Genomic DNA, 576,716 nt, shown 5'->3' on the forward strand with positions numbered 1-576,716 from the left:
GGACAGCTACATGTAAGAGAATGAAACTGGATTATTGACTAACTCCATACACAAGAGCAAACTCAAAATGAAAAAAAAACTTGAATATAAGGAATGAAACCATAAAACTCTTAAAAGAAAACATGAACAGAAATCTCTTGAATGTAAGTATGAGCAATTTTTTCCTGGAAACATCTCCTCAGGCAAGGGAAACAAAATAAAAAATGAGCAAGTGGAACTACATCAAACTAAAAAGCTCCTGTACAGAAAAGGACACCATCAACACAACAAAAAAGCATCCTGCAGTGTGGGAGAAGGTATTTGTAAATGACTCATCTGATAAGGAGTTAACATACAAAATATATAAAAGCTCACACACCTCAACACCCAATAAGCAAATAGCTCAATTAAAAAATAGGCGAAGGACCTGAACAGACTCTTCTCCAAAGAAGAAATTCATATGACCAGCAGGCACATGAAAAGATGCTCCACATCACTAATTATCAGGGAAATGCAAATCAAAACCACAATGAGACATCACCTTATGCCAGTTAAAATTGCCACTATCCAAAAGACAAGAAATAGCAAATGTTGGTGAAATGCAGAGAAAAGGGAACCCTCCTACACTGTTGGTGGGAATGTAAATTAGTGCAACCACTGTGGAAAGTAGTGTGGAGGTTCCTTAAAAAACTAAAAATAGAAATACCATCCCATCCAGTAATTCCACTTCTAGTAATTTACCAGAAAAAAATCCCTTATTCAAAAAAACCATGCACCCCTATGTTTATTGCAGCACTATTTACAATAGATATGGAAGCAACCTAAGTGTCCATCAGTAAATGAATGGGTAAAAACAGGTGGTACATACATACAATAGAATATTATTCAGACATAAAAAGAGAAGAAATCCTGCCATTTGCAACAACATGGTTGGATCTAGAGGGTATTTTGTTCAGTGAAATAAGCCATGTGGAGAAAGACAAATGTCATATGATTTAACTTATTTGTAGAATATAAAACCAAAGCAAAACAGCATTAGACTGACAGACACTGAGAAGTGATCAGTGGCTACCAAAGGGGAAGAGTCAGGGTGGGTGGAGAAGAGGGTGAGGGAGATAAAGGGGCATAAAAATTCTCAATCACTGTGTAAGCTGGTCACGGAGATGGTAGTATAGCATGGAGAATATAGTCAATGATTCTGTAACATGTTTCTATGTTGATAGATAGTAACTGTAATAGGGTGAGTATTTAATAATATGGGTAGCAGTTGAGCCACTGTGTTGAACATTTGAAACCAATAAAAGATTGTATATCAACAATACTTTAAAAAAAAGAATCTGTATTTGTTGCTGTTAATACTATTTTAAGAGGTTCTAAAATGTCTACTTCCCTTTATTCATGGCTAATAATGTGTTTCTGTTGCTGCTTAGAACACGGCAATGGTGCCTTCCAGTCAGAATCGGTTGAGAGAGAGGTATTATGTTTCTAAGAAGCCAAGCACCTCACGGGGAGGGGAGGGGAGGTGGTGGTGGTGGAGGGGAAGGTTTCTGTTAACACCAAATAAAATCACAGTCTTCTGGTGTTTGTTTATGAGAATGTCTACAGGCAGCATAGGAGTGGGCCATTCATTTTGTCACGTGATTTACATGGGCTGCCTCTTCTTTTACTGTTTTCGCAATTTTTATTTTTGCCTTCTCTTCACAAAAATGATTTGTAGATAAATAATTTTTCAATGTAGAAATATAAGAAAATGTATGTAGCCAGAAGAAAATTAAAAATTCTTGAAATTCTTTCTTCTCAATGATAACTGTTGTTTGCATTTGTCATATATATATGCCCATCCATCTTCCCTTGTATTTCTATACATAAACTTCATGCATTATATTTTTTACAAAAAGGAGATCATGCAGCACGTACTACCATAGTACAGAACAGTGGAAAATAATGCTATATTTTAAATGGTTGTGTGGCATTCCCTTGTTGGAAACATTCAAATTTAATGATTCAAAATTTTAATTTTCAGGTTTTTCTAATAGATTAGGTACATTAACAAGACTACAAATAATCATCATCTTCACTTTAAAGCTTTACCTATGTTAATATTTTTTCCTTAGAGTAAATATCCAGAACCAAAATGATAAATCAAAATACTAAGTCTTTTGAAGTACATTCACAAAATAAATATGCACTTTACATTTTTTTTCTTTTAAAATAATAATGGATGTATGTCTGTGTCTCCATGGCTTCATCTGATCCTTGCCAGGACCAAATGCCCACCTTTGCATGGGGGACAAATGTTGGGGGTGTAGCGGGTGCTGGGTGACCAAGAAAGAAAAGTAGGCTGAAGAGTCCAAAGGGACTAAAATGTACATCATGTTGTTCTAAGACTCCTTGTCATTTAGATTCCTATGTTTCCCTCCTGCATCTTCCTCCATTATTATTTTCTTGCATCTTAGTCAAGATCTTTATTACTCTCCCAAAATATTACCTGCTTGTAGGGTCTATTTCAAGCTTACCCATGGATACAGACTATTTCTATAGTGAACCCTGATAGCCTGATAAAATAATATTTAAAATATTTAATTGTAAGAAATATTTTCAGTGTTCAAGAAAAGTAGTTTAAGTCCAGCCTTGACCAGCTCCCGTGTGGGGCATAACCCTGTGATATCACTGTCAGGTGACTGGGAATGCAGTGATTAGAGAATGTAGTCACTCAGTCCCTGCTTAGGAAACAAGACAGGAGAGTTAAGTGGGAAAATATACATACCCTTCAGAAAAAGACCCAGCATTTACACCAAACCCTCCATTTACTCACAGTGGGACTTTAAGCAAATGGTTCAAGCTCTCTGAGCTTTAGCATCCTCTGTCAGATGCTAATAATATCTTCATACCATCATATAAGCCAGTGGTGCTGGTTAAGTATTGTGTGCAGTGGGTGCTTAATAAATAGTAGATACTTCAGATATATTCCGACAGGGAAGGTGCATGGTATTCATTGAAGGCCATTTTAAATGCCTTTAGTCCATTTCAGCCAGAAGTCATATTGATTAGGAATTGTGTTCTCTAACAAGTAACAGAAAAAGCATAACTTGAACAAATAAGTGATTATATTTTTCCCACATAATTCCACACCCAGAGGTAGGCCTTGTTGGTGTTGATTCATGGCTTAAGGATGTCAGAACCAAGCTGGTTGGAATTAACTTAGTCTTTCCCTAAGCCATCAACATATGGCTGCTGATGCTGCTTTAGTCCCGTGTCCTTACTTCAGGAAAGAAGGAAGAGGAGGTGACCAGGAGGGAGATGGAGCAGTCACAAGAGGAATCCAGAGCAGGCCATGAACATCTGCTCGGTCGTTGCCTCTCCTTGCTGCTGGGCAGGTTTGGAGAACTGGCACTTGCTCTCCTAAGGAAAACGAGAGTAATTGCCTGCCTGCCAAAATGCCCTTTTCTGTTCTCTTACCACTAGTCTTCTCTTATTTGCTTCCTGTCTGAGACAAAGTAGGTTCAGTTGGCATGATTTGAAGGGCTCAAATCCTACTCAGTAATTCTTCCTTACCCACTAATTTCTGTTAATGCCTAAATTTCATCAGGAGCAAATTAAACCACCATCCCCTATATGTTAAAATGCATTTATCCCTGGTAAAAAAGTGATGCATTGCTTTGTTTCTATTATTAACACCTTAGATAACCAGTAAGTTCATTGATTAGATCCCTTTAAAGAGGAAATTAATTGAAACTAGGTTATGAGCTAGGGAGGATTTGTTCTGAGTGACAGGCACTAGCCTGGCAGCCATAGAAGTACTAAGTGAGAGGAAATGAAGGGCAACATGAAGACGCAAAGAGGGAGCAGAAGCTGTTATAAAATACTAGGGATAAGAACATCAGAAACAAATGCCACCCTCTTTGCAATTTGTCCTAGGATGGATTGATTGTTTTTTTCTTTTTAGTCCTGCACCCTTGTGAATATGTCTGATCACAGGTAGAACTTTATATTGATACACGTCTCAGCACAGCAAACCACAGACAAGGCAATCAGCCAGTTAGATCCTGCTTCACATCCTACTCTATGTGGAGCCTGATGGGGCTATGTTCAGGGCCCACTGTGTAGTGGAATGCAGAGTGTTGGCCCCATGGGCTTTTATTCAGGTGAAAGGTCTCTGTTTTGATATGAAGGTATTAGGTAAGTGGCACTCATCCTAACATTTTTTTTTTTGACACAACATAAATGGTGTAGTGTTCTGTTTCAGCCTAGGCTTTTTAGAACCAAACTGCCTAGCTTCAAATCCACAGTGACCACGAGAAACATATTAAACTTTTTTGCAACTCAGCTTCTTTATCTGCAGAATGGCTAGAATAATGGTATTTGTCTCCTGAAGATTAAATGAGGCAATAATTTGAATGCTAAGAACTGTCTGGAACACAGTAGTACTTGCTGTATTAACTTGAAAGCACTCTTTTTTTTCTATTTTAGATAATTTCCTTAGATAGTACTCATCATCTATATATTCAGAGCCCTTTATAATAGTCCAAAGTGTATCCTTATGTATTTACTTATTTCAGGTAGGTAGGCCATTTTTATTACCACAGTTTTCCAGTGAGTGAATGGAGTCAGAGAAATCATGATTATGCTCAAGGTCACAGACACAGTGGCAAGGCAGAAATTTCAACCCAGAAATCTGAAGACAAGTGTAATGAACTTTCTGTTATGCCACACTGATTTCTATTTTGAAGAAAAGGGTTTGGAACCATGGCAAACTGAACTCAGGATTGATTGATTGATTCTGTTTGTGTGTATTCACGATTCCCAAAAGCTGAGCCTTCCTTTATGTAGCCCAGTATACTTGCCTAGGAAGACATAGAGTGTTTGACTCCCTGATTTCTATATAATTTCTGTAGAAGGGCCACATTTTTCCACTATCATTGTACCAAAGAGAAGAATCCTAGAGAGAAAAAATAGTTGTACAATGAAGGATATTAATTTTATAGTTCTATATAATAGCCACAAAAAGCAAAACATAACCTGACAATATCCTTGGCATCGGGTAAGTTAAGTAAACTAAAATGCATCAAGTCATAGAAATAATGATAGTCATAACAATACCATGTCTTAAGCATCCAGGATGAACAACACATTTTACTAGCTCCTTTCAAATAGTGTTTTTTTTATTTTTTATTTCCTGAGAGCTGGGCATCATTAATGCCACAAAGCCGAGGTCACATGGCTACTGTGACAGATACAGCTCATGACTCACCCTTTGGCCATTCTTGTTGCTTTATTGCTAATGGAGCCCTGATTTTGTTTAAGAAAGGCAAAGCACCCAGAGTTGAACTGAGACTAGTCTAAACTGATTAGAATAGTCCCAATCCCCTGTGCCAGTGCTACACCTATGGAGGGGCCTGTGAGGCTATTCTGGTCCGTGAGACTCAAGAGTAAACGTGCTGGGGGTTCTTGAAAATACCTTCCTCCATACTTCCTTCTTTTCTTTTCCTGCTCCCTTTCTTCTTGCCTCTGAACATTTTTGTGGAAGTAGATGATGCTGGAGGCTGAAGCAGCCATTTGGGTAGCATGTAGGGATTAAATGATGAGAGAGGTGAAGTAAACGAGGAAGATTACCTGGATCCCTCCGAGCTGCAGTGAGCTACCCTGCCACCCTGGGACTGCCTGCCTTTGAGAGTTTTGTTTTTGTTTTCACTTTTTTTGTTGTCTAATAGAACCAATGCACATCCTTTTGGTGTAAAACTACTATTCATCTATTATGTATCAATAGCCTGATGTATCGAAAGCAATTGTATTAGTTAGAATTAGATAAAACTGTGAGTCACTTATAACTTCTAAATTAACTGGGACTTAACCACATACTGAAGCCTTTTTCAGAAGCCCATTATAGGCAGTGTGGGCAAATGCAGTGCCCCTCAGAGCCCTTAGACACCCAAGCTTTGCCAGCCTTCATTGCTCCGTCCCAGGAGAGTACTCTGGCCACTAGAATCAGGATACCTGCTTGAACTCATACATGCATTCCTGCCAACAGGAAAGACGAAGGGCCAAGGAAGAGCATATTCCCTCACTTTTAAAATAAAGCCAGGAAGTTTCATATGCCATTTTGCTCACATTGGATAAAACTGCTAGCTGCACAAGGCAAGGAAATGTCATCTTCATTCTAGGAGGTCATACACTCAGCTGAAAATCAACAAGTCAATAAGAAAAAGTGAAGAACACGCAGAAGAAGATGTGTACAGTTGAACCCACATTTGCCTTGACTCCAAAGCTTATTGCTATATTCCACTGTCTCTTGTAGCTAATTAAACTATATAGTGATGGAAGAAATTCTAGTATATTATTTTCTGTGCTTTAGCTATTTCCCAACTTAAGTATGTCATAAAAAGAAAAATGCATTTAATCTGTTATTCATGATAAAATGAAACATAGAATATACATGAGAAAATTGTGCCTTCAAAAGATTTGAAGGAGAACTTGTGTTTGAATTTAGGAACATGAGTGATTCAGGGATTTGTTCCTACATTCCTGTTTTTTGAAGGCTTCTTTAATCAAGTAAATTTATAATAAAAATATCTTATGTATATGCACCACATTAAGAGTATATAAACCACATAGAGAACCTTTTTATATCTAGCCATTAAGCAGAGTCTGTAAGTGGTGGATTTTATGAGGACAAAAATGATAAATAGCATGTCACTGGATGCTTCTTAATTTTTGGTTTGTAACTTTCTGGGTCACTGATTTCTCAGAGTTTTCATTCTTTCCACATATTAGTTAGGTGATTGAGGAAGGTGTCAGGCTACTGAGACATATGAAAAGATGATGTGCAAGAATTAAATTCTTCATATCTTTTGGCTGAGTATTCAAAATATGCAGTATGATTTAATAGTCCTTCACCTGTGTGTATTAACCTCTGTCCCTGGTGGTCAGTGGTGAGAAGATGTAATCATTGGCATCCAAATGAGATACATGCTTTTTAAAATAAACTATGTACTCATTTAATAAAATCAGTGCTAAGAATTATGGAATGGTAAAAACCAAGAAACTTGAGAAAAGGGAAGAAAACATTGCTGATTCATTGCGATTAAGGAGTATGACACGGGTAGGAAGAAACAGTATTTGAGGAACATTATGAATATAAGTCAGCTCAAGAGCTCTTCATCTCTGCGTAGTGAGTGCACATGCGTGGGTCCCTATGTGGCAACAGGAGAGGCAGGAGTGGCCAGCAGCACATACCAAGGGGAAACAGAATCCCAGCTTTGTCCTGTAATGTGACTGATTTATAGTAAGACATGACGGATGTATATAGTTTAAGCTTTTTACTGTAGTTTATATTTGCCTTTATTTTATTGTCTTTATATTTGCTTGCTCGTTGACTTTTTAAGGGAAAAGGAACAAAAACTTTACATTTTAAATAACTTAAACCAGTGAACTAGCATGTAATAATGCTAAAAGAGCTGAAATCTGTATTTTATGTCTTAAATTGTAGGAATAATAAAGCTAACTCTTGTTTGGTTTATAGCCATTTTCCAGTGCAATAAATTGAGTATAGAAACTTTACTCTTTACAATACTCTTACAATAAAAGCATGGTTTCTCAATAGCAACAGAAAAAAAAATCTGGGAATAAATTTAACCAAAAAAAATTAGCAGATTCTATATGATGAAATTTTTTTAATGGATGAATTTTTTTATTAAGGTATCATTGATATACACTTTTATGAAGGTTTCACATGAAAAACAATGTGGTTGCTACATTCACCCATATTATCAAGTCCCCCCCATACCCCATTGCAGTCACTGTCCATCAGTGTAGTAAGATGCCACCGAGTCACTACTTGTCTTTTCTGTGCTACACTGTCTTCCCCATGACCACCCCCACACCATGTGTATTAATCATAATACCACCCCTCAATCGCCTTCTTCCACCCTCCCCACACACCCTCCCCCACCCTTCCCCTTTGGTAACTGCTAGTCCCTTCTTAGAGTCTGTAAGTCTACTGCATTTTTGTTCTTTCAGTTTTGCTTTGTCGTTATACTCCATAAATGACAGAAATAATTTGGTACTTGTCTTTCTCTGCCTGGCATATTTCACTGAGCATAATACCCTCTAGCTCCATCCATGTTGTTGCAAATGGTAGGATTTGTTTCTTTCTTATGGCTGAATAGTATTCCATTTTATATATGTACCACCTCTTCTTTATCCATTCATCTACTGATGGACAGTTAGGTAGCTTCCATGTCTTGGCTCTTGTAAGTAGTGCTGCAAAAACATAGGGGTGCATAAGTCTTTTTGAATTTGAGAATTTGTTTTCTTCAGGTAAATTCCTAGGAATGGAATTCCCAGGTCAAATGGTATTTCTACTTTTAGTTTTTTGAGGAGCCTCCATATTACTTTCTGCTAAGGGTTGAACTAGTTTACATTCCCACCAGCAGTGTAGGAGGGTCCGCCTTTCTCTGCATTCTCACCAGCATTTGTTGTTCCTAGTCTTTTTGATGTTGTCCATCCTAACTGGTGTGAGGTGATATCTCATTGTGATTTTAATTTGCATTTCCCTGATAATTAGCACTGTGGAGCATCTTTTCATGTGCCTGTTGGTCATCTGAATTTCTTCTTTAGAGAATTGTCTGTTCACATCCTCCACCCATTTTTTAATAAGGTTATTTGATTTTTGGTTGTTGAGGCATGTGAGTTCTTTATATATTTTGGATGTTAATCCCTTGTCGGATATGTCATTTACAAATATATTCTCCCATACTGTAGGATGCCTTTTTGTTCTGCTGATGATGTCCTTTGCTGTATAGAAGCTTTTTAGCTTGATGTAGTCCCATTTGTTCATTTTTGCTTTTGTTTACCTTGCCCAAGGAGATGTGTTCAGGAAAATGTTGCTTATGTTTGTATTCAAGAGATTTTTTACTATGGTTTTCTTCTAAGAGTTTTATGGTTTCATGACTTACATTCAGGTCTTTGATCCATTTCAATTTTACTTTTGTGTATGGAGTTAGACAATGATCCAGTTTCATTCTCTTACATGTAGCTGTCCAGTTTTGCCAACACCAGTTGTTGAAGAGGCTGTCATTTCCCCATTGTATGTCCATGGATCCTTTATCATATATTGATTGGCCATATATGCTTGGGTTTATCTCTGCATTCTCTAGTCTTTTCCATTGACCTATAGGTCTGTTCTTGTGCCAGTACCAAATTATCTTGATTACTGTGCCTTTGTAGTAGAGCTTGAAGTTGGGGGTTATAATCCCCCCATCTTTATTCTTCCTTCTCAGAATTGCTTTGGCTTTTTGGGGTCTTTTGTGGTTCCAAATGAATTTTAGAACTATTGGCTCTAGTTTGTTGAAGAATGCTGTTGGTATTTTGATAGGGATTGCATTGAATCTGTATATTGCTTTAGGCAGGATGGCCTATATGGTGAAATTTTAAAAGCTACTGAAGAACAGAAATTACTTGGATGGACAGAGAAGCATAGAATGTTCTTGGAGAAGAAGACATGTGTTATAAAGATATCCATTGTCCTAAGTACACCTATAAATATTGTGCAACCTTAATATAAAATGTCAATCCAAGTATCTCTGAAATGAAATAAGCTGATGCCAAAGTTCATATTGAAAAATAAACAAATAGAGCCATGCAAACTCTGAGGGGGAACTAGGTCTTCCAGTTATTAAAATGTCTTATAATACTTAAATAATTCAAACATTATAATACTGGCATGCACACACATACATACACACATAAACTTAAATAGAAGAGTTTAAAAGTTAAGAAAGATACAAAAGCATAGGAGACTTTAATATGTAAAGGTATCAAATCAGTGGAGAAAAGATTAGTTAGTAAGGAACATTGAAAAAGTAGGATAGTGATGTGGGAAAAAATATAATTTGAATCCATAAACTATCCAAACCATATATCAAGATAAAAAACAAAACATGGGTAAAAGAAATGTACAGCAATCTCATAGAAAAACAAACACTTTTAAATAAAACAAAGGATAGTCAATCTCACTCATAATCTGGGAAGTGCAAATAAAACTCATCTAGAGAATTTTTTCATATGTAAGATTGTCAAAGAACCAGTTTGATAATAGACTATGTAGGTGAAGGTTTGGAGAAACTGACTCTCTTCAACTTCTATGAAAGGCAATTTTGCAAAGGCAATAAAATAAAATAAAATAAAATAAAATAAAGTATACAAACATAGGGACACCATGAAACTGAAATTACACTTCTTAGAACTGACTATCTATTTAGGATTATACACAACCAAGTGCCGAAACCACACTTACATGGAATGCCATGATAGAAACTTTGTATGTACATGTGTGTGTGTAAAAAGCAAAAGATAAGAAGTAATCTATGAAGATACACATCAAGAGGAGAGAGTTTAAAGGTGGAACAACTACACAGTGTAATACTTATGCAGGTTTAAAAGAGAATAAGGCGGTCTTCATATGTAAATATAAAACATTTGCCAATGCGTATGAACAATAACAATAGAAACTAAAATATAAAACACTATGTACAGTATGTTACTATTTATGCTTTAGAAATGAGGGGATCAGATATACACATTTGCATAATATTTTTGTATAGATACACAAGAAGCTGACAAAATTCAGGGTTTACATACAGGGGTGATAGAGACTACTCATGCCTTTTGTATGTTTTGAATTATAATCTTTTGCATGTGGTAATAGTCAAAAAATAAAGTGAAATATAACAAAATTTAAACACCTTAGCTTGTAACTAACAGTTATACCCCATTAGTGTGACTGATTTGAGGCACCTGTTTTCTAAAGGGAGAATGGCTCAGCAGTGCATTGGAACCGGCTCCCTTCAAACAAGTAGGCTTGAAATCTAAGTACAAATTAGAGAGGCAGGGCGAAAAAGCACCCACAAAGAGTCTAACAGTCTGCTCATGTAAAGGTGTCAAAATGGACATCCTCAGTGTACTTTCTGATGTACTTTGTAAAATATCTTCCCAACTCAGTGACTTTTGTTGGTAGCAGGAGTGTCTACCCCAAGAAATCAGCAAACATTACAAATCAGGGTTTTGTTTAGAGGTGGGAAGGGGGAGAGCCAGAGGTTAGACACTTCCCAGCACAATACTGGCTCAAAAGTTCTAATAACTCTTATCATGATTTTCTTTGAGACCTTCAAATTATTTCTTTCCTAAAACTTGGGTTTGACATTTACTTGACAGTGAAACTGATGAGAGATGCATGGTAAAGGAAGATAAGCATAATGCAAGCAGAGTGCTAATAATTAATAATACACCCACATCGTGATGCACAAGCAGTGACACACATTGAGAAGAACTACAGCATGGAAACACCAGTCACTATATCTTCTCAGTTTAAATGCACAGAGGATTTTTTATGTCTCATTTTTAGACAGTTACATAAAAGCTAGAGAAATGAAATTAAGCAGATTTGCAAGCTTATTTTGTTTCTTTGAATCATGTAGTGCATCTCATTTAATATTTGCTTGTTTTATTAATAATTGAAAGCAGCTTTGCAACACATAGGCATGCAGAATAACTTTTGACCCTATGGGAATTAATGTCTAGTGACAGTGGTCCAGAAGTGATACAAGTTATGATAATAAAAACCCTGGTCAGCTATTTTGCACTTTAACTATGTGCAGTAGATATTATCCATGCAAGAATATCCCCCTTCACATGGAATTTGTACAACAAATTCACCAAGATATAATAGCTTGATAAGTAGCAAACTACTTATAAATAGATGTGTGGCCATAAAATAAAGTTAACCTTTCTAAAATAAACATGATGAAAGAAAAAGCAGAATGTTATATATATCTTCAAAGGAAAATTACATTGACTGTGTAGAAAAAAGAATATAATGCTTAACATCATTCTGTGCTAAACTTTTATGAGCCCCAATTAGGGCTCTCTCCTCTTGAGGTTTTTTCTCTGAATTGAATATATGTTCAAGTAGAAGCTTTTGTTTGGGGGAAGTGTTTGTATTTTTCCTACTTCAGAAATGTCTCCTGCTTATGTAAATTATGCCTACCTGGTTGTTACCTGTGTTAGTACTGCCCAAAGGGAAGTGTATTTCAAATATACAACTCTCCATATTTAAGAAATCAAAATTAAATCAGATATTTGTGTCTGTTTGTCATGAAAATTCTAGAATAAGTTTATCCTAGGCAAGGCTTACATGTGCACATCCACATATACCACTATAATGCACATATTTACTTAATTTGGAATAGCTGTATTAACTCTTTTGAGACCCCTCTGGCTGTAGCATGTCTCTGGCTATCAGGCTAACAGCTATGTTTTGGGGTATTAAAATCCAAAGCTAGTGTTCTTTAAATCACTTCTAGCTATAAAAGTTGCAAGAACAAAACATAAAATCCATATATATGAAAATCAAAAGGTTTTTATTGGATAAATTCAAATTGAGCATTTAATATTTTAGGTACTATTAACATCACCAAAAAGAAATGTCAACATGGATGTGCCCTTTAGGAACTTCAAAGACAATGCAGATCAGATCAGCTGTGTGAACTTGAGCAGGTCCTATAGCCTCCGTGCATCTCAGGTTCCTCAGCTCAAAGTGGTGTCAGTGGGACAAAAAAAGTAATATGAATGTGGTACCAAAACTAGTGATGCTGTGACTGCTACAGTAGTCAGAAAAGGCACAGCTGAGATTCCATAGATATTATCCATACAACAAAAAAGGACCCCTCGCCATACTGGTGAGCTAAACACCTAACACAGTGCCTGGCGTACAGTGAGCACTCAGTAAACATTCATTGCAGAAGTAATATCGTCAGCCATTCATTGCTGGCTGACATAAAAAGAAAACCAAACAGCCAAAATAGAATTTTAACTCCGTCTTGAAGGATGGGCAAGAGTTGTATTAATGAGGAGAATAGGAAAGGATATTAAAAGTAGGGAAAATTGCAGAAGTCAAACTCTGGAGAGAAAATGAGAAGAGTGTTTTAAGAGGACAGCAAAAAAGATTTCCAAACTAAAACTAAGAGCCAAATATAAATGTTGCTAGGAAAGGTGGAAAGAGATTTATGAAGAGCCCTAAAACCCAAGCGGAGGAGTGTGGACTTTATTAGGTAAGTAAATGAGCAGTGGAGGGAAGACATGATGAAAAATGCTGTTTTAGGGAGTTAACCCGGCACTGGTGGGAGACAGACTCCAAGGAAGAAAGTTTGAGCTGCGGCCCCAGCAGGGGAGGCTGATGCAACAAAACAGCTGGTGTAGAGGTGAACGGCAGTGGAAACGGAGGAACAGATTTGGGAGAAATGCTGAAGTAAGAATCCAGAGCATTTAGTGACCTTTAATATAAAGCATGAGGACAAGGGGTCGGGAAAATAGGATAAAGTTGGTTCTAGTAATGAACTGTGGCGAGAATAACTAGTGTGTTTCAGATGAGCCCTGTGGGATTATTTGTTGCAATGAGCCATCCAATACATACTGGGCAGGGCAAAGTATTTATTGATGCTCATTCTTTGTCCAGTCCGTCCTAGGTGCTGCAGGGAATGTAAAGGAAGTAAGTCAATGACAAAGATGTCAATGACAATGATTAAGATGAATATCAAGAATATCAAGAGCAATGTGTATTAGGTACACGATATGAACCAGCGGCATTAAAACATCTGTCTTATTTAATACTCATAACAACTTTATGCAGGTAATAGAATTTATCCTCAATTTACTTCCAGTGAAACTGAATCTTGCAGTGGTTAGTTACCTTGCCCAATGTAACAGCACCAGTAAATAGTAGGTTCAGGTATAAAATCTCAGCAGTGTGACCCCAAAGCCCACAGCTTCATCACTACCATGATTTCCACGTATGGAGGTCACTAATGGGTGACAGAAGACTAAGTATTATTGAGGAACAATACCTGTGGTATCATGAATTTTGTTTTATGGCAGGAAGGAGAGATGGAGCTGACAAGAGAAGTTGCCTAAGCAACGACATAGAAAGGAATGGACATAATGTGCCCAAGAAAGTTGGGGAGACTAGTCTGCCTGTTGCATGACGGGGAGTAATGAAGGGATGAAGATTAAAGGTGTAAATCTGGACCAGATGATGGCTACAGGGCTGATGGCTTGCAATGGCGTTGTGACTCAGTACATGCTGGAATCAATCAATTAATAAATACTTACTGATTACCAAGCATCTCTCCAATAGCAGCAGGCCCAAGAGTTCAGGATGAACTGACCCTCCTTGCACATTTCCCAGGCTTCAGCTTTTTCTTCGTAACAGTCCAGACCCAGGATACAGTCTATCCAGGCAGGCACCCGATAGCAGGTCAGTACAAGCTGCTCCTTCTCTCTGGATGGCACAAACTCAAAAACATTCCTGTGATCTTCATCACAATGTTCAGTCTTATTACACTGACAAAACTTCTGGAGACTCTGTGTGATGGGGGAGAGTGATATTTTTAGAACACAGGATGGACTGGAGAGAAAAGGAACAGAGTTTAGAAGGTTAAGTACCTAGCACTCTATGTAATGCATACCTGGTATGCAATAAATATTTGTTGAAAGAAGAAAGAAACTTTGAAGAAGATTTTCTAATACTCCACAGTTTGAGGATAAAAAAGAACTTGGGCTAGTGAAAAAGAAGAATTGGAAATAAATCAAAGACATTTCACAGGAAAAAAGATTAATGTAATAAATTGGATATGTGGGGAAGGAGAGAAACAAATCATGGACTGTATCAAGTTTTTGAACCTGTGTTTTTGAAAGGAGGTGATATAACTGACAGAAATTCCAAGAATTAGAAATTTCATTAGGGAAGGAAGTGTCTCTCTGGTTCTTTGCTACAATCTAATAACTAGCAGCATACTTAATACATAGTGGACAGACAATCAATAATTAAGGTATTAAGTATATAATGCACTAGTTGAAGAAGAAAACCAAACTCCTGTATCTTGAAGCTATGACTCTCACCTCAGAGCAATGACATTTACTTCTAGGAATCATATCCTAATGAACCACTGTTAAGGAAGGGACTTGGTCATATCCTTTAATAAGTCAAAACAGGGAAAAAAAACAGAAAAGAAAAAACAATTTGAGGACCACTGGCCTAATGCCTCACATAAATACCTAACATTTTCTTGATTTAAGACTAGGGAAGAATCCTGTCTAGAGTGAATTAGCCTGGGTTAGGCGCTGGCTGGGTTCCTGAAGCCAGCTACAAGATGAACTTATTAGGAAGATCAGCAGACCCATCACTCACATGGGCCCCTGTATCTTTTTTTTTCTAAATTTCTCAAATGTTTCACAAGCTATAGACCATACAAAACCTGGACCACCTCTGAATCCCTATCCATACAACAGGTCTGGCTTGTGTCAAACACTATTTGTATTTTCCTGTTGCCATTGCATCATTACAGATAACTAAAACTTACATCCTAGACTCCGAGTTGTTAAAACTGAGTTTGAATTCCAGTTTTTCCATTTCTAGTTAAGTCATGCTCCAGAGCTTTGGTCCACTATTTCTAATTTCCTCATCTACAAAATCGAAATACTAATGATAACTATCCTTCAGGAGTATTGAAAAGCTTAAATGTACATGAGAGTTCAATAAATTGCAGCTCTATTATTATTACTAATTAGTCCAATGATTCTTATCCTCATTTTTCTCATTTTATTTTAAAAATATTATTAAACATAATTGACAATTTGTTATAAATCCTCAGAAGCCTATTAAGTAAGATTACTATAACTTTTCCTTTACTTTTCAAGTTATCCTGCCAAGAGAATTCCTGGGTATAGTGATTTGCAAGAGTAATGCACCAAATTCAGGAATACATTTTCTTCCTTTTGAATTCCTGCAGTCTCAACATCCGTTGAATATCAGTCTAAACTTAAACACCACACTTTTAGAAATAATAATTTGGCCTGCAGAGATACCCTCTTTACAAGTTATTCCAAGGAATTTTTCAGAGTAACAAAAATCAAATTCAGAAAATAATTTAATGTTCATTCTTTATATCGGGAAACCCCAAAAAGCCATAAGATCAATGAATGAAAGAGCATAATTTATGTCATAATAATCACTAACTGGAGAGTGTAGCATTTTATTGTTTGCATAATCTTTTAAAGATAAATGGACTCTCACATACTTTTTGGGGGGGGCGTGTTCTCATATACTCTTGTCCTTAAATATGTTTCCCTAAATTTGTTTCTCAGCATAACTACTCATTGTATCATTCCAGCACAGGAAGAAATGGATTAGGCAATAACTCCCCCAATTTTTTTTTAAGTCAGAGGGGTTCTCTACTTAGTAGTTGTATGTATCTTAAGTATCCTTTAATCAAAGTATAAAATAAAAAATACCAAAAGCTACTCTGAGTTCCATATGCTTTCAGATGAATTTTATCTGAAAAGCAGCTACATATTGGAAGCATAGGAATACAAATGTGTGTAAGTTACATAATAATTCTTGTACAGAGGTTGGTGTACATTCTTCTGGAAATAAGTCCTTGTCCAATCCATCTTCCCACCGCCAACTTTACCATAGAAGTCAAAGGAATACCAACTGGGAATCATTGTTTTAGGCACGTTAGAGTCAGTAGGCCGAAAGGCTTTGCTCATTCTTGACTCCTGAGTCTTGACTCCTGTTTAGCCTTCAAGAAAATCATCCAGAAAAAAGAGGAACACATGGCACCACTTTCAGATTATGGGTTTCTCAGGCAAAGCCTCATGAGATTCTGAGGACTCCTTTTACAGACTATGGTAAACCCAAGTTCTAATTCTGGTTCTGCCGTCCAATAAAATGTGGGTGTCACCTAATGACAGTGGGCTTCATTTACCTTACCTGCCAATTGGAGTAGTATTAGAAGATAATACCTCTATCTGCAGCATGCTTTACCAGCATCAAAGTACTTTCACACATATTATTTCATTTGACCTACAAATAACTCTGAGCTAAGACGAGACAAATAATGGTACTCCCATTTGTCGGACAAGGGAATTGAGACTTAGAGATCGTTTGCCAAATTAAGACTTAATTTGTATTTGAAGCAGATACCTCGCAAAGTCTTCTGATTCTTGAACTCATGAGTTTCTGACTACATTCCACTGACCCCACTTCTGTAAATGTAAGGTTCTAAGAGTCATGCCCCATGTTAGTGACACTTTACATGGTTTATGCTTGAGAATATTCAGTGTCTGGTAAGAGCAGAAAAATGCTGCTATTCTTTAAATTTTTTCCAAATGTTACAGACTCAAAAGCAAGTTATTTTTAAAGATTCTTTATTAATTCAAATACTCGGTGAAAATGGTGAATTTTTAAAAATTTCAGTGACAAGAGCAAACATATAAGAAAATCCCCCCTCCACCTCCCTGCACATACACACACACTTTTTAAACTACAATGGGAGCCTGCTGGGTCTAACCTTTTTGGCATCTCCGGATGAATCTTAGTGATTTGAAATAACTGCTACTGAGCTGTTGTTTAGTACTATAGTCCAATCTGTTCTAAGTGTGTGCAGTGTAGAAAGAGTTCTTTTCTGAGGACTGAGATTTTAAGCTTCAAGAATCGTTGACGGGTTTTGTTTTCCCAGAGCTGTCAAGTTTCTTTGAAAGAACTGAAAAGAAGCAACAAAGGAAGATGTGAGAGTGATTTTAAAATATTTTAAATATCTCTTTGGTTTTCCAATCTTTTTCAAATTAAAGTTCTGTTATTAACCATTCCATAGTAAAATTCCTCTATCTTTGGAATGTTGCTCTGAAATGCTATGACCCTTCTTTATTGTGTGTCAGTCTGTGTGTGAGAATGGGTGTGTGTTCTTTTCTTTTCTACTTCTTTTTCTTTTTTCTTTTTTCTTTTTCTTTCAGCCTCTTCTCTGAATGGTAAATGTTTATCAGAGACCAAAAATTTCTTATCTTTTCAAATAATTGAAATTGTAGTAAAAAAATGGTTTCATCTAGAAATAAAGATGGAGGGAATATGGAAATAAAAAGGAACATTGGTAGAATAATAAGAGAGAAAGAATGGACAGCAGACTAGAAGTGTACAGCGGACCATGTTTAAGCGATTTACTTGGGGTTATGTGTTTTTAAAAGCAACACAAAAATGCAGAGCAGAATTTTGGCAAATGAAATTGTGTTGTGTTTAAGACACTGGATGATGGTAAACAGCTATTTACTATGAGTAGTTTGCCCGATGGTGCAAAGAGCACTGAATTAGATACAGTGTCTGCAAAGTAGGTTTGAAATCTAAATACAAATTAGAGAGGCAGGGGATAAAACACCCAGAAAATCATAACATGCTACACATGTAAAAATGTCATCTTGGGCAATATAAGTGTACTTCCAGACATAATTTGTAATATCTCTTAACTGCACATACAAACATTATAAGTAGAGTCATATCAACACAGATTTGATATGTACAGATGTGAGCACCTGAATCTCAGATGTGCAATTGAAGGTGGTACATTTAGCTGCTAAATATGGCATCCTCCTGAAAATTGCTCTCTTACTGCCCATCTCCCTTATATTTTTAATTCCTTTTTAAATTATAAGTTTGAATAAACATGCTGCTAACATTTGTGATTTCTGAATAATATGCGTCAAATATATATTTGAGTGGAATTTCCTCTAAACAATTTTTAATTTTGTATTTCACCTCCATAGCTGCAGTTGGCTTACTTTATGAAAATGGTTTTACCTTTTTCTTAATTGACAAAATGGAAAATCAAAGAGCCATATTCTTCATGTGAACACTTGTGTCATATTGATGTCTTGAAACAAGAACAATTTCTGCTATTTATTTACCAGAGATGAGAGCAGATAATTTCATTGAGCATCAATTTTCTCTAAGGAGGGAGAAAGTGTGCAGAGTAAGAACAAAGCCTTGAAATCTCACCACTACCTTTGGAATCTGCTCTGATTCTCAGAAACTCACCTGTTTACTGGTTTTTGTAGTTATTTCTTTAATTGTTTGTTTCCTTTGTTGTTTTGTTTTTGTAGACACAGATGTATAGGTAGAATTCTTTGAGTTATTTTGTCATTATATTTTAATCTATATGGTCTATAAACACTATCTATTGATAACTGTGAGCTAATTATATTCAGAATATAAGCATTCAATAGCCATGTAGCCAAATGTTTGGTGAGATCCTATGGTATATGAGACACTGAGCTAGGCACCACATAAATATTTGGTTTTTAAACACAACATAATTATGAAACTGTCATTATGTGAAATTATAAACTTCCCAGTAGGCTGATATCATATGAATTAGGGATAATTATTTTTTTTTAAATATCACTGTTCACTTTAAATACAAAGAACTCCTTTAGTTTTGAAAAAAAATTAATACCTAAAAATTGCAAATCGCTTAACCTGTCTCGATTCTGTTTTCAAATTAGTGCAATATGTCCATTTGTATACATTTGGAAATTTGGTATACTCATTTGTATATTTACATACATATGAAAGTGGAAAAAAAAGCATCATACTTATGGTGGAAACATATCTGTGCCTTTTAAATTATGGATTAGAACTCTTGGTAAGACTATTTCCAATTTGACTTATTTTATCCTTATCAGTAATGAGCCAGCTATTTTTTCTGTTCTCACTTATTTTTTATGCCAGTTGCATCTTCTTGATCACAGTGAAAGTTACAGTACTTAAGTAAAATGTCCTTTTATCATGAAAGTGTTGTTAGGTTGGAATTTAACAAAAATTTCTGTGACTTGTGCTATATTATATTTATATTTTGTTTTTAATGTTTGTATTAGGTAGGTATTTAGTTAACCTATTATAACAAAGAACCCAAAAAAACAGAAGCTCAAACAAGAGAAAAGCATATTCTCTCCCACATAGTATTTTAGGTGGATTGAACTGTAGGTGGACAGCAGCTCTACAGTGTCAGGGACACAGGTTCTTTGCATCTCATTGCTGTTGTTCTCAACTATGGCTCCTGCCTCCGGACCCAGTATAGTGACTCTAGCTCCAGCTATCATGTTTCATTCTCTTGAGCCAGCAGGAAAAGAGAACGGAGAAGAGGAATGCATGCTTCTCTCTTTTGAGGGCATAACTGACATTTTCACATATAACTTCTGAACTAATTCATAGTAGGTGTTTAGGCACAACCACCCTAGAAGACAATGAAGTAGTGAGATGCTTGCACCTATACACAAAGTTACTGTGGGTATAGTAGCTGCAAGTGTAGCCTCATTACAGTGTACTGTGTTATGTTGACACAGAATTACTGTGGGGTGATTTTCTAAAATGGTATACAACTCTTAGCAAAGTTTGGAATAAAACAACTTAAAAACCTCCCTCAGTTACATAGCTTTTGTATTTCTGAAAAAAAATAAGAGTGTTAAAACAATGCAAAGTAAAAATAAAAACTTTGTGTTGAATGTACAATAGAGTTAGGTTCTAAGTTTGGATAATTATAGACACGTTTTCACCTACAGAAATGTCTAGCAGAATGTTTGAAAGTCATGAGGGATGTAGATCAATTATTGTGTGGGATTTTCCTATACTTTGCAGGACATTTACCATCCGTAGCCCTGACCACAGAATTCCCTCCTCTAATTATTTTACCAACCAAAAACAGCTCCACAGATATCCAAAATGTCCCCCAGGGACAGTAGAACTCATATGGAACACTTTAGAGCTGCAAGATATGTGGGCACCTAGTCTAACTTTCAAAATATCACATATAATAATTTTGCCTAATACTTGGCAGTGGTCTGATGAAGGAGCATCAGATTTCTAACCATTAATATTTATATCACTGCCACCCATCACCCAATGCTGTACATTCAAGGCTTTTTTAGGACATCATGCCAATGATAGGTACCAAATCATGTACTTATTATGATTTTAGACTCTGTATAAGGAACCTTAAACCTGCAGTTGTTATTTCCATCTCCAGGAAAAGCTATTCTAGGCATTCCAGGCCTCATATGTAGATTGATAGTTTGGGGACACTCATTGCTTCTCTCTTTTTGCCTCTGTCTGTTCTCAACATACACAATTTTCATTTCATGGATCCAGCATGGCTGTTCTATCTCTAGCCGTTACATCTGTGTTCCAATGGTGAGAAAGGAAAAGATTAAAAGAAAAAGGCATAATCTTTCCCTTTAAAGGAAAGTCACCCAAACTACACAACTTCAGCTTGCATCCCTTTCTTCAGAACTTAGTGTTTTTATTTTTGAAATTCTAAAATCAAAGATTGTTGGCAACTTGAAGTATCTAGTAGATATTGTTCTACCAGACAGGGACAGGTCACATAGAAAAATGAAGTCCATACTAGAATTTTTAATTACGGCTATGCTACTAACTAGCTTTGAAATCCTGGACAGGTCATTTAACTTCTATGATTTTGTCTCTCTGTCTTCAAAATGAGAAAAGGGGAGTTGAATAGGTTATTCTGAATTCCCAAAATGCTTAGGACATCTTATGTCTAGACTCAATCTTAAGACCTTTTTTGTTTCTAAAAATCTTTTTTCTATAAAGCCTTCCTTTTTCCACTGTAGGTTATTTTCAGAAGTCATTCTAGTTTTAGAAAATATATTAGGAATACAGAATTTTTTTTTCTGACCACTGCCCAAGTCCATTTTGATCGGTCAGTGTTGTGCTACAGTGGTTACTAAATACACTTTAATGTCATCACAGCTTTGTATCACACTATTGTTAATAAGCCTTTAATAGAGGGCTGTGGTTTTTGTTTGTTTTTAACCTGTTTCCAAACCCAGTAACTTTTCCCCTCACTATTATCCTAGTTGGAATGACTACTGTCTCTTTCCTGCATTATTACATCAATCTCCTATTTGTTTTCCTGCTCCTATTCTTGGCCCTCCCTAATTCCCATTCCATAAAATGGCCATATGGCCTTTTTTCTGTACTACCTCCCCCAATTTCCCACAACCTACTCCTGCCTTGGGTACCTAACAATCCATTCTCTGCATCTGTGAGCTTGACTTGTCATTGCTGTTTAGGTTTCACATATGCAAGAAATCACACAGTGCTTGTCTTTCTCGGTCTGTCTTATTTCACTTAACGTGATGCCCTCAAGGTCTACCCATGTTGTCACAGATGGCGGGATTTCATTCTTTTTTATGGCTGAATAATATCCATTCACCCATCAATGGACACTTAGGTTGTCTCCATATCTTGGGTATTGTAAATGATGCTGCAATGAACTTTTTGAGTTATTGTTTTCATTTTCTTCAGGTAAATACACAGAAATGAAATTACTGGCTCATAAGGTAGTTTCTATTTTTGACTTTTTGAAGAGCTTCCATACTGTTTTCCATAGTGGGTGCACCAATTTACATTCTCACCAACAATGTACAAGGGTTTCCTTTTCTCTACATCCTCACTAATATTCTTTTTATTTCTCATCTTTTCACTAATAGACATTCTAGCAGGTGTGAGGTGATATTTCATTGTGGTTTGGTTTGCATCTCCCTGATGATTAATGATGTTGAGCATCTTTTCATATACCTGTTGACAACTGTATGTCTTTCTTTGGAAAAAATGTCTAGTCAAGTGCTCTGCCCATTTTTTAAGTGGATTTTTTTTTTTTTGCTCTTGAGTTGAATGAGTTCTTTATGTATTTTGGACATTAACCGCTTATTAGATACGACTTGCAAATATTTTCTCCCATTCAGTGTGTTGTCTTTCATTTTGTTGATGGTTTCCTTTGCTGTGCAAATGTTTTTTAGTTTGATATAGCCTCAGTCATTCATTTTCGCTTTTGCGGTCAGATTCAAGAAATCATTACTAAGACCTATGTCAAGGGGCTTACTGTCTATGTTTTCTTCTAGGAGTTTTATGGTTCAGGTTTTATGTCCAAGTCTCTAACCCATTTTGAATTAACTTCTGTGTATAGTATAAAATAGTGATCCATTTTCAGTCTTTGCATGTGGCTGTCCAGTTTTCCCAAAACCATTTATTGAAGAGAATGGACATTCCCCATTGTATATTCTTGGTTCCTGTGCAACTAATGTATTAATTGGCCATACATTTATGGGTTTATTTCTGAAAGGAAAATTAAATGTAATGAAAAGTTTTACTTTCTGTGTTTATCATAGTTCTTTCCAACAAATATGTGTTGAACACTTATCACATGCCAGACACTGAATTAGACACTGGAAATGTAATGGCGAGCATTATAAGACTGACACAATCTCTTTATACAGACAAACAGATGGAAAATAATGCACTTTGTAACAAGTGCTATGAAAGAAATATATAAATATATAAATAAGAGAATAACAGAGGTGACCAGCTTTAGATAGGACAATCACAAAAGACAAACAGAGATCTTCAAAAGAGAATGAGCTACCTATGCAATTACAGGGATGGGGAGAGTGCTCCAGGCAGAGGGAACAGTCTGTGTAAGGTTATAGGGCACAGGAGGGGAGGGATATGGAAAAGAGGACTAATGAGGCTATAGTGAGGGATGAGGGATAGGGAAAGTGACCCAAAAAGACTGGAGAAAAATAAACAGAGGTCAGGTCGTACAAATACTGATAGGCCATGGTAAGAAATCTGAATGTATTCTAGTTTATTTTCATGGAACGTTAAGATATTGAAGGGGTTTGAGCAGAGGAATTACATGAATCAATATTAACTTTAACATCACTTTTTCTTTTGGTGGAAGGAAATAAAAGAGAAAAATAGAAACCAATAATATAGAGAGAAATAGTAATAGCTAAAACAAGGGGGTGGCAGTAAGAGAGAAAAAATACCTTTACAGAGTACAATTTAAAAGATTTAATTATACCTAATATTATATATACAATCAACCAATGAGCAATCACATATGAGGTTCTACCATATGTCTAGCATAGAGTGTAAAGAGGCATGATGTAATGTCTCTGCCCTATAGGAACTTATAATTTATTAGGAGGAACAACTAATACATAGGAAACTGTATCAACAGAACCTCCCCAACACCTTATAAAAGATCATTTGAGTTAATAGGGAAAATACATAGAAATCTGAAGATAATGTCTTTGTGTTATATCATTGCTGTTGCTTATTATATTCATAGCCTGACTTGCTTATGTTAGTAACCAGAATGTGGTTAATAGGCATTTTGTTCTTTTCCACATATACTAGTTGTCCTTACTTAAGCCTAGTCTTGGAAGTAGAGTAAATACCAGATTGAGCAGGTGGTGAGAAAATTAAAAGAACACTCAGAATATTCTAAGCTCTCACTCTTACCTGCATGCAGAGATCCTGAACTCTGGCTTCTTTAGAGATCCACTTTTATAAACACGCCTACCTAAATAAGAGATAAACTCACAGAGAGCCCACATAGGCTATTTGTTTTCTAGAAATCCTAAGAAAATAGTTTAATTTCAAATAAGAAAAGAAGATCAAATGTAGCAAATTATCTCATTTAAAATAATCCATGTGCTGTATTAGGAATATTTTCCCAAAGTGTTATCTTAGAGTAAACTGAGAGTAACTTGTCTCAGACTTAAAGATTCTAGATGGAAGGGACTATAATTTTGCTACTTAAATTGCTCTTTGACACAAAGTTTCAAAAATTTTTGTTATTGAGAACTTCTTGTGATAGCCTCATGTCAGTGGCATAGGGTTCTCACTCCAGACCACGGGTTTGAAAACTACCAGTCTTTTGCATTCATAACAGTAACCCCAGTTCTTGTGGAAAGTAATGTGGAAAGCCCTGTGAGTCTGCCAGGAACAACTGAAATAAAGGGGGAAAAAATACAGAGGCCTAATACTTGCAGCCATTAACATTCCCAGAGTGCCTTTTGCAGAGCTAGGAAATGGTAATTCTGATATCCTGGACAAATTTGAAACTGAGTAATAACACTTTGCCTACTTAAAAGCCCCCTGTAGTTTCAATTAGCTGGGCATGCTTCCGAACATTCTTCTGCTGTTAGGCGAGGCATGGTAACAGCCAGCAGGCATTCCTTCAGTGAATAAAAGGGTGTTCTCATCTAGAACCAACTTTCCAAACCAGTGCAAGGGCAAGGATATCGTTTAAACATTTAAGCACTAATTTGCAAGACATTTTCAGAATAGTAGGGTCAGTAATACTTGTATAACATGACCAGTCCTGGTAGAAACACAAAATCGCAAGAATACAGTGGCCTATCACTTTGATTATCAATTCAGTAAATAGAGCCATGGCGTTATTGCTTTTGAATGCCTAGTTAATAACCACACAATAATATTTCAAAGCTCAAAATAAATGTAAAGGATATTTATATATCCTCAGAAACAAATTTTCAGATTTACAGTAGATATTTCTCAGATAATTATACTGCTTACAGAAATTGTATTCCCCTAACTCAACGTTTCTTCTGTTGTTCCATGGAAAACCAGAGATCTTAATAGATGTCCATAAACAACAGTTCCTGTTATCGAGCAAGTTTGGAATATGCTGAGTTAAATAAAGTTAAAAGCATTTTATTTTGATTTCACGATGATTAAATAATATGCTGATGTTTATTTTTACCTCCAAGAAAGGAAATTTGGTATGTAAGACTGTATTTCCCCAATTAATGGGACTGTAGAACCCTGGTCTATACATCACCATATGTGGTATATATCTACACTACTTATCCTGTGCTTGGTAAGTGTCCCCTTGAGAGCCACAGGACTGCTCTCTCACTTCCTTCAAGTCATTTGCTCAAATGGCACCTTCTCAGTGAGACCTACTCTCACTAACCTGTTTAAAATGCCAACTTCTACAATTACCCATTGCTCAGTCCTGATTCCCCTTATCTTGGTTCACCTTTTATCCATTGCATTTATCACCTCCATAATTAAGTAATATATTATGCCAATTTTCTGACTTCTTGCATTCAAAAGTTTAGTGTCAGAAAGGCAGGAGTTGTTACATTTATTGTACTCTGATGCATCCCCAGTTCCTAGAACAGGGTGTAACATATATTTGGTTCCAAACAAATATTTGTTGAATGAAGAAAAAAAAAGAATGTTTTCCATATGTTTTTAAAATCAAGATGTGTAATATATATGATAGGTTTCATTTTTCCTTTTGTAGAATTTATGGTATATGTTAGTTAAGTCTTAGAATCTAGGCTATATAAATCAGGGGACACTTGCATTTTTTTGTGGACTTACTGCTGCCAGTGTTAATTTAATATCTGGTAAGGAAGAAAGAGCTTAATGTCAGTCATGACTTTTCTTTCTCTAATTTCATCACTCCCTTTCCTCCACCAGAAATTAATTTTTTTTCCAACCTGCCAAGCCCTGCCAACCCTATTTCAATTATAAAGTCCTCATTAATTTCCTTCCCACCTTCCCTACTAGGAAGGGCACATGGAGGGGACAACTGGCAGAAATCCTGGAGAGGAGGCCGGAACCTTATCATAGGTGGCCTTCGATGCAATTAGACTTTCTGTGGGAAGCAACAGTGACCCACTGCATTGGTTTAAGCAGGATTGGAATTTTTAGAAAGATAACTCTGACAACAAGGTATAAAATGGCCTGGATATCAGCATGATTCTCTTTTTCATTCTCTACTAACCCTTGGTTTCCCCCCTTGTGATGCTCTTTACATCAGTTCTCATCTGCTTTCTCTTTGGCCACCTACTCCCGTCTCAGACCTCTAGTTCTCTAAGAGAGTCCGAATGTGCTCCAAGGCACCCCCGATGCGTCTCCCCTGAGGTTGTTCTGGCCTCCTTGCAACACTGACTAGAAGAAAAGGTCAAAAAGAAGAAGAGAGAAAAAGATAAACTTGAAAAATATTTATCATATTCTCCAAATACTCTCAAATAATGTGAGTTCCACTTTACAAATGAGGGAACTTCAGTTCATAAATTTAAGTATTTTGTCTGAATTTCATGTAGGTAGTGATGTTCAAGCCTAAAGCTGACTCAAAGGGTAAAAAGAATAAGACTGGCTAACTTATTGAGACCATTCTACATTTCAGATAATGAGATGTATGCTTCACGTGAATTATCACATTTAAACATCAACAGCCTTATGAAAAGCTTCAATTCTGTTTCATTTTACAAAGGGATAACTTAACAAAGGGATAGAATGAAGACTGAATTTAAGAATACTAAATAATTTGTCTGAGTTCACCCATCTAGGAAATGGAGATTCTAAGACTAGAACCCACTTTATTGAACTAGAACAAGATAAAATCCCAACCCCTATGCGATCAGTAAACTCCAGCACCTCCACTGTGTCGTCTTGCCTTCTGTGGGATGAAAAGCCAGAGCCACCGGGACACATACTGAACTCGCCCTGACCTACATGGTGGTCTGGTGTCCCTGAGGGTCAGGGAGCCCTCTGCTCTCCCTGCTGTCAACTGTCTACAACAGTCATTTATCCTGCCAGCCTTTGTGGGGAAAAGGAATAGTTCTGGACAGATCAGTGCTCTGAAAATAGGTCTTTTTCACCATATCTTTTTCTGTTTTGTTTTGACAATTTATGTCCCCTCCACCACCATCTTCCCCTATGTTGTTGGGAGATGACAGGACTTTAAAGGTTAAGCTACAAAGATCATAGCTGGAATTTCAACTGATTCACAAAGCAAAAGAGTCCTCGGTAAACTTTAAAATTTCGCCACTGTTTTCCTGCCCTGCACTGTAGGTCACATAGGGACTTGGTGGCATTTTATTTGCAAACCCAGAGACTGGCTTCCTTTCTTTTCTTTATTTAATACTTGGGGTTGGCTCTGTAATTGAGATTTTGGGTAGAGGTGTCTGAGTTAGACAGTTAATCTGTATCAAATAAGTTATTATTAAAAATACTCCATGATACAAAGACTGGCACAAATAAAGACTTAGAATTACCCTCACATGATATGACACAATAAAAATGATTAATCAAAAGCATCAAAAATGTATTTACAGTATGCTCATATGTGCAAAAGAAATAGTGTTTCTGTATTTGTTTTCAGCTGACTGGGCTTTCTTCACAATCTCACACCCACCAGGTAGTTTAGAAAAGTTATTTTAGTTAAATCATCAATTCAGTGTTATTTAGTAAATTAATTCATCTCTTACTGTAACCCAGTTTCTGCTTAGGTGAGTCACGGAAATGCTCGTCAGAGTTCGGCCCTCTCTGTCTGGATGCATGTGGGATGAGTGAGGTGTATGGAATCCTAGGGGAGGTGGAGTCTCAGTATGTGAGGTGTCCTCCAAGCTTTCCTGGTTTGGCCTACTCCCCCTACTGGTAACATCTCAGGGGTGACTTGGCTACACCCTGGGTGCTCCGATGCCCCCATTACTAGGAACTACCATTAATGATGATTATTCATGCTTCATTCACCCAACTCTGACATGCTCTGGGGGGAAATTTGTCCTTTCTGATTGGGCTCTCACCTCCACTTTTGCTGACAGTATGTATTCCCCGACACGTGATTGTAACTCCCAACCGGACCGTGTTCCACAGTGGATGACTTCCTGTCCCTTAGGCCACCTCCTTTTGGCAAAGTTGCCAGGCAGGTCCTTTAGTTACTTTCAGCCAGATCCTTGGGTTCATGCTCGGTAACTTCTGGTTAGCTACCACACCACAGAGGAGCTAAGGAAGACGCTGAGGGGCTGAAACTCACATCTTCCCGTTCAAAACCATGTTAGTCCACTCACCCTAATTTGATGTAACAGCCCCCCTGTTTCAGCAGAAGCCTTCAAGGCAATAGCTTCCAGTATCCTCTTGGAGGCAGAAGCCACTCTCCTCAGTAGTCCCTCCACCTCCCTAGGACATCTCGATCACTTCTCTCTCCCACTGAACCCCTACCTCCGGGAGCTTGTGGAGAAGACAAACTAGAGCAATGCTCACCTTCTTCTACCCAGAATTCAGTGGGAACTGAGAAGCTAGTTATTTCCCACCTTGTCCCTAACCCATCTTGTCCTATCATTTGAGAAACTCTAGTATTATTTGTCTGGCCAGTTTCTCAACATAAAGAAGAAGTAAAAGAATTTAGGAATCCTTTTCTCTTTTACAGCCTACTACTCCTGTCTCAAAAGAGTAAGCTTATGATTTATCGATAGCTTCTCTGCTCTAATCTTGGGAACGCCCAGCTTCTGCCCTGGCACTGTGTGCTCAGGGGGCAGAAGTTGCAGGGGAACTTGTCTTAAGGGAGAACTGTAAGTAGTTTGATTTCTTATTTTAAATTATTCAAATATTCTTTCAAATATGATTTCAAGTAATTCTGATTATAACTCCTACTAAAATAACAATATTAGTTCTTCCTATGTCAGTGCTGTGCACCAACATTATTTGATTTTTTACTTAACTCTTGAAACATCCCTACTATGAAAGCCTTTTTACACATATTCTCAGAGAAGAAAACTAAAGCTCAAAATGAGTCGCAAAGTTAGGAAAGAGTTCTTACCCTCATCTTCTGCAGTCTAGCATGATGTTTCTCAGTTTGACTGAAACTCATATAAGAAATCCAATTTACATCACAATCAAATTACACACATAGCTAAAGCAACAGTTTCACAAAACAATACTTAGCTTCCATTCTTTTTCTTATATTCTACTCATTTTCTATTCCTTTCTCCCTCTGCCCCCTTTTTTTGTAATGCTGGTCACAACCAACTAAATGGATTTCACCACCTGCTGAAAGGTCATGATCGACAGCTGAAAAACGCTGCTCCAGCACCTGCAGTATCAATATTACTGATTCCAGCAGAAATTACATCAAACTATTTAGCCATTTGGAAGTCAGGCTAAGGCAATGTTTTGTGAACAGATTGTAATTGGGAGAGCTTGAGTATGACAGACTTGAAGCAAGTGAAATAGTGAGTAAAGTGTCAATGAAATCCTGTTAAGTAGCTGTAAAGCTACTTTCCAAAAGGAAATCTAGAAGCTAAACAAATACAGATTCATGGTTTACACACTTACATTTTCACAACGTCTTCTTTCATTTGGCCTCTCAGAACTTACATCTAGATACTTGCACCTTTATTTTGGTCTACAGGACTTTATTCTATCTCCGGATTATTTTTCTCCCCAAGGATTTATTCAAACACAGCATGGGTTCCTTGAAAATTGTATTTCAAATCTCTGAATAGTTGCAAAAGAGAAAGACTTTCCGAAGCTCCAGATTTGTAGGTGATAGGACTGGAGTCAGTGGACATTCTGCAGGTAGAATAAGCCATATAAACCCGAGATTGATAATGCCTATGAATAATTTGGGGGTGAATGAGTCACATTTCAGGAAACAAAAGGTTCCAAAAATGTTCAAGAATTTCAAGATCATAAAACCTAGAAAAAGCCAAGCAATTGCTGCCTTTTCAGCTCGAAGATCAATAAAAAGGTTGTGTGTTGGACTATTTTGATCTAGGCAATTTTCAAGCAAATCAAGAAATGAGCTCTCTCCCACATTTAAGGCACTTTCTAGTTTTCACTAAATTCCACCTTTGACCTCTGAGCCATTTGCAATAGCATCAGGATTTGGTCACAAATTGAGTCAGTATTGTCACGCAGATCCTTTTGGTATGCTGGAAGCCCTAATCCATCAGTTACTTACTGAAGCCAAAGAGACGACATTAGTAGCTCCTAGGTTTAAATTTTCCAGATATACAACTGAGGGCAAAACAGTCACTTTTGAAAATAAAGAAAATAAACTATTCAAACCACAGTAAAAGAAAAGTGACTTCAGTAAAATATGGGAGACCTGAGTTCCAGTCCTGTAACCACTGCAAGTTAGTTTTAGAAGCCTTACAAAGTTAGTTGACATTTTTAGACTTCAGATTTCTCACCTATCAATGTCTCCTGTAGTCTGTCACCTGTCAACGGCTTCAGAGCTTCTAATGTTATGCCACGTATTCGGTATCCATTATTACCCTCAAATTGCACATGAGATAGAAATCACTATTCTAGAGTTATTTCTCTCAACATTTCAGAGAATTCTAGAAATAACAATCTTCCTGGATTCTAGCGCCATGGAGAACTAGCCCTAGTCTGTTGCAGGAGGGGTTAAAAAAAGTGTAGACAAGACTGTGGGAGGAGAAATTCATATAACCTGCAGGGGGCGCTAAGGTACTTTTAGAGAAAGAATCAGATTAAGGCATGAGACAGGTACTTGCTACCCTAAATGTAAACGGGCAAATGAGAAGAAAGGACTAGACAGACATTTCCATTCATCATTCCTCTTATGGCTCCGTTACTTGCTGCCTTCTATCTCTAGAAGACAGCCTAGACAGCAATCAGTGATTATAAAAGATAAACTACTAACTGATAAGAAAGAATTTCCAAAAAGAGAAGCTTCTTTCTAAGGATTTGATAAATGAGTCCTTGCTACCTAATAACTTCAGGATTTGCCACTTACTCAGGATTAGGAAATCCAAGGAGAAAATGTTGAGAGCTCATGACTTATTGATTATTGGCAGAGCAGAGGTAAATTACAGAGAGAATTCTAGGAATCTTTGTTCTTCCATTATAGGGTAAGGTCAAAAGGGTATCACAGTTGGAAGACGCCAAGTCAATGCCTTATATTGTGGGATTACTTCTCGATAAGGAGTGAATTGGACTAAGAATGATGCCCAGAAATGCCTTTACATTCGTATAATACTCAACAATTTGTAAAGCCCTATTGTATAGATATTATCTCATTTGATCCCCTCAGTGACCATTTTACATTTGGTCATGAAGGTTTAGGGAGGTTAAGTAGCTTGTCCAAAGTCACACGGTAAATTTCAGAGAAGGTTCTTTATGAAAATACTGATTTCTCGTGATTTTTAACAGATGATTGGAATGCTCTACCAAGCACATAGGTTTTGAGGGACTTATTCACAAAAGGAAAACTCAGTTACAAGCCCAAGAAATGTCAGTTTATGTTTTAAAGTGAAAACTGAATGGCAGATAGTCAAAAAGCAAAATAAAGACAAATTCTCATCACAACGCTTTGCAGTTTCAAGAAGCTAATGGGAGTTTTCACAACATGGTCAAGCCAAAACAAATGATTAATCTTAACAGTACGCTAAATTGGCATTTGTGTCCTCTGCCTGATCAACAATATTCCGTGCTACTTTAAACTGATCCAGTTACAATTCCTCTGGGTGGAGGTATCATTTCCAAAAGGTCTGTGTCAGAAACTAAATAGAACTTTAGTAATTAAAGTTAATCGAAGTAGAACCATGTATGCCTATATTCCAAAGCCCCCAAATCAAAGGAAATCTGGAGCTAAAACAAGAAGAGCAGGTTTGGGTGTGGACTCCACTAGATGCCTCAAGGTCTCATGATGAGACATAATGATGTCATAAGCATGAGGCCAGGCTTTGAAGTCAGATCTGGGGTTGAACCAGTTCTGTCCCTTAGAAGTATTTAGACTTATTGAGTCTCATTTTCATATCTGTGAAATGGGGATCAGAAATAATATATGTAGATTTATGGCATGTAGTAAATACTCAATCATACCTAGGACTTTTGGGGTCCCTGATACTTGGTGGGAAATGTAGCACAGGGTGATTGAGAGCTCTGAAGAGAAGTTTGCCTACACTTACCCAAGCCTACCTAAAGCTAGTCCTTCATCAGGTCTTGTGTGGTCTGCATATCCAACAGGCCAAGGACTCTCCCAGTGTCACTTCAAGTTCCCAAGTGTAAGGCTTTGTATGAGTCCTCCAAGATCAAAGGTGAGTTCTGTGTGTTAGTTGTCAAATTAAAGAACAATTGTGAAAATACAGAAGCAAAGCAATTCAAGTTGCCTTAGGAATAGCTCATTTGGAAAATCTGATACGTTCTTACATTGACATATTTCCTTATTTCATCTATTAAATCTTCCATTTGGCTAGTTTGTCACAGCCAAATGCTACAATTATGTACACATTGTATGTGTATAGTCTGCCTATAATGTCTAATGAATATTGGCTCCAGATTGGAAAAAAACAGGAAATTAAAAACCAAAGATGAATAACAAATACTGCATTTCAGGTATCTTTGAGTGTGGCTAGATTTTTAAAAATGCTTCTGAAACTCATAGCTTCCTAAAACTTCAGTTATTCTAATATATCAAACTATCAAACTAAAAGTTGTTCTGAAAAAAAAAAAGTTCAGTTGTAAACCCTATGAAAATAGACACCATGGCTTGAAACACCCCCAGGTTAAATGCACTGTGTAAATGGGCACTGCTTGTGACATACTGTATTGGTGATAGAACTCATTCCCTGTTCTCTGAACTTTTGCTCTAATCTTCCAGTACTTGGCCTATTTTACTTGAATTTGAATGCATTTGGTCTGGGAAAAATGCCTGTGCAAAGACTGACCTCTCAGACTTCCTGCAGCTTGCTTGTGGTATAGCTGAGTGTTAGTTCAAATTCCTCTCTTCACCATTGACTAAGACCTTGAAGAGTTCTTCAGGCTCCAATAGGCTGGAGAAGAGTCTATTGAGCATCTCAGCCTTTTTCTTACTGTGAAGTTACTTTTTTGATTAGACTGTTAAACTCTTGAATTGTTGAAAAGCAGCTGTTCAAAAAAAAATCTAGCTTATTCTCATGGGGTTTCTGGATGTCGGGGAGAGACATTTATGACTGTGATCCACTGGTCCCTCGTATAGCTAGACTGGGGTGACCTCTCTTTCTAGCTCTAAAAAGGTTTCTAGAATGTGATAGAAACGCAGCATGACTTTTCAGAGAAAGTCACAGTCACTCAAATAATTTTTTTCTTTTGTCTCACATCTCAGTGTAGGTATCTCTCTGTAAATGTTAGTCTGTAAAATTAGAAATTCAGTAATTTAATGTTCACTAGGTGAATGTTAACCAGATAGGGTAAATGCAGCTTTCCTGAGAGAAAGGAGGAAGAGGGAAGGGGAGGGGAGGAGAGGGGAGGGGAGGCAGCCACAATACCATCAGTTCTGACTAAGGCTAAGTATAGTCAGGAGCATGAAAGTGTTTAAGCTGTTAATTTTCACATATTGCTCAAGTAAGCAAAATGAAAAGCATTTAATTTTTCTAATAATCCCAGACATAGTTTCCTTGTAATGTACTACACAATCTGTATTGATTACTCTGTCAGTGAGATACACATTTAATAAACATGTATTCCAAAGTAAAGCATAAAATCAAAGTTTAAATTACTATTTTTGAAAGCCACTTTTTTCCCCCTGTGTCAAAACAAAATGTGGACTGGGGGGAAAAAAAGACTTAACATTTCAATTGCTTCTTGAGAAAATACTTTATAACAGGCATTAAGATGAACAGAATAAAAACAGGTGGCAGAAGACCAGAGGAATAAATTCTATACTTTCTCAAAACAAGTTAGATGTAGGTACATCTGCCCTGAGATCATTTGGAGACCAAAAAAAGAGAGCTTAGCCAGGAGTTATGAAGAGAGAATAAATTTTTATGCTCCTGAAAAACATAAAAATTTCTGCTATTACTTTAAGATTATTGAACTGATAAAAATATTTAAATATTGATCCACTAAATATGTCATTTATATGCACATAATAAAGATTAGATTAGAAGTGTTTAGCATTATTGACAAAGGGCAGTACTTATGTATAACAGCAAATTACTTTGTCAAATTTCGGCAACCAGTTTCTGCACTTTTAGTTTCCCCAAAGCAGTATACACAACTGTGCAAAAATTTTACACATTTTAATGCTCTTCAGAAGCTATCTATAAGAAAGGAAATTGTGAATGTGCAAAGTGGTATACAGAAAGAGTGATTAAAAGGAAAAGCAAGTTTATATTTGTAGTAGTAGTAGAGGGTACCATTGTTTTTGATTTGTTATGTGTTTTAATCTGGCATGCTATTTCACCCATCATGACACACATCAATACCTTCTTTATGTCTGGCTATTACCACTCATTTAAAAATCTATTTTACATGATTCTTTCAGCCAAAAATGGACCATAATGACACAGAATACAACGTGTGCTTCATAAATTCTGTAAGAATCAATACTTTGGCTGGAAATTTGTCAGTCTCTCCGAGTTATGCATCATTAAACTTTACTGTTATTACAGTGGACTCTTCTTCAAAGTTCAGTACCTAAGCTCATATTGGAGAAACGCCTTTAGAGCCTGGAAAAAGCTAAAGAAGGAAAAGCTGCTTGCAATGGGATATGTATACCTTCGGATGATGCTTAATTTGCAAAATGCAAATAGAACAAAAGCTATTTTGCTTACGTATGGATAGGTATTTATAAAATTCAGGTTACATTTATCTAAAGGTCACACAGATGATATCCAAACAGGTTTGGAGAATATGAAAAATATTCGTCTACTCGTCAGATCCCCCCTTTCTTTAATAGTCTACCAATTAAAGCATATAATTCAGAAGCAGATGACGGGGGTTCTCTCCCATTTTGCACAGCTCCCTGGAGTGACTTGTAAAGAGAACACCCTGGTGCCTTTTGTTTTGCCCTGCAAGAGGCCCTTGGTATTCGTCATAATGACAGGTCTGTGTAGACACCTTCTTTTCAGCCACACCTATAGCAATTCTAGTTATAATCATGTCACCTGCCTCCAGAGCATCAGAAACAAATCAACTGTTGGTGGAGTTCCCTTTGTGAGCTGTCTCTTGCTTGCCTCTCTACTTTCATCAGCCAGTATCTCACTATTCTTCTAATTTTAATGAAATCTTTAAAGTTCCCGGAACAGATGGAGCTCTTGGTGAGTCTGAAGCCGTGGCACCCATAGTTCCTTCTCCTCTTAACTATGATGTTCTTTATGATCTCAGAATCTGGGTCATCTTCTCTGGGAAGTCCTCCCTCATCACCTTAGGTTGAGTTCAGTACCCCTCTGTTCTGGTGAGCACCCCTATATTGCCCTACACTGTATTTTTATTTAATGAAATCACCTGTTTATTGTCTGGCTTCTCTACAATGACAATTTTGTAGAACTGGGTTTTATTTGCCTTTGTCCTCCCTCGCCCAGTGCCTGATACCCTAGCAGGTGCTCAAAAATCAGCAGTGAGTAAATGAGTGAAATCTTCCATGCGCAAAGTAGAAGGGTAAACACTAAAAATCTCAAAAAGGTATAAAACTTAACCCCTGTTCTTGATGTGCTAATAATAGAGTAGGGAAAACAGAGCATAGACATAAGATTTTTTTAAAAAAGAAAATGAAAAGGAACTAAAAAAAACAAATAAGAAAATATTTTCAACAGCTACAAAAAGTTATTATTTTCTTTGCAATAATACCCTAAAAAGATTATTTCCCAAATTACTCATTTATAGACTACATGAAAAAGTAAAAAAATGACCATTTGAAAGAACAAATTATATGAAGCCATAGCACCTGTCAATAACATGTTTTTACTTATTCTTGTGGTTGAAATATCTCACCACTGGTTTGTTGATAATGCCTTGAGGGCCATATTGCTACATGGGAGAGTCAGAAGTGCAAAGATTCCTTTATGCTCATTCCTTTACCCAGCCTTGAAGTTCCAGATGTATTTCCAAGTTTGGCCTAAGTTCTCAAAATTTGTTCTTGGTTGGGGGTAGCGGGGGCCACAGGAGCTGATTCTCACTTACCAAATGTGTTAATATTATAAAGGACTTATAATAGTACCTGGCACCTGCTTAACTTTCAGTATGTTTTTCATGCTTATTTCATACCCGCCAATATGTTCAAATTACCTTTTCAAAAGCACTATATTTAAGCCTAAAAGCAAATATGCATGGAGAAGAAAAATGATATAATGAACCTTGCAGCAAATTCTGGGACTATTTTCATGCATTTGAAATTATAGTTCAGAGCTCAGTCATTTGAATTGTCTGCTAAACAACAGTAGCCATGCCTGGGCTGGGTAGGTGCAAGCTAGTTGGGATCGGGCACAGGTAGAATCTTCACTAGTGCATTGTTCTGGCTGTGTGTGTGCTCTCTCTTCCTTCCATAATCTTCACCTCCTCCTGGAGGTGGGAGTTGGCCATCCTCCCACCAGATGCTGAGAGGCAGCCTGACATGATGGGTTTGGAAAAATTCCTGACTTTGAATCTGGCCCCAGCATTGCCTCCTCAAACCTCCTTTTCTCTATTTGTGAAGATGAAATTAATAACCAGTCATACTTTGAAATCTCTTGAGGATGAGTGCTAATTAATATCAAAGTAATGGCATAGGTATGCTCTGATCTTGATGCGAGAAAAAACTCTTCTAAGTAGGTAACTGATTAATGTCAGCCATAGTGCATATAAATACTATGAAGACTTGCTATCACATACAGTTCAGCGGTGCTCTGTACATCACAGTATATGGTCTGTGCCCTGTAGTCTATAGTCCATATTTTTAAAATATGACTACCATACAGCTTTGCACTTGTTTAGAATCCAACATGTATTTTTTAACTGAATAGAACTGATGACAATAAAAGATGCTCCCAAAAGAATGGTAGTAATACACTCCTAAAACTTTCATGTCTCATTACTATTCAAACAATAATTTTTAACATTGCTGAGTTATCTGAGTTCATATGGGAAGATTTTTTAAAAGTCTACCAATAAACCCCAAAGGTCTTGTAGAAAAGAAATGAGTTTCCTGACCTACTCTGGGTACTTTTCATCCCTATGGAGCGATATTTTATTTTCTGTTGTTTGGCTCATGTAGGCACATCATGCCAGGTTGTGCAGCTCACAAGGGCTTCACATCTATGGAGCATTATTTACATCTAAACACATTTAGTATTTTGATTTTCATATTTATTCTACCTTCAGGCCTGCAAATAGATTTGTATATTAATTATGACAATTTTGAGCAATGACAGTTAAATATCATGCTCTTAAAAGATCAAAATATTATGGTAATTTTCTGACAAAAGATAGTAAAGTGCCTTGAGGAAGAGACACTTTTTTTCCAAATCACACAAAGACACCATAGAGGCTCGCAGCTGCCCTATCTCCATAATGCCTCACAGTGCTGAGAAGGCAGTAGGATGGTAATAAATACTTGGTGAGTGAACAACTGCATAAACAAATAATTTCAAAGAATATAGGTGTTGTAAAGGATGATAACAATAGAAGGCAGTATTGTGAATAGTCAAGAACGCAGACTCTGGAGTCAAAAACAACTGAGTTCAAGTTCTAGTTCTATGGCTAAATGTCCATGTACCTTGGATGAGCCGATGTAACCATTCTGCGTTTTATTTTCATCATTTTTAAAATGGAAAAATAATAGCATTGATTTTACAGGGTTTCTAGGAGGACTAAGTGAGTTAACACACATAAAACACTCCATGCTGTGTCCTGTTCAAAAGAGGTCTAGAGAATCAGTCTCTAGTCTGTGTCCAATAAACTATAGTCTCTCTCTTTTTTTAATGTGCCTAACACATTGTTTCGCAAATTTTAGGAATTCAACACATTTCTGGATTGAAGAGAAATGAGGAGAATAAGAAAATTGTGGAAATACACTCCTAAAACTTTACAATTTTGTTTATAAATGAAGGCAAGTGGTCAGTAAACGCCTTGGCAATGAAGGTGACTGTGGTGAGAAAGGAGGAAGCCGGTGGGAGGAGGGGGTCACCGTGGCTTACAGTCCCTAGGTGATCTGTCGTACCACCCCATTTCCCGTACACATTATACTGACATGTTTCCCTTCACCCCCCTTTGCTGCCTCTCTTCCAGCCATGTTTATCTTCTTGCTGTTCTTTCAAGGTACCAGCACACTCTTGCCTCAGGGCTTCCATTGAAGTTATTCCCTTTACTTTTTCTTCAGATATTTGTTGGAATATCTATTTTTCTCCAAGTCTTTGCTCAAATGTCACTTGCTCAATAAGCACTACCTACATTTGCCCTATATACTGCCACCTGCCTATATAATACCCTATATAATGCCACCTGCCTCATCCTTACCCTCACCCTGCCTACACGCACACACACACGCACACACACACACACACACACACACACACACACACACATACATACACACATCAATTTCCCTTACCCTGCTCTACTGTCCTTTATCTTGGGACATACCACTTTCTAACATAATATGTCATATTTATAGCCTATTATATTTTTTATTTACTCTCTCCCTTCCACCAAGTGCTTTTCCCCACTGCTAGGTTTCTCCAACTAGGGTGAGTTTTTTTGTTGGCTTTATTTGTTGATATAACCCAAGGACTTGGAATCATACCTAACCCACCATAAGTGCTAAGGAAATATAAGTTGTAAGATTTTTCGTTTTTTAAATCCTTCTCTCTCTTGCCATTTTTTTCCTGTTTAAATCCAATAAAAATTTTCATTTTGCATTGATATTATTTTGGCCGTAGGATTTCTATGAAACAATTAACATTCTCTATCTTGGCCTATTTCTAATATGAGCAAAGATCATAAAAAGCTTAGAAGAGCAAGGTGTTATCTTGTTTTATTTCATTATGATCAGCCAAATTTCACGCCTTTCTGAGAAAATCATGAAATATTGAAGTTTGCATCACTTACATTAAAAAAACTCCTGATTCAAATCTTTCTTGGAAACGGTAAATATTTTAAAAATAATTTTTAAGAAATAAGAACAAGTGCACAAGTGGCTTTCCAAGAACCTGATCAACATTCACAATCACCTACATGCATTTCTGATTGTAAAGAAAAAGTGCAATTAATAAATCATGAGTAGAGGATGGGGAAAATATGAGTAGGGGGGGATATATTCCATATGTAAATTCTCAAGTGTGTGCGTGTGTGTGTGTGTGTGTGTGCATGTGTGTGTATATATACACCACTCCACCCATATATTTTCATTTAAAGACTAGAAAATAATTACACCCAGACTGTATATGCTTAATATGCTAAATACTAGCAAAGATTGAGAAATTAACACTTTTTTAGAATGCAAACTTTTTTCTATATCTACATTTAAGCTTTTTCTTATGCCCAACAAATGTAAATTTTATTTCTTTCTACCTAGCTTCAAGTATTAAATTACACATTATCAACTGGAAAATATGATTTATGTAGAGACTTTGTTTGCTGCTATTTCCTAGTAGATATTTCTATTAAGATTTTAGCAAATTTAATTTAAATTTTTTGTAAACTATGAATTTTTCAGTTTAAAAAAGTCTGATACCAACATTCTTTAAACATCAGAAAATTCATATCTTCATACTCACTGTCTGTGTAGTAAATTCTTCAGAGAATTGCTTTTCCTATTTGGGCTTAATTATTTAATTTCTAAATCCAAATGATCAGTGGCTCTTTTATTATGAAAGAAAAATTAATTATTTCGTTATTGCTATTTCTAGAGTATGTCATACAAATCTGTAATTCAGGAAAGCATTTCATTCATTCATTCATTCACCTATTTAATAAATATTTCAAAATCCTTTACTACAAAAGCAAAGCTTGACTTTTCTACTCTAATTTGCAGAAAATCTTTGTTGAGCAGATGCCACATTGCATGCGGTGCTATGATCTGTTGTATTTAGCTGTCAGTATCTATAAACATTTCTCAGTATGACCTATGAAAGGTAAACTCTTTACAATATTTTCTGAAATTATCTCTTCAGAAATGTGACAGAGGAAATGGGCTAATGTCACCCATAGGACTTGAGAAGCATCTAATGAAAATCATTGTAACTCGGCATCTATTTTAAGACATTACACATCAGTTATTATCATGCACTTAGATTATTTTTGCGCCTTATGAGATGTTTTAGAATGGCTTTATTGCTGTTTCTTGATATCCTCCTGGTGTCAGTTCACTATTATTTCCATTTTTAATGGGAATTCTCTGATTATTTAGGGATTAGGACAGTATCATTTAGGGTTTATTACCAACATGTTTTGTTAGAAAGCATTACTTAAAAGAGGAAAAAAGAGAAGTGATAAAGAAAAACTCAATTTATACAACTTGACTTACTTTGTCTTATTAATGACATGCATGACATAAATGGCACTATTTTATACATGCTTTCAGAACTTACAATGTAGACAGAAATACAACAGAATTTTACAGTATAAATTCTATTTTTTTTTACAATTAGGAAACTAAGACTTAACTAGAAAATAAAATTCAATTCTCCTAACTCTGATGCTAATATTTCCTGTTTCTTCATCCTACCAGGAGAAGCTTAATCTCAAAAGATGAACATCTACCAAATTTTTTCTTCCTGTTCTGTGTATTTGCATATGCAAAAAAAATTAGTTATACCCCCCCCATACTTACCTGGCAGGGGAAATACCATGATCACAAAGGTGGTTTTCCCAGGGCGAGGCTTACCCATTGCACTCCGGATGTGCTGACCCCTGTGGTTTCCCCAAATGTGGGAAACTCGGCTATGTCATTTCTGGTAGTGAGGGACTGCGTTCGTGCTTTCCCCTGTAAAAAAAAGAAAAAAAAAAGTTATACCGAAATATACATAGCTATAATACAGAAATCAGAATTTACTGTATGAGAAATAATATAGTTTCTCAATACAACACTCCCTAATCTGAATCTCTCTTGTCAGTACGCAATATCAAAATAAGGGAAGAAGTCACCCATCCCTTTTGTGTGTTCCCAAGGTTCCACCTATCCAAAAGAATGGCTTATATTTGTTCAATGATATTTACAAAATGCTACTGATTGTGTATTAATTCTTCCTTAGGAATAAGAATGTTAAGAATGCAAAACCCAAATCGGTAGATGTGGTTAATAAGTTTAAATTCAAATTAAGGAATAATTATTATAAAAATAGGTAACATTTTCTGAGAGCCTACTAGATGCTAAACATGTTTGTTTATTTTTCATGATCTCCCTTAAAAAAAAAAAACCTATGAGGTCGGTGGTACAGATGGATTGTTGTACAGATGAGGAAAGGGAGGATCAGAGATATTTAATAACTTCCTTAGTGTTTTAGAGCTAGTAAATAGCAAATCTAGAAACAGCCCAGATGTTTCTAATCTCAAAGCAATGATCTTAAGCACTATGTGGTTTTCATAGTCACTGACACAAATCCTTTCAAAATTAAGTCTGATGGGAAGGCCACTGTGTACATAAGGGTTAGGAAAAAGAAAATCTGTTAAAATCAATGTATTAGTTATATTTTGCTGTGTAACAAATTATACCCAAAACTTAGAAGTTTAAGGCAACACATATTTTAGGTCACCATTTCTGTGGGTCAGGAATTTGGGCACAGCTTACCTAGGGCCTCTAGATCAAGTCTGACAAGACTGCATTCCTGGTGACTCCCCAGCTGCGGTCACAGAATTAAGACTGGAGGAGAATCCAGCCCAAGCTCACGCAAATGGTTGTTGACAAGATTCAGTTCCCTGTGGGTTGCTGGACTAAAGGCTTTATTTCCTCACTAGCTGTAGGCTGGAGCCTCCCTCAGTTTCCCACACACGGGCTTCTCCACAGGGCAGCCTGGAGGATGGCAGCGAGCTTCCATCCGGATGAACAAGTAAGAGAGCAACAGGGGGTGGGCAAGACAGGAGCCAGTGTCTTTTTGTGACCTAATGTCAGAGGTGACACACCATTTCATTTGCCATATTTTTTTATTCATAAGAAGCAAGTTACTAGCTCCACCACATACTCTAGGGGAGGGGATTTTTACAAAGATACCAGAAGGGGGTCACTGGCAGCCATCTTAGAAGCTGCCCGCCACAGTAAAGAAAGTATTCTCCCAGGACATTGAGAACTGAAGGCTCAGGTGACTGCTCTTTATCTGGCTCTAGCAAAACCCTGAAGCAAATTCCTTCAGTAGCCTCCATCCTAATGCAGGCAGAATTTAACATTATGCAGAGTGAAGCATGACAACCTCCAACATAGCCTGAGAAATAGTAATTCTTCCTAGGAGTCACATAGATCAAAATCCATTTATTTTCGGAACTTGATCTTCATTTGAAATATCAGAAAAGTAAAATGGTAGATGTAAGTAGCCCATTTTTTTTTGTATGATATAAAGCAAGAGAGCTTCTGGAATCTTCTAAACATGTTTAAAGATACATCTCAAAGACACCAGCTGTTTGAAAGCAGGCAACTTCTTTACCTATCAGAGCCCGGGTTTCCTGACTGTGGTTCAAGGACAGACTGACTCTCACAGTGCTGCTATGGAGATTAAGTAAGACTTTCCATCCAAGAGTATTTTATTAAATGAAAAGTGCAACATATAAATACAAATTTTGTCAGTACTGCCCTTAGCTACAGGATTAAGAGCAACTGCTTAACATACTGTTTAACTATCTTATTACAGCAATAAATATCTTTGGAATATGGATAATAAGTGGGATATGTTTTTGCAGCATTCACAGTACCATTAGTAACCACATTTGCTGTTGATTTACTAAAGTGAAAAAAAAAATCCTAGTCAGTTTTGTTTCAAAGAAGCACTTGTGTTTTTTTAGCACTTGCTTGCCCTAACTGCACTGCGGAGATTTCCAGGCAGTGCATGTGCTTTCTACAGTATTGAAATAATGTGGCAGCATGTACTTCCTTCAGCCGTTTCCTTTCATTCCACACTGCCCCCAGTTATAATGTTCCTGTTGTGTGTATCTTTGATTTGAGAGAAAACATTTTCCCATTTCCATTTCATGTAAGAACTACACGGAGTTTAGGTCCATGACGGACCAGACGAGTACATTAGCCTTTCTTCTTTAGTGGCCCAGATTGAAATCTCATCTAATGTTTTCCCATTAGAAATGAGATGGCAAGATATTTTCTGGGAAGTGATTTAGGTATACTAAAACAATCTATAAGGATCTATTGATTAGAAGTAGACTTGACTCAAACTTGATTTGTGTCAAGTGAAGTACCTTGGGAGATGATGTGATTGACAGGCAATGCAGAATAGATTTGGGGCTGGAACAATTGAGTTATTGCAGCTCTATATGGGGTACCTGGGCAAAGTACTCTATGGAGAGCAAAAATTGAGAAAGAAAAATAAAAAATCTAGAGTAATGAAATACTGCACGGTTTGTGGTTTTGGTAATATACATAAATTCAAACAAGCAAACAAACAACAAAAAATATTTTACACACAGAGAGAGGAAGAAGGGAAATCCAGGGTATTTCTATGAACTTTGAAAATATTCCTATTCACACAATATGTATTGGTTGCTGTTAGGTTATTTCTAATTTTGTCAATTATAATTTTAAAATAACCTGCAGCAGATAACATTGACATTACCTCTTTACTGGTATCAAGCAAACAAAAACATTGAATCTAAATGTCCTGCATAATCTTGTAATACCTCATGGTAGAGACTAGTAAGGATAAAATAATGATTTACATAATAAGTCAAACCCCATCTAATTTTGAAAATGCAAGAATCTGTTGAAAATTTTGCATTTGTTATACCCTTTTAAACTCCACAAATTTACTTGAACTCAAATGATCATGTCAGTAATATTTAAAACAATATGATATTAAGCATATTCAGGCATATTTTGCCTGAGACAAGGTTGAAACAAATATTTCACTTTTTCATATAATAAGGAAATTATGATATGATAGCATTTTATTTATTCTGAAAATAATTCTTGATACTTGTTTGAAGAAATTTGAAACTACTCATGGTATTGAAGCAAGGAAGAAATTCAGTTATGTTAACAAATAACAAATTTGAAACAACTAGATTTAAATTAAATTTTATCTGAGCAACACAGCTTTTTGCAAAACTTTTAAATGAATAATGCTTGTATATGCAAAATACTTCCAAGGGCAGACATTCTCTAGAAAACTTAACTCTATGGCACCTAAAAATAACACAAAGAGTGATCTTTTTAGACATTATCAGTATGGCAATAAGAGAGGCAGGAGCTAGAAATTAAGATAATTGTGGAATATGCTGTTCTTTTTGAAAATCTGGTAGTAAACTATCTAGTCCTGCACTGTTCATTAGGGTAGCCACTAGCAACATGTGTCTATTTAAACTGCAACAAACTTTTTAAAGTAAAATTAAAAATTCAGTACCTCAGTTACACTGGCCACATTCCAAGTGTTCAATAGTAACATGGTAGCTACCATTTTGCACAGCTCAGGTAAAGCACATTTCTGTCATCACATGAAGTTCTATTGAACAGCATTAAATTCTACCCACCACTTGTCACGCTCCTGTGTATGGTCTAAGTCATGGGTGGAATCAAGACACATAAAGCACTTGATATTCTGTCCGTCCCAAATACTGATAAGTAGATAGCATTTCTCTTTCTCTTTAAAAGTTAATGAACACAAAATATTTCATGGCCTAAGGTGTTCCATTAAACTATGGATGTTGTGACAAAATGAGGGTTGGAAATACATATTGGGTTCAATGAAGCACTAAAATATGCCTATCAACTCTCCATTTGTCCTCTGTGTTTGGAAAGAAGTTAATGGAAAAGAGAATATTTGTTAGAGTACTTTTTACACTAATGAAACAATATTATGAAAGGAACTTCTTAATGTGTATAGAGATTAGAATGTCATTGGAACCAAATACCTGATAGAGTGGAATGGGCCTCACATTACTGGGAAAAAAGATTTTTCTCCCCAGTTCCAATATTTTGTTCTTACAAGACCTAAACTGAATGTGTTTAAATGTTCCAAGTCATCAATAATAAGATAAATCTTAGTATGTTTTGTATCTGAGAACTTGCTATCTGCGGATCTCAAAATAATATATTGCCTTGCTGTAAAACATTTTTTTTAAAGTCAGCCTGCCCAAATTTTCACTACTTTTTGCTGCTGGTCATGGTGCTAAGTGAAATAGAATGGCTTCTCAAAGAAAATTGAGAATTCTGAAACCTCAAATTTAACCATTAATATGATAACTTAAATAGAAGGCAGATTTTCTCTAAGAAAAATACAGTGGTGTTTTCCACTCTAAAAAAAGAAAAGCTGAAGCAATGGCAGCTGAAGCAATGGCTTTCCTTCCATGTAATGTATTTCCAGAAACAGGGATCATTGTATCTGAACTCTCTTGACCTTAGCCTGTTCTCTTTTGCTAAAGTCATTAAAATGATTAGAACCTCAAGGAGGGTTACGCTGTTACATTCTTTTTCTCTTTTTAACTTTCTATGAAATGAATCAAACCACTTTAAATCCTGCACACATCCTATTAATCCCGTCTAGCTCTTCTGTCTGTCTGGATGAATTTCTTCAGCAGATTCCTAGAATATGCGTTAAAAAACGTAAATCACTGGATTAAACTTGTAGAGAATGATGAAAGCTAAATTCGTGTATATACATGTGGTGGGACAAATGGACCCTTTTTTTATTTAACCTGAATGAAAGCAATAAATTTGAAACAGGTTTAACTGATGATATTGGTAATCCACAACAGACTTCATAAGTGTTTTTGAATGAACATTGGTTTTGTTCAATAATCCCTTGGATTAAAGAAGGGTTAGATAACTCAAACAATCTGCAAAGAATCATATTATTATGCTATTTATCTTTTGTTTTTACCAAAAAAAAAAGCATGGTGTAGGCTTTAACAAATTAGAACAAAAATTACATTGATCATTTCTTTTTTTTAAATTTGTGGTTGGGGTTAGAGTGTATAGTTTTACCTATGTTCTTGGGTAACAGCCTGTTTTTAATTCTCTATTATTTAGATGTACTATGATTAAGTAACAATATGTATCTTATTTTCATGTTTATTGACAATACCCTCTTCTCCTAATGAGTTGTTAACTCATCTACCCATTCACTTTTGGAGTCCTTAGTTGTATAAACTCTATAATGTAGAACAAAAGTCCTTTAAAATTCTGCTATGTATTAACTTAGTTATCCAAAAAAGGAGGTTTGAAAGAATTCTTAGGTGGGTACTTGGAGTCAGTTATAATAATTAAAGCAAATAACTTTTAACATTTATTTAGCAATTATTACATGCCAGGAAGTCTTTTCATTGAATACCTCATTGAATTCCTCACAATTCTATGAAACAGTGGCAATTAGATTCCTATTTTTGTAGTTGAGAAAACTAACACAGTGAAGTACTCTGCCCAAAGTCACACATCCAGCAAGTGGTAGGCCTGGGGTTCAACACAAATTACATGACGACAGGACCCACATACTCATACACCATATTAATTATCTATTGCTGCATAACAGATTACCCTAAAATTAGTGGCTTTAAACAGAAAGTATTTACTATCTCATAAATTCTGGAAGTCAGTAATTCAGGAGTGACTTAGTTGGGTGACTCTGGCTCCAGGTTTCGTAGGAAGTTGTCATCAAGATGTCAAGCAGGAGCTGCAGTCATTCAAAAGCTTGACGGGGCTTGAGAGTGTGTTTCTCAGATGGCTCACGCACAGGGGTGCTGAGGGGATGCTTCAGCTCTTCTTCAGCTCTTGGCAGATGGCTCAGTTCCTTGTCACATGCTCTTTCCCAAAGAGCTGCTTGAGTGTTTTCTTGACATAGTTGCTGATTATTTCAAAACAAGGCAGAAATTATGATGTCTTTTCTAACCTAGACTCAGAAGTCACATTTCATAATTTCAGCAATATCCTACTGATTATTCTGTGGAGGATGAAACTATACAAGGAAGTGGATCCAAGGAATAGATCATCTTGGAGCCTGCCTCCAGTGTCCTCTAACTTTTACTACCTCCTGAGAGAAGCTCTGTGATCCCAGCCTAGAAGGGGTTACTACAGAACTTGGACATTCCAATTTTTCAAATCTATAGCTATAGATATTGAACAAAAGAACAGTATGGAAATGGAATTCCAATGGCTATCATTTTGATGTCTAATGAGGAGGATATTATTTTATTGGATAAGATTTTCCAAAATAAGATTCACATCATATTCAAATACAGGACTAAAATTATATCCAAAAGGAGATGTTGAATGACTTTTAGTGGCCCATCATTTCGCTTTCACCCAAACTACCATTTTGTTCTAACCCAGATTACCAAGGGCTATCTGTACTCCTGCTATGAAGGGACAGATAGTAAATACTTTCAACTGTGTAGGCCATACAGTCCCTGTTGCAACTATTCACCTTTGCTGTTGGTGCATGAAAGCAGTCATAAACAATCTGAAAGTGAACAGGTGTATCTGTGTTCCAATAAAACTTTATTTTCAAAAACATGTGGTAGGTTGGATTTAGCCCACAGGGCATAGTTTATCAACCCTTGGTAAAAGCCATTCTTTAAGTGGACTTTTGAACAGTTATTGCTTTGATTTAAGGTAACTAAAATTATCTTCAGTTTCTTGTGACAGAGTCATATTGAGTAGTTTTGCCCTGGACCATGAAATATTGTACAATATTAGGAAAGCTGGCAGCATTGTCAAGATAGAGAAGATGAACCTCTGTCAAAACAGAGCAAAATAGATAAGACAAACAATTCATACATGAAATCACTGCTCTAAAAATATCAAGTCATTCTGCAGTATAAACTGATTTAAGGGGGATGAAATTATGATAATTCTTAATTCTGTTGATATCTGTCTGATGAATATTTCATATTTTTGGCTGACCTTGAATTGTCTAGACTTTATGCACTCTGGCCAGCATAGAATAGGCACTTAATAAATAAGTATTTGTTGAATGAATTAAACATCTTGCCTCTTTTACTTCTATACCACCCAGGCCTTCACTGCCTTTCCTTGCCTCTTCAATAACTTTGTCAGAGCATATTATGATATATGAAGTTCACGGTGAGTTTTGCTTTTAAGAAATCATTCCAAAAAAAGTAACAGGCAGGTAAGAAATAGCTGTTGGAAGATGACTGAAGATATAAAAGCTTAAAAATAAATTGGAAAATTATGGAATAGAAAGAGCATTGACTTCAAACAGACTGCCTAACAGGAGCAATGAGGCATCAGGCAACAGAGTAATTGGTGAGGAATTTACTGGCCTCTGACGAAGCTACTAAAGGCCAACTTAGTAATTCTCATTTTCACTTCTGTTGTTTTCACTTTGAGGCCAATAGGGATTTTTTTGAAACCCACTTCTAATATTGTTGTATCTACAGCTTAAAAAGATGTCTACTACATCTTGTCTACTACAGTTTTCATTCATTCATTCAAATATTTATTGAGTGCTTACAATGTACCAAGCACTATGTACGTTCTCAGAGATACAATGGAAAACAAAACATGGACCCTGACATTAACGTATTTAGAGGCTGATGGGGATACAGACAAGCAGCAGACATAGGAAAAAATGAACATCATAAGGTGTAAGGTTCATATCGACTAGAACTGCACATTAAACAGATGTATTGAACTTTAATATTCTGGTTCCCAAAACAATATCTACTGTGCTCTTCAGCTATTTCTACTTTTTAAAACAAAAGCAACAACAAAATCATAAACACTAACACTGGAATACACTGCTTTATAACTGTTCCAAAAAACTATTATTAATAGTGTTTTTTAATTCAAATATAGTTGATATACAATCTTACATATGTTTCAAACATACAACACAGTGGTTCAACAGTTATCCATATTATTAAATCCTTAACCCAACTAGTGCAGTTACTATCTGTCAATGTAGAAAGATGCTGCAGAATCATAGGCTATATTCTTCATGATGTACTACCTTCCTTGTGACCACCTTATATTAGAATTGAGAATTTTTGTGCCCTTTTATCCCCCTTGCCCTCCCCACCCACCCACCCCAATCCCTCCCCATAGTAACTTCTCAATGTCTATGAGTCTACTGCTATTTTGTTGACTTTGTTTTGTTTTGTTTTTAGGTTCCACAAATAAGTGAAATTATATGGTATTTGTCTTTCTCCACCTGGCTTATTTCATTAACATAATACCTTCTAGGTCCATCCATGATGTTACAAATGGCAGGATTTCTTTTTTTATGGCTAAATAATATTCCATTATATATACATTCCACATCCTTTTTGTCTATTCAGTACTGATGGACACTTTATTTGCTTCGTGTCTTGGCTATTGCAAATAATGTGGCAATAAGCATAGTGGTACATGTAACTTTTTGAATCAGGGATTTTGTTTCATATGGGTAAATTCCTAGAAGTGGAATTAATTACTGGGTCATATGGTGTTTCTATTTTTAGTTTTTCATTAATAGTTGTTTTAAAGGAGGAAAAGTTTCATAGCCAAAATTTTTGTAAAATGCTGGGTTCAACATAAACAGTTTCTGGGTTTTTTTTTTCCACTGCAGGATTTCTTAGTGCCTATAATGGTAATAAACATTGTGACTCACCCAAAGGGCAAATATGGTTTGGTTTCTTGAAATGTATTTGATTGAGGGCATGGTTTTCTCAGGAAGCATCAGTTAATATTTACTAGGACATAGCTGTTTCTTAAAACACACTTTGAGAAACACTAGTATGTGCAATTTCACGTTTTAATCATATTATACTTGTTATATCCTAGAAGTGAAATAGTAAATAAATCCTTTTGTTCAGCCACAGAGGGTTTTTGCAAATCTCTCTTGTTTTGCATCTTTCAAATCCAGAATTTGGTTGCTTTGCTCTTTTTAAAAGAAACATTTGCCCACGGTCATTAAAGACCATCAGGTTTCACTGGTCCTCAGCTGACTATGTGACAGTACTGAGGGGAGCCCAGCGAGGTGGCAGAGGTACCTGAGGTCTCAGTCTGCAGAGGACAGCCACAGGATATGCAGGGAAGCTGACCGATGGTAGGACTCTGTGTCTCCAGCTCAGCATTCCTTTTTCTTTCCATTGCTCCAACTTTTCTCTCTCTATTTCTTTATGACCCTTTTTTTCCCTTTCCTACTCTACTTCCTCTCCCTTTCACTCACTTCCTTTACCAATGACTTAGGTCTGTCCATGGCCCTCAAAGGCTTAAATTTAATCCTTTTAATGGCCACATAGCAACAGTATTTCAGCAATATTTTATAATTCATGTGTGGGAATGGAAATAATGAAGCACACAGCTCCTCCATAGCAGTCGAAGGGAGAAAGAAGCTCTCATCATTGGCACAAACTGGTATCTGGTTTCCCAGTCTCCTCTCTACTGGTTCCATTGGTACTGGTTCAATAATGCACAAAGCAGTTTTGGAAGATAAGACCACACCATCTTTGTGCACCTGTGTAGGGGAACTACTTTTTTAGATAGGATTTGACCTACAATTTTTGCCTCCAAATCAGGCACCTTATATTGAGCTTCTCATATTGTAAAGTGCTCACTCAAATTTTGAACAATAATGTTCTGTTTGAAGAAGACACATAGCCTTAAAAAACTCAAACAACAGTAGTTTCTAATTGTTAGAGAAATCTCTAAACTGATAAAAACAGAAGACAAAAAAAGTTAACACAGACAATAATTATTTCTGGAGAGTCTTGCTTCATAATTGCAAGTGCTAGGTAATGTAAACAAGACTTTATTCAGATTACTTTAAAAAGTAATATACTAAGTTATTACAAAACAGAAATCAAACACGTACCTACAAAAAAGTTTTTTAAAAGGTGGTAGAACTTTTAAAAGAAGGCTCTGGGAATAGGCTAAAGCAGGGAAATCATCTGACATGCAGTGAATATTTATAGAGGTGGGGGGTTGGGGCATAGGGGTATGAAAACAAAAATGATTTAAGCTAAAGAAGGAAAATCAGAGATTGGTGACTGACCAAAGGAAGCACCTGCTTTCCGGAAATTAAAATCATGTATTAGGCAGCTCTGACTTAATTGCTAAATGGGGTGAAGCCCAGTCTCTAATGTAAAAGGGTCCCAAATTATAATTGGGCATCATGGATTAAAATTCAATACCTGAAAATTTCCCTAGAAATGAATAGGCAATGGGAACAGACTGCAGAGCCTAGCACAATATGCTTCCCGCAGCTGACACTGGCAGGTCACTTTATTTGGCACCAAATAAAGTTCCCAAGTGGTCTTTAAGGGCATTCAGCTGCTGAGTGCTTATTTCATTCATCCCTTATTGTGCTGCCAGTAGCAGATCCAAAGAAGTAGCATGAATCAGCTCTATGGATGAAATTTTCTCAGGCTGAGTGATGGAGATGCAAGTGGACTTACTGCACCACTTGGTTGGAACCTCTGCTAACAGCAATACCCTGAATGGCAACGGCTTTCACATAATGTTGTTCAATAGAAAATTTGGGGGAAGGCAGGATACAAGTGAACATTAAGATACATCCAAAACAGATACTGTTTAGTGAGGAAAAAAGTATTTTTAATAAGGAACATTATATAATTTTGTCATTACCATAAAACTTAGAAAAATGGTAAATAAGGCTATGGTCTCACTTTGTACCTCCAGACACAAAGTAGAGGCCACCTCTTAAATTTCCTATGTTAAAAATAAAACTAGAGCATTATATTGAGCTCACTTTAGTTGCTTTTTTTAAGGTACCTATAGGAATAAAAGTCAATTCATTCAATAGCTTTATTTTTATATACACTAATTTCAGAGCATGTACTCAATATCAGAATGTATTTCCCTGTTTCTGTCAATTCTAGTAAAATTTTCTAATCAGAAAATAGTATTTCATATCCTCCCCCAACACCAGTTTAAAAGCTGCAGGAGCTAGAATTCTACTGAGGTCATGAACCTGACTGATGAACCACAGATGAATGTAAGATATTCTTCCAAGCTTACCAGGCCTTATTAATGTGTGGTTCCAGTTCTCATTTTTTATTTAAATTCATGGCAAGGTTAAAAGGCAGTAGTTTTTATTATTATTTTGCCTTTGGTTTAGGACAAATTATGCATGTATCTACAACAGAAAGTCTACTAATTATTTTGTGTTAATCACTGTTAGAAGCAGTATCTAATAGTGCTACTATGAATGAATAGTTCAGAGTCATACATTTCCATTAGAATTAGGACCAAAGGCTAATTTTTTAGTTAAAGCTAAATTCAATCTAAACAGGAAGCATTTTTGTCATTCAGTCTAAAAATCTAGGGCTTCTATAAAAAGCCTGTTTGTGAGTGCAGGGACTAGAAAAAAATACATACAGATTTTTTGGTTTCCATTTTTAGAACTCAGTGTAGTTACAATGGGATTATTAACATAAGTATAGTTATGTAATGTAATGATATAAGATGTTCTGCTTTCCTCTTTATGGCCAAACTTTGCATTACAAAATGAATTAATTTGCCCAAATAAATTTGTGCAAACACTTATATGCTTCTCTCACCTTTTATTTTTTTACTTTTTATTTTGAGAATAACTGTTTTTTATTCTTTTAACTTTTTATTATGAGAAATTCCAAATCAACACTAAAGTAAACAGAATAGTATAACAAGGTGGCAGATATCCACTATCCAAATTCTATGATTATCAACACATCATCTATCTTGTTTCATCTATACTCCAACCCATTCTCTTATCACACTTTTCCTAGAGCAGGCTAAATGTAGAAGATAAAAACTATGGAATTTTCAAGTTGGTAGAACTTATTTTTAAAACCAGTGCCTTCTCAGGGCCAAGCATTTTACTTAGAAAGCATTTCTTCCCAGTTTCCCCAGGAAAAGAGTGGTCTACTACGCCCACAACATGAAATGATGGGTGAGATGGGTATTCAGTAAAATCATAGCTCAAACACCAGAAATTCAGTGATCTGGGTTTTCATTTTCTACAGATTTTCTAGGTAATTGACATGGTGCTCTTTTTCACCAATGTGATCCCTAGTCTTCCAATTATACCACTCCTCTCAACCTCTCAGCCATTCTTTCTTTCTCTCCTTATTTATTTTCACCTCTCTATAAATCATAGATAATAATAGTTCCCACATCATAGCTTGTTAGGTTTTAATGACAGCCTCCAAGGACAGGTGTCAGTTAAATGAAACATATAATTAAAATTTGTGCTATTCTAAAATTGGGTTACTTGGCAATACTCCAATCAGAGACTAACCCCATTCAGACAGTAGGCATGAAGTGCTCATCTGGTTACAGTGTGCAGCAGATTCAGTCAAGGCCAGTCTTTTCTAGGTACCTAAAATGTGATGGAATGCTTAGTTCGGCACACCCACTTTCAGGTATTTCTACTTGGCACATGACATAAGTGTTCTGTACCTTGGGGCCTTGGCAGCCAATGTTCTTGTTCTTCATTAAGGCAACAATTTGGGTGAAGGCTGTATATACTTTACCAAGCAATTAATTTAGGTATATGTGTATCTGTATATGAATAAATATGCCATTATCATACTTATGCAATAAGTAGATTATACATTTCTTTAGCTCCAATACTTCTTCACTAAGAAATAGAGAGCCATGGTCTCAGCCTCAGTCTCAGTCTTGGACAAACACATCATCTTGTTGGGTGCCATGCTTGTCCACAGTTATCATTCTCCTACAAGGAACTCTCTTGTGTCCTCACTTAACAGAAGCTCCTGAGACTCCTTAGGCATTTACCAAGAGCAAGCTCTCTGATCTTTTTACTGTCCCTGTTAATTCTTCTCTGGTAACTCTTCAACCTTTCATTGATTTTCTACTTTTGCCATTTCTGCGCTGCGTCACTCTGCTGAGGGAGAAACATGTGATCTCTATTGAGTTGGAAAAGTCATTATCTTTTCATCTGTATCCCTCGACTGTTGACATCCTGCATGAGTTTATGCTGGCATCTAGCTCTCTCAGCCCCATTAAGCACTGAGATGCCTTCCCTCCTACCCTTGGTCTCCTGGGTCTTTAACAGCATGTCATACATAGTCCTCCAATGGAAGTCACCTCTGCCCAGTGCGGTGTCTCTCAGAGAATCTGACTCTCTCACAAGTCTTCTCTATGCTCTCCCTGGACTACTTGGCGGTAGGTACATGATACACTGGCTGGCAGACACATCAACCAGACTCAGCTCTGTTTTATAACTGAGTCTTGAGTTCCAATGATGTCTCTGGCCTTAGCTTAACCCTGGGACTCTGCAAAGCAGCAGTCAGAATAGAACAACTTCTTTTTTCCAACCATGGGTCACTTGCATGGTCACCCTGTTAGGAGACAAGATCCTTCCCTATGCCCTCTTATCCAGTTTGCCATTTCAAATCTCTGCCTTCTCCCATAGCTTCAAGACACAGGGGGGAGAATTTCAAGTTGCTACAACTCAACCAGAAACACCTTTATTTTTATATTGTTTAAATGTTCAACCCTTCCGGCTTACTCTGTGTGGGTTTCACTCTAACAAATGCACTACAGACAAATTTGGATGTGTGTTTGATTTGATTTTCTTTTGAATAAATCTGTATATTTTTAATTGGTGAGAAAAGGCACAAACATTAGGAAAGCATTCAGGGTAGATTAATTGTTCATCAAATTTTCATTCTCTCTTCAAACCATATTGGAACCACTTGTTTTACATGAATTCCAAAGGCTGGCACTAGCTTTCACTTCAGGAAATAAATGACACAGGGTATTATATTTTAAGGACCATTAAAACCTTGAAATTGCACAGCAACTTAAAAAACAACAAGTTATTTAGCCTGGATAGCTTTGTAATGGTTACACAATGGGGAAATTCATTGTTAAATGACCCTCCCACTCTAACTTCACATATAATGCTTGTCAAGAAGAGGAAGGACAAATGAGACTAGCATCCGGGTACACAGGGCATAATGTAAATGGTGTAGGAACATTATGGGTATGTGTACCAAGTGGATCAGAGAGAATGCATGAAATCTCCCTTGGAATCTTGTGCTCATTGACCCACAGCTGGTTGTTAGAAATTATTTTTTTGCCTGGTCTAACAAGGCTAGTTCATTGCTATTGTAGTTCCAAACCTCTATAACCTGTCAGAAAAGTTGATCTTATCTATATGTTAATGTGTTTGAGATAAACAACAGAAGGTAGCTGTAATATTGTTAATGAAACTATTCTAATGTAAGTGATTTTGGAGTTACATTAAACAGCATTTGAAACTGATGTTTTTGCTGTTTAATTTATCAGTTTTCTAACCTTTTCTTTTAAACCTTCATTAGAACATCTATGAAGATAATGAAACCTAGCTACCAGATTAAAGCAGAACATGAAAAGTTCTAAAATAACACGATTGATATGAAGAATTCTTTTGAGCAAAATTACAAACTGACAATAACAATAAACAAACAGCAAACCTCACCTGTTCCTATGATGGAAATCAAACAACACTTGAGTCTATAAAGAAGCAATAATTGCTTAACTAAACAAAGTGATACAGTTCATTATTTTCTGCTGTACTTTTATGTACTTTGCCCCTTGAAGCACACACCTAATTTGGTTTCTTTTTTAAATATGATTTACATATAGCACTTGAGGAGAGATGTTTTAGAAAAACATAAAGTGTTCTTCCTTGTAAAAGCAATGTCTTTCTTGTTAGTGCCAAGATGCTTTTCCCCAAGCCCTCATTCTCTGCTCAAGACAGTGTAGCCACTAATGAGGAAAGCACGGCAAGTACCTCAGTTGAATGCTTTCCTTTGTTTATCTACAAGGAGTTCATTCTGCAATGGGAAGAATCCCTTAGTATCAATGAGTCTGAAAGTGCTCAAATTCTGCCAAGAGGAAAGGTATAAAGCTTTGTGTGGCCATGGTTTAAATTAATCTAAGCAATGCAAAAGGAACTCTGTCATCTCAAAGAACATCAGCCACACTGCTTCCATTGTCTCCCTTTATGAAGTACATTCCATCTTATTTACATAGGTTCTGTTCCCAGTTACAGGGTCACTAGTTGGCAGTATTTGAAGATGTGCATCTAAAATGACAAACTGTGTTACTGACACTTGCCACTAGTTAAAGATATATGATGCAGTTTTTAAGCCTATTTGGGCTTTCCAGACTAGTTCCAGTTACTGGCAATCATTCCTTGAAAATGACTCTTTGCTCAATAATAATAAGCACCTTCAGATGGATTTTTTTAAAAAGATGGCATTAATTTAGAATATAAATTAAGAGAATACATTTGATAGTGGTAAAGTACAAACCTACCCACACATGTTGGTTTCATGTATAAAATATAAATAGCATATGAACTCTCCCTTGTGTCCTCAGAGAGAGATGCATTTTTTTCCTTCTGAGGGGTGTTCAAAATATGCCATTTTAAACATAATAATCCATAAATAAAATACAGTGCTTGCCAAAATTATTTTTTCACCATGTGTATGGCCTTTAGACACTGTTCTGAACTCTGATTTTTCTCCTGAGATACAATTCAAGAGCCTTAAAAATGTCTTTAAAAAACTTCCTATGAAATATGTAGATTTTTAAAAAAATTGTGTTTCTATATAGCCAAATTGCTCTGTTGTTATAAATACTGTATATAAAATTACCAGATTTCCTGTCATTCCATTTTTAGAGGGGATACTGCATCATTAAGCATTGAAAGAATATAATATAACTATTCAAACTGCTTAAAATATTTTGTGACCATAAATTATTATCCAAAAATATTTTTCAAGTAGATAAAAAGAGTTGTCAGTTCTGCATAGCGAATGCCTCATAAGGGGCTCGTTTGTGGTTGAAAACTGAATAAAAGCAGTAAATTAAGACCAGACTTAACCATAGAGAAGCTGTAATCCACTGCAGATTTCCTTGGTGAATGAAGCATTGTTACGTGGATTTATCCTCCTTGCTTGTACAGTTAACCAGTCACATCTGTGGCCAAAGCGCTGTCTGTGCTCGTAGACAACATGGGTTCACTAACTCCAGGGAGGTAAGCCCACGCTGGTTTACCTTGTATTGGTAAGTGCAAAATAAACTTCACAACTGTTTCGCGGGGACCGCCAGAGAAAGGCAGATAAGGTACTGAAACTGGACTATTGTTAAGGAACGCAGAGGGTTATCACAAAACGAGCGGGCGCTTGAGAACCTGCAGGGACACGGGTTGTTCAGTTTTCCTGATGGGCATGCTGTGAGAAGAGAGGGCCATGCTGAAGCCAAGTGCAAGGTGGGTGCGACGAAAGGGCAGGAGCATCTGGGGTTTCCGCATGCCGTCAGAGCTGAGAGCTGACGGAAATATGGTACACATTAGAGGAGCATCACTCATCATAAATATTCAATTTCAGGAATTTAAATAGTTTACAGACATAGAAGCCCTCGCTGATTATTTCATCCAGCATTGTTGATTTTCCTCTGTTGTTTGTTGGCAGCCACCATAATTAATGAATAAGACCCTGGAAGTCATGACAATGAGTGGGTTTAGTCTTAAGTCTGCGTATTTTCCTTTGTGATTGCATGCCAATAAAATAACTGATTCGTTTTTTTGTAAATTGAACCAAAGGGAGCCAAATAAGGCCTCTCTCTGCTATTAATTTGTTTCTTTCAGAGTCCAGTGTTTCCAAAGGACATTAATTTTGATTTCTCTTCTGAAAGCTTGTGGTTGCCCCTCATGCTTTACAAAATATTCCCAAATCAGAGCTGAAAAGAAAATTGTAAGTGAACAGTATTTCAAAACAGTTATTCTTTATTATTTAGAAAAAATTTCCCAGATTTCTCTATAATTCATTCCAATATGTTCACTTTGTAAGAGATGTAGGGCAAGTAGAAAGGGAACACACCAGTGAAAAAGACCTTTTTATTCTGTGAAAGGTTGATATTTAAAAATTTTAAGAAACATTTTATAAATAAGGTCAGCTTTGCAAGAAAAAAGTTTATTCTTGACCATAAGCAGGTACCTGTGCCTTACTGTTACAAGGTAAAATGTATGCAAAATACGGACATACTAGCTTAGTCCAGTATTTGAATCCTTCAGATCAAGAAAGTTTTTCTTGGAATTTTTCAAATCAGAGTATTGCTTTTCTTTAAGAGAGAAAATATTTATGCTAATGAAAACTATCAGATTCAGTGTCTCTGTTAAACAGTTTATCCCAGGCCACTGGGACTTGAAGTAATATGTTATCTCCTTACATTAGAAAAGAAATACTAGAAAATATAAGCTCTTCCAAATATGTGCTAGATTTGCTCTGATTCCTGAAGAACAAAGTTTATAATACCATCTCCACTTAAAGAAAATCACTACTTGATTATCTATTACTTCTTTACAAAGGTGTCTATTTCTGAGAAAAGAACAATCTTAAAATCTCTAACATTACTATGATAGATAGATGATAGACAGATAGATAGATAGATGATAGGTAGATATAGATAGATAGATAGATAGATAGATAGATAGATAGATAGATAGATAGATAGATGATAAATAGATAGGTAGATAGATAGACAGACATGGACAGATAGATGATAGAGATATTCCAGAAGCCTTTCCTTCTAGTTAGCAGAAAGGGGTACCATGTTAAGTTGCATGTAGGTTTAGTTGAAGCTGCTTGCAGCTATTGTACAAACATCTGAACCTAGAGACCATGTTTTTCTAATCAAATACAACTATTTAAATTGCCCCCTTACCACACACACACCCTGGAGGTTGAAGGGAGAAGACTTCAGTAGAAACTGTCAGCAGTACATCACTCTTTGGTGCTTTGGAGTTGTAATTTCTAATATTGTTTCAGCTTGGTCAAAATAATGATCTTCCATGGCTTCTGTGTACTGCAATAATTTAATAAAGTAATAGGACTTACTCTTGAAAGAAAAGTGCTCATTAGCATTTGTAATTCCATGTTGTGCTTCACATTAAGTGCTGTGAAAAGGTTATGGATCTACTCACCATAGCATCAAAAGTGTAAAGGTAATAGGTGAAATTTTCATTGTTTCGAGTGCTGAGAAATAATCATTTAAAGGTCAGTTGCACTAAAAAAAAAAGAACATTTGTTTAATAAGTAACTCATTTTGGGATATGCTGCACTTTCAAAGGTTACAGAGTACACCAATTTGCCAGTGATGTCAGCAAGAAGTGCTTTTAGTCATTGGCCCTATTAAAACAACCCTTCATAAACAAAAGGTGAGAAAATATGTTTGTACATGCATGCACATACCATCCCACATCTGATTCATTCTATTTTGCTTCATTCAGTTTTATTAATTTCTAAGGACATGACCATGTGTCAAGAGTTATAAGATTCCTCACTGGATCGTATACCAACATCTTGTTAGAAACTCTTATATAAATGAAACAAATATTGATTCAGTATGTAAATGAAAAAGTATTCATTTCTAGCCTTTCAATTCTAATACTAACTTTCCTTCCCTGCTTTTCCCCAAAAAAGCCAAAGAGAATTTGTTTTGGCAATAAAATGAAGTATTAACCATGTCTGTAGACAAGAGGATTAACAATAATTGTAATATGGGCAAAATTTTTTTAATACCAAAGGGTTTTTTTTTCATGATCTGAATAAAAGTAGTGATCTGTTTAATATAACATTCATACTGTTAAAATTTTTGCCTTTAGGGAATTGATGCACAAGAAATAGAGTTATTTTGTTGCTTTTATATTTAGCATTTTTGAAACAAAGTGTTTTTTAACTGGCAGTAATTTTCTTCAGAAGATTATCCCTTGGCTTGAGATGTCTATATGAATAAGTATATGAACAAGATAGCTTTAAGAATAACCTCTGCAGAAAGCAATCCCTCTGAACACTTGATTGCCTAAGATTTACATTTAGTTTTGACTCTACATAGGTTGCAAACCATCCTAGTTGTGACATTTTGTTGGTGGTAAACAGTGAGTTCTCAGATTTTATAAGGAGTTGATTTTTAACATATGCTGAATAAGAAATTTAGTTACAGTTTAGAACAACACAGTTTCATGCAGACTTCTAAGATTCATTGTACAGATTAAAAGCACTAGAAAGCTTGTAACTCTTACCCTATTGTAAAGTTAAGAACTGTCTTTATGTACATAAGACATTTGCAATTAGAAGAAAATACGACACTCTTATTTCAAACAACTTAGCTAAGAATCAAGTTATTCTCTTAATTTGCCTTGCTTTTCATTTGAAAGAGCAAAATCTATTTCCTGGGCAATTTTGCAGAGCAAAGATATTAATACTTTGGGGTTTAATTGTATCCTGTGTTTAAATACACTGTGGGTGAAACCCCAGACCTCTGCTTAATTGCTGTGAGAAAATAGCCTGATTTCGCTGAGATTAGGCACACGCTTATGTATACTTTGACCCAAGAGTGCCTCCTTCAGAATTAATCTTCTAAGGTAGAGGGATTTGCTTTTATATGTGCAGCAGGGCCATTCGTGACAAAGCGGGCCTAATAAACTAACTTCACCCTCCAGACCTCGCTTTTGCTGTCAACGTTTTTCTTCATCTATTCATTTCACACATCTCTTGTCCAGAGGTTTATTAGCAAAACTCTAAACCAGGGAGAAGGAATAATTGTAATGGTGTTTTTTTTTAATTAAAGGGCTTTGAAATTTAAATCAAACTCTTCAGAACTAAAACTAAAAAAAAAAAAAGCCTTCCATTTTTACTAATGAAACTTAGAGTGTGCTAAAATAACTCCATTAAGTAAATATCGTAGCCCTGTGAAAAGACAAACAATTCATATTTACTTAAAATTTGTTCTGCAGCTGTATTTTGTTGGATTTGTCTAATGTGTATGAAAGCACTTCTTCTTTCCCATCAGCTACATCAGAATTGTTTTTGTAAGATATAACAGAATGTTCTGGTTTTTAAATATTTATATTAATCAAAGTTAGGGTTGTTTATATTTTTTGGCAATAGGGTTTTTCTTTAAAAGTGATGCACTTCCATTTAACTAAACAAAAGTGTTGAAATGGCCTGTCATATAAACTTCAACATAGTATAGTTAGTAATAGAAATTCTGAACACAGGAAGAAAAGGGAGCTAGTTTCTCGGCTTCAGGTTAAACATGGATTAATAAAATGTGCAACATTTGTAATTTCCAAGATTTTCCTGAGGAGACGTCACTCATTGCCACTTATGAACTATGGAGTTACCTGGCTGGAAGGTTTGCATTCAAGTTTCTTTCTGTTTTCTTGGAGCATTGGTAAGTCAAGCCTAAAAGCTGGCTAGAAATGACAAACCGCTAAAGCTTGGAGCTTCAGTCATTCAATTAAATTCCATTATATTTTACATATTTTTAAACCATTTTAGAATTGGAAAAAAAATACCTTCATGTTACTTACCTGAAATCTCTCTATTTGTGAACAGAAATAGCTCAAATTCAGGCATTTGTTGGGTCAAACCTCCAGCTATCATTGGAACATGGATGTCATATGGCTGATAGGGAACTGTATGATCTATCTAGACTCTCATAAGAGAAATGGAGTCTTTGTTAAAGACATTAAAAAAGAAGTCTTTTATTAAAATCTTTATTAAAGCCAACCTTCATGAAATTCATTCATAGTTTTATATAATTCTTTTGTAGTTTGGATAATCCCAAATATTCTGGAAGCTTAATAAAACACAGCTTTCAGTAGACCGGTCCTTTGGGGATTTTGTTGGTGTTATTTTCATTTGGTAGTTCAAATTGTATTTGATTCACTTCTAAGGAAAATTATCCTAAATAGCAAGACTGGGCCAGAACACTTTAGTCCCTAAAATGGAAGTTATAAATGCTTTAGCTTTCAGGGAGTGGTAAACACCTATCAAAGAAATAGGAAGTATATTATGCATTCCAAGCAGAAGGGCTAAAGGTCTCCTGTTCGAACTTTTGGCCCTTCCAGAATCCCTGATCCTTCATTATTTTGTTTAGCTTGCTGTGTAAGTCTTGACCAGTAGCTGACTCTGAGAAAACATTTCCTGACATCATTTTCAGAGGTGATGTGAGATTATTATGCTTGCCTTTTCATTTGGGTTGGGAATGAAAAGTCCAAAAGTGGTTCCCAGTTAATACTTTGTGTATGGTCTTTTAATTAGCAGCTCAGGCTAATTCATTCATTTAGCCTTTAGCATTACAATTTCATTTTCAAACGTGTGTTTAAATAATCAATGAACACATACAAACATTCATAAACAGACAAATACTTTTAAAGGGGCAAAATGTGCTATAGTAGAACAGGAAAGAAGTAGACTCTCTTTAATTACTCCATTCATAATACAAAGTGGTGAGGGAAGAGCAAAAAAGATCACGCATGGTACATTATATATAAAATTGAAGTCTCTCAAGTAATTTACTTTTTTTATTGTACCAACTAAATGAAAATAAATATGCATTTCATTATGTCACACTCACACTGTTATGGATTATTATTAATATCTTGTTTCCAGTCTTGGTATAATCCAAATCTGTGCATTAACCTCAGTAGGGGGTTTTGCTTGAGGTAATTGACATTATATAGTCCAAAGCACAGAAAGAAGAAAACATATCTATAATCTTTACCTATTTCTAAACAGAGGGGGATAATCAGACCAGTTCTCCTATTGTGTGCCCTCCCTCTTCAAGCAGTTTCCTTTGAAGTCAGAGGGAGTTCGAGGAGCTGAGGCTGAGAATGTGGCTGGAGAAAAAGAATGAATATTATCAGGTCAGATTCTCATAAGAAGTTTTATGCCACATTAACCATTCAGTTTCCTATAATGCAGAGCCTTTATCATTTTAACCTTCAGGTTTATTCTAAGATCACTAAAATAATTTCTTATAATATACTGGGGATTTTTCTTATGCATATTTATTTGAACTCCCTAAAGTAGATCCACAATGCAGCCCTTCAAAAACATAAAATCTTTTATTTTTTAGAAAAATCTGTAAATTTAAAAAGCATCATTTTCTAGGAAATCTAGATGTTTATTTGGAAATCTAGATGAATAAGAAACACTGACCAATTAAACTGGCCTCCGGGGTGATTTCAATGCAGAAAAGTTAGAATGTAGGTGGGGGGTTACTATTTGTAGAGCGGTTTCTCTCAGTTCTCCCTTGCTTGCTACCACCTTCAAGGAGAAAGAAAATGTAGGCTTGCATTGATGTCTCCTAGCTAAATTTCAGGTTCGGTACTGCCAGTTGGAAGTTTATTTCTTAGTGTCTGTTATGAATCACAGGAAAAATGAACTTGTGTGAATGCATTGGAGGCAAAGTTATATAAACTCGGGCAATAATGAATTGAAGGTGTGGACAGTCATTCGATTAAGGGGAACAGACAGTTGTCCAAAAATTCCCCTCAGTTTCCAGATGTCCAACAAGAGGAAAATGACTGAAGGGAGGACCCAGAATAGAGCTAGCTTGTCAGGCTGAGAAGCTATCTAAGAACAAGCCAAGTTCTTCATTCAATTAGTATGTCTATTTCTTAAGAATACTATGCTAAACAATGTAATAATTATTACAGATACAAAAACAATTCCCATGACCCTTTAAAAATTCAAATTTGTGCAGCAACAAAAGATGTGTTAATAAATAATCACAAAAAAATATGACAAGCATCATAACACAGCTGAGTACTAAGTGCTATGGGGACACTGAGGAGGGAATTATTATTTCTTCCTGGAATTTGGAAAGAAGTTCTGGACTGGTCCATAGCGGTCTCACAGAAAAGTTGATATACAAACTGTGTCTTAAAGTATAAGCAGGTATTCACAAACAGAAGGAGGAGGAGCCGTCTCAGGCAGAAGGAATAGCATGAATTCAAACCAGAGTCTTATTCAAGGAATAAGAATTTTCTGAGTCTGATGGAACTACATGGTGTCCAGGCTGCTTGATGGGGGAAAGAGTGTACTGTAATATGGCTCCAAAACGCAGCCCAATAAACAAAGCTTTGTATGTTATGCTAAAGAGTTGAGACTTCATCCAGGAAACAGCAGAAAGTCACCAAAGTGTTTAAGCAGGGGAGTAACATGATCAGAATTATGTTTTAAAAGACAGTTGTCATCTGTACAGAAGAAGGCTTGGAGATTAACAAGAATAGAATAATGCTTATCAGTTACTGTAAATTTGAGAATTGAAAATGAGTGAGACCTCTGCTATGGTAATAAATTGGGGAAAGATTTTAAGGGGTAACTTTTTTTTTAATTGGCAACGTCAATCGGTACAACTTTTCATGTGCATACTACAGAGTTTGGGTCAAAGTGATAAGCATGGATAAACCATTTTTTCCAGTAGAGTCAATAGTAGAAGATGGTATCTAAAGTGAGAATTCCTATCAGTAGTGTCCAAGATTGAAATTCTTCTGAAAATTATTTATTTAGGGAGTGCCCTCAAGAGAGGGGGAGCAAGAGAAGTGAAACACACAGAATTAAATAGCCGAGAAGGATGTGGTCTCAGCTGAAAACCAGCCTTAGCTTAGCCTGGTCCTTGGGGGACTCTGGAACATGCTTGTATCATAGGGCTAATCTCTCTTATACCAGGGAGAGCAATTTTCAGCTAAGATGCCACTGCTCGAATGAGAGAAAATCTCTGGAAAGAGTGCATGCATGAGCTGTTAGCAGCCAAACACTCACAGCAACTGGTGGATGAGAGAGATGCTAGCACTGCAGTCCACTCCTGGCGCTGCTCAGACCCACTTGCTTCTTACATTAACTTTGCTCCTTGCAGGCAACACTACTTCAGATTCTGGTTAGTCACAGTTTCTCACACAGAAAGAGGTAGCAGAGCAAACTACAGCTTCATCTGCTGAAGTTTGTCCCAAGGTCATACCATAGTCATCATGATCCTCTTCCATCGCCTTTCTAGCTGCTCCTCCTCAAGATAATCTGCTGGTTTAAGTAGATTGCCTACAGAGGTAAAAAAATTATGGTTAAATCATTATTGAATTATTATTCTGCAAATCTAAGTAGATTGCTGGGAGGGGCACAAAAATCATCATTCCTAAGATGTCTGAGCACCTGGTTACCATGCTCTACTCAGGTTATTGTTTCTGGGCTGGCCATTTACACTGAAACAAGACACAGGAATATCAAAATATGTCCCAACAGATCACCCAAGTGACAAACACATTGCTCCCTGCCCCCAGTATGTGGGATCATTGCCAGTCCTCATGATAACCAGGTCCACTTCTCTGCTAATGGAGTAGCAATGTAGTAACAAGAAGCCCAAAGTAATTGGCAATAGCTTTCAGTTTACTGAGCCTCTTGCTGTATCCCTGGTGGAAGTTTCCCTCCACTGGGACCTGGGACCTTTAGACTTAAAAAACCTAAAGTTTCAGGGATGGATCACTAGGTGCCACCTAAGAGATGGTGACAGTGGGTAGGGTCCATCTTATGTCCACCCTTTGATTCTTGGACTCATGCGTTCTATCTAATGGGGACAGAGTACCATAAAATATCCATTGCTTCAAAGTATGTAATACCCTAAAAGATGGCACCCATCCTCACAGGGTATCTATCACCTCTAAGCTGGTGCCTCAGTTGTGTCAGAGACTGGTAGAATCAGTGAACCCCATGGTCATATGCCTACTGCCATACCTTCTTTGCCATAAAATGAGTTCCTTGGTCCAATTACCATGATGTTATACATGTAGTGTTCAAAGATGATGCTCTGCAGTGTGTCCAGAGAGTCCCAGTCCCTTCAGATTATATTTTGATTGAACTGGAGAATCAATATAACACTTAGACAAGTTCATGATGGCTGTTGTTCATCCATATGAATGAAAACTGCTTCTGATCCTCCTTCCCAGTGGGTATTGAATATAACATATTTACCAGAACAATACCACATAACTTGTGTCCAGTTAACTTGCCTTAGTGCACATAAAGTGTGGCAGCTACAATTGAAACTACAACTTGATTAAGTCAGCAGAAGTGCACTGCCATCCACCATAACCCATCTAGTTTGTGTATCATCTAAACCGGTGAACCACATGGGAATTTGAAGGGGATCCTCACCCCACATTAGAATGGTACTAATCTGTGCAGTTTTCCTCAGGATGTGATGATTGATTTTGATTTACTAACTTAGCAGAGGAGAAAGTTTCAAGGACTTCCACTTGGCTTTTGATAATGCAATATCCAATCAAGAAAACAATCGTAGGATTCTACCAGCTTCTAACAGGTCCATGCAATTATACATTTAAGTTCTAGGTGAATCGAGTGTGTGAACCCAGCAGATCCACCATGAAATGAATCAGGCTCAGGACTCCATTTACTTCCTGACATTTATGTATTCCCTTTCTAACAGGGGGACCCACGATAATGCTGTAAACATCAACTCATGCTTTGCATCTCATAGCCCACCAATGATCTGAGTATGCCCTTTTTCCTAGTGTACAGTCCCCTAAGTAAAGAGATTTTGTCTTTTGGGGGAAGGACTTAGCAAGGCACACTTGCTATAATGTTGCAGTTCCTTTCTCATGGAGACCCCCCATCTCCTTCAGTCAGTGGGTTCTGGGTCTGAGGATGGAGCAACATATTAAGACCAGTTACCTGACCTCAGCCTTTTGCTCATCTATTTTTTTAAATTTCTTTAAACTTATGTACACATAATACCCTTGCAGGCTGCTCACCTGTCTTTCCCTTGAATAAGGTAGCCATTTCCACAGATACTTTGTAACAGCTTCCACCATTACCCACCATTCCAACCTTGCTTCTGTTTGTGGGGATTGTGCTTCTGACAGTTAGCCTGTAGCTCTGTAGCCTCTGCTGATCTGGAATCCTATCATCTCCATTGCTACAGTGAACCCCAGTCCTGTAACAGCATCTTCTACTCTCCCTGGCCTAAGGACTATATTTCTGTACTGTTGGAATCCCCCTCATCAGCAGATGTCTCATCATGTAAATAAACAGAAAGTCCATGCAAAATCAAGTATGGTATTGTCTGAACAGACCCATTTTTTGTGTGTCCATTTTTTATCTGTTTTTTCCTGCCTCCACAATCTATTACTACAGGGCTAAGATTGCTACTTCATTTCATGCAAGTCATCACTTTTTCCAAGCAACCAAGAGCTAACCCAGTCCTATACAAGACATCGCCCAGACCCTTGCAAGGGTGTTAAATTCTGTGTCACAACAGAGTGATCCCATATTGGCAAACAGACCTTCAGGGCCAACTCCCAGGCCTACTCTTTGGGCATAAATGTCATTCAAGTCCTGGTACTCCCTTGGTATATAACTTGTCTCCTCCCTCAGTAGTCCATCACTCTCCTAGCTGAGATATGCTGCGATACAACTCAAATTATCAGTCTGACTTCCATGATGGAAATCACAGATCCCAGTAATAGTCTTATAAGAAACCTGCTACTCTGAGACTTCTTTATAGTCTTCAAGAAAGAGGCTCCCTTTTCCAACAAGAGAGGAAGGGCTCTGCTGCTACTATTAGCCAGAAGTATTCAAGAATATGCATATTTAAGGTTCTCAACTGCCCAAACCTCAGGATCCTACTCCTTTGCTTCTAGGGCCCTGACTTTGGCCTATAAGACTTGTCTAGGCTGAGAACTTAGTCTTTTTTAAAGTTCTGCCTCTTTTACACTGATGATGTGAGTCTGATCTCTAAATCTGTCTGCCCTCTAGCTATAGGAGATGTCTCTTTAAATGCTGCTTCTGAGACTTTCTGACTCCCACAGTTTGCCTTAAATTCAGAATAATATATATGAGACTGTGTGGCAGATGGACTCTTAAATGGCTCCCAGTGACTCCTGCCTTTTGGCATTTATGCCACTGTATAATCCATTCCCTTGAGTATGGACTGGCCTTACAGCTTGATTTTAACCAACAGAATATGGCAAAAAACAATAGAATGTCACTTCCATTATTAGGCTACAAAAGACTATCACTTACTTCTTAGTAGCAGAATCCCTTTCTTGATGCTTTGATGAATTAATCTGCCATATTGGAAAGGCTCATATGGCAACGAACTGAGGATGGTCTTTACCCAACAGTTTAGAGGAAACTGAATCCTGTCAACAATCACACAAGCTTGAAAATGCATACTTTTACCAGAGGATAAACTTTCGAGGAGAACCCAGCCCTGGATATCTCGATTGCAACCTCCTGAAAGATCCTATAGCAGGGACTGAGTAAGTCATCCCTGAACTCTGACCCATAGAAACAGTGAGATACTGTGTGTTGTTTTAAGCTGCTAAACTTGTGATAATTTGTTACACAGCAGCAGTAACTAATAGAGCGTGTCATTTTCTCTCTTCAAAACATCAATGATACTAGCAGTCATCCAAATCCAGTCCTTATATTTCCAGCTTCCTCATATTTCTCAAAGCCAGAAACATTGCCATAGCTACAGCACTCCCTGCAACCTGTATCTTCAACCCAGTTTACCACCATGGGTGAAAATTCTAGCTTGGAGTCCACAAACATTTTTTGGAAAGGACACAACAATAAATACTTTAGACCTTACAGGCCTACCCGTGTCTTTCAAAATTCAGCTTTGTCTGATAATTCATAAATGAATGTGTTCCAATAAAACATTATTTGCAAAAAGCAGTGATCTGGATTTGGCCCACAGGTCTTAGTTTGCTGACCTGACCTCTAATCTTAACAATCTCTCTGCTACATAATGCCAGGGACTGACAATACCATACCTACCCCCAGTAACGCAGTGGCCCCATTGCCAGCCACCTCCAGAATCCCATCTTTGACAGATGCCTAGGATCACTTCCAGGACCATCTATCTTGGCTTGGGTGCCCTGAAAGCAGAACCTAAGGAAAAGATTCTTGGAAGTGATTTACTGAGGGAATGTTCCTGGAAGTAGAAGGGAAGAGACAGAAGAGGGCAAGGAATGAAGCTAAGCAAGGATGGGCATTCAGCTGAGAACTGTGCGAGCCTTGTCTCACAGGAAGCTCTGGAGAACTGGAGTTCAGTCCGCTCTGCAGCACAGGGGGCCTGCAAGGGCAACTTTTATACTCCTTCTATATCAGCTAATCACTGAGTGTTATCTATCCTAATGGAGGAACAACCAAGCAAGCCAGCTTTCCTTCTCAGAAGAAGAGGGCAGCTGTGAGCTCTGTGACTGCGCTTCACCACAGCTGGGATGTGGTCCTTCCCTATTCCTCCCCTGGGGCAACCTTTTTACCCCCAATTAAACTTTTGTTAATAGCCTGGAAGCATTTTCATTAATTTCTAACAGATGGAAACAGGGTAGTTAATACACAAAGAATATTAATGATGCCCAAAAGGATGCAAAATATTTCTGTTAGTTTTTGTTGCATATTTTATAGGTGTTGCTGATGATCATGTTCCTTAGCCCTGTTGTCATAACCAGAACCAACGTAGTCAAAGCGGGAGGAATTGAATAATAGTTTGGGGAGCAATTAAGGAAAACATGGGTGGTATCAAGATGCAAAACATAGCTCAAAGTTGTCATGTCATCTGGTGCTCAGCAATTCCATAGTGTAATAGCAATCACCACAGGGCCCACCTGCTTCAGTTTCTATCATTCTTGATCCCATACTAATTGTGTGAACTTCAACAAGTTACCTAAATATGTCTCAGTTTCCTATCTGTAAAATGGAGCTAATACTACTATGCACTTCATAAAGTCGTTGTGGGGAATAAAATGAACCAATACCTGAAAGTGCTTGCAACAGTATTTGACACATAGTATACACACTTAGTGAATGTTAGCTTTATTGTGATGATTGCTGGTGTTATATTTCCCGTGATCACTAACTTATCTACTGTTATATTTCAATGTACTCTTAATGTACTCTTGCACTCTGTGTTTTGGGCTCTATTTTCTCATAGTCCTGCACTTTAAGATGCTCAAACATAGGATTGGGTAAGTTTCCTCTCAAACAAAAATAAGAGTCTTCTTCCTAAACCTCAAGGGAAATTCTGCAAAGAGCCATAGTCCTGAGTCCCTACTCTAAATAAAAAGTTGGAGGTGTACCTATGCTTCTAAGCAAAATATATGGAGAATTCTCTTTTCCTCTATCCACATCTGAGATAATTATCCTTAAGTCATAAAACTCAAGCACCACCAAATTTGGTAAAGTAAAATTATGCCTTCATCTTGTAAATTTTGTTGGCCTGGGTGACCATAAACAAAAACCTTCAGAGAGTTTTAAAATATTCTACAAATTTCCATACATAGATTTTCAACTCTGTATATAGAAACACATAGAGAATACTGCTTATTGTATATTTATGTACAGTGCTTCGGGAGATTACAAGTTTCCGACTTTCAGATTTATAAAAATACTTCTGAATTTATCATAATGCGCAGAGAAGAAGATTTCATACTTTGGACCCACATGAAATATACCTGGTCCCCACAGTCTATCGAGCACTTCCACTTCTTCTCTTTATAAATCACTGATCTTTATAAATCACTGCTCAGTAAACAAGGAAATAGGAACCAAGCAACCAGGGAGATTTGGAAGAAAGATCACAATTATTTGATGAGTGAAACATCTGGAAAGAGATCATGGCCTCATTTTCTTTCAAAAATAGTTAATGAAACTCTTCTTTTAGTTCACTGAAGAATTGTAAGTGGAAGTGCTTCATCAAACATTAACTGAGAAAATATATGCCAAAGCTTTGGATAAGTCCAGTTGTCATTCTGCTCCATAAATATTTATTCTGCAGATGGTTTTTAAACCTACCAGTTTCCTTTTTATAAGGAAATTTTAAGTTGGTTTGTTTATTTTAGATTATATTACAGAACTTTTCAACAGTTGGGATTTTTAAAAACATTTATTCAATTCCTTTGTTTATTTAAAATCAGTGGCTTGAATTGAACAAATCATAATGTCATAGGCATTTTCCTACCTATCAAGTGAAAGATTGGTTCACCTGTTGTTAGTTTCACCTTTTCCTTGGCAATGTAAAAACCTGTTTAAAGAAATTAGAAATCTTTTGAAATCCTGCTCTTCACAAAGAAAATATTTTAAATCAATAAGCCATCAGAGAGCAAACAGCTTTTGAAAGATAATTAAACTGGAGAACTAAATTATTTTCAACCCAAATGTGATTATAAAAGCTCATTCTTTTAAATAGGGATCTAAGTATAATATAATAAACAGTAGTGGGTGTCATGTGAACCAACAAACACATCAAATATCAGCATACTGCAGTGTGTCTGTTTGATTCAATCACCAGACACTTAGTGAGCACCAACTAAATGCCAGGGACTGTGACAGGTGCTAAGAATGCAAAAATGAAATGGTAGTTACTGCCTTTAGGGAATTCAAAGTCTAATGCAGGCGACAGCCACATTGGCAACTATCTATAATCCAGTGTGACAAGTGCTGTACTAGCAGCATCCGCTAAGTATTACAGGAGCAGAAAAGAGAAGTGACTGCCCAAATGCAGTTTAAAATTGGGACTGCAGTAAGAACTTTTTAAGAACCAGGAATCACAAAGAAAATCAGTCAGTATATGAATGAAGATAAGCAAAAGCCTTTGTGGGAACAAATATATAGGAAAATTCTTAACTGTCTCCTCCCAGGAAAACTAGGAGTAAAAGCATTTAGAAAGCCACAAGTCTGCAAGTAATGTGCCTATTTTAACATCTGCAGAATATTTTGAAGGGAGCTAAGTTGTGACTCTAATGATAGACCTCATTCTGTGTAATCTTGTCCCTGTAACTGCTATGAATGTCTACATTTCACTAAAATCGTTAACGATTACAAGATCATTATTTCAATGTGGCAGTCAACCACATGTTAAAACCAAATTTGCACTGTGGTATATTCACTTCTGGGGCAAACTTGATCACAATAGATCAACATCTAAGAAAATTATATTAGGACAAATAATGAAAGACTCAGTTCTTCATTCAATTAATAAAATTCATTAGGTCGGCAAGGCATAATTACATGAATCAGCAATATTAATCTATTGGCATTTGCTTTCATATCTCTTTAGGTTATTAAATATATTAGCAATCACAGTTCTTTATCTGAGTTATTATTCTCTCCCGCATTTTGCTTACAGGATGCAGAGATTTTGTTTTTTTTCTAGACAAGTTTCTGAGTAGCGTGGTTAATACCAAGCAACAAAAACCTCTGGCTTAAAAATTTTTTTTTTTGCTGGAAAAGTTCCCATGCATTTACTTTTATTTGGAGGTAATACACAGTGTTAAAAAATCTTTAATTCTCTGCCTCAAAATTCATCTTGCCTTTTGGATGGTGAACAGAGACTATTAGGTAAAACTGCTGCTTCTTAAATTCTTCCCTCTGTCCCACACCTGTTGTTTTGGTCAGGAAGACGGTTTTGCATTATTTTTCTGAATATTTGAATAACATGATTAACTTTTAAAAGCACTCTACAAAATAAAAATTTAAATCCTGTCCTGGAAATTTATAATATAATGAAAAGGCACCTTTCAAACAAAGAAAAGATGGAAAGATATTCTTCCCTAGGAAAGTAACTGACAATAGGCAAAGCCAGTTGTCTCTTCTTTGATCCTTTGTCTCTGACATCTGTCATTTTGGGGAGAGGGTTATGTGGGTGTTGGGTTGTATTACAGTAATAGTTGAAAAGTTCTCTTCATCCTATGGTGCTAATTCTTTACCCTTTGTCAATAATTTCCTATTTTACATTATTACCAAGAGATATTTCTCTCATTAGCTCACAGCTAAAGAATCATATTTGCACATATTTTACATATTTGGATTAAAGTTTGAAAAACACAATAGCACTAGAAATAATAATGATAAAAATATGTGGGGTTTTTTTAAGTGTTTCACAGTTTTCAAAGCACTTCTACATATATTATCTCACTTGATTCTCACAATAACTTTGTGGATAGGTAGGGCAGGCATGAGTGGTTTCATTTTACACATGAGAAACTTAAATACTTTGGGCTTCCCTAGAAGCTTATTCTAACACAGGGATTTAAGTGAAAGTACAATACCCCCCCACTATACACAGGGTATAGTTTCTCAGACCCCCAGTGGATGCCTGAAATGCAAATAGAACAGAACCTTATGTATACTATGTTTTTTCATATACATACATACCTATAGTAAAGTTTGATTTATAAATTAGGCACAATAAAAGATTAACAACAATATCTAATAATAATAAAATAGAATAATTATAACATATACTGTAATAAAAGTTATGTGAATGTGGTCTCTCTCAAAATATCTTATTATGCTCTACTCACCCCCCTTCTTGTGAGGATCTGAGATGACAAGATGCCTACATGATGCGAAGTGAGGTGAATGACGTGGGTACTGTGATGTGTAAGGCTGCTGTTGACCTTCTGACCATATGTCAGAGGAGGAGCATCTGCTTCCAGACCAAGCCGACCGTGGGTAGCAGAAACCATGGAAAGTGAAACTGCAGATAAGAGGAGACTACTAAAATTTACTTGGGAGCTGATCCCAGGAAACAGAGAAGTGAGGAATGAGACAGGGAATGCAACAAAAAGTGCTTTTTTCAAGGCAGTTTCCAATTTGGCAACTGGAGCTCAGTTCTGCTGGGGAACTCTGAAGAATGGTGTAGAATATAACTCAGTATTAGCCCAACCAAGGGGCAAGAAGCTGGCATATTAATGTACCAACTCACCCTTGGTTGAAGTTGGCCTGCAGATATAATAACTCTAGAGCTTGCTTTTATTTGTAAATGAGCATACTCTCAGAGTCAGAAAGAAATCCTCAGCCCCAGAGTCACAGGTGTTCACTGTGAGCAGTGCGCAGGTGCCAAGCTGAATGTGGATGGAAGGTGAACAGGGCAGGACAGAGTCTGCCTCCCTAGCCCAGCCAGGGTAGGATTTATCAACCCAAAGTCACACAGCTGGTATAGGCAAGGCCAAGAAGCATCTGGTAGATTCCCTGATACAGTAAAAAACAGCATTCCTTGCACTCAAAGTATAAATTAGGAGAGAAGTCAGAGAAAAGAGAATACACTAAAACATTAAAAAGTATTCTTTGGAAAAGCCTTACAGTAATTGAAGATTTATTCATGCCCTGCATATTATTATTTGAAACCTGCAGTCTTATAGAATGCAAAGTAGTGTCAATGCATGGACCTTTACACATCAAACGTAGTAATACCCTGACAAAACACATCACCAAGCTTTTCAGTCCAGTTGGAGGCATTTTGCCAAGGACACTGGATCAAATTTCAGTATTTGCAAGTTCTATAATACCTTTACAGGACATGTATATTGCAGAAAATTATGACACACAAGTGGTTCGGCAAACATTATATGGAAAAGCCACAGCCACGGGTACATGTCACCACATGACAGCCTCTTCACAGCAGCGGCACTCACTTGTCAGTAGTAGTGGGTTTTCAGTTGCAAAATATTTGCATACAGATGTGAAGGTATTCTTGTGGCTTACTCAGTAAACCAGAATAGGGCTTTATGCACTCATGAGTTTTCAATTAATGTTGTTGACAGAATGAATGGCTATTTATGCCAACTACCTTTCATGTTCATTCATGGTACACAATACCCAAGTTTTAAAGACCTCATCTAAATGCCTCCCCTCTTAGGAGGGTGCTTATGGATTCCATTGTAGATATAGGGTAGCATAAGGTTCAATGATTCCATCTAATCAGCAGAGTAGGACCTTACATTTTAGCAAAGCCTGCTGAAGCTTTTGTTCTGCAATGCGGCATTATCCTACAATTTCCACAATGAGTTATGTGTCTTTACAAAGATCTTAGGCAACCAATGTCTGAACTTAACTTTCCAAGTATACCCCATCCTCACCATATCCCAACACTCAAACATTTGGAAAAAAGATACCTTCATAAGAAAATCCTTTTCCCTTATGTAAATCCTTAGTATATTCATCCATCTGACTGTGTGAATAGAGGCCTAGCACAGAGTTGGAGCCCAGTAAATTGTTGCTGAATTATCAGCCTTGGCCACTGAGTGGGTTCTACAATTTCTGTAGTGTGGAACAGTTTCTGGGAGGTAGAAGGTAAGAGTGAATACCCTTCCTCACTCGACCCATTCTACAGTCTCTTTAAGTAGGGAAAGGAATATGTAAATGTTATCAGAGAAAGGTCTTCATGGTAGATCGGTGAAATGCCAACTTTCTACTTGGATTAGAAGTAGAAGATTCCATTGGGTGTAGTCATTATTCATAATAAAGTCAAACAATATTTTTTTCTTTCTGTACAGCTTTATTGTTTAAAAAAGGAACTTTTACAGATACATAATCTCTTTTAAGTCACAGATCAGCCATACGATATGACAAAGGTTTACTGTCTCCACTTTTCAGGTGAGAGAACTGAGTCATTAAGCTTAAGTGATGTCTCCCAGCTTATTTATTTAAGTGGAAAAAAGGCCAGAATTCCATTCAGGTGACATCAGAGACTGTGTTACTGACAGAAGTTTATCACATATCACTTAAAATAACACATTTTAAAAGTTCAAACAATGTTTCCCAAGTTTTGGGATGCCATATATAAAGTGCAAGCGTGTTTCTTTACTTATGTAAAGCAAATTAAACGTGGAGTCTGTGAATTACAAATGTCTACTATTTTAATTCCTAGGAGCTATGTGTATCAAATTGCCTTTACAAGAGAAACTGTATTAAAACAACTTGTATTTACATGGCTTTTTAGTATACACTTGAGTGTTTATTTTACTGCTACCTTTAGGACAGTGATGTACTGTGACAGTATTTTCAAAATCTGATGTGTCAGTGACTGTTCTGGAGCACACATCAGTGCTTGCACACCAGGGAACTCCAGCCTGAGATGGGGATGTACCAAGATTTAGAGGCTCTTCATTAAGGGTTCATGTACAAACAAGCTTACAAGTCAAACCAAATGGGCACCAAAGGCCTTGAAACCTCAGAGGATCTTTTTAGAGTTTTTACAACACTGGCCCATCATTTCTACAAGAATTTCAGTGGTCCTAACCCATCTCTGACTTCTTATTCTTTTCAAGTACAGCTCATTTTCTCTTGAAATCTTTCTCGTGCTTTCTGGCCAACACAAACAAGAAAGGACAGAGAGGCCATCTAGACCCCAGACCTCTACAGGTAATTTAGGGCAAAGGCAGAGAGATGTCACAGGAAGGGCTCTCAAGGACTCTAGCAGCAGGAAAACAGCCCGATTTGCAGTTATACACTCTGGCTCTTAGAATTTCAGTTCGGAAGAGGATTTGGAGATTATTTAATACAAAATACTCACTGAATAGATTAGGAAACAAGTTTCTGAGAACTTATGACTTGCCCAAGTCGATAGCAAAGCTAGAGGTAAAACATGCCACTCAGAGTAGAACAAAATACATTTATTTGTTTAAAAACATGAAATATAATCATGATAGACTAGTGGTGAGGCTGGCAGACCAGATTTTACAGCACAACATTTCTGGGTATATCTTGATTTACTTAGAAGCCTTGAGACAGAATACAAGAAGTCAGTTTGGTCTCTGTGCCTGTATAATGAGGTGAATATTTATTCCTGAAAAGGCTTAGATCTGTCATCACAAGCCCTAAATCATATCCATTCAATGCCGTGCTTAAGCATTATAGTAATGAAAAGAAACAGCCAGTCTGCAACACAGAGGCTGCTGAGAGATGCTAAAATAATGAGTATGCTTCCACCCGGTGCATAGGTGACCATTGGTGAGAGAAGGGCATGACTAGCAACTGTTTTTCCCTGGTGCAGTGTAGGGCTGAGCAGGATGATTTATAAACCTCAACACACTAAAGACCAAAAAAATAAATCATTAAGTAGCATGGCTCATGATTCAACTTGCTTTTTTCCCCCCTAACATGGGTAATAAATTGTGTGGGCTTTAATAATTTATGGGAGTTGTTGCTATAATGTGAGAATATTAACTTTGGTGGGTCTTTTAATTTGCGTGTGATGTCAATAGTGTGCTGAAGTGTTTCTTCTACAAGACAGCAATGCTGCTGGTGCACAATTGTATTTTGACACTTCAGTCAGAGGCTCCTGGGGACTAGATGAGACAGTTCATTTTAGCACTGAGCTTATCAATTTGGTGCATATCCCTCAGGAATTACATGCCACAGAGAGAATTAAACAGAATGGTTTGAAAGCACTTACAATCCTATTAGCACATTCACATATAACCCTTTTCTCTATGTCCTTGTGGAAGCTTAACCTGATAAAGACCATTTTATTTCTACCCAGGACTCCCCTCAGATTGACAATATAATACCAGAAAGCCACCGAAATATTCTAGTTTCATTCGAAAATGTGGCCTATCTCTTCCCCATTAGTAATGTTTTTCTCAGATTCCCTCAGATATTTTCTTATCATTCCACAAATGGGTGACTATAGTGACTCTCTCCTATTTCAGAAATAACCTCTCAATGTCCTGACTCTGTTTTCAATGTGGAAGGAAAGACCCACGTAACAGCTTAGTGAACATCAGAGCCAGAAGAACATATAAAAGGGAAAAAAAAAGAGGCAGAATGAAAGAAAAGAGAAGTGGACCCAGTGTGAGAGGCGATGCCATGAGGAGAGAGTGTCTGGGTGACAGGACTGAAGGGGCTGCGGGCATCAGCAAGGCACCGCTCCCGATCTCGACTTCCACCTGGGAGCCACACGTACAGATGAAGACCTACCTCTTTTGGCCTTTCAAACCAACATCTCTCAATATGTAGTTTGGATTTTGGTGTTTTGGTATTTTTAATGTGAAGCAGTAAATTTGAGAGGTTACAAATGAATCGACCAACATAGGGAGGAACAAGTGGAGCAAGAGAATGTAGGAGACATCGGTGGTGAAGTGAGGAAGGCTGGTGTTCACATAGGTCACAGGATGGCAGGGGGTCAATGAATGAGCCGAAAAATGAACAGAATTGAAGACTTAAGGCCTAGGTCTCTCTCACGTTTTCATGTTTCTACTGGCTATTTCTAATTCTTTGAATTTTCATTAAAACAGTTTTCCTTTGCTCTAAAATATTTAGCTCCTCGCTCTAAACCTAACCCGAATTTAGGTCTTTCCCTCATAACCCAAAACCAAAAAATTCACCCCAACCTCAGTTGGCCTTTGTTTTTTAATGTCAGCACTTTGTCCTGCTTCTCTTTTAGGTTCTAGCCCAAGACTTGGTTCTTTCCCAAAAATGGAGTGTGTGTGTCTGTGTGTGTGTGTGTGTGTGTGTGTGTGTGTGATAGACATTACAACAGGTACTTTGTTTTCTAGAAAATGTAGATTCATGTCTGTGCAAGAAATCCCTTTCACAGCCAAATCAACCTAAAATAACACCAGATCTATATGCCATATCCCAGGCTGATCTATGGAATACCACATTTCTGACATACTAAGAAAAATTTTGAAACTGCAAGCCGTTAAGATTGTTTTTTAGATTGTACAGCCCTGCCCATTAATCAATGCCCAGCATTCTGAGTGTGGCTCGGATGGGCTCATATTACATGGCAACTTGTACTGTCAGAATGGAAAGACGCTCAGGAAGAAAGGACCATGGGGAAAATACTTTATAATTATCAACATGTGACTACTGGTGCAATGTTTTCTTACCCCCCGCTGAAGAAGTGGGAAGAAGCAAAGGCTATTCCATCAAAGGCTAGGCCTGCTCCCCTTTTCTGCTCAGACTGATTTTTAAAACCTAAATAAAGTAAGTAACTTGGTTAGGGTTGTGGTTCTTGAACTTTGTTTAACAAAAGAACATCTTTTCACTGGTCAAGCTTAAGTAGAACCCAGTATCTTCAACAGAATGAGGAGGAGCAACTTTGGTTGAAATGGTGAGGGGGCTCAGTCCTGACAGCCCGGGTGGGCTTTCCATGGACTCCAGGAGCCCAGCAATGTACAGTTTGAAATCGCACAGTTTAGGGCCCAAAGCTGCATTCCAACCGAATCAAACAGTTAAGTCAAAGCAAATTGTGAGAGCAACAGGCAATAGGCCCAACTGCAAGCAGCGATCTCACATGCCTGAGTTTTCATGAGTGAGTACTAAGCACAAGAGGCAATCAAGCCCAGGACTGAGGCAGCTGGGATGAAAAATTTTAATTGCTAAAATCAGGGCAGTCCTGAGCAAATCAAGACAGCCACCGTGAGGGTCCAGGTGACAAGTCGAATCATGTCTTCCGATGCTGAGAACAGCAGTAAGCCGCATCTTGACATAGAGACCACAGCACATTAGGATTCAGCTGAGCTTATGTGGGTGGGCTTGGAGAGCTCCAGGTTCTTTGATGTGGAGAGAAGGGGAAACAATGAAAAAGCACCCCATTACAAACTGCAAACCTGAGGACAGGTATTCAAACACACACACCTTGAGGAAGACTTAACGTGTTTATTCATTTTTATCACCAACTGATTCTTCCTTAGAGTAGGTAACAAAGCACTTGCCCATAATCTCTTTTCAGCCCCCAGGATAGGAAATGTTACAGATGAACCTGAGTGTCAGGTCTCTTACCAATTTTAGTGCCCAGTGTCCTACTAACCACATAACCTGGGGATATGATTTAGGGACAGATGAGGACAGCAAAGGGGCAGCAGTTCCCTCGCAGGCTATAATGCCTGCCATCCAAGGTCAGCACAAAGAGCCCTTCACCCAGGCTGCAAATCCTCAGTATCAGCCCTGTGTGTGGAGCCTGAACCCGGCTTAATTACAAGGCTGAATTCTAAATGTGCTTGGCGTTTGTCAGGGCAGGAAGGGAGAAAACTATCCCATCCGTGATTTATGTGTGCCCAATGACAAACTGTATTATTTAAGAGAGAAGAGCAGATGGCCCCCAAACAAGACAGTTACGGCCCACAATTATAATAATTACAGTGCCCAGTGGATCTCCAGGATATCAAGAGAGTAAGGAATCTAACAGTCACCCCCAAGACAGTTAAAGGAAAAGGAGTTTAAACGAAGCCCTGAGTAATAAAACAAGTTGAGACCCTTCTCTGTCAAGATGAAAAGGTTTATTTCCTGCCGGTAGAAGACAGTACCACAGGGAGAGTGCATCCGGAGGAGACCACAGCCCCAGGCAGGACTGGCAGTTTCTCTGGGAATGTCATCAGCTGCTTCTGTGATCATCAGCTCTGTGGGAAAGGACATGGCACCGATTTGGGTTATCTTGGGAGAAACCTAACTTCAGTCATTTTGGAGCCCTTACTTCCATGGCTGACAGTCTGGTTCTATTGTCCGTGATGATTAGATTTTACAGTCTTGAAAATAGCCATGCAAATTACCAAAATGTTTTCCATTTGAGACTTTATACATATTTGAGTAAAATCAACTCTAAGCTGTTAAATGGAGTTAAATGAAATAGGCTGAATCTGACAACTGAAATTTTAAAATTTCTGCGAGAGGCTCCCCCATCCCAGCCCTCTTATTAATGGCCAATTGTAAATGACTTTCACAAATGGAAACACCATTTGTCACTTTTTTTTAACAAGTACTGCACTGTACTGTTTCTACTCCCCCTACTCAATTTAAGCATCAAGATTTATAGCCCATCGTGAGCTCCTCTATCTTCTGTTCCTTCTTTGTACCTCTCTCCAAATGTTCAAGCAGCTTTTTTTAGAATAAAATGAAGATAGTTTGTACGGAACTCAAACCGAGTGTTCTGAGACTTGATTTTCAAAAATGTGTATCTCTCCTATTCCTTTGATTCTGCTCTTCCCCACAGAGCAGTTAGTGCTACCTCTCTCCTGTCCCAGCTTCATCCATATTCTGTAAGAGCCTACTTTTTATTTCAAAATTCCCACTCTGTGTATCCTTGTTTTTGTTTTTATCTTTCCTGCTATTTTGAAACCATTCTGTATAATCTTGATAGGCTAGTAAAGATTTATTTGCCACAGAGCACCCAAATAGATTAACATTCTAAAGTATTTCATTTCACTTGGTCTTTCTGCTGTGGGTGACCAAATTTTGATTATCAGCAAATTGCTTTAGTATTTACTTTATATATACAAAAGAGAATCATCAAAGATTGCAGATACCTGTGTACTTAAGTGTAGGCCAATGAACAAAATAGATTACCAAGAAATAACCCCTACACACACACACACACACACACACACACACACACACACACACACGCACGCACACAGGCTTCAGTTTAGCTTATATCAATTGAATACCCATTTGTTTTTATTTGGTTAATTTATTTATACCAGGAACCCAAGAGTTTCACTATGAACTTCAGTTTCTTCTCTCTGTGTTATGCCTTTATCTTCCCTTTCTTTATTTCTTCTTTCCTTTCTCTTTCTTTTCATCCCTGTGTCTTATACACATACACCCTAACAGGACAAACACACAAGCAAATGAATTTCTGAGAAAAAACAACTTTGTGTTTGTGTGTGTGTGTCATCTATTTGCTATTCATATAAGTACTTGACCTCTATAATCATGTGACTAGGAAAACCTCAAAGCAAAACTCTTGTACATTTCAATGAATCAAACATTTCAAACAATGCCTCTCAATCGCCTAGCTTTGACTTTATTACCAAAAATAATGCTTTCATGAAGTGAATCATTTCCATGAACATGTAAAACTCAACATGACTTCAGAAACTTCATCTCTCAAACAGTTTGCCTCTAATTTCCATGATCCTTAAACTAAGTAAACTTTTCTTTGAATTCCACTTCAATGACCCTGCAGCCAAACCCAGGACTATATCTTTCTCTGAGTGACTATGACTGTTAATATATATATGATCATGGAATTAATGTTTATGCTGATGTAAGTTTCCCCAAATGTAACTGTGGATAACAAAATGCTACATTCTAATTAAACCAAAATATATTAACCAACCAATTTATTAAGCATCTATTTCCTGCCAGACAATTTGTTCAGCTCTGGGGACTAACCAATGAATGAGATACATGTGGTCCCTGCCATCTTGGAGTTTATAATCTAGTGGCAAATGAGCACTTAAGTCTATGATCCAGCATAATAAGGTAAGTTACAAGAGGGCAGATGATGGGGTTCTTCTAGCTTAAGTGAGTGACTCAAAAAAAACTTGCCAAAGTAAATGTCATCTAAACTGAGCACTGAAGGATAATTTAGGGAAACACAGATGAGACCAAAGAGTTCCAAATTGAAAGAAAAACACATATGAAGTTCAAGGGGTAAGAAAGAGCACATTCCCTTCGTTTGTTTTTTACCTCTGCATATATTCGTATGTTCTCTGTGTTACTCAAACATTTAGCCATTTGTTTTTTACTTCTGCATATATTCGTATGTTCTCTGTGTTACTCAAACATTTAGCAATGAAATTGTATGCATTTTGGAGTATTTTATATTTTAGGATCTTTCTCAAAATGTATTTGCTAACTCTCTTACATATTTTGATTTTTAGTTAACTAAAGATAATAAAGGAAGGTAAATAGTCATCTCCCTTCAGTGCTTACTGTGTTTACAAAATTTAACTAATTCAGTTGTTTTAGCTGGACTATTAAGGAGGTAGAGATGAAATCTATTGCAGTAGCTTTCTTTTCGTCTCCTTTAGTCCCTAGAGTTTATTCTCAAGGGCATTCTCCAGGCCATAAACTCATGAACCTCAGTAAAGTAAAACACCTTCATAATATTCCTCCCAGGGCCAAGGAAAGAGGAAGCATTGAGCATGTGTGAGCATTAGGCTGATCTTTAAAAGGATGTCATAAGTGAGTTTCACTGTACTGGCAATTCTCATGGGTTCATTTTTTCTGCTACACTGGGTAGTACGTTCGTATCCGATTTTCAGTGCATGATTGCTCTGGTTATCTCTCAGTATTCCTGCTTCAGGAGGTTTAGCCTTTCAGTCCATCTTTCTTTCTCAGGGTGAAGAGTGGGTCAGAAGGTACAAAGAGACTGACAGCTGTTTCCCTGGCTGCTTCAGAACCCAGTTACAGGTGCTCCCCAGGAATGAGGCACATGGGCAGGGAAGGTTAGACCCTTGCTCCAGAACTAGCTTCACAGGATAATGAAGCACTGGTATATTCCTTGCCAGTTTCCTATCTACATCCTTTATACTTTTCTAAAGCTGTATTCAGATTTTGTTAATGAATGTCACAAAGAGGAAACAGCCCCATGCTCAAATAAGTTTGGAAAATATGGAGCGAGGTAGGGCGGACAAGAGTAACAAGGTGTGTGTGTGCGTGTGTGTGTGTGTGTACACATGTTCGCATTTCTCAGAGCCTTTAATATGCACATGTGCATAGTGGATATTTGAGGGAGAGGTTTATATAGTCCTTACCCATCTTATTTAGCCACTAAATATGCTTTTCTCCATAGCATCTGACAGGGCCAGTATTCTAAGAAACACTTTGGAAAGTGTAACTTTACTACTTTTCTCCAAGGCTTATTTAAGACTAAAGAGCCTTCTGTTTATTGGTTTCATTTCCATGTACCTCTTCTTTATTCTTCTCCCCAATTTTCCTTATCCCTGTTTCTCCATTCTACTCTTCTTTAGCTTTCTTTCTTCCCCTACATTTATTCTTTTTCCAAAAATTTAAAATAGCTACTGAGTGACTGAAGCAGATCCTCCTAGGTCCCAGGCTCTGGCCAAGGCTCTGGGAAAAATCACCTAAGACCCCTGCCCTCGGCAGACTGACACTAGGGTTGAGAGGGAGATACTAAACAGGTAAACACATAAATATGCAAGTGAATTTTATCTATGAATTCTTGTAAAGTAGACCAAAGTCCCTTTGGAATGCACAAGTCCAGGTTTCTTTTTGGTAATAATAGTTACTGTCACCAGCTTTGAGATGGGCAAAGGCAAGATACTCCCCCTACAACTTTGCTGTTGGGCTATAAATGAAAGCAAGGCTCATGCCAAATTCTACCACACATAGGAACATTAATAAATACAACTGATTAGCAAACCAGCATAACGCAGTTCATAAAACCTGTTCTGTGGCCTGATGGAGTGCCACCTCTCTGTCCTTTTAGGTGTTCCCACTACCGTCTTACATGAAAGATTCCCTCAAGATGTACGAGACAGTGTTCCAGAGGCTGGATTCTGCCACCCTCATGGTCAGAGCCAGGCAATCAATAGTCTTCCAAACCAATAGCTAGACTCAGGAGATTTAGAGACCAAGCTTTGTATTACAATCCTAGAAAGAAAGAGTTTTCTGGTTTTCATACCTTTTTCATGCCAGATTTGGGGGACATAACCAAAATATTTTTTGACATAGCCACCTTTAATTTTACCTCTGCAAGTCCATTTCTAGCATTCAGCACACTAATTAACAAGGCACTTATTTTACCAAAAAAAAAACTCACTTCTTACATTCACTATGCTAATTAACAAAACGTCTTTGTCAGAGATAAAATAGCTGGAGTGCTTGTAGTAACTGTCTTTGGAGTGTGGCCTTTCTGTCTGCTGCAAGTTAACAGCCTCCTACCCTCCTCTGGGGGAGTGAATTCCTGATTAGAATGTACCTGCACCTGGGCTATAACTTCAACAAACTCACCCTTCAATTGCAAAATCTATTCTAATACACTTTATATCAAGCACAGTGTGGTCTCTCTAAGTCCCTATAAAGACCACAAAACAGGTTAGTAACTTGAAGTTTATTTGAGGAGGTGTCTAGAAGGACCAGTGATATCTAAAGATACTCACACTAATATCTGAGTGAAGAGTTCAGCTAGACTTAAGAACATCTTGGAGAAAAGCATGCTGGGCTGAGGTAAAAGCAAATGAAAATGTTCTGATGCAAAAGTAAGCTTAAGGTGTTCAAGGGGCGACGCAAGTCCAGGGTGACTTAGTGCAGTGAGACATGGTTCACAATGGGAGCAGATGAGGTCGGAGGGACAAGAGTAACTTGGTGCCAAAGGCCACATGAAGGAGTTTGGGTTTTATTCCAAATGAAATGGGAACTCATTGCAGAGTTTTAAGTAGGGGAGTGACATGGGATTTATATTCTAAAACAGGTCTCTGCTGAGTGAGGACAATGGATTGCAGTGGAGCAAGGAAGGAATCTGGGAGACCACTTAGGCTGTTGCACTTTATAAAAGAGATCATGGGGTTCTGATTTAAGGTGGTGTTAAGGAAGGTGAAGAGAGAATGGTGGGGAGAAATGAGAAATTTTAGGACATATTTTGACATAGAACCAACTGGACTTAGTTATGAGAAGGAATTAGGAAGCAGAGGGAAGGTAGGAGGAATCAAAACCTTGGTGTGGGCTTGTGGTATCATTTATTAAAATGGGGATGACCTAGGGAGAAACACAATCTTTGGGGGAGTGGGTGTGGAGCATAATCAATATCATACAGTGAGACCCTCAACATGTAGATCAGGATCTATCTATAAGCCCACAAATTCTAAACCCATGATTCTAAAGCCAGTTTCTTCCATCAAGCCTAGCAGCATTTTTTTTATTAAGGTACCATTGACATACAATTTCATAAAGGTTTCACATGAGCAGCATTGTGGTTACAGCATTCACCCATATTATCAAGTTCCCACACACACCCCATTGCAGTCACTGTCCATCAGTGCAGTAAGATGCTATAGAGTCACTACTTGTCTTCTCTGTGCTATACTGCCTTCCCCAATACCCCCCCTCCACATTATGTGTGCTGATCATAACCTAGCAACATTTTTTAAGGTTTGTGGAAATGGGTAAAGGCATGCTAAAACCCCCAGCAGCATTATGCTACCCATTCCTTTTAGCAGTCTTGCAATCAAAAAACCTATGCTATCTCAAGATTCTAAAAGCTTTGTGAAATGAAATGTGGCTTCTTTTCATATAAAGACTAAAAGCCCTGCTGTGACAGTCACAGGCTACAAGGTGCTTATTGAGGAATTGAGTATGTCACGGCCTTCAGATTCAAAAGATATGAGATCAGATGCTGGCTATGCTCCTGATTTGCACTAGGACTCCGGGCGAGTCTAGAAACCTCCATCCTCACATTTGTGAAAGGAAATGATCCATGAAGTGAACACTGAATGTATGTGAAAAAAATGTAACTTAGTGAAGTGGATATATAGCATTAGCTATTAATTTTATTATTATATTAAAAAATTCCAAATTACACAGGCCTCATTTGTGAATATAATAAATATGAAGCCCACTCATTGAGCCTATTACATGCAAGGCCTTCTTTTTATAAGACTTTGGTATGTATAAGTTACCACTGTTCACAAAATTAGATTCTCCTGAGCCTCCAGGAAGTGAGCCCAGTGAATAAATGACATTACCTCATAGCTAAAAATCATTTAGTTCAGTGGCTTGCAAAAATTCACTGCAAAAGAATCACTTGGGAAACCTTCAAAAACCCTTTCTCTAAACCAGCAGATTCCAAATCTCTGTGATAGGGACCCAGGAATCAATTTTTATCAAATACATTCCTGGTGATGGTGATTTAGCTGGCTCACAGTCTCACCCTAGGAAGATGAATTAAAGGTGAGAAAACTTTTCATGCAGAGAAGTAAAGTGGCTAACCCCCTAACACAACGGGATTGAGGGAATTCTTTTCTAATCTAGACAACAGGCCTTCCATTGTACACCTCACGGGCACCATCCATGGCCTGAGTCTTGCTGATCCTTCTAAATAAGAAAACCATGAGAGGTAATCAGCCGTGCCAGATGTAGTACATGGATCTCTATGTTCAACTTAACCATAAAGATAAGCAAGTATCCATGAATCTGAAGCTTTAAATGAATCAGAATTGTCTCAAGTAAAGTAGATAAACAGACCAAATAAAATTAATCAGAGGCTATGTTTATGTTTATAGCTAATCTTTTGCATGCACTTAAGTTGGGGTTCATTGGCAATTGTTGTGGAGTCCTACAGATATTTTATGCCTATTTTCTGTCACATGAGAATGCAAAATGGTGTATCAGAAAGAGTGATGGCTTTAGAGACAGACCTATAATAATCTTGAAAATGTTTCTCAATCCCTGAAGCTTCAGGTTCTCCATTAAAAACTAAAAATGATTTTATCCACTCTTTTGTGAGTCACGCACACAAAAAATACATACAATTTGCCTAGCACATAATTAGCACTTATTAAATATTAATTAATCCTTGTTATTTTTCAGCTTTGTGTACCATGCGAGATACTGTAGATGCTAGGTAATCATGGCATGATCCCTGGCTTGAAGAAGTTTACACAAGAAAAGGGGACAGACAAGGAAACCAATTCTTATAATAGCATCATTTTAAAAGTACAGACTCTGGAAGCAGTTTGAATCCCAGCTCTGCTACTTACTGACTATGAGATCTTGGGCAAGTTAGTTAACCTAGTATGAAATTTTCTTGTGCGTAGAACTGAGATCATTATACTGGCCTCCTAATGTGGTTGTGATTAAAAAGACAATGCTGGGAAATATGGCACAGAGTCTGGAACATAATAATAATAATCACTCAATAAATATAGCCATTATCTCTGTCAACTTGTGTTAGAAGGGGGTAGTGGTGGCCATGGAGATGCCGAGGAAGGCACCAAACCCACCTCTGGGCTGTGGCGGGATCCTGTGCACCAAGGCCTGTGAGGGAGGCAAGGCCTGAACTGAACCTGGAGGTCATAAGGAGAAAATTCAGAGAAGAGAAAGGAGTAGGGCACTGAGCAGGTGGTGCAGTCAGAAAAAAGGCGCGATGCAGTCAGGGAGGTACAAATAATTCAGCTCAGATGCAATGAGTGCAGGGCAGACAGACGTGTGAAACAGGCTGGGAAAATGGACAAAAATAGTAGAAGGAAGGTCTCCTTACAGGGCGAAGGAGCTTGGACTCCATTCTGTAGAATACCCAGAACCTTTAGAAGATTTTAAGCAGAGGAGCGACATGATCTGATTTGTATTTCTAAGTGATAAGAATAAACAGTAGAACCCAATGAAATAAAAATAGCTAGGAGTGGGGCGGGGTTAGCACTTATAAATGTGAGCAATGCCTGTGAACATTTTCTGAGCTAGATGACTTTTAAAACAATTTTCATCGCTGTTTTAAGATCCTTTGCACAGATGTGAAAGAGCGTTTTTTTCTGACAGAGTCCCATTTCTGTTCTAAATTCTTTATATCCTTTTGTTTGCCCTCATTTGTGTTTACACCACCTGTCAATTTAGTATAATCTGTGATTTTAATGTGTTTTCTCCCATTTCCAGATCATTATTAAATGTGCTAAATAAAACCAGACCCATCACTGCCTCTGGCACTTCCTTCCCTAAACACTTCCACCTAGTTCAATATGCTGATTGTTATTGGCATAATACCTCTAAACTCCTTGAAAACCTCTTTAGTACATTCTAGTCTATATCTGTGAACAAGATAAATAGACAAATGCTTTCTCTTTAGCTAGGCAAGACCAGGGTCCTCTTGCTTGCTCCTGTGAGCCTCAGCCATTTTGATTTAATTCCAAACTAGGCCAAAAAAGTGTCACTTGATGAGGCGCATGTAAATCATTGTGTTCTCATTCAATGTGCTCTTCAATACAAATGTCCTAATGGACGGATCTATCAATCTCTTCATTCCATAGTGTAATGACAGGCGAGTGTGTGTGTGTGTGATGGGGAGATGGGCTTCTAAAGTCAGATTTTATGGCATCAAAATCTTCCTTACGGAGAAGCCAGGTCCCTCCCCAAAGGCTTGTCATGTAAATCTGGAAGTACCTAAGTTAGTTAGAGACATCTTCTCAAGCATCAGGGCACTACTACCTCTCTCTCAACTCCAACTCCCATTCTGCTCCTAGATTCCAGGTGTTCAGGAAGTCAAAGCCAGGGGTCATGGGCATTCTGGAGTGGCATGTGTGAGGAAAGAGGAGAAGTTGTGTGCATTGCAGGATGCAACCCCAAGAGTAGTTACCAGCAAATCAAAAATCAGTTAACGTACATACAATCAAAAATCAATTAACGTACATACAAGATAATACAGACCATTCTGGTCTGGGTTCCTGAATTTTGCTTTCTGTTTATTCTTCAACAAACACTTTTTTGAGGCCTCATTTTAGTGTTAGGTCCTGCCTTATGCAAAATATTGAAAATTCAAGACGAAAAAGCAAAAAATAATTGCTTTCTGTCTTCAAGAAGGTAAGATCTAGTTGGGAGGAATGACTAGGGGGAAATAATCCAGAGCTTATGTTTTCTTGTACTTTAAGTTTTTCAGGTGTCCAAATGGCATCTCAGAGAGCGGCTCTATTACAGATGTGCCTTCATCTGATTAAGCTGGGAATTTCAAAGCAGATAACCTCAGACTGCATACATCCCCCCATCCACTGTACCCGCACCTTACCCATACCCATACTCCCTGCGTACCCATACCTCTCACTTCCCCACTTCCGCCAGTGCCATGACCTGAAACAGGGTCAGCTCACTTACTGGCCCTCTAGCCACCTGCAGAGTCATCCACATAAGCCTTTGGGGACTGTGCATCTCAGGCAGTGCAGGGCCTACCCTAAGTCATCAAACATTAGAGGAAGCCACCCTACTGACAACTCCTCCAGGCTCCCTAACAGAAACTTTTGGAACTAAATTTTAATGAAGTTCAAAAGAGAGGAGCAAGCATGATGTCCCTACCCCCGCCACCTCAGATGGTGAGTGTGGGACCCAGAAAAGCTGCCTCAGTTGCCCTAAGCGAGAGACAGGTCCAACCATCTGAGTCCATCTGCTATATTTGGAATTTTGCAGTCCATCTATTTCTGGTCCCCGGTTGCCTATTTGGGCTCAATTTCTCTTTCCAGGTCCTGTCCCATCACATTCAACTTAGTGAGGGTAAAGGAGTTTTCAGGAAAACTGCATTTTTCTTGTTCATGCCTTAAGGCCAACTTGCCTAAGTGCTCTATTTCATAAAGATACCAATTCCAAGTCTTCAGCAATGTGAGCCCTTTCACTCTCCGCCTGAGGCTGCCGAATCATTAGTGTCCAATTCTAGTTTTCAAAGAGGCAGGCACTGACTTCTGTGGGCAAGTTCAGCCGCCGTGGGTCTGTGTGACTGTGGGAAAGGTAGCAGGCAGCACCAGTCGCAAGCGTTCTCCACTTGGGTTAGCTATTGCAGATGTCCCAAATTGCCAACAGAGCAGCTTACTTTCCTGGCTTTTGGTAATAGTCTTAGTTTTTCATTTCCTGTGTTGCTTTTGAGTACTTCATCTCCATCTGGGATGTGAACAACCATGGATTTGCAATTATGTCATCAATATGGGGTACACAATCCACACAAAGAAGCTTTCCCTTTTCAAGAACTGGGGAGGTAGCAGAGCTCAGATGCTATGTTAATGTTTCTTTAAATGGCGTTTTTCATTGCAAGCACCATTGCTGTAGCATAATCTAAAATATTCCCAGTGGAGTTACACACACACACACACACACACACACACACACACACACTTCAGTAAGTAGCCCTTTGCCAGAGTTATTGGAGTTATTGGAACTAAAATGAACAACAAAAAATGTCCACCCACTCTTATTTCTAATGGTGACCTAATGTTACCATTGAAATGTGTAGAGAGCAACGCCCGGGACATAACCTTAGTTGGTTGTAGACCTTCCCCTTGCTTAGAGTCCCCTTTTATTTTCAGTTGCTGAATTTTTACAGCTACCAAACAAAAAGCTTTATGGTTAAAGGCCGTGCTGCTTGTTTTCCCTCCCAATTATGAGGAGTGTGTCTGTTTTTGCAGCCTAAGAAGGGCAGGGAGAGTAAAAAAGCGTCAGATAGGCATGTTAAGTGATGTATTTTTACCATAAGTAGTTTGGGCTGTGTCATTTGACATAGACATTTGAGTTATCAAAACATCCAGAAACAAAGCTTAAATAGTAATGTTTTAGTAGAAAAATCCATTCTTGGTCACCTTACAATAGTTTTGTAGATCCCTTACCCCTGAACCCCTTGCCATCACTCATAATACACTGTCCCCAGCCCCCCCAGAGGCTACCATCGAAACAAGACTGACCATTACAAGAGGAAAAACAGGAAGTTTCCCATGTAATGCCACCAATTTTCTTAGATCCTAAGAATCCTTCCCCAGGCACCAGCATAGTTTTAAAGGCAGGAAGGTGACCATATTTTTATGACTTTTTTTTCCCCTTGGTCTGAGGTTGGAGCACAGGAACAAAATAGCTCTTTTTGTTCACTGTACCAAGAAATTCCCTCCTGGATCTATCAACTGTGACTGTTCACCTAGCAAATAGCTTGGACATATCCAGACATAAACACAATATGAATAAAACATGTTGCAATTGTTGGATGTAGTTACAATTTTACAAAGACAAGGTGCTCAGCTTCATGCTCTCGGCAGAAGTTCATGGTAATCATTCTCAACTGTGACACTTTATCTTATTAACTGAATAAAAATATTTTGAATTATCTCCACTACCTTTGTTTATCATGACAGTATATGCATCATTAATTTAGAGAAGCTTTTCTAAACTGTTACTGTAACACATAATGGTTTGTCTAGACTGAGTTCTGAATTAGTTTTTTCAAAAAGGTTAAACATTTGGATTCCACATTTCAACTTAGACATTTATGTACATTCTTTATATTTTATTTTCTGTTAACTTTAAATGAAGTCCTTTAAAATGAAGACTGGGACAAAGGATTATTAATTAGTCATATTTTGATGTTTTACTGATAATCAAAAGTTCCACAAAATAAGCAAGTCTATCTAGTCCCAATTGCTGTACCATGTCTAAAAACACTGTAATCCCTAAAATAAAATTAATCTGACAACACAGTGATGTATAGAATGAGATCAGCCCCTGATTTGCTCTCAGAGGCTGAAGAAGGAGCCCAGGCATATCACCATCTGTGAGTGGACTGCCAAAGCCCAACACAGTTGTGGATTTTTTTCTAATGTCTGCCTTCAAACCACCTGCAGTGCCTTTAGTACCTCATTGCCCTGGGCACTGACCCAGTGGAGATTTCCCTGTTCACCAACAATCTAAAGCAATTTGCACTTATTGACACCATAGCAACTAATTGGTCTTCATGACCTGCAAACTTTCAGGAAGGTCAATTTACGCCACCTTTGTTGTGTCAGGGATCAATGTAAAATTCCTCAAATCAGATGCACTTCTGCTCTCTAACCCCACTGGAAAGTTGCCTAAAGTTTTTTTCAGTTGCCTCCATGAGAAGGCATAAGATTTACCAGTCTGAGGTTTAAAGATTAGTATAACACCATTTTGTGATCCCTATGAAAGGGTGAAACAAAACATGCAAATATATCCCAAAAGGTCATTAAATTGTTTGAATTATTTCAGTAAGTCTAGAGCTAAGAGAAGGTGTGTGTGTGTGTGTTGTATTTTATTGTGCATTTAATCTTCATAATACTATTTTAAACCAAGGAAGCAGTTTATGAAGTCTATGAAGGAAACAGACGCTGGAATCAGACTGTCTGGGTTCATATTCCTGATTCTGGCTTGACAAGTGTGTGAAATCGAACAAGTTACCTAACTTCTCTGTGCCTCCTATTCCTTGTCTGAAAAAAAGGGGATAATAACATAGGACTGGCTTGGAGATTTAATAAATGAGTACATATAAAATACTTAGAGCCTTACTAGGTACACAGTACTTAATAATAAACATTAATTGTTATTATTATTGTGCTTACCCTATATTTTACAGCTCAGAGGGCCAAGATCTACTAGAGCCAGACTTTGAGACTAGAAATGTTTTGCACTAGTCAAGTAATTCCTAAAAAGTTGTGTAAGCACTATTGGTGGTACAGGAAGTTTTTACAGATGGTACATGGACAATACTTTATTTCAGTATCATGTATTTTCACTTGAAAAGTAGAAAATGTATAACTAGCATATCAAGTACATGGTTTTGTGGAAACTGTTGTTTAGGTTTAGGTCAAGTAAGATTCAACTTAAAGAAAAATATTATATATATTGTAGTACAAGAAATACACAAATATGGTCATAAAATTAAGTCACTTATACATGAATATCTGGAGTCTGGGAGTACTCCACTGTAATGTACTGCCTCCCTAGACTATTCTCCTCAAAAATAATAGCTTTCTGAATCCAAGTTAAGTACTACTATGAAAATGAAGTGCTTGTGTTCATCTGTATTTTCTGAGTTTAACCAATTAAAGAAACTAAATTATATTCCTGTAATATATTCAGAAATCTGCTTTATGTTAATATAAGAACTCTGTCCTTGGAGAAGAAATGCTGTAGTTAAGAAGTCAAATCCAAAAAATGAGAAAGCACTCAAAGACTTACCTGTGTGGTAGTGTCTATAAGTAAATATTCCAATATCTAAGTTCGGGGTAGAGAGAAATTAGCATGCACTGGAGTGATCAGAGAAGGCTTCATGTGAATATGGAAGCACAGTAGGGCTTGTATAGACTTTAAATATATGAATGGAAAAAGAAAGGCCTTTCATGTATTAAGAAGCTTGGAAAAGCTCATCAGAATCAACTATGGAACTCTGAGAAAATGAAAATACCAAAGTTGTGCCCAAGAGTTTTACATCAGAATCTCCAAAGGAGTGGGGCATTATTTTGAGTGTCTGCTTTCCCTATACACTGGTGAGTTTCTTGTATATGTGGCCATGTCCTTTTCTGGTTATTCCTGCTTTCTGAAGGCTGAAGAACTTTCTTCTCTTTGGTTACCTAGGAAAGCAGCCCCTATCTGTAAAGGCTTGAGTAGGGAAGTAACTGGGCTGAAGGGAGAAGTCTATCTTCCCTGCCTTCTCTCTCTGTCCTGGAAATTCTTCAAAATGTTTTGTGTGGTAGGTTTGGGTGGTGGGCAGAATTCCAAGATGTTCCCATCATCTCCATGCCCTGGTGTTTTGACCTGTCTCTGCCCTTCAGTGTGGACTCTGACTTGTTTCTAGCTAATAAAATATGTCAACTTGATGGTATGTCACTCTTACCTAAGATTCTGTCTTAGCAGAATGGAAAAAGAGATTTCCTTTTATAAGCCTTTAAGAAGCAAACTGCCAGCCATAGTATGAACTCCCTGTGGAGGAAGCCATGTGGTAGGAAACTTCAGGTGGCACCTGGGGCCAGGGGGCACCCAACGGACAGCTAGTGAGAAGCCAGGGCCCTCAGTCATACAGCTGCAAGGAAATGAATTTTTACAACAACCTAAATGAGCTTGGAAGTGGATTCTTCTTTACTTGAGTCTCCAGATAAGAACATAGCCTAGCCAACACCCAGATTTCAGCCCAGTGAGACCCTAAGAGAAAGACCCCAATAAACCATGTCTAGACTCTTAATCCATAGATAATCTACAGTCATGTGAGATAACAGATGTCTATACTGTTTTAAGCCTCAAAGTGTGCAGTAATTTGTTAGGCAGCAGTATGAAATTAATAATCTGACTTTAGCCTAAATAAACAAATAAGCAAAATCACAATGGAGTATGGATCCAAGACACAGCTTGACTCCCTCACTTCCTCCTCTGCAACTGGGTGTAGTTTATTGCACATGTACATTTTTCCCTTGGTGACCTGCAAGAATGAGTGGTTCCACCACAGGTTAAAAGCCTCTCCCTCTTCAAGTACCATTTTAAATCGCATCCCATTCTCAATATGCAAATGAATCCTAAAAAGTAAAGGGGTGTAAATTTAGATAGGGTATTTTAATAACACATTTTTTTCTCCTTATTACAGAACTAATATGTGTTCACTGCAGGAAATAAATCAAAACAGGAGAGGAGTCCTATAAAACAATGAAAAATGTTCACTGTTGATATTCACCAATATTCCACCAGTCTTTTTATATACATATATACTCAAAATATGGCACCATGTATCCTTTAGAATGAGTATTTTAGACAATTTATCATGCATGTTTTTCCAAGTTATTTAATCTTTGACATCATTGTTAGTTTTATAATGTTTCTTATGTAATATTCCATTTTACATATTTGATTTAATTTATTTAATCCATCTGGGTAGAGCCAGAATTTGAAGGGACTTTAAATTTTCCAGTAAGTTAGGCACCAGGAAATATTAAATGGGCATCAGTTTTGCTCTGAAGTGCATCAGGGTCATCTCACCTTAATGAGCATCACCTAGTGATCTTATTAAAATATAGATCCTATTTCAGAATCAGAATCAGGTCTGGGGTAGTGCCAAAATTCTTATTTCTAGCAAACTTGCAGCTGAGCTGATGCTCCCAGCCCTTGGACCACACTTTGAGTAGCAAGTGACTATGTAAGGGAGAGACTAGGAGTCAACATGACTAACTTGGAATTAAAGGCCTGGCCCAGGACAGATGCAGTCACAATGGACCATGAAAGAATTTGATAGATATTTCAAAATAACAAACAGTAGAACTTCATGACATACTGAATCTAGAGGGTAAGTGTGGTAGAAGAATCAAAATCATCTGTTTCCTAACCTAGAGCACTCCAGTTTAGGGATACTATTGAAATGAAGTCGATTTTGAAAGACTGATGAGGTTGATTTTTGGTGATGTTGGTTTTGGTGTAAGAGTAGGCTATCATTGTGGGTTGATTCGTGCCCCCCAGAAAGACACTGAAGCCCTAACCCCAAGTATGTGCAAAAGTGATTTGAACAGAAAATAGGGTTTTTGAAGATGTAATCAAGTTAAGATGAGGTCATACTGGGATTAGGGTGGCCTCAGTCCAATGACTGGTGTGTCTCTAAGGCAAGGCAAGTTTGGACACATAAAGATAAACAAAAGGAATCAGCCCATGTAATGACAGGCAAAACTGGAGTGACACAGCTGGAGCCGAGGAAAGGAAAGGATGGCCAGCAACAACCAGAAGCTGGGAAGAAATACAAGCACTTTCCCAGAGACTTCAGAGAGAATAAGGCCCTACTGATGCCTCAATTTCAGATTTCTGGCATACATAACTGTGAGAGAAAAAATTTCTGCTGTTTTCAGCCATTCAATTGGGGATATTTATTATGGAAGCTCTAGAAAACTAATGCAGTTACCTAATTAATTGTTAAAATTCTGAAAACAAAAGTATAAGATGGAAGAACACATCTGTCAGAGATAGTGGGGCCAATTTTAGACACTTTAGGAATAGACATTATAGTTCAAGTGTAAATAGTTCAAGCCAGTAAGAAGATAAGCATATAGAGAGTAGAACTGACAGCCTATTCCTGAAAATCACTCACAGTCGAGGAAACTGAGCAGGGAAATATGGTAACCCCAAAAAGTCACTTACTGTCTCTTAGCCCCACTATTTAATTCTGTATAAAAGGCTGAATTCAACAATATTTGAGTTCCCTTGCAGCTCTATTATTTCACATCCATCATTTAGCTACTACTGTGGCCAGACTCTAGGAAGCTAAGAAGCAATAAGAGGAAAGCACACTGTATCTTGGTGATAATGATGACAATAAGGATACTTTGTATTGTGTCTTTCTAGGGAGTTCAAAACATTTGTTTCTGTAATATACTATTAATCCTAACACCTTCACTATGAAACAGAACAAGCATTATCATCATTTAAAGGATAAAGAAATTGAGACACAGGAGAATTAAATGAAAAAGATTCTTCAGTGAAATATATTGCCTGAATGAGGCAGAATGCTTATCAGGAGAAAAACTAATGACAATATAAAGAGGGTAGAAAGACTGGTGGGAAACACGTCACATTCTCTCATGCTCTCTCCTTCCTTCCTCCTTTTCTCCACCCTTCCCCACCTCCTGCCTCCCTCCCTCTAGCCTCTCAATTATCTCTCCCCTATTTGTAGAAATAGATTTTGGTTACAGAATATTTGAGACTCAACAAAAGAGAAATAATTGACATGTTGGATTATCAGGAAAATAGGTATTTTTCTTCCTGGTTATTTCAAATGTTTTCCTTCTTATGGTTAATGAATAAAGAATAGTTGTATTAGATACTCTATCATTTCTGTAAAGCTGTCAGTTTTCCCCAGTCTTCAAGGACTGGAGCCACTCTCAATGGTATTTTACTTATGGAAAGAAACTACAGAGCTGCCAATTCTATGTCATGAGACTTGGGCCTCATTTTGTTCTTTAGGAAAAGCCAATTCTTAAGCTGTCTTACCCCTTCAAAGGAGACATTCCCAATGTACTTCAGAGAAGTATTTAAATTTTACCCTTTCTTTATGCTATAGTTGCACTCTTCAGAGTGCTGTTACCTAAAAGTTGAAAAACAACAACCAGCGTCAAAGATTCCATATTAAAATATCCACACCATCAGCAACCGTAACATCCTATTGGCCATAGCCATCTGAAGAGCCAATCATACTTACAAATAATAGCATGCCTGGCAGGAGCTGAATTGCAGACTATATATAGTTAAAAGTTCTTTGTTTAAAAAGCTGTCAGGGAGGAATTTTCATTCTTTTATTTGCCTTTGAAGAGTGACTAGCCTGCAGCAATCTCAGCTATATTTTTTCCTATGTAACACAATAACAATCCCAAGGGGCACACCTCCTCAATGACTGGAAATTGGGTTAGGCTGCAGAAACTTGAGACTCAAAATACAGTGGTTTAATGATTCTGCCACAGAGCTCCTCAGTGAGGGGTGGCTTTACAACATGCATATCCCTAGCAGTACCCCACCCTTGGCCAGCTCTCAACTGGGAAATACCAGAGACAAACTAACACAACCAAAGACCAAGATAGTAGCATTGCTCCTCATCAATCAACTATTGCTTTCATGACCTGCTACATGGGCATAAAAGCTACAGATAGCCCAGGTGTGATCATTATTCAAAACATGGAAAACCTGACACATGGAAAATTTAGTTGAGAAGATTCTTCACTGTAACACAGTAAACTGGCCATGGGAGTGGACTTGTGAGATATCCCACAGCCTCTGCACTAGATGGCCGCAATGGAATGTTTTACTTCAGTCCTTTGACCAGTGCCTCAGAACAGACATTTAATAAGTATTTGCTGATGTGCAAATGAAAGTATTTGTATGTATATTGTACCAGTAGGGAGAGAATTGGCAATTATACAGTTTAATGATGCCTTACATACTTGTGAATATAGGAATGGTGAAAGGCACGGGGGTGGGTGGGTAGGTGGGGAGAGCTGAGCTGAGTACCAGATGGGGGAGGGCAAAGCTCTGCTTTTTTGCCTTCAGCATTTTATTTATTATGGTGATGTCGCACCAGATACATCCTACTCAAAGGGTCTTAAGCACCCTCAGTAATCATCTGTAAATATTAGCTACTATTCTTATTAGTTATCATTGTCATTCTAGAAATGGGTAATAGAGTCAGAAATCATGAAAATGGAATCCGTATTTCCACAGCAAATGTGACTATAAAGGCACAAAATTTTTAAAAAACCGCACACTTGAATGTACATATCCAACTTATCCAACCAGTGTGGCACCCTCAGTGGCTCTATCTTCTTCCATGGTATGAACTCAAGACATTCCCTAAAAGGTTCCTTACTCCGGTAATACTTGTCTCCCATCCCACTCTGGGTAAATCCAAGAGGGACAGGCCTCCCAGTGAGCTGGGTTTCCTAGCCATGGAGCTGTACACAGACGTAGGCTGGACTGCCTTCAGCTGCTATGAATAGTAACAATAGTTATCATTTATTGAGTTAACTATGTGCCAGATGTCCCATTAAGCATTTTATTTTGATTATGTCATCTCACAACAATTCTACTGGAATGTACTATTATCCCTTCCATTTTCCATATGAAGAAGCTGAGACTCAGAAAGGTTAAATAGTTTTCCCTGTGATCGTCATGGAACTGTCTCATTTTGAGTAAAAGCAGACTCTGAGCAGCAAGCACATAATTTAAAAAGTAAGACAGAGAGCTTGAAGTGAATCAGAACTCTAAGACCAGCCGTATCTCAGCTAAGACAGATTCTGAGCATAGAGACTTGAGAGACCCCTTGAAGCTCTGGATGTTCACCACCTTCCAAGCCTCAATTTCGAAGCTTTTGGCCACAGTGTACCAGAAGATTCCCTAGCCTGGCTCTGGCCCACAGCTGTGGCTTGATCCTGAGCAGCTGGAAGCCATCCTTGGCTAGTCGATGAGGATCACCACCTGTACTCTGTATCTCCTTGGCTTCTTGGCAAGCCAGGCTGATAGTCTAACAATCATGTTAGTTGGAGTAAATCACAAAAGAAGAATTGAAGTTACTCTTTTGATGTTGCCTTCAGGTACTGAATCACATTTTTTTAAATATAACTTAACCTTATAAAGTTGAATTGGGCTTTTAAAACCACCAAAAGTCATTGAGATCTAAGGTTGATAAGAAAAGCAGAGATCCTGCTGGGTAAATAATGAACAATAAGTAAATAAAATGTGACTATAAGGTAATACTAATTATATTCCCCAAAATGGAGTTTTGAAGATTTTGGAGCAAGTTCTGCATGTGGTCTCCTGGAGCTATTGCTTGGATGTACAGGCTCCAGTGAGAATGCGCAACCATCAGAGAATTTTCTTTTGGCGTCTAGCTAAATGTCCCCTCTTGATGAATCTTGATCAGTGTTTATCAACACCTACTGAGTGTCTACTGAGGGATAATGAGCCAGATATTCAGTGTATTATCATATATTTTTCTCACAACATCCCTGTGAAGTTTGGATTATTATCCCATTTTACAGATAAAGAAACTAAAAAACTCATAAGTAAGCCCTATGCCATTTATTTCTTCAATAGAATTAGTATTTAAATCCAGGACATGCATAGTAGAATGCTTTCTTTCCATCATTCACCACTGCTTCAGCCCTGGCCTTTCTGAGCCCCTCTCTAGGAAGAATTTGTAGTACTCCCTCACTTCTAAATCAATCAAATGGCAAGCGTATATTATAACCTCTTCTCAAGAAGAAAATCAATTTATAGGCTTAGAAACTAAAGTTCTTTTACTTCAAAATATTTATTTTCTATATAGGTATCTTTACTTCTCTAAGAAATAACAAGAAATAATGTGATTTATTTTAAATAAGGTTTTAAGATTGTTTTAAAGCTCTTACATTTAGAGGCTAATACCTGAATCACAGATTGTATATTATTCCCAAGTCTCATTAGAGTTTTCAAGGAGAAAGTCATCCTTATATCTACCAGCTAGTAGATATCTGCCAATTGAATTTATAGTGCAAAAGTGACCATTAACTCCTACTTCCTTAAAGCACATTTTCTCTTAGAGACCTTGACAGTCTACGTAGGGCAAAAGCTTCATTTATTGACTCTAGTTGAAGAAGATGAAAAGGGTATTTTGAAAAGAAATACTAATAAAAACAGAGGTTGAATCATATAAGCTTTCAAAAAAGAAGATAATACCATGCATATGCCAGTTATAAATTTTTTTCTTTTCTGTTAAATATTGTATCATAATGAATGCCTGAAGGTATTAACAAAAATATCCTTATACTTCATAAAATCAGATCTCACACTATCTAAGACAGTATTTTCAAACTTATGGTTACAACTCTCATGTACATTGTTAAATCAATGTAGTAGTTCATGAAGAACAGTTTTTCTAAAAAGGAATAGAATACGATGTAAAATAATATATTAGAAAAGAATATAATGTATCAGCTTGCATAACACATGATAAGTTAACTCCATATTCACTGCTATTTCCCCATCAAATAGAACAGAAAACAGTGCTTACCACATAATAGGCAATAGATAAACATTTGTTATTAAATGAATGAACATGTGTATGTGTATGCATATGTATTTTATTAATCTTTTATACTAGGTCAAAATGTAGAATGTACTTCTTAATGTAAGACAGGGTATAAATTTGGAGAAGTTTTTGTATGGTTACATACATATATGCATATATATACATATATACATATAGTATATAATAATCATACATTCAAATATAATGTCTTAGGCCAGATTTCTTATAAGTGGAGTCTAAGTCAGGAGTTCCCATGCAAATGATATAACAGTGTTTTCAGATGCCTATAAGGAAGGGAGATGGGCAGGATGAGGCAGTGGAGAAAACTGTGATTTCAGTACAGCCTTTCAGTTTTCTTCAAGACATCTAGCTCCCATCAGCCAAGGACAATCTCCCTCCCTTCATATTGTGGACATATATTAATATTAAGAGAAGGGAACAGTGATGTACAGTGACAAGCCAGCTTCTTCCCAGATTGAGAGCTGACAATTATTCATTTACTTATTCAACACATACTCGCTGAAGCACCTAGTCCATGCCAAGAATGATGTTAAACCCTGGAATCTGACCCTACCTCACAGAGATTATATATCATATTTAGTAGGTCAAAGCCCAAGTCCAATCTTTAAAAACAGAATACATAGGATAGAATACTTTGCAATAGGAAAAGCAGCCATTCCCATTACAAATCAGATTCCTTAGATGATCAACTTTCTCTCACTTCTTAGTTTTCCTGCATTTTCCTCACTTTTCACAATGAAACCAGCACATGCATTTAAAATAAGGTGACATGAATATGAAAGTACATTTTGGGCTCGATTAGCAGCCTAAATGAGTTTTTGTATATACTGACAATTTCTTTAACTATGAAAAATATGTTACAACTTTAAAGTTTGCAATTATAAGAATAGTTAGGTGAAGTAACAAATCCTCAAAAACATGTCAACTACACTACTGATATGGAAATAAAAATTATATTTCTGAATAAAAGAATTTAGCAGAATCTTAACAAATCTAACCAAGCAAAACAGTTTCTAATCTACTGTTAACTTCTACATGTTTTCCTAATTTTAGGCAGCAGTTTTAATGTTTGGATGGTTAAGATAATAAACTGCACAATCTAATTTTGAGACCTGTGGACATACATTAATATTGAAGAACAGTGAAAAAAACACTGCTTCCTTATTACAGTAACTGACTTCCCCAGAGAGCTAAGGCCATTTGTCCTCCATTTGAACACCCCCTACCCTCCCACCCATTCCCAGGCTCTGAATCTAACTCTGACCCAAATCAGAAAGCACAGTGAATGTCATGGATTTCTGGTCCTCTAATTCACCTGAGGGAATTAAGGATTAATGACCTAATCTCCTGCCTGGCTCTGACTTTGTCATCTATATTAGCATTTCTCAAATTTCCATGTGCTGACAAATCACCCAAGATCTTGTTAAAATGTGGTTTCTGATTCAGAAAGGTAGGCATGGAGCCTGATATTCTGCATTTCTAACAAGTGTTGGCAATGCCAGAACTGCCAGTCTGGAGACCACACTTTGAATAGCAAAGTCTAGTATACTGATTCCCAAACTTGTTTGTACTTTGGAATCACTCACTGATACCTGGGTTCCATGCCCAAATATCCTGACTTTACTGGTATGGGGTGAAATCTCATCACAGAAAGTTTTGAAAGCTCCTCTGTTGATTCTAATGCACAACAAAGCTTGAGAAACACCAGCCTAATACACCTCCGAGTTTCGATAATTAGGTTCTTGATTGCTACATTGCCTGAGATCTAGTCTCAGCAGTCAACCCCATCATTCTAACTTCCATTTTCCCTAAACCCTAACCTTGAAGCCTATAGTGGGACTCTTTCCTTGAATGGCTGCTGGGCACCTGCTAAATTTTGAGAGATTTCCTTGATGCCAATCATAGAATGGCCTGCCTAGACCTCTGAATCTAGGCTCTCGATTTCCTGTCACAGCAGGTTTCCCCTGCCTGTCAAATACCTTTTTTTTATGTGGCATTCTATAACATCTTATAGCTACATAAAATACTTGATGACATGAACTTAAAAAAGAATCTTTGTTCATTTATTCAATTAAATCCTTATCAAGCACCTGTTATGTGTCAGGCAATGTTCTAGGATCTGGAGATACAGCATTAAACAAAAGGGATCAAATAAAGCTCCTGACCTATTGACACTTACATGCTAATGAGAGAGACAGTAATAAGCAATAAATATATAAACTAAGCTCAAATAGTAATAACCATTATGAAGAAGAATAAACAGAGTGAAGGGATAAACAATGACAAGAGTCTGATATTTCACACAGAGTGGTCTAAGGATGAGGTCCTGTATAGGGAACATTTGAGCAGAACAAGAATGAGGCTGGGAAAAGGACCCACACATAGCTGGGAGGAAGACGGCTCCAGGCAGAGGGGAAGAATAAGGACAAAGGTTCTGAGTGGGCAGCTTGCAGTGTTTAGGGTAGAGTAACAAGACCGCAGTGTGCAAAATGGAGTGAGGGAGGAGGCTAGGTTCGGAGAACAGAGGGATAGGTGAGCAGGGGACAAGAATAAAGACAACTAAATGAGACATAGTTGGGACTTTTGTTCTAAGTGAAAGGGGAAGGCTGTGGAGGGATTTGAATAGAGGATTTAAACAAGACTGACTTGGCTATAACAGATTTTTTTATGTCAAAATATTTTTGATAATGATTGCTTATCATTTTTAGCTGCTACTATGGCTATGGATATGTTAGGATATACTGTGAAACAGTGTTTATCAGCCCATGTCATCTTCTACTCTTTCCCAAGTGTTCATTGGTTGGACAACTGTTCTTCAACTCTGTAGTCCTGATACAAAGACAGAGACAGCTACGATTTGGATGACATTTTTGCAAAATCCTCATTTGGCTTTTTAAATATAGATTGACAATGAAGTTGGTGGTGACATGAATTACTGTGGAGTTCAAGAGAGAGGTCTGGGCTAGAAACAGATACTCAAAACACATAGGTGTCATGGCAAAGCCATAAGGCTGCATGAGATCACCAGACCTGAGCCCTGGAGCACGCCAAGAAAGGAGACTGGGTAGCAGTCCCAAGGACTCGTCAGAAAAACCGAGACAAAGGGGTATTCTGAAAGCTAAGGCAAGCAAGTGTTTCAAAAGTAAGAAGAAATTGTGTCAAATGCCACTGATAGACTGAATAAAATGAAGACTAACAATCTACCACTAAACCCAACTGACTATGATCTTTTACCTGGATGACTGCAATGGCTGCCAAACCCATCTACCTGCCTCTCGCCTTGCCTCCTTACAGGCCACCTTCCACAAAAAATACCCACAGATATCTTCATAAAGCTTGATCATATCCAGTCATTTCCCCATTTCAAAGCCTCCAATGGCTACTCATTGCAAATGGAATGAAATAGCCAAAGTTACATAACATCTCGTTTCTGTCTACCTTTCTGGACTCCTCTCCCCTCCATGTTCCGCCTGCTGTGCTCCAACCAAGTTCACTTTGAGTTATTTTCTGTGGAAGACAGACACTGTTGATGCCCTGCCTCTGTCTGCCCTGCCGCTGAAGGGTTTTCAGCACACTGACAGTTTCCTGTCTCTAGAACCTGTGTTTCTCTTCTTGTTTGCCCGAGGCCTTTAGTTCTTCAGGAGTTTGCCTGACTACACAGGAACAACCTGTAAGTGCAGTAGAGTTAACACCTTGAGGATAACTCTCAGCCAGTGGGATATGGGAGGAGGCAGATACTCGGCCCCAGCTCCCAACCCTCTTCTTAGGAGGATTCTGAGGTGAGTTCCAAATGGTTTCCTTAAAGGGCCCCAGCTCAGGGAAAGAAGCCCCGTTACTCCACAGCAGTGACCCTTTCCTGGTGTGTCTCTCTCCTTGTCCACGTTCTCCATTTCCTCTCTAGAGTTCCTGAGGTGACGTTCCAAATAAACTACCTGTACCCCATTCTTATCTCAGGATCTATTGTGAGAAACTCAAACTAAAACATACCATTGCCAAAGCCGCTTTGCATCTTAGCTCCAACCTGTGTGTGGCAGTCTTATCAGTGGGCCTTCGACCTGAATGTTTCATCCTCAAAGAGCTTCCCTGACCCTCTGGCTCAGCAGCTTCCACCAGTCCCTTTATCACTGTTGTATCTTCTCCATAACACCTGTACATGCTAAAAGATGTCTTATTTATCATTTCATGAGTTTATTGTCTGTTGCATCTCTTTCCTCCTCGCTGTCAGCACACAAAATCATAGGATACAAGATTCTAAGGATTTCATAAAGGTTCAAACTCTCTCCCTCTGCCTCATTGCTTAGCCCCTAAAACAGTACCCAGACTAGAGAAAGTGGCCAATGTTTGTAGACTGGCTGGCTTAAGTCTTGCTGCTCATCCTGATACGTGTACTCCTCCCATGGCAGCAGTCTGAATTTCCGTGCCCAACATGCATGAAATATGATACAACTTCCAGGAACAGAAATTTGATCAGAAAGAAAGTGTGTGTGTGTGTGTGTATGTGTAGAAAAGTATTAAGTCATTTACTTTTCAATAATTAAATTTTTTATTTTTATATTTAAACAAACAGATAACTTATGAAGTAACAAGGGAGGTTCTCATGAGCTTTCATGATAAAATAAGTGTTCAGTGTCCCTTGCTTTAGGGGTATTTTGATGGGAAGTCTGAAAGCCTTCCTCTAAGGGACCACACTCTAATTGGAAAAAAGGAGGAATCTCTAATGGGAATGGACAGCTACACAAACTATCCCTAATTTTTTTTCCTAAGCTTTTTCCCTGTTCTCAGGAGCCTTAAAGCCATTACCCATACTTCTCAATTTTCTGGCCCAGTTTTCCCCAAACTGAGCTCCCTAGAACCATTAATTTGTGTTCTCTAGAGAGTAAAGAAAATCTATGCTCAAGTAAGATTGGAAAACACCAGGTTAAACTTCCCTAGAAACTGTAATATGCTAATGTGCCTTTTCTTATACCAAAGAGAGACTCTGAGTTTGTAGCCTTTCCACAAACTTATTTGACCCTGAATCCTTTTTAGAGATTTTTGAATACAGGTTGGGGAACACTGTGCTGACCCAAGAGGAAGAGGATGGTATTCCGAGTTTTGAGCACATTTACGGGTCAGGTATCATGTTAACTGCTTTCTATAGGGGTTTGTATATCTATAAGGTAAAGGAGTGATTATTTCCTTTAATCCACAAAAAAACCTTTACATACATAGGAATTGTAATTTTCAGTTTCTGAAGAGAAAATTGAAAAGTAAAATAATTTGATCCAAGTTTCACAGCTAGTAAGTAGTGGGGAAAGAACTTTAAACCATGTTGGTCTGGATCCAAGGGCCTTTTTTCTATCCGGCACAGCTGAGAAAAAGCTGGAAGGAGCTCTTGCTGAAGCTAAAGAATAGGATTTCCAGATGTCCTCCTCAAAAATAGGAGACTTGGCAAAGGGTGGTGGTGTGGGGAATAAAGATTATTATTTTGAAATTATTGCTTATTTCAGCTGATATTTTGCATTTATTGTTTGTAAAATACTGATTTACTTTATATTCTTCCTAGAAATATTTTGAAACAATTATGTGGAATTCTGAAAAAAAACTGAAAGTTTCAGTTTGAATTCATTCTATATAAGCAGTGCACACATGGTTCAGTACTTTGAAAGCTGAAATTAATTTTCCTTTGGAAGTATTTAAGAAAAGAGTCATGCAGATTTCTGAAGTAATTATGAAAATATTAACTTAAAATTCAACATAAGTGTAACTAGGAATGTTGTTTATTGGCCTGAGGAAGTATCCTTTCAAAGGTACCACACTATGTCTACATCATTGTTATTACCATATATACTTTTAATTCATTTTTTTTAAGTCTAAATAATTTTTTACACCTTGCTCTCTTTATTTTTTTCATTTTTACCAGATAGCTAAAATACGGGACTGTACAATTCCAGTAACTGAACCTCTGGCAACCTACTGAGAAAAACTAATTGCAAAAAAAAAATTTTTTAACATAATGAGCAGTTTTCTGATGGTAGAAAAAGCTAAGTGACATCACTTTCCAAGTCTTTGACTTTTCTTCTTCCACTCATATTTCTGCACCAAGAACTTTGAGATGGGTACATGCCTGGTCCCCTTAGTAACAATAGTGGGTCAATTTGATGATCTAACAAATAGGTGAGAAGTTGATAGCACATTGTTGGGAGAAACAATACAATCCTCTCACTCACTGAGCAGTCATTTACATACTGTTCCACAGTTGATTGTTTTCTGGCATCCTTTAGAGAAGCAAACAGAATGACAGCATTCTTACTTTCAAAAGAACCCATCATTGAACATGATGAAAAATAAAGCAACTGAGCAACACTGTGGAGACCAGCCTATCCTACTGAATGACTGTAGGCAAGTCATTTATTCTCTCAGGCTCTCAATTTCCTCATTTGTGAAGGGAGGCTTTTGGAATCACTAAAACTTAATCTAAACTTCTACAAGTTCCAGAGTTCTACGATTCTTTATCTCAGTTCTCCAAAGTATGCTACATCTTCTGTGTTATCCCCTCTGCAATTCATCTTACTTTTTATTTATAATTTGCAAAAGTTCTCAAATAAGAATGCTGAAGAATAGCATAATAGAGTTCAGTTCAACAAGAATTTATTGTGTACTTTTATCAATGTGACAGCTATTGTCAAACATTTTATCATAATTATTTTTACCAGCAACCCAGATAAGAAGGTATCATTCTTTCCATACTATGTTCAGATTTTTCACACAACTTTCATGCGACAAACTGGAATATAACCTAGATCTCCTTATCTGAAATGCACTTTCCACTACACTACAATTGAATGTCACTTAGTTGTTTAATTAAACAAAATTTAATAATTTTTCCTTGCAAAACCATTTTCATTTTGTTGCTATCAGAGCTTCAGCTGATAATATTACAGTGTAAAAGCAATAAAGAGCACATTTAAGAGCCATTCTCTTGCCTTATTCACCCTTACTTCTCAGTAGTTCCTACTCTTACAGGAAACTTTAAAGCAAAGGTATAAAATAGACTCTTCTAACCAGTCCCAAAGTGAACCAAATAAAATCAGCATATTGTCCTTGAAGTCACCCTTTCCCAAAACTTCTTCCTGCTCTAACCCCTCACCCCACATTCATAAGAGTTAATAACAATTTCCATTTGCATAGCAAGTTTAACTCCGGGGGGAAAATCCCAGGGGAAAATACCTTTGAAGCCAAAATCAGTCAAAGGGAGAAAGAAAGTGGGAGAAACCTGTTTATTTCTTACAAGCATTCCTCCACTTCTGCTCTCCTGTGTTTCTCGTGACCCAGCTGCAGAGGAAGGGACCTCACCCAACCTCTCCAGTCCAGGTATGCCCTCACTCACCCTTGCAATTACCTATTGATATGGAGATGGACTACTTCTTTCCACCCCTTGGAAACACCTACTGATATGGAGATGCATGAAAGCCATGTGAGAGATTCTGGAAAAATTGCAATTTTACCCAAAGCAAGGAACTTAAGCAAGACCTGTTATCATCCTGAGAGTGAACTCCAAGTTGCAGGAGTGTTGGAGCCCAAGTCAGGAGATCAAGGATGGCAGTTCATTGGAAACACTAATAAGCAATGTGGCCTTCAGCAAATTCTTCATGCTTAAAAAGAGATTGGTGGCTTGTTCTTCAAACCTGTTGATCCCCTTATAGCTCTCACATTCAGTGAGTCACTTCTGATATTCAAAGTACCTGTCAGGTATTAATATGTGTTCAGTGCATTCTTCCTTTTTTTTAAAGAGATGATCACATTCCAATAAAAAATTACATTATGGTTCTAAAATCTCCTCCAACTACCTCCTCCCAATCTCAAACCTAGAAGCCATCATTATTACCCATTTTGAGTCTTTCAAATTTTTTCTATGCATTTCCATACATATATGAACATACATAAATATGTAGTAGGGTTTAAGGAAGAGATTTTTTTCAAAACTTGACAATATGCATTATCTTTCCATATCTTGATTGTCTTCATTTTCTACAACTACTATGTAGTATATAATGATATGAATGTACTCTACCCTGTGAAATTATTCTTCCTTTGCTGAACATTTAGATTGTTTCTTTTCAATTTTCCTGTAATAAAGAATGATGTATTGCAAAATTAATATGCAGAAATCTGTTGGATTCCTATATGCTAACAATGAACAAACAGAAAGAGAAATTGGGAAAACAACTCCATTTATAACTGCATCAAAAAGAATAAAATACCTAGAAATAAATCTAACCAGGAAGTGAAAGACCTATACTCTGAAACTATAAGACAACCTTGAGAAAAATAACAAAGACACAAATAAATGGAAACCTATCCCATGCTCATGGATAGGAAGAATTAATATTGTGAAAAATGGCCATCCTCCCCAAAGCAATTTAGAGATTCAATGCAATTCCTATCAAAATACCAATGGTATTTTTCAGAACTAGAGCAAGTAATCCTAATATTCATATGGAACCACATAAGAACCTGAATAGCCAAAGTAATCTTGAAGAAGAACAAAGCTGGGGGGATTATGCTCCCTGGCTTCAAGCTATACTACAAAGCTGCAGTAATCAAAACAGTATTTTACAGACACAAGAACAGACCCATAAATCAATGGAACAGAATGGAGAGCCCAGATGTAAACCCATGCGTATGTGGTCAATTAATATATGATAAAAGAACCATGAATATACAACAGGGAATGACAGCCTCTTCAACAACTGGTGTTGGCAAAACTGGACAGCTACATACAAGATAATGAAACTGGATTATTGTCTAATACCATACACAAACATAAACTCAAAATGGATCAAAGACCTGAATATAAGTCATGAAACCATAAAACTCTTAGAAGAAAACATAGGCAAAAACTCTTGAACATAAGCATGAGCAACTTTTTCTTGGAAACATTTTCTTGAGCATGGGAAACAAAATAAAAAATGAACAAGTGGTACTACATCAAACTAAAAGGTTTCTGTACAACAAAGGACACCATCAAAAGAACAAAAAGGCAACCTACAGTATGGGTGAATATATTTATAAATATTTAGCCAATAAGGGGTTAACATCCAAAATACATAAAGAGCTCATATGCCTTAACACCAAAAAACCAAATAACCCAATTAAAAAATGGGCAGAGGATCTGAACAGACATTTTCCAAAGAAGGAATACAGATGGCCAATAGGCACATGAAGAAATGCTCCACATCGCTAATCAAAAACCAAAATGAGATATCACCTCACACTGGTTAGAATGGCCACTATCCAAAAGACAAGATGAGTGTTGGCAACGATGTGGAGAAAAGGGAACCTTCCTACACTGTTGATGGGAATGTAAATTGGTGTAGTCACTGTGGAAAGCAGTATAGAGGTTCATCAAAAAACTGAAAATAGAAATACCATATGATCAGTAATCCCACTTCTAGGAATTTATCCAAAGAAAACAAAATTCCTGACTTGAAAAGATACATGCACTCCTATGTTTATTGCCTCATTATTTACCATCGCCAAGAAATGGAAGCAATCAAGGTGTCCACCAATAGATGAATGGATAAAAATGTGGTACATATACACAGAGGAATATTATTCAGCTTTAAAAAAAAAGAAATCCTGCCATTTGCAACAGTATAGATGGACCTAGAGGGTATTGTGCTAAGTGAAATAAGCCAGGTGGCGAAAGACAAATACCATATCATTTCACTTATTTGTGGAATTTAAAACAAAACAAAACAAAGCAAAATGAACAAAATAGCAGTAGACTCATGGACACTAAGAAGTGACTGGTGGTTACCATGGGGGAGGGGTTAAGGTGGATAGGTGGGGAGGGAGATAAAAGGACACAAAAATTCTCAATCATAATATAAGTTGGTCATGAGGATAGTAGTCCAGCATGGAGAATGAAGCCAATGATTCTGTAACATCTTCCTATGTTGACAGATAGTAACTGCACTAATGGGGTGAGGATTTAATTATGTAGGTAGCTGTTGAACCACTGTGCTGTATACTTGAAACCAATATAAGATTGTATATCAATGATACTTCAATAAAAATATATAATAATAGAGCTTCAAAAACAAACAAAAAAGAATGATGGATTGGACATCATAGCATGTGTCTCTTTGATCCTAGGTATGATGTTCCTTTGGTTAGATAGTGAGATGAAATTTCATTTTAAGATACTGCCACTTCATCCCCAAAGTCACTGGACCAAATCACTATTCCCAGCATGAATGTATGAGAGAACTCCATATCCTAACCAATGCTTGATTCTTTCATTCTTTTCTGTACATAAAACCTTCTAAGCCCAGTTTCCCATCGTTCTCCCGCCCAACTCCCCTACAGGGGTTTGGCCAGTGCCCATCCTTCCAGGAAACTTTCCCTGAGCAAAGAATCTGGTATCACTTGACTTAGTACAAATGCAAGCCAATTTGCTATTTTTCTTATGGATATTTGCATTTTAAGCTAACCTTTAGTTGCAGAGTAAAAGAGTGTTTGTTTTATTTATTAATAAATCATTTGTTTATAAATTTATTTATTTATAAAAAAGCAATTTAAAGAATTTTTTAAGAGAAGAATTATTTCTTGGACTAGGGGGCTCTCATAGCTCCAGAAATTACACTGTTAGAGGCCCTGGCCATGATCCACTAGGATTGACTTCCTGATGTGTGGAAAATCATGATGTTCTGGTTAGAAAACACTTGTTTATGCTGATTGCTACTCAGATCATTTTAATATCAGAGAACTCTTCAAGTAGCAAGTTCTCTAAATCTCTTCTGAAAGGCAATGTGGTATGGCTGTTGAGGGAAGTGAGATGCTAGAAGTCTGCAATGGAATTCATTTATATTAGCAGGAACCCCAGTGAGGCATGGTTGTATATTTGCAGATAAGAAATATCTTTCTCTAACCTTTTCTGAGAAATCAGACATTTCAACCATTCAGCAGATCCATTCTGTGATTGAGAGAGCTCTTCCTATTTTTTTTATTTTGTTTGTTTTGTTTTTATTAGCAAGTATGCTGCCTCTGAGGAAGGCCTTTGGGTTTAGGACTCAGTTGAAATCTTGTAAGTCTGACACCAACCACTCTGATCCCCAGTTTTCCTATATCTTATGAAGCTAAAATGCTTTATCAGCCTCACAAAGTAATATGAGATTAAAATGGTATGCTATATATGAAGAACCTTTATCAACTCTAAAATGAGGGCTGTGATTATTTTTAAGTAAATAAACTAATAAAACAATACTTTTGAAAACCTACACATGCTGGAGACTCACGTTCATACTCACAAAGACATTGTGAAGTAAATATTGTTGCTCCCAAGAGAAAGTAGAAGCTCAGAAACATTGAGTATCTTGCTCAAGGTAAACTTAGCACCAGCAACAAAATTCATACAAAATCTTTCTGAGTCTAAAAATGCAGATTCTTTCTAGCATATAGTCTGGCTTCATCATTTTATAGTATACCACACCTAGTAGGCACTTAATAACTGTATCTTAAGTGAATATAGAAATTAACGTTTATGTTGTGTTTAAATGCAAATTTCAAAATACCATGATATTTTCACTTAAATATGCAAGTATCTAAGCCATAATATCAATTTCATCAATATCACTTATAATGCATAATAGTTCAAGGTTCATTCCCCATAAGACAGCATGTACATAAGGGTAATGTACTGGAATTTGGACTCAAAATGGATGTAAGTACTAAGCTGTTGCTTAGTTGGTTAGGAAGTTGCTATTCCATGCAGTTTCCCCAGGCTGGTGCCAGTACACATTCTGGGGAGATGCGATAACAGTGCATTTTACATCTTCATGTGTGGAAACCAATAAATCTTCGTCCTTCCAGAAGCACAGCCTTGCTCTGGGGTAAAATTGCAGTCATTGATCTACAGCTCAGCTCTAACTTAACTTTCTGCCTTTTTTCTCTTCACGCAACCTCCACCTATTTAGATGTGGGTCACCAGGTGGCAAAATGCAAAGGAAACCAAATGCGAGGAATGATAGGAGCAGTTGATAAATTTGCATTTTGGGATTTTTTCCTTTAAGTAGAGGCTGAGAGAAAGAGATTTCATAGTAAATGCTTTTTATATCCTGGAGCCTGCAGTGAAATCAGAACCAAGAGGCCATGGCTACTAATTTAGAGCTGAACTAAAAACCACCTTTAGGTCAAGGATGACTGGATCATGCCAACTCAGAGGATTAGAACCATAGACCACAAACTCTGACTTCTTCATTTTATAGATTGGGAAACTCAAGTCCAGACAGCAGACACAGCTGGGGTTCAAACTCAGAACCCTGGGCTCTATTCAGAGATCTCTGTGCCACTACGTGCCTCTGGCCACCCGCTTCCCTCTAAGATACAGCTCCTCACCACTAAGTACACTGACATTTTGGAGCCTGGCACTTCATAAACCCTTTCTGTTTACTGAAGCAAAACAAAGAAAATATATATCTTCCTCCTCCCAGAAAACTGGGTGCAAGATCATGGCAGATTCCATGTTTAATTGCATTAAAATGTAATGCCATGAGGATGGATTACATTAGATGGAGAAAGGGGATTGAACTGTTAATAGGCTCCAAAGAAAACCAAATTTCTGATCCTACCTGAAGGATAGGTTAAACTGGAGGCTTTACACAGCTCTTAGGATGCATGTTCCATAGTGAGATTCCTGTAAGTCTCAGATTTCATTTTAACCAAACCTTTTAGTAGTAGTGGGGAAGTGGTAGTCCCATCCTCCTAGCTGGAAATATTTCAGAGAGGACACTTAAAGGTATAATTTAAATGAATGCAAGCAGGTTTCCGGGAGAGACAAACTGCACTCCCAGGAATTCTGACTCATCCGACTGGACAAGTGTCTGCTTGTACAATCCATTGGACACTTGGAACCTAAGCGCTGTGCTGGATTGCAAGGTTTGCCCCGACCCAGTACCCCAGGCATCAGTTCCACTAGCAGAGCCAAGGCAAGCCAGGAGATGTTTTTATTGACACCAGGTAGTTAACAATCCCAGCCTAAGCTGTGAAATAAAGTAAGTTTATTTTGAAGCTCTTGTGCCTTTTCCAGACTCTTCTTCCTTGTTGTGGAATGCCCGGCCTCCCCTCCTCCGAGCACCCAGAGCCCTCAGGCTTTCACCGTCCTGGCCAAAAGCATTCTACCTTCCACATAATGCTATCTTCTCTAGACCTACCCTACCATCAAGTGTACCCAAATCTCTTTCCTTCTTCTTGCTGTGCAGGAGATCTCAAATTAGATATTATTTGACTAAAAGAAAAATGTTATCACATTGCCCCTCCTTTCCCCAAAGATCTACCTTTTAAAATATCTGTTGACTCATCCCAAAAGAATGTCTTAATATGTGGAAAAGGTGTGTTTTTTAAATTGAAATACAGTTGATATACAATATTATATTTGTTTCAGGAGTATAACATAGTGATTTGACAATTACATAGATTACCAAATGCTCACCACAGTAAGTGTAGTTAACCATCTGTCAACATGCAAAGATATTACAATAATACTGACTATATTCTCTGTACTGTACTTTCATCCCCGTGACTAATTCATTTTCTAATTGGAAGTTTGTATCTTTTTTTTCCCCTCACCTATTTTGACCATCCCCCACCCCCCTTCCCTATGGCAACCACTAGTTTGTTCTGTGTATTCATGAGTCTATTCCTGTTTTGTTTATTTACTTTGTTTTTGAGATTCCACATATAAGTGAGATCATATGGTATTTTTTTTCCTCTGACTTATTCCACTTAGCACAATACCATTTGGGTCCACCTATGGTGTCACAAATGGCAAAGTTTCATTCTTTTGTATGGCTGAGCAATATTCCATTATAGTTAACATTTTCTTTATTCATTCATCTATCAATAGACATTTAGGTTGCTTCCATATCTTGGCTATTGTACATAATGCTTAGATAAACATAAGCATTTATCTTTGTGAATTAGTGATTTTTGAGCTGAAGCACTAGACTTCCTTAGGTACTCCCTATTCCCAACATTATTCCTGACTGGTAAGATGCACTAATGGTTAATTTCCATTTCTATTCTCCTAGAACATCTTGTTTCCTTTACTCCACCCAATTGGACTTTCTTCAATTAAAGAGTTCTGCTAGAAAGCAAGCAGGGAATTTCTAATCTTGCCTGAAGGATGGGTTAATCTATCCCCATTAACTCTTTAAGGGTCTGAACTTTGTGCTAAACCCAAATCTTATATTATTTATTACTTCCCACAACCCTCTGAGAGAGAGTCTCTCATGATCTCCATTTTAGAGAAAACAGGTTTAGAACAATTAAATAACTTGCCCAAGGTCAGGAGCAGATCGGTAAGTCAAAGCCAAATCCTTTGGATTCCAGAGCCCATGATTTCAACAAACCCACCATAATGAGAAAAGCACCAACTCCCAGTTAGAAGATCCAAGTTCAAGAGGTAGCTCTGCCACTAAATGATGATGATCACCTATTTCCTTAACCTTTCTAAAATTCCTTCCTAATCTACAAAATAGATTGAGAACAATATTGATCATGCAGGGCTAAAGTGAGAATTAAATGTGAAAAGTGATTTCTGAGATGGCACCAAATTTATATGGCTATTTCTCACTGACATAAATATGATGGCTACTCTTTTGTTAATCATGCCTCCCCAAGGGAATTTTATTTCTGTACATATGTAGATTCTACAAAAGATGCTCTTGTAACATAGGTGATAGTAAGCTGGGACCCTGTCTGTCTTTTTCTCCACTCAGGTTCTCAACAAATACTTGTCCAATAAATGAATGATTGATCTTTGCTTGGAAAACAAAAGCAGAGCCATGCAAGTGAAGGACGAAGGTTTTGTTGATCAAGAAATTGTCACTGGAATGAGGAAACACTACTGGCTTTTACATATGATTATCAAGTCCTAAGTAGCTAAGTAGTAAGAAGATGTACTCTGCTATCACATTAAAATGAATTAAATCTTGTGTTAGTTTTTAACAAATCAAAAGGGTTTTAAGGTTTGACTTGTAGCCCTGTTTTGACCTACATTTAGCCCCATTTAGGCTTGCTAAAGCTACCTTAATCCTACTTGAACTTCTGTCCCTCATTTCCCAGTGATTCACAAGTCTTTAAAAACATGGCTGCGTGGAGAGTGTGTTTGTGTAGTCCAGTTCTTTTCCCCACCCCCACCTCCATTTTCTATTTTCGGCTTCACCCTCCCTTCTCCTACCTGGCATGTTTCCCAAGAAGTGCTTCAGTTGCAAAGAAGGAAAATACTGACAGTGCATAATTTAAATGAGAGAGATGTGCCATGCCACATTTTCATTAAAATTACAGAAAAATCCAAGCTGTGTGGAGTTTAAGGGAGATCAGAATAGAGTCCAAAGTGCTATCATTACATTTTGTAGTGTTTTTTTAGCTCAATAAAGCAGCTGTCCTATATTTGTAAAATAGCTTGGAAATTGTTGGTCGTGGAAAAGGAAAGATGCACACTGGGTGTTTTCTTTCTTCATTTCAGTTTAGAGTTGTCTTCTAGTTACAAGAATTAGGAAAAAATCAAAGTGTACAATTCCTATCATCTCTATTAGCATCTAAATATCAAACCAACAATATGTTGAAAAGGACTTCTAAAAGTGTATTGTAACAGAGCCTTGCTAACCGAGTTAGCAAATTCTTACCTACAATCAAATACTACTGTGGCTGATAAGTTTGATTAAACAATGGCACTTGTTTATAATGGTGTTTAAGTGAGCACGATTTCTTTGAAGTCAAACACAGCAAACAAATAAAGATGTGATTTTGGATAAAAGATCTGAAGCAAATATGGAGAAAAAAAGAAAACCAGAACAATACTTGTTTCCTCAGTAACTGTAAGGTTCCACCACTTCTGATCTCAATCATCTTTTAGATGGAGTTCATTGTATTCTAGCTTTAGTTTGTCATATTTTGGCATCAGTTCAAATAACAGAATGCTCCTGTCGTAACCAGGAGATTTTCATCTCAACAATTAATAACTTTCCTGTAATGGCCAGTGTCCATTTTATATACTATCTTAGGATCTAGACCTAAGAATCAGAAATATCAAATAATAAAAAATTATCTGTGCTATATGGGAATCCAACAGGAAAAAGGCAAGAAAGTTTAGGAATCTCAGCGCAAACAAAATTAAAATCTAAGTCCTTTCACTCATTCTTCAGTAAACTACATTCCTATGATTTCTTAACTGAAAATATGTAATTATGTACCTCTGAACATTACATTCTTATAAACATAAATCTACCTTCAGCTTTAATAAGTGGCATTCTTCCCTAACATTTACCTGAACCTTCCATCCCACCAAATCATCCTATATATTCTGTTTTTATTTTTCTCTTTTAATGTTATGTTTAGTTACACAAGTAGCACAGAACACATTACTGTAAAAAGAGTAAAATCATATAGAGGAAAAAATTATCACTCAAGTAGATATCTTTAAGTATTATGGTATTGAAGTTTTGCCAGTTTTGAATTTTTTAAGTCTTTTTAATCATCATTCCCTTCTAGCTCTTTCTCATTTTTTTTATTGTTAAATTAGTTGACTATGTGAATCTTTTAATTATTTGACCTAAATAGATCTCCACAGTTTGGATTTTATTGGCTATATTCCCTTGGGGGTGATCCAACATATTCCTCTGTTTTAAGTAATTCCTATAAATGGGTAATTGATCTAAAGGATATATTCATATTCAATGTCATACCAAATATATATATTCTCATATTCAAAATTCCTTTTATGTTGTGGGGTAGTATCAATATATTATATCTTCATCAAGACATTATCTCTCTTGCAGCTTATTTTTTGACTTAATATGTCTTGGAGATTCTTCCCCCTCAGCACATGTAGGTTTACCTTAATTCTTTATTCCATAGAATGATGTATCAAAATTGCTGTTATCTTCTCCTTCTTGATGGACTTCTAGGTTATTTTCACCTTTATCAACACTGCTGCATTGAACATCTTTATATACAGATCTTTGTGCACGTAATTGAGAGTTTATAGGACAATGAAGTCTTTAGTCCTTTTCCTCCTGTGTGTAGTTAAGAGATCCTGAAATTGGAAGATATTCATTCATAGAAGAAGCAATAAAACTATTCTATTTATTCTAAATAGAATTTGTTCTAAAATAAAAGCAACTTTGTTCAATGCAAATGCATTTAAGCTCCTTCCCAACACTGGAAGGGATCTCAGATTTTGCAATGGTCTCCATAATGGGGCACATACCTACAAGTTTTTTACTCAAAAACATCCATCAGGGCATAGGAAAAAAACTGGGGTTTCTGTTTCTGTTCATTATTTTCTATGTGCATCTTTTATACTGACCAGAAGTATTTGGAAACAATTTACAAATAAATAAGGTATATATCTGTTTATATATATAAAATGGGTATGTACTCAAATTATTGAATCAAAAAGGATATCCTGAGGAAAAAAGTATGGATACTGTTGTATGTTTGTTATATGGAGCTGAGTTCCTGCAAAGCTGATTGCCTACTGATTTGTCATCAACTCAAACTCAATCAGTTAAAAAAAAAAAAAGGCAATCATAAGTTTTTCCCTCAGGGTCCAGCTTCTGCTCCTGATTTCAGTGTTTCTATTAATGGCATCAACAGCATTTTCTCAGTCACCCAGCCTCGAAACCTGAGTCATCTTTTGTTTGCTTCGCCTTCTGTCTCAGTCTCTGCAATGTCTTTATAACATCATATGCTTCCTCCCTTCCATCTCCACTGCCACCACCCTTTTTTGGCCATTTAATGACTATTACAGTAAATGTTAATTGCTCCACACTCATTCTCTCTCTTTTTAAGCTGATGTATCCCTCTAAATCACACTTCTGATCACACCACAAGCCTGTTACTACCCCACATGTAATTAAAAATTTGCCAGTGGTAAAAATGTCAAGACTCCCCCTAAGTATGGTATGCAAGAGCCTTCACGTGCCTCGGCTTCACACTGTTTCTTTCTCTCCTTTTTCATGATCGGGTTTACTGAACTGAGCCTTACACTGTGCCTGACACTTGGCTAGCATAGGGGAGGACAAGGTTTCCTTGACCGTCTCAGTGTCCTCGCTGGGTCTGAAAATTAAACGGACAAAAACAGGTTAATAGAAGGCAAGCATAGACATTTATTTCATATTTGTTTGCCATGACATGAGAGCCTTTGTAAGGAAATGAAGACCAGAGGAAACACGCCTGCGTGTGTTTATGCTGGTTTGATGAAGAGTAGGCACTCATGGAAAAATATGGTGGTTTAAGGAGAATGAGGAAAATGTAATAAACTGGAGAAAATACAGCAACATCTGTTCTTTGCATTTCTTTGTCTTCTGAGTAAGGATGCTACTCTCCTCTGGGCATAGGAAGGATATCTCCCAGTGAGGATTTTATGGCCTGTTTTGGGGGAAAAGGGCAGTGGGGACAACTCTGACCTTCCTGCTTCTGCCATTTTCTCAAGCTTCCTCAGCTTAAAATAATCAATATGCCACAGCGCCATATTGTGGGGTAGTATGTCCTGAACCACATCACTAGACATATTATAGGTGCCATCTCATTTAATTCTCACCATACACCATGAAGAAGATGGCTGAAGTTCTAATAATGAAGAGGATTCCAGAACCAGAATGCCTGGATTCCAGTCCCCATCTTATCAATTGTGCAACAGGTGACTTACTAGACAGGTCTGTTACCCTCTCTTGCCTCAGTTTCTGCATCTGCAAAACCATGGCGATGACTGTACCTGCCTTACAAGATGTTGTCAAGGCTGTGTCAATACCTTTGAAGTGTTTAGAACCATGCCCTGCACAAATGAAGTGCTCAATAAAGGTTTCTATGCTCATTTATTATTATTATTAATGTCTACATGTTCCAGAAGAGGACACTGAGGCTCAGAGAAATCAGTTGTCCCTGTTCACAGAACAACCAGGGATTGTCACAACAGAAACTCAAACCCACATCTGTCTGATACCATCACCAACCCTCTTCTGTCCTCTTCCATGAAAGAAGCCACTGTAATCTCTCTCTCTTAGTCTGAATAGATGTATATGTTTTGGTTGTTATCATTTTTGTGTCCTTTATTACAGATGTGTCTTAACACATCTTTTATTACCTCTGGTTTCCAGGTCTCGCTCCTACTTCCTACACATCTGTACTTGAAGACCCAGTTAAGTCAGGTTACTCACACTCTCAACAATCCTTTGTACTTTTTCCTTTCCTTTTCTTTCCATATTTTGCCTTTCCTCCTGATATATTTCTATTAAAGTGCATCTCATTCCTCTCCTGTCTCTTCAGTGGTGATCTCAACGTCTCAAAATCTGACCCATTCCTGTGAAAGGCCATATTCTTTGTGATACCATCACCAACCCTCTTCTGTCCTCTTCCATGAAAGAAGCCACTGTAATCTCTCTCTCTCTTAGTCTGAATACATGTGTATGTTTTGTTTGTTATCATTTTTGTGTCCTTTATTACAGATATTTCTGCACCTACACTAGAAATCATGATTTTATGTTTTAAAGTCTCTCAGAGATCATCTTTCTAATGTTTTTGGAACTCCAGCATTCAAAGCAGGCAGTCCAAGAGCATGGGAGGTGGCTGGGAAAGGATGCCTGGGTGGCCCTGTGTCTTCCTAACACACACCCATACCCTTTCAAACAGAGTACCCCCTTTTCATCAGTTTCACATATTGTGGTAAATCTCTAAACACATCAAGAAGTTACTGTCTTCTTTCTCTCCTACATCCCCAGTACTTTGTGGGAGGGAGTCTTAGGGATAGTGCCTCTCCCACAGCAACCAGCTCAAGGCCTTGACAGAAGGCTTCTGCAAGGCAAGTCCACAGAGGGAAGACCCCTGTGCCCAGTACTTTAATATATTCTGTCTCAACTGTATGACCTTTGGACAGTCTTGTAAGGTAGGCATTCTCTCCATTTTAATAATATGTAAGTGGAGACCTATCTCACTGCAGGTAAGAAACCTGCCCAAGTTTGCCCAGCTAGTAAGTGATGGAAGGACAATTCAAACCTAGATCTGTTTGGGCTCTGATTTTGAATTTGAATGGACCCAGACTCAGATCCCTAGCCCTTCCTAACAAGTTCTGTGATCTTGGCAAGGTATTTAGTTTTCCTGAATCTCACATTTACAACAGGCATAGCCATACCTCTAAGCACTATTCCTAGAATTAGCTTCTGTGTGTCAGATGTCCAGTTTACAACCACAGTTGGCCAATATGACTTTCTGTACTATCTTCCACAACATTTTCTGGAAACACTCTAGGTTTCTTAACCTTTGAATCTTCTTTGTCAACAGGTACTAAGGAGCAACATTCTGAGACATTCTGCCACAAACCCTATGTGATTTTAAAATTTTCAGAGAGCCATAAAATTTATATCAGAGAGACAGCATATCAGAAAGAAAGCTCCAATAGGAACCAGTGACATAGCAAGTTCTGTCCTAGAGCATGGCTTGAGCTCTGGTGAGTCTGGTCTGCGAAAGGAGTTCTGTCATGGTTAATATCTGACAAAAAGTATCTCACCTCCCTTCCCACTGAGCCTCTGGGCCTCCAACTGAATTTTCTTGCCAGGAGGAACAGAGTCAATGGTGAGGGGTGTGTGTGTGTGTGATGTGTGTGGGGTGTGGGTCCTTATTTCACTGCTACAAGAAGGGGTAAGTTATTTTTAAAGCATAAATGGCAAGTTTTTCTTTATAAGGAAAGAATGGCAAGTCAACAGGCCTGTCTGCACCTGGAAGATGCTCTTGATAGGCTCCCTGCCATATAGCTTTACTACATATTATATAGTACATTAATTGATGTTTAATCATGTCATTATTTATTTATATGGATAAATATTGTCTATTTTTAAGTGCTTGCATCTAATGTGAAACTTGCTTTATTAAATTCCTACTAGTTATAATTTTTAGAAAGCAGTGATGGATATTTGTTGCACCTTACCCGAAAAGAAGATGCCAGTGGGAATGAAAGAAGTAACCTCAAACCCAGAAGGGAACTACTCTGGGTTTAGTATAAATCCAGCAAAAGAGTTTAGTATAAAGTTTCTTCCCATCTAGGTGTTCTCCATCTAAGATCTGCTTTCTGTTCATATCTGAAAATCCAGTCAACCTTCCCAGAGAGCATATTCATCTAAAATATGATTTGACTCCAAGATGTGCAACATCTGTGACACTAGAATGTTGCCATATATGGAAGGGCTCCTAATAAGTATTATTTCATGATCACCAAATGACTTATAGATAGCTGTTTACATGTCACTGTTACCTTCTTCAGCATATTTTCTTTTAGTGCATCCAGCTGGTTTATCACATGCTAATAGAATGTGCTGTAACTGAATTTAACAGAGTGTCACAAAAGTATTTCTAACTTTTTCTGGCATTAATTTGGGTAATGAGCCATGAACCAATAAATATTGAAAGAACAGTGCTTCACATACAATAAAATGCTGTTTGTGTGTGGGAAAGTGCATTTTTGCAAAGAGAACCACTATTTCAATACACAAATATTTTCAGAATCCCTCAGCCCACAAATGTTTATATGCTCACTACCTATGATTTTCAGACTGATTTTTGCCCCCATTGACAATCTATTACCAATACAACATGGCCATATTTTCTTCCTCCCAAGCAGAGATTTCAGTAATGAATTGGATGCAGTCTGAGAATTTGGATTTCAAGTTTCCCTTACTGAGTATGCTGTGGTCCAAAGGGGACAGATGACAAAAGGACACTTCCTAAGTTTACACTTGTTTGATGGGTTCACTTTTTTTTAGCACTCCGCAAAGTAATAGTGTGGTGACTTTTGTATATACTAGGTTTGCCACCAGATGCTTGTTTTCCAAAGTGTTAATAGGTTGTTCTGAGTAATCTACACTTACTTTCTGACCCAAGAGAACTCATTGAGCTTAGGGGTATAAACTCTGGGGCAGTTTTTCTCTGTGTAAAGCTAATCAAACCTGTCTCCTCACCCTTATCAGTGCTGTGTTCTTACCAACTGAGCTAACACTTCTGAAAGTAAACGGATGATTTGCACAGAGCCACGTCCACATTCACTTTTTTAACCATGTCTTTCCATGTCTCCATGGAGAGTGATCTTATGGTGAAAAATTATAAAACTTTTAGTAGTTCTTATAAACTTCATTTTCCTGGTTTTAGTGGAAAAGGAATGTTTGAAACAGGAAAACATAAAATTGAAAAGCAAAGAGAATCTAGCAAAAACCTAACAGGTAATATTAATATTCAAATAGGGATGTCTTACTTAGACTGTTTCTCTATTTCTCATCGACATTAATAAATTTAGTAAATATATCTATTGAGTATGTACTTTGAGTCAGGCACTATGCAGTTTAATGATAGATAAAACACAGTTGAGTCTTGCAAGGCATACAGTCCAATAGGCAACACAGATAAACAATAACAAGTACCTGTTATAAGGGAGTTCAGGGTGAAGTTACAGAGTCTGGGAAGACTTCCTCAAAGTGTTAGCAAATCATCAAGGGCTGAAAGTTCTCTAGTCAGAAAGATGCATTTTTCTTCCATTTTATTTCAACATATTTCTCTTTGTACCAATTGAACATTATTTTAACTCTACATGTTCTAAGACTCTTCCTCCTCTTTTACCTTCTTCATTGCTACGAAGGACTTGAAAATGAAATATTTAAGCTTAAACATTTTAGGTGTTTAAAGTATTTCCATAAATCCTCCTTTGGAAGTTAATAAGTGATACCATCTACTTGTAGCAATGAAAATACTGAGGCTGTGTGAAGGTAAATCCTACTTGGTAGCGGCATTAGAGTCAAAACACTATTTCAGGTTCCCTGCCTCACAGTCTAATGGACTTCCCATTGGCTTCAAGCAATGATTACAAGTTTTTGAATTCCCAGGAAATTGTATTCCCATAAGAGTTTTAGATAATAAAAGCTTTTAGAGAAATGTGAAGAGTCCTGAACCACTCCTTGGAAAAAAAGTTTACACATATGTGTCATTTAAACCATGGAAGATACAGTGGAACAAGTTGTTTGGAGTCAATGACATGATTTTCAATGACTAGCTAATCAACTGTGTGGTCCAAATTTTAGAGAATTTTACCTTACACAGCCTGAATACAACTACTTTCACTGATCTGTCTTAACTCATTTAAAATTGTCTAGTTATGGCTAATTATTGATGGATAGATCATACATTCCAGTTTGCCCGGGGTAGTTCTGGTTTACACCAAATGTCTGGCATAATTAAAAATACCTTTCACTCGAAAAGTACCAAAAATAAATTATATAGTCACCCTAGTTATTCAGCATATTCTAGGTTGAAAACAACAGGACATGCCTCCCTAACCCTGCCTTTCTTCCCATTGCACATCTGATAGTCTGTATATATAATTATGAATACTTATCAGATAAGCATTATTTAACTGTCGAAAGAGTACAGGAGAAAAAGTTCTTAAATGTTCCTGCTTAAATGTTCTTCAAGTATTGGTGGCAAAATTATCTCCACGCCATTTAGTAATAGTGTACTAGTCCAATTCTTCTTAAGTACTCACTGTATTTTGGTTGTTTTCTTAGGTTAGACCTAATTGATTGCAAGAGGGCATGAGCAGCAAGTGTTCAGCATTTGGCCATTTGGTCATGCCATTAAATGTTCCATTCCTAGGGTCCAGGCATTTGCTGGCCATATTATTTGTTAAAGTCAAGTTTAGAAGCATGATAATTGAAGAGAATATCTTCTTTAAGATCTGGCTACTTATTCTCTTAGTACTTACTGTATATGACTTATATTTTTTTTTTAGTATAGCAAACAAATTTGGTGAATAAACATTGTTAATATGATTTTGATTTTTGGAGAAGTAAAGAAGGATGTCTATCTTTGATTTAGGTTCTTATATGGTCACAAAGCTAGAAGGATTTTTGGTAAACTGTATGTCCTGCTGCTCTAAAGCATGACTACAGGTTATAAAATATCTCAGTTGTCAAAGGACAATACTGTATTTTAAGTGCCTTTGTTTTTTTCTTTTAACTTACCACTTTAGTTTTTATATGTATTTCTAAAATTGTCCTTATCTAGGAAATCTTTGTATTTTCCACGGTGCACAACATCATGCCTTAGAACTAATACTCAAAGAAATGTTTATCAAGTGAACAAATCAAATTTGACTATATTTCATATCTTAAAGTAGATCTCAGACTTCTAAAACATATGGTGTAGTAAGGTAAACTATACCCCAGATTTAGAATAAAAATATCTTTCTCATGTTCTCATAATTCAAGGGTATGTTAAAATAAAAGATCTGCATATATATGTGTACCCTCTCAGAAACAATTAAATAATTCCAAGCAGAGAAACCCATAATTTCATCCTTGTTTCACTGTAATAATGTTGATAGGCTTCCTTCTGAAATAATCAGTGGCATTTTTTTAAACAGCATGTAGTGATTAGAATATGCATTCTGTGAATGATACTGGACCCTTTTATGAATCAAATTCTTTCAATTCTCGAGAGTTTCCCTAACCAGGCATAGATTCAAGAAATTTCTCAGTGATTGCCTTGCTTACTAGAAAGTGATTGAAAAAGAACCTACACTAAGTCTCCAATATCCGAAAGACTCACTGAGGGAAAAAATAATTGAGACAACTAAAGAAACTATTTTTATTGTAGTCTAGGAATGACAGCATTGAATTACCATTTTCTTCTCTGTGTCCTTCTCTAGTCCTAGGATATCCATAAATACTGTATCTCTGCCTAAACTCATTTCATTTGTTTATTATATTTGTCTAGGTAGAACTTTATACTGAAACTGACTGAATATGTGTGCTGTTTAGGCCACATTCATTTATTTTATATGTATTATGATATGCCAGGTGTTGAACTTGATGCTGAGAATACAATACAAAATGAATCTGACATTGTCCCTCCCACAAGGATATCATAAGCAGAGAGGAAGAGAATGCAAAGAAATAACTAAAATAAATACTGTGTGGTTCAGAAAACAAGAAAGGGTTGATCAAGGCACAGTGATGATACAGAAAAAAAAATTGATTCATAATGAACTCTGTGTGGAATTGTAAAAAAAGAATCTTCAGAGCTAGATGACCAATTAAATCGATAAGAATTTGTAGAACTTGCCAAACTTCAGTGTGTGATGACCATTCCAGGTAGAGGACATGCAAAGACACGTCATATGAAAACCATAAGTACTTGAAAATCACAGAGAAAGTGTCTTAGTATATGAATAGCTTTCCTTTAAATGATCTTACATGTTTTCCACGTATGTGTGTGATAAAATGTTTGATCCATTTTGATCGTTCTTTTTTAAATAAATTAACATCTAAGCTTAGATGCACTGCATTTTTTAATCAGCAATTTAGGCATTAAATTCTCATGAAGGCATTTTACTAATGACAATTCTAATTTTAAAATATAATTTTTCGTAAAATTATGGGTGGCATTGGAATAAGGAGCCAGAATGAACACTGGGTCTTCCCCTTCTATGGGTCTCAGCCTAGGAAATGGAGGTTGATAACCCTGTTGAGAAGTATGTTAGGTAAATGTCATATTATCTCTGCATAAGAACCTCTAAACGTTTTAAATCATGAGAGACCATATCTAGAAGCCATCAATATTAACAACAATGCAACTAATCCTCTAAGTAGAGATATTAAGGTGCCTCCCATTTCCAGGATACCATGACCAATTCCCATATAAACCTGCAAAGAATCTTGTTTATGTCAATAATCTCCAGGACACCCTGTGATTCTCTGAGCGGTTTGATGTAACTTGCCTCATGACACATAATAAAGTCAGCTGAACTGAAAGAAAAGAATTCCTGTGAATATGATCTCACCTGTTAGCTCATGTGTTTCTTTCCAGTCAGAAAATAAAGTTTCCTGCCTAAAGGTGATTGTTAGACGAAGTAAGGCAAGATTGTAGAAAATCCTTAAACAAATAAATAGCACAACCTAGTAGAGCTACAGCCCTGCCAAAATGTAATGTGTCCTTTCAAATCAATTTTGAAATTAGACTCTCAAGGAAAGGAAGTGCTACCACTTGTCACAACATCTGCTGAAGTGCATTTATTTCCAGAAGAAACAATAGGACAACTCCAAGCACTTGGCTTGCAAACACCAAATTGCTGCAGAGATGCAGTTCCATAAATAGATATTTGGAAAAGTTTGTCACTCCAATGAAGTGATTTCTGGTGGGCTCTGCACTTGGCCATGCCCCCTGCCACTCCACAGTCCGGTAATAAATAAATACATGCATAAGTACATAAACAAATAAATAAATAAAGCTATTAAAATGATGAAACCTTACTATAACCTTTCAGCCAGAGATAAAAACTTATTGATTGGTGACTGCTGAAGGACATCATTAAACTCACAATGTTGGATTTCATTTCTTCTTCTCATATTTCATTTATTTATTTATTATTGGGTCACCCGCAGGCACGTCTGTACTGACTGACCCTGCTAGTTCAGCTATTAAAGAATTTCTCTCTCCAAGGAGGCCTGATGCAAACATGATGATCGCTTTGGCGGCTCCTATGATGGCCCATGAATAAAACATATGACAACCCAGCTGGAGCTGAAACAATTCACTATTTTGTTACCAAAGAGAATGTTTGGAAGCTCCTGGAGAGCTTCCCCATGCTAATCCCAGAGGCCTGGAATCCCATTCTTGGTTCAAACTAACCCACAGGGTTGTGGCTAACTATTGGCCTTAGGATCAATTACCCTACAATTCCTATTTAACAGGTCCTGATGCTAGGCATCGGATTTGAATGCTCCTCTAATTGTGGCAGAAAGCAAGTGTTTTCTGCTTCTAGAAGCCATATACTGTGTCCTAGACAGCAAAAGAAAATGTTGACTACATGAGATTTGGAAAGAAAAGTCTGAAGACTGAAGTAAAACAACTTTATCTATTAGAATATAAGTATATATATAGAAAGCGGCCATATTTTTTTTTTTTTCAGTGGTGTGTGTATTGAAATCAACAGGCAAAGTTAACTACTTGGTTCTTTGTGCTATTACAGAGAAGTGATTGGACATTTTTGCCCTCAGTTACCTACTCTGATCAAGACAAGTTTACAACTGTAACAAAAGAAAGGCTTGTGCTATAATCACCCGCACGGCAAATCAAAGAGGCAAAACCTGTCCCCAGTTGGGTGCATGTTGTTGGGTGGATAAAATCAGAGAGGAATTATTTAATGTGACCTTTCTCACACAACAAGAGAACAACTGTTGTTATAATTCAGGTTTGTTTTTAAAGCAGAGTCATTAAAAAACTGCTTATAACACATTTTTTTCCTGGAAATCTCTCCCTTTGTGTATTGGCTTTGGCCATTAATCCTCTAATTATGTTCCTGCATATATTTAATTTTTGATCTCCTGTAGAAGGAACCATAAAATGAACATTTTATATAAAGACGGTTTTATATTGCAATGTAACAGCTGCTATTGACTAAACAACTTTCTTGGGACTGTCTTTTGTCTTTCGACAAGTTCTTACCATCTATGACATATTTCATACTTTTACAGGGTTGCTATTATTCTTTACTTCAGTGAAAAAACTAAATGAGGTTCTGTACACTGGCAACATTTGGAAATGTAAAATATATTTTTTCATTCCCAGTAAAGTAAGCCTGATTTGGAGGATGTATGTATGTGTGGTTTTTGTAAAAATTTGGCATTCTATGAAGAACACTGTCAAAATACAGGGGCATGATTAATGTCAAATTATAAGTTAATGTCCAGGACACATCTACTTTTAAAATATTGTAAATAATAAAATTTACATCTACTGCATATTTATAAGATCTATTCTTTTATTATTTATGCATCTCTGTTGTAAGATTTAGGTAACTTAATTTAAATATAGTGTCTAACTCTCAGTAAATCATTATTGAAAAAATGTATTTAAAACTCTTGTGAAATCACAATCAAATCTCTTTCCAATAATTCTCTTAAAAATCAGCATCTATACACACTTCAGAATATTCAGTGAGAAAATTGCTGTTAGCACCTAACTCATCAACCTGGAATGAGGTGTCCTGCATAAGCACTTCCCTGAAAAATGTAACTTGCCCCCTTTTGCATTTTATAAAAATCAAATGAGATAAAGTATAGAAAAGTACTTTATATACTTTAAAACCCATCATAATAAGTAATATTACTTTTATTATGCTACAAACTTGCTTTTAGGTAATTTATTTCAAAAAAAAAGAACCTTAACAAAATATATACTTTATTGTCATTTTAAGCAGCATATATGGAATATGATTTTACCTGCATTTTTATAATTATCAACATTAATTGTGGAATTCTGAAGTTTTGCAAAAGTACCCTCTGCAATGTCTTAATAATGGCTCCACATTGTTAAGTCCCTTTAGTTCTTTTACTGGTGGTGTTCTGTCTTCTTGCTCTGTGAACCTGTCAAATGGGCCTTTTTGTTCTTTGTTCTCATCCCTTATTTTTCTTTCTAGTTCCCTACTCGAGTCTGTTGTGATTTGGGAAAATAGATAAATCCATGTGCTTGTATCTACACAGTAAAGAGGTCTGGGTGAGGGTTCAGCAAGTTCCTGTAAATCTGGGTGAATGTGTCTTATTATAAGACTTCTGGAATTTATATTTAGGTTACTAAATGTAAATTTATTATTTATTGAGTGGCCAGTGCGTTTCAGGTACATAACTAGGCAGACGTGGCCCACATCATCATGAAGCTCACAGTCTACCTGAAGAGACAAACAGAAAACACATGATTATCCAAATATTTGATTAGATTGGATAAATGTTATGAAGAAGATATATAGGATGTTCTAACCACATTTAAAAGTGACCATCTAAGTTAGTCTAAAAAGACTACCCAGTTAAACTGAGACTAGATGGACAAAGAGTAAAGTTAAGGGGGACAGATAAATTAGCATATAAGGAAAGTGTGTGGTTTTCAGATAACTTTTCTTTATTTCCAGAATCTTGTAACTAGGTAAAATGGTTAATTTTCTATACTTCTTAATAAATGGGTAGTTCAGTACATAATTTCTTTTATGTAATTTTTTTAAATTCCTTTGGGGACTGGCTGTAGTTCAACTTCGTTTTATCTGCTTCTCCTTCTAGAACTTGGGTAACTCCTCTCTAAATTCTCAATGTGGCTCTTCTGTAACTAGGCCACTTGTGTTGCCTTATCTTGAGGACACATTTCCAGTTCTAGACTGTATTCTACTCTCAGTCCGATCGTAGAATTCCCACTGATGCAGTCGGAGCTGTGCTTGTATATCTAGGGAAGTACACTGCCCTCTGTGTCACTGTCAGACTCTGCTGGCACAGAGCCTGGAAGCTCAAGAGGAGATGTGGGTCTCCAAGGAAACGTTGCTCTCCGTGGTGCCACACTACCAGTAGTGTGAATGGAAGCAGAGAAGATAGATGAAAGGAGAGGGCATGGCATCTGGACTAGCACCCTTTGTCCTGCCACCCAGGGCAGCGGAAGGAGGGGGTGGAAGGAATTACAAGAATTTTTTTTTTCTAGACTCTCTATTTCATAAAATCATCAACTTTATAGCCATAGATTGATTTTTTAATAATTACCATACCTCCTAACATATGCAAGGCCTGGGCAAGAGTACAAATGGAGGCCTGAACTTGGGGTCAGCCCTATTCCCTCCTGCTGTCTGCTCCACTTGGTACAGCAAGGAGCCTACCACACCTGTGTCTACACTCCGTCTCTTGCCTGTTCCCCACCCCAGACAGCCACACCCTTAGGAGGACTGATCCAGAGAAGAGACTCAAGTTGGCCCTGAAAGCGGGCTTCAGGTCCCCTGGACAGGGAATTTCTGGAAACACTTGCTCTCAACCACTCTCTAAACTGTCCAGCCTTAGATAATGGGGAAATTCATAATGGTTTCAAACTAAAGATACATGACTTTTAAGGATCAAAGGAATAAGCAACTTTTAAAGCTTGATTTTAAGTCAGTGCTTCTCAAACTTTGCATACACAAGAATCAGAGTTCTTGTTAAAATGCAAATTATGAGGCAATAAGCCAGGTGTGTGGCTCCAGATTCTGGGCTACTAACAAGCTCCCAGATGATGCCTGTTTGTAAACTACACTTTCAGTACCGAGGTCTGTGGCCATACTACTGACTTTAATTGTGTGTGGATGTGTCTGTGTGTATATATGCTGTTACATTGGGATATTTGAATAGTGTGTGTCAAAAGACATTTTTGCATTTTAATAGTGTGCGTAAAAAGAAATTTTTATGCTTAAATAGTTACGTGAAAAGAAAAATCACAGAGTAACATGAGTTAAAAAGACATAGCCATTAGAGTCATCATTATTCAAAAATTCTTGTTTCAGATGATGTCCAAGAAACAGCCTTTGATACCCATTCTCCTCCGTATCAGTGACATTGCCATGTCTTATCTTTGAATTGGGCTCTCAAGTGTTGCTTTGGTAGACTTCTAAAAGCTTAACGATTGCTAAGATACGTATTAAAGCCAATGGAAGACTAAATGTCTTCTGGTGTAAAAAAGAGGTTTTGACTATATTTAAACAGCAGTCATCTCTGAAATTTCCTCTCTAAATTCTTTTCTGCTTTCAACAAGCTCTTATATGTGGCCTTCTTGGATGGTACCCTTCTAACTATTAGATGTTTAAGAACATCTTCACTAGCTAAAATAACATTTGACTTAGAGTAATATTACTCTAGTGTCTTCTCTGCCATAATAACTATTTTCCTTCGTATTGCTCAAAATTCAATTACATGAAGAAGGGCAATGATGACACAGGTTGTTCTGTTAAAAGCAGTTTTGAAAGCTATCATAAATGTTATCACTTTTACTTTTACCTAGATGAAATGCATTTGGAAGTATATATATTTTCAAAAGCAACTTAATCCCAATTAAGTTAACCCCTGGACTTGTGGGAAATGACCATTTAAAATGTTAACACTGAACCAAGATTACATAATGGAAAATTTAAGGATAAATATATTTCTAGATTGTGTTATTCTACATCTTTTAAATAAAATGTGAAATATTCTGCTGGGTACTGGACTAAATCTCCCCCTGAGAGTTTATAGATTATTAACTGAAATGGCAGTTTTCTTGTTAGTCATGATCAAAGTGATTTGGAAATGTCTAAAAACATGTGAAAGTTGATTACACATTTTATTGCTGGCACCACATTGACTGGCCACCCATATGATGGAGCAATTGTGACTGTGGACTAATGCCAACTAGCCTCAGGGAAAGAGCACACTGAGTTGAGACCTTTGGAAAACACTTATTTGCTTGCCTCATTTAATCAAGTGACTTTTACAACTTTCCAGCTTTTAGCCTTATTTATTTCACAGAATGAGAAAGAAAAATATCTTATTTTTGTCATTTAAACAAAGAATATCTACTACTTAAAATTTTCATTTCAAGACACAAATACCTTCCTTTCTCAAGAAAGGTATCTGTTTTGGTAGACTCATAGACACCAAGAAGGGACTAGTGATTACCAAGGAGGAGAGGAGTTGGTAAGGGTGGGGGAAGGGAAAGGGGATTAAGAGGCGCAATAATTTGCAATCACAATATTGGTTGATCACGGAGACGGTAGTACAGCACAGAAATACAATTAATGATTCTGTAAAATCTTACTACATTGATAGATAGTGACCTCCCTGGAGGGGGTGAGGATTTCATAATATGGGTTGAACTACTGTGTTGTATATTTGAAACCAACATAAGATTGTATAGCAATGATACTTTAATAAAAAAAAAAGAAAAGAAATTTATCTGTTTGTTTTTCAATGAGACAAAAACCATACTTAACAGAGGAATTCTATCTTATCTTAAAGTAACCAGTATTTGTCTTCAGAATCAGACCTACCTCTGGAAATCCCATCCATTTTTCAAGACCCACCAAAATCCCTTCTCTTCTAGGAAACTTGTATTCCTCTAGTCAGAATTACTTTCTCACTCTTCTGTACTCTGACAATAGAATTTAGGCACATCTAATAATAATATGTTTTGCATATAACCTAATAGATATCCTTACTATTAGAAGGTGAGCTGCCAGGGAACAGAAACCATTATTTATTGCTTATTTTTTATTTAATTTGATTAAATTTAAATTTAATTAATTTACTTGTTTTTTTAATTGTTATTCTTCCAAACGAGCATAACACAGTGCCTTCTATTAATAGAGGTGAATATATAATGCTTGAATTAAATATTTATAATTGGCAGTGACTATGGATGAACGCATGCTGGGGGGATACACTTTATTCATTAAAATCACCAAATCATCATATTGACCTTTTAAGCAATGACCCATGGTAAGTGAATCTGATAAATAATTAGAGGCCTGGCAATGTTGCAAAATTTAACATTTGAATACAATTTGGATAAAATTATATTTTAAAATATGTTTTGTGTCTAATGAATCTCTTTAACAGAAAGTTTTAAAACTTTAATGTTTTGATTTTTAAAAATCCATGTAGTGTTTACCTCTCTCGCCTTGGGAATAAATAAAATTATGTATACTTAATGTTTAGCTCAGAGGAATTGTATTGCTGGTATGTCAAGTTACTTCTATTTGTATTCAAAATAGTATTTGTATTTTGCAAAATAGTGTATCAGCCAAACTAACACAAAGTAAAGAATATGCCTGATGATCATTTCTGTGTACTGCTCAGTATTGTAGGAAACTAAATAAGACAGGCCAATAGAGAATCAGAGCCAGTATTAAACAATGCTTATAATCTAGCTCAACTTTTAACATTTTGCTATACAATACATACATTTATATGTTTTCTTTTCTGCTTTTCTTTTTTTTTAATGGGTGACCTTGGCAACTTTTCCATTTTCCCTATTTTTAGATTAACAAGTCCACAGGCATCAGAGGAAATATATTCTGTGGAGTATTAGAATTTAAGCAATGGTATAATGATAATCTACCCCTGCAAACCAGAAAACTCTTCTGCAAACCAGAAAAAGCATTAAGAGGCTTTCAGATAAAACAAATATAAATTAGCCATTTAAATTCAGTCACTGAAGTCATAAAAACTTGGGTTTACAGTCTGGTCCTATCACTTACTCATTGAATGACCTTGTGGAAAGATACTTCATCTCTTTTAGATTTAATTCCCTAATCTGAAACCAATGTAGATGATAACAAGGCCTGCCTCATCGTTTGGCTGAAGGATTTTTAGCATTTAGCATTTACTTTCCGCATTTACCACTATGCCTGGCATAGAGCCCACCCTGAAACTGAGGTTGCATAGTGCGGTAGACAGATTTCATTCCTGAAAGCCAGACCTTGCCATCCATCAACTAGTCAGGCACATGTGCTTGTGAGCCTGTGTCTTTTCACCAATTGTTTCTGTTTTTGTTTACTCCCAGGCAAATGGGGACACCAGATTGTAGCAATTAGGCAAGAAAGTGAGAACCCTCAAAGTCAGAGAAAAAAAATCAAAGCAAAGACTTAGTCACTAAATCTTCCAGAAGGAAGGCGGAGAAAGAGGAGCAAAAGCTTGATGGATTAAATTCTGAATGTAGTTTCTTAAAAGGAATTTTTGTGGTAAGGAACAATGGAAAGATACCAAGTTACAATACAAACCCAAGGGCAGGCTTCATGGAAATCAAAGAAAGTGACACTTACAGGCACATTGTAGAATAAGGGAATGTTTGAAAAGAGAAAGCTATGTATTTACCATTTTGCTTGATCTACATATCAAAAGCATCTTCTAATCGTATATAGAAGATCCTTGCAGGAAAATGTTTCATATGAAAAATTAAAAAAAAAAAGATGAAATGAAAAAGAGAGAAGAAACTGCTGGAGGCCATGTCATTTTTTTTCATCCTATTTTCTCACAGATTTCAGGCCAGGTGTATAGCTCATGCAAACAAATACCTTCCCAAATCAGCACAAAAGCAAAAGAAGACACTGGGAAGTATGCATCTACCATACGCGATTGCGATAACCTAAGTGAAAAGTAGAAATGATCAAGGAAAGTTAAGTTGGCCTCAACACAAAAAGCACAGCTCAGTTTTTTCCGTCCAATAAACTATTATGTAATAAAAGCCCACCGTGCTTGTTAGGAAAAAAAGAAATTTTGCTCAGCTCACTTTAAAGACATATTTATATAATATATTGTTCTAAATATTCTGAATCCACAATATTGAAAAATTGAAAGTCAAATCTTCAATAAGTTGGAATCAAGTGATGAGTTATTTGAAAACCTACATTTTTCTACGTATGTATTACGTCTCTTCTCTAGCAGTCTCCTTCATGACAAAAAGTTTTCCTTAGCAAAGAGATATCAATCTTTACTGCAAACCAGTTAACAGAAGTTTATGCTCATTGTCTATATTGTTGTCTACCAGCAAAAAATGAACAAGCAAAAAGAAATTTCTCTTGGCATTTAACCAGCCCTGAAAGTTTTAGAAAAAAAATTGATTTCACTCAAAATGAAAGTTTTAAATTTGTCATATCACTCATTAATCGAATTGATTATATACTTTGATTCAAAATCCACATCAGGGTTTTAACGTGGCAGTTTCAGTAATGTTGCCTGAAGAAGGTGGAAATGCGTGGGGAACGTGTTGACCTTCTAGAAGATTCAGGTCCTAATCCTGACTCTGTTGTGTTCTACTTGTGACACTAGGCAACTGGTTCACCTTTCCTGAGCTTCTTATAAAATAGGGGGAAAAAATACCTATTGTTTATGTCACATTGTTATTGTGTGTGAGATGTGAATTAATTAATATGAGAATGACTCAGTGCAAGTTCCAAATATTGGGAGTCCAGCAAGATGTTAGTCTTGCTTCCCCAGCACACAGCTATCTAGACAACCATTCAAGGTGACCTCCCTCTCCCACACACGGTGTTAATTATCAAGTCCTATTATTCCTACCTTGTAAATATCTCTCAGTTACATCTTTGTTCATCTTCTTTGCACTTCTCAAGTGTTTAAAATCTCTCATTTCCTTTTTCCTTAACTAAAAATCATTTAAAAAATCACCCTTATCTGAGTCAACTACTGCCAACACATTCTTTATGCTGAATTATCATTCTAGAGAATAAAAGCAATCGTATTATTCTTCTGCTTAAAACTCTTCATGACTTCCTGATGCCCAGATGATACCAGATGCCAGATGATACCAGAAGGCCCATCACCGTAAGAAGTTCAACATCATTTTCTACCAGTTCTTACCAGATACCCTATGTAATAGATGCACTATACTACCCTTTTCCCCTGACTTCTGTCTTTGCACTTGCTGTTTCCTTTGCCTATGATGTATTCCCCACCTTCTGACAGGGAACAACTATTCATCTTTAAGACATAGTCGAAATGTCACCTCCCACATGTCGCCTTCTCAGAGCACATAGGAAGAATTTATCATTCCTGTAGGACTTATTTCCATTGTACCACACCATACTTTATTAATTACTTGTTTATATGTCTTTCTCTACACTGGAATGTGAGCTCCACTATAAGCGTAAAGCCAAGAATGTGGCAGGTAGAATTTGATAAATGTTTACTGAATTAGTGATGGAGAACACAAAAAAATCAAAGATAGTACCGTGGATCTGCTCCTGAATTAACATGTCTCAAGTCTGCAAGTGGCCTTTTATTTTTTACTGTGTATTTCTAGCCTCTGTCCACACAGGGAAGCAAAAGAAATGGAACTGAGATCATTATTTAAGAAAGCCTACCAACAACAATTACATTGATATTACAAGCAAATGTACCTTTGGCCTAAAGTATCCATTTTAAATGTCTCAATTTATTCTGATTGTTTAGACACAGCATGAACACAGAGGTATTTCTATTATTCTTAGGAAATACATATTTCAGATTGTCCATTCTTTCCTTTGGCACGCAGACACAAAGGCATGTGTGCAAAGCAGACTGATTTTGCATAAGGCTCTCATCACTGACATAAGAGAGTTCTCACTCAGCACACTCCATACCTTGGTTCCCTCTTTTACAGAAAAGTACCAGCCTCTATCTTCAGGAGGGTGTGGATTCAATGAGAAGATTCAGGGATGATCCCATTGTTTTTGGTTAAGAAAACAAGACAGAAAAGTAAAATACCCTTGTGTACAAATGCAGGAGCCCAGTTTCAGTAATTAACTTCGGTTAGTGCCTAGCATCGTGCTGACAGTGAATAAATGTTCTTTGCTGGTGATGAAATACTAAATATAAGAACCTGTGTTTCTAGTTCTGCACCATCGTAAAGCTGCTATTATTCAGCATTTATTAGGTACTCACAGAGTATGAGGCATAAACATGACAAGTAGAAAAAACACAGTCCCAAACCTCTAAATTACAAAAGACAGATGCACAAGAAAGTAGGTGGACCTCAAAATTGTTTCCAAATGGTTGTTTGTAGGAGGATTTAGAGAGTAGGAAAACTGAAGAAGGGCAGGGTGGGGTGGACAGGTCAGAGTGTTAGGAAATGGGAGGTGTAATAGGACTTAGTGTTTCCATAAAAGAAACAGGATAGGAGTCAGGCCAATTTACAGCAGCATAAAGAGTGAATGTGAAAGGCCCACTGGTGACAATGAGGGACCCAAGGAATAAGGAAGAGTGTTCTCCTATTGTCTTTCCATGCCCTCTTTGCTAGTAGGGGCACTTCCTCTAGCTTCTCTGGTGGGTAGTAAGACAGAAGTCATGATCGTTTTAAAGTAGGACACTCCCATGCTAATGAATGGTTTTGCCATTTACTAGCCTCAGTTTCCTCATCTTTAGAATAGAACAATAACACTTCAAAGAATTGACCTAAGAAGATGAAACATGTCAATAGCCCACACTGGTGCCCTGCACAGAGTTGAGGAAACAAATCCAGAGTCCCTGGAATCTCAGTCTAGTGTTCCGATATCCGAGTTCCAAGTTCCGTTTTTGTTTTTGTTTTTGTTTTGCTTTCTTCTTCTGTTTGGCAAAACGAGTTAAGATATTTCCTAGGAAGAAAAGATCAAGATTATACAAGCAATATTGGTTAATAAATATGTAGACAGGATTTATGCTAATGTTAAGGTTCTGTTTCCAACTGCATTGAGAGAAAGTGAGATTTTAACCTACTTAGTAATTTTTTTCTTTAGCAGTCATTAGATAAAGACTAAAAAAGTCTCAGTGGGAGCCTTGTAAAATGGTTCTTGGGGCCCTCAAGGGCATTTCTCTCAGTCTCTTCATCAACAGAGCTGGTCTATATCCTAAGTCTTATTTATAAGGAGGTTTTCAGGCAATTTCACACAGCTTCTCTCTGATGCAGCCCCAAAAAACATGTAAACCCAAGGGATTAGTAGCGATTTAAAGGGAAAACAGTGTAAAGTTACACCATGAACCGAGTCAGCGCAGCCGCCGGCTGCCCTGTTCCCTTGGGCTCCTACAGTGAATGAAATTTATCTAAGCTGCCCAGTCCACTCCCACACGGTCAGATCCGCAGCCCTTTGTTAACAACGCGCACGAGAGTTGCTCAAGCTCAGGGGGCAGCAGAGTCTATAATGACTGCACTGTAGAAACAATCAGGAGTTCACTATCTAGGAATGAAAACTTAAATCTCCTTTTATATTTCTTTGACAGTTGCAAGCAGGACTGTGTAGTAAACAAAATGTTTATTCTGGCAGTGTTGCATTCACAGGTGGTTTGGATACACTGATCGAGTAGGGCAGCAGCCTAAAACGGAAATGATACAGGAATCTCATCCGAGGGTCACATAGAAGTCTTGAAAATGCAACCATCATATTCCCCAAAAGCAGCCATCATGAGCCCGGCACACTTAACATTGATGATCTCATCAGACCATTAATTAATAAGCATAAATTAGGCTAATGAAATCAGATAGGGTCAGGAAAGGCAGCCTCCTTGTTAGCATTGCTATTTTCTTCATCATTTAATCTCTAACAGAAACTGAATTTGCTGCTCAAGTTCTAATTGAGCCTATTTGACTTCGACACATTCTTTTTTCTAATCGTTTCAAAGAGCCATTAAGAAAGTGTAATTGTGGAAATATTAAGAATCTATACAACACATGCAACACTGGGAAGATGGATAAAATCTGAACAGTTGTAGGCATATCCTGCTTCTTTGGTAAGACTAAACTGTAGGTAAAGGATATGGTGAAGAGGAATTTTTCCCAAGGCTGAGGTTTTTAAAAGGCAGAGATTTTCCATCCCCAAATGGCAGCTTCTTTAAATTTTTGACACACCTAATTTAGTAAATAATTAAACCATAATACATCTTTCTCTGCAAGGATAAGCACTACAGCGTGATCTGGAAAAGTAATGAGGATCAAAACTGGGCCGCTTGGCCCATAGAATTCTTGGAGCTGTGTAGACTTGACCTGGAAATGGAACGGGACGATCCCCTTCTCTGACGAAAGTGCACAACTGCTGCTCTATCTTAAATCTGCAAGAAATTGGTGGATGTGAATCTAATGTGACTTGGTTTTGATTTGAGGCTTCTCTTCCAAAGAAAGCTTGAGAATCTGCAAAAGGAATCAAGGGCAAAGGAAGCATGTGCTTCCCATTCTTCTTCCCACTAAGCAGCATGTGGAAAAGGGGAGCCCCGTGCAAACTGGAACTATTTGCAGCCTATTCCAGTGACTTCACTTGTTCTGCCTTCCGTTTGAACACAAGTGCCAAAAAAGAGACAGGAAGTATGCATTTCTGAGTAAGGGGTTAAACCAGAAGGATGTGGATAAAATTATAGTGTATTTCCTATCTGATAATATTGGATCTATTTTGAGATTCCTTATCAGTTGGTTATTGTGCTAATAATTGCCATTAAAATTAATACTACATTTTGGAAATTAGGCAAAGAGCTAACAAGTTTGCTTTTACACAGAGCTTTCCAAAAGCAATCTGGGTAACTTGTTTCTGGAATGCAGCTGTGTAACTTTTCATTAACATCTTGCAGGTGGGGCCTAATTTTAGTCTCAGTCTTGAGAAGGGGGAATTGTTTTCCTCGTGATAGGCACAGCACCACAACAGCAGCAAGCAGGTGGGGCTTTGCCATGCACTTATTTACTTCCCTGTTTTTAAAAAACAGTTGATTCATATCATTAATCATACAGTTTCTATTTGATTTTAACACGTCTTCAACAGAATAGTCTGGAGTACATTTGACCTACAGTTACTCAAATGTGAAACAAAAGCAATGAAATGGAAAATGATAAGAAAATGAGCAATGAATCCTAAATATAGTGGAGGAGAAGCCAGTGAATGAAGTAAAATTTAGAACTACATCTGTTTGGCTACAAAAGCATTTTAAAAAGCAACCTTCCAGATTCTAGTTTGGCAATCTGCAGTTGGCTCAGTTAGAAAGTTCAATATCGCTCTCTGCCATTGCAAGGAGGAAACTATCTGGGGAAGGGGGTGGTTGCTGGGAAGATGGAAGGTGAGGGGTCAGAAAGGACAACTGAAATGTGAATTGCTTTTCTTGCGAGTTCTTCCTTGGCCTTCAAATCTCAGGGAATGATGACTGGTAATCAGCTTGGAACTTTAGGTCCAAGGGAAAAACATATTTTAAAGAATCAGAGAGGGATTGATGACAATAATTTTTCTTTCAATTTGTTTAGGAAATATCTTTAGCTTTACGTGAAGCTTCCAGGGTGCAAATCCCATACCTTTGCTAGGTTTAATGTATTTCAGCACAGTGAACCCACTGTGTGTCTCTCTTTGGGTTTGAGGACAGTGTGACGTGGCCATAATACTGTGTGTCATCTGGCTTAAACAAGCACTTTTGACTTCTGCCCTGTGGGGTGTGTGTGAAAATTCCATTACCTCCTCAGAGAGGGAGCAGCTCCATGTGCATATTTGTTTCTTTAAGTTCAGTCTTTTGGAATGGATGGAATTTGTGATTATGCCGTGTGGACTTCTATTGTTCTGAACCTTAAAATAAACCTCTTCTTGAAAGCCCTCTCTGGACCTTGAAGGTAACCATTCAAGGGCTTTGCCTTTAGGAAGATTCTTAACCTGGAATACAGGTTTGTTCATGCTTCAGGGTGTTTATGAACAAAGTTGCTGGTTTTTGGATTTGGATTTTGTTTTCTTTTTCCCAACAGATTTTTGAATGTGCATTTCTTTTTGTTTTGGTCAGGAGAGAGTCATAGCTTTCCAATGATCCCTAAGAGGATTTAGAGCCCTCAGAAGCTTAAAAACTATTGCCTTATACATAATGCTTTCAAATATTGCCTTTAATATGAAGGAAATACAGTAGTTTACTTTGGCTAATGATTGTAACTAAAGTATCATATTTGTCAGCCTTCCTCTTATAGTGAGTCTCAGTCTGACTTAGAACTAAGTTTACACCATAAGTCTGCCTAGTTCCTTTCCCTGGGTTACCATAATTTTTCCCTTATCTCTAACCTGTAACTATGTCAAATGAGCATCTAAGAAGATACTAAATTTTTAAGATCTGTTTCTTTATTCAATAAAGATTTGTTAAGCACTGACTATATTTAAGGTACCTCTGGATTTCAGAAATATACAATACCATGTCTTTCTTAAGAAGTTCCCAGATCTGTAGCAGAGACAGTCAACCAGGAAAAGAAATCCAACAATTGATCTCTCTGTAAAAGGGGAAAATTTGAAAACTTTAATGTGGGTCCTCATATTTTCAACATATGTTGCACATCCTCATTTTGAGATGTAAATGCAGAAGTTAAAAACAAATGACTGTGCACCTCTTGACACTATGACAAGAACCACACCACGCCCAAACCTGTTAGTTCTGCCATCCCATTCCACCCACCTGCAAGAGCTTGTGGAGAGGGGCCTTATGGGTGACAGAATGGAGGAATGGAACTTTAGAAGTGGCTCCCATGTATGGAATGGGAGGGGAGATGATCAAAAGGCAAGAAGGAAGCGATTGTTTGAGACCTACGCTGCGTAAGTATTTTTGACTGATTTGATCTTACAGATTCCCGAAAACTCCATCAGATTATGATTTTGCAACTCTCTTGAGGATAGTAGTCCTGGAGTTTTCACAAACACAACACCCTTTCGTTTTACTGATAAGAACCAATCTTTGGATGAGATCTGTCTCTTGTAGATACCAGAAACTCAAACTCTGTCATTATTTCTTCCATTCCCCAACATCTCAGACTCTTCTAACTCTGTCCCCAATTTTTCTTTGACTCTAACTTATTCATGGAAGTAGGAGGACAAAGCAAAAGAGAAATAAGTTGATATATAGTATTTGTAATACTCTTTCACTGTGACCTGGACTACCAGCAGCAAACACCATGGATTTGATCTTTCCAATATTCACTTCATTTTGACTCTCATTCAGAATGTAAAATTCAGTACCCAACTTTTATTCATCATGAAATCCAGGACTATTTTGAGAGGATGAAATGGAGTTGCAGCCCCAGTTCTAGGGAGTATAAAAGGTTGTTTCGGCTATCAATAGAGAGGGACCAGTTTTTGAATGTTCCTAGTTAAAAATCACAGACCTGGCAACCTGCCTTCCTCACTTATAGGTTTTTCATTTCTTTGTAAATGTTTCCTACCCTCCTCTCTAGGCAAACCTACACTTTTCCTGCTGAGATTCCTTAAGTCATAGAGCAAAATGTCACCTACAGGAAACATGTGATTCATTTCACTCATGCTGGTTGGTACACTCAGAATTGTACTTCAAGAGGGTTATTTCCCGTTTTTAATCTAAACTTTACTGGGCTGCCTGCAGTGGAAGCCTCAACCACAGCTGCTGAAATAAAGTCTTTACAGAAGCACTTAGGGAAGACCTGGCTGTGCTGGTGCTGCCTCGGAAGAAGTTCCAGTCAGCAGCAGGGTAAAATTTATGGGATGCATATGAGATTTTTGGTTTTTTTAAAGAGCACACATGGCACAGAGCATTCAAATGCATTCAGTGAAGACTGTACATACTTCCCATCCAGCGCAAGGAAGGACGGGCAGCAGCAAATTTGAGAGGCCACTGTTTGGCAGGACCACACAAGGAACAGACAAATAAAATGAAACCTGTTTAAAGACTGAAAGGGAAAGAAAGAGATTCTGCAACTTCAAATGGGGAGCCCTGCCAACATCTAATTGTTATCGTTGGTCCTAGGTTCCATCTTTAGAATTTATGGGTATCAGGCTCTGCTTATTTTCATTAGCCTACAAATTGAGTGTGGATAAATAACGCTTTGGCCAAAAACTCTGTAAGCACATGAGAATCTCTACTCTGTCAAAAAGAAATAATAAATTAAAAATAGAGAGTATTATGATAGCTCATACCAATATGTTTGGGTAATGTCTACACTTAGTTTTCTTTTTTTAGACATTTAATTATTTAGAGGTAAGGAGAAATGAGGCAAAATGGCTTTTATATATATATTTTTTACTCGAATTAGATAAAGTATTTTAAAAGTGTTTATGCCCATCCTGTCCAAAGGAAGAGCTGATACTCAGATAACTTAAATCAGGTGGGATACCAGAAGCCTTGGCCAGCCTCCACCCTGCAGTCAGCAGTGCTGGACTGATTGCTTTGAAGTCAGGCTATGGTAGCCATGTAGCTTTTTGGATTCCTGTTAGATAAATAGAGATGGGGAAACATCAGTAAGACACAAATCAGCTTATTAAAAAAAATGAGAATTGGTGACATTAATGATAATATACCTGATATTTCAGTTACTATAGCACATTGTGATTTTTGAAGTATTTACAAGATGATTTGATCTTTCTAATAATCTTTGCAGGAAGATAAAGTATTTTCATGTGACTTTACAGAATAAAGAGTTAAAATCAGAGATGTAGAGTGGTAACAGGCATATTTTTTTGGTAGTATAATACTTAATAAAACATTCACTTTGTTGTCAACACAATATAAATTCGAGATTTCACATTTAAAAAAAAGGGATTCATGTGATCAAAACCGAAAGTTTCTGTGATGAATGCCTTTGCACTGTTCACCATGTAAGAACTTATTCACTATGTAAGAATTCGTTCACCATGTAAGAACTTGTTCGTTATGCTTCAGAAGATTGGAGACTGATGAGAATTAGGCTTGAGATGGATTAATGATTGTGCATTGAGCATTGACCCCTCTATATAGAATTTTATTGTTGTTAACAACCATTTGATCAATAAATATGAGAGATACCTCTCAAAAAAAAAAAAAAGGATTCATGACTTACCTAGAATAGTTGAAATTTCTGGAACCACCGGATAACACCGGGCCCATGCCCACCATGGCAGCACAGTGCCACTGCTTCCTGTAGCCTTATTCCCAGTCCTCACTCACTAATCTTTACTTGCTTGGCCTTTTTAGGCATCTGATTTTGGCACTCCTGGTGTGAAGGCCTTTCATAAGGCCGTGACTTGAGGTCATGACAGAGGTAGACCTAAAGGGCAGGTCTCCTGCTGCTTTTGTTTTTATCAAGGACTGTGTTGCTCCCACATTCTTCTCCCTCTCCTCCAAGAAACTTCTGCCTCACTGAACTCAAATTGTCAAAGTGGTCGCTTGCCCACGTGCCCCATGCGGTTGGTCTTCCTTATGCTTTTCATACTGTGAGCTTGCTGATGTCCCCTCTCTTGACTGAGCCTCAATCCCAGCACTCCACTCAAAGGTGCCCTGCTCTCTGCAGCCATCTCAAAGCTCACCTGCAGCTTCTCACCCCTCCCCATGCCATCATGTATTGAGTCTGTCATTTATTCAGTAAACGTCAGATGAGTGAATGAAGAGAGGAAAGAGTAGTATTCTACCAATGCATTAGGCTGCATTTGACTTAGTCTCCTTCTCAGGTCTTTGCTGGGGTGGAAACATGGCTTCCTTCTCTATTTAGACTGTGGGTCAGATTATTGAATAACAAAGTATTTAGGGACAATGGCATTGTGCACCACCTATCACAGGTAAGGTGGGCAAACTGTGAGCAACTTCTCTTTGAGATAGTCCAAGACGAAGGTGGTTGATTCAGTATTTTTAACATTTATTCGTCAAAAATGCTCATTGCTTGAACAGAGAAACTCATGTTTCCTTACCATTTTAGTTTAGTAAATAGGGAAAACATTAGTAAACAGGGAAAACATTGCTACACAGTCTAGAGAAGGCAATACTATGCTTTCCCTCAGCAGGGGACAAATTGGTGCCTGACAGGAAAAATTACGTGTCAAAAATTGATGCAGAAAGATAAGGACTGGCCCCGGTTATTGATTCATTCCACAAACATTCCTTGACACCTACTGTGTTCAGTGTTCTGACACCAAGCTTGGCCCTGGATATAAGTAGATATTTAAATAAATAGGAACAGCAAATATATATGCATATTTAAAAGATATAGGTGATACAAATGAGACAGAAGTCAGCTCTGACAATGAAATCAACAACAATGCTATAAGTTGACCCTTGAGTCCTAACAGATACAAATATATTTTGTACTCACTTTGGATGGGATATTAAGGACTGCTTAGCACTACAAAATAAATTAGGATATGATCTATGCCCTCATACAAAAAAACACTTAAAAACATAGTGGGGACATAAAGAAAGCATGCAATAGATGCAAATAAATTAATAAAGACATGTAGTTTCCAGATTCTACCTGAGTTTCACTCATAGCTCAATTATTTGCTAACAGTGTGACCTGGACAAGTTGCTTAACTTCTCTGTGCTCCAGTTTCCTCCTCAGTTAAAAGAAGATGATAATATTATCTACTTCATAGAGTTGTGGTAGTAATAAATGAGATAATATGCATAAAATATTTTGCAAATACCTCGTACCAAATAATAAAAAATTAGCTATTAGAATTATTATATAATATAGATAAGCCCATATAATATTTTTCTTGGAAATAGCCAACATCAAAAGAAGGATCACATATTAATAATATTTGTATTAATAATAGCATTAAAAATAACATGAAAACTTAGATAATTAAAACAAAAAAGAAACCTCATACCTAACATGCCTTGCATCATTTATGCTTGAGTTTTGCATTTTATTCTCACTTATCTCAGATAATGAAACTAGACCAAGTCCCATAATTGCTCTTCTGCAACTAACTATTCAGTAGTCAATTTCTTGAATTTTTCAGTGAGGTTCATCTTGAGCTGTAATGCATTAGCATAAAACTACTGTGTTCATGCTTCTAATACTGCATATTACCAAAGAGAACGATTCTCAGATTTTTACTTTCAAGCACTGATTAAAATTGTGAATCTTAAGTTTTCTGTTATACACACACACACACACACACGCACATATCCCTTTTAACATTATAGTATGTAAGTTATTTTATACTCTCCATCAGAGCCAAAATGTTCTTCTGGAAAAAAAAATTTCTCAAAAAGCCTTTATTTCCTCCTAATTCTTTGGTTATTCCTCTGAAATTCATATGAAAATCATGCGTTAGCCTTTTTTAGATAGAGTAAAATAAGATTTTAAAAAATCTTTTACATTTGGGGGACTTTACATTGTCTTGATAACATATCTTCTTTTCATTCTGTGCTTACCTAGCAGAAATAATATTAGGCCTTTTTATGTAATAAAAATATGTACTATTCTATAAAAGAATTAATACAGCTCTTAAAACACAACATAATAAAAGTACAATTAGGGAAAAGTATCAACAGAATATTGTAAGATAAGGACATCATTATTTTCTAATATCCACTCAAACTGGAATAAAGTTACCAAAAAAAAGCTATTTCCTCTTCTAAAAAGATATTTTACAAAATTGGCTAAAACCATCAAATTTCCATCTCAAAGAAAAAGACCCTGTCTTATATTACCATTTTTGGACTAGCACATCTATGTTTTGAGATTTCATTGTGAGCAGCTTCAGAATTTCTCCCTGGCTGAATCCTGGGCTCTCTGTCATGTTCTTGGGCAACACCTCACACCACCACACTTTTACTATCACTTCCCTTTTCCCCTGTTCAAGTCTTGTTTCCCAGACTGACTTTAAAATATTCATGATTTGTTATAGAGAAATTTAGTCTATCTTTTATCTGGTACTGCCCATCAGGTTGTGTCCAGAACGACCTTGACATTGTCAACCTGAGTGCCTCACCCAGATTTATCTAGTTGTTTTCCTTAACAAAAGAATCATTCATGTGAAACGTAAGGGTTCTCCTCCTGAAGGCTAAGAATTTGGATTTTTTTCTGTTTTATAAAAACATTGTCATGAAACATTTTTCCCTCACCACCAAGTAGATTTTTCTCCAAAAAAAATATTTTTAGGTATGTTGTATATGTAAGCCTTTGTGCAGAACAATTCAATCTTTACTTTACTTCTAATAATTCCCATTACAGGAAGTGAACCCCAGGAAGGTGAAGCAGGTAGCTACATAAATATCTCCAAATGATTTCAGGAAAGAAAACTTCAGATGTGCTCATGGAAACTCTGCCAATTATTGTTGAGGTATACAGAGAAGGGGGCAGAGTCAAGAAAACAATATGAGTCAGCGCTAAGCTGATTTTATTAGGAAGGAAAGATTCTAAGAACTGCAAACCGATCAGTTTGACATCACTCCCAGCTAAACAGAACAGATTATTAAAATAAAAGTGAGTATTTTGAAAAGATGGCAGTGACTATTAAGAATCAGTATGGGTTCATTGATAACAAAGCAGCCCCGATTTACTTTAACTCTTTAAAAAAGAGTATAACTGAATTTTGGCAAGTATTTTAATCAAAATCCTCATACATTCTTGAAGACAAGTTAGAGTTAGTTTATAAGGTGGTTAGGCAGTTTCCAAAACTGGCAGAATTGCCCCTTTAAGAGTGATTAAGAATGAGCATTGGAGTCACAGAACCTTGGGGATTCAAACTGAAGCCCTACAACTTACCAGCTTTGTGAATTTGTGCAAGTTGCATAAACTTCCTGAGCCTTAATCCCCTCAACTGTAATGTGGGATTAAAACTATCTATGTCATAAAGATGTTGTGCTTCTTAAGTAACACATGTACATGAAGAGCTTTTTTACCTATCCTTAAATAAGTACTCAATAAAAATGATAGGTGTTATATTTTAGCCCCATTAGCTAAGGCTGATCGTGGTCAATCTGAAGAGAAGTCTCTGAGAGGTGCACCAGCACTTTTTTTATTTTTGGCCTGTGATTTGAAAGACTATGAAAAATAATTACATTGGTAATCTCCTTGCTTCTGGTATCATCACTACCTTACATAGTGCATGATCCATAGTAGCTGTTCAGATGTCTTTTAAATAATGACACAAATGAAACATAGTAACCAAGACACTGGATAGCAAAATCAGATTCAGAAATGCACACATAATAGAACCATTGGTCCAGGACCAAAGTTGAGCATTAATACATAAATACAAGTCCACTATTTCTATCCAAAACATCAACTGCAGCAAGAACAAGTGGCAAGGGACTTGATTAAACAGAGGTAGTATGACAAAGATGTAGACATTTTAGTTTTGTAAAAGTTTAAGAACTAAGGAGATAATAATATGCCAACCCCTCCTCAGAGTATATTTCCTACCTTCATAAAATTCCAAATTATTAGAGTACAGAACAAGGCAGGCATCAGTACCCATGTACTTTGCATAATTAGACCACATCTCAAGCAAATTCAATTCTGATGCCACATTTAGGAGATACATAGATGAACTGGAATCTATCCAATATGGTGAGAAACCTTCAAAGCCATCTCATATTAGAATGATTAAAGGGATGTTCAGTCTGAAAAAAGAGTAGACTTAGGGAAAAATGATAGCCATTTTTCAAATAGTTGAATAACTTTCATGTGGAATAGGGATTAAATTTACCCTCAAAGCTTCATGAAGCTTCAGAAAAAAACTCATACCAAAGAATAGACAATTCAGGAAAATACTGGTCAACAATAAGGAAGATCTAAAATGAAAATAGTTTGTCTGAGACTTAGTAATGTATTCTCTTCAAAGTTACTTAATTTCAATTTATTTAGCAAATTATTACCATTCACGTTATATTTAAACTGTGTATAAGCTCTGAGAGGAAGGAAGCTTTCAAGAGTTTGTAAGTTAGTTGATTTATATCATCTATAAAGTCCACATGTGCAGTTATAAATGTACCGTTAAACATTTGCCTAGCAAAATTTTATTACATATCAGTTTTGTGCTAGATGATAGGCACGTTAAAGAAAAGGCAATTATTATATAGGAAATACCTGCTTTGGGTAGGATATTATACCAAATTTGATACTTGAAATTAAATCAATCAAAAAAAAATAGTTTGCTTGATTTAAATGTCACTGAGGAATTGAAGAATTGAGGGGTCACAGTGAACATTGATGAAGTGGATGAAAATTTTAAGTCAAAGAATATGCCATTTATATCTATTGAGCTCTATATTTTCTAGATTTTATTCTGATCATGTGAGAATGATTAATAAAACATAATTTTGGCATGTTTCTAAAATCTTGTCTTAGCCACTTCCATACCTGAATTTCATATACACATATGCATATAGATATGTATCCAGTCAACTTTTTAAAATACCAACATTAATTTAAAAAAAAAACACTGAGTGTCAGCTGTCTACTTCTCCTTAAGGAGCAAAAGAGTTCTTTTCTTAAGAAGTTTACAGAACACTTCTCCTATTATCCTTTTCTCTTAAAAAATAAAAGGATTATGTCTAACAGGTGTATTGATCTCCTATCAGAAACTTTAAAGACCAAATGCAGAGCATATGCAGTGATGTTCAATTTAACTGGGGAACTCTGATTTGCTTTGCATATTGTCTTGCAAGTGCTTGCTTTAAAAATGTTTAAAATATAGTACTTCTCTATGCTTAAAAAAGCTGAATTTTTAAGGAACAAATATCAAAAAGAATCTATTTTTCCTAAATGGTTAATTAGGAGTTTCTAAAAAGGAAACAAACAGAAAGTGGTAGAACTGCCCAGTCCTGCTCAATGCAGCCCCATCCTGATTCAGCAAATAGGTATTTGCCAGTAGCAGTGAGCATTGTGTGCTACAGTGATCGTGCTGCTTAACTCGATACTGTTCCCACACCTCTGTTAGTCGGTCCCAGTGCGTGGGTAACTCATAAAGTCACTGGGTACCTGAGCGAAATATTGAAAGCAGTGGAGGTTATGAGAGTTTAGAGACAGGTGCAACTAGCTACATGACCACAGCCACACACACCCCTCTTAAAATGTACTTGGCAACAGAATTCATGCCAGTATGACACTTGTCTGCATAGGAAATTCATGACCAGACAGAAGGGCAGGATTTGGATCATAATAGTGTTTTGACGGTGATCTTCCCAGAAGCCTCCCAGGAAAGGCTCAGTACTCCTTTCTCACTTGTCTGCCAATTGGAACGTGAAGGGAGCTTGTTCATTGATGTTCTGTGTGGACCCAGAAGTACTACTGATAAGGTAAGGGCAATTATCTCTTGTTTTGATCACTGGATATATATTACAAAGCGATTCCATTCTCCATCTGTCCTTTCAAATGTAGACTTTTTGAGGCCATCTTGGCAGTGTATTTCAGTATTTTGAACTTGAGGGATAGAACTGTTGAGAACTTGCTCTATAAAGAGCCATCCAGTCCCTGCAAAAGCTGTCTGTGCAGTTTCTGGCTAATGGGAGACAGCAAAACAAGGACGGTACTAAACCGTGGCTGAGTGGTGAGGAGTGACTTCAGAAGAACGTGTCCAAGCAGCCCCTCTCCCAGGTCCTACAGGATGATGTTTTTTTAGTAGCCAGCTGTATTCAGAGATTTAAATTTATGAAAAGAGAATTGCAATGATATCTTAATTGCTCTAAAGACATCTTTTCAAAGGAATTGTCACAGAAACAGTTCCTTCAGAGGAACTGAGAAACCAAAGGGAGATGGGCTTTATTGTGAAATAGCTGAGGAAAGCCTTCTGCCATAGCAGTTAACGCGTGTGAATCTCTTTGGCAAATAACAGTCTCTGTTGCAGTACCGCTCTGTTTGATGAGGATTCAAAAAGTCTTAATCAAATCTAGCAATCATTGCTATTTTTTCTCTCCTAATCTGCCTGATCCTGAATTATGAGATCCTTATCTATTAAAATAAAACATTTGTTAAAGCCTTTTCAAAATTAAGACTAAAACCATCAAAACTAATTGTTTGCTGGTATCAAACAATTTTTTTAAGTTTGATGAATTGTTTGTAAGCACTAATCAAGTGGGTGGAGTCATAAAAGGGGGAGGAAACCAACTGAAACAATGTATGTAATTTGTTTGCATTATCATTTGAGATAATTACAAAGCCAGCCTTCAAAAGCGGTTCTTTATACCAGAGGAGGGGAAAATGGAGGAGAGGAAAAGTACAAGAACACCCAGCAATTGTCAGATGCAATCTAAAATATTGCCGGATTCACAATTGTCGAACATTAGCGTTACTAAGAATGCCAGGGACAGAAGTGTCACGTTGAATGTAGAGTGATGACTTCATAGGAAGGCAAAGCTGAGGATATGACCAGTTGCAGTCACAGAGAAATCAGCTTTAATTAATTTGAGTGCCAGCTCTGTGTATAATTACACAGCATGAGAGTTTGCATGCAAATGCGGAAACGCTGATTGTTCAAATACTTGCACTTGCTCATTAATACGTTGGGACTAAGCAGGGCTGGCAAGCAGACAGGGTACAGCACACCCGGTGCCTGCAGGCTAATTTGTATTATACTGTAGTTAGCAAACAGATTTCAGATGTTTCTCCTTTCTTTAAATAATAAGCACAAAAATGTGTGTGTCATTTTCATCAGGGACATACCTTATTTTCTTTCTGATTAAAATAAAGTGTTTTGGGTTTTTAAAAAAAATCTGAGGGTACACTAAACGCTGCTGTAACATTGACTTATAAGACTATTTGACATCAGTAACATTACTGTTATATTTTTATTTGACATTTCATGTAATTATCCAAAACAGCCATAACTGGTGAAACCGTATTCAAAAAAAGGTAAATTTATACTTAAATCCAAGGAGGAATAAAGCAATAGTCACAGTTGAATTGTCTACTTGTCTACCGAATCTAGTACCTTGTGGCCAGCATCAGTAAGGATCAGAGGCTTCAGGAAAAGGATTAATTCCTTTGAGAAAGCTTACCCTTAAATGTAATAAGTGAGATTTTCCAATCTGACCTCTGTAACTCTTAGCAGAGATCAGTTTCAGCCAAATTCCCAAGTTCCTTGACAATGCCCCAGGGAAAAAGCTTCCGAAATCACTACCCCAGGAACATCTGATACTTTCTTCAGAAAATAGTTTAAGAAAATAAGGAATTTGCCTATGTCTCCAAAATCTGATTCTACTACCAATGCTACCTATTTTCTTAACAATATTCCAATGCATTTCAACTCTACAGATATTTGTGAAGCACCTCTTCTGGCCAGACACAGTGAGGCAGAGGACATACAATAGTAAGCAAGGTGAACACAGTCCCTACATTTGCCATTATTTTTCTCATGAATGTTGTACAGAGGAATCTAACTCAGTTTCCCTGGGATATATATCTTATTAGTGGTTAGTGCCTTGGAGAGGCCCACACTGCAGAAACGTGAACCTGTTGCCTTCCATAAACAGTTCTCATGGCCTTTCTGGGAGACTAACTTCCTCTCTGACATTTCTTCAAACCTCTTCTTGTGTAATATGAAACTGCCTCTGCCCCAGGGTTGAATGGAAACTGTAATAGATGTGAAAGAGCCTATCAGAAAAGCCCCAAAGTTTTACAATAATAGATTGCAGAGGAAGGCTCTCAATGAGCTTCTCTGAAACCCTTAATCTGTAAGAATAGTCATTTCTCCAGGAGGAAGGCTGGACATGTCACATAGATGGATTGAGGATGCTTCACACCATTGGCCTGACCAAAAGCAGGCAGTCATCTACCGATGTGTTTCTCCATCATTCAGTATATGACATGCTGAGAAATACCCACTAGAGAGCATGACCCTTCCTTCCTAAAACCTCTGTTCAAATATTCCACTGCCAAAGACTTCCTATAGATATGTGATATGTGTATAGGAGAAAAAGTGACAGTAAAAACACTCACACACACCACCGAGGCTCCTGCTCCACTTTAAAGTGGTCCTAACCCTCTCATCCTACCTACAAAAAAATGCAAAAAGGAAGGAGAAAATCCAGGGTAGTGAAAGAACTCAAGGGTGTCTCCATGCTGTACAACACAGTAACTTGGAAACATTGGTTTTCAGGAGTTAACTATGAATTGCACATACCCTGAATTCAAGCAACTTTTCCTCCTAGCTACCAGGATCAGAAAGCAAAGGAAAAAAAGCAAAAAATAAATGCCCAAAATACATATACATTAAGAAAATTGTATCTGGCTAAGGCCAGATATTTAGAAACATTTACCTGTGGGTATATTGATATTTTCACCAAGGAGAGCAAAAAAACCTTAGAGGATTTGTCTGCAGGAAGTCACTTGGAATGTGAGATTGTGGTGGTATATGGAAAGACCATTATTTGTTGATTATGCAAGTAATTTCACAATGATGAGGTAGGAACGAGAGAACATAAATCCATAGGGAAGACAGAAGAGGACTGACTCCGAAGACAGAAAGTGTTCATGAAACCTGAGGCAGCTGTAGTCACAGTCCTGGAGGAAGCCGGTAACCCAGTGTAGAAGCACACACACACCAGGGTGATTCAGAACAGTTCCCTGGGTTGATCATTACAGAGTGAGAACTACAGACAGGCTGACAGCAGCTCATGATTCAGCAATGACTGAGTCAACAAGAACTGTTTCCACAGTTTCCTGGGTGCAGGATACATTTTTCAAGGGCATGAGAACAATGAAGGTGAGAATAATCAGAAGCAGGAAATGTGTGGAGTGTCTATTCAGAAAATGGAAGAGAAGAAGTAAGGCCAAAAAAATTTTTTTAGGAAAATGGAGATTTGCCCATGTTTGTAGGGGACAAAAGAGTTACTGGAGCAGGAGCAGTTGGGAGTATAAGGGGAAATGTGCCTTTACCGAGACAAGAATTGGAGACAGTCCAGGTAGCTGTGCCAGCTATGGAGATTTTTTTTTTTAAATCTTATTTCAAGAAAGGAGAGGAAAAGAATACGGTGACTGAGAAAATCTGAAGTGGAGGTGTGGAAAGTAGTGAGAGTGTCTGATTTACTGAAGACTTTGGTAAGAGCATAGGAAAGGGTGGATATGACATGGAGAGAAAAATTACTTCTTACTTGAAATAATAGAACAAAATGATTTATAGTGAAATTAGGTGAAAAAATGAGGGAAAATGGAGAAATGGAAACTAGTCATGGTAAAAGCTTTTTAAGACACTAACTCATGCCAAGATCAGTGAATGATAGACCTGGGTTTGGGATTACCTAACAATCTGTAAATTTATGTTCTCCAGTATCAGTACACCTAAGGTAGTTGTTTACAATTTATGACTCTTATATTCTGCGCTGATGGAGGAATTGTGGAGAAAATACCAACACATGCAGTAAAGAAGACAATGAATGCACAAAAGAGCTTAGTCTTTCAGGGGAAACCCTACCATTATCTCTCTGGGGTTCTCCCTTCCCTCTGCTCACTCATGGCCTTACTGCTGACAGTAAATTTAACAGAGAAAAAGGCTACAAGGGGCAGCCCAGGTCTCCCTTTATCAGTTCTTTTCCCCTACAAAACCCAGCTTCCTGTTGGCTTATACTCTCTGGTTAGGTTCCAAAAGCAGGGCAATGTCCTTGAAAACCAGCATAAAACACAGGACGTGTACCACTTGACAGGGGAAGGGCCCCAGAGGTTGAACTCTCCACGTAATATGTTTGGAGTTACTATTAGTATTTTTGGACAGGTATATTCTTAGGCTTAGCTGGCTATTCCAGTTTTCCTGCCAGAAGACAGGGGCATAGCACATCCATCCTTGAGTGTCTGCCAATGGACCCAGGGCATCCCCTGGGAGTGGCAGGCCTGGCTGTGGTAAAGCAGGGGTGCTGAACATTCCGAGATTCCTGGAGAGACTGGTGGTTGTGGTATGTGGACGGCCGGGCCCCCAAAGAGCAGGTGGTGCTCAGTAAGCAAAAGAAGACAAAGATTTTCTCGGAATGTTTCCAGCCTGCCACTTAATGCTTTCCTTAATTTCCTTTTTGTGTGGGCCTTTTCCCTGCCTTCTGCTATCCTCTTGCCAACCTTGGTCAGATCCCAGTTCTAAGGATCCTGTTGACCAGGTAAAAGGTAGTCTAGCATATAACAAATAGGGGAGGTTGAAGGTTTTTAAGCAAAGGAATGATATTTAGTCTAACCCAATAATCAAAGAATTCTTAAGGGTCTACTTATGTCATTCACTGTAGAATACATAGGGGATTTGAAGATGAATATATCAATTCCTTTGCTTAAAGAACTCACCATCAAAGAGGAAGACAAACCTGTTAGACTAGAATACTTAATAACATGGAGTCACCAAGAAAAGAGACATTTCTTCTGTAAGAAAAGAAAGATACTGGCAAAGCAAATGGCTGAAGCAAATTCATTTAGATATGGAAATGCAGATTAACATGAGCAAACTGTGTTTTAAAGAGATTTTTCTGGCAGCAATAGATAATGCAATTTGGATGCAGAAATGCCTAAAGAGTATTTAGGAGGCTACTGGGATAGTCTATAGGAGAGAGGGGATTGAAAAGATTGGAAGGGGTAGAGGAAGTATTGACAGGGTTTTGCAAATTATTGTGGAAACAGACAGAAAAGTTGTCATACTTGACTTTGAGGTTTGAAACATCAGTGATGACATTTTTTTTTCTTAAATAGGAGACAGGAGGAAATGGAAATGTGAGAGGGAAGATACTAAATTCAATTTGGCCATAATGAGTTTTTTAAGGTGCCAAAGCCTATCCTTGTCAAGAAGAGAAGAGTGCTGGTGGACACCCGTATCCAGCACTCTGAGGAGACGGCAGGAGCAAAGACAGAGCTGTGGGGATTGCCTACAGACAAGGACCAAAGATGAGACTGTTAAGGGAGAGAGAGAGAACAGGAGAGAAGCGAGCTGTGGAACAAACTCTTAGATCACATATCTGAAAAGTATGCAGAGTAAAGATAAAAATTCCAGTCACGCGATTAAAGAGAAAACTGGGGAAGTCCATGGAGAGGAAGGGTGGAGAGTTTCTGGAAGGAAGGCCTGGTCAGGTGATGAGGAGGAGCACAAACAAGATGAGCTGTGAGAACACTGGATGTCACAATGAATTAGTCATTGATGATCTTCAGAGGACAGGTTTCATTAAAATGATGGGAAGAGAAATTGTATTGCTGGGTGATAAATTCTTACCAAATATCTCCAGTGCATTTAAATATTGAAACTATAGCAAAGCATTAAGCTTTCTAGGAGTTTTCCCCTAAACCAGAGCAAGAGAAGATTAGGAATGTGGACTACTGCAAAGAAGACGGAGGCAAGAGGACCAGTTTAACTTGGTCTGCTGCATCATTTTACCCAACCAGAGGCCTGTTGTAATTCTGGTTTCTCTCAGCCTATTACGTCCTGTTGTCAAGTGAAGGTGGGTGGCAGTTAATGGGGAAAAGTTGATGATGTTCAAAGATGACTAAGGTTGTAAAAGACAATCAAGCTCTTCCTACAATTCATGCTTAGGAATTAAAAGAATTTCCCCCCTGAGAAAGTTGTCTCCACTCCATCCACTGTCATTGGCCTCTTATCTTTTTGAGCACAATTTACCCTCATAAATGTGTGTGCAATTTTTTTGTCTTATGTGGCAAGCCCTTCTGAAAAACGTCTTGATAACATTCCTTTTGTGTAAAAAAGGTGTGTTCTCCAGCTGGTGAATTTTAAAGGCTACAGAATTCTCAGAATAGCTTTGCTGTTCAGGTAGCAAATTCAGTGAAGTCAGTCTCCCTACCTTATTATATTAATTTAAGAAATTAGCTAATCTAGAAAATCTTACACAAATGTATATCTTTCCTTGGCTTTTGCTTTGCTATATCTACATGTTGAAGTGCTCAGTACTTACACATACCCAAAGCAAACTGATATCAAATAGCGCCATATTTACCTGTGAGTAAAAAATTATTTTTTGTCCTACTAAAATACTTCTTTTATGAGCCAGCCACTCACAAACCCTTTTTTTGTCCTCCTCAAATACTTCTTTTATGAACCAGCCACTCACAAACCCTCTCCAGCTATATACTGATGCCTGTTAAAGTGTGCTTCTGAGGTATGATATCTCTCTTGCTGGAAGAAAATATAATTATGTGGTTACCTAATAGGTAATTGCTGTGTTACCAAAGTTCCATATTGGAAATACAAATTACTTGTGTGCCATATTAACATGGCATTCAATAGCACATATAGTTTGTGTTCCTCTCGTCAAAATACAAGTAGCTACTTGATATGTCTACGCTTTTTCTGTATTTATTTTTATTTAGAAGAATCTCTCTGCCTCATATAATTCTGCAGACTTTTCCTTTGTCTATACATATATGCACATGCGTGTACAAGGGCAGGTGCCCACAAACACACACAAGCAGACACACTCTCAGGTGCTCAGGGAGGCTCCTTCAAAAATGTGTCCTGCATGGTTGTTGGTTTATCTGTCAGAGAAATTCATTGCCAAGAGAATGCCTTGCTTTATATGCTTACTGAATTCTTTTTTTAAATGTTTTTCATTATATTTATGCAAACCTAACTTGGCTAGCTCATAATTTACTAAATGCAAGCATTTGTCAGGGTTATTTCCAATCACTCAGAAAAATGTGCCTTTGTGTATTTTGATTATTTAAAGCAATTTTGTTTCCATTATGCGTATGTGCAGCCAGAACAGCATGACTGTCTTTACTGAGGAAGTGGGAATGCTCTTAATTTTCATACGTGCATCTGCAGAAGTACTTTTGATTGTTTAACTAATGTACAGATAGTGATGCGGACATAAATGTTTTTGCACACATTTATTTTCCTTGGCACTTCAGAAGAGAGGGGTAATGCAAAGGAAAATTAAATATGCTGCTGTTTGCATTTAAAATAGATATACTCAACTGTAAGCGGAGGAATTGTTTAGTATTTTGAAAGACAAAAATTAGGATATGCTCCTTATGCAGAAATCTCTGTCTTGTGACCACATCTTATTTGTACATTAGCTAAACATCTGGATTTTTTTTCCCTTTGGATTTGCAGAAACTTTATACGAAACTCTGAAGTTCTCAGAGATCAAATAATGTCATTCAAATTTGCTTACCTTGTCTCGAAAAAAATCAGCTTATTTGCTCATTAAATAAGTCCATTATTTTCCAAGAAGACAGGAAAGGGAAATAAGAGTCGACTGAATTAAGGCATTAGGGACCACTATCCTGAATGTGGTGTCGCCGTCTAACTATGAACATTTAAAAACAAGTTTTATTTGGTTTTTCTGGGCTACTATATGTCACTGCTATCAATAGTAAGATGCAACAATATTTGATGCTCTGCAAATAAAACTTAAAACTTTGCCAATGAAACTATGATATATCATTGAATAACCTATGCCAATTTCAGAAATGTTAAAATGGGGAGGAGGGATGAATCTTACAAAGGCTAAAATAGCATATATGGAATAATTACAGAGCTTTAGCCCTTGGCTGTCATATGCTAACTACATCAGTACAACTCAAGGTTCTCCAGACAGGAGAAGATTTATTATCTCCTCCATTTCATAGTATAAAAAAAAATGTACTATGTATTGCAAACCATTTCTGCCTTTTCTCATTCATAGAATTATCAAGAAGATAATTCTCTTTTAAGAGAGTTGATTTTGTCTCTTTTCCCCCCAGCTTTACTGAAGTATAGTTGACAAATAAAATTGTAAGATATGTAAAGTATACAACATGATGATTTGATGAATTAACTAACATGTCCATCATCTCACATATTTGCTTTTTTCTTTCTTTCTTTCTTTCTTTCTTTCTTTCTTTCTTTCTTTCTTTCTTTCTTTCTTTCTTTCTTTCTTTCTTTCTTTCTTTCTTTCTTTCTTTCTTTCTTTCTTTCTTTCTTTCTTTTTTTGTGGAAACAGAGTTGACTTTGTCTTGAAGGAGGCAAATAGTAGTACAAAAACAAAAGAAGAAACTTAGGGTTTAGAATATTTTTAGAAGTTCTGACTTGATTTTTGTTTCTGTGAGATGTTTGGCTATAAATTAATGTAGTTTCCAACTCATTCTGTCCCCTCAGGTTTCTGTTTCTTTGCTCATCAAACCTCCCCCTGCACAGTGCATTCAAACTGGTTACAGGAAACTGGAACAGTCGGCACTAAATATTCCTTAAAACATAATGATAAAACAACATAAAACAAAGTAAGTCAACCAAAACTTGTAAAAAGTCTTCAAAAGGTGTTAAATTATCCTATCCCATTGAACAAATTGTTGTAAAATGTATTAATTGATCTAAACAGGTAATTTCTTCAATTTGACTGTCAGATAGTAGAGGAGAAATATTTAAGAGAAATAACTTATTTCCCTGTCCCCATCATCACTACCAATCCTAATCCAGTGCCTGGCAAATAGTATTTGCCAGTAGATTTTTGAGTGATTTAATGAAGTGACTAATTGTAACCAAGGAGTCCCTTTCCTTATCTCAGTTTTAGAGATAGGTATTATGAGGCAAGAAGCAATGGTAGGGAGAAAAAATAAATGATATTTTAATTGAATCCTCACATACTACATATCAAGATATTTCCTATTATAATGTAAGAATCTTGTAGTGTTATATATAATATTCAGTTACACATCACCCATCCATCTATTAAACAAACATATACGAAGCACATAGTGAATAAATAGAAAGATGAATGTGTTGCCCTGTACATAAGTGGTTCTTAAAACTTTTTGGTCTTAGTACCCTTTTCCATTCTCAAAAATTATTGAAGACTCAAAGCCTTTTTATGTGGGTTATATCTCTCAATATTATCTCATTAGGATTAAAAGGGAAAATTTTTAATATTTATTTATTCAATTAAAAACAGCAATAATAAACCCATTGCTTTTTAGCATAAAAACACCTTTTGATGAAAAGTAAGTTCATTTTTTAAAACAAAAGTATTGTCTGAAAAGTAACATTACTTACATTTTTTGCAAGTATCTTTAATGCCTGGGTTAAGAGAGAACAGTCAAATTCTCATACTTTATCAGTCTACTGCAATAGATTGTTTTCTTTGAAGTATATGAGGAATATCAGTCTTTCACAGTTGAAAAAAGGAAGGATATTTAATAGCCTTTTCAGATAAATGTGATATTCTTCCTGGTAACTAAACCAAACTTCAACAATAGTTTATTACAGGTTAGTTGCAATGTGGAATCTGAAACCATATCAGATAATTTTTTTTAATCTGTTGCATTAAAATACATTGGTCTAGCTCACATTTTGAACAGATATTTGCATTCCTTGCATGATTTTGTAATCTGATGCACTGGTCATTAGGAAAATATTTTTCCATTGGATTATGCAGATTTCCCAAATGCTGACATAGTTCATACAACATTTTTTTGTAAATCATCACTGTTAATACCACCTCCAATCTTATCAGGAAAGCCTTGATGTATTGAGAAGTTGTCAAGCTCACAGTGGCAGATACAAATTGCTCCTTAGATTCTAATTTTTCCTTGAATGTTTGAATTTTATCACTGTCAATAAATACCACTGGTTGTTTTTCTTGAAGTGACTTGCTCGCTTTCAATTACCTTTTGAAAAATAGCTGTGAAGTACCCAAGTTTGAATAACCAGAATTTGTCAGTTGCTTTTTAGAGCAAAAATGGTATTCCATGGAAAGAGCAGCTATTTCACCTTGCAACTCATTTACCTCACAAGTGCTTTACCTGAAGACAATCATACTTCTATACATAGGTGCTTTTTACATAGATCCTATCTTGTCACACAGAAAATGACATGTATTCAGGGATTTGGATTCTGTAAAATGAACACTAAGTTTCATTGTTTTTAAAAGACATTGTTAATTGAAACTGGTATGTTTTTTTTGTGTTCTTTGTTTTGTGTTGTTTTTGTTTTTGTGTTACTGCAAATGTGAGGTGATTAAGAACATAACCACTAGAACACTACAATGCACTTCAGTGTCAGTGCCTTACTTTAGGATGTTAGCAGTTTTTTATACAACAATGTTTTTCCAACCTCAGTGCAAATATTTATAGAATAAAAAAGACAAATAATGTCTTAGTGTTACTCTGAAAATTTATTTGACTTTGCAAATCCCCCTAAAAGGGTCTCAGGGACCCTGAGGGGGTCTGCTGATTTCATTTTGAGAACTGCTACTCTAGAGATCCAAATGTTGAGGAAACAGATAAATAAGCATTTCCTGTGGTTTGCAATAAATACAGTGGTAAAGGAAAGCATGGAGTCTTTTAGGAACATTTCCTAAAAGAGGATATGTCTGAGTGCATCCTGAACGACACCTAAGTATCAGCCAAGTGAAAAAATGATGCCTTTGGCTGATTGAATCCTGTGTCTCAGGATATTATTTCTGTTTTCATTTTACTAATGCTCTTTCTTAAAGTCTAAAGAGATCTCAAACATATGTTTCCTATATGGCAGTTGGATTCCAAAAGACATGTATGCCCAGTCAAGTAAGGTCATTAGTAAGCTATTACAACTCAAGGTTGAGTTACAATGGGAATTTAGAAGAGAGAACCTGGATAGTTGTATGACATTCCATTTTGTATTGCACAGACATTTTTATGTGGAAAGCCATACGTCATCTATTTTATGTGCTTTTAGGCTCTGTGTCCCAACAGAAATAAATTCATACCAGTCTTCATCACTGTGACCTGGCTAGATAGCACTAACCATTTTAACTAACACTAAAAGAATGTAAAATGACTGACATGGATTCAGTTCTAATAGGTGAATTAGTGGTCTTCCAGACATTATCACATTTAATTATTAAACAATTTGATAGGTATTTATAGCATCCCACTTTTAAGACCAGGAGACTGAAGTTCAGAGAAATTAAGTAATATGTCAAAGGTCATAAAGTGTATAAAGTGAAGAACTGGCTTCTAAGCTGTCTATATCTAACTTGGAAGCCTCTGCTCTTTCTGAAACTGGGGTACATATAACCTGGGAGCAAGTAGAAGTATATAAGAAACCAGGTAAGCCCCAGAGCACTCACTGCCCATCTCTCTGGAGTACAGATTTACTTGGTGGTAGATTCTTCAAACATTTTTTAAAAATTCAAAACAAACACACACACATATGTGAAATAATGAAATAAAGTAGAAACCTCTTGAATTTATAAGAATCAGATGGAGACTTCAAAGAAATTTCCTTTCAGGAGAGGAGGATCTGGGATTTTCCCAGATTGTCCAGGAGTCAGAGTTCATACTCCTCTGCATTGAGGGGACTTTTGAGGTGCACTCTGGGACATTCATTCTTTTTTTTATTAAAATATCATTGATAACAATCTTACGATGGTTTCACATACAGACATATTCATTCTTATATTAACCAAGCCAATAAGGTTTCCCCAATAACTAGACCAAATGCTGTCCAAGTAGTCTTCAAAGCAGTTTCAGTCTAAAAGTGCCAGTAAAGTATTTGTAATTCCTGACTGTGAAGGGTACAAGGCAAACATCTAAACGTCTTCCACAGATGTGGCATCAGTGAGTACCAGAAAAGAGTAGGTTAGGAAAGAAGCAGTTAACTCTAATATTTACAAATAGCCACTAATAGCAGATGATAATGATTATGAGAATGAGTATGACAAAAACTATATTTTTTGTGTATCTACCATGTGCTGAGCACTATGCATGAATAGATCACCTTAAGTTAACTGCACAACAATCTTATAAGGTGATCTTATTATTCCATATGTGTATGTACCCAGACATAATATTATTGCATTCATGTTATCCCAACAAGTCTATGAGCTATTATTATCCATATGCTGCTGATGACAAAATTGGTCTCAGAGTGGATAAGTAATTGCCCAAGTTTACACAGTAACTAAATGATGAAAATATGTACAGACCCCTATGGGCTTGTCTCAAAAGCTTCAGTTCTTTCCAGGCCATTCTGCCTTGATAGTAAGTAGGGGAAATTGTATGATTTTTGTCTAAACTTGGATATCTTTGCGAATAAAAGGGATGCTATTAATAATTGTGCCAGAGCAAAAGACATAAATTGGGACTGCCCCAGACAATCAGAATAAATGGTTACCTAATTATGAGGCAAAGATGAGGGCTTTATATGGCATCAAAAGGCTTTAAAATAAATGCATTTAGATATTTCTTTGTTTTAAAATATTTAGCGATCATTTTACTTTAGACACATTTTTATAATTTAGGAGGAAACACCTTTGAGTATGCTTGATATCTGAGAAACAATTTTTACCTAGCAGTTCAAAAAGTGACAGTAGCATAAAAAATATGCATCATTTTGATACATTTTTGTACACAATGAAACAGAAGTCAGCCATAAAACTCTAAAGGGATAAAGAAGATTTAGAAAACTCTAATTCAGCATTAGAAGTTAATGAATGTTACACATGCTGTGTTCTGAAATGTTATAGCTTACTGATGGAGGGGAGAAAATTCTGAGAAGTATGTTGCATACTTGAGTATTTTCCTATTTCAAGAATAATCCTGTAACAATAACTTGAGATGGTTTTATATAATTGTGGCAGGTAGCTACTCCACCCTGATCCAAGTACAGGTACAGGCACGTGTTTTTTTTTATGTATAGTTTTTTCTACTCCAGTGTATCATAGGTGCAAGTCTTAATTTCTTTCCAGTAAAAGAAGAATAGCTTATAATTTCTTTTGTTTCTTTCTCTTTGATGTAAGGGTTCGCTCCTCCCAGTTTTTAACCTGCTTTGTTCAGTCGTTTTTTCCTGCTCTCATTTTTTTCCTCCTCAGTAGATTTACATAAAGTTAAGTGACTTAAGCTGTTTACAATAGTATTTTTGGATTTTACTGCCTCTTGCTTTGGCTGCTTCTGATCATACCCAGATTTATTTTCTAGAGAAAGCTAATTTAGTAAAATCTTTTTTTTCTTTTTTGGTAAAAAAGTACTATAAACTTTCAACCAAACAGGCCACTCAAACGTACAGATTCGTTCACAAACAGATGGGTTTCTCTTTTTTCTTTTTTTAATTCTAAAAAGACATACATATATTCTTGAGTGATACAATATGTACCAGCTTTGAACAAACACTTTATCCAGACATTAGGTCTAAACAAGAGAAAGAGCAACAACTCAAATAGTATATTTTGCCACCATGAGATTTTGCTCTGCATGTGTGAATATCTTGCAAATTTTTGTGCTTAAGGTTGTTTTTCAACCTTTTAAAATGATCCTTATGAATCTTTTCAGTTGGCTGGACATAAGAAGAGAAGACTTTTCTCTTGAATGAATATGAGAGTTACCGTGTTAAGTATTGAGTAAGAGTGTGCTGAGCACTTAATGTGACATGACATGCATGGTACTCCCCACGAGCTCACCTTCAAAAGGACGAGACAGAGACAAATACAGACCTGCATACATGTCAAATTGCCAAGTGCTTGGGGAAATATCTCCTATCCCCCCTGCCTTCTCTTTCATTGTCACTTCATGAAACTAAGGGCACAGAACATAATGAGAAACAGAAGTCAAAGGAACCAGAGTTCTTAGGTCCATTGCCACATTAGTTGAACCTGGTATTCCAGTTAATAGCTGAGGTTTTGAGGCCAAACAGATCAAGGAAGGCAAGGTGTCCTGTTCCCACGGGCACCTCTCAGCTTAGCAGTTCTAGAGTTAGGGATGGTTTGTTTCTTCTGTTCACTTACATCAAACACTGCTGGAACATCCAAAGCCTAACAACACTGTAACTGGTCAAAATACTGAAATATATAACATCATTTCATATGAAAATGGGACAAGGCAAAGAAAATAACGAGGCAAGTGATAAGAAGGAAGAAAGGCAAATGTGCTGTTGTATCTTATGCTAATGATCTTCATCTCTAACACGGTTTGTCAGGTCTTAGAAGTTTATTTCTGTTCTTAAAGAAAGCCCTGGAACAATTCAGATTCCTGGATGTAGCAGGCAGTATGGTAAAGGGAAGAGCAAAGTCCTGGAAGTAGAAAGGTAAGTTAGTTCTGCTATAGACTGCACAACCTTAAGCAAATGCCTTGGAGTATTTGAGCTCCATTTTGTTACCTGAAATGGTTACAGTAACACCCCACAGTGTTGTGAGTGCTGAGTGAGTCCCCATCCCCGAAGTATCCAGCACAGGGCCTGACATGAGTGTGTGCATGGTCACTGGCTATTGTTACTGTCATTAAAAATATAATCATATTCTCAGAAATGACATTTTGTTGCTGTCTGGAACATACAGACCAACAGCAAGTGAGGAATTTCTGGCCTTTCCTGTGTAGTCAGCATTTTCAAAGAAAAAATCTCTTAGAATGAAACTGTAACAGTATAATCAACTGTGATTGGTCTGGATCATACAAAGAGCTGCACACCATCACCACCAGCAGTAAATTCAGAATCTAAGACCTAGATTAAACCAGGTTAAAAATCATCAAAAGCAACACAAAAGAATAAAGCCACAAGAACCAGTGCATGTCCCAAAAAAGTATGTATAGAAAGTAAATTCTTTATTGTGATGGTGGTGGCTTTGCAGGGAGGACTGAAGGGAAGGACAATATTTAAAGCGGTTAAGAATACTGAATGTAGGTTCAAATCCAACTCCAGTGCATAGCATTTGATCTTCAGAAAAATAAAATGCTAAATAGTTTTGGTCCTCAGTCTTCTCGTCTGTATAATGGGGATAATAATAGACCTACTTATAGGATTGTTGTGAGGCTTAAATGGGATAATGCATGCAAAGCAATCACTACAATCCTAGTAAGCATTCAATGTTGTTATTAGTACATGTGAGCCTTTTGTCTCTATTTAGCATTGGCTGGTCACATTGTCTCCATTTTCCATCTAGCTCTTTCTCTAAATCATCAGGACTTCCCCAAACAGTCCTGCAGTGTTTGCTTCTGGAATACCTGAATGCATTTGAGGGCTCCATGAGAGTGAAGCATTCTAGAATAAAAGTCATGAGCCAGTCAGATATGATTCTCTGCACGGGTCCACAGGAACCCAAGGCTGGGCTTCTCTCCCTTGGACACAAGCTCCATATGGCCCCCAGAAGACCAACTGTAGGTCAAAGATTATACATCACATTTTGACACTGCAACATCAAAATTCATCTATCAGTGAGACTCAGTTCATATGACTAATCTTGTTTGATTTGGCAATAAGGTGAAATGTCAATTGGCTTCCTATTTTGACTGAAATTATTAAATACACCAAAGGGAATATTGCATGTGTGTTAGTCATCCCAGAATAAAGATGAACATACTTTCCTGAAAAGTTCAACAATACTAATGGGATAATGGATCACCAGAATAGTTTATATTTGAAATGCATACTTTGTTCACATTCTTGCTTCACTTGGAGAATTGTGTCATTGCTGCCAAAGCCTTGGGTTTTTTTTACTCATGCCTGGATTCTCTATTGACACTAATGGGAATTTCACCTTCAAACACAAGTATATGGAACTAAAATGACAATAGCAGAAGGTAAAGAATACATTTTTATACATTGTGCTACATAATATTTTTCTTGACTGTTTCTGTTATAGTCATTGACTATAGCAAAGAAAGACCCAGTTGGAAATCTGAAAACATACTGTCTCTAGAGGCTAGTCTTTTGAAAACAAACTTTTACCCATACATGTCATCACAAATTACATAAAGGAATAATTATAGATCAATCTACATAATTTCAATTTTGTGGTTGGTTAATTATGAAAGCATATCCCTCTGGCACTGCCATTAGTCTAGAAGGTATGTGTGGTTCTTTATTCAATCTGAAGAAATGGCAATTTTTTTTGGAGAAAAAAAACTGTCAACATTTTCTTAAGGAAACATAATGCAGAATTTGCCATGTAGTAAAATTTAAAGTGTGATGAACTCTTTGTAGTTCCTGTTCACACATTAGCAATAACCTGTAGAACTATAAACTGTTAGAATGTGGCATTAAAAAATAAAATCCGTGTGAAAGAAGAAACACAAAGCCCATTTTTAGGAGTGACCAAATGTATTAAAGCAGTTTACGGACTATACTCATCATTATTTTGCTGACTTAGAAACCTTGAAGTGTTTGTATATATTTCATTATCTGCAAAAGTATAAACTGTAATGGAATTTACATAAAAATTCTGCTACAGAGTGGTGACTTTACTGTACAGTCAGCTTTGCCTCCTAATCCAATCTTCCCCCAATGCAGTTGGTATGGCAGTTGCCAAACTTAAACAGCAGGATCTCTTTTGTGAAGAAAAGTATGAATTTGAGCTGTAAAATGAGCACAACTATTTTTCTATTACTCTGGATGCTTCCTCTTGCTGAGTTTACATGAGAAGTCTAGCAGGAGGTGTTATTAAATAGCCTCAGAAATTAGCCCCAGAACAATTATCTTGCTTTAGCTATGGAAAAAGACACAAGAGACTTTAATGAAAAGAGCACTTAAATTTTTGTGATTGAATATCTGTTGGACACCTCTGTAGTTATTAACCCTTGTGGGCAGCATTTCAGATTTTTTATTATTTTTAATTGAATTGTTTTTGGAAAACTGCAGATTAAAAACAGTTTTCCCCCTATGATAGTCAGAAATCCCAGGGCAAACTGTGTAATAATGGGTTCTTTAAAAGTTTGGTTGAAACCTTACTGTGTGGCAAGGAATATACCTCTGTTCAACATAAATTTGGATTTTCATATTATAATGGATTTATAGAAATACTAAGCAGAAAATAATGTCTCCAGTTATCAGTTCACCACCTGTTCTTTACAATGTTCTTCCAACATCCTGGCTTTCTTTGTTTAGTGGTAAATTTGTCATGAGTTAAAGCTTCCTATGGACCCCTTAAGAAAATATTCCAAAAGTTCCTATTTTTTTTGTTTTCATTTTCCTCCAATACCTAGAAGAATTTTGGCTTTCTTAGTATTGCTTCTTTTCCTGTGTTTTTTTACTTTTCCAAATAATTTCTCTGTCTCTATAGTATTTGCTGTTTTTCAGTATTTGTTGCCTCTTATCATGTCAAATCTTAAAAGTGACTTAGTTGCCTTAATCTTTCCTCCCAATTTCACCTCGCTAGTCACTTCATCACTTTAAAAAGTTTTCTCTTAACTCTCTCCAATCTTCTACATATTTCTGGAATTGAGTTCATCCAAACAGAATGCACTTTTCCAGGTGCATCATATATCATTCCCTAAGTCTGGGATGTGATGGTTCTCTATGTATGTAGCCCGAATGCTGGGGAGCTGGCCCTTTTTGCCTGATCACTGTCAGCATGTTGACTCAGACTGTGTTTCAAATATCTCCCCCTGATTCCTGAGGGAGCCTTTCTGAAAATGGGCCATCTTCGATTAGCTGGTCTATTTTAGGAATGTGAAAAGAGAGAAAACATGATTTTGTCAACTGTAGTAGCAAACAGGTCTAGTACCCCATCCCATCCCCTGCCACTTTTAGGAACACATCTTTTGTGGCATTTTCATTTTCATTAACTATATTTTTTTATAAAAAGGGAATGGAAGCCTATGCAAACAAATTGCTACTGAGGCTCTCAGAGTGAAAGTGCAGAACTCTACTCAATTTAAGGCAGTAATCCTAGCTGTATGACAGACGTTGAAGAGGAAAACAAAAGAACCTGAAAAGGCCTGCACTGAAATTAAAACATTCTTTATTTAATATTAATGAGCTGAATCTTTACATTTTCTTCACCTATTCATTCCAGTTCTTTTTAACTACTTTTTTCTGACCTGCAAAGTAGTTGATAGTAGGTACAAAACTGGGGGTTAGAAACAGGAGAAAATAAATATAAAATTAAATCAAAATTTTAGTAATTAGCTGCACAAATTTCTTCAAAATATCATAAGAACTACTACTCAGTAAAAAGATTCCATTTATTAGATGGAAGTATGCTACACTAAAATCAACCACAAGCTACTTCAAGAAGTATAAAATAATCATGTAACATCTATTCACCAAGAAAGCAAATCTGGAGAATGTATAGCTGATGAATGTGGAAAGTAAAACTTATTGTCCTCTGTAAGTTTTATCTATTAATGTAAATATATATCATATTCATAGATTCTAAAAGGCTACCAATTATAATAAATTACTCCCACTGCTTGGGTAACTGCCTTGCAGAAAATAAACTATATCAAATTTACACACACAATTTCTTTTTGCTAAATGACAATAGCATACATTTATTTATATAATTACATAGCACTCATCTTTGAATTACAATCAAAGCTCGACTCAAATACCTTTTTTATATCCTTAGAGTCACGATTGAGACTTTATGGTAGCATCAAAGAGAAAGCCACAATGCTTTTCAGTGAATTCACCTTTGATTATATATCTTAGTCAATATTCCTTCAGTTAGGTGTCTAACAACAAAAAAGCCCCAAATTATCTTGAGCAAAAAAGGAAAAACATTTATGTAACATAAAAATCTTCAGATAATCTTCAGGCACTCTGGCTCATAGACTCAAAAAACATCACATGATCTGGTTTCCCTTAATATGGAGGTACTTCCTCTTCCAGGCAGTCTCCATACTGAGTAGGACTGTCTCTTGAGGCATCTGCAGTAGCTCTGATTTCATATCCTCTTTTATTCCAATAGAGTCATGGGGGTTTTTCTCCCTCAACCCTTACAGACGTCCTGGGCCTGGCTCTCACTAACCTGACTGGCTCGTGTGTCCTTCTCTGGACTGATTACTGTGGCCAGTCATGTGGGATTTACTGCGTTACTCAAACCCCACAGCACTATTTAAGAGAACTTCTTGTGATGATGGAAATGCTATCATCTGTACTGTCCCATATGGTAGCCACTAGTCATGTGCGGCTATTGATTACTTTAGATGTCCCTGATACAACTGAGAAACTATGTGTTTTAAGTAATTTAGAATTAAATTAAATAGCCACTTCTGTATTGAACAGCACAGCTCTAGAATTCAGTGTGTAGGTCACATGGGCTGAGGAATGGTTCCCCAAAGGAAAGGTTTTTGTGGGGGAGCAGATTCTATTTAACCAGATTGGGAAATATAGGTGCTAAGGGATAAAAACAGCAGAGGTTCACTACACTGTACCCTAAAACCTGAACTTTTTATTAACACCTGTTGGACTTATAATTTAATTTCACATTACATTACATGGCTTGTATCATATTACCTGCCATTTTCCTATTTCCTATTATTTTGTTTGTTTTCCTTAGTTAAAATGCATACAATAGGAATTATGGAAACTTTGAGACTTGAATGAGAATCCATCTCAAGCTACAGTTCAGTATCTACTACCTTTAATTGAATTATCTTTTATACATGCTGTGCCCCTCTTTTCAAAGGATGTTATAAACAACGTATATACATCCAAATTTAAGATTCCTGTGGCATTTCAGATACAAACAACTCAACTGAAGTGACAAAGTATTAATCAGCTTATAGGCATTATAAGCTACTAAATATGTCAAACATGGCAGTGATAATTGTATTACAATGTATTCCTTTGCTTGCAGTATAGAACTTTTCTTTTTGACACTGACACACTCATTGATTCAACTAAGTTTCCAAGACAGACAAATTCCTGCCCACATTGAGCTCATAACTCTCAATTTTAAATATATGAAAATGTGAAACATCATGCATCTTACACTTGGGGCAAAGATATTAAATTAATACAGGTTTATTATAGGAAATTTAGAAATATGGAGACATAATAAGAGAAAAATAAAAATTATCTATAACTCCACACACAGAGGCAACTACCGTTAGTGTTTTAGTATACATTTCTTTGACCTAAAAGAAAAATATGTGTGAGCACTTATGCATTTTTCATAAGGATGGGAACTTGCTGTAGTTCCTCCTTTATTACCTAATTTTTAATCTAACAATATACTCTTCAAAATGTGTATGTGTATATATATATATATGTATATTATATATAGAACCATACATATATTAAGTATAGCTCTTAGGTTAAAAGGATATGTACATTTTTAAACATTATGAAAAGTATAAGCTCCATGTAGGCATGGATTTTTGTTTTGTTCATTGCTGAATTGCAGTGCCTAGAAACATGTCTGATAGAATACATTCAATAAAAATTTGTTGAATGAATGAGTACTGGCATATTTCCTATTAAAATTCAAGCAGCCAAATATGAGATGACCCATTTCCTTAAATCCTCATCAACTTTGGAATGCTTTTTCAGTTTGTACACAGAAGATGGCATCTTATTACAATTTTTGTTCTAATTTCTTTATTTTTACCAGAAGTACAAATTCTGTCAAATCATTCTTTACTTAGGCAAAAACACATTCTATGGAGTATGAAACTTGTAGCCTGATTTTGGTTGGTTGTGTGAAAATCTTAGTTTTGACTAAGCTAAATCTAGTAGAAGGGTTATGTGTTTGGAAATCATATTTCAGTCCTCTAAGAAATCATATGACTTAGAGAAGTTGCTAAGCATACTTCAAATCATTACTGCATGTTGAGAAATAGCCTAAATGCAGGCATTGTGTTTTAATAAATTACCAAATAGAGGAACCTAAAAGAAAAGTAATGATTCTGCTTCATATTTTGTTCTCCTCCTAACTTTTGCAGAACCTTACCTTTCTCCATGCCATAAATTTAACTCGTAACCTAATACTTAAAGCATGAAGTTTATTATAAAAGCTATAGAGAAAATTCACAGAAACCAAGTTTGGGAACTCTAGTCAAGTCTCATGTGAAAACATAACCAGAAATAGAGAATAAGAATGTTTCATGGGGTTCCTCTCTCACTGAGCACCTGCTTTTCCCTTGTTCTCACTTTTCCCTCTGCTTTTGCCCCTTAGTTTTTCTGTGTGTCTGTCTTCCTCCTGTCTCTCAAGTGCCTTCTCTGCCTCAGCACATATGCATGCCCAGACATGGCTCTCCACTGCTTTACATCCCTTTCCTATTCCAGCACTTAATTAACTGTGCGCCAGTTCCAAATTCTCTAGAGAGAATCAGACTCACCCATTGGAGGGCAGATGCCTCTCCTCATTCTTTCCCCAGGCCAATCTGCTGTGATGACAGGGATTGCCTAGTTCAAATATGGGACCAGTTTTCAGAGAAGAAAGTTGGAACTGGTAAACATCCCCAAATGCATATGTCACATTGTGCCTGTACTTATTTGATGCTGGGATATAAAGGTAGGTGGGAAGTGGCCCCATAATGTAATAATTTACTAATCTAACTTGAGTGTACATTTTTTAAAAATCTTCCAGTCATCATCATTTAAAAAATCATTTATAGTAATCACAATTTTTTAAATCTAGTTTAAATTCTATGGCTAAGTTTCTCTACATTTGTTTTTCAACTTAAGTGTTTTGCTATTTACTCCTGTTAGAGTTATTTGAATCCACAGAAACAATTTTTTTTAAGTTCATTTTTTTGTTCTAGCAGGTACAGGCTCCTATTTGTAGTTATTTTTAACTGGAATGCTGTATCTAGCAATTTTAGTACTTTCTGCAATCCTGTTATTCTCAAAATTATCTGACTGCAAAATTAAATGAATAGAACTACCTCTTGCAAGCCGCATTTCAAGTGTTTTTGAAGATAATCCATTATGAGCTGCACTTCCTAGACTAACCAGAACGATTCATCTGAACTAGTGATTTGATATGTATATTTTTTCTCTATTTTCACTTTCTTTGCATTTCATAACTTTTACGTTTTCCCCCTTCAATTCTGTTGAATTTGTTATGGGATAAAGTAAATCATTTTCTCTTTCTTATTTAAGTAATTTCTGAACAGTTAATCTTCCCAGTCCTAACTAGAGTTATTTCGAGGAAAAAGAAATAAATTACCCCTATGAATAATAAACAATTTAAATCAAGCCATCTCCATCATTAGTAACCATCACCCTAGCCATATATCTTGTAATATAAGATAAATAGCTAAATTTACAGGACTGGCCATGTTAGAGTTTCATTGCTTCCACTATTTAGGTATGTCCTCAAATCATGGCAATAGGCATGAAATGACAGCTCTCGTTGATGACTGATGAGGATGGTCTGATCACTGTTCTGGCCACTGACAAGAATCAATCACAAAGACAGCCCAAGATGTCAGATCTGCTGAGATGCTCTTTAATCCTGTGATCCTAGAAAGTCACAACTGTCAGCACAGATCCAAACAATTGTCTAGATCGATGGTCCCTAACCTTTTCCAGTTAGAAGAACAGGATTATGCCAGAACACATTGTCAAAGAATTCCACTTTTAGTTTTGTTTGAAAAAGCATACAATGGCCAAAACAAGGCACACGGTAACAGATACCTTTTGAAACATTTTGCACTGCCTTAACCAGTTCCCTTCTCTAAGAACTGCTCCCACACCCACAGAGGTGGCACTTTGTGCTATGTTTGAGGTCAGAAATATTTGTAAATGAAATTCGAATTTGCTAACTATCATAACACTTCTAATTATCCAAAGACATAAATGTGAAACATGTTATTTATTCAGTCAACAGTAACTTATCTTGCTTCAAACAAGATGAGAACCACTGATCTAGAAAATGTGCTTTTTATAAAAACTCACTCTGACTTTAATGATTCAGGTATTTGAGGGAAAAGTTTTGTTTTGTAGTTCTATTCTTTAGTCAACACTGTTGATCAACTCGATTTTCTAGGTCACCTAATATATACGACAAAGCCTGTGATTTTAGAGAAAACCATTTCTAAGGTATTACAATTACCTCCCATGATACAGGCAGGGTAAAATCTATGAGTGCATTTTCCTGAGGTGAAGTAAAATAGGTTATTTATTACTACTTTCTCAACATCTCACTCACAGGTGGTTAGATCTTGAAAGATTATTAGTGAGGCTTATGTTGGCAAGGACAGCAATTTGACTTCAGGAAGCCATTATCTGAGCTAGCCTCCCTTCTACTAGGGCCCAAGAATATTATTTACAGAAATAAACCAGTGTATTATATTTAATACATTTTTAGAACATTTGTACATACACTACACCAAATTTTCCTGCTTAAATGTTTCTATGTTGCATGAGTTCATTAAGAAATTCCCCACAGAACTTGTCCCTTAATTCCATTAGGCTCTTCAAGATCCTCCAGTGGCCTCCTAATCTACTCTTTACCAAATGAGAACTCTCACCTTCTTCAAAATCTGATTCAGAAGTTATTTTCCTCAAGAATTTTTTCACAATAAACTTCATTTGAGTTGGCATTTCCTCTAGAAACTTCCTAAGTGAGATTTCAAATGTCTTATCTTTTTTCTTTTGGGTACATCATACATACCATGCTTATATATTCAGTTTAAAACTGCTTTATGCTTTGTGATATACATATATATATATATATATATATATATATATATATATTCCTTATTTCAACTGCTGTTACTTCCTTATTTCATGACATGAATGTGTTTGCTCCTCTATACATCTTGATAATGCTTTGCTTGGGCCTGAAGCAACACAGCCTATGTTTTTGTTTTTTGATTTAATTTCGCCAAACAGTATTCGGCATCATGTATCACCATTGGCTAAGCAAATAATATATTTTTCCCAGTGAAGAGTGGTGATCACTTTGCAGTTTGCTCATTCATCAATTTACCCATTAAAAATTATTTATTGGTCACTTCCTGGGTGCCTGGCACTGTGCTAAGCACTTGGGACACAGTGGCAAAGGAGAGAGATTCAGCCCCTGTAAAGCCTACTGTTCAGACCAGGACAATCAATCATGCACTTAAATCATGGTGCTTTCCAGTATTGTTCCAGGGCTCCTGTTAGCCATAGACACTGGAGGATCACCAGTCCCTGTCTCCCTAGACATCTCTGTTAACACAGTGATGGAACATGTAGATTATAGTAACTGAGAGAAATCCACATATTTTCAAAGGGAAGGGAGGAGTGGATCACGTATTCATTATCTTGACCTCAGAGCAGGTGAAGAGCAGACACAGAGGAAAGGAATGTTACCTGCTGCCAACTATTGTTAAGAGAGTGCAATATGAGATCCACCCCCAGAGCCCTACTTGCATTGCCCTAAGATCTCCAGGTATTCCAGTCATAAGAAATACATCAGACAACTACCTCAAAAATAAATATATTTGTAATTATACTTGTCAGAGAAAAGCTTCAGAGAACTGTATATGCTTCTTTAACTCTATCATTCTTGCTTTCTTAGAGGCTGCCAATATCATTATTAATATTCACTGTTATGTATTGCTTATGTATATTATTTGAATGCCAGAATAAGCTTACAGTTATGCTGTTTTTAATAACAAAGATAATGCTGAAATGGTGATTAAAAATACACTATAAGCTTAGCACCTTCATAAAAATCCCAGAGCCCTTTACAAAAGCAATAAAACAATGAACTAAAATAACAGCTGTGCTAATCAGAAGCTAGTTAAAAAAGATAACACTTAGGAGTTTAGGGTTTTTTGAAGCCCATAAATTAAAAGATGCAAAATTTCATGTACATAAAGGCTAATTTTAGAATTTGCTAATGAAGGATGTTAGAATAGGTGACAACATTCAACTAAAACGGCTTTTAGGTTGAAATGGGGTAAAATGTAATTTATGTATCTCAGGATTTGTATTTTACTTTATTAACCATGATTTTCAATTAGCCAATTTTTTTTACATTAACTTGCAGAAAGCAAAGGTGGATCAGAAGAAGAGCAGCTTATAGTCAAGATTTTTATTTTAAAGAAACTTTTAGTAACTCCTTAATTCCTCTATACCTTCAAGATTTCACAATAACCGTATTATTCATTATGAAGGTCTGAGATATTGTAGAATTTCAGCTATCAGGAACTTGACTATACTCACTCTATTTCACTTAATTCAGCTACAAAATCAAACAAGAGTTTCGGTAAAGTAACACTGCTTGGTGTACTAAATAGTATCTGTGCAGGAGGGAAAGAGCCTTCCTTACACTTTAAGGTCACCACAAATGAGGTTTACAACTACACTGTAAGGAGTCAGATTCCATGTCTAAACTGCTTGGCACCTAAAGAAACTAAAGGAAGTGGGACAGTCATTAATTTTAAGTGTTGCATTACTTTGAGGTGACCGTAATAAAGTCACACAGATGAAGTGGCTTAAACAATAGAAATTTATTTTCTCACAGTTCTGGAGGCTACAAGACCAAGAACAAGGTGTAGGCAGGTTTGGTTTCTTCTGGAATCTCTCTCCTTGGCTAGCAGATACCACTTTCTCACTGTGCTAACAGTGTGTCCTTTCTTCTGTGTATGTGCATTCCTGGTGTCCTTCTTTGAGTCCAAATTTCTTCTTCTTATAAAAACATAATTCATACTTAGATTAAGGGTCACACTGATGGGCTCATTTTAATGTAGTTACCTCTTTAAAGGCCCTATATCCTATCTGAAAAAGGGCTAATATCCAAAATATATGAAGAACTCATAATTCAACACAAAATAATAGTAATAATAATCTGATTTTTAAAAATGGGCAGAGAACTTGAATAGACACTTCCAAAGAAGACATACAGATGGCCAACAGACATACAAAAGATGCTCAACATCATTACTCATCAGGGAAATGTAAATCAAAACCGCAATGACATATCACCTCAACCAGTCAAAATGGCTATTATCAAAAAGATAAAAAATAACAAATGTTAGTGAGGATGTGTAGAAAAGAGAACCTTCATACACTGTTGAGGGGAATGTAAATTGGTGCAGTCACCATGGTAAACAGTTGGAGGTTTCTCAAAAAAACTAGAATTAGAAATACCACAAAACCCTTTAATTCCACTTCTGGGAATTTACCTAAAGAGAACAAAATCACTAATTTGAATAGATATGCACTCCTTGCTTATTGCAGTATTAATTACAATAGCCAATATATGGACGCAACTTGAGTGTCCATTAATAGGTAAATGAATAAAGAACATGTGGTACATACATACAGGAATATTACTGAACCATAAAAATGAATGAAATCTTGCCATTTGTGATAACATGGATGGACCTACAGGTTATTATGCTAAGTGAAGTAAGTCAGACAGAGAAATACAAATACCATATGATTCACTTGTATGTGGAACCTAAAAACTAAAACAAAAAAAACAAAAATGGACTAACATACTCAGAGAACAGACTGGTTTAGGACTTCAACATATGAATTTTGGGGGAATATAATTCAGCTAATCACATGTTTTGTAGTGGGCTGAACAATATTCCCCCAGTAGATATGTCTACTTGAAACCACTGAATGTGACCTCTTTTGGAATAAGGGTCTATACAGATATAATTAAGTATAGATTTCCAGATGAGGTCATCCTGGATTAGGGTAGGCCCTAAGTCCAGTGATTCATGTCCTTCTAAGTAACAGAAAGGAGAAGATACCCAGAGACACAGAAGGGAAGGTGATATGAAGACAGAGCAGAGATTGGAGTGATATGTCTACAAGCCAAGGAATATCAAAGATTGCTGGCAGCTATAGAACCTAGGAAAGAAGCGTGAAAAGGATTTTTTCTGAGAGAAATATTCTCCCTCCCTCTCTCCCTCTTAAAGAAATCAATCCCGTTGACAGCCTGATTTTTTCTCACCTCCAGACTGTGAGAGAATGCAGTTCTGTTGTTTTAAACCACCCATTTTGTGAAAATTTGCTGTGCAACCACAGGAAACTAATGCAGATATTGGCACAGGGAAATAATAAACACAGCTTCCATGGACTGATGACTTCTATGTGTAAAGCATTATACTGGGTATATATTACCCCTTAAATCCTTTAATTGTCCATGGGAAATAGGCACCATTTTACCCATTTTACAGTGAAGAAATGAAGGATAAAAGCCGTATTAATCAAATTTCCTGGGAGGCACAGATAGTAAGTGTCAAAGCCAGGACTCAAACTGGTATCAGTTTGCCTCAATGTGTGGTCATTCCACTATGCTGCACTGGACTGGCAGGTAGGAGTATCTTGGGGCTATGATGAATTACAGACTTAGTGCTGAAAGGGCTCAATTTATTGAGCTTAGACAGTGCCTCATGGGGGCAGCTATAGAGGAGGGCAAGAGGGCAGGTAGAAGAGGTATTTTCCCTTGATATTGTAGGGACTGTCTGCGCCTGCATCATCCTATAACGAAAGCAGAGAAATGAGGCCACCCTTCTCTTCTAACCCTCTTCTATCAGTTGCGGCTCCTATTATTAATTTTCTTCCTCAAGGCTCTACTGAACCCAATCTCATCATCAATGCGTTGTTGGGCAGGAATGTGCTCTTCCTTCACATGGGTCTATATTCAGTTTGCAATCTTGGTTTTCCCTTAGATCTAAATCTCTGTGCCTAGTAACCTCAATCTGATATCTAGTTACTTCTTTACTGTTCTGGACTCTAGATATCATGTGCAGAGTATAAGTGGCCACTGAGGACAAGGAGATGAAGAATAAAGATAGAGATAGCAGCTGGAGTTTTCTGTGAGCATTCTTGCTCCATCCATTTATAAGACTTCCCTCTTCTCTACTTATAGCCCTAGAACAACTCCCTCAATCTCAACCCTTCACCAGGCCTCCAACTGATAACTTTGATCGTGTTGATAGAGCCCAGTTTTTCTAATTTGTTAAGTCTGAACCATGATAGGGAAAATATTTCTGTGGTTCAGATACTTTTATATATTTACAAACACCAACTCACAAAATACATTTATTTTCTGTCTTTTCAAGAGCCTATAGTACTGTTAGCATGATCTGAGTACACAAAGAGAACTTGACTAAACAACTAACAAGATACTAGCCATGGAGCTTCCAGAGTCATCCTGGCAAGTAGATCTTTCCACGTCTGGCCTTTAAAATTAAAACAACATATATCTATTTTTATTTATGGTTGAAAACTCAATGTCCAAATCCCACAACCCAAAATATATTTACCCCATGAAGTATTATTGTTGAAATGATATAACTAAAGATATAACTAAAGTCAAGATTGAATGCTGAGCTAACTGATAAGCAATATACAACCAAGATCTCCCTTACCTGGACTCCTATTTCTCATCAGTTTAAGGATGATAGATTCTCTGAGCTAGCCTTTATGCTTTTATAGTAGTTTCTAGTATTACACTCAGCAATCGAAGAAGCTTTTCCTTCTCAATCTGATTCTCTATCAGTAGGGACAACCTAACACAAGGCAGGTCATTGCAAAAGCAGAGAGGAACATGAAACCTTTCCACAAATTTCTAGATGGAATTCCACAAGTTTTAGAACCTATAGCTGAAACTGAGAGATTATACTCATGGTATTCACTGTCAGGAACTTACAGAAAAAGTCAACAGTTGATAGACTAGGCACAAAGGGGTTAACATGGCAGCCAGGGTCATTGCTGAAGAGATCCCACCATGCATTGTTGGGTATTCTTCCTGTTACTCATCTGGCTGTTTGGCCTTTCCCATTCTATATGGTGAGCCTCAGCTGTGGTGTGATTTTTCCACCCCTGTTCTCCTGCTGCAGTCCGGTGTTCTAACACCTGTGTTTCCAACCTCATTTTGTTTGTATTCTCTTGGCCTCACCTTTTGTCCAGGACTATATGCTTTCTTACCCGGGGCCTTTAATCTAGTGACTAAATTAGTATTTCTCTAGATTCTGTCTTCACAACAGTTAACCTGGTTAAAAGGCTGTAGGCGGCAGAACTTGGGTTACTTCTACGGTCACTCATTCTACTCAGCGCTTCTCTATACTTGCTGCCCCAGAAACCAGTGGCCTAGTACCCTCCTGATAAAGCTGTTGTTATGCTTCTGCAATAACAAGGCCAAGAGAAAGAGCTTTACAAAAAGCCTTTTTCTGCTGGCTACTGTAGACAAGGCAATCTATTCAGCAGGAACCAATCCAGCAAAGCAAGCCTGGCAGGCAGAAAACAAAACAAAACAAAACCACAACCCCACACAAGAGTTGAATTAATTAACTCAGTTATCCTAGAGGAACCTTTGTTGTTGAGAGTGGAGTCTCTTCAGTCAAACTGCAGGGTTCCACCCCCACCGCCTGCTGTGTGGCCTTAGGCAAATTATTTAAATGATTGGTGCCTCAGTTTCCCTACCTATGCAAAAGGAATAGGTGTGTTGGGAGGCTAAAAGTGAAATCAATCATGTAAGCATCTAAGAAATGGGTCTATCAACCCATTTCCTCTACCTTTCACACAAACCATTGGCTCATTCAAGAAAGTGCCCTGTGCTGGAGCATGAACTTGGAACATGAGCCAGTATAAGGTCTTACTAAATGTTTACATTAGTACATAATATAAATTAGTCTCTTTTCTTCCCAGCCCTGACCTATTGGAGGCAGAGAAAAGTAGAAAATGAGTCTAACCTATTAATAGCAATTAATAAATGTCGATTGATAAATAAAACAGGTAAACAGAGCAAGAGATGCCCACCTCAGCAGAGGCCCTACAATTGTAAATGAATTTAGAATCCTACCCAGGCTGCCAAGTAAATTTTCACAATGCTACAATGTCTCTTAGCAGAGAACCTCTTGGGATGAAGTTACTTTAAAGAAAAAAGTGTAGTTCATGTGTTTTTTTCCCAAATAATGCTCTGACAAATTCCTATTTTTCTGCTTCTATCCATTAAACCAGAGTTTGTTAAATGCCTACTGAACACCTTGTACTATTGACTGCATATCCACTTTAAAAGGTTTATTTGAATCAGAACAAAGCACAGTGAGTTTCTGGTATCCTTGAATATGATTTTTATTCTATTTAGTAGCCATGTCTGAACTGCATCTTATTTCTGAGCTTTGAGTCATAGCCAGTCACACAAAATAGCTCAAACCAGTATTTTACTTTTCATTATTTTTGTAGAAGTCAAGCTCTTTGGGTTGGCAGTAATTCTTTTACAGCTTCAATGTCTTTTAGCCTAAACAATTGTACTGAATAATCCTAACAGAGTTGAGACAAGCACATAGTTATTCAGACACAGATACAGGGCCCAGACACACAGAGCAACATGACTCAGAAGTTTTGCGCCTCCATAGTATTTACTGTTTGTACTGTACAGACTTGCCCCTTGGAGCTGCAGCCAACATTCACATTCAGTATTTGAAAGTTAAGCCATTTGGTGGGCTCTCTCCTCTCTATCCCCTCCCTAGATGAACTGTCCGGGGAATCAGCTGCAATGAACAGAAGCAGAGAGCTTTGAGAGAAGACAAGCATGTAATATAGTACAAGGGATGAAAGAAGTTCAGGTCTCAAACAGAGTAATGGAGAAAGAGGGCCAAACCCTGCAAGCTGAGGGAGGAAAAGCAGAGTGACAGATTATAGAACAGAACAGAGAAAGACATACTTAAAAGTTCTTATTACCACAGAAAGGATTCATATGGAAAAAAGTATATAAACTGCAGTGTTATGTTTTCAGTACTCTGAATGGTCTTACGCCCTCTTTGTGTATTATAAACCAGAGACTGATCCCAGGTAAAGATGAGACAAGGGAATTCTGAGAAAAGGGACAGGTTATAAAATAAGGGTAAAGAAAATTAGAGTGAAATGAAGTCGAAGAGTGAGGCCAAAATAGATGTAAGAAATGAAAAAAAGGAACCAGTGATAAAGAAAGGTGTACCACAAGGTAAAGAAGAACATACGAAAATAATTTTATGCTTTCTCTTGAGTTTAGCGTTGTCTTCCTTTTAAAAAACAGAGCTTTTGGGCAATATATTTTAGCATTTTGAGTGCTAATCACTGAGATACTTAAACTTAGTTTCAAGATCTATATGCTGAGATCAACTATTATATAGTAATGATCATACTCAGAACATAATACTTAGGTGTATTCAATTCAATTTCATCAAGTATTACCTTTACTTCTTACAAGACTTGGAATCTTTTGCACTTAAAATTTAAAGGTACATCTGAATTTTACACATACCTATCCATTTTTTCTCTAAAAGCTAATGTTAATGTCCCTGAATTCCCCTTAGAGCTATTTTTTCTAGGTAAGACAAATCAACTGAAGACAACTTTTAAATATGTCTAACCAAGAAGACTACAGTATTCAATTAAGTTAATGTTATCATATGGTGATTATTTGAATATCCTTGGTGTCAGAGCCGTGACTCAGAATTGTAAAATTCATTCACTTTGAAATCAAAGTATACATGCTTTTCTCCTACTGTAATATAATATATATATTAGAATTTTATCAAAAAATTGAACGCAAAAAAGTGCAAACTTTGCCAAGGATTTTGATAAAAAATTCAACTTGTTTTCAAATGTCTTATTGTCTATGAAATATATGAAATATAAGCTAACCACGAATGTGGCATGTATCTTATTATTTGTATGACAAAAGACTGAAGTTTTACTGTGTGAGTTTACATTAGCACGTACATTTTTAAAAGGCAGAAATATGTACTTAATGGAAAAACTGGGCTATGATTTGGAAAACTTATGTTCTAGCCTCAGTCCTGCCTTTCTCTACTAACTGTGCTATTTGTTTAACTTTTATGTCTTTTAAACCAGGAGTATGTTTCCTGCCTAGTTCATTGAGCATAAAAGGTACTTTTAAACCAGATATGTAAAAACATATGACACATAATTTAGTTAAGCGTAGTTTCCGTAGGAGTCATAAATAACCTTACTCTTTAAATGTTTGTTATCCAATACAATCTATCTCTCCTTTCTTCATATTGCCAAATTCTTGGACTTCTACTAGTGGAAAAAGCAGGAAAGGGGAAAAGGGAGATTAAAATATTTTACTTCTCAAATCTACCCCTTTATTATCATACTTTAAACTACTCTGGTTGAAGATTTTAAGGAAGAGGGCATTGAATTCAACAATTAAAATAAAATGTTTGGTGTCTTATGTGTATCTTTTGAATTTGAATGGCCTTATCTGAAGAGTTAAGAATGGAAGCAAAAAATACAACAAAAAATAATTTATTCCATAAATGAATGCTCCAGAAAGGGGATATCATATTGTTAGGATCATTATTATGATTCCAGGCCCCAGTGTAGTAGGGAATCAGGGAAATTTATGATAGGAGTATATAAATAAATGAATGAATGTCTCTATTTTATAAGAAAAAAATAATTTATCTTTTTCTTATACCTAATTGTTTGCCATAGAGTCATTTTTACTGTAGCTTTTTCTCTGTCTCTAAGTAATTGCTTTTCCCAGAATTTCTGAATTGTGATTGTTGCCATTTTTTTCAAATGTAAGGCCTAGGCCATTTCTTGTTGAATTCAGGAGTAACGCTTATCTCTTCTACTTAATCTAGAAGTGAGATTTCCAGAAGCATCTTAAAGATAGAGGTACAGAGTTTAGAGAACATTTTAAAAATAAATAAAAGGCACTGTCCTCACAGAGAGTGATGTAAGAGGTGAGGAAGTTAAGAGACAAAACTGAACAAATGAGTTTGGGGAGAAAGCTAGCCTTTTACAGAGTAAAAAGAAACAGAAAGGTTGAAGTACTTTTGGCCGGCCTAATGAAGGCTTTTGAAATTGAAGGTCCTCAGAGGAAACCTGGAATTAGAACAAGCTAAAGAAGTAAAGAATGTAGGGAATGAATGAAGAGGGCTTGTTTGTCTAGAGTTGGTGCTTTAATAGGAAAAACGCAGCTCAGCAGCAAGGGCTACAGCTGACAAATTGGCATGTATAAGAATGGGGACAGAAAAGCACAGTGCTAATGACAGAGATATATTTTTTTTAACAGAGTACATGAACTAATCCAAAGGAGTTACTTAAAATTACAGTTTGCTTTTTTCCCCTCTCTCTCTCTTTCTCCGAATTATTTAAAAAGAAGAGGGAGAGGAAAAAGAAAGGTGTAATTTATAGGATGTACCTTAGGAACTATTATTAGAAGAATAAAAAGAGTACTGGCAAATGTAAGTGCATTAGAAATGCAGTAATTAAAAGGTTCTACAAGGAAAAAAAAAAAGAAAATCAGAGCTAACAGTCTTCTGTTCACCTACTGTGACTTATAACTCACATTTCACTTTTTTCTCTTAGTACAAGTTCCCTATTACCATGTATAATAACACATGCAATTTTTTGTTGTTGTAACCCCTTATACATAGTAATAAATGGATCTTAAATTTTTTTGTATGTGCCTCTAGTTCATCAGTTTTAATTCTAGACAGAATTTCCCTGTGCTTTGAAGAGCAACCAGCATAGCTACTGTTAGCTCCTGTCTATTTTGGTGATATAGCAGTTATCAATAAGTGATAAGGAGAAACAATGAAATGCATTGCAACATTGAAGGAAAGAAAGGGAAAAGAATAGATGTAACTGATGATGAAGTGTGTTTATTCTGGGAAAACTGAGATGGTTTGTAAATGTTTCAAAGTGGGAAGTTAAAGGTACATCTAGGAAATAAGTGAGAATAAGATAAATGCAAGGAGTGTGATTAATCAGTTCTTCAGGAAATTAACCTAAATTCCTGATGGATATTTAAGCAGTCTGTGGACACATGAAAGCACTTGTGTTTCTAAATGTTAAATTAAGATATGCTCAAAATTTCATGAGAAATCAATATCCATTAAAATACTGAGCATGTTTGGCAATGTTCTAAGCCCTATTTACATTATCGCGTTTATAATACCTCTGAATTGCTTAAGTAGGACATAATGTAATCTCCATTTTACAAATGAAAAACTGATGGATAGAGATGTGAAGCAGCTTGCCCACAGTCGCACAGGTAGTTAAGTGGCAAAAGATTTCAAATACAGGTTGAGTGAGTCTGGTTTCAAACCCACATTGACCCCTGAGACAGGCACTGGTTACCATTATACCCTCTGTGTCTAGGAGAACCGTAGATAAAATGTTACTGTTATAAGTGAAATTTTTACAAAGACATGGGCAACAGTACCTAAGTCCTTTATTGGGGTGGCACATTAGGGTTGAAGATGGTCTCTTCTGGGCTTATTGCCCTGCACCAGATGCTGCTCAAAGATAATGTCTCAAAGTGCCTAACTTATTACGAGGGAGTGTCTGAGACACTGGTGAAAATAGAGCAGAAGAGAAAAAGAAATAGAACAACCAGATCTCCCTCTTCAGGTTCTTTCTTCTGTTGTGTATACTTTCTAAAATGTCCTTGGTGCCAGCTCAAATCAAACCACATGAAATTGTGTTTGAAAATCATAAATCATTTTTGTGTGGTACTTGTGAGATGATAATGCTTTGTGATTTCTTTTTTCGTTATCCCCAATAGCCCTTGCACCTCATTTGTTCCAAGAACAGTATAAGAAATAATTTGGGAACAAACCAAAGTACTCCAGTAATTTAACCATTTGGCATTGAGTTGATAACAGAAGAAGACAAAGATGGGTGACTGCAAGTCACCCTATAAATTTGTAGGGGAAACATCTCAGAGACAATAAATATGAAAGCCTTTGTCTTAATAATTAAAAGCATCATTCCTTGGTAATCCTTGGCTATTGGAGAAGGAAAGACATAATGTGAGGCTAAGAAGAAAAGGCTTCATAATATTAATGAATATTAATGATAAAAATAGTGGAGTTTTTTAGCAGTGTGAAGTTGACAAAAAGCATAAGCAGATATAATCTCTCTTGATCTATCTTTCTGAGAAGCAGATAGCTGTGTATCCTTAAGAAAAGTGACTCATTCTTTCTCAAGCATTAGCTTCCTCAATTGTAAGATGGGAAAAACAATGATTCTCCTTGGCAAGTTACTTAACCTCTCTGCTCCTCAGTTTCCTCTTGTAAGATGAGAGAAACAATAGAGTGAGGCTGAAGCATAATTTTGCTGATAAACCGTTTTTCACCTACAGAAATGACAATTTCATAAGGTTCAAGATACTACAGCGCTATTGTGAAGATTAAATGAATACATTTAAAACAGAGCCCAGCTCCTGTACACACTTAGTGTTAATTGTATGAATATGTCAGTTCATCCTTATGATTTTCCTGACAGATAATAGGGTTCCACCTTTGATTATACAGTTATGTGGAAAAAATGTAAATAATACTAATGGATTTATAAGGGAAAAAATGTAGTTTTACTACAAATACAACTGCAGTATAACCTTTGCCCTGTGATTTCTAGATTCTGTGTTTATTTATTGTATTAGCCAGCTAACAAGGTCTCCTGGCTGCTTCTTCCTCCTATTCAAACTTGCCTTCCACAGGGTAGTTAACTAATTTTGCGGCTGAGGTTTTAATAGATACTCATGCAACTTAGGTTATACTGTAAAATGTCTTCAGACCAAAAGAATGAATATTCCTTTACCCAACAGTTCAGAGAAGAATACAAAAGCATGTCAATATGTCAGAGGAAATGTTTAATGGATTCATGTACTGTTTGGTTAAAAAGAAATAAAGTAAAATAACTTATTATGTAATACTGTAATGCACAGTAATAAATAAAATCAAAGTTCAAAGTTACTTGTATTTGCTGATTGTTCTGTGGAAAGTTTTTCATTTGGATTTTGATTTCTAAAATACCAACTGTAAACTCCTTGCCCATAGACACTGTGGCTTTGCAAATTTATGTGTATAATATGTACACTAAATTGGTAGACATTAAAAAGGAATAATTTATTAAAATTGAAAATATAGGATGCTAAATATTATGTAAGCAAAACTGAGTAAAAGAAACAAAATTTTAGAACTATTTAATCTGTATTTTATAAAATGCCTTTGAGAATGAGCTAGAAAAATTATATGCACATTGTATAAAGTATTCTCTACCATGAATAAATGTACTATATAAAAGTCAAGTCATTTATTAGAGTTAATAAAACTTATTACTGGATTGTTTTTTCCAATAATTTAAATAGTATAATAGTCATTTTGGTTAATTTTCTCTTCAAGACTGTGTAGGGTAATTCAATTTGTACTTTAAATAGTATTTATTTGAGAAATAATATAGACTGTACCAGGATTTTTCCATAAATGATGTTTTTGAACATATGCAAAATCTAAGTGATTATGATGTACTCATATTTTGTGAACTCTATCAAAAAATATAGATCAAAAGAGAAGCATACTGTAACTATTTCTCCCATCCTACTTTTCTCTCAAATGTAATCATTTGAGAGGATTACTGTAATTTTTGAAAGGATTAAAAGGAACAGAGCAGTAATCTTTGTGAAAAGGAATTTTAATAATTGAACATATTTAACAAATTGTTGTTTGAAAAAATAATTTTTCCTTTAATAATATATATGTGTATGCCATGAGAAATTATGTGTCAACACACATGAGACTGGTAGTTTTTTTTTGCTGAGCTTTGTTTTAGTTCTAGGATCCTGTTTCTAAATGGTGACTTTAGACACAAACTAAACTCATCTTCATTTTGCCAAAAAGAAGAATGGACATAAGAAAGTAGGAATGATTTGCCCAAAGTTACATAACAAGAAACGGAAGAGTTCAAGTCAGGACTCCAAATTCCTTTTCCAATTTTTTTTCCTTTACATATGGATGCTACTGACTTGTTTACCAGTATATCTCAAAACCTAACCACTTTCACATTCTTTTCTTTCCCTTTAACTGATAGTATCAATTCTTTCAACTTGGAATGGTATCAATGTAGTAGATAAAATGTCTATTGAGTGAAGGAATAAAATACCAATTTTTGTTTGAGAATAGTAGAAAACTTTTGGACTATATCCAAATTTAAACTATTAAAATAGAGTTACCATTTGTAGTAGTTAGAAATCTGGAAAGTGACTAATGAACAATAGGAAGATTTATAGATTTTATCTCAGTCACTTCAATTTTCCATTCATTTTTGTTCATGGACACATGAACCCTATCAGCACACTATCTGAGGTAGAATTCAGCTACTGTGAAAATATTTTTAAATAAACATAGCTTTTAAAAATTATGAAGATATTGTAACTCATGTAGAAAACCAAAGCAATGTAATAATGTTTCTTTTTAAATAAAAAATCCACTCAAACTACTCGCCCAACAAATCCTTTCTTTTACTTCTACCTTCCCTGGTTTACCATTTTGATTGATATCTTTCCAGTCTTTACAAAATGTTTTAGATACCATCAAATATGAGAATAATATATTTGTCATCCTCAGAAAAAGAATCTCACCTCACTGTGCAAATGATAAACTAATGACCAAGAAAACAAAAACAAAAACTAAACCACCTAAGGGAGCTCACCCACAATTATCCACATTTGTTCATTCACTATTCTATCACTTTTATTATTCCTCTTGTCACTTATTATAACCTGGCTTACTATATATTGCCCATTTATTGTCTTTTCTTCTTACTATAAAGTATGCTCCATGAGAACAGGAACTTCGATAGATTTTTATTTTCTTAAACAGTGCCTGATACATATACATGTTTCATAAACATATATTGGATGAACAAATAAATTAGAATTGGTCAGGGAATATCATTTTATGGCAAACTAAATAAAACTATGTTTGTTGAAAAGACTTCTAAAATCTTTGTAGTGAGCATGGTAATATTTTGATTGTGATTTAGTTTCACACTCTTTTTCCAAGTCATGATTCTGAATATCATTTCTTATTATATCACATAATATATAAGCCATGGAAGTTACAGTAAAATCCATACTGACTTTATGACTGACCGCTGTTTTACATAAATCTTCAATTTGGGTGTGATTTTTTTTAATTGGCCTGTTTCCCTGAAAAGTAAGTAAAATATATTGATTAATTGAGAACTGCAGTTAATTTGGTTTTTACCAAAATTTATTATACTCGCACTGAGCAAGAACTCAATAAATATTTTTCAAATATGTGAGGTCTAGTTAAAGTAGACATATTATTTTTTTTGTTTCTTTAATAAAAGGAGAAATTTTCAATTAAATGTGTAGTATACAATAGCATTTGAATCCACACAGCTGAAAAGGAAGCATTTAAAAATATTTCAAGTTCTTCTCATTCTCATATATATTAATATGTGTACATATACATGGAGAGATAGATACATTTTTCATACATACATTTCCATTGTTTCAGATCCTGAGAAAATGATGCACCCAAAACAATAGGGACACCTACATACCAGATCTTGATTTATAAATACCATTCTTGACGAAAAGAAGCTAGGACTCCTTGGAGAAATACCTGACTGTAGACCTGGGACATGAAAAATACAAAATGAGGCTAGAATTTCTTATTGTGCCAAAAGCACAGAAGTACTCAAAAACAATGCCAGGGACACGGCAGAGAAGGAAATCAAATTAAAGGGGGTCACACTGGCCATATCTGAAACTATTTAAAGATCAAAGTAAGTAATAGTAATAAATTAGAATACATTGGATAAAATGGATATCCACAAGTCCAGATTGATATAAATAAATAAATAAGCTGAAAGTTCATATACTTCCTCAGAATATAAAAAGGGAAAAAAAGAGCATTTTATAGTGATCCCCTCCATCATGAGATTGATATTAACATCACAAGGAGTGTGCCAACCTACAGGAGGCTATGAGATGAACACAGCATCACTTTTCCAGTTTTCCTGCCAAAGACAGATAACCAGAATCTAATAATGAGAAAACAGAAGACAAACCTAAAACAAGGAACATCTTATAAAATAGCTAACTTCTAATCTTCAAGAATGTCAAATCCATGAAAATAATGTGAATACTGAGGACATTTTCCAGACCAAAAGAGACTGAAGAGGCACCATAATTAAAGGCAATGCTTGATTCCAGGCTGGATACTTTGGCTATAAAGGACATTATTGAGACAAGTAGGAAAATTAGATTGGGCTCTGTCTGAGGATTATATAGTAGTAATATATCAATTTTTTCATTCTGGTGGTTGTATTTCAGTTATAAAGAAAAATGTCCTTGTTGGTAGAAAAAATATCTTAATGTATTCTGGAGTAATAAGTCATCATGTTGGAAAATTACTCTCAAATAATTCAGAAAAAAAAATGTTATTTGCACCATGGTTGCAGCATTTTGGGGATGTGAAACTGTTTCAAAATAAGAAAATAATTTTAAAAAATTCAATTCAACATCTTTCATGAAATTCTGTCTTAGTTCTGAGATAGTTTTTGGGTTAACTTATAGAAAAGTCTCTTATAGTTAATGAATTTTTGTAAAACAATCTGATTTATAGAATACACCTGGGTCACTCCCCACCTCCTTTAAAAATAAAATGGAATGATAATGAAAAAGAGCAATTATGCTTTGTGGGAGTTTCAATGAAAACAATTAAGAACTCTCAAACATTTGGTGATGGTTGTGTGGTGGTTTTCTGTTTTGTTTTATATTACAGGCCTTTTTATATACTTTTGTAGGAAGGAGCCAAATATTTATCTATAATAGATATTAAAGTATCAATGAACATTATCTAAACAGAAAATTATGATACTTTCCTAGGGCAGAAAATTTGGTAGAAATAATAGGAGGGCAGGTAACATTTTATATTTACTTTCATTGCTATAATATAACTATTTTCAAACAATATGTCAACTAGTAGATTATTATGTTCCCTCCCTGCATAAACTTGAAGCGAATTCTAGGAGCAGCCATTCCGGCAGTGCATGAGGAGGAGAATCCTAGTACGCAGTACAGATTCACTACATCTATTCGATGTTGTCTGAGTGCAACAGACACGGCCAAAATTAGAACAGCAAGTAAATGTGTGGAATAGGGGTTGAATGTGCTGTCAAGGATGGATCAAATTAAAAATACATGGCTGTACTTGGGAACATAGAGTAATTTTCTTTAAAACAAAATACAAAGTTGCATAATTTCAGAAATTATGACACTGTAATATCAAACTTGTCTATTTGAAATTTAAATATTCAAAATTTGGATTAGAATATTAATCTCATGTAGTGGAATAAGATGAAATATTCTTGTATTTGATTGCTAGTTTACTTGGTCAATCAAATAATAATTTGATTTTTATCATATCTGGCACTTACAATATCTGAAAGACTATCATTATTATTCCAGTTACTAGAAGGGACCTAGGGATTGACTATCTTTCTCTAATGGTAATAGCAATTTAAAGAAGACTATCTTTTGAATAGACCTTTCCTATTTTGGGGGATACTCTTCACTCTTCTGTGGGATTGAGGTGTGGTATGAGGGATCTAGAGTGTGACTGGAGGGGTGAGGAGTATGGGAGCCCTAGGTTATCTGAGATTAGCTGGTTTTTCATCAAAAAGATTTTGTTCCATGTCTAGCAGCCACCAGGAGTTAGGCATTGTAGTGGGCCAATAAAAGCCAGGAATTAACAGTAAGTTTTATTGGGACTCGTAGACTCTTCCTTAATTTGTGAAAAAATCAACTTTTCACAAACATGATTTGAAAAAACTTAACTGTGTTCATTTAAGAGAACACTCAGAATTCCATGTTACTAAGGACAACTTAGGCTAAGATCAGTAACATAATACAGTGGTCCAAAATACAGTTCTCCTGCTCTATAGCTGTGGTAACTAAGACAAATTATTTATTATCTTTTTGCCTCATTTTCCTTGTATGTAAAATGAGGGTAATGATAATAACAAAATCATAGGATTATTATGAGTATTAAAAGAGACAGCAAATACAAATTGCTTAAGGTAGTACCTAGGACTTAGGAAACACTCATTAATACCTAAATATTATTATAATTATTTGAGATCAAGGAACAAAGACAAGGAGTATCACTCAAAAACAGAAACTAAACTAAGAAATCAGTGAATTCTTGGAACACATTTTGACTTATCATTCTCTGAAAAAATATATTTCTTGGTATATTGCTAACACCATATTACAGCATGCAAGTACTTTTTAAAAAATCTGTATAAGTAGAGATAATAATAGCAGCATTCCTCTCAGCATTATTACAAGGATTTAATTATAAAACTTAGCAATTTGCCTGGCACTACTAATAAGTACTCAAAAAACACTAGTTGTACTACTATTGCTAGTTATTATTATTATTACTTTATGATATAATAAGATCAGAGCTTGAAAGACACATGTGAGGGTATAATTATAATGTTATGGTATGATAAGAACAGAAGAGCTAACATTTCAAGTCTTTTTAAGAATGAATACAGCTTTCCCAGATGGAGAGGAGAAGAGCATCATGGATTCCCTATGTGTTTTACCTGAACTTGACTTGTTTTCAAGTAGTCAGTGGGCCTACAATTATTCTACTGAGAAAGTGCTTTTGAACTGACCATGTCCACACAAACTAATCAATCAATGGGTAATTGAGCACCAAATCTGTGAAATACACAGATAAAGTGTAAGAGAGCATCCCAGCTGGTTTTCCTACATTCACATTCTCTCATCTTTAGCATACTTTACATGAGGTTGATATTAATCTTACTAAATGTAGTTTTAATCATGCCATAACTGCCAGAGAACACAGAGCAGTTCTCAAATGCCTGCTCTGTCAAGCCCAGATGACTATGTCCAGTTTTAGGGAACATTTATAGTCTTGCAAATCAGGGCATAGTACCAGCACTAACCTTACTTGGGAACTTGTTAGAAATAGATACTCTCACACCTTAATCCAGACCTACAAAATTAGAGTCTGCAGTTTTAAAGATCCCCAGGAATGCAAACTGAAGTTTGAGAAACAGTGCTTTATGCTACCTATTAATCTAAACCAAAGTCAAAACCCATAACACAATCCATGGTCCCATCAAGAAAAATTAAATCCTTTCATTAATATCTCTGCATCCAAAGCAATCTCTTTGCTTCTTTTTAACACCACTGGAAGCACCTTACCTCCTTCCCATCTACTATCTAAGTTCTAAATCTCATGCATTCTTGAAGTCCTACTGAAAAAAGCATGTGTCATCCATCAAACTAAGACTATATTTAATAAAGCTACATGATTTATTTTTTTATTGCTAAAACAACTTAGATGAAGGAAGTAATGTTATTGAAATATATTAAAACCTTTTGTGGCAGGACTCAATTAAACATTTTAACTGACAGAGACAAGACAGAGATAGTGTGCTTTGTTTATGTTAATTTTATAATCCTACAGATGATAGTAAGTTTTATTGCCAGCAATATGTCTCACTTCATTCATTCAATAAATACCAGTATTTTAAAATAACTCCTATTTGTCCTTTTCTGACTCCTTAAGTTTTAACCATGGTATGCACTGAGTAAATAAATACTTGTTGATTGAAGACAGTCTTTGATCTCACGTTGGGGACTAGGTTTACACACATGGAACCACCATTGCCCAAATGCAGCCCTTTCCTCCTACAGCTCTTCATGACCTAAGGAAATATTAATGAATTTGCAATGACAGTTTGGTTTACTAGCAGTGTCTTTTGGATCAGAAACTTCCTCCAGGGTGCCACGGACGTTTCTGTTTATCTGTAACTAATGTTTGTGTTCACCAGAGAGTGTGCTGGAGCACAGCCAACCAAATGGAACTGGCTAGTTAAAGCTTTTGTCGGTGAGCATTTTGGAAACAAATTTCAAGAACATTTGCCAGCAAAACATCAGCAGGTGGAATTTAAACAAGATAAACTAATGTAAATGTTTGATTTGAAGAGGCCTGGAGGCACAAGGGAGATAACATATATAATGAAGTTCACAATATCCCATATTCTTTGAGAGTAAAAACTAAAGTTAGCTTTCCTTGTTGCTGCAAAGACACTTATCAACTCTTTAGGTAGAAATACGTGCTTCTGGTAGACGGCCATTCTTCAGAAGATCTCATGCTCTAAGCAATAGCACTGGAGTACATTAAGGTTAGATATTTATGTAAGACTTTTTGTGAGCCCCTTGGTTTCTTCAATGTGATTTGAGAGTGGAATCACACAAGGAAACAGAATCAAACTAAGTAAAATACTATTTCCAACTAACACAAACTAGAACTCTACAGGATCTAGTGTTTCACAAAAAGTACACATTACTTCGACTCCAGAATCAGCAATTTCCTTGGTTACAAATTTCCTGTATCTTATTCAGCAATCATCCTGAAGATGAGCATTCCCATGTGATGTGCAATTTTCTCTTCAACTTTTAATTTCTCTGGGTACTAAAGAAAGCTCTGGACCCTTAATTAAGCAATTATTTTTTTCTTAAGTGAATATAGAGTTTGAGGATAGTGCCAAAATCTTCCTTGCATCCAGAGAACAAGTCTAACCTACTCCGCAGTGTACACATTGTCTGGCAGCATCCCAGCTTTAGGTAGAAGAGCCTACACAAGACTGAAACAGAAATTCTTCACCTCTAGTCATTCCCTGGCATCTGCTGAGGTTCTTGAAAGAAGGCCAGTTAGGACCGATTTACATGTCTCCTTGGAGGTTTTAGGCAACTCTTCACTAAGAACTCGTTTGTTTTTCTCATTTAGACCTTTTCTCCAGATAGAATTTGCGAACTAACTGCTGAGTATGCTGTTTGCAGATCACTGCTAGGTTTCCATACTGACATAACACACCAACTGCTACTTGAAAAATTCATTAAGCAGTGGCTAGTCTCAACTTCCAGATTAAATTTGTGAAGTGATTCTACCACATTCTCTACAATGTTGTCCCGGAATTCATTCCACAGAAAATAGAGTTCCTATGCAAATGGTTCAAAGAATATGTCTAGACAAGGAACTTGCTGCTTCATAGCTTCTGGCATTTTTTTTTTTTTGAGCAATTCTAATTGTTTAAAGTTTTTCTTTATATAGAGCTAGACTCCTCTGGAACTTCTAACATTTGTCTTAGTTTTCTAAGACACTCACTGTTTCCTTTATGTAAGAAGTCATTCAAATATCTGAAGACAGTTTCCATGCTTCCCCTCCTGTATGAATTTCTCTTCTTAAACTTCTCCTATTCCTTCAACTACTCCTCAGGTTATATGGCTTCCAAACTTCATCATTAATGAAAAGTTGGCTTTTCAATAATTACATTTTTAACATAATCTGCTAAAAATCAGCTCTATTAAAGTTAAAATATATGACCTATATTTTAAATAATCTTTTAAAAAATGGTTAAGTTTTCATTGAATGCTGTATTTAGTAGTCTGTAATATGTAAGATGCAATCTAGAAATTGTCATTAAAATGTCATATTGGTAGACTCAGTTTCAGAAAGTATCTTTTTGGTTGCCTCCATTGATGAAACTTTTACTAGACACTACTAAGTAGTGATTGAAATATCAGGCTGAAATATTATTGTCAGCTACCTATGTAAAATTTCTCACCAGAGAAGTATCACTTCAAGATAAAATTTTTGCTATCTAAATACAAATTTCAGCAGCCTCTAAAATCGTTAGGAAGACATTAATTCACTTTGCTTCTTAATTACAGTTTAAAAATGTTTTATTGTAGACTACCAAATTAAAATAGTTACTATTTCAAAATTCCAAACATTTATGAAAGTTTAATAAGTTAACACTTTAAGTCAGATGTGAAGACAGTCTGAATATTCCTTATATGCCCACAAAAGTTTCTTTAGTCTTTTGTAAAATGCTCAAGTGTTGTTTTGTTCAACAATGTAGATGGTTAATATTCACGCAAGTGACGTCAACAATTGAATGCATTGTTTTTCCTTCTCATTAAAATTGCTATATTACTGAAGCTTGACCAAAGTTTCTTCATGCTTAGCCCTCCGTTTAAGTCTGATACACTCTACGGTTTTTCTTTTATATCAAGGTTTGCTTTGTCTTCCTTTATTTTCCTTCCTTCTCTTACCTGCTTTCAAGAAATAGAAAAAGGCTCTTTGATGTGCCAATTCAAAGTATATTCAGATAAAAGGTAAATAATTCAATAGGCTTTTTGAGGAAGATCGACATTTGAATGTTGGAGGTTGTTTCCTTTACTCATCAGCTCTTCTATTGAGGTCAGGTAACCCATGGTGGTGACTTGCTGGAGTGAGTTTCAAATGGATAAGAAAAATAAATAAATAAAATATATAGTATGTATATACTTACCAAATGTATATCCTTATCAAATCTTACACTTGTCCAATAGTTACAAGCCTCTCTGAAAATATTTGTATGTGTGGGTGAAGGGAAGTTGCCCATAAAATTGTAGAAAGCATTATCAGATTCATCAGGGCTTGGTTGTAAATTTGACTACACAGTTTGGGATCATAGAGAAATGAGAAGGAAATATCTGATTAAAGTGTGCATTGCTGCTGAGGAAACTGAATGTTGCCATAGCAATTGAGATGAAATGTGTAAGAAGTAAGATAATTAAATCTAAACCCTTTAGTAGTTTTGACAGTCAATGCACTGCCAATAGGAAAAGTTATCTACAGTATAAGATAAAACACATTCCTCATGGAAAGTCTCCTTACTAGTATTTTGTTGTTCCCTTTCTAAATACATTGCTTTAGGTGTCTAATTTGAATATTCTCTTTAAATAATCAAATACAATTTTGACCTTGGTCTGCTGCTGCCTAGAATTTCTGCTGGTTTATTGTATTTATGGGAGCAGACATCTATAAAAAAATATCAATTTTTTTCCCTCTAGTTCTTAAAAAAGTATGATAAAACCAAAGCTGTCATATCTGAGCTTGGAATTCAGTAATATTTAGAACGTGCTGCCCTCTTCAGGAGCTGGTGCTAAAAAAATACTTTTTTTTGGCAGTTTAGAAATTATAAATATGAGTTATAATATCAAAAGTTTATTAATAATCCTTTTAAGATAAGCACTACATAAAATATTTCTAAGTTACTGATTTTCCCATTAAAATATTTCATTAAAAAATCAATATACAAAATTTTGCAATAAATTATTCTTTTTTATTAAATATGAAAATTAACTTCCTTAAAAGAACTATGCTCATAGGAGACTTTCTAAATCATACAGGATTTCAAACTCCCATATTTAGCACCCAAATATTTCTTTAAAAGTAAAAATATCTATATATAAAAAATATATTCTCTATGTGAAAATCTAAGTAGGATAACTCTTCAAATCTTAATCATATTCTCTACCAAAAGTCAGTAATGTTGTGAACATCAACACTTGTCATTTGAAATCTTAGCTAGTTTTCATTTACGGAAACATTCTTTCTTGGAAATAATGATTTAAAGTTACATTAACACATCATAATTTTTATTCAAAGTTACTTCATCTAAAAATGATATTGAAGGGTCTGAAATGTCATTTTCCAAAAATTCAAACAAATCCCTTTTTTGTGTATGTTATCTATTAAAATTTCTTCAGCCATCATCTAGTCTTGGCAGAAAGAGATGAACTCAGTGTGTTTTTCTCTAAATTGTTTATGATGCTTAAACATAAATGAGCAGAAATTCACCAATACTTAATAACATTAATTATCAGGGTATGAGAAAAGCATGTTTTCTGATATTACATCTTTATATTAGAACTATTGACACTAAGAAAGTTCATTTTGTTCTAATTATTAAATGTGAAAGACAATGTTAAATTTTAAAAACACAAATTCAAGAACAAATACATTTTAAAAATACAATTTTGTTCTAATTACCATGTGATACAATTAAAACCTTGCCTTTAATCAACAGAAAACATTAAGAAAATGCATAGTTCTTTATTCATTTACTTAGTGTGGACAAGTAGGTGCTTGGACTTCTAATTTTGTTTCTCAGCTCTTACATCAATCAGATTTTCAGTTCAAGATTCCACAGAAATTTTATCTACATATAAATAGATGTAATGGTAAGAAAGTAGAATGTGCCTCAATTTTATTTTAAAGAGTTTTAGGTATAGCTGTCCCATCTATATCAATGAAAAATTCAACTGAGATAAGGGAGAAAATGAAAATATTGACAATATTCTCTTAATCTTGTAATATTTGTTGGGGAAAAGTAAAATGCTTACTCCTGATTTAGAAAGTACTTATCACAACAATTGCTTAATCCTGAAGTATCTCTGTAATACATGTTCAAGAATTCTTAGAACACTGATTTGTGTTTTCTGCAATAGTTTTACTTCATTTTTGCTTTATTGCTGATGCATTACATTTGGCAGTTAAGATCCCTGTGGATGGAAGTATAATAAATGATAATATTCTCTTTGCTTTCCAGGGAATTTGTGGCACAATGATAAATTCCATCTTTCCCAAAATGGTAAGTAAAGAGCTCTTTCTGTATTTGATAGCACTGAGTACAAACAAGAAAAAGTGAGTTGTTATAATAAATGTGGAGTATCATACACTAAATATAATGAATGATCTGATAATTATAAGGGTAGCTTATACTCTTGAAAAAAATGGATGCTGTATTCAAATTTTATAAACATTCCAAAATTCTCAACAAATACGCTACAGCATCTTCAGAAGGTATACAAAGTTTTTGCTTTCTCTGTTTTATTGCATTTGAACATAGTGTAGTCAACATTTTGATTTCTGGAGTAATTTATTTAAAAATATACACAGGTGTAGGAAGGAGTAAATGTGGTTACATTCTATGAGCAGAAAGAAAAAGCATATCTGTAATACATATTGAGAGAGTATAAGAGTCCTTTGGAATTTTTACTGTTACATAAAAACTGATTGTAATTTATGTTTGACCAGGGCTTTGCAGCACCTGTGAATTTAAAAATGTTTGTTTTCTAAGGGCATATATCATAACTTCTCCTAGGCAAGCTAGGAACTATATGGTTTTGTTTAAACACATAGTTTTGTTGTCTTTATGTTTTTGTAACATAAAGATAATGTTTGGTTTTAGTCTTAATCATAACTTCTTTATAATTCAAATAACAATAAAAATTAATCTTCTTGAAAGGGAAAAGTCTATGTAAATTGATATTTCTCAGTAAGTTATTACCATCTCCTGTAAAGTTCTTTTTTTTTTCCCTAAGGGATTTTTGGGTATTCCCTGTAAAAAGAAGGAATTTCTTACTGTAGAAAATAAAACAAAATCACTGAAATAAACCAATCATTAAAAAGTACTGTTAAGTGAAGCAGGGCACAAAAAACATACATAATGTGTTGTGTGCTTGTGCATCGAGGGAAGAGGATTATAGATCATGTTGTAGGTTTAGAAAAGAGAGGCACAAAAGGCACACAAAACAGTGGAAATAGGGTAGTTTAATATTGTTCATTTCTTCTTTTTTATTCTCCTATAATAAATGTGTATTATTCTTATAATCAGAACAAAAGCATTATTTGAATAGGCTATTCAAGACATATTATTTATTATTACTGAAATGCATATATATAAAACTGAGAAACAATATTTGTGTCAGTTGTATAATCAAAATGATCTGCAATTAAAAAAAATTCCACCTAATCTCAAGAACATTAAAAAATATAAATTGAAGATTATTTTGGTAAAAAAGTAACAATGAAGGTTCTAAAATGAGGTTAAAGCTTTTACTTTTATCAACTTTACTCCAATATAAAAGTACTCCTAGAGCTCAGGCATATGTGTGAAAAAAAATTAACATTTTAAAATTGAAATAATAAGATCTGCAGATTCACAATGGTTTTTAGTTTGTAAGAATTTGGCATTATATGAACCTTTCTCAGAAGAAGAAAATGTCTAGGAAAAGGCTAAAACATTAATGTAAAACTTTAAAAATAAGCTCACACTTCAAAGTCTGATCAAACTACTCAGTGACAACAGAAAATTTTGATCTAAAATGTGTGTAATTTATCTATCTATAACCAATTATCTTTGTTGCAATTTTAATGTGCAGAATTATTTAGGGTCCAAGATTAAAAGAAATAAAGTATATAATAGACAACTAGGCAAATGTAATGAAATGTTAGCACACGAGTTGCTTTCAACCTAAAGTAATGTTAATAAATCATTTACTAATAGTAAACATAATAAATAATGTAACTGATAGGATATTTTTGAAATTAAAGATTTCTTCTCAAGAGCAGTTTATTATAGGATAGCATCTTAGCATAAAAGTATAAATTGTAGAACTCTCTTGTCCCCTCCTAGCATGAGCCAGGAGATCTGTCTTTTCACTTTATCTCTAAATAAAAGCCTGTACCTTGCTCTCCTAAAAAAAAAAAAAAAAAAAAGTATAAATTGTAGTTATATCTCATGTGTCCACTAACTTTATCTGTAAATAAGCCAGTAGTTTTAGAAGAAATTTAGGGAAGCAAAAAAGGTAAACCGGTAAGCATCTAATTCTGTTCATACAATGGTGAGATTTGGAGTTAGAATGAACAAATTGTTGACGATTAAAAGGGTAAATTTCATTATTTGCAAAATTCTCTTATACTGAAAGTCTCATCTAAATTATATTTTGGAAATAAAGTCATACATTGTGTATTTTGAAAATATTCTTTCCATATTATTTTTAAATGAATTTTTTGAAAGTAATTTCTAAAAATTTTAACCTGAATTTCCTCACTTTACTTTAATGAGGCAATATTGTGAATAGTATCAGAAAAAATCTAGTATCAGCCTTCTCTAAAGAGTGGGAAGCCAAATTCGCACCTATTTATATATGGAAATACATATTCCTAATAGGTTTAAGTTTATGCTGCCAGGAAGCAAATCAGATTTAATGGGATCAAAATTTTAAATTCATAATTTTCTTTTTTGCATGTTCTCTGTAACATCTTTAGTACAAGTAACATATCACGACATTTTAGAAATGAAATAAACAAACTTAACCTTTTACCCATAACCAAGGTCAGATTCAATGTAACAGATTATTGGATAAATAAAACATCTGCTCATTCCAACTACTTCTTTTTGATTTGTAACTGTGCAAAATCAACCAAGCAGGCAGCTGAAGTTCTGAATTACTACATGAACTGTAACTGAAGTGTAAATATATATTTTACCTGTATTTAATAAAACTGCGCTTTAAAAGATAGTAAATCTTCAGCATTATCAAGTTTTCCTGATAGACTACAAGTAAATAAAAATAAATAAATAAAGCCACCTGATTTCAAGAAAAAGAAATGCCAACTATTTAAATAAAGCAAAGTTCTTAATGTAATTAATCTATACCTCTACAAAAAAGATTTTCCCTCTCATTTCCAATTGTAGCTATACTTAGTAAATAAAGATTAAATGCATATTTCTGTTAATAGTCACAGCATCCAGTCTTTAATCTATAATAAAATATATTTTATTTTTGAGAACATTAATAAAAAGTTGTTACCTGATATATTAATGATAAAAATTACATATTGAAGTTAACTATATAGTAATTTTGCCATTTATCTTTTAAAATTCCACAATAGTTTCCAACATATTGAATGTCAATTTTAGGTCAGATGATAGTAATATTAAAGTATTGTTAATTGGCCAACAGGTTTCTTATTTTTAAGTTTATGAAAAAAGCAAAGATAAAACAGTACTCTCCTTTTCCTACAACTAAAATTGCATGCAATTATTCTTGTAGATTATAGATCTCTTTAGGGATTTCCAGTTTCATACAACTTCTTGGTTCATTTCACAGGAATAATATTCATCTTAATTAGCAAAAAACAATTGATGGGCTTTTTACAAGAGACAGTTCACTCCTGCACTGATTACTGATACTAGATTACCTTGTTTAAAAAAAAAGCCCCACTTTTAAAGCAGTTAGTTGAATATGCTGTTAGTAGCCATTGTCTTTGAATACAGGGTGTCTTTCTTGATGAGTGGTTAATCCATTTGCTTTAAGCTCTGAACTTCCGAAGCAATATACTAAATTGGCTTCTGAAATGATTTACTGCCATTATATATCAGTTCAGATATACAAATCAAAATTATTAAATAAATAAAAAGACATTTCTGGTGTGTTGTGAATTGTTATACATAGTTTATAAGGTTAAATACTTCCTTTTCTTGAAAAAATTAATATTTAATATCTAAAAAATACAATTTCTAATGCATATATGAGGAATAAATAATGAATACATGTGCCCCCTCTTGACCTGTTAAGGTCTCTGTGTACCCTTTTGCAATTCTTTAAGCCTTTTCTTCAGAGCTAAAGATTATCCCAAATTTTCTCTATCCCTTCCTTTTCCTTGTAATTTTACCTCATGTATTTACCTCATCCCTAAACATATTATTGTTTGGTTGACATGTTTGCCATATTATGTAAATAAAAATTCATGTATTTTTCTGTGACATTTCCATTCATCATTAAGTGTTTGAATTTCAACCATTTAAATAGCACATAAGTATAATTCATTAGTTTATACTGCTGTATAGTATTCCATTACATGCTATAATTTATGGTCTTCTTTATAGATATTTGGGTTGTTTCCAATTTGTTTTTGATTTTATGATTGTACATAGTGCTGCTATAAACATTCTTTAACATGTATAAATGGATATGTACAAAAATAAGTACAATTTTAAAAACAGAAATTATAGTCTTGTACTTTCTGCACTGATCTTCAAAGCTCCTTTTCATGAATCAAGTTTCCATATCTTTATGATCTAATTTTTAGTTCTCTTTAGTTTAATTCTATTGGTTAATTTGTCTATCCCTTCACTAATATTACACTGCTAACTTTAAAAATCTGTTAAGTTCTTTTATTTGTTCTTCTTTAAGGGTATCTTGGCCCTTTTCTATATGGAAAAAACTTGTTACTGTGCCCTTCTACGGACACACAAACTTGGTTGAAATTTTTTGGCATCTACAGATGAATTTGAATGGAATTGATGCCTGTATTATAATTTTTAGTGTTCCATTACAATCCAAGAATATGGTTTACTTTTATGTTTGTTTAGATTTTCTATAATGTTTTTCAAAAATATTTTTGTTTCTTCCATAAATGTGTTACTCTCCCAATATTTTTTATAAGATATTTAAAAATTATCTCTCTTTAATAACTTCTTTTTTAAAGTTATAGTTTCTCATGTTTGTTTCTGGCACATAGAAGTACAAAAAATTTTTGTATTTTTTATCCAGCAAACCTTCTAAATTAATTCTCATAATTTCTTCTTATTAACTCATAATTTATCTGTATTTTATCTTGGATTTCATATAGAAACAGTATCTTATGTGTATAAGGCTAGTTTTTCTTCCTTTCCTATTTTATATTTTCATTTCTTTTTTCTTTTGTACTCCACCAACTAGACCTGTAATCCAGTATTTTATAGAATGGTAATAATAGGCAATTTTGTTTTTTTTCCTGATTTTTAAAAGAAAATACTTTGAACATTTCACCAAAGTTGTAGGGATTTTTTTGTAGATATCTTTATCAACTTAAGAAATTTTCCTTTTTCTTTTTAGTTTGCTTTGATTATCTTTTATGGACATTGAATTTTATCAAATGTTTTTTCTACATTAATTTGAAGGAAAACATGATTTTTCTTAAGAAGGACTGCTGAACACTGAAGTATCTCTTACACTGAGAACATTACTGAATGGGACATGAATTTCACTTTTCATGTCCTTGCTGACACAGGAAAAATTACAAGACCCAGGGCTTAATGCTAAGATACAAAGTGGACATATCCTCCTCATTAACCTGATCTACAGATAAATCCATCCCATAGAGGACTGCAAGAAAAGTTTTAAATCTTAAATGTATAACTAAAGAGAAAAATATCCTTTGAAAATTCATAATCATAAATCAACCTTACTGTGTTTCCAGTAGGAATTCACACAATCTCAGAGGTCTAAAGACTCAAAGTAAGAATTTAGTTTAAAATGGTCCCTAGCTGTGCCTCCTGTGCCTTGCAGCAACAAAGGAAAATCCCCATTGGAGAACCCAATTTTACTGCATCCCTCTAAGAATTTTAACACATAAAATTCCAGGAGTGTAAGCCCACAATCAGAATTCACATACAGAATGCAAAAAAAAAAATCAGGTGAAAAAAGACAAAAAGACCGGTCTACAAAGAAATCAAATATTAGAATTTTCATTTCCATTATTTTTTCTTTCTTTATTCCTTATTGCACATAAAACTATATTCAAAAATATTTTCTCTTTTTAGCATTTAATTCCCTCATAAATACCAAGTGAACCTTTCTTTGGTATAAAGTTAGAAATGGATAATGTAGTCAGGTTTAAACTGCAAGCTAAACCTAGTTACACTTTGCTTTGCTGAAGCTTATTTGAGTTGTTTTTGTAACTTGCAAATACAGTTGCTGGTCCTGGTAACTACACTTATATAAAGAAAATAAAGAAAATTACATTCGGAGATGGTTTCTCTGCATGCTGATAATCATAGAAGGTAATGGGTGAATAATACCTTTAATACCTTTTCTACCACAAGGGAAGGGAATTGAGAAGAGTTCCTGGGTGAGCTCTTTTAAAGCCCTAACCTGACCAGAATGTACCTCTTCCCTCTGATTTGTCCCAGTCAGGTCAAAGTAATAAAGATTACCTAAAATCATTACTTATGATAACGTTTAAGAACACTAATATTTTGATAATTAAATTTCTCCTATCTAGAGCAATTTCACCAAGAAGCCCTTCTTGGATATATTATATTTCAGTTACTTTCTACTGAGATTTTACACAGACTGAATGGAAGAGGAAGGACCTGAAATTTAAGGGAAGATTGTACAATTATTATTGAGCATTTTACACTATGTTAAGGAGCTAGCTGGTCCATTTTAATTTACTTTCTAGTTTTGTGTTATGTGCTGAATTGTGTCCCCCCTAAATTCATGTGTTTAAGTCTAAACCCTCAGTACCTCAGAATATGACTGCTTTTGCAGACAGTCTTTAAAGAGTTACTAAGGGTAAGTGAGGTCACTGGCATAAACCCTAATTCAATATGACTGGTGTCCTTATAAGAAGAGATTAGGACACACACACAGAGGAAGACTATGTGAAGATATAGATAGAAGATACCAATACAAACCAAGGAGAGTCCTCAGAGGAAACCCTCTCTGTCAAACATACCCATAACGTGTCTCAAATATCTGCTCTGCTCTTTGTTTCCACTATTATTGCCTTATCTTAGGCTTTGCTTTTCTTACTTGAAATATTCCAATAATCTTCAGCTTCTCATCATTCTAATTCAAGCATTTATAGTAAGCAAACCCACCAGATTGTGAATTTGTTGAGAATGAGGTTGGCTCTCTAGTCTTTTCTTATCCCCAGTATGAAGTTAATGCTTTAAACCTGGCTGTGCATCAGAATTTTGGGTGGCATTTTTAAATTACAGATATTCTGGCCCCAGACTATGTCTACTGAGTCAGAATCTAGTCATGTGAAATAGAAATTGGTATTTTTAGTATGTGCCTATGTTGATCTATGAATAATGGACATCTGTTATTTCTGTTTGCCCATGTTGGCTTCCCCAAAACTTCTTACCTTTGCCTTTTATTCTGTTCCTTTTATTCTGTGCCTTCCATTACCCAGTATTGTTTTAGTAATAAGCCTAATTTCACTTTTTTTGAAGTAAAATGGTGAATCTTTATGTTAACAATATATTTCAAGAATACTCATTGAAGGTTTACATCTATTGTAGGTTATGATATGTCCTCCTGAGAAGCTACAAAAAAGTCAAAAAGATACTTTAATAGGATACATAATAGTAAAAATGAATGAACACTATGCAGTTTGTTCACTGTAAAACTGATAAGCAGGTTCCAGCACTAGGATGTCCCCTTCACTACTTCCTTCACTAAGAGAAAGAACTGGCAGAAACATCTACTTCTCTTGGAGTTATTTTGTACCCTGGACCTATTCACATTGAAACATGTTTTTTTTTTTTATGGTAGGACCACAAGTGAAAGTGGGTCTAGAGTTCACCTTGGAAAAAGAGGAAATAAGGTTTCAAATTCTAATAAGGTCCTCGATTTATGTACTTACCATCCAGCAAAAATTCACAACTTTATACACCGAAAAGAAAAATCATCCTGCTTTTCTTACTTTAAATAAAAAAGAACTTCAAGGTGAAGCAGTGGGTCTTTGTATCTACTCATAGATAGGAAACATGCCTCTATAAAAGAACAAATAATGGCAATCTTTAGAGATAAATTCTGCTGTTATCTATACTTGAAATCAAAGGCAGTTCTCCAACCATAGTTAGATAACAAAAGAGAAACTTGCTGAACATATCTGCCAAACTGATTAATTCAATAAATATTCGTTATTATATCAAGCATTATACAATTATAAGAAGATCAAAACAGACATGATTACTGATTTTCGGGAGATTTCAGCTTAGTTAATAGATGTCCTGGTTTAAAAAAAAAAGTGGGATGCCTATAGGAGTCTGAAATGGAGGCAGAGAGGTAAAGCATGTGAGGACATCATGCCCAAGTGACATTCCCTGGAGGGACCACTTATATGTATTCCGGGCTCAGATGTCAACAGCCAGAGTACCTGGGAACTTGCACAAACAAATGAGCATGATGTCTATCGGTATAGTCTTTGCTATCTGGGCATACCTTGTAAAAAGGCTAGTACAAAAACTAAGTATAATCTGTGATCTACTTTTTCTGTTCTAAATATATACATTCATGTATTCATTACACAAATACTTTATTAAAAGTACGTATAAAGTGAGGCCTCTTTAGCAGACTGCAAGGCTTTAGTATGAAGTGGTATATTAACCAACTACCTAGTCCTTGGCTTATTTTTTCCTGGCTGTATTTCGAACATCATGGATGCTTCAGATTAGAATCTTGACCACACTGAATATGCAATTTTAGTGTTTCCAGACTTGGGTTAGCATCACCAGGAACAGGAAGATCACTATTTCTTCTAGCAATATATTGCATTTTTGAAAAATTCTGACTACAAACAACTCTGTTTTTAAACTGAAGTATGCCTCATTATATCTTGCTGTATCTTATTCAATTTCTTTGGGCCATTTGGAACAAAGCTAACCCCTCTTCCACAAAATATTATTTTTAATTCAAAAAATATAGGTGAGAGTTTTATGAAATTAGGATAGGCTTAGTAAAGGGGAATTGGAAAATTAAAAGAAGTAGATCAAAGAAGAAAATAGCCACATTCTCAATATCAAAGGCAATCACATTAAAAAGTTTGATATTCTACTTCCAGTCTTTTTACTAAAGATAGTTTTGATTGTTATTTTATATAATTTTATCATCATGTACATAAATATACACATATACATACATAATATAATTTAGTTTCTATTTGATGGTGAAATCTGTTAAAGAGGATCAGTGGCTGACATTGGAGAAAGACAGACTTGGGTTCAAAGTCAAGCATTATCACTTGCTAGCTTTTAGTTACTTAGCCATGTTATTTAATCTCTCTCAGCCTCAATTTTCTAATCTATAACTAGAACCCACTTCTTGGGGCTGTGACTAGCATTAATTAATGTAAACTGTTTTGCAGAGTGCCTAGCAAAGAGTAAGTGCTGGATAATTATTAAAATTATTATGATTATGGTACTTTAATAAAAAATTACTATTATTATATTTATACTATTCTTAAATAGCTATCAAATATAAAACTTTTCAGGCTAGAAGTTCCTCAGTTCATTCAACCTTTTCTCATGTAAGATGGTTTTAAATCCCCTTACCATTCAGGCTGTCTAAATACCAGAAATTGTGTAGTCTTTCCATTTGTGTCTTCCTTAAAATGTTGCTCTCGGAACTAAGCATGGTAATCTGAACAGTTCGAAATAGTTAGATTATGTCCTCCATTATTTTATGCACATTCAAAATGTATTAACACAGCTTAAATTATTACTCATCTCCTTCTTCTTCTTCTTCTCCTCCTCCTTGTTCTGCTTCTGGTATTATACCACTGATTCACTACCAAGTAAAGCTCCTCTTTTTCGTTGCTAAATCACATATCCCTTAAATCACATTAAGGCAGTTGGTGCTTTGGTCCCAAGGTAGGATCCCACAATTATTCCAACCAAATCATAAATTGTTAGATTTTGTCCAGGTTTTAGTTAAGAACATGTATATCCTGATCTTATAATCTAATGTATTTACTCACCTTCCTTATCTCATGTAACTGGTTTTTTGATATGTATGCCTCCTTATAGCTTTATCTTAGTCACTGATAAATATGTTCACATTAGACAAGGCCAAGGACAAAGACCTGTGCTATACCACTTGAAAAACCTTCTTCCAGGCTAACACAGATTCATTAAAATTGACACTGGGTGCAATCATGCAGACAGTTATGAAAATATGTAATAGTACTATCCCAAAACCTATATTCTCCATCTGGTCCACAAAGACACAAAGAAAGACCTTATTAAATTATTTGCTAGAATCTAGACATCTAATAGCTATTGCCCTGATATACGAGTGTACCAATTTTACAGAAAAGAATATCTAAGATTGGGCTTTATAGCTTATTCTTGTTAAAGTTATACTTTTCCTGATGACCATTTTTAAAAATGCTCAAAATATTGTATTTTATAAATACAATCTAGGTTATTCCTCCCCAAGCAACATCAGTTTCATGAATCTGAAATTTGCAAACTGTGCCATTTTTTTTAACATGAAGTATTCTCCTCTTATCCCCTTGTTGGGGAGGAAATTTTATCTCTGCTCTTCAAGGTTCTTCTCACTGGGCTAAGAATTAAATTGATGTGAGACAGATTAATAAGAGAAAATCAAATTGAATTTTGTACATACAGGAGCCCTACATATACAAGAGGTTCAAAGACAGAAAGGTAAAATGAGATGTATATGTCGTCTTAAGCTAAGGAATGGAATGGGTCCAGTGCCTGATTGCCTTCAGCTCAAAACAGTCCACATGACAAACTGGCACATTTTGGGGTGGACTTCTTTGGTCTTTACACCCTCCACACTATTTCTCAAAAGCAAACCCCATAATCTCATTTAGATATTGTGGTAATAATTGGTTGGACATGAAACTGTGAGTGTTTTGCTTCCAAGGAATGAAAGGAATGACAGCCAGAGACATATTGGCAGCTAGACCAGTCCTAGTATAGCACGCAGGTGAAGGGATGAGACTATGGCCTTAACTCTCTTGACTCATCCTAGTTTTACACTTCTGCAGTTGCACCCTCTGGAACAAATTCTTGAATTTGATAATATTGTATTCTTTACAGGGCAGCAAGGATGATTAAATGAAAGAACTCATATAAATACTTGGGTTATGACACCTGCTAGGTCCTTAATAAGTGTTATCTACATTATAATCCCTTTACCTATATCATCTTTCAATTTTTAGCCAATATATAATGCTCTTGACTTCATTTATTCAACAAATATTGAGCAGTAACTTGGTACACATAAGACTTTCAAGATACAGTACTAAACAAATTAAAGTCCCTGTATTCACAGAGTTTACATACTAATACAGGAGAAAGAAAATAGTTAAGTATGTAAAAATAATGGCAGTGCTAGAAAGAATGAAAAGTTTAAGAGTTTGGATGGCAGAATTATTTTAGAAAGACTGGTCAGAGTGCTCTCTGAAGAGGTGACATGCAAGCAGAGATATGAATGAACCAACAGGGAAGAAACACAAAGGACTAAACACATTGCTTTCTCTTTTTCATGAATGAATTTTATGTCTTTGACTTTAAAAAATAGGCCCATCCGTGTATTGAACTTCTTCCCCATTTCGTGCTAAGGAAATCATTTTTGGTTCTCTTCAGCATCCTTCACAAGCCCCAGCTCTTTTTGTGCTTTAGTCTTGCTGATGTTATTTTTATAGGTCTGTGCTACCTTCCTATATTTGTGCTCAATTATGTGTCCCCTTTTGCCATCTTTTTGCACATGCTGTTTTAAATTCAGAACCTGTCAGTAGGTCCCTGCACAGCACACTGGTTTCTTTAGTTTCTTCCCCATTTCCTTGCTCATTAGAATCGTTTGTGTTTGTATAGGCAGAACACTGCTTAAATCAAACTCTAAGAACACATGGCTGCTTTTCCCTAAGGTTCTCAATGATTTCCATTTTACCTACTGGTTTCTGTCAGAATTGGGTCCGGAATAGGAGTTCCCCTCACTGCTTACTCTGCCTTCTGGGAAATGAAATTATCAGCAAGGTTGGGCAAGAAACTGTGAGAGTTTTGCTTTCCAAGGAATGAAAGTTTCTGCAGATACTTGGAGGCTGGGATCCCTAACACGAATAGGTGTTGCTGCCCTGATAATTTTGTGGTCTGCATTACTAAAGCATCCCGCTGGCCAGGAAGTTTGTAGTGCAATCACACAGTGCTATCACTTCTCTGTCTGTTACTTTATATCCATCTAGATTTTTCTTCAGTGTTCTGCCACCTGCATGTTCTTGAATTTACATGTAGGCTCATAGCTTCTAACTAGCAAGGACTATTCACCTACCCTTTCAATTATAATTGGTCTAATTATAATTAAAATAGATTGTTAAAATTTAAATTGTTACATGACCAAATGCTCTGCCTTTGTAGGAAACCATAAAGTTCCCTACAGCTTAATATTAACAAGCAGCATGAAATTGAAGAAAGATTTAGAATCGTAGGGTTCTTTTCCTGACCAAGACATACACTACACTATCTTGTAAATTCATCGCATATCAGAAATGAAGGGACCTTAACTGAAGTCCGGGGTATCTGGACCCTATACTTTTACTGATGAGCAAATTGTGGGTCAACAGGGTTAGTGGACTTGTCCATGGTCTCATAGCTAGTTAGGGATAGGGACTGCAAGATAAATTTACTATTTCGTTTTAGGCCAGTAATTTTAACTCCACCAGATTACTTTGATAAATAATCCAGAGACTTACTTTCTCTTCTGTGAAATGCAAATAATAATACCTGTCCTTCCTACTTACAGAGTAGTTGTGAGAAGGGAAGGAGACAATAGGTACGTGATAACTGCGCTTATATAAGGTGGTATTATTATGATAATGATGTAATCTGTTGGGTTCTGAGGGCTTTTTTCCGTTCTTGTTTAAGTGATTTGCATTTTAAATTTAAATCTGTGATGGAATGTGCTTATTTAGTTAAAGATTTACATCAAATTGCAGGCTGCATCCCACAGAAGAGCAAACCTAAATTTTGGCATGCCTGGGACAAGGATGGTAATCTTAATTCTGTCACTCAGGGATGCATGACAATACATGCTCTTAATTTCTCTGATTTTAGTTTTCTCCTCTGGGAAAGGGCTAACCATTCCTATTTCTCACAGTTGTGAGAATTGATACAGAAAGGCTATAGGTGGTTGCTTGTGTTCTATTTATTATTTTTCTCAAATGTTTTCCTCCCTCAGACCAGGAGCTTCTTGATGGCAGACACTATTTATTTAATCTCGTATTCCTAGGGTCTGGCTCTCAGTAGCTACACAGTATGTTTGCTGAATAAATTATTTACCAAGGTGAACCAGAGTGGGTCTGAGGGTGGCAGCATTTTGTAAGTCAATGTTTTTCCAACTCTACTCTCAAGAGCACTACACTGAGTTTATGGAGGTACTTCAGGAGCTGCTCAAAGTAAAGAGGGTGTAACTAGGAGTGAACTCTTGGCCTTCATCTTACTTTAATCAGAGCAGGCATACTAGTTGCCTATTAGTATACTGGACTTCTACTTAAGACTGTTTTTAGAGAAAAATGTTTTCCAGTTGAAAGAAAGTTGAAACAAGATGCATAGGCCTGAGAGTCTCCAACACATCTAATAGTCCTTTTACCATTAGGCACCTTAGACAAATTAACTTTCCTTTGCTATGATTTCCTCACTTATAAAACTTACAGCATTTCAGGTTGATTATGGATGGGCAGGGAGATAGCACACACACCCCGACCATTTTCCATTGTATTAGCCAAGAATACCAAAAGGGATCCCACCTAGATCCAGGTGCCATCTGTGTCAGGAGCAGGTGCATGTCCACCCAGCAAACCTGGGTTTGGCTTTTCTCTTCCTCAGGTCCCTGGGGGCCACACAGCTCCACAGATTTTATTTCAGGCTTGAAACACACAACTTTTTAAACTCAAACTCACTTCTCTAAAAGAATTCATACTCATGGTCTAGGCACTTCCATGTAAGAAAATGCTTATGAACGTCGGGTTCTCCCAGTTCTAGACCCCAACTAACACAAACAAAAAGACTTCTAGGCAGGAGAGAGGGGAGAAGGCAGTTCAGGCCCTGAACAGTATCTTTCCCTTCAGCTACCAGTGTTCTGTTTCCCTGGAGGTTTATTTTGAAGATTAAATAAAGCAGGAGTAACACGGAAATATTTAGCAATGTGTAAATGGCTGGGCTTGGGCACCAACAGACCAGAACAGATGCTGGTCATAAACTACCAGCAAGCCTCCCAGTGCTTACCAGCTGAATGCCAGCCCTAAAATAAAGTAACATTAAAATGTTCTCATGATATCTGACACATAGATGGTGCTTGATTAATGTTCATTCCCTACCCTGCCCCCACCTTGAACAAAATCCAGTAAAAACAAAAATGGTAAATCCAAGAAGACATATCTTCAAATAACTAGAGAAATTAAGCATATCATTTTATTAGTACAATATATTTCTATTTCTAAAACCAAAATTCATTCTCTACAGTAAAATGGATATTCTTTAAAATTTAATTGTAAACCATTCCCTGAACTGGACCCCAGCTACTAAGTAGTAGTATATCTTAATTATACCCAGTAGAGCCATTGTCTCTCTCCTCTGAAGTTATCATTTCCCTGTTTAGAAGGGTTAATCCATTACACTTAGTTCGATTCTATCAGTTGCTTTAAGGCAATGTTTCCCAGGGGTTGGCAGTGGAAATGGGGGACATGCTACCAAAACCACCTGGGTCTTTATCCCCACTTTTCCAAGTCCTTCCAGAGATTTTGATGCCTTACTTCCTATTAAGAATCTGCCAGAATGAGCCATCGATAGTATGTATAGGATTCCCTAAGTAACTTAGTTTAGAAAAAAATTGAACTAGCCTTTGAGGAGGTTTTGCTTTTGTCAGAACAACAGAGGAAAGAAGAAAGGATAACTTTGTAACAAAGGCAAATTGGACTATATCAACTTCAGTAGTGGAGAAGACAGGGTGGAAGGATGGACCAGTAGTAGAGAAGGGATAGAAGGGTAATCAGGTCATTCATCATCATTCTCCCAGGTTCCATCATTAGGTGGTGCGTTTCCTGGACATTAGGAATCTTGGGCATTAGGAAACAGCCTGTCTTTTTATGTGGCTCTCAGAGAGACTAAAGCAACTCTGAGGTTAGCATGCATGTAGGCATACATTGCCCATATTGACTTTTCCAATTTTTTTTTAACTTTCCAATCTTTATTTTCTCTTTGCATCACCAGTCTTAGTTACTCTTGTTATTTTAGTTTTATTTGTTTGTAAATCTCCTTAAATTCTTTGGAATACAAAAGGTTATAAATTAATAAATAAAAAATCAGGTGCCTAATAGACAACTGTCTTCAACTGTGTTTAGCTATTTCAGAGTATCATAAATTAAACCAGATATTCTTCTAGTGTTTGGATTTAAAGAAAAATTAAGCACCTTTGAATCTAAAAGAATGAAAATTATAAGCTATAACATAATTACAACACTGGCATACATGTGACAAATTTTTATAGTCAATATAAAGGTATATAGTTCAAAATACACTTCTAAAATTCTTTGCTGTAATATAACCCAATATGTAACAGTGTTCGATATTATTCCACATTAGCTAGTAAAATTTTAGGCATTTACGTAGCGGCATTTGAAGAGTTGTCAGCTTTTTAGTAAAATATTTTATACTTTTTAATATGGACACAGACTAAGTTAATGGGCCAAATTAATTATCCAATTTTGTGAACCAAATATATCTTTTATTACAATTCAGCAGGAAAAGTGAAAAGGGAGAAAAGACAAAAATCTGAAAACTAGATACTATGATTATGAGAAGCTCAACTTTATTTTTGCCATTTAGAAGAGCCTTGCTTAGTAAAAAAACACAAACAACAAACAGAAACTTCTAATACAAAGGGTATCCAATCATATTACCAATATCAGTTTCTAAATTGCACAAAAAAATATTTTGCTTTTAAGTGGTGTCTCTCTCAACAATTGATAATTTTTCTAGTAAAATTTTAATTGTGAAACTGCTTAGATAATTCTTTAAGGAAATGGTAAGGAGGTGTATATGTGCTCTGAAACAAAATTAGGAAGAGAACAGTTATTTTAAAGTTTTATGAAACTGTTAAATAGAGGAGAGCAGAATTTCAGTAAGACTACTACAGTGAGCACAAAGGGTCTTTACAGAAACTAGATATTACTCAGGGTTTTTAACTGGTGCAAAGGATATTATGCAAACTATAATTTATAGGGTTTTTCTTTTAAAGCTAGCATGTTTAATATCAGTGAGTCTCATTTTGTGGAGTAATTCATTATGATCAGATTTTTCCAATTGACATGCTTATATAAAAATAGAGTTATAGTCCATAGGAAAATTTTTGACCTATAATCATAATAAAAAATCTGTATATGAAAATATCAGTATAAAATAAAATTAGAAATAATGATAATACTAGTAAAACTCACAAATGAGAAACATAACATAAATTTGGAATAGTTAAAAAAAGTCAGTTTCAATATAAGATCTCAATTCTAAGTAAATATTCTATTTTGGAAAGTAGTAGTCTTAAGAAAGACTATTTTTTAAACATGTTAGAGACCATCAATTACTTCTAGCAATGCTTTCATAAAGGCTTAACTTGTTTGCCTTAAAACATTTTATATTTATCTGTTTCTATTATATTAGTGTCTTACTTATTTGTTTAACAAAGACTTTTAAACTATGCATATTAATCCTTAAAAGGGTATCTACTTACATTTGTTTGTTTTGCTGAAAAGGACTGATTATTTTCATTTATCCTCCCCTAGTGAACTATACTTATGGGATATACAGTAATACAAAAATAATCAAAATAACCATTTGTTAACTGGAAAGGTATTTTACCACGTAAGGAAACTGAACAGGTCACAAAAAGAAAAGAAAATGCAAGAGTAAATATCAGTGAGAGAGGAGTGGAAAGTGTTGTCAAGTGAGGAGAAAAAGAAATTGTTGGCTGTGAATATAAGTAGAGCATTAAGGAAAGCAGTAAGGATAAGGATTAAGGTGATCACAGTAAGAAGAACAGGCACAACTTCAATATTGAGCTATGTAACAAGTGACAAATGAGGTAGTATATGTGAATTTGAAAACAGTAAAGCACTATTAATACCATTCAATATATTTCTTCATATCTTATGTATACTGATAGTACAATTCACATATTTATTCACTTACAAACTATTGACCACCAGAGCTCAAAAATTAAAATGTTTATAGAGGCCTGGGAGAAAAAGTTAGTGAGTGAAGGGCAGCTAGGTTAAATACATAGTCTCTTGATCTTCCTTTCCATTTCAGAGATATGGATGAAGATACATTTAATTTTCCTTTAGTGCTACCATTAAAGCAGAACACAAAACATTATCACAAATTGGGTGATTCGTGGCTTGAGATACTTTGTTGAGAAGGTACTAGGGAGTGGTGAATGAGGTGAGTCAGAGAGTGCATGTTTTCTTCAAAAGGGAAGACCTCTCCAGTCTGTGAATGTTGTTATGAGGTAATATATGCCAAATGTTGCTGGATCTTTCCATTTTTTTGCAAAACACGGAAATCCATATTTTGAATGAAATCTAATTTTTGAAAGTTGGTAAGTAAAATATTAAAAACAAAGCAAAATACTGTGAATCCCAGAAAATACTTTTTTTTGTCTGGATTTTATACAGGACAGCAGTTTATGGTTTCTGTTGTATGCTGTGCTAAGAGCCAGGCATATAAAGTATAGTGAGATTTTAAGGAGCTTACTGTGTAGTGGAGGACTAAATCAATAAATACACTGATGTGTAATAAGTGCTCAGAGAATCAATGTGCATTTTGATGGTACTTCAACACTGAAAAATCCCATGTTATCAAAGGAAGCTAAAATAATATTCATTAAGATTTTCTTAGCATAGTACTATTCCTGTTTTAAAAACAGGAATGTAAACAAAATGAAACAGCATTTAAAGTGTTGACAGAAAATCAGAATATCTTCCTTGGAAATTTTGATTAATTAATTTACTCTTTAATATAATATTTTAAACATTTGTGGTAATTTGGCAGGAAATAAAATTGGCTTAAAATGCTTTTTAGCTCTTGGAAATAGAGTTCCATTCATAAATGAGCTAAGATGGAAGTGTGATATTTTTACATGTAAAAAATGTTGGATGTTTTTCTTAAACATGTTTGATTTAAATCAAAGTACCATGGTACAAAATATAGCCCTTGAAAAGGTTCATGTAAGTCTCATTGGTTCTAATTTCTGAGGTTCCCTGCACACATTTTTATCTTATACAAGTCACTGGGATGGGAAAAGTAGAAGGAAGAAGGGCTTTTCTAGGTAAAATGGGACAGAAAATCAACTTTTCAACTTCTCTGAATCCAAAATTGCAAACACATTAATTTCCTACCTTCTTTGAACTATTTTCCACCTCCCCAACTCATACACACATACATACACACAAAGATAAATAATAGTGCTACAAACTCCTTGAACAATTTGTCTGTGTTTCTCTTAAAAGTATGCACATGCACAATGTTATTAAATTAACTTTTTGGAAAACAATTTTTCATTGTAATCACTGATTTGTGACTAAACAAATTTGCTAAAAAGTAAGTTTATGTGTGTGTGTTTATATTTACACTTGTGGTAAGTATATTTGTATAAGATCTCTAGGTTATTTGACTTATAGTATCTATATTAGCCAAGAAATGCTACAATATTTGTATAACAAGTAGCCCTACTATTAAACTAAATATTATAATAGTGTTCATGATAATAGGGTTCTAACTCACTTTGTCTGATTGGTGTGTACCATTCTAGTCAGTATGATATTATTTTCTGTGTCATATAACTTGGATGTATTTGAGAGCCATTTCCATTTTCTAGACAAAAGAACATGGGCAGGGCGGGAGGTGCTTCCACAGAGGAAGTCCCAGATAGGAATTTTAGGTATCTAATGAACTTTTTAAAGACTACTGTCTCCCTAAGATTCCATGCTTGTTTGGTATATTAGGACCTTAAATGTTGTATTAGACTGCTAAAGGCTTCTCATACCTCCTTACTATGGTTGGTGTATTGTGGGTAATAGGTATAAAATGGTGTTATAACTGGATTTATGGATGGTTGGTAAGTGGGAAAAGGACTAGAGAAGATAGAAGCTTCAAATTTTACTAAATGTCACAAACATATATTGACATATTGATGAGTGTAAAATTAGTACCTCCCTGGTAAATTAAGGCTAAAAGGAATTTGTTGAAAGAATGAACCACAAAATTAAAATAAAACTTGAATGAATATAGCAAAATTTAATATAAAGGAGATGGGTACAGTAATACAAGGGAAAAAATGGGTGTAGTTCCCAAGAGGTGTCTAGAAGATAAAAACAACTATCTCTATATCTGTATCGTGTTTTGTTGTGTACATATAGGAGATACTCAAATGAAAGCTTATTTTCCTGCATGTTTAAAAATAAAGTTGATGAGAACCTTCCATAAATTTATTATATAACTTCACCAAACCTGGACAATTATTCAATCATTTCCATTATTTTTATGAGTGAAAATGCATCTTCAGGGGGAAAAAAAAGGAGCTACCTGAGAAAAAATTGTGTGAAGTAATAGTCTGTGAAGAAAGAGTACATAGTTAAAATTCCTGAATGCCATGCATATTAAGCATATTATATAAATCTTTATGTGCTAATTAGTTTTGAGTATTTGCTTATGCATTTTTGTGTATATTCTTAAATATTTTCTGTGCATATTTATCCTTCGTTTCCACAGATGACTTATTTATCTGGGGAGGGAGTATGTTTACCACTTTCCAGGAGCACCTAGAGCACTGAATTGAGGAAAGCAGGTTTTCTATGAGTGTTGAATAATAGCCTTTATTACCTTTACATTTTGAAAAATATGTGAGCCTACAATTTCAGTAAAAACGCAAAATTAAAAATGAATATAGAAAATAATGTGCACATATCTTTGACACTAAATCACCCCATTACGCCAAATGTAGCACCAATGGCCCTTTAACAGAGGTCCTATGCAAACAGCGGGTGATCAAAGAACACATTAGTAGCAACACCAGGTCACACTGGTGATGTCAAGGACAACGTAGTCTGAATTCTGTTTTGTATTTCCTCTGTGATGTTGTGCCAGAACATAAATAAATAGACACAGATATGCATTTATATATATATATATATCTCCATATACGTGCATATATATATATTATACAGAATTTAAATAATTCATTCAAATAAATTATTTAAATGATTTAAAAATTCCTTTGTCAAACAGATTAATGGAACCTTGTTATTCAAAAGATAAATCATTTTATATGAAGTGGCAAAGACTCAAGGGCTAATAAAGGTTTTATGAGAGATAAACTTTTAATGAATTAATACTTTTGTATGTACTTATTTTCTGTATGTATAACTATACCTACAAATGCTTACAGTGATATTTATATCAACATTTCTGATTTTTAAGGAAACAGTATTCATAATTTTTAAAGTAAGGTATTTTTATAGATACAATATTTAGTAGATGGTAGATTATAATTCACCAAGCAAAGTAGAAGAAGGTTTAAATAATAGTGTGTAAATGTTATAATTTGTGTAGTGAGGTAAAATAACTTTCTTCCTTTTTGTAATTCATATGACTCCTGTAATCATTAGTCTTGAACAATTTTATATATGTCATTTTCTAGGGTTTGAAATGTATTTAGCTATTTAGCACTCAAGTCTTTTTGCTGCATAGGTTTTAATCAGAAAGATGTGCTCCAGAAAATGACAGTGAACTAGTATTTCTATAGCAAGACCTTAAGACCCTGGGAAAAATTTTAAGTATTATTATGAAGCTCAGTACACATTCGTCAGCTCAATTTTGGCATAGTTTCAATTTGAGACTCCACTGAAATTCAACTGGTTTATTTTATAATTAAAAACAAGGAAATCATAGTAACAAAAATATATAATGTATAGCACTAGTGTTTATAATAGAAACATCCACAAAGAAAGAAACTTGTTCTAACTTTTCTCATTACTCCAAAGGGAACTGCATCTTTAATCACAGAAAGCACAACTGCTTTCTAATTTTGTTTAAAGTGTTTCAATACTTACAAAACCCAGATCAGGTTATTATAAATCTAGAGCAAATTAGAATCACTGGCCTCTGTTCAGCTCTATATAAGGGTTCTATGTAAATCATAAATTTAATGGCATACTAAGACACACATCTGTTTCAGTTTTGTAGAAGTTAATAATCTAACTACAGAGTATTTAAACACTTCTTTCATTAACTGGAAAATTGAGGCAAAGATTGACTTCCCTTAGTTATAAGGTGTAATAGTATACCTCCAAATACTGATAAGCTATAAATTTACCTCAGATAGTTTTCTAAATATTCAATCTAGTATCTATTTTTGACATTATATGATTTCCTCATATAAATATTCAATCTAAATAAATAGGACAGCATTATCATCTCACATCTAAACCTGTATAAAATATTTTGATTTATACATAGCATATGTAAAAATCATTTTGCAACAGGGCACTAGAAAGTATTGAGTAATTATATGGAATGTCAAGATTCATTCTTTTAAATATTTTTCAGATTCTTTATTTGATTAGCCAAAAGTTTATTTTTAAATGATAAATGATTGTCTTCTGGGGATCCAGTATTGTGAACTAGATCACAATATTGGATTTCTGAAACATTCAGATTTTATAGCTAGCATTCTTACTCAACTTTTCTCTAATTTTATTTTAATAAACTATAAATATTTTTTCATGTTATTTCCATGACCTCTTTCCTTGAGACACCTCACTTCATATATAGCAATAATTCAGTATTAGAATGAATTATTGTGTTTCAATTATCATTAGATAATAAACAGGAAATTAGTTTTTCTTGCAGCCTATTCTACATTGTCTGAACAATGAAATGTATGTGGTTTGAATTTGGGTCATTAATTCAGGTACTAAGGACATAGTTCTAATTAAATTGGTGTCATAAATTACATTCCTATAATGAATGGGGGGCACTCTTTTAGTGGACTTGTAATCCTCTTTAGTTATATTGTAGATATGTGATTTTGGTAACCATACAATGAGATAAGAATATGGATGGTTTAGTGAAACACATCTCCATCACTGAAACAAAACCATTCAAAGCATATATTATACAGGTGATGGTTCTGGAACTTCTTTTTGATGTAGAATAGCCAGAGAAGTTATTTGTATTTTTATTTTTTAACCTAAAGCAAAATTTTTTATTGAATATTGCTCAACAGAACATTACATTACCAAATCAATTCAGTATTCTTTTGTGATATAAATGACATTTTAATATGATTCTAAATTTGGATGCTAATTTTAAAGAAAATGGATTCATTTCTAATGCACCTTTACTTATCAAAAAACATATGCCTCTTACATCATTGTTTGGTCTACATCCTAACTGATTGATTTCATAGTGACCTTAAGAATGCAATGTATTGCAGTAAGTTGAAAACTTGATTATAAAGATTTAAATTATTCTTGAAAATAAAGATGGCAATATTCTATTATCTTATCAACAAACTATAATGAGACCTAGGTTTAAAAGAAGTATCTTTGCAAATTGCTGTTCTAGTTTCCACGTGCTCAAATTTATTTCTAATAAAATATACACAACAAATACAGGCCTTTTAAAAATAAGGCAGATAAGTAGAGTTAAAAATAACTATCATATTGGAGAACAAAATAATGAAAAATGTTAGTTAACAGCTGATTTATATAAACAGAAGGAAGAACCATGTCAAGGTCAAATATGTCATGTTACAAAATTTTAACCTATAAAATATTTTCAAAATTGAAAGTTTTTTGTGTTTAAAAAATACTAAGATCATATATTACAATCAGTATTTTATACTTATAGTTAAGAAAACATTAATGTATTCTAATATTCTAATATCTTCATAATATTAGACTATGAAGATATTAGAAGTGTTATGTAATATATCCTTGACTCACTGTCCAAAATGAAAAAAGGGCATTTGTAGTTTGTTTCTTGACTCTTAAAAGCCTTTTGCAAAGTTTGTCTTACTACAATGAACTATAATATAAAAATAATTGAAGTCATATTCTCAGATGCACTAAAAATTCAATTTGGACTTCTGAGAAATTCCTGTTTGGTTATCTTTGAGGGTTTAGATTCAATAGAGGAGATTTGCCTCTACTAGTAACCACTACCTTGTTTGTGTTCTCACCCAAGCTATGCATGTTGCTTTACCAAGAACTGCATACTAGAATGTTTTATATTGAAAACAAAGAGTTGTGATTTTTAGGTCACTCTTGGTTTAACTTCAATGATTAAAAAAATAAATTCTATCTGTATTGTTTATAGAGACTTGCATATATTAAAAAGGAATGGGGAGGCCTATTTTTAAGTTACATACTTTAGTATTTGGGTATGAGTATTTATGATGAACAAAAAAATTATTATAAGTAGTTATAGACAGATTTGCATAAAATAAGTGTTCTTAGAATTATACTTCATGGTTTTACAGAAACTCATAGAAGATCTGTAAGACCCAATTACAGAAAATCCTCAAGGTATAGAGATTAACAAAGAGTTAGGGGAACAACCTATGGGAAAGAAAGACTTTGAGTTGTGCAAGACTCAGTGGAACAATGATTATGAGGGTTATTTTTTAATTTGCTTATTTTTCAGTATCATGATGGTAATCATAAAAATCTTACAATCTTTTATATATAGGCATACATATGTAAACACTAAGTGTACAGAAAGAGCCATGCTATCATGGTGCTCTTGTATTGGTGCATGTTTTTAAAAAGTATTAATTATAAAATGATAGGTATTTGATAATGTATGTGATTATGTACTTCTGAATAGCATCATTAGACACAGTAAGTCATCATCATATTTCTACTATAATTTAAAGTGGCATTGCTTTCAGAAACTGTAACATTTTGGATAGGGTTTGGCCTTCTTGGACAAAGATATACTCAACCTGGGGAGGGCAGGGAAAATAGCTTAAAACTTACTGGCTTTGCCAAATGCTTCGTATGTTTCTGCTCTCATGGAAAACGAGTTTTGATTTCTTTTCAGTCTATATTCACGGCAAAACTAAAACGAGAAAGAACGCTAGCAAACTTGCAACCAGTTCTAGTTAAGTTTGGTATTCACATATTGCTTTGATCTGCTCTAGAGCTTTAAAGTATTTCTTTTCTAGAGTAGGGAAAACTAGTTTCAACATTAAGCATCACTGAGCAGTAATGATGAAGAAAAGAGAACTGATTAAACTTAGGATGAAATCTAGCTAATTTTATTTCTCTTTCTGTATTAGAAACTAGACCGGTCTCACATGTTTGCTTATTTTAGAACTCTCACAGAGGTCTCATCATAGGCAAGAATATGGTCCCATGTTGAATAAAACCTACCCTCATTGACAGTTCTCTACAGATGTGAAGCAAAAAACATCACATAATTTTTGGCCCATTAGCAAGTCCCCAGTCTTCTCCTAACCCATTCCAGCTGACCACCATGTAGTCCCTTGTGGAACTGGCTTTTCTTATCCAAGTTCGCTAGGGTGGATCAGTGAAGAAATTTCTCACTGTATTCTACTGGCTTATACTAATCACAATATTTTGCAACCATGCCCATATTCTTACTTATATTCTTTAATTTGGTACCAAAACCACTGTTACTCATACTTGTATTTTGACAAGTACTTCATCAATTCCCTTAAAACAAGGGTGCTTGGATATAGATAATGTAAACAGCTTTAAAAATTAGCATAGTTTCTGTATCAGAATAATGTGAACACATTGAATAAAATAATCTTCAGTTTCTTAATGTTGCTTAAATTAAAAACATGTATGGTTAAAATGTTTGAAGCCCATCAATCTCTCTAACCACATAAGCTAATGAGTTCCTTCTGTTTTCTTTGATTGAAATCACCAAGAGTGGTTAGATGTTGATTTAACATAAAACAAATGGAAATGGGTGTTTCCTCTGTCCTTTGTAGAATTTATTTTAGAAAACAATTAGCAAGTATTACGAATAAGTCAATGATTTTGCCATTACTTAAATAATAATAAAATTGAGTAGTTAAATTGATTGGATTGTAGGGAATGCATAACATACTCCAACTCCCTTTAACTTGCTAACATCTGCAGACATTATTAAGTTTCTCATTTCATCTTTTTCTATACTAACACCTGTATTGTTATAAATTACAGTTTGAATTGTCATGAAGTGTCAGTCAGATTATGTTTTCTGGATGTGTGTCATTTACATATTCCTTTAACAGCTTAATCTTGAATGTAGCAATGCAATTAAAAACTCTTTTTCAATTCTTTGTGGACAAAGAAGGTTGAAGCATTACTGTGTGGGAAGTCCAACAGAAAGAATTAATTCTTTAATATTTAAAACATTAGCCTAGTGAAGGAATACATTTAGGTGTAACTTTAAAAACATAACAAGTTTAGTATCTTAGGAAAAAAGTGTTGAACCCTTTGAACTCTATAAAATATGTATCCTATTACACTAAAATTAAAAACTTGAATGAGGCATTTTCTACTCCTTTAGTTTTAACCCACTTCTGACAAGTCTACCCCCTCCCATGCAGCCTCCATTTTTTTGTGATGTAGTCTCTTTCGGAACACAGTGAGTCATTCAGGCCCTGAGCATCAAAGAATGTCAGATTTAGGAAATGTAGACAGTGGGCTCTTCCAGAGATTCTGAGAGAGTTAAATAAATAAGTAAATGCGCCAACATATGGCCAGCTTAATGCAGGCAAAAATTGTCTATTGATTACTTACTAAGCTCACAAACTTCAGCCCAAGTTTTGCTTTCCAAAAGAAAATAGGATTAGACTGATATAGGCACTCACTGGGGCTTCTTGTGAATCATGCCCCAGTGAGTGAAAAACCTTCAAAGATGAACAAAAGAAAGAGCTACAAAATTTCAGTAAATTCAAATTATTATTAGTTTAATGCATCTTAGTTTACAATTTTGAATGATTTTAAATTGCAAAGGAGACTGTGATATATGACCTCTCCTAAGAATTCTGTAAGACTGCCTTCTTTTTAACTATTTTAAGTAGCCAGATTAAATTTTCCAAGGTAGTACTGTTCTATGTATAAATTTTGACATGTAAAAACTTAGTACAAAATACGGTTTCCCGCAAGTCTGCATAAGTGTGTTTTTTTCATACTAGTTTATATCTTGCATAGATAATATTGGAATTACGTTATCTAACAAAGTCCAAATGGAAGTGTTTATAGTTTAAAGTACACATGCTCTAAGTGGCTCCTCTTATCTTTTGGAATGGTGAGAATACTAAAACATCAATAGATTTGATCATTAAGGATTCTTGTTTTAATTTGAGAATTACAATGAATCAACCTAAAGGGCATGTTTCAGTTATTTGCATAAAAATATGTACTTTTAACTTAGGGTATTTTACGAACAAACTTGACCAATGGCTGGATTTACTTCAGTACCACAAATATCTGGCTTTGTGACAAAATACTGATAGGTATTTGGAGTCCTCAGGTCTTTTGAACAATCTGCTGTTGACATTTTAATAGCATTGTTGTTAGAAATGATTTCTGAAGTATGATGACTGCAACATACCTGCAGCAACAAAAAGTACGTATTGTTTCTGAAAGCAAAGCTCAAGTCTCATCCTATTTCTTAGAGGTTTTAAATCTTCGAGAATCAGTTTTTCTTGAAAACCAAAGTTAACATGCTTCCCTAATTGATAGCTGCAATCATTAGTAGAAGCAATGATTTAGAAATACATCTGAAAACAGTCATTGTCGGCTCAGAAATTTTTTTTAATTAAAAAAAATCTAGGTTTGATTTTCCTCGTATGCAGAGGGACAGACACTTAACTGGCTTTTAAACATTTTTCCAGCGTGATTTGCCCCTTCGTGGTCTGTTCTCTTCAGCGCGGTCCAACATTGGCGCTGTCTGGCTGTTGGCTGACACTACCAACAGAGAGGTGCAAGGAAGCGTGGCCAGAGGACAGGAGCAAAAGCATTTTCAATGTAAGGAAATGAGGGAAACAGACCTAACAGCACGATGAATAATACACTTGCGAGTAAAGAGCCTTGTAGTCTCCTTTCCTTCCTTTGCTTATCCTGGTGGGTTTAATCAAAAACAAACAAAACGTTCTTGTGAAATATAGTCAATAAAGTCAAAGTTTGGCTAGCTCTCTGTAACTACAAAGAAAAAGTAATCGCAATTTTAAAAAAAATGTAACTTTCATTAACGAGCGCGCCGGAAATCTCAGGTATCAAAGACGCATTAACCCTGGAGATTCCCCCGCGCGCCGCAGCCGGACGGAGGCGGCCGCGGCGAACAGACGTTCTTTCTCCTCGGAGCAGTCACACAAAAGGAGGGCTGCGCAAACTAAAAGTTTCGGGGCCTCCAGCTCGCTGCGTGGAGAAAAGAGAAAACCTGGAGACGGGGTGGGTAAAAGACGCATCCCGGGCACCTCTCCGAAGCGCAGGCAAGGAGAAAGCTCCTGGGCCTGGAGGGAAGAGGGGAGGGGAGGGGGGCCCTCGAGCTGCCGGCCAGCCTCCTGCGACCCGTCTGGGAGACTGGAGCGCCGCACTCTCCCCAACACCCTTCGCCCCGTCCCAGAAATAAAATAAATGTTTTTAAAGTGCGTGTGTGTGAACAGGATGGAGAGCGCGCGCAGGCGGAGCGCGCGGAGGACCCTGCGCGCAGTGAGTGGAGTTTGGCGGGGGTGGGGGTAGGGGTTGGATGGGTGTGTTGGTTGGTGGAGGAGGCTGGCTGCGGAGCTCCGGGGCAGGGTGGGGGGCGGGGGTGAGCCGGCCGGGAGGGAGAGGAGGGGCGCTAGCCACCGCAGGCCGCCTCCGGAGCGCGTTCCGCGGCCGTGAGCGCGCGTCCCTGGCCGCCGCCGCCACCGCCGCCCGGACAGCCCAGAGGCCGCCCCGCCGGCGGAGCCGGGGTCGGCCTGTCCTCGGGCGGCTGCCGGGCCGCCACCCGAACAGCTCGAGCCTGTAAGTGTCCCCTTTCTCTCCCCTCCCCCGGCCCGCTCGGGCGCACCGCCGCCGCAGCTGCTCAAATGGAGTGGAACATGGCCATTGGGCGGCAATGAGTTATAGATTATCTGCTCCACGTTTTGTACTTAGCTGCCTGTAATCTTTTGAGTTTGCCTGAGCCCCTTGCTGGAAAAATCAGGAGGGGGAGATTTGTCCTTTGCCGCTCTACTCGCTGATATGTTTATATGATTAGGCCAACTGGGGGCTGGGGGGTAGGTGGGGATTTGGGGAGGAGGAGGAGGAGGCTGGAGGTGACTCCAGTTCAGACCTCGCCGAGAGTCTGTGTCAGGACTTCCTACTCCCTCGTCTCCCTCGTCTCCCTCTCTCCCTCTCTCTCCCTCTCACTCTCTCGCCGCTCACACACACACACACGCAGAGGTGCTGGAGCGAAATCGGGAGCTTACCGGAGAATTCCTTGGGATTGTTGGGGGCATCTCCCTTCCGTTGCTGTGCGTGCCGTGGCTCTTCTCAGCACCTCCCTGCCTCCCCGAGCCTGAGCCCGAGCCCTCGCCTTCAGCCTTGCGTGGGGCAAGCGGCCACCGCTCAGCCTCGGCCCGGAGACCCGAAATGTGAAGAGGGGCCGCCGCTGCCTCCAGCTCCAGGCCGCAGGGTCGGCACCAGGGATGCCAGTCCGGCCGGCGCGGAGGGCGGACTGAGGGGCTTCGCCTGATAAACTGAGTTGGCTTCGCGCCGCCGGCGTCTGCCCGCCCCTCCCGCGGCCCCAGCTCCGAGGGGACTCCCAAGTCTGTGTACCTCTGTCGGGCTTTTGCGTCCGCCACCCTTTTTCGCTCTGATTCCGATTTTTTAAAAATTTTTCTGAGGGAGCGTGCGGTCTGGGGAAGTGTGCGTGTGTGTAAAAGCCCCCCTCTCGCGGAGCGGCGTGTGGGAAACTGCGGGAAAATGTTGACCTAACCCCAGGAGCCGCCCGGCGCTGGCTGCTTGGCTGGAGGAGGAGGAGGAGGAGGCGGCGGCGGCGGCGGCCAAGCAGGAGGACGCGCCGAGCCGGGGTGCCGAGTCCGGCCGGCGAGCCGCGGCGCTGCCTCCAGCGCGGACTCGGCGGCCGGCCACCCGCTCGCGGCCGGCCTCGGCCCTCACCGCCCGGGGCCGCCGCTGCCCTCTGCGCCTCACCCAGCGCGGCCCCGGCGCCAGACGGCCCGCCCCCGGGGCGCGCTCTCAGACCGAGGTAAGAGCCGCGGGAGCGAACAATGTGCCTCTGTGCCGGGCTTCGGGGACCTGTTTGCTTTGCGCCTCCCGCCCGGAGGTGGATGCTGAGGTGGAGGGCGCCGCGAGTTAGTTGGGGCTCGCACGTTTGTTTATGTTCGGCCGGGCCAAGGGGGAGACCCGCGCTCGCTCCGGCTGCTCCCTCCGTCCCCCACCTTCCCTCCGAAATCGATACGCAGAAACTCCCAGCCCTGTTCAGCCTGCTGCTTTTCTCCGGAGCAGTTGTAACGCTCTGGGCTCTCGAGGCATCAGTCTATGGAGGCATCAGCCTAGTTGCAGGGGGCACCGTGTGGGGTGGGGTCGGGCAGGATGGGGGAGTAGGGCTGGGTTATGCATTTTTGATTTTCTGAAAGCTGGGTCCGAAGGTGCCGTTGGCGCTCTCACAGCCAGTGTGGGGAGGGGAATGTGAGGCGCGCCCTCGGCGGGGCTGCTCGGCTAGGGGTGCGGGGCCCTGTCCCCTACCGCCCCGCCCGCCTTCGGACCGGTCCCGGGAGGCCGAGCGCTGGGAGCGAGTTCAGGGGGAAGTGGGCGGTGGGGGAGGGCTTGGATGAGTTGTTGCGGGTTGTCGTTTCTTCTGGTTGGTGGTTCGGTGGTGCGGAGAGGCGAGGATGACAGCAAAGCGCAGCCAGATGGGGCCGGGCCGGCCGGGGCTGGCAACGATTAGCGGCGGCCCGGCGGGGCGGGAGGGTGGCGAGGCCGGGCCCTGGGGAGGGCAGAGAGGCTCCCGGGCCCGCAGTGAGAGGGCAGCAGCGGGCTGCGCTGGGCCTGCGGGAGAAGTTAACGGGGTGTGGGCTCCTGCGTGGCTGTGGGGCTGCGAGCCTGGGGAAGCCTGGAGTGCCAGGTGGGGAGCAGCTAGGAGGAAAAGGTGGGGTGGGGGTGGCGCACGGAAAGGGAAGACCCTGGGGCTGACCGAACGTGGGCTGCTTGTTTGACTGGGGCGACCCGACCATCTGTGCAGGCAAGGGCGAGCGAAGCGACGAACGCCCCCCGGCAGTGGGGACCACGCTTGAGAGTCCCCTTTCGCTTGCTATCAGTAAAGTTTGTTCGTTTCGCCCAACTACGGGGCTCGGGTTAGGGGAAATCGCTGGAAGCTTTACTTTGTGCCAAAGTGTCGCCAAGCGGAGGCCAAGGAACGTGTGTCTTACATATATTTGTTATCCTCTGTTAACTTAGTCTTTTAAAAAGCATAGTTGGAGGGACAAATCCTGCGGTGTCGGTCGTCTTTCCCCATTTTCTATAAACTCTATCCTCCTCATCCTTTCCCTTTCCCCTGGTCCCCTCGTTCTGTTCTTGCTGATACTGTCGTCTCGATTCAGACCGACGAAATGTTTTCCTCCTGTTTCTTGAAAGGTGTCAGGCTGCTTAGCAGCTTCTCCCAGCAGCCTTGGGAGCGTCTGAGCCGCAGTCACCAGCCATATGGTTCCCCTTACAAAGGCCAGGTTCTAAGGCACTCCTCCTCCCCACCCCCGCCCCCAATTCTTAAATTTCCTCCTCAGTCTTCACCGTGTACTTCGCTCTTCCCCTTTCCAGTGGCGTAGATTTAACGGACGTGGTTGGTCCATTCATTTCTCCGTCAGTGTTTGTGTCTGGAATGGGCCCCACCGATTTCGCTCTTTGCTCAACTCCAGTTGCACAATGAAGAAAAGTCACATCAGTTTGGTAAATAATTGCCTGTTGGGATGTCTTTTACTAAAATCAGGTTTGGTCTTGGTCAAATCTTTACAGATAGGCACTAAGGAGGCAGTATGCAGAAAAATAGGATAGTTTTTTTGAAACATTCCAAGTTGTGGTGGGGCACTTGACCTAGGCAAAAGGTAACTTTGTAACTTTAAATTTAGTATCTTTCTAACACTTGAAACCGTTTGTAAGAGATCTACTTCCCTTCAGGTGTGTTATGGAACTTTTTGTTGTTCCTCCCTCCACCCTCCAATAAATGTGTGCAATGATAGAATACTGCAGAACAAATGTTCTGTTGTTTAGTTTTTTCAGATATTCCGGTTCTCTCCTTTTGTTACTTGCCTCTAAAAGACGTGCCATTTCACATCATTCTGCACAAATTGTTTGAATTAATGCAAGTGTGAATTCTTACCGTTTGAAGGGGCTATTAGCATATCAAAGGTTTCTTAGCATCAGCTCAATTGAGAAAACTTCAGCCTGTCTTCTATTTGCTTCCAAGCGGAGGCCCAAAGGGCAATGAGAATTGTAAAGGGTAAAAGTAGGGAGGTGGATTCAGGCTGTGTTTCTGAACTTTTACTGTTTTGTAATTACGTGAGCGAAAAACATTGTCTATTGCCGTGGAGCCCTTGCAAATGGCAAGACTATTATTTTTCTATTGATAAATGGTTTGTTCCTGGAAAAAGGGTGACCTTTATTTTATGATAGTCACTGTTGCCTGTTTTTTGGGGTCCCTTCAGTGGAAGAAAGAAAGCTTTTCCTTCTAACTTAATACTTTTATAGGGCCTACACTTTTTCATAATTAGTACAATGGGAAAGGCTTTTAATTAGTTTGTAAAACAATAGAAACCTTGTGATAACACACCTAGGAAACCTTAATTTTAATACACTTGCTAAGTTAATAGGAAAGATCAGTTCAGGGTTTTGAATATTAAAAACTCAACATCAGCTTTGTTAATGCAAACTTCTGTTGCCAGTATTAGTTTGAAAAAGGTTTGTAAGTGATTTTTTTGTCAATTGTATTTAGGAGAGATTTGAATATCATTTTGCCACAAGTTGTATTTTATCAAACTGTGAATTAAAAAATTCAGCTCACAGTTGGTTTATTTTTACTATGTATAGCGTTTTTCACAATGTGTTCTTAACGTTCCAGAGAGATATGTTCTTTGAATTTCTTTTAACTCAATATTCATGAATGAAGAAACAAGAACAAGTATTGGGTCATATGGGTCATTTTATGGCAGACAGAAGGGTCAAGGGAGAAGAACTTTTATCTTAAACTTCTGGGGAAGTATTGGTTTTATTTACCTAGTTTAAAATTTCCTAAAACCTAGTTTTAAGAAGGAGCTGAATCTAAGGGAAGGTTTTGGAGGGTTGTAAGCTCATTTTTTTTGTAGTTTTTAGATGGCTGGTTGATTTTGAACGTGAATTGATAACTACTTCTTTGGAGGAAGGCTTTTTTTAATGCTCAGACGACTCATTTTTATTCTAATAGTGAAAATTAACTCTAATAAACAACTTTGGAGGGGAAAATCATTAAAATTGCCTAACATTTTTAGTTTTCAGTTTAATAGGATGATAATTTCTTTCAGATTGAATTTTTTTAAATGGCATTCAAATTGTACATATTACTCTGAAATAATTTGATGATAGTTTATTTGATCCCTTCAGTTGTAGAAGAGGTGCTTTAGAGGTAAAAATGCTCACATTGACATAATTGCCATTACTGCCCTTAAGTTGCTGTTTACTAGTCTGCTTTGAATGAAGACCGCTATAAAGAAAACACATTCTTAGAGCTGTTAGTAATAATCTAAAATTGTCTTGAAAACATTGCTCTTCATTTTATGTGTTGGTGATCCCAAATTCAGCAAATCTATGAAGGTGAAATGCAGTGAGAAGATGAACATTTCAGTGACAAAATTGTAATACTTAGGGAAAAATTAATGTGTTATGTAGAAGCACTTCAGCTGTCATATTCAATCATTGTGGGTTAGTATGTGTTGGCAACAGAAAACAAATTTAGAAATGAAGATAGCTCTGGGAGCAGGTAGTTGGGGAAATCAGAATATTGTATCATGTGGGGTAGAACAAACCAGTTACTTCAGGTTTTAACTTGAGAATTTCCAATAAATATAATTTTTTCAGGCTTTTGACTCTGCTTTATTATTGGACTAACATCAAAGCAGACAACAAAACTTCCAAATGTTATAAAAGCTAATATAAATATACAGATCTCACATGGAGTATCATAGGTCTTAATTTAAGATGAGCAATTGGAGTTTTTATTGCTGCAGTTTTCACAATCAGCAGAAACGATAGCACCAAGCTTTTGGGCGTTTCCTTTCTTAAAATTAGTAAGAGCCCAGCTTTAAAAATCAAGGACACTTATGGTTAGATCTTCATTTCATTATTATTTAAGCTTTCTGTGTTTCATTAAAAATTTAAAATAACATTTTTAATGTCTTAAGTAATATAGGAATATTGGGGCTAAGACTGAGATGGTGGGAAGGTCAGGAGGTAACTAGAGAAATCAGTACACAACAGTAGTAAAGTGTAATTGCTCTGTTTTATATCAAAATATTTATTTGACCTAACTTTTCTGAATAAGTATTCAAATAACTCTTAGTTTATTGACTGGTGCAATTTGAGATGAAGTGAGCATTACAATTTATTCTAAGGTATGGGATAAACCCTTGTTCCTACCTGAGAGAAATCTGTTTTTCATTTTAATAATCCATACTACTTTCCCAGTTGCTAATATTTAGAAGCACAGATTAACTATTCCTAGATTAGGAATAAAATACAGTTTTGGAAATTTGAAAACTTTAATGTCATATAGTGTTGCTTTTTTTATGAAAAGTTTCCCTAAATACTGTACACTTTTGCCTGTTGATGTTCTCACTGTATCTGATTCCGAGTCTTGAAGGAGAGCTACACCTTTGACATCTGCTTTTCTGCAGAAAAGGCTCATGTACAATTCAAGTGGACTTACTTTCAAGCTAGTACATTTTAGAAATAAAATGCATAATTATGGAAAAGATTCATCAGATTATTTGTAAAAACAATGCCTGTCTAAAAAAATTCAGGAATTGATTATTTTAATCAAGTGCTAAAAATAGCAACTTTAGCTGTTTGTCCTGAAAGGGACTTGAAAGCCTGTTTGTTTTGATTGTATCAGTTCCTAAGGTAATTTGTTTAAATATTAGTTCACATTCCCTAAATAGATAACTGTTTTGTAACTATTTTCAAGAAAGATTAAAAACATTTCTGTTTTAAAGGTAGATTAAAATCATAGCTTAGTTGACTTCTCTTATATAACACTAATTAGTCTATAGCCCCACCCAAATATTCATCTCTTCAAATAGTTCTTGATTGAAGGTTGAAAGGTTGAAAAGTATTTAATCACCTAGATTACTGTAATTAGACTTGATGTTATCAGAAAAATTGAGACTGGTCTCTGAAATCTGCTACTCAAGAGTGGTCAAATAGATTTTTTTTTTAATGCTTTAAGAAAAAGGTTAAGGAAATGGATTGTTTAACATAGAGATAGCTAATTATTGGAATTAGGAAATTACAATCCTAAAGTAATGACATTTTTCTTGACCTAGCCTGATAACTTTTAAAGGAGTAGTTAATAACTAGGCTCTTTAATTCCTGTATTTTATTCAAGACTTCAGTGTGGTATTTTGGGTTTAGTATATAGGTTTTGTTAAGTGTATTGTTAAGTGTGTATTATAAGCTAGGAAAAAATCTAAATAGTATTTTGAAGTATGTATGTATTTTTTAAATAGATCAATTGTGTCACAAGGAAAGGTCCTAATTAACCGAAAGTACTTAAAATATATTTTTAGGTCATTTATTTGATGGAATAGTAGGCAATAATTTGCAGATACTATCCAACAGATTCTTATCCAACAATTTTTACAAAGCTATTTCTTAGTAAAAAACTCCCATATTTGCAAATAAAAATTATTTTTAAAAAAGGGAGATCAAATGAAGGAGACAAGTGCCTAACACCTGCAAGTAAAGTGCAGCTTACAGGAAAATGTTATTGATTGCTTTGGAAGCACAGAGCAAGTTTAAATACAATTTGTTTAATTACAACAAAAATGCAGTTTTATGAAGTAATACAGTTTGTCTTTGTGGAGGACTTTATGCATTGTGTGGTGGGTAAGTAAAATTCCATCACAATTGTATAAATTTGTTCAATTACCAGGACGGCTAAAAGAAAAAAAAATCAATTTACATTGAAAAGCAACAGAAATTAGATTACCTTGGTTAGTAGGAACTTGCTAGCAGTGTCTAAACTGCTTAATAATATGAAAAGATACCATGTTTCACAGTGTAAGGATATTGGTGCCTATTTTAGTATGTATATATCTTGTTTGATTGGTGACTTGTTATGTGAACATCTTTTTTTCTTTGTTATATTTTTATGGAAGCTATTACATGATGTAGAAGAAACTATTTCCACTTGCATTTTCTCATTTGTTTAGAGGTTTGTTTTCTAGTAGTTGTTTTTCTGAATTTTAGAATTTGTGATCGGTATTTCAGATCAGTATACGTGAAATATCAGATGTGATTTTACGAATCAAAAGAAACCTACCTAGTCCATTAGTAGGGATAGCTAGGTTATTATCAGCAACATAAACACATTTTAGAAATTTTTACTACTGACTCTAGAATTATATGTAACTCTTGGATCTTAAGTTCTCGTTGCAGTAAAGTGGCATGGGATTCACGGCAGCAGATAGCTCGCCACCTGTTTTATTACCACCTTGATTCACTCTGGCACCAGATTTACCAAAGTGCAAGAACAAACACAACTACCGCTCACAGCCACCCGGCTGTTTTTAGGTCATGAAGTCAACTTCCTGGAATTTCTGGGGAAACCAGTTGAAAAGGGAGGACAAATGTCACTTTAAATAGAGATGTTTAAATCAGATTTCTGCCTGAGGGTAAAATTTAGGTCTGTTTTAGCCCGGATGTAATGTCTCCCTCTACAGAGCACAGCATTAATCACTACCTGACAAGAAAAAGTATGCTGAGCAAAACGGGCCCCTGTTGGTCTTGTCATTGATTTTTCCAATCTGTGAGGAGTACATTATGAACATTAAAATGAACACACAGGAATTAAACCTTAATCTCTGAATTTCAGTATTGAAATTAATTGCTTTAAAAGCATCTGATTTAAAGCCAAAAAATCTTTGGGAGACTTTTTTAAAGGATAGATTCAATACTTTAATAAAAATAGAAATATAAGATTAAAAGTAGGCAGTTCAAGCAGAAATTAATACCTGAAATAATGACCAATCTTAATTCTGTTTTGATGGGTTATGTAACTTCAAAAATGTTTTTTTTTAATCTCATAGTAGAAAAAAGAAACAGATAAAATTAATAACTTGTTTGTTCTTGGCCAGGAGAGATAGAAGTTGAAAAGATGGTTAACTTTTGATTTAAATGGATTCAAACATATTGTTTTGATAAAATGAAACCAGGTAAAACCCCTTATCTTTTTCTGGATGAAAAGTAAAATTTTTAGCCGTTGTAAGAATAATGAAGAATGAACCTATGAGGTTCCTAATAAAAAGAAAAGGGTTTAGTTTTGTTCTTTAGTTATTAGATAATACTATCAACTCATTTTTTGGTCAAATATATGTAAACATGTACATACATAGCATGCAATTTATATTCGGTTCCCTTGTATATAGCAATATTTCTTGACAGTTAACTGTCTAAAAATTGGTTTAAAATGTAAAGTATGTATGATTAAAATACCTGTCTTTAAACTAGTTTTGAAAATAATGTAATTTATTTAATTTCTATTTTGTTCTCAAAGGTATTTCCTGCCTTTGGACCATAAAATGTTGTACTATCCACACTTTGCATCATTTTGTAGGTATTTTAATATTAGTCCATGCCTTAAACAGATTAATTACTCTGGATTTAGGTAACAGGATAATCTAACCCAAGTACTGTCAAAAATGCTTCTTCTCTCTTTGGGGCTGGCTAAATGACCTTTTTTTGACTAATGCTTTCTCTTGTAGAGGATAGTAAACAGTATCTGACTATAGAGAGAACAGGAGTATTCTTCTTTTTTGTTTATAAACTCTAATTTTAATCATTTATTCTTAAAATAAATACTGTGACACCAGTTCTCCATATAATAAATGAATCATTGCAAGATTTTAGATAAGGTCTTCAGTTGATACATTCATTTTATACTTAATCAGTTCTCAACTAAAGTACATTAAAAAATCGTGGAAAATGACTTTCCCGATGTCTTTAATTTTGAAGCAAATTATTTCTATTTGGAATTATATTTTTATTACTCTACTGTTAACTTCCATGTGGAAATTTTACTCCTTTGCATTAAAAGCCTGTCATTTTGTACTGTTTATTACTGTGGTTATTGATTAGATATTATGAACACATTCTCATATAACATTTTCTTCACTTATCTTTAAGTTCTTAATCTCAAGATGCTTATGGTATGTTTTTATTATTCACATTTCTGGTTAACCTGTGGTTAATGTCAAGGTAGTTTGGGAAACAGTAATTTTGGTGATGTATCTCAGTGTACGTATTTTCATAGATTTTGACAAAGGCTTAATGTAGTAAGTGAAGCATCAGTACATTTTGTATATCTTGTTTTACATTTTAAGAGATGAGCATAATTCTAAAACACTTCATTTTGCTTCTGATGCATCAGCACATAAAAATTACATTAGAATTATGGTGTCCTAGACGTTTTCACTTTTACTAAGAACGTGACAATTTTTGTTTTTTTCCAAACTTCTGTGAATGTCATGAGAAGGATAATAGTATTTGGATATAGGTGTTTCCTGTGGATAACTCTGTAGATAAACAGTAGGGACTTTCTTCCCCAGACCCTGTTTTTTCTGCTGCAAATGCTATGATGTCCATAGCCTTGATGGAAGCTACTTTTCGTATTATCACTGGCTTTTAATTATTTAAAAATTTATTTCTTTTTCTTAAGCAAAAAACTTGTTTTTCCCCTTAACCTTACTTTCTTTAAGTGGAACAAAGAAATAATACTCATTTCTGTATAATATTTCTGTATGTTTTAGCATGAAAGTTAGCGTATCTTTTATAATTTTCATTTGTTCAATAAAGATCTCAGCTTAAAGCTGTCAGTTCGTTTATAAGTAAGTCAAACTGAATTTGCCTCAAATTTCCAGTTATTTCTTACATTTTATAAAAGTGGTGTGTGCATGTTGGAAGGGGGAAATTGTAGAGGAGGAAGACATCAAACATTGCCCAGTAGTAATTTTTCCTTTTTTCTTTTTTTGTGGCTCTCTTGGCAAAGCTGCACCTTATCTCTGTATACATGGGAAAAGGAATATGGCAGAGGAGAGTATAACCAGAAATCTAAAACAGATTCTGAAAAAAGTATGGAGTGGCAAAGAGCATTTTGCAAACCAAACAAGTTTTTCTTCTTTTTTGTATTGAATTAATGAAAGTAGATTTATATTTCAAAAGTAAATACTGCCCAGTTTTAAGTTTTAGAATTATCCTAAATAAGAAGAAAATGTCATTACTGTATTCATTTAAAATTGATCTTTTAACTTTTCACTATTAATCCTACAATGCCATCTTTGTGCACTTTGTGATCAGAAGATGCGTCATACAAACAAGTTGAACAGCTTTGTTTTAAGTGGTCTCATTTCATACTGGCACTGTGTAAGCAAGGTAGTGTTTTCTTTTCCTTGAAATACACTTTGTGAGAGTGGCTCATGAGTGACTGTGAAAAGTTGGTGTATCCTGCCTACTTAAAGCTGTATTCTTAACCAAGTTGAAAGTCAAGAATAATCATGTTTAACCACAAATTTTCAAAAGCAGTTATTTTAATTAGATAATTGGTAAAGAGGAGGGAACAGTGTTAGATGATAGTGTTTTATACCACCGTGGTCTGCCTGTATACAGGCAAATACTTACGTTTCAAATATTTTTGCTAACCCTTGTTATTACCTGTAGAGGGAGCTTGTATATGAGATAAAATAATCAAGGCAGTATAAATTGATAATATATCTTTAGAAAAATATTATCTTATTAATGTATTTTTTTTTATTTGAGAAAAGCTGTTTTAAGGAAAGCGAAGCATTTTGAGATCAGCCAAATTATAATGAAATATAATGTACTAAATGCCAGGTATTTGTTGTTTCCTGTATTCTCAGATAACAAATGTGCCTTTTTCCTTTACTTAATTAGTAAAAATAACTTGAAAGATAATGAATCAGAGTCATTTTGAGATGCAGACTTTTTTAAAAGATTGGCTAAAGCTCTGGGATGATCACTGCAGAAGTGTGTCTTGTTTAAATATCTAATTATTGTTAAGAGTGACCTGAATTTTTTAGATGATTTTCCAGATTATGTAAATATCATAAAACAATCACTAAATAGTAAGTAGTAAATCACGTTCCTCTACATTTAATTAACATATCAAATTAGATGAGTTTCGTATGTTCTTTTCTAAAAACAAAAGGATCACTTTGGATTAATGACGTTTACTTCCAACAATGGACCAGTTAGTGCAGTGACACTTAAAACAAGGAACTACCAGAAAGGACCTAACATTAAATGGATTTGAAAACTGCTGACTAACTTGGAAAATAAATGAATGCAGGCAAGAGAGACAGTGGTTGATTAAAAACATTTCTATTTATGAACCTCATGTCAACTAAATTTCTAAGAAATTATAGTTCGGATGCTCAAATACTTGAGAGTTTTGCGATCAGGTGTTGGTAATCGGTGAAAGCCTTTAGGAGCATTTGGATCTTTTGGTGAGCAAAATGTTTCACACTACCTGCATATACCTAATTGTGCCAGGAAATTTAAGGATAGGGTATTGTATTAAATTCAACTAAAAAATGAGTATTTTTATTTTTACATTTTGGCCTAGTAATGTTTTTTCAGAATTTGTTTAGAGAAGAAAAAGCTTATCTATCTACTTATGCATCCTTGAAAAGAGGTGATTAATAATTAATGTTTTCCCTTGTTTACCAAGAAATGATAATGACAAGTAAAATATTTTCATTTTAAGAGGCTTTGTTTCTTAATCAAATTCATTTTTAGGTATTTACTATTTTACTAGCAAGTCTCTAATAATGTGAATAGTCAAATTGTTACTGTTACACACAATGACCCTCTAAGTAAGGAAACTTGTCTAGTGAAGATTTATGGTACTGGCATAGGCTTTTGTGTAAGTATTAACCTCTCAGCATGGTCATGTGTAATCTTAACAAGTCTATGCTACATTTATGCAGAGCATTTTCATATCAGGTTAAGAATATTAGCAACAGCAATTACACTTCAATAGGATTATGATGGTATGTTTTACAAAACTTATGAATGCTCATTTTCCATAGAATTATTGATGGGCATCCTTACTGCCAACTTTACTTCATCATCCTCAATAATATGATAAAAAGATTTCTTTTCATATTCAGTGCTAAATATGAAAAGCACCGGAAAATGGAATCTGATATTACACTCCATTACCCTTTTCCCTCAAATGCCACAGCTCCCTTCACAGTGAGGTAAGGGTTACTACAGAATTCATTCCAGGGAAATTGTTTGAGGAGCAGTAACTGTCACAGGGTGCATAACTTCTGAGAGGTTATTGGAAAGGCACAGCTAGGGTAAGTTCTACTCATTGTTAAATTCAGAGCTAGACTACTGAGTGGTCTTTAAAATAATAAAATTTGAATCCATAAACAAAGAAAATCTATTATTGAGAGGTTAATTATTGTTGTAAAATTATTATTCTTATATTGTGGATGTTTATAACAAAGAAGTAAATTGGCAACTGCCTTTCAGTTTAAAATAAGCCTGACATCCTTCGTAAGTGATCAGAGAATTTTATTAAATATTCTTGAATGAAAAATAAAAAATAAAATGAATTATTGTATAATATCCTCTGTTCATTTATATATATATGTTAAGAGTAAATGTGTATACATTGTTCCTGCGTCTATTTGAGAATATTTTTTAATAGGCCATATTATGTATAGAATATATGAATAAGTCTCCAGATTAGGGTAATATGCGTTATGATCATAGATTTCAAATAACTTTTTAATTTAGTCTTCTAAAATTTTTATTATCAAATCTTACAAAATACAAATCTTTATTATCAAATCTTACAAAATATGCATTTTATAAAAATGCAAGTACCTATAAAAAAAGACTGGATATGTTTTATAACCCTTGAAACAAGAGTGAAATATTGTATCGTTAACAGTTTAAATGAAGGATAACAAAACATGTAATGAACTCTAATTTGTCAAAAATGTATAGTATCTATGGAAGAGTCTAAAATAAAATGTGAAATGATGAATCTGTTTTAATAACTGTATTGGAAGAAATAATCCATGTATTTCAAATTGCCGTAACAGGATTTAAAAACATGTTTTTTTTTCATTTTAATTGTAAATATAGATGAACAATATTGGTTTGCTTTTGCTTTTTATGTTTCAAAGACATTCCATTTAGTCTATTGCATGGATTTCTTCAAATTGAAATCTACCAATGGCTTAAAAAGACTGCTGTTTATATTGTACATTTCATGTAGTATGATTTTGTGTCAGTCCCATGATACTGCTAATTCAAAGCTATACTGAAGAGTGAAAGTGTTAAAATCTTGAAAGTATCAAATTTCTATTTTAGAAAAGAATGAATTAAAAGATACCACAAATTATCTCCAGTAATTTAAACATAATTGTATTATTTTTATATAAAGTAAACATAGCACCTAAGGAAATACCTGAAATAAAAGAAAAAATATTGATGCTTTCTGCTTGTGTATAATTTTGTCTCATATTTGTATGGCTTCCATATTTTAATATAAATATGATTTTAATACAAATACAAATTGCCTTTTTTTGAAACTTATTTTTAAGAAGGAAAAGAAAACCCATTAATCACTGAAGTTTTACATAAAGGTTTTTAAAAATTTGTTTACATTCAATGCTTTTTAAATCAGTATTGATTCAAAAGGCATTTTTTTTTTGATAAGTATGAGTCAAAGCAGCAAGGAGGTTGTTTTACTCATACCAGAGGCCCTAAATAAAGTTAGTTTAGATTGAAGGAAATCGCTTGGCCCAGCCTTTAGCTACTTGTCAGAGCACCATATCATAGTAAATGCTTTCTCATCTCTTAGTGGTAATTACTGGCCCACAGTAGCTCTTGGCTCGTGCAGAAATAAATAAGTGTAATTATATGAATTACATTTCAAGAAAATCTTTGTTTTAGCTCTTTCATATATGAGATTGATCTAACAGCTGCAACATATAAGGTATTAAGAATATATTCTAAAAGCACTTCTCTAATTTTGATAGGAATTTAGGGTTGATTAGTGCTTATAAAATATTGTGTAGAATTATGGTGACAGAACTATGAATTTATGGTCAAGAATACTTTGCCTATTTAATAATACAGTCACTGTCCCATACCTCCTGTGTTTTTATTTTTTACTAATTTTCTTGTATTGTGGAAGTATGTAAATTCTTCCAACATTTCAACCTGGAAAGCTATAATTGGTTTCATTAAATGAGAATAGATATCTTTTAAGACAGTTATTATTCAGTTAATAATATCACATAATTAAAAAATCCAGGAACAAATTTTAAGTATCTTAAAATTTACATTTTCTAGAATTGCATTTTTTCAAAAGCATTTAGAATTGACATTTAATAGTTCACATAGTCCTAAAAATATTAGAGAATAAGAATTAGAAAAAAAATCCTGTACCATTTGACAATGGCAAAATGACAAAATTTTAGATAAATAAAAAGAGAAAGAATTAGTCCTTTAGAACAAACTAAATTGAATAACCTGTAGTAAACCATTGCTTAAGTGTTTTAAGAATATTCAGAATCTTGTGGATTACATGCACTAATAGCCTCATTCTCTATTACATCATCTGTTAATTCTGAAAATAAAGAGCATACCAAGAAGGTTGCAATTAAATCACCACAATGTTAACTTTTACTTGAAAATAGACCAAAAGACAATTTAAATTTTTTAGCTTTATTAAAATCTATTTTGTCTGTTAATAAAGAACAAGTCATCGCAAATTCCTAATTTATAGTACTCATACTAGCAGGTTTTTTTGTACTGTTCTTAGGAACACCTTTCAGTATTTTGTATATTGCTTTAGTAGTTTTGATACTTCCTCTGATAGAATCTTTTCTTCAGATGTTTTAATAATTGGGTGTTAACTCATTTCTGAATTGATGGCTGAGGGCTTTCTTTTTAAAAAAATTAAATCACATTTCTTCCTTTAACTTTGTAAGTGAGCTTATCTGACCTTCTAAAAAGATGCAAGATATAAATTTAATGATTACTATCAATGTATTCTTTTTAACTTGTTGTGTAATCATGTGGTGGTCTTCAGGGTGTTTTCATATGACTAAATGTATATTAAGCTCTCCATAATTAAAAAAGGATATTTTCCATACCTTCATGTTTGGCATTATTTAAATTTTATAAAAGATTCTTTTATCATTTGACCTGATAATTATTCATTCTAACATAAAAATGATTTTTTATACTTGCTTCCTTTTATTCAACCTACAAAATAAAAACTTTATTTCATGTATTGTTTCTCAAAGAAAATATGGAAAGTTTACATTGAAGCATCTTAAATGACAGTTTGAGGAATGTATATATATTGCTAACCTGTAAGTAAATTTGTGTTATGAATAAAATCATTTTAAAAGAAAAGTTTTGTATATCAAAGATTTTTATGGATAACCACATAGCACATTTGATGCCTTTGATTGGCCTGCTTTTTATTTAAATTTGTTTCAACCAAAATATGGGAAGGAAAATATATGTATATTTCTTGTCCAGATTTAGCTTTGTCCTGATGTCATTTTTTTGGCTGAAGATTAGGTCTACCTGCTATCTAAACTTATAAATTACTGTGGTATGTGTAACTTATGTATCTATTGATTTTTTTTCTCCTTATCTCCTTTTCCGTTAGAATATAGTACTTAGATAAACTTCTATGGTAATTTTACTATTTTAATTTGTTGACATTAGTTTTATAAAAGATTTAATAGGAGTGAAAAGTATATGCAACTCTGTATAAGGAAAAGCTTTTAGAAAGGGAACTGTAATACACATCAATAATTCCAGTAGCTGGAAAAGTCAAACCAAAATGTGAAGATTTCCAGGAGACAATATATAATTTTGACTAACTAGTTAAAATTTTCATTAGCACTGCTAATGAAGGCTAACTTTTGGACATTATCACAACTTACAACTCTTGAATTTTTAAAGTTCTGTATATCTGAGCATTAATTCCTTGTCAAATTGACTTTTTAATGCTGAGTATTCATCAAAGCTTCACTATCTTACATCATTTTAACATACAATCAAAAATTGATGAAATTAAAGTGTTAACATCTATATTAAAGTTTTTTTGAAATCACCTGTCATGGTGGCATAAACTTTTAAAGGTAAGATTTCTGTCCATTTCTTTGTAACTGTTGAAAATTTATGACTAGATTGAAAACTATTTGAATTGACAGTTTAGTGGAAATCAGAAGCCACTTAACTTTAGCAGTGAGATTTCTTTATACAGACTTTGAATTTATTAGTTCTTTGCAAATATAAAATGTAAATAATTAAAAAATAAATCTAGAACAGTTTTCAGTTCTATATGTATATAAATACATATTACAAATTTTTAAAATTAAAAATTGTTCTTGATTCTAAATATAATAATTAGAATTTTATCTTTATAGTGCAAATACCTAGTGGTGTATTTGCTTAGCTGAAAGCAGATGTTTCCATTTTGGAAGGAGCATGTATTGAAGACTATTGATCTAACTAAAACTCCTTAAGCCAACCTTTTGTTCATAGGGACATTAATTGAGTACAACTAAGATCATAAAGGTAACTTTAAATGAAGTAAACCTTTATTTTTTGCAGCCTTGTAACCCTTCTGTGTTGTGCAGTTCATAGTCTTTTCAAGACTGAAAGGTATCACCACGCTAGAACAATTAAATTTGTGCTATTATCCTGCCTTGCTCCCAGTTTTGATAAATTAAATTGTATTAAGATGCACAGTACTAGAGAATTCTAACTACATAAAATAATTATTTAGAAAGTCCAATTAAAGTAAAAGTCATACGTAAGTTATCTTCTAAAAAATCCGGTTATTGCATATGTGGATGTGCTCTTTTAATGTACGCTTCTGATGGTTCAGAACAGCTATTACTGACAGTGTTGCATATGTATGAATAAGAGAGAGGGCTTGCATTTATTTTAATAGATTCACAGTATTTATAATACTTTGCGTGTTACTTTCAAAATGTTATTTTTGGTTTCCTACAATTCCAGAGTTTATTACAGAGCACATTTGGTTTATGAAATGTGACAGAACTCCTAATACTGAGTTTGCCAAAATTGCCAGACCAAAAGTACATCATTTGCTTGTATTGGTCTTAAAGTTTGTATTTTTAAATTGAATGTTTTATCTTTTGCAAGAGCAGTTTTATCTGTAAGTACATTTCATGTAGTTATTCATTAATTTCTGGGCTTTAATTCATTCATTTTAGATCAGCAGCCATTTATTAAAGGCCCTATTTGGAGAAATGTACTGTATAAGGACTGTACTCTTTGAAAGGTGCTTGTAATCTCATGAGAGAAACAGGTATTTCCACAAGTAATTATATGATAAGGCATACAATAATGACATACCAACTTGGAGTGTCAAGGAGAGGCTTTGGACATACAGGGTAGGTGGAGTGAATTCAAAATGTGTAGTATGGAAAAAAGAGACCCCGTTTAAGTAGACCTGAAGGCAGAGGAGGATGTTGGCAGATGCAGGCTTTTTGAGGAGGACAGGTCAGAGGTAAAGGAAAACAAGGGCATAAATATGGTGCCTCGAGGAGAATATGTGTGGAAGAAATGAACTACACAGAAGAAGGAGATAAAACTGGAGTGCTATTTTGGGACAAGTTTATAAAGAGCCTAGTCTGCTAATATCAGACTTTACCATGTAGGCCATAAAAATCTGGTAATATTTTTGATTAAGAAAGTATTATATTTAATTGCTAACTCTTGAGGTTGTGGTATTACCAGTGAGCTAGAGTGGAAAATAGTGGAGGAAATAGAAACCTAGTTAGGAAGCATAGATACGGTCCAGGTAAGAGGCAGTGGCAGACATGAAGATTGGAAAAGTTTTGTAATGGTAAAGAATTTGGTAACTGGTTGAAGGTGAGGAAGAGGAAGAGATAGGAATCAAACCTGTGTTCCAGTAGAGACATTCATTCCTGTCTTGAATGCTTGAGAGCAAGGGAGGATAAACAAGTTTATTTTTCTGATGATATTTTGAGGTGCATTATGCCAAAAAAATACAGCTGCCACCAAAATTGCTTCAAGGTGATATGTATATTTTATAATGTGATATTTGTGAAAGAATATAAATTTGCCTTCTTTATGTTTTTAGGTGTTTCTAAAAATATTCTTGAGTACATACCTGCATATGTTTAAAAGATATTCATGTTTTTTCAAGTGCTGATTAAAAGTGAAAAATTTTATTATGCAGATTTGAGGCTATAAGGTTTAGATTTTTGGTTAATTTGTATTTTGTATAAGGTTTCTACAAGGTAATCAAGACTATAAAACAACTATTACAGTCTGGTTAGAGAGAAATCTTCATTTTGTGAAAGAATACTTTTGTCATCATTAGACCTATTCAAGTACTCTGTTTAGGGTCATTTCAGTAACAGTCTTAACAGCTCTTTAACCAGCTAATTTGATATCCTTAGTTTTCTTTAGGTACAAGTCTGTGTCTTTTCCAAAAGCTTAACAGGTTCTGTGCCCTTGAAGGTTTTTTTTTTTTTAATTAAAAAAAACTTAATTCATTACAATTTATCTTTATTGTGATTTTCTTTTTTGCCACTAGGAACTTACTTATTTGTGTGTTGGTATAAGAAAATTTTCCTGCTACATCTTGTTCATTATAAAGATAATGAAATCATTTCCTTAATACCTTTTCAGTTCTTAGATCCAGCAATCATTTCTAGTTTTGAGGCTGATCCTTTGTGTCTAGTTAATTATGGGTGGCAAGGCTGAACAACAAGCAGAAGCACCTATCAGTACCTATCATCAGTGATTAATTCTGAGTAGGCACTTAATAAAGTTTTGAATAAACAGTTACCATTGATGACAATGAAGATCACAATAAATTGCAGTAGAACCTAACTGGTTTCAGGTTCCTCTAATGAATATAAGAATGGTAAAGGTAGTACTGTTTCTCTGCTAATCCAAAAGTGTCTTACTTCCAAATAATAGAGAAAGTTTGTGTGGTGTAGTTATCATGGAGCTAAATAGAGCTTCATACGTGGAACACTTTCATTCAGTGCTGCTTATTATCCTTAGTGATACGAATTAAATTTGGGTAACATTGGTTCACATATTTAAGGGGCTTGCATCTTTTGGCATCCATTTTCACTCTTTAGATTTGTTTTATTTTTCTCTTATTTTGTTTGGGAGAACCTCTCCCTCTTTTTTCTCAGTTCTGCTCAGGGTTTTCTATTTTTTATTTATTTTTATGATAGGGTGTTCTGTTATTGTTTCTGATTATGATAAATCAGTGACTGACACTGGCCTTTGACAAAATTGATATTCTGGTACTAAAAACAGGAAGTGTTGTAGTCTACCCATCCATTTGAAGATAAAAGTACAGCTTTCACTTTCATTGTGTGATTAGTAAAAAGGATAGTTTTCTTAATTTTACTTTTTTAATCTGATGCCTGTTTGAATTACCATAGAGAAACATGCAAGTAGGATTCTTTTTCTGTAAATCCTTCTCCCCGACCTACAGTCACAGCTCCAAAATCTTAACCCAGAAATCATTCCAAAGTTTAAGATTCTCCCATATTTTAACAGTTTTAAAATCAGCAGAGGACACTTGTCAGAACTGACTTCTGGTATGAAAGCTGAGTTATTTTTTTTACTGGTGGATCAGTTATGCTGAAGACATAGATTCGCATTAGACAATCAACATGAAATACTGGGAGGTTAATTAAATATGGTTATTGATACTGTATTACTGATTTAGCTGGCTAAGGAAACCATAAAGATATAAAATAAATGTTTAAAAGGATACTTTTATTAGTCATAAGATGAAATACGTAAAGAAATTTTGACAAAATATTGTTAACAAATCCGTGGTGTAACCATCTAGTCATGTAACGAACCATGAAAAAATAACATTTAATCTCTCATCTAAACTTGTAGGAAAGCTGGCCCAAATTTTAACATCAGGCATTTTTTTGTATGCAAGGAGCCATTCTTCCACAATTTCCTTCTTTGATAGGTAATTAGATATCACAGGTGGATTATCTTTATCTTTTAATTGTGAAGTTATTTTTTTTGGGTGGGGTTGAAGGGGTGGTTGTCTGCCTTCCAAAATGTCTTCCACTGATTAATATCAAAATCTGATTAAAATCTCATTGTGTTCTTGCATAACAGAAGAATCCTATAAATCCCATTATATGAAACTGAGTAATAATTATGGTTTGATTTAAAGTATTTCTAAAATCTAAATTTGTACATTGTGGCCGTAGGGTTTCAAGATTTTAATTTAGTGAAATGCCAGAACAATTATCTTGTTTTTAGTTTGATGAGTGTCATATGAGAAGTGAGTCTTCCTAAATTAGGACAGACTTTTATATATAATACAATTTACACAGTCTAATTATTAAAACATGTTAAATTTCATATTCAATATTCAGATACCTTTTTGCAAATGAGCTGCTTCAATTTGTTAACATTGTTTGATTCATATATTGAAGTCAATTAAATTGCAAATGCTGATCTGAGGATGAATGGAAAGTTAGAATTTTGGAGGTAACCATTGATTTTCAACAGCCACAGTAAATCATAAATAGCAAAAAGAAATAATCTACAGTGCCATATGCATTACAGGCAGTGTCAGGTACTTTAATTAAAAAGTAAGGCTGAAGTTTAATTCCCAGTGTAAAATTTACTGTTTTTTCATATAGAGGTCAGATACGAGCCTAAGACTGGCATTGAATTGTAGTGTTAATGTCAGTCCCATTATTTTGGAGGAGAAAAGAGGTGTGGATTTTAAGTTTTCATTCTTCTGAATGGTGATAAAAAGTATATTCTACCATGTGTTGTCCTCTATTTAAAAAAATTCACTTTGAGGAATGAGTATTTTCTCAAGCCCCCAAAGTACTGCTGAAAAAAATGTGTAGCTGTGGAAGCCTCCCTTGTCAAAAAGTTTTGCAAGAAAAAAATAATTTTGTACTAGTGTACTTGAAAATAAGTGTCAAATTTGTTTATTTATCCTATTCTGTTTTTATTTAAAAGCAAATTTATTAGGCATATTTAATATATTTTTATATAATTTCATAAGTTTTAATATTTTATAACATTTAAAACTATTTAAAATATTTAAATTGTAAGTTGTTTTGTGGATACTATTACATTGTCTAGTATTTTAAAGAAAAGCTCATCAAGGGATAAGTCATTGGAATTTCGTTGGCTCTGAGTTACAGGTTTGATTTCCCCACTAATTGTGGAACTTCAGGTTCTTCACTGTTACAATGAAGCTTAATGTTTGTGAACTCTTTCTTTAGAGGTTTATTTGACATCTATAAATGATAAAAATGATAAGGTATTTTATGCCAAACAATGATAAATTAAAGTTCCTGAAAAATACTCATTTTTATTCCTTTTAAATTGGCATTTGTTAATATTTAATGAAACATTTAATTAAGAAATCTTCTTGTGTAGGAAAAAAGTCTTTGAAAATCCCTGTTCTAGGAGATCTTTGTCTCTAGTTTAGAAAAAAATGTGTTTGTTTCATAGTTCAGTTTCTGAATTCAATTCTTTTTTTATCTTTTCCACTATTCATGCACATTACTTCCTGTACATAGTTCATTCATTCACATCTTGCTCTCTAATCCCTCTTTATCTACCTTCTTTTCCTTTCTGTAAAAAACATTTATTATGTGCTTATTTGCCAGGCATTACACAAGAGTGCCTAGTACTGAAGTAGATGTGAAAGCCATGGGTCCTAATAATCGGAAATATATTTCAGATACACTGTGATAGCACATTGTACTGTGGAGACAAAGGCAGTGCTCTCCTGGTGGAGGGAGTCAAGTGATGGGCTTAAACTGAGTCTTGAAAAAGGAATCGTAGTTGGCCAAGGAACAAGTGGTAGGGGTACTCCAGGCAGAAGGAACAGCCTAAGTATGCCAAGAAAGGTACAGAGGTGAGGGTAAGCGTCCTCACGTCCAAATATTGAATTGCCTTAATATTTAAAGGGGAAGAATAGGAAATAAAGAATGGTCATTCTCAAGTTTAGATGTTAAAGTAGAATGTCATTAAAAATTATAATAATTTTCCAGAAATTTGGTTAATATTCACTGTATTAATCATCAAGATACCATGCTACTCAAAGAATCAAGATTAAAATGATGAGTAAAAGCCATGGTCTATAAAGAACACCTACTCTATTATATTAATTTGGAAAGTTATTTGTGTCATTGCCTCATTTCCTTATCTTCTGCATCATTCTATTGCTTGCAGTACCAGTCTCAGTGCCTTGAACAAAGTATGTATACTGGAAATTGCTTTAGTATGGTTGAAAGGAACTTAATTTGAAGAAAAATAAGAACTGAAAACTTTGACAAAAGAGATTATTAAAATAGTTTAAAAGACTAATTCAAGAGAAGTCATAAGATAACAGTAACTACTGTACAAATCCATACAAATGTTACAGGTCATGATCACAGGAATTTGAGGAAGGAGAAGTTTTTTCTTTTTGAGATAGTCAGATTGAGTTTATGACATAGGTGGATTTTAAACCTAAGGAATTCCCTTGTAAAGAGCGGAAGGATATGCTTTCTATATGAGTACAAAAAACTTCAGTGAAAGTCAATTTGAAAGGCATATTCAGCATTACTGAATAAACAGGTTTGACAGAAGCAGAGAGCTTGGATTAAGTGTTTATGAATTTAGACCTTGGATTCTACCAGTTATGCTTTATGCTGCTTTTTAAGAAAACTTCCCATTTGCCACCCCTGCTTCCAGCCGGCAGTTGTAATTTCCCCATTTTTAAATAGAAATATTAGGTTGGTTATGATAATGAAATCACAGTGAGATAATAACATGTACTTATGTGAAAATTTAAAATCTTCAGCTCTGAGATCTGCTTTTGTTAAGTCACAACTCCAAGTGTTTGTCTTATCTGTAAAGTGATCTCTAGGATTGGTTCCAGTTTTATACATTTTTATGGTTTAGAGTGACATTAGGAAGATGAGTCTAATGGAGGTTGGCAGGCTGGGTAAAGGGCAAAATATCAGCTGTGAGATTTTTGTAGAAGTTTAGAGAGAGAGGTTTAGAGCAAAGGGAATGAATAGTATGAGAGGGGATTAAGACATTTCAGAGAAAGAATCAATACAACAGCGCAGTGAGTGAATGTGTACCACCTTAAAATGAAGTGCTTTTTATATTCACTGCATTTTACCCAAACTTACTATGAATAATTTTCTAGAAGATTTTTGGTTTTAAAAACTGTTAGACTGTTAGATACTGAGTTAATTTCTTCATTTTTGTGTACATCTGTGCACACACACTTGAGTGCATTCAGTAAGCTTGGATCAAAGAAACTTACAGTGGATGTTTCTTTTTTTCTTTTACCATTTCACATTAATGTTTTTCTTTGTTACTATAAGTCACCAATTGGAAGATTTATGTATATTCATGTTAAATTGGGCTAGAAAGTTTTTCAGGCAACTAATAATGGAGTAGAGGCTTCTTTAATACATATGACTGTATAAAACATTATTAATGTTAACAGATGTTGTGCTTTAATCCCCTAGAATGGTTGTTTGGTACCAGGAGGAGATTTATTAAGCCTGAATTGTGTGAAATTCTATGTGCATAAGCTGCTACTTAGATTATAAAAACACTATTGGAAACTATTAAAAAGTTTTAGCTATAATTGTAGAGAAGTATTAACTGTGCTAAAAGAAGTATGTGTGTATGGTTGGCCCATGGGCCTTAACCTTTTTATCATTTATCTTCTTGTATTAATGTCACTCCATTATTAATTCATGACCAGAGTGGGAAGGGTGAAGGCACCATTTAAATGTGTGGCAAATTTATCCTTATCGCTAGAGACATGAAAAAAGTCATTTTGTGTTATCTGTAAAATGGAAAGGACATTTAAAAATTTCATTTACAGTAATCCACTTCACTTCCAGTAAAACACATAGATTATTACTACCATAATACAATGCTCTTATTAAAAATTTGTAACCTTCTCCACTCTTTTGTCTTATATATAATATTGATAGAAAAGTTTAGCCTTCATGTGTTTTAATATGATACCTATTGCAGCTTAGAAATATTATTTTTATGGTTTGTTATAGTATGGTTATTCAATTTTAAGAAATAGCAGATTGCAGAAAATAAAAATATTTACTGTAATAGTGACCATCAAAGTATTTTGATGGAGAACGTAGATCTACGAATTGGAAAGCTCAAAAGAGACTTGTTTAAAATAAATGGGTGCATTTATGTAACTTCATAGTTTTTTGAAATAAGATTGGTGATTGTGGCCTTAAAAGGTTTTTACCATGCTAGCAGAAATTTAGCAAATTAGAATTTAGCAATTTCTTGTCGAATACATTGTGGAACTGAGATATATCCAATATTTCATATGGTTAAGTAGCAGTGGTGACAGAAATTTCAGGAGTTTGAAGCCATTTTTACCAACAGCTATTTGAAACCATCACACTAATGGTAGAATGTATCAGGGGTCTTGTCCAAACCTCATTACTTTTCAGTCTCCCATTACTTACTATTTTGATTGGTTTTACATTCCTGCCAGAATAGAAAGATAAGTTACTGTGGTACTGTCCTTTATTTTCTTTTCTGGAGTTTCTCCCCAGACACTGTAGGCTGTATGTATAGTTCTCTTATACACACACTGAAACACTAGTTTGTTTTGTTCAGTGTAATGCTGGTTTCTTTTATTTTCCTCAATCTAGCATGGTTATTTTACCTTTACATTACATTTAAATTAATTTTTTAAAATAACAGACTGAAATTGATTTTGTTAGATATTGCTGGTTATTGGTCAGTTCACTACTTCACTGCAGTGTTATTTTCAGCATGTGCCTGCTCATCTATAGCAGGGGTTGGCAAGCTATGGCTGGCCAGCTATTTTTGTAGTAAAGATATAGGCACACAGTCATGTTCTTCATTAAGCATTGCTCATGATGGGTTTTACAACTACAATGGCAGAGTTGTATAGTGACAGTCTGAATGATCCTTAGAGCCAGAAACATTGACTATCTGGTCATTTGTAGGGAAAATTTTCTGATCCCTGCTCTTTAATATCAGGCTATATAATTTCTTGCTTCTAATCTTTCCAAATGTAATGAAATACTATTGATGATTTTAGTTTAAGAGATTTGAAGAATCCTAGTTATTATCAGTGGTAGTTGTTCTTACTAAGCACCGTTTTCTTACTCTCCTTTATATGTGGAGTAGCAACAAGGGATATAATTTCCTTATAATTTCTCCATTTGAAAATTTTAAAAAATTGTCAAAATATTACAAAAATACATTTATCTTTTCCTAAATAAGAGTCTTGACAAGTAATTCAAAATTCTAGTCAGTTTTTCTCAGCTTTTTATAGTTAGTTTTTCCAACCTATATTTCTTTTTATTAAACATCACTGTTTTATTACTACTTTAATGTTATTTGAAATTTTAATGGAGGTTATAAAGTTATATTTTAAAGTTGAAAAGCCCTTTTCTAAAAACCACACACCTCCCCCACTCCATGAGTGGCTAGTTAAAAAATACTAAAACATAAAACGATGTATTTTGATTTTTTAACAAAGTTTTTGTTATCTATCTATCTATCTATCTATCTATCTATCTATCTATCTATCTATCTATCTATCTATCTATCTATCTCTGTATCTCTCTATCATCTATATCTATCTATCTATCTATCTATCTATCTATCTATCTATCTATCTATCTATCTATCCATCCTTTTACATTTAACAACCATTCAGAATGACTCAGTACATTACTGTTTCTCAATAGTTTTGTCCATGAATATCTATCTTGCCTTTCCATCTAAGTTTCCTCATGTATTTTAGGGGAGTCAGGCGTGCCAGCCACATTGAATCTGTTCAATCCTGGAAGTAAAAGCCTGTTTCCACCCACTTAGACTACAGCTGTATTTCAAATGTTGTTATTTAAGTTAATTCTCAGAAATAATTGATACATTCCTTTTCTCTGCAACTCAATGCTGTTTTGAGTTTTGCTTGTAGACACAGATACATATACGTATGGAACAAAGGACTTGGTATAGACTACCTCTGGCTAAGGCACAGGAACTTGCTGTTTCTGGAAGAAGTCTCTGATGTCATCTTGCTTTTTGATTGTGTGTAGTTTTTCCCATGAAGGCAGAGAGTGAAATGTGTGAACTGAATAAGTCTTGGGTTATTATATTAAGGCAGCCAATCTAATAATCTGTAAGTAGTTTTCAAAAAATGTTTTTCTCAAATAGCAACTCCTTTAGATGTAATTTTTAAAAATAAATTACTAGAATAATTGCTGAGACATATTCTTTGACAGAAGAGACAAGGCCTTAGTGAAGCACTGCAGTAGCCTCTAAAAATCTTCCTTAAGGTTACTTAAGATGGAATCAGGATCACAAATATATAATTGGAGTAATTGGGGAAATAATGGAATCGTAGATTTGTGTTTTCCTATTCTCTATAGTTGCTTAACTTGCAGCCTGGATGTTTGCAAATTGTCTCAATCCTCATAGTGGTAGGTTAAGCCAGGATTCTAGCATGTGTTCATTATCTCAATCTTGGATTCTTTTCAGAAAGATGGTAATAGTTGATTTAGGTACACATCTTAAGGAAACAGGTCCAGAAACCACTTTTTCTCCCTAATTATTTTGGTATAAAATACATTTATTACCTTTAAGTTTAGGGAGTTTTATCAATTATTAATAACATATTTTGGATCTTACTCTTTTTCTTGTGTGTTTTACTCTCCTTAGAAGATTGATAACTTTTTGAAGGTGGCAACCATATCTCATTCTGTTTTATAATCCCTTTAGAAGTTAACACAGGACCAATTAATACATTAGGTAAAAATAATTAACAAATAAGTAACAGTTATTTTAGTATTCCATTTCAAAAATTTCTAAAATGTGATCACTAGATATTCATTGACTTAAACTGCATTAAATGCAATTATAGTGTTAATATTAAATATTTTAGAAGAATTCCAAGTTTAGATGACACACTATATTATTGACATAGATTGCAAATGAGTTGTATAATTTATTGATTACAAAGGCAATGTGCTATATATACTTCACACAATTTTCTTCAGCTTCTTACTGTGTATTCCTTATAGTTAATTCTTCATATTTATTTTTAAGATCATTTGACATACTTTGCTCAGATTACCTCATTATCTCTAAGAAACCTCTGGTGGTGATATTGATGATCTAATATACAACAGATTCTGGGTCATTATTATTTCATTTAGTGGTTGTATATATATAGACCAAGAGGGAATCTGATTATTGATTCAGGGAATGGCTAGTAACAATGATTTATGAACAAAAGATCAAGTGCAGTGAGCCAGACATAAGATTGCTTCTCATGAACAGTATTTTTTTCTCTTTTATGTTTGCCTAGACAATGAGTAGTCCAGAATATCATAGATGCTAACATTAAAATGTTCTTTCCACGACTGTCAAGATTCATTGTTGATTAAATTGGAGGGAATACTTACCTTTGTTTTTTGACTTGTAAACAATTTCTCACTTTGGCTAATAAGATTTATCAGTTTAGAATAATTTGTTAATTTATATAGCACTGTAAATGAATAAAGATAGCTCAACTGGAATACTAAAAATTAAGTTAATGTTTAGCATCATTACCTGAAGGATGTTAGTTTTAGTAGTAAACATTTTGAAAATCAACTTAGTCTTCTTCTAGTATTTCATTACTTTCATAATCCCAAAAATGACTTTTCCCATTGTTTATTCTAAATAGAAAGATAATAAAATGTACATGGTGAAAACATATATAGTAAGTAAGTTTGTTTGAACTACTAAATTCATGACAGTAGTGTTTTTAGAACATGGCTTGTATACCAACCCTGCTATTTATTTATAATCCTTGAAGAGGTTAAAAATTCTTATTTTAAGGCCAAATAGGCAAAATGATACATGTTTCTCTTTAGGCTGTTGTGAAGATTTCATGAAATAATATAAGTAAACTATTTAGACCTAACTATGTGACAATTACAGCATTTTATTAGGAAGGGTTATTTTTGAGATAGAAAGTAATCTCCCCAAAGTGAGGAGTTTACTTTCTTTTGTTTCTCAGTATACAGCACATATAGATGCTCAGTAAATATTAGTTGAATGAGTAATTTAGTGAATGGTAGAAAGATTGGCTTTGTAATTACTACCCGTAATTGGATTTCAGGCTCTGCTACTTGCTCGCTGAGTAAAACTTCAGTTAACTTTCTGTACTTTTCTTCTCTGAACCTCAGATTTCTGACATTGATAATATTGACCTTGTAAGGATTAGTAATGTTTCTGTTAGGGTATTTCACCCATAGTGGTTACTCAGATATTTCTGGTAATAGTACCCATAATCTATATTCTACTCAAAAATGTTGCATGAGAATTATAGACTATTGGAAAAAATAAAGGAAATACATAATGTCTTAAAGTTGGAGAGGACTACCCTTTAAAAATAGCTTTCCCTTTCTCTCAAGTGGATAATTAAGTTCTACAGGTATTATAATTTTATAATATATACAAAATGTTTTAGATGGGTTTATGATTTTTTGGTGGAAAATTTGGGGAAGCCGTCAACTTTTCATGATATGTAAGCTACTGTTTTGAACTGGGCATGTGGCTTTTTTTTTCTTTTGAAACTTCATTTGCAAGTTTATGTCCAGTCATAAGATGTCCCCTACATTGGTTTGAAAATGACAGCCATTTGTTTTTATTATTTCAACTGGAAGGATGTTAATGAAGAGAGTGGCATATTTCCCTCACTGTGCCTCTAGTGCCCACTGCTTACAAGCCTCTCCTGCATGCTCAGCAGGACTCCTAGGTATTACAGCGGATAGATGTAATTTACTAGGCACGTTCCCGGACTCTTCTCATTGTTGGTCCTCCTCCAAGCCCTCTCTTAAGAGAATTTATTCCTTCACAGTGAAGAAGTTTCAATGAAGGGTAAGACCAATAATGAACATTAAAGGGACTTCAGCATAATAATTAAGACTTGACAGCATACTAGTGTCCGCAGAAATGAAACGGAGAAAGAGGGTGGCTAGTGGTGGTTGGCCACGTGGTTTTAAAATCTCTATCGGCGTTCCGAGCCCCAGCCCTGTCCTTGTGAAAGGAAAGAAAATAAACTGAAGTGCAAAAGAATATTGAATGTCTGGAGCTAAAAAAAGGCTTACTGATTAGCGATAGCAAGGGTTTACTTAGACAGCTTACTGAAAGAAAACTCCCAAGGGTGTCGATGTTTTCTCCTATGTTAATATGGGGAGATTCTGGCCTCTAATAAGGATCATACATAAAATATTTATGAAAAGTGAACACCCTGAATGAGATTTAGCTAAATTGAAATGAAACTGTATTTTTCATGTTCTAAGCCTTTGCATGGGGCAAAATAGGGTGCTAGTATCATCCTTTTTGTTGTTTTGTTTGTTTTGGCAAAATACAGAAAAGCAGCTTTCTTTTGCTGCTAAATTCTGTCCCATAATGATTATAATTGTATAGTGCAAATAAGATAAAAAAGACTTTGTATAGCTATCTTTAGCTTTCATTTAGAGCTGACGTATTTAGTGCATAGAATTTTAGGCTTAACCCAAAGCATTAATGTTTCATTTTATACAGCTTTAGTGCACAGTAACAAGGATAGGTGACTTTGGTAGGTTTCATGCTTAGATGGTTCTTTCCTTTCCTGGTTCTCCTCATGCTTAGAGTTGTTTTGGGTTTAATATCCAGTGTTTGTAGTACTTCAAAGTCCATGAGTAGAAATTAAAGATAAAGCTTTAGGTGTGAGTCTATGGTGGCTTTGCTCTTTATATAATATCAACCTTAAGTTACAGAGTTTTAGAAAATTTTAGTTTACTTTTTCCTCATTAATGTGAACATGCTATATTCTTTCATTAATAACTATCAACAGATTTTTTAAATTTAAATTTTTGCTAAATAATCATAATCACGTAACAGGTTAAATGTAATTTCCTGGTAATATAACATCAATGCCTGCATATTAAAACTGATTAGTAGTGTTTTCCTAATTTAGTTGGCAGTTTAAGGAACGAGGTATTTAATGCAGCTAATAAATATAAGCAGGTTATTATCTGAAAGATACAGCTAACTGCACATTGTAAGTAGTGTATAAAGCCTTGAGGACTGTTGGGATATAAACAGTGCTGAGGCATATTCCTGGAATTCATTGTTCAGCTTTGGAAGGTTTAGTCGTAGTGATGCATTAGTTGACTTTTTACATGACAGAGTAATAGGATATGTAGATATAAAGAAAAATATTGACAAAGGTTTAGTTGACAGTGGCATGGGGTTTATAGAAACAAGATCAGAATGAAATTGTTTAATTCTTATTTGAAGGATAAAAAAAGGAGGAAGAGGTTGTACATTAGAAGTGGCTTGGGTTTTTAAAAATCAGCCATTTATAGTTTAAATATACATGTTCTTTTTCTGTTTTCATGAAGAAATGAACTGTTACTTAGCATTAAAAGGAGTTTCATTTGTGCACTGTGCCTTTATATTGTCAATTATTGCACAAAGTTCTTGGGAAGAAGTTTTCTAAAAATGTAAAGAAACTGGTTATTAATATCAGGAATTATTTAATCTTTTGCTTGTTGAAAGGACATTTAGCATCCCTTTTTTCATTTTGTTCATTGTTTTTGTTTTGCATTGTGCAAAGCTTTTATTGAACTTCATTCTGCAGTAAAGATACTGAAGGATCAGTCTGTTAGCTGCATCTATGCCTGTGAGTGTCCTTTGGCTCCAGTTTGATTTAGGAGCCACGTTTTCTTGGAATTAGTTTCACCATGTTTTTTATTCATTCTGTGCTATCTGGATTGTTTTCTGTTAAGTATTTCAATTTTCGTTAATGTTTTTTAATGGAAGGACATTCTTAATTTGGATCACAGGAGTAAAATTTTTGACTTCGTTTTTAAAATAGCATTTAAAGCTTGAACTTCTGGAAATAATTTTATTTGATGTGAAAGTGATTGGACATAGCTTATAGAATAAGAAAAATAATTTGATATTCTTTTTCCTTACTCATTTCACAGATGAATTTAAATTTCATTTGCATAAAAGAAGCCATGATTTTATTACATTTCAGAACCTGTTTGGTAGAATCAGTTATTTATACAGTCTCAGAATTGACTAGAGTGTACTTTAAAAATGTGTTTCACATTCTCAAACCTTAAAATTGTGTTTCACTTTGAAAACTTAAGAATACCACTGAAATTTTAATAAAGTTAAAATCTGTTCATGAAGTATTTTATCCTGGCCAAAGACCACAAAAGCAGTCTTGATTGTGTGGTTTCCTCCTCCTCTTCCCTGCACTAACAGAGGTTTTCCTATCTTGGCAGCTGTTTCCTACAAGGCAGTCATCAGCCCTTGATTTCTTCCTTCCCTTTCTTCCCACAAACAAGGACTCTTTCAAATAGTGGGTGACTGAAGACAGACTGATCTTGGATCACTTAAAGAGAGTAGAAATGTGTTCAAGAGTTATGCATGTGGGCAAGCAGCCTGTATACATTAGTTCATTGAAATGAAAGTACCCATTACAACCAAAGCTTGGTCAGAATTCTTTGCTTGAATCAGGAGGCTGACTTAATTTTACTTGTAGTAATTAATACAGCTCATCCACATATTAAAATTGTCCAGTTGTTTAATCAGATCATTGAACAGTCTGTTTGTATAAGTAATTGTTCACCGATTAGTCCTTCCATTGTGACAGGCCATGGAGTTGCCTGACAGCTCTTCATGCCTTATATAAAATCGCTTGCAGTTTTAAGTTTTAAGGCAGGTACTTTGCCAAGGCAGTTGTAAACTAACTACTGTTTTTTTGGTTTTGTCTTTTGTATAGTCTTTGGGAGCTCAGCATGAACAATGAGTAGGGATAGCCATGTATCTCCATCAAATTAATTTTTGATATGTCATTCTTTTATATTTTTGGCATTCAGAAGAGGAAATTTGCACTTTCCTTTGTTTTTGTCATACTTCTTTGGGCAGGGAATCATCTGAGTTGTTCTTATAACTGTGAACTATCAATTCTGACTCCCCTCATCATGATACCTAAATGTCTTTGGTGGTTTCAGAGAGCGCTAAAAAATTGGGCTGATGATGGGTTACTGAGGGGTAAATAGGGAAGCACTTTTATTTCTGAGACTATAGGCATGATGAACTAAACCCTTTATTACAGAAATATCTTGCTATGTTCATATGTGATTTTAATGGGTCTTTATTTTCAAACCCTAATCAATAGTTTCAGATTAATTCTTTACATTATTTTTGGTGTTTGCAGGTAAAGCAAGATAGTGACTTTATTGTGTGATAAGTGTTCCAGACTATTTAGAATCTTACTGCCATTGAAGTTACAGTATACTGAACTGATAATAGAGTACAGTAAACTACTAGTAAAATAAGATATGAAATATGAACACATGTATCAAATACAGAGTAGCTAAGATAATGTGAAGTGGAGAATTCAGAGTTACCCAAGAAAATTTTGTTTTCTAAATTTTATTTATGCTTTAGTAATATCTAAATTATACAAGCATTTGTTTTGAGTTATACACATAATCTCAGAATTGGGAGTTAATCCTCTCACTGCCACCACTTTAAAAAATAAACTTTATCTGCAGCAGATTAAGGGTAGTTTGTGAAAACTTGATAGATGTTTCTTTAAAGGAAAAATTTAGAATTTCTGTATCCTCAGAGGCTAGACCAGGAGGCTGGTTATATTTGAGAACTGTCTGCATTTTATGTGTGTTAAAAGGCTAGTATTTCATGCTCTGTTATTGCTCATGCTACCCTTGAAAGAAGTAAGACGCTTCAGTGGAACCTAGCAAATGACCTGGTGTCATGTGATCCTAGGAACCCAAAATACTGATTAAATTCCACTCCTGAAGTTTTTGTATCCTCTCCAGTTAAAGAACTGGATACTTAAGGTATAATAAAAATTAGACTAGGCTCCAGGTTTTATATCCTTTGCCAACCGTCCCCCATTTTTTAAAAGCAGTGATACACCCTTGGAGATAAAATCATCATGGTCTTGGGTTTTTATTTGGGTCCAGGGGATGAGCAAACCTACTAAAGGATGTAGGTTTGATCTTACCAAGTTATACCTTGCTGAGAAAAACCAATATATGATTATCTAAAACTTTAAATGAAATAGTAAAGAGACAATCACTTTGTTAAGCTGCTCCCTCTATGAATAACTAGCAGTTAAAGAACAAAATGATATGTTGCTTAGAAATGTGGTATTTTCAAAATGCCATTATTATACAAGTTAAAGTACACCCATGTGCTAAAAATTACACATTCTTTCATAGAAAAATAAACTGATTATACTTCTAATCTGTTTTTCAAGAAAACAGGATAAAATAATAGATAATATTGCTATTACCATCACTAGAAACAGAAAAGGTAATACGTACTTGACAAAATTTTGTTGGAGGTATTATGTACTAGAACTAGTACCTTGATAAAAAGACAAATATATAGCAAAGAGAGATTACTGTTCTAGAATGACTTTCTAAGCTTTTCAAGGAAAAAGTCATTAGAAATTTATATAATTTCTACAAATTCTTATGTCATGGTTATCTATAAATGTTTTTTGAGCTTTATTTTCTTTACATTATTGTAAAGCTGAGATATACAGTGTATAGGAGCTGCTTATATATTAGATATAGGATCAAAATGTATACTTTAAAAAAAATATTTAGGAGTAGGAGGGAGGAAGGGGTGGAAAGAGAGTTGTTATTGTTGTTACTATTTTTGCAGTTTTTTTGTGATGTAGCAGGACCATAGAATAAATGATGAATTTGTTTGTTTTTCAGATATGAGGATCAATGATGCAGACTGCTGGGTTTGATGAAGCTGGGCATTTATAACTAGATTCATTAAGGAATACAAAGAAAATATTTAAAGGGATCAATAATGGTGTCTACTGGTTGCAGAATGCGAAGTCTGTGGTTTATCATTATAATCAGCTTCTTACCGAATACAGAAGGTAAGATGCAATTTAAATTTAATTTTTTAAATGAAGGAGAATTTAAACTGTGCAATCTTCTTTATATAGATGACTGGAATGAGTATTATTATTTTAAAAACAGGTATTAAAAAGATTTCCTTAATGTCAGAATCTTCTTTCAGTTGTTGAATTATTTTCATTACACAGCTGTACAATACAGTGTTAGAAATCTGAACTTATAATTTTACACTAAACTTATAAAACATTGTTAATAATCATGAGAAGTAAATGAAAACTCTGCTTTGGTATATATTTTACATTTATTGACTAACTTTATTTAAGTAAAATTGAAAGTATTTTGTGGCAACTCTTGATCTTTAGTTCTGTCTGCTTCTTAAGTGTGGTCATAGTTCTAAAACTTCTAAACAAAATTTTCTCATATCTTCTGGGAAACTTTTTTTTTCAGTGCTTCCATTTATGTGTTATATCTCTTTGAAGATAGACCTGATCTTTACAGATCTAAATACAGTTTTGAGGCTTGGTGAAATAGTTGAAACTATCATATATTAATTCCTATATGGGTTTTCTGGTAACCATTGTTTTTTAGCCTTATATGTTATTTCCATGTGAAAATAACACCCTTCCAAGTGTTTTTTACAGAGCATATTAGAAGTAAATATGAAGCTAAGATGTGTTAATGTTACAGCTAGTTGATACTGGTAGTTATTTCATTTGGCATGAAAATATATTAATCTGGTAAAATTTGTGAAAAAATACAAAATATCTGAGGATGCATGTAAAAGAATGAATGGGTTTTTTTGTCTCAATTAAATATTCTTGAAGTAAGTATTTTAGAAGTTCAGAATTAATTTTATGTGTACTTGTAAGTGATCCCCTGTAAACTTACTAATAAATTGATAGGTGACGGGAAAGAGAGGCATACTGTCAAATAAAGATAGATGCTTGTTGTTTAAATGTCTTTGTAATAAGTTTCAAAATGTTAACATTTTACTTTTGCTGAAAGAATTTTATTTGAATTGTGTGTTCCAAAATTGTTTCATTTTTCTCTTTGCCCTCCCAGTACCCCACTTTCAATATATTAACCTAATTTAATAATATAATGCAAATAAATAACACACTTAGGAATATTTTAAAATAAGAATTATATATTTAGAAAAAAAATGTTCACTTAATTTAAGTCACAATTGAAAGGTACAAATGGGTTAATAATTTATTTTTAGAAGATACTGCTCTTGGCATGAATTGAAAGATACATCAAATCTAACAAAATGTTCTATCTCTGAATGAATAGTACCAAAATGATAAACAATGATCAGAAGAGTTGAATTTAATAATATGGATCTGTTGGCTTTGATTGCTATGAAAATCTTGTGTACAGTCTATAATTTTGTATCTGTTTTTTTTTTTTTTTTTTGGTCGGGGGGAACTGAGTTCCTGCTGTTATATGTTTGAATGTTTGTATACATTTAAAGAAGATTCCAGGTGTGGACCAGTGGCTCATTAGTTCACAAAATGAAAATTTTTCCAATCATGATAGAGACCACTTTTGTGACACAGTAGCTTAACTCAGCAGGGTGCTAGCAAGCAGACTTTTTCATGAGATACTGCAGTTTTATTTCTAATGTCACCTATCAGGTCAGGATTCATATCTGCTGTTAAGATAAATTTCATTTTTGGCGCATCAGGGCAGGGGGTGGTGCTTTTGAAGCAATTCCCACTGACCAGTAGAAAGAACCTGGGAGGAACCCACCCTGCTCGCTGTGAGTGTGCACACATTAATGCACACTGTTGGAGCATTGATCCAGCATCACATAATTTTGTCTTAGAAAAGTTTTACATGACGTGATAGTCTTTTATTGCCAGAAAGCAGATAATTCTCTGTGAGCACCTAAAGAGAAAACCAGTTAAAGTTAGGTGTGAGCATAGGAAAAAAGCTCTATCTAACCATTCAGCCATTAAGCTGCTTCAGGGTCCTTATGTGATTGTTACCTTTTCAGATCTCACAGAGATTCCTCAGTGGTTTCCTCTCTCCTTCATCATTTATTGAATGACTAAATTGAGCCAGGTGCTTAGGATTTAAAAATTCACAAAGCACTGTTCCTGCCCTTGAGGAGCCTGTGTTCTTGGGCAGGGGTTGAGACCTCCAACACGATTGTGTCCAAGCACGCAAAGTCACTGGGGTGCAGTAGGCAAAGGCATGTGCCAGAGACCCACAGTGGCCATTTCAGTGTGTATGTAGCCTGGCTTAGCCAGTCTTCTGACTTTTCAATAGAAACCTGACATTGGATTTTCAAGTAGCAGCAATAATTATGATATTTTTAAAAAACAAAACAAACCTGTGTATTGTATTCAACCATGGGCTATGCATTCCTTTTCAGAGCTTGGTTTTGTTTTACTTTACTATTACAACAGTAGTGTTTTACTTTAGTATATGATTTTAAAGGCTTAACATAACTTTGGGTTTGTTTTAGATGTGTACGCATGAGAGGTAAATTTGTGCATTCACAAGGAGCACTTTGATTTATGTTTGGAGAAACTATAAATATGTCATGTTTTTGTACATAAGATAGAGCAAAATCATTTATCTCTTTTAAGTTTTACCATGATAAAAACTAATTTTATAAAGTTTAATTGTTAGAATTAACTTGTCTCCTCTCTATCTCTGTCAATTAATGTTTAAAAATCAACTCTTACCCATTAAAATTTACTTATTTTTGCATAATAGGAAGAGTGCTTATTTGTTAAGTCCTCCTCCCCTGTGTATTTTTAAAAATTGTTTAGAATTTCCAAATAAAAAATGGTTATAAAAGATCAGACTTCTCAAAATATTTTGTAAGTTTTTCTTAGAACTGATTGTATTCCTAGAGAACTAAATGCAAGCCCTTCTGAAATCAGTTTCCTTGAGAAACTGGTGTGCTTTGATTCCTTTGGCCAGTTTTTATAAGCAGAGTAACCTGCTGTGGAATCATGTATCAGTAAGTAGGAAAGTAAATTGAATTTTTGTGTCCTAGAGAATTAGATTATGCTATATAATGGAGCCCTGGCAAGCATAAGTCAGACATATGAAGGCTTGCTCAAGTGACAAGTTACAAATAATAGCAGTTCTTCAGCAAAGTCAGTAAAATGGATTTCAGTTGAATTCTTTATGCAGTGAGTATGTAATTAGATTTCATTAGTCAAAATTGTAGTTAATTAACTCAGATTACATTATTGCTATCCTTATTTCAAAGAAAAATATTATGCTAGGTATAAATGCCAAATATGCCAGATACAGCTTTATATGCTTATTTCATATAAATGAAGGAAATTTAAGTACATAGATGTAGAAATAATATCAGTTTTTAATGTACTTTTAAATTATTGAAGTTCATATACAATGACTTACATATTAATGATGTATTACAAAAAATGATACTTGGCTGTAGGGCCTTTTTACTGGTTGGTGGCAGAAAAAAATAGATCTTTGGTTAAATATGAATTAGAAAAAACTGTTTTGGATATGTAATATTTCCTTCAGAGCAGTCTGTAATTTGGTGGAAGACATAGTAGCTTTGTTCTCCAAGGTTAAACCTCAGAAGGATTGAAGTAATTCATACCTATATCCATTCTTTCTATTTTCTTTCATTCTTCTGTTTACATACATATAATAAAATGCATTAAATTTATCTTTACAACACACACACACACACACACACACACACACACACACACACACACACACACACACACACACACAGTATGTCAGCTCCACAGGGCAAAGATCTATCTTTTTTTTTTTTTTATTGGTGTTTTCAAGTGCCTAGATTAATGCCTGGCTGATAATAAATATGCATTCTATATCTGTCACGTAAATAGCATAAATCTTTGAAAAGAGTCAGGATCTTAATAGTTAGAGAGGGGACAATAAACAGTTGTAATAACAGGATGATAAGTGCCATAGTGACTCTATTCACAGAGGCATTGGTATGAAGGGTGGTGAAAGGCTTCCAGCTGGACATGATGATGATGCTTGAGTTGAATCTCAGTATGAGCTGGATACTCACTAAAGGTAGTGGTAAGCATGTTGGTGGGGGAAAAAAATTAGCGGAGAGAGAACAGCATGGGTATAGAATAAACTGTTGCATTGATTCTCAAACGAGGGGAGATCTGCGGTGGGGCCTACGTATTTGCATTTCTGACAAATTTCTGGGATGATGCTGATGATACTTGGCACCACGCTTGAGAACCACTGTAGTGTTTGTGTGTGGGTGATTGAGGTGAGGTGTGAGGAGTGCATGGTTGTGACATAAAGTAACTTAAAAAATTTTTTTGAAAAAAATTTATAATTTAATTCACAGTGATTCAGATATAGTAACCAGTTATTGGGAATTACTATCTGTATCTTTTCATATGGCTCTTTATTCCTCTGATAAGGATCCTTGGGAATAATTTTAGGATTCAAAAGGGATTTTTAGGGATTTTTTTTCTTTAGTCTTTATGGAGAGTGTACTGAGAAAGAAAAAAAAACTGGAAAAATTGGCTCTGGATTGGAAAAAAACAGAAAATATTTTCTGTTAAGGGTAAATGTTGCTTTTTCAGAGCTCCACTTGTTTCAGTTTGTCTCTAGCTTTTGATAACGTTTCTTTTTCTTGTTGGGAATAACTGTATGGCTATTGCTGTGATAATATTGAGTTAAGTTATTGTAGGGACTTTAGATCTAGCAAAATTGACTACTTTGTTCATTTCAGTATATTTGATGAGTTGAAAGCTAGGAGGTAAATTTTCAGCAAGGTACATGGGGATTTGGCTGTATGACTCCTATTAAACTTAATGGGAGTCACAACTCCCATTAAATTAATAGGAATTATAAAGCATATCTATGTTCGCTGCATAGCAAATTAAACCTTATTTTTTAAATTCACAAATTATGTAAATTAACACTGGTTTGCAACAATGCATTGTTTTTTTAAAAATTGTATTTTTAGTGCAGAGCAATGTGACTTTACTCAAGAAAGTACCTGATTACATTGCTCTTAAGACATTTTAAATATTCTTTATTGTGTTATATGCAATGTCATTTGATTGCAGCAACTTCATTCTGCATACGTAGTAATAAAATTCAGTTTTTAAAATATAAATATTAATGCCATTTATAAATTATATGACATTGCTTCTTATCTTGTAAAAACCAAATGCCTTACAGTATTACTGTCAGGATTCAAAAGTTAAGTATATTTGTTCTGAATATGACCCAAAATTGAGAAAATGAGACTTAAACTTAATAGGGTACATTGGTATTTTTTAAAAAGTTAATTTGGAATATACTTTTGCCATCTTATATGCCAATATTCAGTGTCAAAATATGCCATATTTGACATGTGAAGATTAAGTTCCAGTGCTTGTTGATTTTTTTCCCCACTTTTCCTCTCATTTCCTACCCCATGCCATCCTCTCTCACTTCTTTTCCAGTGTTAGAAAAGATGTGTTTATCTACAATATCTGTTGATTCACCAATAGGCTAATGGAAAAGTATTACAGATCAGTGTATCAGGCACAACAGCAACCCAATAGACCTCAGTAACATTATATTCCATGGCTGTTTAATTTTTACAAACCTGCATTTCCTGACAGAGAAGACTGAGTCAAGTATTTAATAAATAAATGTGTTATTATGAAATAACAATTTGCTAAAAATAAAGAAGTGATAATTTTGTCCATGTAAGAGTAAATTTTTGAAATACTGATTTTATATTCATGTTCAGCATTTGTTACAGTTATTGTTTTATTCTGAAAGAATCAATAGTGTATTAAAGGTAGCTTAATTAAAAGCACAGGAAACATGTAAAGCACCTTAATTTTGCCAAACAGTAATTACGTTAATTACTCCTTACTGAGTAATTTCAGTTTTGATGAATCTCTTGCTTCATTTTTTGCATTAATGCACCTTTTCACTTTTTTATATACTATATAGTTAAGTAGTCATATTAGAGAATAAGATAATAAAAATGACTGACTGAGCACATCTGAGTATTAATGTAGAACTGGTATGTCCTAAAGAACCAATTTATCTGCCACATTGCTAAGGGAGTGTTTTACTGAAACATATGCTTGGTACCCTATGGTACTCTTTATTTTCTTTTCACCTCCTGCTTGACAGAGAATGACATACGACAGCCGTGCAGTCTACATGTATTAGACATCAATGTGGATTAGTGAATATCTCTTGACATCTTTCAACCCTATTCTTGAACTCCTTTTGTCAACTTGACACAAGTGTTGCCAGGAGAATACCTAGCCCTGGCCCTGGGATCTCTTGGCTAAAATGCGAGGCTGAGAAGGGAATTCTGTATCAGAGCTTTAGGAAGCAAAAACAACATTTATAATCCCTCCTTATCAGCATGGGACTCTACTGAGTTTGACTTTTATGCCTGGCATTACTCTTGTTTTGAGGGCTCATTTTTATCAAGAGTTCGTTTTCTCTCCTGATTTCAAATACAACACATTTTCATGAGAAAATATAAAAAAAAAAAAATTAATGTAAGCATTTGAAGTTGTTCATATTTCTAGGACCTTAATATAACCATGACACATTTCCTTTTTTGTTTTGTTTTTTTCAACACGCTTGGTATTATGGAAAAAGCAAAATTATGGTATATGAAACAAAATTAGGTTCTTCATCTTCATATACTTTTATATTCTAATTTTTCACTTTATATTATTATGACTTGTGTTACCATGTCATTTATTTGCATAATAGATTTTAATAGCTGCATGGTAATTTATCAAGTATCTGTCAAAAGTGATTTAATCATCCCTTTCTACCCATTGGTCATTTGAACTTAATTTTTTTCAAGTGTAAATATAAGTAAAGTAAATATCTATAGAAGTCTTTTCCTTCATATGTGATTATTTCCAGCTACTAGAATTCTGATTATTATGTCAGGCATGTGGACATCTTCCAAACTAATTTTTCTGAACAGTTATACTAATGTTCACTTTGGTTAAGGTGTAAAAGTATCAGTTATATAGTTTACCAACAGATATTTAAAAATTTTAAAACAATTGACGCTTTGGTTTATGAAAACAATATATAATTGTAAATTAATTTATTATTTAGGAGCTAACTGTGAGAAGAAAAACTTTTTCCATGGATTTACTTAACTAGCTGGTTGTCAGTTTGATGTGAATATTTTTGTTTACTATCTTCTTCAACATCTCTTTGTTGTTACAGCTTATTTTTAAACTTTTTGATGATATCCTTTTGCCATTTTTATTGTGAAAAACATTTGTTTGCCTTTTGCTAATTTTTAATTAAATGTTGAGAGAAATTTGCAAAATAACACTAATCACATTTAAAAATGATCACTATTTTACTTCATTTGCTTTATTCCTTTTTTCCTTTTTGATGTATAGTTATTTTCTTTGGTAAGATCTTTCATTATTTTTATGCTTAAAAATCTGTATCAAGATAGTTAAATATTTTTTCATTTGTTTTCCATTTAGCTCTTAAATTCTTATTTAAATTTTTAATTCATTAGGAATTAAATTTATTATTAGGCGAGTATTCTCAGATTTTAACAAAGTAGGTGAAGTTGAGACATACTCAGATTAAAAATGGATAATGGACAGTAGTTGATAAAAAAGAGAAAAAAATGAACATAATTTATATCTACACAGATTGAATTATGGATGAAAATGCCACAGTCCTTAAATTCTAATACTAGTGCTCTTCTGTACTAAAATCATTTCCTTTTGTATTTAGTCTGTTTAATAAAGCTTTTTTTTTGGGAGGGAATTGTACATATTGTGTTTATTAAGTTGTAAATGTATTTAAATCCAGATGTTTTTTGAGTGGCAGTTAGAAAGAAGTAGAAGGAGAAAAGTTCAACCCATATGGCAAAGATATATCTGGGAGTTGGAGGTGTCTTTTGTCATCGCAGTGAAAGGGGTGCATCGTTCCTGGAAATACTGCCATGCCAGGCCAGTGCATGAAGTGGATGGAGCAAGCTCCTACTCCAACTTCCTGCTCCAAAAATCCATTTACTATTTTGTCCTTGAACAGAGGACGTATCAGATATTAAACTGATAAGAACAGATAACTACACTTGATCTTAGCCAAAAGACCGAGAAGCAATTATAATAAAGCTTATTTTTAAGGAATATTATTTGTGTGTGTGTTTTTTAAAAAAAAAAAAGTTGGGGGGGAGAGATTGGAATGAGCAAAAACATGACAATAGTGATTAAAAAAATACCTCATATTAAAGATAAAGTTCTACATGTCAGAAATGCTGGAGTGTCAAAAGCACAAGAAATGTCCTGGAAAAAATAAGAGGAATTCATATATAGCAGAATTTTATTTTGCACAAAGGTTTAAAAAGAGATTAAGTAAAACTTTCTTTTTCATAGAGATCTAAAAAAAAAATAAGTAAAATTCTCATTTATTTTGCTGGTTATTTATTGAGTGCCTCTTACTACTGCTTTATATGTATCTTTGTATCTGATTTGCTGCGTGTTTGTGTGTATTTATCATTAGTTCCCTCTCCCCTTCCTAATTCTTGTTCCTTTCTGTAGAATTAAAAGGTAATCCAGATATAGTAAATCTAATATTGAATTTAGGTTTTGATTAGAGGCAATATAATGTGCTAGGAAGAGCTAGGAACGTCATAACTTAGTCAAACACAATGAAAAGGATGGACAGGGATATTGCTTGTGGTAGTGGGGAGAAAGCTCTGTTGCATTTTAGGAGAACCACGTTTATGTGACAGGTGACTGAAACATTGGCAAGTAAAGTGAAGGAGACAGTTGGTGTAGATTAAGTGTATTCTATTGCTTAAGGAAAGTACTTTTTATACTTCTCTTTTTTGTTTGTTTGTAGTAGATATGTTAGATACCTGAATTTGTTTCCAGGCTGAAAGAAAGAAAATGGGATCCAATGCAAGGACAGTAAGGCTCATCTAGGAAAGGAGAATGTGTATTATGATCCAGGGAGAGGGAAATTCAGGAAGAGATGAGTACAGGAAAAGAGAAATTGAAGATGTCATGCTGGATGTTTTTAATCTTACTTATCTAGAACAATGCTCCTCAATATTTAATGCACATGTAAGTCACTTAGGCGTCTCCTTAAAGTGTAGGTTCTCATTCAGTAATTTGGAATGAGGCTTACAAGTCTGCATTTCTAATAAGCTTCCATGTGATACTGAGGTTGTTGGTCTATGAGAGGACATCTGTATCAAAGAGTTTTGGTTATTTAAATGTTTAGTCTAGAAAATTAGGTTTTGCTATACAGTGATTTCTACCACAGAAAATTGAAGTTTGTCTCTAACAAAATAAAATATAGAAATGACATCTTCCACTTTCATAATTAATTTTATTTTTAAAAAGGAATTGAGCTGCCTTGATACTTTACTGAACATTTTTATCTCTGTTACACTTCTAATCCTATTTTATGTGCTTTCCATTGACCTTTTATCTGATGATTTGTTTTGAAAAATCCCCGAGTAACAATGCAGCCTGACCCTTTATTCTAGTATTTCTCTCTATTCCCTGTTTATGTGTCCTACTTTCATTCTTTTTTTATATAGAAACATTGTTTTTAATAGAATTTTACTAAAAATGTTTTATTAAAGTAACATTATAAAATCATATAATGGAAAGTGTATATTATGCTTGTCCTAACCTGTTGAGACAAATTTTACACTTTACTATTTTTTCAAAGTCCACGTATTTTAAAAAACCCTGAGAATTGTGGTCATTTCACTTCAGTATTAATACCCTGACCTATGAGCACTATAAAGGAGTATAGGATAGCAGTACTTGAATGTAAACTGATTATCAAAAATAGCCTATTTTATCTGCTTAAGGTCATATAGTGATTTTTCTATTTTGTAGTAGTACATAAAATAAATATTTCATTTACTTTTAATAGTGGACAGTATCTCTTTTTACTTTTTCTGTCAGATAAAAAATAGGTTACTGATATGATTTTTTTTTTTAGTTTATGGTGATAAAAATCACGTATTACATTTCTTCATGAAGTTAATTAGATTATTCAGTGTTTTAAAACCCAATAAAAAGTAAGTAAATAGCAAATTTTAAACAGAGAATTCTATGTACATATCTTAGAGACCAAAATATTTTGGTTTTTATTTTTTGGTAGGATTGAAGAATTTTAGACTTAGAATCATAATTTGGAGAATAACAGTGTAGACTTTTTCAGTTTACAGATAAAGAAACTAAAGCTGCAAAGATCACCCCTTTGCCAAGCTTTACTGACTGTCAGTTCATTTTTTGTTGCAGCTTAATATTTAGTATTTTTCTTTCTGAAGAACTTAATACTTAGCCTCAGATCATTGGTATATTTTCCTATCTCATAAGATTGTCACTGAAGAATACTTAAGATATATTTCAAAATATTTTGCCTAACATTGTTAAGTGTTGATGATCAAAAAAAATTTTGATTTTCTTTTAATCATTACCATTTCAGATTAATAACTATATCAAGTTGACTATATTTTGAAATCTGTAAAACATACATATTACAGGAGGACCAGTTTTGCTGACGTTGCAAATTTCAAGTAATCTTCAGAAGTTATACAGCCACAGGTCTATTTAAAAAAACAAACAAACATAATTTCTCTTTGAAAGTACAGACTATTACTGAGAATGATTAACTGCCACAACACTGAGAAACTGAACTATTACAGTAATAATTTTAACTTTACTATAACTGGTTTATAAGTTCGCACTGATTATTAGTCATCATTAAAGCAGTTTGAAGGCTTGCCCCCGGAGCCCCTCTAGACATTATCCCTTTTGTCTACTTAAAACAGGAAACTCATTTAATCCTTTGCTTTGTTTTAGAGTTTAGGCAAACAGAGACAGTCCCTGTTAGCTTTCAAAAGCTCTTACTTTTGTTGCATTAATAGCACTCACTGTAGATTCTGCCAACCTGCTTTATTTACTAGAAAGCTTGCCTTTGAGAGCCATCATTCCATTCTTTCAACTATGTTGTTAATTGACTGATAGCAAAGATTGAGTGGAAAACCTTTAGTGACAAAAGACTGGATGTAGGTGTGACTACAACCTAAAGGCTGATGACTCTTCTTTGCTTTTTGATTCCATTTCTATTTATACTAAAATACTAAATAGGGACTAGAAGAACAAAATACATTTAAAAGCCTTCAGAAATGTTAAGCAACAATAAAACCCCGTAACCATTTAAGTGACAGCAGCTGACTATTTGAATTAACTTTGTGTTTGGCTTAATTTGGGGCCCTAATTATTCCTAACTTACGTGAGTAGATTTCAATTATAGTATCCTGCAGGGATTTGTAGCTAAGGCAACTAAAAGAATCATTTTACATAAAGTACTTTTGTTCAACTGATTAGGTAAGTTAAAACCTAATGATGTAAAATTGAAACCCTCCTTACAAGGGCCAAACAAATGTTTCTAGTGATTTTTTTTTTTAAAGAAGATTGAACTAAGTTTCATTTTAAATAATATTTTGGTTTCTGGAAAGATAGACTTTACTGTAATACCAATAAATACATAAATTGGCGTAAATATATAAATGTGTCTTAAATTTGCATGTCATAATAAAGTAGTAAAATGTTAAAGATAAGAACAAATTTGTCACAGTGCAATCCTTGGTGTATATATACAGTCGACAACTTCAAATCCATAGACTTACAAGGAAAAGCAAATAGCTTGAATGACTGGCACTTCTGTATTTTGTAATGCATTTCAATTGAACACAAATCAGAGACTCATTTACAGATTTGAAATGCTATATGCCAAGGCACACAATATGGATGACATTGTGCTGTCATCAGTAGACGACTCAGTATACGGTAAGAGCCTACACTAATTTTGAACACCTTTACCAGCCTGAAATCTACTTTATGAATGTGGCAGATGCTACATTGATTCCTTGCTAACTATGTACTGGAGCAAAGTATAAAAAAAAGCATTTGCTGGCATCAATAGACCATTCTGAGGCTTAACCATAACATTTCACTAGAGTTTTATAGCTATTTAATATTAGTTTAATCTAGTGAATGACATTAAGAACCAGCAACTTTCTTACCATCTCAGGATCCCTTTGTTGTCCTCCACCCCTAAGTCCCTTTCATCCTCTCCCTTTCTCCTCCCCCTTCCTTACCCCTTCTTTCAGTTTTTCCACATTATGTTAGTCTTTACATACTTACATATGTATTGTTTCCTTTAATCTTGTCAATTCTATGACTACTTTTTCCCTAAGTAAAAGAAAAATTTAAAGGTGTAGCACCAAATTTAAGGACTTCAACCTTGACTTCAAAAGGGTTTCCTCCTATACTTCCAAGCCAAGCTATGTTTTTAGTTATTCCTTAAAAACAAAATGCCAAAGAATCTGTCTGCCTATTCAGACAGAGGTATCTTTGATATACACTCTTATGAAGGGTTTCACATGAGCAACATTGTGGTTACAACATTCACACATATTTTCAAGTCCCCTGCCTACCGCCACCCGCCCCACACCATTATTCAGTTCTTATTTCTTCATTAGGGAACTTCGCAAAAGGTAGTACTTTAGGAGGCTTTTTCTCATACAAAAAGGAATCCTCTGAATTTATATAGCAGCACTGTCCAATAGAGTAAGACATTAGTCAGAAGTGGTTATTGAGCACTTGAACTATGGTTAATGTGACTGAAAAAGTACATTTTTACTTTATTTAATGCTAATTACTTGAAATCTAAGTAGCCATAAATAGTGGCTCCTATGCTGATAGGTACTTTGTTTTTCTTCGTTCATGTAAGGCTTTTTTCCCCCCTATTTCCCTTTTTTAGTCACCTCTTACACCTCCCTTATATATTTCAATGAATTTCTTGAGGTTAGAAATAGTGTTTTACTTATCTCTGTATTTTTTCATAGTGCTTCTGCTCTCAGAAATATATTTCAATTAGTTGAAAAGTGCATTCAAGGAACGTTAGTACCAAAGCAATGTTTTAAATATATACTTCATTAATGGTGCAGCAGTTTCACTAATGATCATCCCAAAACGATACTGTGTGTTTGTGAATATAGAAAACAAACAGGTGTAGCTGTACACATAGTAGGTAGCTTGCAGGAAGGGAGTCTGGGATTAACAGCTGAGTAACTTTAAGTATACTTTAAGTCTTAATGGTAGCAAATCCTAATTGCTAACTGCAGCTTCAATTCTTACATTTTTGATAGCTTCCTTTAAATTATCTGGGCGGTGATAACCTACAATCTAACCAAGTCAGCTAATGTTGATTTCTGTTCCCTGAATGGAGCTTCCACTTGAAATCCAGTGATGAACCCAGCTGATACTGCCGTTTGCTTTCATACTTCCAAGTAACTACTACGAAGGCATCAGTTTAAAAATGATGAATAATGAATATCTCTAGTCATATAGAAAATTCTTGTGATTTCTGTCTTGTGAATTTCTTTTTTTAGTAACTAGAAAATTCTCTAATTTTAGCTTAGATAGAGGAAGGAGGAAATTTTATCTTTATAATAGACAATGGTGTTTTATTATAATGATATGGTACATGATCTTATACATTACACTTGAAAGTATATTACTTTTTTGTTTAATATGTTCTTAATGACTTCATTATTAATATTAAAATGTTATAGCTTATAATATTAAAAATTGATGGTTCTGCTGGGGAATCTTCATAAAATGCCTTTTAATTATATAACGTGTGTATACATAAATATTTGTGTATATGTTTTTGTATGTATGCATATATTTGTGTGTATATATTTCTGTGCCTTTGTATAATGGAGGTCAAATTTTCTTTTTTTGTTATTTTTTTCCCAGTTTTATTGAGAAATATTTCACACCCATCAGTGTATAAGTTTAAGACATACAGCATGATGGTTTTATTTACATATATTGTGAAATGATTCCCACAGTAGACTCCAGTAACTTCCATCTTCTCATATAGATATAATAAAAAGAATAGAAAGAAAAGAGTAAATAATTTTTTTCCCTGTGATGTGAATTGATAGGATTTACATTCGTAACAACTTTCCTATATATCACATAGCAGTGTTAGCTGTAGTCACCATATACATCACAGAAATTCAGTCTCTTTTTTATTTCAAAAACATTTGCAAGTGGATAGCTGATTTAACATGCTGTCTATGTCTGCATACCCCACCCCAATTTAGAAAAGTAAAATTGACAAGTTGTATATTTAGTAGAAATCAAAGTAAAATGCACAGTGCAAACTAGAAGAAGTATTTTCTATATTCATTAATTTTAAAGAAGAAAACATTTGACTTAAAATGATGAGTTAACAAATACTATATTCTAGACTTTTACGCTAGCCTTAAATTCTTTGGAATTAAAAGGTTTGCTCAGAAGACTTAGGAAGTTTTCATTGACGTGCTCAACATTGGTTTGAAATTTCAGAATTGGTAGTTTCTGAGCCTCATATCTAATAGTTAATTACTACTTCTAGTTTCATAATAATAATGGTGTCTCTAAGATCAAAGCATTTTGTCTACTTAATTCCTGAACGATTTGTTTACTTTAAGCAAGTCAGTCTATTCTTAAAATGAAAGTTTGGTGTCATTAAAAATAATTGAAAAGAATGTGTTGCCATTTCATAGGGCAAATTTAAGAGGAAAGTTCCAGAAAGGGTTGAGCCAGAGCTGCATTATTAAAACAAGTGAATAATTACCCAGGTGACTGCTGGAAAAGAGAGTATATACTTTATTATGGGGAGAGATGTTTATAAATATAATCTCATATATATATATATATATATATGGAAAAAATAAACAGCACTTTGTAAGCATAGTTCATGTATTTGTCATTTAAATATGAAGGGAATAAGAAAATAGTCTAACATTTATAATTCTTCAATGTAACATCTGACTTAATTGCCCTTTTATAGTAGTTCTTCAAAATATGATCATATGAAAGTATCTGGAAAATAAATCTGCATGGATTTATGTTGAAAATTCTTTCTTTTTTGTTTAGCATTTGCACATGAGTATCAATTTACCATGCTGTCTCTGTGTATTAGTCCTTCTTTCTCTCTTGCTTGCTCTTGCTCTCTTTCTGTCAGTTTAGGAAAACAAAATGACTAAATTCTGTATTTAGTAGAAATATGTGCTTTTACGATTTGGCAGCTGAAGTACTGTGCTACATAAATTAAGGTAAATTGACACAGTGAAGTTTTTTAAACTTCATGAAATTAATTTCCTTAACTGTACTTAAGAAAACTTTATTGTATTTATTCTGCAGGAGGATCTGCAATTCAAATTTACCCTATAAATTTGTTTTTAATTGGTGTAGTTGAAAAAAAAATACTCAACTGTCAGTCCATTCCAAGAGTGAAGGAGATGCAGCTGGTCCAGAGGAGAGAGGGTCTAGTTGGTGCATAAAAAATTCATGTCAGCTTTTCGACGCTGCATTCTTTTGGGGTATCTGTTATCACTGAATAGGAAACTGTTTCAAATTGACAGGCAGACAGAATGTTGTGCTGAATGTGTAAATTGGAATTATCACATCTAGCAGTTCCTTCACCAGGTGCTGGCTTGGAGCTCGGTTCTGCACTGATGTCGACAGAGTGCCAGGGATAGTTTTATTAGCTAATTATCCGTCATTTTTTCCAATGTCTAGTTTTTTTAGTAAACCGCTTTCCCAGGTGTTTTTAGGAATGCCTCGCAGGACAGTAACAAGGCTGCAGGTGCTTATGTGGCAAGAAGGTGCCATACAGAACTCTTAAAACATCTATATCCACCTGTGTGAAAAAGATGCTTGCTTTCAAGGATTTTACTCCCTAACGTACTGAAAAACAATATTTGTCAGGAATTTGTTGGCTCTGAGATACTGGTGAGGGCAAAACGGTGGAGATCGGTGCTTTTTTTAGAAAGTTAGAACATTTAATTAGGTTTTATGTTTGAGTCTCTTTAAAAACTTTATGATATGCAACCAATGTGATAAGCCGTGAAGTTTTTCAAAGATTGTAAAATCGGAAAGCAAATCCACTGTTAATAAAGGAATATTAAAGATGATATATTATTTTTTAGTTTCTTGAGGCTTTTTGATCTCACTGGAAGTATTTACTACCCCGTGATAGAGGGGTTGTTGTGTTTCTTTCTGTCATTTTGTTCAAGAAATTATTGTACTGTGATGTTTAAAAGCAAAATTTAGAATTCTTAAAGCTTTAAGAATTTGTATCACAAGCTGTTGCTAAATACTGATCAAATTAATTTATGCTTGAAGCATTTATAATAGTGTTACTTATCTTGAAATTTAATAACTGAAATCACAAAATTATCCTTTAATTAGTTCTGATAATCATGTTTTCTTGACTGTCATAAATATTTTTCTTAGAGTTTATGATCTGTCTTTTGCCTATCTTATGGGCATTGAATTTTCTGAATACATTTTCCATTGTAGATTGCTTTTTCATTTTCTTTTTTTCTAATGATTTTTCCATTATGGTAAGATAATGAAGTGTTAAGTGCTCAAAATATGTAGATTTTATGAAGTTTCTTCTAGTTTGCCTAGGACTGTGAAAGTTGTCATGGCATTTTGACAGCCAGTCACATTTTAGTGATACTGCTGAACATTTCACAGGATTTATTCTGTCAGCTTTGATTTAGGATTAGACATTATTGTCTTTTGTATTGACTTGGTCTCTGTTTCCTTTCACTGACGTATCCTGTAGTGAAATTACATTTATACCAGAGTTTCCCATGGGAGTGAGTAAGGGTATATATTCAAAGACAGCAAATTTTGGTGCAATGTCCAGTGGTTCAAATGCTGACCCTTTTACTTACCAGCTGTGTGAACTTGCATAAATTATTTTACTTGAGTCTGCATTTTCTTATTTATTTTAAATTTGGGAAAATGTCTTCATTTTAGAACTCCTGGTGCTTAGGAATGAGATGTTTAAAATATCATTTATTTGTTAGTAATTATTGAACACCTACCATGTGCCAGGACTGTTATACGCTAGTACTGTTTTTGCCTTTAATGAACTTAATAATTATGGTATATTGTGACACCTACAAGGGAACTACAGAGAGCTGCCTAGGTGGCACAACAGCTGACTGAGGCATGTGAAAGAAGGCTTTCTAGCACAGATACCTGAATGGGTAAAGCTGGCCTGCTGAAGAATGAGGCATTCCAGGAGAGGGGCTGGGTTGTACAAAAACACCACCAGTAAAAAATGTGAATTGCAAGTGGTCAATGTGTGTAAAAGGTGAGGGGTGACAAGAGATAGCAGACGGCAGAAGAGATGAAAGAATATGAGTCAGATCATGTGAAAGACTTATGATTTTACTATGTAGGTGACATATACTTACTGAATAATTTCAAAGGTGATTAGAAATTTTTATTTTAGAAATATTTATTTGGGTTGGATGGGGTTGACAATTGAAAATGGAGAATATTGAATAAGTTCCTGTGTGTCCAGGCAATTAACATAAGTGAAACAGGCAGAGTATAAAGAAATGCAACAAGGCTGGAAAATGCACGCTTGTCTAAAGTTGACAGGTGCTACTTAGCTTCAAGTGATTATTTTGTCAGTTTTTGATATTTTGTCAATGTATATTGCTAGTTGATCTAATTTTTTCCAGTAAAGGTCAGAAATTGATTTTTTGAAATGCTGGCAACTAATCCAAAGCATAAATTCAAACTCTTAAGAGGGCAAATGAAGTATTCCTGTGAGCTGGAGTCATCCTGTGGTCTGCCCATTTTGTACTCTTTCTCTTAAGTAGGACTCTTGTGATCTATGCGAGAAGGAGAGTCTGGGAAAAAAGTAACAGTGAGATTCGATAAGGAATGAATTGATGAGATTTCAGAAGTAGAATTAAAAAAGTGGAATTGCTGGGATTTGGGAAGTCATTGATGAAGGAGAGAGTGATTTATTTCAATTCGTTGGTGCTAAGAAACTGAGACTAATGAATGTTTGGGAATAAGATAAACTGGATCCTCCTGGGGATTCAGTGGGGGAGGCATACTGCGTGGTTTGCCCTCACGGAGTTTGCAAGATGGAAGAAATCTGGTCGTATCCAGCACAGATCCCAGATCTGGAGCAGCAGGAGTTTCAGAGATTCTGTTTTACTTGCCATAGGTTCCCTTTTTATCCTGATCTTCTCCAGGATACCAACAGGCCTTTCATTTTCTCTATCCTGTCTTTTCCTAATTTTTTTCCCCTTGCCTTACTCATAGTTTTTACTGCCTCATAATTTTATTTTAGGATGACTTACAGTGTAGTCCACCCAGCCTTGTTCCACCTTGACAACTTCTTCCTCTGATTCTGGAATTGCCCCATGCTTCCCAGTCCAGATTCTTGAGAAAAACAGAAAGTCCTGGACCTCATTCCTTGTTTGTGTGAATCCACATCATACATTGGCTCTTAGAATCATGAGTTGGAGAGCAATGTATTTTCCAATTAATTGTTGTCTGGTTGTTGGATATATCTCATAGTCAGATTGTCTTTGCCCCTCAACAGGGCCTGTACGCAGAGTATTTTCAGTTAGATGAATTCAGTGCTGGCATAAATGGCGATTCATGTTTAGGTAAGGTGAGCGATGAATGCAAGGAGTCCAGGTGGATCATGAATTCACCACGATGAGAAATGGAAAGAGAAATGGATTTGATGTATCATTTGAATGGTTAGTTTAATGAAATTACTACCATTAAAAATATAATTAATAACAGTAAGCTCAGATACAGATAAACTTGCAAGTGGGGCATACTTAGAGAATTTAAAAGTATTCTTAAGGCCTTAATATTCCATAATTTATAATAATGTAGTGTTTTAATCATTAAATAATAAACATATAGTGCTTTAATCATTAAATAATAAACTGAGTAAAGTCTGGAAAACTTTTATTACAGTTATACAGAAGCAACTATTTTTTAATATCCCACCCTTATTTGTGCTTTTAATTCAAATCTAAAAATAATGGGTGCCCTTAGTTGAACCACACTAGATGTTAGGGACTGTGCATGTGCTTTCTATTCATTGCCCTGGGTAATGTCCCAATAGCTCAGTGGGGCTTGATTATTTTCTGTTTTGTACCTGGAAACGTAGGCACATTTAGATGACTTAGGCAGCACTAAATCCACAATAATAAATGCAGAGACAAGATGTATAGGACTGTCTGACCCAGCATTCCTGCTGCTCTTTAATTTGTAAAACAATGAAAATCCACTTTCATTTTCGGTTTAGGAATGTTTCTAGATGTTTGTAGTGTGCCTATGATTTAGCTATCCATAATTTAAGCAGTGCCTTTGTGTAAAAAGGAAATTCATGAATGTCATGCACTATTCATACTCAGGCTAGATCTCTTTGTCACCAGACTATCTATTGAGAAGGTGGAAGATGCAGGCATTCAACATATGCTTTTTGTCTCTGGTGCCAGACATCTAACTTAGCTTTGTTTTTTCAACGGCATTGACTACATATTTTGGCATTGTGTTAACATCGGTAGAAAAGCCTCTACCAGCCCACAGATGGTTCCTTCTGGTGACAGTTTTCTCTCATTCATTGACAGCTTCTATGCAGAGAGGGTCCTGTTTCTAATCAATAACATACAATTTGAATGTACCACTATTTTTTTAAGTTGGTGGGTTCTTGGTGTATGGCAATATTTAAGTAAATAATTGAATAAATGAATACAACTTTTAAAACCCATTTCATGACATTGAGAGAATATCATTGTATGTACCACTGATATTAACTAATCATCTATGGGCATCTTATAATAATTTTTCTTGTGTTTTTATAGTAATTATTTTTCTTTACTCTCACTGCTGTCATCTAAATTGTTACTTCTGTATTGAGATTTTGAGAACTGGCCCTTGAAAATGTATGGGAATGGTAAAAAGCTTTATCTCAAATGGAAAATTAAAATTAATGGCTTGTTTGGAATAGGAAAATAAGGAAATAAAAGATTAATTACATTTGCACTTATGGAGATGAAACTGGAAATCAGGATGAAAGTTAAATATTATTATACTCTGACTCTTTGAGATATAAGCAGTTTGAGCCACTGAAATTTACTGTTATGCTCCTAGGTTAATAGCAGTGTTAGTTTAAATGAGGCTACATACAAAAAATATGAAATTCTGTACATGACTTGTCAGAATGGAGAAAGCCAAACCTACTAAAACTTAGGACATAGAACTGAATTGAACCAGTAGTACTAGTTCTCCTTGACTTTATTTATTCATAGTCATTTGTTATTTCATTCAGCAAATGCTATGTTTATTGAGTTCTGTTATAAAAGTTACTATGTGTAAGTTTGGTTTTTGATGGGTGGTGTGAAGAACTGAAATTAAGAAGAATGAGTATCATTTTACCTAGTCTCATAAACTTCATGGTAAGAACTATTGTATTATGAAAATATTTAGAGCTAAGACTTATGACAATATATTTCTTAATCTTATTTTTGCTGTCTTCTGAAGCATGACGCATCCTTAACTCTTTGGAGATTCAGCTTGAATAGGGTCATTATTTGTGTTAGCATTCATTCTTATTTCTTCAATTACCGTAATTGGGGCTGATTACTTAGATCAGAGCTAGTGAAACTGTAGCACATTTTAAATGATAGCAGATATACAAAGACCTGGAAAAAAATCATTTACAAAACTTAAAAAACATGAAATAAACTGTAGATACATGTAACATTCCCCACCCCAGGTGTAATGTAGAGTAAGTGTGCTGTTTGTTAGAGTGCTTATTTTCTACTGGATATGACTTATTTTCACCATGCTATGGAGTTTTCATTTTAACATGCCATAGAGTTATAGTCATACAATGTGTATCACCATTTTTCTAATGTTGGAAAATATTGATTAAGTACAGTTTTGATATGTCCCTCTATGAAATTAATTGTCCAGAGTTTATTTAAATGATTATGTTAAAACATTCAGATTTTGATAATTAGTAAGAAGAATTCAGAAGATGCTGCTGATAAAAGTTGTAAATAACTGACATTTTAAGACAGTAAAATATAGTGAGTTTACAATATTTTAATAATTTGAGCATTAAATTATTTTAAAACATTTGCTTAGTTTATTGTAGCTTCATGAGGGAATGGACCATATTTTTTGCCAGTGCATATTCCCAGACATCAGGAAAGTGCAAGGTGTACAACAAATATTTTTTTAAAATAAATATTTGATGAATGAATAGATTACTGAATGAATGAATTTGAGTCCAGCAGATTACTATTAGTAGAACATGAATAAACCCTTTCATGAGGGGGTGGGAGGCTAGATTAAAGCAGAGTTAATTTTTCACACACTTACTCTTCGTTGGAGTGAGTTTACCTACCACATTTCCTATCTACTGATTCTCCCATGCAACTAGAACAGTGCATGACACAGAAGAGACACTACATAAATAGTTGTTAGAGGAGTGAGTATATTAATGATCCCCTTTGCTTTCCACACTGTTGTAAAAAAGAAAAATTTCCATTTGATTTGGAAAAGAAAAAAACCAATCAAAACTGTTGGTTTCTAATTACTAAGTTAAACACACACACACACACACACATGCAAACATTGGAAGGCTGGAAATACAATTTTGGTGTCATGTTAATACTTTCTCATAGACAAATAGATTTTACAAAGGCAAGGGGTCTCTTCATTTTGTGGGGGTCTAACAGTGCAGTGAATTTAGATGATTTGTGTTCAATAGCTGGAGCTAGCCAGTGTGAGAACGTGAATTAGAAATCAGTTTGTATGGTTCTCAGGCTATTGATCTTTGTCCTGTGTAGGACTGATTTCTTTCTGGCTTTAGGCCCTGCTGCATACAAATTGAGAATCGGCAACAGACCAGTCATGTTGGTTGTCTTGTTAATATTGCAAGCAATGCTGCACCCAGCCATTCGACAGTGACCACTGAAAGGGACCCATAGATGTTTGGCCAAAACATTTCCCTGCTGCCTCCTAGGTATTGTTTTAGTGCCTGAGTAGCCTCAAGTTTTAAATGATGGTCCCAGAAAAGATCCTCCTCTAGAACCTGAAAAAAGTTGTCTAAAACCATGTTTGACAATTCCCTCCTCCCCCACCACCTGCCCCTCTTTTAGGAATATGGCCCGTGTTGTGGCTCTCTCCTGTGATGATACGTAAGTTCCTGAGAGGATGGTTGTCGTGAGCAGAACAAAAGATGGCAGATTGTTGGGGCTGGAGAGGAACTTCAGTCTCTTGTATTATTTAACTTCGATTTAGTATGAAGCAAGATTTAATTGTTTACATTAGCACTGATGAAGGGAGAAGACCCAAGAAACCAGGTATCTTGTATTGAGAGCCTGCTACAGAATAAACAAGCATGTTTTTTCATACAAAAAGATAGATAGTTGAGTTATATACATTAGTTGTAAAAAAAATTAATGAAGTTGTCTGAAAAGATTAGAAGTCAATACATTTGATCCAAACTTACTGAATTATGTGTCACAAGTACTAAATCACCTCTAGACTCTTGTAGTTCCTTAGTACCAGGAATTAAATTTATCTGGATTGCCACAGATACTTTATTTTTCAACAGTTTTAAGTATTTATAATAGCAACATTAAAAAATACTGTTGACCCTGGAAAAACACGACTATCAACTGAACTGTGTGGGTCCAACTATATATGGGTTTTTTTTTTCAATAAACATATTGGGAAATTTGGGGGAATTTATGACAATTAAAAAATACATTTTCATTTTTCTAGCTTTATTGTAGGAATACAGTATATAATACATGTGACATATAATATATGTGCTAATTGGCTGTTGTATATTACCTGTAAGGCTTCCTTGAGATCAAGAGTAGGCTACTAGTAGTTAATTTTTAGAGAAATCAAAAACTATATGCTGATTTTTGACTGCACAGGGGTGGGGAGTAGCAACCATAACCCCCACATTCTTAAAAGACCAAGTATTCTTACAGTTTTTTAGATAAAAACTTGAGTAGAAAGAGTTGAGTTTTAGTGACTTGTAATATGAAAACAGCATTGACTTTCAGTATTCAGGTCGCTTAGTTTCATACATTACTATGCACTTACTTACCACTGACAAGGGTCAACAATGAAATGGCACCAGTCATAAACATCACTAAATAGTAAATTGTCGAGTTATTTCTTGGCTTAATTCCATATATCCCTCGACAGTAAGGCACTCAGTGTGAGCCTTGGAACTGTCAAACATGAATATTTTGTTGTATGAAAAATCAATTGCCACATGATATATTTGAAGGCAGCATATCACTTGGCAAATGTTCACATACTTAATGAGTACCTGCTTCTGATTCAGAAGAAATTGAATATGTTTCTTGCAGCATTGAGATGGCACATAGAAAATTTATTTGTCTCAATCCTCCAAGTAGCAGTCATTGACATATGTGTAGTATTAGACCAGAGAATGAATTGACCATTGGCTTATAAAGGTAAAATTCGAATATATGTATATGTGTGTGTGTGTATATGTATATAAATTCATGATTATTACACAATTTTGATTTAATTCAACAGTTACCCTCATTTGCATCTTTGTTAATAGGAAAGTTTTCATCACTATATTTGCAGTAAAGTAGGAAAAAGAGATTTTCCTATCTCCTGGATTTTGCTGTTCATTTTTTTATTTCTAAAACTTGGGAAAGCTCCCATGTACAGCTTTACAGAAAGCAGGTTCTCCAGATGTGTTAGTGTTTCTACCTTTCTTCTCCATTCAGCATTCACCCTGAACAATTTAAAATATATATTAGTAAACTAAAGTGCTCTATTGTCTTTCACCCTCCCATCTGTATTTCTAAAGCTGTAGCCTTAAATTACTTGTTTTTCCTAAAATTTAGTTTAATTTTAGCTGGTAGACAAAGGCAGCTGTGATACTGGTCAGCATCTTTGTCAGTTACTCTCATGCATCTTTTAGTTTTCAGTTATTAGCTTAGCTAAAATGTATTGAGATATTGAGAGTTGGTGAATGAACCATGTCTGACTCCCTAACTTGAGTTTTACTAATAAAGGGTAAATCTGAAGTATTAAAACTGGAAGCCTTTAAGCAGCTTTTACTACACTGTAGCTATTTTTCATTCTTTTGTTTCAGAATATAGAACATTATTTCTACTTTAAAGATTACAATTTATTCAATCCCTTACTTCTAATATGAAGGGAGCACTTTCCTCTGAGCACTATAGATAGGAGCTACATGTTCTAGGAAGTAATCTCTTATTTTTCTCTATTATATTTTTCTTAAATGTGGGATTAGTAGTTTTAAGTACTAGTTTTAAGCCAATGGTTCAGTTCTTCTGAGAGAGATTCAGGGAAGTGAGATGGCCGTCGTAAATAACCTTTGCTGTATGCCCCACAGACACACAGAAAGCACTGAGAACAGGACTCCCAAGAGACAATTCATCACCCTAAACAGAGGGGAAAGAGGACTTACATCATAACTTTCCATGAAAACTTGATTATTTTAAGGGCCATCAAAAACTTTGTTTGAAATAATTTTATTTAAAGTGTTCTACATAAATTGTGAAACTTAAAGAAAACAAGTGGTATTTGTTTAAAGTTTAGAAAGATAAAAGTGACATCAGTTTTGGAAGAAGGGAGGAACAACTTATTAGGCATTTGTTTGCTGAAGATTTTTTATGCCAATGGTCATAAAATATAAATCTTATTTTCTATACTACGTAGATTAGGAAAAAGGGGTTAAAGATGTTTTGATAAGTTACTGGCCGAGATCACGTAATTTTTAAGTTAGTGAAACTGAGATTCACATCCAAAATTCTTTGCTTCAGAGTCCATGTTATTACTGTTAGAGCATGCTGATGTTAACATTTCATGCACGTGCCTTCTTTCTGTTTCTGGAACATGCCTGACTTTTTCTTGTGCCTGGAACTCATTCCTCGGCTTGTCACATCACTGATTTTTCATCTTTTAGGTCTCGGCTCTAATTAATGTCAACCTCCAGAGACACTTTTCATAGCCATTTTATGGAAAGCACCTCCCAAAGTTACATCATCCTATTTATTTTCTCCTTAGCAGTTCTAGTATCTGTAAATTCTTGATTTGTCTTTTTCTCCCACTATACACTCTATGAGGACAGGGATCTGTTATTTTTCCTTTTGTTTCCTCAAGTTTTGTTTAACAGAATAGTACTCTGCATACAATAACATATTTAGTAGCTATTGGTTTGATGAACAAATACAACTTTTTATATATATCCTTTTTAAGTATGTAGAAATAAGTACTATTTCCTCAACAAAATTAAAAAAAAAGTAATTGAAAGTGCACTTCAGTTTTAATTTACAGTTGTTACTGTGGCATCCAAAGGTTATTTTAAAGAAATAATAAGTTATAATAAATTCCATAAAAAGTTTCCTTGAAAACTACTGGAAATTCTTAGTGCAACCATGCTGTACTGGTATAGACGTTGTATATAATCTTGCATTCATTTTCCACACAAAATCCACTTCTTCAATCATTTATTAATGGTTATTAACTTGATTGTATATTTTACACAAAAGAAAGTAATCTCTCACTGATACTTGGGATTTTTGTGATTTCACTTTTTGAAGTATATATTCTCAGGACCTTGGGTACAGCAAGCATCAAAATCATCCATGAGTCAAACAAAAACCGAGGGTGAACTCAAAATACATAATTTTAAGTGGCAAATAAATGCTTTCATCTATCAAATATAAATTGCTATATATTGTAATTACAAATAACTTACACAAAATTACTAGAGTCTAGACAGAAGAATTTGAGATCTCTGCTATGCAGAATAGTGGTTACCTTTTTAACATGGAGTAACCCCACTAATATAAGTAGTTTTTCTAAAGTAAATTTAAGTAGGATCTTTTCCCCTGCTAGCTTAATAATTAGAGGATAGGTGAGAGAAAATTAACTGTATAAAATATTTCTAATGATCCAACAGTAGTCAATTGATTCTGTTTTAAAAGTCACAGCATTTTTATACTTCAAAAATTCTTAGCATCTTACTTTATTTGGTCTGTGTTACTATTATAGTTAGTGCTTCATGATTATTAAACTCTCAATGCTTTGAAATGTATACTGTCCAAAAATAACAAATAAGTAGCCTGGATATAATAGTGTTTTCCTATACTAGTGGACAAGGTGGTGGTATTGAGGAGTCCTCTGGGAAGACCGGAGTGCTGTTTTGGGTCTCTGCAATAACAAGCCAAGCTCCTTCCCTGGGGCTCTGACTTCCTTCACTATGTGCACATGGGCCTGTGCCATGTGGCTCTTTTTAGATCTGTATCTGAAAGTCAGAGAATAAGAGTTAGCTCTACAGATACGTGAAAAAAAAAAAAATTGAGGCTGGTGAATGAATCTTAGTTTAATTCTACACTTGAAAGTATTTAAATAACTGTGTAAAACAATATCTGATTATTTGCAGATTAATTCTTATCCACAAACATTAAAAAATATATATTATTGTACACTGTTCTTCCTTACTTGGAATTGCTGATATTAAGTACCTAAATGAAATTACAACTATAGTGGAAAACCAAATATTGAATTGTAAAATCAGCAATAAGTAATGTTTAAAATATTTCTAATCCATATGATACTTGCAATTCATTTGATGAATATTGGCCATTAACTTATCCACCTATGAAGAACCTAAATTCTATTTCATTTTCTGTTCTATTTTCATATTTCTGTTCTTAACCTCTTTATATCATTTTTTGTCTTCATTGTTCTTTTTTTTATTTTGGTATCATTAATATACAATTACATGAGCAACATGTGATTACTAGATTCCCCCCATTATCAAGTCCCACCACATACCCCATTACAGTCACTGTCCATCAGTGTAACAAGATGCCGTAGAATCACTACTTGTCTTCTCTGTTCTACAGTGCCCCCCTGCTACATTTTGTGTGCTAATTGTAATGCCCCTTAACCTCTTTATATCTTATGACAGCTACCTTCTAGATTTATGGTGAGATGTAGGCTTTAATGGTTCTTAAATATTTTGAGCTTGTAGACTCCTTGGAGAACCTTATGAAAGTTGGCCAAGAACTCCCAGATAAATATGAGGATTCACATGGACAAAACCTTCATACCCTCCAAGTCTACTTAAAATAAAGCTCTACTCTGGAGAGGGTGTATGTGTGCTATAATTACTAATTTTTGCTTTTACACTTGAAGGGTTTTATTGATAATTTTCATCTGTACTATAGCTATATCCTAAATATTGATCTTATTGAAGGAAAACTAAGCAAGATTTAATTTACATGTAGTTAAAAATGTGGAGGAGATGTGCACTAAGTAAATATATTACAAATGGGATAGGTTCTACAATGATGGTTATTTGACAGTAACCACTTTCATCCTTGTCCCCCTCTTTCTCCACTTATTCTCTACAACTTAGCAAAAGTGAACTCTGTAAAATATAAATTGAATTGCTTTCTTTACCTGTAAAAACCCTTTGGTTGCCTCAATTGGTATAAACCCCTAAGTGATCTAACTTAGGGTTCTCTCTCCAAATTTGCATGGAGCCATACTTTGGTAAGCTCCCTTGACTTCAGGCATGCTTGTCTTATTTTGTTATGTGAACATCTGAGGACTTTTTACATTTGTAGTTTCTTTGCCCAGAATCATTTTCTCCTCTTCCTACTCACAATTACTTTTTTCTTTTTTTAAAAAGATTAAAATTGAAATGTTCTTAACTGTAACTGCCTAGTTAAAACATCCCCTCTTTCGTAACATCCATCCATGCAGCAATTGTTAACTCCTCACTTAGTTCTTCATTAGTGTTTTCTAGAGTAGTCCATTTATCTGTTCTACATCTTTTTTGTGGGGAGGTGGATACCTATTATTTGCACTCGTGTTGGCTCCATGTGGCTGGGAATCCTATCTTTGTTTTAACCAGCTCCTTGCATATAGTATGCCTTCAGCATTTACTGAATAAAAAGTTGGAGTGCATGATGGGGCTATTTGACCAAACTAGAGGAGTCAAAGTTATCCTTGTGTGGAGAACTAAAGTTTTTGACTAATCAGAATACAGTGTAGCTGGTGAGCACAGACAACTTCTGTTTAAACCACATGGGATCCTGTAGCCTATGTTCGGGTTATTCATCTTTATGCTAAGAGCTGGTAGGTTGGCCTGATCAGACTGTGTTTGGAAAAGTCGTTATGGTTGCTGTGAGGAGAAAGGATTGTAAAGAGGGAATGGTTTGTGAAATAAAACTGGAATGTAAGCAGGGAGATTTGAAAGGATGTTATGAGCAGTGGAATCAAGGCTTGATAAGTGGATTGTCTTGCTGAAATTAGAAGCAGAGAAAAGGGAATGAATTAGAGAGATACTTAAACATTAAAATCAGCTGAAATGGAAATGAGAAAGGTGGTGTCAAAGGTAACTCTTGGGTTCCTGGCTTGCGCAAACTGGATGAATGTTAGTGTTTTTGACTGAGATAGAAGATAATGAAATTATTGTTAAGGTACAGATATGAAATGATTTCTTGTTTCTCTTACCTCCCGCCCCCCACCCCCAGCTCAGGTCTCTCTATTTGCTTTCATTTGCACCTTCAAAGCATGTTTGTTTTCAGTTATTTTCAAAGATTATAAAAATACAAAAATTCAGGGCCTTATCAGCGTTTTCTGATTTAAAAAACAAAAAACAAAAAACTTTTTTTTTTTAAGTAAGGATTGGAAGGCCCTTGAGCTACATTACTTTAAACCTATAGTGTAAGGATATAAAGATCAGTTTATTTTTTTCAGTGGTGACTTCTGTTTCTTTCTTCGCAAAATCACATAACTATTGGCCACCCGTTACTAGTATTAGGCCACTAAGTATAATGACTTCCAGCCTTGGTAAGTGTATCAGAGTATATGTACAAAAATATCATAATAGGAAAGTACTAACATGTAGATACAGAAAATATTAACATTTTTCACTGTGGATCCAGAGGAGGGATTAAAGTCACTTAAATTGATCATCAATACCATTGATTTGTTAAATGTTTACAATATATAAAGTATTTGTGACTCCTTAAAATTGGATAAGTTACATTAAATGTTCAGATGCCTACTTTCTGATTGTTTAGGAGATATGTTAGTTTTTATTAAAGGGATATCTGAATTGAGTCTTCATGAGGTCAGGTTTAATTTTGAATTCTATTGTGTTTTGCTTATTAATGTTCGTATTTCCTTATGACAACTTGTTAGTCATTTGATCTACTTTGTCAGTGCTACTTCATGATTACATATCTTGAAAACTCGAGTGCTATGCCACATCAAAATTGAACAAGTATGAAATGGACATTTTCTTTCTATTAGTTCGTATTTTACATAAAACTTTTATTTACATAAAACTCCTTTATTTAAAACTACATTTAAAAAAGCTTTGTACTGTTTTACCTAAAGATATTACTTAGTTAAAGAATTTGTAAATGATATTCTTCCCTAACTTTTTTGAAAACAAAAAATTGGTAACACTCATTATGAGATTTGTATGAATTTAAAGACTTAGCTTATGCAAGGCAATTACTCAGAGTTAATTTCATACATATCGAGTATCTGTACAGTAAACTTTTTATACATATTTGTGAGAGTTTTTATAAAAGGAGAATAAAATCCAGTTACTTTTTAAAAAATACATTTTTTCAATAACCTAACATTCATTGGAACTGAAGATTTGTACAGAAACTCTTAAAAATTTTCTAATTATCTGAATTGGAATACTTGAATTCCTTAGATCTAACTTAGCACATCTACTCTGTTAAAACAAGGGATAGAGAGTTCCTTTCTCATTTGTACTTGAAATGCTCTAAAATAACAACTAAATACTCTTGGTTATCCTTTATTGAAACATTTTGATATTATGTTAGCATAGTTTAAGACATAAGGTAAAATTTCAAATTGTTAATTTCAGTTTTCAAATAAAACAATGATAGAAGTGGGGGCTTTTCTCTTAATTTCAAATAATAGCTTCACGTTTTTGAAAGTACCCATAAATACCTAATTTTTTTGTATATTTCAAAATTTGGGGCTATGAAATTGTTTTAAATTATCAGAACAACTAGTGCTACTGTAAGCATTTTACATTTGTTTTCAGATAAACAATATTAAATGATCAAGGTTCTGCTCTTTATTGCTCTTAATACTGTTAAAAATGGTTTCTATTCAGATTTTATTCATTAACGTGTTAGCATAGTTAAAACAACCATAACATACTCAATTTTTGGTTTTCCATTTTTCTACTCATGAAACTTTTCATGTTTCTATTGGTTGCTATTTATTTACATAAAACTCCTTATTTAAAACTACATTAACAAAACTTTGTACTGTTTACCTAGTTAAACGTATTACTTAGTGACAGCATTAGTAAATGCTAATCTTCCCTGCCTTTTTTTTGAAGACAGCATTTTTATTGTCCGGTCAGATGGACTATATAACATAAATGTGAATGACTATGTTATTAGTGGAAAATAAAAAATAAAACTATACTTTTCAAGTCACAGTGTTTCAATATATACTTCATTTCTCATTGTTTTTAAGTATTAATACGTGTTGATAGCCAGAGAGATTAAAATGATTGAGAAATTAAATTTAGCATCTTTTTTAAGATAAGGATGTAGACTGGTTTGTTCCCTACCTATTTTGTAATCTCAGAGGAAATGAACAAGGCCAGCATAGTAGCGAAAAACTTAAAAGGGCACAACCTGTTGAGGTATATGTTTTCACAGATATGGAGATGGAGTTTCATGGAAGTCTTGACCTTAGTCTGAAAAACTGCAAGTAATGGAATCACCCTGCTTCCCTCAAAAGATTCTTACCAATTTTTAAAATACATGGTTTTAAATTTCCATATTTTTATTTTGGAAGTGATTGTAATGATGACTTGAATGTTCTCTGTAACCTCTAACAAAGACTTACTCACATTACAGTAAGTATTTGTTCTGATTGACTTGTGTTTTTGTCTGGCTTTTGTAGTACTCATCAGACTAAGTAGAAGGAGGCATATGTCCTTGGAAATTATTTTAATTATTTTATACTTTTATTTCTGAAAAAGCGTTGCCAACAGAAGACACTAAGATACTTTTATACCTATCTATGTAGATATATTCTGGATATCTTAGGGATAGTGCAAAGCCAGTGTAGTAATTAGTCTCCTATAGTAATGGTGTTAACAATGTTTTTTAATGTTAACATATTATGAAGGCATACTGACATCTGTAGTAGCACAAAAATAAATAAATAAAACAAGAACACCAGAAACACCTGTAATTTCTTCCTAGATCATTCTGGCAGTCTGTTAATTGAAATGCTGAACTCTTTGGAGAACATGCAGGATTAAAATGAGCAAATTTGTGGTATGAAACCAGTATGTGGAATGTAGATTACAGTAAGAACAAACTAAGTACAATGTTTATTCTGTACTACTGCACCTTGAATACAAAATAATAAGTAACAGCTCAAGTTTATGTTTGGTTCAGGATCTTGACTGAAATGTAAAGGCATTTTAAGCCACCTACCTATATCATAGATGGTATGGATAGACCACCTTCTGTTAATATGCTGGAAGGAAATTGGAGGGATGTAAAAGAGTTTTGTTGATTTGCCTGTCTCTGGATATAAATGAGGACGTGAATCTTCTGTCCTGTTCCCTTAATAGTGAACTACTAGAGTGTTCAAAGCTTTGTGTAGAAGTGAAGGCTGTTTTACTACTGTTAATTATTTTTTTAATTAGGTGAATACTTGTTAACACTGATAATCAATATATAGTTCAGTTGTAATATTACTCTTTAATATGTCCATAATATGGTACTTTGTGAATGTGCTTTGACACATTCTGACTGAAATGTGGAGAAACCTATTTTATTTGACCATCAAAATGATAGATCAGAGTTATGGCTAAGAATTAGAGAAAATTCAGTAGCCTCTTTGCAAGGTATACAAAGTCACCTTAGCTAAGGTAGTAAAATATTTTTAGAATTCAAGTGTCTTTCTCACAACGTAAGAACTGTTAATTTTTGCTGATTATATTAGATGGCAGGAGGCTGGAAATTTTTTGAAAATTTGGATGGTATATTCTAAGAACATTGCCATAATTTTTGAGTAGAGAACGAGGGCAATAGGGATAATCATGTGATTCTTAGTTTTTCTCCCAATTGTGGAAATACCTAATTCTTACCAGTGAACACATTCAAAGTGCCAGTGTTGCTGAAAAGAATTGCAGTTTTGTTATAGTTATTTATCTACAATTTACTGTAGGTTCAGATTCCTTCTGAGGGTTGTATATCAAGGTGATAAAGAAGTACAAAATTCTCTAATTTTAGGTGTAGGCAAAGGGATGGAATAGTGAGAAATTAAAATTTTGAATAATTATTCAAAATATTTGATTTCCAGATTTCTATGTGACATATAGGTGGTTTTAGTCCAAGAATGCTATTCCTAGATCTTTAACCACTCATAAAATTTCAAAACCACAAAATCACGATTCATTTTGGTTGGGTGGCTGCTTCATTTAAATATGCCCTCTTTATACTTACTTACCCCATGATGTGGAAAACTTGCCATTCCACTCTTCCTGCATGCCTGTCTTTTGGAAAAACTTAATTGTGTGAGATTGTCATCATGTAGCTTTAAGCCCTTCTGATGATCATAGGTCAAGCTGAAATTTAAAGATGAGCCTTGCTTTCTAGTGTCAGTTATAACTTTTGGAGTATTAGTGGAATACTAATCAAATATTTTAATAATAAGTTGCAGTCTAGATTAGTTTATACATTGTACAAAGTTCATTAAAGGTAACAGTCAACACAGAATGAGATTGTGAAATATTTGATCCTGGAGTTCCCTGTCTTTTTACCCTTAATGAAATTAGTTATAAATAAAGTTTTTATTGAGATTTAAATGCAAGAAGAAACCGGGAAGATTATATCCTCAGGTTTTCCCAAATTTTACTTCAGTTGCTGACTTCCATATCTGCACTCTTTCATTTTAAAACAGCAGACTAACAAAATCTTAGTATTTATTAATATGTGTTTGTAAATACAGTTTTGTGATTAAATCTTATACAACTGTTATTTAAATTGAAAGGAAAGAGGATTTATGGAAAAACCATTTGCTTTTGTGATACAGCCTTAGGTTTTTGAAGTTAAAGAAAAAACGTTTGACTTCCCCCATGAGAAAAAACAACTTTTTTTTAGCCTTTATTGCTCATGCTACCAAAGGAAAAATACCTGGCTTGTTTGTGTTCTAAACTCTTAATTTTATGGGCCACATACCCTTTCTTCCTAAAATCCTTGCAGCAAGTTACCTCATAAAAAAAAAAAAGTGGGGAATAATAGGAAGCTGCCCAGGAATGGGAGCTCATTTACAAGCAGCCTTTTGCTACTGTCAGAACAAAGACAAGTTAGAGTTGCATTAAAGAGATATGACAGGCAGAGTGAACAACTGTCCAACTGCCAGCCCACTTCCCTAATAATACTTATCTTCTATTGTTTGGTTGAAAAACTGACTCACGGGAGTAGTATTCATAAGAGTATAGGGTGAAAATGTATAAGAAAGTAAAGATCCATTTCTATCATTTAAAAAAAATAGAGAACTATGAGGCAAAATATATTAAAGCACCTTTATAATGCTTCTGAGAGGTAGAAACATTATGAATATGTTGTGTTCCATAGACTTTCATTGCATTATTGTTGTTATGTAGGATTTGAACTATGATAAATTTGAGTCTATTTAATATTGTACTATGTTTTGATTGGATTCTTGATGTACTATGCTTTGATTAGATTTTTGATGTACTGTTGTAAATATGGAGCAGCAGTTAAACCTTCTTTAAAGTAATAATTGAGTGCAGTACCTTTCTTATATGTTCTTATGGAAAAAGATTGGCCTTTAATTTGTGGTTTGATATATATAATAATCATCCCTTTGTTATTATTTTTGGGGAAGAATTTTTAGGGTTCATTGTGTGACTCATGTGCTGATGTGGAATGGAGAGCATTACCTGTATCTGGTATTTGCATTTTTAAAATGTTCCAGAGAGGTACATTTTCTTCCACCCTGTCTCTTTAATGCACAGTTAATAATACGTCCTTCACTTGAATTTTTCCCCCCATAAATCAATTATGCATTTGCTATAATAGTTCAACTTTATAAAGTGCATAAAGGAGAATACTGTATATCAAGTGATTGTGGAATAAGGCTTTATTCATGAGTAAAAATCTAGACCTTGAGAATTCTCACTTTTTTGTGTCTCTCAGGGAACAGTTAAGATTGTTTAATGGTTGACATTTTTTAAAATGAGCTACTTTTTGGAATATTAAAAAGCCATCAAAATGCTTTCCACATATGACTTTATATGATACAAATGCATTGAAAAATATTGAAAGGCTTTTTTAGTGCATGGCCAAAAAGTGGAATGCAGGTTAATTTCTTTTTTTATCATATGTTTTGAATGTGTTCCTGAAATATATCATAAAGCATACACTTGTATATTGATCTATGTTCTCATTTACTACTATCATAACTTAGTATGTATTCTATCATGAAATAATATTTAAGAATACCAACATTTTTTTAAGGCTATTTTTTCATTATATTGTATTCCATATAAATTATTTTCAGGTAAAGCTCTTAATACTGAACTGGACAACATGAGACCTTTTACACTCAATCGATTGTGCTATAAATTACTTTTTCCATTGATTCTGTTAGACCATTTATGGTCTTATAGAAATCGCAGATTTACACTTAAAAGAACTTTTCATGTAATAACAAGTAGAGTTACCTATCAATAAATGCTTGTTAACTTGAGTGACAAAATTAAAGACTAGAAGTTAAAAAGGACTTTTGGATGTAATTTAATCCAGTGCCTTCATTTTTGACTCGAGGAATTGTTTATGACTTGATGTTTGTTTAAGATAACATGGTGGCAGAATTGGGGTAACTCAAATGCTCAGACTAAGAGAAAATTTATTAAAAGTATTGACTTTAATCGTTCTTCCCTGTCTTCAGTTTTATAGAACCAAACCTATGATGGAAGCTCAGCTGTAAAAACTCTAAACTGTTATCTTCAAACTGTGGAGCAGTGTAGGGTATATGTATCAACAAGCTCAGTACATAGCAGAATTAAAGTAGAATTGTTTAGTTTTTCTGAAACTGGGTTCTCTGGGTGATCATCTTAACTACTCCTGTTCAAACCCTCATCCTGTAATACTGAAAATTCCCATTCCTGCCTCCCTAATCACCCTTTTTAATAGTTTTTTTTTTGAGAGTTCCAGAAGTAATAACATTTTGTTATGCTAGCTTTTCTCACTTTAATATGACAAAAAGTGGGATATTTCTCAGGATTGACTTTCATATTATAAAAATGTTTACATTTATCTCTGCATCAAAATTTATTGCTGCAATTGATATGACTAAGGTTGCTTAAGAGCACAGTCTAGGTCAGAATGGTTGAGTGCGAATCTCAACCTGTTCAGTCTTAAACAGGAGTGCTCTCTGGTTCATGACCTTGGACCACTTACTTAACCTCTCGTCTTGTTTTACTTACCTTTAAAATGAAGGTTATAATAACACTGTTAGGAGGATTAAAGAAATTAATATTTGTGCTGTACTGCGACCCTTTATTTAAAAAAACACTTTGTGTTTTGAGGAAAAAGGTTAATGATAGATCTTATATTGCTACTGGTTTAAATAGATAATTTAATGGATACCTTGCCATTAGAAGTTATTTAGTGTGTCTTACCTTCTTAATAGTAGTCAAAACTATTTAAAATGTTTACCATGTGTCAAGCTTGAAAAAAGCAGTAAAATGTGTTTGAAAGAAAGAAAAATCTCTGTAAAACATGTTTATAGACTTAAAGAAACAGACTAGAAATATTTATAAAAATCTGTAATTTTCCACAATGGAAAATTCTAATTAATTCTAATATTACTATATTAGAATACTAGGTAGTTTTAATGAGTAAGTGTTTATAGTTCCTGGTCCTTAAATTGTTCTACAGTTGTATTGTTTTATTCTCCGCTGGTGAGCTTCTCTAAAGATTCAGGGAAGTTTGAGTTTTCCAAGTGAGTTAATGTCTTCTGTTCAAAACCCATCCCTTAGGCACAGGAGGAGCCTTCCTCTCTCCCATAACCTCACATGATGGATTTTCTGTTTAGGGACGTAACTTATGTACGTGCATGGATCCCATATTACACATACATAAAGTTACTATAAGAGAGATAAAAAATCTATTTATTAATTGATTTGACATACTTATAATAATAATTTGTCAATGAACAAATATCCCTTTATCCAACTCACTGAATACCGGGGGCATACATTTTTGGAAAATGTTTTAAAGTACATGAAAATATAGCAAACTATGAAATTTGAGTTTTATGTATGTTTTTTAAGTTATATATTTAGAAGATATTTATGGTGTTGGCATTAGACTAACTGAATAAGATGTCAAAGAAATCATATGGGACAAATTGATAGGAGGTTTGATTTTTTATTTCACTAGCATATCTCTTGATTTAGTGTAAAAATTGGTTTTATAAGATTTACACTTTTAATTAAAGCCCACACTTAAAAATTATTCTTTTGTTTGAAAGTTAACTAATGAGAAATACTATTTACATGCCACTAAATTAGTCTGTTTCATACTACTTTTTCTATTTTTCTTTTCATTTAATGGTCCCTTTCTCACAACAAAGGAGGGGACATTTATTCATTACTTTGCCCAAATAATTCTAACACACTAGCAGATGGCCACTTTCCAACTGGTTTGTCTTCAAAAAATAAATTAAAATATAGTAACCAGAGAGACTGCAATGTTGTAATTTGTCCCTTTTAAATTAACAGGTCATTTTTTTCAACTATTTTATAATTATAAAATAACTCAATGTCGCATAAAAGGCTAAAAGCCAGAGTAAGTGGCATCATGGGAAACTTGAAATAAATGTAGGCCTATGTGGTTTATGGTTCTATTCTTGAATACACTAGGAATAATTATTTTCTTAAAAAGTATGGCAGCACTTGATTCTATTGGATCCTGTTACAATTACTTCATCTCAAAAGTTAGTTTTAAAACACACACACACACACACACACACACACACACACACACACACACACACACACACACACACACACACACACACACACACACTACATTCCCCCAAGACCATTAAAACAAATCTCTTAGCTCAACAAGGAAATCAGATACTTAAATTACCTGTTTCTTCCTTTTGTCCACACCTCCACCCCTTCAAGGAATGATCTGTACCTCTGATTGGTCTTGAGACTATTGAATTATTTCCAACCTTGGTCCAGACTGAAAGTAGCATTGTGGGATTGGAAATGCAACATGTAGTTTCAGAGTCAGTGAGATTAGTACATACGTGGAGAACCTGAACTGTCCTTAGAATAGAGTTATTATTGAACAAACTTGGGAATAATCTAAAAATACATATGAGTAAAGGTGTGAAGAAACTTAGAGTGATCACAGTTGAAAGTAAATCATTTGTTTTGACCCTTCTCTGCCACTAATTTGCCACTTAAATCTGTATCATTGGGCAGACTTAGATCAGGACTATCATTTCCTCCTCTAGAACATTACCCAGTTGGATCAGACAACTCTTAAGGATTCAAAAAAAAGCTTTATAAGTATTTGACTGGTGAATAATTCCTCAACCCAGAACAAAAATATTTAAATTGGATTTGCTCAAGTGAGCCAGATTTATTTGTAAAGAAATGGAAAGGAGTTCTTAACAATGACTGTTCTCCAAACTTGAGGTAACAACCAATTATAGAAGCTAAAATATGAAACAGCTGAATTTGATTTATAGTTCTAATTACCCTGAATAAACACAGACCTTCATGTGCTGAGATTTGGTTCCTCATCTGAAGCAATGGAAATAATACTTCAAGTTACTTCACTATGTCTAAAGAGATGTTCTGATACTTTATAATTTTCAAGGATTGGTCAGTTGAATAGCGTTATGGGTACCCTTGTTGGAATGCTTTCTAGCATATTACTTAAGCCCCAGATACTATCTGGGGCATTATTGCTCCAGATAGATGGATGTTCCCTGCCTCTCTAAGACTGAAAGACACAAAACAACTTTTCTCTGATTTGTATAGAGATGAGAGATTAAGTCAACCTTGTGTTCTTTCTTAACTGGGAGTTTTTTGAAGAAAACAATTTTAAGGTCTTTTAGTCTTACCCCCTAAAATACTGACTTTAACCAGTACAACAGCATTTTTCAGTCTTTAATATTGTGGTGGTATTACCCCCTCCAGACCCCCTCTTCCATTTCCGTGTTTGAAATACCAGTGTTCTCAAATTGCATGTATGGGATAATAGGGTTATATGCTAAGTATGAGACTATATATTGTTATGAAACTGTGCGGGGATTGGTGGAGTTGGGCTCAAGATAATGAGCATTAGAACTTTTTTTTTTTTTTGGTAGGGTGTTCATTCCTGTGTACTTTATTTAAATATCATCCCCCTTATTAATGTTGGCATTTTTCCTGTTAAAACACTTTTGCTATTTTCAAGTTGTTATAAGTAGCACTTAAGAAAGAGAGAGAGAGAAAAGGCAGGAAGGTCAAAACCTGCCTTGGAGATTGTTCTTACTCCCGGCTGTCCTCTGTGTGTCTCTGCTCATCCTTTAAGGTTAAGCTGAGATATCCCTTATTTCATCTCTTTGACCATTCCAGTTCTTACTTACTCCCAATTTTTATGCCACACAGTCTGTGCCACATAATTTAATATTTACTTATATGTATACTTGTATTGATCTGTCTCATTGCTTCCCCAGTAGAGTTCAAACTATTCAAGGTGAAAACAATGTTTTGTCTTAATCTTTCCCTAAAGCCGCCTCAGACTGTGCTAAAGCACCTAAACGGTGTTCAGTGAATAATTTGATAGATTAATTAGTTGGTTCCTTTTTCCTGTTAGCCATTTTCTTTCACTGAGGGTGTAAATTGCTCAGAGATCTACACTCCACCCCTCTTTTTTTTTCTTGAGTCCACCATTTCAACTGACCCCCTGCTTTTCTGGCATGCCGACATGGAGAGATGTACTAAGAAGCCTTTAGGTTACACAGATTTTAAATAGTTTTCTGATTTTAGGTATCTGAGAAAAAACGGTAAGATAGAGAAATGATGATTTATGACATCCTGTTAATTAGAAATGAGTTAAACATCCAAATATCAGGTTGGTGCTAAATTGGCAGAAGTGTTTTTTTCCCTTTATGATCCCTGTTGTTCCCAGAGTTTACTAATATCTGCCATACATAAAAGACACTGTTTTTTAGCAAATATTGAAGGATTTTGATTATGCCAAATATATTTATTAATAATTAAAATGTCCCACATAGATTCTAGGCCCTTTTAGTATTCATAAAAGTGAAAATTAATTTTATCTAAAAGTATACAGTAAAAAAAGTTTTTCTTCTCTTCCTTTCCCGCTTCCTTTTTTGGCAGTACAAAACATGTGCAAATAACTAGAGCTGTTTATATGGATAATGACAGTTAACTGTGAAAGTATTTTGAAAAATTATACATTATAAACACATGAAATAACTTTATGGTCAGAGATATTCATTAGGGAGAAGTTAAGTATCTTTTGTATCCATGAGATCTTTTAAACTGAAGAGTATGGAGTCTATTTTTACGGTTTGTAAGGTGCGGTGTTTGCCCCTTTCAACTAGTTCTGGAAGATAATTAAGACCTAAGACATCCATATCTGTAATGAATCAACTTTTCTCCAATGCAGAATTGGGGAAATACACTCTCATTTTATGCAGGCAAATACTAGTTGAGAAAAGCTAAAAAAAAATCTGCTTAACCTTTCTGCATAACAACAACATCAAACTACTTTATTTCCCCACAAAAATAAATTTTGTGAGCTTTCTCCTCCTATATTATTCTTATTTCACCCAATTGGTTAGTTGTTAAGATGTATTGACTCTACAATCTAGTCCAAATCTGGTTGGCCCTATTTGTTTCCAAAGTTTTAAATGTTGTAACCCTGTTCTATTGACAGCATTTTTTCTACTCAATTATGTCTTTTGTTGACAGCTCAAACTGTCTCTATTTACCCTTACTTAGAATGCAGCTGGCAACAGCAGTTTGTTTGTGAAACCAAAGCACATAATTAACTTCCCCTGTTAAGGTATGGTGTGTTTCATTGGGAGAGAAAGGATTTTATGGGATACGTTGCTTTAGTCTGAGAAGTTAGCGGTACAGTTTCATGTTGGTTTATTTTATATGAGAGAGCTTAAGCAGAGAAAAAAAATGTAACATTCTAATACTACAAAAGTACAAAAATACTACAGAAATTACTTTAATTTTGTTTTTAAGTTGTCTGTTGAACCAAGGAAGTAAGATACGAGTACTCAGTGTAAATGTTGAATTGACATAGTGGTGCCAATGAGAACATTTGGAATCGTGTTGTTTTCACATTTATTTTCATGAATAATCAATCTTTGACTATACTGCTTTGATGTAGATATTTAAAGAAATCCGAATATTCTCTTGCTCTGCTTATTTTCAAGGACACTTTGTAGTTACTAATTCTAAAAAAAAATAAGTTAATCCATTTATTTCAAATAAGATAAAAATGGGGTGAAAATATTTAAGCAATAAATTTCATACTATGAGATTTCTTATGTTCTGACTACTTAAACCTAGTAAGTTTCCCTGGGTTTTTTCTGATAACTGCACCACACTTTGATTCTGGATCAGCACCAAAGTCTTTATTAGTCTGCTAGTTTTTTACACTCACAAATCTTTTGGATTGTTAAGGATTTTTTTTTCTTTTGGATTGTTCAGATTAAGTGATTTTCTTCATTGCTCATCCTATGAGAACCACCTCCTATTTGTGAATGAGTTTTAAACAAACTTTCCACTTTTTTGTTTCCTAGAGGATACTGTGGGATTTTTTTTTTGCTAAAGTTTCACCCAACTTCTACTTGTTCTTCCAAATTGTACAATTTCCTGCCTGTTTTTTAATTTTAAGTTGGAAATGAGGAAAGATAAGTAGAACTACTTTGAGCTGGTGATATTTATTTGGCACTGCTTTTACTGTTTTACATATAATATTTAGTTTATAAATATTAAATGTAATGTTTTGGTGGAAATATTTGTGCTTTTTTATGTCTTTCAAACCTAGTATATGGTCTTTAGTTTCAGAGGAATTTTTTTAAAGTGTTTTTTTTAACTTTAAGATTTTAATAATAACTGGTTCACAAACACATCTTCTGGTAGTAAATTAGTGAAAACTTCCTGTAAACATGCTGCTAACACCTGCCAAGACACCTTGGTCCTATTTCTTATCTAAAGCTTGATAGGAATATTCTGCTGCCTGCTAGTTAATTACTGTCTACAGATAAAAAAGGAAAAGCCTTGAATTCAGCATTTGTATGGTCGCTTGGCCCTGTTCAGTCAAGCTCAATGCATGTTACATGATTGCCTGAGAGGCATAGAAAAGCTACTTTCTCAGTCTCTGACCAGAATGCGTGATAAGGCTTGGTGTCAATAAGGCCAAGATGGGGATCACAGCAATTATGGCAGAAGCAAAGTAGTTTCCTTGACAACCAGATTGAGGATTCATTGTGATTTATTATTTACTACTTCAAAACTTCATTCTGTGATTTAATTAAGGACTGTGATTTCCACAAATTCTGTGTTTTCCAAATTTGAATATTGTGTTACTATTGTTCAAATGTACATGAAACAATCCCAAATCAATGTTATTCTAAGACATGGACAAATTACGCATAGCCAGTAGCTTTGTAATTTAGGCAGGTCACTTAAAATAACAGTTAACTGAAATTAAATGGATCTTATGTGAGGTGATGTTCATCAACTCATACTAACAACAATAATAACCCCCCTGGAGATCCTTAGAGCATCAAGGTTGCAACAAGTGAATTTTTTACCTTTTTTGTTGAAATAGTTTTAAATATTTTGTTCATGATTTGTGGGTCAGAGTGTTATTTTACATTACATTACATAACATTTACATTTACATTACATTACATTTACTTGTAATTTTAGATTTAAATACACATGTTACTTCTTTGCATAATGATACACTAAATTTGGCAGTCATCAGAAGATTTTTCGCCAGGAAGAAAAAGTTCAGATCCAAGTTGACCGTCAGATAATTTTGTATTTCCTATGTTTTCTCTGCCCAAATATTCCTCAGATATTTATTACTTTTCCAGATGAAGCTTCAAGTTGACTACATACTCTGCATTATTAATAATCAAATGTGATAAGCATTTTAACATGTGGTTTTTATTTTAAAAAACCTGCCAAATAAAAATAATTTCAACCCTTTATTGAATTCCTATTCAAAATGAAATATTTGCATGTACTCTTTAATTAAAATAGCATCTACTTAGCTCGTTTACATTCTTTCTGTCAGAATTACTGCCTGAGGATTCTATATATAATTAATATAAGAAAAACAAGACAGTAATCCCTTGGTAGAAAACTGGTAATGAATTAAAAGACCACAGCTCTGAAATTCCAGGAATGTGACATACTTTCTCAGAAAGATGCACTTAGTCCTGAAGTCTGGAGATAGTGAAAAGTGCCCCCTAGTGTGATTAGCTGAAGAAATGCATTCTGAGTATATATTATATGTTTAATAGGGATTATTATAAGTAAATTTATAACTGATATTAAGTAAAATTTAAGGAGAATCATTTGTTCAGAGTAGAGCTTTTGAGTATTCATTGGGAGCCTCAGATTTCTTACTGAATCAATTGATAGGATACACAGGTGCATATTGATAATGTGCAGAAGAACACTTGCCTAGACAGGATGACCAATGTCTTTGATAATAGTGTAGGACATTAGCTAGTTCAGGAACCTTGGGGAATTCATGTAATCATCATGGGTTCCTTCATTTGCTTTCTTTAAGGGTTTGGACTGGATCTGGATTTTTGAACTGTGTGTTGCTACCCATGATCAGTTTGTGAAGGAGAGTACTTAGTGCGTAGATCACAATTTAAATCAGAGAGTGAGACAGGGACCATAAATGTAGTCATAGGGTGAGGGCCTCCGGAAGGGGCAGGGCAGGATATTTGCAGTCAGAGCAGTGTAACTACATGCAAGGAAACCCCCCTGCTAAAACTCTATATTAAACATTGAGCTCTAGAATCATTCTTCAGTGAAATCAGTTAATGTTTCCCAGATAAAGAAGAGTAGCACATGCTTTATTATGCTAACCATTTATAATCATGTGTAAGGTTCTCTTTAGCATACTGAAAGGCCCAGGCCTATGTGCTGTCTTTCTCCTTCAGATCTGATGAAGTGATTTTGCAAACTGGGCAACTAATTTAGCAGGTAAGCCCAGGCATAAACAACACAGTAAAAGGCAGGAAGGATTCCACCTTAAAGATAAGATTGCATTTTAATACCCAAGAAGTTAAGACATTAGAAATTCTTAACTTACTCTTTAGCAAACAATACCTCAACCCACCTTGGGGGTGCTGAGCAGGTGGCCTTGTTTCCTGTGCCCCCAGACCAAGATGCTGGTATCTCAGGAAGAAATCATCAGAGGAAGTTGCTTGTGTTAAGTTCATTCTAAATATTCAGGGACCACTTAACAAGTCCACACCCCTAAGTTTTTTTTCATGTTCTCGAAAAATCCTCAACTGTCTATAAAACCCCCTAGACAACGCACCACTACGTACTCTCTTGTCCCCTCCTGGTGTGAGCCGGGAGCTCTGTCCCTTCACTGTATCTCTAAATAAAAGCCTGTACCTTGCTCTCCTACCTTGACTGTTTGTGAAGCTCATTCTTTGGCTCCGCAAACAAGAACTCCGGCATCAAGAGGATAGAAAATACAACACATTATATATAATGCTAAACTTTTTCATGATATTCATATTAATTGTATGTGAACATACTAAGTACATTGTGCTTTGATACAGAATATAATGTCTGTGGGATATAATTTAAAAAAAAATATATGTATATGTATGTGTCAGTCCGGGGAAAGGAAATCCCAGGGCAAAATACCCCTAAAAACCCAAAATCAGTCAAAGGGAGAAATAAAGTTTAAAACCCATTTATTGCTCACAAACTGCAGTCTCAGGCCGTCTTTCCTCTCCTGCTCAAGCATCAGCAACCACACCGGCCCTCCCCCTCACCTCTCAGGTACAGATAAGCCCTCTGTTACCAGGTCATCACCCACTGATATGGAGATGAACTTCTCCACCCCTGCGGAAAGATGCAAACGCACTAAAGCCATATTTCTTTCCACCTCAGAATGCCTATTGATAAGCAGATATACTAAAGCCAGGCGAGATATTCTGGAAATGTTTCAATTTTACCCACAATATGTATTTGGTATTTTCCTTAACATACATGTAGTATATAATATATAATAAATGTAATACTGGTCTGGGTGATCCTAAGTAAACCTCTCAGTTCACCCCCAAATGAAATTATAATTCTTTGATTTTTCTTACATGGCACTTAAAAAAAAATAGAACTTACTATATGCAGAGACTTTTAGGGATAAAAAGATAAATAAAAAAGATACAAGGCTTGATATTCTGAGAGAGTAGTACCTATTTAAACTTTAATTATTCCTAATTACTAAGTGTGATAATTTAGATCTGTATAAAAGCTATGAGAGCATTGAGAGCAAGTGATTAGTTCTGATTGTCAGGCTCAGAAAATACCTCATGACATTAGAATATATCCTTGAAAGATGAGTATGATTAGATTCATTTGGGGTACAGAATTGAGGCAGATGAATCTGGACACTTTGGATGCAGCTAGAAAGTCAAGAGGCCTTGCATACCATACTTAGTTAGGCATTTGTAGTTTATCATGAAGACCAGGGAGAGCTGTCAAACCTATAAAGCCTGCTAGAATTAGACCTGCTTATAGAAAGATAAATGTAGCAGAGTAGTTGAACCAAATTGGAGAAAGACTGAAAGAATGGAGATGATAAGTAATGGGAGAATTTCAGAAGGGCCATTCATGAAATGAGGGTGGGAGCTATAGAGTGAATTAGAAACTCTTCTTTTGATAAACATTAAAATAAATTAGTTTACAAACTTTATACAATACACTAATTGAGGATCATTGAGTTTCTCAGCACATCGAGTTTTATTTGTATTTTGAAAGTACCAGGACAGTTTTCAAATACCTTTGCAAAATACCCAAAAATGTATGTGAAATGTTGAGGGACTGAAGTGAGTATTGCTTTGTGGATTAAACCCAGACTGTAGTTAAAAAAAAATGTTTTGATGGAGTACTTTAACCATGCATCCCATATATTGTAGTATTTTTTTAAATAAAAGTTCTTAGAATTAAAAAAATACTAGGAAGTTAATAAATGATTTTGGTGTGGTCTTTCCATCCTTTCACTTCTGGCTAGATCCTTTACTGTTTCAGTTTGTATATTCCTGATTTTGGAGATTTTTCTTTCCTGAGGAACTTTCCTTGACATCCCCGCATCAGTATAGTTTTCTGTCTGTTGTGTAGCTTTCTATCACTCTGTGATCCCACTTCATGCTTTTAAGGTGGAGCTGTTAAAAAATAGAAATTGCAAAATTCATTTCACTGTTCTGTGTCTTGCTTATTAGCACACCCAGCACATGGTGACCATTCAGTAAATCTTTCCATAATAAATAAATGAGCTAAAAAACTGAAGTATGCAATAAAATGGGCTTTTATTTTATATATGTATATGACTTATATGATTTTGTTATAAAATTACTAGGAATTAAGTTTAAAGTATTAAAAGTAGAATTATCTCAAGGAATTAAAATTTAAAATTCGATCTAATAACATTTGGACATAAGATAGGTTACTGTTGGCATGTTATCATATATTCATTAAATACCCACCTTATTAGGTGCTGTGATTATGATTGTGAACAAAACAGAAAGTCTTTGTATTCTCATGAAGACTTTCCTTTCTATCTTTTCTTTTTTTAAAAAAGAAACTCTCTTTTTCTTTTTTTTTTCCTTTGCCTGCTCCACCCTCCCCATTCACCTCCCCTAACTCCCTCCTTTCCATCTGGAGTTAGAAACCATGTGAACTGAAATTATAGTGTGGTGGACACTGGGAAGGTGTCATAAAGAAATTCCTAATTATAACTAAAAAAATACTGGAGTTAGTTATTAAAGCTAATTATATAATTTCCATTACTGAAGTTATTAACATTAGATTTTTCCACAACACAGTATCTCCTATTTTTGTGGACCATGTAACATTTAGCACATACTGAATTTGGAAAAAAATGAATGGTGAGAATATATTGAGAAATAGTGAATACCATCTGATTATTTTGGTTCAGATAAAATTGGTAGTGAAACAAGAGATTGAGATATAGGACTCTAGGCAAGATGACAATGTCTACATAAAAATATAAGCATTTTTTTCCAGCTTCAGAAAGCACACACTCCACCGGGTTCTTCTTAAACCTCTATATGGCTTAGGAAAACTTTATCTGTGTCTTCCTGTGTAAACTGATCTCTTCCTTTCTGATATACAAACAGAGCATACCTATAAAGACTTTTCAATATATACTTACTACAAAGTAAAGTGTAGGCAAGCTTATTTCCTCAGATGTATTGAAATGGAATTTTACAAAGATGATTAATTTATTCAACAAACTGACTTTGTTCTGGACACTCAGAAAGCAAAGGTGACCACAGTAATAGACCAAGATACAGAATTTTTTAGTATCTTTCGTTCTGCAGAGTTTTTTATAGTCTTTGATCATTTGGTTTTGGTAATAAAAAATGCTGACATTTGAATGTTTAGAAAAAAAATAATGTTATGTGGAATGAAGTTTTCATTAGTAAAATGTTTGTTACCAACTTTTGGATGACTTTGAAAATTTTCACTATCAAATTTCCAATTAAACTGTCCACTTGTATGTACACAGAAGTGTTAACTACGTGAGGGAATTATATATATTCAAGCATATACTTTACAACATAAATTTAATATAATCTAGTGTAAAAGTTATCAAGATGTCCCTTTCTTATGCGTTGACAGATTTAATTTAGGAATAGGCTTTGAGGGACTTGTTAGGATCGCAGTGATGCCCATGTTAAAGTACATACACGAAAAGGGTGCTGAAGTGAAGTCGTGTGGTGACTCAGGAAATAACTAATAAGACTTGGCAAGGTACGATGGCATAGAGAAAGGAGCATTAAAGCCAGTCTTCACATTTCTTTTGTAGTAATATGACCTTGGATAAATAGCTAAGAGCCTCCATTTTCTGAGCTGTAAAATTATTATAATGACTGTATTAAGTGCTTATTATAACCAGGCAGTGTGCTGGATGCTTGGGATAAAAACAGGATTAAGTATCCATTCCTGCCTTCAAGGAATTTTTAGTCTTAAAAGTGGAAACATGCGAATAAATAAGTTTAAAGCTGCTTTAGTGCAAAGAATGAATGACTGTGGGTGTATTGTCAGAATTATGACACAGGTTAGGAGGTGAGGTGTGTTAAAGAAGACACCTCAGAGGAGGTTTTTCCTGTTTCTTATCTTAAAAGCAGATGCATAAGAATTCACCAAGCAGCCAGGATACTCTGTGGACTCACTGGGATAACTAAGTGAGATAATGTGAAAACTATCTAGAATATTCTAAATCCATGCAAGTTGTGGTCCCTTTTCCTGACCCATCAACCACATGTTGTACGTGCACATGCACAATCATACGTGAACACACACACACCACACACATTCACACAGTTGGCAAACAAGCTGTGCCCTCAAAGTATGGGGAAGAGTATAGGGGACAACAGGGACTAGGCTATTTGTAATTTATCTGTATTTATTATTTCATAATCCACAATGACATACAATGAGTTATTCAGTTGTGTCTTGTCATTTATCAACTAGGCTGTTCCCTTTAGGTGATTGGAGGTGGAACCCAGAACTTATTTCCAGTTGTTGATGAACCACGTTTAAGAAGAGTATCTGGCATAATTGAGCACTTAACAGTTGCCAAGGACTGTTCAGAATACTTTACATGTATAATTTTTTATATCTACACAAAACCCTATGAGATTTAAGAAATACTATTATCTTAATTTTACAGGTAGGAAAACTAAAGTAGAGTTTTACTTTTGAGCAGCATCAGTCAGCTAGTATCTATAGAGGAGCCTGGGTTCAAACCTAGGCAAAATAGCATATGGTTAAGTTTCTAGAAATAAGCTTCTTGTCCCAGATGATTAAGACTTTGAAGATATATGTGCAGCGAACAACTAAGTTGAAAAACGCACAGGAAGCAAGCAAATTAGTCAGCCTGTGAGCCATAGGTGGATACTTTGTTACAAATTAATGTGGTTTGCAAACTTGTAGAATACTGTGGCAGAGCAGAGCAGTGCAAATACAGAGGTAAGAAATCTACATCACCAGGGAGATGGCGGGAGCATCTCACTAAATGGCAGGCATGGCATTTTGTCTTTACATTCTTAGGGCATCCTGAGGAATATAAGTGTACTGGCTCTACTCTTTACCTTTTCAGTTATATCTCACTGTACAAGAGTGATGCATGTGGACACTACAATAACCAGTGGCCCCTCCTTTAATGCTCAATATATTGCCTCTGAAAAACCTAACCATTTACTAGTGTGATTTGGGGAGTCTTAATGCACATAATATGTATAAGAGCAAAATTTATCATCCCATCTCTGAATCAAGTCTGCCCTTTGTTAATTGCATGGTAGTTTTATGTGGAATTTTCTGTTAAGGCAGGTTTTAAGTACAGGGAGTTCTTGAGCACTAAAGGAAGTGGGGTGACCCAGAAACAGAGCATATAGGAAGGAATTCCAAGTGGAGAAAATGGTATAAAGAAAGTTACAAAAGTTGGAAGGCCACATACCAGATATCAGATCATGAGTAAATTATTCAAGACTCAGTTCCATAGTATAAACATTAACTTTGTACATTTAAATAAATTACATGAAATTTTCTCATGGCATCTTGATGTCACAGGTATCATTTGCTTCTTTCTTTTTATAATTTCTTGTCCACCTTTCAGCACATAAACATTAACACAAACAACAGCAAAGTTGCAACCACGGGATACATTAGGTAGGAGCCTGGATTGAGTTGGGGGAAATTTGGAACAAGCAGCAGGTAAGTACTTTATGAGTTGGGGGAGTTGGGGAGAAGGGAAACCCATGCAGTCTGTAAGAGATAGGACCCTGCATGAGCAAAATTCTCTTTTCCTTATTGCATAAATGTGTTTGGGCATAGATTATCAAGGAAAATGTATCTCAGATGCAAGGAGGAAATTGTGATGTATGGAGTAGGGTATATATGCAGTCTTTAAAAAAGCCACCAGGATCCCTGTGTCCACATAGGCATGTGGTGTAGAGGCTGGTAGCTCAGAATCAGGAATGTCAAGGAAACACTTAGAATCTCAGGGTGAGAGATGGTATATTTTCAGATTGTTCCTGTAAAGGGGACACGATTTCTGTTACCCTCCTAGGCTGCTTTGTTATTCATCCGTTCACCTTAACATGAGTTCTCCTTCTTGTTACTTCACTGGTCAATGGCCAGTTTTCATCAGCTCCCAGTTGGTTTTGATGAGCTGGTCACTGCTGTGCCAAAAGGGTTTCCATTTTTCCATTTCCTGGGTTTCTTTCTCTTTTCTTTTATATATTTACAATTAGGTTTATTATTCTTCTGTATAATTTTCTAGGAACATATCAAATTACTAAATATTATTTATAGCATTATTTATCATTACTTAATATATTTGTAATATTATAATAATTGTTTAGTGGGGTTGCATCACACCCTATTTTATCGATGTACTTTTATACCATTTTCCTATTTTGGTCCTTTAGTTTGTTTCAGATTTTTCATTATTATGAATCTTCAAATCTTTGTCAGATTTTTGGATTATTTTTATTATTTACTTAAAAATTATTTTTTACTATAGAAATTTCACAATGCAGAAAATCATAGAGAACAGTTAGATGAATTCCCATATGCCCATCACCTAGATTTAACAATTCTTGATATTTACCATTGTTACTTCTTTAATTTTTTTTTAAATTAATGTATTTTAAAGGCAATTATAGCATGGTGGCATTTCAACACTATGCATCTCTAAAAAAATAAAGATATTTTCCCACAGAATATAATCCTATTATCACACCTAACCAAATGAATTCTTAAAATATCACCTATTATTCACTTGCAGATTTCCCCAATTGACCACAGCTGGTTTGTTCAAACCCAGCATCCCGGGATGGACACCCCCCCACCCCCCCCACCACTCACTTGCATTTGGGCGTGAGGGCATCTACTGTAACCCTGAGCACTCCCCATTTCTTTCCCTCCAACTTTGACTCAAGGAGCCCAGGCTGTTGAGCATTCCACCTTCTGGATTTGTCTGATTGCTTCTCATGGTATTGTCTCATGTTTCTCTATTTGGATTCTTTTCAGAATGTATTTTTACAAAGCAATTTGGCAAGACTCTTTGAGAAAGATTATACAGTTTGTAGTATCAGAAATCTATGAGGGTGTCTGTTTTGCAATACTCAGACAAACCTTTTGTAATTTGATAGTAGTACCGAATTTTAATTTTTTGCCTCTTTTCTGTCCATACCAGTGAAGTGAGCATTGAGTATGTTTATTTGCTACTTACATTTGTTTCCTTTTCCTTTTCTTTGTCCTTATCTACTTTGAAGTTGGTACTCATGTTTTGTAAGCACTTCTTATGTATTTAACCTTTGTTTGTTTAGACAGTTTACTGAGGGAGATGGAATATTCTAAAATATGCCTGTGTCATTATGAATCAGATTCTGCCTAAACTTACTCTCATATTCTGATAAGAGGCACTTGCTTGTTTTTGAGATTCTTTTCAAGCCTTTCTTCTATTCTTTTGCCTCGACTTGGGAGTTTGTTTTTTTTTTTTAATCTGGTAGCATTCAGCTTCATAGGGTGAAATTAAAAGTATTTAGCTTTTAAAGGGAAAACAACCTTTGAAGAACCAGAGAAAGGGCATTAGAGTAGTATACCAAGGCGTAGCAGCACTGGCTCAAACAAGGCTGTTAGGAAGAACCTTTTTTCCTTCAATTCCTTATAATTCATTAGAATGTCTCAATCCAGAAGTTGGAACTGCTCTGTTCGTTGCCTCTGCACTGTTGGTACCTGTAGGGAACAAATATGAAAGATGACAATGGGCTATATATCTAGGGGCAGGGCTTGTACAGTTGGATCTGCTACGGTGCCGTTTGTTAGTTCCCTTTTAGATCAGCTTGGCTGTTAAGTACGAGAAAGCATATAATTTTAACTCTGAGAAAAGTAGTAGTATTTTTTTAAGGCAACATTTTAAAACTTGTACAGTGTCAGTTTAAACTTAAATCTCTCTCCTTGCCTCCCTCCCTGAATGTCCTGGTGACACAGATTTGAAAATAGTTTGAGTATATTCTTTAAAACCTTTTCATTAAAAATTGAACAAGCCAAAATCACAATACAAAATAATAACACTGAAACCGACTATGAAATCAAAGTCATATTGTCATTTAAGGAATTACTTGATAACCTTCATACCATTTTGGGAAATGGTTTCTGTTTTCAACTCACAGTATCACAGTTAGTAGAGTACTTAAGACATCTCTACCTTGGGGAGGACTTTTACCACTAAATGGGTCTTCTGTAGTTTGTGAAACTGGAGTTGTCTCCAACTTGAGAGTTGGTAAGTTTGTATGGCTTATTTCAAAATAGTCTGCTGAAGGAAAGGACACAGTACATGTATTGGTGGGGTTGCCAAAGATGTTGGTAAAGATAATGTTAGAAGTGCTATTCTCTATTTGATGGTGGTTTTGATTAGTTTAGTTTGCAGTGTGAGATGAAATTAATGAAAAGAGTTCACCACTGCATTTGGTTTCATTCATTTGGTTACTTTGCATTTTTAATAGGTCCAGGAGCATTCACTAAGAAAAGTAATAACAATAGTACAATGTTCACTGAAGTAATTGTATGAGTGTTTTTATATAATGTATTATCTACTTGCTTACTTGTTTTTATAAGTTCTATGTATCTTTTAGAAATTTATCTTCACAACTGTTCATTAGATAAAAATAACCTTCAGTTATAAAGAAGAAGTCTAACATGGTGCTAGTGAAGGTCCAGATTTTGGGTTTAAAAATTTCATGTAAATAGCATAAATAAGAAGCAAATGTTAAGCATGTTTAGGGAAAAAAGTGGTGGGGTTGATATTAAAAATCACCTTTGGTCTCAAGAGTTGTTTTTTGAGGTAGGAAAGTACTTCAGTAGCATTTTTTTCTTTTTCCTAGAACCTTGCAAGAAAATGCCTTCTCAGTTCTAACAGGGAAGCCTAGTAATCATCTTAGTGTGTTCAGTTAAAAAAAAAAAGTTCTAACTTTCAGAAGTTAGTTTAGCTTTTATAGCATGTAGGAAGAAAGACGTGAAATTTCTTCCTTCAGTGAGAGAAAAGTTGAATGGCTGACCTTTTTGAATGATCAAAGTGTTAATTGTAGGTAACAGTTTGTGAAGTCAGGATGAGTTGAGACTGGTTTCACACTGTGTTAATCTTTCCTACCTCAAGTGAGAAATAAATAGTTCATGGGAATGTATATGGAAATATATTGATTGCTTCTTCCCTTCTAGGCCACTTGTTTGAGTCAGCAGTGATTGAATGTGATTCCATTTGGGACTGAGAGAAATGAGTGGGTGTTTTGAATGTAGTTTCAGTGTAGTTAACTCAAATAAGTTTTAGAATTGACATTAATTGTCCCCCTTATAGTTACTTTTAATGAGGAAGCCAGTCGTTACAAAGGTACCTTATTCATACCTTTAGAGTTTATTGTTGCCAAATAAAAGTGAATTGACATGGAAATCTTATATTCATATACATTTGTTCTTTTGTGATTCAACTGAAATATACCTTTAAAAGATTAAATTATGATTGATTTTTTGGGGGCCTTTTTGCTGTATTAGAAATGGGTTGTTTATGTTAAAATTTGCAGGTATTAACAAAAAAGACCTAGAATCCAAACTTTAGCTCTCTTTGATCTGGAAGACCTCCTTGGGGACCTTTAAATGAGGTGTCCACCCCTTTCTAAATAGTTCTGTTCATTAGGCTTATACAGTAGTAACAGGAAAGGAATAGAATTCTTCAGCCAATGTGACTTGGGGTGAGTTACCAGATGAGAGAACAAATCTCACATTTTCGCATTTATGCTCATGTTTAAGTGCTTTTAAGAATAAACACTCAGGCTGGGTGGGGTGGAGGTTCGTTATGGACCGTCTAAAAAGAAGGATAGTAAAAAAATAAAATTGTTAGAAGACTGTATGGAATAATCATTGTGGAAGTAGAAATAAATTTTTGTATCTTTGGAGATGATGAAATTGTTTTGTTACTCAACCCAGATTTTGTTGTTAATGATGATGATGTTAATAAATACATTATATAGAATTACTTAAGAATTTTAATTTCATAGTACAGTGTGAATGACTTGGGAAGTCACATATCTGATAGTAACTTCTTAGTGTTAAACTTGTTTACATTTATTACTTTTTATAGCTAGTTAAAAGAATGTTTCCTCTTTCTCTGGGGGAAGAAAATAGAGTGGTAATGTTGCTATTCTAGTTTTTGTGATGCTTTTACATGACTAATAGCACAATTCCTAGAGGATTTTGAACTCTAGCAGGTGGTCAGTCATTTAACGGTACATTTCATAGTTGAGTCCCAATCTGAGGACTCTGGTGAAAGCATCATGTATGTTATATTGTTTATGTTTATATTTGTTTGATCTCCTGATATGTGGATTTTTAAATAAAACATTTTCTGATAGTGTGTATAGCTTAAATTTCAAGACTAGAAACTTTTACATATATAAGAAAATACAATTGTGGTGTATGTGTATTTTCCCCTTTCAAAGCATCTTCATTTCATGTTCTTGGATATATTTGACATCATTTTTTACAAGGAATTAAAGTATAAAATTAAGTATAAAATAAAATTAAGTAAGAATTGAATGTTTATTATATGTCATGAACTGTGTTGGAAACCCCAGGATACAAAAGTGAAGGAAGAATCACTTTTTTCTGTTGAGCAGCTCTTAATTGCCTGCTCTGATAAAAGAGCTCATAATTTTTCATTCACTCAGTTTATTCATTCATAAATCCATTTATTTAAAATATTCTTATTCCATTGCCTTTATTGGGAAAGTGCCATAAACGGACTTTTTATTGGGTTTTAGTATTACAATGTTGAAGCAGATAGATGCGATACTTTTTTCTTCAAGGAGAACTCACTCTCCGTGAAAATAAACCTGACACAAGGATTATTGTCATTTTTGTTCACTCTTATATCCCAAGTTTCTCGAAAAGTGCTGGGCACATAGTAGGCGCTCAGTAAAATTTGTTAGAGGAAAATAAGAGTTGACTCAAACCTTTCCCAGTTCCTAGGGAAGCCTTGAACTGCAGTTGGGGAAGTAATTGTTTGCTAAGAGAAAAATGAATAGATCATCCTGTGCAGAGGGAATAGTTTAAACACAGGCACTGAGTACTAAGGATAATACTGAGGTTTAGTACATAATTCACTAAATTTTTTATGAAAGTATGCTATATTTGTGAAATTTGGAGAAGTTATAGCTATATGCTGAGACTATTAAAAAGCATCTCTTTCTGTGGCATATATTATTTTGAATGGACATGCTTATCAGGAATTTATCTTTGAGAATTCAGCATTAAACTGATAGTATTTTATAACTTTTAAATTGCTGTATTTTAATAGCACTTGTGAATTATTAATAAGTGGATAATTTACAAGTTTTTAAGTGGAGAGATCAATTTCTTTCTAATAGGGAATTTAATCCCAAAATGTTTGAAAGACTCATAACACATACTTTCTCCTTGAAATACTAAGAGAGTTTTTCAGAAGTAGTAATAGCTCATGGCATTCTAAAAGTTTATTCAAATAAACTGAGTGTCCAAAGTGTCCAGAATTTGTCAGTCTTAGTGAATGTCATAGATAATGCTTTCTTCCCCCTTGTTTGTATAATTGGATTTGTGTATTAATTTTTCAATATGCATTCATTAGGAATTTTTTGTGTATTCCAATATAAATCACAGTATTTTGTTTGTAAGTTGATTTTCCTTAAAACTGTAAATATTCTTTAAAAATGTGTGACATGCTTCATAATTTAAGATATGAAATGAAAAAAATGAAAAATTTCATTTCCAAAATGAAAAAAAAAAGTGTAAACTGAAGTGACCCAAGAAACTAAGGCATATCATCCGTATACAGTGAGTCAGTTATTTTGCAGTGATCTTAAATTGTTTGAATACTTTCTTTTGCAAGAACTTTATATTTCTGTAAGGATTCGGTTTGTGTTTCATGATAACCAAGTTTATGTACATACAAATTGCTGTATTTTCAGGCCAGTGTGCTCATGTTGGAAAATAACATTATATCCTTTTATTTTCTTTACTCTTGGCATGAAAACAAGTTCAAAGGTGAAAGTAGATTTTTTACTTTCCACATGTCATCATTTAGGTTCCTCACATAATACAGGTTAAAAGAATTACATGTTAAAAAACACAAAAAATTTAGATGTTTTAGGGTTTACAGATCAAGTGATTTCTTAGAGACACTGACAGAGTAAAACAATGTGACATTCTGCAAACTTACATGAAATGAGTTTTCACATACTGCCTTTTAGTATCCAGAGAAAAAGTTTTATTATACATCCTTGATTTTTAAAAATGTTGTTTTTTGATGACTTTACGAACATGCAGAGATAAATGAACAAGTTGAACTGTTAGCAGAATTTAGGTTTACTTTTTAACAATCTCTTTTCACCCGAATTAAAAAGAAATGGAAGTAAGTTTTCTGGAAGCTTGTAAGCTGGAGTTCAGCCTGGTTGAAGTCATGTTCTCTTCTCATTAGTATTTTTCTCATTTCCATTTTTGGAAGAAATCTATTAACATATACAAACAGGAATAAATCAGATATTTCATATGCCAGCACTTGTAATAGACTGTGGCCTGAGTTAATGTTTCGGTAGAGCTTGAAGTCACAGCCTCAGTTCCATAGGGGTCCCTTATAATCAGAAGACATGGTGCTTACTGGGACCCTAGACAGCATGACCAGTAGCATCCATGACAGGGTTTAGTTCAAAGTAATTAAGAAAATAGTACCAGAAAAATTGAGGCTTTTCTATTACAGCTAAATAAGCAGATTTTTAAAGGAATGTGATTTTACAGAAATCTACAAAGAGCAGACTGAATGGAGACAGTAATAGGAAGGAAAATGTTCCTAATCTAGTGCATGAAGTCCATCACAAGTGTAAGCTTATAGCAGAGTGTACCATTTATTGCCAGAGTAGCATATTTTCTGGCAAAAATGCTCATATGATGCAAAATCCAACGACAGAATTCCAATTCTAATCTTAACAAATTCCCATCTGGTAGCAGTGCATCTGTTTATTAGGAGTTAACCCTCTGAATGTGAATGATTTCAGTCCTAAATCACTGCACCTGTTGCTGGGAGGTATTTATTCCAATCACTAGCCTAAAGCACAGAGATTTATTGCTTGACATTTTATAGCTTGGGGGAAAAAAGAACCTGTCTTTTCAAAATCATTTGTTCAGAGTGAAGAAAATGGAGCAAAACAGTTCATTCTACTCCAAGCACCACTATTTGGCAGTTCACATTTGCACAGCACAAAGCTGCAATATTGATTTTTTTTTTTTTTTTTTTTTTGCTCACAGGGCCTCCCATAAGTTTTTTCTCCAATTGTTAGGGTTGCAAGATGGATTGAATTATACTTTGGTTGTTGGGATGCTTTTTTTTTTTCTTTGTTGAAATAGAAATATATTGAAAATACAGCTTAGAATAAATGTCATAGTAATGATGTGTTTAAAGGGCTTTAATTTGGGAATATTTTTATGTTGACTATGTTGACTGAGCGATTTCATTGAATACTTGATCATCAGATATACTATTTCTTTTCCTGCCTTCTTCCCCTGAGACTGGAAGCACCTAGTGCACCCTAACTGTGCCCTAGGCAAAAGGAGTCCAAATAAAGTGGCTAATTTTCACTATCAGTTAGAGAGGCATTAAGGTAACACTTAAGATTGTGAACCTTGGAGTTGAATTAATGGGTTTCAAACCTTCACTTCATTCTTACTATATGTGTGATTGTGGAAAACATAATTTTCTGTGCCTCCGTTTCCTTCTTTGTAGAATAATAATAATAATACCTATCTTACATTGTTGGTTTGAGGATATATAGTCAGTTAACATTTGTGAAGTCCTTAGAGAGATTCTGTTGATGATGGGATAGGAGGGTAACAAATTCTCTCACCCTGAAACAAGTACAAAACTGAACAAAGTTGTCAAAAAGAACCATTTTATGGCCAGAGCCAAATAAGATTGGGAAATAGATACTTAGGAAAATCTGAAAGAACTTCTGCTGTGAGCAGTAGAACAGTGCACATTTAAAGCTTTCTAGCCTGGGGGGCTATTCCCCATCCTTCACTTCCAATCTGTCTTGGTGGTAGTTTCATTAGGGCAAGGCTGGTTTTGAAAGTGAGTGACTTTGCTGCTTGGAGAGTTGGCTTGATTTGAGTGGAGGATAGAAACCCATGCTCAGCAGTGTTGTCAATACAAGTAGTAGACACTGTGGAGAACCCTGTAGCTCCGGTAGCCTGAGGTTGTGGTCCCAGGTGGGGAGACTGGAGGGCCAGTCTCAAACAGAACTGGGAAAGTCTTGGAAATGAAGGAGCCAAACATTCTTTATGCATTCTTACAAACTGGGAAGCTACACCCACAGAAGAGATGTGAGAGGGCTTGGCAGAAAGTAAATAAACAAGGCCCACTTCAAAAAAACTTGAACTTTGAACACTCTTCTCTAACCTGCATTTAGATCAATCAGCAGAGGGTGGAGACCTTATTATGGGTTCACGTTTTATGCATAGTCTCAGCCCAGTCATTGGCTGATCCTTAATCCATGCAGGCAGGGTGATCCCTACAAAGTGAGAATAGAAAATAAAAATAAGAATTAAAATAGCAACAGTGACCAGAGACATAGCAGTAACACTCTATGGGTGAGATAGATTCTACAGATTAAATCCAGTCAAGATACTAACAGAATAGCACAACAGCAGTAATTCTCAAGGGGAAAAAATATGAATCTAGAGTTGCTAACAGTATTAATTAAAAATATCTAGTGTTCAACGTCAACAACAAAAAATTACCAAATATACAGAGTAACAGGGAAGTTGACCCATACACTCAGGAGAAAAAGCTTTCAATAGAAACTGCCTCTTGATGTGAACCCAGATGTTAGATTTAGTAGACAAACATTTCAAAATGGCTATTATGAATATATTCAGAGATTAATGTAAAATTATATTAGAGAATTAAGAGGAAATATGATGACAATGACTTAACAAATGTGTTATCTCAATAGAGAAATAAAAACTATTTTTATAAGGCCTTGGAGAAATTCTTGGCGCATCTTAGTTATTATATCAGCGTGTTGCAAATAAATGAACATTTTCCTCCCCAAATATAGACATCCCAGCTTCATCTGAACCCAGAGGTTCTGATTTAGTAGGTCTGGATTAGGGCTTGAATATGTGTCTTTTTAAAAATGCTTACTATATGATTCTGATGCAAAATTATGTCTGGGAATCAATCATATATATAGTCTTGGCAAGTGATTTCAAAAAAAAAATGTCCTAAAGAATTCCCAATTTAAACAGTCAGGAATTGCTTTATGTACAAAGGAAGTGTGATTAAGAAGTAGCAGCCATATCTGTGATGATTTCTTACTATGATTCAGTATGTCTTCAATGTGATATAAAGAATGGGCTAAATAAGTGTTTTTAGGAATAAGTTTTGTTTTTTTTCATAAGATTTACTTAATGAAAACACTGAACTTTTAAAATTAATATTAATTGCAGTAGTTTTATTTAGACTTACCAGACTGCCTTTGAAATACCATTGTTAGTGGAAGAGGTACCCATACCCCTGATGTTTTTTTAGAGAAATAGTTTAAAATAGCCAAAGAAGGCACAATTGACATTTTTCTGAAAAATGTATTTTTTAAATTCCATAACTGACCCATGTTTATTCTCTCCTTTCCTCTAAGTCGTTGATTAAAAGTTATTCCAGACAGATGTATGCTTGTGATTTGTGTGAACCTGCCTAGTTCATCACATGTACTTTGAGAACTATCTTGACAGTATCATATAATCTACATCATTGTGCAACAGCATATACATGTTAAGATTCTCATGTATGTTCATATTTTAAAGAAATAAAGCAAGTAGTTTATTAGTTATTAATCATTTGAAAACATTAGAATAACATGTGTACCTAATTAAATGGTGTTTTTCTATTTAGAATCATAGATTGATGAGATTTGATAAAACTTTGAAATGACTCTAATTTCTCAGGAAAAAAAATTAAAACCCCAAAAAGTAAAATAACATAGCTAAGTTCACAAGGCTGACCTCAACACCCATGCATTAGTATTTAGTACTCTTTCCATATGTATCTGTTTGAACTTTGCTTTCTATATTTACGGCACACGTCACTACATTTCCGCAAGTACTATTTTCATTATTTATATCTTTTGTGAACCTTTCAGTAATTGTTTCCTATCAAATTTACTAACATTCTTTGGTGTATTTCAGATTGTATGAAAACTTAATAAAATCATCTTGTTACATTATCAAGAAGGTGGCTTGAGAAGTCACAGTACTTTTTTTTCATGACCATTCAGACATTAATAAGAATGTGAGTTTTTGAGTCTGAGAACCCTACATAGGTTAGAATGTAGCTCATAGTAATCCTTGAGACCCTAAATTACACTATTTGATGCCTTATTTACATAAAATTGTTATTTTTGGTATAAAACAGTAACTACTCCATTGTTTTTTATTGACGATGATGATGGTGAACATTAAAAAAGGTGATCCATGCAAAACATTTGGCAGAGTACCAGCATATAGTAATTACTGTGTAAATGTTATCTATTATAATGTCTACTTTTATTTATTTATTTATTACTTTTATTTAATTCGTGTTTGTTTTGTGTGTGTGTGTGTGTATGTAAAAAATAATGGGCAGAATTTAAATATTTTTTTCTGGTTTGAAGACAGCACATATATTTTTTTTAATGCTTACTATTTTTACTATCAAAGGAAATAAATATTACAGAGGAAAACACTGCAATTTATATTGTTTTAAATAAATACTAATTATTTAATTTAGCAATTTCATTCAGTGACACTTACTGGAATTATGTATCATGTACCAATATAGGCATTGGAATTATTACTAAGAACTCTATCACCACAGTCTAGCAGGGAAGATATATATTTAAAAATGTAGTAATACTAAGCACTTTAGTAAGGATATGTATAAAGTTCAATGGAAGCAGAGGTAACAGAGCAAGAATTTAGAAAAGAGAACCCCTGTAATTTAAAACAGTAGACAGCGTATCATTAAATAAATCTGTATTCACTATTAAGAACTTAGTTCTGTGCATTAAAAGCATAAGTACTGTGATCTCTTTTCTCCATAAGATTCTCCATTGAAAATCTACTAGATTATTAATGTCCTAATCTTTCCATTTCCTTTTCCCTTTCTTTTCCCATACATTACCTTTTTAGACAACTATGATTCAGAATCCTTCCTCTGAATCACCAGAACAGCAAGACTATTCAACCATGCAACTTCTCAAATGTCTTTCAAAAGCATAGGAAAATTTGATGAGAACCATAATTATAATTCTGCAAACGATCGACAACAACAAAAATTAAAGGACTTAATTAAAAAACTGCAGTGCTTCATAATCCTATGATTTTGACAAATAATAAAAGCTGTGAATTATGGCTCCAAGCCAGTCTTCTATAACATGTTCTAATATTTGTAAAATTTTCTAATAACGTTATTTACTCTCTTTTTTAAAGAATTGAAATTGCAAATCATCTCTGCCTTTAAAATATTCTGTGCTCCAAGATTTGGTATGATGTCACTTGTTTGAATTTCCACACAGCTTTTGCCACAGAAATAAAGAGTCAACTTCTGAAGCCTTAAAAAATGTTTTCAATTAAAACAAATATAATAATACTAGTTTAAGCTGAATTGTTTGTAGTCAGTACAGTGATGTATCAGTAAATGGAAGAAACAATAATATATTTAAAAGTTTATTTATGAACTTAGGGAATTTCATAAATAAACTTTTTGAAAAGTTGGCCTACTTACTGTTTTTTTGACGTGTGCCTAGCTTCATGTATGTGCTCTGCTTCTTTGATAGTGCATCTCTCCACATACTGTTAGCAATCTCCTAAGACTATAAACCTTAGTGAGAGCCTATCAAGGTTGGGGTTTGCAACAATCGCTTGAAGATTTCTGTGCTCCAAATCATGTCATTTTCTTCTCTCTTTATTCCAGTCACATTTTTAGTTTTCTCTGTAGAGCTGAGAGTTCAGCTAAATTTGAGAATTGCTGATTTTCTAAATCATGCCAATGTGTATGTAACTCATAACCCTTTCAAAGGATTATTTACATCTTAAAAAGAGGATGTTGATCCAGGTAACTTTTTATTTCATTGAATTAGTGGAGTCACTGCGTGATAAAGAGAACAGGTTCGACATTGGATCGACCTAGACAGAACCCAGCTAGCTCTTCAACTTAGAAGTTTATAACTTGTGACAGTTTATTTCTGAATATCACTTTTTTTCTTACATAAGGGACAATTGTTGTAATGCAGAATAATTAAAGTGGTAGAAATAAGAAAATATACTGAAATTATTGCTAGTCTTATGTAACAGGAATGCTATAGATGGTGATAGGTTAGAGAACTGAAATAATAAATTGAGACTGTGTAGAAGATTCTGATGATGGCTAGCCCACAGGCAACATGCCGGTACAGCAAAAGTATCCTCAGCACATAGTTCTTCTTGGCTGGTCTTGGCTTTCTCTAATTTTAGCCTTTGTTCTATGCTCTGTTCCTACTTTATGGGACTCCTGGTTGAAAACTATGGTTAAGACTTGAAATTCTGTTTTTTTATTCCATTCAGGAATCTTTTTTTCAGCCCTCAAGAGCAATAGTTGTCTACACTCTCCCTAATACACCATACTTAAATTCATATAGCTTTTTTAATTAAGCAGTTTTATGTACACTATCCCCTTTTAGAGTCTCACAGGTAGGAAAAGGAATATCAGAGATGTTTCATTTCCAGTCTGTAGATGACAAAATTTAATCTTAAGAGAAATTTTGCCCTTTTTGTTTGTTTCAACTTGTTAGACTGGATTAGAGCAAGTGCTGGTTCCTTTGAATGGCCATCTGCTGAATTCTTTCATTTATATTAAGTTTATATAAGGGTTCTACAAATTGAAACAAGTTATTGTGCCATACGTATGTTACTGTCATAGTATTTTAAGTTATATAGGGGAAATACTGCTAAGACAAAATTAAATTTTAGATAGTGCTACTAACAGCAATTAAAATGTCTACATCAAATGAGAAAGTAAGGCCAGTGTATAGCAGAGCTCTTATTCTACTGCATAAATGAAAATTGTTCTTTGATTAGTTATTACAATCCAGTATTTGTAAAGTTTGTCACTATTATAAATCCACTGATTAAATTGGTCATTTTTCTTTGGATTTACTTAAAAAGAGCCACTTTGTTTTTGATTATACAGAAAATATTTTCTTAGAGTAATTTTAAATTGTCATATAAAGGTGAATAGTCTAGCTAAAGATATATATTAAGAAATCTAATAATAAATTATTGACATGTATTAAACAACCAATGAATTATTTAATAAATGTGTGAATGGATGCCTCTACAGCATACTTTATGTGATATCTCTTGACTGTAGATCTGAATCATATTATGTGAAAATGCCTTATAAAGTGATATACTTTATAAATGAGTTAATTTTAATTTTCTTCTTTAATTTTTAAGGTTTCAGCAGAGCAGCTTTGCCATTTGGGTTAGTTAGGCGAGAATTATCCTGTGAAGGTTATTCTATAGACCTGCGGTGTCCAGGCAGTGATGTCATCATGATTGAGAGTGCTAACTATGGTCGGACAGATGACAAGATTTGTGATGCTGACCCATTTCAGATGGAAAATACAGACTGCTACCTCCCAGATGCCTTCAAAATTATGACTCAAAGGTAAATATTCATGTATTAATATCCCATTTTAGCTTCTATATCCAAACTGTTAATATTATTATAATTCCCAAGTGGATAGATACAGTCCTTATCTGAGCCTGTTTGTTAAACTGAATTAGGGTTTCACCCACTGATGTTGATTTCTACTTTAAAGTTTACAACATACAGAATATGCCCTGCAACTCCTCTGTGCTCTACCTGTTCATCCCTCTCTCCCTTCTAACCTCAGGCAACCACTTACCTTTTTACTGTCTCATTGTTTTGCCTGTCCCAGAATGTCATACAGTTGGAGTCATACAGTATGTAGCCTTTTCATATTGGCTTCTTTCAGTTAGTAATATACATTTAAGTTTCCTCCATGTCTTTTTATGGCTTACTAGCTCATTTCTTCTTAGTGTTAAATAATATTTCGTACGCTGAGTGTACCACAGTTTATCCATTTGCCTACTTAAGGACATCTTTATTTCTGTCACACTTTAGCAATTATGAATAAAGCTGCTATAAATGTCTGCTTAGGTTTTTTTGGACGTAAGTTTTCAGTTCACTTGGGTAACTACCAAGGAGCACAGTTGCTGCATAATATGGTAAGAGTGCATGTCCAAGTTTTGTAAGAAGTTGCCAAACTGTCTTCCAAAGTAACTGAACCATTTTGCATTCCCACCAGCAATGAATGAGAGTTCCTATTTTTCCACATCCTCACCAATCTTTGGTATTTTCAGTGTTTTTAGACTTTGGCCATTGTAATAAGTATGTAGTGGTATCTTTTTTTAACTTGCATCTCCCCAATGACATATCATTTTGAACATCTTTTAATATGCTTACTTCTTATATGTATATCTTCATTGGTGAGGTGTCTGTTCCCATCTTTTGTCCATTTTTAAATTGGGTTGTTCATTTTTTTACTGTCGAGATTTAAGACTCCTTTATATATTTGAGATAACAAAACTGCATCATAGAGGTCTTTTGCAAAATTTTCTTCCAATTTGTGTCTTGTGTTTTCATTCTCTTAGCTTTAAAAAAACAATGAAAACAACAAATTCAAATTAAGAAAGCATATCTCTCTCTCTCTCTCTCTCTCTCTCTCTCTGTGGGTGATATACCATTGGTTAATTTTGTGTTTTGAAAAGGTGTTGGAAAGTGTGCTATAAACTTTGAAATATATAAGGGATATCTCTTAAAGAGAAAATTTCTTCACACATATAGGTAGAATACAAAAAACTCCTCACCAGTATTGCCTTTCTTCTGCCTTAACATAGAGCACCTAACTCTTGGCATCATTTTTTTTTCCTAAATTTTGGTACTCTTGGCATCTTGATTAGAATCTTCTTATATATAAGATACTAAAATTATGGTTAAGTATGATTGAACTAGTACAGTAATATCTAGTAATCTCAGTTATTTGGAACATACTCTCTGAAGGAACATTTAAGTTTCATCAAATTTATTATGCATTATTGCTTTTATATTTTGTTTAGTAGGGAAATCCTTCACCCTTTCCTCCTGCCTCTTTGCCCTCTCTGAACACAGTATTTGTCTAGCTTTCTAGCTTACTTACTTGTCTACCTTAAAGTAGAGTTGCACATTTCTAGACTGAGGTCTGGTCCATATAGGTACAATGAAAACATCAAAAGGTGGTAAGAGGCAATGAAGGAAAAAAAACAGAAAAAACATTTTAAAAAATCCATGCTGTAAGAGTATGGATATAAATTGTTTTAAAATCTCTTAATTTCACAGAGAATATGTATTAGCATACTTTTTTGATAGCACATTACAGGAAGTAGTTTTTTTTTCAATATTGATACTGACCGTGATGTTTTAAGAAACCAGAGAACATACACAATACCATTAAAGATTTCCATCAAAAGTTTTTTATTTTTAGTTCTTAAAGGGTAGTTATTAAAAAATTAAGACAATCTCATTTGCATAAATGACACTTAATCTTTTTTAAATAAAAAACCCCACAAAAACCAGAAATACTTTATTGACTATTTAGAATTTGAAATCTGGCCTGTGAAACAAACCACAAAACATAACTTACCATCTTTGGAAGAATGGAGTCAGTGTTTCAGTAAAATTGTAATGTAACAGTTTGCACATAGTATTTCAAAAATTGGGAACAGCTTATGATAGGAAGACATAAAGGCAACTACTAATAACTGATCATTCATCCATCCTTTATATGTTGATCCATTTTTTTCAGTGGTAGTGATTCGCATCTAGAAGTAGGCCAGAGAGAACTATGAAGCAAAGAATTATGTACAGCAGAGAGAGAGAGTCTGGAAGAGCTGGCTTTGAAGAATTGTATATTATGGGTATATGTATATATTGTATATGTATCTTTGTGGAGTTATATACATTTAAATTCCCAGTTCAATACCTAGCAAAGTAATCTAAGTCTTATCATACTTGTACATATAAATGTGACTACATTTTATTGGAAATGTACAAGATAAGACAACTTACTTTAATTGTTTCATTCTGTTATATAAGCAGAGCTGCATTTTTTATAATATTTTTAGAAGGAACTCTAGTTGTGGGGTATTTAAATTTTTTATGAAAGCATACAGTTGTTCTCTATACTCTTGTTGTACTCTTGTTACCAAAATCTCCAAACAATTTATGGTATATTACTGAAAATAAGGGGCTAATTCCAAAGCTGTCTATAGAAAGCCCATTTTTTAAAATTTCTGTATTATGCTGGTGCATTGAATTATTATTCAGTTAGCACAATGACAATTTAAACATGAACACTTCATTGACAAGGAAGACGATGTTAAGATTCCTTAAAAATGAGTGTCACAGCAATAGCTTGTAAAATACTCCATTCTGTGTATGTTAGAATATAAACCTTTAAGGAAGTCTGCCATTTGGACTGGGACATAATTCTAAATGGCTGTAAGAAAAACAGGTAGACAGTGTTTTTGCTCATGAATTATTGTTGAAAACTACAGAGTGTATATAATACTTGTCCATATTTTCTTCTTAATTTAAAAAATACTTTAGTATTGACAAATAAGAGTTATTTTACCAAACTCCTCCAAATATAGGTCGATTTCCCATTTATAACCATCAAAAAATATAATATTCAGTGTAGGAAAGGGAGACTTTTTGCTTTAATGTAGAAAATTTCTTCCTGGAAAGCTAGAATTTTTATATTTGATTTCTACATATAATGATGAAGATAAGCACGTGTTTGTATTATATATCAAGGTCATTTTATTCCCCTTCCTCACTGTGATCACTTCAGCATTTAAGAGTCAAGTAAACAAATACACTTGTAATTCTGACTGTAGTGATGGTAGAAGTATTAATAATTGCTATTAATTCCCCTTTTATTATTTCCTGATCATTTTAGTGTGAATCCAGTGTTCTGCTAGTAACTGAGAGTACTGGCTCATCTTAAAAAGTGAAAAATGAAAGTATTTTCTAGAATGACAGGTATTTTAATATACTATAAAATAATCTCCATCAGAGATGATTTCTTAGCACTCTGAAGGTAATTGCAGTGAGGTAACTTTAAAAAATAAGAAACAGTTTTAACAGTATGCTTTGAATTCATTAAAGTAAAAAAAAACCCCTGCTACTCCTCTAAGTATTTGATGATTAAGTAAATTAGAATTTTGCTAACAGTGTTGGTTCTTTGTAGCATTTGGGTGCTACCCTAGGTAGTGCCTTAAACTGATGCTAAATTGTATCTGAGGTCCTTTTCCACTATTGTTTATGACTGTCCCTTTGTACATGATCTTCAGTCTAAGAACCTGTCCATTCTCATTAAAGCAGCTCGCTGTGTTAGATTATGGTTTATAACGTGTCCTTAAATTTTTAGCACTTTGGCCTAGAGACCTGAAAATAATGTGCATGGGTAGGTCCTATTTAACTCACACTATCAGATGTGCATCTGTGTACATACCTCTGTCAATACAAAGATGTTCTAAAGGTAATAGTAAAAGTAAGAATACATGCTTCAGATTTCCCCTGTGGTAGAAAAGGTGTATTTTTTGTAATTGACTCAGAGGTAGGCTTTTTTGTTTTTGATATTGAAATTGAAAAGTAAAGTAGTGCTCTAGACTTAGTGAACTAGCCTGGCTCCTTTAAAATTTCTAGCTAAATGTTTTAGCTCACCTGTTGATGGCAACTGGTTGGAACCTCTGAGCATAACTACAGTAAGTTTCCTACTAAATGAAATTCAGTATATGTTTGGTTCTTATACTACCCATTTAAGCTCCTTTGTTCAGGAACAGGGTGGGATATATATAAATAGTTCAGCAAGCAGTTGTTTATATATATTTGGCACTTGGAAGAGTTGTGAAAGGACATATAGATGAAGCAAACATAAAATTGATGGCTTCAGGTGAATAGGTGATATTTCCCACAGAGGTTATGTAGGTAGAGTACAGAAAAGCTCTAGAGAACACCTGCATTTAAAGGGCACAGGTCAGTTTGCCATCAAGGAAACCAGAACAGGCATAGGAAGTTACTGTCTCATAAGCCAGCAGTAAAGTATAGAAGACATATATATTTTTTTATCATGTTGCAAGTTTTCATTTAATTTACACATCTTAAATAAAAGAACAAGTTAGGATTCCCAAGGTAAGAGTTTCAGGATAGAAATCAAGAAAGTAGCATTCAACTTTGCCATAGACCAGAAAGAAGAGTTAGGTAGTGCCTTCAGTCATACAGCCAGACAATGAATAGATACATCATCTAAATTTATAAAGAAGGGGTACAATTCAGGGATTTTTATATTAGGGTGAATCTTGAGCTTGGATATAATTTACCTAAGCAACTTATTTCAGAGCCTAGATCATTTCCACAAAAGTTGGAATGATGGAAATAAGCTCAAATATGTAGGAAGTAGATTTATCTATTCCCATCCTGTACCCCATTCTCTCTTTGCATATTCCTTTTTAAAACCTATCAATATCCCAACCTATTATCTCCAAGTATAATAATTGCCTTTTAGTTTTGCTAACCCAACAGCAACTCAACTGTGACTATTTTTTGTGTGTATGATGATGTGAAGAAATGCATTAATGTATATGTATGTGCATTACTTTTTCTGTTACGTGGTTCTTTACATTTTAATAAATGGAGAGTGAGACTGAAACGTAGTGCATACTCCCAGCATGCAGTTATAAGGCTGCATGAAAAGGACCATACCTGCCTTAGTCTGCAATAAACAGGATTTTCTCTGTCTTTTCACCTCCCATTCCTGCTACCAGTCAGGGGACCCTTATGGGTAGGGGTTCAGGGAGGAACATAGGACACTGCATCTATTTTAAGAGTTACTGAATAACAGATTGTTAGAGCTGCTGAGAAACTGGGGACTCACTCTATTCTAACTCCCTCTCATTACACTAGGGAATCAACTGTCATTGCTCTCAGTACACTCTGTCCACACTGCGACATGTATATTCTCCTCACTTATTTTTAAAATACCCTTGGGAAGGACTGGTAGCATGATAACCCTCTTCTTGGTTTGTGAACCTTTCAGGAGGTTGAGTTATTTGCCATAGGATCTAGAACCTCATTAATTAATATCTTCATGGCATGAAAACTTCAATAATAATCAGTAATTCTTAAATAATTCTGTTATCTAGGTTTTTTAAATATACTTTATTTTCAATTATAGTAACAGATTTAAGTGTGTGTAAAAATACATAAAGAAAGGAGATGCTTAAATACAGACATGTATACACAACCTTCTGTGTGAGAACTGATGAATGTTGGAAGCTTCTCAGAATTTAACCAAGAAAATCCATTAAAATGCAGTCACAGGTCTGCCAGTATTCTCTGGCAGACTTCATGATTATAGATTTCAGTGTGGGTATAATCTCCTTGACATACAGCCCTTTCAACTTTCATATTGATCATTCAGTCTTCATGAAGAGGCTTTGTATCCAAGTCAAAGTGACATGAAAGAGTTTTTTATTTGATTTTTTGTTTCTTGATCTCTCTTCATTGGTAACAGCAAACTCAACACCTGTATTTCTGATATATTCACATCCCTTCCTTATTAGTGGCATGTTTTTAGTGGGAGAAACATTAGCCAAACATACCTTTTTCATCTAATTTGAGGTTTCATAATATTTTGGGTTTATTAGTTATTATTCTATGTATTGTTATTTATTATAAATACTGACTGACAGGATCACTCTTCCCTTACTTAGTACATTTATTCAGTACATTCATTCACATAGGATCTAAGCCTGCCCTTTCTGAAAAATTGCATTCTTGCCTTTATGTTGTTTATCCCAAGTGCTTCTATTTATCTGTGGTGTCAGGTTTATCAACCATTGTCCATTAAGATTAAATGTATCTGGGGAAAAATAAGTAAGTCAGGTGCTACTCACTCATTATCTCTGTGCAGTGTACTTAGGTTATTTTCTGGTACGTGATGGTTTCCCACTAGCCTTTCACTCTTGGCTGAGTTGTTTTAAGACAACTAACAATTATAAGCACCTATGTTGGCCAAGGATTGGGAGGTTACTAGTGCAGACTTTTGAACCTTAGTCAGTAATAAATAACCATTAAAGCTCTAATTGGTATATTTAATTGGATACATACTTTGCATGTCACTTACTGATGGGCATTTAAACCAAAGCACTCATTATAGAAAGGGGAGACTATTGGCAATAATAAACATGAACCATATTAAACATTCACATTTAGTGTGCAAGAAAGATGAATAAATTATAAAATGGCTTAGAAGACAACCTAAATATCCCTTATGACCCCGTTTATCAAATGTAGAAGAAAGAAGCAATGTCACATCAAAGATTCTGCCCTACAGGGTCCTCTGTGTCTCCTTTGAAAATTAAAATTAGTAAAACAATTTTACTGGGTAATGAAGACTGAGAGTATAAATGTAAATTGCTGGTTTTCAATGGCATTCATTCAGTTAATATTTGGGATTTTACCTTTTATATTATACTATTGTTTAAGGAAGACAGGACCATTTTCCCTAGGGACAATCTTCAGTATTTCCTAAGAGATTATTAAGTGAAATTAAGTGGCTTGAATAATACCTTAAAAGTATGAATTTGATTTTATTTTTGGACAGATACTGGTTGGATGAAGGAAATGAAAGTTAGTTTTTAAAAGCAAAAATGTGTCTCATTTCACCTCTGTTGATTTTGTTTTAGTTTTTATGTTTAGAAATTGTCTTTATTTTTTAAAACAAAGTGGAAGAAAAATAAAATAAATGAATGTGAGCATTCATTTGACATACAAATTTCAATAATACTGTAGTGATCTTTCATAATGCTTTTCATAGTCTTAGGTGCTATTCCTGCTTTCTCACTTGAAGGATGAGTGTTATGGAGAAGATGATAGTGGTATTTCATACAGTACATATATTGTCATATACTCGGCAGATTTTTACTCAGAACATTTCTTACTACATACTACACAGCATTGGTTACAAAGTAAATTTAAATGAATTAATTATGTTAATTGACAGAAGCCAAATCTAATTCAGTGTTATATTAGTAAAATTACTAGACAATCAAATGTTAAATAACTGAATGAAGGCACACTAGATCTCCTTTCCATACGACTAGTTGCGTATACCTATTTGAGTACTTTGTTTTATACCTAAGTGTGATTTTTTTTAATGTGTAGCTGAGATCACACTACAGATATCAGTGTATAAATATGGATTCCAGGCATCCTTTTTTAAAAAAAGTTATACTTTGAACAAATAAAAATAGATGTTTAATCGCAGTTGTAGAGAATAGGAATGAGATTCTGTGTTAGATTTTCAAATCAAGGCGTAGTTACTATTTTTCCTTTGGATTTGGTTACTTCACTGTTTCCCCACCCCACTCCTACCACTAAAAACTCATAGCCAAATATATTGAAATGTAATATGATGTATATTTTCTACCAGAACAAAAAATAGAGAACAAATTTGAACCATAAATTCTTGAGAATTTGGAATTATTTTTCATATGCAGTACAAATTTGTACTGGCATGTTGATTACCAGGAAATTTATGCATGTATTCATTGAAGTTTTGAAATAATTTCACTGTCTAAAATATGCTGATTATTTAATACATTTTATTTATATTTATATGCAAAATAAAATTTTTAGTAAATTTGAGAATTTCCAATCTAATTATCATTTTTATTTTGTTGACATTTCTAAGTAAGTATAAAAAAAAAACCTGTATGTTATTTGGTTAGAAATAGTATTTTCAGTCATTGGTTTGCTCCAAATCCTAATTTATGACTAGCAGTTTAGAAGCTCTACTTTCTTATATCAAAAGCAGATAGCAATTGTGAGTAATTGTGAGTCAGTATCATTCATAATAATACTCCGTTGACTAATTTTATAAATGAGGGAAAAATATTTGATATTAAATAATGTAAAAACAGTTTAAATTGTCATTTATTATGGCCCTATTAACCTTTTCATTTATCACAGACTGAAATCGCACACCTAGACCATATTAGCAACAGCAAAAATAACAAATATACCAGTATCAGCATCATACTTTGTACACTGCTTAGAGAAAATTATTGTGGGTAATACGTTTCTGATAAGATTACTTATTTATCTATCTTACAGAATTTAAAAATATTCTTTTTATTTTACTATGTATTTTTTTTTAAATACAGCAATTAAGGTATAGTTTTTAGAGCTGTTTGCTATTCCACAATTAGATTTAGAACTAATATCAGATGTTTCTATGAAAAATCTGGTTTCGAAGAAGTGCACAGAAGTGAGCAATTCTGTAACCTTCATTTTTGTTTATTTCACATAAATCAATAAAGTATATCATATGACTAGTACATACAGCAGTTCTTCTAATACTTCTTAACATGTCATATGTAACCAATTAAGACTTGGTTTTAGAACTCACTTAACAACTCTCTCCATGGACTTGAAGAGGATGTCTGAAATGAGAGTCATTCTATATAAGTTGCCTTGAGATTATAGCAGTGGTCTTTCTGTTTGTTTTGTCAGATCACAGATCTATCATTGTTACTAATATTGAACTCACCTGCAATTTGTGAAACATCACTGTTGCTGAAGCTGGATGTACCATGAAGCTAGTGAATCTTAAGCACTATAGCCTTTCACCTGTACAGAGCTCTTCCAAGGCACTGTCAGGGCCACTGCCAACAGGCTTCAGGGTCAAATGTTTTTGTAAAATTTGTTGAAGTATGATATTTAAACACAATCTTTTAAGGTTTTGATTTCATTTTCTGACTTCTTTGTTGCACTTCCTCTCATTTATGGTTTCTTAGAGGAGTAGTCAAGAGCATTTTAAGATTCTCTTAAGTGGAGGTGCAGTTGATGGTAAGTGCAGTTTGGGTTTAGTGGGGTATTTTTACGTGTTTTCAGTGTACAGTTTAGTTATTGCTAACTATTCTGATGAAGAAATGGCCTCTAGAAATACTGCTTTTACTCATTATACTTCCTTACTGATTGTGACGTAAATGTGTAAGTCTAGATGTCATATTACAATTTGAATGTGTCCTATGGCACCTGAAATATGTGGCAAATGGAGGAAAACAATGTTTGAAATGTTTGGAGCCTTTGGAAAGCTAGCCTTTGGAAAATTCAGTCATTAAATATATAGAACAGTAAGTAGGGGTTTGGTTCTCACAGTTAACTAATCAGAACAGAAATTCTGTCCTATATACCTTGATTGAGTACATACAGTACATAGAGAACATATCAAATGTAGTACTTAAAATTATAAAAGCACATACTGTTCCTCTCTTTTAATGAGTATCATATAAAATAAAATTTATTTTATAAATACCTGTGTTTGTGGGACACAGGCTGTATGTAGCTTTGTAGGTGCATGCTTTGTGTAATCCAACAATCAATAATAAAAATCAAATTCTGATCAGCTTTTCTAGAAGAAAAGCAAATTTACGGAAAGTGACACTATACAATTCTAGGATGTGGCATAGAAAATTTGTTAAGGAAAGTATCATAAAAGAATGCCCCACAATTAATTTATTAAAATGTTATGTCAGTTTTCTGAGTTTTATTGAATGTGATGCTTTTTTTTGGCTTTAAAAAAATGTGTTTGTTATGACTTCTTTTTTTCCAAATAACTCTTCGTTTGGTTTCTGATTATCTACGTGATTTTTTTTTTTCCTCAAAGTGGTCCCTCTACATTTTATAAGCTTTGGACCTCACAAAATTTGAATTTACCTCTACCATTTTTATTTATAATGTGATAGTTTTGAGTGTTCCACTCCACATTCTTTGGTTGATGTGTGTGTTTCAGGACATTTCATTGTATCCTTTTTTATGTTATTTTATTATTAAACAATAAATGCTTGGCTTAAAAACCTTCCTATTATAATATAGGGTAAACTAAGAACTTTAAACTAATTTTTAAGAAATTACACTAATGAGCTCTCTTTTGCACTTTCTCCCCACTCTCCCCATTCTCCATTTTTGGAAGTTTCCTACACCCTCAGACCCCCACTCCTATTGCAGCCTTTATGTGGAGAAACACTTTTTTTTAAGTTACTCCATAGTCAGAAAATCTTTAAGTAAGTCAGAGCTTTTTTTTCTTTTTCTTATTACTATTGGAACTTGCCAGAACAGTACAGCTATAGGAGGCAAAAGAATGTTTACTGATTTTTCTAGGACAATTTGTAATTTGATATCTTTTTCCACACATTAAATTATCATATGACCTAGTCCCAAGATGTTCTCATTGTTAATTCATGGAATTCTGTATATATAATTTTAAAGAATGTTTATAAGTAATTTTTGAAATCTAATTGTGGCTTATGTGAATGAGATTGTACCTTTTAAAAATGTATATAAACAGGTATGTTAGAGAAATAGATAATGGTCATTACAAATACATTATTTGATAAATTGAGTTAGGACCTTTATATGCACATTGCCATTTATTTCAACCCTTGATGAGTAGATCTTTATTAAACTATGATGGTTACTGAATATGAGATGTAACCAAGATTATTTTTTATTCAAATATAATTTAAATATTCATCAAAGAGAAGTTATGCTTGAGACTGACAGAGACTATCAACATCAAAAAATATAATTAACTGCATTGGGTATCATGAAGCAGAGTTAGCCAAATAGCCAAGAGGTCTAATTGCTCTGGAGTTTGAGAAGCAATGGTTTTATTTTGTGCTGTAGCTGTGGAATTAATAGTAATGTGCTTTCCTATGTGGGACAATTAAAAGCTGCTTGTTAAAGTTCATTGCTCTACAGGAAACCCATTGAATATCACTTAGTAAATAAGATTGACATGTCAGTGTGTACAAGAAGATAAAATACAATAAAACTGTGTACATGGGAAGTAGTGTTAAAAGAACTGTTTTTGAAAGCAATTCAGTCAACTTTATAATATAGTGTTATAGTGAATGATTCCCTCTTCAGGGTCAGGCACTTTCCCCTCACTTACCAGAAGAGTTGCCTGCTGATGGGCTCACAGTGAGTCTCTTCTCAGGAACTGCCTTGGGCTGAAGAAATCTTAAAACCTTCTCCCCAGAGGTGCCCTTGTTGGCTGTCAGAGTATATAGAAGGCTTGGCCTCCTCGTCCTTTGCTTCATTTTGACATGGCTCTGAAGGGCTGTCCCTGCTCCAGATCTCCCCGCTTGAGGACTTGGCTGGCCTTCGTTGCAGGGGCATTGAACTTCCCACGCTACCCAACCCTGCTTACTTCATGGCTTCACTCATAGTTCTAAGAGCACTGTCAGCCTCTCAAAGATCTCAAATTCTGCTTCCTGTGTTGCCCGAACTAAGAAAAGTACTAATATTAAATATAAAAGCAAGTCTTGTAAGTGGGATTGGTTACATGCATCATAGGGAATCTGGCAAGAAAAAGCTAAAATTGTTTTAAAGCCAAAAAAAAAAGAAAGAAAATTGCCCAATTCAGGTCTAAAAATGCCATTTTAAATTCAAAACTTTATCTTAGTCATGTGGTCTTCTTTCCTTAGTAAAGCTAATATGCTGATTTTTATGGAACTGTTATGCTTTTTAGCTAAATACAATGCAGAAGATTTGCCTCACCTAGGTTGTAAAGATTTAAAAGTGGGCAGACATTCTAACAGCATTTTGACATTAATGAGGTTCCTGAAATGGAAAAGTTGAAGGGTCAGAAATAAGAGCAATAGAAAGACCTTCTGGAGTTTCTTCATCTTAATAATGACATATCAAATATACTTAATAAGTTGACCATGATTCCTAATATAAAATATGCAATGTTATGTGTTAGTATACTGCTTTAAGTACTAGAATACTTTTTGCAATAAAAATGCTCTAAAACTCTCTAGCTATAAAATATACAAACTCAAATATAGTTTGTTAAATTAAGATAATCTCATGTTTAGCTGTAACCTTTGTAAGACATATAACAATCTTAAAATAGCTTAGTAGATTTTAACGTGTATAAGATAGTAAGGTATACATTGTGTCTTTAATCTGCAGTGATAAAGATGTTTTCCCTTCCATTCATTATTTAATGTGCTTACCCTATTAAAACTGTAGCCTAAGAGTGCATGTTAGCTTTCAGAAGAGGAGAGTTGCTGCTTCACAGCACACAGCCTTATACTCCCAAGCCTATACATGGTGTTAGCAGCATTTAAAGCTCTTGAGTCTAACATTTATAGGTCACAATGAACTGAACCTTTCAGACAAGTTACTGATATGAAGCTAATTCAGGCTAGGAGTGTAATATGAAATCGAAGCCTTCTGCTTGTTTGTGAATTTTTGTAAAAACATACAAACTGCATAACTCAGAAAATTTTTAATTTGGCTGATTTCATATGGTTAGGAGATTGTTTGACTTCTGAAAATTATATCTTTATCTTTCTTTCATTGATTTATGCTACAAAATAATCACTGAGTTGTTTGATGTACAAGCTAGTGTACCACACACTCCAAAAGTACTTATTAACAACTGGTAAAAATATATATATTAAAGTCTGCAGACAGATGTTTATGGATTATAAATTTTAGAATAAGGTATAGCATTATGCACTGCACATGGTTAAGAGATTCTTAAAACAGCCACTAACCCCTCAAAGATAGTATAATCTGGTGAAGAAGATGAGAGACAGTCAGAGGTGGCCATGATACCACATCTCTCAGCACAATGAACTTGCAGAAACTGATGAACAAGGGAAAACAATGGGGTGGGAAAAGGTACTGAGCACCGAATAGATCTGTTAAGGGAGTTACTCAATTTCTGTCCTCACCCTTTCAAACTTTCTAACCTATACAGCATTTTAATCAGCTTTCTTCTTCCTTTGAGCATTGTGAATTCTCTTGCACTTAAGCTAGGGAGGAAAAGATAGTTCAAAGATAGTTTTCGTATTTCCCAAAACCATAGAATAGTTCTATAAGATTGTATTTTTCAAAATCATTTTTAACTCTAATGTTAATATGGAAAACAACACTAGGTTTTTAGACCCTTCATATTTATTAACTCTGATACAGTAAGGAATTCTCTCTTTTTCTATAGCAGAGAACAATGATACATAATTTCATACCCATTTGTTCATTTTCTTCTGCATACATAATTTTAGATATGAATATATGTTTTCAAAATTGTAATTATTTCTACACCTAGGATATAGCAGCAGATGTCTTATATTACTGTTTTTGGTGTCAGAATCATAGGTGGATATAGCACCATTTTTTCCCTTCATTCCTCCCTCCCTCCCTCCTTCGTCCACTTCCTGCATATCTATGTATCTGTCATCTGTCTGTTTTTAGATAATTTCTTACCTTTGTGACTGAGATGCAGCAAGAAGACACTTTCCTCTATATGTGCTTTAAAAAAAAAAAGGCACTTTGAGTAATATGCTGTAGACTGAATGCTTATAAATAGGTGTTCAGTTATCTAGAATGCCATCAGCAATGCCTTTATGCTTTCTTATCAGCTACTTCCTGCTGTCAACTTGACACTTATTTCAATAGGGAAGGATTTGCGTCAAATGTAATGCCTTATTATATACAGCTAACATGGGGTTTTTAATTGTGCAAACATATGAGACTCCTGCGGTGATAGTCAATTTGATAAAAGGATTAGATTATGAATATTTTGTCATAATTAAAGATTAGGTCTGATTTTTCAGAAGTAAGCCAGTGAAATTTGCCATAGATTTATCAGTCAGGTGAGATTCCATTCATTTTAAGAGTGTATGAACCACAAAGTATCCACCTGTTTATAAGTCTCTGATGAATTTGGTTGTTTATATTCAGATTATGGGTATTAAGGATTGTTTTTAGCCTTCCACACCTGCTCTACTGCTAAGAGTATCCCAAGAGTCTGTGGTTCCAGCTTTTTCCCTCTTGTTTTCATTTCTTGTATCAAAAATAGTTAGGTAAACATCTGTACAAAATTTCTATAGGTTTTTATTAAGGAAATGACAGTTATTGTGTATCAACAGGACACCAGGTTGTTTCTGTGATTGAAAAAAAGAAAAACCTCGGTAAGAAGGCAAGTAATTATAGTTTCTTAACTACACTGATGGACAGTGAATGCAGTGTGGGAGGGGGGGCTTGATAATATGGGTGAATGCTGAAACCATAATGTTGCCCATGTGAAACCTTCACAAGATTGTATATCAATGATACCTTTGAACATTAAAAAAAAGAATTTAGATATAGAGCACATGCTTCCAGAGGAGAGCTCTCACCTTAGACAGCTATATTACTAATGTAATGTAAAATATTATTAATGTAAAGTAGGGGTGGTAGGCATGGAGGGAAGCGGCTCAGTCTGTTAAAGTGCCTCTGTCCCCTGCTGTTTCTGTGTGGCCCAGAAAACATTTGTTTACCATTTACTCTTTTCATATTCATGTGAATTGCTTCCCTTTTCATTTGAAGTCTCAGGCTCTTACCCCCTTCTCCCTGATTCAAGATGACACATACACCTCATTCTCCCTGTCTTTGGAATCGATGTCTATACATTCCCTGCACAGACTTAATTAAACTTTTTTTCTTATTAAAAAAACCCTCAATAAAATATAGAAGAAAGAGAATTTTAATTTAGAAAATATTTATTGAGTACCTTCTACTGTAAACAGGAGTAGGCATTCTGATGGATTTAAAAGACATTTAACTGGAGGTATTAGACTAGGGTTCTTGGAACAATAAAGGCATTGTATGAGACCTGATAATAAAGTGCCCAGCACTCTGAGGCATTTGGAAAGGGATATGAAAAGCATAAGGAGTTTACAGCTTAATTCTAAACATGACAAATACTCGGTGAGTTCAATAACAACTAAAATGCAAGATACAGAAGAGATGCCACAAAGCGGAATATGATTAGTTGACAAATTAATTATGTAGACAGTTACTGCTGTAGAGAAAAGGAGAGAAGGGTCACTTCAGGTTCGGGTAGTCAGGGAAGAATTTAATAGTGTTTGTCCAGCATAGTTTATACTTTCCCCTTTAGTGATGCTTCCCGCAAATGTGTGCACCTCCCCTCATAGCCAAGTACACAAGTAGTTGCTACTCTTAGGCTTCAATGGAGGACACCACAGTGACTTCAAAGACACCAGTTCCTCAGATTAGCCTAGTGCTCTAATTGCTACAAATGTTCTACCTCAGAGACTTAACGTCCTTCAAATGGTTCGTTATACTATGGAAAAAATAGTTCGAGTGTACATAGTAATTTCTGCGAGAATTCAGTTCAAATGTATCTTTCTAGATTAGAAGGACCAACATAAACATAGATAATGGTTTTTATGGGACACAAAATTAAAATTAGCTAATTAATGAAAAGTTATTGAGGACTTTCCGAATAGTTGCAAAGCACTTTGTTTTAAGAATGAGAGTTTTCATTTTGTTGACCCTTTGGAGAAATATTATCGCTGCAGATTTCCTTGTCCTCCAACATTATTAATTCATATTATTAAGCATTACTCACTCAAACTTTTGCATCCCCTTTTACACAATGTGTTCCTACATATTTGTTAAAAACTATGTCACATATTTTACTACCAAAATATTTTATAAGGTGCATGTGGAAAATAAGTTACTTTAAAAGTAATAAGAAAAGTGTACTTAGATGAGAAATTTTCAATGAGGGATAATAGCACTAAAAGATGTGAAAGATTTTATACCAAAAGAATTCACTTCAGATAAAGAAAAGCATTGCTTTCTTGCTTCTTGATTAAAAAAAAGGGCACCTTTAGAATGTAACCCTTTTAATTAAAAATATGGAAAACTTTTCTCAAGTGTACTAGATACTTCAAAAGAGTTGACTTTATTTTAAATTTTGCATAGATGGAAAAATTTTAAAAGCCACACTATCAAAAGTCATGATTTTATTTCTATGCTGTCAGTCTGATTTGAAAAGGAAGTTATAGGAACATTTTTTGCTCTGCTGTAATCAAAGTGAGGTCTGTAAAAGTGGAAATTAAATTAGCTGTCAATTAGACTAGATATTCATTTGTTTTATATGCAGAGATTTATAATGCTGACTAAATGACACCCCATAAAACATCTTGGGAGGCAGAAAAAATATTTATGGCATAATTTCTCTGTTTATCAAAATCATATTATAAACCAAGGGAGTAGTCTTTAAGGTGAATTTAAAATAGCAGCAGCCAAAATCTAGTTTGATCATTTTGCCCTAAAACTCCTTTTAGTTACAGGTTCTTGTGCATTATTTCAAGCTCTAATCCTCTGAGCAGGGTAATTAACGGACCAGAAAAGCCATTTGTGAAAAAGAAGAGCCATAAGGGTGAAAATATTTCTTCACCGAATGATATTTAATAAGTAAATAATTACAAAAGGAAAAGATTTGGGATGACCAATCTAAATCTGAGGATAATTAGAAGGAATAGAGTGTGAATATCAAAATGCTTGGCATGTACACTAATTCTCATTTCATAAAAAGACTAATTAAATATTTAGAAACCAAAAGTCCCCTCACAATTTGAAGAAAAATAACCCATGACAAAAGGGTCTGCAACTTTGCAGATAATTAGCAAGGGTGAGAGGAAGGAAAAACATCAGATTGGCTCCGAGGCTCTGCAAGGTCATGTCTTATTATGCTGTGTCTTTCATATGGTCTGGTAACAAGTTTCTTGCTAATTTAACTAACTAGGGCATCCCATAGCGATTTCCCATTTCCCTTGTTAAAAATGTGATAGTTTCTTCAAGTACAAACTGTAGTAGGTTAACATTTTTATAAATGATTGCTCCTAATTGATACGGGTCATAATGGCAGAGGACTTAAAAATTTGGACCCAGAAATAGTTTTTAAGTTTTCTTAAAGTTTAAGATGTATTTTAAATTATTTCAAAATTTCCTAGTTTTTATTCCCACTTAAATTATCTTGTTCCTTTCATTAAGCTGTTAGCCTGATGACCCTATGAATGAAACTGTCTCAGTGGTATGCTTTGTAAGTAAATACTTCTTATTTTGCTAATAAAAGGAAGCACATTTATGTTGAGTGTGCATTTCTGCAAACAAGAGATTTTGTGCTGGATTAATAAGGCTCTGAGTGAGTCCAGCCTAATTTACATAAAGCTGACCCCAAGGTCCACTAAAAACTGCAAGAAACTTCAGAGGTTTCTAAAACATAGTAAGCTGTTTTTTAGCAAACCAGCATTGCCATTTCAAAATGCTTATTTTAGTAATTAATGTGGAATATTTAAGGTTTATAAGATGCAAATTTAGCTCTAAGTATTAAGTATACATACTTTGTGGTTATAATTCCTGACACAATATTTTATTCAGAAACAAAATGATTTTGGAAGGTACCACTTTTACGTTACTGTTTTCAATATACTGAAAAATAAGAATGCTGGACAGGAGCTTAAATAAGATGCTGTTGTTAAGCTTTTGTTGACTTGCTTGTTGGATACCTGCTGTTTATTATTTCACTTTCTATTTCTGTTACATACTATGCACTTTTTCAAATAGGCTTACATTTATATATTGATTGTACAGAAAGATTTTGTTTTTCCTTATAGTTATCTAAATAATTGCTTTTTTCTTATAACTTCTTATTCAAATGCTGTTGTGAAAATTTAATCACAGTTGAAATTTAAAAAAAAAATCAAGATTATCTTCTTTATCCATTCATCCACTGATGGACGCTTGGTCATGGGGAAGACAATACAGCTCAAATAGGAATTCTGTGACATCTTACTAAACTGATGGACAGTGATGCAATAGGGTATGGGGGGACTTGATAATGAGGGTGAATGTAATAACCACATTGTTTTTCTTGTGAAACCTTCATAAGAGTACATATCAATGATAACTTAATAAAAAAATCAGGATTTATCTTTAAAAATTTGAAACACCAATATATGCAAAACTGAATGGAATAAAAATAACATTTTTTAAATTTTTTCTAAATTGTATATCCATCCATACATGTACCAATATTCAACCATATTTTCCTAGAGATTCTGGTAGTAACTTTATTTCAAGGATTTTAAAATATATTAAGTAGCACAATATCCTATAAAGCTTAGAAAATAATATCCTAATGTTCCTAAAGAAGTAAATAATATATGATGGATAGAAATCTTCAAGAATACACAGATTATTAAATAAATTATGAGAACATAGTGATGTGACAAATGGGAACATTACTATAGAATACCTCTTTTTTACCGTATTAATTACACACCATTTAGCTTCCTAATTTTATGTTTACCTAGCAATTAGTTAGGCTCACAAATCATCATTAATAAACATTTAAAGAAAGCAGGATCCACTTTCCTTAGCTATACAGAAGTTTTGATGGTAAAAGAGCATTTCATTATACAATTAAAAAAAAGGTTTGATTAACATTCAGTCCAGTTTCCCTCTTCATCTGTGAGGGTGATTATAACTTTGTATCATAGCATAACTTTTTTATTCCCTTGGTTTTTTTGATTATGGGGCTTGAGCATATCTATTTGCTTTGGTATTTACCTATTCATCTTTTAAGATAATATGCTATGTGTACAAAGTATCACTGTAAATTTGTACTAAAAAGACAAGGGTTCTAGTACCTAAGAGTACTATGTTACTTGGGTCATGTGGAATCGTTAGTGTTTAAAAAAGTTATTTGGGAGCTAAAGAGCACTTTCCCCCTGTGCCTTTAATGTATCTGTCTCCTAAGTATTGTATTATTGGCTGTCATGATCATGATATAAAACCGTATCTGAATTGACAAAATTCCCTCAGAATCAGATAAAGCTGATTGAATCAGAATTGGATGTCTGGTATTTTCTACTGTGTTTATTTTTATAGTCAGAAAGAGCCAGGTTAATCATTCATCAGCTCATTCACTCAAAAATAATTACTAAATTCCTATTATGTGCCAGGTGTATAGTAAAAATTTATAGGTTGACACAGTGTACTTTTTCTTTCTTTTTGTTCTCTGCCCTTTGTGGTAACATTTCTAGTATTTTTTTTTTAAGTTGAGTATTTGAATAGAATAAAATGTACTAGGTTTTTTTCAGTAATTTTTTAGTAATTGATGCTCAAGAATGAATATTATTTCTTTTCCATTAATTAGACAGTGGATTCATATTGCAGTAATTCAACTGTAGACATTCTGTTCATTTAGAAGATATAATTCCCCACGTGGATCTGGTTTAAACTCTTTCAGGTTACTCCTTGTGAATGTTCTGCTTATATTTGGTCCTTTGGAAAGAATTGTCATTATGTGATACCTTGGTACCTGGAAAGTGTTTTATCTCCAAAAAGTGAGCAGTTTTAACTAAGAAAGAAAATTACTCAGGAAAGAAACAGACCTATTATTGCTAGTATTTTATAATTGAAGTTTAAAAATAAGATACTGATATTGTTGAAACAATTTTCACTGAACACACAGCCTCAGTAAGGAATTGGACTAATTCTAGAGGATGATGACAAATTTCAGCAAACATTAATTTTTAGTTTTTGTCATTTGTTCAAGCCGGTAGATTTTGCATTTTTAGTCTTCCTTAGAACTGTGGTGAATAATGGCCCCTGGCAGGAGATAATGAAATTTTCTTCATTTATATTTTCAAGCAGAAGCTTCCATTGAAAATGGCACCCTATGGCCTGGAGACATACTAGTGCAGGTTTCAGGAGATATGCAATAATAATGCAGTGCCATCGAGAACGAGGAGTGATGGGACAGTGAAGAAGTAATTTAAGGAGAAAAAAGAATGTACCAAAGTTTTATTGTAGCATATCTAATGATCTGCTGAAGATTCCCAGTGGGTTTGGAGCATGACTGGGGAAACTAATGTTATCTTGCCAAAACAGAAGCCCCTGCTTAATCAGCAGAACACTATTGATTAAAACACCTCTCACAATAGATTATACATGTAATCTCACCTCCATACTTTGCACTTGGTAAAGTGTAATAATAAGCATAAGATAATCAAAAGAAGAGTAATTTGTTGTGCATTGTACAATTCAGAGTTGGAAAGGGAACAAATTTGCATGAATAGTTGAGCCTGTTTTTATATCTGTACAGAGGAAATCATAGGCACAGTAAAAGGACTACTCTGGAAGAATACAAGATGTTCTACCCTTTTAAGATTTACAAACCTATGTTCATCTTATGTGAGGGACTACTTGTTATTGATGTTTTGTTGGTGGTGGTAATTCATATTTGTTGAGACATTGTGCAGAGAGTTTGCCTGCATTATCCCATTTAACCTTATCAACAAACTTCTGAAGAAAGTATTATAATTTACAGATGAAAAAGCTAAGGTGAAAGGCTTTTAATATATTGCTTACAGACTTGCACAAATAAGTAGCCAACCTGGAACTTAAACCCCAATTCTTTGTGATGAAAGAAACTCTGCTTTTAAACATTAATGTTCTGAATTAGTGAATCACTTTCCTTCTGAACAGTCAGATGATATGCTACGTTGTTGATTTTGATACCATTTATTCTCAGATTATAATAAGTAATGTGTGCATTGTGGCTTCTTTCATTGACAGTTTTAAAAGATTAAGGAAAAGCAACATATTAATAGTTTGTTTGCATTATTAGTATTTCATTAGTGATGAAGTGATACTGTTTCAAAAACAAACATAATATTTTTTCAAAATACTGCTCTTAATCTGTACATAACAATTTTAAGTAATTTTCATATACTAGTATGTAAATGGTGTTACACATTTATAAAATGCTTTTTCATCAGTTACACATTTTTCTTGGCAACATTTATGTTCGTTTAAAAATATGTATTGTAAATGCCTTAAAAGTCAATATTGAAACCTGAGAACATTGATTAAATCTGGAAGATAAAATATACTGTTTTAATATTTTCTTACCATCTATTAATTGTGATGGTTGAGATATTCACTAAATATCTCTTAAAATATTTCTCTCCTACATATTGTTCTTAAACCTGGCAATATCACTGACTTTAAATATTATACTAATTTTTATATAGTAATTTATATATACTAATTTTTATATATTAGCAAAATTGAATTTTGCTAATAAGCAAATATATTGGTATTCCATTATGCATGGGAAGTAACTAATAAGCTATTATTTCCAAAATTATGTAGTTTTATTTCCTTTGGCTTTTGAGATTTTATTTGACCTCATTCCCAAATAGAATTTTTCCCACTTAAGAGTAGAAAGACTTACAGGAATGAGTTTTAAAATAATTCTTAAAATGTAGGGCTTTTTGCTCCACATAAAGCAGCTTGATGCCCTATTAAGCAAGATTAGGATTTCCTTTGTTGTGGGTGATGGGGTTTGTGATTCAAATGTAAGTTTTATCAATATTGTCATAAATAATACTTTTATTCTGGTGTTTAAAGTTAATAATATTACAAAGCATTTATTATTGGATTTATTTTAGTAAGTGTATGGAATTAAGTTGAGGGGTGTACTTTATGTGTATTTCAGATTAGTAAGAAAATTAGAGGAAGAAATATTTAATATAAAAAGTTGCTGCCCTAAGATAATGTATAGAAGTAATATATTGGTGATGTTTTTTTGATAGTGTTTTTAACTTAACTCAGTGATGTGTAATAATTATTAGCCTTTGCTTTCTATTAGGTAACTTCTAGGAATCTTTTGGAAATGTGGTTAGAATATTAAAAATGATTGCTTAAAATTTGAAACTGATGAAGTGCTAATATACCTTTGCATTTATTTACTAGGTGGTGTTAAAACATATATTATATATACCCTAGAAATTGCTTAGGCATTATTTGCAATGGCTACCTTTGTGCTCCTTGAGTTTTTCTCTAAAAACAATTATCTATTATATTATTGTCCTATAGTTAAGCCACTTTATTAAAACTTGTTTGAGTATATCAGTCAAAGATTGGATATAGAAAAATTTGCAACAATTACAGTGGATAGTTTTTCTTGTTATTTTTAATGGCATTCTTCTTCTAGGGAACATAGTATATTTTCATAGGTAGTCAAAAATTTTATTTCCAGATTCATTTATATTACACATTATCATTAGCTAACAAATTTTTAGGGAAAGATTATTCTTTCTCCCTGTTGTCAATAATGGGCTTATATGTGATGAGTACATGTACTTAGAAATTGTATTTATTTAGACACTTCCATGTTAGGAAATTAGATAACTAGTTTGCTCACACAAAATTAGAGCAACTAAAAACCTTGATTTTTATTATTAAAATTAGCAAAAGAAGATATGTTAACATTGTAAACTCTGTTATATACTTGCCTCATCAATCATACTCATCACTTAATTATTTTTCTATTTCTTTTGTATTTTATTAAGATTTATAGAGCAAAAAGCATGTGTTTCCATATATATTTATCCTTTACTGAAGTGTGTAAACCTGTCTTGTTTTCATCCTGTGGTACTCATCCATCAGAATCACCTGCAGAGCTAGTTAGACCACAGATTGCTGGTGACTCACTCCCTAGGTTTCTCAGTCTGTTGGTCTTGGGTGGAGCTTGAGAATGCATTTCTAACAAGTTCTGATAGTTGATGCTGGTTCTGCTGGTGTGAAAACCACATTTTGAGAACAAATGCTTTATTCTTTTCTAGCACATCTGTGCATCTTTACAAATGTAAATAAAATAAGAGCAGTTATTTAAAAGTCGAAGAGTTTAAAAAGTATCTAGTATCAATTTTTTTATATGAAGTGATTGTATTTCCTTCAAGTCTTAAAGGTTAAAAAATCCTACCTTTCTCTTCTGCCTTGTTTTCATACATGCTCTATTGTTATACTTAACATTTAAGAAAAGTGATCATCTTTGACATAATGGATCCATATGATTATTACCAAACTACTGATAATTTAAATTAACATAATCATGCCTTTAATAATAAATAAATATTTTTTCTGTGGGGGAAGAGGGAGAAAATCATGGTAGGAATTGTGCCCAAGGTTGAGGACACAAACTGAGTACCTTTCCTTCCTTGGGTCTTACTGGAAAAGGTCATACCTTTTCATTTTCATTATGATGAAAACTTGAAGCAGAGAATTTACTTAGCTTCTGTGTTTAACTAGTTGTTTTCTCTTTCTGTCTTAAATGACATGAGTTTCCAGTTTTACATCATTATCAACAGTGTATTGGTTAAGAAATTTTCAGATTTTTCTTAGCCCTGACAGTTCACATTGGCATTTGCTTTCTCCTTGTGTCCCTACACTTAGTGTTTTTGGAAACCTAAGACTGCTTGTCTCATTCATAGAGGAATGTACATAATCTATATCTTATTTCCATTTTTTGATCCTTTAAAAGCCTAGGTTTCCTTTCTCCTGAATCAGAATACTAATATGCAAGTCTGATCGTCTTATTCTTGTTACAGTTATGTTCCACTTCCTGCTGATGCTTTGGTTTAGCCCTCAAATCCCATTGTTTCTCAAGATTAATTTTTTGCAGTTCTGACATATAAAATGAACATTTTCAACATCTGGGGAGGCCATGAGTTCTAGAAATCTGTGTTATTTTACTCACAGAAATTCCATAAAGTCTCCTTACCTCCTACTGTACATTAAGAATATAGACCTGAATTTTTAATGAGTAAAATCATTTGATATTTGTCTTTCTCTCCCCAGCTTATTTCACTGAGCATAATACCCTCTAGCTCCATTCATGTTGTGGCAAATGGTAGAATTTGTTTTCTTCTTATGGCTGAATAATATTCCATTGTGTATATGTACCACATCTTTAGCTATTCATCTACTGATGGACACTTAGGTTGCTTCCATTTCTTGGCTATTGTAAATAGTGCTGCCAAAGGGAAAGGGACTGGGGAGGGTGGGTGGGAAGGGAGGGAGAAGGGGAATAAGGGGCATTATGATTAGCACACATAGTGTAGTCGGGGGGGCACGGGGAAGGCAGTATAGCACAGAGAAGACATGTAGTGACTCTATAGTATCTTACTACACTGATGGGCAGTGATTGTAATGGGGTATGTGGTGGGGTATGTAATGGGGGGAATCTAGTAACCACAGTGTTGCTTATGTGATTGTATAGTAATGATATCAAAATTTTTTTAAAAAAGGATATAGGTCTGAAATTAACACTTACTGCTGTCTTAAAGTGAATGTTTTGTGAAATGTGATTATTAAAATAAAAAATTAAGTGGTTGATAGGAATTATGGTTATTGCTTTTGACATTCATTTGAACTTGTAATTGTGGTCAGATAACTGATACAAACTTGTTCAGCAGAAGAGTAAATATGAACAATTATTTTTCATTTTATGGTATTGGTATTTAAAAAATTATAATGGAAGCAGGAATAGTTATCTTTTGTGTACTTCTTGCAAACATACTGACATTGAAAAATATGAAATAAAAGATACTTCACTTTTTTACAAACAAGAAGGTAAAGGCAGAAGATAACTATTTTAGGTAAATAAAATATCAGAAACAAATAAAAGTACTCTGGGGAAGATGGACCAATAATCTAGACTATAGACCAAAGTTATTTTCTTTCTTTCCTTATTGAAGTACATACAATAAAATTCACATATCTTAGCATCCAGGCTGATGAATTTTGACATGTGCATACATTCATACAAAATCATGCAGTTCAAGATCACAGTCTCACTTAATTTTAATGAAAGATATTTAAAATCTCATATTAATACCACATTTCTTCATTTGATCTTCTACTGGAAAAAAATTGGGTAATGTTCAGTGCATTTATTTTTGAAAAATGACCCCAAGTCCTTTGAACCACGTGCTCCTTCACCTTGGTCCAAAGTCCTTCATGCTCTTGTCCATTTCAACTTTGAGTGCAGTCCGTTTTCTTTTGGTGGTATGAGAGGAGGCTTCAGGGGGAAGGGGAGGGTGAGGAATTATACAAAAAGTTACAAATGGAATTGTTATGTAATGAATGTATATAATGAATATGTTTTAGATACATATTAAAACAATTTGAAAATGGCAGAGTTTTATTGATGAGTGGCTATAAAATGTGTAATGAGAAAGTATATAAAAGGGGTATCTAACTCACAGGATTTAGATTTCTTTGTTTCTGAAAGATGTGAGGATGAGATAAAGGGAGGTTCCTTGTAAGTATGAATAAATACAGTAAGGAAATAAAAGGACTTCAGTTTTTGATGGGGATCAGGTAAGTGATTGAAGATTCCTAGGAAGTAAAGAAGTTTTAAAAAGTGAACTTTCTTGTTGGTATACATTTTATGAAAGAGGAAAATGAAATACTAGTTGAAACATTAGATACTGATCTATTAAGAATTCTTAAATACATCTGCTCTGTAAAATTTTAGGATATAAAATTGATTCTGTGATTCAGGTTAAAATAATTCATTCACACTAAATTCAGAACCATCAGCAGTTTGTTCAAATGACTGAACCAAGTTAAGAGTAGTACAAAAGGAGGTAAAAGATGATGTTGAGTAAGAATGTAACACTGTATTATTTATATTATACATGCTTTTGAAGATTATTTTATATGGTATGTTTAAAAATTATAGCATAGAGCATTACTGGTTAATTGTGATAAAAGTTAATTTAATGTTTGTACATTATAGTTATAATTTATTTAATTTTTAAGATTTCTGTTTGAAGTTCATTATATATGCCTTGACCTGTCAAATTGGATTGTTAGATCCTAAAGTTTACAGGTCTTGTTACTCTTTAAGGAAGAATCAACATGGTTTGAGTTGAAATGGCTCCAAGGTGCATGACCTAGCAAACATACCACCTTCCTTTAGTTATCTGTGTGAAAAACTGGATTGCTTTTTCATTCTTTATTGGCCATTTTATAGTCCACTTATTTTATCCACTATAGGATGTCTGGTGTTCAAATTGTTAAATAAATTTTGTTATAATGCTCTTGTTCTGCTTGCTTTGGCTTCTTAATTTATGTACTATAAGAAAGTAAAATAAAACCTTGCAAATGCTGGGTTGGAGTCAAGTCAAATTATAAAGGAAATAGTTTTTGCCTGTACAAAGCTTATAAAAAGATCACTTGGACAAATTCATAAAACTTAAATATCATCTCACCTACGTTTTAATTCTAGTAATCTCTATGAATTAATGACAACACAAAAATAAGCAAGTACTTCCAGTATTAATTTAGCCATCATGTTAGTGGCATTCTTTTTAATGTTTTATTTCAGGGAGAACTGATTCAGAAGAACCTAAATTCACAGTCACATCATATGAGCAGTATAAGCACACTCATCTATGAAAATAGCAAGCATAACAACAATGCTTAGACGCTCAACATGTGCCAGGCACTGTGCCGACTTTTCTAAATGCATTGTATCATTACCAGGCCATAGCATGGAGGGTGTGATCTATTAGTTTGGTATCTGGTAAAGAGTGTAGAAAGTCTCTATAGTAGAAAACATGGAACTGAATTTAGAAGATAAACTTAAAAATTTTGTTTTTCAATGTGTTGCTAAAACAATTCCAATCTATTCAATTTATGACTCTTATATTCAGTCATAGCACCATTTTTTAATTGTAATCTTCTTAAATATGGTGAATATCCTGCTAAGTTTTTTTTTTCCTTTTCAGTACATGTTGAATATGTTAAAAATTCCAATTGAAAAATATAGTAGACTAATTGAGAATTGTTAGCTGTTTTCTTTTTACTTTGCTTTAAAATTTAGAATGACCCAAGATACAGAAATACATCAAGAAAATACGACTTTTATAACTATTTACTAATGAAGAGCAACCTACATCTGTTGAATTTTTTGTTTTGTGTTGCAAGTTGCTTACAGAAAATAAGCATTAGTTCTTGTATTATATTCCTTTAGTAAAAATAAATTATTTTGTTAGACAAGTTTGATTTGTTTTGTTTTCCAGGTGCAACAATCGAACACAGTGTATAGTAGTTACCGGGTCAGATGTATTTCCTGATCCATGTCCTGGAACATACAAATATCTTGAAGTCCAATATGAATGTGTCCCTTATAGTAAGTATGAAGTCTGTAGTTTTTACTTCCTCTAGCATTCCTCATTGATGCTGAAAGTCTACACATGTGAAAGAAGCATATGTTTATGGCCTACACAACCATTATGCATGCAGAGCACTAACAGACTCAGGCCTCCAATTAGCTTCATGAAGTGTGGAAAGAAGCCATAGTGTGATGCTGGCCAAGTGTCTGTCTGTGTTCTTAAGTGTTTGGCTTTTAAGGCTAGTGTTTTTCCAGAAAACAAACTTGAATTAGCTATTCAGTAGGTTAGATAGAAATCTGTACTTTTGCCCAATACCACCAGTTGCTGACAAATTGGTTTGGCTCACGGTTTTCTAAAGAAGGAATTGACTTTGGTTTTAATCCTGAGCTACTTGAATGGCTACCTGCTGCTGTGGTAACTTCAGTGCCTGGAAAAAGCAACCATTGTTGTAACAGGCACGTGCTTTTCCTTTTTGTTCACTTGTCCTTAAAGGAGCATTTCTTTACCAGACTCAGTGATAACATCTTAACACTAAATAGAATAGATGTAATAAAACCTTGCATGTATTTATCTGTTTTCAGTTTGGCAACATCCTTTAGGTTCTACAAAGGAATGTACTAAAATTGGAAATTTTGTAGGTAGACTTCAGCTAATGCTGTAATTCTATGTAGCTTTCCTCTTAATCTCAGGGATCATACTTCTAAATTGTATTGTACACTTTCAATAGAAAAAAAACATTTTGGGCAACTAAAAAGTTTCACTATATTATTTAATTTTCATAAGCTAGTTTGATAGTGTGCTTGTCTTCTTTTAAAATTAAAAAAAACGTATCATGTCACCTATTAATTCATAGGCATTTGAATTATAAGTTCTTTGGCAGCAATTTTATTGATTTGAGTTAGCTTTTGTATACTTCCTTCTTAAAAAAAAATGGATTCAGCTAAATAATGAAATTCCTTATTCCTAAATAATGAACTTCAAAAACTGGATCACTAATTCTAATAGAATCATATGTCCAAACTATCAATATTTCTAAAATCAAAGGGCTGAATTCTGAGGTACACTATGTCCTATATGGTAGTAATACCTTCTTACACATTCCGTGAAGGTGTTGTCTCTCTTGTCTGCCCACAGTTTTGATAAATTAGCTTTGTGTGGGTATCAGTTAAAGGCCAAACACAGATTATTTTTTCTTTTCTTCCCTGCTCTGTGTTCCTGTGTTACTGTGAAATGGATGCTTTTTATATTTTTATATTTCAGTACTTTCTATACCATTTGTAGGATTGGATGCCTACTGAGTGCCCTGATCTTTATGCCAGTTCTCCTGTATGTGGTGTTGGTGACTTACATAATCATTCTCTTGTACCACTAGAGGAACATTGTATTCTTTTGAGCTAACCAAAATCTTGTTCCATAAAGTCACTTTCACTTGAATTTAGCGTGGTTTCTGTCTTCAAATTAGAAAAGGAATACAGCATCCATTCCCAAACAGTGGAATCAGTCAGAGCTGCCAAGAATTGTGTATTTCTGGAGCCAGTTCCTGTAACCTAGTCTATAGACCAAGAACAGTGTTAAGCAAATATTATTTTCAGACTCTTAAGTTATTTCTTGTGCTGTTAAAAAAGGAAAATGTGGATATCTTCTGGAACATCTAACTTTCAAAATTTTACTTTTTCAGTTCTCCAGAAGTATTGTGTATTGTGCACTAATCTTGCAAATAGCTAAACTCAGAGAAGTATTTGTTCTTTTTAGTTTTTGTCATTAAAAAAAAAAAAGCCCAGTAATTAATTTGCTGTTACCTTCCTAGATGTTTGCACGGGGCAGAAATAAGTCTGTGGCTTTTTAAAAATTACTTCTTGCTGAAGAATAGAAGTTGTTATATTTCCTATATACCGTATAGTAGTGACACACTATAAACTGCATGATTTTCACTAACATAAGAACAACACAAAGGCTCTTTTTAGATTGTTTTGATCTTATGTAGTACTCTGTATTTCCTTATCTCTTTTTCCTATTTCCCTCTCTTTTGGTTTTTTTATGCTTCTGTCCATTATACTCATCCTTTATACTTCTATTTTAAGCCTGTAGCTTTTACCTTCTCTTGTTTTAATACCGTTTTTCTACTTTGTAGCTTTTGTATATCCCTTTTACATTTACTTAACTGATAAAAATTGTCACCATTAGATATTTATTATCTGTCTCTTACCATCTGGCTTTATGCCAGTTTCTATCCAGAGCCAATTCTCCTGGAGTCTGTACATCCCCAACTGTTCCTTTCTATTTAAAAAAGTTACCTCAGAAATTTTACATGATTTCTGAAAATATTATCATAAATTTACTGAAAAGAGCCCATTAGAAATGCTGTTGTTTTACTTTGTATGTTTATAGACAGGCACATTATATGTGGCATTTATACTTGCCCAGATAATGTTTGTGTCAAAAAAGTATCTACCCAGGGCATCCTTCATCATTAATGAAAGTGTTAGTGATTGAATGTGTATGTCATAAATAAGTCATAAAGTTCTTGTAGGATAAAGGAGAATAAGCCCTGGAATTTCATATCCTACAGGCAGTATTTGGTTTTGATTTTTATACCTCTTATTTCAAATTTTCATTAAATTATAAAAATTATACCATAATTTTAGCTATAGGTTTTATCTGATAAGAAAAAAGAACCATTAACTATGATTATATCTTTTTTAAGATATAATTTTAAGATATAATATAATTAAAATGAGATTGTTCAAAATGAAATAGTGTGTCACTTCAGATACAGAGTATGTAGGCTTAAGTTTGTTTGGGTCAATTTCTTGTCTTACATATCCATGTTGTCCTCTACTGATGGTAGTGGGTCATGTATGTATGTTTGGTCTATAGAATAGTAAATGTATTGTTATGAATTAATTCATACAGTCTTTTAAGTTGCAGTATACATTTGGCATGTGATGAAGAATGCTAATTTCATTAATTTTTTGTCTATTTATATTCTTCTGGGTTGATAGAATTTTGGCTGATTTGACAGATATTTATCCATTGGGTTTTCATAAAAATCATAATGTAAGGACTTTTGTTTTAAATATCCATATCATGATTTATCAATCATCAAAGGTTTTATTATTTTTATTTTTACATTTGGGTGTTATTTCTTGGTTTTCATCAGAATTATAAACTATATGCAAGTTATGTTCATTTATTTTCTTTAATATGTTACATCAGTTAAATCACAAATGAAGACTTGCATATTTAATATTTTGCTCAGTAACTGCACTGACTGATTTTGCTCAGTAACTGCATTTTAGTGCATCAAATGATAAAACCCAGCCCTTTGCAATTAATGGGAAAAAAATGTACTTTCTGCATCTTTTATTGAATTTGTTTTAGTTCTGTTTTAAATTCATAGAATTTTAAAATGTATTATCATGCCTGCCCTTTACATTTAGTTGATTTATTTCAGTAAAGTCATCCTCTCCTAAATAAGAGAATATAGCTGTATGTAAATACAGCCTGAGCAGTCACAACCCTATGATTTCTCTTATCCTCATTTTCCCATCACAGCCTTCTGTTGTTGATTTTAAGCTTCACTAAGTAATTTTAAGTCTATAAAATAGAATTGTGTATTATGTCAGTAAAATTGAATTTCTTCTTTTTACTGGATAATAGAGTGACAAAATATAGAGCAAGTATGTTTCCTGAAAGTGATTAAATAGACCCAAGTTGAATGGGGGAGGTGTTGTCCTAATGCAGAAGGTTATATTTGTGTGATAATATTTCTCCCTAAGGTATTTCAGGAGGTCAGTATTTAATCTTGATGAATTATTATAATTCAAAAAAATTAATCAAGCTAAGGCATCTTAATGAAATGTGCAACTACAGTATCTTGGACCTACAGTATTATCACACCCTAATGCATTTTAACAAGGGAAGAGGGAGAATCCCAGACATTAATCCAGTCACTTTATGAAATTCAGGCAACATACTTCAAAGCTTCCATACAGCCTAAAATAGTATTTTATTATAGTTGGTAATCATTAGAATATATTTACCAGCAAGAATCTTATATAGCACCCTTCTAACTGCACAATCCATTTCTTTCAACTTCTTGGAGGGATAATTTTTTTCTTCACTGTTTTTACTCTACTAATCAGGTTTGGTTTGTTAAAGCCTTTACCTTTTGTGGGGTGGAATCGAGGTTTTTGCTCTGAATGCTCAGTATGACTGTTGCTGCATGCTAGCTTGCTTTCTGTGTCAATTGATGATGGTAGACAAATGTCATAATAAGCTAACCATAATTCTTTCTTCCTTTTTCTCCTTGCCTACTGTGCTTGCTTTTTCCTTGTATGTATTTTGCTTACTTTTTTTAATAGATTTAGAATTACAATTTTGAGATATGTGATATAGAGAATTTAGTAAGAATTTTATCATGTAAACTATATGTAAAGCTAAATAAATAAATTTATTAATTCTTAGTGGGGAAGAAAGACACTACCTTACTTTACCATTGAAATCCCTTTTGGGGTGGGAGGGGAGATTTATGTATTTCTGAAAAGGAGGCATTATTTTAATGGTTCAGATGGATTTTTCTAGAAAGAAAACAATAGAAAAGCAATTAAAATGTACTGAGATGCATAATTATATATTTTCTTACATAAGTATCTTTGAAAAAATGTTAAAATACAACCATATCAGTATTCATTAGGTGTGACCTAATTGAGTTGACCTTTATAAAAATATATTTTCCTGTTGTTATGCTTACCTAATTTAGTCAACTCAATAATGAGTCCGAATTATAAGATAAATGGAGATGATATACATATGCATGCATTTGTGTCTATAGCATACATATATAAAGTAAAACAAGAATGCTGAGTGACTGGAAAGGCAAGAGTATGTATACCATGCATTAGTGAAGAGTTTCATTATTTATTCAGGTACACTAAGTGAAGCAACATGCCAACATATTTGTATTGCCTCCTAAATCTACTAAAATGATTGATCTATGTTCTTTTATGTAACTTTAGAATCTTTCTCCTGCTAGGTTTTCCTGTTGTGTGTTTCTCTTTATCCAAAGTAGTGCACCTCTTACTCTTTCTATATTTAGCATCTATTACAAATTCATTCTTAGACTAATAGTCAATTTATTTTAATCTTTTTTCTCTTTTCCTTGCACTTTTTTTTATTTTTCTTCCTATGCTTAAAATAGAAGTGGAGCAAAAAGGTAAATAATGTATACAGTCTGAACCCCAGCTCCCTGTTATGTGCCTTATGGATGTTACCTACTCCCTTCCCTTCCCCCACAATACTCCTAACGTTAAATAATCAGCAGGATCTCATAAATGCAACTCATAAAGAAGTCGACTGTTACATTGAAATTAAATGACTGCTGTATCTGGTGAAGGGGCAAAATCTCTGAAGTTGGTGAGGGAAGGAACTGTCCTTTCTCTATTTCTTTTTCACCCTTTATCTCTCTTTCTGAAAACCCTTGGATGTTTTATTATTAACGTGTCATCTTGCCTGGCTTCCAGAACCCTCTCCATAGCATGCCATGGTTACAAGGGTCTCCTGGTCGTTTCATCATTGTTTTCCTTGTATTTACTTTTTTCTGCTCCTAATTACATTTTCCAAATATTTATGTTCTTTCAATTGAAGCACCTTTGTTTTCAGTCTAACTTATGTAGACATTCTAAATAAGCTTTCACACTGAGTTTTCGTTTTATTTGCTTTACTGTGGTGGTTTGCTTTAGGGGTTTATAAGTGGGTTGAGGGGTGGGGGTACAAAGATTGGATTAAAATAAAGTACTTGGTACATGGCTATGCACAAAGCTCAAGTTTTAAAGTATAAATGACCAAATTATAAGATAGAAACACATAGCAAAAATGTAAACTGTCAGCCCAATTATGAATAATCTTACACTTAGATTTTTATTTGTGAAAATGAATCCCAGACATTTTGTATGTAGGTACATTGATGTTGGTAACTTGAGGAAAGAGGGTTAGTACTTGTATTAAGAATAAATTTTGTTAAAATTGAATGTTAATTAAATGATTTTTTTCTCTTTTGATTAATGACCACTAAAACTTGTGTTTATCTGTGTAATTTTTTAACTTGACTTTATTTTTGTCTTTTTTTCTATAACTGTTAGTTTTTGTGTGCCCTGGGACCTTGAAAGCAATTGTGGACTCACCATGTATATATGAAGCTGAACAAAAGGCAGGTGCTTGGTGCAAGGACCCCCTTCAGGCTGCAGATAAAATTTATTTCATGCCCTGGACTCCCTATCGTACTGATACTTTAATAGAATATGCTTCATTAGAAGATTTCCAAAACAGTCGCCAGACAACAACATACAAACTTCCAAATCGAGTAGATGGTACTGGATTTGTGGTGTATGATGGTGCTGTCTTCTTCAACAAAGAGAGAACAAGGAATATCGTGAAATTTGACTTGAGGACTAGAATTAAGAGTGGAGAGGCCATAATTAACTATGCCAACTATCATGATACCTCACCGTACAGATGGGGAGGCAAGACTGATATTGACCTAGCTGTTGATGAAAACGGCTTATGGGTCATTTATGCCACTGAACAAAACAATGGAATGATAGTCATTAGCCAACTGAATCCATACACTCTTCGATTTGAAGCAACATGGGAGACTGTGTATGACAAACGTGCTGCATCAAACGCTTTTATGGTCTGTGGGGTCCTCTATGTGGTCAGGTCAGTTTATCAGGACAATGAGAGTGAAACAGGCAAGAATGCAATTGATTACATTTACAATACCCGATTAAACCGTGGAGAGTATGTAGATGTCCCCTTCCCCAACCAGTACCAGTATATTGCTGCAGTGGATTACAATCCTAGAGATAACCAACTCTACGTGTGGAACAATAACTTCATTTTACGATACTCTCTGGAGTTTGGTCCACCTGACCCTGCCCAAGGTAAGGTTTGCTTGTGAATACTGTGTCTTTTGTGAACTGCTTACTTTTTAAGACTTCTTGCATATTGTTTTTTTTTTCCCTTTTCATAGTTAAACCTCAAAGAATAACGGTGTGTGGCATTTCATCTTGTCACATACTGTGTACATTCTGGCCTTATTTTGGTCCATTTGTTTTTCTGAATTTCTTCACTTAAATGTTAATGTAAAAAATTGGTAGCCTTATTGGTCAATTTACTTTTTCATTGCTAAAAATATAATACCAACTACAAACCTGTTCTCTTTGTTTTGTTTTTTGTTTTTTTTTCCCCCTACCTGACTTCTGAATTGATTACAATCTATGTGCAGACCTTTTAACTTCTTGGCGCCAGTGGTTAAGGGAAATGTGTGTTAGGAAGTCCTCGGAGAGTTGCTAGGCTCGATGTACAGTGCCAGGCATAAGTGTTCTGAAGTTTTGGCATCTGCTTTCTGGATGGGAGGGAGTAAGTCATCCAACATCTTCCTAAAACATCATGTAAAATTACACATTTTTATTTCCTGATAAATTAATGATGGTTTTAAGTAAATATGTCTGTGACTTTAGCTGTCACACATGGACTGAACAAAAAATGACCCCAAGTGATGATTTGTGAGGATGGATCTTATATAACAAAAATAGCAGTTTTGATTTGTGCTCTCTTTATAGGTATCTTTATAATTACCATTACTTCAGAAAGTAATGTGAAGTTTTTAGAAAGACATTTTAGTTTATCAGGTGAACTCAGTTTCGTGGGACCCAATTTTTTGAGAGTAAATGAAATGAATATTTCATTAAAATAAGATTACCTCATGCATGATAAAAGAGTAACCTATTAATATATTATAGAGCTTGCACTAATTAATTGAATATTTCTGTTTTAAATATCTGAATTAATATTTCAATTTACTGAGTTAATTGGAATTTTCAAATTATTGAGTTATTTCAAAATTTTAGGAACCAGAAAGGTCTTTGGAGTAATTAATCTCTTCAACAAAGTTTAAAAGAAATGAGTATGTTTTTCTTTTGTTAGACAATATACACCCACAAACTTAAACATAACTACATATACTCGCACATATATTAAAATACTGTATACTTCAAGTTCCAAATATTGTCATAGGATCAGGATCTCAAAGTAGAAGTCCCAACTTTTTGTAGTTGAACTTCTGATTTGAGTCATTACAGAATACCAAAATAGTGTACTTTTTGCACATAAATAAGAGCAATACTTTTATATTGACTTAATGCAAGGCCCTTTTCTTTCATTCATGTATGTCTAGAATTTTTGGCTTAAAATTACTCCAGTAATTACCCATTGTTAAATTTTCAACAATTAAATCTCTAAGGGCATAAAAATCTTTATTGGTAGTATCTCAGCATCATATATTTTAAAATTTGGACTTAACTTTTTCTCATGAGGCCAGCCAGCATTTTAGGGTGTTTCTTGTAACTCAGTTATTTTTCTAAAAGCTAGTGCCATCTTTCTTTAGCCTGTAGCTTTGTCAAAGGAAAACTACAGGAATTGACAAAATTTGACATTGTACTGATTCTTGTGTTAACCTTCTTTGCAACCTGTATTACCCTCACAGCTGTTAGATTTGTCTTGGGTGACAGTAAGTCTCTTCTCTATTAGAAAAAAAAAAGAAAATACTTTTAAAAATGCAAATTTGTAATCAGGCAACACCTGAAGGGTTATGAATAAAGTTGAGTACAGAATTAATTCAGCAAAGAATCATTGCCCTATCTACTTGTCACAAAGTTCTTTATTGAATACAAGATGAGTAATAATGTCATTTTACACAGGCTTTATTCTAGTAAATAATTGATCCAGTTCAGATGAAAAAATGTTTGATAATTTAGATGCCTTTTGGAAATAGCAGTTGAGAAACTGAGATATATTTGGTAACTGTGTTCCTAAAACTGTGTTTTGTTACCCAAAATAGTCATTCTTAAATATTCCCAGAAAGTGAAAATTCATATTGACCACTTGTTAAACCCTTAATGGTAAAGTTTTATGTGACCTAAATTTCTCTTGCTGTTCTTTGAACCATGTTGTCTTATTCTTTCTCTCCTTGTAATTTATCTTCATATGCTTAGAGAAACTCCTGTCTCTTTCATCCAAGATACATGTTGATATCTATCTGCATGTAGATGGGACCTTACAAAACTGTATCAATTGAGGTCAAACCAATAAGCCACTATGGGCTTTCTATAAGCAAGATCTGAGAAACTGATAGGAAAGAGGAATCAGAAAAGGCAGGTCTTTGCCTGTCATAAGGCAGTGATTGACTGGGTTGGCTGTATTCACAATCTTATGTACTCTCTTTGCTACCCTGCACATTGTCCTGTGAAATTACCCACTCCTTTCATTTTTCATTGTACTGTTTGATATTACATTAGCTTCAATATTTTTTGCCATTTATAAATTAAAGCCTTTTCCTTTCTAACAAGGCAAACCTTTTATTTCTCTGCCCTGATCATGGTTTTTAAATACATTTTTTTTTAATTTTTAGCTTTATGTGATCTCTGCATAGTTCATTTGCTCCATTCCCATACACTAAAGTCTTTTTCCGTCACTTCTTTCCTCTCTAGACTGGGCTTAGGAAAAACCCTTTTCAGTTCTATTTTAAGTCTTTTCTCTTTCTTAATCTGAATTGCTTTACATTTACTGAATCGTCTGCAAATTTGATATCCTAAATATTATCAAAAAAATATTGTCTTGTGTTTTGACAGTTCTTGAATATTTGTCTTAATTATGAAGTATGACACTTCATTAATATGAGGAAAAATTTTATCAAGAGAGTTTATTTATTTGGGAAGTGTTTAATATAGAACACATGTTTTTTGAAACATTTTTCCACTGATAATGAAAGCTCAATAAAAGATGATCATTATGTTCAGACATTGAATAAAGGTTAATTTAATGAATACACATTTTGATTTAACCAGGCTACAGACTCACTCTAGCTGGAGTTCATTCAGTGAACAATGCATTAGTTCTTGGACCTAGGTGAACAAAATACTTACCTTAGCTTAAATTGATATTGTCCTTAAATCCTTTCATGCAGGAAAAAGCTAGTAATAAATAGCAAGTTCTGCCCTAGTAAATTGAACCATTTTGTACGTGTTTGTTGAAATTTTCATGGGTACCTCTTAAATGTATTTATTAGCATTTTATGAGCACTGTTTCTAGGCCTCTGTACTCAAATGATAAATAGTAGGCGGAATGCTAAACCAGGTTAATCTAAATGCTTGATATGAATTCCTGATAACTATGGGATAGAGCTCTGTAAAATAAGGTTTGGATTTAAAATATAATTCTTTTGTGAATTGCCATGTTTTCTATTGCTATTTATATGATACTCTTGAGTTTTAAAACCTTTGCCACGTAAGTTTCATTATGAAACTTTATTGTTAATTGTTGGTATTTTATGCTGTCTTCCTACATCTTTTCTTCTTTTGGAGATTTACACAGAACACAGTGTCAGTTAAATGCTCTAAAGTGATGGCACAGTGCTTTGTGGGATGCCATGCTTTTCCAGAATCTGTGAAAACTGTTTAGCTGGAAAAATAAGATTGTAGCATTTAAGAGAATGAACAAGTGGCCTTGAAAAAATTTCTTAACTTTCTCCATGACTCAGTTTCTTCATCTGTAAAAGAAAAATAATCATACTCCCCTACTTCTTGGGGTTCTTAAATAAGATGATCTGATCATCCATGAATGGTGATTAGCATAGCATCTGGTACATAAATGCTGAATAGATGTAAGCTTTTATCATTATCAGATGTGCTGGTAGGATTTATCTATCTCCCTTATGGAAGGAAATACTAATTTTTAGAAATACCTCTGTATTTCTAGTGTCAACATTAGAAAAAATTATTTTCAACATTAGGAAAAACTTCAGCCTTGCAAAATTTCAGATTGTAGGTGTCTCCCAGAAGGGTTTAATTTTTTAACTTAGGTTTTACTTTCACGTTTATTTTCATGATATCCTGATATTTCATTGATTTATCTTTGAAGAATGTGTTGATTCCCTTTAAACTTCTTTTGATGAACTAAAGATAATGAGGTATGAAAATATATTACCCAAAACACATGGAAACAGGCTGTAGAATGTTGAATGAAATTTTATGCAATAGAGGTCATTTTATTAACTGCCTTGACTCAGTTATTATGAATCTTTACTGATGCTTACCTAACAAACAGATCACTGATAGAACATCGCTAATACATATTTCAGTGATTAAATATATACTATTTAGTACAGTGTTGAGTGATACATAAGATGGTGTAGCACTAAACCATTTTGCTCTGCCCTTTTCTCTTTTTTGCTGTTTCCCCCTCCTCTTAAGATTTGATTCCGTGGCAGTCATTTGACACTTCTGCAAAAGATTGTGATGCTTTTGACAAATGTTAATTGAGAAAGCACTGAAAGCTTGGCTGCATTGTAATCAAAAGAAAATTACAGAGGTTTAACAAGATGTCAGGCAAGTGCTTTACAGAAAAAGATAGACAGGTTTGAATAGATTTCTGCAGCAGCTGGCTAGGCATGATGTTTGACTAATGTACACAGGCATCTCTCATATGTTCAATAAATTATGCCTTGGAAATAAAACACATGCTTAAGAACTTTTTTTGAGAGACAAGGAAAAAGTGTAGAAAACATGAAGTGCACTTATTGATGACAAGAATTTGTTACTACTAAAAAAACTAGAAATGAGTGTATACTACTTTTCTAATCAATTTAGCATTCTGTCTATAATAGTGTCAGAATTGTATAAAAAAATTTTATGGACCAGAACTTAAAATATTAAGCATATTAGTAATATAAACTTGTTTTCTATTAAGTGTTATTATTCTATTTCTTATTCATAGAGAAAGCATGAAATAAGTTAATGTTTTTAAAAATTATTTTTAAAAAATAGTCATTTTTAATTTCTAAATTTTAAACATTATATTGAAGTCATATGTGTAAGGCTTTAAGAACCAATAATTTATAAATGTTGATAAAACTTCAGTGTGATCTCCTAATAGATTTTCAATGATAGCATTGAAGTTTTACAGAATTTTTGTTGCTTCAACTAATATAAAGTGGTAATTAATGAAGGAAACATTAAGTTCCATTATTTTTGTAATGTAGTGGATTTAACAGTTTGAAAGTAATGTTGGAAGTCAAAAATAACCTGTTAAAAATTGCTTTTTAAGTTTCTACTTTTAAATGTGGAACTACATTTGTACTCTCTGTTAAGGGTCATTAAGATATGTAGGGTTGGTTTGAATCAGGCTTAATTTGATCTAACCTGTTATCTTGATAAGAGTTTGCATTATAACATCTTACTGGAACTAGTTGCTTTTTTATATCTATGTTTTCAAAAACAAAGGTGCTGAAGGTATCCTCAGATGTTTCCTTAACTAAAACAGCACAAGCATGCCAAACTTATCTTCTGTTTGGATCTAATCAGGCATGCTCAAAAATCTCTCAAGCAAGAATGGCTGCTGGGTGAAAAGATGTCACAGTATTTATTTTCCTGCAAGATGTAGAGTGGGTGACTAAATTTTCTGTTGTTCTGATTATGTATAATTGCTGGATTTTTGTTGTTACTTTGAATTTGATTGTTTAGAGAACATGTATTTATATAAGAAAAGAATTTTAAGTTCTTTAGTTGTAACATAATGTATTTGTTGTGTACACTGAAACTTTATATAAAACTCTCCTCCATTTCCTGTTAGATGATATAGGGTGAAATATATTTAAACTGTGTTAGGAAACATTTCAGAAATAAACCTAATGGAATTAAAGTCATAGCAAAATCTATAGTAAAACTTAAACTACCATTGCTCAGCCAACAATATGAATAAATACGAGTAAATTTTATTCTTCTTCCTATCCTACTGATGTTCTCAGTAATTCTCATGACAGTTGGATGGGAGGGGTTTTGCGTGTGTGTGCATGCACACATTCACATGTGTGCCTATATATGAGTGTGAGTGTGTGTTTGAGAGTAACAAACTCATCTTCTTTCCATAGTGCCTACTACAGCTGTGACAGTAACTTCTTCAGCTGAGCTGTTCAAAACCACAGTATCAACCACAAGCACTACTTCACAAAAAGGCCCCATGAGCACAACTGTAGCTGGATCACAGGAAGGAAGCAGAGGGACAAAACCACCTCCAGCAGTTTCTACAACCAAAATTCCTCCTGTAACAAATATTTTTCCCCTGCCAGAGAGATTCTGCGAAGCATTAGACGCGAGGGGGATAAGGTGGCCTCAGACACAAAGGGGAATGATGGTTGAACGACCATGTCCCAAGGGAACAAGAGGTATATCTTGTAAAACACTAAATATACATTACATTTAATAAATATGTTCTGAATTAAGCTGGAAATTAATTAAGCTGAATTAAGCTCTCTTTCTCTTGGGGAAAGAGAGTCCTTTATGACAACTAACATTGAAAAATTTTTGTTACTTTGGTAATATAGCGGCTGTAGACACTTGAAAAGTCTTTAAACTGTAAAAATCATTTAAGATCAAGCACTGAATTACCTCTCCCTCCTAAAGACCTAGGTCAAACCTGACATTTGTGCCTGTGGACTCCAATGAGGCTTCCTTACAGCTGCCTTTCTCATTATAAGTATCATATTGGATGAGTCCCAAGAAAATCAAGGGCTGTTTGTTGGTTTGCTGTAAATGTCTGATATTTCTATGCTGACTTTATATTTGCTGTTCATAATCTCTACTTTACCCTACATTTTGTCAGTTATTGTCAACCCACTTAACATTAGTGTTTATTCAAAATTTAACATGCAGGGTAGCATCATCATAGCTGAATTCCCGAATGCATGCAGAAAAATGGTTTCAATTTCACTGTTGTTTTCTACATCTGTTGTAGGAACTGCTTCATATCTCTGCATGGTTTCCACTGGAACATGGAACCCTAAGGGCCCCGATCTTAGCAACTGTACCTCACACTGGGTAAATCAGCTGGCTCAGAAGGTTAGTTGGAACCTTTTAATATGATACACATTGGTGATTAAGGGCTTTATCGTCTAACATAAATAATTTAGCTTTGCATGTTAGACCCAGCTTCATTGCTCTTTGTTTAGTATAAAAATAAAAAATTATGCATAGTTTTGTCTATAAACTATTTATTCAAAGTTACATATGTTTGGGGGCATGCTGTTTTCTCTGTTAAGCTTTTTAATGAGTACATACTTGCTTAATTTCATTCATATTTAGTTTGTTCTGTTTCTTTTGATGTTTTGTAAGACAAATAGTGCATTGACCTAATAAGTGAAATATCATTAAGTTTGCAACTGAATCCACCGAATGCAAGCAGATGTTTATATCGCAGATGACTGTAATAGAATAAGTAAAAATGACTTTGAAAGGCATTAGTAATTTTAATATTATAGTGTAATGCAGTGACATTTTAGTTTCTTCTTCCCTATCTACCTTTCTGCAATGCAAATAGTTGATGATAACCCTCAGTATCATACTGATTGCATTCTGGTTTGAATTTCTGAGTTATTGGAATAAATAAATAAGATTTTTAAATAGCAGTTTAAAATGGTTCCAGAGTAATAAGAGAACTATCTGAAAAAAAAATTTACAGGATAACTGGTTCTCTCTTTTGTTTTTTTTTTAAATGTCTGGTTAGAAATTTCTTTTGTGTGTTGCATATCTAAGAACCTTTAGTCATCTGAAATGAAGAGAAAGTTAATGGTCACAGTTGCATATTTTGATATATCTGTGAATATTTTTTTCCCTACACTAAAGATACTCAGAAGAACAAGAAGCTGCAGACAGAATAAGTCTTACTGAGACCATATAAATTGTCTTTTCAGATCAGAAGTGGAGAAAACGCTGCTAGTCTTGCCAATGAACTGGCTAAACATACCAAAGGGCCGGTGTTTGCTGGGGATGTTAGTTCTTCAGTGAGACTGATGGAGCAGTTGGTGGACATCCTTGATGCACAGCTGCAGGAACTGAAGCCTAGTGAAAAGGATTCAGCTGGACGGAGTTATAACAAGGTAGGTGGAAATTTCCCGTTATTTTTCAATTAGACATTTTGTATGGCAGCTCTTTATTCTTCTAACATTTGACTGCCAAACCTCTTCACCCTCGACATAAACTTAGAAACGAAACTTCTAGTTTGGTTCATTTCCCAAGAAAGAATTACAGTTGAGAAAGTTGCAATGTGGCCATTAAAAAAGATGTTAATTACCTGGTGGCAGACTTAATCTGCCTGATTGTGGTTGGTACACCCACTTTAGAAAATACAGTATCTGCACTTGATGAGATATGTGTTATGCAACCCATATGCTGGGTATGCTAATACATTCAAGTTGAATGGTTGCAGCAAAATAGTGGCATGTATAGGAATGTTCACTGCTAAAATATTGTTTCATTTGTAAGTTTTAGAAGAACAAGTTTCCCTCTCTATGAGTATAGTACATTGGTGTTACTGATTTTTCCTAATATGACAAAAATTTGATAGTTATTTAACCATACTACAAAATAAGTATGTGGGATTCATATGAACTCCAAATCTGTGACTAATAGGGCTTGATAGGGTTAAAAAAATAGACATTTTCTTCCTTTTAACCATATATTTTGCCTCTAGATTTTTCAAGATGCTTTAGATTAATATACTTAGTAAAATACAACTAACAACCATAAAATTGCAAATTTGGCAGTCATTGTAGTTTCACAAAAATCCAGAGGACTGCAGTCATAATAAACTGTTGAGTTCAGGAACACTAGTTTAAGTTTTGAGGATTTCTTCTTTCCTCAATTTCAGCAGATAAAATCTAACCTTTGATTTTCTTTTCTTTTACTAAAAAGCTCCAAAAACGAGAGAAGACATGCAGGGCTTACCTTAAGGTATCTCTCCTGTGCTGTCACCCTGCTTTCTCCCTTCAGCTACCCGCCACGCTTTATCATCTTGCTGCATGATCCAATGTATTTCAGTCTTTGATAATTATACAATGTGCCCCATATCAGCTGTGCAAATGTTGGCTTTTCACAGGTATATTACTCTCAGAAGAAGCAAATAATATATTTTTATAATTTTTGCTATTTTTTCCATTCATCCAAATGTACATGAATTTTAATGAAATGTCCTCTGAATTGGAAAGTAATCATACAGTCTCTTTGTTTCCTGTTGTCATCTTGGGATTAAAAAGCAACTTGAGTAAAACAGCTATGATATATTCTTGGCAGTTTATCATATCAAAGACTGTATAGTCATAATGTATGTGCATGAAGTCACTGCTTTCTTATCTCTGTGGTGTACTCTTAAATAAAATAAGCTTTGTCCTAAAAACTTTAGAATTTGTTTCTAGACTCAGGTTGATATAGGAATGGGTTACTAGAAATGCAATATAAATAATGTGACAGTGCTAATGATACATGTTATATGTTGGTTTTTATCAGGCTAATAGGAACAGAAATCCACTGTTTGGCTCAGAACCCTTGTCCACTCCAGTCGATTTTTCTTCCTGGTATATCCAGTAGGAAACATGCTGAGGCTAGCAGTAGAATTATGCCATGCTAGTTCTGTGTGATAGATCAAAGTTAACAATACCAGATTCCATTTTGTTCTATTCTGTCACTGTTAGAAACAGTGGGGATAGTTATTTCCCAACCTTACTCATCTGGGGTCAATATCTCTAGTAAATCAAACCTTGAAGAATTAGTCCATATACATATGACAACAAAAAAACTTTGTAGTTTTGTACAATAGAGGTTTCTCAAAAGTCATGACTTCAATTTTGGTTGTCAAGTCAAAAAAAAAAGAACATCATCTCAACAGCTAGTAATATATGTTGTGGACCTGAACTTTCCAGAAAAGGTGGTGGGAAAGTCTCTTCTTTGGTAGAAATATTCTGAAAGTCCTTTTTAGCCTGCTTAATGGGGGCAAAGAAATCACTGCTGAAGTGTGTAGTATTTGTCATACTGAAAATTTCAGTTCACCTTAAGGTGTTAGTTAATGTGTGAAATGTAATAATTGGTTTGTTGCCCAGGACATAAATCTCAGTGGGAAAAGAATAGTTTTTTTCCTTTGGTAGGAAGAGACTATAGGAACATGATTAGGCTAATGATCATCTTTGATTCTTCTAGAAAAGTACAAATGGTAAAAAATAAGGAGTGTTTCAAATTAATAAAAGCATGCCATCAGTGAGTTATGTGTATACATAGTAAATTTGGGCATGACCTTAATTTTTGACCAGCATCATTTTCAGTATGTCTCAAATGAGCTTCTCTGTTCAGTTAAGACTAATAAAACCCCTTAACTTAGAAATCAGAAGCTGACTTACACTATGCAAATGAAGTGAGTTCCCACTCTGTGACAGAGGATTCATTTGTAACTTAGATTAGAGGCTCCAGTCTGTATTTCTTGGTGACTAATGAATCTGGCCTCAGCAGACCAATTTCTGTTCCACTCTAGTTAACGGCTGCAGCAGTATCAGTGTGAGCATTTTGACTATTCTATCTCCCATTAGAGAGAGAGAAAAGCCTTTAATGCCACTCGAAGTATCTTCCACCTGCCAGGAAGGTCGTGGTGGCTCACAAGGCAGACAGAACAAGGATATTAAGATGGATTAAGCTAATTAATCTTAGCCTGACAGTAGCTTCAAACAAGTTTTCCCCCTGCTCATTTCAATATAGTAACTCAAACTAGCAATTATTGTTGTTCTTTGTTACAATGTATGTTCTTTTTTCTCAGTGACTGATGATAGATCAAAACAGTTTATATATGAGTCTAATGACACATGATGACTAGGTGAATGTGACTGAGTAAATAAATAAACTAGGTAAATAGGATAGATTCCAGCTATCCAAGCCATAGAGCCATGGTCAGTGTACAGTTATAGTAAATATCAATACAAACACCTGCCTTTAATTGCTTAAATGACTGGGTTATATTTTTATTTAATGTTATTTTTGCATGATAATAAACTAAAACTAAATATATGAATATTTACAACTTGGTTGTTGATGGAGAATTTGTTCTGCCTGTTTTCATTGTTATTAATGCAGGTTTTAAATACTTTATTCTCTTTATTCCTTTAAAAACATATTGTTTATGAAGTAAGGTATACTGTCAAGTGTTTTTTAGCTGGACAGGGAATTGGAAGAGTAAAAAATGTCCAAAGATAATTTATAAATTTTGAAGTCATCTTGGTTTTTTCTGAAGGCAATAAGTAGACAATGTTCTAAGGCTCAGTTTTGATTATTATTTTAGTGCAGTTTCCAAAAAACCATACAGTTTGGATTTCAAGGTTAATACTTGGCCTTTCCAAAGACATCAGTGTTTTCTATTTAGAATATTCAGGTCTTGAGATTATAAGGAGGATGGACTATGGATGTAAGAGTAAGGCCTCAAGTTAAGAGCTGACGCTGGTTGTATTTTTCTTCAACAGTTGAGATATGATTAGATAAATAGAAGCAAGCCAGCTTTTTACACTTACTCTGTATAATCAAATTATAATCACTTATAATCAAAACTACAATCTTCAGCTAGTTTTGTTTTGAAATGGTGACGTGTATTTCAAGTTGGCCAGGTGTATGTTGTCTAGGTGTTCTTCCATCTTGAAATAAGAGTAAATCATCATGACAGATAAATATTATAATTGTCACTGGTCAGTGATTGAAGATCACCTTGTTGCTAGAAACAGTCAAACCTAATGATAGTTTTCTAATGGATTCAGGCAATTGTTGACACAGTGGACAACCTTCTGAGACCTGAAGCTTTGGAATCATGGAAACACATGAATTCTTCTGAGCAAGCTCATACAGCAACAATGTTACTTGATACATTGGAAGAAGGTGCTTTTGTCCTCGCTGACAATCTTGTAGAACCGACCAGGGTCTCCATGCCCACAGAAAATATTGGTAAGTGAATCTATTGTCAGGTTTAGTTTTGTCTAGAAGATAGATGTTTAAGAGAATGATGTTTGTGTTCTGAATCTGTGGAGTTATTTCCCAGTGCCAAACCTCTCTTTTGTCAAATTATAGTTGTTTGTTAACAAGAGATACTATTGATTTTAGTCATAAAATTAATATAAAAGCCAAGATCTATCCTGTATCTTTGGAAAGTTCATTTTATGTGGACTTTTTTTTTTTCCAACTGAAAAATCATTAAAGGAAAAAAGCGGTAGGGTACTTAAATACTAGAATATGGATTCCTTAAGTAATGAAATTGCTTGCTACAGAACTGTGGCAAATGCTTTTCCTTTTTATATAATATGTTACTAAGGAATTTAAATTAACTTTTTGGAATATGTTCTCCTAATCAAATATTTTAGTACACAGAATTTGAGCCAAATGTTTATAGTAAACACGAATACCTTCAGGTGAAAATGTAGCCAGTGAACTACATCTCCCATAATGCAGAATATCCATGCTTCATAAATTGCATAATAGTTGCAGATAGCTTTGAAGCGCAATTTAGAATTTAAATGCTGGTAATGAGAGGAATTCACTAATGATGATATTTCTTTCAAAAGAAATATAGCAAATGCAGTAAAATTATATTATTTTAGGCTTGACTTACTTAGAATTATTGATTGTTGACTGAAGTTGAGCTTAGATGAACTTTATAGTATTCCTTAGTAAAGGAAAAAGGTTTCCCTAGCATAAATGTAGAAAACCCCAAAAGGAAACAGACTGTTCATCCACCAAAAGATACTGAATAAAGTCTTGCTATCTGAGGTGCTGTATCTTACTGTCTAACTTTGCCTGCCTAAATCATGGAACTTTGTATTTAAAAATGCAGAAAAGAAAGGTGTATAGAAGAAATAGACAGATTACGATGACTGAATTTAAATTTAAAAATGAGTTTATTTTAAATAACTGTATTTTTAGAAAGAAATAAAGTGTTATTAAAATCATATGTTCTTATTTACTCTGAGGTTTTGGAATGGTAAATAACTCAATATCTGCAAAATGTGTCATTTGGCTAGCCTTGATCTGTGATACCAGTTATAAGGAAAATGATACCATAGTAGCAATACAAAATGAATAAAACTGCCCCTTTTTGTCTAAAGCTTTCATTATATATGAGGTTAATTTATTTGCTAGTCTCATAAAATTCCTAAGATACACATTGAACAGTTCTCAGATGTTACCTGTAAAGGTAAAAGAACATAGACTTGATCATAATAGAGAATGAATCATAGAAAGTATTATTTGAAGTGGCCTGTTGTGACCTCAGTGTAGTTTGCAAAATCTTCTAAAGACTATTTTAAACTCAAAAAAGTAAAAAACCTGAAATTTCCTTCTTAGGGCCCTTCCAAGTGTACAAGAAAATTGGATGGGCCAGGCTGACATTCTGTGCTCTCATCCTCACATATGCAGAGAACATACTGTCATTAAATGTCCAAGATATTTTTATCCGAGTTCAAGACACAGTTTGAAACCTTAAATGTCCAGGAATATGAGTTCTAAAAGATTATTATAAATACTTTTTTTTCATTTATTAATTAAAAAAAGAACTTTCTGGATGGAGTTTCTTGTAGAATGTAGTAGACATTTTACTGAATTCTCAAAAATAATGCTGTGAACTTACCATATGCGTATATCATTATCAGTAAGAAAATCATTTTTACATATTTTAATGTCTTTTCTATTTCTAAGATTAAAAAAATGTTGTGAGAAATACCTGTGATTTTAGAATGAGGTAAACATTCACCTTTTTCTTAGGACTTGCTCTCTTTTTTAGATATGAGGACTGAAATAGCCCATTATCCCTTTATGTCCTCACTCTCCTAAAGCTCTTATCTAAATTTAGGGCATGCCTACAATATGTTAGGTTATGACAATTTGCTTTTCCTCCTTAGTGATTTCTCCTTGAATCCTTAGTTTAAATTTATTGATTTACCCTTATAATACATGACCTCATAAAAATGGTATAATTATATCTGTTATAATTTTCCCTGAGCATAGCTTTTTAAAGTCAGCTTTGAGGTATTGTAAGTGTATACTTTGATGATACAATTGGAAGTATTTTAAGTGAACTGTTTTAAATGTAGAATTAGGTGAGTTTTGACAAATGCACATCCATATTACTAGTAGCATGTCAATTATGTCACCTCAAAAGTGTCCATTATTCTCTTCTGCAGTTGATCTCATACCCTCAGCCCCAGGCAACCACTGATTGTTTTCTGTCACTATGGTTTAGTTTTGCTTTTTCTAGACCTTCAGTTCAGTGCAATCATACAATACATACTCTTGATCTTGCTTATTTTATGCAGGATAATGTTTTGAGATTCATCTTGTGTTATGTGAGCATCAGTATTTCATTCCTTTTTGTTGCTGAGTGCTATTCCATTGTAAGAACACACCACTCTTCATATAGTTTCTCATTTGTTAGACATAAGATTGTTGCCACTTTTTGACTATTTTAGTAAAGCTGCTATTTTCCCAAGTAGTAGTACCATTTTATATTCCTAACAGCAATGAGAGTTCCAGTTTCTTCATAGCCTCACCAATATTTAGGATTGTCAGTCTCTTTAATTTTAGCCATTTTAGTGGTTTGCAGTGTCATCTCATTTTGATTTTAGTTTGCATTTGCATGATTGTTAAGCCACATTTTCCTGTTAACTCTTCAGCTGTTCATTTGCTTATAGACCATTCATATATCTTTTTATGAAGTGTCTATTCATATATTACCCATTTTTAAATTGGGTTGTTTGTCTTCTAATTAATAAGAAAAAAAGATTTTTTATATATTCCTGGTAAAACTCTTTTGTTGGATATATGTGCTGTGGGTATATATTTTCCCTTAGTATGTAACTTTTCTTTTTATTTTCTTAATGATATTTTGAGAGGAGCAAAAGTTTTAAATTTTGATAAAAATACTAATTACCCAGCTTCAGCAGTATCTTAGCTAATCCTGTTTCACTTATTCCTCTTACCAAGATATTATTTTAAAGCAAATCCTAACATTATATAATTGTTACTGTAAATACCTAAAATTAGTATGTATCCTATACTTTTTTTAAAGAACCTCATAATGCTATTGTCACACTTAAAAAGATAAAAATGTGTTTAAATATACATGATTTTGTAAATATGTTAATACTTAAGGTGTTTTAACCCAGGTAAAAACCAGTCCTTGTCATACTTTTGATTGATGCATCATTCAGGTCTCTCTTAGATTTATAAAAATCTTTTTGTTGGAGAAATCAAGTGAAAATTTGTGCTGTGAAATTTCTCACATTCTGATTTGGTTTATTTCATCTCCACTATATCATTTTGCTGTGATGGATATCTACCAATATCTAGAGGCTTGATCAGATCACGTTTACATTTCTTTTTCTCCCCAAAAACTTTCTGTTGCATCATATGAACAATCCATATGTTTGGTTTTCTTTCTTTGTGATCTTATGATTGATTGGGTGGTCTAGGTATTATGAGCCTAATCCATTCATTATAAAATTCCCTATCATTTATTTTCCCAATAGCTTTAGCAGCCAGCATAATTGTATCCATCAGTGTAGGCTTAGTTTTATTGCAGTAACAAAAACCCCAAAGTCACAGTGGCTCACAACAAAGGATTATTCTCACTGTGTCACCAGCGAGGCTTGGCCTTAGCTCTGCATGGTGTCATTTTTACCCTGGGACTCAGGCTGTTGGAGCCTAGAATGTTGCAGATCTCCTGGCAGAGGTCATAGTTTTCCCTGTATACTCTCTTACTGTTCTTTCCCATTCTTCTTATTGCAGCCACTACTCTGTGATGAATTTGAAAAATAGAAGGACAGAGAAATATTTTAAAATCCTATCTGCAGCATTTGCTATGAGTGGGACTCTGGGTGCTCTCCTATGAATCAAGTGTATTCACTCTTGTGTAATCTATTGAACAAGTCATATACATTTGACTTGAACAGGTGGGGGTTAGGGGTGCTGATCCCCCAATTCCAGTTCAGTCCAAAGTCCATGTATAACTTTTGACTCCCCAAAAACTTAATGACTAATGATAGCCTAGTGTTGATTGGAAGCCTTACTTATAACATAAGCCATAACTCAACACTTTTTGCATGTTTATATGTGTTACACATGGTATATTCACATTAACATAAGCTAGAGAAAAATGTTACTAAGAAAATCATAAGAGAAAATCCCTTTATAGTACTGTACCTACTGATACTATAAGCTTACATCATCTATTTATAAGATGAATTATCTGTCACTACCTACATCAATATTGTCTATATGATACAAACAGTAGGTGTTATATTTACTAACACTAGATGTCAAAAACGAAAGATCACGTGAAAAACAAATTCAATGTTAATTTACAGGCATAACAATTCATGCTTTAATAGTGAAGAAACAGCAAATGTGTGCTTTCTGGTAGCCTAGTATAATAGATACAGTTACTTCACAGTAGCCTAGCCTATATAATAATGAATGAATCATTATAAAATCTGTATGGCATTGATTATTACAGTCATATTCATAATACAGTACTGACATACTTATCTTTTAATTTTTCTCATTATTTCTAGACTATATAGTTTGTCTATGAGTTTTTTCAAAGTTGTCACAAATCTCCAAAAATCTTCCAATATTTTTATTGAAAAAAATCATGTATAACTGTATCTGTGCAGTTTAAACCCATATTGCTCAAGGGTCAACTGCATTACTTCAAACATACAGAAAGTACAGAGAATATCATAAGTATCTGTGTTCCAGTACCCAACTGAGCCACATCTTAATATTTTACATACTCACTCAGTTTTGGGAAATAGGTAGTTACAGATAATGTATAAGTTCCCTGGTTCCCTCCTTTCTGACCAGATCAAGAAGGAGGGGTAACTGTCATCCTTAATTTATTTGTTAGCATTAATTAAATTTTTTTTTAAAACTTTGCTCTGCAGACATGTACAGATATGAAATCAAATTTACCAGTCTATTCTTTTAGGATTGGTATTTGGGGATCTCGTTTAAAAAATATTTTCCTTTTTTGGTATCCTCAAGAAAATTTTCTCTACTTTGCAGTTACAAAGATCTACTATATTAGAAACGGTAAGGCTTTGCCTTTTCACGGTACTGCCTTTCATCCAAAATTTATTTTTGTTTATGATATGAGGGAAGGAACTTATTTATTTTCCATATGGATCATCAGTTATTTCAATACTTTCAGTGCATAATCCATTCCTTTCCCCGTGGTTTCTTGTGATATCTCTGTCGTACAAGTTTCTCTATGTGTTAGGACTGTATGTTATATATTGTTGCTTTTGTTTTTGTTTCAATAATATTAATATCTGGCGAGTTCTTTCATCCCTGCACCATGAAGAATTAATTACCTTGGCTGCTTTTGGCATGTCTCTTCCACATGATTTAAAACCAGTTTGTCAAGTTCAACACACTCAAAACATCTTATTGGAATTTTCATTAGAATGAGGTTGAGTTTATATGATTTTGAAGGAAGTGTCACAAATTTACCTGTTGAGTTTTTCCATAGACAATAATATAATTCTCCATTTACTGTTAAGTCTAATGAAGTTCTTTACTTTTCCCATTAGTATCTTGCACTTATTTTCTAATTTATTCCTAGGTAACTTACACTATTTGTTTAAATTGTAAATAGGATCTCTTTTTTAACTTATGTGTTCTAATTGTTGGTTTAGTATAGAGGAAGACAGTTATGTTGATTGCAGCCTTGCTTAAAGTCTTCTACTTTTGAAAGAATATAGAGATCTCCCTCAATTACTCTATAGTTATGTTTTCTTTAAATAATAACAGTTTGCCTTTTCCTTCCAGTCTTCACACATTTTGTTTTTCTTGAATTACTGTGATAGCAGGGTCTTTTAGTACAATGCAAAATAAAACCTGTCATTAGGGACCATCTTGACTTTAAAAGGAATACTTCTGGAGTTGTCTACCACTGTTGCTTTAGATTTAGATAGATAACCCTTATCTGATAACAAGACCTTTGTCTTGGCAAGGATTTTTTATTCCTGTTACTTTGTACAGATTTTTTTAATATTGAATGGGTGTTGAAATTTACTGTAATTCTTTCCTGTTAATACGTTTTTCTTATTTACATTCTTAATTTTGTGATTTTCTAATGCATTAATTTCTACTGCATTGAATATATATGGCTTTTTGACTTAAACTTACTTGCTAGAATGTTATACTTTAAGTGTGTATATGTTATTATTTTTGCATCCTTTTAATAAGTGCGAATATCATGTAATTTATTTTTTGTGCTCCTTTATGCCTTAAGATTATACAGGTCTTGTGAAATAAGTTGGAGAGCATTCCTTTTCTATTTTCTGGAGCAGTTTTGTGTAAGATTCAGTGTCTATCAGTTCATCTTTTTTAATTGTCATGAATGATTGAGTTATTCCATTTATTTTAGTCAGTTTTATGTCTGTATGAAATTTTCCCTTTGGTCTGTTTTTAAATTTATATATTTGTATAAAGTTGATCATTGATTGTCTACTGAGATCTGTATTAATGATCCTGGTTTCTTAAAAATTAAAACAAATTTTTATTTTTCTCACTATAGAGTGATTTTTAAACTAACAAGTAATATATGTTGAATGAAATTAAAGTTTGATAAATTAATATTGAATGGAATTAACTCTTTGTACATGTTTATCTGTATTTGTAACATTTCATGAAAACTGAAAGGATTTTCTTTTTCACCCTACCGTTTTAAGAATAATTAATAATCCAGAGAATGTAAGGAAGAGAGAGTTATACATTAGATTTATATTTTGTTACTCTCCTCCGTGCCCAGGCCCTTACCCACACACATGGAATCTGATATGAGGGGAGGAGACATCTACTTACTCACCTGCTTAATCTTTCTAAGCATGAATCAGTAAAATAAGTATCTCAAGCTGCTTTTGCAGCTGATACAATTCAAGGAGTTATATGAGTCTCATCATAAACTTGTATTTTAGGTGCTTGACATGTGATCTCATGGTTTACTGAGGATAAGCTGTGAGGGATAAAAATCTCCCTATGTTACGATTTCATATTTACAGCTAAATATGTATGTATTTTACAGAACAAAGTTGCAAAAGATTTTTTAAAATAGTGACATAGAGTCACTCTATAATGATATAAGCCCATTTTTGTAAAAAAAAAAAAAGGTAGGTGAATTCATATCTCTGTGTGTCTGTGTGTGTATGTACAAACACATATACACATATGTCTAAGTATAAAAATAGCTATGCAAGGATAGAGAGGTTGAACTTCAGAGAAAAGTGTATGAGCTTTATTGAATTATCAAGAGTATAGTATTTCTTAAATTCAAGTATCTGAAATTAATGAAAATTTTATGATTCTCATTAATAAAGTGACATTCTAATTATTAATCTAGAATAGTTGACTTTAGTAGAAACAAAATTACTTCCCCACTCTTTTTAAAAATTAAGTGAATATTGATGTATAGTATTGCAGTCTTTATTGGAATTACAGTAGACAGCATTTATGTTGAAATGTTAACTATTATATTTTTGAAACAAAATTAAACAACATTGGTCTTATTTATCAGATAGATGTTTCCAATGTTATGTATTGTTTTGTTTTCCTTACATTTTTACCAATTTTGTAACTTCATTTGAATTTTTTAACTTTGGATTATATACTGTAGTAGTTGGAAAACTTATACTTATTATAAAGGTCCAAATAGTAAATATTTTAGGCTTTGCCAGCCTTGTGGTCTAAGTCACAAATACTTAACTGGCATTGTGGCACCAAAGCAGCCTTAGATAGTGTGTAAATGAATATTTTGCAATCAAACTTTATTTACAAAAGCAGGTGACAGGCTAGATTTGGCACATAGGGCCTATTTTGCCCAATTTAAACATATAACAGTTGATGGTTACTAATGAGAATTAAGGGAAGTTTTAAGATAATGGCAGACATTTTCTCATAAATATGCTATGTTGGTCTCACTACTTTTAGAATCAGAGAAAACCTATTATTTGAAAGTTGACCTATGTAATCTTATGTATTAAAATGTGTTGTATTTAGAAATACACACAATAAAGTCATTAAAATTTATGCTTTCTAATTTAGTTTTATTATTGCCAAGTAATGGTCTTTGAAAAGTTACTTAACATAAAGAAAGCAAAAAAAAAATTATTTGAAAAAAAATTTTTTTTTGGTTGGTGGTTTAAATGTTTTGTCACTCTTCTTTCCCCAGCCCCCTACCCCCACACATGAATCTGATACGAGGAGCTTTGAAAGCAGTGTACTGTGAGTTCATACACTGTTTATGTTTGTTCAAAGGCTAAAAGTCTGGAATTCATTCTTGACAGAAGATACAAAACTATGAAGAAAATGTTAAAATGATTATGCAGAAGTTTTAAGAGTAGTCAAAGTTTAAGACCTATTAGAGTATTTAGTAATTTTTTCATGATTTTGTTGAAATATAGAAGTAGAAAAGGAACAGTGGTTTCCATGTGATTATCTTTACCTCTTTGTAGATTAAAGTTAAATTTTTTTTTTTCCTCTTCCTTTATCCTTTGCCTCATCCAGTTCTGGAAGTTGCAGTACTCAGCACAGAAGGACAGGTCCAAGACTTCAAATTTCCTCTGGGCATCAAAGGAGCAGGCAGCTCAATCCAACTCTCTGCAAATACTGTCAAACAGAACAGCAGGAATGGTAAGATGGAACAGAGTCTTAAAAGAAAATTGACAGGCTTTTTCTTCAGTTAAACCTATTAATTCTAAAATTCTGAGTATTTGATTCCTAATAACAAATACAGCTTAACATTTAAAAGCAGATTTAAAATAATGATTTACTCATTCTCAATAAACTTGATCTAAATAAAGATTCCATAAGGAGGGTTTTTTTTCATTTTATTCTGATTTTATCATGTATCTTATTTTATTGTAAGCATATTTCCTTTAAAGTCATATGACTATTTTTACCTTCCTAGGACTTGCAAAGTTGGTGTTCATCATTTACCGGAGTTTGGGACAGTTCCTCAGTACAGAAAATGCAACCATAAAACTGGGTGCTGATTTTATTGGTCGGAATAGCACCATTGCAGTGAATTCCCACGTCATTTCCGTTTCAATCAATAAAGAATCCAGCCGAGTATACCTGACAGATCCTGTGCTTTTTACCCTGCCACACATTGATGTAAGTTATGTATGCTAATGAAGGTAGTGCCAGCTTTAAATCCAGTGAGAAAGGAAAGCAAACCTGAAATGCTAGAGATCGGGAGAAGGGAAACGGGTTGATGGCAGACAGGAAAGAAAAGGCCTTTCCATTTGAATTTCAAATGTTGGACTAGGTCAGAGACACAAATTTATTTAAGTCTGTGAACATAAAATTAAATGAGCCTGGTTCAGTGATTATTAGAACTTAAGTGTATTCTTAATGAAAGCTAATTCAGTAATCAACAGGAAAATGCAAATGCCTGTAATTTGTTTTAGAATTAAAATTAACTCTTACCTTAGTAGCAGGATAACTGAAAATTAATCATTAGGACTGCTTTTTTTTAGTGTGGTAGATCTTTTATTTCTTTTCTTTTTTGATTTTACTGATCATATTTGACACAATTATCAAGTATTGTGTTTTTAAAAATCTAGGATTTAAGAGAGATGATTCTTCTACTGAGCCTTGTAATGCAAGTTAGTTTAAATGATTACACTGTGTTGGAAGGTAGCCTTCAGGATTCTGCCTGTTGTTACAAGCAGAGTGAATAAGTTGCCACAGATAGGAAAGTGGATCTCCAGAACTGGAAAAGAGAAATAGATTTGTGAGGCTATTCTCCTGTATCTGATGCAGTTGATTCATTCTTTTAAAAACCTTGACATCACTAACGTGTCACTTAGAATAAAACTAGGCCCAAAATATAAAATGTATTTTAAAGCTCTTGATTCTTACAGAATTTTCTTGGAACAAATTTATTGTTCTAATTTTGTCAGAAAAGGGGAAAAAATGATTCTAATGTACCATCGGTATGTAAAATCATAAGATGGAAATTCTAATTGTGTAAAATGGGTCTTTGGTAATTTAGAGTATACTTTAGAGTGTTTCGGACTATAAAGTCCCTTTTAAGTTAGATATCTGCTTTGTATAACATAGTCTACAATTTTGCTGATGAAAAACTTTATAGTCCGAAACATGCAAAGTTTAATCTAAATTACCTTTTACACATATTAAACAATTGCTATTGCCATCTTAGAGTATAAAATCCTAATTTTATCTTGTCATTTTATTTCCCAGCCTGACAATTATTTCAATGCAAACTGCTCCTTCTGGAACTACTCAGAGAGAACTATGATGGGATATTGGTCTACCCAGGGCTGCAAGCTGGTTGACACTAATAAAACTCGTACAACGTGTGCATGCAGCCACCTAACCAATTTTGCAATTCTCATGGCCCACAGGGAAATTGCAGTAAGTATTTGCACTTCTAATTAGCAGAATAAAACCTCAGAGATTCAAAACAGCTTGTGGAATAGTCCTTTCTTTGGGTGCTTATCGTAACTAAAAGCAAACAAAGTAATGTGGATTTCTAATTGTTTCTTTACTGTCCATATATTTTAGAAGTCTTGGGCAGTATATTTATTGTTGCTTCTCAAAATCACATGGTTTACAGACTTGTTCCAAGTTGTTCTCTTTAGGGTAGGTGACTGCCACAGACAGTTGGATATTTTAAAAATGAACAGCAATAGGTCAAACGAAAGAGACATCTCTAAAGTTTAATATGCCTCCCCAGCTTGAATATTTGAGTCTCATTTTACGATTTTCCTTTTGTTTCATAACAAACATACTTTGCACACTGTACAAAATTGTAAATGACTTCTGGAATGTTTCATAGTATTTCTTCTTGTGAATAAAAGAATGATAGCCTGAAGATAAAAACATTTTAAGAAATACAGCATGAAAACACTCAGATCTGTTATGTACTTGACTCTTAGTATATAAATATAAAAACCCAAGGGGAAAATTAAACTTATGTGTTAGCCAGGAAATTCATTAAAATGTCAATCATTTTTAATCATAACTATGTGTCCTTCATTCTATTATATAAATATTTTCTATATTTTTATGTAGGTACTTCAATCATTATTTTGAAATAATTGGGCTTTTGCATTATTATCTTTTCTAGGTAAAATCTTCCACTTTTGTAGGTCATTCTTTGTACATTAAAGTTAAGAAAATGACAATATTGAAGTCTGTTATATGATCAAAATTTCATTTTAATCCTGAGTCCTGTTTGAACACACATGAATATTCAGAGAGTATTAAAAGATGAGCTGTCCCACGCGAAAGCTGTTTTACCTTTTAGTTGATGTAGTACAGAAATACTAATGATCCTTCTATTTTTTTAATTTTCAGTACAAAAATGGAGTTCATGAATTACTCCTTACAGTCATCACCTGGGTGGGAATTGTCATTTCCCTTGTTTGCCTGGCTATCTGCATCTTTACCTTCTGCTTTTTCCGTGGTCTACAGAGCGACCGTAATACTATTCACAAGAACCTTTGTATCAACCTTTTCATTGCTGAATTTATTTTCCTAATAGGCATTGATAAGACAAAATACATGGTAAGCACCCCTTCAATTTATTGACTTATATGTCTGAAAATTATAACAGATGTGAGTCCACACATGATGCCAATATTAACATTTGACCTTGTAAATTAATATAAATGACATGGCAATATTGGAGGATAATTTGTAATAAATAAAAAGACAGTCCAATTACTAATATTATTATGAGTTAATTCATTTCTTGTATCAAGGTATAGTTGCATTTTTCTGGGGTGCAATTTGAATAGAAAAATGCTGGGGATACTGAAATGAAAAAATCCTAGTTTTACAATTTTCATTCTACTTACATAGTCATAAATGATTTTTCCTTTATATTCTGAGCAATTTATTCATCATGAGGTCTCAGTGTCTCGGAAACAGAACTTAATAATTAGTTAATGCTTCACCCTATGTTCCTCTGCACTGCGATGAATTTAAGAATGCTCCGCATGTGACAGGAAAACAATGTTAGGTAATTAGAGCTTTGGGGTATTTGTCATTAAAGCCAATTTTCAAAACTTTGTTTTAGAAAAATTAGAAATAATGTATTTGGGAACAACTGTTCTAAAGAGTTAAGATGAAAATTATCTATAAGAATATTCAGGTTTAAAAATGGATAATCCTAGAAGACAAATTAAGATCTGTTTTCTTGCACTTAATTTCGGTAAAAATAGTTACATCTTACGGGGATGCAATTTCTAACACACCTCTCATACCTTATAAGCATTAAACTCTTCAAATTTGGCAGTGTTTATAACTTGTTTCCACTTACAAAAAAAAATTTAAACAAGCAGTAGTTTACTCTAAATGATGATATGTTTTAAAGATAATGTGAGTACTGCCAGTGAATATTTTACAGTTTTGTATTGGGCTGTTTGTATTCATATGTTCTCTTTGTGTTTTTTCTTTTTTTTAATAGATTGCATGCCCAATATTTGCAGGACTTCTGCACTTTTTCTTTTTGGCTGCTTTTGCTTGGATGTGCTTAGAAGGTGTGCAACTCTACCTAATGTTAGTTGAAGTTTTTGAAAGTGAATATTCAAGGAAGAAATATTACTATGTTGCTGGTTACTTGTTTCCTGCCACAGTAGTTGGAGTTTCAGCTGCTATTGACTATAAGAGCTATGGAACAGAGAAAGCGTAAGTAATTGCAAGTGACCTGAGTGTTTTTCAAGTGAATAATTTTTTAAAGCCTGTTAGCTGTCAGTGAGGGCCCCTGACAGACTAAAATAGCATCTGAAAGCTTTATTGGTAAGAGAATCGGCATGCCGTGCACAAATTACAATCAAGTCTTTTGTAATTTTCTAAGTTCAGAAGATTCATACTCTGTTGAGGCAGATTCTAAATTACGGACTTTGTTCTTAACACAAAAGATTGACCTGAAATAAATTGAAAAAGTAAATAACTTTTTGGTTTGGCCTTAGAAATATATTACATAAAAATTCTTCTGAGCTTAAAGCATCTGACAGGTTTAACTACTCAGTTTTTAAGCTAATGCTTCATTAGCTCTGTGTAGCCAACCCTCTAGCTAAATCTCAGTCTGCATTGTGACAGTAACACATTCCATCCCATATGTTTTACTTTGATAATATTTTATAAGGCAGTTTTAAAGAATCAAAATAAGTCACTCTTTCATTTATAAAAATACAGATATTTATGGAAAATGACAGAAGGTAGACATGGCCGTGTTTCTAAGGATTTTATTAGCCAGAGGCATGAATTTCCCTTCCAATCCTGTTTTTTTTTCCCTTTGATAAAATTAGTTATATAAAGATTCTTTGGAATAAAGAAAGCTTTTTGACTGTACAGATGATAAAAGACAAATAAAATAAATTCAGTGGGGATTCAATGTTATATGAAAAATGAACCACTAAGTAAAATCTGTCTTAATAAGTTTATGCATCATTTACTCTAACACTGTTAGACTGCTGTGCTTTGATTTTTTTTTTTCCTGGTATTCATCCATTCCCAATTGAGGTATTATATTTATGCTGTGCAGTTTTGTAACAAACATACATCTGAACATTTTTGTTATTTTTCAGATATATATCTAAAAGGTAGATTTTGAGCATGATTTTTAAAGTTTTGAGACAATTTAGAATATTAAATGTTAGGTTTTTCTTACTAAAGTCAGATATCTTAATAATTAGGGCCTGGAGTGTAGTGATGTTTACTTTTTTACCTCATGCAAGCATAATTATGTATGCCTTCATCAAATTTAAAACCTGAAATAACAGGTTGAAGTAAATTACTATTTAAGGTCAACTCAGATATATTAAAATTGTTCTTGCTCAGGATAAATGAATTTTCAAAGGCAAATATAAAGGTAGTTTTTGTTAAAAAAGAAAAGGTAGCTTTTGTTGTTAGGTTTTTAAAAGTGTATTTTGATGTTCGGGACCTATTGAAACTACTTAATACATATTCTTTTCTTTTCATAATAGTTGCTGGCTTCATGTTGATAACTATTTTATATGGAGTTTCATTGGACCTGTAACCTTCATCATTCTGGTAAGCAACTTTATAATCCTTTCATTTTGAGCTTCTTGCTTTAGCAGTGCTATTGAAACAGGAAATTCATTTATTGGTAATGTATTAATTCAAAATTTAAAAGCATGTTAGTTCACAGGATAAAATTATATAGTATATTTTAAATACTATACATTATTGAGAGCTTTTATGCACTTGCTAATTAGTACCATTTCTGAAAATCCTCTTGTCCCCTAAAATGTAATTTTTTCATTTTTAGTTTAGTTTGCCAAAATGTCATGTCAATCTAAAAAATACGTGTAAGCCATGTTAAGATAGCATGATTTGAAATTAGTTTGGTAATTAGAGAAGAACTATATATATATATATATATATATATATATATCATTTTGTTTTCGAGTAGTGAAGTTTTTGCTAAGAGTTTTAGCTCAGGAAGCTGTGTCTCCAAAATCTATAATATTAGCCCTGTACCGAGCCTGCATGTCATTTTTGAATTAAATAAGTGTTGTATAGAAATGAAAGAACATTAGCTTCATATTTATTAATTTCCACAATTATTAAAAAGTAATTGAGTCCTTTTAAATAAATGTTCATGTACTAAATTCTTTTTAGGAAACATATTATTTAAGCTTTGATTAATAAATATTAAATTCACTAGAAACAAAATAACTTTTCTAAGATGTAAAATACCATATAAAATCATTGGTTTTTAAGAAGTGTTATTTTAAAATTTGGTACAAATTATGTATAGTGGTATTTTTTTAACTTCCTGTAAGTTAAATATTTGAAATGTAGCTGAATGAAAGAATATAGGTAAAATATTTGGATTTTAGCATTTAAAAGTTTTCACTCACATATAGCATTATGTTAATACAAATAGGTGTTATTGACCATTATTAGATTGAAAAGGAAATGTAAACAAGTTTATTGCCTATATATTTTTATGTCAATTTTAAAGAATTTTTTTCTTTAAAAAAAAGTGACCGAGTTTATTTTGGGATATTTAAATGGTTAACTAGTGTTTCATAAAATAAAGAAAAATTTGAGTAGTTCAAGGAAACTTAAAACTACTTCAAATTTATGTACTTTTGTCATTAAAATGAACTGCTTTACACACCTATAGGAAGCAAAATGAAAATTTGGGATGAATCAAACCAGTAAAACATTCTCAAGTGTTCCTAGGGAGGCTGATTGCTCATCAAAATTATTCAATTCAGATGATTCCCTAGTTTTCATTCTTGGTTTATTTACATTAACACAGCCTAAGCCTAGGTTGTGGGTTGAAATCACAAACAGCTGACATGAAAAGGTATGCTCCTTAAAAACATAGGCTTCTGTTTTTTTTTCCTTAGCCCTTGGCTAAACATATTCATACTTTAAAAATTGCAAAAACCATTTTAGGGATATTTGGTCTATGAAATTATGTATTTATTTCTGTTGTACTACACTTATTTTCTTAAATTTTCTATCTCTGAAGATAAATACTGATTTTTAGAGTATTTAAAAAAGTATCACTTGGCAAAAGGAGTTTAATGTTTAATGTTCACATATACTGTTTCCAGTAAGAAAGGAGGTAAAGGATATTTTATTATACTGCCCACTTATGGTGAGAGACTACTATTATTTAATAGCCTCATATTATTGTCCTTTACCGAATCAGTTAGGTGTGAAGAGATGTGAAGGGCTTAGGAAACAGTCTTCCCAACTTAAAAAAAGCAAAACCAGCAGGTAACAATCACAAAAGATCCTGGGAGTAATTCTTCTGCAACCCCCTTGCTCTCTCATCATCCCAGCGCAGAGAGACAAAGAGTAGTATAGAAGTGTAAATCATTATGTTTTATATAACCCAAATTGAGATAGGATAGGATTGTATAGCTCGTATTTGCTGAATATTAATATATTATCTACATATATCCTTCTGGTGATATAGGATACTTAAAAGTCAATTCAGACACAAATTATTAATAATGTAATTATTTACTACCCTTTTAAGGAGTACTCTTAACAAAAATTACCTAATACATACATAGAAGGTATAGTTTTTCATTTTCAACTTTCCTGGTTTGAAACCATTTAACTTAGTAGTATTAAATAAGTACATTTTTAATAATGTTCTGTGAAGAAAAAATAATATCCTTTGAAAGATTAAACTTCCTACTTCTGTATTTCTATAGAATGTCTTGCCTACAGGCACTAGAGTTATTATATCTATGAGAAAAGTACTTGTAAGTAATGAGCAGTGGGAAACCATTAGTATGCCTGAAATGGTTTAATGAAAGCTTGGATCATGACACATCAGGAGCTGTTCTTATCATTTGGATAGCTCCATCTGCATTGTTAATAATTAATTCAGTTCAGTAAGAGTTCAGCTCACACACTCATTTAGAAGTCTTCTTCAGAGAACACCTCTCTGGCTGCTAGTCCCAGGGAGAAATAGGTTTCTGCTTGGCTAACAGCAAAGATCTGGAGATATAAGTGCAGTTTTAGAGTTGCATTTGCCAGATAGCAAAAGCTCCAGGGAGGACAAAAAGGGTCAGAACATGTGCAGTTCAGTTAGGTTACTTCAGAGTGGGTTTCTGTTCTTCTGTCTTATCATATCCATGTCAGCACTGCAGGCTGTGGGATGAATTTTAAGCTGCTAAACTCAGGCGGATGTGACTCAATTGAGCAGGTTGATGACTATACCAAACTGTGCACTATCACAATCTGTGGTAGCTTTTTCTTTCCCAAACCTCTCCATATTTTCATGTCATCAATATGTGTGATGTTTAGCTATGCCATGTCATTAAGTAGTGATGAGTTTTATCAGCAAATTAATACTGGCAGATTATTTAAACAATTTATGAAATTATTATTTTGGGGATAGGTAAGACTATTATTTGTCCCTGAAAGAGAAAGAATGCCCTATTTGGTGACTTAACTCTTTTTATTTTTTTAACTGGCTAGGAAATGTTCTTTTCTTCTGAATAAGCTCTCACTATTCACATGGAATTCTAAGAGATATCATCTATTTACTTACCTGTGTGCACATGCATACACATAGAGCAGGGTTAAAACCTGATTAATTTCTGTATGAGTTGCCTTATCTCCAAAATTAATCATCAGAATGGGAATTTAGGCTGGTAGGTTGACATACAATATGTAACACAGTCCTTTTAACCTGTACTCAATGAAGGCTTCTATGTGAATGATTGAGTAATGACATGTGCTTACCGGGGTTAGACAAATCTTTGTGTGCATCGCTGTAACAGTGGCTTTTTCCTTTGTCATTGATGCATAGCACCTTTCAACCTATCCCAAAATACTATCTTTAAACTTAGTAGTCTTTATGTTGGAAAGAAAAAACAAACAACAAATGTACCGAAAGTGTCTGTCTTGGAATTGAATTGCAGCAATTGGACAGTGGAGACATTCTTCTCTCCCTGTTTTTTTGCCTGCCTTCCAGTGAGAATTACGGAAAATTCCATATTTGATGGTTGTGAGTTATTTTATTTGTAAAGTGTGTAACACAAGCAAGAAAATAAATTGGGAAGAAATAAAATGAGGAGAAAGAAATCACTCTAATGATAAAAAAAAAAGCACAGAATATCTGGCTGGAAAGAGCCATGTATATCATAGGAAAGTGGAAAAGGAACTGAGATTTGCCTCCAATAGTTTTTCATTTAAAACTAATCCTTTTTTTGTCTTCAAGTTAGTATTTTGGGTGATAGATTTAATCAAAGATGTTTTTATTTGTCCCCCTGTTTCTTGTTCTGATCCTCATAGTTATATTTTAGGAGAACAAGAAAGGAGTAGAAAAGAGACGAAAAAAATCTATTGAAATATTTCACTGTATAAAATCAATTTTCTTGTCAGTGTAATACCTCCCCAAAAAGATCAGAGCTACAGTATTTAGTCTGGGAAACTAAAAATTATCATTTACGTTTTTTAAGCATTGGAGAAAAGAATGGTATTTTGTCCTGTTAAAGATACCATTGCCTCGTTATGTGCATATCTTCAAGTCATAAGCCAAAGGCTAAGTTAGTGTTAGGTTTAACTACAAATTTCTTGGCAACATATTAGCACATTGACTATAATTTATTTTTGGTTTCTTTATAGGAGAATTCACAGACACTTGTGAAATAATCTGAGTGCAAAGCCTTCCATGATGTTGATTAGTTTTCTAATATTTTTGATTTTTCAAGACTCACTTTAAAAACGTCCTTTTGAAATATTCAATTCTAAGTATGTTAGGAACAGCAGCTTTTTTTTTCCTCTCTCTGGAGATTTGTGGGTTTGTGTGATAGTTAGCTGTGTGAGTATAACTCAGACAAAGGGACTTGGGGAAACACAAACTGCTTAAACATATTTGTCTAGTGGGAGTGGAAGCATTTGGACCTTTTAGCCATTTGCCAATTATGGGATGGTAGTGTTTTACAAAGGAAATGGGGAATTAGTTATTCTGACAAGTCTATCAGGTAGGAGTCATTTAAAGAGTCCACTTCTATGTTCAGAATTTCTTTGAGGCTGTGTTTTACATAGTAATTAACTGATTATTTATTTTCATCTCATTCATCATCTCTGATTTCTAAATTAGATTACTCTTTATAGAAATGGAACCTCTTTTTAAATGTAAAACTAGAATCATTTTGTTTGGTTTAGACAATTCCTAATTTTCTTATGCAGAATATATTGGTTCATTTTATTTGAATCTCAACACTGATGTTATAGTAATTACATAATCTTTGGCAAGGTATTTAACATCTTGGGTTTGTCAAACAGTTGTACAAGTACTATCTGCTACCTTTAAGAGACAGGATTATACATTTTTGTATTTTTTCCCCATAATTTTCTGAGCCTATATGTATTATGAATGTATAATGTTTGTAACTAGAAAGAAACACTAAACGTACATAATGTTAACCTTACTAGGGTAAGGGCAGAGTAAGAGGAGATGCAGCTTAACAGTCTATCTTTTAAGGATTAAATGAGGTATTTTCTGTGGTACATTCAACTTGGTTAGTCCTCAGTCTTAGCAAGGAAAAAATGTCTTTGTATCATATTTAAGTTTTGATTCAATTTTTAAATAGGGAGATTTCATTTTCATTTCAGTTTTATTGGAAAATGCATTTGTTCTTAAATAACTTATTTTTTCTGTTTTTCTTCATTGAGAATATATTTGGATGGTTAATTCCCAAAATTTCACATTTTCTACTCATTTTCTTTTCATAGCATAATAGTTCATAAATCTGCATTTTTCATATTCATATTCTTTATTTTCTTGTAGTTTATATATTGTAGTGAATAATAAGCTTTTTCCTTCCTGAAATGTACTATGACTTCTCTTATTTTATACCTAAGGGGATGATTAATATACTTAGAAAATATGAATACCACATTGTTGCTCTATATGCTTCAGCAAATTGTTTAAGAAAAGGAGGTGTGTGGGGAACAACCCTATGTCCAGAAGTTTGGAATAAAGGAAATAAATGGTTTTATCAGGATGTTCAAAGAGAAGAGTTGGGAAGCGTAAATGGTTTTAACTCTGACTTACCTAAGAGTTGTAGTGACTGTGTCCATTTACGTGGGTTTTAGTCTTTGTTTGTTCTTCGGATATTTAGAGTTCATGTTTTTAACCATTCCTTAATTTTACTAGTTAAAATGTACTATTGCAAAGACAAAAAGTAAAAACACTGTTGATTTTGCTTTTAAAAATATTAGAGATATACCATACTATGATTCTTTAAAAAATTAATCAAATATTTACTGTACTGTCAGAAGGATCTCTCTAATTGTTCAAAGGCCAAAATTGTGTCTTACTTCCCACAATACAATAAGCAGATTCTTGTGTGGAACAGTAATGCCAATAAATATTTGTAGAGTGAAATGCATCATATTGTAATATCCCTGAAAATATAAGCATTTATTTATATTGTGACCAAGTGGAATCATCTTCAGAATATAAAACTAGAAAAATGTTTTTACAAATTTACTTTCTTTAGTCAAGTATTTTAAGAAATTAATTATAAGTACTTTTTAAAACGGAGAGCTTTTATCCTCAAGTAATTAATATCAAAAGATAGAATGTTGTCCACACTTGAACATTATTCCCATTAACCTCATTTTTATTCCTTAAGAAGTAATTTTACACATAAGAGAAATAAGGCAAAGCAGACAAAGTGAGTGATACACAGCTTAGATTGAATCCTTTACTCTGTTCCCAAACTCATCATTAGGAAGCACTTGGAAGTTGTATTTATTGTCCTATGTCATTTTTCCTCATAATAATATCAGAAGTCAAGAATGAATAATGTTACCATTTTATCAGTTGGTTTTATGACTCAGTAAAAATGATCATGTTACCATAACAAAGTATGCTGAGTATTTACCACCAAGAAATTGCTTTCCACTTATAATGGGTCTTTCTCTGATACACCATTTGGGCTTGCATTTTCTAAGTCATCTAAAGCTCACAAAGTAACTTTGTTTTGTCTTTTTTAAAGTAATAATCCAAAGTAAATAGAATGTCAAAGAAAGCTAGGAGTGATCTAGCTTAGTTCTACTGTATGAGTGTAAAAGTGGAACTGCCTTCCCCGGTTTCCCTTCCCAGCATTCTGCCAGGTTTCTGAAGAAGCAGATGCGGATTACTAACCCTTATTTGTCCTCAGTTACAACTCTTTTCTTCTAAGTTTATTCATGTTAACTTTCCAAACCTTCCCTCTTTGTCAGTTTCCAGTATACCCACTTTGCTTTTGTTTGCACTAGATTTTTTACACAGCAGAATGTTTAGAGGGACCCAAAACAGCCTTTCTTCAGAATTTACCTACTTCCATACGATATAGGGGCAAAAGGAAAAAAGAACTGATGGCTTTTGACAGTTAAATAGCATATGTTTTTGTGTATGTAAAAGCTTGTCTTTATTATAACCAATGAATATTTCTCATGTATTTTATTTCATATAATCCCCATGATTACCTTACAAATAGATTGTGAAAATTCTGTTCTCTTCATTTAATAAGTCAAAATCAAGAACTAGACTCTCAGCTAAGTCTTAGGTTCCGAAATCTAGCAATCCTCCTGTTGTAAACTGCATGACAGGCTCTGGAGTACCTCTAACTAAAGAAACTAATTTAGGTCTTCTAATTTATTTAATTATCACCACATGATACTGATTTAATGTGGTTGCAATTTCATGTCAAATGATGTATTTAAAAAACCAGTCGTACATAGCCAGAGTGTTTTTATTTAGAATCAACTTCTGGTGTATGTAAACTAAAATTGAATCAGTGTCTACCATATACTCATGTCCTGACATCTAACTGTATTAACTGATTAAATATATATGCAAAAACTTACTCATTGTTTTACTCTTTGGTCATCGTGGTCTAATTCTTTATTTGTTATAACAGCTAAATATTATCTTCCTGGTGATCACATTGTGCAAAATGGTGAAGCACTCAAACACTTTGAAACCAGATTCTAGCAGGTTGGAAAACATTAAGTAAGTATTTTGTATTTTAATTTTAGTACTTGACAAACCAAGTGAAAGGTAATTCTCCACAGGGAATACAGAATACCTTCTATCAACTATAGAAATTATTCAGAATGAAGTTTTACTGATAAAAGTTAGGTCCCGCTGTTACCGTGTCAGAGACATTGGCCAAAAATTAGATAATAATTTCTGTCTTGATCTAGAGCCAAGAAATTGTTTCAGTGACTTTGTGGAAATTCTATATCACTGTAGCAATTTCATTTGAATTTAAAATGCAGTTCAAAATGATATTCCTGTTTGCATGGCTGATATGATTATATTAAGTTTGTTTTGTTAAATGACTTTTGATTTTGGGATTCTGAGCAGTTTCCACTTCTAATTCTGTTTTCCTAAAAGAATGTATTCTTATTACGACTGTTAATTTGGAGATTATCTGTTGTTTTCATGACAATTAAAGAAATGTTTACTTTATTTCAATATTGATAAAAACTGTAATATCCTATCAATAGAAAATGCTATCTAATTTTAAAAAATTGATAGCTGTTGAACAATAAGTCATTTTATGGAAGCATTTTCAGAGTTATCTTTTAAATATGAGTTAATATAAAATTTGAGGAGGTACTATTCAAGTTGGTTAAAAAGGAATTAAGAAAAACATTTTAATGTTAAAAATGGCAGATCTATAGTAAGGTTAATTTTATTGAAAAATTAGATGTTTTAGATAGGTTAGTGCCAGCTTCATTGCATGTTGCATGGTAAGAGAGAGAGCTAATCTTTAGCATCTCTCTCTTTTCTTCCTTTTCCTCTTTCTGTCTTCTCATCTACACCAGTAATTACCGTGTTTGTGATGGCTACTATAATACGGACTTACCTGGGTAAGGTAGAACCCTACATTAACAAATTTATGGCATGATTTATATTTTTTACAAATTCGTCAGTATCATGAATTGCCCTTAATTTTTATAATTATTTTGGAATATCTAATTTGCTATAGTATTTTAAAACTATAATATGCCTTTATTTTTTAATTGCTTGCCTCTGCATTTTGACTTTCTTAATTTTGACTAATTTATAAAATATATAAATGCTTTCTTATTACTTTCTATTTTAATTCTGTCTAATAATTTTGTTTCTCTTTTCTGCTTATAATGCTTTCTAGCTATGAAGATAATAAGCCATTTATCAAGTAAGATCATTAGTTAGACATGGAATGCACTGACTTTAAATCCTTCCATTCCGTCCTATTTTCTACAGTTCTTTTCTCCTTAAGCTATTCATGATGAAATCTCTCCAAAATTATTTTATTTTGAAGTTGTTCTCATGTTTTTGTCCCATTTCAGCTAGGCTTCTTCATGCTTTAGTTATTTTAGGTTCACCTGAGATTAGTTTATTAGACTCTGAAGTTTAGGTATTAAGTGATTATCTGCCATTTAATATTTTTGTATGTGTCACATTCTTCAGTGTCATGAGTACACCACAGGAATAAAAATAAAGGAGTAAACTAATAAAGGACTCCTTAATTTATTTTACTAAAATGCACTTAAAAGGCAATAAAGTCATGGGGGATGTTTTACACCTTGTATTTTAATGTAGTTTTTTGATACCCTGTTTTTGTTGGAGTAAGAAAAGGTCATACCTGCTGTTGCTGTGTTCACTGGAAGCTGCAGTACTAAATGCTGTTGTTCTTTCTTTAATCAATGAAAGGTTAAAGCCAAAAGCTGTTGAGTTTGAATATGACATAGAGAAAGTCAACTGCTACCACTGATATCTTAATATTCAAATGTGGTATGTGTTATTCTCCCATTGAACCTGTTAATAAAATTGACTTTATTTTTTCAGGTCTTGGGTGCTTGGTGCTTTCGCTCTTCTATGTCTTCTTGGCCTAACCTGGTCATTTGGGTTGCTTTTTATTAATGAGGAGACTATTGTGATGGCGTATCTCTTCACCATCTTTAATGCTTTCCAGGGAGTGTTCATTTTCATCTTTCACTGTGCTCTCCAAAAGAAAGTAAGTGAAAACACCTAGGGATGCTGCTCGCTTGTTCTTTGATTTGAAAATAATAGATATAATAGAGAAGGTTTTAAGACTTACAACTGGCATAGTATTAAATAGCATCATATTTTTATCATAAATTCATTGTAATACATGTCTGGAGATTCAAGCTTCACATACAAAATATGTCAGTACCAGTCATCTTTTGGGTCTCAGTTTGGGAATGTTATAAACTAGATACTTTGTTAAGATTTCTTCTTTACATATATTTAATGATTCTGTAACATCTCACAACACTGACATACAGTGACCACACTAGAGGGGATGAGGATTTAATAATACTGATAACTGTTGAACCACTGTGTTGTATATTTGAAAACAACATAAGATTGAACATCAACAATACTTTAATAAAAAAAAAGAATTCTTCTTAGCTAATGGAGTCTACAAAAATAAAGTGTATACAAGATAAGAAAAGCTTAAACTCCTCCTTTGCTTTACGAAGGGAGTGCAGTGATCCAAAATGAAATGAGCATAAGGATAAATGACCTTAATTTTAAAAGCACCAGACATATGAAAAATTATTATTAATGTTGCCTCTTGAGTAATTTGAGATATCTAAGATGAGGTAACTTAATATCTCATATGTTATTATTTTGTGCTGATTTTATGTTAAGTGAAGTCAGCAAAAATGATTCAAAATTAAAGTTGAAGATGAAAAACGTTAATCTGTTTTAAGTTATAAACCTAAGAGATAGCTTAGCTGTCATTTAAGTTTAAAATTTCCATGCTTCTAACTAAGTATCATTTTTCCCTGTCTGCATATCTAATATGGTCTCTTTATTCTCTTATTACTAGTTGGTCACTAAATTGAACAGAGAAATAGAATTGTGAAAGTGAAAACTATTATGTTTTCAGTCCTGACAAGATGATAGTGTTGTTATTTCCATCAGTTTTGAATAAACTATAATTTTGAGGTAATGACAGTGGAATGTGCAATACTGGCAGATAATGTACATTCACAGCAATATAGGCATTAGGCAGAACCAGCACTGGAGGGTATTATTTGGATAAAATACCATTTTGATTGCCATTGTCCTGGTTATACAGCGTTTCAGAGCACTTAATAGCCATTAAATGTACAGAAATTTTTTGTAAGGTATCATGTGTTATATAGTAACACTGAATTTAATTTTCTTAATATTATGCAAGTATAGCCTTGTAATTTGGTTTTGATATATTTCTTAACATAAACGAATATTTTATATACATGCATATGATGACATATTCAAAGTTTCTGCCAAATGTTTTTTGACATAAAGCATAAACTTAACAAAAAATGGTGAGGTAGTCGTTATTTCCTCATAGAATTTTGCCTTGAACAAAGAGATTTTTCTCTGCTTTTATTAACAGTTACATTTTAAAAGCATCATGTTTAGCTCCTTTTGAACATGTTCTGCTTATTCTTGGATATGTACTGTTGGGTGTTGCCAGGATGAATTGTCAAGAATATGATATAAAATGATTTCGTTAAAATCATGGTTCTTACTGCTTGAGTGAGCATATTTAGTTAAAGAAAGTGCTTTGAAAGTTCAACCCCATTGTTACTTGTCCTAATAGGTATAATTAAATAAAGCTAAGAGGATGAAAATGCGAGTACACTTAGATTTAAAAGGTCATACAGTGACTTTAGTTTTTCAAGGAGTAAGTGTCAGTCAGAGTCATGGTCTTTGCAGGCAAACATTGAGCATGGAACTGTGAGGACAGAAAAATCTTTGAGTGTGTTTTATAACCTACTAAAAAATGTAATTCCTTGTCTGTCTTATAATTTCGGTTTCGCTCTAAGCCACAACAAAACATGTTTATATGCCAATATAGCTGCACAGAATCCAGCACTCTTCCCCACTCCCAATTCTGGACCATTTCTCTAGGAGAGTCCCTATCATTTAGCAATTGTTTGGACTTCACTTTTTAAAGTTTACTTTAAACTTTCTTTAGGCCTAACAACTTTTCCATCTATTCATATATCCAAGCTTCAGGGGAAAAGGGAGATTATAAGGATAACTCATTAATGTGAATGGAAATTACACATAAATAGTTCCCTTGTGTGCTAATGAAGTGAATAGGCATCTTAGACTCTACACTAAATGTTAAAGCTCGACACATCAGAAAATGAAGAAAACATTCCATCCTAATTAATGGCATATGTATCAAAGTACTTTTTTTCTTTATTCTTGTGCCAAAGTAGTCTTGTCATTATAAAGAGGTTACCAACAAAACTGTACAATCCAGTAAAAAAGTTAATGTATTGACCTGCCTTTGAGAACATGAAGCATATAAAATTTAAATGAGTGAATTATGAGTGGTTAATATAATTAAGCAAAGATAATATCAATTTTTTGTCCTATTTTCTTAGCATGAAATACAAAATTTGGGATACTAAGACAGAATAAGGCTTTTAAATATTACTATTGCATTAAGTAATGGCCTAATAGTAACAGAGTATAAAGCATTTCTGCATATTATAGCACATTTTAAAGATCCTACTAGCCAGTCTAGTGGGCAGAGATATTTTACTGATTACTAGTAGAGCAATTTCAGTTGAACTATTTTATAAGTTCAGTTTATTTTCTCCACAGAAAAGCATTAGTGGAAATTAGTCTTCTCATTTGTCTCCACTGCTCACTGAATTACAGAGAGAGAAGCAAGTATGTTTATATCTATCTTTTGGTCTTGTGGTCATTCAATGCAGGTACGAAAAGAATATGGCAAGTGCTTCAGACACTCGTATTGCTGCGGTGGCCTCCCAACCGAAAGCCCCCACAGTTCAGTGAAAGCATCGACCACCAGAACCAGTGCTCGGTATTCCTCTGGCACACAGGTACCAAAGAATTTGACAGTGTCTTTAATTAACCTTCTTTATAGAAAGCCTACTGAGACATGTTGTGTTCAGATGTACTAATTGTCTCCTCATTATAATGATCTAGGTAGCAAATACTTGCTCTTCTAGTATTTTAGTTTTAATTTATTCTTACGTATTTCATCAGAGTGTTTCTTTAGGTGTATATCCTTGTTTGAGAGGTACACTTTTTAAGAAGGACATCATTGTGGCTTAGATATCCTAAGCTCATACATAGCACAGTGGTCATGGTGAGTATTCAATAAACATTTGTTGAATAATCACTCATCTCCACCTAAAAAAAAGGCAACAAAAGACAACTTTTTAAGAGTGGAAGATTAAATATCCCTTAGTTAGAGAAGCAACAGAGCAATATAGACTTGCTTAGTTTTATACCAGAATCAATAACATTTTTTTAAAAGGCCTACAGATAATCCTACACAGGTCATTTAGGGCAAATCTTTGTGTGTTTTTCATAAGGTGAGCTTGGGGAAACTAACATAACATGTGTCTTGCTATTTTATATTAATAGAGTCGTATAAGAAGGATGTGGAATGACACTGTGAGAAAACAATCTGAATCTTCTTTTATCTCAGGTGACATCAATAGCACTTCAACACTTAATCAAGGTCAGTTACTAGGAAAATTTGAGTTTAAAATATAAATTTTTTACCTTTTGCCAATTTACAATAATTCTAGAGAAAATGCTGAATTTTTCTCTCAAATGGGTTTATGTCACAAGCTCTTAAACCTGTTGAGTCAACTTGTAGCCTTTATTAAAATACATATAAATTATTCTTATCCAATAATGTAACGCAAAAACTATAATTTTAAACTCCACACTAACAGATTAACTGGAAAAAGTGATTAGTGAAATATACTTTGCCACGGATTAAAATGTTTTACTTTAGTAAGTACAAATTTGTCCTTTCTGAAACATTTATGAATGTTTTCGTCTTAAACATTAATCAGAATAACTACTATTCACATTAAACAATGTCCATTTTGCAGCAAAAAATTCTTAATTGTAAAATTCTTCTATTTTACATTTCTTTCCAAAAGTAGTAAATAAATGTCAAAAACATTTATAGTAATCTTCATAAACAAATAACTAAAATACATAAGAATTTACAAAGTAGTTTATCCTATTTTAATTGTTGTTTTTAATGCCTATAATTATGACTATAAATTTATCACATAATCAATGTAATTCTTAAAATAAGCTGGCCAATAAATCATTTAGTAAGGTAAGGACACAGGTGCATGTATACACATGTATTCATGAATTCAAACTTAGCAAATTTCAATTTGGTATGAAAAAAAGTCATGTTACTGTATATTGTTCTTGGAAAGGTAATTTATCCAGGTAATTTCAGTTTTGATATACCAATTTGTAATATATAACATGTTATATATTATCACAATGAAATATTAAACACATTTTTCATTGTTAACATAGTTCTGATGAGATTCTGATTTAAAATGAAAAAAGGAGTATGTATGGCATCAAAAACCAACTTGAATTTTAAAATACTTTTAGTCAAATGACATTAGCTATGCAAAACATCTGTTTGATAAGTATTGAAAGGTTTATAATTTGTCAATTAGAATGAATAAAATGTGTGTTTATTCCATTGCTCCGATGTTTTACCTAATTCTTTTAATATGACTGTCAAAAAGGAAATGAATTATTCAGTGATTCATTTTTGAAACCTGGCAAATAAGAATACAGAATGAAAATTCTATGTAGAATTTGTGAATGGTCTAATAATTCCTTATACACAGTCTCTTTTTTCCTCTTGGCATGTGTGCTCTTGCGTTTACTAAGACAAGCTTTATGCAATGTGTCATACTTTTTACCTGTTTGTGAAAGTTGTTTTTCCTTCTCCTTGTATCAAAGTTGATATTAACACAGATGTTTTCATGAGAGATAATCCCACACCTGTAAATTCTGGAAGTTTGAGATTCCCTCTTCTGGGCCTCATGGTTAGGTTTTTAATATTAAGCAGTAACATCTTGAAACATAATGTTGATCTCTGTGCATTTAATTGCCATTTTTGTTTATAAGTGATCTTATATAAATTAGTAAATGTTATCCTCAGCAGGTGTTTACTTGGGGGACTTAGAAAGCACCTGTGTATTACTGAAATTTAACTTCCCTCTCCTCTTTTTCCTTCAAATTAGTAGTTCAAATACAATCTGAAAATTTCAGCAGATTTTCTTTTGCCAACTTGTCCACTTCCCTTGATGAATACGAAAAGTACTTTACTGCAACTGTAACACTAACATAAGAGAACTGATGTATTTTTTTCTGTTTCTTTGCTTTAGGGATGACTGGCAATTACCTACTAACAAACCCTCTTCTTCGACCCCACGGCACTAACAACCCCTATAACACATTGCTCGCTGAAACAGTTGTATGTAATGCCCCTTCAGCTCCTGTATTTAACTCACCAGGTGTGCTTATACTTATGAATAAAACTACCTTTTTTTGCTGCTAAACAGAGCTCTGATCTTTGCCCTTATTCTAGAATACTCAAGTTGCCATTTAATTATTATTACATCCTTAATTTCTCAATTTAAAAGAATTGTGGTATTGCCCATGCCAGGCTAAAACTGCACTATATTATAGTAAAAATTCAGTCATGATAGTATTTACCAATAATTATCCATGTTTTTGACACAGGTGGCATAAATCTTAATATATTATTACAGGACTGACATCACATGGTCTGAGAGCCCATCTTCAAGATTTATATCATTTAGAGGTATCCTATCTATGTAATATACTGTTCAGTTGACTCTAAAGCTTGCTGACAGAATTTGCTTCTGGAAAGAATAGCTAATAAAAATAATTTGGATGCCTAGGTATAGAAAACTACATACAGCATTATCAGTGTAACCAAACTATAGTATAGTGCAGCTTTATAGTAGTTTTTCTTTAAAAATTTCAAGAATAAAGTTAATATTAGTCAGTTACTATCTACAGTTTTTATTGGGGGAGGGGGAGACATTTTCACTAACCCATTCTGTATTACTATGTTTTTTAATAGCTAATATTTTTTAAAAAGCATATACATTCAATATTAGAATTTTCAAGATTTTGGTGAAAGTTATCGCATAATTACTACTAGCATATAATTTTTATTTGTGATTGATATTTGCCACTAAATTAAACACAGGACTTTGCTTCCGTTTTTTTTTCTTAAAATTCTTTTTTAACGTAACTGCAGTTTCTCTTTTCATTCTCTTGTTTTTCTTACTTTCCTTATGCTTTCCTCTAGCAACCTACAGAGAGACAAGTATGGGAGTAAAACTTAACTTTGCCTATCAAATGTAAATTTTTTCAGCATGATTTTTAACCGGCACAATTAAAACATAATTAGCAGTCATGAAGTAGACTCAGCGGGCAAGTGGTTCACAATTTGCAACCAAAATGTTACCAAATTTAAACAGTACATCCATCTGTACTGTCTTTTGTCAGTAATAGAGGTCTGTAGCAAATGCTGTCCATGCTTAAGTATATGCAATGCTGAAATAATTTGCTTTTAAAAGCCTGAGGTGCTGTCAACAAGAATGCTTAATAATTGACTTATCATTTCTGCATTCCCACAGTAATCTTGCTACAGGCTGTGGAAAGTCTTCAAGTGAATTACCTGAACTTGGGCAGAAAAAGTTGCCTCTTCAAAACAGTCAAAGATGGGCTTAAATCTGCAGTATGTCATAGAAAACACCTTTTGGATTATCCAGTATATATTTTTATATTAATAAGCAATGATAAAAAAAGAAAAATGATAAGAATGAACTCTATAAAGGAGACAAGTGCTACCAAATGATCTGTGTGTCACCCATAACTTAAAACACCAAATATTTTCTAGTGGTTGATTCTACAAATAAAGATTGTGATAAATTTATAAAGCTGGAGAAATTTGTCATCCATGCTAAAGGAATTCTTAAAATACACTGTTTGTTAACTTTATTTTGTTAAACATTCAACATAATGCAAATTGAATTGTCAGTTTTTCAAATGTAGAAGTTTGATCAGAACTTGTAAAGTCATATAAGTCACCCACAAATATAACCCATTTTGGCATTTTCCACTAATGATAATTTATCAATTATAAGATACTTATTTCTTGTGAAATTGAGTTTTCTAGGATAATCTGCAGCTTTAAGAATGGAGTGAGCACCAAAAGGGAAATTTCCTATTTTTCCAACAATTAAATTTTTTCCTAAACTCCTCCAAGCCTTGCATACAATGCAGCAGCCTCACAGTGGTCAGTTTCATTTCAATAACATCATTCCATTCTTTTTTTTCCAGACCTATCTGTAAACGTGATTTTTTTTTCTCTAGGATTTTGAGAATGAATAACCTAACTTTCCATGGTGCAGACCATTTAATTTCTCTAAAACTTTTTTTTTCATTTGCCTGAGAAGCACTGTGATGATGTCTTAGTTTACATGTTTATGTGTCTGTAGAAAATACAACTCTGATTCAAAGAGAGCATGTTACCATATTTTTTTCCTCCTAAACCTCTTTTCATATCTTCAGCAAACTTATCCAATCTTTCATTCCTTTAGAGATAAAAATATATTAGCCAAGGCTGGCACCCTTTTCCCATTCCATAATTAATATTTATTATTGGTTTAATTTCTGTGACCCATACTTAAGAAATCTCTAACATTTCTGCGTCTAACCTCCATGCCCATGGTGTCTGGGGGCCAGTCTCGTACAGTAGACTCTGCTGGTTCATTCGGTGCTGTCACTGTGACTGATGCAGACTGCAGGGCTGCCGGCAAACTCTGACCATTAGGAGCCTGGGGCCATTACAACTAGAGAGATTTTAGTGCCAAAAAATATGCTAATAATCAAAATAATAAATATTAAATGAAAAAGTGAAAGGCTGCTATTGCTGGTAATCTGATTTGTTGAACCCTTGCTCTGACTAAGTTGCTGAGAAGCTTAGAAATTCTTCATCATGTTACAATAAATCATTTTACTTTCTTTTATATATCAGCTACTCTTAGGCCAGATAGCCTGAGCAGACAGACATGATGTGAGTTGTCCAAAGTGAGTCATTCCACCTGCTGTCTGTCGTGGTGTCAGATGGTGCTTGTGGGCCCCTGGTCCAGTCCGTATGAGAGATGGCTGTCTTTGTTTCACATGAATTCTTTGTATCTGTCCATTTTTTCATTCTTTTTTTTACTTCATCTCCAGAAAAAGGAAATGTTAGAATGTTGTTAAAAAAGTTGCTTGCCAGTTATGTGGGTTTATGTTCTACATTTGCGTTTGGTTTTTGTATGTGACTTATTCCTTTTTAATTTAGTGTTGTTTAGGACAAATTCTGTTAGTTTTATTTTTATAAGCCATAGTCTCGTACTTTAAAATGTAAATGTCACTAATGAATTGCTTTGCATTAACTATGCAAGGGCATGGAGTGAAGTCTTCTTTGTATAAGTGTCAGAGATTTGACCAAAAATCGATCAATAACTACTGTCGCCTCAAAATTGATTAAGTTATATTCTGCATGCCATCTTCCCTCCCTCAAAAACAGTTTTATTCTTTCACATTTTTCCTACTTATCTAAGGGGTTGCAACTGTTTACAGTTGGGAATGCAGGAAAGCCTGGCACTTTTCAAGTGTTAGCTTTCAAATACAACTTTGTCCTGAACGACATTAAAAAGTTTTGTACAAAAGAAGTAGAGATTCTTTAGGAAGGAACAGAGGCAGTAACGGAAACTCCACCTTTTCTGTTTCAGGACATTCAATGAACAATGCCAGGGATACGAGTGCCATGGATACTCTACCGCTAAATGGTAACTTTAACAACAGCTACTCACTGCGCAAGGGGGACTATAATGACAGCGTGCAAGTCGTGGACTGTGGACTAAGTCTGAATGATACTGCTTTTGAGAAAATGATCATTTCAGAGTTAGTGCACAACAACCTACGGGGCAGCAGCAAGACTCACAACCTCGAGCTCACACTACCAGTCAAACCTATGATTGGAGGCAGCAGCAGCGAAGATGATGCCATCGTGGCAGACGCTTCATCTTTCATGCATGGCGACAACCCAGGGCTGGAGCTCCATCACAAAGAACTCGAGGCACCGCTCATTCCTCAGCGGACTCACTCCCTTCTCTACCAACCCCAGAAGAAAGTGAAGCCCGAGGGGACTGACAGCTATGTCTCCCAGCTGACAGCTGAGGCTGAGGACCACCTACAGTCCCCCAACAGAGACTCTCTATATACAAGCATGCCCAATCTTAGAGACTCTCCCTATCAGGAGAGCAGCCCCGACATGGAAGAAGACCTCTCTCCCTCCAGGAGGAGTGAGAATGAGGACATTTACTATAAAAGCATGCCAAATCTTGGAGCTGGCCACCAGCTCCAGATGTGCTACCAGATCAGCAGGGGCAATAGTGATGGTTACATAATCCCCATTAACAAAGAGGGGTGTATTCCTGAAGGAGATGTTAGAGAAGGACAAATGCAGCTGGTAACGAGTCTTTAATAGTGCAGCTAAGGAATTCCAAGGGCCACATGCAAGTATTAATAAATAAACAAAGACTCCACTGGCCCAGTGCAGTTCCCTCCAACTCCGCTTGAAGAGTCGGCTCTGTTGACCTGTGGTTCTCCAGTGTAAAAAAGATGACTGAACCTTGCAGTTCTGTGAATTTTTATAGAACATACAAAAACTTTGTATATACACAGAGTATACTAAAATGAATTATTTGTTACAAAGAAAAGAGATGCCAACCAGGTATTTTAAGATTCTGCTGCTGTTTAGAGAAATTGTGAAACAAGGAAAACAAAACTTCCCAGCCATTTACTGCAGCAGTTTGTGAACTAAATTTGTAAATATGGCTGCACCATTTTTGTAGGCCTGCATTGTATTATATACAAGGCGTAGGCTTTAAAATCCTGTGGGACAAATTTACCATACTTTACTGTTCCTGATGAGACTTGGAAAAGCAGGAGAGATATTCTGCATCAGTTTGCAGTTCACTGCAAATCTTTTACATTAAGGCAAAGATTGAAAACATGTTTAACCACTAGCAATCAAGCCACAGGCCTTATTTCATATGTTTCCTCAACTGTACAATGAACTATTCTCATGAAAAATGGCTAAAGAAATTATATTTTGTTCTATTGCTAGGGTAAAATAAATAATTTGTGTCCAAACTGAAATATAATTGTCATTAAAATAATTTTAAAGTTTGAAGAAAATATTGTGAAAAGCTCTTGGTTGCACATATGTTATGAAATGTTTTTTCTTACACTTTATCATGGTAAGTTCTACCCATTTTCACTTATTTTCCACTGTATACAGTGTTCTGCTTTGACAAGTTAGTCTTTATTCTTACATTTAAATTTCTTATTGCCAAAAGAATGTGTTTTATGGGGAAAAATTCTTTGAAGCCAGTTCTGCCATGCCTTGCACAAATGTGGTGAAATCTAGAAAAGATTGTGTATCATCCCTCTGTTTATTCTTGAACAGAGGGCAATGAGGGCACCGGGCACTTCTCACAAACTTTCTAGTGAACAAAAGGTGCCTATTCTTTTTTAAAAAATAAAATAAAACATAAATATTACTCTTCCATACTCCTTCTGCCTATATTTAGTAATTAATTTATTTTATGATAAAGTTCTAATGAAATGTAAATTGTTTCAGCAACATTCTGCTTTTCTTTTCATCCCTTTGTGTAAACCTGTTAATAATGAGCCCATCACTAATACCCAGTGTAAAGTTTAACACGGTTTGACAGTAAATAAATGTGAATTTTTTCAAGTAGTTAACGTGCACTTTTATGTATGATACATAATTGGCTTTAACACACTGGTCCTTTTCTACTCCTCCCTGCTTGGGTATATTTAGGTCCCTTCATAGTATAACCCATGAATATGTGAAGCAATACAGTTAAGTTGCTTAGTAGTTTTATATGCTGAAAAAAATGTATTTGTATTCTAATTACCCATTACCCATGCACAAAATCTGGCAGATAGTTTCAATAGGGAAATACACTAAAAGAACTTTTGTTTGTTGCATTGCCTTAGAACTAAAACACATTAAAAAAAAGGTTTGGAAATTATCCATTCAAATTTGGGCATCATTAAAAAAATTGATTTTTCAGCGGTATTGAGAACATCCCTAAAACACGCTTTTATGGTTTGAGGATTATAAGTAACCCTATAGGCAGCTGCAAATGACAATATTTGTTATCATGGAAAGGTTTAAAAATCATATAATTGAATTTCAACAAATAGATTTTTTCCTGTCTACACCATAAGCATTTATATCAACTTCCTCTAAAGCTTAGTGGTTCTCTCAAGTGCTTCCACAAAATTAGAAATCACTTTATTTCTATGTGGACATGTTTAGTCATGCCTATTGAATTTAAAAAGTAATGAAAAATTTTTTTGAAGTAAATACTCATATAGCTAAACATGGATATAGTAAGGTAGACACTACATAATAAAATACCAATATTTAATACTAGGGTAACAAGGTATGTATTCACATGTAGTTAAGATCTGTGGTTACTTTAGTTAGTATATATAATGTTATAGTTAATAAGTTGGAGATTGACTAAAAAATAATACTCAAAACAGATACAGTCCTCTAAAAAGAGAAAGGTATTCATATCTCTTTGCCTTAAATTTTTAAGGAATTTGCAAAACTTTATTTACTAGAAGTGGGCATTATATAATCATACCATTTAGTTTTCTGTTATACTTTATTCCTACCAAAGCCTAAAACTCTATGGTGTATGATACGTGCTTCCCAGTGTACAAACTAGAGTCAGGTTGGTTCAGTAGTGAATTACCAAAAAAGAAAAAGTCAGCATTGACTACTCAGTTAGTGCTATTTCTTTCCTTGAGGCAGTTTTTAAAGCTAGTATGATGTGAATACGCATAAGTACATTGTACCTTGATAGATGATCTTCTTTTTAGAAAAAGGAATTTATTATGAGTCTATATTAGATAGTACAATTTGGAAGCTGTCATTCATCTTTGTCACCAAAAGAAGAATCATTTTTTAAAGTTCTATTTTTTATCTTAAGATTTTGTTTTATTGTAACAGTTGGTATACAATATTACATGCTTCAGATGTACAACATAGTGACTCAATAATTAAATACATTACTGAATGCTTGGCACAGTAAATGCAGTTACCCCATTACCTTACAAGGATAATACAATACTACTGTTGATATGTTCTCTATGTTACACTTCCATTCTTCTGGTTATTTTATAATTTGAAGTTTTAACTCTTTATCTGCCTATTTCACCCATCTCCCACCCACCCCCTCCTTATGGCAAAAGTTTGTCATCGGTATTTATAGATCTATTTCTGTTTTGTTCATTTGTTTCTTTAGATTGTATATTTAGATTTAGAAATCATATGGTACTTGTCTTTATCTGACATTTCCCTTAGCATAATACTCTCTAGGTCCATCTATGGTGTCACAAATGGCAGGATCTCCTTTTATGGCTAATATTCCATAGTGTATGTGGACAACATCTCCTTTATCCAGTCATTCATCTAGGGGCACCTGGGTTGCTTCCATATCTTGGCTATTGTAAATAATGCTTCAGTGAATGTAAGTGTGCATATACTTTTTCAAATTGGTGGTTTTGTTTTCTTCAGGTAAATTCCCAGAAGTGGAATTGCTGGATCGTATGGTATTTCTGTTTTTATTTTTTTGAAGACTCTCCGTACTGTTTTCCACAGTCTGTGCCAGTGTACTTCCCACCAACAGTGTAGGAGGGCTCCCTTTTCTCCACATCCTTGACAACACTTGTTATTTCCTGCAATTTGACTGGTGTGAGGTGACATCTCATTCTGGTTTTGCTTTGTATTCCCCTGATAATTAGTGATGTTAAGCATCTTTTCATGTGACTGTTGGCCATCTATATGTCTTTGGAAAAATGTATATTCAGGTCTTCCACCTATTTTTTAATTGGATTATTTGTTGTTTTTTGGTGTTGAGTTGTGTGAGTTCTTCATATATTTTGGGTGGTAGCCCCTTATTGGATACATCATTTGCAAATATATTCTCCCATACAGTAGGGTGCCTTTTTGTTTTGTTGATGGTTTCTTTTGCTGTGCAGAAGATTTTTAGTTTAATGTAGCCCCACTTTGTTTTTGTTTCCCTGGCCTGAGGAAATGTATCCAGAAAAAAATTACTCATACTGATGTTCACAAGATTCTTGTCAATGTTTTCTTCTAAGAGTTTTGTGGTTTCTGTCTTTTATTTAGGTCTTTAATCCCTTTAGAATTTACTTTTGTGTATGGTGTAAGACAGTGATCTAGTTTTACTCTTTTATATGCAGCTGACAGTTTTCCCAACTCCATTTATTGAAGAGACTGTCATTTCACCATTGTATATTCATGGCTCCTTTGTCAGATATTAATTGATATTATATATACGGGTTTATTTCCAGGGTCTCTTCTGTTCCATTAATCTATGAGCTATTCTTATGCTAGTACCATACAGTTTTAATCACTAGTTTTGTAGTATAGCTTGAAATCAGGGAGTCTGTGATACTCTCAGCTTTGTTATTCTTTCTCAAGATTGCTCTGGCTATTCTGGGTCTTTTGCGATTCCATATAAATTTTAATATTCTTTGTTCTATTTCATTGAAAAATGCCTTTGCTATTTTGATGGGTATTGTATCAAATCAGTCAATTGCTTTGGGTAGGACAACCATTAAAACAGATTTCTTTTAAAAATATACAAATGCCACCTTAAGTTTGATCCAGGATGTCCCTTACTACAAATTAATTAGGTCTAAAATTATTAATCTGCTTACTGATGTACTACTCTATTAGCCCAGTAGTTACTTTGGGTCTGCTCAGATTTCACCTGGATATAGTTTCACATCCTTGATTGTTTTTCTTTGTGGTAGTCGCAACTGTGAACTTTGATAAAGTCACATTATTATACCTCTTCCCAAGGACAGTTATGCAACTGGTAACTGGTAAGGGAATTGTTTTTCCCATTTATTTTAGATGTGTTTTTATCAGGTTAGAATTTTTTTTTTAAATTTTAGAATATAGTCTTGTGCTCTATGTACAAAAAAATTATACATCATACACTCTTTTTACAGGCTTTTAAAATCATTTATGTGGAAGAGAATCCATACAAATCCATAAATTACTTAAGTATGTTGTCAACTCTAACTCATTCATATTTGAGGGTAGTTACATACAATATTTTAACCAGTAAAACAACACTGAGAATTATTTGACAGAAAATTGCCAATCACTATCCTCTCCCCAAAAAGAAAAGCGTCATGCACAAGTCCATTGCCAAATTTCAAAAAAAAATTAATGTACATTTATTTTAGGGGTGTATTAAGGTTGCCTGCTTTATGTATTTATTTAAATGAGAGAGAAGAAAGTGTACTTTTTCATTAATTCAGCTTTGAACCTCAGACTTAAAACTGACCTTTATAATGCTTTCGTGGACTAGTGTTTTGTAAAGAATTTCATTCAGTAAAATTTCTATTGCAGTTATAACCTAAGTGGAAAAACTTGAAAGAATGCATACAAGTTGAATTTCTGAAAAGAGCTCTTCATATTTTATTGATACTGAAATTTTCTTTAAAGACAGTAATCCCTTCAGTGTTCTACAAATTAAAATCAGTACCAAGAGTTCACATGATCCTGTGTTCCAGGTATTTCTGTTTTCATGAAATTGTTGAATTAAATCTCAAACATCAGTATGAAAAGTTACTGGCATGTTGAATATAGATGAGGATTGTTTCACAGGGTAAGAAAATTAGAATGCTTTTTTGGTGAAAACGCCTCATCACATGCTTCCTGCTAGTGAGCATCAAGTTGATTTTGAATAGTCCTTAAATAGCATGTATCGGCAGACTAGAAGCATTAGTGCTGAAGTTAAGAGTGAATAGGAGTGGGTTTGGAGATTAATTCATGACAGTTCTAATTATCATTTGAATGATATAATGAGAATTTTCTGTTTATCATTTGCATCTCTCTCCAAATGATCGTGGAAACACATTATGTTAGCTAAATGCACCAAGTGGAATGTTTAAGCATATCACATTTTTAGCCAACATGAACTTTGTGCATATTACTGATGGTTTGTTCCAAAATGTATGAGACTAATGAAAAATCCTCGATGTTATCCAAGTTTATTTCAAGGCACTATGGCAACCAAGCTTTTAAGGCCAGCATAACGTATCTCTGTCAGAGGGCATTAATAATAATCTGTAAGTGTACCATGTAATTAGGCTAATTAAATGTACTATAAGTGTTTTTCAAATATTGGCAGTAGACCACCCCTCATCTCTTAAGGCTTCTCTGGAGTCTTCACCCTTTTCCTGATGACATCACAGTTTACTGAACATGCAGTTTCTCATAAAAGAAGTCTTCAGAGGTCAGTTTGATTTTTAAAGCCTATTGTTTTAACCGGCAAAATTGTTCTGAATTAATGCATTGTAAAATGCGGTTAGGTGTACTGGCACTTAGCATTATAGAACACTGTATGAAATAACAAAACAGGTAATCCAATATGATTGAGTTCTCCAAATCTTTACCTGCTGTGGAAAAAAAAATACCCATGAATCTTTCACACATTTCTTTATTATGTGCTAATTGACACTAAAAGACCAAAATATCAGAAATGTTTAAAAAGCCATATTTAAGCAAACCAATGTTGTATGAGCATAAGAACAATTTCTGAAAAGCTTCCTTAATATGTTCTTCATAAGCACTTTTATGTTATATGTCAGAACTAACCTTTTTAAAAGCATTTTGGCAGCCACAGCAACATGGCTTTCTTGTTTGATTTTATTAGGAAAGAAAATGATGGATCTTTTAATATTCTCTTAGAAAGACTGACAGCTATTTTATAGAACACCTTGGAACAATAATGATAGATATCAGAGATATTGATTAGGTGAAAGATTCACTTATGTTTTTCTGCTAAAATATCAATCTTAATAAGTAGATGGTTTTTAAACCAAAATACGGTGCTAGTATACAGGAAATCCTTTTGACACTATAATAAAGGAGCTACAAAGAAGCAAGAATTGCTGTCTTAACTTTTTAAAAGATATCTCAGACTAAATGATTTTGTCCCATTTACTAATTGTAGATACTGCAACAAGAATAAAAGTGTTAGCACCTACCATTTAATAGGTGCTTCATATGTGCCAGGCTCTTGACTAAATGTTATATGCTTTATTGCACTTCATCCTCTCAGCAATCCTCTGAGAAGGGTTCTCAAGTATCCACTTTTGCAAAAGAAGCAAAGTAATTTGCTTATGGTCACACAGCTGGTGAGTGGCCAAGCCTGCACTGGCATGACATTTGCTTGGTTCTAGAGTTTGAGAATATAACCAGTGTGGGTCACCCACCTCTGGTTTTAATTGAGATCCCAAGATTATTCCTTAGACTTCATGGTCTCTTTCTCTGCAGGCAGGCAGGGAGGGCTTGTTCGTTTGTTTATGAGTCTATAAAGCTGTAAAGGAAAAAAGGGAACAAGTCAGTTTAAAAAAGTCAAAGTGTTTCAGAAGATACCCCTATAAAGACAATCTAAGTCAAATCTTAGCAGAACTAGGCCCATTAATGGTAGTCAAAGGAAACTGTTATTGATTACTGATTGTCCTTCCTTGGAAGACAAGTACAAAAAAGTCATCATGAGGGAGTTGTAGTAGGAAAAAAAATCAAAAGATTTTGATTGAAGACATAAAATTTCTAGTCCTCAGCAGACCAATAAAATAACAGTGGTTTATCCAGTCAGCAGTATAATCAACAACCACAAAAATGAGAAACAATTTGTTCAAATATACACTTCTATTTTTCTTCACAACCAAGCAGTAACAATGAAAAAGTCATGCAAAAAATCAAGATATTTGAGTTCCTTAAAGACTTTTAAAAGTTAATATTGTTTTAAATTTAAAAATGTGGTGTGTTTTTCCTTATTTAGGACTTTTCAAGTTTATAATTTAGCTTTGTCTTTAACATTTTAGAGACCTATTCTTTTCCTCTAAAAAAATAAAGAGTTTAAATTAAAATAGTATTTTTTTTTCCAAACTGTCCTGCAGAGCCCTGAAGTTATGGCAGGAAGTTTAGAAGGGCAAACTGGCTGAGGGTTCCCTGTGCATTAACTGGTTGGAAATGTATCCACTAGGGCAGTCATTTTACTGAGCTTCATGATCTATTACATTGATTCTCACTTTTGTCAAAGGTAAGTATTCTTACAAGTGAAGAAACTGAGCACCTAAGTACTTCCACTTACCCAGCTACCAAGCAGTGGGTGGGAACTGGAACTTAGTTTCATGCCCAAGCACAAGGATTTAGGCACTTTATAACTCAGCCTCTGGGCCTCAGTCTGCTCGTCCAGACCCTCCCGCGACCCCGCCCACAGCCAGCACCCAAGAGCCATGCGCACTGACCCTCTGCTCTTCGCACAGCTAGTTCCTGGGTGCAGAGTGAGGGACCAATGCAGTAGGGACACGAGACAGAAGGGCTCCTGTCTAATGGAACGCTGTCCTCCTGGCCACTGCATCCGAGCCCCGTGTAAACGGCCTTTGTGATGCTGCTCACTTCTGTCATCATCTCCTGCCTCCCTTCATTCCTTTCTCTTTCTCTACTTCTTTCCTCTTCAAGCTCTTGTTTTTCTTTTTCTTTTTCTCTCAATATTCTCCTGGTTTTTCGTTGTTTTTGTTAATTGTCTGACTTAAAAACCCATTTTAGTTCTTAAGCACATCTGCTTTTTTGTATCATCTTTTCATTCATGGGTTTTAGCCTTTTTCTTAACAGAGTATATATTTTAGTCTGGATTTCCTCTTTCATTGTCTTCTGGCTTTGTGTACTTTTTAAAAACCATTTTATATTTTTTAGTATTAACCTTTAATCTTTATTGACATATAAGCTTTTTCATATTTAAATTTCTCTTTAAATTCCTGTTTTAATATTTTACACTTTATAGTTTTTAAAAAATGTAAAGGTTCCTATTTCTTCTTATTTTTTCTTTTGACTTTCTTTTTCAATAGTCAGCAAGAGTTACAGCCACAAAGGTTGTAGCATTGAAAAGGGGTCTCCAGCATTTTAATCCTACTTGTAATTCTTAGGTATTTATCCCAATTTTAGTGTTCATTTCATATGGTAAGATATTCATATAAATAATTTAATGAGTTAGAGGTATTATGGTTATGGAAACTTGGGATTCACAAAGTTTAAGCCTTCACTCTCTCTTGGGCAAATTACTTAACCTCTCTCAAATTGTTTCCTCCTCCGTAAAATTGGAATTGGCCTACCTTGCCAAGGGTTGCTGTGCAGATTAGAAATAATATATGTAAAGTGCCTTAGTGCAGCATCTGGCACATGATAGGCACTCAGTAGATAGTAGCTTTTTTTCTTTAGGAAGATATTGTGAGTAGCATGAACATCTCATGACTTAAGGTTTTATAAAAATAATAATCAGTCATCAGGACTTCAACTGAATTGTCATTATCTGCCTCAAGCCATGTGGCCAGGATATATCAGTTAACACTTTTATGAACGATGCACCTTCAGGCCCCTGACTGCTGCCTATGAGGAATGAATGGCTCTAGGGAATGCTCAGTTTCTGCAATGATCCAAGTTAATGAGAGCAAAGGAGAAGAGCTGAATCTCCTTCTGGAATATTAGTTTAGCTAATTAAAAAATATTTATCTTATGCAGAGAAGTGTGTCACTCAGGTTTTCCATTACTGTTTGCCTTCTTGTCCTTTCCTACAAAGCAGTAGACAATTATCTTGCTTTATTTCATCTTTCTTCAATCTAATAAATATTGCTGGAATATCTACTGTGTGTTTCATGTATAAAAGTATCCAGTAGAACACAGAAATATGGAGTCCCTGTTCTTGAGTTGATAGTGATAATGAGTAACATATAATGATCACCTATTATTTGCTAAGTTCTGTATTTAAGCTCTACATGAACATAATTCCATTTTTAAAATTTTCTAATTGTAACAATCTTATGATGGCAAAACTACTACTACTATCTGTATTATATAGGTGAAGAAACTGAAGCTTAGCAAGGTTGGAGTCACTTGCTGGACACTGAAAACCTAGTCAGTGGGGAACCTAGAATCTAAATTCCTAAGGATCTTATTACAATACAACTGACTTCCAACATCACAGCTTAACCTTGCCTGTTTTTGAAATGTGTAACGTGGGATATTGCAATATTTACTATTTTGTGTACAGTTTCTTTTTTCAACATTATGCTGGTGAAATTCATTCATGCAGGCCTATGCAGTTGTAGAGTTGTAGTTCTTTCCTTTTCATTGCTGCATAAGTTCCATTGATGACTGTATCATAAATTCTTCACCCAGCCTTAGAGTAGTAGTTATTATTACTTCTCTTTCACAAATGATAAAACTTGAATAAGTTAAATAACCAGTTTTAAACCACAGAGTTAGGGAAAGGCAGATCTAAGACTTTGATCCAGTATGATTTTATTCTAAAACCTGAAGGACAATATATATGGGGTTTGAATTACTCACTCCCTAGTGAACAATAATTTACTGAGTGTATTACACAATAACTTACTGTGTGCCTGGTACCTGCTAGCAGCTGAGGGCATAGTAAGGAACAAAGCAAACTCCCTCCTAATTAACATTTATACAACCTTTGGAAGGTAATGGTAACTACCGATGAGTGCACTGAAGAAGATAGTAATAGACATGTGGAGAGTATTGAGTTTGTAGCAGAACCTGTTCTAAGTACTTTGTCTTTGTTACTTCATGTAATAAACAAATCCGTGAGCTAGGTATGATAGCTGTTCTCATGATCTTCATTTTACAGATGAGGATGCTGAAGCATGGAGAATCCAAGCAGCCCACCTTATGCCCACAGGTAGTGAACAGAGGAACCAGGGTCCAAATCCAGACATTTTGGCTCTAGAGCCTGTGAACATAACCACAGTGTTGTAAGAGGTAAAATGATCAAGAAGACTGGCCTAGCTAGGATATAGGGAATGACCTCCTCTAGATACCTGAACAGGGAAAAGGAGGTATTTGTTTGAAGGTCTGGAAGGAGAACATCCCAAGCATATGGGGCAGCAAGTAAAAGGCTTTGTGTCAGGGATGAGCCTGGCACGCGTAGGGGCGGAAAGGAGGAGTGTGAAGAGAAATACAGCCTTAGCCAAATACAGTTTGAGAGCTACAGAGACATGGGTTGAAATATTGCTTGCAACACATGCTGTTTTTCTTTCTATATTGATGTTCATCATTGACCACATTGCTCTTTTCTGTGGAATAAATGTCATCATCCATAGAAAGGCTTAGAACACTGACAAGGCAAGTATTCTTGCTGGTGCTGTCCCATGCCACTCCTATCCTGACGACAGTGATGCACCCAGGAATTCCTGGAGGTCATCAGTACTCTCAGAAGAATGTGACTGATTAGGATTTTCTCAGTTTCCTAACTGCCATTTCTCATTACTGATTACAAATCACCAACTGGGGGTTGGAGCTGTCATGAAGGGGATCTCAGGTCAGAATCCTTCCCACTTTTATTGGCAGATGTGGCAAGGGTCACCGTGAAAGGCAAGAGCACAGAAAACGCAGGAAGCTCAGTGCAACTTTACCAGGACACCCCTGAAATCCAGAACTGCATTTCCTAGCACACTAGAAGTCTGTCAGGGTGCCATTCAAATGAGGAAGTTTCCTCTGTTTGGGATTAGCTCTTCTGAGACAGGATGCTCTGCACTGTTTCAAGGTGAGACAATGTTATGTGCTGCTCTGTGGATAAGCCTGTTCTAATTATATGCCTCCTTGATTATTTTTCTGCAGATTGATTAGAACCATATTCAAGACATTTGTAGATCATAGTTCCTGGACACTTCTATATGTTAGCAAATCAAGTCTAATTTATCCCTGGAATTATTGGTTAGGGACGGCTTCTTTTTTTCAATGCATGTTCTGTCTAGCTTATAATTTTAATTAGTGCTTGCTCCCAGTTCACACGGTGAATGGGGATGATTGTCACTTCAGCACTGACGCACAGCCTTAGCTTGTAATGCAACTTTGCTTTCGCATTCAGATTCCTTAATCAATGCCAGATATAGGATAAGGGAAATTGCTGAATTAAAGTTACAGTGCAAAAGGAAATTGAACAGCCCTTCCATTTAGGAGGTGAATTTGAATTAGATTACTGATAGGCAAAGCTGGAATTGACAATCCATGTATCTTTATCTACCCTTGCCCAATTCTGGGTAGAGATCACCCTCCTCCTGCACCCTGACCCAATTGCAGGTGATGAGCCCCACGTGCTGGAGAGAGCCCGGCACAACTGGGAAGTGTCTGATGTCAGTCTACTCTGCTGCTTGCAGTTTCTTGAGAAAATGAATCCCAGCTATCACTGCTGCGCTATTGCAGCAGCTTTTGCTGATTAGATTGCCTCGTCATCTTTCCTCCTGCCTTACAGAGACATCAGGTTTCCTCCCTTTTCTCTTTTACGGTGAGGGAGGTAAACAGGCTTCCCTGGCAATTCTCTATCTTTTGACTATTGCAAATGTCTATGTACAAGAGAAGGGCAGTTACTTTCTGAAAATGTAAATTAACTATAAGAAAAATCTGCTTTGAATTTCTGATTACCCTCTTTCTACCCAAGATGATATTGTATTGTTTCTTGAAAGATCTAGTATCTTGAACAAGATAATTACATTCCTAATACTTGAGCAGAATTTTCCCTCTGTGAAATAGAGAACTACCTATTCAAGAAAGATTTAAGTTCACATTTAATCACTTGGTCTCTGAACGTCAAGTGAAGTTTAATTATCATTGTCTTGTCATACAGTGACTAATATACAAACCATGCCAGTGAGAGCAGAAAAGTGAGAAAGTATGCTAAACAAAACAGAGAGCTGAGAGGAGTTTGACAGAAGTTTGGAAGTGTCAAAAAAGCAATCTGTTTTAGCAAGTTAGAGCCCTTTTTTTTTCATAAAATGCAATTGGCATTAAAATACAATATTGCTTAGCATTGCAAATATGAAGATTGAACAGTAATAAGTTGATGCAACTTGAGTGTTCCTAGGCCCAGGTATAACAGTATTTTGTAAGGAAGATATACTTTCATGAAGTGAAGGGAAGTATTTTAAAATGAAGTAGAATATCCTTGAGGATTTTTATCACCCAGTAAAGTTTTAAAAAGGCTGTTCTATCATGGAGTTGAATTTGATCATAAGAAAACCAGCATATACTTTGCCCTGAACAAACAGTCCAGTTAAGGAAAGAATTTTCCTGACTAAATTCATGCTGACATATTTGTGTATTAGTCAAAGTTCTTCAGAGAAACAGAATCAATCGGATGTGTGTGTGTGTGTGTGTGTGTGTGTGTGTGTGTGTGTGTGAGTTTGTATAGATACATATAAAAATATTTATTTTAAGGAATTGGTTCACAAAATTTTGGTGGCTGGCAACTCCAAAATCTGCAGGGTGGGCACACAATGGAGAGAACTAGGAGAGATCTCATGCTGCTGTTTAAGTCCAAAGGCCCTCAGACTGGAAAATTCCCTCTTGCTCAGAATAGGTCAGTCTTTTGTTCTACTGAATCCTTCAACTGATTGGGTGAGACCCACCCACATTATGGAGGGCAATCTGCTCTACTCCAAGTCTACTGATTTAAGTGTTAATCTCACCCCAAAACACCATCACAGGAACATCCAGAATAATATTTGACCACATATCTTGATGATCTGTCCCAGTGCAATTGACACATATGATTAATCATCACAGTTGTTGATGACAGATTTTGTGGTCTCTATTTCTCTATTCAATTTGAGCTATTTTCAAAGTATTACTCTGTTGGTGCTTTTCTAGTTTTCCATTTTTTGAATATAAATCTTAGGACTCTTCATATCAGAATCAATAATAATTGCTGTCTAATAGACTGGGGTTTTAGGAATAAACAAGGTGTTAATAAACTGATAATTTGGGAGATATAGATAGGAGAGAACTACTCTCAATAAAATTAACTCAGTTGAAATAGAGGTCCCACTGTTCTTCCTATTCTTTGTCACCTATATGCAATAATTCACCAAGCCTCAGTTTAATTCCTTTTCCATGAAGATTTTTTAAAAGTTTTTTAAATGCCTGTTGTTTGCAAAGCATGATGCTAAACCCTTAAATACATTATTTCATGTAATGTCTTAAATCCATTCTGTGTACTCCATTTCTGGTTCACTGCCTTAGTGTAGGTTCCACCATATCACATCTTCCCTTAGGATGTCCTTCCTTCCCTACCCTCCAATAAATACAGTTGTTATATTAACACTAAATATATTTTTCCAAGACTTTGCTCCCCTCTTTCTATACCCTTGCTTTCCAGTGACAGCAAAATACATTTTCACTCTTGACATTCAAAGTTCTCTATGACCTGAGTCCATCTAACCTAACTAAACTATAGTCATGAACTTCCACTCTTATCCACCATTAGCTCTCTGATCAGCTGGGTTACTCCTTGTCTCATCTCATCCCAAGCCTCATACTTCCTGTGCTTCCATCTATCTAAGTCCTACCCATCACCCTGCCTCTGAAGGTTCTCTCTCTTCTGGACACCATGATCTACAATTTATTGTATATTTTAAGAAAGTATTATCTGTGCCAGGCATTTTGTTCCAGTGTAAGTAAAGATTAAACACTTTTATATCTGTTTTTCTTGTGATTTTTAACTCCAATAGAATATGATTTCCATTAAGGAAAGTAACTTGCCTGACTTTTCTCCAGGGTATCTCCAGTTTCTAGCAGGTTCTTTATGCATACCAAGCACACATTAAGTATCTGAATATATTGAACAAATAAGTTAATAAGCTTCTATTTTTGCAGTGGAGGTCTAGATAATCCTGACTGATCTTGACAATGAATACACTGAAAAGCACTAAACAAATATTTTTAAATGACTTCTAAAATTCATTGATGAGCTAGCTAGCTAGAAAATAAAGCCAAAAACTAAGAGCAAGGTGGAAACTATAAAGATACACTAATCCAAACTGAATACTTAGGCAAAATTTTCCTCTTCCCTCAAGGGCTTATACTGAACCTGGAAAATCTGAGCTTTGATTTTCATGGTGTATTGAGGCACAGGAATCAGAGGATAATTTCCAGCACCTCTCCTAAGAATTTATAACTTTAAATTGGCTTTCATGTGGGTTTGTATCTCAAATTCATATTGGGAAATCTCAAGTTTATAATTGTTTTAGACAAGGCCTGCTTACATGAAATAATAGCAAAAAGTTGATATTGCATAAATGTGGGTCCCTACCACTCAGAATACTAAGAGGCTTATCATTTAATATTTAGGGGTTGCTTTTTGATGCATCTTATGAACTAAACCCATTTTCATGTTAATTTCTTTCTAAATCTGTTAAGAAAATAAAATTACAAAGAGAAAGTTGAAGTGACACATATGCTGCATTCTGGCAGATGCAAGTCACCTACTTTTTGTGGCCATTTAGGAAGAGCCATGGCATTAATATAGCCCAGAGATTGTTGCTGTTCATGAACCCCACCAAACTCAAATTATAAAGGTCCTGGTATTGTCTGGTCTCAGGCCAATCCAGGAGAACTGTTTACCAAGAATACATCTTAGTCATTCGGATTTGGGCTAGGAGTTAATTATATCAACCTGTTCACTGGGTGAGAAGCTCAAGAGATTGGCCTTCTGAAGGCAAATGAATGGGGCCAGTGTCAACTGTACACTCTACTGAGTAAATGAGAAAAAGACTTTGGCACCATGGCAAAATGTTACAGCAAAAGGTAAAGAAAGCATCAGCCTCCTCTCATATTAAAAAGTTGTCTCAGTTTTGGTAGATAAAATAAATTTGGGAGTGAATGTTACTAATGGTTGCGTAATACTGTGAATCTACTTAACGCCACTGAGCTGTACACTTAAAAATGGTTAAAATAGAAAATACTATGTCATGTATATTTTGTCATAATTTTAAAAGCTTATCTGGATTATTTCCCCATGTTTAATCCTGCTTATAAAAAATCGATTATTTAATTAAACATTTATTTAACCTATCTTCAACTTACATAAAATAGAGCCAGAGACCAATTGAAGATATTTTTTCCTAAAGCAGGCCCTGAAATATTTAAGAATGAATACCATTAAACTGTAGAAAATATTTGACTTTTTTGGGGTAGAGGGGGGAAATGGACAGAGTCTCATCTGAGATGACATGCAAAAAAACAAGCAAACTAAACAAAATCAAGAATATTAAAGAGTAAATATAAAAATTGGGATTTTAGTTGAATCACTGTGTTGTACACCTGAAACTAATGTAATACTGTGTGTCAACTACCCTTCAATAAAAAATAATTATCTAAAAAATAAAAAATTAAATTAAATTAAATTTAAAAAAATTGGAATTTTAAAGTGAAAAAAACAGATAAAGTTTGGGTATATAGAAAACATATAATCATAAGAGTGATGAAAGAAAACACTGTATAAATAAGAATAAATCATGTGAGAACATAAAACTGTCCACAGAAAAATGAAAAAACTATGAAACAATCAATACTTAATAAAAATATTAAAATGCATTCAAGTTTACTAGTATCAAAGAGACATAAATTATTACCAGGAAGAACTGATCAGTTAGTAAAATAGACAATTTGAACATCACAGCAAAATGTTTAATTAAAACAACCTGAGTTACTTTTCTCACTAAATTTATCAATGATGAAATCAGAGTCTTTGTACTATTTTGGCCTTCACAGATTTATATGGGAAATTCCTGGCCAAGTTCAATGAAGAGGCACAAAGATGAGATTGTTAAGATCTACATGACAAACCCAAAGAAACTGGTACTTATTTAATCTAAGAAAAAGAAGGGCTTAAAACAGTAAAAGTAGAATTATTTTTATTATATCAAAGGGTGCTAATTGGTTTTATTTCTGCAAAAGAAAGAACACGAGAAAGTAGATCTTACAAGATAATTTATATTAGAGTGAAGGTAGTTTGTATTAGAGTGAAGGTATTTTGGATATACTGAGGTACCAATTTGGTAGTGGGCTTTGAAAGATGTTTTGAAATATTTTCAGGTGATGTTTAAAAACAAGTGAGTTTCTTCTATCTCAGGTGCTTCTGTTCTAGGTTAGAAGCACTACTAAGACTTTCTAAGGGACCTTTTTGGAGCTGTGATTCAAAATGCAGACTTTATGCGGTATAGCTTTTAAAAAGCAAGTTTTAAATAGATCTCACTGCCCAATAAAACCAGCTTTCATGCTTCTAGGCTGAGAGATGCCTTTAACGTCATAGAGCCCACTTACACTTGGTATTTGATGTGTTACAAGATCAAGCAAATGGAGCAAATTATTCTCTCCACTGAAAGAACTTTCTTTGGGCTCTGTGGAAATTAAGTACTCTGTCAGGGTTCATGTGAAGTGAATTAAATGAGATAATAATTAAATGTGAAAATGCCTAGCCCAGAGCCTGATCATAGCAGCTATGTCAGCAAATAAAATTTGGCCCACTAGCAGAAAGTAGAGTTAGAAACTAGAAAAAAAAATATGTGTATTCAGCTCTTCAAAGCTGGGCTTACATTAGTGCTATGAATAATAATATTAGGCATAAGTAATATAAATTATATGGAATTACATTTATCAATACAGATAATGCTTACAATGTGACAGACACTTATTAAGTTCTTCAATAACTCTGTAAAGAAGTTACCATTAGTACTCCTTTCTAAGGTAAAGAAACTGGGGCACAGAAATGGTTAGGAGAAATGTGGAGATGTGAAGGGATGAGGAGGACAATCAGGTTGGAAAGCGGCCCGAGGGCAGATGTGGGAGATGTAGGACACAATGATGAAAGTTTGTATTTTATTCTTGGTAGGCCTTTGTGTGTTTGTGAGAAGAGGAATGAGTAACCTCAGGTATGTTTAGGTCATTCATTTTCCAGGAGTGAGTAGATGCTTCTCCAGAAGTAAGAACTGCAGTCTTGAAATGTTTTGATATTAGGTAAGAAAGACATGAGTGGGAATCAGAAGGAGGGCTTAGTTTGAGAGAATGTGAAGGAAGGAGTTACGGAACTTGATTGCTAATTGTATGTTTGGAAGAGGGAAAGGGGAGTTGAGGATATTTTCTCTTTATTAATTTAATTTAAAAAGTAGGATTGAATTTCATGAATAGTAATTATACACAGTTGACCATAATTTCTGAAATGCATTGATTTATCCAGGTCATTAATTTTCATAAGTTTTTAATTTATTTATTCAGATTGTAAATATCCTGCCAAAATCCAAGATGTCTTGATACATGAAAAACAAAGCCAAGCGTCTTTTTGAACTTGCGACTAAATTAGAAAGAGATTCAAATCAACTTGGGCACTTAACAAAAGCAGATTAGCTCAGTGAATGTTTTTCAAATGAATGGGTCAAATCAGTAAGCTGATCTTCTCTCCCAGATCACCATGGTAAATTCTTCTAAAATTGTGGACTTCTTGGCAACTTTTTTGGATCTAATCAAAAGTTCAGACAACAGAAACATTAGCCAAGGGATTTAGATAATCATAACTCCCAAGAAAATAGAGGAAGAGAAGATATGTGAGAATCAATACTTCCCATTGTAAATGCAAAGGAACTCCCCCACACAGATTGGTAGTGTGAGCCTTCTTCCAGTCATGCTAGTTATTCTTGGCACCCTGATCTCTCGACCTCTTCCTCTTCCTCCTCCCATACTAATTTTCTTACCACTCAATTCAATTTTCCACCCTTCCTTCAGTCCCAGCCCTCCTTCATTCTGGAGACACCTCAATTTTCTTCTAATTGCATACCTTTATGCCTTTCCCCTCCTGTGTCTAGAGTGTTTCCCCTGCTTGGATTTGCCAAATATCTTCCCTTACAACCTTCAAAGGTCTCTTTCATTTCCCTTCCTCCTTGCAGACCATCATGACTAAGGGTGCATTATATTGAACATCTTCTTTATTCTAACGTGCTACTTGCTCACTCCACTAAAACCACAACTGCCAAGCTCAAGGTAATACTTATTTAGCATAGGCTTGCTTTTGCTCTAATATCGCCTAGGCTGGATAATTCTATTTTGAACACATTAATATAGTGTGGTTTGAAATGCAGGCATGCAAACAAAAGGAATGGATTCTGTTTAACTCATTTAGAAGAGCCTAAGCATAGCACCATGGGGCTGAACGTACTATTAATAAGTACTGCAGTGGGTACCGTTTTGTAACACTGATACAAGGAATCAGACTCAGGTGTGTGCAGAATGGGCATTTCTGGGTGTGAACGTTTGTGCTTAGTGGTGCAGTTTGAACCTTGAGGTCAGAGATCAGGCACAAGAGAAAGGAAAAGGCAAATGAAAATAGCATGCCTTATGCAACGGCACCGAGTGAGTCCGCCCCGTCATTCCAAAGGGAAAGTTCCGGTCCTCCCTACACCCTGGTTTAGGCTGCTGTCACTATTTCTTCTCATAAACTCTCCCCTCTGCTTGATTAGCTAATCACAGAGCCGAAGCTGATCCACCAGCATGCACTGTTTCTCCTACCTCTGCAAGTAAAGCTAACACTCACTGCTTAATCACTTTACTCTCAACAGGTAGGGATAATAAAACAGTGGGGAAAATGACAAAATTCAGTGCACCATTTCTGTATTAGGACTCATGTGCTGACTTTTTCTCTGACACTCAATCACTTACTGTAGTGCAACGAGAAACTGAAGCAGGTGCAAACCTCAGCACCGTCAGTACTGAAACAGGCCTACACGGCTTGCGCCCGCTGCACTCCCGGCGGCGGCCTCTGCAGCCCTGACTGCACGGCGGCAGGAGGGGGCTGAGCTGCAGGCCTGCTGGCTCCGTAGGGCTTCTGTGGCTCATGCTGCAATTGGGGCAAAACCATGAAATGGAGATCTGGAAGGGACACTTATCTATGTCATCTACTCCAGTGTCCTACTTATAAATTAAGAAACCAAGACCTGTGAGGTTGAAGTAACTTTCCCAAGTGGCTTTGGGGAGTGAGTGATAATGAAATTGGGTAATCTGACTCTTGTGACAGATTATTGGATTAAGTAGTGTCAGTGAAATCATAAATATCCTGGGTAAACACATTTTTTAGACATAAAATGTCCATGAGCAGTAGCTGCCTCATATGTGTAAATTATAGATCATGCCAGGTTATGGCACACATTGTCAGTGGTTATCAGTATACGTCCCAAGACTGCTGAAAACTACTTGTACCAAGTTCTTGAGGCTGGGTGAAGCCATATGACTAAAAGTCATGTGTGTCCCTTCTAGATGGTGGGTATGTGCATGATTTTTCCAGGTCTCTCTCTCCTATTTCATTGGAGGGGAGGCAAACGGTGGGGAGGGGATGACTGAGCCCCAGTATTAAAGCTGCCTGGATCACGTGGTTACCACATGGATGAATGGCTGCTTTGGAGAATTTTCTGGATACAAAATATGTTTTAAGTGATTGAGATGTTACAATGGTTTGTTACTCTAACATAAGTGCAGCTAATTCTAACTAGGAGAAGGATATTGGTATTTTTGTTTGTTTACTCTTATTCTCACTGTTTACCATTATGTTGCATAAACAGGATGTATTATTATGTGAGTCAGATGAACATGATCTTAAGGGAATTTTCCTTGCCACACAGTTTCCCTTTTGTGGTGCTCTACCAAACAGATCCTCTGTGATTCCCCGTTGGGTCTGTTAGTGATGGCTTTCTCTCTTAGCCCAGGAAGACAGAACCCAAAGCAAAAGCTTAAATGCTAATAGTCTGTGGAAATGAAATCCCAGGGAAATAGAAGCGAGGTAAAATGAAGGCAAATCTGGGAAAAGAGAACAAATATTGAGGAAGAACAAATAAATATAGAGCTGGCTATAGCTTTGTGATAAACTGACTGCTTTCTCAGGATATCCTCAGAGAAGCTGAATGAAGGAAGTGATTGTGCCTCTAAACAGTACAGAGAGTGCGCAAGAAGAGACAAAAAAAGAGTCTACCCTCCCATCCCCCCCTCACATTGGTTAATGTCTGCCACGTGGGAATTGAGTTCCCTGACATCTCTGATTTGCATGTGCATGGATGTGACAGGATCTTGGCCTCAGCGGTGAGAGGGAAGTCCCAGGACAGGAGGTGAGGTTGCCGTGCTGTGTGAGCAACCTGTGCGGCTGGGACCACCTGCCACCGCAGATGAGGAGGCCAGCTCCATGATGGCGGCGCAGCCCTCAGCCTTTGCTCTGGTGGTTCCAGCTCCGGAGCATGGCAAAGGGGCAGGCCCCAGGGGGTGCCTAAACTGAATCGCTTAGAGTTTTATGACTCCAAAGAGATTAAAAAATACTGTATCTTATTTAAGGGTTAAAAGATACAATGTATATAAAGAACTTAGCACAGGCCTGACACAAACTAACTAGTAATTAGAGGCCAAAAAAACAGTCTGGTAATAACATAGCTTGTTAAATATATGTAAGACTTCTGCATATTTATTAGCCGTCATCCTTTAATTAGATCCCTGAGCAGTAGGAAGGACAACTCTCATTCCTATTTTACTGGTGGGGAAATAGAGGCAACAGGGGCATTAAATTACTTCCCAAGGTCTCTCAGGCCTGTAAGGGCCAAGTATAAAAGCCCAATTTCCCATTAGCAATATGCCCAGTTCTTTTTCTTTTAGGCTACTTTAATTACCAAGTCACCAAAATTTTTTCCGGTAATTTAATTAAGAACCCAAGGAACTAGACAAACAACAAAAAAAACCATGACGGGCTAGCATTTCCTCTTTTACTTGACACCTGACTTTTGGTAGCCATAGAAGATGAATGTTCCTAAAAAGAAAGAATTCTTCTATTTCTTTTACAAGTTAAGAACAGTTGAACTGTCAGTTCATATCTGATGTGCAAGACTGAAGTGCCTGGAGAAATTAATACAACAAATACTGTGGAAAAGTCAAATTCAGATTATTTTTCAATCACCTTTTCACAGGAAAAAGATCTGAAAAAATCAATAACTATTGTTTTGAAAAAATAAGCAAATGGAAATCTTTGATATCTGGCAAAAATGGGTGATGAGAATTCTGGGATAGTGGATAGTTCTAAATTTTTTTGCACAAAATACAGTATTTTTTTTGCTTATGAGACATATTACCATACAAGAAAATAAGCAGAGTTAAGCAAAAAGAAAATGAATCGATATATACTCACAAGAGCTAGAATTAACTTTATTTAAACATCTCAGAACCAAATTTCCCTCTCGCTCTTTCTGCCTCTCTCTCTTCCTTCCCTCCTCCCCTCAGTCTCTCCCTCTTTCCTTTTACTTTACTTTTTTTCTCTTTCCCAAACATTCTGTTTGAACTGACTTTTTATACTCACCTTTATGGACTCTTATACTATTTTTAATTCAGGAGAAATTTTCATTTCTACAAATTTCTACTGCTTTAGCAATTTCATCTAGTAGTTCTTAGAACATTTCTAATTAGAGGATTCCACTTGACAGTTGTACCACCTACACTCGGGGCTTGTTTTGCCAAAGGTCCCCTAGTCAGACAGCCTAAGAACTCGGTTGCCCGAGCTCACAGCGCAAATCATCAGTTCGGTTGACTCCCTTGACTCTGCACTGTGTAGTGAGTGACACAGAGGTACTGGCCTCAGTCAAACACCATTACAACTGCCCCAGGGATTTCCATTCTTCATGATGGAATGTTTACTTGCTCAATCACAGTATTGTAGAGTTGTAGGTGTATTATTTTCAGAAAGTCAGAGATTTCAAGAATAATACCAAAAATGACTGAATAGACTAACAATAAATATCATGCACTTAGGAGATTTGGTTAGTAAGAGCCATCAGCTCCACAGAATGGAGATTATTCAGGGAAAATCACCAGATTAAAAAAAAAAAGTCCTAAAATAAATTTAGAATAACACATTGTCTACACTATTTTTACAGCCTGGGCCATTCTGTCTGTGGTCTGTGCAGACAAGTATCATAAGGAGAAAACAGCTCTTCCCTTGGAAAGGTGCAGGGGTATAATTTATGACACCTTTGCAAACACAATGGGGACTGGGACATTTCACTTTCAGCTACTAGTGTGGAGGAAAAGCAAAAGAAAAGTATTATCATGATACATCATTGCCTTGGGAAATGGGAGAATAATTAACTTCCTCCCTGACTCCCATTAACACAGTTTGCCATTTGCTGTAACCACCCAGGCCCTACATACACCTTAGAGTGATTACTTTATCAAAGAAACAATAAGAAACCCCAAAACTTCAGGCAAAAGTTCTATAAAATGTGACCTGGGAGTGCCCTTAGTAGCCCAGCAACATTTTTGGTGGCATCCACTGTGTATCACTTAATGGTTGCAGACTTGCAAATGTGAATTGCAATTAGATCTTGTAGAGTCAGTTCAGTATATCAATTAGCCACATTGTTCAAAAACAGCAATTTGGTTAAACAGTTTTGTCCATCCAGTCAAAATAATCAAACTAGTAAATACAGCTATTACCATGCTCATGTTTCCTAAGGGTCTTCTTCATGGTTTGTTACTTGAAGCAAGGGGCACTTATTAAAAGTCTACTACGTGTTCCAGCTACATACTAGTAACAGAAGTATGGGACACATTGTCTGTCCTCAAGGGACTTTCAACTAATATTAAACAGAAGTGAAAAGGTTATGAAGTATACAGTGCAAGCTATAAATCCCAGAGAAGTGGAAATGTTGGAGGAATTTAGAAGCTGGTGAGAATAGATATTGTGGAATGGTCAGCAAATCTTACTGGAAGAGTGAGATCAGGGTCGTAGTTGGGCTGGTTCTTAAGTAATGACTGTAGGTCAGAGAAGAGAAACAACAGTGGAGAATGGAGGGCAGAGCAAAAGAACAAATTAAAAAAACAGGAGGAAACAAGTCATTTGCTAATTTTTTCAATTAACTTGGCAAATATTTAGGGAGTGAGGTATATGTGTCCCAGGTGTATTCTGCCAGGTGCTAAAGACATAGGCTCAAAGAACAGGTATTATTTCTTTCCTTGTGGAGATTTCAGGCAACCTGAAAAGCTTGAGGAAGTCATGCTGGCTGCAGAGCAGAATGAAAAGTTGTAAGAATCCAGTGAAGATCAGAAAAAACCCTGTCCTCTCAAATTGTACATTATTCCTTCCATCCATAGCCAGATAACGCATGTCTGCATGGTTTGTAAAAGTAAGTCAGTGTTGACATTGGGAGCAGACCTACAAGGTTCAGTGATGTGTGTATAGAGTGTGTGGCTTACGGTAGAATGTACGGTGTCAGGATCTTACATGAATTGGTCCCTTAAGAGCAGGTAGGCCCTAGGTGTGCAATGCTTGGTGAAGGTGAAGAAAAGACAGGATTTTTTTTAATCTGCTCTGGGAAGATAATATGCCAGGTCTCTCATTCTCATAGCAATCTATTAATATGATAAAATAAAACTATTTTTGCCATTCCATAGGTGAAGAAACTGAACCACTAGATCTAGTGGTTTCTCCAAGAGCATACAACTAGTTAAATGGGACAACCAAACTTGTAACTCAGATACAATTATTTCCTCCATTCATTGTCTTCCCTACTATTGCAGAATATTCTGCTATATTGCTATTTAGAAAAATGAGGGTGTTAGGATCAGAAGCCATTTCAAGAAGGAACATAATGAATTTAGCAATTGAATTCAGAATCCTATATTCTGTTCTCAGATACATACTTCTGGTGTAAGGGATCTGGGTTAATAATAATAGGTATGTAAAAGGAAATAAAAAGAAAAATTAAAGAAAGACAACCCTAAGGGTAGCAATAATTAAATTTTAACAAGAAAGGCCTATGTAGACAGAAACCAATTACATTTAGCAAAATATACTTGTGCCTTTTGAAATGATTTCAAAGTATGGCTTTGGCTCTGAACAGTAATCTAGTGGAAGCTAAAGGTTTTGAGCCTTCCTCCATCAGCAAAAACCGTATGTGGCAGGCAGAGTAATGGATTCTAAAATATGACCATGTGCTGATCTCCAAAACCTGTGAGTATGTTAATTTACACAGCAAAAGAGACTTTAGATGTAATTAAGGTAAAGATCTTGTGATGGGAAATTATCCTGGATTCTCTGAATAAGCCCAGTGCAATCACAGGGGTCCTTGTGAGAGGGAGGCAGAAGGGTCCAAGTCCAAGCTGGTGATAGGACAATAGGAGCAGAGTATTGGAGGAGGCCATGGGGAGGATGTGACTGCCGATGGACCAGAAGCTGGACCTTGGCAATCGAAGGCCCCACCCCTGTTTCCTTTCCTTGGAAAATGCATTCTACTTGCCATGGCTGCTCTAGAATCTTCACCAGTCTTGAGATGGTGATGCCGTGTTGAGACAGTCCGGATGGTATATGTGACTGAAGCCAGTGAAGGCCTCTATATAAACTTTGAAGATTTTGTTGGATGGGTGTAGAGGTCTATTCATCCTGTGTCACTGAAGACAAGCCTCCTAAGCAAATTCCCTTGCTTATTAAGCCTGCCACCTACCAACTGGGACTGGACTGACTCTTACTACAGTTGCTCCTTGCCCTCTGTGTATAGTGCCAGTTTGCAGACCAACACAGAGGAAGTGGAGGGGATATGATGACATTATGTGGGGCTCTGAGCCTCTATTTTCTTTTCAATTAAGGTATTGTTGATATACAATCTCATGAAGGTTTCACATGAGCAACATTGTGGTTTCAACATTCACCCATATTATCAAGTCCCCCCTGCACCCCATTGCAATCACTGTCCATTAAGATGTTATAGAGTCATTACTTGCCTTCTCTCTGCTGTACTGCCTTCTCCATGACCTATCTATGCTGTGAGTGCTAATTATAATGCCCCTTAATCCCCTTCTCCTTCCCTGCCTACTCACCCTCCTCAACCCCTCCCTTTTGGTAACCACTAGTCCCTTCTTGGAGTCTGTGCGTTGTTTTGTTTCTTCTGTTTTATTCCTGCAGTTTTGCTTTGTTGTTATACTCCACAAATGAGTGAAGTCATTTGGTACTTGTCCTTCTCCACCTGGCTTATTTCACTGAGCATAATACCCTCTAGCTCCATCCATGTTGTTGCAAATGGTAGGCTTTTTTTTAATGTCTGAATAATATTCCATTGTGTATATGTACCACATCTTCTTTTCCATTCATCTACTGATGGACACTTAGGTTGCTTCCATATCTTGGCTATTGTAAGTAGTGCTGCGATAAACATAAGGATGCATATGTCTTTTTGAAGCAGGGATCTTGTTTTCTTCAGGTAAATTCATAGGACTGGAATTCCTGGGTCAAATGTTATTTCTATTTTTAGTTTTTTGAGGAGGCTCCACATTGCTTTCCACAGTGGTTGAACTCATTTACATTCCCACCAATAGTATAGAAAGGTTCCCCTTTCTCTGCATCCTCACAGCATTTGTTGTTTCTTGCCTTTTGAACGTTGGCCATCCTAACTGGTATGAGGTGTTATCTCATGTACAAGCTTTTTATTTGAAGAAAAGCTGACTGCTTTTAAAGGACTTGTCAACGTGGAAAAATGTCCCACAACATGGGGGCTTCCTGTTATCTGACTGCAGCCCAGACTATGGTAACAAAAACAAAAAAAAACACTGAAAAAAAGAATTCTCAAACCAACCTAACAGGAGAAAGGTGTTTTCAAAGCAGGTGGGAGAAATTAGGGAGGGAAGACATGATTTAAATAGTTTTCCAGAAGGATCCCATAACAAGAGGCATGTGTAGTTGGTAAAACTTCCAGGTAAAATTTGTGCCAAAAGAAGAAACTAGGAGTAACTGAGGCCCCAGGACACCAGCAGCGTGACACTGAGTTTTCTTCAACAAGACTGTGGCAAAAATAAATTAAGGGTCACTTTTCTGTAAGCTCCTTCTCCCCAGTCACATGGTCACTGTGACTGAGACTTCATTGTGAGATCAGTGACTCAGTGTGTTCTAGCCCTGATCCCTGCAATAACAGTACAGAATAACCATGGAATGGTGATGAGGGTGTGAGCAGAAATCTCTGGAAGGTAACTCTAGCAGGTTGAAGGTGGCACCCCCAAAAGATACGTCTATGTTCTAACCCTTGGAACCTATGAATGTGATCTTGTTTGGGTAAAGGGTCTTTGATGTATTTAAGTTAAAGGATCTTGAAGGACAACATCCTGGACTGTCTGGATGCACCCTAAATCCAGTGACAAGTGTTCTTCTAATAAATAAGAGTTTACCAGCTTCTTTCCAGGGCAGGCCTCTAAACACTGTCATGCTCTGAGTTATGTTGTCAGTTTCAGTCATTCCATGCCATGCAGCTGGTAAAACACATCAAACCCTCTATGCAGAAGAGAAGTAGATTAATTTAGTAATAATCTTCATTTTCACTTAATTCAATTTATCCCTTCATTCGATTTATGTTTTCAGTTTTGCATTTGGAAAAGGTTGGTATAATTTTTAGGGTGATGGATGCACCTCAGAGTAGAGGCTCTGGTGAAAGGTTTAGGAACATGCCAGTACTTGGGCAATTTTGCCTTTGATAATCCAAGTTGCTTTGGGTAAATCATCAAAGCTTTCTGCACTGTAAAATGACAATAATAGTACCATCTTCCCAGCATCCAGAATTTTTTAAAAGGCTCTATGAGTAGAATGAGTGTTACTGCACAATTGAATAATAGGGATTGTCATTCGACAGCTAGTCTGATTGTCTAACCAAAATGCAGAGTGTTTATCTTCAGAACACTCCCCTTTCAGCAGATTTATTTTATTCTCAAGTGTGATGATCTTTTGTATTTAATAAGTCAACTGTAGTTCATTTAAAACTAATCACAGATTGAATTTATTTTTGACATCAGTGAGCAATCAAAATTCTAATAGGGCAAATAAGGACTTTGGATGAAAACTTTTCATGAAAAATATATGGAATTCTGGGTTCTCCAGTACCCTGCCTGTGACCTCTCAGAGTCAGTGGGTTTTTCAGAGAAAGTCTTGGCTTCCAGAAAAGAAAGTATGGGCTTTCTCTATTCCCTAGTCTTCTTTAGATGCATGAGCTGAAGAAGACCAACCCCACTGTCACTGCAGATATCTTTTGCAGTGGACCTCAGGGGTTTGCTAGGTGATTTATGCATCCCTTCTGCAGGGCACCCCTTTTCCTACCCTTCCACCTTTTGAATCTTCATCAGTCTGTCAAGGCTCAGTTGTGACATCACATCCCTTGCTCGGCTTTTGCTTGTAGAATTAGGTACCTGAGCCTCTTGGTGTTTGCATCACTTTTTTACAGTGTCCTGGTAATCCCTTATCCATTTGGATGGTAATCATTCATTTTCATTGCTGCCTGTCTTTGCTGTTGAGCTCAGGGGCTGTATCCTTCACTTACATTTCTGGATAGTGAGTCTCCAAGAATGAACTCAAAACTGAATGCTGAATGCATGAATGGATTATTTTTATTTTTATTTATTTTTACAATTTGGGTTATTTCCACCTTTTGGATATTGTGAATAACATTGTTTATGAAAAACATGGGTGTACAAATATGTTTGATTCCTGGTTTACTTTTATTTTTGCAGTAACAATGTCTTAGGGTAAATTTTTGACTTAGGTTTTGTTCCAGTTCATTTAACAAATGGCTAAATGAAAACATTTCACTGGTTTCTGGTATTTTTAATTAAACTATAAGTATAGAGTTTCTTTTTCTAAAAATCAATGTAGTACAATGCCCCAAAGTAATGACTTTGATTTTCTGGTATTTTAGATTATAGTTTCACAAATAGCTAATGCAACTCCTTAATTTCTTCAACCAGAAAAGAAGGTAATTTCTATTCCTGATAAGTTAAAACACATACGCGCGTGCACACACACACACACAAACACCACCAACTTATGCTTCCAGGCTAAGATAAGCTTTCATCCCAGATGTGGAAAACTTGTTTGGAGGCTGAGAATTTCAGCAGTCCTCAAGGCAGGGACAGAGCAGGTTAGCTCTTGTTAAGCTGCGGGCAGCTTTCTCACTGCCTTGAGACCAGCTGGGTCTTCTCAATCTGCCTCCCTTCCCCAGGGGCCCTGCCATGCCCCATAGTTGTTACCACTACTCTCTTACCTGGATGTCTTCCCTTCTCTGTCAGTCATACCCTGGGTCCCTGTCACCATCCATCCATCACCCTCTGTTACTCACTCTCCCCTGCCTTATCTGTCCCCTGCATTCAGGAACAAAGCTGTCAGCCTGAGGACTACATCTGCCTGGAGAGATGCACAGTCATCTTGCTCAGCCTGAGCAATATCTGCAGGTGGTTCTGGATGACTCCACGGGTTGAATCAGGAGCCAGGGTTCTAAATGAGCGGCCTGTTTTTCTCTGAAATACACAACTCACTCCACTCAAGGCAAGAGTTAAGGCATTTCTCAAACAGTGGGCACAATTTCCTAATTTTTGCTGATCTTATGAAAAATGTGTATAAGCCTGCCTTGAACCATTTGAAACATGCATTCCCATCTCCTGATAGGTTTTTAAACCGATTTTCACATTAGAATGTGTCATATTCTATAGGAAAAAGGCAGTCTTGCCAATATAATTTCAAGGTGACTGCATCTTTTATGTAACATATGTCTAATGCCCTGGGTATAATAACTACCACTGTGTAACATTCCCTAAATTTCCATGGGTAATTAATTGATAACTGCTCCATGGATGTTACATAAACCCTTTATTAAAACACACACAATTCAATAAAGAGAGATTTAAGTCCAAATCAAAAGCAGGACAGCATTTAGGCCTCTTTGCTTCTATGTGCAGCTAAGTAGGGTTGGCCAGGTGGGGACCATTGCCCTCTGCAGGGATGGGGTGGTTCAGTCTTTGGGAAAAAGAAAAAGAATAATCAGCCATCAGTACTTTTATGTGACAACCTCAAATTACACTGAGAAATGCACAGCCCTCTGGGAGGCCTGTCCTCTGGCTGGGGTTAGCCTCTGTGCTTGGCACTTGGAACTTTCTGTAATGAAAGACAAATTAGCACACTGCACATATAAACAGGGGAATCGGTGAAACCAAAAAGAAGCTGCCACAGGATAATAAAAATTAAACGGGAGATAAAGAATGATGCCTTAAGATATTGGAAATATTGCTTACCCAACAAAAGGCTCCTTTCTATTGTTTTGCTAAAGCAGACTGTAATTTCGATGTTTCATAAAAATTTAAGTGGAGATTTTCTCTCTGTGGTAGACATAAATCTCCTGGAGGAAAGATTTTATATGTAATTCCAATTTTGTGGTGCTAAGAAAACAAAGAACAGGTGAAGATTTTACTGCAGGTAATTTTGTAAATTATTAAAGAAAAAAACCACCCACAGCCATGCCATAAACACGTTCTCTATCAAAAGTTAAAATAGCAAACAAATCATAATGCCTTTTTTAGGTATTGCAAGGTACAATACTCAAACCCTAAACTAGAAATAAAACTGTCTATAAATATTTACTGGAGATGACTTTGTGATAATAAATAGCTCTTTCAAACCAATGTAGAAAGTATCAAAATGCTGCAATATACCTGCGAATATGTAAAATAAGTGCAATCTAACATTTACAGCACATACCAATGTGTATGCCAAGGCTTTGCTGGAAGCTGCATCATTGGGATTTTAAATTATTTAAGGGGCATAAAATAGTTCATTACAAATCTGCTTTTAAGAAAGTACAGAATTAGATGTATAATGGGCTCATTCATAAAGTTTAGGAGGCAAGTTTAAGAAAATTTTTTATTATTGTTTATTTTGATGTCGCATGTGTGCAGCAAGAGGGAGTTCTTGTGTGGGAAACAATACGTGCACTTGGTGGTTTGCTGGCTTCCACCTTTCCAAAGAAAGCAAAAGAAAACTTGCTGTGAAGAAATATTGCTTGAAAGAAATGGGAAGGCTCTGTGACTGATTGGTTGATCAACATCTTTATCTTTTGATGCAAAGATTCGATTTAGTGGATTGTTAATTTCCTTTGATTTTTTTAGAGAGCTATACAAGAAAATTATGTTTGAGGCCCACATTATAGCTAGAGATAGTTCAATTCTGAGAGTGTGTGTCCTATTCGGTCAAGAACCGACTGGCACCTTTGTATCAAATAAAGGTATCTTTCCAATGATATAAACCTTGTTACATCTTGATAGAATTGTGGCAGAATTCGGGAGAAATGGGGCATACACTGAGAAAGAGAGAGAGAGTCAAGACAAGCCAAACGAGAGAGAGGAGATGAAGACAGGGAGGCAGAGAGGGAGGGAGAGCAGGCAGACAGGGGCAAGGAAGGCAGAGCAATGGAGACGGAGAACACAAGGGCTGGAAAAATCTTTCCGGTGAGTTACCACAGGTCTGCTTGTTGCTTTCAAGGTTAATTTAACTATCCTTGCCAATATCGTTTGCATTTAGTGTGATTGGTGGCCTGATTCCTTTTTCTGGCTATCGTATGATTATGAATGTATTTCTGGGCAGTTTGTTATGTCAGTCTGTTGCTCACCATTCTTCATCTTGGAGTCATCTGCACAGCAGAAGATGGGGAGAAAATGGAAATTTAAAGAGGATCCCATTCCACATCCTATTGCCATCTAGCCGCAGAGCAAAGCGTTTTACTCCATGGTTTACCTAAAATCCCAGAGGCTCAGCTCATTAATGTGAAGTCTGTCTAATGCCCGGATCACTCAGTCAGGGCCCTGGCAATTTCCTCAGGGGTTGGCAGTCATGGTGTTGGAAGAAAATGCTGCAGTTGCTTTTGGTAAGATTCCCATGGTGCCTGGTGCCAACTTGAGTCAGTCCAACAGTGCTTTCGTGCAGTCTAGGGATACATTCAGAGCATGCTAACAAGGATGCTTCACCTCGTTCTTTTTTCCTATCACCTGCTGATGCGTAGTTTAAACCAAAGGACCAAGAGGAAGTCACACAGGCTTCTTTGGACCATCTACATGGAGCTGGCCCTAGAGTATGTCCCAGAGTAGCTGGTGTTACACTGAAATGGGATTGCACTTTGCATACTTTAGAAGAAGTGGTTTAGAGCCTAGAAATAGGAATATTATCCTATATAACATCTTTATGGCTATTTCCTGGTTCCCAGTGATGTGCCCATCAATTCCAAGGGACACTGCCTGAATCATCCGAGCCCTTACTAAAACCTCAGGGTACACTGCTGCTGTGTGCAGGGGACAGACTGTACGCACAGAGTCAGTAGATCCATTTTCCCTTTGAGAAGCCAATCTGCTCCACACTTTCCATATAGACAATGATTTTTATTTTCATTCTCAGACCAATCGTATTGAAGGATTGATTTCATTTGCTTTTTCTCATAGAGATGCCTCTGTTTTATGAATATTCTACTTCTTTATGTGGGAAAGACATTCGAGAACCTGAATGTTCTCATCTTAAAAAAAGAAAAAAGTCTCCCAATTCCGCACACCATTTTTGAATCTTAAATTTAAATGTCAGACCTAATAGTTACCAAAGGGAAAGGGACTGGGGAGGATGGGTGGGAAGGGAGGGATAAGGGCGGGAAGAAAAGAAAGGGGTCATTATGATTATTGTTGGGGGGCATGGGGAGGGCTGAGCAACATAGAGAAGACAAGTAGTGATGTTACAGCATCTTACTATGTTGATGGACAGAGACTATGAATGGGGATGTAGGGGGGACTTGGTGAAGGGGGGAGCCTAGTAAACATGATGTCCTTCATGTAATTGTAGATTAATGATACCAAAAAAAAACTAAATACACTTATAGGAAGATATGAATAAAAAACAATATAGGCTCTGATTGGCCTTCTCATTTCCTAAAATGCTTAGTTAAAAATCAATGTATTTAACTATCTTCGGTCATTTATTTCAAAGAAGATACTCAACTAGTATGTTTTTAATTATACAAATGTCACAATCAATTCTCTTGTCACCTCCACAGCTTATTGTATCATGTGTGGCTTCTGGAAAAAAAGTGTATATTATTTGATTGATAGTGTTTAGAAAGTAATGATAATAATAATAAAAATAATTAGTAATACTTGAGATGAAGCTAGAGAGGGAGTGTTTTAAAAGAAACAATAAAAAATAACCTGAATTTTTAAAATGTTTCATTCAACAACTATGACATCCAAACTGTAGGAGAGATTTAATGATTCATCTTATAGCTGCTCAGAAGAATATAATCTATTCATGTGTAGCCCTGAATACAGAATAGTAAAGACACAAAGCTTTGTAATATTTCAAGCATCTTTAGTTTGTGTTCTGGAAGGCAGAAATGAGGCTTAACATTGTTCACCTAAAATGGGATTTGTTTCTTTTTCTTTGAAAAAATTAAAAATTCAATATATTTAATCTAAAAAAACAAAACAAAAAAAAAGCTCAGTTTATCCATTTCTTCCACCCTTCCATCCCCCACCTATAAACAACCATCTTTCCTCTGTATTTGTGAGCTTGATTTTTTTAGATTCCTTATGTAAGCTATCATAAGGTAGTTGTCATTGTCTGACTTACTTCACTTAGCATAATGCCCTTGAGGTCCATCCAAGGTGTGCCTCAGCTCACTGTCAGAAATGGTAAGATTTCACTTGTTGTTATATCCAAATAATATTCCATTAAAAACATATAATAATTTTAATAATATCCGTTCATCCATTGATAAGCACTAAGGTTGTTTCCATATCTTGGCTAATGTAAATAATACTGCAGTGAACATGGTGGTGCCTGCATATTTTAATGAGGGTTTTCATTTTCTTTGTGTAACTATTCAGATGTTGAATTGCTGGATCATATGATAGCTCTATTTTTAGTTTTCTGAGGAACTCTGTACTGTTTTCCACAGTGGCTGCACCAATTAAGATTTCCACCTACATTGTAGGAAGGTCCCCTTTTCTCCACATCCTCACCAACACTTGTTATTTCTTGTCTTTTTTATAATAGCCATTCTTGTAAGTGTGAGGTGACATTTCATTGTGGTTTTGATTTGCTTTTCTCTGATGATTAGAGATGTTGACTGGGCACCTTTTCATACGTCTGTTGGCCATGAAGATGTCTGTCTTCTTTGGAGAAATATCTATTCAGGTCTTCTGCCCAATGGGTAGGTAGACTGAGATTGCAAAAATGGCTCTGCTGGTGTCTCAGTCTCTGGGGAGAATTTTGGCTCTATTTCTGCCTCTCTAGGAGATGCTTTAAGCTTAGTAAATGGGTCTCCTTTACCTATGGGTCCATGCACTGTTCAAATTGGTGTTTTTGTGCTCATTCCTAGGTTGAATGAGTCTGCATGAGAACATTTTAAAAGCATTTTTTCCATTTTCTACAATTTTACAGTTTTCCTGAATGAATGTAATCTGTGTTATTTTCAAAGCCTGGTGTTTTAGGGGACTTGTTTCTCTGGTGTAAGATTTAATGATTGGGATGCTTAATGTGGAGTTTGAATTCCTCTCTCCTTAGGGAGAATTCCATAACTTTAATGTCCCAACCAATTGTGAGTTGCCCCAGCTGGGGTTTGACTTTTTCCCTGTGTCTATATCTCGCCTCTCTTTCCCATCTCCATTCTGTCCTTTTATTCCTCATTGTGGGGGCTCTGTTGATTCTATTCTCAGGCCCCTTTCAGAAGAAATTATTCCATATGTAGTTGTGGATTTGTTGTGCCCATGGGAGGAAGTGAGTTCAGAATATTGTCATACTGCAATCACGAACCCAATTACCTTCTGCCTATTTTTTAATTGGGTTGTTTAGCTCTTTTGTTATTGAATTGTATGAGTCCTTTATATATTTTGGATATTAGCTTTTATCAGAAATATGATTTACAGGGACAGTAGTACAGCATGGAGAATAGAGTTAATGATTCTGTAACATCTTACTATGTTGATGGATAGTGACTACACTGGAGGAGGTGAGGGCTTGATAATATACGTGAATGTTGAACCACTGTGTTGCATATTTGAAACAATCATAAGACTGTATATCAATGATACTTTAATAAAAAAATGATTTACAATGATTTCCTCCCATGCAGTGGGTTACCTTTTCATTTTGTTGATGGTTTCCTTTGCTGTGCAGCTTTTTAGTTTGATGTAATCCCACTTGTTTATTTTTGCTTTTGCTGCTTTTGCTTTTGGTGTGTCAAAAATGATTACCAAGACCTGTATTAAGGTGCTTACCATGTATATTTTCTTCTAGGAGTTTTATGGTTTCAGGTTTTACATTCAAGTCTTTAATCCATTTTGAGTTAATTTTTATGTATGATGTAAGGTAGTGATCCAGTTTCATTCTTTTGCACATGAATGTCCAATTTTCCCAGCACCATTTATTGAAGAGACTGGTCTTCCTATACTGTATATTCTTGAATCATTTGTCTTAAATTAAGTGAGCATATGTGCATGGGTTTATTTCTGGGCTCTCAATTCTGCTCCATTGATCTATGTGTCATTTTTTTATATCAATGCCATATGGTTTTAATTACTATAATTTTGCAGTATATCTTGAAACCAGGGAGTGTGATGCCTCCAGCTTTGTTCTTCTTTCTCAAGATTACTTTGGCTATTTGGGGTCTTTTGTGGTTCTAAACAAATTTTAGGATTGTTTGTACTCTCTTTATGAAAAATGCCATTGGAATGTAGTACATTTGATGTCTTATAACTCTCTTAAACTGTCTTCACTTTTTTTTCATTGCTGCTCTGATTGGGTGAGTTCCACTGCCTTGTCTTTGCTTTACATAGTCTGCTTCTGAACCCTTCTAGTGTATTTTTCAGTTTAGTTATCTTATTCTTCATGTCTGTGACTTTCATTCAGTACTTTCTTATATTTTCCATCTTTGCTGAAGTTCTCACTGTGCTCATCCATTTTCCTTCTCAGTTCAGTGAGTATTTTTATGACCATTACTTTGAACTCTTTATCGGGTAAGTTATTTATCTCCATTTCCTTAAGGTTTTTTTTTTTTCCCTGACATGTTGTCTTATTCTTTCATTTGTAATATATCCCTGGTCCTTCATTTTGTTTGACTCTCTTTGTTGGTTTATATACAATAGATAAAGCAACTACTTCTCCCAATGGTTGGAGTGGCCTCATGTAGGGGATGAACCTTCTTGTTTGGCCCTATCCCAGCTCCTGGTTGTGTCTTAAACTTCTGTGTTCATCCAAGCAGGCTATTATATTGTTAATACCTCCCAGTAGAGAAGGATGTGCCAAGACCTGTCAGTGCCCCAAAGGGGAGGATCTCACTACCTAGATTCATGCTGACTGAGCCAAACTCTCAGGCAGCAACTTTTAAAGTATGAAAACAGATATAGTTCTGATGAGTGATAAGTATAAGTTCCACTGGTCACCAGAGCCAGATGGCCTGGAGGTGCCCAGAGCATCAATCACAAAAGTCAGGGCTCCAGATGAGGCTTCTTTCTGGGAGACACCAATGAGCTGGAGCAAGGCAGAGGAAGAATACCAATGGCATCCACAGCCTACGTTCCTTAGAGCAGCTCTGTAGGTCACTAAATGTGTGCCAAACCTGAAGCTTGCCCCTTAGTCTGAAGCTCCAGGACAAGACGAGTGGCCTCCTTCACAGAAAGCCTTGGGGTGTGCCTCAGCCCATTGTCTGTGCAGTGGTCTAGGAGTGGGAGTCTGCAGAGAACCATCTCTCCAATTGCCACAGTCCTGCTGATGTAGGGCAGGAACCTGGAACAAGTAACATAGTTAACTTTTTCTGCTTATTATGAAAAATGTTAAGCTATAAACACTATAGTAAGAACAGGAAGGAGTTTACCTTAAAGCTAAGATTCCAGTTTAAAAACCAGAAATTTAGAAAGTAAGATTCCTAAAATATTCTTTAGCAAACAGACAATAACTCAATCCACTTTGGGGGCAGGGCAGGTGGTCTTGATTGATATGTTCCCAGAGAGAAGCTGCTATCCTGGAGAGGACCTGACCAGTTTCTTGTGGTAAGTTAATTTTGCAGAATTACCTGGAGGACTGATAATTGAAAAGACTTAAGGTCTCTCACCAAAGATAAGTATTTTGGGACCACTTCATGAGTCTATGAGTCTATAGCCCCTAGCCCTTTGAAAAATACTTAAAAAACAGAAACCCAGTTTTCTGATGTGCCTCCTTTCTGAGGACACCTGCACTTTTTCTCTTTAAGTGCCTACTTTTAAATAAAGCTTTCTCCCTGCTTAACTTACTGTGTTTTGTCTTTTTGCTACTTCATTCTATTTCAAAGCCTCCATTTTACCCCTGATAAGTAGTGGGGTGGGGGTGGGCTGCTGAGAGCTCAGATTTGGGCCAGCAAGTTCCTGTCGCCTGGGTGACCTGGATGGGACTGCAGCTGCAGGAGCCTACCTGCAAACCTCCTTTCTTTGGGAAGTTCTCAGAACATAATCTCACTCCATCTCATGCGCTGCAGCTCCCAAAATCCTGAGGTGATAAGGGCTCGTCTCCACACAGTACAGATCCAAGCATACATGGCACTCCAAGTGACCCTGGCTTTGAGAGATGGTGAGAGAATCCACCCTATACCAAGAAAATGTTCAGCAAACTTTCCCTCTGCACCTCTGCATTTTCCTGCTCTCAGCTGCCTGCAAGGTGGCTGCCATTCATTTCTACTCTTGCTCTAATGAGTTCCTTCCTTACCTACACTTTTCCAACTTGCTGTAGAATTCTTACTCTTTCAGAGTCAAGAATGCTCCCTCATCCAGGTTGAGGTTTCACCTGGTGAGCAGGGAGAGACCTCCCAGATGCAGCTTCCTGGCAACACTGTGTGATTCAGAAATGCAACAGGCGCTTCCAGCCACCAGAGCCAGGCAATCGAGGGGCAGTCCCTCAGCATCCGACATAGAACCTGGGTACCAGATGCACGTAAAGCTCCCCTCTGGGAGACACTGGTGCCCTGGAGTAAGGTGAAGATGGTGCCCCCTCCAAGGTTTCTGGAAAGGACTGTAGTCTACTCCCAGATGCATGTTTAAGGCCACTGTCATGATGATCAGCAAACAGGCCTTCACAGAATGACTGTGTTCTGGGTCTGTTGCCTCTTGCTGTGCCCTGGGAGTGATAGCAGTTTAAGGACTTTTTCTCCATTAGTTACCCTCCTGTGGGACCCACAAATGTTCCACAAGAAGCAGTCACAAAACAGGGGTGCCAGAAAGGGGTTTGAGCTCCTTTCTGGGTGGTACCAATTACTACACTCCCATGAGATCAGGAAAGCAAGCTCCTCTGGTCTCCAGAGCCAAGAAATCAGCAGGCATCCCCTGGGTGGCAGCCACAAAACCTGGGGAACCAAACAAGTGTGAAGGCCCTCTTCCAGGAGATACTGGTGCTCCGTAACAAAGGCAAAGGGTGAAGTTGGCACCTAAAGTCTCTGTCTCTGAAGTGTGTTCCAGCAGGCTCCTAGATGTGTTTAATTAGGTGCCTGCCCCTCAGACCAAGGATTTAATGTGAGCAGAAGAGCCTCCTTTACTCTAAGTCTGGACCGATTAGCTGCCTCTGAGTTGAGTTTTGGGGTGGGTTTAGAGTTACCTCCTCATTGTGGGTCACTACCATGAGGTTTGGCTTAAGGCAATATTGTTTCCCAGTCTTTCCTACCTGTCTTCATAGGTTTTCTTTTTGTTTGCCTGATGTATAATCATTACTCAGCCAGCCTTAAAATTTTTTAGGAGGAAATTATTCTACACATAGCTGTAGACTCATTGTGTCCATGGGAGGAGGTGAATTCAGGATCTTCCTCTGTCACCATCTCGAACTTTGCATCTAAAATGAGAAGTATTGGAAACAGGAGTCTGAATAATAAGAATTAATAATAAATTCTTACAATTACAAAGCATCTTTCACCTCAGCATCCTCAGGAGTTTAGTATTTTTCCCGAAGGCACTGTTTAGTACTCCTCTCGTGAAATGACTAACTGCACACTGACATGGCAAATCAAAGGCAAAATAGCACTTAACATTGAAAAATTGAGCTACTGCAGCACGACCAAATGCAAAGCTCATTCTAATAAACTCTGCTTTTTTTACTTTAAAAAATACTCTTTTTCAGAAGCTAATAAAATGAGCCAAAGCTTTTAGCCTCTACGCACAGTAGTGCTTGGTCACTTGGACTAGCTCTTTTCATTGCCATGATAGGTCAAATTAATTCTTCATTTTTATGCACAATCATGGCCCTTCTCTTTGCTGGCCCACTGGGACATATATTAATCATTTTTTAATAGCCCATTAGGTGTAGTCGTATCCTGTGGCAACCAGGTCTGTATTAATTTCAAAGTCTTTAGCTTTATGCAGCATATCCAATAATACATTTCTCCATCTGCTTAGGTAATGAGTGGGTTTGGAAATAATGATCAAAACAGTACTTTTTAAGTTTTCATTTGATCATATGGTTTTTGGAGGGTGGAAAGCAATACCTTAAATTATATGTGTTAACTATGCAGAATATAATAGGATCGTTATTACAAGTAAATGCCAATAGATGATTCAAACTGCAGTGGATAGTCCACCATCTATGTAATAGATACAAAGTATGAATAAATATACATACATTACATTCCTGTTTGGACCTCAGTTAATCTGTTTCTAATAAATAACAGTCTTGCTGCATCTAGATGGCTCTCTTTTTCTGAAACCTGATTCCTGGACTGCATAACATTTAATATTTACAAGTGGGATATGGTACATATTAAATTTAGGCATGGTAATAACAATTTGGTTCTAAAAAGAATCGGCATTTACTGAACATCACTGTGCTTGGCACATCACCTCAGATATTTGTCACAATGAGAGGTTGGGATTATGTTCAAACCTTTTGAAAAGAAATTTGAATTGTCTGAGCAGCAATGATCTAACTGACTGAATGGTGTGCCCCACATTATTCCATTAATGAATTAAGACTAGCTGAAAATGTTCTTTATGGTCAAGGAATATCCTGAAAGTGATAAAATCTAAAAGATATAAAAATTAAACCAATCTAAATTTAAAATTCCCTAGACAAGAGCTTTGTTATACAACAACTGGGCTACAAGCTCCAAAATGGCAAGGATTGAGTCGTATTTATCATTGTATCCATATGCCAGTTCAGTGTCTGGCATAGATTAGGTGAATAAATACATGTAGATTAAATGAAGGACATCTTTTATGCTCATGCTTGTCACCTCATAAATGACCACACATGTAGATGATTCCTAGGTTGAGCTATGCCTTGATTTTATCCTCTAGGGAGAAGTAAAGCTCATTTATTATGTTAGAAATATCAGAACAAATCAATCTTCATAAATTATATGAAACACTGTTGCTCTTTTTGAAAATGCTCAACATGTTTCTGATGGATTGCTCACTTGTACAATTTTGATTGCATGAATGTTACTATGCTGGACGGTAGCTTCATGGAGATGAGGAAGATAGTGGCCCGGTTCTCAGTAATCGGCATGATGTGATGGGAAACCATTGGATGCTGGATGCTGGGATCAGAATAAAGGAACAAGGAACTGCGACTTTGAGCACTGCACTCCAGGGTCCTGTTACTTTGGTATTTGTTATATGGATTCCTTACTATTATGACTGCTTAGTAATATATTTAAAAAACAAACAACTTTTCTATTTTATCTAGTATTTCAGTTGTTTTGATCAGGAAATTTTAGGAAATAGGTATATATCATCATAATGTTTTAAAACAATTGTTGCATCTCATATTTTCCTGCTAAATGTATTTTTAATCATTTAAGCTCAGTGTGAGCATTCTCATTCTCTTCCTTCTGGTTCCCTTTCTTCTCAAGGTTGTGTCCCTTTCTTCTCCTCTATTTTCCTGCTTTTCCTGTCCTTTCTCTTCCCTGATAAAATAAAAATAGGAAAAAAGTTAGCATCAATGATTTACACTTGGTGATTGACTGATTTATTACATTTTAAAGTAGGCTTGATCTTTCAGTCACTTACTTTTTACATATCTTATTCTGTTATATAAAAAGACTTTCTCCTGTCTTGTTTGCTGACATTTGCAAATTCTTTTAATAGGGGACAAATTGCTTTTGGGCATGAATACTACTGAATCTCATTTTCTGTGCATCTGTGCTGATGGTAAATATAATTTAATATTTTAGCTATATTAATAGCTCCCATCTATTGCATATTTGTTATTTGCTGGGCACCATGCTAAGTGAGGGAGTATAGGTGACCCTCCATGATCTGGCCAAAATGAAGCCATCTGAGTTAAAGAAGCCACTTTAAAATAAGTCACTGGGCTGTAGTCATAGGAGCAGGGAAGGATCTCTTCCTGGTCTTTGTAACTTTAGGGCAAAGCACAAAGAATGCAGAACTGATTTGTGTCTGAAGAAAAACATCAAGATAAGAAGAAGGAACTCCATGCTTGCCTGCTTTTCTAAACACAATGATTTTTATTCCTGCAGGTAGCACCCTTCCCCCACCTCCCTGTCCCTGATAAAAGCTATTCTAAAGACATTAGGGGTGGTAACTGTGGCCTGCATCCCATCCACCCATCCATAAGTAAGCCCTTAATAAAACTCATTAACTTGCCAAGCTGAACTTGTCGGAGTAATTCTTCGGCCTGTTGGCTTTCTCACAATTTGTGGAAGGCGTTTCTTTTACATCCCTCCGGGAAATTCTTGTAACATGTGCTCTACCTCCATAATGTCAAATCTTCAAGACACCTGGTAAGGTAAATACTATTGTCTTTATTTTATTGATGGGGAAGACTAAGCCTCCAGAGGGTGAGGAAGTTTAGCCAAGTTTACACTGTTAGTGAGATTCTCACTCTGGCTTACCCAAACCTACCTTCTCTTTCCACTGTCCTCTATTCTTCCTATAGTAGCTGGATTTACAGACACTGCCTCATGACCTCTCCCCTCAGGTGATTGCTAACTTTTACAGGAAAAAAATTTAGAAGGCGAAGTTACAGTTGTGTTTCTGGGTGACTTATTTCTTGGTTCTGGGTAGAAGCTGGAAGTCTTGAGATGGGATAATGGGCTATATATATTTTTGCTTCCTCTACTTTTTTCTTGCAACACCTGGAAGCCTATCTGATGGCTTTTCTGTTTCCAGTCTTCCTCACACCCAAATTTTACACCTCCTTTTGCCATAAAACTCTCTGAATCATAATTCAAATTTCTACAACATGCGATATTATTTCAGTTAGTGTTGATGATATGATCAGAACATAATTGGCTCCTTTACTGACATGCTAGAATATATCCCTAATGCCTCATATATTTTGAGCTCCGGTAATAAAGTTTCTGACAATAAAGTGTGCTGTTTGAGCATGGCTTCTTCATTAATAGAAGTATTACTCCACTTGCCTAACAAACCATTTTTGGATGAAAGCCAAGCTGGACCAGCCTTGTATTGAAATCTGCTATATTCGCTCCAGAGTGGTTTCAGAGCACTAATTTTTAGACTCAATCATTGACTCAGGTTTTCTTTTTCCCTCAGGCAAATGAGGACAACGCCTTGCCTCTCATTTCCTGCAATGATGAGGGTGTTACATGGGTAGATGGGAAAGCCAATTAAATACTTTGAATTCCTAAGACAAACTATTATAAGTCAAGCTACCATGATTATAAAGGAGTTTATTGCATTTCGCAGTGAACAAATTTAAATACAGAGTAGAAATTATGTTTTGCATGCATAGTTTATCTAAATGTGGTATTAAACTATGTGTATATAAACATCTGTATAATATAAAGTACTGTGTGGTTGCAGCTCCATGTTTTAAAATAACATATTCTAAACTGCTTACCTAATATATAGCTCTTTTCTGTGTTCTGAGGAACAGCTCCACGTGAGGAAGACTTACAGAAGAATCAAAGGTGGGGAAGCCTGTGACTGGGGGCCTGGAGAGCATTCTCTGGGTGGCCACACTGAGCCCCTTTGTGTACTCAGCAATCACACGCAGGAGTGTTGGTGCAACTCTTGGGATAAGCAACTGTTAGCTGAGATGGCAAGTTTGGCTTTGCAGTATTGCAGTTTTCCAAGATGTATGCTATTCATTGATTTGGGAAGAATTCGTGGTTTATCTAGTCTGTTCCTGGAAGTGGGAATTCAACGATGAAAAAGATGGAGTTGCCATCTTGGGAAAGATATGACATTAAGTTACAATGAAGTGGGGCAAGCTCCTCGCTAAACTATGGACAATGACTCATGAGAGGGAGGAAGGGATAACTCTATTTAGGGGCATTAGGGAAGGCGAATGCAGATTAAGTAAAATTTTACTGAAATACTGAAATAAACTCTACTGCTGTTGGGTGCCACCCCTAGCAATAAACCCGTATTTAAATTTCCTTAGCTTCAATGCAGGGACAACAAAGAAAGCAAAATCAACTATAACCCAAACCCATCAAAACTGAAACCCAATGTATGTGTGGAAGGAGGAGGGGAACTCAGTTTTCTGCCCCCACCCTTTTTTCCTCCAGCCTTCAGACCTCTCACATGGCCTACATAAAGAAGTTGAGACGTGACACTCACTTTAAACACAGACTCAATAGCCCAACTGTAAAACAAAACATCACAGACATTCGTTTATTATTGGCATATTTTCTCTGTTTTGTTTCCACAAAGCAGCACCTCTCATTAAGGTGACATCCACCCACATCAAAGGGAAAAAATGAGCCCTTGACTGTTCACACACCTTCCTGAGGGGTGTCTCCTTTCCATTCCCTTTCTCAGTTCTGTTGAGCTGTGGCACTTTGAAGCTTCGCCTCACTGACCAGATTTCCCCAGTTTGGTCTTATGGGCTTTTCTCCATTCAAGTGTCTGGCAGGAAATGCATTAAACTGGACTTTATGGGAAGTCTGCTAAAAATACTTCTTTAGCGTGAGGATATTTCAAAGAGGAATTGAAGCTGCTAATTTTAGCTCATTCGCAAGGGAACATGTTTGCATGGTCCAGGGTGATGGCCTGCAGTGCCTCTTCCTAAAGCCGAAGGCAGTGGGCTGTCCGGCCTGAGTGCCAGGATTTTGCTCCTCTTGTGCTGTGGTGCTGGTGGTGGGTTGCTGCCCACCGCAGATGGAACAGACACAGTGTCTTGTATTTCTGGTGGACTAGACCTGGAATAGGAAAGGATATTCCCAGATGTAAATAAAGGTCTGCTTATCGGGTATTTATTTTCAGAGGGGTCCTTGAGACAGTTCACTGCTTGTCTCTGGAGTCCCCGTGTCTTTTCTCAGTAAGAGCTGAATGTTCGGGTGAACTTTAAAACTTCCTGAGATTTGATGTGGTGCTCAAACCGAAGCTTTGATGTTTCAAGCTGCTGACTGTAGAGGAAATGGAGGGCTTAAATCTTATCAGCAGATGTATAGGACATACAATATCCAGAAACCTTTCTCTTCATAGTAGGAACACTGGGGATTCAATAGGTTCCATGACAGTACAGGGCAGGCAGAATCAGTTCCCCGGAGTACTTCTCTGCCTCCGCTCTCAGCTTGTCAAACTCAAACCAGCCACAGGGGAGCATTTTATTTATTTACCTAGGCATTTTCCCCTTCTATGCCCCTGTATTTTTTCACTGTCCTGGTGTGTTACTTTTGTAGGACTGCTATAGTGAAGTATTGACAATTAGGTGGCTTAAAAGAACTGTATTGTCTCACAGTTCTGGAGCTTAGAAATCTGCCACCGAGGTGTTGGCAGGGCCCTGCTCTCTCTGAAAACTGTAAGGGAATTCTTTGCTCCTTCCTAGATCCCAGAGGCTTGCTGTCAATCTTTGGCATTCCTCGGTTTATAGATGCATCATCCATCTTCACATGTGTTCTCTCTGAGTGTCTTTACATCATCTTCCCTCTGTGCCCATTTGTCTCTGTTCAAATTTCCCCTTTTTTATAAGGATAGCAGTTACATTGGATAAACACCCACCCTAATGACCTCATTGTAACTTGATTATCTCTATTAAAACTCTATTACCAAATAAGGTCAAACGTTGAGGTCTTGGGAGTTAGAATTTTAATGAATATTTTTTAGTGGGACACAATTCAGTCCATAACAACTGGCTAGTATCTTCTCTGAGAATCCAGCTTCTAAGCAATTTTTGTGACCCCCCCCCCCACGTTGAGGTTAAATATCCTTTCTTCCTTTCTGTGAACTTCTTAAGCCCTTGGTATTTTCTCCAATAATGGGACTTAATATTCTGGGTTGCCTGTTTAATTTTGTCTTTCAGATTAAGTGGTTATTTATTTTGTACAGTATACTGTACCCCTAATAGAGCAGTGCTTAACACACAGAAAGAACTAACTGAGCTCATACCAGCAAGATATGAAGTGAGAAAAAAATTTTCACACCTATGATTTGGCAAAATGTTTAGCATTTACAGTGACATTTTCTGTTAAATAAGGAAACATCCTTCCAAATTATTAAGTAGATTATTTGACCAGAAAATGACCCAATGACTATACTTTGCATTGATGCAGGACTTTGTAAGGAGTCAGAATCAAATTTGAGAAGTAAAAGGAGTGGTTTGAATGTTTCCACAGCCCCATAGAAGATGGATGGGACAAGGGCCTGGGACAAGTGTCATAGTAATGGTGTGTGTGGGAATGAATGCTGTTGAGGTGGTCAGAGCACGTGGAAGCTAGTCCAAACAGTTGGCTTCTATTCCAGACTCACCCTGGATTCATCACGACCTTCTGCAAATCACTTACCTTCTGATACACTTTTAAGTGAGCTTTCAAGTAAACTCAGATATTGTGACCATGTAAACGTACAGAATGTGAAGAGGACTAATTTTTAGAATGAGGTTTAAAGAGATCTTCCTGAAAACTATTATTTAATTTGAATGTTGTGAATGTTATGAACTGGCACACTGGTAGCTTGTGTACTCCTAAGGCAGTTTCAGTGTTTCAGTGTCTGGTGGTGGAAGGATTTGCACTGACACAGCAAAAGTTTATGGGACTGAATTGAGTTGGTGACATGAGATCAACCATTTTGTGTCCTCTAATTTTCAGTTGAGCCTTCATTCTTTCCAGCTACAATGAATGGGCACAGACAGTTTTGGGCTCTGAGACAGATGCTGGAAATTCTTAGATGAATACGGCTGATCCTTAACTTTGATAAGACAGTCTCATATATGTAAAAACTGAGACTTAAATAACAGACTTGAATAAATAAGATAGCAAGTTCATTTATTTTTTGTCTCAGAGGTAAGTGTGCAATTACAGTTGCCGTGTCCACCCATTCAGGACACATGACCACTCAGCCAGTGCCAGGCGGATTTATTCAAGACTCTTCTCCTTAGCTGGCAGCTGCGTTTTTCATCCAAAAGAGGTTTTGGTTGCAAAGTATGAATCTGTAACAGGTACAAAAGGACTGGTGCAGTTAAATGTATGAATGTTCACATTGCGTGGTTGTCGTTCAGTATTCTGTAGGAAATTCTTTGGAACACAAATCCCTCAGCTGTTCTTCATGGAATTAACATGTTAAATACATTAAAATAGGTTTCTTGACTGTAGTTAGGGGAGACTTTTACATGCTAAGTACATTGTGCATTTGCAAGGTCAGGTCAAGCAGTCAATCTGAATGTATTTGATTCAGGAATTGTTGTAGAGCACAACTTTGAGGACTGCTATCCTCTCCAGTTGAATCACTCAATGTTGTAATTCTTACTACAAGCAACAGCTCACAACCACCCAACATTTGCTACCTGCTCATCACTGCAATCCTGTGAATGGCCCCATTTTTCAGATGAGGAATCTGAAGCACAGAGGGTTAAACAGTTTGCCTAAGCTGCACAGACTGGCCACAGAGCCATGCCCTGCCTGCTACCCTGCAGCTCCTGTGCTTCCTGCTTCCCAGTGCCTTTGCATGTGGAGACCAGGGAGCTTGCCCCTTTAGATGGGGGGCACATGTCTGAACTTCACAAAGGACACAGAAAAGTGTGTGTGAAAGAATTATAACTGCTTTGCTCATCCACAGGGACTGGTGAGAGGCCATCTGGCAGAGAGGGCTCCCTTCCAGGGGCGTACTTAGGGCTGGTTCCTTGTTCTCCATGGTGCCCCTTCCCCTCCCTTTTCTGTACTTCTGTTTTCCAATGCCCCAGCTCTGTCTCTTGTACCCAACACATTCTGTCTGAGAGAAGCCTACAGATAGAGAAAAAGCAAGAGCTTTATGATCGGATACCTGGATTTAAACCTCCCCTGTATCCATTGCCAATTGTTCAAGTTACTTAATCTTTCTAAACCTCAGTTTTCACTTGAGTAACATGGTGTTATAAAAAATGCCTACATCATAAGATAAAGATAACAATCCAAGAAAATAATATATGTAAAGTACTTGGTACATAGTGGTCACTCATTGAATGGCGTTGGCTATAAAGTCTGATCTCTCTGTTTCTGAAATCAAATAGCAATCTCTTAAACTGAATATTCTCCCAAATGTAAGGAGGGAAAAATCTAAGGCACCATACAGGTAATAAGGAAAGGAGGAAATCTTTTGCAAGGAGGATGGTAGCTTTCAGACCCTTTCCAAATGAATTTCCTAAGTGTGTGCTACTGTATATAACTTATCTGTCGAGGACATCCCCAGCATCGGTTTATTTTGTGAAGACTTCAGTCACCACGGGCCCAGGTAATCTGCATATCCTTTGTGGATTTACTTGCCTTTGGCCTGTGTTTTCTTAAGACTTTCTACTGTCACCTCAATAACTCGCTGGTAATTTGAGTCTTTGAAGACGCAGACAAGGAGGGTTTTAGTTGGCTCTAATGTCTATTCTGTGGCTTTATTTGCCTTTTTCCCAGAGACTCGGCATTTATGTCTACCGGCATAAGATCGATTACTGCATTGTGCAGTGGAAATGAAAAGGAAACATTCCTCTTTCCTCTCCAGCTCCGCCTGGCATTGGCTGAGTGGTCACGTGTCCTCAATGGGTGGACATGGCAACTGTAATTGCACACTTTTCTCTGAGACAAAAAATAAATGAAGTTGCTATCTAATTTATTCAGATGGCTCTCAAAATGCAACATTTCATGTACTGATTTATTTGATTCCCAGGAACTAGAAAGTAGCTACGGATGCTTTGTTAGGAAAATTACTTTAGCACAAAATGAGCCCTTTTTTTTTTCCTCCCCAAGCCATAGTCACTAACAGCTTAAGATATAAGATAAAAATAACGTATTTTGTAATTAATATTTTAATTTACTAAGAAGGGAGCTAAATGGTGACTAGACTTCTCTTCCCCTAGATAATAATGAACCCAGGCAATTTCAAAGGAAGGAGAGCAGCCAGGAGTTTAATACCTTTGATTAAGAACATGTTTCCACAGTGGCTATTACGTTCCTATTTAAAAGAGCAAAACAAAACTCAGGCTTATTTTATTTTGGAACTGCAGGGGGGTTTATGGCATCAAAAGAAGACGAGAAAATGTTTAAGGATAATTAAAGGCAATTTGCCTCATCAGGCCTTTCTCCTCGTTTTCCCTCTTCTCCTTCTCCCCACAATGCTCACTAATTGCCACTTCAGTGACCTGAGGATTTTTTTTTTTTCTTTCAAGTAACTTGCCTATTTGGCTGGTGCCCACACTTATAATTGACTGCGTAAATCAATGACTCTCCATTAGTTCACTTAAAAAAAGGACCATGAGTTACTACTCATCATACTGGAGAGTTGGACATTAGGAAAGCTACGGCAAGTAATGAATTACACGTGTTAGTTCATTTCATCCCGCAAAGACTGCCAGGAAGTCCCTGTGATAGAATGGGAAGCCAGAGTGGCTTGTTTAGGGTCTCACTACTTATGGTCAGATTGGAACTCTGAGCTTATTTTTACTTTATTACCTCTTTAAGTTAAGCTTTCTCTGTTTCTATATTCATTTTAATACTTTCCATTTAGAAGTTTCATTGGTTCCTTCAATTTGAATGTCCCCGGCATGCATTTAAGCATGTAACACTCAAGCTGCATTTAAGCATGTAACACTCAAGCTGCAAAAAGTGAACTTGGTGACTCTCAGAAAAGGCACGGTGAAAAGTCATTCACAGTAGCTTCTCTGGGGGCTGAGTAAACTCAGTTGTGTTGGGAAATTTTTAGCTGTAGTTTTAAAGTAACAGAACCACGGGGTAGGACCTGAGCTCCTAAAATGCATTGTTTTAATTTGACATTATGTTTTCAACTCTGAAAATTGATAGTAAATGGCATCACACTCCCCAATAAGATGACCTCCTAGGAAAAAGAGTGATCCACGTACTTTTGGCTTCAAAGTTTGCACAGATTTTCTTTAAACTCAATGAATTGAACAGTGTGGATCAAAGTGTCACATGCTGAGTAAGTGCAGGAAAAATGACGCTAGATTAAGTAAAGGATTGAGTTGTGTGCTTTGGTAAGGAAACCCAAAATGGCCCTCAGTCAGGAATAAGGTGACTGTATTGCTGGCTTGGGAAAGGGCAGCACAGGAGAGATGGGGCAAAGAACAATGGTTGCATATTAATTCTTTGGCTAGTTGGAATAGAGGAAACAAAGTGGAAAAAAAATCTCAGTCTGATCAAATATGTGAGCCTCAGAGGAGTAAGAAGCGATTTAATTCTTCTTCCAGATTCGCTTTCCACAAGCAGCTCCCTGCCATCCCCAAACACACCACAGCACGTGCTCCCAACCAACGTACACACATAATTTGGGCTTTTAAATTCAATTTTTGTTTTTATAGCTTTCGTTTTCAACTACATTTTACACACAGAACAGCCAAGTATTAGCATATGAAGCACATACACTCTAGGTTTGAATTTCAAAAGAATTTAAAACAATATTAGAGAGGCTCTGGTTAGTAGCATGGAAGAGAGGATTGGAGAAATCCCTAGATGCCCTGGGGTTAGCCTGCGCTCCTGAGATTTTAAGGGCTAGGAAGGAGGGCATACTTATAGCCCACATGTCCTCAACTAGAGAGAAAGCAGAGCGAACCAGTTTCTTGCTTTGCTTCTCTACCACCCTTTATTCTGTACCCTGGGAGATGTTTTCAACCCCCAGAATCCTACAGAACATTCTATATCCTAGAACTGTACTCAGTTCCTGACTGGTTGGATTAAAATCAATCCAACACTGTTTTTAGGAAATATTCAAGAAACTGAGATTAGTCAGAATCGAAGGTGAACTGTGGACTGAGAAGTAAGACACTCTTTGAATGATAAGCTGCAAATGGTATAGAAAATTGTAAGTTTAAGTTAGTTTTGAAGTCACATGTATCCTAAATTTGGCATGGTTTTGGAGAAAAGTATGCTTATGTAGAGTGGTGGATTCATTCTTGCAAACTGGCTGTGTTTCCTGCCCCTGCAGCCCCATTACCTGGGATTCTCCTCTTCACTCACACCCAGCTGTACTGGCCATCTTTCTGCTCTTCAAACATGTCAGGCTCCTTCACACCAGTCCCGGCCCACACTGTGTCCTCAGCCTAGGGCATTTCCTCTGGATCTCTCCATTTCTCTTTTGAGGTCAATTTCTTCTCATCTGTCAGGTGACTCATTAAAATGTTTCTTGTTTTGTTCTCATACTAACTTATATTTTTCTTTATAGGACATAAAAATATAATTGAACATCACTTGTGTAATTACTGCCTTAATATCAGTCTCTCTTTACAGATTATAAGAGTCATGAGGATAGAGGCTATAATTATCTTGTTTACCATTATATAGTAGTTCTAGGTTATAGCCTATACTTGATAAGTTGTCTTTATATGAATGAAAGTATGACCGGTATTAGACTTTAAAAATAGGATGAATACTTAGCCACTCAAGGCAACTGAAATGGAAGCCACATCTCAGTATTAGGGATAAACCAGACTTCAAATTATAAATGCTAAAAGCAGAGGAACTTGGGTGCTGAACATATGTGGAGGGGTGAGGAGTGATGGGGAGACAGAAAACAAGCAACGTTGACTATGACATTTTAGCAGAGAACAAAGACAAAGGTTACCCTGAGGTCATTACATGGTAAATAGTGAAAGGGGATTGGTGTGCTGAGCCTGTTTAATGCACCTTATCAAAATTTTCTGGTATCAAACATGCTATTCATGGTGACCCATGCCTGTCAGGGAAGTAATTTCTTGACCTTCTGACAAGGCTGAGCAATGGATTCAGTGTTATCTATCTATACAAAGGATGTAATATTTCTCATCCTTCTGAAATTATTTATACTTGACATTCCATAACCTCCAGAAAACTTTCTCTGGGTTATGTTCCCTTCTTTTGTAGCCCCTTAGTGACCTCTATTTCTACCATTGTATATATTTAATTGTATATATTTACCTATCTGTTTATTCTAACAGACTATAAGCTTCTTAATGGTAGTGACTTTCTCATTTGCCTATATATATGTCCATGATTACCACTACCTAGCATTAGACACTGGAATAATGTTTGGCAAACTAAATGGAATTCACTCATTGTAATCAAATAATTGTTTCCTTTTATCAAGTAAATATGTTGGTTAAGAAACATTTAAGTGAAATGAATTTGCATATAATATTGCCTAGCAGAGTAGGTCTTGTAATCAAACTTAATGAAGTTTCTGTCTAATCTGAACGATTGCTTCTTTGATAGACTGATACAAAAATCACCTCATTGCTGAATGTGATTTTGCAGCATCTCCAATCAAGAGTTGAGGTCTCTTTATCCAATCCCTAAATCTTAACAGGCTTAGGGTTTGCCTTGACCAATAGAATGTGACAGAAATGATGGTGTGACAGTTCCAAGTCTGTATCTTCTCTCTCTGCTTTCTTGAAACTCTGCTCAATTGCTTTGTGAACAAGTCTAGGCAGCAATTTTAGCTGAGTCATTCTAGGCCACCTGGTTCCCAGCTGGCCTGGCAACTGACCACAGCTGCATTGTCCAGCCAAATTCAGAACTGCCCAGCTATGCACATCCTAAATTATGACCTGCAGTGTTGTGAGCTAAATAAATGTGTATTTTTTCTTAACCATTACATTTTGTGGTTATTATGCAGCAGAAGTTAATTAATTAGATATGTCACTTTTAATTAATGAAGATAAAAGAGCTGATACTGTATTTTGCTAAGGAGATTGTTGGTGAGTTCTGACCCACATATAGGGCATTTCTTGGGAAGGATAGTCCTAGATAGGGTTACTTGGTCAGTAAAAGACTTCAGACATTAGTTACCTTGAGCGGGGGTTGACAAGTGAGAAAGGAGAATATCTTTAGGGGATGATGAACAGTGGCTAAAAATAGGCAGATACCATAATACATCTCATAAAGAGTGCTAGCTTCCTCAAAATTAGTGGTGATTCAGAGGACAGATCAAATATAAAGGTGTAATGATTTGATGACTTGACATTCAGGGAAGGCAAGCTGTGCCATACACAATACTGAAAAAAGGCTACATGAATTAGTGGATAATTGCAGTCTATCAATATTTGGGAAGAAAAAACATCATAGGCAAATGATTATAAACCATGGAATAAAAATTAGGAGTGATTTTTAAGAAAAGAAGGGAATTAAGGAGCAATGCTTATGGGGATGAACAATGAAAATAGCTCTTCTGATGTGGAGGGTGAAGGTGTGAATTTGCTTGTTATCACACTACTATTTGTCTTTAAGAATGTCAGTGAGCCTTGGATTCTTGGAGTGGAAATTGAATTACTATATATCACAGAGAGAATCAAGTAAGATGAAGGATGGAAAAACATTAAGTTAATTGTAGAAAGCCAGAACAAGAGTTCTTAATATCTAAAGTTAAATTGGAAACTCTAACTAGATAATTTTGGATGATCAGCTCATGAATGATCATATGAGTGATTTAAAAAAAAATCTATGGCTTCTGTCATTTATGTCATCCTCTCCTGTTGTCCTTCTCCTCACCTTTCTACAGAACAACCTTGCTTATTGCAGGCAGTGGCAAAACCTTCTTTCTGCTGAAGCTGTAATGTTCACTCACCCTGAGAATCAAGGTGATGATACAGCATCACCTGTTTGTGAATGTTTTTGCTTTTATATCTCTTTGACATGCTCTAGGTCACTGGACAGCAAAGGTGCATTGGAGAACAGATGTGCCCAGCACTATTTTGTTACCTTATTTTTTGGAATTAATTTGTTTTTAAAAATTTTGGCCAAAGACGCATGATTTTTTAAACTTTCTCTTCTGTATTTTTTCTTCTACTTAGTTCATTGGCTCCGTAGTCCTGTGCTTGAGTCACGATATCCATTGCCTCAGGGAGAGGGCAGAACCCAGCCAAGAACAAAGGAGATGATGTTCATTTTTGAATTCCAAAACATGCTCTTGAAGCTAATTTCAGAGACCATAGTTGTGAAGAGCCAAGGCTTTCACTTGCAATACCTGAATTTGTTGAAAGAGAAATCAGAAGCTTCACTTTAAATATTAACTATTCCCTTAAAATGTTAAGAAGTTAGAGGACTGAAGGAAGACTTACTGTAAGTCACAGAATACCGAATATGCAGAGGGAGACATAAAAATGATTTTCCAATACAGTGGAAAGAAGAGAACTGGTGGGAGGAGCCTGGAGAGAAAGAGTGAGAGGAAAGCAAGACACTACTGAGCCCTAACCTGGGGCTGATGCTGGGGCTTAGAGCCTCTAGATGATTTTAGAAATCATTCATTGAGGGTTTTGGTTCTTGTATCTTGCCTTGAACTCTGGATGGAGATGACTGCCTCCAAAGAGACACCCTCAATAGAGCAGAAATTATGGTGCTCTATGTGTAAGATGACCAGGCTGGGAATTAGCCCACTCCCAAATTGCCTTTGGATCCAGAAAGAAGAGCCAGGAAAGTTCCAAAAATTCTTAAAATTGGAGCATGGGATGGTATTTTAGAATTATAAAACAGCATGTCTGCCAGGAGGCCACCACAGCTTAAATTGGCATCTTATGGATTGGATAGCCCAAGCGGGGGTCATATGTGAATATAGATAAATCTCAGAATGTCAGCTGTGTATATTGGTACCGAGTTGAAAGCTTGAGGCTTCAGCAGAGAGGATAGAGCTGCCTGAAAACCACAAGCTCCAGCCAAGGAATCAGACCACAGATGTCAGCATCACAAACCTTAGTGCAGTGACAGAGGCCACTGGTGCTCAGACACCAGGTAAGAGCCAGACATCTTTTCTCTAAGGACAGGCCAATTCACAAACTCAACAGTGTAGGTGAAGAATGTTGGGGTATGACTAACCAAAAGAGATTAAGCTTAAAAACAAAGGGTCTAATTTACTTTGAAATGGGAAGATCTAGTTTTTGCTTCTTCAGTGGAAATGAATGCTCATAAGTGAGTCTGGTTCTGTATCATGCATTTGTTTTGATCCCACAATAGCACTATTCAGAGGTGTGTGTGGGGAAAATGTCAATTTGGCCCCCTGATAGGGGTTAACCCCTTCTCTCTCTGTGCACCATCTAAAACCACTCTCTGCATCTCATTTTGTATGTACATACCTGTCTCCTTCACTTGTCTGTACTCTTTATAATGGTAGGGATGGAATTTCAGGCCTTTTTACATTTTCAGCTGCTGACATGAGGGCTGGCACATAATTACCTCTCCAGAAATATCTGTTGAATGAATCCATGACAACTCAATTAGGTAAATTGTGCATGTGTTTACAAAAATACTCTCTGTAGGATTCTAGAGAACCTGATGATTCTTGAACTGAGTTATCGGTATCAACTGACGAAATTGCTTGTGCTGTGGAGACATACCCCACTTACTCATATTTGTGTGACACCTGCTATGGGTATCACTATAAGCACCTTTTGGGTAGAAATCATTTGGTATTCCCAAGGGTTCTAGGATGTTAATCTTGTTGCCTGCATTTTATTGATGAGGAGACTGAATGCTGAAGAGGTTGAGCAACTGACCCAAGATTCCATAGCCACTATGTGGACCAGCCAGGAAATGAGTCTGTCTCTAGCAGGGGTTCTCAAATGCTGTGCTATATATGTCCCTAAATGCATAGGAGTATCCTCATAGGGAAGTGGTCAGAAAAATCTATGCAAATGTTCTCTGACTTACCGTGGTTTGACTTATGATGGTATGAAAGTGATATGAATTCAGAAATTGTACTTTTTTTGAATTGGATCTTTTCCTGGGATAGTGACAGGTGTTTTGATACTGTCTTCTGAGGCTGGGCATTGGCAAGGAGCCAGAGCACGCAGTCAGCCACTACACCAGGAGGGGAAACAACCAGGACTCTGACAACCATTCTGTTTTACACTTTCAGTGCAGGTTTCAACAAAACACTTGGTTACAAAATAGGATTTGTGTTGGATGATTTTGCCTAATTGTAGGCTAATGTAAGTGTTCCAAAATGTTTAAGGTAGTCTAGACTAAGCTGTGAGTTTACATGTACTAAACGTATTTTCGACTGAACAATATTTTTAACTTACAATGAATTTATTGGAACATAACCCCATCGTAAATTGAGGAAAATCTGGATTGGGAAACAGTGACAGGATAGCATCCCCCAGTACAGTGCATATGATCTCATAATATGTATCCTCAATGCAATGTGGGAAGGATGACATCGATGTTCCTTTGTAATAAAAAGTATTACTAGGAACTTGTCAATGTTGTCTTGTTTGTTCCTTCAGATGTGAAAAGTCCTAGCGAGATCACACAGAGGCCTGGATTCCTCTTCTCTACGTGCTTTTGTGAGTGTCCTCATGCCTGAAAAGCGGCTCCAAGCTCCTACACCAGCATGCTTCTGGAAGAGCCCTGGCTTTCTGCTCACTGAGTAGGGAGCTTTGGAAGGAGGAAGGAGGATCCAGAATCCCGTAACGGTGATGCTACGGTGCTGGGCTCGCTCTGTCCCTGCTTGGTCCCTTTCTGGAATACATGCATCAGTGAGAGGGGAACAAGGGGGGGATGAGGGATTAGATCATGTGACTTCTGTGTTCCTTAGAGCAGAGCAATTATCTGTCTTGGGATAAATCCAGGGTGAGGGTATAATTTTGAGGGGCCACTCCACCCCTGCAGGTGTTGAATCTGGCTGGGACAGTGAGTGGCTGGCTGGGACTTGGGAATCCCTGCAATATGGGACTAGAGCAGGGAATACAGGGATCTTCAGCATACTGAAGAAAATGGAAACTAGCTCTTTGGATTTACCCCAGTGCAAAATAGAAAAACCATGTCTAGTATTTGGGAGTTACCTCAGCAGGGAGCTGGGCTGGGCTGTGTCCGTAGGCACCAGGTGACTGTAGCTGATTTTAGTGCAGTTTGATTGGTCTGTGCCTGTGCCATACTGGCTGTTTCATATGTTGAATGTCACCCTGGTCTTAGGAGAAAATAAACTGTTGCCAAAATACAACTAATTCTATAAGAATATATTAAGACATAGTCTTTGTTTCACTTCTGAATTTTTTTTCCATAATTTTTCTAGTTTCACTGCAGAAAGGTAGTAAACATCAAAGCTGGCATAGTCAATGATCCCTTTCCAAAGATATGACCAGACAAGCCTCCTTTCATTGGGCTCTTGGGGAAAGGACATTCCCAGGAGGGAAGAGGAACATTAAATAAACCATGTGTCACTCATTTTGAGGGAATGGAAATGTTGGTTTCTCTGGCTGTAATAATTTAGAGATTGAATGTTGGACATATGACTGCCAGAAGGCTGTGATTTGTTTCCTAAATCATAAAATCTTGTTTCTATCTCTCATCCTGTATGCATCTCCTTTGGGAAGCCACGTAACTTGTCCAGTATGCCATTGTGTGGAATTCTGTCAGTGAATTTGTGTGTCTCTTGATAAGTCATGTCATGTAGTAACCGTCTTCATAAACCAGTCCCCCACCTGGCCACAGTCCCCAGAAAAAAGAATGTGCTCTGTTACACGTGACTGAAAGCTTCCAGATTGGTCTTGGTTATTTTCTATTACTTAGATTCTTCTAATTCTCCCTAAGCTATTGTAGAAAAGTTGCCTTTGCTAGGCTCACCAGCATCTAGTATCCTGAAACTTTATCAGAGGGAATACTTTCTAATCATTTTCAATTGTGTGAAGGTTTGGGACCTGACTTTTGATCACCTGTAATTCTCAGTTCCATGACTGCCTTTTATTTTCCTGCCTACTTGTCACATCCTACTTGTTGGAACATAATATTTGTGGCTCATGGAATTCCAGACCTAACCAAGTGATGGATGTACTGTAGATGATTAATCCACACCTCTATGTAGTTTCAAGTCTATTGCTTTCTGATCGATTTGCGCTGAGGGTTAAGCAAACAAACGGAATGGCCCTAAGGCTTGATTCTTAGCTAAAAACTTTTCCTAGGTGTTTGTGTCTACATTCTCTTGAACATGTTGACAGTCAGAATAGCTATTATTACAGGCAAAACAAACAAAATGAAACAAGAAACCCCACATAAATTACGAATATACAGTGTGAATAAACGTGTTGTCATGCCCAGAGAATGCTTTCTCTTTTTCTCTTTCTGTCTCTCTGTTTTTCTCTTTGTTAGATCTCAGATGCTATTTAATCACACTTCTTTGTTCCCAGCTGACAAATCAGCATCTGACCAGTGTGGAGACTCTCTCATTTCTTTCAACTTTATTCCTTATTATATGTGACCCACCCATTTCCCTCAGAGTAGAGTCAGCCAGAGTGCAAGGTTCTAAAGCTGTAGTTTGTGCATCTTATCCCCACCATTCCCCATGTTTTGGTCCATCAAAATGGCATACTGGATAGTATGAATGGGACTCTGCAAATTCTTGTGCCATTCAGATATCTTATTGAAAGGTTTAATTCCATTACCATGGATAGCTATTTTGACATGCATCTTTTTGTTTCATATTGTGTTTTCTTGTTTTGTATGCACACATTTTTTATTCATATAAATGATACCAGATGATGGATTTCTCATTCTGTTTCTTTTCTTTCTTTTTTTCTTTTAGGATCCATTGATGTTTCTATGACTAAATCTCATTTGCTGTTTCTAATTGAAACATATGCTCCCTATTGTGTATCCAGCACATTGACTTACTCACTTTCCAGGTGATAGACATAGTTTGCTCCCAATACTCCCTCCCATAGTCACCATTAGTGCTGCAATGAAGTGTCCTGGGGAAATATGTTTACCAATTAACTGTTGGGTTTTGTTCTTTGGTGTGTCTTTCTTAATGTTTGGGAAAAAATGAATTTATGAGATAAATTTTAGTTTTGTTTCAATTCTTTCTTACCCTTTAAAAAAATCCTTTAATATTTTACATAATGCTCCATAGTTTAAAGGTTACTTATAGATTAGTTATGCCCTTTGCTTAGAATTGATCTGTTTTCTCTTCCTGCTTAAATTTACAATTATCATAGTTTTCTGTTGTGCTTGCTGGGTGACCTAAATGTTTGAGAGAATAACTCAGTTAGCACTTTTGTCATGGGAATAGTATTATTTCTATAATAATTCAAAATGTAAATGAAAAAAAATCCAATATTACAAGAAACAGTGAAAATGGTAGGTACCATTAAAAAATCCTAGCCATGACAGAGACAGAATGGTTAGAAGATATATTTTTCACATAGTTTTCTTTGTCTTGAAGAGCCTGTAAGCTATACATACCATGGGTGGCTAACCCTATGGTTCCACATTTTCCTACTCTTTACAACACTAAACCAACAGTAAACTGGAAATAATGGATGTACTTCTATTCATGAAAAAAAAATTTCTTCATAATGCTATTCTGGAGAGGAATCCATGAACGTGTGAGACTATGCCTCGCCCAAACCTGTCTTCTGAGCTAAGTTGCCAGAAGTGAGTTACAGGGCACAGTGTCATATAACGTTCAGCAGCTCTGGCTCTGGCAGATTGTGTTAGGACTATGTGCCTGACCAAGACCATATATAGGCTGAGTCACAGTCTATAAAGGGGTCTTATATGAGAACTTTGCCCAAAGTGGTGCTACAATTGGAAAATGATTAACTGAACCAATTAGATCATTTGTCTGGGGGCTTTTGAAACATACAGGGAGACCTCATGATGGAATAGGAAGGAGCAGCTGATAAAGAAATAAAGTAGTTAGAAAAGGGGATATTAGGTTAATTTAATTTCTGTGGTATAATAAAAAAGATTCCAGTTTTCTTTAGACCTATTTGAATATTGATAGTTTTCTGTGTGATTCTGTTCCTAGAACATGCATTAAAAAAAGACATTTCTAATAAAAGCATATAAGAAGCCAAAAGCCAAAGTTGAAAATGGTAATGAGAATGAAACATTCTAATTTTAGTAATTTATATTGCAAGTGTAAGTAAGTAAAGTGGTTATTGAACCAATGAAAATATATTGGAGCTCTGAGTGGCTATAAAGGGAATGACGTATTCAGTTCTGATTGTATCCATGTGTTTAAAATGGAAGGAATGATTCACAATGGAATTTTCCAATACAATAGCTATTGAACTCTGCACTTGGGACACCATAATATGCTGATGGAAGGTAAGGATAGTGCCCTAGGTAAAATAGCTTGAAAGTGGTGGAAGTGTATGTCACAGGCAGTTTAACAGTCACCAAATATCCATGTTCTATTCTATATTTTACAGCTTTCCTTGCAGTGAGGTTATGTGGTGAGTTCCGGTCGATGATTCTTGGATAGACATGACTTGTGTCACCTCCAGACTATGATACTCATGATCAGTTGGGAATTTTTTGTGCTCTCTCTCTTTGCCTTTCTTGGAAATCATGGAAGCCATGTGTTGAGATGGTGGAGTCACAAAATAGAAACTGGAAGGATCCATAATTTATTGCTGGAAAGTGAGCTGCCCTGGAGAGTACCCAGACTTGCAGAGAGTTTGTGAGAATGGGTAATAAACTTTTATGTAAAGAGCAGCTGAGATTCTTGAGGTTGCTTACTCCTGCCAGACTCATACTGGGTGGGATGTGAATCCTGGGCAATCTATAATAACTTATTTAATGTTTTCCTGTCTTCAACTATTGGTTCCAAAATGCTCGTTCTTTTTTATTGCTATAACTATCACCACTGCACACAGTCTAGGCTCAATGCATGTTTACGGACAGGCAGGACTTGAATCCATCCTGTTCTTCATAATACTTGAGGCTTTAAAACAGATATGGCTCATTACAGACACTAAGCAAGAGTGATTTGAATAAAAGCAAGTATAAATCCTCATAAAAATCCTGTAATGTACAAATTATTATAAGAAATTTTAAGAGTGAGCAAATAGAAGCCCAGGAATGGGCATCTACTTGCCAAGATGCTCAGCAAGATGGAGGTCGAGTGGGATTCATGCTGAATACTTGACTCCAACACTTGTTTTCCCTCTGCCGATGCCAGTCACAACAAGCCAGCTGAGTTGATGACAGTGGTGCAGGCTGGTGGTGCTTGTGAGACTTTAATGTGCACACAGTCATCTGAGAATCTTGATCAAATGCAGACTCTGAGTGAGTAGGTCTGGGATGGGGCCTGAGATCCTACATTTCTAACAAGCTTCCAGGTGATGCTCAGACTGCTGGCACAGCCATCACACTTTAAGTAACAAAGATAAAGATCGCCCATGGATTAATTTTCCTATCAGACAGGCTTATAACTTCAGCAGAGAAATACCATAGAAATAAAGAAGACAATTAATCAGTGCAAAGACTTTCTGTGAGAGGAGTGTTCAAGCAAGATTAGTTGTCTAAACTGATGAAGTGTTATAGACATTTATTCAATTCTACCTGATTTTGCTTCTGGCAACAGAGGGCTTGTAATTCTGTAATCAGGTCCTTGTTTTTGTTGTATCTCAGTAAGAAGTTGAAAACAAGACCATTTCAGTCAAAATGAACTCTGAAGTTTGTAGTAGACTTCTTATATGATGGTATAGTTGCCTTATTTTAGGATGGATTCCCTGGAAAACAGCTTCTGAGACAGAGGTTTACCTGAAGGAGGCCTACTGAGGAGTGAGAGAGGATGCTGGGTAGGGAGGTGAACCGCAATGCATGTGGAGCAGAGCCCCACCTGATCCTCTTGGGGCTCTGCCACGGAAATGGCCCTCAGAGATGTCCCAGATCAAGGCGGAAGGATGGCTCTTTAAGCCACAGCTGACCACTTATTGGGTGTAGGCTGCCATTCCCAGGGGGGGTATAGCTAGAGTGAGGCAGCTTCAACCAGGGGTGATCTGCAGAGACAGACTCAAGAGCCGATAGTCAGAAGCCCACACACCCAGACCTGGCGGAACAGGAGCCTCAGCACAGACAGGGTTCCACAGCTCTGATCATGCACAGTGTTCTTAGAACATAGGCTGCTCTAATAAATATCTTCAGCACTATCACTGGGTTTTGTAAACATGGCTCTGCAAACTGTCCAGAGAAACAAGCTTTTAAGAGGCAAAGAGCTGGAAGTCACTAGAAAAAATAGAGTCAGGAACAGAAAGACAGCAGTGTTCTACTACGTAGATATACTACCTAGATCTATTCAGTGCCTCTGAAATGATTATGACTACAAAGATTTCATTAAACTCCCATCATATCTATTGGATCCGCCCACATAGCTGCTCCTTATAGTTTTCTAGCTTTTTCTTTCTCAGTTTCTCCATTATAAAATGTGGAGTTTCAAACAGATGATCTATAAAATCCTAGACAGTTTTAATAAAATTCTGATTATATAACTCTTTCTAAATCCCTGCCTGTCCTTATCAGCGAGCTCAGAGAACAGAAACTCAGCTTAATCCAGAAATGTTTTTTGCCTACAAGCATCTATTCCAAGAAGCAAGAAATACCTAAAAAGAAAAAGGAACAATTGGAGTAAATATGGATCCTTTTATATCATGAATCCCTTTTAAACTAAAAAATTAAAACATTTTTCAACTTTATAGAAAATTTGGAACATAGAGAAAGCAAAACAACTATCTTAATCTGTTAACAGTTAATTGTATTTCTACTTTCTATATAATTATAATATATAGTTATTCAATTTTGCATTCTATTCTTTTCATATAACATTGAATATATAAAGCATCCTTACATGTATTGAATGTTCTTTATAATTAGATTTAAGTATTTTCAATTGTTTCAAACAAAACAGAGTTTAATGCTTCAAATTGGGAGGTTTCTCTTAATTATTATTACTTAAAAATTTTTGCTTAATGAATATAGCTTTGTCCATGACATTTTCCTAAAATGTGGATGATACCTTGTGATAAAACACCCAAAGTAGAAAATGAAACAGGTTTCAAGGTCAAGGGAAAGCAGTTAAGATGGTCAGAGCAAAAAAAGAGACTAAGCCCAAAAAGATACTTTTTTATCAAGAGACCATTTTCAGCTCTATGTCGTTTGAAAATGATGTTTATTAATGACAGGACCACACTCTGATTAGTCAGTTTTAGAAGGTCCAAGATTGGTAGTCTATGCCATAAAAAAATAATAGAGAAAAAAGAAAAGGGGAAGAAAGGAAGAAGACATAAAAGAATAAACAAACCTAGATTATTCTTACACATTTATGGGTTTTGTAAATTGACCTTCCATTTTCCCCCTTAACTAAATGATACTTACTTTATTTAGGAGGAACATAATCAAACAATATTGCTTTGTACTCTATTTTTACAGAAGTCTTTGTATGCGGAACAAGAGGTGGATTATGGAAGTCATTCTACACCTCAGGCAGAATATCATTATTCTAGTATGTGGTTTGGAACTGAGGTGTGAAATTCTCCTTCATTGGAGACTTAGAGGACAATGGAATGTTATTTCTCATTTGAGAACATAATTTTGGAAGAAGACTGATCAACATTTCCAAACGAAGCCTCTTCCACTGCTAAAAATTAAAAAAAAAAACTAAAGGAAAAAGGCAAACTCTTAGATTTCCTACTGTATTTTTCTTTGATCAAAGTTCCCTCATGTTGTACTAAACTTTCTTTTTTCAGGATATCTATGACCCTATTTCTCAGTTCCCTCATTTCTCTCTCTCTTTTATTTTTATTTGGCAATGGTGATGCCAGTTAACCTTTGAAAAATAACCTGGGAAAATATCCAAGGTATCCAAAATACCTAACGGTAGATAATTCCCTGGATTCCTTCTGCCTAACTGGTATAAATAACAGGTTAAACCCGGGGCCACTGGGTAATGTCTAATTGCTTTTTGGCATCTCTCAACCAAGGCATAAACACTCCTAGCAGGATTTGGACTTGATATTCATGGATATATTATTTCTTCTTCATAAATATTCTGTATGCAGGTCAGTGCAAGTTAGCCAGAGAAATACAACCACTATCAGTAAAAACAAAAACAGTGGTCCATTACTGCTGCTAGTGATCATCCAGCCAGTGACTCATTCTGCAGGCCATAGAGGGCCAGCAGGCTTAGGTGGGCCAGGGAGAGTGGGCAGCAGGACTGTGAGCCCGTTCTCAGCAGCTGCAGGCAGCTTCTTTTGTGCCAAGTGCTTAATCTCTTAGAGTTTTGACTTACGGATCTGTACAAATGAGTCCAACAATGCTAAATGACCTCCGAAGTGATTTGGTAAAGTACTGATAAAAATTATGAAACACAAATACCAAATTCTAGACAAACATTTCAGGATAATCTCCTATTTAACTCTTTTGAGTTTCTGGGCTCTTTTCTATTTCCTGACTGACCTTTGCCTTCTCTGCACCCTCCTCTGTATGCCAAGTGCAGTGCCTCAGCGAGACTAGCTGAAACTTCTGTATTGGAGATCCCTGCTCTTCTCCTGGAATGCTTTCAGTCTGCAGCCTATGACGCTCCCATGAGTGATCTAATTCACTATCACAAAACCCTCAGGAGTGTATATTTTCAACAGAGAAAATAGTACAGGCACAAACTATCCACAGACTTTGTTAACTGTATGAATAAGTGTAGAAAAAATACTTCAAACTGATAATATCACATTTAACAACATTTGGATTCTAGGAGACAGTTGCTTTTGAAGCTTTCATTGATTTACTCATTCAACATGTATGAAGCTTCTATTTATATTCTCTGCTTTTCAGTGGGAATTAAGGTTACAGCAATAAAGAAGTGAGGTCTCTGCTCTTAGTTGGAAATGTATCCATAATCAAGTAAACAAATTATACAACAATATAAAAAAGGCCATAAGTGATATAAAGATAGTAAAATAGGGTTGTATGAGACCCTATGAAAGGGCGAGCTACTTAGATTGAGTGGTCAAAGATGGTTCTTTGAGTGGGGGCAGCTGCTCTGAGACTGAATGATAAGAAAGCATAAACCATCAGATGAGAAATTTCCATCTGCTGCCACCACCACATCTATCCACCTCGTGAACTCTGCCCTCCTCCCTGTTGCTACAAATGAACTTACCCTGCTTATCTCTAACCTGTCAATTGGATTCCACCTTCACTTTCTGACTCAAGAGAATCACACAGCAATTAATTCTTTGCTCTACTGCATAATCAAATTTTCACTTTCTAATGGTCCATTCCCATTTAAATCTAAGCATACTGTAATTTTTTTCTGTCTTAAAAAATACCCTGACTCTATGTCTCTCTCCCTTTATATGTTCCCTTTTATTGGTGATCTCTTAAAAATTGTTCCAATTTTTTTTTTTGCTTCACCTATTTGTAGTCACTCCAATCCTGTTTTCACTCTCAGAACTCTTTGAAGCAGGTCTTATGAAGTTCACTGAAAATCACAATGCTGATAAAATCAGTGATTAACTATCTAAACCTGACCTGTCAGTAGCAGTTGACAGAGTAGATCACTCTCTGTCTTGAAACACTGGCTACATTTGAAATACAAGAATCCTATCCCCCTCACTGCCTTCTCCTTCTCATGCCTGTTGATAGCCTCCTCTCATCTTCTCTAGATTTTGGAGTTTTCTGTAGCTCAGCTCTCACACTTCTCCTTTTCCATCTATATGCACCGTTTAGGTAATGTCATGGATTTCAATTCTATCTCTGTATTAATGACTTCTTAATTTCTCTCTGCAGCCTGGAGGCCCCAAATCTTATATCCAAATGATTGTCTGCTACATTCAAATGTAAGCCATTAGTATTTCAACTTATCATGCCCCCAAAATTCCCTGTGGCCTTAGAAAACGATTTGTTCTTTTGACCAAAAGGGGAAATATGGAAGAAGAGAAAGTTTTGTGATAGAAACCAAAGCATTCAGTTTTGGGTCCGTCTTCAGGGTCACTGGTCACGTTGGGCAAAATTTCAAGAGATTGTCAGGGCCTGAGTTAAGGAGTTGTGGAAATGTTCCTGATTTCCACAGCACTGTAGCTGTCACAGATACGATTTTTGTTCTTTTTCTGGCTATCTACCAGTGTGATACTGGGAATCTAGAAAAGAACAAAAGTTTTTTTTTCTTCTTCTGTGTTTATATTCTATTTTTGAAATAGCTTGTGTCATTTGGGGCAGACAGTATATGATAAATGGACATACCTATTCTATTTATGTAATACTAAGCATTATGTCATTTAAGAAGTATTGCATTCCTTAATAAGTATTTGTTGAATCCAAATTACTAACATTGTGAAAGTTCCTGAACAATCAAGTACTATGATGTTGTACCTGATATTAAACAGCTTACAATCTTTGACAAGGTAAGATCTATACAACGGTGTCCTAAACAGAACAAATAATTATATGTATTTCAGACATTTTACCAAGTGTGATTTGATCTGAATTACTTGTAGACCTAAATAATTATAATATATCAAGAGACTACAGTCTTATATAACTTGAAGGATGTAAAATTTGCTATTGTAAGTCAGTTTAACTGAAATATCTCCTAAAATAATTCAACAGAGACAAAAACTATATGATATGTTAAATTTAGATATTCTCTTGGTTCACTATAAAAATTAAATTTCTTTTTATTGGTAAGATTGATATCGAATATGATATCCAATTTGAAAATGTCAGGGGGAAACTTAGGAAAACAAACTTGTAAGGCATACATCCCATGTAATTCTAATTAAAGAATTGTTTTGTATTTTAATTCTATTTAACACAAAAGAAAACAAAGAACATTAATAGTTTCCTGCATGAGAAGATTTAAGGTAAATAAAGAAATGAGAAATTTCCTCATAGGTGAGCTCATTATTTTTAATTATAATTTTAAAAAGGAAAAGCCAATTAGAGTGCACTGAGCTTAAAAACAAAACAAACATTTGGATATCACACTTGTGTGTGTTTTTTAAATGGTTAAAGTTCCCCAAATTTATGAGCCCAGAACAAATACAAAGTCATTGGGGAAAAACTCTAAAGGAGCTATTTGAGATACATTCACCTTTTAATAAGTCAATGTTTGATATATTCAGGAAACTTAGCTTATAGAAACATGTGGTTTTTAAGGGGATGAAATGGGCAAAGAGGAAATAAAGGGATAGAAAGCTTGTAACCCTTGACCAGCATATGCATTACTTTCATCACCCTTGATACTAGGTCTATAGTTTATGTTTACCAAGTCTTGGTCACTTGGCTGGACTAAGAATCATGGTTGCTAAACCATGTACACTGTCTCCTAAGTTCTCTGGTGGAATCCTCATTGTGTTAATTTCCTGGGGGCAACATTCCTTGTGGGCTTGCAAATGGTAAGAAACTTGCTGCAGCTGCAGAATGGTTTCTGCAGCTCCGAGCCATGAGGACTCTCCCAACTTTTTCTTGTGCTAGATGACTTCCTTGATTCTCTTCAGTTAGTTCTCATCTCTCCGGTTATCCTGGTAGCCCTCTGGACATTGGCTTTAAGATGAGAATTTTAATTTGTAAAGGAGTCTTTGCTGGGAAGCCAGAGTTCCTTGTGGCTATTCTATACCTGCGTCTGGAAGTGTGATTTGCATGATAGATGTGAACGAATGAATTGACTGATTTGCAATTTCTTTTCTCTGGATCCAGTCAACTAGTTGACTGGAAATTTGCAGATTTCTACAGAACTCTCTGGGCTGTGCTTTCACTGAGTTGCCGTTCTCCTCTCCCACTGTCCTGGCCCCACTTCTGTTAAAGCTCTATTTCTGTCCTTCCTCTCATTTGCCCCAGAGAGCCTTAGTCAAACATCATGAAAAAGCATTGGGAAATAGAAATGACTTTAACTGAGAGGGCTAATCAGCAGGGATCTAAAATTTCAAATCTGCCAGGAAGTGACTTCAGACGCTTGGAGCCTGAAAGATGGAAAATCCTAACCCTTGGCGGTGCTTCAGGTTCCAGCAAATAGGGAGAGAGTTCCCATAAAACAGAGCTGAGGTCACTGCGGAGTGTAAAGGGTTAAAGGGGCATGACCCGAACTGGCCAGAACGCTCCACTGGTCCTATTACAGAAACCGGGTAATTAACGAGTCCCTTTTTAAGTCTCTCCCCTGTCCTTGTGACTTTCTGTGCTTAATTGTAAATTATCCTTCCGTCTCTCATTTTCCATTGTCCTTGTGTCAGTGAAGCGATTCAAAGAAAAGTGCCAGTGCTGAGCTCCCACTGGAAAAAAAAAGCAGTGCTCGGGGCCTGTGAGGGCCCACTCATGCTGGGCACCGGAGCGGGTGACATTATGGAGCTTGTTAACTTCAGATCTTCTTCGTTGTACATTTTTTTGTGATACATTTTACAGAAACCCACCCCGGGGAGAGAAGGGCCAGTTGCCTCTTTATTACACTGTAGAAAAGCCCCATTAGCGTTCCAGTCTATATATTATGAAATTAAGTGGATACCCTTGGGGTTAATTCCTTGTTGTAATTGTAATGAAAAGAAACAATTTCTAACTCTCCATTTAAGATCTATAACTATTAAAATCCACTAGTCTTAGTGACTCCTGGGGCCAGCGGAGTGCTTCAGTGTCTATGAAAAAGGGCACTCCTACAGTGTCCAATATCAGTAATTTAAAAAATAACAACCTCCAAGAGGGAAAACTAACAAATGAGTTTTCCATTTAGCCCCTCCCTGCTGTTTACTCATGGTGTGTTATATTCATCAACTGTGTGAAATTATATGCATATTAAAATTATGGGTCTGGGTTCTAGGATTTTGGTTGGACTAAAGGAGGCAAACATGATTCTCTTCAGGATGAAATGCAGCATAAAGGATGGATTGAAAGAATTGGGGAAAAGGACCACATTTCTTTGAGGAAACTGGTACCTTGTTTACTCCCCAGTTGCTTATCTTAGAGTGGTTTTAACACACACTTTCAGCTACAAGAGGATACATGTTTTGCTTTACAATATTTAACCTGCTATAATTCAGTATATTGTTAGTGGTAAAAAAAAATGTACATTATGCATATGACATCTGATATAATTTCTTTTTTAGAGCTTTTATAGCCATTAAAACACCAAATTTACTAGTGCATTATGATCTGACACAGCCTAAATCACTGGTTGGTACATTCACAGGGGACGATGACAATAATTTAAAATAAAAGAAAGGGACTTTCAGCTCATAATAGAGTTAGTGTATGAAAAAGAATGGGACTTTGTGAGGCTTCTAGGGTTTCTGGTGGGAGTTCTTTTTAACAAATGTATTTGTTCAGTTGTGGTTGACACCATCATAGTTCCTTTTATTTCTCTCCTTTCACTCGTCATAATATGAACTGCTTCAGAAGAAAGGAAAAGCAGCTGCATGCTTGGCAGAAAAAGAGCAAACTAAGAAATAATTGTATTAAAACAATTCATTCTATTGCCTTAAGAAATGCGATGAAAAGTTCTGTTTAGAGATTTTATTTATTTATTTATTTTTGTTAATGCATTTCATCGCATGTCACACTTTATTGGAGAAGTTTTATTTTGGGCAAATCGTCCCTATTAATTCATGCAGCATAGCTCCTGGTGACTTTATGTATGTGTGCATCTGAGATGTCTCAGAATGCTCACAAAAAGTCATTACTCCTCTGCTGTTCTTCTGCCATTTGCAAATCTTGTCATGCCCAAATTTGACTCCGATGTAGTCATTTCAGAATGCCAGCAGAGGGTTGGTAATGGCCCATCATGTGTAGGTCACTGGCTTGTATCCGAACCAGGCAGGTGGTCTGAGTGAAAATTGCAGGTCTGTCTCAATTCAGTTCCCAGCCTTCTCTAGTCCACTCAATCAAACCACTTCGCCATCTCACGACTGAGTTTCCCAGTCATCCCTAACTGGCCACTTTGCGGAGTAGCTTTTGAGATGCTCAAACCTGAATATGGCAATATAAGGGAGAACTGCTTTGCACGGGTGCCTACCTAGGAGTATTTAACTCCTGATATGATGGATAATTTTTTATTTTTAACTTTTTATTTTGAAACAATTTCAGACTTAAACAAATTTGCAAAAACCATAGAGGAAGTTCACATATGCCCTTCACCCAGCTTCCCATTAGTAAAATTTACATAACCATAGCACAATTGTCAAACCAGAAAGTTAAAGCTTCCATAACACTATTAAATTATTTACAGTTTAAGTGTTTTCAAATGCAAGATTATTCAAATTTCATCAGTTTTTCCCTGCTTGTCTTTTTCCTGTTCCAAGATCCTATTCTATCCAGGAATCTACACTGCATTAAGTTATTATTTCTTTTTAGCATCCTCCAGTCTGTGACAGCTCCTCAGTCACCCCTTGTCTTTCATGAGCTCAACACTTTTGCAGGGTACTGGTCAGTTATTTTGTAGAACATCTCTTGAATTTGGTTTGCCTGATGTTTTTCATCCTTAGATTAAGGTCATGCATTTTGGGCAAAAATCCTGCAGAAATGATCCGTGTGTCATATACAGAGTACACGATACAACTGAGTCTTACTACTGGTGATGTTGACCATGATCTTTTAGTTGGTAGTGTCTGCTGGGTTGTTCTACTGTAAAGTCACTCTTTTTCCCAATATAGTGATTATAACATTCAGAATTTCAAGGTCTTTTCAAGGAGGTGTTTGTATGTGTATTTTAAGGAAGAAAAAAAAAGGCAGAGCTGTCCTTCTCAGCCTGACTCATTTTTTTCACAGTTTGTATCTTGCAATCCAGTTAGTACTGAAGAAGCTCAAGTAACTGACGTGTGATCCTCCATGGTGCTCTGACCCTACAAGAACTGTGATTGTGGAGCATGAGAACAGTGCAAGCTTGCAGCCTGCACTTGGAAACAAGGAATCTGTGGTCCTGGTCGGTGGCAAATATTGGCATTAGTCTCTGGTCTAGGCAGATGAGTGAAATTTGCTGTAGTATTTGAGCTGTATTCCTGAGATCACTTTTTTATTTTGTTAATTTGTGTAATTTTTTTTAATGTGTCTGTTTCTTATGCTATACTGTGAGCCCCAGGAGGTTGAGGGTTATAAATAAATATGGTCCATAACTTTGATCCCATCTTCAAGGTTCCTTTAACCATCTTCAATAACATATTCACAGGTTCCAGAGAATAGAATGTAGACATCTTGGAGGCCTACCACATTTGTTGAGGCACTGAAGGAGACTAACCCTGTTAGTAGGAGATTAACAGTATAAGTAACAGCAATAATAGTGGGAGACAGTGACCTCTTTCTACTGTTTTTGTGAGGGCTTGTTGCATGCTAACTGCTTGATATTTTATGTATATCTGTATTACTGGTTTTATTTTTTCTATTTTTCAGTTGTGGAAACTAAGGATTTGAGGACTTAAGTAATTTCCACTGCTAATAGATGGCATAGTTAGAATTTTATTCTTTGATTTTCAAAACCAACTCCTTCTCTCCACTGTTTAAAAATTTCAGTCTAATACAACAGCAAAGAAAACAAATAGGATGATAAAGTTTCCCTCTAGCCCAATCCCCTTTCTACTCTTCTATTATCTGTCATCTATTTCTATTACCTGTTTTTCTATTAAGCAATAGCCTTTGAAGCTGTGGAATGTCAAATCAGAACCACAGGGTAAAAAATGGCCATGGTTAGATCGAAGAAACCATAAGTTGAGAAAAGAAAAATAAATCAAACAACTTTATTCATATTTTAAATGACAATAAATATGAGAGCAATAGAAACACTGAATTTTCCTTTTTGGAGTTGTAAAGTCTTTTGCCGTCATGAATGCCTCTTCAGATTACTCAGGTCACCTTGTAGTGAAATAAGTCTGGAACTGAATTAGTAAAGGAGGCTAATTATGGAATTATGTTATTGCAATTGATTATTGCTGGGTCAAGGAAAAAGTTTGGAGAGATCATAGATTTAGAGAAAGTTATAGCCACATTACAAACCTGCATCAAGTTGTTATGGAAACTCATAGCATGCTCCCAAAGGAGTTTGTAACCACAGGATCATGTAATTATTACAACCAAAGTTATATATATTAGGATGAGCAACACTTTTCTTCCTTTTGGACAAGAGCCCTGGAAAATCATGACTTCCTCCCCTTAATCTTCACTGTTTTTGCTAGGCTATGTATTCTTTGTCTAGGCGGTACTCTTGACATCCTCAGGTGCTAGCAACTGGTGAAATCCAACCAACCACTGAACAAAGATCCTTCTGAAAGCAGATAATTGATTATGTTTCAGATCATTCCTGCCTCTGATATTCTGGCAGATCCACTGTATAGGGAACTTCAGTTAGCTAACGGCTTCCTTCATTCATAGCCCCTTTATTCAGGGCATAGTATTTCTGACATGTACTTCAGATATTGGAAATGGTCTCAGTTTCCAAACACTAGGGTTACAAAGTTGTACTGAAGTTTTTCTGACTGCTTCTTAAACCCCAGTGGTTTTCTTTTTTAATATTCTAATATTCTTAAATGAAACTTTTGATAAATGTCCTTTTTTATATTGAAGTTTAAACACTGTTTACATATGCTTTCAATTAATCCCCTCTTCCTTTTACAGGTATGCATGTCTGATATGGAAGGATATTATTGTTTATGGAGTTTATGTTTGAGCCTAAGTCAGGATTCCTTGAGCCTCGTCCAGGTGTCCAGAAGAATAAGTCATCTTATTCAGAGATTGTTACCTGTGATCATCTTGAACAGACATATGTATGTTGGGAATAACTCATATTAATCCAAATAGAGTTACCCTTTCCAGTGTTTCTTGCATGGTTTAATTTCTCTTCCCAATGGTCATCAATTTTTCTCAGAAATGCTACTGTCTAAGTTACTCCCTGTAGATTTATATATAGATAATTCAAGAAATTAAGAGCTGAGAAATGAATATTACTGGCTGAATAGAAATTGAAAAACTGGGGACTTTTCAATATATGTTATAAACTCTGCAAGAATTTGTAAATTAGGACATATCTTCTGGACTTGTATCTGAGTACAGTTTATTTGACATTTAAACTGGCCACTTTATTCAACAAAACCAGATGGTTGATTATGTTTTTCTAAATCAACTGGTCAACTCAGTCCAATAATATTTGTCCACTGTATGTGAGAACACTGCCCAAGAAATCTATAAAATTATGAGCCAAACTCTTCTACTATACAGAATTAGTCATATTTATCCAGTAAAACAGAATCAGTAAGATTATATGTATGTTATATTTATATATAATATATATATATACACACATATACATATATACATACCCACATATGTATATAAAAGAGAGAAAGAGAGGTCTGCAGGGTGAGCTGGCAAGCTGGAGATCCCAGAGAGTCAATGGTATGGTTTCAGTTTGAGGACAAAAGTCTGAGAATCAGAGGAGCTGATAGTTCCAGTCCAAAAGATGGCAGACTGGAGTCTCAGGAAATGCTGATGGTTCAGTTTGAGTGTGAAGGTAAGAAAAAAGCCAGTGTTCTAGTTCAAAGCCATTAGCCAGTAAGAATTTTGTTACACAGGGGAAGGTCAGCCTTTTTGTTCTGTTCAGGTCTTCAACTGCTTGGATGAGGCCCACCCACATTACGGAAGGCAGTGTGCTATACTCACTCTGCTGATTCAAATGTTAATCCCCTCCAAAAACACTCTCATAGACACACCCAGAATTACATTTGACCAAATATCTGGGGACCTTTGCCGAGTCCAACTGGCATATAAACTTAACCATCACAGAGTCCAAGGAGTACAGTGTTTTAAAGTGTTTAAAATTGTTATATTTTGCTACTTGTGAAATCGACCCTGCTAGACTGTCCAGGGTGCTCCTTGAATGTGTGACAGGCTTCAGATAACACTGGTAATTGAAAGGACAATGAATGGCAACATATTTGCTTCCTCATTACATATTAATCTCAAAGATTAACACAGGCTTTCTCTGCTTTATTAAAACCCCCAAGGCAGGATATATGGCATTTATAGTTAGTGATATTTCCTAGTTAATAATTCCTTCTCAGGTAGCCCTGTATTCCTGATGAGCCACATTTGTGTGGTAGCTCTCTCTGCTGCCTCGAAGTTCTCTGGTGACCACTGGGGAAGGATGCCTTAAGCATATTCTCTGTGGTCCCTGGGCAGTCACAGAGCCTTTGCCTGGGACTCCATCAGCTCTTGTTGCTGGCTCATTGTCATTCTGTTGGCATCTGAGGAGAGGGCACCATGGATGGTGTACCTAAATGCCACAGAAGAGATGATGAGAGGGAGAAGCATCAGTGAGTCACTGTGGAAAATGATTTTACCATAAGCAATGAGGATAAATATGTTGTTGCAGATTACAAACCCAACTCCAGTGTCGAGTCTCCAACTACTTAAAGCATTCCTGACAGTTTTCAAAAGAAGAAATGAGCTCAGTGGGATTCCTGGGTGTTACACATTTGCTTTTAAATGGATTTTTGTGGAGAAAAATACCTTTTGATTATTTTAAAGAGTTCAAGATGCTAGGAAAAATAAATTCTGTTTGGAAATGCTTAAACTTTTGAAGAATGTGTCTACATTTTATTTCTATTACCTTAGTTGATCAACTTATCTTCTTTCTTGGAGTACTATGTCAGTGATTATTTTAGAGCATTAAAAAAATGATATTCCCACAATCCTACCATCCAGACACAACTTCAATTTCTCTTCATGATCCTACCAGTAATTTATTTATTTGTATTATGTATGTTTCTATGTATCTGTAGTAAAAAGTCATATCTTTTTAAGGTATCAATTCTTTAGGTGGCCCCATCAAAAGTCTTCGTTCTTCTTCCTTTAGGAAAATTTTCTATACTATCTCCAAACTTTATCCAGTATCAACCATGATGATATGGTAAAACTTGCATGTATGATAAGTAAGCAGTTTTGTAGTAGTTTCTTTCACTATTTCAAACAAATATTAGGTGATGAATTTGTTACAGAAAACTGGAAATCCTGGACTGGATCACTGATAGAAGAACCAAGCAGCACTCAGAGGTTTTGGAGGGTAGAGGTTTATTTTACACTGGCGGGCTCAGAGGAGAGTGAACTCCAAAGGTCTGAGCCATGAGTACAGCAGGGCCATGCCTTTCATACATATACTACAAAGCTAAGGGGGGAGTCAGCACCCAGAACCTGTTGCAGTAGGAGCTATTAGGTCACTATAGGTGTATTCAGGATGCTAGTTATATTTTAGTCCATTTCTGTAAAGGTTACCCGTATACCATATTATAAACTAATGGGCTTCCAAGACTATGATTAACAAGTGGATCCATACCACTGAGTCCTAGTGGGGGGGAATACATTGTTAAATTATTTTAATTTCAAGCACCCAAGCACCTTGTGATTCCTTTACATTCTTAAAGCCTTAACAGAAATTTGTCTCCTTGGCTTCCTTGGCTTCCTACCAAACCCAGAGATGGGGAGGGATTCAAGACCTTCTTGAATATTTCCTCCTCAAATCTACCACTATAGAGGCAAGAAAAACACTTTGCAAGGCTCATTCAAAGAGGATTATTGAGCTAAGCAGAGTGATAATCTTATAAAATATTACATGTATGTATCTACATACAGAATATATATTTAAAAAATATACTTTTGTGAGAAGTCTGTAATATCCTTTGATTTGGACTTTAGGATGGGCTGTTTTAATAAAAAAATTTTGGTCTTTTAAAAACAGTCTTTTAGAAAGGAGTATGGCAGACCTGATATTCTATTTTAAGACAGTGCAGTTTGCATGACAATAATTACACTCCCCAGGCCCACGGATATTTGTGTGCTTCATGAAGGAAGAGATGTGTGTCAATGCCTCTAAACTGGCAAATGTATTTTACATGAAACAAATTTTGATTTTGGAACTTGATGCCAAAGGACATGATAGAAGGGAAAAATATATGACCACTACTGGCATCTGGATAAGGGCCCTGAAGTTTTAAAATCCTACTGATTTCTGTGTAAACTGAGGTCTGAGAGGATACATGGAGTTATCCTTCTTGAGACCGTGGAGTGCCGCACTATCAAGTGCGTTGTGGTGGTTTTACGCCTCCTCGTGAGGATCATTAGTCTATTTCACTACAATGATTTTTATGTTTTTTAATGTACATCAGTGTGGAAGGAATATATAACTAACCTATTTATAAGGATCATAAAAGATTGTTTTTCCTCTTAAAATTATGTCATAAAAAATGAATCTTCCCACTGCTTTATTGCTGGATGTGTTTCCAAGATTTTTCTTTAGTGAAACATTTATTTTCTCTTAAAAAAATATTAGGCACTTTACTTGTCCTTTCTCATTAAGAAAAAAAGAACCAATGTTACGAGTGGGTCAAAAAGAGAGCAAGCTCCCAAATTATCTCCAGACACATAAATTTAACCCTAAATCTCCCTGAAAAATCCTGTACCAGCTGCAACAGGAATGGTTTTCCTATTCATTACTGAAGATAAATCTCCATAGTTACAATGCCAGAGAATTACTAAAAGCTTTAAGTTCTAAACTACAGTAAGCCAATCTTGTATGAGACTCAACCTATTCCTGTTCTTATTCTAAAATGTTTGATCAATATACTGCCCCACCCCCACTCCAAGCATTGACATTCTGCTGTGACTTTTGGCTAGTTGTTGTGTTTTCAACTGATGGGTAAAGTGTATATCTGTGTATCTGCTAGGATGGTCAAGTTATGCTGTAGTAACAAACAATCTCAAAGTCTCATTGGCTAAATACTTCAAAGTTAATTTTTCTCCCAATACAGGGCAGCAGGGGGCTTTGCTCCCTGTAGTCACCCAGGGACTCAGGCTATGCATGTTTGCAGGTTTTGTCTGTACCGTGTTTCTACAGTTTATGTGTAAGGGGTAAGGGATTGCTGGGAATCTATTAGTCGTTGTTACAACTTGTGTCAGAAAGTGTTGTGTTTTCCTCATTATCACATTTCACTGGACAGGCAAGTAATAAAATTATGCCTGACTTCAAAGGGAACAGGAGAACGAGAAATAGGAAGCACAGGACAAATGACTATGATAACAAAATATCCATACATGTGTATGTATGAACAAGAATCTGTGATAGGCAGGAAGCTGGTTGAGTTAAAATGGAATTCGATATATACTGGGGGTAAGCTGCAGAAAAATTACATGGCTTGTAGGGATTATGTATTTTGGAATGCTTTTAGATTTACAGAAAAGTTGTGAAGCTATTGTAGAGGTATTCATATACCTCATACCTAGTTTCTCCTCTTACTACATCTTACATTGATATGTCAATTAATGATTGAATATTGATATATTGTTATTAACTAAGGTCAATACTTTATTCAGATTTTCTTCATTTTTACCAAATGTGGCTTTTTTTTCCCCAGGACCCTATTCATAATAAATCTACATCTTACATTAATATGGCAAGTAATGATTGAATATTGATACATTGTTATTAACTAAGGTCGATACTTTATTCAGATTTTATTTTTACCAAACGTGGCTCTTTTTCCCCAGGACCCTATTCATAATAAATCTAATTTGTGATATCTCCTTAAGTTCCTCTTGGCTGTGACAGTTTCTCACATTTTCCTTGTTTTTGATGACCCAGACAGATTTGAGGAGTACCTGTCAGGTATTTGGTGGAATGCCCCTCAGTTGGGATTTGTTAGAATCCTTTTGTATGCTTAGACTGGGCTGAGGCGTTTTTGGAAGGAAGACCACAGAGGTAAAGAGCTCTCTTCATCACATGGTTTCAAAAGTAGTTACTGTCAACATGATTTATCACTGTTGATTGTTGACCTTGATCGCCTGGTTGGGGTGTTTGTAAGCTTTTACACTATAAAGCTTCTCTTCTTATCCTCTTCCCATATTGTACTTTTGGAAGAAGTCAGTATGAGAAGCTCACAGTTATGAGTCTGGAGTTATGCTCCTTTCCTTAAGCATGTATATCTACATAATTATTTCAAATTCTCTTCAGACACAAAGCAGAGATTTGTGTCTACTCTCACATTTATTTCCTTATTTATTCATTCAATCACTTATATTAGCATGGACTCATGCACTCATGGACTCATGGGTATTTATTTTGTATTTTGAATTATAATCCGTGCTACTTTTTTGAATTAAAAAAACATATTTGTATTCTTTGTCTTCATGCTGCCTCTTTCCTTGATCTACTGAACCATGTCATCTGGGGTTGTGAAGCTTAAGAGATGCTGCAGCCTCCTTGCATCAAATGAGGAGGTGAGAGGAGCTACACAGTGACATGCAGTCTGTGCAAAGCAAGCACATGGTAAGAATTGGATCCATTTATTTTTCTTTTTTGCTACAAAAAAAAAGTTGTTGCTCAAAATGTTCCATCTCTGGCAATTTGTAGCTCCTGTGTCCTCTTAAGATATCCCATCACATTTTTTTTTTAAAAAGCATCTTCTTATTTTCTGGCATGGCTGTAGATATTAAACCCCTAGGAAGTGAGTTAGCAGTCTGAATTTTCTGTCTGCTAAAGTAACTTCAATTATTCCAATTGTCAGGTTTCCCTTTCTATTTTGCTGTCTCCTCTTTACTTTCTAAGAACATAGGACCATATCAAAATGCCTGTCAGAATAGTTGATCGTTTAAAGCTGCCCCTTGAAGTGCAGTGAACAACAGTACTCTCTTTTCTAGAAGAAATTACAGCTCCCAAAAAGAAAAAGATGCACAGTGCTGAAAGTTCTGACCATTTGGTCTTAACAAAGACTATCTTCTAGCCACTATAGGCATAAGAATCATAGGTTCTCTTCCACTGCTCAGAGTGTTTCCAGGAAAAAGGAACCTAACCTATACTAAGAGACTGAGGGCACTGGTACATTTTTTTCTGATACAACACAGTACCCTTTTTAAGTTAGCTTCTGTATAGGGTGCATCAGTACTGTGATTCAATAAAAAAAAAACTTTCATATTTTCTTTAGAAGGCTAAAGTTTTGAAAGAGCATTCTACCATTTTTGTCATATGATACTAGTAGAGTGCAGTCTCTTGATTTCTCTGCCACAGAGAAACTAATTGCTAAAGCTGTTCATATAAATGAAAGGCTCTTTATCAAGTATGCTTCAATGGTGATATGGTTTTTGTTGCCATAGCATGGCCTGTCATTGTCAGCTTGGGTCGTAAAGCCTTCGTATAACTGGTAGACAGTAATCACCACCAATCTGGGCTCAATGTTTTAATTGTCAGTTCAGGCCTAGAGAGCTCAGACTTGTTCCCCATCTGCCAGCAGATCTCCTTAGGCATGGGGATGTCACAGCTATTGGAATGCATAATTTCTCATGCAAAAATGTTAGAAGTATACCAAAGGGGCAAGAGATAAAGTGACTTTATTTTAACTGAGATAAGGGACATTGAATGGAAAGAGTGAGGAATGGTCAAAAACAGTGGGGTTTCTTGTTTACAAGCAAATGGTTCAGAAATACTTCACACTGGAGAGCTCTCTTAGATTTGGATGAGGAGAGACAAGAGCTAGGAATAAGCTCTCAGGCCTGAAAGCAAACCTTCTGGAGAGATTTATTCTTCCATTTGTGCTGTAGAAAAGCTAAGAGATTGTGGCAGAACGTGAACTATCAGCTGGTTTTGTCCATAGCTGAATCCCACATCATTAAAGGCCTTGCAAGTACAACAGCATTCTATATTGGTTGCTAAGTTGTGCTCATAGCCAGCACAGGGAAAAAGGGTTTTGGGTAAATGTGTTCTTGGCGGCATATGATGTTTTCCACACCGGATCAAAATTCTCTGTGACCACCTGTGCCGTATGCCATTACCAATCCCCTCAGGTCTAGGACCCCATTAGTCAGTACAAAAGACCTCTTTACTATCATTGAAATTCAAAAGACTTGAAAGGCCTCCAGGAGGCACTATAGAGAATCTGCGGTTAGAATTAAATACCTTTTAGTTGAGGATAACCAGTTTCACACTGGTCTCTGAACTTGGAAATCTTAGTATTTTTCCCCTGGGAGATGGGGTGTTGAAATCAGATTGCCGAAGCTGTGTTACATGAATAAGAGCTTAAAAAAAGATTAAAGAAGTTTAAGGCAAAGTTCAGATATATCTTTACTATCTTCCTCAGCACATTGACACAAAGGATTAAATACAGTTTAACAGAAAAGTGGAAAAATGATTTTAATAGAATATGGCTAGAATTTGGGAACTCAAGGATTGTTATCTACATTCCTGAAAGTAGAATATTCTCACATAAAACTGAGAAGTCATTGAAGTTGTTTTCGTCTATGTATATAATGACATTCAGAAAAATCCCTGTTTATTTTGACCTCAGCAGAGTTAGGAAAAAAAAAAAATCTCTCTTAGGAACCAATATTTTTTTATCATTTTCTTACTGACTCACAATCACACTGACTTAGTATTAATATCTACTGGTGGCTGAGACTATTAAAAACCCCTGAACTGTGTTTGAAGCATCTTTTATAATAGACACAAACATGTAAAATAAATATTCTTAACTGATATTAGTAAACTGGGCTGGAAAAAAAGCAAAGCACTGAAAGTAAAACCCGTAATACCTATGTACATAGGACCAAGGATTTAAATGATTTTGCTTTCCTGGTACTTACTTTTAAAAATTAAATTAAGACCAAGATGACACTTCAAGACATTGTACTTTGAAGGTACTTGGTAGAGGGAAAAAAGGTCCCCCAAGTACCTAACTTGAAGAGCCCCATGAGATTGTGAGAAATACACTTTTTGAATACTTCAACTTACAGTGTCTTTTCAGCATCCAATTAGCATAATTTGACACAATTATAGGTATAAACATGTTATAGGCACTTGGTAGCAGGAGTGTCAAAAAAGTGTTGATTTCCATCCACTTATATTGGCAACACTCACCTAGTTCTAGCCTGACACTTGAATGAGCAGTGAAATATGCTCCCTACTATTAATAAAATTCAAAGCATATTTCATCTTGACACCGTATCACAAGTTTGACACTGCAGTTCCTCTCTGTGGAATTTTGAGTCATGGAGACATCCCCTTGCTACATCCCCATCTCAACTAGATGATAATTTGATTCAGACTATTTCAATACATGCCAATATGTATATCTCCTCTGCAAAATGGAGGCATACCCACAGAGAAAAGAAGGTGCAACTGACAGGTCAATATCATTTTTGTGAAATGGTATCTTTGTGGTTTAAAAAAATATACTTTAGTATGACTTTTACCAATTCTCTTCTCATGTTTTATCAACAAGACTTTCAAGAAGATGAAATTGCATGAAACAAAGATATCATTTTTAACTGTCTTGATACAAATTCTGTTTTAACGAATTACTTCTTAAAATTTCAATCATGGAAGAGGTAGGCTAAGCAGCTGCAAAACATTTCCAAGTCAAATAGCATGAAGATGTATTGATTGGCAACTTCATATAGGTGTTTGGTGTGATTTGTTACATTCTAAATGGCCAGACCCTTTGTGTGTATTACCTAAATGCTTGAAATGGGGAAAAAAAAAATAAATGAAAGAATGATAAGTACAAGAAGCATGGGGGGAAAAAACGGATAAGAATGATGAGACATGACATTTCTTCAGCTCTGTTTTCTCTCATTGTTCACCATTTCAGGCTTTCCAGGATCAAGATAAAGTCTGTCTGGTTTGGCACCACCTTACTTGTGATTTAGCAGCCCTGATTAAAATTTATGCTTAATAAAAACTAATCTGATTAATTAATTAATACTATTAAAAAGAGAAAACAAGCTCCATATCAGTTAATAATGTTTGGGTCAACATAATTTAACTATACTAGTCATTCTAATTTTTTTGATGGTCATTGCTGATACTCATACTTATTTTTAGAAATTGGTTTTTAGAGGCATATTCTCTTAAATATCTTCTTCATGATCAAATTTTGCCAGAATTATGGGACTTTTTTTCTTAATTTCAAATTTACATCACTCAGTCTGATATTTAAGATAAAGCATTATCATAAGGATAGTTTGTATTCAATACCTTTAAAAGTAGGAAGGGTGAAATCATGTGAATAACAATTCCTCCTATCTAACTAGTAGTATATAGTTTTTGAAGTACTTTGACCTATCATCTTAGTTGATAATCACAATCACACAAGTAGGGAAGGCTGTCCTCAGAGTAAGTGAAAATATTTTCAATAATTAGAAACTGAAATATACCCTTGGGATTCTGACCACATTATTGAATTATATTGTATATTTTGTCTGCCTCTTAAGGCCAGAACAATTATATCCCCACATTATAGATAAAACAACCGAGACTTGGAGTAACTGGGTGAATTGATCAAGGTCAGGAGGTAGTAAGTGTCAAGAGTTTAAATTTGAACTCAAATCTGATTCCAGAGTTCAAGATTATAACCTCTACTCCAAACTGACTCTTTTAAGAGAAGCTCACCCAACTCTTGTTTTTTTTCACTAAATTTTTTTGGAGTAGTTTGCAGCTTATAATAAAATTAAGAGAAAGGTGCAGTGAGTTCCCGTATGCATACATATTCTCCACACATGCATAGCCTCCCCCATTACCAATATCAGTCAACAGAATTTTTACCAAGGATGAACCTACATTGTACATCATAATCACCCAAATCCACCAGTTTCCTTAAGGTTCACTCTTGTGTTGTACATTCTATGGGTTTGAGCAAATATATAATATATATATTGCACTACAACATCATATACAGAGTATTTTTACTTCCCCCAAAATCCTTTATATGCTACCTATTCACCTCCCAGCCCCCACCTCTGGCAATCACTGATCTTTTCATTATCTTCATAGTTTGACCTGTTCCAGGATGTTATGTTGTTGGAATCATGGAGCACGCATCCTCAGAATGGATTCTTTTACTGAGTAATATGTATTTTTGCTTCTTCTATGTCTTTTCCTGGCTTGAGATTTCTTGTTTTGTGATTCCATTGTCTGGATGGACCACGGTGTATTTACCCATTGACCTATGGAAAGATATATTTTGCAGGCTACCAAAGTTTGGCAATGATGAGTAAAGCTGCTATAAACATCTGTGTGCATATTTTGTGTGTGTGAACATAAGTTTTAAACTCCTTTGAGTAAATACCAAGGAACATGATTGCTGGATCATAAGAGTACGTTCAGTTTTATAAGAAACTGTCAAATTATCTTCCCAAGTGGCTGCACCATTTTGCTTTCTCATCAACAATGAGAGCTCACTCCTTTTGTTTCACATCTTTGCTATATTTGGTGTTGTCAGTGTTCTGGGTTTTGGCCATTCTAACATGTACGTAAGTTTCATTTTTTTAAGATAAAGAAATAGGGCAATGTGTCTGGGGCCAAATTTCTCAGCCATTTAGTGGAAAAACTAGAGTTTGGCTCCTGATGTTAGATAGCTGATGTTACCAAATTTCTGTGGCTACATTGTTCTCTCAATTGTACAACTCTATACATGGATCACTGCATAGGTGAAGTAGTTACTTAACTCAAATGTGTTTGATAATTAATGGCATGTAAAGGTGATTTCTTACCTGTGCTTCCTGGATGAGATATTTCAGGGCTGACAGTAGTAGATTTATTCTCCAGCTCATATGGGATTTGAGCTGTCCATAATCATTCAGCTGTGGGGATCAAATCATACTTTCTAAATGCCATTCACCCCTAATGTGCTATCTCTATACCTACACTGATTATAAATACAGGATTGGAAGAGGGTTCTTTGCCTTCTCCTGATGATTTCAAAGGCATTAAAGGATATTGCCCTGTTGGTGGGGCCCCAGGTTAAGGGTGAGGGGATGGTGCACATTATGAATGGCCAGCCAAGGCCAATCCTGACCGTTCTTTGCTGTTCCTTGAATGTGATTTTGAAATAGACAAAGATGAAAGGACAGACTGTAGAAAAATGCAGTTGTTGACATCTATGACACACTTTAGGACAATCACAGGGGAACTATAGCTGAGAGAGGAAGAGCAACAGTGATCCTTTAAGAATTAAAGATGAAAAATGTTGAGAACTGAAGGAAATGAGGAATGGAAAGAGATGCCAACATGATCATATAAAGTGAGGTCCTCTTATAGTTACATGAGATGATCTTTTTCCATCTCCAAGATTTTTTGTTTTGTTTTGTTTTTTTGCTTTTGCTTCTTTTTTGGAAAAGGTATGTGACAGCACAAAACTGGGTTGGGATATTGGTTCCTTATTCTGAGCCCATCCCCAAGAGGGACAGGATGATTTTTGTGACTGAAAATTTTGTTAGCAATGACTTTAAAGCAGGTTGTGGACAGGAATCGCTTAGAGTACTAATAGAGTGTTAACTATTTATTGATTATTTGGAGTCCTTTTTGAAATTCTGATAAAAGCATGGAATTTTTCCTTATCTAAATAAACATATGTCCATACATCACTTCTTTGCACATATTGTTTTAGATTTATAGACTCCCTGAATGTGATCTCTGAAATTCTGTTAAAGAATCTTTGGTTTAGACAGTCACATTAGGCTTCATAAGGAGAGCAGAAAAAGCATGAGAAGATGAATACATTTTAGATAGGTAGAAAGATTAAATATGAGATATGTAGAAAGTACTCAATAATATTGGTGAAATAGAATGGATGATTAAGCTAAGAGTTTTTCCCCCAGCTCTTAGCTTCTCTACCTCTTTATTTTTCCACTATTTAACGATTCAATCACCTTGGTAAAGATTTGTGTCCTTCACCACCTACTCCTTCCTTTTCTTTTCTTCTTCACCTCTAAAGATCGAAACTGCTAGAAACTAGTAGTCAGACTGAAAATGCCTTGGAGCCTAATAGCTACTTATATCAGCTATGGCAATAAAATGGTTACGGCAACTCCAGTTTCTGGGAAATGTGTGCTCAGCTTTAACTGTACAGCCCATCTTTTGGGCCAGGGCTTCTCAAACTTTAATGTGCCCTTGTCTTCCTGGGGCTTTTGGTAAAATGAAGATTCTGGTTCTGTAAGTGTGGGGTGAGCTGGGAGTTCAGGTGACGCTCCTGCTCCGCTCCATGGACCACACTGTGAACAAAAATGTTACGGCCTTCTTAGGAAGCTAGCAGAACTGTCCTCACCACTGGGGGTTAAAATGTTTTGTGTGTGGGTGTCCATCTACGTTTACTAGCCCCAAGTGTTAATTTCTCAACCCAACACCATAAAAAAGGCTTTGAGCTAAATAAAAAGTAAAGAATTTTTTCTTTTTGAAAAATCTAACTTTTTCAGAAGATTGAAACCTTCTCTTTGATCTAAGTAAATGGAGGGTGGCGTATGGGTAACACCATTTCCTATGGCACAACCTAGGGAATAAGAATAGCGCGAATACCTTTCCATTCTCCCCATGAATGCCAGCTAGAAATTACCAGAGGAAGCTTACTCTACTTATGCTAATACTATATCACTTGCAGATATGCAGTTGTATATAAAGGCTTAGCAAATATTATAATGAGATGAGAACTGTTGTCTCACATTTATTTTAGTGATTATATACAGATACATAATATTTGACTAATTCCAATGCACATTTCTTTTCACATTTTTAACATAGCTGAAATTAGGATGTTGTTATGGAATTTTACAATCGCTGTTGACCAGGTGTCATTGTGTGAGCATGTGTGAGCTTAATTGTTATTCTTGTTGGCATGGCTGGACAATGGCAACCTCTTGACATTTCAGTCAAAAACCATCAGAACTATTTGAGGAAGGAATATGAGTACAGAATGAGTGTCAGCAGTTGAAAGTTAGGGTTGGGGACAATTTTAAGAAATGCTGCATTACCAATGCTCTAAACAGCATAGAGGTTGGTATCATGTAACATGGTTTCTCTAAATGTTCAAGAAAGTTGGATTCTACTTGTGCAGAAGTTTTCAAGCAACTAGTAAAATATATTTTGTTTGTATTTTCCTTTTAACTATGAATAAGAATAATGCATGATAAAAATCTGAGTGTAAATGAGTTTGAAAGAGGTCTTTCACTACGTAGAAAATAAAAATCCCTAAGAAAGCATTGTGTCCTAGTTCAATTGTCAGCATTTTTTTTGATTTCCTAGTGAAATGGTTTGATTTCCTACAATTAATGGCAACTTGAAATACTCAAGTTTAAAAATTACATGTTGGAGAAATAAAATTATCTCAAATTGTAAAACTATAGATAATGGAATCAAAGGTAAATTCAAGAAATTATCTTCAATCGGTGAGTATCTAAACAACCAGGACACATGAGATCCAAGGAAAGAGTGGAGATTAGTGGATGTTATTATGAATTAGAAAATCTAGGTAGTAGATTTATTTTGAAATTGAACAGTTGTGTGACCTTGAGCAAGTCATTTTAATTCTCTGGATCTTGGTTTCCTAACTTATAAAATGAAGAGCTAGACTAGATAATCTTCAATATGCCTTTAAGATCTTGGATTTTGTGTATTTAAAAAAATGCAGTGGATAAAGGTTAAGTTTGTCCACTTTTTATTGCTTTATCCCCTTTCTCAAAGTGGAATTTTGCCTGATGAGCAACCAATCTTACTTACATTGCAGCTTAAACTGAATCAGAGTTCATTCAGCTAAACTCTGTTCAGCAACTAGTCAGTGGGACCAACTGGTTAAGTCTTTTCTTAACAATTGTATGGATACTTGAAAATCGGTAATGAATAAATACAATGGTTTTCTCTTTCCAAGGAAAATAATCTTAAATTTTTGTTTCCAAAAAGAATAAACTTGAAATTTGTAACAATTTCTGCTGTATTAGCTCACTGTTTTTTTTTCCCTGTCTACCAATCATTTCCTTTTTTGAACAGTGCCCTGATTTCTTTCTGAAGAATGGCCTCTCTCTAGCCTGCAGTCATATTGGGGCTGTGAATAAGGGTATCTATGCACTTCCTTAGTCAAAAGGTAGACATTTTTCCTAGTATAAACCCATCACCCTATATATATTTGTTGAGGGAGAGGGTAGATCCTGAATCTAGAGCCAAGTGTTACATGAATGTAAAAGACAGTTGGAGTTCACTCATTCCTGTGCAATGCCCTGAAGAAACGGTCAAGGTATTCCTCGGCTCGCCCTGTGATGAGGGCAGGACACTTCCAGGAATCTGCTGTTTTACCACACTCCACATGAAAAGGTTTCAAATTGTTTAACTGGTGTCAAATGGATGTAATATAAAACCAAAACATCTCTAATACTGTTTTTACTTTTCCTTTGGATTGCCCAAAACCTTTCAGTCTGTGTGATGGGCTTTGGTTTTGACACGAGTTACACTCTAAGAAGAACTTGGAAATGCAATTTTTACATATGTCCATAATTAAAAGGAGTTGGGTCCCTTTCTTGACGGATCACCAAATGTAGTGTTTAAAAAAAAAAGAAAGAAGAAAAGGCATTAGAAGTCTGTTTCATTCTATTTGTATGTCTCTTCAAAGAAGAAGAGAAAACAAACGGCTTTGTTTTTCTTTTGTGCTGTGATGGTTCCATTTATTAGTTATAACATTTTGCTAAATTTTTCACAAGCCAACTGCTGTTTCTTGGGAAACTGATTACCCTGCTTCTTTTATTCCAGATATCAGAAACACCGACTATTTAAATAAAAAAAAAAACAGAGGCAAAAGACAAAAAAACATTTAAAGAAAGCAAGTCATGACTCTCCCAGTTACTTCTCCCAGAAATATAAACTCTGGAGGTTTGAATATGCCTTTTTACATTGTCTTCACCTTGTACGTACTCTGCCACTTCCAAACGGCTTTCTCTCTGCCACCTGAGGGTCTCGGGAAACAATCCTGTATATGTTTAGGGTACCAATTAATAGTTTGATCTCTAGCATCACATTTCTTGCATGTCTATAATAGAACCACTGATATGATATGACCTTGGGTAAATTAATCAATGTCTCAAAACTTAAATTCTCCATCTATAAAATAGTTTCCCAGTACACATCCCCATCTGAATTTTGTAAGGCTCATATGAGATAACTGATGTAATACACTTAGCATAGCACCTGGCACCATGTTAGATGTTTGATGCTTGCTATTTGTTATGGTTTATTTTTTTACATGTTAAGCAATGGACAGATGAAAATACATAACGAAGGCAGATTTCTGAGTGGATCGTATGGTGCAGTGTATGGTGGATGGTAGACAAGAGGATGGCAGGCAAGAAGACCAGAGGGTTAGTTTTGCTGTAAGTCTGATTTGATGTCCAAAGGGCCAGATATGGTGGCTGGGAAGAAAGATGCAAAAAAACAAGGATGAATGAAATGAAGAATTAATGGAAAGGGCCTGTTGATGATCCAATGTGGTTATCAAAGGGAAGACTCATTTCTGAGTGATTGACTAAGGAATGGTATGGCGGAGTCAGGAAGGAGGATGCATTTAGGACAAAAGAGGAAACATTTTGCTGAATGTAGGACAGACACATCCCAACAGACATGTCCAGCCGAGAGGAGGGGCAGGCAGTCAGGTTGAAGCTTGTCAAGAGCTGCACAGAAATCTTTGGTAGGTCTTTGTATCAATAAACAGAGCATACACTCTTTTTTCTTTTCTATGATACACATCAGAAAGTTGTGGGGAAGCAGTGGCTTTTGAAAAACAAAGAGCCTTGTGGAACCTCAGTTTCCTCTTCTGTAAAGCTGATGCTGAATGATCCCTTTGGGTCACCTCCCCAATGGAAATGGGTATGCGAAGTGTGAATTTAGGATTTCCTGTGTTGAAGTAAAAGTTAAAGCTTGCAAGTATGTATAATATTATTCTTTATGCTATTATTTTAAAAAAATTAATCTTTGCTTTAGATGTTTGAAATATTTAAGATACTATTGGTAAAAGCACACAGCATGTTAAAAATGACAAAAAACCTATCTCCTTCCTTAGTCTACTATTGGGGCTCCCAGATCTGATGCAGGGCAGATAGAGATAACGAAAGAAATTGACAAACAATAAATGCATATTCTAACAGCCTAAGGGTTTTTTTATGACATACAATATTCTAGATAATAAGATTCACTTCAAAGGAAAAATACACAAGGGGATTATCTGTACCAGAAATAAAAAACATGGATGTAAAAATACATATGCATAAAAGCTTTACAATTTATATGTGTGTAAACCATTCTCAATGAAATACAAATACAATGATTACACATGTACATTTGGATTGCAAACACAGACTCCAACTGCATTCATCTGATCGACCCTTATATACACAATTTACTGATTTGCATGCTCGACTAGACAGGCTTAAGTATTATTATCTGGATGTCACTTAAATACCCATAGTTTGTAAATTTAGTTGTTTGAAAGAAAAATGTTCACTTGTCTAGCAGGCATACCACTTTACCATGCTTACATTTTAATGCAACCCAGCTTATTCCCAACCAGAGCTTATTTTTTTCAAGCTTCTTTTGTCTTTAGTTCTATAGAGCTAAATTTGTTAATCTCCTAAAAATAAAATTTAATTAATTTCATTTTGCTGATAATGGGTGCGCTGATTCATTTTAAATCATTATATACCTGTATTTGCTTCAAAGGCTATGGAGTTTGGAATAGCCTTTGAAACTCAACTACACTTTCATGGTATATTTTACCTTTTGACATCTCAGTTTATAGAGTTGCATCTTTCTGCAGAACGGCATTTGAAACTTTGAGAATAGTTTTATGTTAAAGATTAGATTTGAAATTTATACTCCTTCCCCAAAGTTCATCATTAAATATTTATTTTGGTGTCTGATATCTTCTTTGGTTCTGAGCTCATACAGAGCTGAGTGCATGGTTCTTGGCAGAAAATTTTTGTTTGAAGAGATTATTGCTGCAATGGATTTATGATTAGCTATATAAACAAATAGAAAAAATCTGGAAGTAGGTATAAATTATAGTGTTATCTTTAGAGTTTATAAAAGAAGGATTCTCTTCTTTTCCTTTTGCAGTGCCCACCTGAAGTATTTCTCTGGAGTTGTTTATACTTACCCCAATTAGATGCTGACAGACCAGTGGTCAAGATTTCAGTCCTTGACTCAGGAGTTAGGGTTCAAGTACCAGATATGCCAAACTAGCTAGGGAACATTGAGCACCTTGCATAATCTGTGTAAGCTTCACACTTTTAATTACAAAAATAAAACATTTGTGGTATAACTTTTAAAAATATAAAATAAAAAAGATTAAAACATTTGTGGTATAACTCATATGAAACAGTTGGATATGGCAGGCACATGTTTGATATTGAAAATTGTTCTTTTCTTCCTGTTTATGTTAGTGCTTCATCAAAATTTTCATGGCTCACCCAAATGGTACCTTTTTATTCAAAGGCAAACCTATTGTGAGTCCCTTTTCATAGCTCTTATTGGGAAAGACTCAAAAATTCTCAAAAACTCCTAGAAAGTTTTGTTTTGAAAATACTCATACATACACATACAAAAAGAAAAAGTGATACATACTACTGGGAAGTCTAAGTGCTACACTAATTGTCCATTCTCACAAGAATATTTATCAGGTCTTTTCATGAAATATATATTTTAAATATTATAATAATCTGCAAGATGGGTATATTATTATTATTCCCATTTTTTTGTTGAGAAAATTAAGACTTACGGGGTCAAATATCTTTCCCAAGGTCAGGGAGCTTAATAAATTGTGCATCTTGGATATATCCATTGTACAAAGACAGGATTTTTTTGGTATTCCATGAAGTTGCTTTTTTATTTGGATTAAAGAAAAAAGTACAATCATTTTTTAATTAAAATGGAAACAAAAACATCATTAATAACAACTATGTATTCCTGGTTTCTCACAATAGCTCTTGGTTATACATATTTGTGGATCTAAAATATTATGAAATGCCAGTCAAATGAGATACATGTGGAAATAAGCCTTCATTAATTTTGAGAATATAAACATGCCTCTGAAAAGCAAAAAGAACACCTTTTCTAAAATTTATCGACTTCCTCTAAGTCACACTGAATTTTTCTTCTTAGTTTCCTTTATTCACTCACTGAAATGTTATTAGGTTGAACATCACTCAAGTAAATAAATAAGCCTATTTCTTTCTATTAACTTGCCAAGATGTAAAAAGGCTAGGAGATTGATTTATATTCAGGAATCAATTTAGAAGTAATTTTTCTAGATCTAGGGCAACTTTTGATTCTTTCGGTCTCTGTCAAGCCAATAATATCCGTTTTGTTTTCCTGACCATGAAATTCTTTGCAGGCAGTTTCAGTGACATGAACTCGACATATTTATATTATTTGTTTGTTTTAGCAAAAATGTAATTGATGAAAAGGAAAAGAAGAAGATATAATGGTGAGAAATTGCTCAATTTTCATTAGAGTCTGCTTTATATAGCATTTAGAAAAATGGAGGAAATATTGAAAAGTCAATACTGAAGCTTTTCAAGCTAAGTCTGAATATCCAAAAAGCAATAGTAAGTATACATATATGTATGTTTGTATCCTAGTAAATACATATGCATATTACAGAGATATATATGGGAAAAGAGAGAGAGCTAGAGTGAGTGAGAGAGAAAAAGAGAGGGAAGGAGTGAACACATAAAACGAAGAACTATGTCCTAGAAGCTGGACTTTATTTTTGAAGTGTTCTTACCTTTATTACTGATTTATAAGGTGGGGCACCACAGCAAAAAACTGCATGTCCCTACAAATGGACTATTTCAGCAATATAATACCACATACCTATTTCATTTGATGTGTGAGTTATAAAGAAGTATCCATTGGAGTAATCTTTTTACAGCCATACCACAGGTGTTATCAAAAGATGGCATCTTCTAAAATTTGAAAACATCAACTCTGCCAATTTACTCATTACTATTAACAAGATCAAAGCATAGCAATATCCAACTCAGCAGGCATTTATTTATTGTTGCTATTAGAAATTTCTGGCACTGAAGAAAAATAAGACTTGTGAAAATAATAATAATAAAAATAACAACAGCTCACTGGGAACCTGTTATGTGCAAGGATTTTATAAACATGGTTTTTTCTAAATACAAACAACTCTGAAATGAAGAAGTAATTTACAGGCAAAGTAATGGAGAATTAGGGAACGTAAACCACTTTATATTTTACAACTATGAAGAGTAAATTCCATATGTGGGCTTGAGGTTTCATCCACTTGGCTTAACATCCATCTTGCTTCCTTGTTCCCTATACTGGGCTCTTGCACCTAGAATAAAATTCTATATATGTGTAAAATTGTATGCATAACACTGTACACATAAAACAATATCCATCACTTATCCAAACATATGTTTATGCTGTATATGTATAAACATATACATGCCTATACCTATCTCTATCGATTTCTTATTGTATCTGTATTTTTATTTATCTATACCTCTTAATCTGGGAGTTAATGATATAAAACATGTAAAATAACTAAAAATATTACAGTATGATATCAAGAAGTTACGTATACTCCAAACTAAGTAGAATGTGAAAAGTAGTCAAGAAAAAAATGATACATTCACCAGAAAAAAACAAATGTGACTTTGAATTTAATCTTATGGAAAAATGAGGTCATTCATGAACCAGAGAAAGCATGAACAGAACATGTATTAATTGAGCACTTAGTATATTCTTAACACTGGGAAAGAGTCCATTTTATTACTGCTTGGAATCCTCTTATTTTCCCTGCTTTGCAGATAAGAACAATTATACTCTAGAGGGATGAAGTCGCTAGCCTACAAACCAGAGCAAGACGTGAACCAAGGTCCGCGGGGGAATCAAAGAGATGTGCTTTTCCTATCACCATGAAATCAACAAAACAGTGCTATGCGAAAGTCGGTCTGAAACACTATGCGTATAATTGGAGGGGGAAAGATAGGGAATGAGGAGATATTTTGAGAAATTGACAAAGTCAATCTAGATCTGAAGGGAAGAAGTGTGTGTGAACTGAGTTTATAATACTATGATTAGGGGCAAATGGTATGATTTGTTTCTTTTTATGGCTGAATAATATTCCATTGTGTATATGTACCACATCTTATTTATCCATTCATCTACTGGTGGACACTTAGGTCGCTTCCATTTCTTGGTTATTGTAAATAATGCTGCAATAAACATATGGGGGCACATGTCTTTTTAAAACTGGGATCCTGTATTCTTAGGGTAAATTCCTAGGAGTGGAAATCCTGGGTCAAATGGATTTCTATTTTTAGTTTTTTGAGGAACCTCCATACTGCTTTCCACAAGGGTTGAACTAGTTTACATTCCCACCAGCAGTGTAGGAGGGTTCCCCTTTCTCCATATCCTCACCAGCATTTGTTGTTCCAAGTCTTTTCTGTGTTGGCCATCTTAACTGGTGTGAGGTTATATCTCATTGTGGTGTGATATCTCCCTGATAAGTAGCAATGTGGAGAATCTTTTCATGTACCTGTTGACCATCTGAATTTCTTCTTTGGAGAAGTGTGTGTTCATATCCTCTGCCCATTTTCAAATAGGGTTATTTGCTTTTTGGGTTTTGAGGTGTGTGAGTTCTTTATATATTTTGTTTTTTAACTCCTTGTTGGATATGTCATTTACAAATATATTCTCCCATACTGTAGGATTCCTTTTTGTTCTGCTGATGGTATCCTTTGCTGTATAGAAGCTTTTAAGCTTGATGTAGTTCCATTTGTTCAATTTTGCTTTTGTTTCCCTTGCCTGGGAAGATGCATTCAGGAAAAAGTTGCTTCTGTTTATATTCAAGAGATTTTTGTCTATGTTTTCTTCTAAGAGTTTTATGGTTTCATGACTTGCATTCAGGTATTTGATTAATTTTGAATTTACTCATGTGTATGGGGTTAGACAATAATCCAGTTTCATTTTCTTGCATGTAGCTGTCCAATTTTATCAACACCAGTTGCTGAAGAGGCTGTCATTTCCCCATTGTATATCCATGGCTCCTTTATCGTATATTAATTGACCATATATGCTTGGGTTTATATCCGGGCTCTCTAGTCTGTTCCATTGGTCTATGGGTCTGTTCTTGTGCCAGTACCAAATTGTCTTGATTACTGTGGCTTTGTAGTAGAGCTTGAAGTTGGGGAGCATAATCTTCCCCACTTTATTCTTCCTTCTCGGGATTACTTTGGCTATTTGTGGTCTTTTGTGGTTCCATATTTAGAACGATTTGCTCTAGTTCATTGAAGGATGCTGTTGGTATTTTGATAGGGATTGCATTGAATCTGTAGATTGCTTTAGGCAAGATGGACATTTTGACAATATTAATTCTTCCTATGCATGAGCACAGGATGTGTTTCCATTTATTGATATCTTCTTTAATTTCTCTCATGAGTGTCTTGTAGTTTCCAGAGTATAGGTCTTTCACTTCCTTGGTTAGGTTTATTCTTAAGTACTTTATTCTTTTTGATACAATTGTGAATAGAATTGTTTTCTTGATCTCTCTGCTAGTTCATCATTAGTGTATAGGAATGCAACAGATTTCTGTGTATTAATTTTGTATCCTGCACTTTACTGATTTCAGATATTAGATCTAGTAGTTTTGGAGTGGATTCTTTAGGGTTTTTTATGTACAATATCATGTTATCTGCAAACAGGGACAGGTTGACTTCTTCCTTGCCAATATGGATGCCTTTTATTTCTTTGTGTTGTCTGATTGCCATGGCTAGGACCTCCAGAACTATGTCAAATAAAAGTCTTGTTCCTAAACTTAAAGGAAAGTTTTTCAGCTTCTTGCTGTTAAGTGTGATGTTGGCTGTGGGTTTGTCATATATATGGCCTTTATTATGTTGAGGTACTTGCCCTCTATACCCATTTTGTTGAGAGTTTTTATCATGAATGGATGTCGAATTTCATCAAATGCTTTTTCAGCATCTATGGAGATGATCATGTATTTTTTTGTTCTTCTTTTTGTTGATGTGGATGATGTTGATGGATTTTCGAAAGTTGTACCATCCTTTAATCCCTGCAATAAAGCCTACTTGATCATGATGTATGATCTTTTTGATGTATTTTTGAATTCGGTTTGCTAATATTTTGTTGAGTATTTTTGCATCTATGTTCATCAGGTATATTGGTCTGTAATTTTCTTTTTATGTGGTGTCTTTGCCTGGTTTTGGTATTACACTGATGCTGGCCTCATAGAATGAGTTTGGGAGTATTCCGTCCTCTTCTACTACCATCTGGTCCAGGTGTTTTGTTCTTAGGTAGTTTTTTGATTACCAGTTCAATTTTGTTGCTGGTAAGTAGTCTATTCAAATTTTCTGTTTCTTCCTGGATCAACCTGGGAAGGTTGCATTTTTCTAGAAAGTTGTCCATTTCTTCTAAGTTATTCAGTTGGTTAGCATGTAGTTTTTCATAATACTCTCTCATAAATCTTTGTGTTTCTGTGGTGTCCATAGTGATTTTTCCTTTCTCATTTCTGATTCTGTTTATGTGTGTAGACTCATTTGTTCTTGATAAGTCTGGCTAGGGGTTTATCTGTTTTGTTTATTTTCTCAAAGAACCATCTCCTGCTTCCATTGCTTCTTTCTATTGTTTTATTCTTCTCAATTTTATTTATTTATTTCTACTCTAATCTTTATTTTGTCCTTCCTTCTATTGACTTCAGGCCTTATTTGTTCTTCTTTTTCTAGTTTCATTAATTGTGAGTTTAAACTGTTCATTTTGGATTGTTCTTCTTTCCTGAGGTAGGCGGTATTGCAATGTACTTTCCTCTTAGCACAATGCCCAGAAGTTTTGACTTAATTAGTCTGGGAGGTTATTTTTTAATAAGATGTCCAACTGATTATAAGATGCAGTTAGGATGGAGAACTGGCCCAGACCTTCCCAGTAAGTATCAGATCCCTTAGCACGCTCCATCACAGTGCTGGCCACCTCTGAGAGCCTGCATCAGATAGCTGATCAGCTTCTCTCTTTAGCAGTCCTCTAGATGGAATAGGTGATTATTTTTTGAGTTACTCTCTGCGAGAGTCATTGCAGAGTTCCCTTACACAGAAAGCTTGCAATGCATTTTAAAATAAGATTGTGATTTGCAAAAGATTGATTCATTCATGAATTTTCTGAAACATAGCTATAGTGTTTGGCTAGGTACCTACTTATTTCTCATTCATTTGCTGATGCTTGTATGCCTTTATACACTCACAATCAGAAAGAATATGGAACATAAGCAAATCATTATAAGTTTATTTTGTCTTGTGTGAAACATTTTCTCTTGAGCAATTTAAAGTACTTTACATCTTTGTAGGACAATACTTGACATGTTATATTTTTGAATTGAAATATTTGCCCAGACTACTAAAAATTCATAGTTGCCCTTAAGCCGAGGGCTCTTCTGTTTGTGTGCACAAAAAACCTTGTAGGAGTTAAGTGTTATGTATTGAAAATGTAATAGTGGGTGTATTTCCTATCTATCAATCTCTGGGTCTGTCATCTACTGCTACAGTGCTTATCACTCTATCATCTATTTACTACATGTTTTCTCAAGATACAGTGTTGGTAGCTTTCTCCATATTTATGTTGCATAATGATTTTTGATGTTTATTTGTACATATTTCTCTGTTGAGAAAGATCAAGATAACATCAGTGCACAGTAATGGAAAGAAAGAGGAATAGTTGACTTTGCAACATTCCATAAAAACTCTGAAGATCAAATCAGCAGTTGAATAATCTGAGAAGTCCTACCAGCAATTGCAGGAGGGAGAAGAAATCAGAACTGGTGCTTGACTGGGTTTCTGGACCCAGGTTGGCTACTTGTTAGCCATGTGACCTTGGATGAGTCTCTAACTGTTTCAGGCTTCAATTTCTTCAACTCTTAAAGAAGTTTAACTTTTAGGTTACTCCAAAGTGCTTAGGCTTATACAAAGCTTTTTATAGCTATATGTGGGAAAACAGTAAGCTATTCTTTAATAAGAGTTTTATTGTTTAATAAAAGATTGGCAATAATGTTATAGTAGTTGTGAATAAGGCCATTTTGAGTGAGTGCTAAAATAAATTAATTTGGTAAGTTTTCTTTATGAATTGATGGAGAAATTAGATCTGTCTTTGAGCACAAACATGAGAGTCAAAAGAACAGTAAATGCAATTTCAATTTCATTCATCTCCTTTCAGAGCCTGGAGACAAAGTTGGAACTTTTCCAAAAGACCCAAGTAAACAGAGAGGAAATTTTGGAAGATTGAATCAGAGCCAGAATAAACTAAGATTTCTGTTTAGGACGGATATTGCAAAGGGATCCAGAGAATGGTTCAGGGAGATACATTTAGATCTGGAACCAGGCCATGCCATTTTAATTAAAATTTGCAGAACTAGGAAATTAATTTGTATCAATATTAATCTGTATGAGAGACTACTAAGGATATACAGAAAGGACACTTGACTAATGATGCTCTTTTCCCTCCTTTGGTATCAATTCCTGTGGTAGGTGAAGTGGAAAAAAATTCAAAATTCAAATTAACTCTATGCAATTGTTGATATAGTAAAATAAAGTTTGTATTTTAAAAGATTATAGTTTTTTGGTTTTGTCTTTGAGAATAAATGAAATAGAAACAATTCTACTCCTTCGTATAATTTTAGAAAGTATCATATAAATTGTGTTAGGCCAGGCACACAAAGCAACTAAAAGAAAATAATGATCCATGGGGGCAAAATACTATTAAACCAGGTCTTGATGTTTGGTGTTTAACTGGCACAACCAAAAAATAAATAAAAGAACAGGTTGGTAATATTAGGCATACCATGACAGACTTTTGAGAGAGGCCGTCCTTTACTCTTCCAATGAAAAGTGATCCTAATTATTCATCCTTTACTCTTACAATGAAAAGGTTTGACTTTATTACTTGTTTCTGGTCAGACTTATTTACAGTCATTTCATATTCAGAACAAAATGTTTTCAGCATGTAATCTGGTCAATGGAGAAGTAATCTCAATATGATACAAAGAATTGAGTTGTTACTGATTTTGATGAATTGTAGATACAATACTATACTTCAGTGAGTTCTCAGCTGATATGTAATCTGATTTAATAAGAATTAAAAATTGCTTTCTTGATTTTTAGAAAAATGATAGAATATCTTAAATAAACTAAAAATCCTACACAGCAATAGAAAGCATTTCTCATTTTAATGTCTTAGTTTGTTAGGGGTATTCTGTAGGAAATCTAGGACCAATGCATTCCACAGTATGCTTTGAATTCTGGAGTTCCTGGAAAGTAACAGAACTACTTTCAAATCTGTCTACTATTCACCTAGTTAGAATGACATTAATCAGAAAAATGGAAGTAGATGAAATTTATTTTGAGATCTTATATTGTCATTTTTTAATCATTAATTTAAAATTTGGAAGTTTTAGCTAGATTTTATAGTTACTTATAATGATCTTGGTAGTACATTTCACAAAAGTTACCTTTAGTGGAATGTAGTCTGTTTTATAGAAACAAACATAAACCACATTTGTTTATTCAAAAAATAGTTACTGATGCCTACTGTGGTGATAAGCTTAGATGATGAGTATTCTCTTCTTCCTAGTCTTACCTTCTCTAAGTATGAAATGTGTATTTTATTCTTCATTATTCACCATTAAATGTGTTTTTGGTTTTATGCTAGCACCAAAATGAATACTTTTCAAGCTATTCAAGATACATTCTCATGGTTTAGCTTGTACTTTGAGCAATATGTTTATTGGCTTATCAGTTCTGTTTTGGCTTCTGAGAACTGTTAGATTCACCTGTTTCAGTGACTTCATACACAGCACTGCTTTTATGGAAATGCAAATGTGAGAGTTCTGCAAAGGCCACCTGGGAGCTTGATTAACCCTTAATCTTTCTCCATAACAGCACTGAGTTCAGTATCCTGTCCTTTGTAAGTGTAGCCATTAGCAACTGAAAAAGGAATACACTGGGAGTGAAAAAATGCTTGGAACAGAACAATGTTCATCAATTTGTTTGTCTCATATATGTAATAATGGCAGTGTTGATGTTTTATAATCATGCAGTGCAAGATTAGTGACGAATGAAAACACAAAGTTCCCAGGCTGGGCAGGACTGCAGCAAATTCAACCCCATATTTTGTCTCTTTTAGTTGCTCATTCTGCAGTTAAAGCTGCTTAAAAATACTACAGCTCTGAGATTTATAGTTAACACAGACCTGGGTTTGAGTGCTGGCTTTCCCACTTCCTAGCTATGTGACCTTAGGCATGCTGTATGACTTAATTTCTGTAAACCACAGAAAATATCTGTAAAATATCTGATAACTTCTACCTCATACAATTACTGAGGATCAAGTGGAATACTGAAAACAAGGTGTTTAACACAGTGCTTAATCTGTGGTTTTAAAATTTATTGATCAAATTCCATGTTCTTTTAGTATGTATTCCTGAATGTCATTATTAAATTTTTTTTTGGCACCTACTGTATACGAAGGTATCTCCATGTGTCGAAGCTGTAATGTTAGGCACAGCGTGGTGGGGGCTGGGGGTAGGGAGAAGAGATAGATTGGTAGTTATTATTGAAAGTACATATACAGAAATCATATTGAGTTGCATAGCTTGTTTATGGTTCCATTTATGGGAAGGAGAGCATTTTCAGTTTTTTAAAAAACACTTTTCTTGGAAAGGACATGCAAATCTTTGTTTTACATATGATTTGTACAGAGAAAAGATAGCAAAGAAATTAAAAGCAGAGCTCTGAAATTAGACTGCCTGGATTTCTGTTCTGGCTTTATCACTCACTAGCTGTACGACCTCAAGCTGTTTACCTTGCTCTGCCTCTGTTTCCTCAACTGAAAAAAGAGGATAATAATATTACCTGATTTTTAAGATTGTTGTGAGGTCTACATGTTTGTTGAAATGTACATAAAATTCTCAGAGCTGTTCCTTAGTTAGCTCTCAGTAAATGTTGGCTATGATTAACATTATATATCACATACTATTTAAATATCTTGAAGACGATTTTTTTTGGTGTGTGTGTTTGTGTTAAGGTTTAGAACTGTGAAGTGCTGTATCAGGCAAAATAATATCAGCATTCCATGTTCCATGCATTTGTCTTGACCAGTTTTAATAATATATCCAATAACTATCTATGTTCAGTAATGCTACATTTAGTCATAGGCATAAGTGTCAGGTATAAATGGCGCAATTAAATACACTACAGGAGCTAAGTTGCTCAGAAAGTTGCAATGCAAATGTTCTTTCCTAGAGCCTTGCAAATGCACAATGAGAAAGAATGAGGGTATCTTATTTTATTCCCTGGTGGGAATCTATTCACATCAAATACACTATATAACTTTGCACTTGGGCAGCCGCTGCTGAGACTCCCTGCCTCATCATACAGGCCTTCTAGAGAAAGAAATTGATGGGCATTGATTTCAGTCTTAAAGGAGTCAATACATTATAAGTCTAAGTTAAAAGTAGAAGCATGTCATGTGGTTCTTAGAGATATTTTAGAATATATCTAGTTTAAAAGTACTAATATTAACACACATAGAAATCATTATGAAATGATTTACAAATCATTGTGAAATGAAATTTCTCTTACATTCAAAAAATGTTTCAAAATGACATTTATTTAGTTCATTCCAGGATGAAGAAGTTAATTTGTTCATTCAATCATTGGAAAATCATTTATTAGGTGCTCACGATATGTATTAAACACTCTATAGGCACTGAGATGCAAAGATTGATTACTTTTCCCTGACTGCAAGGGGCTGACCGTGTAATTGGAAAGAAAAAGAACTTTTAAACAATACAGCACTATGTTGGATTTGTAAAGAAGGAGTTGGAGGACAGAAGAGAGATTTCTAATTCAGACCTGGGTAGGTGTCACCAAAGGCTTTCAAGAATTGGACGTTGAAGTTCTGGCCTGAATAAACTTGTGGGTCCCTCTGCTGGACAATGTGGCATGGGTGAATGGTGGGAGAGGACTGGGTGTATGCCAGGCAAAAAGGGAACAATTTGTGTGAAACGAAGCTGTGAAACAAAATCAACTATTGGGGATACAGCAAGTGTTCCAAGTGTCTGGAGCACAGGGATCAGTGAGTTTACAGAGACAGTCCAGTGCCTTCTCCCAGGGAGGTTAGAACTATGAGCTGGGTGAGGCTGGGGGCAGCCAGGAGAGCCTGGGTCAAGAGAAGGCGCTAGAATGTCCCTTGCCAATGGGCCGATGTGCAAGAGAGCAGAAGGGGTAATGAAAGACAGCATGCTTTGGAGAGAATGATATATTGAAAGCCAGCAGATCTGATGTTTAAGGAGGCAGCCAGGCAGCAGTCAGGTTGGAGGCAGGGATTGAAGGTAGCCAGGGACTCAAGATGAGAGCAGAGGCTCAAATCTGTGACCCGAGTGTGATGTGGGGAGGTTGGAGGAATTTCCTGAGCAGCCGGAACATAGCTGCAGCAGATTTTTATACGGCACTTGCAGCCTCTTGAATTGGTGGGGAGGGAGCTGTTAAGGGCACTGATCTGGCTAAGGCAGAGGGCCTTGAACTAAACTGATGGGCTTGAACTGCATACTGAAAGCTTTGGGGAGTCATTGCAGGGGTTTAAGCAGGGCAATGCCGTGATCAGATTTGCGTTTTAAAAAGATCTTGTTGGCTGCCGTATACGAATGGATTGGAAGTTTGTGAGCTTGAAGGCATGCAGCTAAGAGCTTTCCCATAGATGAGAGATGATGGGAGCCTGGTCTAACTTTTATGCTGTGGAAAGGGACCAGGGAGGAGACATTCTGGGGAGCCCCAGAAGGTGGAAAGGAAAAGACTGGTTGAAAAGAAGAGGAGAAGAGGAGAAGCAGAGTCTGGGATGTTTCTGAGTTGGGCACCTAACATTCCCTGCAGCATGGAACCCCAGAGGAATTGCTAAACTGATTTCAAGGGGGGAGGTGCTGAGTTTGAAAGTTCTGTTGAAAGCTAGATGGGAACAATCTGAAAAGAGTAGTACATAAAGATCTCAAACTTAGAAAAAAGATCTGAGTTAGGGATAAAAATTTGGGGTTCATTAGGCTTAGATGGTCATTGAAAGTGATAGATTTAAATGAAGAGTATAGGGTGAAAGAGGAAAAGTCCTCATAAACACTGACATTTAAGAGAGACTGGAGGGAAGGAATTCACGAAATCGAGCAATAATGTCCAGAAAGGGAGAAGGGAAATGAACAGAGGTGAATGATATGGAAGCCATGGAAGGAGATAATTTAAGACCAAGAAGAGCTGCAGAAGAGTCAGTGTGATAACTAATTCTACTGTGAAGGTAAAGGGTTAGACAACAACTGCACAAAGGTTACCAGACACTTTACATGTAGTCACTCATTTAATCCTCGTGATCAGCCCACGGGTCAGATGCTATTATTATTCTCGTATTACAGATGGGGTTGCTGAAGCACACAGAGGTTAAACCATCTACCCCACGTGATAAACAAATGCTTGAATCCACACAGTTTGCCCCCCAAATTTGGATATTCTCTGCAGTGTTAAAGAATCGATAAGCCAAAAGTAGAGCTAAATTGCAGTGAGTTGAAGAAGGATGGGGGAAACTAAGTTGTAGAAACAATGCATGAATATCTTTCTGGAGGAATTTCCATAAAGCAAACTGGAGAGGGCCTGTTTACAGGGGAGGTGGGGCTGAAAGGAGATTTTTTTTCCTAACTGGAAAAACTAAAGGTTATTTATTTATGCATTGAGTTAAAAGGGTAAACGTTTGAATAATGTAAAAAATGCTGAAGTAGTCTTTGCAGGCATCAGAAAGGGTTAGGATCAAGACTACAGATCTTTTACAGACATTAATAGTGAACAAATGTTTGTTGAACACATAGTACATAGTTGGCCCTAATAGGTGGTGGGGATATAAAAATGTGTAATACGTGGTGATAGCCCTCAATGAGCTGGAGGTTGAGTTGGAGGCAGAGAACTGTAACGTCATCATGTGTGATGTTATTGAAGGGGCTGCTGATGGACTGACTTTTGGGGGATGAGATGGAGAAGTTTAGGGGTGAAAGCTCATTTCTGTAGCCTTAGTCCATGTCTTTATGCTCCAGTTACACTGGCATCCTTTTAATTCCTGAACAGGCTAAGGTCCTTCTAGTCCCAGGGGTTCAAATACCTAGTCCCTTTTTCTCTCCAAGTCTCAGTTGATAAGTCTCTTCCACAGATAGTCCTTCCCTTACTACCTACCTAAAGTTATGCTTCTCCACATTTCGCTTTCTAACTTCACTTCATTTATTTTCTTCTCAGCCATTCTCACAATTTATGCAGACTGTCCCTGACTTATGATGGGCAGACATAATGACTTTTTAACTTTATGACGGTGTGAAAGCAAAACTCACTCAGTAGAAAGGGTACTTCAAATTTTGAATTTTAATCATTTCCTGGGTTAGCAATATACTGTAAGATACTCTCTTCTGATCCTGGGTGGCAGCAGCCAGCCAGAGCTCCCAGTCAGCCATGAGATCACCAGGTGAACGACCAATATACTTAGGATCATTCTGTAGCCATACAACCATATCTGTTTTTCCCTCGGCGTATAGTCCTCAATAAACTGAATGAGATATTCAACACATTATTACAAAATAGGCTTTGTGTTAGATGATTTTGCCCAACTGTAGGCTAATATGTTATGAAAGCATTTCAGGTAGGCTGGCCAAACTATGGTGTTTGTTAAGTTAGGTGATAAAAATGCATTTTCAAATTACGCTATTTGCAGTTTATGATGGGTTTATTGCAGTATAACACCGCCCCCACTGTAAATCTAAAAAGGCCTGTAATTATCTTGTTTGTTTATACATTTGCTTACTGTGATTCTTCTCCTGCTTGCAAGCTCCCTGAGAGTAGGGTCTATCTTGTTTGTCACTGTGTCTCTAGTACCTAAACAATGCCTGGAATGTGGGAGACAGACAGTCAATGTTTTTGAATAAATGAATGAACAGAATAAGTAATGTTTGGGCAGAATCTTTAAGAGGAACCATTAGTTTAGATTAGATGGAATAGGTCATTTTAGGTAAGTGGGAAAACATGTGCAACATCATAAAAGTGTGAGCCAAGGATGTGTTGTTCAAGTAGAAACCAGTGACTTGGTATAGATGTACCAGCCCATAAAACGGCTCATGGCAGTGGTAGTAAGGGTGCAGGGGATAAATGGAGAGGCTGGCAATAGAATGAATGGTGGGCCATATAAGGAATGACTTTGTATGCCAAGTCACAAATTCTTGTTGACAACAAGAGTCCATCAAAAAACTAAATACTATGGAAATTAGATCTTAAAATCAATTTTGTAAGAATTTAGCTATTAACATTTATGGTTAAATTCCAAATAATTAGAAAATCTTCTGTTTACTGAGTTCTGTCTTGATGTAATTACAATCATGCAATACAAACTACTGACTTAAATCCTTCATCAGAAATTAGATTTCTATGAAAAATCACAGATTTCTGTTTAGTGTGTATCACATGTTTTCTTGCAATCCTTGCCTAGTAATTCAGTAGCCAGAGAATAAAGGGCTTTGTCATTATATGAAGACATCAATATTCAATAATACAGCTGGGCTGATCATTGTAGGTATGGTAATGGAAATGTGCAAACTTATTTAAGCAAAGATCAAATAACCTAATTAAATGTTAGTCATTAATAATATCATTTTTTACTTTTCTCTTTTTTGGGGGGTAAGAAATGGCAAATGGTAGAAATACAGCATAAAAAGAAAGCAAGCAACTTTCACTGAGGAGACTGATCTTTGTTTTTATTAATTACTAGATTAGGGAAATTACATTTACTGAGGAAAATAACGTATCATTTAATGGAATTGCCAAAGGTCTTTTGAACCTCCAGAGAATTGAAGATACAAGCTAAATGATCAAAACTAATGCTGGGAGCCAGTACTATAATACCTGTTAACATTTTGGCTAAGTTGATAACTTACATGAGCTCCTAAACAACAGAATGAGAACAAAGAAGGCACTGCAATGGGGCAAAATGTTCCATTTGACATCACTGTTTGTGGCCTTAATCATCTGAGGTTATTTCCATGAGATGATAGTATTGCCTTGATGGAAACTTTGGTAGAATAGCTATCACTAGGTATATATAAGGAGAAATTTCAACTTATCCCTTAAAGACAGTCATTTGTCTAGCATACTATATCACTTTATGAAAATATACATTCTCAATCTGCATCATTAACTAACCAAAATAAAATTAAGAACACCAATAGTATCTTTTCAACTCTCTAGCACATTTAATAAATATAGTTACCTTAATTCTATTTTAGGGGTATATGTCTAGCTCAATTCTTTACATTTGCTTGGAAGCACTGTTTAAAATCAGTACAATTATTCCAGATGATCTGGTAAACCATAGGCATCTACCTGTTTTGGGCTGAAGGATGTAGATATTTAACACTTTGTGGTGTGGTTTTCTTTTATTTAGCACAGTTGATAAAACTTGACTATCACTACCTGCATATATCTTTTCATGTTATAGTAAAGTTTAAGGAAACTCCTCATAGCCATTGCTCCCTAAAGAACACTTGAAGACAAACCCTCATGGATAAAGATAGTGAATTTTCAGCTTCTATTCCTTGGGGAATGATCATCCCTCTACTTCAGGGGTGGGCAAACTGAGACTTATTGACCAAGACTGTTCTCCCATGTGTTGTAAATAAAGTTTACTGGATCTTGTACATACCCCTTCATCAATATATCAATTATGGTTATTTGCATGCTGTAAAGATAGAATTGAACAGTTGTTACAGAGACGGTTGGACTGCACTGGACTATAATTCCTCTTGGTTTCTTTACAAAAAACGTTTGCTGACCTTTGCCCTAGTGCAACATTTCCCTAAATATTTCCACATGACAACTGCTAAGGGGTTTGTTAATAGGTGGGAATTAGTGAAAGGTCAAATAAAGAAACACTTAGTTGAACAAATTTAATTTTTCCTTTCTGTAGGATCTCTCAGAGTGATTAATGTACGAACACATATTTTGGCCCTTTTTGAAGGAAATACAATATTAGTATTTCCCAAAATTACTGGACTATTTTATCTTTTCCTTGTGAGCTATGTATGGGATTCATGATCTGTGAAACACACTTTAAGAAAAACTCAAATACATGTTTCCTTTATGATTTTCTATTTTAAATTCTTGTTACTGCTTGAGAGGACTGTCAATTCCCTCTTTTCTTCATAGGTTAGACACTGTAAGAGTTATTTAACTCAATATAATGTGCACTTTGTTTCTATTATTTCAGTATGATCCTGTATGAGTTATTCTGATGTCTGACCTCATTTTTAAAGAACTATTATATTTTCATTCTTTTGAACAATTTTAAACTTAAGTTGATCATAGTATAAGTCAAACATTTATATAACTGCATGATTTTTCTCCACAACACTGCACTTGGAAAATATTTGAAAGTCAGCTATATAAATTAGCTGCTCTAGAAAAATTAAATGTGCTTCTAGCATCTTCATTACAGTAGACAGTTTAAATTAACAATTTGTTTTTCTTTATATAGAAGTAATTATTTACAAAAAAGCAAATGCACATGGAAAATATATTTAGTAAAATACTGTTTTTTCCCCCTTAAATGTAAGAGTTAACTTAGATCAATAAAATGTAGTGAAGGGAACATTAGCGACTTCTTCATGAATATATCTTCCTGGGCAAGGGAAACAAAAGCAAAAATGAACAAGTGGGACTATATAAAGCTGAAAAGCTTCTGTACAGCAAAGGACACCATCAATAGAACAAAAATGTATCCTACAGTGTGGGAGAATATTTTCATAAAAGACAGATCTGATAAAGGCTTGACATCCAAAATATATAAAGAGCTCACGCTCCTCAACAAGCAAAAAGCAAATAATCCAATTAAAAAATGGGTAGAGGAGCTGAACAGACAGTTCTCCAAAGAAGAAATTCAGATGGCCAACAGACACATGAAAAAATGCTCCACATCGCTAGTTATCGAGAAATGCAAATTAAAACCACAATGAGATATCACCTCACACCACCAGTAAGGATGGCCACCATCCAAAAGACAAACAACATAACCCTCCTACACTGCTGGTGGGAATGTAAATTAGTTCAACCATGTGGAAAGCAATATGGAGGTTCCTCAAAATGCTCAAAATAGACCTACCATTTGACCCAGGAATTCCACTTCTAGGAATTTACCCTAAGGATGCAGCACTCCAGTTTGAAAAAGACAGATGCAGTCCTATGTTTATCACAGCACTATTTACAATAGCCAAGAAATGGAAGCAACCTAAGTGTCCATCAGTAGATGAATGGATAAAGAAGATGTGGTACATATACATAATGGAATATTATTCAGCCATAAGAAGAAAACAAATCCTACCATTTGCAACAACATGGATGGAGCTAGAGGGTATTATGCTCAGTGAAATAAGCCAAGTGGAGAGAGACAAATACCAAAGGATTTCACTCATCTGTGGAGTCTAAGAACAAAGGAAAAACTGAAGGAACAAAACAGCAGCAGACTCACAGAACCCAAGAATGGACTAACAGTTACCAAAGGGAAAGAGACTGGGAGAATGGGAGGGTAGGGAGGGATAGGGTGGGGAAGAAGAAAGGGGGTATTATGATCAGCATGTATAATGTGGGGGGTGAGGGAAAGGGGAGGGCTTTGCAACACAGAGAAGACAACTAGTGATTCTACAACATCTTACTATGCTGATGGATAGTGACTGTAATGGGGTTTGTGGGGGGGACTTGGGGTAGGGGAGAGCCTAGTAAACATAATGTTCTTCAAAAAAGTAAAAATAAAAAAAATTAAAGAATTATAGTGAAGGAAGATTGTGTTTATGTATTTCAAAGAAGCTGATAAAAATTTGGGTTCAATGTTTGTTTCAGTTTTCTTCATTCATGTAATATATAGCTTTCAGAGCAGAGGCTAAACTATAAATTGAGAGCTTGCACTGGGTCATCTCAAGTAACAAGACTGGTATGATCATGAAGTAGTGAAGAAGAGTAGTTGGTGTAGATAACAGATAATACAGTTTATTTGTAATGTTGCTAAACTACTTGGTCTGTGAACAACATTCAGCAATGACCAAGTTTGGACAATTCCAGAAGGAGGATACAGATAACAAAAAGCTTCAGAGTGTATTTCAGCAGCATTGGTCTAAAAGGTTGGGAATCCCATAACATTAGATCAACATTAGATACCAAATTTAGAATTATGGCTCAGAATTGTAAATGTAAACTTTCTGACCTCTGTCCTTTGACAAGTACTATTTGCTCTGCATAGAACTACTCCCTATTGTCTCTTTCTTAGTTTGCTATGCTGCTGCAACAAATTGCCACAAATTTAACGGCTCTAGGCAACACAAATTTACTATCTTACCATTTTGAAGGTGAGAAGTCTGAAATGTACTTCACTGAGCTAAAATTCAATTGTCTTCAGGGCTGTACTACTTCTGGATGCTCAGGAAAATCTGTTCTCATATTTGGCCTACTTGGGTGATAAAGAATAATCTCCCCAACCTAAAATCCTTAACGTAATCATTTTGGCAAAATCCCTTTTGCCATGTAAGGTAACATAGTCACAAGTTCTGGTGAATACAATATGGACGTCTTTGGTGGGGCATTATTTAGCCTCCCATATTTGGCAAACTGGCATGTATCATTCATTTCAGAAATTATTCACTCCAACCACCCAGAATGCATTTTCCCATATACTCATTACCACATCAGACTCTTATGTGTCCCCGAAATAGGATCCATTAATAAAACCTCGTGCTTACCTTCCTGTAGCACTTACATTATGTTATCCACACTTGTTCACATCCATTTCTCCTAGTAATCTGCAAGTTTTTTACTGTTGTTCTCTATAACACCTGATCTAGTGATGAGAGGATTGTGGATGCTCAGTAACTACTTGCTGATGTCTTTGAGAATCTTATATATATATATATATCATAATTAAGGAATGCATTGATGTTTTGATTTAGGCAGTAACTGTTTAATTTACTTCATTACCACTCTTCTTACTTGGGGTCTCAAATTATTTCTTAAGTTGACCAATTCTTGGGTGGTGCCAGTCTGACTGACTTACCTTTGGTACTTCTATGCCATCATTTATTCTTAGTCTCTTTATACTTCTATGACATTCTTATTATTCCTTTTCAAGGATAACTCTTCCTTAACTGATTCTTACCTCTGACTGTATGTACTACAGACTTCTATCCCCAAATCTTGTATTTCTCGTCTATGCCATTCCAAGATTGTTTACCAAAACCCATGGTGTTACCACTGGTTTTTTGGTAACCATGTCAATCTGTTCAGATGCTTATCCTGAGCCACATGTTCGACTCCCCCTGACCTCCTGGAATGCCATAGGATCTCAAACTCCTCACAACTTTCACACCACATTCATCTTTTAATCCAAAACTGTACATTCTCTTCCATTTACCTATATGGATTAATGAAATTCCCTTCCCACTTTTGCTTCCACAGTTCAGGCTTTTAACATTTATTTTTTTATTTTTTTGGATAGGACTGCAACATTGTTAACTTGAACTGCCACCGTCTATCCTCTCTCTGTCTTCATAGTAATCATTTCAAAACATATTCGTTCTTTCCGAAAACTCAAGGCTTGCCACTACCTATAGATGAAGTCCAATATCTTTACCACATTATGCAAAGTTCTTTGTGATCAATGAATGGTGTTTCCAAAATGTGCACAGCACAAAACCTGTCTAGTTGTGGGTAGTAGTCCTAATATAAACATGAAAACCCGCTAAAGGGACTACTAAGGCTTAAGTCCTGGATCCATTTCTGTTAGCCCTTTGATATTTGGTAAGTTACTTTGTTTTCATCTTCCTTAATTTCCTTGTCTATAAACTGGGGATAATAATAAAATTTGCCTCCTACAGATTTAGTAAGGACTAAATCTTATAATTTGTGGGAAGCTCTTTAAAAAGTGCTTGGCCTAGCACAATTGCTCAGCAAATGTTACATACTATTAATATTATTAACTAATTAACATTAATTATATTATGAATTAGTTAACATTAACTAACACTAGCTTTACGCTCTTATTAAATTTTATACCTTCTATTATATTATTTACCCTGTTTTTACCTGTGACGAATACTTGGAGTATAATCTAGTGGTACAGACCCCATGTTTGGGCATTAGAAGAATTTGGGTTCACATCTTTACCTCTGACCTTTGATACCTCATGTTTGAAATAAACAGAATATTATCTCTCTTGTAGAACTGTGTGAGAATTAAATGTGATAATATATGTCAAGTAATTATTACAGTATTTACTGTATATAGTAAATAGACTGATTTTTATGATTTCTTTTTGTGTCTTACTGGAATTAATCTGCAGGATGTATGGGATCCTATTTGAGACCATTATGAAACTCAATCAGTTACAGTATGGTCAAGATATTAGAATAAAGGGTAATCATAAACATCTTTCCAATGACTAATTGTAACTTTGGGGGGAAAATCCCCAGGCAAAACACCTTTGAAACCGAAATAAATCAAAGGGAAAAATAAAGTATAAGAAACCCATTTATTGCTTACAAGCAGTTGTCCCGCATCTCTCTGGACCTGCAGCAGCTGAGCAAAAAACTCCACCCAACCTTCCCAGTACCTCACTGGCCTTTGCAATTACCTACTGAGATGGAGATGGACTATTTCTCTCCATCCCTTGGAAAGACCTATTGATATGGAGATGCACTAATGCCAGAAAAGAGGTTCTGGAAATATTGCAATTTTACCCACATTAATTCTAGTTCAGTCTCTACCTTTGAGCTACTAGTCTAAAAATTTGTAATTCAATTTGTTCAACTTCTCTGTATCAAGAGAATATTTTGATTGAAAATTACAAATTTTCAATTTACAATAAAGTAAAACTATGTTTAAAACTGTAGTTTTATTTAAATTTTGAATTAAACTAACATTTTAGTTGATGGGCATTATCAACTTATTTTCATGAGTTATTAATATCTATTTTACAAACTGGACTATAATTCACATGAGGCAGAGACTTCTGTATTTGTATTGGTACTCAATAAAATCTCACTAATACTGTTGAATGAATGAATGTCAATTATCTCTTATTAGCCTTTTAATTGATCTAAGTAAAGTAGAGGTTAAAATTCATCTTTTGTAGGTAAATGTATCTGTGTATATTGATTTGATTTGATGATCACTCTAAATCAGGGATTGGCAAACTGGCCTACAGACAAAATCTGACCCATTGCCTGTTTACGTAAAGCCTGTGTATTAAAAATTGGTTTTATATTTTTAAATGCTTGAAAAAAATTAAAAGCAAAACTTCATGGTATGTGAAAATTATGAGAAAGTATCAATTTAGTGTCCATAAATGATTTTATTGGAACACAGACATGTTCATTCATTTGCATATCATTTATGGATAATTTTGTCCCAAATAGTCCTTATGTAATTACATCAAAAACTGTGTGGCCCACAAGCCCTAAAAGATTGACTATCTGTTCCCTTACAGGAAAAAAAAAATTGCTAACATCTGCTTTAAATGAAATAAATAAAAAGAGGCCCTAAGTAGTTAAACTTACATTTTCTTTTGAAAGAATCAAGATAAATGGGCATATGCATATTTTAGTTCTCTATTTAACTATAAATTAGATTTAGATAATTTACTATCAATCTTGATTATAAACTATACAATTTTAAAAACCAAATCTCCCTGTAAGAAAATGAACTAGCATTAGATAAAATATATACATTAATATTAAATTAAATAATGCTTGTTTCTGAGTTTTGTGTGCCACTTGCTCTCATTTTAGACCCTTAAAAATGACTCACATGTGTATATAACTGTGTGTGTTTTTGATGGTAAAACATTCAAAACCTTAATTTTAAATTCAGACTTTTGGAGGTATAATTATCCTACTAACATTAGAAATATTCTTTTCATTTTTTCTTTTATATACCTCTTTTCTCCTTTCTGTCTCAGCTGTCAAGATTTAGGTCAGTAGCTGACACAATTTGAAAAAGAAAAAAATAAAAATCTCTGGATAATAATATACTGGTGATAATAATATATATATAATATATAATATATACTACATATAATATATATATAATATAATAACTATGCTGGTTATAATAAAAATAACACTAACAAATTGTGCTTTGGTAATATATCGTATTCCTTTATTTTTCAAAAGCTTTAGCATACATCATGGAAACCTATGGAACTTAGTCTAAAATCTTATAAATGAAGGGATGGCATATTTTACTCTTAGTATTGCTGTGAGGGATGAATAGAGGGGATGAAATTTTTAACCCTGTGTTCTTTTTTTTTCTTTTTTTTTCTAGTTCATTAATCTCTGTGCTAATATCAAGAACTGTTGAAATGAGTAGATAAGTAGAAAATGAAAGTCTGTTCTTTAATTTTAGTAGTTTGAAACAGCACCATAGGTAATTGGAATTAGATTTTTTTTTAATTTGTAAAGGAATTCAAATAATATATGGGGATTTTTTTGTGGAGTAAATTGAGACATATTAGCTACAATTAAATTTGCCATAATTTTTTTTTCATAGTTCCAGACATATGCAATTTCCCATTTGTTGAATATCTTTCATAATCCCACCCATCGTTTTTTTTTCTCCTTATCAGGAACTGTATTAAAGTGGATATAGACTAAAATCCTTTAACACAGAGAATCCAAAACAGTGATTTGAAACAATAGAACTGTCTGTTTCATTTCCAACAATCCAGAGCTGGTAAGAGGATGCTGCCACCCTCAACCCATAGTTGTTTTCTCTGGGTCTACAGTGGCTGCTCCAGTTATCATTTCTCAACAAAAGAGGACAAAGAGCCTGGGAGCATATGCACAATGTTTTTTTAGGGAGAAGGTGCTACCTGTCTTGTCTGTCTGTTTGTGTTGATTGATCAGTATAAATGGACATACATAAGGCACTTCTTCCTTTTATTAAGAGAAAAGCTGAGCATATGTAAATTTGTTCAGATTGACTTGGTTTTTTGATACCAATATTACTACAGTATTACACACAAATCACTGAATATCCATAAACACTCTTTCTATAAGCTCTTATGTGATTATTTCTTAACTTTGAACCATTTCTCATGAAATTGATTTGAGTAGAGAACACCTCAGAGTAGAAAGGATGCTGACTTTAAACTAACATCCTGTGGACCCACAGATATGCAGTAGGGAAACTGTAGAATTCAGTTTGTCAGGGAAAAAAAGAGCTAGAAAAATAAGAGTTAGAAATAAAGTTTAAAAAATCTAAAAATACATTAAATAACCCTTATTAAGAATGTACTACTAAGTTAAATGTAGCAGTTCGAGTTGAGTTTATATTATAAACAACACAGTTTAAAATTTATTTGATAAAGTATTGAAGATTCTACAGAGGATTAGTGATTGGTTAATTCTATTGGGTTTATTTTCAAATGTTATTTAAAAACAGGCTTGTAATATTTAGGAAAATTAAGATACTGTTTGCCTAATTAACACACATTTTAGGTGGCATTTCAGTAATTTTCAAGAATAAACTCAGCAGAACTCATTAATTTCTAAATTTTAAGTGATTTGCACTGGCTATGCCTCCTTTCTTGGATAACTAGTTCCTCTGGTAAGTACCCTAATATTAGACTGTCTCTTGAATTTTTAAACTGACTTATTAAAAGAAAAGGCTTGAATGAGAAAAATCATACAATTACAAAGCCATCCTTTCTACTTGCTATTAAGCTAACAATGTAAGCCTAATATTTAATGTTATTAACAATGCCCAAAGTCAAAGGTTTGTGATTAAACGGATGCTATAAAAGGACTGCCATATTTAAAACAGCATTTAATTTATTTTTAGAAGAATGCAAACCAAAGACTAGAATGAAATCCCAAGAGATAATTTTATTTAAGCATATTTGAATTTCATTCAGTTCCATTTAACCCTCAGTTTTTTCCTCCCCTTCTGATAAACTTTTGCCCTCTAGCCTGCTGTGAAAAGAACAATGTAGCAGCCACAATGTTCCCTAAACTCTGTAAGTGACTCTTCCCGAGTCATTATCCTTCAGCTTCTATAAAGAGCATGAAAAATTTCCTTTCTACCTCTCCCACCAGGAACCCAGTGCAAAGTGTTGCACTTGATGTCTTGTAGAGCGGAAATCAAGAAACACAGGGCCCATCTGTGTACATCTTGCATGCTGAATGGAAAACATTATCACCATTATAAATAAACGAGAAACGTTTATCTGGCCAAGGCTCCTTTCCCACACAGTGTAAGCAATATGTAAAGAGCTGAGACGTCCACGAATCGGCTGCCCCCAGTTTGGCCCCTTCTAGTGTTAAAGAAGAATGGGAATGGGCACTTCTCAAGGACCTACTTAGGTCATGAATCTGCTTGCTGGGCTGGTGAGAACTTTGTGCTTTAAGTTTTCAGCTTTCCATCAAAATAAGAACAAATCGAATAAGAACAAATAAGAATAAGGCAAAGAAGGAGAAAAAAAATCCAAAGCAGTAATTAAAATTTCACGATGGAAGATTTGATACTGATTGTGTCTCTCTCCCCAGCTTTTTATGTCAAAAAGCTAAACTCTCATTTTCATATGTAGTTCCTCTGCTTATTTGTCAACTCTTTAGCCTATGAATTCAGAGTAGATTTTCGTCTAAGAATTAGGCTTCAAATCCCAGGAACAACAGTGTTTCTATGATGTGGTAAAACCATTATACAACACTTCACATACTGCCTTCTAATAAGCTGGCACTCTCTTTAGCAAATGCAGGGCTTTGCTTGACACCACTGGTCTTAGATTCCTGCCACAGTGTTTGTTAGCAGATGGAGTCATTCATTACTTGATGAGAATCAAAAGGTTATGAATCTTAAAAAAAAACTAGAGGAGGAATATGTATTTAACCTGCTTACTAGCTAAGGTGCATGCTTTGCAGATGGCGTACCTGCATATATTCCGTGAAAAATACTTTCCTACTTCATCTGATGTCTTCCACCCACATGCCTGCCTTTTTTTAATTAGCTGCATTCCCATTCTGACCTTTTCTCTTTTTATTCTGTTTACTTACTCTGGACTCATCTTTTTTTCCCCTGCTGCAATCAAACCTTGCAACTACCTCCTAATTAACACATGGTAAGTCTCCTCTATAAAAAATACGGATTTAATAAATTATAAAAAGGCATTTTGCTCTAAAAATCTCCAAGGTGGTGACGGGTCTCTATTATCTGTCACTTACATGACAGTAAAGTTAATTATAATTGCCACATCACCTGTGGTGTTGCTCTATCATTAATAATTATTTATTTACATCTGTGCTATAAATTTTTGTGGATAATCCCATGTTGGTTTTCTTTCTGGAAAAGAAGGTGCCAATATGCTGGTATTTCTCTTTCTAATTCCTATTATTTCCTATTTTCTATCACTGTCGTTTCCCAATTTCTAATTGAGAAAGAAGAGATAAAACACTTTTTTGGGTAGTTTAATGATTTACAGGTATTTTTCCAGTGTTTTTCTCCCTTCAACAGAGGGTCATGCTAAACATTGATTTACTGAAAAGCAACTGTAACTGCCTCTGTAGCTGTTTGGCACCATAACTTTGGCTCAGAAATTACAGCATTCAAAAAGTTAATTATTAAATGGCAGAACTTGAAACAATGTTGTTCAATTAGTGAATGTGGTACAGATTGACTTAGTTTTCACATACTGATACTTCTACTTGGTAGAAATGTATAGACACCAGTGAATATGCCTAACCATTTGTTATATAAGCTTATCATGGCAGCACCATAATCAAACATGGCCTAACTGGCGCTTGGCATGATATCTTTGTGGTCTGTAACTCCCTGGTTGCAGAAGGTTGGTTTCAGCATATACTTCCTTGTCTTCTCTAACTTCCAAGGTGTGAATATTCCCAAATTAAATGGCAGGTGCCCAAGGACAGAGCAACCGAAATGAAAGAGGCAGGTAGGTAATTTCCATGTAGCAAACTCTATAAATGTGAAACTATATTAAACATCTAGCTAGGCATTTCTGTTGACTAAGTTATTCCCATCAAAGCTAAGCTCCTCACTCAATTTGTTTGCAAATATTAACTGCTCTGAAGAGTTCAGTTAAGAGTATTAAGGCCTAAAACAAATACTTTGTGTAACTACAGAAGCATTCTTTTTCTGGTTGAAAAACCCATGATTTATCCTTTTCCTTAACTGCTAGTATAAAACATTGCACTCAAGATTTAAATTTGGTTTAAAACATAGAATTTTAGAGCAAAACATACATTTTAGCATGAAATAAATAACATTGACATTTGAAAGACATAAACCCCCTGTTAAACAATTTTAATCTATTAAAATTATAGCATTTTAATTAAATAAAAAGTGGCAGATGAAGCAATAATGTAATAACAGCATATTGGCAAAAGTATGGCATTTAAGTTTCTTCTTTGTGTGAAGTAAAAACAAATTCTAAATGTAAATTCATCTTCTCATGGAATTATTTCCAAGTTACTTCTAATTAAGATAAAATCTAAATATCCAAAACAATTCAGAAAGAGAATATAAAATTACATCACAAAATTAAATGTCTGTCTTGTAGGCCAGTAAGTTTGCCGTAAGATTAGATTAGAAAATGAATACCAAATATATAATATCTATTTCTACACTTATTTCCAAGCAAGAATCCCAAGATAAATCATATAAACATGATTAAAATATGCATTGCCCAAAGTACACTGGAGAAAATTAAAATTGAATAGTTGCTAAGGATTTAAAGTCCCATATAGCCCTGGAAAGGAAATTCCATAGTTGTAAATCTTTTAACACAATGCTAAAAAAGAAATATGCATTCATAAAAGTTATCAAAAACTGGTATCAGAAACTTTTCAAGAAGAAGAATTTTATTAAATCAAGTGGGTAATAAGGAGAGAGTCTTTGAAAATCATGTGTGCCTCCCAACTCAAATAAGCAGCCAATAAAAGTTATACAAACATGGGATAAGGGAGGTTTGGTCTACTTTAATTACTATTATTCTCAATTGGATAAGAGATTAATGGATAATAATGGTATTGTCAGGAAATATTGGAGAGTTGGTGAAAAATAGCTGAAAAATTACAAATTAATAAACTTGATTTCCTATAAATAATAATCCACATATATATGTAAAATGTATATGGATTATATACGTAATAATATGCACAAAATATACAAAATAAAATATATTTATATGTGAAATTAATGTGTTTGCTCTGGAAGTTTAAGTTAAATATCAAGTGTTTTCAAAGTCTCACAAAATGCATCTTAATTTTTCTTAAAAGGTTTTCTGAAAATATGCAAAAAACCCTTAAATACCTTAATTTTAGAAAAGAGTCATACAGTCCGAAAAGTTTATTGCCCTTATTAAGGCTGATAGATATTTGTTAAGTGAGGTGTTTTCTTCTCAAGAACAAATGAACTGTGTGACCAAGTTTAGAGAGGTTTGGTAAACTTCACAAATAACTACATAAGAATAGCAAATAATCATGTTTCACTCAGATGCACACTTACTGAGCATCTACTGGGCAGCAAACACATTATTTCCCCTGCCAAGAATACAGATAGTCAAACTCTCATCGAGTCATGCTCAAAGCCAATATTTTATTGAATTGTATGAAAATCAATCTTAAGACATGGAAGTTACAGTTCAGCACCTTTCTTTAACAATATGAGATATTTTTCAAATCAGATATTCTTATTGATACTTTTTGTATGACATATGACATCTTTTAATTTTTCATGAGTTACATTGTATCTTTGGATTCTCAGGCAATCTATCCATGTTTTTAAACATGGAAAGAAATGAATTGCTCCCCTGTACGATATTCTGCAGAAGCACTAGATCTGGAATTAGGTGCTCTGAGTTAGTGATCCAGAACTTCCACCTATTCCCATGTGATTTTAGGCAAACCACTTAACCTCTAATACCACGGTTACTTGTCTTTGAAATGAAGTGTGTGATGTGCAATCTACCTCACAGGATTGTTGTGAGAGTCAAAGAGAACATACATGTGAGAGGATTTTGCAAACTGCAAGGGTCTATTTGACAGTGAAATAGTTTAAGTGTCTTGATTGTGAACATGTGAAAGATTCCCAACATCTAAGGAGAGAAGTGTTGACTTTTCTGAGATAAGAATGTGTTAAGAAGGGAGTGTGTGGCTTTGCCAGTTCTGTAACTGGAAACTTGGACTGTGAGCCGAGACTTCTGCCTAAGGGATGACAGATGTGAAAGCAGCAACTAGCAAGAAAAAGACAAAATTTAGTGATGAGATTTTATTTTATTGTTGATAAAATATCACTCTCTTGGGAACTAGGTTCATTTTCTCTCTGTTCTATGTAGGCTGTATTTTCATAGAGCAGGTATTTATACAAATTGGCTAACTTACAAGGATTTCATTCTGGACTATGGCAACTTGAAAGGAACATGGGAAAGTTGGCAAAATTTCTAAAGAGAGTCATAAATACAATTAAAGGGTTTGGGCCTGGGACCTGTGGGGAAAAGGTTTTGGGGTTATTCAGTTTGATAAGGACAAAGCTAAATGTAGGAATCTGGGGATGTGTAATATAAAGGATAAAAGAACATTTGTTTTTTATGTCTAAGAAAAATCTGAAAGGAACTGGGCTTAAGCTATAGGATAACAAATTTAAATTAGCAACAAGAAAGAATTTCCTGACAGTGTTGTTGGGCATACAAGGACTTGCTGGAATCTCCTTTGAAAAAGAATTTTCATTAAAATAGAATGGTGTAGGCATTGACCTTCCTGAATGTAGGACAATGTCTCAGATAACTTTTAGATAGCATTTCTAATTCCCTGATTCTTACATGTTGTTACACTGGTAAAATAAAAGAGAACTCTGGCAAAGTTGTCCAAAATAAAAAGGCTCTTTATTTCTATGGAACAAATAACTGGGGTTTTGATCCCAAGTATCCTATATTGTATTATTGTACACTAATGAAATTATTACTTGGTGTATTCTAGGTGAGGTATGTTTAAAAAACTGAAAGGAAGACTCCTTAGAAATTCTCTCCATCTGAATTCTTTGAACTCTGGAGCATCATGAAGTAGGATACATGAAGTGTGGGAAAGACTGTTAGCTATTCCTCAGATACTTATCTTTTATTTTTCCTGGGCTATCCTGTATTTCCCAACCTCATCTGAAAGAATGTGTAGCAGTATGTTTGAGTTCCAGCCATTGGAATGTGAATGTGCTGGGTGTTAAGTGTGCCATTTCTGGGTCTTTCAGGAAAGGTATGCCTACCTCCACCCTCTTTCCCCTTCTTGCCTGCTATAAGCAGACTGTTACGAGGTACTACGGGATGGCAGAGACACAAGTAGGAAGCGGCCTGGGTCTCTGAGTTACCATGCGGAGGGTCACTCGTCAACCAGGAACATCTGTGTCAATCTATTATGTGAGTGAGAAACTCTTTTATTTTATTTGACTCATTCTACATTGTAGATTTGTTTCTTCTGTACACTTGGATTAAGCAGCCCAGGCCATCTTATTGTGTTTATTTATTCTGAGGTCTTGATCACGTTTTTTTCCTCCATGTTTTGGTTTCTCTTCCATAAAACAGTAAGAACAATGAAATCACTATTTTTTACTGTATTGGAATGATGAATAACATTGCATCTTGAATTGTGGTTTATTATTTAACTTAAAGCATGAAAAGATTCTTTTCATGGTTGGATAATTACATGAGAATGTATTTAGTACAATATAGAGATTTATAACCTACTTTTCTCTATCTTCAAAGAAAAACAAAGGCAAAAGCTTTAACATACAGGGAGAGGGTCAAAGATTTACTACAAAGAGTTGTTTGCAAATGAATTCTTCCAACAAAGGCTGTTAAAAACATGGTACCTTTTCTACTGAAAGATTTTCTTCAGTATGCTTAGTAATGGTTATTCATAAAAAGCTGTATTCATGTTCCATGTGTAAATTAGAATTTTACATTTCATTCTTTTCTACCAGGGATCAGTAAAACTAATACTTTTACAGAGAAAAACCTATTTGCATAATATTTAACTATGTTTCATTGAAATGAGAATATGAACTTGAGGAGATTTAATGAACTTTATTATTCTTCCCATCTATGGGCATTGGAGGTCACAAATATGTAGAAATATTTGTATGCTAATTAGTTGAATAGATTACTCAGAATGTGTCTTCCGTGTCCTACTCTTGAGGATTTGGAAAACTGGTAATAGAAATTTAGTAAATGTGGGTCTACATGTAGTTATAGATAAAGATATGGAAACTAGTCTTAAGATTAAAGGCCATAGTAAGTCATCTCTTAGTCTCTTCAGGCTTACTAGCTCTAATTGAAATCAAATCATTCCTACATCTGGAGGTAATATTGTGTGTTATTGGGAGCTTGGGCTCTGGAGCTACACCTGTTTAAATTCTGGCTCTGCTATTTACTGACTGTTGGGCTTGCGCTAGCATTTCACTTCACCTCTCTGTTCTCAGGCCCTTCATCTTCAAAATGATGCCTAGAATAGTTCCTACATTATGTTGTTTTGTGTGGAATAATAACTTAGGGCCTGGTACACAGTAAACAATCAAGAAACCATACTCATTATTCAATATTTATTGATGATCTGCTGCTGTACTAAAAACTACAAATATTAAATCTCATTATGTCAGATAATGTACTTGACACTTTAAAAGTTGTCTCAGTAAATTCTAATAACCACTCAGTAAGGTAGGTATTTGACTTGCCTGAGGGTTTCAGCCCTGGGCAAGTTTACTGTGGATTCAGTGAGACCAAGAAAGGACAATGGAACATTCTTGGGGTAAAAGGGTTTATATCCAGCTTTATTCTCCCAGCAGTAGATTGAGCACTGAAATCATGTCAGTATTCAGCAGTCTGCAGGTCCATAATCCACCTTGTCTCTGCCTCTGCCCAGAGCACTGGGCAGAGCTCGTTATATAGTGACTCAGTCAATAATAACTTACTGCCTATGGATGTGGAGGCAGTAGCCTAGCAGCAGGTCAGTTATATTATCAAGTAGTTTAGGGTCAGGTGAGGCTCCTGGCCATAGGAACTTTCATTTTCCCTACAGTATTACTATGTTAATTACACAGAGGAAGTAGATAAGACTCTGATAAGTCAAGTAACTTGCCTAAAGTCACACAGCAAATGACAAAGCTGAAACTTAAAATCATGTATACTAAACTCCAAAGCCTTGTACATTGAATAATAGGGGTAGGTGGAAAGATAAACATGATACAGTGCAGAAGAAATTTTGATTATGGCAGAGATATTAAAAAGTATACATCTTGCTAAGGGTTAAAACAAAAATGCCAATGATGTGCTGTGGGAGGAAGCCTGGTACGTTCATCCACTGCAATTATTCCAAGGTAGTGTATTTTCTGACATTGGTTGGTTGGAGACTGTTATTAATGAAATAATTGCTGGGGCTTAAGCACTGACTGACCCACTTTGTGGTATCAGGAACCCACTCAATTCCCTGATACCATTCCACATGCCTGCCCTAGCCCTAGCCCTACCAGTTATCTCATGAGCATGTGTCCCAGATCCAAGAAGAAAAATGTAGGTGTCTGCAGGTACAAATGAGCAAGGACATCCTGGCTATTGGAAAAGCCACTCAATATGGGCAAGCTGATTAGATGCACACAGGCTTGTCTGTTATCACTTAGGCCTGATGTATCTTTGACTGGACTTCACATTGGGACTATAATAGATTCTAGATCAAGATGATAGTTATACTCTCTACTTGTGCACTCCTAGCTATGCATAATTTGATACTTCCTGTTGTTTGATTTGCTTTCTCTTCCTGCAGCTGAGGTAATATAAATTTAGTCATTTATTCACCTAAATTATTTAGGTAGGTGAGATTGTTAGTGACATTAGCTAACTATAGAATTATAAAGTCAAAAAAGACCTCAGGAATCATCCAATCCAGTGCCCTCATGATACCAGTAAGGGAACTGAGATCTAGGGAGCCAATGGATTAATCTGGGCCACACAGTCTGCTGCATGCAGAGCTTGATAGAAAAGCTAGGTCTTCCTATCATTTTGCTCACCTGCAAAGTTATCAAGTTAGGCAACAGTCCAATTATTGATTCTATATCATTATTTCTGATATCCAAATCCTCCTTCATATTTTCATTGTCTCTACCCTTGTTTTTGCTGCAACAGAAAAGCCAGCTGGGTGTGGGTTAGAGAGAACAGAAAAGGCTCAGATTAGGAAAGCTCTCCTGGTTTGTAGGCAACACCAGTACCAGCTTTGCTTCTGGCGGCCTTAGCAAAGCAACTGCCTCTCCTGCAGTAGCCAGCCTTTCTTCTTGTGGATCGGAAGTGGGGCTTGGTTCTAGCTCCAATCAGGGCCTGTGCTTGATTTGTTACCTCTGAAAAAATTTGATGAGAGACACTGCTTTTAAGGGGAGAGAAGGAAGATGATGAGGAAAAGCTGAAACAAAGTTTCAGAATTTAGAGCTAAGGGGAACCTTAGAAATCACTCTACTTCTGTCATTTTATAGAGGATAAAATCAAGTCCTGGGTGAGCTGAGTGACTTTTAAGGCCATACAGGACTCGGGGTACAGTTTGATTTCTCATTCCCAGTAATCCCTTCATTATATAAGAAGGTATATAGGTACATTTATTGGAGCACATACTTTGTGCCTGACATTTTGCTAATGTGTGGGTTATACATTATATAACATAATATGTATTTTATCACACAGCACTTAAACTTAAGGCTGGCCCCACTTGATAGCTTAGTAAACTGAGGCTTAGATAGTTTAAGTAACTTTCTTAACATCATATAATTAGTGAGTGAAAGGACCAGAATTCCAATATGGGCCTTGTCAAGACTATGAAATGTCTGAGATTTTAGTTTCCTTGGAAGCCAGCAGGTTAGCCAGTTTCATTGTTGCTGGCAGAAGACTTCAGACCCCTGCATCTGAGACAAGGACTTTATTACTCATAGTAATAATAGTAGCCACAGTGTCAGCATTTTCCTGAGCCTCAGTTCCTCCACAATGGTGAAAAGAGGGCCAGGTGTCACTCCACACACTGCCAGCTGTGTCATAGGAGAGGACCTCTGCGCTCAGGAAATGGATCTTTTCTAATGGGCAGTGGGTGTGACTGCTTTTCGCTCTGGAGGCAAATGTTATGTCAGCCCTCCAAGGTGGTTTACTGTTTAATTCTGCTTAAAAACATAGTTTGGAACAAAGTCAGTCAGCACCACCACTCCAAAGACATGTAGAAATATGAAAGACCCGCGGAGAATTTGAAGAGAGCAGCATCTTTAGGCTTTCCATTGCGGGCAGGTGTCATTCCACAGCAGTGTTCTCAGGGACTTGAGTGCTGCTGCTCGGGTCTGATTGTAATATCGAAAGGGTGGGAGTTCCCGAAATGGAAAGGGAGTTGGGGATCTCGAGTTAAAATAAATTCTGCTTACTTGCTCGCATCCTCAGATACATTTCACCCCAGTCTGTGGGAGTTTCTATAGCTCTAAGGTGACAGTGACCCTTGTCAAACTCCTAATACCGTACCTGGCCAATAATAAGCAGTCAGTTAACATTAGTTATTATTATTAAAAGTAGTGGAAGTCTGGCGTGGCTAAAAGTAATACTGAAAGATGATTTTATTATCTGGAAACGCCATAAGACTTTGAGCTAAAAGGAGAGGAATTTCAAACTGACAAGGTGAATTTTTATTATTTAAAAATGTAGAAATAATGCTTGTGATGATAATGTTAATGCTGCTGCCTTTAAATCCCAGAATGAAACTCAACTGCTTTCATTTATGCATTCCCCCCAAAAGGAACTCTTTTGTTAAGCCTCACTTAGTCCATCTTAAAGCACCTTTCAGTCAAAGAACAGCTTCTCATTAAGGGAAAAATGATTATTAACATTCTCATTTTGCTTCCTCTTGTGAATTACTTGCATTCAGAAATGGCATGGCATTAGTTTCAGGGTAAATGCAAATATTACAGCGGGATTTCTCACCAAGCTCTTTTTTATTATTAGCTCTTTTTATGTATGCCATTTATTATTCCCTCATCATTTTTCACATTGTATTAAAATGTTAGATTTCCTAAAATAATAATATTTCTTTCATTGGCAATTGTCTCAGCACTATCTACAACAGTCTACACCACAGAGTGCCCATCTGTAATTTAGGATGGCTTATAACGAATGTTCGTCTGTGCTTAGGGGAGGTCCAGGAATTAGCGATCGTGGTAACTGAATCCCCTCTCTCCCACCGAGAATGTGATTGCTCCAGGTGAGGTTCACGGGCCTGCAGAAAAGGGCAGTGATGTGAGGCAGGCTTCTGCTGTGAGTGCTGGCAGTATATTTACAGTGTGGGGCTTGAAGATAAATTAAGATTTTTTTCTGCCCAGTTTTGAGCAGTGTCCATCTCCAGTGCTTTTTAAATACAACAGCTCTATATTTTTCTCTTGACGTTGTGAAGTGGTTTTGTGAGAGACATTTGTTTGCTGCATCCAGTGTCCTTCTGGTGAGGAATAAATGAATTGGGAGGCTAAGTATTCTTAGTCAAAGGGTAAAGGGTACAGCCTGGCTGGTGTAGAATCAGGGAATCGTGGGTATATTTTCCATCACGGTCTGCCTTGATAAACTGATTATAATTATTTTGTTTTTCTCTGATCATAAAAAAAGGTAATAGATCTGACTAATAAAATGAAACTAATAAAGTCATTTGATCATTTTGATTCACTGCACTTCACTGTACAAGCTTCCCTGTTGACTCACAAATTGTTGTTGTCAAATCATTTTATATTTGTTTCTTTTGGATGTGACTTAACGTCTCCTTTTTTCTCTCCTTGTTACTGTCCATCATTTCATTTTTTCCTTCCAGGGAGCAGCAGAATGATCAATGATCAAGGCTGAGAGCAAGATACCCAGTAGATCATACAAAAGTGTCTGTTCTTAAAATGGCATAGTGTGCAACATGCAGATACTTTGATTAGGCTTTTACCACAGGACCTGCATTTTGGTACATTATGAACTACAGGATATAGTAATTCGCTTTTGTACTTTTGTTGTGTAATATGTAAGTTTTTCCTTTGTAGAATATGAGAGGAGAGAGTACTAACTTCACCATGACCTGAAAGACAGTCAGTTACAGGAGCAAGTGTCCAACTGTGAGTTCTGCTGGTACAGGCATCCAGTTAGATAAGTTCTTCCACATATTTTGTAATGCCTACCTTGTGGCAATTTTATTAAAAACCCTTTAGTGAATAGTAAGTTAGCATATACCAGCTGCATTTGGTTGATGGGAAAAGGGGGAATAAAGCGTTTCTTACAACAGCTCCTGGGGTACCGGGCAGCATACAGCATTCAGCCTGATGTAGGCGATGTTAATTCTGAGTGGTTCCAGTGTGCTCAGCACTTTGCTAACTGCCTTACAGATATTAATTTATTACATTTCATAATAATGCTATGACATAGTTCCTATATTATCTGCATTTATACAAGAGAAAGTTGAAAAATCAAGACATTAATCAGACCCTCCCAACTTTTTCATGTCATAGAAGATTATATCTCTGTGGCACACTGAGGAAAATGGACAAGGATACTTGCTATTAAGGCCAATCAACCAAAGATTCCAGGCAGGGCAGTGTCTGGACAAACCTATGACCCATTTGCAGGACAGCAATGCAAATATGATGGGAATTTGCTGCCATTACTGGTGGGATTTTTTTTTCTCCTTTTTGGACTATTTATATTCTTCTTCCTGGAATCGTCAGCTCATATACTTGGCCACTTTTACCCCTAAAGAGAAGTTCATCTTTTTCCCTATTGATTCGTAAAACTGATTTAGGGAATGGAGATGGCAAGATGACAGACTCTGATTCAAACTTCTTGGGTTCATGTATTGACACCGTTCATGCATTGAGCATGTTCATGTTCTGTCACTTGTTAACTGTGGCTACTGGAAAGTGCTTAATCACCCAACTTTCCCTTAAATGACAATTATAATAGAACCACTCCTTGAGATTGTTATGAAATAGTACCTGTAAATCACTGAGAACAATGCCCATTGCATAGGAAGCACTCATAAATGTTAGCTATTATATCATGGATATTAGTACTTTGTTACACATATCACAGATATTTTTTTCCCATATATCTTCTTGTCAACTTTATTTATGAGGATTTTGATATATGTAACTTTTGGTGTTGGATGACTTTGAAGTAAATACACAACAGTTAATAGTAACCATTAAAAATGCTTGTTTAAAACAGGTGCACTTAAGAGCAGTAATAAAATATGTGTATAAAAAGAAACCCACAACTATTTTGATGACATTTCATTTTGTTCTTTTATCTGACATCCCAATGACTTCCTACAAGGGAAGAAAGCAAATAAGCAAATAATCTATGTTACATTTACCCATTGGTTTCCTCAGGCTTTCCCCAATCCATGTTCATCTTAAATAAAGAAAGCAGGGCTGGGGAGTGTTTGATTTTATGCCCTCCCTGTAAAGCACTGCCTTCATTATGGGATACTCAGTGTTGTCACACAAAACCCTGGCCAATTGTATTAGGAACCCTGGAGCACTGGAGCTACAACAAATATTTAACTGCCACCCAGGCAACCACCCGAGGGGACTGGGACACTAAAATGAGAGATGGTGCTGTCATTGAAGGATGTTCCCTTATATGAGTGTTGTCATGTGTTTTATGTGAATGACCGGCTAACAATTCCTCACCCACAGAGAGTTGGTAAGAAAAATATACTCCAAACAGGACCAGTAAGAATCATCATTTGGTCAGAAGATCAACTGCCATAATTTTTTTTAAACCTAAAGAAAGGTCTCTTTCAGATTTATGCATATGTGTATATTTTCTTCTTGGAAGGATAACCACTCAATTAAAAACATAGACTTGACAGAGTTGCTCTGTTGTTTTATAAATTTCTCTCTGTATGATGATTTTCCTGTTTGGACTATATGGTGCTTGGCCAATTTTTCCTTTGGTACAATGGATCGACATCTCCCTCCTATCCCCTGAAAAGAACGGAACTCAACAGTAAAAAGCATAGATACATCAGATCTCTGAAAGTGATTATTAGGTTGGCTTGAATTTTAGTAAAATAGTTTATTCTAGGGATTCCTGGGAACTTAAAAAGGTTCATCAATGTCCAATAAGGAACACATTTTTTTACTTATTAACCACTATACATGCCAATAAAAAAACCACATATGCCAAAATATTACATGCAAATAAAGAAAACTACCACATTGGGACAATTTCTAAATACACTCAGAATAGTGAAATGTGTTCTATCAACAAAGACAGTTAATTGATGTTTGGAAGCCCAGGAGGTTGTCCATATGTTCTTAATTCTTTAGGTCATTCTGGCTACATTGATCAAACTCTAGGCCAAAGATTCCTTCAAGTCACATGTATCTGCCAGACAGGGACTGGCAAGGATCTCATTTTTTTACAGCCTGGCTGGGGACCAATGTGAAAAGCTATACAGATGAACATATGAATAAATCCACTGTCCATAAGAAAAAGGGGTAGCTGTCATTAGTATAATTTTCATCCCCAGGCAAAGCCTGTCTTAAGGCTGTCATGATAATGTGATAGGTGTTCAGAGAATATTTGTTAGTACACTAAAATACAGTCATCTATATATTAAGAACTTAGGGAAATATTATAATTATTAAATAACTCAAGAAACACCCAGCTGGATTGGTATTAATGCTTGCTGGTTTGTGAACATCTAAGTTAAATATAAACAGATCCCTGTACCTCTAAAAGCTTCCTATGAGTGGCATATGCATAAACAGATTGAAAGATATACAGACAAATGTCAACACTAACCGAAAAGTAAATTGAACCAAATATTTACATGATGTACAGTTGCTGGCCCAGTGCTTGGAAAGTGAAATTTGAGACATGAAATGTGCTATCAGAATATCTGCTATTAAGGGAGAAAAAAAGCTCATTTTAATTCCAGTTAAGGCAATAGTTTTGCTTTCCCTGCTTCCAAAAACAAACCATTATATTTTGAAGGATTAATATGGCATCTGGACCATAGCAGATGCTCAGTAAAATTTTTGTAAAAGGAATAAAGGAAAGGTAAGATTTAGAAAGATAGAGGGCCTCAGGTTTGTATGGTGAGAAGATTTAGAACCTAGGAAAATTGGACAATTTGACTGAAGGTCTTGAGAAAATATCTGTTAAACAAAAGAAAAAAACATGTAAATGAGCAGAAACTTAGATGAGAGATGGAATGGGAAAAGTAAATTCAATTTTAGTTAAATGTTTCTCAGACATTGATAGTATACTATTCAGCTAAATTGTATAAAAAACTAGTATTTGACAAATATAATCATGATTCACTGATTAATTGTATCAGATGAAGAATAATGGTAGAGTTGTTTGTCTTCTTTTAAAGTGGAATTTTTCCTAAATCTTATTCTTGCTGGTTTGGAAAAGAAGACTATTTTTGCTCAGGATACTAGAGGAGTGATCTTGGGGCCTTTGGCTCTCCCTGTCTGTAGTCGTGCCTATGGAAAAACCTATCGGGAGGAGCCATAGAGAGCCAGAACCATCTATTTTCTCTTGTCAAATTTTACCTTTGTGGTGAGGTAAAAGAGCCTTGTTCCACGCCAGTGGGGTTTGCATGCTATTAGGTGGAGGGAGTGTGAATTCCAGGAGGACTGTGCTCAAAGGGAAGTGTGGCTAATTGTAATGTCAGGGTTGTCTTGAGTACGATGTTGAAACATTCAGCTGGGGCAGAAAGTAAGAACGGTGGGAGCTCTGCAGTTTGGGTTAGGCCCCTTTCAAAGCCCCTCAAGGAGCATAGGCAGAAAAGAAATGGAGGAAACTATCATAATCACTTTCCAGAAAAGAAATCACAAAAACACATCAATGACAAGGCAACCTGATTACCAATAAACAACAAAGGCCCACTCCTCAAAGTGGTCAATTTGAATATAGTATTTTATGACCAGGGTTTTTTCAGTTTCTGCTGCCTATTAAGTTAGGTTTTCAGTATTCTGAAAGGAACTGAAGTGCAATACCAGGCGAGCCATTCCCCACCTTCAGAAGTGTGTGATCTCTGTAATTAAGAGAACGTGGTCTTTGAAATCACCCAGGTTTAAATTCCAGCTTTGTTCATTACCAGCTATGTGATTTTGGGTGAGTTACTTAGCCTTTTCGCACCTCCTTTTCTTTCTCTTTAAAATGGAGATAACAGAATCTTTCAAACAGGATAGATTTGTGAGGAACTGATGTTATAAAGTCACCTAGCACTAGCACTTGCAAAATGTTAGGTTCGCTTCCAGAAAGAAGGTGGGGAGTGAAACGGATTCATTTTTCAGGGAGAGAACTGATTACTTAACATTTCTGTGCATTTTTATAGTGTCAGCAATATAGTAAAACTCAGTAAGCCAGATCTGAACATGTAGCCAAAGGCTGTAATCATGATATTGTAAAAATATTTATCTAACAATGTTACTTGTAGTTTGGTTCACAATGGAAAAATTAAAAATGCATTATATTTTCAACATGTGATTGCTTAAATAGATTATGGCAAATCCTTTTGATATAATACTAAGCATCCATTAAAAATATCTCATAGCTGGATACTTCAAGTTCTGGGATTATTTACAGTATTTTACTGGGGAAAATAAAAGCCTAATTTCATTACTAGAGAATTCCAGTTTTAAAGTTGATTGTAGTACAAGTATTTAAAAGTCAGAATGTAATCCACCTACATATTATATCTTTTTGGGGTGTTACTGTGTGTGATTATGTTTATTAATTTTTTTGCCATTTTGGTGTTTCCTGATTTTTCAACAATAATAAAATTTAAATTATGTGATAATAAAAGTATGTTTTAATATAATTAGTCATTGACTTATATTTTAAATAATATAACAATTAGTGGCACAGTTCTCTAAATTATAAGTCAAGAGATAGTAGTGAAATAATCACCAAGTGGATTATCTTTCTGCATATGTCTCAAGAAAAACAGGTGAATTTATAGAGTTGATGCATACTATAAGGCTTTTTGGCTTATTTCTGGTTTATACAATATTATCACTTTCAATAACCACAAGTATTTTCATTATATTAGAATAAACTCTTCTAAGCAGATCAAGATAAAAAGTTTAAGTAGAATACTTGGTTGTTATTTTTTCATTTATACAGAGGGATGTTTTGTTTTTTGAGTGAGGATATTAAAAAAAATAAATATTGCTTTCATTTAGAAAATTAAATACAAGTGAAATCTCCTAATATAGAGGCGAGTGATGAATATATGCTATTGAATTTGAATTTAGTAGAAAATAATAGTGATTTTGAAATGCATTAATTTGTCCACTCATTCATTTATTCTTTCATTAATTATATCTTTCTTCTATTCAGATGTAGCTACAGTCTAAAATAAAAACATATAATAGAATACTTAAAATATAGTTCTAAATGTAATAAAATAATCTAGGAAAAACAATTATCTTACTATTCTTCAGCCTCATTTTTAGACTAAGTCACACAACTAAAAGGAAAAAAACCTGCTATGCATTTGCTTAAAATTGATTCCATTGATATCTCACAATAGCAGCCTTAGTTGGGAGGAAAATATTCCATTAGTCCTATTAGGATAGTTAATAATTTGGAGAATATATGGAACCAGATTCCATTATGATACTTAAAGTATAAGATTTCTGTTGAGGCTGGAGTTAGCTGACATATAGCATTATTTGTTGGTATTGCTTGGTCGATATAATAGACATTTTGCCAAAAAAAATTGTCTTCAAAAGCTGCTGAATCTACATTTTTAGTCGTTTTTTTTCCTAGGCTGTCTAATCACTTATTTTTGCAAAGTCACTTTTATTAACTATGAAATGGATCTGATTTGCCCACTTGGAAGACTAAAAACAGACAGACATTTTAAAATTCAGCACACTGGCATAGGCCTTAAGAGTAAAGACAGACAGAGATTAAGGATACATAGCATTCTGTACTGATATTGGGGGCTTAGTAGGCAATGAAATACATTTTTTAAATGATTAAATTTTATATATACTATGTATCTGAAAATATATACAATAATTTATAACTTTTACTGAAATAAAAAGTTTGTTTTTGAATTTTATAAGCAAAATATTCATATTGGAAGAAAATGGAGAAGTACAATATAGTATAAAGAAGAAAAAAATACTAAAGAGAAGAGAATGATCATATAGTGGTCATTTCTGTTAACATGTTGGCATGTTCTCTCAATCAATAAATCTCTCCACACACAAATATGTAAATAAATAAATGAGCATGTGTATGCATTTTTAAGTAAGTAAATATACACGGAGAGATAAGCATACATGTACAAACATACTCATCAAACTCATGACATGCTTAAATAATTCAGGTTATTCTGTATAAAATTGTAATCCCTGCTTTTTATCCATGTATAATTATGTCATGTGAACAATTATATTATATAATATCATTCTGTAATTATTGGATACTTAAGCTTGTCATTTTCCACTAAATATTTTTAATGGCTGCATAATAGTCCATTATGTGGATAAACTATAAATTTACTTAACTATTTTCTGTCATTTGGTATTCAGCTTTTACTAAAGCTTTACCACTATAAGTAATATTCCAATGGACATGTTTACCCTAACTCTTAGTATATTTCTAATGATTGCTGTGTCAAATTTTATATATCTATATAAATTTTTTAAAATACATTCTTATGATCAAAATTAATCTCTTTCAATGAGACATGACTAACATGTGATATGTGTGAGTCAATCCTAAGTATACTTTAAGTGGAATGATAATTTTGTCATTCAAGTGTCAAAGTACCTGCTGTGGCAGAGCTGTATGGCTGCTAGAGACCCACCCTTTCTTTCAGTACCAGTTTGTACTGACGCTGTTGGAACTGCTTTTGTCAAGGCCACTGTTAACCTATGTTAGGTTATGATGCAAAATCATAATAATGGTCAGTTTTCATATTTTTTAATGCACACATCAACAGCATTTGACACAATTACTGAACCACTTTTCTTAGAACACATTCTTTTCTTATTATCTGAGACACCACTTAGTCTTGCTTCCCATTCCATTTCACTGCCTGCTCTTTCATTGCTTATTTATCCTCATTTTCCTGACTTATACATATTCAAGTGATCCAGGGCTCACTCCTCAAACTTCTCTATCATACCCACAACCTAAATGATCTCATCTGCCCCATAGCTTTAAATTCCATCATTCCCTTAAGAGCCAAATATATTCTCTGTCTCTGACTTTCTAGATATACATTGCCAACTTGATCTCCCCACTTGAATATCTAGTAGGCATTTTCAAACTTAACATATCCAGAAGTGAACTCTTGATTTTATGCTTTCTTGCTAACAAAGCAAACAAATAAACAACATGTCTCTGCAATTGTTCCCTGTCCCCCTCAATAAATGGCAACTCCATTTAATTAATTTCTACATTCAATACTTTGGAGCCTCCATATCATTTATACAACAAGTAATTGTTGAATGGCATATTTCAGGCTGGATTGTAAATACTGGGAATCAATCAGTTGAACACACACACACACACACACACACACACACACACACACACACACACACACACTCTTTCTCCTCTTTCTCTCTCTCTCTCAAAATACGGTTTACATTCTAGTGAATTTTATTTCTGTCTCTCTCAGCCCCCTTATTCGGAATGAATTTTGTTGATTCTACTTTCATTGTATATATAAATTTGAGCACTTTCTATGTGTTCCTTTCCACCTAATCCCAGCCATTGTTATCTTTTCCCTGGTCTATGACATTAGTCTTCTAACTAGTCTACTTTTTTTTTATCTTTGCCCCAGCAAAGATTCTTATCAATACAGCATCCAAAGTGATCTTTAAAAAACTGGTCAGATCATCTCACTCTTCAACTGAAACTCCTTTCCATTTCAAAACAAAATCCGAAGCCCTTACTGTGAACTTGTAAACCCATAGTAGGAACTCAACAAATACCTAGGATGAAAGGGTGAAATAATATGACTTACAGCCCCTATAAACATAGCCTTTCCAGCCCCAAACTTAATTTCAAAGCCAAGATCAAAGTTGTTATTATGGTTGTCTATGGTGAAGAATTCTGCCTACATAGAACAGAGGTCAGTATTTGATTGACAAATAGTCAATCTAGTTTTTGACATTAAAACCAATCTGGTTAGACATGGCCATGGCTGCTTGAGGAAGAAGAAAAATCCCAAACTGGATCTTTTCAGTAAGAGGAAGACTGATTTGACATAAAGGCTTTACTCTTAGCTTGTTACCACCCTCTTTCATGTGGCATTGAAGAGCTATGAATTCAGATGCTCAAGTTATGATTCAATCTATCCATATGAAATTCTTGATGAATTTGAATCATATGTATCTATCATCCAATAGTTACGGATATCAATTGTTCTGTACCCACCTCATCTGTTACCATTAACAATAATTGGTTGACCAAGCTTAGCAAGCTACCCAGACTTTAATCCATAAAAGGAAACAAGGAAAAAAACATCAATTCTTTTTGGTTTATATGTGTGAAATCAAAACACTTCTAGTTTGAAAACTGCCTGGGCTAAAAGACCTAAGTTTGTCTAACTATCATTTTTTAAATAAAACCATTTGTTACAACTCTCATGTTAATGTGTTGACCAGTAGTGAATTTCACTTAGTGGTATTCAATATTAATTTCATAGTTAGCTCAGTGGCTTTCCTTACTAAGGGGCTATTTGCTGCTTTCTTTCTTCTAAAAAATGGGAGCAATTATTTTTTGCTATGAGAGCGATGGGAGTAACCAGACACTAAAAATAGAAATTATGAAATTAGCCATAGGCAAATCACAGAGCAGGGACAAGCCCACGAACATTTCCTTTGACTGGCCTACTGCTGACCTCCCTCTTGAAGCAGACAGGCTGTTTACTTGAATGGATGACATGTCAGAGAATCCCCTTTTCTTACCTGGTTCCATGTCTCTTAAGCTCAGAATGCCAATTGAGGGCTTAGTTTGATGTTGCACTTTGGTTCTGTAGACAAACCGATTAGAAACATAGCTGAGAGGAGAAAATGCATTATGTCAGGGCCACCTGTTAAATGTGAGCCATAACCTTTGGATGGGTGACAATTTTGTGGGTTTTAATTCTACTTTGATATCTTTGAACTTTAAGCTGCTTCTGTGTGAAGTTGCTCTCAATTGATATATTAATGTGGGAAAATGTTTTGAATTGGAGAAGTGCTGCTTGTTATTACTACAAAAAATTACATATTACCAGCCCCCTCCCCACTACCCACCACTGCCCCCAAAGCCAACAAAAAATAATCTGGTTCATCTTTGGAGAAGAGAAAGAGAAAAAATAATAACACATCAGGGGGAAAGGGTCTAAGCAAAATCACATTTAGTGATCAGATTTTCTGTTTTCTTGGCTGCTGTTGCCAAGGCATCTGCAATTATTATCCTTTTTGTATCAGGATGAACACATGGAAGCAAACAGAGTTTGCACTGAGCAAATGAAATATAAGAATCATTTGGGTGTAGGTGGAAAGGAAGTGATAGAGTTCAGAGGAACAGATGTTCTTAGAGTTATTAAACCTTTTCAAAATGAAATTTCATACACTGTGTCTAATTATTTCATTGTTCTTCTTGTATTCTGATGAGTCAGACCTGCTAATATTCTTGAGGGAAGTGAAGAGAAATGGCATGTAAAGGCCAAAGCAACTTGCACCACACCACTGACAACTTACAGCCCACAACGCTGTTGACCCTCTCTTCAGCCGATGCAATGTCATAGGCTGCCCACAAAATGCCAGAGAAGAGCACTCCTGGAGCATGTTCTGCATTCTTCAAGTACTTTACTAGAAATCTTTCTCTGAAACCCCCCTGCTACAGTATTGTTCCCAAAATAAGTGCTCTTTGATTTATTTGACTTTGTGTTTGCAATACCCTAAAACAGATTCCATTCTGTTCTCCAGTGCGAAGTTATCTGAACATGCCTTTTCTATCCATGCAAAGTTATGCATTTGCACCCAATGGATTGTGAGCTAAATGCTTCATATTTATTATCTTTAAGGTGCTGTGTTAATGAAAGAATTTTAATCATTGACATTGCTCTGTGAATTATGTATTACGAAAACCCCTGCTGGTGAGTTAGACAAAATTAACCTACTGTAAGGGGCATTAAAAAAATCACGGCTAATTAGTAAGCCAACAGGAACAAAGAAAATGTAAAACAAAGATGTTGAGAACAAGACAGTCAGGTAAGAACTGCTGCCTTCGTGCTAGATATGGCTCTTTCATTCGGATACATTTGTAATACTGCCTGCCATTGCTGGCATCTCCCTCCAATCTGATATGTTCCATTAGACTTGAGCATTTTTATGTTTTGCAATTAGTTTTCTAAGCTACAGTCTCTTCACTCTTTCAAACTGTGGAAATCCAAAGGCACATAATAGAAAATGGAAGATATTTTTAAATGCTTTTAAATTATTTCCCTGGCGATCTATATTAGAGATGTAAAGCAATTCGAGGGGATTATAATGGGAAATGATTTCCATCGCTTTTTTTCCTTGAATCACTCGGTATGCTCATCATATATCCTGTAGCCATTTCTGTATTTTAAAATAGCAAAGCTTTGTCCAGGCTCCTTTCCTGGTGCAATTCCACGAGGAGTGGACAAAGGCGGACATGAGTTTAAATCACAGACTGCTTGCCTCCTCGGCCTCTCCCCAGGCTGACATCCAAGGGGCCATGCATCACTCTGCTGGTGTGGAAGCTGGGAGGAGACAATTGACCCTGAGAGGCTGCCAGAGAGGTGCTCCTGCTGGGCACCATTTGTTTATAATTGCTCTTTCTAAGTTATAGGTGGAGATAAAGCAACCAAAATGGGACAAGCAGAGGCAAGAGACGACGATAATGTCTATTTCAGTCTTTCCCTGCTCACCAGAGGTCCTGATCATTAGAAAGGATAAGACAACATTTTGACCTTTCATTTTCTTCTGGATTATTTCTTTTTATTTTCTTCATGTGAAAATTTCTCTCCTTGTCTCATAATATCCATGACCGTTTCCTTTCTGATGAGAATCTTAGCATTTTTCTTTAGAGGAAGCATCCTTAATCCTTCCTCTTCCATCCTCTCTCCTTACTGTTGGAGTAACTTCCAACACATCTTGGATGATTTTTAAAAAAGCAAACTGAATAATTTTGTAAAAATCTTGCTTTTCTTAGGCAAAAGGAAATTGTCAAAGAATTCACAGAAAGGAGGGGTTCCTGTTTTAAAAGAGACATAGAGCGTAGAAGGATACAGGATATCGGCTGTTGGGATGTGAGCATGTCATGTGGGAATTTTGGCTCCTGCTACATTCTACTTTGAGTAGCAGGCATCTCTTTCATGTTATTCTTCACTGCTTTTTTCTGGGCTTAGAGAATTTAGAAGATTGGTCTATCTTTCAATTCAGATGAGTCTTCCCTTTCGTTATAAGTTCAGATGAATACAGATCAGAATACTGTCATAAATTTGGGTATTGTTGAATCTTAAGAGTCCCCATCCCTCAGCCACAGAGACCTCCTTCTCCTTCCACAGCCGTTCCATCACTGTCTCCTTGGGCCTGCCATCCTTCTTCCTGTTTATGTCAGTCTCCTCAAGAGCCTCCAAGGTCCAGGTCCCCCCTGTCTACCCCACTCTAATCCCCAGAAGACTCACCCAGTTCTCACATCCTTCCTCCAAATTCCTGGCATCCTTCCAAAGTGATTCTGTTCTCATAATTAACAAAACATCCTGTGTCCTCCCAACTTTATATGTTCCCTGCAGGGCTCCTGGTGCTGTTCTGAGGACTGCTTTCCTTACATCCCTCTCACACGAGAACATTTCCTCTCCCATGGCCCTCTCCGCACTGGCCTGGAGCTAGAGTAGGTGCTCTTGCTCTTTCTTGCTCCTCCCAAATCAGTCTCTTTCCCCTGCACTCTAAAAATCCCAAGTTTGATCTGTCTGTCCGCTGCCCCCTCATTGTTACTGACATCTACTGACCTCTGGGTGATTCTCCCCTGCTTTTCAATCCTAGCTAACTGCCACTTTCTCCAGTATTACCTCCAAATTCATGACTCCATTTGTGATGTTTAAATATACACAGAGTCGATCTCTCTAACATCTATTGTGCATTTCCTTGACTGCTTCTCCAAGAATCTTTACTTTCACCTTCTTTTGCCTTTCCCTTCTGAGGTCATACTCTTAGAGAATTAGACCTGGTCGTTATCAGTCACAGCATCTTTCCAGAACCCAAATTTCCCACCTCACATTCCCTGAATACTGCCTCTTCCCTTGTCTCACTCTCTCTTTCCTCACCCGTGATGATCTTTTGGCACCACACCGACCTCTCATCTCCTGGGACAATTACTCTGACTTTCCTCACCCATCCAATGTCCTCACTGGCTTTCTTACATGACCTGAATTCCTTTGTCAATCAAATACTATAGTCACAGCCTGCAGAGACCTCTAGCTCCTTGCCCCACTCACTTTGCTATATTCACTTGAGAAAATCATAACCTTGAGTCTGTCCAACCCTTTGCGTACTTTATGTCTGTACCCATATAGCCAAATAAGACTAGAGATAAACATATCATCTCACAAAATGTTTTCACTTCAAATTCATAACCAAGATCATCAAGTAGGCTTTTGTTGATGCTAGTAAATAATAGCATAAGATCACAATGGTATGATATTTCCATTATGCATTCACTCCTCCCCTTTCCCGGGTGATTCACACTTTCTCCTCTCTGTTTAATCTCATGCATAATGTATTAAACCATGTCAGACTCTTGGGCAGTTCACAAACATGCTATACTCTTTCAAGTTTTCTGGTTAGCTGCACTACCTTATACTGTGTGACCTTCAGCAAGTTGCTTGACTTCTCTGTATCTCAGCTTCCTCATCTATAAGATAATATATTATACCTACATCATTCAATTGTTTTGAAGATTAATTGAAAAAAATCTATAATGTCCTTGGTTTATTACCTGACACACAGTTGAGTCTCAAAAAATATTAGATAGTATCTCTATCATGCTCAGGTCTGGGATCGTTGTCCCAGAGCCTTAATAGGCTTTCTTTCCCTTCCTGCTTAGAATTTTCATCACTCAGGGCTTGACTCATGTAAGAAAGAACTATTTCAAATTTATGTTTGGACATAACACTTTTTTAAGCGAAGGTGGGAGAACAATGAACAAACAGTAGATGTTGCCACCACTTATAAACAGTTTTGCTGAGGGCATTACAAGGTGTGAAGAACTGTCAGCTGAAAGAAGATCTATTGGTTCTCTGGCTTTCCGGCATCTGGGAAAGAACTGAGCAGGCAGATGGAACCTCATACCATGCAAAATTGTATTAGATTTTTCATAGTTAGCTGACACCCCTTCCTCTTTAAAATGGTGAACCCTTGCAGGGCCTTTTCCCATCCCCCCAACACCAAGCCTGATGGGTCACCAGAAACCTTCTGAGGGCACTTCCTAAGGAACTACACAAAGAAATATTGCACAAGTAAAAATGCTAGTAGCGAACCATGCATATATCTGCATGCATGTTGGATCTTAAAAAGCTAAGGACTGTTGCTGCCAAGATGTGAAGTTGTAAGTTTTAAGAAACTGATCTGTCCTTATGTTTGATGGGCTAATCTGTGTGTAACAGTTGAAGTGGACAAAGAACAGGTAACTTTCTACCAACTCAGTCCTGTGTTACCTGTAAACTTCTGTCACTCATCTAGAAATGGCAGCTTCTGTATGGTACATTCTTACGGGATGATGCAAAGACCAAGACTGCTAACACCAAACAACAGGAATCGAGGGCTACAAAGTGCAGACTTCAGGCCACCAGTCTTTACACTAATCATGAGAATAATATTGTTATCAACAACCACTATTGTTTGCTGACTGATTTCTAAATACTAGCTCCTGTGCTAAACAACTAAGTGCAGAGTTCTCAAAGTGCACATTTAACTCTCCTAAAAGCCCTGCAAAGTTGCTCTATCATCACCCCTTTTCAGAAGGGGCAACTGGAACTCACAGAGGTTAAGTCAGTTGCTGAACTCACAGAGAGAGTAAGGAAGTGTGATATTGGCCCAAAGCCTGTAATTGCAGCTTCTTTCTCTTTCCCTTCTTCCCAAATCTTGTGGTTATAAATCAGTTTCCAGAGCTACAGAATAAATGTGTTCCATCATCAGGAAATGCACTTGGGGGGCCCAAAGTGGCAGGCACATGCTTGCGATCATACTCATGAGATGGTCAATTTAAAAGTCAGCAGACATTGGAACTGAACAAATATGGACTGAATGCTGATCACAAACCCAGTAATGTGCTCAGCTCTGGATGAGAATAAGTGCTTGTGGAGGTAGAGAAATTTGGACCACTCTTATCGTAGTCTCAGACGTCTGCTGAAGAGCTAAGAATTCAGACCCTTCCCATCCCTAACTACCCAGGAGTATGTTTCCCATCCCCAAAGGCCTCAGCACCATTTGGGTAGGGGGGCCACACATTCCAGTCTGCCTGGGTAGCACTGTTATACCTATCTTGGCATATTGTTGATAAACCCACTGGCACTCTCAAAACTGTCCTGGTTTGGATAATAAGTCATATAGTCGCCTTGACTTTAGGTGTATTTTACTGGTATAGGAAAATAAAAAACTTAAACTGGATAAGCTAGGCTTACTGTAGGGTAATGAGTTTTCTCACACATTGTCTTGTCCCATGTGGAAAAGAGCATGAGAAGAAGGGGAAAGGGCTATTGGGGTTTGAGGGTCCGTGGAGTCACCAGGCAGTTTGCAGTGCTGGGCCTCTTCCAAACCCTCGCTGCCTTACCTCGGGGTCTTGCTCCCTTGGCTGGGATGTGTGGGGGTTGTGGGAGAATTGCATACCTTTTAGCTTTCAAAGGTCTGCAGGTGGAGAGTTATTGCTGAACTAAGGTGGGATCCTTTGATTAAACAGAGTTCAAAGAACAGTTTCTCATGAACCATGCATGCCTCAAAATTGACACTGAGTCCTCTTGAATTTGAAACTTTGGCAGCATCTGTGTGCTCTTAGAAACAGGCAACCTGGTAGACATTCCACTCCTTCCTCAGAGCAGCTGACGCTGCAGCTGGGAAAATGCAGCCTGCCCTGGCCTCCTGTGCAGGGTAGGGGTGTCAAATGGAAACAGTTGTGGGCTTTTCAGGACACCTTTCTCCTTCCCTTCCCTGCTTAGCTCTCCACCCATAGTTCTGCATAAAACCCTGAGAGAGTTTGCAAGAATGATCAAGTTATTTCTCCATTCAGAATGAGCATGGGGTTTTTACATTTACAAGTGACTGAAGGAATTAAAACTCAATTTTGTAAAATTAAAAAATAGTCACGGTGCTGCCAAAACGTCACCTTCGCTGGAGGCTTAGCTTGACATGGCAGGACTCTGTTTGTGATCTGGGAGAGGATTTTTGAACTGTATCCGAGTCACCTCTGTGACTATTTCAATGTGTTTTCGTAAAGCCTGGCAAAATTATATAAATAAAATGTCTTCAGATTTTCATCTTTGCTCAGCTGTGTTGCAAAGGAGTAATCGGAGCCCACTGTAAGCACTATGGAAAAACACAGCTTAGCTGACAAATTAGTGGTATTTGGTGCTAATATTACTAATTCAACATTTGGAAGGGTTGCTCACTGGGGAAAAATAACATGTTCACTAAGTCACGGGAGAAACTAGGGAGGTAGTTAATGGGTGTTGGCTCCACTGCGCATATTGCTCACCATGCTCTTCAAACTGCTGCTGACTTCCTGCCAATAGACACGGAAGTAATTGTCAACAAGATTTATTGTTGCTTTCACATTGACACCATGAGAGAGACAAGGTTGAAAGAGTTCTGCGAAGTTCCGTCCGGATTTCTACTGAACCATAGCAGTGCTTCCTGATCACCACAAATGTGTGCCCCAGAAAGAAAACTGCATCATTGGGGGCCTTTAAAACCATTCTTTTTGTCAGGAGCAAATTCTCCCCTCAGCCTCAGTAATTTCTCCTCAGATCAATGAGCTGAGTGTCAGTTTCTTCTTTTCCATCTCAAAACCACTGTTTTGCACGTGGTGAACCAGTGGTCTTCGCCTGCAGAATTAGCAGTCAGATGTTGAGTGTGACCAACTCACCCTGGCCTGGGAAACTCACAAAAAAAACCTAAGTCGAGAAAGAGAAGGGAGACTTTAATTTTGAAAGGGAAAGGTTTTGCTTGCCAATTTGGAAGATGTCGGTGAAGGAATGTACTTGCTCAAAGAAGCTAATGAATATTCAGCAGCTTCTAGAGTAACATACTCTTTCCATTTCAATTCCATTCTAGGGATACCTGGTTTGTGGGGACTTAAAGAGCAGTTTCTGTCTCTTTCAAGTGGCATCTAGCTCTACAGGAGGGAAATCGAGATGATGAGATTGACATTTCCTGTGATTTGGACAGAATTTTCTAAGAGTGGGGAGCAAAGACAAGCGTGTTCGAGGACTACATCCACAGAGGGCAGGCTTCTCAGCCCATGCCTGCCGCTACAGCCACCCACACCACTCGCACACACAGGAGATCATCTCTTCCTTGAATTTCAGGATGGCATTTCCAGGCACAAGAAGCACCTGTTGGTAAAATTTCTCTCTGTAATGAAGACCATCTGGATAGGAGACAAAAGCAGGGTGTGAGGACTCTGGAAAGTGGAGAGCCAGCCCCTAGTACTGATGGAGGCAGCAACTGCTCTGAGAACTGGTAACAACTGTGGGGGAACAGATACAGTGGACAAGGAGTCACTTATCTGAGCAGTATTTACACAGGCAGCAGGCATTTGAAAAGGAATAGATTTGGATTATGAGGTCTTTTTTTTTTTCTCTGCAAAAAATAGGCATGATGCAGGAAATCTGAAACCTGGCATTCTCCCTTGTCATTTGAACATTTACCACGGTGCTTGTTTTCATACCATTGCATGCTTATCCGTTGATTACTTTTTGGAGGGAGGAGAGTAGATGTAAAGGGCCTTATCATTTTAAACACCACCCTTCAACACATAGATGAAAGTGCGGCAGAAGCAGTATTGATGAATAAGGCTAGTAATATCAGATGTCAGAGTAGAACATAGAACTTGTTGTACTGAATTGATGAAGTGGCCTATTCAGCTTTGTATTTTGTATCTCCAAGTGGCATAAAGAAGCATTTCCTGGGAGGCCACAGTGGCTTCATGAGCCTTGAAATGATGTTGAAGCAAATCCTGCTGAGGATTAATCATCCAGGAATTCACAAGCACTTTTGTTGTTTGTATATATATTTACTTCCAGAGCTCCATACCTTTGATAGAAGATATTCATTAATTTACTTAACAAATACTTATTTAAGCACCTACTCTATATCAAGCCCAGTGCTCAAGGCACTGAGGAGACCAAATAAAAACCCTTGCCCTTCTTTAGCTTATATGCCAAAGGAAAGACTGTACAACAACGTTAAAATAAATGTAGATGAGTGAGCTATGCAGAAAATAAAGCAGGAAAGGTAAGGCCTCATTGCAAAGGTGGCATTTGAGGAAATCGCTACAGAAGGTGAGGAGTAAGCCATGTAGCGACTAGGAGAAGAATGTTCCAGGCTGAGGACAGAGGACGTGTAAAGGCCCTGGTGAAGGACCAGGGCTGGCATTTTCCAGGAATAGCAAGGAGGCTGCCAAGCAGTGGAGAAAGCCGGAGGTAACTGGGGGCCTGACTTTGCAGCATCTTGTTGAACATTTTAAGGACTTGGGCTTTCACTCTGAGATGGAAAATCATTCGAAAGTTTTAATAGAAGAAATTACTTGTTCTACGCAATTCACCTACCATGTTGACAAAACTCTGTAGGGAGACAAGAGATAGTGATAGCTTAGACAAGCAGGTTGGTACTGTAGGTGGTGAAAAGCAGTTGGATTCTGAGAATATTTTAAAGGTAATGGGCCAAAAAAATTGTGCTGATGTATTGGATATGGAGTGTATATACAATGAATGGTCCTTAAATTATCCTTTCACAACTTCTAGATGTAGACTCTTGCATTTATCTAGAGTTTTCTTGATTTTGTAAATTTTGATCACATTTCCCAGCAATGCTTTCACCTTTCTGGATAGAAGGCTTTGAATATTGTTCGCATACAGTAACCTTCTGTATTCATGGTCATTCTGCCTGTCCTCCTCCACGTTTGTTATGGTGGTGTTCAGGTAAATGCGGTGTTGTTCAGGTGAGCTCTACCATGTCTTGGTATGCAAATCCATATTACGTCTATCCAGAACAAAATGTAATACTGCTCCATCCTGGCTCCTGTTCCCTCCTCCCTGCAAGGCAAAAGTGGTGTCTATAAATACAGTACTAATTCAGTCAATCCCAATACTGAATATGCTTTATTTGCTTAATGGATAGCATGGTCACTTCTGTCAGTCATATTCCTTCAGTAATTCTAGTAAGAGCAATTAAAAATTATATTTAAAAAGCCCTGTTGGTAGCAAGGAACTTTTTGAATGTGTTATGCTTATTTTCTCAGCCATTTTCTGAGGTAGGCACTAATGAGGGAACTGTTTTAGAGAGAGTAGGTGCCTTGCCTAACATCATACAGTCAGTGAATTTCAGCTCTGGGATCTGCAATTGATTCTATATCTACCACATTCCTGCCTCACGTTTGGTATCCTTAGTGTGATAGTTAATATTATGTGTCAACTTAGAAGGTGTTTTGGATGAGATTAACATTTGAACCAGTGAACTCTGGGTAAAGCAGATTTCTCTCCCCCTGTATGCAGATGACATCATCTAATCAGTTAAAGGCCTGAAGAGAACAAGAGGACTGTCCTCCCCGACCAAGAGGGTGTTCTCTAGCAGACTGCCTTTGGACTGGACCTGGAACATCGGTCCTCATAGTCCTATACCTGCTAGCCTTTGGTTTGGAGCTACACCACTGCCTTCCCCAGGACTCTAGCCTACTGGCCTACACTATAGATTTTGGACTCGTCAGCCTCTTGTAATCACATCACCAATATATAAACAGAAAAGGAATTGGCTTATGTGATTATGGAGGCTCATGTGAATACACACACACACACACACACACACACACATACACACACACACACACACACACACCCTGTGGTTTCTATTTCTCTGGAGAACCCTGACTAACACACTTGGAGATTTAAAAAATTTTCTGTTATATAAGAGTTACCTTCTGGAGTGCAGTCATCACTTTGAAGTTCAATTTAGGATCATCAAAGGCTAAGGACACTGCATCAGAGACATGCTGGGATGTAGGATTTCTGCCCACATAAGAACAGTATCTGCCTCCTCTCTGTCACTATTGTCCCTGTGCTAATTTGGATCCAAATGATCAGACTCTCACACTGAATAGACACCATTTCCATCCTTTCTAATGGTGACCAGTCTGCATAATACCACTCTATTAATTAAACGTGACTATTTCTTTTTATTCCCTTTTCCTCTTTAATGACCTATTATGGGTTTCCTTTTGCATCAAGTTGATAGAATAATTCACTGTAGGGTTTTTTTTTAAGAATAACAAAAACGTGATTAATTCACTCTTCTGTAAGTGTTGTATAATGTTCCACTGAGAAAACTCAAGCCATTGTTTCTAATTTCTATGGGATATAAAACTGGAAATTTTCTCTTTACAAAGTTTTTGGATTTATAGAAACAAACCAAAATAAAACCCTACCTCCTAGGGAGACATTATCCTTTCAATAGACAAGTATTTAGATAAAGTTTCCAGGTTATTCTTGCATCCCATCCACCATTTAAAAAAAGTTGCAAATCTAGATTTTCAAAACAGAGGTCTTTCAAAGGTGACTAATCATGGATATTCACAATGGAGATCGGTGAGTACTGGAGTAGGCGAAAATGGTAAGGTCCAGGACTGTTTTTTAAAAAATTCTGTTATAAATACCATTTTAATTTACACAACTATGCAAGGAAAAAGAAGGTATTTTTTTGTCATAGTCATAGCAAGTTGATTAAATAGTATAAAGTCTATGAATAAATTAAACTTAATATCATCTATCAAATATACAATGAATAAATATAATTTACCACAACAAACAAGTAAAACATACATCATAGCCTTGAGATTAACAATATATAACATTGCAGCTTAAAAAGTCAGAACGTCACAAGAGAATTGTCTTATAAACATACTAGTTAGGATTTAATTTCATAAGGATAAGACACAGATTAAGTATAAAACTGATGCCAAAGGACGTTGAACCCAGCCTAGCTATTATGTCCTTATTATTTTGAAATATCAGGCTGGCATGCATTCAATCAGCCTTCTCTTCTATTTGTACAACATATGTCAAAGGCCAGTTCAGTGCTTCGTATTCTAAAAGTATTTTGGCCAATAATTCAGTCTTAGTTTCTCTCAAAGTTATTACTACTGAAACCCCTTATCTCTAGTTACAACTCATTTCAATGAAAAGTATTTGGAACTTTTTCTTTTTAATTATCGTAAGAGCTCTGGCCTTGCATATCAGACAGAGTAAAACACAGAGCAAAAGCTTATAAACAGACTGCCTGGGTCTGATTCTTTGCTTCCTAACCTCTCCATAACTTACTATAGTTTAACTCCAGTCCACCTAACCTTCCTGAGCCTTTTTTAATTCTTGTTCACATTTAAGTGCTGCTGGGAGAATTAAATAATTTATGTTGGAACAAAGTGGCAGACAAATCACAATGATTCAAGAATAATTTGGCTTGTAAAATTATGGACTACTATAAACTTAGGTTTGACAAACTACAGCCTGGGATCCAGATTTGGCCTATTGCCTAAGTTTGTAAATAAAGTTTTATTGGGACACAACCCCATCTTTTCACCTATTCAGCGTCCATGGCAGCTTTCGGGCTTCAGAAGCAGAGCTGTGACAGAGGCTGGCTAGTCTGTGAAGCTTAAAGTATTTACTACCTGAACCTTTTAGAAAAACCTCGCTGGCCTCTACTAAAACTGATACAAAGATCACCATTCAGTAAATAGCATTTCTTTTTCAAATCATTTGAAGATTTCACAAAGTTGTAAATAGAGATTGATATTTGAGGGGAATTCTGGTTCTGTGTGTACAAAAACTGCAGGGAGAAAAGATAAAACAATAACAACCAATATCAAACTAAGACTTTCCTTCCCCCCAAACCATGGCAGACAAGAAAGTATATGTTGCTAGAGGCAAGGGGACTCTGAACCCACTAAGTTTGGAGCTTGCTGTTAAATTTGGCATCACTAATTTTCACCTGGTTCCAAATGCAGCAGAGTACTTTCTTCCGTAATGATATATACAAGTATGTATCTTTGCCTGGACTGCTTGATGAGTATTAATTAAGGTTCTTTTGTACACACATGTGTTCCTCAGGGAGGAAATGAACATCCTTACAATCATTGTGCTGCTCTGGGAAAAAGAAGTGGGTGAACATAAGGGGCAACAGCCCATTTCATTAGATTTAAAACTTTTCTTTTTCTGTGCTTTGGACCAAAATTCTTTCTCCCTCCCCCCTTTATTTTTTAATTCTTAACCTACCATAGCTAAAGTACAGAGCAGCAGGTAAGTGTACAGATTTTGAGCCAATACACTAGGTCTCATACCCTGCTTCTGCCACTTACTAGCTGTGTGACCTTGGGAAGTCACTTAACCTCTCTCCTCCTCAGTTCCTTTGTTCATTAAACAGGAATAATAATGGTATTTTCCTTGTATGGTTGTTAAAAAGATCACGCAATTTAGTACACATGAAGTGCTTTTAACAGTATTTGACATATAGAAAGCACTAAAGTGCAATATACTATTGTTACAATCATTGCAATGCTTAAGTTTCTTCAGGACACATTTCTTCCAACGCTTGAGACATGTCAAGCTGGCTTTTAGGTAAAATATGGGTCAACTTATAGTAAGAGAAAAAAATTACACTCCTCTAAGTTGATATGGCTGTTTCTAATTCAATTAAATGACTATCCATAGAGCAGATATTATTTCCCTAACACTGAACCTGATTGCTGGAAATTAAAAAAAAAAGTGACACCATCCCTGCTCTCACATAATGTACAGTCTAGTAGAAGAGATAAAATATGCACACAGGAAGCAATTAGAGACCAATTCAGCAGTAGCATCATTCTCATTATCTCATCACCCAACTTCTGATTATTGATCACTTACTCTCACCAGATTCTACACTTGTTGTTTGACATACATGCCTTTGTGAATTCTTACACATCAATCCTGCAATGAGATGTTATTATTCCTGTTTAACACTTGAAGACTTTGTAGCTCAGAGAAGTTCTATGATTTATCCAAAGTCACACATACAGTGAAACTTGGTGCAGATAACTATTAAAAACATGGTATAAAAATTCTTCCTCCAAATATGTGTCAGCAGTGTTTAAAAAAAACACTGGTAAGTTTGTTTTAAAACTGACACCTATTTGAGTGTGGGTGAAGAATACTGGAAAATGTCAAGGATTTGTAATCTGTCCCTTTATTCAGGTATGTAATGAAAATGAATTTATTCAGGTTCAAAATAAGTGACATGAACTAATACTATGGGCTACATGCTTTGGAAGTTAAAAATAAGAATATGGATGTTTGGAAAAAATTTTATGGGCACACTTTGTGAAGATTTCAGTGATGATTTTTGATGATTATTTTAATTCAGTGCCATTGCTATTTGTATTCAAAGACCTGCTCTTGAAATTCAGACATTCATTTAAAAATACCCCACAGAGCCTGTAAATGTCACTCTGTTATCCCATGTGGGTACATTTTACAATATACAATGGAAGTGTTTTAAAAATAAATTGAAACATGATCTCTTCGCATGTAGTGGGTGCTTAATAAATACTAGGTAATAAAAAGAATGAATGAATATATTTACATTGAATTTACATTCTAATTTCAGAACTGCTTTATTTTCATTTCTGATTGATATTTAATTGGTTGTGGCCTTGCCACTCTAACTTTAATTATGTCTCTTCCAACAGATTCTATAGCAAGTAGTATTAAGTGAATACACACTTAACATGTCTGAGAGCTTCCTATTCAAATAACTACAAAGTACATCCTTTTGAAAAATAAAAGCTCTTGTAAAAGATGAAACAAAACAAAAATCACCTTGGATTATCTGTCTAGCTTTCAAAACTCAATAAAAAATGAGTTTTATTTTCTTAAGATCTCTTTTTAGAATACTAGAGATAAGATTCAGCAAGCCTGCTTTTAACATGGGAAAAATAGGAAGGCATAGATGTGCATATGTGCATAAAGGCACAATTTTCTTAGCTGTAAAAGGTGTGTGGGAAGAAGACATGAGATTTTAAGGAATCTACACTCACTTTTGTAATATTACTGAGAATTTGATATGAAATGAAAACAAAGTATTATCAATTGTTCCCTCAGTTGTTTCTCCAAGTGAGTTTTCAGACTTACCCCCATGGGGACTGTCAGGGACATCTACCTTAAAATGCCCTTTTCTGGGCTCCATCCCAGGTATATGGAATTATAATTTCTGCAGTCAGACCAGAAAACATATTTTTCACAAGCTTGGCAGCATATTTTACACACTTTAGCAATAATAACTACTTCTTTAGTTCTAAAGAAGGTTGAAAAACATATTAGCAGACTGATTGAAATTTTCTGAAACTGATATTTTGAATTATGTACTTATTAACATGACATCATTATTGTACAAAAATACATATCCAGGACATCATAAATCCTTCCCAATTAAAAACTTGACACCTCCTAAATAGAATATGGGGTATTCAGTGAAGAATGAACAACCTAATTGGAATGGGGATGTAATGATTAACATTTATCTGAAATGAAAGATATTGTCTTTACCATTTCCAGGATTAAAGGTGAAGGGAACAAGGGTTAGGAAGTTTAGTTTTGGCAAGTGAGAACATTAGTAGTCTCTAACTCTTACCAAAGTTGCTATATTTCTTTCTTTAAAATCAAACATATTTGACTTCTGCTCAAAGTATTCATGATGATCACACAACATTTTAAAGAGTAAAAATGATTTTATTGCTATAAACAAGGTCATGGGTCAGCATCAGAATGCAGTATTCTTTCTCATAAGGCCTGAGTTTGGTGATTCACTTTTTTTTCACTGATGGAATACTTTTTGGCCACCTCAAAAATGAAAAAGAGACAATGTTGTTATGTTTATGGTATTAATGTCATAAGTGCATATTGGACACATATTGCATCAGGCTTTCTTCTGTGCATACTATGTTGTTTATGCATATTTTTTCAGTGTTTCCTCAAACTCAGCTTGCAAGTAGGTTTTATTACTAGGACTTGCAGATAATGAGATGGTTATTTAGAGAGGTTAAATAACTTGCTTGATATCACACAGGTAATCAGAGGTAAGGCTAGGGAATGAGTTCAAACATATCTAAGTCCAGAGTGTGGGATGACTTTGAAAGTCATTTTGCCACGACTGATAATCTGTTCATAGTTTGGTAACTGGGTAGCAGCATAGACTTTGATGTGCTAAAAAAAAAATCTGTCTCCCCTTGTGCTTAATCCCTTTGTCTGCTTTTCTCACCTCATTTGTCTCATTGGCCAATCTAGAGAACTTGTCCTGTTTGACTTGCATATTTGCAATCTAATATGCCTGGGGTTTGCAGACATGCCATAGTGCATTTTTATCATCTAGAGCTATTTTAAGGAGGAATCAAAGACTGGGGCATTGGCATTAATCAGGGCAAGCTGAGTAGGCTGTAAATGGTTTTTAGGTCTGGGGTAATCTCTGGAATCTGTATATGCTACATAAGTTTCTGGATTGAGGAAGGCTGAGCCTCATCAGCAGTGACATAATGACTGTGGCACTAAGCCTAGTTCCCATGTCATTCTTGTCTTGGACAGGCTCAGTTTTCTATTTCTTGTCACAAAGTTGAGAGGAAATAAATATCTTTCTCAAGACTGAAGTTTTCAACCAACTCTCTGAGTAATAATCCTGATGTTTTTCCAACTGGAATGAAAAACTGAGTGAATTCCAAGGGAGTCAGAAGCCAATTTGGGAGAGGAAAGTTAGAGGAGAGGAACAGAGAGTTATGATTTCTGAAATGAAAAGGGTCATGATAACAAGCTTAGCATATCTCTGCAGTGTGATGAAAACCAGCTAAGGCTGTAAACTGGAATGGGGCTTATGATATGGAAAACTAATATACATATTGAATAATTAAGAGAAGAACAGTAAGTACAATAATATCCAATGAGTAAGCAAATGGAAACATACAGCACATTGTTTGCAAGCAGATTCTGCACCTCTACCCTCAAAAGACAACTTCAGGAAAAGAACTAAGGGCAGTTTCTTATAAATTACTGCAGTGGGTAAAAGTGTGGTAATAGCTTACTAGCCAAAATATGGAAGTAACCAAAATATCCATCAGTAGATGAATAGATAAAGAAGATGTGGTACATATACATTATAGAATATTATTCAGCTATAAGAAAAGAAATCCTGTCACTTGTGACCACATGGATGGACCTAGAGGGTATTATGCTAGGTGAAATAAGGCCAGGCAGAGAAAGACAAATGGCATATGATTTCATTTATTTGTGGAATCTGGAAACACAAATGCATACAAAACAAAACAAAAGAAAATGCATAAAATAGCAGTAGACTATCACAGACACTGAAAAGTGACAGGTGGTTACATGGGGGAGGGGTTGGGATGGGTGTATATGAGGGGGATAAAAATTCTCAATCATAATATAAGTTGGTCACGGGGATGGTAGTACAGCATGGAGAATATAGCCAATGATTCTGTAACATCTTTCTATGTTGACAGATAGTAACTGCACTAGTGGGGGTGAGGATTTAATAATATGGATCACTGTTGAACCACTGTGTTGTATATTTGAAACCAGTATAAGATTGTATATCAACTATATTTCAATTAAAAAATGTGGTATTAGCTCTTAGTGGCTGATATACAAATTGTTGTAGGATTTGAGCACTAACAGAATTTAAGTGTGGGTGGCTTTCTAACATCATTCAACTGTCAAACCCAACATTGTCCAGGACTAATTTCTGTTCAATAAAGAACTGACATTCAGCAAAGACAAGGTCTATTCTTTGGAAGACGATGTAAGATTTTACACTGTTGCAGTCATTCTAGAGAGGCAGACATGTTTGTATCAACTTTTCTGAGGTCCAAGACCACAGTTTAGTGAAAGACCAGGCATGCCTTATTATGAAGGCTCCATGGGACTTACTTCTATTTTTGGGATTCTTTAAAACAGGAGCTACCAATGACTTTCTCTCACTGCCCAAGGGGCTTGACCCAGAGGAACAGGGCTAATTTAACAGGAAGTTTTCTAGGGAAATCTGTTGTTCTGGATCAGTCTCAGTTGGATATTTCGACCAACATTATCTTCCATTGTAAATGAATTTGCGAAGTCATGCATGTGAAATTGGTTATTCATGGAGAAATAAGGTCTGTTTTCTTTTTAAATAAGTATCTGTAGCTTGTCCTATAAATAGAATTTGTACTTTATAGAAACGTTTGCTAAAATGAAAAAGCAACAACATACATTTATGAAAGTTTAATAATATAATTGATTTCTAAATAATTTGTTCATATAATAAAATTTATCTAACGTTAAAAAAATGAGAAAATCGAATCATCTGTTTATGTTTGTTTTAATTCTGTATTGACAGTAGGTATAAGGTTGTAAACCGAGAAATTTGCCATTTCAAACAGACAGGATGACAGATAGATACAACATATGTTGCACGATGATAACTTAAATATGTACATGGTCATCTGGATAATTAAACATACATTTCTGGAAGTTCCCACTCAGGAACCCAGCAAAAGTAAAAGAGTTAAAAAAAAAAAACATACGCATAAGAAAAAAATTGCAGAGAAGGCAATAGGAGACAATGAATTTTGGGGGGACAGAACACTGAGAACTGAACCTGGTTTAGGAAAGATGAGGAAGGTATAAAGTGAGAGGATTCTGCCGAAAGGGGATTACATTCATTCCGTAGAACTCCAGAAAGGAAGTGACAGCCTTCTTGGGAGGCATGGGAGAGGCGTGGCAATGAGCACAGTGGGTCTGCACGTGGAGCAGTCACACAGCTGGGCCCCCTTCCCAAGGTGGCTCACTTGGTGACCTTGATTCTTACTCTTCTATCCCCACCCCACCTCCAGGCCAATCCACAGCCTCTACTCATAACTAGAGGTTCAATTTCTTTAATCTGAACTAAAAAGTATCAGATTTCAGGTAGTCCTGACCCAGTTGGGAGTCAGATCAGAATAAGTGCTGAAAATAGGGTGATAGTTGATATCTGCATATTGAACGGTAGGGTAGCAACTATCCATCTCCCACTTCAGTAAGCAGAGTCAGACGGAGAGCCCCTCCCACATCCTAACTCCAGGTGGGAAGCTGGAGAGCTTTTCTTTGAAAAAGCGGAATGGCCCGAAGGGAAAAAATATCTTAAATTCTGACACTGGTAGATCTCCCACAGAAAAAATTAGTTTATTACTTGATCACCTTACAATAAGGTGTAACAGTTAACAGGAGCCCCCTAACACACAAAACTTCCCACAAGTGTTTTAAACATAAAAATGGACAGATATGGCCAACAGATAATGGAGGAAAGTCTCTGACATGAAAGAGAAAAAAAAATGTAAAATGGAACTCTCAGGAAACAAAACAGCAGAGGAACCAGAAGAACATTTTGTAAAAGACTCCACTGCAGTATTCTTAGAGAAATAACCAAAAATATTGTATCAATGAAGCCAAACAGGATTCTAAAATTGAAGAAGCAACAAAAGAAAAGAGGCCTTTGATCTGTAACAACTAAAATAAAAATTAGTAGGCTGTAACGATAAAGTTGAGGACGTCTCTCTGGAATTAGAACAAAAAGATAGTGATGGATCATGTAAGTGGGGGAAGATGATTAAAAGAATTAAATGACCATTTATAGAGATCCAAGAAACTAGTTCCACAGAAGAAAACAGAAAATAGAGGGGAGGAAAGTATCAAGGAATTGTAACAAAGAGAGCTTTCAACTGTTTTAAAGACATGTCTCTACATTGAAAGGAACTACCAAGTACCCACAGCAATGACCATAAATACATTTATGAAGCCAGAATATTACTTAGGATAGTGTTGCTTTTTGTCACAAAGACCAACGTAACAGTGGCTGAAACAAGATAGAAATTTATTTGCTTTTCATATATTAGGCCAGACCCAAGCAGCATGGCTGCCTCATGGTACTGAGAACCACATTCTCCTTATATTGCTGCTCTGCTCACCTTAAAACATGGTTTCCTCTCTTGATTTCAGATGGTGCTTTAGCTCTTGACATTGCATCTGTGTTATAGTCATTAGGAAGATGAGAAAGGAAAATAAGGCCATCCCCCCTTTCTGGCGGGCTCAGTACAGAAGCCATAAATAATTCTTGCTGCAGGGGATGTTGGGAATTAGAGTCTTTAGTCTGGGCTGCCCTGTGCCTCAATAGATCTTAGAACTCCTGCTACTAAAGGAAGAAGGGAGCACTGGGTGTTGAGAAGCGACTAGCAGCCCCTGTCACACCCAAAGATAAAGAAACTAGACATACAAACATCAACAAAGTAACAACAGCAAATAACATATAAAGGGTTAGGGGAAAATGGTACTTGCTTCCTACTGACAACACCTGAAGCTAGAAGTTAATGGCACAATTTTTTCCATGTACAGAAGGAAAGGAATTTCCAACCTATAGAAAAGGAAATGAACAATCAAGTCTGAGAGTTGAAATAAAGACATTTTCAAACCTGCGAATTCTCAGAAACAAATTGTCTTTCTAAGAAATACACTAAAGGCTATTTCAGCCTAGTGACAGAATTAAATTTTTAAAAAGTGTCATAGGATAAAGAATGCAGGGAAATTCAACACAGGAGAATCATGATATTGAACCCCAGCTGAACAGGAGGCCTAGAGAGTAATGAGTCCTGACTGGAGCAGGTCTGAGCACAGATTCTATTTTAAGCCTCAATAGGATAGAACTGAAGCCATGATGTAAAAGGAGCTCCCACTGCCTATGAGGATGGCGAGTTCTTAGGCTGAGCACCAGAGCCTTGAGCGAGGTAGGGGTTTGGAGAGAACGAGACTGATGTTAGAACATGTGTAGGTCCTTCAGATTCCAGGACTTCCTAGGACAGGGTCTGGGAAGATAGCAAGAGTATAGAAATCTTAGTAAGTCTGAGTGAAAAATCTGAAGAAGCAAGGACTTGCTTGGAATTCTGGACAGAGATACAGACATGGGAGAGCAGTAGAAGAATCTGAGTTCTAGTTTTAGGCCAATAAAGAGCTTGACAACCTCAAAATTTCCTTTAAGTGGAAGGCAGAATGGAACAGGACATAATTTTCCATGCAATCCCTGTGGGGGATGCCAAAGTAGTGCTGGAGGGCAGATGTGTGCAGATGGCCTAGCAAGGCAAGAACTGAAGTCCTGTGTGCTACAGGGAGACTTCTCAGGCAGGGTCTGGAGCAGGAATTACAGTCAGGCCACAGAGATCTCTGGAGATTCAGCCGGCAGGGGAATGTGCTGAGTTCCCAGAGCCTGTGGCTGAGTTCCCAGGGATCAGTCATGCCACTTACCTTTATAGAGGGAGCAGATGCCGAGCTGAGTCTGAGAGAATTGTTTGCATGTGTGTATGTGTGTATGAGAGTGAGAAAGAGAGAGAAACAGAGAAACTGAGACTGAGAAATGAAAAAGGTGGGAGATGCGCTCTAACTTATTTACCCCTGTCTCCTAATGCCTGACACAGTGTCTGGACCATAAATATTTTTTAATGAATGGAAAGGAGCACAGAGGAGATGCTAAGGGAAAGGACCAAGAAAGAATACTAAGGATGAAAGAAACTAGATAACTTTGGTTGGGCAACATGTCCAGTTTACAATATAATTTTACTATTAAGGATATATTATGATGTTGCATTTTTACAACATAAGGCATAAACAGCAACATTACTGCTTGCTGTTTGACCCAAGAACTAGATTAAATCCAGGCCTCCCTGGATTCAACTTTTTAGAAAGTGATTTCCCAGACCAGTTGCATATAGACTAATTAGTTGAGAAAATGTTTCTACTTGAATGTAGATTATTGGTTTGTGAAAAATGACATAAATTTTCCTTCACTGGATTTAAGGAAGGCAATACTAAAAGATGGAAGGAAAATTTTTGTCCTAGGTACAAAACATAGGCAATAAAAAGCTGGGATATAAGCCAGAAAAATATTGGCCTGAATACACAAAAATAGTATTCTCCTGAAAGATTAAACACTGTAAGGCTGTGTTAAGATTGTTGATTGAAGCACAAATTTTAACAATGATGGCTTGGAGATAATAGCTTTTAAGCTAATAACTCATAGCCTAGGCAACCATCCTAATCATATATGCTAGGAATAGAAAGAAAAATGTTATTATAGAATTTTTCTCTCAGTGGCGATTAAGGAACCCTAAGGATTTTATGAGATGTCTACTTTGCTGAGGTTTTGTTTTGTTGTGTTTTTGTCTTTGCTTTGTTTAAAGAGCTTCCAACTTAAATCCCCTTGAGATTTGCTCATCAGTAGCTGTTAAGAGTTCAATATGTTTTGACAATAGGATGTAATGATAATTATTCTGTTGTATGTATTTGCAGCAGCCTCAAATATGATATACAGAAAGTGGGGAAAAGAAGCGATCATTTTGTGTATTTTATGAACTCATTCGTTATATGAGGTGACACTGGTTATACCAAGATTGTATAATAATAGTCTATTCTAAAGTATGGATTTCTTTTCATAAAACAGCATGAGTGTACCATGCCAAAGTAATATGAATATGTAAGATTATCCATCATAGAGTAATAAAGGAGGAGTAAAATCATTTCACAAAATGAGACACAGAATTCATTTGCTTAAGTAGCTGCCAGTTGGTTGTCTGATAAAAGAGCTAATACATAAGAGTCATGCTAGACATATGCATCAGTAGTAAAGATGGCGTTTCAGCCTTGTGGGTAGCATGCCAGAGGCACTACAATATGTGGGGAGGAGTGAACTTCTGATATATTCGTTCTGCCTGGAGAATTGGATTCTAATTCCAGCTTTTTCCTTGTATGATCTTGAGCATTCCTAGCATTTCACTGTTCTAGGTGATAATGAACCATAGTTTCTTTATCTGTGAAATGAGGGTGTTTGGACAAAATCTTCTCCTTTCAAAATATCATTATGCTATTATTTGAACTAAAGGTGAGGCACAGTTAATAACTGCCATTCTAAGGACTGACTGTCTGCTGATAATTTCAAGAGGTCAGTCTCTTGAAAGTACTGTGGAAAATGCTTACAAATGATTGTGTAAAGGATGTTTGAGAAGGAAAAAGAGACTCCTAGTGTCTCTGACTGCTGGCTGTGTGGAGATAATGGACAGCATTTGAATCAATTGGTTAACCTCTGCAGTGTTCTGTGAGAAGGACATTTAGCAAAAGCTCTCTCTGTATTAAAGAAACAGGAGGGCGATAATCTTGCAGTAAAGTGTAGTGAGTGAATGAGAAGCAGAGTGCAAAGTTTGTGAACCCATGTGTGCATGCACACACAGGCAGCCATGTTCCTTTGCACACATGTGAATTTCCATGTAGCCACTGAGACATAAAGAGATTCAACTAAGCTACAGTTCCTCTTCTTTTCCAGTACTGCTTGGCAGAAATTTCACTTGAATACTCAAAACTGAAAAATTTAAGTTCACGACTTTTTTCTGGTGAAGTGTAAATGCAAATAAGTTTCTTGTTGATTACAGACTATTGTTATAATTTCAGGATTCTAAAATCCTGGGTTTTAAGAATGAAGTTTGAAATCTGTCAACCTTTTATAAAAGTTATGTCTCTATGTTCTTTCTACTACATTGGATAGGTAAAATATAAACTTAAGATAATGAGACAAAAATTTCTTTAAAAAAATATAGCCTGTAACAGTGAACCAAATATGGTGGAAAATTTAACTCCTGGGCAATTAATTGGTCATAGATACATTGAAATTGAAGTTACACAAATAAGTTCAAAGGAAGAGGATAGAGTTTCAGAATTATTAACATAGATTTTAGAATAATGCAGATACAATTGAAATCTGTCCCTATCTCCTTACCAACTGACTTGAGGCTATTAACATTTTTAAGCCAAAATTTTCCCATTTGAGAAAAGAGGATTTTATTTCCTATCTCCTAGCATTGTGAAAAATAAGATTAAGAATGAAATACACTTAACACAGTGCCTGGCACATAGTAGGTACCTGCTAAATGGTCATTACAAACTTTTATCACACTTACTCCCACACAGTAGGTGCTCAACAATCACTTGTTTAATGTTTCCTGCTGTAGTCATAGATCCAGGAACCAAAATGTCATGCTTATTACTGCCATGATTAACTGCAACTTCCTAAAAATTACTAATCCCTTACTAGCCTTCCAAAGAAGCCCACATTATGCTTTGTCCTGTTGTGGCTTCTGGTGGTAAAGACACCCTACGCCTCATGAAGTGACTCGGAGTTACGGGAAGGGGAACTGCTGCAAGGGAGGTCGCAGGGTGGGGGCGCTGACAAGGAGCAGATGGGGTGGCAGCTGGCTGGTGAGAGCAGGAGATTTAAGAGGCAGCGGAAGTAGAGATTTAGGACTATGTGCACATAGGCACCAGCTCAAGACCTGCTCTTTCTCTGCCTGCCTTTCCCCCTTCTGCCCCCCCAACCCCCCGCCTCGGCTACCTTCCTTCTTCCCTGCTTCCCTCCCTCCTCCCTCTCTTCCTTCCTTCCTCCCTCTCTCGTTTCCTTTCTTCATTCCCTGTTCCCTCCCTTACTCCTTTACCTCATCTCCTCTTCCCTTCCCTCTCTCTGCCTCCCTTCCCCCTTTTCTTCCTTTTGTCTCTGACTCTCTCCTTTCCACCTTTCCCTTCTCTGCCACCCCATTTCCTCTCCATTCCCTTCCATTCCCATTATATCTGTTCTCAGCAGATGATTTTCAGTTGAGAAGTGTCAAGCCAGGCACAGTCTGACTGTCTTATGTTGGGCGAGCATTAGGAGATGTAGGTGCACTTCAAACTGCTTTCTGTGAGAACTCAGGGTTCTGTAAGATGCTGCTACAGGGTTTCACTATTAAGTCAATCAATAATTATATTTCATTATTTTAAAAGTTGTAACCAAAACAAAAGCAAAAACCCCCAAAACAATAAACAGAAATGTCTTATTTGTCAATTTTTAGCGCTTTAGTAACTATCAGGCATATTGTATGCAGTGGATTTTACTTTTTTCCATGCAGATTTCAGGATACTGTTCCTTTTGTTTATTTATACATATATTTGACCCTTCTACAAATGTGTAATTGATTAAGAAGGAAGGCTTTCTGCCCTTCTGGTGTTTCTTTGAATTCAAGCCTGTACAGGTCTGCTTGTGTGAAATGATACAAGTGAGTTCACTAGTTTAGCACATGTGTACTGTGCTCCATTAAATGCCAGGCAGAGCTCGGGCACATCTGCTGATCTCATGCTCTTACCATGACTTATCAGACAATTGTGCAATAGCAGGTGAACTCTACACACTGTTCTTGACCACATTGTGTTAACAACAGTGTCAGATGTTACTTACTTAAATTAAATATATCCATAAGTATAATTGTTAAGATTGAGTTGAAAAAATTGCCAAACTAAAAATCAATCACTAATTATAAACAGGAAGTTTCAAAATAAAATAAAATGTCATGGTTAATTCCATGAAAATTTTCAGGCTCAGGTGACACAAGCCAAGCCCTACCAGCCTCAATCATAATGCCCTCTGTGCAAAGTCCTCACTGTGTTTGTGAAATAAAAATTTGTAATGTTTGTTGTTCTGTGAATTCTGACAAGTTGTGAAATAAAAGGTGGACTGCAAAAATAAGTCTTCTAGCATCTTTTAGTGTACTTTGAACCATCAGTTAATGTTCTTGAAAGAGCTACTTAAAAATGTAAATCTGTCAATAACAAAGCATTTATAGTACCATTTGAAGTTATCCTGTTGAAGGGAAAAAGGGAAAAGCCTAAGACATCAGGAAAACACACATTCTGCCCTATGCTATTGATTTTGAAACAGCCATGGTGGATGAGCAAGCATTGAATAGACACTTACTGCCATTACTTTAAAATACTGTGTGAAAATGACACTAAGAAGCTGCTCTGGAAGAATTGTTTATTTCAAAAGTGAATTACATGAAACAATTACAATTCAACCATTTCAAGGTATGAATACTATACATCACACCCATTTGTTGACAAGATAGGACCATACAAGTAAATATATTTAACTGAGTAAAACCCTTGAAGCATATACAACAGGAAATCATATTTAAGTTTTATTTTTAAAAACGTGTCATGAAACCTATTGTTAAAATGTATTGGTGTTGTAATTAGAATTAAGAAAGTAATGGCTGGAAAACTATAGGACTTGTAATTTGTATAAGAGCAGTGCTAAAGTAAGTTGAAATAATTGTGGTATATTATTTAGACAATGACTTGCTTTAAGCGGATTAATGAGCATCTTTCAGAACATTTTGGTTTTGTGATAGAAATTGTCAGATAATTAAGGCATATTGCAGTATTTGTAGTTATTTGTGGTTATAGAGAGGATGAACTCCAAAATTCCCTTTTCAGTTGAAGTTAGTTGATTCTGCCAAGGCCAAGTGCTGATACAAATCTTTCAAAAGAGACAAGAAATCTTTTTTTTCCCTTGCTTCCTGGTAATCATGTTGTTAACAAAACCTGTCCTAAAACATGGTTGCTCGCTTTTGTCTCTTGCTGACATTTTTAATAAGCTAAAAGAACTCAATATAACAATACTAGTCTGCCATATTATCTCATGTACAACTACATTAACAAAATTAAAATTGAAGTTTGGATACAATATGAAAAGTAAAGTAAATTTGATCCTTATAAAACTGAGTGAGTATGTGATAGATGGGCATTGAGATATATAAAATTTCTTTAGTTTTGTCATTGAATGTCTCATAATATTTCAAGATTTGTATGTTATATATATGCGTATATATTTTTGTACATATTAAATTTAAACTTATTGGGAAAACCACTCATCAAATGTAATTCTGAAATATTGCTAGCTATTCAAATTGCAAACAAAAAATTTGTACCACTCCTCTTTCAAGATTCTGTGTGTTTAAGTGAAGACTTCTGATATTACAAAGCAAGATGTCAAAAAATTCACTGGTCATATGTGTCAATTACAATTTTCCCTAGACTATGCAACAAAAAAAAATGCAGAAACAAAATGGAAACTCATGCAGAAATCACATTACCACTATCAGTCCTAGTGCTTGGTTTCAAAGTTTCATGTATGGTCCATTTTTGTATATATTGTGAAGTGATCACCACAATGTCTAGTTAACACCCATTACATTGTTTTTTTGTATTGAGAACTTTTAATTTACCCTCTTAGCAGCTTTCAAATGTGTGATACAGCATTATTAGCTATAGCTACCATATTGTACATTATATCCCCAGGACTTATTTATAATCAGAAGTTTGTACCTTTTGACCACCTTCACCCATTTTGCCCACCTCCAACCCACTGCCTCTGTCAACCACCAATCTGTTCTCTGTCTATGAGTTCATTTGTTGTTTTAGATTTCATATATAATTGGGATCATATAGTATTTGTCTTTCTCAGTCTTATTTAATTTACCATAATGCCCTCACGTTTCACCCATGGTGTCAAAAATGGCAAGATTTCCTCTTTTTTTTTTTTAGTGACTGAATAATATTCCATTATATATATGTGTGTGTGTGTGTATGTATATACACACACACACACATACATATATACATTTATATGTTTGTATGTATTTTACATTTTCTTTATCTACTCATCCATCATACTCAGGTTGCTCCCATGACTTGGCTATTATAAATAATTCTGAAATAAACATGAAGGTGCATATATCTTTTTGAGTAAGTGTTTTCATTTTTTAATGAAAACACTGGTAGTTTCTGGCAATTTATGGTATTTCTGCTTTTACTTTTTTGAGGAAACTCAATATTATTCTATCCAGTGGCTGCATCAATTTACATCTCCAACAACAGTGATAAGGGTTTCCTTTTCTCCACATCCTTGCCACTAATTGTTATTTCTTGTCTTTTTTGATAATAACCATTTCAACAGGTGTGTGTTGATATCTCATTGTGGCTTTGATTTGCATTTCCCTGATGATTAGTAATGTTGCACATCTTTTTGTATACCTGTTGGCCATCTCTAAGTCTTCTTTACAAAAATTTCTTTTCGGAACTCTGCCCATATTTCAATTGGATTTTTTTTTCTTTTCTTTTCTTTTTCTTTTTCCTATGAGTTGTTGAAATTCTTTATATATTTTCGTTATTAACCCCTTATCAGATATATGATTCACAAATATTTTCTCCCATTTCATAGGTTGGCTGGCTCCCCAACTTTTAAGGAATGGTTTATGCTAGCTTGTTATCTAGCTTAAATTTTCTTTTATGTTATCAATGTGAGACAATGCTCTATTTACCTCCATAGAAGTTTAGTGCAGCGGGACCTTTCCCATTAGTATTGAGATATATGTAGAGGGGAAGTCTGGCTACATTTGCCTGACAAAACAAATGTAAAGGAGCTTATAGGACAATTTTTGAAGTGATTTCTTTATGTTTGGGTTTGGAGTTGGGCCAAAGTAAGATAGTATCCAGAATGAAGTCTGTACTGATGCAGAAGGGTGCTATAGTTTCTGTTTTTCTATACAGTCAGATTTATGGACATGCTTGTACTTTGATACCACAGTTTAAAAGTGGTGTGCACACTGTAAACCTGGGATCAGTCTTAAAAGACCAATGAAGCAATAAAGCATCATCATGCACATTTAGTGCAGCATTGATAATACTTTTGTGATGTTAAACCAATGTATTTGTCAGCCTCGAATCATGTTACCTTTTAGCATTCCATTTCCAAGGCTGAGAGGTGAAGCTTATTGTCTTAGGGAATGAGAGAGAGTGTTTCTTCCTGGGACCCAGAGGTCATTGACGTGCTTTGAATCTCAGAAGAGCAAAGGATTTTCCAAGTTCTTTTGGCTCTCATTTACAAGATCCAGCCATGGATTACTAGAGGCAAAGATTTTTTTTAATGTCTGGTGAAGATAGAAGAACAGGACACAAGAAAGAAGTAGAAAATCTACCCCTTTCTGTGCTCATGAATCATGGGAAAACTGAAACTAAGGTAAAGCAAAGGATTGTAACTTTGTGCTTTCTTGTCCTCTTACTGGAGTGGAAGTTCAAGGAAGGCACGTCAAACAATTTCTACATACCACTGAGGAGCCCATGACACAGCTGTGAGTGTATGCTTGTGTGTGTATATGTGTTTACTACCATAATTTCTTCAGGTATACAATAAAGATTGTAAATGTTTAGTACAGGGACTGCAAATTTTCTTTTTAAACTCAGCAAATAGTTTAGGCTTTGAGAGCTATGTGGTTTCTGTTACAATTACTCAACTCTGCCTTTGTGGCACAAAAGCAGCCATAGACAATACATAAATGGATGGGTGTGGCTGTGTTTCAATAAAAGTTTATTTATATAAACCAAGTATTAGGCAGGATTTACTTTTGGTGATGGATCACCAACTTTCACTCTAGGAGACACTTAAGATGTGGATATTGCCAACACGTCACAGGGCTTATGTGAGGGTGTGTAGGCATATGGGAACTGGTAGACCATGAGTGGAATGAGACTGAGACAGACAGGCTGAGGCTACTGTTTCTAGGGAATGGTGACTGTAAATGAATTAATTGCTGGGATCAACATAAAACCCTAAAAATGCCAGAGAGTATTTCTTAGTCAGTAGTAGTCAAAAGACCAGAGCAGGCAGCTAGTCACAGCAAGAGGGTCCAGAGGACTCCAGGCTACATGAGTTCTCTACCTTCAGGACCTTGAGATCATGCAATTGGCCACCAAATATATGCAGATATCACTCTGGTGAGAAGGATGCGGAGAGGAAGCAAGGGAGAAACTGAGTAGTTACTGAGCAGAGAAGTGGTCCAAATAGGATCAGACGGAATTTATTGGATCACACTTTGTTTAGTTCTGCATCCTTTGTTACCCAACAAGGAAAGGATGATGATGAGAAATTCATGACTTATGAGAATGTTGATATAAGTAATAGAAAATTAAAGAATCTATTCTATTTGCATGTCTGAGTATAGTATTAGTAATTTTTTTATTACTAATAGTGCTTTAGTATTGAAAAACCCTGTTCCTTTTGATAGACATGGTCATGCTGATTCTTACTCTATCCCATTCCCAAATCATACTTTCATATCCCTGGAGAAAGGGCATGGACGAAGATGGAGAAACAGAAGTATATTTCATTTATTCCCACCAACCAACAATACTTCGATGAGCTATAATTTTTATCTTTAATATTGGAAATAATTTTTTCATATTTCAAATACAAAATTCTGATGTTGAACACATGTTTAAAAACACACCAGTTTGATTCTGATTCTTACCTCTAGGTGTCAGCCACTGATATTTATCCATGATACATTTAGTCATTCCTCTATTATATTTAGTCATTTTTTTCCCACCAACTCTTTCTTAGTCTGCTCATCCATTCTCTCCACCCTCAGTAAATTGAGAATCAGTGGTCCATCTATATATTACTTCTATCAATAGCAGGTAATGTTGCATAGTGGAAAGATAATTTTTCTAGGAAACATAGTGTAAATAGATCATTAATGATTTGAAAATAGCTTAACCCCCCTTATGGGTTTAATTATGTTCCCCCCAAGAGACGGTGAAGTCCTAACCCCTAGTACCTTTGAATGTGACCTTATTTGGCAGTAGGGTCTTTGCAGTTGATCAAGCTGATATTATTAAGCTGAGTCCTAGTCCAATGTGACTGGTATTCATATAAAAAGGGGGTATTTGATTACAGAGACAGATAGTTACAGAGGGAAAACAGTGTGAAGACACAGGGAATACCCATCTACAAGCTAAGGAATAAATGAGACCATCAAAAGCTAGGAGAGAGGCATGGAAAAGAGTCTCCCTCGCAGCCCTCAGAAGGAACCAGCCCTGCTGACCACTTGATTTTGAGCTTCTACATTCCATAACTGTGAGACAATATATTTCTGTTGATTAAGCCATCCAGTTTGTGATAGTTTGTTATGGCAGCCCCAGAAAACTAGTACACTCTCTTTCAATGTTTCTCTTTGAAGAATATTCAAAAGATTAAGAGCCAGAATTTCTAAATGAGCACACACAACCAAGATTTCACCCTAACTTACCCTGCAATTCCCAGTGAACCCTTGCCAAACATCTTATTGAACATACTGAACTAATCCTACAGATTCTACCCACCTCTGTGTAAAAATTAATTTCAAATGGCATTCTTAAGTAAGTGTATAGAAATCACAAATAAAAAAAGGCACCAAATGCCTTCTGCTTTTTTTTTTTCAGGTCAGGATGCCTGGTCCTCCATCTGGCTCTTCAATGCTAGGGCTCAAGGTATGCACAGAGTTCCCAGCCTTGATACTTTATCCTCCCTCTACCAAATTCTTAGCATTTCTTCCTGGAAGCCCTAAGACAAAGGTTATGTCTTCAGAGTAGAAGAGAAATATAAAGTGGGTAATTATCCTGTTAATTTTAAGGGTATAATTTTAGGCCCCAAGGTGAATACTTTTTATTGGAACTATCCAGTTCCACTGGGTAGAGAAAGCCAAAGAAAACACAACTGTGACAGACTAGTTTGGTTCCAAATCTTTGGATTCTGCCCTTTCAGAGAGTGATTTGAACTTTGAAGATGAATTCCTTGCACTGCCAGGCATTCCATTAGTGTACAAGGACATTTTTGTTCTATTTTTTTAGCATGAATGCAATGGTATTATGTAAGCTGTTCCATAGGATACAAGACGTGATTAAAAACACTTGTGGCTCATTGTTAAATATAGAAATCATTATAATTGGATTAATTTAGGAAATACACAATGATGCTTGAGTTTCCCCTTGAGAACCAAATGTACATTAAGAGCTAAATTTTCAAAAAGTACAGAGTTGACTTTCACAAAGAAATATGGACTCATAATTCAGACTCTCTAATCCTGGTCTCACTCAACAAAGGGTAATACATACATGTCATGTTGGGTGAAATTTTTGCTTGAGTCAAATTCATCTTCTCTTGAAATTATGAACATAGATTTCTACAAGTGAATCCTGCACTTCTTCATGAAAATTTGGCCCTAAAGTTACAACTGGACCTTTGCTAATGCCTGTAGAAGCAGTTACTTCAATTCTAGTAGAACAAAGGAGAACAGCAAATGCAGAAAATAAAAGTGATGGAATAGTTTTCTGGAACCATATAACAAAATACTTTCAACCTATCTGTTGTTATGCAACGTTACACACGACATGCCTGTCAGTAATATTGTCAGAGGCTGTAATTGAAGAGATATATTAATTATTATCAGTCACCTCCAGCACACTTACAGCTGGTGGAGTGATGTCTTCATAAAATAATGACAGTGGTGCTGTCTGACATGCAGAAGGCTGCGGAGAGGAGATTCTTTTGCTGATAAGAAAGATGCTCTGGCTTGGATTTCCTTTTAGTGCCATTCCTAAATTCCTGGACAGAAAAACTTCTGGAGATGAAATACCCAACTTTTCTCTTTCTCTTCTTCTCCCCCTTTCAATTCTGCTCTTATAAAGGAAAGATGAAGAACATGCTGTGGTTAACAAGCCCAGCGGCCGGGGCGAGGAGGACTAATGGGGGATTAAGCTTTTCGGCTGATTCCCCCTTCAGCTCCTCTGAGGGATTCCGCCGTCTTCTTCTCGGCCTTCTGCCCACCTCCCATCCTGTGTGTCAGTACAAAACAAGTTTAGATAAATTAAGGCAGTTCAGAGCCTGCCCCGTGTTTTCATCACCTCCTCCCTTACAAGCTGCAGTTTTGTAGAGGGAGGTAGTGTGTTGCCAGAAAGTGATAGATTCCCCACAAGATGGAAAAACGTTTTCTATATTCAGTTGTTGTTCTTAACTGAAACTGGTCAAACATGTTCAGAATAAGATATGATTATCTTCAACTGAATTTTCCCCCCAGTAATTTGAGACAGTACCTGGAATTACAATGAACTCTCTCACTTCCCATATAGAAGTCAGAGTCCATTTGGCAAAAGTGTGAGTCAAAAAAATTCTTCCAGACCTGCAGCAACAGTACGGCGTGAGTACTGCCATACACATATCCCCAGATTATTTGAGAAGATTCCAGCAAGATATGATACAAAATACGCAAGGGCCGCTAGAAGGAGTATCTTCGTAGCTAGAAGTGGGGGAGGGGGACAGAGTTATGGGAAAAGTGTGTACCTTTTCTTTAGCAGATCCTTTCTATTTAGGTGGTTGTGGATTTTTCTGGAGACACAGTTGTATCATTACCTTGTGGTTGTTTCTGAAAACTCAGATGAACAGATTTGGAGATAAATATTTACTTTTTTTTTTTACAAAAGGAGACAGGAGACAAAAACAAAAGAACAGTTGGCTGTCAGGGTCAGGGGGTTGCTGTTGAGGTTTTGGGGTAACGCGATGAGCAAAGAAGGCACTGGGAGTCGTAGTGGAGAGTGCTCAAAAGAAGCCACTTTATTCTGCAAAAAGCTGCGCTTCTTATACTGCTAGAGTGCTGACTCGTGGTTACGTAAGTATTGAAGATGCGCATGCGTGTGGCCTCCATGGCCAGGTGTCTGAGCTTCAGGGCTCTTATCTAGCTCCTTTCTCATGGGCACAATATGCTGTGTTTTCAGGTTTCTCAAGGCCAGACACATCTGGCTCCATACACGACCAGGCGTATCTGGGGTGAAGGAGCAGACAGCTGTCCTCATAGAACAGTAGGGAAGGTTGGTGGGGGGTGCTTCCCTACATTGGCTCATGACTAATTCTTGATGAGGCCTAGGTCTGATATTATCTGATTTCCCAGTAATGGAATTCTTTTTTGGTTGTCAAAATTACTAGCATAGGTTGTTAATCTAATTACAAGATTATTGTATCACTAAAGTTTGATATTCAAAATGTTGGGCTATTTTGAATTCTCTCTTCAAACTGTATTTTAAAAATTACAGATTCATTTATTTGGAAAGTGTTGTTTTTCTATGGAGGTTTCTATATGAACATTGCAGATTCGCAGATATCTTAGCAATCCATTTGTGTGTCCTGAAGTGATCTTTGCCTGGAGATACTATTCTCTTCCAACATCTTTCTCTTCCTCCCTCTATCAGTTCCCCCACACCCCCATGCAAGAACATATTACCTACAAGTGATTGCCATGTTTTAATAATTTTGACCCATAGATTTGAAAATATTTTCCTTCTTACTCACCTGGCTGAAAAATGTTTTGATGCTAAAATTCATCATTCACATTAAGGAAAGGAGAATTTGAGATTTTCCCAAGAATTTGGTATTGAGAAATATCTTTTGCAGTGTCTTTGTATGTCCTAGTGATATCTGTTCAGTATCATTAAAAACATTAATCTGCTACAATCTTTCATATCTTCCAATTTAAAAAGTAATTCTATTCTTCAAAACCTCAGAACATTGCATGTTATAACTCTTACTTAAATCTTTGCTGTAAAACTCAAGGAATTGAGAAATTAAGTTTCTTAAGCTATTTTTTAAAACTCCTTTCCCCACATGAATACCTCTTCTTTGCCATAATATTCTTGCCTTTTATGGACTAATTTCTGCTAACACACAATTTGCCTTCAGTGTACGTTACATGCCATTTTAGAAATTTTGTGCCATCAGAAATAGCTGATTATAGGCATTCCTACATCCTTCACCCTCAATTCCTGGCTTCACAATGTCACTGCCTTTCCATCTTCAAATTACGCTGCAGCAATTCAGGAGGCCCATGAGGGAGTATAGCAGAAGAGTTAAGAAAATGTATTTTGAGGTTTCAAAGACTAATTTAGAAATTCTGGTCAGTTCATCTTAGACAAATTATTTAATGTCTCTCTTCCGTCATTTTGTCATCTGTAAAAATGAAGATAATGATAGTATCAATCTCATTGCCAGGAGGATTAAGTGAGATACAAGTAAAGTGTATCACACATAATCAGTACTCTCTAAATCTAAGATATTAAGAAGATGTTGGTTTATCACTAAAAAGGTATGATAGATTCTGCAGGAAACTAGAAATTTCTTTGTTGGACACATTATTTTACTTTCCACATATAATTTGTTATTTTACAATTACCATTCTAAATTATTTGACAGTTCTTATTTCTAATATGTACTGGTGTTTTCTAACTGTAATGTTGAAATTGCAATTTATCACAGCATGTACACAAAGGCAATTGGATTAAAAGGGATCTGAGAGGTCTCTGAGGGAATATAGGTGTATGTGCTTTTGTTTTTTATTGAAGATTCTAAATTAAAATTCCACAGGGTTTTCATGCCCTGTCTATGTTAGCCAGGACTTTTAAGCCTGTTGTGCCTCAGAAGCCTGCAGCAAGCCATCCTGTAGGCAAGGTTCTGGGGCCAGTAAAAGCTGTACCGAGCACAGATTCAAATTCTAAGTAGTCAGTTGCTATACATATGTGGAATTTTGAACAAGTTATTTAACCTCTCAGAACTTCAGTTCGTACATCTATATATTAGGTAATACTTGTCTCATGGTACTGATTTCAGAATTAAATGAGATAATGTATGTAAAGTTAGAACTGTTTTTGACATAAACAACTTAACTAATATTAGTTATATCTGAAAAAAATTGTTCACTCTACTTAATCTATTGGTGAATTGCCTTGTCTAAGATTTTACTAACGGTGAATAAACCTTGTGGTGCCTAGTTATGTGCAAATATTTTGCATCTTTTTGGCACTCAGACTTGATCTGTATCATTTCTGTGGACGTGGACCTGCTTTGGATAAAGGATATTCATATTTGGGTAGCTACTCAAAGAGTTCTTTTCTTAGAAGTTGTTCCAGCTCACTCTGTCAGTGTCAGAGGCTGCAGATCTGCTTGGAAGCTGTGGAGAAAGAATTTCACCTATGTATGAATTGCTCTGCCATTCCAGATATATTAAAACACATTTAATGTGATTTAACTACTTTTACCAAATCTGTGATGCCTTTGATTATAAAAAGACATCCTGATTTCAGAAGATATATGTTGCACACCTGTGAAATATGGTAAACCTCAGTCTCCAAGGATTTATTCTCTTGGGAACTGAATACGCTTTGATTCAAGGTCCTTCCTCCCTCCTCATCACCAGCCTAATGGGCTGATTGGCACTTACAAGCATGAGAGCCTAGGAAACAAGCTCCGAAAAATATTTTTGGATGCCTTTGTTGGCAGAGGCAAAAAAATTCACATAATTTCTAAGGCAGCTATTTTAATACTACATTAAGATAATTTTATTTTTAAAAAAAGGACAGTATAATAATGCCTTCTCTCAAATATAACTGAATGCAGTCATTTTATTGTGTTGGAGGATAGAGTATGATTTAAAGTAGCTGATAATACATTTGAAAAATACGTTTGATAAAAATTGATACCTTGATATAAAAAACCTTTGTGATTTTGATGAGCTGTTTGTATAATTATTTGGAGTGTTACATTATGAATAAAATCTATTATTTTATAATTTTAATAAAACAATGCATTTAGCATATATGATATCTTAACCAATCTCATAGATGTGAGAAAGTTTGGTATGAATGCATAGCTTGCATGGAATCTGGGCCTTTGGCTTTACCATCTTTCATTGGTTCTGGGCTTACAGTTCTTATTATATAGAGTTCCTTTTCAATTCTTGATAGAAATCTGAGCTGTGAATACTTTGGCTCTCAAACTTCTCTATTCAATCTCATCTAATCTGCTGCCTGTATCTGTAAATTTAAGGTGGGCAATGAACTTGGAAAATTGGCTTCAGTTTGGAAAACAAACGTATAGAGAATTAGGATTTTTAAGGGGTAGAATTATAAACTAATTTATTGAAAATGATTTAAAGGATAATATTTAATCACATATTTTGTATATGTTTGTGTGATCATATAATAACTTAACATTTTCAGAAAAATGAAATATTTAAACAGCCCTGAATGGTGGCATCCTGTAAGGTGGGTGCTAAGGTGGAGCATAGCAGGCCTTGTCTAGTCTGAGAGACCTAACTGAAAAATCTAAGCTCTGTTGTGAATTAACTATGATCTTAGACAAGTCACTTGACTTTTTCTGAATTTCAGTTTTCTTCATGCTTAAAAACTAGTAAATACTCTTCATAGAGAAGTATTGAGAAGTTGTTTGAGAAAACAACTCCATGTTCCAGCTGGACTGAATACTCAAAAAATTACTTTTGCTTTATTCTCCATCAAAATCAGTATTGTGCATCGATTACTGTGTAAAAGCATCTACATGCACACCAAATGTAGATGCACTTTATATGGTTCTTAAATCAAGAACATCAAATAGTAATTCTACATGTGTGATATTGGCCTTCAGTGCCCCTCTCCATGTTTTCAGTTTCCATCAGCAGGAGTGAAGAAGCGACTCCAGACTCCGACCCATTCTCCAACCATCCGTCACTCCAGCCTTGCCACCATTACCTGCTTGAGATGGACAGATCAAAGCATGTTATGCTTTCTGTTTATGCCTTCTGTTTCTGTTACCTTTATCTCTATAAAAAGCCCCAGAATCCCAGACCACCCTTCACGTCTTTCACTCTAATATTTCAATTTAGGAAATCCTTCCATAGGGCCCTAGGGAAATCATAGATAATTAGCTGCAAAACCTTTGTATATTCAGCACCTCCTCTGAACAATCATCTCATATGGTGCTCACTGGAGATCTGGTTCTCAGCACAGCTACTTGGCAACGCCTCCAGCTGGTGCTAATTTTTCTTCCACTCCACTTATATATCACTATGGTAAGTGTCCACCCTGCTTTTTCTTATGGTTTCTACTCCATTTTCTCTCATTTTTCTTTGTAAATTCTCCCAGCTTGGAATCTCACATCATCTGTCTTTTCACCATCTCTTTCTTTGTTGCAATCACCTACCAATCCCTGGGCTCTCCCCTTCATTACTTAAAGACTTTTGCTGTTGTTCACTGTGTCTCAGTTCAGTGCCATCATAACTCTTGGTGATTTTAATATACTATTTTTTTTTAACCTTCTAGGTTTCTTTCTTTTTTTTTTATTAAGGTATCATGATATACAATCTTATGAAGGTTTCACATGAACAACATTGTGGTTACTACATTCACTTATATTTTTGAGTCTCCCCCCCATACCCCATTGCATTCAGTGTCCATCATCATAGTAAAATGCTATTAACTCACTACTCATCTTCTCTGTGCTATACTTTCTTCCCCATGACCCCAGTATGTTATGTGCCAATCAAAATGCCCCTTAATCCCCTTCTCTCTCCCTTCCATGCACCCTCCTCACCCCCTTCCCTTTGGTAACCGCTAGTCCCTTCTTGGAGTCTGTGAGTCTGCTGCTGTTTTGTTCCTTCAGTTTTGCTTCATTGTTATACTCCACAGATGAGTAAAATCATTTGGTACTTGTCTTTATCCGCCTGGCTTATTTCACTGAGCATAATAACCCTCTAGCTCCATCCATGTTGCCACAAATGGTAGGATTTGTTTTCTTCTTATGGCTGAGTAATATTCCATTGTGTATATGTACCACATCTTCTTTATCCATTCATCTACTGATGAACACTTAGGTTGCTTCCATTTCTTGGCTACTGTAAATAGTGTTGCAATAATAGGGGTGCATATATGTCTTCTTGAATCAGGGATCTTGTTTTCTTTGGGTAAATTCCTAGGAGTGAAATTCCTCGGTTAAATAACATTTCTATTTTTAGTTTTCTGAGGTACCTCCATACTGCTTTACACAATGATTGTAATTTACAGCCACACCAGCAGTGTAGGAGGGTTCTCCTTTCTCTCAATCCTCATTTGCTGTTCCTTGTTTTTTCGATATTGGCCATAATAACTAGGGTGAGGTGGTATCTCACTGTGGTTTTAATTTATATTTCCCTGATAAGTAGTGATGTGGAGCATCTTTTCATGTGCCTGTTGGCCATCTGAATTTCTTCTTTGTAAAAGTATCTGTTCATATTCTCCACCCATTTTTTAATCGAGTTATTTGCTTTTTGGGTGTTGAGGTATGTGAGTTTTTTATATATTTTGGATGTTAACTCCTTGTTGGATATGTCATTTATGAATATATTCTCCCATACTGTAAGATGCCTTTTTGTTCTGTTGATGGTGTCTTTTGCTGTACAGGAGCTTTTATTTAGTTTTATGTAGTCCTATTTATTCATTTTTGCTTTTGTTTCCCTTACCTGAGGAGATGCATTCAGGAAAATGTTGCTCATGTTTATATTCAAGAGATTTTTGCTTATGTTTTCTTCTAAGAATTTATGGTTTCATGACTTACATTCAGGGCTTTGATTAATTTTGAGTTTATTTTTTTGTATGGAGTTAGACAATAATCCATTTCATTCTCTTGCATGTAGCTGTCCAGTTTTGCCAACACCAGTTGTTGAAGAGGCTGTCATTTCCCCATTGTATATCCATAGCTCCTTTGTCATATATTAATTGACCACATATGCTTGGGTTCATATCTGGGCTTTCTACTCTGTTCCACTGATCTTTGAGTCTATTCTTGTGCCAGTACCTAATTGTTTTGATTTTTGTGGTTTTGTAGTAGAGCTTAAAGTTGGGGAGCATAATCCCCCAGCTTTATTCTTCCTTCTCAGAATTCCTTTGGCTATTTTGGGTCTTTTGTGGTTTCATATGAATTTTAGAACTATTTTTTCTAGTTTGTTGAAGAATGTTGTTGGTATTTTGATAGAGTTTGCATTGAATCTGTAGATTGCTTTAGGCAGGATGGCCATTTTGACAATATTAAATCTTCTTATCCATGAGCATGGGATGTATTTCCATTTATTGGCATTCTCTTTAATTTCTCTCATGAGTGTCTTGTAGTTTTCAGGGTGTAGGAATTTCATCTCGGTTATTTAATTCTTTTTGATGCAATTGCAAATGGAATTATAATTCATCTCTTTCTGCTAGTTTATCATTAGTATATAGGAATGCAGCAGATTTCTCTGTATCAATTTTGCATCCTTTTGTATCAACTTGTATCAACTTGGCTGAATTCAGTTATTACTTCTAGTAGTTTTGGGGTGGAGTCTTTAGGGTTTTTTAGTACAATATCATGATATTTGCTAACAGTGACAATTTAACTTATTCCTTACTAATCTGAATACCTTTTATTTCTTTGTGTTGTCTGATTGCCATAGCTGGGACCTCCAGTACTATGTTGAATAAATGTGGAGAGAGTGGCATCCTTGTCTTGTCCCTGATCTTAGAGGAAAAGTTTTCAGCTTTTCACTGTTAATTATGATGTTAACTGTGGGTTTGTCATATATGGCCTTTATTATGTTAAGGTAGTTACCCTCTATACCTATTTTGTTGAGTTTTTATCATGAATGGATGTTGAATTTTGTCAAATGCTTTTTCAGCATCTTGAGATGATCATGTGGTTTTTGTCTTTTTTGTTGATTTGGTGTATGATGCTGATGGATTTTCAAATATTGTACCATCCTTGCATCCTTGGAATAAATACTACTTGTTCATGATGGATGATCTTTTTTATGTATTTTTGAATTTGGTTTGCTATCATTTTGTTGAGGATTTTTGCATCTATGTTCATCAGGGTTATTGATCCGTAATTTTCCTTTTTGTGTTGTCTTTGCCTGGTTTTAGTATTCGATTGATGCTACCCTCAAAGAATGAGTTTGGAAATATTCTTTCCTCTTCTACTTTTTGGAAAACTTTAAGGAAGAGGTGTATTAGGTCTTCACTAAATGTTTGATAAAATTCAGCATTGAAACCAGATCAATCTGGTACAGGCTTTTTGTTCTTAGGTAGTTTTTGATTACCAATTCAATTTCATTGCTGGTAATTTGTCTGTTCAGATTTTCTGTTTTTCCTCAGTCAGTCTTGGAAGGTTATATTTTTCTAGAAAGTTGTCCATTTCTTCTAGGATATCCAATTTATTAACATACAATTTTTCATAGTATTCTCTAATAATTCTTTGTATTTCTGTGGGGTCCTTTCTCATTTCTGATTCTGTTTATGTGTGTAGATTCTCTTTTCTTCTTGATAAATTTGGTTTGTTTTGTTTATTTTCTTGAAGAAACAAGTCCTGGTTTCATTGATTCTATTGTTTTATTATTCTCAATTTTATTTATTTCTTCTCTGATCTTTATTATGTCCCCACTACTAATAACCTTGGGGCTCATTTTTTTTTCTTTTTCTAAATTCATTAACTGTGAGTTGGGACTGTTCATTTGAGCTTATTCTTCATTCCTGAGGTAAGCCTATATAGCAGTATACTTCCCTCTTAGAACAGCCTTCACTGCATCCCACAGAGGTGCAAGAGTTATTGTTGTCATTGGTCTCCATATATTGCTTGATCTTTGTTTTTATTTTGTCATTGATCCATTGATTATTTAGGAGCATGTTGTTAAGCTTCCATGTGTTTGTAGGCTTTTTTGTTTTCTCTGCATAATTTATTTGTAGTTTCATATGTTTGTGGTCTGAGAAGCTGGTTGGTACAATTTCAATCCTTCTGAATTTTCTGAGGCTCTTTTTGTGGCTTAATATGTGATCTATTCTGGAAAATGTTCCATGTGCACTTGAGAAGAATGTGTATCCTGCTGCTTTTGGGTGAGTGTTCTGCAGAAAAGAAGTAAAGACACGGAGGCACTGAACAACACATTAGAACAGATAGGCCTATTTTCTGTCTGGTTGATCTGTCCTTTGCAGTGAGTGGTATATTGAAGTCTCCTAAAATGAATGCCCTGCATTCTGTTTCCCCCTTTAATTATGTTAGTATTTGTTTCACAATTATAGGTGCTCCTATATTGGGTGCATAGATATTTATAACAGTTATATCCTCTTGTTGTACTGACCCTTTTATCATTATGTAATGTCCTTCTTTGTCTCTTGTTACTTTGTTTGTTTTAAAGTCTATTTAGTCTGATACAAGTACTGCTACACCTGCTTTTTTCACCCTGTTGTTTGCATCAAAATCTTTTTCCATCCCTTCACTTTTAGTCTGTGTATGTCTTTGGGTGTGAATTGAGACTGCTGTAGCATATAGATGGGTCTTGTTTTTTTTTATCTATTCTGTAACTCTGTGTCTTTTCATTGGTGCATGCAGTTCATTTACATTCAGGGTGATTATCAATAGATATGTACTTATTGCTATTACAGGCTTTAGATTTGTGGTTACTAAAGATTCAAGGGTAGCTTCTCCACTATCTAACAGTCTAACTTAACTCACTTACTATACTATTTCAAACATATTCTTAGGTTCCTTTTATTTTTTTTGGCTCCCTTCTTTTTCTTCCACCCTCCACTCTTTATATATTAGGTGTCATATTCTTACTCTTTGTGTATCTTTGGCTGACTTTGTGGGTGGTTGATTTAATTTTGCATTTGCTTAGTCATTAATTGGTCTACTACCTTTATTGTTGTTTTATTTACTCTGGTGACAGTTATTTAGCCTTAGGAGCACTTCCATCATAGAAGTCCCCCCAAGATACACTGTAGAGATGGTTTGTGGGAGGTAAATTGTTTAACCCTTGCTTCAAATTTAAATGATAATCTTGCCAGATAGAGTATTTTTGGTTGGAGGCCCTTCTGCTTCATTGTATTAAATATATCATGCTACTCCCTTTTGGCCTTTAAGGTTTCTGCTGAAAAGTCTGATGATAGCCTGATGAATTTTCCTTTGTATGTGATCTTTTTCTCTCTCTGGCTGCTTTGTACACTCTGTCCTTGTCCTTGATCTTTGCCATTTTAATTATTATATGTCTCATTGTTGTCTTCCTATGGTCCCGTGTGTTGGGAGATCTGTGCTCTTTGATGGCCTGAGAGACTATTTCCTTTCCTAGGTAGAGGAAGTTTGCAGCAATTCTTTCCTCAAAGAGACTTTCTATCCCTTTTTCTCTCACTTCTTCTGGTACCCCTATAAATCAAATATTGTTCCATTTGGATTGGCCACATAGTTCTCTTATTATTTTTTCATTCCTAGAGAAGCTTTTTTCTCTCTGTACCTCAGCTTCTTTGTAGTATTCTTCTCTAATTTCTATTTAATTTACCATCTCCTCTATCTCATCTAATCTGCTTTTAAGTCCCACCACTGCATGTTTCATTTCAGATACTGTGTTTTTCAGTTTCTATCTCTTTTTTTAAGTCCTCCCTGAGTTCTTAAATATTTTTCTGTAGCTCTGTGAGCATGTTTATCATTTTTATTTTGGAGTCTTTATCAAGAAGATTGGTGATTTCAGTTTCACTTAGCCCTCTTTCTGGTGTTTGAAGGATTTGAGTTT

At 35.5% G+C, this 576,716-nt stretch overlaps 1 protein-coding gene, 2 long non-coding RNA genes and 2 other non-coding genes across 19 annotated transcripts; 2 read left to right on the forward strand and 3 right to left on the reverse strand.

Annotated features, from left to right (window-relative positions):
- The first annotated feature begins 41,016 nt into the window (after nt 1-41,016).
- Nucleotides 41,017-41,180, forward strand: LOC118971364 (U1 spliceosomal RNA). Its single transcript, XR_005059774.1, has one exon. It is a non-coding gene; the product is annotated as a U1 spliceosomal RNA (small nuclear RNA).
- A 19,514-nt stretch (nt 41,181-60,694) lies between these two features.
- LOC108393041 (uncharacterized) lies at nt 60,695-225,986 on the reverse strand. The gene is made up of 3 exons (XR_001852178.3): nt 225,851-225,986; nt 65,118-65,194; nt 60,695-62,991 (listed from the first exon to the last, which is right to left on the reverse strand). It is a non-coding gene; the product is annotated as an uncharacterized lncRNA (long non-coding RNA).
- Nucleotides 141,504-403,259, forward strand: ADGRL2 (adhesion G protein-coupled receptor L2). 15 transcript variants are annotated; one of them, XM_073234180.1, is made up of 25 exons: nt 149,685-150,049; nt 197,557-197,598; nt 224,291-224,423; nt 224,669-224,846; nt 259,547-259,719; nt 322,607-322,820; nt 350,039-350,148; nt 356,272-357,072; nt 363,117-363,410; nt 363,980-364,083; nt 364,935-365,120; nt 365,935-365,973; nt 368,805-368,988; nt 377,599-377,724; nt 378,002-378,207; nt 379,300-379,473; nt 380,419-380,628; nt 381,533-381,753; nt 383,055-383,121; nt 390,489-390,580; nt 392,411-392,579; nt 395,317-395,445; nt 395,996-396,092; nt 397,792-397,920; nt 401,224-403,259. In XM_073234180.1, exons 5-25 carry the CDS (start codon nt 259,647-259,649, stop codon nt 401,976-401,978), a joined length of 4,380 nt encoding a protein of 1,459 aa, XP_073090281.1. In that variant the 5' UTR covers nt 149,685-150,049; nt 197,557-197,598; nt 224,291-224,423; nt 224,669-224,846; nt 259,547-259,646; the 3' UTR covers nt 401,979-403,259. The 15 variants fall into 15 exon arrangements, with proteins under 15 accessions (XP_073090285.1, XP_073090281.1, XP_073090293.1 ...); XM_073234192.1 differs by lacking the exons at nt 224,291-224,423; nt 224,669-224,846 and adding exons at nt 391,402-391,446; nt 391,731-391,757; XM_073234182.1 differs by lacking the exons at nt 224,291-224,423; nt 224,669-224,846 and adding an exon at nt 158,803-158,924.
- On the reverse strand, nt 267,624-267,815 carry LOC118971367 (U2 spliceosomal RNA). Its single transcript, XR_005059775.1, has one exon. It is a non-coding gene; the product is annotated as a U2 spliceosomal RNA (small nuclear RNA).
- Nucleotides 403,260-405,984: 2,725 nt separating the features above from the next.
- LOC140848700 (uncharacterized) lies at nt 405,985-410,015 on the reverse strand. Its single transcript, XR_012129807.1, has 3 exons — nt 409,898-410,015; nt 408,857-408,960; nt 405,985-408,037 (listed from the first exon to the last, which is right to left on the reverse strand). It is a non-coding gene; the product is annotated as an uncharacterized lncRNA (long non-coding RNA).
- Nucleotides 410,016-576,716: the final 166,701 nt, after the last annotated feature.

The sequence above is a fragment of the Manis javanica genome, chromosome 4, assembly GCF_040802235.1.
Source record: "Manis javanica isolate MJ-LG chromosome 4, MJ_LKY, whole genome shotgun sequence".
Taxonomy (NCBI): Eukaryota; Metazoa; Chordata; class Mammalia; order Pholidota; family Manidae; genus Manis; species Manis javanica.

Coding starts and splice junctions, on each gene's coding strand:
- ADGRL2 (XM_073234192.1), top strand. CDS start 259,647: ATGGTGTCTACTGGTTGCAGAATGCGAAGTCTGTGGTTTATCATTATA. Junction 357,073..363,116: donor TCCACCTGACCCTGCCCAAG/GTAAGGTTTGCT, acceptor TTCTTTCCATAG/TGCCTACTACAGCTGTGACA. Junction 379,474..380,418: donor TGGCCCACAGGGAAATTGCA/GTAAGTATTTGC, acceptor TTTAATTTTCAG/TACAAAAATGGAGTTCATGA.